This window comes from Pan paniscus, chromosome 12 (genome assembly GCF_029289425.2).
Source record: "Pan paniscus chromosome 12, NHGRI_mPanPan1-v2.0_pri, whole genome shotgun sequence".
In the NCBI taxonomy this organism is placed as follows: Eukaryota; Metazoa; Chordata; class Mammalia; order Primates; family Hominidae; genus Pan; species Pan paniscus.
Genome location: NC_073261.2, coordinates 115517088 through 116093803, shown reverse-complemented (window position 1 = coordinate 116093803; position 576716 = coordinate 115517088). Strand labels below are relative to the sequence as shown.

The following is a 576716-nucleotide window of genomic DNA, read 5'->3' as shown; positions in this document are numbered from 1 at the left end:
ACTGCACTGCAGCCTGGGTGACAAGAGCAAAACTCCATCTCAAAATAAACAAACAAATAAACAAATAAAGAAGGTGGGTGGGGGTGACTCCCTGAAAGTTTCTAGACGCCTCTTCTAAAGATAAAAACATAATGTGATGCCTGAAAGAGGGAAGAACTGCCCCAAAGAGTCTGGGATGTGGCTGAGGTGGCCACTTTGCCTGGAGCTGATGAGGGGAATGAAAGTAAGAACTGATTTTAATCTTTGCCTCTTGTACAAACCCTGGTGGGCACCGGATGATGCCCTGTTACACTGATTTTAAGTTGCATTCTCCCCCCCGCATTTTCCACATTCTCCAAGTGAGAACATGTCCCGCAGTGTGAGGGTGAGCTGTCGTGATTTAATTAGAGTCTCTTGGCCTTCTTGGTGGTCCATAAGATAGTGGCATGCCTTCCGATGGGGGACCCGGGAGTTGCTGAGTCGCAGTGCTTGCACAGCGATGGGCTTATTTGGTCTCTCCGGCACATGGCTCAGCCCTGCTCCGTGGCCGTGGGTGGCGTCCCCGGCTGACCCCCTGTCTTGCAGGTGTAGTCGCCGCCGCCAGCCGCCATGGGCAAACAGAACAGCAAGCTGCGGCCCGAGGTGCTGCAGGACCTGCGGGAGAACACGGAGTTCACCGACCACGAGCTGCAGGAGTGGTACAAGGGCTTCCTCAAGGACTGCCCCACCGGCCACCTGACCGTGGACGAGTTCAAGAAGATCTACGCCAACTTCTTCCCCTACGGCGACGCTTCCAAGTTCGCCGAGCACGTCTTCCGCACCTTCGACACCAACGGCGACGGCACCATCGACTTCCGGGAGTTCATCATCGCGCTGAGCGTGACCTCGCGGGGCAAGCTGGAGCAGAAGCTCAAGTGGGCCTTCAGCATGTACGACCTGGACGGCAACGGCTACATCAGCCGCAGCGAGATGCTGGAGATCGTGCAGGTACCGGTGCCCGAGGCCCCGGGTCTCACCGCGGGCCCAGGTCCCCTCCCAGCTCCCAGCCCAGGGCTTTTTTTTTTTTTTTTTTTTTAAGACAGGAATCTTGTTCTAGTGACTGGAGTGCAGTGGCACTATCTCAGCTCACTGCAACCTCTGCCTCCTGGGCTCAGGTGATTTTTCCACTTCAGCCTCTTGAGCACCTCCATGCCCTGTCAATTTTTTTGGTATTTTTGATGGTAGAGAGAGGGTTTTGCCACATTATCCAGGCTGGTCTCGAACTCCTAGGCTCAAGCGATCTGCCCGCCTCAGCCTCCCAGAGTGCTAGAATGACAGGTGTGAGCCACCGTGCCTGGCCTCCCTGTGTTCTTTATGTTCACTCGACATTGGGTCTTTCTTGGCCAGGTTGCTACCTGGTGCACTTTTGAAAGTGAGCAGTTGTCACCTGATTGGGCAGACCCTTGCAAAGGGCAATGGTAAAAGCCAATGTTTATTGATCACTTGCTGTACATCAGGGCCGGGTGGAGCACTTTGATCCTTTTTCATCTTCATAACCCAACAACGTGGGTCATTCTCTGCATTTTACAAAGTCTGAGACTCAAATAGATGAATTTCTAAAAATTTTATTTTATATATATTTGGAGACGGAGTCTCACTTTGTCGCCCAGGCTGGAGTGCAGTGGCATGATCTCGGCTCACTGCAACCTCCACCTCCTGGGTTCAAGAGATTCTCCTGTCTCAGCCTCCCATGTAGCTAGGATTACAGGTATGTGCCACCGCAGCCAGCTAATTTTTGTATTTTTAGTAGAGACGAGGTTTCACCATGTTGGCCGGGCTAGTCTTAAACTCCTCACCTCAGTTGATCTGCCTTCAGCCTCCCAAAGTGCTAGGATTACAGGCATGGGCCACCGTGCCTGGCCAAGAATTATATGATTGCTGGGCTCCTTGGCACTTGCAAGAGGTACCTGCCAAGACCTGGGGAAAGCCCTGGATTTGAGAACTCAACAGATAGCTTGTGATGTCCCCAGGAATGCGCAGTCATCAAGTAAAACTGAAGCATTAACGATCACGAGAATCAGCTCAGCACAGGAAAGACGTAATTTTAGGAGGCATCTCTTCGCCTTCATGCCTATCAACAGCTCTAGCAGAAAGGCCATGTTTCAGAAGGAAACCAAGTTTTGTTCACTTGGCCAGGTGCCTAGGTATGTGAGAGAGAGTAGAGAGCAGAGCTGCCCCTCCCTGGCATTCCCCTGAGTGCCTCCCTGAGCCCAGGAGCATCCAGTTCTAGAACTCATGGCCAGGCCTGTAATCCCAACACTTTGGGTGGCCGAGGCTGGAGGATCGCGTGAGCCCAGGAGTTTGAGACCAGCCTGGGCAATATAGTGAGACTCCATCTCTATAAAAAATTAAAAGAGTAGCAGGGCATAGTGGCATGCACCTGTAGTCCAGCTACTTGGGAGGCTGAGATGGGAGGATTGCTTGAGCCCAGGAGTTCAAGGTGACAGTGAGCTGTGATTGCACTGCTGCATTCCAGCCTGGGTGACAGAGTGAGACCTTACCTCCAAAAAGACCAAAAACAAAACAAGAAAAAAATGGAACTCTTCAGAAGGGGTGGTCCCATGGTAGGGAACTTCAGGGATGGGCCTCCAGTAGCGGGTATCAAATCCGTGAACTTCTGCAGCAGCAGTGGCCCGCCTCAGGAGTGAGCGACCCATTTCCCACGTAGATGGTTTTCACACCGTCAGAGTAAATTAACATGGGCTCGGGGAACTCTGGTACTGTCGTCACTTTCTGGCTCTTAGCTTCATGCAGTGGCGGAAGTAAGAATTCTACTCCCCAGGAATCACCCATCCTGTCCTGTGTGTTAACCCTTACCCTTTGCAAATAGGTGTGCCTGTCACTGGCCGCGCAGAGGCTTGGTCAGAACATCGAGGCACTGGTAGAACTGTTCCGAGCAGTGAGGGGCAGCCACTTCTGTCCAAATGGGACAGCCCCCAAGTCCCCAAACCCTGAAAGCCTTCCCCCCACGCCATCGATGGCTCCCTGGCCGGCTGGGTGGTGTTTCTCATGGGACACTTGGTTGCTACCTCTTTCTCAAAATGAGAAAATGGTCTGTTGTCAGGAATGAGAATATCAAGCCACCTTCACGTGGAGTGCTCAGAAAATCCCACAGCAGTGCCACCACTCCCCACGCATGTCACTCTGCTCAGTGGCCACTCACCAGTCCTATCACCATCTCCTCTGTACACCCACCAGCAGCACAGAGTCACATGCCCCAGGCTGGGCCACTCAGGCAGAGACACGCAGAGAGACCAGTGGCTAGACTGAGCCCTCGGCTGACAGTGCCCTAAACAGGCCATGGAGACCCCAGTGCTGCTGCTTCCTGTACTGTCGGGGCTGGTGATGGGGCTTTCCCTGTGAGTTTCAGGGGCTCAGTCTCTTTTAAACTGAGGGGTAACAGCCATGCAGTAAAATGCACACAGCTCAGTAGGCAGTGTGGTGAATTTCACACATCTGTGACCACCACTCTCCCTCAGCATTCCCAGCCCCCGACAGGGACACTTAGGCACCTTCCTGGCACTACCCACCCCCAGGCAGAGATACCAGCACCCTCACCACCCTCCCAGTAGAACCCTTCTGCCAGCTGTGCTCTTGAACTTCACATAGACACCCGTGAGGTTCACTAGGGAACATTCTCCCCACTGGGGAAGGGTCCCGAAGGCCACCGGGAGCCCCTGACCTCTCCGAGCCTTGTTGTGGGCTGGGTGGAAGCCCACCCTTGCTGCACCCGCCCAAGCCCCCGGGCCTCTGAGCACACTGTCATTGCCCCCATCCACAGGCCATCTACAAGATGGTGTCGTCTGTGATGAAGATGCCGGAGGACGAGTCCACCCCGGAGAAGCGCACAGACAAGATCTTCAGGCAGATGGACACCAACAATGACGGTAGTGCGGGGTAGGGGCGGGGCTGCATGTGTACGCCACGGTAGGGGCAAAACCATGTGGTTTGGGGCACCCCCTCCCCTCTGCAGCTTCTTGGTCTCCTGAGGGCCACCCCTACCCGCCACCTGCCTGGCGCCTGCCATGCCCAGGGAAAAGCGGGATGCAGTCAGGGACACGCGTGCTGTATCCTGGCTCCTCTGTGCAGCTTTGTGATGCTGGGCATGTTGTGGCCTCTCTGAGCCACTGTCTCCCCACTTATAGAATCGGGCATACCCATATTCCCGTGGGTACAATGTTTAGGGGCAGGGAGGCAAGCATGCTGGTGGCCCTGAACCTGGAGGGGTTGAGATCAAAGGATCCCAGATGTTGGGGTCCTGGGGTGCTGGCCATGCCTCTCTTGCTGCCATCCTGAGAGAAGAAGCTGCCCAGATGGCCCCAGTGTCCAAGGGGAACTGTCAGGATGTACGCTGCCACCTTGTCCACCTACAGCAGCTCTGTGGAGACTCAGCCCCACTGCAGAAGTGCAAGTCTCACGATGGTGGGTGGCAGCAGTGGTGACGGGGCTGTGCCTCGAGTGCCCTCCTATGCATTGGCTGTGAGGTGAGGGGGGCTGTGGGGCCCTCCCATTCTGCTCTTCTTGCCGGCTTTGTCAAGAGCAGCCACAGCACCAGGTTTGCTTTGCTTTTGAGCAATAAAGAAACGCGACCTTAAGAAGAGAAAATACAGGCTGGGCGCGGGGGCTCACGCCTGTAATCCCAGCACTTTGGGAGGCGGAGGCGGGTAGATCACGAGGTCAGGAGATCGAGACCATCCTGGCTAACACGGTGAAACCCCGTCTCTACTAAAAATACAAAAAAATTAGCCAGGCGTGGTGGCGGGTGCCTGTAGTCCCAGCTGCTCGGGAGGCTGAGGCAGGAGAATGGCGTGAACCCGGGAGGCAGAGCTTGCAGTGAGCCGAGATCGCACCACTGCACTCCAGCCTGGGCAATAGAGTGAGACTCCATTTCAAAAAAATAAAGAGGAAATACTCCCTGGGTTGTGCTGGGGATTAAAAGATAAGCTAATGCCCAAGAAGCTGCTCTGCAAAGTCTGGAGTGCAGCCCTCGGGTCAGTTAAGCATGGCCCCAGCGGGAGACGGGATGTGGGGGAGCTGTAAGCAGCAAAGAGCATTCCAGGCAGCCAGGTCACAGTTTCAAAACACACACGCACAGAAAACAAGCCTGCCTGGTGCCTGGCATTGCCTTTGGGCTGATGGGAAATGTGTGTTCCACCCTCCAGCCTAGCAGGGCACCTGCTGCTGCTCTCCTGAGGCTGTCCGCTCCTCGTGGGGATGGTGAATCCGGTCCCATGGGGTTGTGAGGTTTCAGCGAGATGATGCCTTAAAGCTTTTAGCAGGGCTTGCACTCCACAAATAATGGCTGTTGTTCCCAACTTCACAGTGTCCCTGGGGAAGCCACCCATGGTCACTCGATGCCCGAATCTGCCTCCTGGCTTGGCCCTGCCCACCTCTTCAGAGGGCATCTTCTAGGTTGGTTGGGAATTTGGATGGCATGGTCGTTGCTAATGTGCCTGCTGGGATGGAGCACTTCCTCCTGTGAGCCCAGGGGACCCGCCTGTCCCTGGAGCTTGGGGCAAGGAGGGAAGAGTGATACCAGGAAGGTGGGGCTGCAGCCAGGGGCCAGAGTCAGTTCAGGGAGTGGTCCTCGGCCCTCAAAGCTCCTCCGGGGACTGCTCAGGAGTGATGGTGCCCTGGAGTTTGCCCCAACTTCCCTGGCCACCCTGGAAGGTGCCTGGCTGCTCCAGGCCTCTAGGCTGGGCTGATGGGTTTCTCCAGGACACAAGTATCATTAAAGCCACCCTCTCCTCAGCTTGTCAGGCCGCACATGTGGGACAGGCTGTGCTCAGCAACCCCCTCGCCTGCCCTGCCCTCCATCAGGAGGAGCCAGTGGAACCTTCGGAAGCTCCCAGCATCTCAGCAGCGCTCAGAGTCGTCCTGGGGCAGCTCTGGTTCTCCTGACTGGAGGTCCATCTGGGCTGGCCCGCTCTCTCTCGGCCTGAGACAGGAGGGCCTGGGGTCAGGAACTGGAAGTGGGGAGGCTGGGGCCGTGGACTCTGAGGCCCCACACCTAGCCAAGGAGATGACCACACAGCTGGCTGCCCTGAGTGGTCAGAGGTGGAGGGTGGGGAGCCACTCTCTCCATTGGCAGAGGGTCCTGGGGACTGTCTGCTGAGGGCCTGGCTGTCCCTCCCTCTCCCTACCCACCCCTTAGCCCGGGCATCGTTTGGGCTCTCTTGGGGCCAGCAGGCTGCCCAGGCCCCAGAGGCATCAAGTTCGTGCCCTGGAAGAAGCCAGCCTGCCCAAGCCTGGGCCAGAGTCCCATGAGGACAGGTGCCCCTGCCTGCCAGTGGGCTGGAGGGGCTGAATTCCCAGGAGGGCCCTACTGTGCAGGGGCGTCCTCCGTCCTGGTGCTGGTCTGAGTCCTCAAATGCATCCTCTCAGGCGCCTTTGAGATGGGTGTTCCCATTATCCCACCTTCGAGACGAAGATCCTGAGACCTGGAAACGTTGGTGGCTTGCCATGTGCCAGAGCCGAGAGCCCCTCCTGCATGCCTTCCCCTGTGCTGGGCCTGGCTGCATGCGTCTGTGTTGCCTGCACAGACATTTTGCAGGGTGCCCTAGTGATTCCAGCTGACAGCACAGAGCCTCAAACAGACACATGGAGGGGCTGCCCCAGGACCCAGGCCGCCAGGACGCAGCCAACCTCAAACCTCATCCTTCCCCACCAGCTGGAGCCAGAGGGACCGCCTCCTGCCCTTGAGGCCACGTCTGAACGGGCAGAATCCTTACAGCCTATCCTGCTTGTGGACTAGCAGAGCCAGGGCTATAGTGACCACAGTGTGAGCTCATTGACAGCGGTTATGGGATGGGGAGCGGAGGGTCAGAAAACCTCACCCCACCCAGCTCAGCCGATCAGCCTTACGGAGCCCCGCCCTAGGCCACGAGCCTCCAGAGGCCACTCAGCCCAGTGTGGAGTCACCCAGTCTGTGTCCTGGGAGAGGGAATATGTTGTCACCAGCATTGGATGCGGAGGATGAGGGGGCAGCTGATTCCTTAGCACGACCAATCTTTTTCTAGGTTTTCCTCTCACCGCATGGGGCCAAAACAGTACAGAGCATGAGTTCGGTACCCCAAGCCTGAGCAGCGGGTCTACGCTGATGCCAGGGAGGATCCGGACCGTGCTTCCGGGGGCCCCCAACCAGCATGGCCTTCTCAGCCTGGATTCTGTATGGGTTAGAGGCAAATGCTTCATTTTTCTGCACAGTGTACACGTTCCTTAATAAGCAAAGTGTGGGGTGATTTCTAAAAGGATTTAAATGGCCTTCATCAGCCACGTCCTGCTGAGCTTGCTGGGTAAGCCCTTTGAGGTACCTGATGTATTGCAGGGAGCAGGGAAAGGAAAAAGGATTTTTTTCAGAAATGCCTGTAAAGTGAATGGAGACTAGACACCGTCCAGCTTCAAGAAGGCTCAGGACTTTCAACAAAGGGAGCATCCCTGACCTGAGAGCTGTCCCCATCCTCTCTGGAAGCATAAAGAACAGTGAGCACTGGCTAATCCCATTGTCTCTGGTCCCCTGCAGGCAAACTGTCCTTGGAAGAATTCATCAAAGGTGCCAAGAGCGACCCCTCCATCGTCCGCCTGCTGCAGTGCGACCCCAGCAGTGCCAGTCAGTTCTGAGCGAGCGGCCCCTGGACAGTTGCAGAGAAACACAGGCTTGTCGTGCCGTTTAAGCTTTGCTTGCAAGAGTGGATGCCCCGCAATTGTTCCTGCTCTCCCGGGCCCCGGGCCTGGGGTATGCGTCGCACCTGCCCGGCCCGGTGGCTGCGCCTCCCTCCTCCACCTGACCAACGCGACATTCCTCCCCTCACGCCTGGCCCGGTCCCTTCCAGGGCAACTCCCAGGGATGTGGTGACATGCAGGGTTCAAGTGTTCTTGGTTCCAGGCACCTCCCGGCTCACGGGGAGCTCAGAGGTCCACGCCGAGGAGACCAGGCAGGACCTCCCGAGGCTGCGCCCCGGCCGGCCCATGCGTTTTGTGATCCCAAGTGACTCTGTGGGAAGGGTGGGGACGAGGCGTCGGGAGGGTAGACAGGGAGCCTCTCCCGTGCATGGCTGCCCCCCCTGTTCATTTTCTCCACCACAGCCGCTTGCACGTATAGATACTGTGGTCCCCTTTCTTTTAATATATAAATTATGTATGGTGAAGTGGAGTGTATTGTGTAGGTCCCGTATTTAATGCCTCTGACTGCCTTTGAAGCGCAGCCCCCTGTGGCCCGCAGCCCCCTGAGCCTGGCTGTTGTGTGGTATTTATGCTCTCTTTGTCTGCCTGTTTCTAAGGAAATGCATGTGTGCCCTGAGCCGTGATGATCCTCCCATCCGTGTTGTGAGCACAGGCATTTGTGTCTGGTCTGTCCTCCCTGTTGATTGGTCTGGCATTTCCGGTATTAAAATGATAAAATAAATGGCATTTTCTGAGTTTTGCGTCTGCTCGCGGGAGCCCCCATTCCTCAGGCCGTGGCCCCTGCACTCTCCAGGCAAGGTGGGTCTGCTGCGTGCCACCACTGTTGGTAAACCCGGCCCCTCTTACGTCCCTCCAGCTGTCCCCGCGTTTATAAATCTTGCGCAGCCTGTTCTTCAATATCTGCCTAATGCCAAGAAATACTCGTGGAAATAAACGATGACTGTTCTTGGCAGATCTGACGGTCAGGCTTCTGCCTCCCCCCAGCCCTTCCCTCTCCTTCTCCTTCCACGGCTTCAGGTCGTAGGAAAGCCACATTCCAAGAGAGGACGGGCATAGCCAAGGGTGCAGTCAGGCTGGCCCCAGAGGTGGCAGGCCTGGTTCTCCATCCAGCCTTCGCCGCTGCCGTCAGTGCTTCTGGTCCCAGCAGCAGAAGGCCCAGCTGAAGAAGTGGGGGTTGGTCTCGCCTGCCAAGGGATCCAAAGGCAGCATCGCTGGGGATCCCCAGGCATCAGCTTGTCTTTTTTTTTTTTTTTTTCTTTTTTTAAGAGAGAGTGACTCTCTATGTTGCCCAGGCTGGCCTCAGCCTCCTGGGCTCCAGCAATCCTTTCGCATCAGCCTTCTGAGTAGCTGGGACCTCGGGTGAACAGCACTGCGCCTCCTAATCACAGTCAGCTTTTCACCTCAGGCTTGTCTTCCTGGGGTGCCCACAACTGCTGTTGTGGTTCTGGGCAGTACAGCTGACATGGGAGCATCAAGAGGCAGGGAGAGAAGCCTCTGTCCTCCCACTGAGGGACAGGAAAACCCTCCAGAATCCGCCCACCACCCCGTCCCCACCAGCCCCACATCTCATGGCTGAAACCATGGCCTGTGTTCACAAGATGACCATGTCATGGCCACGGCTGGCTTACGCTGGTCAAGATGGCCCTTGGCCAAGGAGGCATCCGCCTCCCCCAGAGGGCATAGGGTTGGGAAGGGGTGAGTGGAATGGAGGTTCTATTACCAGGACGGGCACTACGGCGTCTGCCCACCTGCCTGCTGCTGTCGGCTCCTCTGTGCCTCAGTGTCTTCACTGTAGGGGATGGGGGGAGCTGGGTGGCTCAAGGTCACATATGCAAAGCGCATGGCTTGTAACCTGCCTCCCAGCAGGCCTTCAGCAACAGCAGCTAATTTGTTGATTTTAGTCATTTTAATATTTTTTAAGACTCCATGTCTCTTTTAATAGAAATGGTGAGTCTGTTTGCCAAGTGCCTTCTGAGTCAATGGCACTGCTAGAGCTATTTCATAGTAAAACTCCGCATGCACCCAGAGCCACCAAGCCTTGATGGGGGAACCAGGTGGGGTGCAGAGATGGAGGCCAGGTGCCCTGGGCAGATCTAGCTTGCTACGAAGAGGCAAGACGGTGCCTTTGGCAACACTGCCTCACCTGGAAGAATAGCCAGTGAATGGCTTGAATTTTATAAACATTTAACTGGGACTGGCAAAGGTTAAATCAAGAGTGCTTGTTGTGGGGAGGGCTCACTTATGATGGGGACAGAGTCCAACAGAAACAGATGGGAGTGACCACTACATTAGTCAGGGTTCTCCAGGAACAGAACTGATAGGAGACATGCATGGATGGGAGGGGTGGGTGGATGGATGGGTGGGTGGGTGGATGGATGGATGGATGGATGGATGGATGAGTGGGTGAGGGGATGGGTGGGTGAATGGATGGGTGGGTGGATGCATAGACAGGTGGATGCATGGATGGGTGGATGGATGGCTGGGTGGATGGGTTGGTGAATGGGTGGGTGGGTGGGTGGATGGACAGGTGGATGGGTGGGTGGATAGATGGCTGGGTGGATGGGTGGGTGAATGGATGGGTGGGTGGGTAGATGGATGGATGGGAGGATGGGTGGATGGGTGGGTGGGTGGATGGGTGGGTGGATGGATGGGTGGGTGGATGGATGGATGGGTGGGTGGGTGAATGGTTGGGTGGGCGGGTGGATGGATGGATGGGTGGATGGGTGGGTGAGTGGTTGGGTGGGTGGGTGGATGCATGGATGGGTTGGGGGGTGGGTGGGTGGATGGATGGATGGATGGGTGAATGGTTGGGTGGGTGGATGGATGCATGGATGGGTTGAGGGGTGGGTGGGTGGATGGATGGATGGATGGATGGGTGAATGGTTGGGTGGGTGGGTGGATGCATGGATGGGTTGGGGGGTGGGTGGCTGGATGGATGGGTGGATGGGTGGGCGGGTGGGTGGATGTATGGATGGATGGATGGGTGGGTGATTGGTTGGATGGGTGGGTGGATGCATGGATGGGTGGGTGGGTGGGTGGATGGATGGATGGATGGATGGATGGATGAATGGGTAGGCGAATGGATGGTTAGATAGATGTATTTATCATAAGGAATTGGCTTATACGTGATTATGGAGGCTGAGAGGTCCCAAGGAGACAAGCAGCCCTGTCCCCTGTAGACAGAGGTCAGCAAGCTGGGGACCCAGGAGAGCTAATGGTGTAGTTCCAGTCTGAATCTTAAGGGAGGAGGAGGCCAATGTCCCAGCTCAAGACTGTGAGGCAAAGAACAAATTCTCAGGCTTTTGTCCTATTCAGGCCTTCAGCTGAGTGGATGAGGATCCCCACACTGGGGAGGGCAATCTGCTTTACCCCACCTGGTTCCCCCATTGGTCACCAGTTCCAATGTCAAATTCATCCAAAAGCACCCTCACGGGCACACCCAAAATAATCAGTTTGCCCAAATGTCTGGGTACCCCATGGCCCAGTCATGTTGACACATAAAATTAACCATTATAACCACTTCTGCTCAGATGTGGAGGAGGTAGATATGGGGATCCTAGTGGACCCTGCCCTACAAGGAGCTCACAGAAGCCAGTATGATTTGTCCAGGAGTCCAGTGCTCTCTGGGAAGGCAGGGAATTGAACCCCAAAGATGGTGTCCCTGTGCCAAGAAGCCCAGCCTATCAGAGGGGGAAAGAACCCAGAAGTGAACCCAAAACTGTCGTCCATGCCACCCACCCAGCAGGAGGCCTCCTCAGTCTCTTCCTTTGTCCGGGATCAGGATCTTTCAGGGCGGGTTGTTAGAAAGTGTCTCGGCTGGGTGCGGTGGCTCACGCCTGTAATCACAGCACTTTGGGAGGCCAAAGCGGGTGGATCATGAGGTCAGGAAATCGAGACCATTCTGGCTAACACGGTGAAACCCCGTCTCTACTAAAAATATAAAAAATTAGCCGGGCGTGGTGGTGGGCGCCGGTAGTCCCAGCTACTCAGGAGGCTCAGGCAGGAGAATGGCGTAAACCCAGAAGTCGGAGGTTGCAGTGAGCCGAGATGGTGCCACTGCACTGTAGCCTGGGTGACAGAGACTCTGTCTCAAAAAAAAAAAAAAAAAAAAAAAGAAAGAAAGTGTCTCCATCTGTCCTTCCCTGGTAATTTGCAGTACTGGCCCTGGGCCTGCTTCCTCTTCCTCCAACCCCCTCCTTCTGCAAGCTTCTCTCTTGTCCTGCCTTCTCCTTGCCCCAGGGGATCCCAGACCCTTTGCCATCCTGCACGGGCACTCCAAGTTGTTAAAGTTCCTTGGGAGTTGCATACAAGTGTCCCTTATCCTATAGACAGATAGAAGATCTAATCATGTACCTGCCTAAGCAAGGCTTATGTGGGTGGACTCAACAGAAACTCTGGAAAATGGCTCCGGTGGCTCCATGGTCCCATCCACCAGCTGTCCTGACACTCACTGCATGGTGTCCCATGCTCACTGAGTAAACACAGGGTAATGGGAACAACTCCTGAGACAGGAAAATGTTTAGACTCGAAGGAAGGAAGCCCTGGAGTGTGGAGGGGAGGGTGGCAGTATGGGGTGTTAGTCCCAAGACAGTTCATCTAGTCAGGCCACGATTATCCCCTAGTAGGGCAAGACTGTCACCTTCCTTACTCTGAACCTTAGGCCTTAATTAATACAGCCCCAGGCATTTTCTGCTTGGGTAGACTGGCCTCCCGCGTGGGAACCAGCATTGAGCTAGCAAAACATTAGCTCCCATTTATCAAGGGTTTCCACGTACAGACACTGTTTAAAACTTTAAATGTCTAATTTAACCCTCCCATCAACCCTGCAATGTGGTATCACTACCACATTATACAGATTGATAATGCTGGTTTAAGAGAAGTTAAGTAACTAGCCCGAAATCCTTAGCAAGAGGTGGCAGAATCAGGAATTGAAAGAAGGATCAGCTCCCAAGTCCGAGGTGCATCTTCTCCCGATTCCAGAAAGGTCTTCCAGTAGCTGGGCTGGAGCCGGGTCCATGTTTCCTTGCCAGCGGCCTCCTTCAGGGCCCCTGGTGTCTAGAGAAATGAAGGGGTTTCTCCCTGGGTCCCTGAACAAGACTTAAACTCACTGTATTTGTGGCACCCAGGCCTGACTCCCTCCCCACCCCGTGCCAGGTCACGCCCTAGTGGAGAAGGGGGCGCACCTCCCCACCACTGCCTGAGGGGCGCCCTCCTGAGCGCCTGTTTCTCAGGGCGGGGCACTGGACTCCCAATGGAACCCTCCCCTCCTTGCCAGGCTTAGGCAGGTACGTCATTAGATCTTCTATCTGCCTCTTGAGATCAGGGGTGCGCATGAGCAGGGACCCAAAACGGGGGTCCAGTTAGGATCACAGCCCCCCAAGAGGAGACAGAACCCACAGGACCTTCAGGCTTCTGAGAGGGACCTCGTGGGCCCAGGAAAAGGTATTTAGAAAAACAGGAGTTCGGCCTGGGATTCATCCGTGACGTGACCTTCCCCCAGCCGCCTTGCCCTGGGCTGGGCGCCGTTGTGAATCAAGCCCACACGCCTGGGGAGCTGCCAGCCAGCGGGAGCCTCGGCCGTCGGGGAACAGACTCCGGCTTGGGCAAGCAGCCTGGCAGCCCTGAAAGGAACAAGAGGAAAATGGAGCTGTGGGGCAGGGGCGGGGCTCAGCTCGAGAGGCAAGTGGTCCCGTGCTAGTCCCACCTGTCACCAGCCACCCAGTCCTGCCGCTCTGACCCCGCCACTGCGGCGCAGGGGCCTGGTGCCCGCTGGTCCTGGGCTCCGGCTCCGGGTCGGCAGCGATGTATCCCGGCCCAGAGTGGGGCGGGGTAGGGCAGGGCAGGGCAGGGCCAAGGTCAGTTTCCTTTAAGCTGGGCACGACCTCTCCTTGGCTTGGGGCTCCCTTACTGTGGCCTGGGAAGAGGTCTCAGAGGAGACGGGGTGATGCTGGAGACATGGTGGCGAAGGAGCACTGCGGGCCTGGGCCCCGGGGGGCAGCTGTTTATCCAGCAAACACCTCCCCAGGGCCAGCGTGGGGCATGGCACAGCAGGGCACTGCCGGGGCGCAGGAGCTGCGGGGGCGGGTACAGCCTGCCTGGGGCAGGAGGCTGGGGAGGGTGGGAGGGAGCTCGGGAGGAGGGGTGGCTGAGGCCAGCGGGGGCGGGCGGGGCGGCAGCCCCTGGAGGGCCCCTGGAAGGCCTCAGCTCCTCCGGCTCTTCCCAGCGGGCTGTGGGACTGTACCATGGGGCCCCGACCTGAAGGGGCCACCTGCCTCCTGCAGTTCACGGGAAGGCAGACCCTGGCCCGCCCTGGAGCCACCTGCCCACGGCCTCTTCCAGCTGCAGCCAGGCCCTCCGGGCTCGAGCGGGCTCATCCACTAGGTGTGTGTGTGTGCGTCTGTGTGTTGTGTTGGGTGTGTGTGTGGCTGGGGCATGTGGTCTTAGTGTGTGCTGTGGATGTGTGTGGTGTGTTTGGGTGTGTGGGAATGGTGTGGGGATGGTGTGACTTTGTGTGTGATGTCGAGGTGTGTGGTGTGTTTGCATGTGTGGTGGTGTGTGGGCATGGTGTGACTGTGTGTGTGTGCTGTGGATGTGTGTGGTATGTTTGCGTGTGTGGTGGTGTGTGGGGCATGGTGTGACTGTGTGTGTGTGCTGTGGATGTGGTGTGTTTGTGTGTGTGTGTGGTGGTGTGTGGGGTATGGTGTGACTTTGTGTGATGTGGATGTGTGTGGTGTATTTGTGTGTGTGGTGGTGTGTAAGGGATGGTGTGACTGTGTGTGTGCTGTGGATGTGTGTGGTATGTTTGCGTGTGTGGTGGTGTGTGGGGCATGGTGTAACTATGTGTACATGTGTGTGATGTGGATGCATGTGTGTCTGTGTGTGTCATGGTGTGTGGGGCATGGTGTAACTGTGTGCTGTGGATGTGTGTGGTGGTGTGTACTGTGCTGTGTGTGTGTGATGTGGATGTGTGTGGTGTGTTTGTGTGTCATGGTGTGTGGGGCATGGTGTAACTGTGTGCTGTGGATGTGTGTGGTGGTGTGTGCTCTGTGTGTGTGGCATTGCGTGTGCTGTGGATGTGTGTGGTGGTGTGTACTGTGCTGTGTTTGTGTGTGTGTGTGTGTGTGTGTGGAATTGCGTGTGCTGTGGTGGACCCGCCGGGTCCACAGGTGGGTGGCTTCTGGAGTGCCACATGAGGCTGTTGAGTGGCAGCCCTGGCAGCTCATTCCAGGAGGGCCAGGTGGGGTGCCTGGCTCCGTGGCCTGAGAGGCTGGGCCTGGGCTCTGGGCACCCTGCTCCCCTTCCTGGCCCACCTGGGCCCACAGTGGCCTCCCTCCACGCTGAGCTTCCCTGCACCAGGCCTGTCCTAGGCCTCCATGTCCCCTCCTCCAGAGGTCGCCTTCGGTGACCTCATCAAATTACTCTGGTTGTCTCCACCCTGAAGCCCTGCGAGGCTGCTCAGGAATGAGTGGGGATGAATGAATGAAGGGAGGGTCAGCAGGTGGCTCTGCTCTGTCTTCACGCACCTGGAACCGCACAAGCTTATGCCCTGGACACACACTGAGACCCAGGCCAAGTCCCAGCTCCACCTCGAATGAGCCGCCTGGCACTGGACAAGCGCTGTGTCTTCACCTGTAAACCATGTGGTCAGGGAACCAGGGGCAGAGGGAGGGGCTGCAGGGCCTTGAGGGGAATGGCAAGGGTCCTCAGGGGCAGGACCTGACCTCCAGGTTCCTGGGGACCTCGGAAGGTGGGGGCCCCAGGGTTAGGGTCAGGCACCCTGGCGGGGATGGCAGAGCATGGGAGCCATGTGTGCGGGTGTCTTGTGGGGTGTGTGTGAGGCTGGGGCATGTGGTCTTAGTGTGCGCTGTGGATGTGTGTGGTGTGTTTGCATGTGTGGTGGTGTGTGGGGGATGGGGAGGGCGTCACAGGCAGCCTCAGGTGGGCTCTGCCTCTGGCTCAGGGACAGGTGCCAGGCACCAGCCCCACAGGAGGGGTGGCGGGGGGAGATCTGCCCTCCGCCCACTCAGTCTATCATGGGGGGTGGTCAGGGGAGGCCGGGTGGGGTCACCAGTCGCTGGTGGGCACAGGGGAGGATTGGGAACACCTCAGAGGGGATTGGGGCCACTTCGGGGACGGGCAGGGGGACAGGCAGGACCAAGGCTGCAGGGCCCCATCAGCTGTACACAGGTCTGGTTCTACAACATGGGGCAGGGGTGCAGGGGCTGGGCTGGGGGCTTCACCTGGGGGGCCTCAGGAAGTGTTTTGGGGGTCAGGGGAGTGGTCTGGTCGGGGACTGGGCTGCCTGGTGCCCCTTCCTCAAAGCCCCCGGGACCCTGGAGTGGCTGAGTCGGGAGCTCTGGATCGAGGCCACGCTCCAGTCTCACAGCCCTGAGGCTGTCAAGGGCCCCCTGTGATAGTCGAGCTGTCAGTGTTTGCCCAGTGGTCGAGTGATCTGACCACCTTTTCCTGGCCCTGACCGCGCTGCCAATGCGGGGTGCTGCTGCCCCCTGGTGTCCATAGCTAGGAGGGCCATCCAGGGCTTGGGTGTGCTGGTTCCAGGTGGGCCTGCTTTCGAGAAAAGCTTTCTGTCCTGGGCGGCATTTGATGACAGAGGAGGATGCTGAGGCCCAGAGGAGCCCCTGACTTATGGTGGGCCAAACGGCACACAAAAGCTGAGGCCAGGCTCCTGGTACCCAGGACCAGAGGCCTTATTGCCAGATAGGAATGCCAGATACAATACAGGGCACCCAGTTACACTTGAATTTCAGATCAACAAGAAGCAATTTTGCAGCTGACATATGTCCCGTGCAGTATCTTATCTTTGTGCTAAATCTGGCAATCCTCCTTGAGAAGCCAGGGAGTGGGGCCTGCACAGCCCTGGGGCGGGTGAGAAGCTGGAAGGGCCAGGCCTTCTGACAGGCACCCCCAGGGCCAGGTGCATGACCCTCCTGGCGGAACCACCCAGGCCCAGACTGACCCTTGCCCAGCAGGGCACCAGGTCTCCTCCCCTGCGGAGCCACCCCCGAGCTGGCCCAGCCTGGAGACCCCCGATCCCCAGCTCACAAGCTCACGGGCCTGAGCTCCACAAGTCACCTGACTGAGCTCCACCTAGGTAACCCCTGGCCAGTGGCAGAGCACGCCTGGTCACAGCCCTCTCCAGCCTGGAGTCAACGCTGCACGTGGATAAAATTCTCCTAACTCCCAACAGCAGCAAGAATTCCGGAGGCGCTTCCACTCTGTGCCCTGCATTCGGGCCTTCACCTATCCTCCCTTGTAGCTGCCCTGCCGTGGGTGGGGGGCACCAGCTCAACCCCCACTCAGAAGGAGGCGGCCGTGGGGACCCCTGTGCCTAGTGAGGCATGGGGCCTGGGTCTGGCTAGTGCCTAGTGAGGTGTGGGGCCTGGGTCCAGCTTCGTCTGTCCAGCTCCAGCCGAAGCTGAAGCCACAGCAGGAATGCAGGGCCAGGTGCCACCCTCTGTGGTATTCCGGAGCCATGGGTGCTCGGGGCTGCCTCTGCCACCCTGGCAGGGAATAGGATTGGCAGAGAGCAGGGGCCGGGAACACGTTGCCCTTGGTGAGAGAAGGATGCCGCATTCTAGTCATGGTCATTGTTCAGCAAGAGCCCAGGAGCAGAAGCTGGCTGGTGAGGCAGGGCCCTGAGGACACCCAGGCCCTCCTTCTAACTCACGGACTCGCCTTGGACGAGTCACTTGACCTCTCTGGGCTTCATCCCATCTGTAAAACACAAGAACTGGGAGAACTCAGCAAAGCCTTTGCTTCACATGACATCCTACCTTGAAACCCGATGGGTGAGATTGGGTGAGGCGGAGAAGGCAGAGCCCCCCACTTGCCCCCCTCACCCCCAGGCACTGAGGCTTCTCGGGAATCCCTGGTGGGGACACAGCCCGATTTGAAACGGGTCGACTCTTGCCTTCAGGGGCAGTTTTCCAGCCGGGCCCAGAGATGGTGCAAAGCAAACCCCCAGATCCATCATGGGGGAGGGCCCATGTCAAAGAGGGTACAGGGTGACAGCCAGAAAACCCCCTAAAGCGGAGGGGGCTAGCCAGCCACTTCGAGTCACTTAGGAAAATCTAGTAAGGAGGGAACCTGCGAAGAGATGTGTGGTCCCAGTAGAAGAGGTCACTGCTGGGGGTGTGACGAGCACATGACTTCACAAGACAAGCCGAGTGAGGCCCGGGAAGGGGCAGGCCCTACCCACGAGAAAGTGCAAAGTGGGCGTCAGCCAGGGCTCAAGAGGGCCGCAGGGGGCACACGTGGCTTGCTCTGCCCACCGGCTTCTGGCCTGCCCTTGGTTGCTGCAGGCTATCTGTGAGGGGCAGTGCCTGGCCCTGACACTGTCGGGGAGGGAGGGGTTGACCACCTGCTGATGTGCCAGGAATGTTCCCATCTTTGGCTTCTGATGGGTCTGCTGCCTTCGTCGGCCTCATGAGCTGGGTTGGCATGAGCCAGCCCTCCTGGACCCTGCAAAGGTGAGGACCAGGTCGTGAGCAACTCTACCGTGTCCCCCTGAGCCAGTCCACTGCCCAAGCCACCCTCCAGCTGCTTAACAGCATGTTCCCAGGGTAGGGAAACACCGAATGAATGCTGGGGTCCTCTGACCTGGCTTGAATGCTGCCTCACTATCTGCGTGACTTGAGTTCATCTCTGAGTTTATGTCTTCACGTGGGAAACCTATTTTACAATCCTCGTAAAGTCAGTAATACATTCCAATGTCAAAAGCGCAGTGTGGAGCCAGTCCCCACTCTCGGCCCAGGCCTCTGGTTCTTCTGCCTAGAGGCAACCTCTGTTACCTGTTTCTTACAAGCTCTTCCAGAAATATGCCATGCATATGCAAGTATGTATGTACACACACAGTTTGTTGGGGTTTGATTTTGCTTTTTACACATATAGTAGCATACTACACGTGCCCCTTGCTTTGCTATCCTCATTGAATCTAGCTTGGAGCTTGTTCCTTATCAGTACTGATGAATCTGCTTCATTCCTTAACCACTGTATATCCCGTTCCATTGACAATTTCATCAGTACCTGCTTGTATACAAGAGATTGTTTACAAATGATGCCACAATGAATAATTTTCGAAGAGTATCATCAGAGAAATTCTTAGAACTGCTGGGTCAAAGATAATGTGGATTATTGATATTGTCAAGTTCCCTCCAAAGAGACTGTTGCTCTAATTTACTTTTCCGCCCAGTGCTTGAACACACCTGCTCACCCCGCGAGCTGGGGAACTCTTGTCTTTGCCAATCTGATAGGTGAGAAATAGATTCTCATAGTTTTACTGTGTGTTTCCTTTGGTTGACAAATGTCTTCATGTTCAAAACGTTTACTGTTGGCTGGGTGTAGTGGCTCATGCTTATAATCCCTGCACTTTGGGAGGCAGAGATGGGTGGATCACTTGAGACCAGGAGTTCAAAGCCAGCCTGGACAACATGGTGAAACCGTCTCTACTACAAATACAAAAATTAGCCCGGTGTGGTGGCATGCACCTGTAGTCCTAGCTACTCAGGGGTCTGAGGCAGAAGAATCGTTTGAACCCGGGAGACAGAGGTTACAGTGAGCTGAGATGGTGCCACTGCATTCCAGCCTGGGTGAGAGTGAGACTCTGCCTACCAAAAAAAAAAAAAAGTTTACTGTGAGCCAAGTTTATGCCTTGCCCACTTTCTATTGCATTGTTACTTTATTGATTTGTTGGAGTTTTTAATATGAAGAAAATTAGTCCTTTTCACGGGCATCGTAGCCCTGTTTGTCCCTTGCCTTTTGACTTTGTTTCCAGTAGGTTTATGGTCTAATCTGTTATATTTAAAACTTTCATCTATCTGGAATGTATTTTGGAGCAGGAGTTGGGGATACTTTTATGTCTTCCAGATGATTCTCCAGTTGCTCCAACACTACCCCATCCCCAGAGTCTGGGGAAAGTGGTCAGGGAGCAATAATGAGTATTTTTAAAAAGCACCCTGAGTGATTCTAATGCACTCTGGCTGCCTTTACCTTTGCCCAATAGCTCAATTCCCCTGAATCCCCTCTCCCGGGGGCCAGCACGCCAGGAAGAAATTCACAAGTGGTCATGGTGGAGCTGTATTCACTTCAAGTCACGAGTCTAGAAAGGCCCAGTATCTGTGCATGACCAGACAGCACCATCTTTAAAAATGACGTGGAGATACCCAAATGCAAAGCAGGACTTAAGCCTCCTGGAGGACGGTGCCTGGTGTCGACACAGCCCCGGCTACCGTCTGGTTGTCCTCGTTCTCTGGTCTATTCTGCCAAATTCGCCTGCCTGCTCCCATGTACAAGGGCCAAGGAAGATCACTTGATCAAGCCTGGCCACATCATTTCACAGACCCAAGTCTGGCTTTGTTGGGGCCTGTAAGTGGCTGCGCCAAGCTGTGGTCAGAAGCGAGGTTTCAGGGGCCGCTCACGTGTAGCACGGGATTACCTGCGGCTGTTTCTGTCCCCACTGGCACTACTGACCGTTGTTGGATTACATTTTCCCTAACTGGCTGAAAGAGCATTGTTTCCAAAGCCTTAGTTGATTTTGAGTGGAATACTCCCCTTTTCAGTCCAAGCTCAGCACTGCCACTAAGCGATCTCGGGAATTTCTTCCTTTTTAAGATGGAAGACCTAATTTACCAAGATTCTAGGCTTGGTGTCTAGCTCAAATTTCTTGGCACACAGTACATACTCAGTGCCAACTCTCTTAACATAGTGGGTCCCGGATCCCAGGGAACTGCCCTTGTTGGGGAGCTCAGAGTTACCCAAACACACCAGCATCCTACTTCTCAGGCTCCCGGAAGGCAGGGCTGTGGACTACAGCACTCCTTCCCGCCCTCCCCCTCCAGTCAGAACCAACCTCTATGACTCCTGAAAAAATCTTTCATGTTTTGGCAACCCTGGCCCAGGGAGACCAGAGTTGGTGATAAGCCAAGCCCTGAGCTAACTCGGCAGCCACATGAGGGCCCCTGGCTTCTCTGGACTCAAGGCTCAGGGGAAGGTGATGCTTTTGAGAAAGGCAGGAAGTCACTCTCTTCAGCTTTGGTAAATGGGTGACAGCATCGGCTTGACCTTCCCACCCCGGGAGGAGCCACAGCCTTCCTCCCTACACATTTGCTCTCTTCCTGTCCCCCTCATGAGGCTGGTGGGGACTCCAAGATGCTCCCACTGCCTGGTGGCTCTGACGTGTCCTTCCCTCCTCCTGCAGCTTCAGCGCTACCCGTAAGACATTGCCACAGTGGGGGTTAAGGAGCATGAGAGCCTGCCACACTTTGGGGGAGAGCGGGGGTACACGTTGAGTAAAAGAACACACAAGGCCAGTGGTCATGGTCAGACAAGATGGTGAAGATACACAACATGGTAGGGACTTGCTGTTGCTGAATTTATTAAAATAAGCTGACTGCCAAATGTGGTACCGTATACATTCCTAACTTCTCACGGGCATGAAAGTGGGAGGGGACACGGATGGTCTCTGCAGGCCAGGCTCAAAGGGCCTCCCACACCTTCCCTGGGCACTGGCCTGGACAGGACAGGTCCGTCAGACTTAAGTAGGTCCCACTACCAGGGGCTCTGGACACAGAGTTCGCAGCCAACTCTGGACATGTGGGGTGGGCTGAGCAGATGTGCACCGTCCACATGGGAGGATGGGGCTTCCGTCTCACCTGTCCTCCTACCTGTGTGTGGGTGGACCCACTCATTGTTCTCTGAGAATCAGAGCGAGCTATACGGGATTCGTGAACTGTCTGGAATGAACACACCATAAAAACGTCCCAATGCCTAATTATTTCAAGATACTTTATTTTAAAAACAGGTCACAACACTAAGCTTTTGGCCCATTCTGCCATTGTACAAGCTACAAATGCTTGTTCAGCAGCTGAGGGGCACTCTTGAGTAGCGTGTCTGAAGAGTGAATAAAAATCCATATAAAACAAATATTCAAATAGTTTCCATAGGAACACAGATAAGTGTGACCCATATCCTAGTCTTCCATATGGCTGCATCATGGCGACCCTACTCTTACAAAGACATTTCAAAACTAGCAGTAATTAAGTTACATGGTCCCCCCAAATCCCTTAATTCAAGCTAAACTTGCAGTTAACAGCTACCAGAGTGCTATCTACACATTAATACTAGCCGAAGCACAGGCTGCTCTGTGGCGTTTCATCCCACTCTCCCAGGCACAAGACACAGGCAGGGTGCTGGCATCCTGTTCCTCTACTTCGGGTGGGAAGTCGGGGTTCTGGAATTGCTGCATGAGTTGCCTGAGAAAGAAAAAGTGGCATATTAAAAACCCTGACTCACTCCTAACTGGGCATGAGAGTATTTACTTCCCATCAGGAAACAATTCAATGTATTTTTTTTTTTTCTGAGACAGGGTCTTTCTCTGTTACTCAGGCTGGAATACAATGGTGCTATCATAGCTCACCGCAGCCTCAACCTCCCAGGCTCAAGCAAACCTCTCACCTTAGCCAAGCAGCTGGGACTACAGGCGCCCACTACCATGGCCAACTAATTTTTTAATTTTTTGTAGAGACAGGGTCTCACTATGTTGCCCAGGCTCGAACTCCTGGGCTCAAGTGATCCTTCTGCCTTGGCCTCCCAAAGTGTTGTGATTTCAGGTGTGAGCCAGCACACCTGGCCAATTCAATGTATTTCTAAAGCAAGCGTTTCTTCAGTCACCGTTTTGGTAATAAGGAAACCACAAGACACATGGCATGAACTTAAATATATTCCAATTACATAGAAATACACTCATCAGTCTTTTCTAAAACTTTTCTTAGGAAAAATATCCATATATATTTAATCTTAGGCAAGACAATTTCTTATTCGTCTAGACAAGAAGCACACATCCAAGAAGGTGCCTATTCTTGGCAGCACCATCAACATGCATGGCTTACTTACCACGCAGGCCCTGACATCACATAGTAGATCGTCGGCCTCTGGAAGCCATTGAACGTAGAGGCAGCAGCAACAGTGTAAGCGCCCATGTTTTCAAAGAGCATCCAATCACCCACATGCATTTCGGGCAGGTCACAGCGCTCAACAATCCGATCGAGGCCATCACATGTTGGTCCCCATATGCTGGATGAATAATACTTCTCATCTGGTTTAGGTCTCTATATAAAGAGACGGAGAGAGGAAGTACTGCTTAATTACACGTGTTGTGACCAGTCCTCTTAATTGTTTCATACAGTATGCTCAGAAATTACCTTTTGCAGAAGGGGCTTTACATGTGCGTGGTCATAGAGTATGCAATTAAATGATCCATAGACGCCATCATTCACATAATACATAAAGGTCTGCTCACTCGACTCATCTTCGTCTAGAAAGGCAGATCAACAATCTTAATGACTTTTTGCATCAGCTTTCAGTTATACATGAAGTGATTCGTCCTTTATACATACCATCAGAGCCCGTCTGTTCCTTTAATACAATTTTCTTGGCAATGATATTAACTGCAAGCGTGAAAGCTGATGCAACATAGTATCTGCCGGGCTCAGCTATGATTCTCACTCCAGAGTCTGACGGAAAGTATTTGTCCAACGCTGGGTTGATTATGCCGGTGATCTAAGAGAGTGAAACAGAAAAGAAAGAGCAGCCTTCACTGTGGGAAATTCACATGGGGGAGTAACATCACAGGGCCTTGTGACATGACATCATGAGACCAGGCATCAACAGACAGGTTTATCATTAACTAACAAAAGCAAAAAAACATCAACATCTCCCTGAAAACCAGGCTACATATCCCAGGTGGCTCGTTTTCATTCCCCTCCAGGCACCCTATCTCCTTTAGGATGTTATGGGTATGATTTTTATCAAAGAACAGTACGCAACTAACTACTACCTAGGAAGGCATCAAGATGTCAAAACATTTTAACAAATACATGCCAACAGGATAAAAATCCTATTCTGCCTACGTCATGATTTTAACAAACCATGTGGATGTATTTTATAAATTCAAGCACCAATATAATGGCTTAACTTCCTAAGTGACTAAACATTTCAAGTATTTTAAGGAGAGGAAGCATAGGTCTAGCAAAGCACATTTGGGGTGATGATGTGCTACAGTCAGCATATTCTCTAGGACGCCCACAGCAACATGCTTTTTCTTTTTTTTTTTTGAGACAGGGTCTCACTCTGTAGCCCAGGCTGAGTGCAGTGGCATGATCGTGGCTCACTGCAGCCTCAACCTCCTGGGCTCAAGTGATCCTCCCACCTCAGCCTTCCAAGTAGCTGGGATTACAGGTGCCCGCCACCACACCAGGCTAATTTTAAAATTTTTTTGTAGAGATGGGGTCTCACTGTGTTGCCCAGGCTGGTCTCGAACTCCTGGGCTCAAGTGATCCTACCACCTCGGCCTCCCAAAGTGCTGGATTACAGGTGTGAGCCATGATTTCCAATGTAACCAATTATCCAAGACTTCTGGGAAAGCTGATTCACACTTTAGAAAACCAAATGGTATCAAGTGTAATGTCAGACAGCACAAAGAAATCACTCAAAATATCACACCAAGACACTTCAGCCCATCGTGGTATTAGTTAAGACACTTAAATTTTGAAATATTCCAAAAAGGTATTAGAACGGCTACTGAGTATTACAGTTTTGTTCTAAATTACCTCTTCAAATTTAAGTTTCACATCCTCAGATCCAGGAAAGCCACCGCCAATATCAAGCAGATACATGCTGAAACCAACCTCAGCCTAGAATCAAGAAAATAAGTCAGCCAGATCCACAGCTAATAACAAAAATGTATGCAGCAGATAGGTTGAAACCCATGTAATACAGAACCAACTGCCATAAAAAGTTAACTCTAGAATTAAGACTAGTTATTGTCAGTTGTGTCCCGCCCTTCCCTAACAGGGTCACGTATACTCACCCCCATGTCAAAAACACAGCGGGCATCAGAGATTGCCTGCACGAAGGTCTCAGGATCGGTACAGCCGCTTCCTACATGGAAGCTGGGGTAAAATAAAGAGACGAGACACTGTGTCTTAGTATTTCTTAAAATAATAGCAAACACTAGGAGAAAATCTGTAAAACTCAAACTGTTCAATGTCTTGACCTCTAGCTATCCCACCAAAAGCTCACCTGACACCAACAACATCGATATTTAGCTCTTTCGCCCGTTCCAAAAGGAGCCTGCTGGTTCTGAGCGTGGCACCGAATTTCACACTGAGACGACAGACTGCTTTGGAATCATCAGTGGCAATCCGCAAAACCAACCTACAAGCAAGGAAAGTGCAGCAAATGTCTCATCATAGATGTTCACTTATAGCCACGATTAAAATAAAAACAATCCTGTTCTAAACACTGTCGCTGATATATTCTGTAGTTTGAGTCCCAGGCTTCATGACTCAACAGGGGGTTTCAACTACTTTCTACTAAAGTATAGAAATATAATAATCAGAAATTTAAGTTTGTTTGATAAGAATCCACATATCTTATGCTCCCGATCTTGCCCTCAGATGGGGGAATAACTCACTTTGCTTTGGGATGTGCTCTGGCAACTTTCATCAACTCAACTTCACTATCAAAAGTCATCATCTGGACTCCATTATTAGCAGCATACTTAATTTGAGATACTTGTTTACAAGGATTTGCATAGATAATCCTCTCTGGAGGCACCCCCAGACTCTGCACCAACTGTATTTCAGTCTGAAAAAGAAGAGTGGTGTCATGCTATCCATACGTGGCTTAACACGTGGAATAAACAGAAAAGCATGGGAAGTTGTCATGTACCCCGCCGCCCCATTTGCCTTTAGTGAGCATTTATTGCCCAAAAAACACAACTTGTATCTGCCTCGTGGGGAATACCAGGCCCATTTTATACAACACTTTTGAGGCCTGCTGCTATCGCTTACCTTGCTAGCACAGTCAAATCCTGTCCCGATAGCAGCAAGGGTCTTCACGATGGCTTTGCTATCATTACATTTGACTGCATAAAAGGGGGTGACACGAGGGAGAGCTTTTAACCACCTCAGATGTTTCTTTAGAATGTCTCCCAGGTCTGCCACATAGAAGGCATCCTTATCATCCTGAAACAAGAGTGGTCACAGGTGACTCACTAGCAGCCTCACCACACACCACACCAGCAGCCAGCGACCTTCATTCCCATCAGTCACAATGAATCCTGCTCTTTTGAGTCTAGCCACTGATATGAGTATCACCATTATCACTATTAATTTACCACCAGTGAATTAACTTCTACATTCCGTAACAAGACACGTAAGCCTCACTGCTCTTCCTTAGACCCTGCCAAAGTTTTCCACTTGCCTGGCACTCCCAGCTGCACTGCCAGCATGGGCCTCATATACTTACAGAAGAAGAAACTTCATGAATTTTCTGGTCCAGAATGTCCTTGGCAGTAAAACCTTCATCGAGGAAGTGGCAGTCAAACTCTTCATTACCAAAGTTGTTCATGATTTCTTGATGTTCCTCTGAAATGCAACAAAATGCAAATAGAGTGGAGAAATTCACTTAGAAGCCTTAGCAATACAATTCTTAAGATTAACCTGCAACATAAATGTAAACTGAATACTTACATGGAAAACTAAGAGATGGAATTGAAAGAAATATTTCCAGCTTCTCACAAAGGCAACTCTCCAGGAATTCCAAATCCCTCTGCGTGTGCCCTTGGAACAGCAGTGACAATCTGAGAAATAAAATAGGGAATTTGCTGTCTACCTTAGGAACACATCGAGTTGAAGATGGGGCACTGGCCGAGCACACGCAGAGCTAATCATGCCCCGGATATGAACCACTCACTGGCCTGGTCATCCTAATTATTACTAGGCATAAGGTACACGATTCCATAAACCTTGGCAGTATAAGGACACCACAAAAAATACCAGGTTTTTCCAAGGCAGCACACTAAGCATTTCAAATATTTGTACCAAAAAAATCTAGCATGCAAGTTTCAGAAGCTTATCTGCACTTAGCTCACTGATATGGAAAAAAGTCTTATAATGGTCTGATTTATTTCAGAGCAGTTTCAGTTCCTTAGAAACTTAAAATAGCATTATAGACTTTTTTATTTTTTTTGAGACAGAGTCTCACGCTGTCACCCAGGCTGGAGTGCAGCGGTGCAATCTTGGCTCACGGCAACCTCTGCCTCCCGGGTTCAAGCGATTCTCCTGCCTCAGCCTCCCCAGCAGCCGGGATTACAGGCGCCTGTCACCATGCCCGGCTAATTTTTGTGTTTTTAGTAGAGACAGGATTTCACCACGTTGTCCAGGCGGGTCTCAAACTCCTGACCCCAGGTGATCCACCCCCCTCGGTCTTCCAAAGTGCTGGGATTACATTATAGCCTTTATACACAGCCATACAAACATTTCCTACTTCCACTAAGTCTTAGAATGATTTTTACTGACCAACAGGCATCATGGAAATGTCTGGAGCATTTGAGATTTTACGAGTTAATTTTCATGTATTAGCTGGGTATATACTTCTTAAAAACTGTAATATTCAAGTCAACTTATCACATTGTATTACAGTTGCTGTTACCTGATCAGAATTCAGTATTTTTTTTTTTTTGAGACAGAGTTTTACTCTTGTTGCCCAGGCTGGAGTGCAATGGCATGATCTCGGCTCACCTCAACCTCCGCCTCCTGGGTTCAAGCGATTCTCCTGCCTCAGTCTCCCGAGTAGCTGGGATTACCGGCATGTGCCACCACACCCGGGGCCTGGCTAATTTTATATTTTTACTGGAGATGGAATTTCTCCATGTTAGTCAGGCTGGTCTCCAACTCCCGACCTCAGGTGATCCGCCTGCCTCAGCCTCCCAAAGTGTTGGGATTACAGGCGTGAGCCACCACGCCCGGCTAGAACTCAGTATTCTTAAACCAGCGTTGCCTACCAAGTTTAGCAATTCCGGGAATGCCAACTGTCCTTACAGTCACTCTCGTATTTGCTTAGCTATGAGAATAATTTGGGGCTAACTTCACCAGTAAGAAAAACAAGCAAGAACATCACTCTAGTAACAATAAAAGCCACTGTATTTTGCTTTCATCAAATGTGGCACCTTGTGAACCAGCTTTCTTAAAATTATTTATTTTAACCTTTAAAAATTTCTGCCAGGTAGAGCTTTCTTCTTTTCCACTGTGCAACCCACTTCAGTGCCAGCAGCCTACGGGCACAGAGGCCAGGCAATGGTTCGGGGACACAGTTTGCTCTGGCATGGGGTACTATGACAGGCCCAGGGTGACGGGCCTGTCATAAATCCAAACCCATGCATAGAATTTGCTTTAAAGCTCTATCTATTGTGACTGCTTGGCATTGTCAACCTCCGAAGTTGCCTAAATCACCCCTCGGAGAAGGGAAGAGAGTAACAACGCTAGCAAAACCATTTTTGTTACAGACATGGTTATATATTTTTGTTTATATGAAGAATATTTACAATTTAATAATAAATAGGCTCATGCAGTCACGAACTGGGTCATTTAAGGCCTTATTAAATATTTTTAAGGCAGTGTTCAGGCCTAAACTTGGAAAGTTTTGATTTCTTTTTAATACGCCAACACTTTTTTGCTTTTCTGTATCTTTTAAGGCGTTACTTAAGTAACTTACTTAAATATACTTTACTGAAGAACACCTTTCGGTCTTTCTGTAACAGCTAAGTTACTTAAAATGGTCAATCAATTAGCACAAGAGGATAATGTTAGAAGAGATAGGGGCTAATTCAAACAAACTTTGAAAAAAATTTCACAAATCAATTAAAGTCTGCCCAATTTTATGTTTAAACAAAGTCAGCCAACACATTCTTTGTCCTCCCCAGACATTCCTGAGAGGTTCTGCCTTCTACACTTTCACCAATTATTTCGACTTCGCAAACAGCACAATCAGCCTTTTCTGCAAACCTTAGGGCTGTCTCCCCTGTGTATGTCCGTTCATCTAAGCCAAGCTTTTCCGAAATCACCGAGTCATTCACAGTCCTTAAATAAACACCTCTAAGTCATGGCCGAGCATCTAATATCACAGCTACTACAGCAAGACTATCTTAGCTCTACCCACTCTCGCGGGTTTCCAAATTGGTGTCATCTGCTCTGTAGACACAGCGAAAATAAAAACTGGAAGGAAACTGAAGGCGCCAAGGCCGGGGCCCGCTCGTCTGTACCAAGGCGAGCCCGGGCTCTGCGTCCCTGCACCTGCTGCGCGGCCGCCAGGGCCTCCCCAACGGCTCCCCGGCCAGCGCGCGGCCGCCGACGGGTTGGGAAAGAGGCCGGCGCGGGGCCGCAGGGTCTCCGGGTGGGTCTCCCCTAGGCCCCTCCAGCCCCGAGCTGTGAAGACGGGGGCAGAACGAGGCGCCCGAATCACCCTTATCCAGCCGCGGGAGAACCCCGGGCCGGGAGGAAGCGGCGCCTCAAGGTCGTGGCCCGCTCGGCGACCACGTGTCTCCGCAGGCCGGCGAGGCGCGCCGCACACGTGCCCGGTGCCCGGGACCCGGGGCCCGCAGCCCGCCCCGGCTCCCGCCCTCGCTCCCTCCCTTCCTCCGCGGCCGGGGAGTCCCTCACCTCAGAGCGCCCAGGCGCCGCAGGCCAGCCCCATGGGGAAGCGCAGACGCCGGAGCCTGAGTCGCAGCCGCAGGAGCGCTCGGCCGCCCCCGCCGCGCCCGTCAGCGCCTGGCTCCCGCCCGCCGGAGACGCCGGCCCGAGGTGGCGCCGGAGCTGCTGGCAGAGGGGCGGCGGGCGGCGGCGGCGGCGGCTACAGGAGGGACTGACAAAGCCCCACGGCGCGCCGCTTCCTACTTATAGCACCGGCGGGTCGCCATGGAGACGCACCAGCTCAAACCAGCCACGATCGGTTCCGGCCGGGACACCGCCGGGGGAGGGGCGGGGGCCCGGCGGTGGCCAACCCGGGCCCGCGCGGAGCTGGTGGGGCGCCGGCGGGCCGACGTCAGCCGAGCCGAGCACCGCCTCCCCCACGCGTGGCCCCCGCCCCCGGCTTCGCGCCCCGCCCTCCCCGCCCTGCGGCCGCCTCGCCCCGCCCCGCCCTGCGGCGGTCGCGCCCGCCTGGAACTGGTCCGCGCACGCGCACGACGCCGCAGGCCCCGGCCCCCGCCCGCGGCAGCTGAACGGCAGAGCCTGTAGCTGCACAGCTGTGCTTACACCTGGCGTTCAGTACCTCGTGCCCGAGAGTGGAAAAGGGAAATCGCGAGCGGAGGACCGATGTGCTGGCCACGTGGGCCCCGCCGGGCCTACTCCGGACCCTGCTGCCGCCCATTGCTCCGGTGCAAGGGACCTGGAAGTGATCCCGGTGCCGCTCTGCTCCCACCAGCTAGGGAGCAGAGGCGCGGGAGGGAAGGGGCATCCCGGGGGTCGCCAGCACGCTGCGGGCAGGGCTAGCAGCCGCCTCCACGCCCCCGCGCTGGAAGCCTCGTCTTTGTAACATCGAGGTATCCTGTAACTAGATGGGTCCTGGCCTGCGGAGGTAGTTTCCCCTGTGAAGCCAGGGACTCAGCCAGGAGCGTGAGGGGAGCCGGATCCTGAGTCTCCAAGCCGCCCACTACCCTCTGCTTTACCGGATGGAACTCATCAGTAACTAGGTATCTTTAAGGGCGGCTCCCTGGCGCGCTCTGAGAGTTACGGAAGTCCCAAAATGCTTTGACCGAAAACGTCTAAACAGTGAATACATAAAGCAAAAAGCCGCGTGGGAAATTCGAGTCCCTAGGAGCGCCCAGGGGACGCCTCTGGGGGTGGACTGCCACTCACTCCAGGCCACGCTGGAATGCCCGCACCAGGGAGGCACTGGACTTGAATTGGGGACACTTTTTTTTTTTTTTTCATTTTTACCTTTCATTCCCTTTTGGACAATCCAGACAGGATATGTCTCTCCCTAGGGTGGGGATTTCGACTCCCTAGGGTGGGAGTACAGCCGATGAAGAGTTAAGGAGAGGAGAGGGTAGATCTAGATCTAGCCCTGGGTGGGTGGGGGCGGGGTTGGAGGAGCTCAGAGCACTGGCCCAGCGCTGCCCCCAACTTGCTGTGTGCTCTTGGATAAGTTATCTCCCTTCTCTGGGCTTCAGATAACGAACCCAAGGATCCTTACGTATCTTTATAGCTACAAAGCCCTGTGAGGTTTTGAAAAACTTCCTTGGTACCCAAAACCAGGTCTGAGGCACAGTCAGTGAATACCTGTTTAATGAATGCATGCATGAATGAATGAATGGATGATCCAGCTCTTCCTGGAGCAGGCACGACTTCCACAGAAACGGAGCAAACGCGAGCCGTAAGCAGAAGTGAGTCTTCTTCCTATGTGAAGGGATGTGGGGGTGGTACGCCCCTATCAACTTTATCTTTACATAGTCCTTGAGCGCCCACCGGGCACCGTGTTCCCCCGACTAGAGGGAGGGAGAGGGGGATTAGCTCCACCCTTAACAAGCTTAATTTTTGATGAGATTAACCATCAAAACCCATCAGAGAACGGTTATAGCTCCAGCGCTGAATGAGACATCTTTGATTCTGTGGTGATGTGGACTTTGTGCCTCTCTGTGAGGAAACACTTTGTTCCAATGACGCAATTTTCCTCACACTCCGGAAGTGTCCTGCACTGCCAGAATCGCCCAGCTTCCCGGCACACCTATCAGCCAGTCGTTCCCAGCACTGCCCAGTATGCAGCCTCCAGGCAGAGGGCCTGGATGTCTTGGCAGGTAGGGTTCCCCTAGCAGCCTGGGGGTGGCCAGATAGAAACATTAACTGGAACGTAGAGGCCAGTTCTTGGCTCAGGGAGCCAGGAGGGCTCTGACTGTTGCACATACAAGCCACTCACACTGCTATCGCCCACATACCTTCCTCTCCCGCCAGCCCACCCCAAAGCCCAAACTCCTGCCCGCATGCTGGGAAGGTGAGCCCTTGCCTGGAGAGCCCAGCAGGGGAAATAGAAGGAGGGAAGGAGGCCTGCTGCTTCCCCCGAGCTCTGCTCTGCGGCTGCAGGAAGACCCGCAGAGGCCCTGGGCAGCAGAACTGTGGACAGCAAGGCTGGAGTTGTGAAACCCAACCACTCAGCTGGATTCCAGAAGCTCAGGTGGTGGTGACTAAACCTGGCCTTACTCAAAATGCATGACTTTATTGTCTTTCAATGTATTTTCATCCTCTCCATTACTATTTTCTTTTCTTCGGAAAAAAGCAACAGATCTTTGTAAAAAAAAATACGTGATGCCACGCACTTAGGAATCACCCTCATGTGGAGATGAGATTTCTTTTTTATTTTTATTTTTTCTGAGAGTCTCACTCTGTTGCCCAGGCTGGAGTGCAGTGACGTGATCTCGTCTCACTGCAACCTCTGCCTCCTGGGCTCAAGCGATTCTCATGCCTCGGCCTCCTGAGTAGCTGGGATTACGGGCATGTACCACCATGCCCAGCTAATTTTTGCATTTTTAGTAGAGATGGGGTTTCGCCATGTTGGCTAGGCTGATCTCAAACTCCTGACCTCAAGTGATCCACCCACCTCGGCCTCCCAAAGTGCTGGGATGACAGGCGTGAGCCACCGTGCCTGGCCAGAGATGAGACTTCTGTGTGTGGTGCTAAAAGAGTGAATAAAAACATCAGATACTACACTGGACATGCTTCTAAGAGCTTAGTCATCTCACCTAAGTTCTGGGACCAACTCCCATTTTCTTAGGATTCCTTGGGCCCCCTCACCACCCCCCCGCCGCCCTGCCCCGCTCATTATGAAAGTTTGGACATCACTCTGCCTCTCTGGGTTCCAGACTACCTTTCTGAAAATGGGGTGGTTGGACTGGCTGAAAGCTCAGGTTCTTCTTGCCTTCTAATGTTCTAAGAATCTACTTATTTCACAGAGTTCTGTATAAATCCACTGACCAAGTTTTCTAAACCCAAAACAAAAACATGTCTGATGAAGGAGGTATCTTTTTTCTTCTTTGCTAACTTACATGAAAAGGCTTATAAAGGTATATAGTGATTGCAGACTTAAGCAGTCACCCTTATCATTATTATTATTATTATTTGAGACAAGAGGCTTGCTCTGTTGCCCAGGCTGGAGTGCAGTGGCGCAATACTGGCTCACTGCAACCTCTGCCTCCCAGGTTCAAGCAATTCTCCGAATCCAGGTGCCCACCACCACATCCAGCTGATTTCTCTATTTTTAGTAGAGATGGGGTTTCACCATGTTGGCCAGGCTGGTCTCAAACTCCTGACCTCAAGTGATCTGCCTGCCTTGGCCTCCCAAAGTGCTGGGATGATAGGCGTGAGCCACCATGCCTGGCCTCACCCTTATCGAAAAGAAGTAGGTCACATAGAAGACAATAACCAGCAAGCATTTGTGTATCCATTTACTCAGTATTGGAAAGTTTGACATTGAGAGCTTTCTGGAAAATGGGTTTGGGCTCTGCTTATGTGTCCGTGGTTGTACTCTACTTCACCAAACTTCTTCCAGAAGCATAGAAGAGTGGACTGTGGAGTGAGACTCATGACCTCCAGCCCCATGAGGACTTTGGGAGGTTAGCTTCTGCCCTGGCAAGGGTGCCCTAACTCAGGACACCTGGGTAATGGAGACTAGTCACAGATGCTCTAGTCCCATCTGGACGTTTGGCCAAAAATAGTTTTCCTTAGCTCAGTCACTCACCAGTCCTTTAACCTTGCCCTTTGAATGGTTTTAGGTGTTTCCGAAAAATCCAATCCACCCTCCAAGGTGGAAAGTGTGCCATCTCTGCCCATAATCCAAATGGCGTGCCTGAGGCATAGAAAGCAGCTTTCAGGGAGGCCTTCCTTCCTCTGAGCAATGGTGGCATCATCAGAAAAGTGGAGCTCCTCCAAAAGGATCTGCTGGAAGCAGAGGACGCCCATGTGTAAGTGGAAGTCCCAGGATGTTTGTTTTATAAAGTGTTACATCACGGCCCTACCTTGCCCCAGCCCTGGTGTGGCTCACTGGGAAGCTGCTGGGAAAGGAGCCAAATAGGAACTAGGCCAGGGCCTCCTGGAGCCCAGAAGGGCCCTGGGGGCAGGTCAGTGGGCACACACAGTTGCAGAGAAGAGGGGGCCCTTGTCTGGAGGCTGAGAGTTTGGAAGAGTACTTTTTTTTTTTTTTTTTTTTTTTTGAGACACAGTCTTACTCTGTCACCCAGGCTGGAGTGGTGCAGTGGCACAATCTTGGCTCACTGCAGCCTCTGCCTCCTGGGTTCAAGTTATTCTTATGCCTCAGCCTCCTGAGTAGCTGGGACTACAGGCGTGCACCACCACTCCTGGCTAATTTTTTGTATTTTTAGTAGAGACAGGTTTTCGCCATGTTGGCCAGGCTGGTCTCAAATTCCCGACCTCAAATGATCCGCCCGCCTCAGCCTCCCAAAGTGTTGGGATTACAGGTGTGAGCCGCCGCACCCGGCCTGGAGGAGTTCATTTTCATGGGGAAAGTGATGTTTATCATTATTTTGCTTCCCACGGCCTTGTCTTTTTCAGTGGGCAGAAGTCAGAGTCCCATTAAGCCTGTACCGAGTCAGTATTCAGACATGCCATCCGACACGTGGACAGAAGCTTTGCCATCTGCCTACTTGGCTTGTCTGTTTCAAGCCCTTCACTGGTGGCCCTTGGTCCACAGAGTAAAGTCCAAACACCTTAGCCTGGCACTCAGGACCCTCTGAGGCCTGCCCTGCCCACCCTCCCAGCCTCTTCTGCCACTCCAGCTCCCTGAGCCACTGATGTTCCACAGACCCTGCCCCTGCCATCGTAACGTGGGTCACGTGGTGTGGGCACCTTTGTTTCCTGCCTCCATCCTGCCTTCCCCTCCCCGCAACTCTCCCTTTGAAATCAGTACCGTGATTTTCTTCTCTCCATATGTTCAGTTTCTAGCCCGGTTCCTGGCTCACAAAGCCATTCAATATTGTCAAGTTGAAACTGGGTTTAGTAGCACCTGTGGGCTATTGGGAAAAAAAGAAAGAAAGCGAGGCTGTGCTGAAAAATGGTCATTTGTGGTTGCTATACGAGTGATTAGCTCAGGAGAATTTCTCCCCACGTGCTATCTAAGATTAGGGGAACAAAAGACCCTGGGTGTTCTTCCTTTAGTCAGTTGTTTGTTGATTCATTCCATACGTGTCTGCTGAGTGCCACCTGTGTGCAAGTGGCAGGCAGGACAAGGGAGGACCCTCTGTGGCTGGGCCGGGTTCCTGGGGACCAGCAGGGAATTGATAAGAGCCAAGAGAAGCCTCGCTTTTACCCAGTGCCTAAGGAAACTGCCTCTTTTGTTTTATTTTCTCCTAAGCTCCTGGTGACTCCCTCTGACCCAACAAGTTGCAGCACCTCTGCTGGGCTTTGCCACTGCCCCATTTTTGCCAGAGCCTCACCCTGGTGGGGCCCCACCTCTGGGAAGCCCCAGCGCCTGCAAGATTTTTTCCTCTCGTGACAGGGAGCAGCATGCGGAGGGCCCTTGCACAACCTGGGTCTTCAGGAAGGTGAGTGCTCTGCCCAGGGGCAGTGTGAGCTCTGCGTCCCTGCCAAGTCAGAGGCGGGACCATCCGAAGGGCCTGTGGCTGGGGTCTGCTACACCGAGCCTTGCGGGCCCTCCAAGGGGTAGGGTACCCTGAGGGCAGTGCTCCCTGTCTCTGTTCTAACAGCTGTGAGCACTTGCTCTGTGCCAGCGCCCCTGCCAGGTGCCAGGGAGAAGGAGGGGAGGCCAAGGAGGTCCCTGTGCTCCAGGAGCTCATGGTCCAGAGGGGAGGCTGCCCCCAGGCTTGTGCTCTCTAGGTTCTGGTCCCTGGGACAGTGGTCACACAGACAAAGGAGGTGGACGCAGCTGAGGGAGCAGGGGCCTGGGTTTGGAAAGGCTCATCCAGGGCCAGGGAGAGTTAGGGAGGGGCCTGCAGCACCCAGGGCAAGAATAAGACCTGTGGGCACCAAGGGAGGCTCCCGCCCACAAGCCCAGCTTTCCTCTGGGAGAGGACTGAGGGCTGTGAAGGGGAGAGCAGAGGAGGAGTCACTCTGGGGAGCAGCCTCTCACCCCCAGGGGCTGCTACTTCACCCAGCTCCAGCCTCCATCAGTCCATCCAAATCCTGGCTGACAGCAGGGCCCCGCCATCGTAGAAGGCAGGTCGGCCTCCACATGCGGGCACAGAATGTTTCACTTTGGCATTCCATGCCCTGTATGGCTCAGGGCCCAGGCAGGCAGTTCAGCAGAGGGAATTTAGCAAGAGAACTAGTTACAGAGATGACATATCTTACAGCTGCAGGAAGCCACTATCACCCAGAGGACTGGGGATGAAAGGGGACGAGGGTCCTCAGCAGCATGGCAGCCACCTGTGGGCTGTCCAGCGGAACTGGGACCACAGAGAAACCCACTGACCACCAAGGGGAAGCAGCTAGTGCTGGGGAGGCTGCGAAGCCAAGAGAGGGAGAGGGAGATGGAGACAGAGAGGAGGGACAGGAGCCAGCTCTCCCCTCCGCCCATCCTCCAGGCTCCCACCAGCACTTCCCAGTCAGAAGCCTGTTGACAAGAGATCCTGGGCAGTGTAATTTTCCGAGGCCAGCCCTGTCCACTCCACCAGAGAAACAGCAGAGCCACAGTGGGAGTGGGGAATGGGTCTGAGAGCGGGCGGGCAAGGGCAGGCTCGGCCCCTTGCGGTAGGCCCGTCAGAGTCTTCCTTCTGCCTTCTTGTAGGACAGTTTCTAACCAGAGTTCTGGTAAGCACCGGTGACATTTCACATTGGCTTAAGCGATAAGGAAAAGCAGTCATCTCACCTAGCAATGCGGCTTGGGGAAGGGAGTCTCCAGTTTCATGTATTCGGAGCCTCAAGAACAACGTTGAAGACCTGGATTCTTTTCCTGTTTTTGCAGTTCCTTGCCCAGGTGTTGGCCCAGCTCTCCTCATGGTTCCAAGAAGGCTGCCCCAGGAAGGCTTGTGGACAGAGGGAGAAGCGTCTCTTCCTCTATGTCTCTTTTTATCTAAGAAACCAGTTTGACCAGCATCCTTCCCCTCGGCTCCCCAGGAGGAATGCACGGATCCCTTCGCCTTCCCCCATCCCTCCATGGTTGACTAAACCCACTAGGATCTACTGTTTTGTGTGGAAATGGGTTCAGGCCTCCCACGAAGAGCATGAAGATGCCCTCTGTTATGGGTTACTTTATGTCCCCTGCCCCCGAGACCATATGTTGAGTCCTAACCCTAGTATTGCAGAATGTGAATTTATTAGGAGATAGGGTCTTTATGGAGGTCATTAAGTTAAATGAGGGTGTTAGGGTGGGCTGGTGTCCTGATATAAAGGGGAAATTTGGGGCTGGGTGTAGTGGCTCACACATATAATCCCAGTGCCTCGAGAGGCCAAGGCAGGAGGATTGCTTGAGGGCAGGAGTTCAAGACCAGCTTGGGTAACATAGGGAGACCGGTATCTATAAAAAAAATTAAAAACAAAAAAATTAGCCGAGTGTGGTGGTGCATGCCTGTAGTCCCAGCTACTCAGGAGGCTGAGGTGGGAGGATTGCTTGAGTCCAGGAATTTGAGGCTGCAGTGAGCCATAAAAAGATGGGGGACAATGGAGACGCACAGGGAAAACACCTTGTGAATGCGGCAGAGATAAGGGTGATGCCTCTACACATCGAGGAACTTCAAAGACAACCAGTAAGTCACTGGGAGCTCGGGGAAGGCACAGCGCAGATGCTCGCTGCCCTCAGAGGGAAGCCAGCCCGCCAACCCCTTGATCTCAGACCTCTGGCCCCTGGAACTGTGAGATGATAGATTTCTGTTGTTTAAGCCCCAGTTTGTGGTGCTGTGTTACAGCAGCCCTAGGGAACCATCCACTATCAGAACAAAAGCAGGGCTGGACTGCTAGAAGAAAGGAGAGGAGAACGGCAGAGGATACCCACCTTGGGGCTGAACCTGAGATCACTCCAGGGCTCCCCAGGTTGTTTTGAAGAATGGAGATGGATTTGTGCAGGGCTCACTGTAGAAGCTCAGTGCAACATGCGACGCTTATAAGGCTGCAATCCACAGAGCTCGGTCCCTGAAGAGCGCTGCATTCACAGACATCAACCAGCAGACAAACCAGTACCTATTGTCCCTGACCCCCAGAATCCAGCAGACATATAAAAGATGGTTGTTAACCCCACTAAGTTTTGGGGTAATTTGTTATGCAGCCATGCAACTGAAAGAAGCAGCTACAATATTCTTATAATGAAATTCTTAGCCAGGACCCTTATAGCCCAGCAAGAAGTTCTGTCTGGAAGAGCCCAGCTTTGGGGTTGGGTATGTCTGGGTTTTAATATATCAAGAGGGCAGGCCCTGGAGACGGAGCACATGGATTTGAATCCCAGCCTCTCATAGGCAGGTTAATTAATTTCCTTGAATTTCAGTTTCTTCATCTCTCTATGGAGAAAATAATAGAAGCCACCTCAAAGGGAATTAAATGAGATTATTTACGTACAGCACCAAGGCTGTGGCTACTGTATTTGACCCCTGAAACAGTTAATTTTTCTCGACATCCCTTCCTTGGTATATGTATTAGTCAGGGTTCTCTAGAGGGACAGAACTAATAGGATATCTCTCTCTCTATAGATTTATATAAAGGGGAGTTTATTAAGTATTAACTTACACAATCACAAGGTCCTGCAATAGGTCGTCTGCAGGCTGAGGAGCAAGGAGAGCCAGTTCAAGTCCCAAAACTGAAGAACCTGGAGTCTGATGTTCGAGTCCAGGAAGCATCCAGCACAGGAGAAAGATGGAAGCTGGGAGGCCAGGCCTGACTCTCCTTTTCATGTTTTTCTGCCTGCTTTATATCCGCTGGCAGCTGATTAGGTGGTGCCCACCAGATTAAGGGTGGATCTGCCTTCCCCAGCCCACTGACTCAAATGTTAATCTCTTTTGGCAACACCCTCACAGACACACCCAGGATCAATACTGTCAGTTCAATCAAGTTGACACTCAGTATGAACCATCGCAATACAATAGGATTACTTTCTGTGATAACCTATGTAAAAATAGGCAGTCATGATTTTCCTGTTGTGTTCTTTAGGTGTAAAACAAAAAATTTTAAAAGAAGAAACTTCAATTTTAAAGATATTATTCAAACTGAGTTAAACATTTCATGTATAAATTAAAACAATAAATTTTGTTTGCATGTATCAAACAAAAATATTCCATCTTGCAGTTAACATTTTCACTGTTTAAATTTTCAACACCAAAACTCCATGTGTAATGATGGAATTTAACTGGTTAAATGCTGCCTCTTTGCCTTCACAATCACAGTGATACTGTTTCTTGCAAATGTCATGAGAGTTGGAGATATGTCTTGCTCCTGTTCTGGGCGCAAAGGTGAGGTGGTCAGTTGTTGGTCTGGGACTTTCAGTGCTAAAATCAGAAAAGTCCTGGGTGAACCGGAACAAGTTGGCCCGCCAGCTGAAGGACTGAAAAAACTTTGGACACTTTCCCAATGAACACGTAGCCAAGTCTGTGTGAATCAGAGGCCAGCTGTGGAACCAGGAGTTCTCTGAATTAATTTAGGTGCGGAATATGTTTATGAAAGGACAACTAATAAAAACCTGAAGTTCACATATGTATTATTAAAACACCATCATAACCTCAGCAATTGTTTAGAACAAAGGGATCTTTTTCAGGGAGGAGTATTTTATCAGTGACACTGTTTAGAATTGATGGGCATGATGATAATAACAAGCAGAGCAACTTTTAGTCAGTTTTATTATTGTTTTAACATGATCTGCAGACAATGCGTGTCCTTATTGCCTGCACCTGGGGCAGAGAGCGCCCCTGGACCCACCCTTCCTAAACCACCACACCTGGCCTGGAACGCACACCTGGTAAGGGTACATGTTAGCTCTCATTGCAGCTACCCAGGGAGTCTTGGCTAAGTCTTTCCACGTCTCTGAGGCTGGATCTAACGGTTATTTTGTAGGGTTGTTGGATATAGGATTTTGCAGGGTCATGGTTGTAAGACTATCAGTTAAACTATAAAGAACCTAGCGCAAGCCTTGATGTTGGTAGGGGCTCAGTAACTGCACTGCCCCTCCCCTTCCCCGCTTCCCGGCTTCTGCATCAACAGGGTGCTGCTTCCCTCACCTAGACGTCATGCTTAGATCTTTGATGATTGAAATTTGTCTTATCTCGGCCGGGCGTGGTGGCTCACGCCTGTAATCCCAGCACTTTGGGAGGCTGAGGCGGGCAGATCACGAGGTCAGGAGATCAAGACCATCCTGGCTAACACGGTGAAACCCCCTCTCTACTAAAAAGAAACAAAAAATTAGCTGGGCGTGGTGGCACGCACCTGTAGTCCCAGCTACTCAGGAGGCTGAGGCAGGAGAATCACTTGAACCCGGGAGGTGGAGGTTGCGGTGAGCCGAGATCGCACCACTGCATTCCAGCCTGGGTGGCAGAGCGAGACTCCATCTCAAAAAAAAAAATAAGAAATCTGTCTCATCTCAAATCATGAAGCTCCAGTAACCGCACTGCTTCTGGCCTTCCTGGGAGCTCGTTACCTTGGCCATATCTCGTCTTGTCTGGTCTCTGCTCCTTTGACAAGGTGGACTGTTAGTGTTTAGGTGTGCGTGCTGTCTTGTCACCGCATGAGATTGCATGGTTCATGGACGACGATGTTTTCTCACCGCGCCCACATAGAAACCAAGCTCACGGAAATACAGAGACCACACACACACAGTCTCCAGTAAGGTCCTGATTTCAGATATTTGGCATCCCATTCTATGCAGACTCTCGGTGCTGACTTAAAGTAGGCATGGGATCCTACATGACACTTCAGTGGGGAGAAGATCCTGGTTTGCCTGGTATAGTCAGTCCTGATATAATGATCAGTTATGCTATTCTGTACTTAACTTTTAATCAACAAGCAAATTATTTTGTTAACTTAAAACATATTTAAAGTGCTATTGGATGGGAGAAACATCTTTCTCTTCAAAATAACATTAAGCACCTCTTAAAATACTTTGGAGTGATTGTTGATGTTGTATTTGCTATAGTGAAATTTATCAAGAGAGTGAGGAAATATACGTTCAGATTTTCTTCATCTTTAGGGGTATTTGCACATACTTTAATGTGGTTACTACTTTTGTCTTCCCCACTAGACTGCACTCAGGACTTGGAGTTTTGGGAGGCGGGTTCTGTGTCTATGCCTTTATTGCTGTGTGAGCTGCAGGGTGGGTCTTCAATAAATGTCCATCAAAAGAAAGATGTCGGAAACTTAATGTCCATTTGAGGTGCAGAAGGAAGGAGTTTTTTTCCTTCTTACAGTCAAATATATGATATAAAATTCCTCTACCCTTTGTCTTTTTTTTTTTTTTTTTTTTGACAGAGCCTCACTCTCCTGCCCAGGATGGAGTGCAGTGAGTCCATCTCGGCTCACTGCAAACTCCACCTCCTGGGTTCAAGCAATTCTCCTGCTTCAACCTCCCAAGTAGCTGGGACTATAGGCATGCACTACCATGTCCAGCTAATTTTTGTATTTTTAGTAGAGACAGAGTTTCACCATGTTGTCCAGGCTGGTCTCGAACTCCTGACCTCAAGTGATCTGCCCGCCTTGGCCTCCCAAAGTGCTGGGATTACAGGTTTGAGCCACTGTGCCCAGACCCCTTTGTGTCTTTTGAAATTCAGTGGGTCCATTCATTCATGTATTCGTTGGACAAATATTCATTAAGCTGTTTATGTGGCAGACTCTTTCTTGATACTTGGACACTGTAAATTTAGGTTCACATCTTGAATTTCCGGCTGAGTTTGATCACTGTGAATGATCATAGAGTTTCCAGTTGTTTTCTCTTTTCTAACCACACCACGAAGGTGGCTCTGACTTACGCCAAACTATACCCGAGAGGCCGCCATTTCCTCCTCCTCCTCCTCCCCTTTTGAGAGCACCTGTGCCTTCCAGTCTTAGAATATATCTACCCTCGGGCTCAAGTGATTGGATGTGTAGATAAAACCAGACAGGTCAGATTCCCTCAGACTGGATTGTGGTCTGAGGGCGCCCCAGGCACTGGAGCTAACGTGGGAGGCTGGGGATGGAAACCAGTCGTTGGAGTCAGCCACGATGAACGGCGTGCGGGCTGATGCGGGAGCCACACAAGCCCGTATGCACAGAAAAGAATGACATCCACAGCCGAGACAGCAGCAATGAGGGCACATGGGAAGGATAGGGCGCCACCTGGCCATTCAGAGTCCACTTCCAGCCCAGTCAGGGCAGAACTGCCTCCCTCAGCTTTCACACAATTTCCCCAACTTCTGAGAATTATCTCCCTTTACTTAATTGAGGTCAATTTGGTTCCTGGAAACCAAACATTCCTCAGTAATAACCAGAAACATTTTCCTGGAAAAATAGGATTTGATTTATAATAATCTGCTCATAATTGGCTTTCCAGGACCAAAGATACGTGCCAATTGCAAAGTAAGAGCCTGCTTGTAATCCCCGCGTGAATCCTCCGTGTGTCCCACCAAGCAAGTTTATTCTAGAACTCATGCCAGGCAGAACAGCTTTAATTCCATGGTGCAGTCACTGGTTCTGCCCCCGCTGGTCTTAGGATGAGATGGCGCACACTGTCCTGAGGTCCAGATTTTCGGACGAGGTCTAGAGAAAGCATCTGTTTCAGTGGCTTCTCTCTGTTCTTCAGGCCTGCGTGGCCCCTGGAGAAGAGACAAAGATCCTCAATCCATTCAGTCTAGCTGTCAGGCTCTCAGTGCCGTGCTCATGGTGGTCTGGCCTTGCCAATTGGTTCCCCAGGCTGTATCTGATACTCTCTCTCCCCATCAACAGCACTTGCTCTCTGGACCCACGTGTGGATTCTGCAATCATGGAAGTGTTCTGGATCTTCACTGTCCAATACAGCGGCCATGAGCCACGTGTAGTTCTTGAGCACTTGAAATGTGGCCAGGGTGACTAAGAAACTGAATTAATTGTATTTCTATTTTTTTTTTTAGATGGAGTTTTGCTCTTGTTGCCCAGGCTGGAGTGCAATGGCATGATCTCGGCTCACCGCAGCCTCCACCTCCCGAGCTCAAGCAATTCTCTGCTTCAGCCTCCTGAGTAGCTGGGATTATAGGCGTGTGCCAGCATGCCCAGCTAATTTTTGTATTTTTAGTAGAGATGGGCTTTCATCATGTTGGCCAGGCTGGTCTTGAACTCCTGACCTCAGGTGATCCGCCCACCTCGGCCTCCCAAAGTGCTGGGATTACAGGCGTGAGCTACTGTGCCCAGCCTATTAATTATATTTCATTTTACTTTGTGCAAACCTAAATAGCCATGCCTAGCTGGTGGCTCTCATATTGGACATTGTAGCTCTGGGTCAAAGCCTTAAACATTGACATTAGGTATACAAATGGCAACCAACGTACCCAATGGCACGTGCATTTTTAACACAACCTGAACTCATTAGGACTGTGGTCCCCTTTCAACCTGGGCCTTTAATAACTGTGTTCTCAGGGCGGGAATCTGGTCCAGGACAGGATATTTCTTGAAAGTCTGCTCACACAGTGCCTCAGAAGCAAGTGGGAGTGTCCCCCTAAGCCATGAACGGTGCATCCTCAGCTTTAACCTCCTTTTGGAAGAAATCACCCCTGTAACCGTCTGGTGAGGTGTCATTCATCGCCAGAGTCTGAGGGCCACCCAATGACATAATTTTAACTTTAAAACAACTTTTTCATGCTGCTGGACAAAGCCTATTCTTCCTATTCATAAAAGCAAGCCCCTGATTGTACTAAATCGGCTCTCATCTATCCTTAGTTTTTGCAAAGCACACACTGACCTGTATGAAGAATCCAGAAAGATGCTGACCTGTGCATTTGAAGCAAAGGGAGGTATGTGTGACACTGTCACACCTCTGTGAAGTCACCTGTGGACAACTCCCAGTGATGTCACTGAGCATGGCTCACAGAGAGTGGACTTGTGGCCCACTGGCTTGAAGGTGGAGACGGCCCCTCACGGCTTAATTGCACACAGCACATGGGCACTTGTACGTAGGCAATGAAAATGCACATGCTCTGATCTGCACTCCAGCCAAGGGCAGCGGCACATGTGTGCGCTGTGGCTCCACGGGGGCAGGCAGAGCAGCGTGCTGGGTGGCAGAGGACCTGGTGCCCAGCCCCAGCTCTGCACACAGGGGTTGCGTGACTTTAGCCGAGTTGTCTCCCTATCTGAACCCTACTTTTCCCATCTATAAAATGGGAAGTCAGGACAACCGATCAGATGAGGTGTAAGGGTCCTTACGACACTGACTTTCTCCAGATGTAAAGGTGAGGCACTGGGAAGAGAAGGGATCCGCCCAGGGAGGGGCTTGGCCATGCTGTGCGGGAGCTCTCACCTCCAGATTGCAAGTGCAGCTGTACTTTTGGCACTTTGCAAACGCCAGCTTCATGACCATCTTCATGAAGGAGTAAACTGGTAACAGACGAGCTAGGTGCCAGCAATCTTGGCCAGGGAGAGTCTTTCTCTTCTGAAAAGAGCTTAGGTTTTGAGGCAGATAAACTTGGGTTCAAATCCCAGCTTCTCCATTGGACCGTTGCGTGACCTTGGACAAAGCAAACTTCTCTGTGCTTCAGTTTCTTCATGTGTAAAATGAGGATAATTGTACCTGTTCTATTGGGTTGCTACTTCTTTGCTTTTTTCATTTCTCCTTTTAACTAATATAAAATAATAACAACAATAATAATAGGCTGGGGCTGGGCGCAGTGGCTCACGCCTGTAATCCCAGCACTTTGGGAGGCCGAGGTGGGTGGATTGCTTGAGCCCAGGAATTCAAAACCAGCCTTGGCAACATGATGAAAACCTGTCTCTACCAAAAATACAAAAATTAGCCAGTCTCATGACCTGGTCTCAAAATAAATAAAGAAATAAATATTAAAAAAAAAATAGGCTGGGTGTGGTGGCTCACGCCTATAATCCCAGCACTTCGGGTGGCCAAGGCAGGAGGATTGCTTGAGCCCAGGAGTTGGAGACCAGACTGGACAACATAGTGAGTCCCCATCTCTACAAAACTTTTTTTTAAAAAATAGCTAGGCATGGTGGCACGCACCTGTAGTCCTGCCTGCTCGGAAGACTGAGGTGGGAGCAGCTTGAAGTTTGAAGCTGCAATGAGCAATGATTGTGCCACTGCACTCCAGCCTGGGTGACAGAACAAGACCTTGTCTCTTAAAAAAAATTATTCATCAGAGTTGATATCCAGGTGTTAGGGCCATGCCAGTTGTTTAAATATCAAAATAATTCTGCAGCCCACCGCATCCCTTGAGACCCTCTCTGCTTCCCTCCCTCCCTCCCTCCCTCCCTCCCTCCCTCCCTCCCTCCCTCCCTATAATTCAGTAACTAAAGGGCTGCTGCCTGCTTCTCAGGGAGCCTGTGGGACTCAGCATTGGCCAGTGTCTGTGTGGTACCAGTTATTAATTTTTCTTTAATTAATAGACTTTTTATTTTTGGAGCATTTTTAAGTTTCAGAAAAATTGAGCAGAACATTCAGAGTATATACTCTCCTACCCCAATTTCCTCACTGTTTACACCTTGATTAGTGTGGTACATTTGTTACAATTGATGAGCCAATATTGAAATACCAATACATTATTATTAACTAAAGTCCACAGTTGACATTAGAGTTCACTTTCTGCGTCACACAATTGTTAACTATTTTTTGTTTTACTTTATTTTGGGGGTGGGTGGTGGAGACAGGGTCTTACTCTGTTGCTCAGACTGGAGTGCATTGGTGCCATCTCAGCTCACTGCAGCCTCGACCTCCCGGACTCAAGTGATCCTCCTACCTCAGCCTCCTGAGTAGCTGGGACCAAAGGTTCACACCACCAGGCCCAGCTACTTTATTTATTTTTTGAGTTTTAGTAGAGACCGAGTTTTGCCATGTTGCCCAGGCTGGTCTTGAACTTCTGGGCTCAAGCTATCCTCCCATCTTAACTGTCTTTAATATTGCCCTGTTGTTGATGATGGCTCACACTGCCTGAGTGGCTGTGTGCCGACATCCACTGCGGTAGGTGCTTTCCCACTTTCTCCTTGCATCCCCATGTTTTATTTTATTTTATTTTGACATGATCATTAAACAGCATCATATGTTTTATTTTAATAGTAAGAGAATATGAACATTTTGCTCGGTTGACAAATCTGCTGCCCTGGAATGGACAGTCTTAGATTAACGTAAGAATCACCTAGGGAGCTTTTTAAAATGTGCCAATGCTCAGGCTCACCCAGATGAAGAAAACAGAAATGCTTCGGGGGCTGGAGCCCAGACGCTACTCCTATAGCCCTCGAGGTGACCCGAACCTGTTGCCTGGGATGAAGGCTGCGAGACCCAGGCCTGGGCCCCAGCAGCATCCTGGGGTCTTGGTAGAAACACAGAATCTCAGGCCATACGCCAGAACTTCTGAGCTAGAACCTGAGTTTTGTTTTTCGTTTGTTTGTTTTTTGAGACTGGGTCTTGCTCTCTTGCCCAGGCTGGAGTGCAGTGGCGTGATCTCAGCTCACCGCAACCTCCACCTCTCAGGCTCAAGCGATTCTCCTGCCTTAGCCTCCTGAGTAGCTGGGACTACAGGCATGAGCCACCACACCTGGCTAATTTTTCTATTTTTGTAGTGATTTTGCTATGGTGCCCAGGCTGGTCTTGAACTCCTGACCTCAAGTGATCTGCCTGCGTTGGCCTCCCAAAGTGCTGGGCTTACAGGCATGAGCCACTGCACCCAGCAGAACCTGATTTTTTTTTTTTTTTTTTTTTTTGAGACAGAGTCTCACTCTGTCACCCAGGCTGGGGTGCAGTGGCGTGATCTCAGCTCACTGCAAGCTCCGCCTCCCGGGGTCGCGCCATTCTCCTGCCTCAGCCTCCCAAGTAGCTGGGACTACAGGCACCTGCCACCACGCCCGGCTAATTTTTTATAATTTTAGTAGAGACGGGGTTTCACCGTGTTAGTCAGGATGGTCTTGATCTCCTGACCTCATGATCCGCCCGCCTCGACCTCCCAAAGTGCTGGGATTACAGGCATGAGCCACCGCGCCCGACCCAGAACCTGATTTTTGATAAAGGCCCCCATGATCTGTGTGCACAAGGGTGCTGGGGAAGCACCGACCTGAAGCAGCATCCTCGGCTTGGAGGTTATAGGCTCCCATGGGAACGTGATATGTGACACCCTGTGAACTCTTCCCAGGATTTCCAGGCCTTCCCATGCCTTGGAGCCCATCTGCATGACAGGCAAAGGGCCCTCACTCTAGACCTGTATGTTTTGACCAGGATTGGTAATTGACCAGGATTTACGTGAAAAAAATATGCATGTGCTATAATATCATCCTCGTATCCCACTATATGTATAGGTACACAGAAGATTTTACTTTGATTTTATTTGACTCCTTGTGAGTTCACCACCATGCTTGGATGGGGAAGGGTACTATTCTGAGGTGGTAGTGGGTTTAAGCATTTGCATACTCTATCATTAATTTTATCATAAATAAAACAGTAATAAAGCCCTGGAAGAACCTGTACCCCAAAGCCATCTGCCTACGCATTCTGTGTTTACTTAGTTATTTGGCATTTACCTAGTGTGTTCCAATTTACAGAATGCTGGCATGTGTTTATCTTCTTTAACCCTTGTAACAACTTTGTGAAGCAGGAGCTGTTTCAGGCCGGACGCTGTGGTACACGCCTGCAGTCCCAGCACTTTGGGAGACTGAGGCAAGAGGATTGCTTGAGTCCAGGAGTTTAAGACCAACCTGGCCACATAATGAGACTCAGTCTCTACAAAAAGTAAAAAATTAGCCAGGCATGGTGGCGTCTGCCTGTAGTCTCAGCTATTCAAGAGGCTGAGATGAGAAGATTGCTTGAGCCCAGGAGGTTGAGGCTGCAATGAGCTATGATCATACCGCTGCACTCCAGCCTGGGCAACAGCAAGACCCTGTCAAACAAACAAACAAAAAAGAACTGTTTCAAAGACAAAGACAAGGAGACGAAAGCTCAAGGAGGCTTTATATGTCTATTGAAATAGCAAGGCAGGAATCCAGGCCTTCTAGTGCTAGGCAATGGCAAATATACTTCTTTAGATCCAAAACTAGAGAAACAGGCGGGCGATGCTCAGTGAATGGCTACAGATTGAGCAAACTGAGGGGAGTGAAAAATCACTCTCTGGTTCCTCGCCTCCTAAGTTCTGGAAAGTTCTTTCAATGGCATTAGCAGAAATGACCAGCCACCAAGACATTTTCTGCCTCCAAAGACACCCAACAGTGACTCCTTTCAAGTATGTTGGCCAACTTGCAGACTGGACTCCAGTGTGCTGGGCATTGTGAAGGGGTTCACTGCACCCCTCCCTACCCCATTCCTCCAGGCCAAGGGCCAGAGGGGGCCCCACAGGCTGACGGTCACCAGATTCAAGGTTCTGGTGCCACAGGAGGCTGCTCAAGGGCCCCAAGGCATCTTTTGTCCTCAGCACCAACGCTGGCCCCCAAGATGGCCTCGGCACATGCTGCAGTCGTAGGAGAGAGAACCGACAGCATGGGTCTCCTAGAGACATCTGGGCAGGCGTAGCTCTCAGGGCCAGAAGGACCCGTGTGAGAGGTGGGGTGAGAGCAGGTAAGGTCTTTGGTGCCCTCGCTCATCTAGACGCATCTGTACCCACAGGCTGCCGAGGTCACATGAAGCAAGGATCCTGTTTGTATTCTAGGACAATCATTTTCAATTATTTTTCATGACAAGTGTGTACTGTTTCAAACACATGAGCTGACTTGGTTTCATGGGCTATTTGGGGCCAGCATTTGCCTTTCATCACAGTGTTGCTGGGGTAAAATACATCTCACATTTCAAATGACTGACTTGCAAGCAACATCTTAGAATACAGCCCACCTTTCTTAGTTCTAGAAGTGGGGTGCTGCGGGGTGCCCCGGGGGAGGGGAGGGAAAAGCAGCAGAGGGGCTGCCACCATTGCGGTAACTCTGCCTGTCTCCTGGAAGCAGCGGGACGGGCACCACTTCCATCCAGCAGATGTCAGTGCCATAGCCTATAGCTGGTGGAGGAGTCCGCCCCGTTCATTTCTGTTGCTGGCCGAGTCCCACTTCACTGAGAGCGTCTGGGCCGTTAACCAGAAGGAACACCGGGCGGGAGGGGCAGGTCTTGTCCAGTGCTGTGTCCTCACCTTGCCTGGTGCAGGGCACGCCTCACATGCCGGGATGGACAATGTGTGTGAGTGAGGTCAAATGCACATAACATTTACTATTTTATATTTTATTTTATTTATTTACTTATTTATTTATTTATTTTGAAACAACAGAGTCTCACTGTGTTACCCAGGCTGGAGTGCAGTGGCGCGATCTCAGCTCTCCGCTGCCTCCACCTCCCAGGTTCAAGCGATTCTCCTTCCTCAGCCTCCTGAGTAGCTGGGGCTACAGGTGCATGCCACCATGCCCGTCTAATTTTTTTATTTTTAGTAGAGATGGGGTTTCACCATGTTGGCCAGGCTGGTCTCAAACTCCTGACCTCAGGTGATGTGCCCACCTTGGCCTCCCAAAGTGCTGGGATTACAGGTGTAAGCCACTGTGCCTGGCCAAAATTTACCATTTTAAAGTGTACCATTCAGCCGGGCATGATGGCTCATGCCTATAATCCCAGCACTTTGGGAGGCTGAGAGGGGCGGATCACCTGAGGTCAGGAGTTTGAGACCAGCCTGACCAACATGGAGAAACCCCGTCTCTACTAAAAATACAAAATTAGCCAGCCGTGGTGGCAGGCGCCTGTAATCCCAGCTACTCAGGAGGCTGAGGCAGGAGAATCGCTTGAACCCGGGAGGCGGAGGTTGCAGTGAGCGGAGATCGAGCCATTGCACTCCAGCCTGGGCAACAAGAGCAAAACTCCATCTGAACATAAATAAATAAATAAATAAAGTGTACCATTTAGTGGCATTCAGTACATTCACAGTGTCCTGCAACCAGCACCACTGTTGACTTCCAGAATGTTTTCATCACCCTGAAAGGAAACCTCATAACCATTAAGCATCCTGGTGGTTGTAATAAGGAGCACTCACTTTTTAAAAGTACTATTAATTTTTTGTTTAAGACAGGGTCTTGCCCTGTCACCCAGGCGGGACTACAGTGGTGCGATCATAGCTTACAGCAGCCTCTAACTCCTGGGCTCAAGCAATCCTCCCACTTCAGCCTCCTGGAGTAGCTGGGACTACAGGCGTGCAACACCACACCCAACTAATTTTTTAAAGTGTTTTGTAAAGACAGAGTCTCACTATGTTGCTCAGGCTGGTCTTGAACTCCTGGGCTCAAGCTGTCCTCCCACCTCAACCTCCCAAAGTGCTGGAATTTCGGGTGTGAGCCACAGTGTCAGGCCATAAATGTTATTTTCTAAAATGAGAAGAAACAGCTTTGCCTTAAAGAATGAGCCCACCCCTCTGTTCACCCCCATCACTGGAGAGGGGAGGCCCGGCCCTGTCGGATGTGCTTTGCTGTATTTGGGGCCATTTTTGTAATGTGGCTTGTATTCAGTCCTTCACATTGGATTCTACGGGCCTCGTACACACAGGTGTGTGCACACACACACAAACACACCATCCTCATTCTTTTACAGTTGCCCTCTGTGATGGTCTTAAAACTTCTAGGAGGACCCCTGGCAGTGAAGAAGTCTAATTCCCATTAGTGGAGGGATTCCATACTCCATTGTGGGACATCCTCAAGGTTGTCTAGACACATGGACTTGGCAAATATTTATGCAATTCCGCTGCTGTTGAAATAAGAAAGGCCTGTCTAGGAAGGCAGACAGCCCAAGAAAGGGGAGGACAGGCCCTCGGGGCCAGACTTGGGTGGGATTGGCCAAGGCCAGGCTCAGAAATTCCACCTAGTCAGGGTCCGAGGGACTGGCTCAGACCAACCCAGATCAGGAGGCTGAGAGGACAGCAGACTGATGGGGTGAGGGGGCCCAAGACCAGGGGAGGCCTTGTGCACTCTGGAGCACCAGGTTGGTGGCCAGCCCCTGGCTCCTGGTGGCAGGGCCATCTGCCTGGTAGAAGTACCCAGAAGTCTGCAGCGGTAGCGGCACGTACCTTTTCCCCCTATGGGGCAAGGTCACCTGGAGAGGGGGCTGGACAGGCCACCTCTGGGCAAAGTTAGTACATGGGACATGCTTTCCCTGTCGTGCCCACAGTCCAGTGAGGGGAAGGAAAGGGCTGAGGGCTTGTCCTGCAGGCAGTGTCCCAGACAACCAGTCTAAGAGGCCTGGTGGCCGGGCTGGCTCCAACACCCCCAGCTAATGTCATTTCAGGGCTGAGCTGCAGGCAGTATGTGGGGGTCTGTGCTCCAGGCCCCAGTGCTAGGGGTGCATTCTTAGGGCCTGAAAGGAAGAGCGGCTGGAGGAGCATGAAAGAACACAGGAGCCTGCAGGTGAGCTGGCGTCGCAGAACCTGTTCGAACTGAAATGTGCTTGTGCCGCCATTCCCATTTTTAAAGAGAGAATCCAACAGAAAAATGTGTTGATTTCTTTCAGATTTGCCATGCCTGAGAAACACTGTTCATTCAGGCCATGGGACTGCACCCAAGTTCTTGCCCCTCTCTCAGCGGCACTGGGAAGGGACACTTCATTCCCCAAGGCTGCGCTTGCAATGCTAACGCTGTCAGGGGCAGAAGAGAATCCTGGGAGGTCCAGGCTTGCAGGCTTGGAGGCAGGAAGCACCTTAAGTTCAACTCTCCACTTTAGCAGGATCTGAAAGAGACAAGCATGACATATCCACAGTGGGGTAACCCCAGCTAATCCTCTGTCTCTCTGAGCTGTCACATAGCAGGAGCAGCTGTAGTGACTGCTCTTGGGTGTTGTCATGACCTGGGTGAAGGAGAGCTGCAGTCCCAGCCAGGATTTTGGCAAAAGCAACAGAGGAAAGAATTGGATAGCACTGGTGCTCCTCAGTCGGCTCTGCTAGGACAGAATGCAGGCAGCTGGCGGGACAGGAATGGCAGAGCAGATGCGGACCCTGATGGAGCCCTTGCCACGTGTGAGGCTCTGTGCTGTGGGATTTCGTGTTCGTTAACTCATTTGATCCTTGCCACAGCTCCTTTTACTAATGAGGAAACTGAGGCAGGGAGAGGTTGGAACTTGCCCAAGATTAACCACAATGGGTACAGAACCAGAGTTCAAATCCAGGCTTGTCTGACTTCAACAGTCATGTTGGAGGAAAGAGCAAAGCATCCAGAGCTGCTTCAGTGTCTCCAGGTCAAAGCAAGGAGCTTTGCTGCTGGTGGTGAGGCTGTTGAGTAAGACAAGGAGAGCCATCAGCAAGGGGTCTCTCAGGGGCAACTGTGCCCCGTTCTGGAACCGCGCACACTCTCCTAGGAGAGTTGCCTATTAATCCATGCACCCAACAACAGAAACTATTAGCTCAGCCTGGCTCACGGTTAAAATGGAAGCCCTTCACTCACTTACCAACGTCCTCTGGAAATGCCATTGTAGGATTAATAAGCCTTCCTGCAACACAACCGGGTACCAGGTGTCAGCTGGCTGAGTGACAAGAGCATCAACTTCAAGCCAGAACATGGTTGGAATCCTAGTTCTCCTGTGTGACCCCGAATATGCCACTTCACTTTCGGAGCCTCCATTTTCCTCATATGTAAAATGGGGATAACAACAGTCACTCATAGGGTTGTCTTAAGAATGTATTTCGAGGAGACAGCACAGGCAAAAAAAAAGCCACGAGCCCCGTGCTCGGCACACAGCAGATGCTTGGTTGAGCCCAAGTATGAGGGAAGTGAGAGTTTTCCGAGCGAGAGGGTTGAGGAGCAGAAGCATTCTGACCTGAGAAATGGATGTGCAGGCTTTGCTCAGCTCACATGAAGATAAGCCAGTACCAGGGTGAAACTTCTGAGTCAGCCCCGATAACTCCCCATAACGCCTGTAAGCCGTACAACATGTATTTAACACAGACGCTGCAATTGATTGAGGTCTCCCTGTCAATCACGTCCTGGGGCGGGGCGGGGAAACCAGCAGGGCGGCCCCCGTGGGGCCAAGCCGGGCCTGAGACAGTCGACTTGCGGTCTTGTTCAGACTTAGCTACTAACTGCTTTGGGGCCTTCGGCAAATTACTTAACTTCTCAATGTCTCACTCCCCTTATCTGTAAAATGGGGATAATAATATTTACCTACCTCACGGGGCTTGTTGCAAGAATTAATTAAAGTTTATGAAGTGCTTTGAGATTCCCAGATAAAAGGCCCTGCAAAAGTACAAAGGATTATTATCACAAGCCAGTAAGCTATAAAACATAATTTCACAGGAAAAGGCAAAATTTTAATTTCTATACAAGCAGAAACAGAGGCAGATATAGTCATAGAAAGTTTTTTTTAAGTCTAGAAGATAATTTACATAATTTTTAAAAATTATAACATATTTTCTCCTTGCCAATAATCAATGCAGCTTGATAATTACAGATTTCAGTGGTAGGCCAGCAAAGGATCATAACGTGTCTCTTTGTGCCAGGCCTGCGTTAGGGACTCTCCTTGAGTTAGCCCTTGGAGTCCCACAGCAGCCCTGGGAGGCAAGTATCAGCACCCCAGCATCATGCGAGGGGAGAGAAAGGCCAGCCCTGGAACCTTGGAGGAGCTCTAGAGCTTTCCAGCTCTGAGGAATGCTTGGTGACCTTCTAATTCCCCTTGGCAGGGCATCTTTAAGCAGATTTGAGTTGTAACCACAAGGGGTAACCTAGAGAAAGGCTGGATCAGGCTGTTTGAAAGGAAAAATGAGCTGCTGCTATCTGCATTCTAGTTCATGTTTGAACACCTGTCTCCCCAAGAAAGCCCCCCTTCCTCCATCTGTAGGCTTCTTTCTTCACAAGAAAAAAGGAAAGATCGTCTCCATCTGCCTGTGAACTATGTAGGGAGACTCAATTACCTTCTTTAAAAAATATTAATAGATGATAAATAGATATCTATCTATCTATTTAGATAGATAGAGCTTTAAAGATGAGAAGCCCTTTGTATGGGAAGTTTTGTATGGCTGGTCCCTTTCATCTCCCCTGGAAGCCTTTCCACAGGTTTAATTAGGTGCCAGGGATGGGTAGAGCAAGCCCATACCTTTAGGATGGTTCTAAGGGGGACAGAGAGGCAGCGTGAATGACCACGGGCTTGGGGTGAAGGCCTGGGTTGATTCACTCTGGGATTTGGGGTGGACACTAGAACTGAGCTCCTAGGCAATGCATGCAAAGCACCTGATACTGGGGGAGAAATGATTTTTATTTTTATATATTTTTTGAGAATGAGTCTTTCTTTGTCTCCCAGGCTGGAGTGCGGTAGCGCCATTGCAGCTCACTGCAACCTCCCCCTTCCAGGCTCAAGCCATCCTCCTACCTCAGCCTCTCGAGTAGCTGGGACCCCAGGTGCACGCCACCATGCCCAGCTAATTTTTTTGTATTTTTAGTAGAAACAGGGTTTCACATGTTGGCCAGGCTAGTCTCAAACTCCTGAGCTCAAGCGATCCTCCTGCCTTGGTCTCCCAAAGTGCTGGGATTACAGGCATGAGCCACCATTTCTGGCCCCAAAAATGATTTGTATTATTCTTTTGTATATTAGATGGACAGAGAAATGGAAGAATACAGGGTGGGCAGAATAGTCTATAATTTCCCAGCTTGTCTGAAAAATTTCAAAAGTACATTTAGATTAGAAAATTATAACATGAAATGAATGGGCACCAATGGGTAAGAAAAAGGCATCTTTGTCTGGCTCATTCCGGGATCCATGTATCTGGGGAGAGGCTCCTGCTCTACTGGGGACGTGCAGAGGCAAACCTGAAAGTGGGGTCCTCAGAGAGCAGATGCCTGAAGCAAGCGCGGGGGTCCCAGCCCACCTGAGTTGCTTCCTCTGAGCTACAGAAGCTAAAGAGCCAGTAGCCCCAGTCACTTTTCTCCACGTGGAAGACATTGGTTCAGATCTCAGTTTTGCCACTCGCTGTCTGTGACTGCAGGATTTTTAAAATTTATCTTCTTATCTGGAAAACAAGAACCTCCCCCCAGGGTGTCCTGAGGACTCATGGGTCAGTGCTTAGCCAGCCTCCCAGGTGTGGAAATCCCCAGCCCCGGGAGGACCTGCCTCACCTCTGCTTGGGGCCAGCAACTTGCCGTGTGCTTTTTCTGTCTTATTTCATGAATTCTTCACTGTGAGATAGGAGATAAAATGTCAAGATCTTAATTTGACCTTCAACTTTGAAGAAATACTTTTCTACTAAATTCCCTTTTTATGAAAAAAGAGAGAAAGATAAAATCTGTAACAGGATGGAATGCAATCTGTCCCTCCATATTCCAAGTACTCCAAGCAATCTCTGCTAGGATCTGTGCAAGAAACACGAGCTTTGCAAACACCTGGCAACAAGAGGCTTTTTTTTTTTTTTTTTTTTTTTTTTGAGACGGAGTCTCGCTCTGTCGTCCAGGCTGGAGTGCAGTGGTGCGATCTCGGCTTACTGCAAGCTCTACCTCCTGGATTCACACCATTCTCCTGCCTCAGCCTCCCGAGTAACTGGGACTACAGGTGCCCGCTACCATGCCCGGCTAATTTTTTGTATTTTTAGTAGAGATGGGGTTTCACCGTGTTAGCCAGGATGGTCTCGATCTCCTAACCTCGTGATCCGACCGCCTCGGCCTCCCAAAGTGCTGGGATTACAGGCGTGAGCCACCGCGCCCGGCTGCAACAAAGAGCCTTGAGCGGCTCCGATGTCTCCCACCAGTGCCGGCATTCCTGGGCAGGTGACGAAGAGCCAGGGAGGGACAAACAGCCTGGAGACCAGGCCATCGGGGTTGTGAACTCCCCCCCCAATACGGGCACCCAGAGTTGGTGCTGCGCTCCACACCCACAACCTCTGCAGGGACAGGCCACCCGGAGCTGCTGACACAGATGTGCCAGAGAGAGGGAACCCGTGTTCCTCGACTCCAGGAATATGAGGATCAAAATAACCACATTTTAGCATCGGAAAGGGCTTTAAACATTTTTAATTTTTTATTTTTGGAGAGATGGAGTCTCACCATGTTGCCTAGGCTGGTCTTGAACTCCTGAGCTCAGGTGATCTCCCTCCTGGGCTTCCCAAAGTGCTGGGATTACAGACGTGAGCCACCACACCCGGCCTGGAAGGGCTTTTGAGATGGTATCATTTTACAGAAGAGAAAAACGGTCTCGGAGAGGCCTAAGTGCTTTCTTAAGAGGGTACCGAAGCCGAGGACTGGCTTGCTCCCTGGGCCTGGCTGCTCAAGGTCCTTTCCCACTGGCTCTGCTTTTAATGGCCTCCCTGACCCTCCGTTTTTCCGTCTGCAAAACCAGTGTTGACCAGAAGCCAAAGTGATCATCAGCATAGAAATCCTGGCTGAGGAGCCTCTCAGGAGGCCACAGAGGAGGATCCCTCAACTGAGGGAGAGGGACAGGCAGCCGCCTGGTGGGGCCGGAGGGCAGGGCCTCCCCTCTTTGGGGTCTGTGTTGGGAGGAAGGGGTTCCCCAGGAGAGTGCATGATCTTTCTTCCACCTCCCTTGCTGGAAGCTCTCAGTCCCTGTTACCTGGGCTGAATTAGCTCGGGCCCAGCTCTGAGCCAAGGGAGGTCCTATTCAGGACAAGGAAGCATGTCGGGAGGCCGCACCCGCTTGCTTCCCATGCACTGGCCTTCGGCTGACTGGTCTTCTACCTTTATGCAGCTGCGTCCTAAATATGCCACATCAGAAGGAACAGGGGCTGCCGTTTGGATCTCCGTTGTGTGCAGGAAGTGCGCTTGTCCCACTGTCACGCAACCTCTCCCAGTCCTGCAATGACATCTGTAGAACGGAGTCCCTCTTCCACAGAGGGGGACCCAGAGGCTCACGGCGGTCGGGCGGCTCACCCAAGGCCACACAGTAAGGCCTCGGCGGTCTCCTGGCTCCACACTCACGGTCTCCCCACACCCACTCTCGGCAGCCCCTCTGGGGAGTGCCTAGAGGTTCCGTCACCTCTGCGTGGGGGCTGGGGGTCCAGCGGGAACTGTGTGCCAGCCACTGGACACTTGTCTGTGAAGGGGGCTGATGGACCTAAGGGCTGCTCAGGGCATTTCTAGCTCTCATTCTCAGGGCTGGCCACGGGGGAGGGGGCTGTGTGAGGTCCCCAGGGAACCCTACCCCCGGCCCAGGGTGGGGAGGGCTGCACACATGTGGCTCAGCCAGCAGCCTTGGAAAGACCTGTCCTCCCCGTGGACCTGGAGACCAGGGTTCATCCGAGCACAGTGGCAGGAGGCCTGGGCCGGGCCTGAGGCCTCGTAGACTCCAGGCGTGCTGTGCGCAGTGGACAGGATGAGTCTCGATGGGCCTCGGGGTTCTCACTGCCGCAAGGAGAGGGCTGTGGGTGCTTGATTTCAGAAAAGACAAAAATCTCCGCATTTGGGCATGAAAGAGACCGCCGAGATCTCCAGTGCTGCCGCTGGTTTCGCTTGGAAGAACATCTTCTTGCTTAAAAAGCAACCCCGTGTCTGAACACGCCCGTCCCTTCATGCTGATATACTCGGTTCTGGAAGCCGAGGGTCGCAGATCTGGTACGCAGTTAACAGACTTACACCCAGCTCGTGCCGGTCTAACAAGCCACACCAGAGGGGAAGCTGCCCGGGGCCTCCCAGGGCCCCTCCCTGAAGGAATTGTACTCACGTTCCCATCCCAGCCTTCTGGGCTTTGGCCTCGCCACACCGACTGAGCCACAGTTAATAATTCCACAGCATCTGTGAACCTAAGGACTCGCTTAATCCTCCCGCGACCTTGTGAGGGGAGGGTTGTTAATCCTGTTTCCTCAGGCGAGCGGGATGCTGAATGACCAGCCCTGGACATGCTGGGCAATGGTAGGGCTGGAGGTTGGGTCTGGCTTGACTGGCCCCAAGGGTCACACTCTTGCCCTGAGACGGGGCACCCGCGAGACAGCATGGCGGCCTCTGGCTCTTTCTAAGTGGGCAAGACAGGCTTTGAATGAACTGAATTATGCCAACCGTTGAAGGACTTGGTAGCAGGTTAGACTCTCATACCCTGGGAAGCCCCTCCTCCTGAAGGGAGAAGCGCAGACACAGTACCGTAGCTGCCACGTGCAAGCCCTACTGTGTGGGGGCACCACCCACGTGATTTCATGGACTACCCGCTGTACAAATGGGATTGGCACTCTTCATACTTTGTGGTGGGGACGCCGAGGCTCTGAGAGATGAAATGGCCTTTGTGAGTGACAGAGCCTGGATTCAAAGCCCGGGAGACACAACCTCAAAATGGGCTGTGATACTGCAAATTAGTCACTAAGAACTGGAATTTAAGGCTGGGTTTGGTGGCTCATGCTTGCAATCCCAGCACTTTGGGAGATCGAGGCGGGTGGATCATCTGAGGTCAGGAGTTCGAGACCAGCCTGGCAACCCTGTCTCTACTAAAAATACTAAATAGGCGGAGGCTACAGTGAGCCGCTTTCATGCCACTGCACTCCAGCCTGGGCGGCAGAGTGAAACTCCCGCTCAAAAAAAAAAAAAAAAAGAATTGCAGTTTTTAAATCTCCCTCTTATCACTACAGGGTGGGAAAGAGACAGGTGCTGGCTGGAGAAGGGAAACCTTTTCTGAATTGAAGCCATTGGTACCATGTTTTGTTCAGACCCAAAAGAAGACAAGTTGTTGGTCTAGCCTAGTAGTTCTCAAGTGGGGTGATCTGGCAATGTCTGAGGATCTTTTTGGTTGTCATGGTGGGGAGAAGGTGTGTGCTCCTGCGTCTGGTGGGTGGAGACCAGGGCTGCTGCCGCACGTCTCATAAGGTGAGGACAGTCCCCACAGCAAGGAACAATCCAGCCCACGGTGTCAACAGTGCTAAACAGTGCACCTCTGTCTCCCTCAGATGTCTTTGCTGTTATTTCCTGTTCCCCTGGTGCCGCCTACACAAATTTCATTCATTCATTCACTCATTCATTCCTTCATTCATTCATCTCTTCAATACTTATCAATAACTATGGTGTGGTACACAATGGGCCCAGGTCGCACCTTAAGGAGCTCACATTTGGAGAGTGGGGAGGAGAGAAAGAAAAGCAAGCAAAGCATGGGTGCCTGAGCCTGGCAGCACAGGGGCAGACAGGACGCGTGGTTCAGCCTGGGGACAGGGAAGCCTTCCTGGGTGAGTTGACACTGCCCCTGGGACTAGAAGGATGAGTAGATCCCACAGAAAAGAAGTCGTGTGGTGTGCAAACATTCAGAAGAGGGAGAGGGCCTCCCCTCTGAGCCTGCTCTCTTCCTGCCAGGCTGTGGCCTGGAACAGGCTCCCTCCCACACTCAGTTTTCAAGGGAAGGGCAGAGGCCACCTGTTCTTAAAGCTTTGCAGAGGTCTCCATTGGCAGTGGAGCCAGAACGAGTATAGGGGAGGTGTCTCTTTCATCTCCCCAGGAGGGTCGGCCGTGTTGGGAACACCCCGTGATGCTAATTATTCAAATGGGCTTGTCCTCTGAGAAGCCGCTCTCCTCTGAACTTCAAACATTTTGACCAGTACTAATTGAGCAGCAAAGCATCCAGGAGATTAGATCTGCCCCAAACCAATTAGTTTAACTCTGGAGAAGTTTACCAAACATTTTTCTGTGATCAAAGACTCTTTTTTTTGCAGAGGGTGTGATGCTCCACCCATCTGTCTTCCTATGCCACGGGTGGACAGACGGCAGAGGAGAAGCGTGTCTCTCCTCTGCAGGTGGCCCTGGTGTCATGGGGTTAAAAGTCTGCATTTTCAACATTCTCACAATGGCTGTGCAGGACCCCCTGTTGCTTCTGTGACTTGGTGCAGAGATAAGAAAGGTCTTGGGGCTTTGAGGGAGGTGGTGCCTGAGACCCCCCTCAGGCACTGAGAGACAGAATCCCAAGGCCCGGGTGGGTTCCACGGAAGGAAGGATGGCAAGGCCCTTCGCATGACCATGTTGCCTAGGCTGGGTCAGCTGCGTGATGGCCGTCGTTTGAGTCACTCACCATTCGCTAAGTGGCCTCACCAGTGCCAGGTGCTGGGGATGTCACAGATGAGGGAGAGGCCACCTAGGTCCTCCAGGAGCTGGTGTCCAGTGGGTGGGAGGCACAGCGGCACACGCAGTCATGGTGCAGTGTGGCCACGGCCCTGTGTGCTGCTGAGGGGCCCTGAGCCTGTGCCCTGTCCCTCCTCTGAACGTTTGTACATCGTACGACTTTTTTGTGGGATCTATTCGTCCTTTGAGTCCCAATGGCGGTGTCAACCCACCCTGGAAGCCCTCCCTGTCTCCAGGCTGAATCGGGTGTTCTTTCTGCCTGATGCTGGGGCACCTGTCCTTCGTTTGCTTTTCTTTCTCCCCTCTCCCCTCCCCAAAGGTGAACTTCCTAAGGTGGGACCTGGGCCTGTTGTCTGTGTATCCCCCCACAGAAGAGGTCCGATAAATATCAAATAGATGGAGGAATAAAGGAATGGAATTGTGCGGGCAGCATCGGGGGAACAGGAAGTAATGGCTCAGCTGCCTGAGGGAGATGAAGGTGCGTCCCTCAGCTGACGCTTTGTGGTGACTGTGTCTGCTGGCACCACTCTAGAATATTCTCTCCCTAGAACAATGCTGACAGGCATACAATCAAATAGATGGATATTCCCTCCCCACCATGAAAGACTCATTTCATGGGAACAAGTCCGCACAGCAGCGTGTGGGTGTGCATCCTACACACCAACCCCACCAAAACCCACAGTGTGCATGCCCATGTCTCCCCACCGACCAGTGACGGGGCGTGCTCGGCCCCCCTTCCTCATGAGAGCTGGTGACCCCGCTGCCCTTCCGGCTTTGTAATGGCAGAAACACAAGGACCAGAGAGGGAAGAGGAGAAGGCAAATATTTATTGACATGAGTACAGGCACTCCTACCGCAAGAGAGGAAACACTAGCGCTGCGATTTAAAGGTCATAAACCTTGCACCTGTGGAATATTCTCCTGGAAGTTTCAATTCAGAAAATAACTAAAAATTTTTTATGAACAGAAAAATGGAGGTTGCCTTCCCCTTGAGGTAGTAGAAATGCATTTCTCTGGTTACGGACGAGATGAATTTAGAGCCAACAGCAATAGTCACACAAATGGCTTCAGGCAGGGTCTCGGCCACCTCTTGGTTAAAGTTGCTACTTGAAGTTTTCTGTAAGAACGGTCACGATTTAGTAATTCTGGAGCCCCCGACCCCACTCAGTTCGGCCTCAGCAGATATGCTCATTTGAAAACATGCATCAGCTGCCATTTTGCTTCAAGATGACCAAATGCCCCACAAATTAGCCCTGTCATGTATCATGATCCCCTTTAGTAGCATAAAGGGATCCTACATCCATCAACTCCTGTGCAGGTTATCGGGGAACAGAGAGAACGAGATAAACATGCATGTGAAGCAGTGCTGTTGAAACCCACGCGTCACCTTGCGTGGTCAATGAATGAGCGTTGACGCACTTTTCAATAATCATAATGTTTACAAGTACTTGCTAAGTACCAGACACTGTGCTAAGTACCTGAGATACCTCACTCAGCATAGACTTAGGAGGTGTGTGTTATGGTCACCAGCTAACAAATGAGAAAATGAAATGAAGTGTTCATTGGCCGGGGCTGTGACAGAGCTTGTAAGCCCAGAGCTGAGATGGGGCCCCAGTGGTCCACATATCTAAGTGGTGCGATGCGTGGCACAGAGCAGACTATAGAGGCATCTGCATTATTATTATATTTGTATTATTATTTTGAGACAGGGTCTCATTCTGTCACTCAAGCTGAAGTGCAGTGGTGTGATCATAGCTCACTGACACCTTGAACTCCTGGGCTCAAACAATACTCCCACCTCAGCCTCCTGAGTAGCTGAGACTATAGGTGCATGCTAGCATGCCTGGCTAGTTTTCTTTTCTTTTCTTTTCTCTTCTCTTCTCTTCTTTTTCCCTCCCTCCCTCCCTTCCTTCCTTCCTCTTTCTCTCTCTTTCCTTCCTTCCTTTCTTCCTTTCTCTCTCTTTCTCTCTCCTTCCATCCTTTCTTTCTTTATCTCTTTTTCTTTCTTTCTCTCTTTATCTCTCTTACTCTTTCTTTTTTTCTCTTTCTCCTTCTTTCCTTCTCTTTCTTTTTCTACCTTTATTTCTTTCTCTCTTCCTCTCTCTTTCTTTCTTTTTCTCCTTCTCTCTTTCTTTTCTCTCTCTCTCTCTCTTTCTTTTTCTCTCTCTCCTTCCTTCCTTCTCTCTCTCTTTCCCTCCCTCCACCCTCCCTCCCTCTCTTTCTCCCTTTCTTTCTTTCTCTCTCTCTCTTTCTTTTGTAGAGACAGGGTCTCACTGTGTTGCCCATGCTAGTCTCCTAGCCTCTAGTAATCCTCCATGCCTGGCTAATTTATTTTCTTTCTGTCCCTTCCTTCCTTTCTTCCTTTCTCTCTCTTTCTTTCTCTTTCCTTCCTTCCTTCCTTCCTTTCTTTCTCTCTTTATCTCTCTCTTTCTTTCTTTTTCTCTGTCTCTTTCTCTTTCTTTCTTTTCTCTCTTTCTCTCTCCTTCCTTCTCTTTTTCTTCCTTTATTTCTTTCTCTCTTCCTCTCTTTCTTTCTTTTTCTCTTTCTCTCTTTTTCTCTTTCTCTCTCCTTCCTTCCTTCCTTCTGTCTCTCTCTCCCTCCCTCCCACCCTCCCTCCCCCTCTCTCTCTCTTTCTTTCTTTCTTTCTCTCTCTCTCTCTTTCTTTCTTTTGTAGAGACAGGGTCTCACTGTGTTGCCCATGCTAGTCTCCTGGCCTCTAGTAATCCTCCATGCCTGGCTAATTTATTTTCTTTCTGTCCCTTCCTTCTTTTCTTTCCTTCTTTCTTTGGTTTGTTCATTCTTGAGTCAGGGTCTCACTATGTTGCCCAGGCTGGTCTCCTGGCCTCTAGTGATCCTCCCACCTTGGCCTCTTGAAGTGCTGGGATCTTCAGTGGGAACCCCCACACCAGGCCTGCATCTTCATTGGTACTGCTGTTATTCAGCACCAGAAAAGATCTGTGCCTCTTTGAGGAGGGACACATCAGAGGCACATGGCCCTTCACTCTCCAGGGGTCACAGGGGAATCTTGACCACCCCGGGCACGGAAGTCAGGTTGTCAATCATTAGCCCAAATAGGAAGAGGGACAAGGGCTCCTGGGCACAACACACTCATCCCATGCAGTCTTCCCCAGCTCACTGAAGACCTGTGACCTGTGGCCTGAGTTGTTGACTTGCCTGGCCCTTATTGATCTGATGCTTTTGTGCACAGGTGAGCTCCTCCCTTTCCTTCCAGTCCCCCTGTTGGAGGATGAGAGACCACATAGATGCAGACCCCAGACAGGTGAGTGACGCCAAGCCTAGAGCAGCCAAGTTCAGCTCAGCCCAGAAGGAAGATGCCACTGAGCCCAGCTCACATCACTAACACACAGAATCATGAGTGAACATGACAACTGTCGGAAGCCAATGAGTTTTGGGAGTATTTGTAACCTACCAATAGATAACTGGGGCACAGGGCAAGCTCATAGGAACAAAGCCCAGTCATGGAACTGAAGCTGGGGGCTGGGGAGCTGGCGGGGGTACGGAGCCATTCTCTTTGTCTCTCTCCGGGGATGCATGGTGGCTGTCAACAGCACCACTGCCCCTTCTCTTAGGCCACTCTCAGCAATCTTGCTGCCTCAGCCCTAACTCCACGTGGCCATTCAGCGCAAGAGCTCACCGTTACCAAATGACTGGCCCTTGGGTCTCCTTGACTCACACGCACCCTGAACCCAGTTGGCCCAGCTCAGCTGCCGTGATGAGCTACCTGACGCCGGTGGGCACTTTGGGCAGGAGGCATTATGGGGAGGGAAGCTCTCCAGGAAAGGGCTTGTGCCAGGGCAGGCAGTGGAACACGGTATTCCATCACTCATATGAGGGAGCATGTAAGGATAGGAAACCCGAAGTGCCTTTCTTACACACTCAACACCACTCTTCTGACACCAGATGTGTGAGTTTTTTTTTCCCACACACCAAGCAATTCTTCAGCAGACCCCAACTGGGTTTCTATAATGCCACTCAGTTCTGACACTGTCGCCTGGAGGTGGCGTCAGATCCCACAGGCGAAGGGCTCCGTCCCACAAAGCTGTCCCCTCTTCAGATGCCAATCACGAGCCCTGGTGTATGACTCGTGTTCCTGACTGACTGACTGTACACTGGGGGTTCCACAGTCCCCCTCCTCAGGTTTGACTAATTTGCTAGGATGGCTCACAGATCTCAGGGAAATGCTTACATTTACTGATTTATTATAAAGGGTGTCACAGGTGATACAGGTGAGCAGCCAGAGGGAAGGGATGCGTGACGCACGCCTGTGGGAAGAGGTGTGGAGCTTCCATGCCCTCTGTGGGCACACCCCCCACCGTCTAACACCCCCCATGTGTTCAGCAATCCAGAGACTCTCCGAGCCCCAGAGTTCTGGGGTTTTCATGGCAGTTTCAACATAAGCATGATTGATTATTAACCTGGCTTCCAGCTCCTCTCTTTCTCTGGTGAATGCGGGATGGAGCTGAAAGCTCCAAGCCTCTCATCAGGGCTTGGGATTTCCAGTGACCATCCTCCTGGCCAGGAGTCCACCAAGAGTCACTTCATTAGAAAAAAAAAAAAAAAGTTCTTATCATCCAGGAAATTCCAAGGGATTTAGGAGCTCTGTGTCAGGCACCAGGATCAAAGACCGAATATTAGAACCAAAGATTCTCCGAGCACCCCTATCTACAAAGGTTTCAGGAGCTCTGTCTCAAAAACCGGGGCAGAGACCAAATGTTAGAACAAAAAATTCTCCTAGCACACTTCTTGCTCAAGAAATTACAAGGTTTTTAGGAGTTCTGTGCCAGGGACTGGGGGCAGAGATCAACATATATGTTTTTTATTATGTCAGAGAGGACATGGCGAGATTTTCACGTGATAAGATTTTCCTATCTCTGAAGACGTAAAACAGGAATAATTTTGCTTACTAGCTCTGAGTCATATTAAGCACGAGTGATAAACGTGTGTCTTATCACACGCTTTGGATAAAAGCAGATAAAATTTTGGATAAAATTGGATAATTTTATCCAATTCTCTGCCTCTTAAAAAATACTCGGCGAGGTATGGGAGGAATGCCTCCGTGCTATATCTTTATTGACACACATGGCAGATTTCACAGGATTCCCCCGGGTCTGGGCCAAACACACACAGACCCACTCTTCCCTTTGGTTCATTTTCCTTTTGGGAGTGGTATTTTTTTTTCTTTTCCTGTTTCCCACTTTCCTGTTCCCACTTCCACATACAGCAGCTTCCCCAAGACATCCATACTAACAACCCCATGTATATGTCTCTTTGCTCATATAATAATATACAAAAATATATATGGTTTTCATCACATTGTTTGCAAAAGTCAGATCATACCTTATACAGTTCTTCTTTGCATCTTAGTTTTCTCAATGAAGTCAACAATTGTGACTCAAATTCATTCTTTTAAATGGCTACATAATTAAGTCTAAGGTGAGAATTACTGTACTTTATTCAACCCTCTCTTTGATAGGTATTCACTTTGTTCCCACAGTTTTCCAGGGCTACAATCCTTGAATATCAAGCCTTATGTACGGATGCTTTTGTGTCTATGTGTTCGTTTCCCAGGAAAAGGATTTTTGTGGATCTGAAGGGTTATTATCCTAACAGATATTGCCAGATTGACTCTCAATACTCTCAAGTAAGCTGTAACCAGTAAATGAGTACTCATTTCCCCATACCCCAAGAGCAAAAGATGTTATTGCTGTTTTTAAATTTTGGTAGTTTTACACTTGTAAAGAATCATCTGGGCCAGGCGTGGTGGCTCACGCCTCCAATCCCAGCACTCTGGGAGGCCGAGGCAGGTGGATCACTTGAGGTCAGGAGTTTGAGACCAGCCTGGTCAACATGGTGAAACCCAGTCTCTACTAAAAGTACAAAACTTAGCTGGGTGTGGCAGCCTGCACCTGTAGTCCCAGCTACTCGGGAGGCTGAGGCACGAGAATCGCTTGAATCCAGATGGTGGAGGTTGCAGTGAGCCAAGATTGGGCCACTGCACTCCAGCCTGGGAGACAGAGCGAGATTCAGTCTCAAAAAAAAAAAAAAGAAAGAAAAAGAAAAAAAAGAAAAATCTGACCGCTATTTTAAATTGCAGAGAATCTTTAGAAATTTTTGATAGTCATTTGGGTTTGCCCTTTGGTGAATTGCTTCTCTAGATCCTTGGCCCGTTTTTTAACTGGGTGATTGTCTCTTACTAATTTGTAAGAGCTCTTTCTTTGCATACAAGACATGAAGCCACTGGCCTCTGAGTTGCAAGTGTTTGTAACTAGCACCTTGTTTATTGTATCTTTTGCTATAAACAATTTTAAATGGCTTAATGTCAACAAATATGTCTGTCTTCAAAAAAAAAAACTTCTGAGTTAAAAGAGTTTTCCCTACCATTAAATTATTAAGTAATCTTTAAAAACAGAAAAAAGGAAAGAAATCTTTACTGTCTTGCTATTGATGTCTTTGTCAAAATCCATCATTTTATAAATTGTAAGATTGAGAACCAAGTAATCTATCTTTTCCCATTAGTAAAAAAGAACATCTTTTTCATGTGTTAGAATCTTAAATGTACTGGGATCTATTTCTGCTTTCTCTGTTTGGTTCTAGAACTAGCTTTCTATTCCGATGCCAACAGTCTGTTTCTTTGAATAGAGTGGCTTTCGGGCATGTCTTGATCTGAAAATGCAAATTCCCCCAATGATTCTATTTCAAAAGGTTTTATTTCTTAGGAAATAATTTTCCCCAACAAGCTTTATGATAATTTTATCCAATTCTCTGCCTCTTAAAAAATACTTGGCCAGGTATTATGGTTTACACTTGTAATCCCAGCACTTTGGGAGGCTGAGGTAAGAGGATTGCTTGAGGCCAGGAGTTTGAGACCAACCCGAGCAACAAAGTGAGAGCCCCATCTCTATAAAATATGTGCATAAAAGAAAAAATATATAATATAATATATATATTAAGTATATAATATATAAATAAAAGAAAAAAGTACTCCATCAGAATTCTATTTGAAGTTGCATTAACTTTATACATTAATTCTAGGAGGGGTACTTTAAGTTAAACATATGCATTCCCATCCAAGCTTTCTCTTCATTCAGTCTGCTTTATGCCATCCAATTAGAGTTTACATAGGACATTATTCTTTCTTGTTACATTTTATTTCTGAACACTTCATAGCTTTGGTTGCGATTGTAAATACACTTTTTTCCATTTTGGTTGCTTATGACTAGAATAGACAGAAGCTGTCAGTATTTGTATAATTTGTATAATTATCTAGTATCTAGCAATGTCACCAATACTCATTGATAATTTCTAGTTACTTTTACTAATCTCTTGAGTTTTCTAAGTGCATAGTCATATCATCCACAAAAATAGACAAATTTATTTCTTGTTTTCCAAGGTCCCAAAATGGTTTTATAGGCTTTTGATGTTACTGCATTCGCTGGAACCACGACAATATTCAATAATAATAATGGTCATATTATCATCCTTGTACAGTTCCTGACTTAAATGAACTTGGTTCTAGAGTTTCACTCTTTAGAAAACTATCCTCTGTTGGTTCTTGGTGAATGCCTTATATTTCCAAATCGTTTCCATAATCTATCATAGAGGTTTTTAAAGAAAAGATGCTACATTTTGTCAAATGGCTGTTAGGCTCAATTGGAGTGTGTGTGTGTGTGTGTGTGTGTGCGCGCGCGCGCCCACGTGCATGTGTGATTTTTCAAAAATTGTTTTCCCTTTGTTTTTGAAGAAGATACTTTTATGCTTGTAAATGTGCACCTGCATATAGTCTGTCACTCATTCTTTCTGATTTTAATTCATGTCTGTGGTTTTTCAAAGACAAAAACTAAGCAAAAGGCTTTTTGCGTATGATGGAATAGTGTATTATTGAAAATATTATATATTCAATGACTAGCATCATGGTAAGAGAATCATGAAGTAAGTTAAAGTGAAAAAAACCCCTCAGTATACAAAACCATGTATAGCATGAACCTAATCTTTTAAACAAGAAATACTCATCTATACATGACAAACCACAAAAAGGAAATACTGTATATAATGTTAATAGAGGTTTGGGTGATTTTTATATTACTACTCATAGTTTTCTGTATTTTCAAAATTTTTCCGATGAACTTGCCGTGCTGTCATAATCAGGAGAAAAAGCACATTTACATTTTGGAATGCCAGTAACAAGAATCTTGAGTCTCCTTTTACAGGCACAAAGTGTCCAGGGTTCTCCCAGCATAGCCTGCTTGGAGTTCAGTGGAGGGTTGAGCCTCACAGGCTTTGCACGGCTTGAGGACAGGACCCAGGATTCACCAACATCCCATGGGGCCCGTTATGGGGACCAGCATTACAATATTTTATTTAATCTGAAGTTCCTGTGCTTTCCAGCACCTGCTGCTCCTCCCACCCAGGACAATGCCGCCCAACAATGCTGCTGGAGCCTAGCTAGCACTGGCAGAGCAGTCTGAAATGGAGGCTAGGAAACCAACCCAGCCCTGCCTGTGTTCTGTTCATGCTGTGTGACCCTGGGCAAGTCACTTGGCCTCTCTGAGCCTCAAACCCCTTGGTCACAAAATGGGGGGAATCATGCCTGGCCTTCTTCACACATTTGGTTTTGTGGATCAAAATCTAAAATCAGCCATATAGGTGGGGCTGCTTGAGAAACCACCGAATGTAGTGCAAACCCAGGGGAATTTTCTCACCATGCAGAGGGAGCTCTCTGCTGTCCTCCGAACAATTCGATTGCAAAACAATTCTTATTTAATTGGATTTGTCTGCGTAGGTCAAATAATAATAATTACTGAGAGTGGTAATCATATCAAGGACAGCTCACCATGCTTCTATTACATAACTCAAGCTTCTCCCTAACGCCCCAATTCAAAAGCCTCTCCCATTTGCCTGCTCGTGACTCAGGATCACCATCAATCCTGTGTTTGCAGAAAGGCCCTCAGCTCCTTCTCCCATGAGGCGAACAAACAGCCGCGATGTTATCCTTGACCTGGTGTTTTCACACCCAACCACAGAGTAAATATGAACAAATTGCTCAACCTTGAGATGCATCGTCAGTGATCCACATACAGGTATGCCATCAGATTAGGGGCTTTGAAAGGTCAAGGGGAGAATGATGCTGTGGGATTACCTGTTCTTTTAGCTGAAATGCATTGAAAGCACCTACCTCCACCTGAGGCAGCCCTAGCGGTCTCTGTCTGCCACGACCCCCAATGCCTGGCTTCCCTCTCTGCGCCTGTTCCTGGAGCCAGTTCTTTCCTCCAGCTCCCCAGGGAGAGTTAGCAGGGGGCTCAGGCCCCTCATCTGATTCCAGTTTCCTGGCTGGCCTCACTCCCAGGGCCCTTTGCCCACTTTGGTAAGCAGATCACTGATTAGGCACGGAGCTGTGGGGGCACACACAGTCCATACCCTGGCTGTGCAGCTGCACCAGACACAGGGCATCCTCAGGAGCTGCCTCCAATTCCATCTGCCGAGGCTTTTCACCTCCAATTCCACCTGCTGAGACTTCTCACCTCCAATTCCACCCACAGAGGCTTCTCACCTCCAGTTCCACCTGCCTAGGCTTCTCACCTCTAAATCTATCCACCAAGGCTTCTCACCTCCAATTCCACCCACAGAGGCTTCTCACCTCCACTTCCACCCACCGAGGCTTCTCACCTCCAATTCCACCCACCGAGGCTTCTCACCTCCAGTTCCACCCACCGAGGCTTCTCACCTCCAGTTCCACCTGCTGAGGCCTCTCACCCCCACTTCCATTCATGGAGGCTTCTCACCTCCAGTTCCACCTGCCAAGACTTCTCACCTCCAATTCTATCCACCAATGCTTCTCACCTCCAGTTCCACCCACCGAGGCTTCTCACCTCCAATTCTACCCACCGAGGCTTCTCACCTCCAGTTCCACCCACCGAGGCTTCTCACCTCCACTTCCACCCACCGAGGCTTCTCACCTCCAGTTCCACCCACCGAGGCTTCTCACCTCCAGTTCCACCCACCGAGGCTTCTCACCTCCAGTTCCACCCACCGAGGCTTCTCACCTCCAGTTCCACCTGCTGAGGCCTCTCACCCCCACTTCCATTCATGGAGGCTTCTCACCTCCAGTTCCACCTGCCAAGACTTCTCACCTCCAATTCTATCCACCAATGCTTCTCACCTCCAGTTCCACCCACCGAGGCTTCTCACCTCCAATTCCACCCACCGAGGCTTCTCACCTCCAGTTCCACCCACTGAGGCTTCTCACCTCCAGTTCCACCTGCTGAGGCCTCTCACCCCCACTTCCATTCATGGAGGCTTCTCATCTCCATTTCCACCTGCCAAGATTTCTCACCTGCTAGAACCAACAATGACTCTCCGAGGCCTCTAGAGCTGCCTTCACATTTCAGGAGAAAAATGACTGCTTACAACTTTTAAGAGAAATAGAAATTAATCAAGCCACCGACTCAGGAGAAAGGCTTGGTCACTCATCTATTTTGGTCTGCTGAGCTGGAACTCAGGGCCCTTTCCATTGTGGACATTCATGCCCTGTAGTTTGAGAAAATGTTCGTGAATGATTTCGTTGTTGTTCCTGTCTTGTTTTCTCCTCTTTCTGGAATGCCCTTTTTAAAAAAAAGTTGGGCCTCCTGGTGGGACCTTCCATTTCTTGTCTTTTTCCATCTATGCCTTCACTTTACCTTTTTGCTCTACTTCCTAGAATTCTTCAACTCAGTGTTCTAGTCCTTCTGCTGACTGTTTCATTTCTGCTCTCAAGTTTTTAATTCTCAAGAACTGTTTTCTATTTTCTGAATTTCCTTTTCTATACCATCTGTTTCTTGTTTCATGGGTGGAATTAGCATTCCTTTCAGAACCCAGTAAGAATGATTCCCCGTGTCCCCCACCCCCACATAGACTATTTCCTCAGCTTACCTGTTTGTTTGAGTCTCTGTAGTTCAGGATCTGAGATTCTCACTTGTCTGCACCTATTAAAGTGTGAGTGCGAAAATGGCAACAGGAATTCCGGAACACGTAGCATAGGCAGGGCTGCCAGGGGATCTTCCTGGGCCATTTATATTGAATATGCCCGACCTTTTTTTGTTGTTGTTGTTGAGACGGAGTCTAGCTCTGTCGCCCAGGCTAGAGTGCAATGGTGCGATCTCGGCTCACTGCAAGCTCCGCCTCCCGGGTTCACACCATTCTCCTGCCCCAACCTCCCGGATAGCTGGGACTACAGGCGCCTGCCACCGCACCCAGCTAATTTTTTTTGTATTTTTAGTAGAGACGGGGTTTCACCGTGTTAGCCAGGATGGTCTCGATCTCCTGACCTCGTGATCCACCTGCCTCGGCCTCCCAAAGTGCTGGGATTACAGGCGTGAGCCACCGCGCCCGGCTTGCCCAACCTTATCTGTACCTTTAGGCCTTTATTTTGGAGCTGGTGGGATTGCAAAAAGCATCCTGGTGTGAAGATGCTTTTTTTTTTTAATCCTATTTTAAAACCTGGTCACAGGTTCTCAAATGCCTTCAATAAACATTTGAGAGCAGTTTCACACAGAACAGAATCAGTTTTTGAAAATCAGATTTCTATGGTGCCTGCTCTAAGAAAGTAAGATGCACCCAGAATGCAGGACCAGCACCAGGCTGTGCAGCTGCACCTGCTTTGGAATGTCTGGAAGGTGAGGGCAATCACTCTGGCAACATGCAGGCAGAGAACCAGCCTCACTTTGCATCAATCAGCAGTGAATGTGACATACCCACTGTGGCATCTAGGTAAGCCATAGGGAGCTGGCTGTCTCAGCCAACGAAGATTCCCTGGATGGCCTCTGTGACAGCCTCTAGCAGGACGGCGTGGGCAGAATTTCAGAGGGTTCACAGCTCTCTTCCAGGGAGCGTGCATGCATTCAGGGTCTGGATCTATTTCACAACATGTCTGATTTCTTCTATTCTGACTGCTCTTGTTTCTATCCACTGGGAAACTTCTGATTACTTCTGTCTCGTGCGATCCAGTGTCTCAGAAACAGCACCCTGATGTTCCCTCGAGTCTCTCGGGTGACTGAGTCATGCTTCTCACTGTTTGCAACTCCTACCAGAAAGTTCTACACATTGCCTGCAGGCTTTGGAAGGCACCACCCAAACAAAACGTTTAATTTAAAACTCAGTCCCCAGGAGACGAGAGTAGTGTTGTTATTACTTATCGCTTCTGAAGCGTTCTGGCTCTGAGCCTCTGGGGATTCATAAGGCCAGCAAAGCCCCCATTCAAACATTTAGGGTGGGCGCTGCATCCTGGGTCAGCACAGTTCGAGGCTGACCGTGGAGTAAAGAGAAGAGTGGGTGAAATCTCCAATAATGCACAGAATGCTGGGTTTCCAAAGAGAGAGGGATATTTATTTATTTATTTATTTATTTATTTATTATTCTTAGTTTTGTTTTTTGAGATGGAGTCTCACTCTGTCGCCCAGACTGGAGTACAGTGGCGCAATGTTGGCTCACTGCAACCTTCACCTCCTGGGTTCAAGCAATTCTCCTGCCTCAGCATCCCGAGTAGCTGGGATTACAGGCATGCACCACCATGCCTGGCTAACTTTTTGTATTTTTAGTAGAGATGGGGTTTGACCATGTTGGCCAGGCTGGTCTTGAATTCCTGACTTCAGGTGATCCACCTACCTTGGCCTCCTGAAGTGCTGGGATTACAGGCATGAGCCACTGAGCCTGGCTGAGAGAGGGATTTTTATTCCCGGGATCTGTCATAAGATCTGCCGTGTCATGGAGCAGTCAGCCTCAAGTGTACTCACAGGCAAAGTTCAGTGTTATCTAGATCCAGAACAAGGAAGTTGCCTTGTTCCACAAACATTAATAGAAGCCCTGGAATTACACTCCAGAGGTGCAGAGCTGGCTGAGCCTGGGTCACTGCCTCAAATGAGTTCACAGTGTCCTAAGGGAAACAGACAGGGAAATGCCACATCGGCATGCTGGGGCCAGGAGCAGTGGGTTACCTGAGGTCTGCATGGTGTCCGAAGGGATGGGGGAGCCCCAGGGGGCAGTCGTCTTCCCCCAACATCAAGGCCAGACTCGGAGCTCAGTGCTCAGGGATTCTTGGCCCCACCCTGTAAGAGAGACATGGACAACAAGGAGCAAGTTCAGAGGAGCAGCTGGAGGCTAAGGGGCTTGTCCCCATGTCCTGCGTGTTCCCTCAGGGAACTACAGTTGTTTTGCTGGAAGGAAAAGGCTGGGAGTGGCAAGAGTGAAAGGGAGCACATTGCTGAAAGAAATTAAAGAAGACTTAAATAAAGAGGAAGACACCCCATGCTTACGGATTGGAAGGCTTAATTGTTAAGATGGCAATACTTCCTAAATTGACCTACAAATTCATTGTACTCTCTATCAAAATCAGGATAGCCCTTTTACAGAAATTGACCAAACTGATTCTGAAATTCATATGGAAATTCAAAGGCCTCAAAATAACCAACACAATATTGGTAAAGAAGAGCAAAGTTGGAGGACTCACAGTTCCCAATTTTAAAACCTACTACAAAGTGATTATAATCAAGACAATCTGGTACTGGATTAAATATAGGCATATAGATCAATGGAATAGAATTGAGAATCCAGAAATAAACTCATATGTGTATGAATAATTGATTTTCAACAAGACTGCCAAGACAACTTAATGGGGAAAAGAACAGTCTTCAAGAAATGGTGCTGAGGCAACTGAATAGCCACACACAAAAGAATGAAGTTGGACCCCTACCTCACACCATATTTTAAAAATTCAAAAAAAGATAAAAAATTTTTAAATGTTAGAGCTAAAACTATAAAACTCTTAGAAGAAAACTCAGGTATAAATCTATGTGATCTTAGATTAAGTGATAGCTTACATTTAAGATGCAATACTGTCCAGGCATGATGGCTCACACCTGTAATCCCAGCACTTTGGGAAGCCAAGGTGGGTGGATTGCCTGAGGTTAGGTGTTTGAGACCAGCCTGGCCAACATGGTGAAACCTCTCTCTACTAAAAATACAAAAATTAGCTGGGCGTGGTGGTGAACCCTTGTAATCCCAGCTACTGAGGAGGGTGAGGCAGGAGACAGGTGTGAGCCACTGCACTTGGCCAAAAATGCCATTCTTAAAAACACAGGTTCACACAAAAATGTGTACACAAACATCCACAGCAGCATTATTCATAATAGCCAAGATGTGAAAGCAACTCAAATGTCCATCAACTGATTAATGCATTAAAAAATGTGGTTGATCAATCCAATGGAATATTATTTGGCAATAAAAAGGAATGAAGTACTGACACTTGCTACAACATGGATGAACCTTGAAAATATTATGCTGAGCAAAAGAAGCCAGACACAAAAGGCCACATATTTTGTGATTCCATTTGTATGAAATGTCCAGAATAGGCAAATCTATAGACCAGGAGGTAGGTCACTGGTTGCCAGGAGCCGGGGTGGAGGTAGGGGTGAGGAGTTTCTTTTGGGGGTGATGAAAATATCTGGAATCAGATCATGGTGATGGTTGCAGCACCTTGTGAATATATTCTAAAGCCATGGACCAGTACCCATTAAAAGCCCTTTTATGGTATGTAAATTATATCTCAATTGACAAGGACAGTGAGAGGGAGAAGCAGCAGCACTGGCTTTGTGTTGAAACACCTGGAGGACTGGCAGGTAGATGAGGAAACTGCGGCTCTGTAGGCTCCATCAGAACTCTTGGGTATGGAAAATCCTTCCTTAGAATAAGAAGCTGCTGGCTCGGCGCAGTGGCTCACACCAGTAATCCCAGCACTTTGGGAGGCCAAGGTGGGTAGATCGCCTGAGGTCAGGAGTTTGATACCAGCCTGGCCAATATAGTGAAACCCCGTCTGTACTAAAAATACAAAAAATTAGCTGGGCATGATGGCAGGCACCTATAATCCCAGCTACCTGGGAGGCTGAGGCAGGAGAATCGCTTGAACCCAGGAGGTGGAGGTTGCAGTGAGCTGAGATCGCACCATTGCACTCCAGCCTGGGCAACAAGAGGGAAGCTCTGTCTCAAAAAAAAAAAAAAAAAAAAAAAGAAGCTGCTATGAGACAGCACTAGCTACTTCCAGTGGCAGTGAGTTCCACATCGCTGGGAGTATTTAACAAAGCAGAGATTGTGCCACTGCCCAGGAGAGTTACTGGAGAGATTGTTCACACACAGGCTTTGGAAGGCAGGATTGACTAGATGACTATGAGTCCTTTCTGACCCTAAAACCCTGTAATTTTACGATGGATTCAGAGACACACTCATGAGCGTATAGTAGGTGCTCAGTCAAGGATTTGCTGACCCAGCTGATCATGAATGATCCTCCTAGGCCTAAGTCTTGTGCCGCCTCCCAGGTGCCAAGCCCTTTAACCACAAGGAAGCAGGTGTCTCATCCCTGGCAACAACTCTGTCCATTAGGAGGCAAGCCTGCCTTTCCCTGGGCTGACATTTCCATACCCAAACATCAACAACCAAATATGAGAACTGGCCCTTGGAGAGCCTGGCCCTGCGTGGGAACCACAAGTCACGGTTCCAGGAGCCTCAGTGCTTCTCGCCCCCGGCCCTGTGCCACCTCTCCCCGGAAGCCTCTGCCTCAGCAGCCCCTACCCTTTGCATGCCTCACTGGCTGGCTATTTACACAACTTGGGCGATGACGCTGGGCCAGGCTCATGCCGGGGCAGCAGCTTTCTGCACGCCACATCCTGGAGCGAGGGGAACCCCCCGAGAGGATGGTTACTCAACAGCATCTGTAAACCGTCCCACTGATTCACCCATAAGCCATCCAGGGAGGCAGCGAGGCTGAGCCAGCTTTGCTTTTGCAGAATGAGGGACTGTGCTGTGGACTCCAGCTGTCCCTAGAACACACACACATCACAAATGAGGCCCTTGGAGCTGGCTACAATCCAAAGTAGATGAGTCCAGCTTCTAACAGCGTGCAGGCTGCCACGGTGAGAGTCACGGAGACCGACCCTTGGCACAATAAGACTGCCTGTGGACTGAGGCTGGTGCTGTCTAAGAGTCACCCTCCCTTCCGTACATGTGTACCTTACCACCACGCAATGGCCTTCCGTGAGTGGCCGTGCCCCCGCTCAGCAATGACCTAGCAAGGAAACTGAGGCTCACAGAGGTGACGTGTCTGTTCTAAGTTCGTGAATACCAACTTAGAATTGGTGGAGCTGGGAAGAGAACCCAGGTCTTCGGACCTGATGTTGGCCACATGGGTGGACCCCACAGTCAGGACAAGAGGGGTGGGGGCTCTGCAGAAGGATGGGGCTGTGGGTGGACAGCCAGGGCCTTTTCCAGACGTGGGCCATGGAAGTCCAGCAGCTGGATCAAAACCCCATGAGCTGAGCCTGCCCCTGTGGATCACAGGTCACAGACATGTCTTCGGAAGCCAGTCGGGGAGGCCAGGGCTGGGGCGGGCCAGGACCAATCCACACCAGAGGCACAACAGCAGTTCCCAAGGAAGAGCAGTCAAGGGCAAGGGCCAGCCAGGCTGGGGTAAAACCCCACCAGGGTCGCACCCACTTAGCTGCTGGGGAAGGGGCCCAACTGGCCACGGAGCCTTGCAGGTGGGCCAGGGGAGGGGCAGGCCGCAGGAGGGAGCTGCCTCCCTGCCTGGGAGCCCAGCACTGGCGTTCCCTGCTTGTCCCACACCTGTGTCATCAGTCACCGTGGTTAACATGGCTCCCCGTGCCTGCCACATGCCGGTCACGGAAGGGCAAGAGGGATGGGATTTGCCCACTGTCCTCCAGAGGGGTTTCCTCTGGGTGCAGAGTTAGACAAAGTCGGCCTCCCCGCTATGGGTGGGGATATTCCCTCCCTGCTCCCTTCCTTCTTTCCCTCCCTCCCTCTCCCTCCCTCCCTCTCTCTTTCCCTCCTTCCCTCCCTCCTTCCTTCCCTTCCTCCCTCCCTCCCTCCTTCCTTCCTTCCTTCTTTCCTTCCTTCCTTCTCTCCCTCCATCACTCCTTCCCTCACTTCCGCCCTCCTTCCTCCCTTCCTTCTTTTCTTCCTTCTGTCCTTTAGAGTATTATCCTTCTGCGTGTCTTGACCACAATTTCTTACCCATCTGTCTGTTGATGGGCATTTAGGTTGTTTCTAGTTGGGGCTACTGCGAATAAAACTTTTGGGAACATCCGTGTACCAGTCTTCGCATGGACATAAGCTTTCATGTCTTGGTAAACACTCGGGAGTGGAATGTGGCTGGGTTATAGGCCAGGTGTAGATTGGACCTGACTGTTCTCCAGAGCGGTTATACCTCTCCACACCCGCCAGCAGCGGCTGAGGGCTCCAGTTGCTCTCCATCCTCACCTACACTTGATACGCTCGGCCCTTTGAAGCTGAGTGTGCTTCTGTTTCAGTCACTCCCTGCACACTCTGAGGAAGCCGTCTTACCCTGTGCTGCACGTGAAGATGCGGAGTCTTCGTTTGCTCATCCTGCACAAGCCACCGGGGATCCCTGCACTCCCAGACCCTCCAGCTCCTGCTCACAGCCCACTCCTCAGTGCTTTGCCCTTTCCTATATCTTATCTTCTCATCGGCTTTACCCCTCTGCCCGTAAACTCAGCCCATCCTAAGTAAGCCCTCCCTGGGCCGCACCTCCGGCGATGGCTCTGCGCCAGATCTGCTGAGCAAACGCCCTGTGCCCCGGCCCCATCCTGCAGGCACGCCCGCCTCCTGACCCTCTCTTCCATGCTGCTTCCACGGTGTGGCTCTCCCCTTCCCATCCCACCCCCCTTTATGATGGGGTGCCGTTGACTGCCCTCTGTTCCTCTGTCAAGGTTCCTCTTGAATGACCCACTTGCTCCCCGGCTATCACCTCCACGTTCACAACCCGAACCCCCATTTCCAGACACGGCTGAACCTTGCACATCAGCCTCCTGGAAAGTCCTGACAGCAGGTCCCCGGGAGCTTTGCTTTCAGCCCTTCAGCCTTGGGGGTGCATCCTACATTTTCCCTCCCTACATTCAGATTCTGCAAATCGAACTGGGGGTTGGTCCAGAGTCCTGCTCCCACCTCCATCTGATCCCACCCTAGTCCTGCCAATTTCACTTTCTGAATCTTACCCGACCTCCCGGCCCACCCAACCCTGGTCCCCACGCTGTGAAATGAACTTTCTTTTCTTTCTTTTTTTTTTTTTTTTTGAGACGAAGTCTTGCTCTCTCCGGCCCAGGCCGGAGTGTAATGGCATGATCTCGGCTCACTGCAACCTCCGCCTCCCAGGTTCAAGCGATTCTCCTGCCTCAGCCTCCTGAGCAGCTGGGATTACAGGCACCTGCCACCATGCCCAGCTAATTTTTGTATTTTTTTTTAGTAGAGACAGGGTTTCACCATGTTGGCCAGGCTGGTCAAACGCCTGACCTCAGGCAATCCACCTGCCTCGGCCTCCCAAAGTGCTGGGATTATAGGCGTGAGCCACCGCGCCTGACAAAATGAACTTACTAAAGCACGAGTCTGACCGCAAGCCATTCTGTCACCTGTTTGAGCCTCCTGGGGCTCTTTCTCAGCCCCCAAGTGAATGCCTAGCTACACAGGCTGGCATTACTACCACCTGCTACCTGCCACCTGCCACCCACCCAGCTTTGTCATCTGCCACCTCTGGCGTCACACGGCACCCTGAGTCCAGAACTTCTCAGGCCATGTGCAAGTGCCAGGGGGCTCCACTCTGAAATGCCCCTCCTGCCTCTATGCTTGCCTGCCCTGACCTTGGCTTCAGACCATGCAGACACCCTCCCTCTTGGAAGACCCCTCTTTTGAGCTTATCTCCAAAAGAGATGTTATGCATCCCCCTCACATTGAACCGGAAGCATTGTGCAGGGCTGGGCCCCCCTTGCCCTCAGTTTTGATTTCCCAGCCTGGCAGAGAATAAGTCCTCATTAAGATTGCTGTGAAACCTGCCCCACTTTGGCCAGTGAGTGAGGGCATGTCCAGAGTCAATCGGTCTGCCTTGCAGACACCATGATTTTATTTAACTGTTTTGTTATGGAAATGTCAAACGTACACAACGTAAACAGTAAACACAAACAAAGAGCAAATAGTATAATGAACCCGCATGCTTCCCACCCAGCTTTAATAACCTTCACGCTTTGCCACTTTTGTTTCATCTTTCCCACCAGTAATCCCCCAACCGGTGATCCTCAACTCATTTAGTATGTTTATACTTCAAAGATTATGCTGTTTCTTTCTCTTCTCCATGCTGCCATGTATCATTGCAAAGAGCATTGGCAGTGGCTTTGACCACTAGTAAATGAAAAGAACAGGCCTGGGTGTGGTAGCTCACACCTGTAATCCCAGCACTTTGGGAGGCTGAGGCAGGAGGATCACTTGAACCCGAGAGTTCGAGATCAGCTAGGACAATGTAGTGAGACCCTGTCTCTACTAAATAAGAAATAAATAAATAAAAACATAGAACAGTCCAACATTACGAAAGCAATTGCACTATTTTATTATTAATTTCTTATTCTGCATCAAGCATGTGGCACTGAGGGCTTCATAAGCATTATCTTAAGACACTGCAAGAAGTAGGTGTCATTATTATTCCCATTTTACAGCAGCTAAAACTGAGGCTCAGATGCTAGGAAATGTGTCCAGAGTCTCTGCTAGTAGGTAGCAGAGCTGTTTAACTGCACAGCCCGCAGGTGTAATTTAACCAGTGACAGTCTGAGGCTGACCTTGGGCACCTGGCGCTGGTCGTAGGAGCCCGTGGATGCCGAGCACCCTGGGCCACCTCACTTTGGGAGACGGTGAGGCTGCGCACACCACATTCCCTGCAATGATCCTGCTAAGAACAGGAGCCCAAGGTGCCAGCCGGCCGCGGCAAGACAGGGCCCGCCAGCTGTTTGGAAGAGGCAGCAACAATGAGTCACCGCGCACACGGGCCGTGCCGGGGCCGGGCCGGGGCGTTGTCTGGGTGGGTGACAGGCAGCCGGGTGTGTGGGCTGTGATGTAACAGGCCTGCTGCAGCTGCTGGGTGGCAGGCAACTCACTCTCCTCCTCTGTCATGGCTTTGAATCGCCTCTGCTGCGGGAGGGGCATGGAGACAGCACAGCTCCTCCCCCAGCCCACGGCCAAGACAGCCGGCCAGGTCCAGAGGCCCGCCAGCCACTCCTCGACCTCCACGCGCAGCCACCTGCCCTTCATCTTCACCTTGGACCTGGGGGGACAGGTGGGGGGCGCGTGTACTGCAGTGGATGCTCCTGGCATAGAGCTTGGTGTAGAGAGAGAAGGAAATTCAAGACAGACCCAGGGCCCCAGTGCCTGAGGAAGGGCAAATGCAGCAGGAGTTGCTTCTTTTGACCTAAGAAGGAGAAGGAGGTAAAATGAGAAAGTGATCCTTTGTTGAGTACCTATGGGGTCGCAGGTGCAGTGTTAAGTCTCATGACAGCCCAGTAAGATGGGCATCATTCATTCATTCATCCATTCATTCAAATATTTCTAAGCACTTCTGGCCAGGCGTGGTGGCTCATGAGTGTAATCCCAGCACTTTGGGAGGCTGAGGCGGGAGAATCACTTGAGGTCAGGAGTTCGGGACCAGCCTGGCCAACATGGTGAAACCTCATCTCTACCAAACATACAAAACTTAACCGGGCGTGGTGGCACATGCTTGTAATCCCAGCTATTCAGGAGGCTGAGGCAGGAGAATCACTTGAATTCCGGAAGCAGAGGTTGCAGTGAGCCGAGATCTTGCCACTGTACTCCAGCCTGGGCAACCAACAGAGACTCCATCTCAAAAAAAGAAAAACAAACAAAAAAACCCCAAATATTTCTGAGCACTTCCTTGGTCCCTCCACTGTTATTATCCTTGTTTTACAGGTAAGGAAACTGAGGCTCAAACAGACCATTTGACTCCCCCAAGCAAGGCTGGATCTAGCTCTTACAGTTGCTTTGTGTGAATTTGAAGGCACGCCTCTGGGAAGATGCAGCCCCCAACCAGGGCACACAGCTTAGCAAGTGGGGAGTCCATGGCCAGACACCCCTAGCTATGTTCCTGACCAATGGCTGGTAGACGGTACCACCTGGCCCTTGGCATCCTAACCACGCACTCTCTCTCCCAGGCCATACATACTCCCTCTACCAGCAAAGGTCTCACAGGGTGAGGTCACCTTCATGGGGTCTTTGATAAACTCTATGAACTAAAATAGATGTTTCTCGTCTTAAAAGGAGGCTGGAAGAGCTCTTAGGAAATGGTGAGTGAGCCAAGAGCCCAGGAGAACTGTGAGCTGGAGCCAATGGCCTGATCAAACTCAGTGGATGGAACGGGTAGGAGGCTGGTCCTGCACTGTGCGGGGGGAGGGCTGGGTGGGCAGCACTCAAGGTGGAAGCCACTGCTCCAGTCGGCCACGTGAGTCCTGATTTCTAGTACTTGAAATGTTCTGCGGAAAAGGATAACGATTGTTCTAGGTACTGGCGTACACTGCTAATGGCAGATTTTAAATTTTCCAGCAAGAGCAGTTGAGAAGTGAAAGAGTCTGCCTTACATGTAGTGAAGTTGCCGTCATGGGACGTATTCAAGCAAGGGCTGGCTAGCCACCTGTTCAGGCCAAGTTAGTCTGGATTGCATAATGGCTAGGGGACTTTCCAGGGATAAAACTCAGGATTCTGATTTGTTTAACAAACCCATTAGGTTACTGCATTAAGCCACTCTATTAACATCCTGTAACATGCAAAGGAAATCACCGTATTCAGTTCTTAAGTGTGTCCAGGAGCCCAGAGGGCCAGCCAGGCCCTGAAGAAGGAAGTGAAGGATGGAGTGAGGCAGGTCTGCAGCTCAGGAAAGAAGCCAGTGCTCCCAGGAGTTGTCACCCCACTCCAGCTGGTTTGCATGGGAGCCGCAGGCAGTTCCTTGGCCCTGGCCCAGCTTCCAGCCACTCTGGCCACCCCATGGCTCCAGGCAGTGAGCACAGAGTCTGCGGCAGAAGTGGAAGGGCAGCCAGCCGGTCTGTGACTGGAGAGTACCAGCTCGTCTGCACTGGTCGTTACAATAGGGTCATGCTTCCGCACCAGCGGGCAGAGCTGCCGCTGCCCAGCCTCCAAGATTCTGCAACTAGAGGAGGCCTGGGACCAGGGGTCTCTCTGATACTGGCCCGACAATCAGCAGGCTCATCAGTGTAAGCAAAAACCCCTTGAGGGGGCTGAACACCTGTACAGATGTACACCGGTGTGTGCGGATGGACGGCCTTCTTTCTGGCCACCCAGTCTCCCCTGGCCTGGGCTGATGTGGAGGACACAGGTGAAGTTTAGGGAGAATGTGGCAGGGCCCAGTGTGCATCCAGGCCTAGGTGGGGACTCTGGCCGCTCTGTTTAGGAGCCACTATGGGGACCTTGGGTGCATCGTGCCCCCATCAGCACACGTGAACAGTAGCATCACAAGTGCAGGACTGGCATGAGGGTGCTCAGCTGGTGGGTTCCAATCCTGGTGGTGCAGCCTCGGCCATATCACTTAACTTCAGCGTGCCTCAGTTTCCCCAGCTGTAATGTGGAGTGGCACTTCTCTCATAGGGTTGCCGTGAACCTTAAATGAGATAGTTTCTGTGATGAGCTCAGGAGCGCCAAGCACAGCGCTCAATAAAAGTTAATTATTATTATTTGGCACGGGACCTGTTCGCTATTAGGTGCTCAATTAACTTTCCTCTCCTACCCAGCCCCGGGGACTCACGAGCCCGGGAGGGAGCCAGGCCTGTATGGTGAGCACCTCATTAGTCACAGCCCTGAGTGGAGACTCCAAACCTCTGAGTGGAGACTCTTCCCTCCCTCCAGGGCAGCAACGTTTCTGTCTCCGAGTCCCCACAGACCTGGCAGAGCCCCAGCCCCAACAAGTCAGCGCCTCCTTCCTTCCTCCCAGCTCTTCTGTTGTGTCTGTGACAAACACACAGAGACGCCAGGGAGCACCTCCCCACCTTGGCTCCCTTCTCCTGCAGGTGCCTCCCGGTCCCTCCTCCCCTGCCCGAGGTCTGAAGGTGGGAATCTCTAAGGCCCCTCTTTTACCAGGTGGAAGATGCTGCAGGGCGAGGGCTGAGTTGCACAGGACAGGCCTGGCCCCCATCCATTTTCCTGCTCACCCTCCCACTTCTGTGCGGTCCCCTGGTCTTCCAGGACCGGAGGCTGTAGGTTGGGCATGGCCAGCAAGGGCTGCATCCGGGCCAGTGGGGAGGTGGGACTTGAGGCCCTCGGGACTTCAGGCTGTCTCCGACTCTCTCGCTGGAGTCTGGGTGGGGAATTGGAAGTTAGGACAGGCACAGGCTATATTTTTGCCCCACTTGAAGGGTGGCCTGGGAGGGTTGGCGGTGGGGCTTGCCCCCCAACAAAACAGCTGAGACCCTGCTCTCGAAGGAACAGCTGCTGGTGGCTGGTACCTACCAGGCAGGGAGCCCCAGCTGTAACATTAGGGGCTTTGACACCCCCAGGAGGCGGTGGGAAGAAGACTGGGACCCTCCATGGGCACAGCTGGCCTACAAGCTGTAGACAAGAGCCTCCACAAGACCCCAGGCCTGCCCTCCACCCTGATGGCCCCGGGGCTCCTCCTGGCTCTGCAGGAAGAGGACTGGGCAGACCTAGGACAGGGGCAGGGCCTCTGATTCTGGCTTCTGTGTCTTCTTGCCACAGGGAAGGATTTGGCTCCTCCAGTCACAGGTGAGTTCCCTCGGCTCCCCCCAGTGCACCTGCCCTGATCCGCCTCCTCCCACCCCCACCACGTGGTGGAAGTGGACACCTGTGCTGGACTCCTCAGGCACCTGCCCCGGCAGCCAGCCTCCTTCCCTCCACTGGGCCTGTGGACACGATCATGCAGAAGCTTCTCCCCAGCTCTGACCCCTCCTCCACCAGCCTTTCCTCCCCTTCCTGCTACCCAGCCTTCTCCCTCAGTGGCAGTGGCACCAAGCCATCTGGCGGACCTTGCTCAGATCTCGCCCCACTCTGCCTAACTCACTCAGCAGCCCATGTCAGCCCCTTGCCTCCACTGCCCCCTTAATTATTGATGTCCCCAGAGATAAACCCAGGCACTCTCAGGGTATCAAATGCCACCTGGACACAGTGACACTAAGTATGGCTCTTTCCGGACCTCTCCATACCCTGCCCAAGCTCTTGACCCATGAATCCATGTATGGTCATTCAGTGAATGCCCCACATCTCACCTGCAGCTACACTGGGAGGGGTCCGCAGGCACCGCCTTTTCAAGCCCCCTTTAGGGACTTGTGCTTGCACTCCAGGACCCTCAGGCCACCCCGCCGCCATGCCCCCCTCCACCCCCAACACCTGACGGGCCTCTGAGTCCTGTCATCCCACCAATCTCTCCCGGATTCGGCCTCCTTTCTCTCTGCCCTAGTTCAGGCTTCTCCATTTCATGCCTGTCCTCGGTTCAGCCCCTCGCAGCCTACAGAAGAATCTTGAATGTGCAGAACCACCTTTCAAGCCTGGCTTCTGTGTCTTCTTGCCACAGGGAAGGATTTTGCTCCTCCAGCCACAGTCCGTGGCGTAAGGTCCAGTTCCTCGGCAGGCCTCAGCCCCAGCAGCCTGGCCCGGCCTCCATGGCATCTCTCCCCCTCCTCCTTTAAGCCCTGAATGTCTGCCTCTCAACACCACCTCTGGGCACAGGCTGCACTCTCTGCCTGGGATGCCGTTTCTGCCTGGCCGGCCTGCCTGGAGAGCTCCTCTTTGCTCCTCAAATCCCCTCCTCCTACAGCTCTGCAAGACCAGTGGGTCACTGTCTCCTATGCTCCCGCTGTCCCCAAGCTTCTCTCCACTGAGACACATGTCTTAGCACTAGAGTCTCTTCCCTCACTGTTCCAGGGCCCTTTGAGGTTGCAGCATGTCTGCCCCTGCTCCATGTCCCCCAGCCCTGAGCATGACCCAGCACACAGGTCAACTGTGATTGACAGCCTAGAGTCTCAACTGCAGAGAGAATTGGGGGGTCCAGAGAGGGAACCAGGGGTCAGGCAGCAGGAAGAATTCCACCCCTCACAATTAGGAGCCTGAGAACTTGGGCAAACCTGCCCAAGACAGCTGTTAGCATTCAGATTAATTAGTGAACTCTGTCAAGCACTTTGAACATGAAACGTGCTACATAAACGCTAAGTATTATTATTAAAAAGTAAGAAGTTCTCTAATATACCAGACTGGAGAGCCCCAGACTAGTCTAAATAAAATGAAAGAATACAGAAAATGAAGCAATTAAAAGGTGTTATTTCAGGAGTTGCAAAAAGATGAAAGTACCAAATGGCTGCATTTTGTGCTGGCTTTTGTGAGCATCTCCCCTGCCTGTCCTCTGCCTCAGCTGCCTCTGTCTGAGGTCTGGTTCCCATGGCGGCGGGGGGACTATGAGGTGGCCTGTTAGGGCCAGGGCTCTGGGGGTCTGGGAAGAGCCAGGGAACCAAGGGACAGAGAACGTGCGATTGGAAGTGGCTGGTCTAGAGAAACTGCTGGGCTTGGAGGCTGACGGGCTGGTTGGGGTCTCTATACCAGTTGTGTAGCCGCCCCTCAGAGCCTCATTTTCCCCGCATGTAAAACTGAAGGGCAGGTGCAGGTCTACACTTTGCACAACTTGCCAGAGAATTCCAAACAGAGGTAGCGGAAGGCAGTGGAAAGAGGTGGCGTCAGGCCTCCGTCCTTATGAGCTAGGTGACCCCACCTAGGACAGGTACTCCCTCCAAGCCTCAGTTTCTTCATCCGCGAAATGGGGCTACTATCGTGCCCCTCACATAATTGCTGTGGCTAAGAGATGACAATGAGCTCCTGAAGCACAGGGAGACTGTTCACTGCAGCCCACACATGATGGCTGGAGATACGCTTCAACCGTGAATGCTGACACCATTTCGGATTTCTCTTTTCCCTTTCTAGAGCTCTCTCCTGGAGACAAAGACCAGGGTTCAAACCCCAGGCCTCCCTTACAGGCTTTCCCAACTGCTTTTAAAAATGAGATAAAAACTCCCACCACAGGGCTGGGCACGGTGGCACACGCCTGTAATCCCAGCACTTTGGGAGACCAAGGCAGGTAGATGAGGCCAGGACTTTGCGATCAGCCTGGGCAACATGGTGAAACCCTGTCTTTACCAAAAATACAAAAATTAGCTGGGCATAGTGGTGCATGCCTGTGATCCCAGCTACTCGGGAGGCTGAGGCAGGAGAATCGCTTGAACCCAGGGGGCAGAGGCTGCAGAGAGCCGAGATCGTGCCACTGCACTCCAGCATGGATGACAGAGTGAGACTCTGTCTCAAAAAAAAAAAAAAAAGAAGCAAAAACAAAAAACAAAAGCAACTTCCACCTCAGAGCTCTGCTGCCCAAGGGGTAGCGAGAAGCTTCAAGGTGAATGATGTGGTGAAATAAATGTTTGCTTTTCCTCCCTCAGCTGAAAGAGGTCAGGGGCGCCCCGTGCGTGTTTTGTCGAGGCTGAGCTGAGGGTCTGAGACTCCACCTCTTCATGGCCTCTTGCCCCAGAGCCTCCTTGGAGAGAGGAGCTCCCCCAGGCACGTCTTGAGGAACACACCCGGTAGGACCCAGGCATGGGCCAGTCTAAGAGGGGACGGAAGGGAATGAGAAGCCAGCACGAGGCAAAATTCCTCCGCCTCAGACAACAGCACCGAAGAAATGATTTCCCTGAGTCCGGGGAACCTGAGTCTGGGGCTCCACGCTGAGCAGATTTGCCTCAGGACTCTGAGCCTTGGTTTGCTTGTCTGTAAAATGGACACTTTGGACTAGACGCTGTTTGGGTTCACCCAGACACTAACCTCATCTGTAGTTTGCCTCAATCTCTAGCTCAGATGGCCAGAGTCCTGGGGTGGCTGGGCCCATGTTTACCTCCCTTTCTGGCCAGTATAGGTTCTCGGGAGTGTTTCCAGAACACGGGGTCCCAGCTTGGTCACTAGAGCCTCTGTTGCTGCAGAAGGTGGCTTTCTCCCAGGAGTGCTCACGGGGCACCCCTGGAGTCTCCAACAGTCAGCTGAGATGGGACTGGGGGTCACACAGGGAAGGGCCGCCAGGACGGGAGCGCTGAGCTCCTCCAGCAGCTGCTCCCTGACAGGCTCCTGGAAACCTGTGCCTCAGCCTGGACTCCGCCTTGGGCCTTTTCACGAGGGCCCCGTGGGGCTGCGGCCTCCTGCCTGGACCCCGCCTGAGAGGTGCCCGGGTTTCTCTTGCCTGTCCTCCCTGGAGGTGGACAATGGGTTGGGCCTGGCCTTTCGCTCCTCCTTACAGAGGGGGCTCAGGTTGGAGTACACGGGTCGTCACTGTCCCTCCCATTAGCACTTGCTGGGAGGCAGGCCAGCAGGAGTCCTCTTACAGAACAAATGGGGAAACCGAGGTTCAGTGAGGCGGCTGATTGGACCTCTGAAGTGGACCCTTCCCCTTGGAGAGCACCTGCCCCCAGCCCACTCCAGGTCTGAGGCTCCTGGCCACCCACCCCTGCAGGGTGCCTGTGGCTGTGGGCCTCCTGGGAGGCCAGAGGGGGCCACTTGTGAGCAAAACTTCCAGGCCGGGCCCCTGGGCTCACTAGGACACTGCAGAACAGCTGCCACACACAGCCACGAAGCTATGCAGGAGAGGGCTGTGCACGGTCCCACTGGCCTGGCCTCTCCATCTCAAGCTTTGCCTGTACCTGGGCAAGCCTGTCAAGGGACACACAGGTCACCTTCACGGCCCCCCAGTGGGTCCCCTTTTTAAAAGGAAGAAAAATGGGCAGAATTTCTAAGTAGCAGATTTCACTGGGGGATTTTAAGGGATACTCCGTGAATGAGACTCTTTCACAGAACTTCTGGTTTGAATTATCACATTTAGATCCAAGAGCTCAAGGAAACTGAGGCTGTGTGGCTGTTAGGGATCACCTGCTCTAGTAATTCCGAAACCAGGAATGGGGTAGTCATGAAAATACAGATTCTGAGCCCTGCCACGGGCCCCTGACAGAATCTCTGGGGTTCTCTGGGGTTAGGACAAGGAACTTGGCCTTGTAACAGAAGTCCCAGAAGGGCCAGGTGCAGTGGCTCACACTTGTCATCCCAGCACTGTGGGAGATTGAGGTGGGTGGATCACCTGAGGTTAAGAGTTCGAGACCAGCCTGGCCAACATGGTGAAACCCCATCTCTACTGAAAAAAAAAAACAACAATCAGCCAGGTGTGGTGGCGCGCACCTGTAATCCCAGCGCACTGTAATCCCAGTGAATCTCCTGAGGCAGGAGAATTACTTGAACCTGGGAGGCGGAGGTTGCAGGGAGCTGAGATCAAGCCACTGCACTCTGGCCTGGGCGACAGAGACTCCGTCTCAAAAAAAAAAAAGTTCCAGAAGGGGGACTGTCAGGTCACTGGTTCCTGAGGACTGCTCATCTAGTCCGAGGCCTGCGCCTTATAGAGCAGCCCATAGCCCGTGGGGAGCGCAGAGCTGATGTCCCGTAGCCTGTGCAGAGCACAGAGCTGATGTCCAGTGTGGCTTCTGTCACCGGCATGCTATGATTTCTGCACCTGCACCCCTTCTGCCACACTCCCCTGCACTCAGGGGATCCATGGCATTGCTGGGGCTGGCCCACAGGCCCGGCCTGACTCCAGAGGTGCCCAACACCATGAAATTGCATAGTCCTTAGACATTTACTGGTGACCTACTGTATGTTTTGGGTCCTGCCCATGGCCAGGGAGTCAGAGGAGGATTCTCTTACAGAAGTAGCCCAGAAGGGTCTTGCTGAGCAGACAGAACTTTATGGCCGCTGAGTTCTGGTTGTTCTGGGAATAGTGAGGTAGAGCTATGGACAGGGAGAAATGCTTCTAAATGTCCTCTATGGTGAGAGTCTGGTTTGGTTACTGCATGTAGCAATTACTAATATTTGTTGAATACAAGAAAGAATGAACAAAGCTGGAAGGGTAAGTTGGAGGCAGGTCATGGAAGGTTGTGGAACACCAAGCCGAAGAGCTTGAACTTCGTTCCATGCAGACAATGAAGAGCTCTGGGGTATGGGGTGAACCAACCTCATCTGTGCTTTGGGAAGATCACACTGGTGGTTGCAGTGTGGTGCATGACAGTGTGTGCTGAATGGAATGAGTGACACAGGTCCCCCGACCCTGTGGGAACCCTGTGGCTCCCAGGGGCCCAGGAACCAAACTCAAGGTTTTTACCAGCAGGGGCTGAGGCCGGCACCATTGGCTTCAACTTGGTAGAGCACAGGGCTGACACACAGCGGTCTCCAGGACCCAGAGACCGCCTGGGAAAGGGCATCTTTCACCTTCGCTGCACCTGTTCCCAGCTGAAAGCAGCTTGAGGGGCTTGTCCCCAGACTCAGCCTTGCTGGAGCCTCCAGGGTCCCCACTGTCACTGGGCCCCAGAAAACCTGGGCCAAGACTTCCATTTCAAACACCCATCGAGCAAGTGCAGTCAAATAAACGCCCTCACACCAGCCAGTGGGAGCACAGAGTGGTAAAGTCCTTCTAGAAAGCAATTAGTGTTTACATGCACTTACCAGGAAATCTGGTTTTCAAGACATCAATCTAATGAAATAATTAGATATAGATTTAGGGATAAAGATGTTCATGTAGGCATTGTTTATGATAATGAGGAACTAGGAAACTATCCAGATGTTTAACAATAGGGCAACGGCTAAGTAAGTTGTATTCTTCAATATGATGCAATGTTAAACACTTACAAAACTGGGTTTTAAGGAGTATTTAATGTTGTGGGAAAAGCTTTAGGATAATTTTTTTTTTCTTTTTGAGACAGGGTCTTGTTCTGTCCCCCAGGCTGGAGTGCAGTGGCATGATCTCTGCTCACTGCAACCTCCACCTCCCAGGCTCAAGCGATCCTCCCACCTCAGCCTCCCGAATAGCTGGGACTACACGCATGTGCCACCACACCCGGCTAATTTTTGTGTCTTATTTGTAGAGACAGGGTTTTGCCATGTTGCCCAGGCTGGTCTCAAACTCCTGAAAGAAAGAGATGGGCTAAATAGACTTGTAACATGTTTAAAAAAAAAAACTGTATTAGTAATTTTATAACTTCCCACAAAGAAAAGTCTAGGCCCAGATAGCTTCATTGGTATATTCTGGCAAACATTAATGAAGAAACAAAACCCATACTTCACAAACTCTTTCAGAAAATAGTAGAGAAAGAATCACTTACCAACTCATTCTATGAAGTCAGTATTACCCTGATACCAAAACCAGGTAAGGCAACTACAAGAAAATAAAACTACAGAATATCTCTTATGACTATAGATGCAAAAATCCTCCACAAAATGCTAGCAAACTCAATCCAACAACATGTAAAAGAATTATACATCATGACCAATTGGGATTTATCCCAAGAATGCAAGAAAATCAATTAATGTAATACACCATATAGAGTAAAGAACAAAAACCACATGGTCATCCCAACAGACACAGGAAAATGCATTTGACAAAATTGAATGCCCATTCATTACAAAAACTCCCAACAACTTAGTAATAGAAGGAAACTTCCTCAACTTAAAAAAAAAGGTTTACTGAAAACCTCTAACTAACACCATTTTTCACAGCAAAAGACTGAGTGCTTTCTCCCTAAGATTGGTAACAAGGCAAGGATATTCACTCTCTCCATCTCTATTCAGCATTCTACCGGAAGTTCTGGCCTGTACAAACAGGCAAGTAAAAGCAAATGAATAGGATTGGAAAGAAAGAAGCCAAACTGCCTTAATTAGCAGATGACATGATTTTGTATGTAGAAAATCCTAGAGAATACCCACACATGTACACACGCACACATGTGCACAAACTACTAGAAGTAGCAAACAGGTTTAGCAAGGTCATGGGTTATAGATCAATATACAAAAATCAGGTTGGGCACGGTGGCTCACGCCTGTAATCCCAGCACTTTGGAGGCAGAGGCGAGTGAATTGTTTGAGCTCAGAAGTTTGAGACCAGGCTGGGCAACATAGTGAAACCCTGTCTCTACAAAAAATACAAAAATTAGCCAGGTGTGGTGGCGGGTACCTGTGGTACCAGCTAGTCAGGAGGCTGAGGTGGGAGGATTGCTTGAGCCTGGGAAAGTGGAGGTTACAGTGAGCCAAGATCATGCCACTGCACTCCATTCTGGGGAATAGAATGAGGCCCTATCTCAAACAAACAAACAAAACCAAAACCCAAAATTAATTAACAAGCCAAAAATAAAATAATAAAGCAATTTAACTCACAATGGCATCAAAAGAATAAAACACTTAGGAATAAATTAAACATAGAAGCATCATACTTGTCCACCAAACACTATAAAACATCCCTGAGAGAAACTAAAGGTTTAAATAAGTGAGGATATATTCCATGTTCATGGATTGGAAGACTCAATATGGTTATGATGGCAGTTCTCCTCAAAGTGATCTGTAGATACATTGCGATCATTATCAAAATCTCAGCAGGCATTTTTGCAGAAATTGACAAGCTAATTCTATAATGTATATGAAAATGCAAAAAACCCAGAATAGCCAAAACAATTTTGAAAAAGAAGAAAAGAGTAGGAGAATTCACACTTCCTAATTTCAAAATTTATTGTAAATCTATTGTAATAAAGACAGTGTAGTACCAGCATAAAGATATGTATGTGTGTGTGTATATGTATACACATGCATAAATATATATATAATATTGTATATATATATGGAACTGGATTAAGAGTTCAGAAATAAAACCTTACATTTATGGTTAATTGCTTTTGAACAGAAGTACTGAGGCTATTCCATGGAGAAAAAGAATAGCTTTTTAACAAATGATGCTGGAATAATTGTATACCCACATGCCAAAAGAAGCATTCAGATCCTTACCTCACACCTTATAAAGAAATTAACTTATAATAGATCCTAGACCTAAGTGCAAGACCTTAAACTATAAAACTTTTAGGAAAAAACATAGAATACAATCTTTATGACCTTAAGTTAGGCAAAGAGTTCTCAGGTACCAAAAGTGCAAGTGGTAAAAGGAAAAAATTGATAAATTGGACTTCATCAAGATGAAAACCTTTTGTGCTTCAAAATACAACATTAGGAGAATGGAAAGACAAGCCATAGACTAGTAGAAAATTTTTATAAAACATATACCTGATGAAGGACTTCTACCCAGAATATATGAAGAACTCTTACAACTCAATAAGACGACATACAACCCAATTTTAAAAATAGGCAAAATATTTGAATAGGCATTTTACCAAAAATACAAATAAATGGCTAATACACATATGATCAAAACCACTAGTCATCAGGGAAATGCATCTTAAAACCGCAGTGAGATACCACCTCACGCTAACTAGAATGTCCATAATCAAAATCGTACAGCAACCTCTAAAAAAATGGTTTGTCGGTTTCTTAAAAACTCAAGTGTAATTTTCCCATACAACCCAGGAATTCCCCCCTGCCCACCCCCCTGGGAAACTACCCAATGGAAATGAAAAGGTCTGGTAATACAAAAAGTTGTAAACAGATTGTTATAGCAGTATTGTTCATAACAGCCAAAACATCCAAATGTTCATCAACTGATGAGTATATAAACAAAATGTGATATATGTAGATGTACCCTAGAATTGTATTCAAGAAGAAAAAGGAACAAACGGATACATGTGACAACATGGATGAACCTCGACAAACACTATAGTGAGTGAAATATGCCAGACACAGAAGACTTCGTATGATATGAAATGTCTGGAAAGGCCAAAGCTCTAGAGACAGTAAGCAGGTCAGTGGCTGCCTGGGGCTTACGGGAACAGAGATGGACTGCAGGTGGGAAGGAGGGATCTTTTTGGGGTGATGAAAATGTTCTAAAACTGGATTGTGGTGATGGTTACATAACTGTAAATTTGCCAAAAATCATTAAATTATGCACTTAAAACAAGTGAATTTTTCACTAGATGTAAATTATACTTCATTAACCGTATTAAAACTGTATTCATCCTGCTCTAGAATTGATGGTCTCAGATGATGAATAAGGGTGGATAAATAGGGACACTTAAACTGGGAGCCTTTCTTACAACGTTGATGGTTGTTTGTGTGTTTGTTTGTTTTTTTCCCCAAGTTTCAATCTTCACTGAAATGCCACACCAATGCTTGGATTTATAAGGTGGCCTAGGCCAATGTGTGGGTTTTTTCTTTTCTGTTTTAAAACTTCCCTTGAGAAAATAAATGGTAATGGAGAGAACTATTTAACAAGGTCCTGGTTTCTCTTGCAACACAGTAGCTAAACTTGTGTGCCTTTATGTGCATTTGTGTAGGAATCAGCTTGGTAGACGGTATCTTTCCCCATCATGGGCAATATTAGCACCTGCAGAGAAATGACACCTTGATCTCAGTTTCAAGCCCATCTCCCACCAGTCCTAGGCCCTGTTCAGCCAAGCAGGGCTGTTGGTTTATGTGTGCTGCAGCAGCGGGCAGAATGAATAATTTACCCAGTGGACAAAAGGTGTATACCAAGTAAATTTAAATAATTGGTGTGGATTGGCTAGCAGCTAAGAAGTGAGCTGTTAAAGAGAGATATGGAAGACTGAAAGTTTTGTTTTATTTTAAGCCTATTGATTGTAGATAATGAAAAGCTTCGTGTCTGCTCTCCTTTCAAATATTTGCATCTAAAACTGTTTTTTCCACTCTCCTACCTTGCCCCTGTTAAAGTAGAAATGGGGATTGATCTACATCCCACTCCTGAATACACGTAAAATTTGTACAAAAATATCTTCTATAAAAATGATTTGTAATCTGTAGACTTAATACCTGGGAGATGTCTTGAGATGTAAAATCCCATCTTTTGGGTTGTGGGTTTTTTGTTTTCTCCAGATAAATCTGATCTTTAAAGTTCAAAACAAAACACCCCCTATTTATCAAATATGTGTGTTTAAAAAGACTGGAAGAAAACGAGAGAAAATAATAGCTTCTATTGTCTTTGGGTAATAAGATCATGTGTGGTTTCCCCTTTATTTTTATTTATTTTCTCTATTTTTCCCCCTACATTTTCTGAGTGTTCTACAACAGCCCTGCAGTTCTTGGATAATCAGAAAAACAGCAAGAGAGAGAGAGAGAGAGTATGTGTGTGTGTGTGTGTGTGTGTGTAGCAGCATGCAGATGAGGCGAAACTTGCTTGCTTGCTTTGGTGGGAGAAGTTGTCATTTTAAAGATGCCAGGTGCTTCTCTAACAGGAAGAGCAAAGCACATTCCCTTTATCCGGGCAGAACCCCAGAGCTGGCCTCCACAGCTATGCACCTGGGAACAGGCATCTTGTGTTGATGAAGGCTGTCCCTGGAAACATCCCTTGGAATGCAGAATTCACGATTCACAGCAAGAGTGTGGGTGAGCACACAGTGGGAGAAGCCTCTTGGAGGAAAAGGGATGGAGACCTTGACTCCTTCCCTTCCACATTTTTAAGAAAAAATTTGATTGACAATAATATGCATCAGAAAAGTGCACAAATCATAAATGAACTCAGTTAAACTAGCACCAAGATCAAGGCACAGAACATTCCAGAAGCTACCTTGTGCCCCCGCCCAGTCACTGACTCTCCCAAGAGTAACTTCTCTTCTTTTTATGCCCACCGTTGATCCCTTTTTACTGTTTTTAAATTTCATAGATATATGAAGTATGTTCATATATATATATGAAGTGTGTTCATATATATATATGAAGTGTGTTCATATATATATATGAAGTGTGTTCATATATATATATGAAGTGTGTTCATATATATATATGAAGTGTGTTCATATATATATATGAAGTGTGTTCATATATATATATGAAGTGTGTTCATATATATATATGAAGTGTGTTCATATATATGACGTATGTTCATATATATGACGTATGTTCATATATATGACGTATGTTCATATATATATATGAACAAGTGTGTTAATCAAAAGCCTGCAGTATGTTCTTTGCATCCATTTCTTTTGCTCAATATTATGTTTGTGGGATGTACACATGCTGTCACAAGAAACAGTGGCTTGTCCACTCTCATTACTGTATATGATCTTTTGGTGATTAAACTTCAATTTCTTCCTTTATTCACTGCTGGTAGATCTTTGTATTCACAGGAGTTTTGACTCCTGTGAATATTCCCCCACATTTGTGTGCACACACATCCACCCTTGTTGGGCATGCACCTAGGGACGAAATTGCTGGGCTCGGGGTACAGCATGGATTTAGCTTCAGTACATATTGCCGAATGGTTGCCCAAAATGATTGTACCACTCTCACCCCCCAGCTTCAGGCTATGACAGTTTTGCCTCTCCACACCTGGATGCAGAGGCACTGGCTCTTTTGGACTGAGGCCCCAAGGCTTGTGGTCAATTGCACTTATGCATACTCAATGGCTCATTTGAATATGTTAATATTAAAAAGGAGATGTGGCTGGGGAAGAGGGTCATACCAGTAATGTATATACATAAGTGAATTACTTTTCAGACCATCAGAAAGAATAATGTGTTTTCAGCCAGGTGCAGTGGCTCACGCTTGTAATCCCAGCACTTTGGGAGGCCGAGGTGGGCAATCACTTGAGGTCAGGAGTTCGAGACCAGCCTGGCCAACATGGTGAAACCTGTCTCTATTACTAACAAAAAATTAGCCAGGCATGGTGGTAGGTGCCTATAATCCCAGCTACTCGGGAGGGTAAGGCAGGAGAATCACTGGAACCTGGGAGTCAGATGTTGCAGTGAGCCGAGATCATGCCACTGCACTCCAGCCTGGGCAACAGAGCAAGACTCTGTCTCAAAAAAAAAAAAAAAAAAAAGAATAGTGTGTTTTCATGCTGCTCAGTTGGAACTTCCTGAGGAAGAGATAACCCTTCCTACCCACCCACCAAGTGAATAAGCTGCTTTGAAAAATATTATTCTGGGTGAGTTTCCACTCCACAGTATAGGCCAGAGTAGCAGATTGCTGAGACACCACCCACAAAGTGCTCCACATCAGTGTTGAATAAAAGGTTGTTTCTGGAACTTCCCACTTGGTCTCAGATGGTCAATTTAAAGCATAGTCTGCCAAAGGAGTAACAGGTAGATGTAAGCCTTGCTCTCCACTGAACAAATAGGTCTTCTCTCACTTCAATGCTTCTACTTTACTGCTAGGGGAAACCGATATCCAGTGCTCAGCCACTTCACGCACTGTGGAAGTGCCACTCTATAGATGTGAGGGCCCACCTCTACTTGCTCTTTCCTCTTCCATGTGACAGCCACCACCTGGTGCCCCACCTTTCTCTTGCGCCACCAAGGCAGTCAAAAGGCTGGAGGATGCCTTCTTGCCTGGTGGAAAGAGGGTAGGCCTTCACATGGTTTTGCCTGGGATGAGTCCTGCCTCTGTCACTTCCTACTAACTGTAAGACTCTGGGCAAGTTCTGAATCCCCCTAGCCTTTGTTCTGGCCTCAGGGAAATTAGGATAGTGCCTATCTCCTAGAGTTTACAAGGATGAACCTGTGTAATGAATCTCCAGTCCATGTGTCTTTTGGGAACACAGTAGGCACTCAATAATACTTGCTATTTGTACATTTCAAGTCATCTTCTCTTTTAGGTGCAGGTGCAGAACCCACCTATTCAAACAGTCTAGAGACAGAGTGTGGGGCTGCGGCCCAGCCCTTGTTGAAAATTTACGTCACTTGCAAAGCTCCATTGTGAAATACCGAAACATCGATGTGGAAGAAAGGAAGACAAAGCCCAGACTCTGAATCAACTGGTAGGTGTCTGCGTTTCAGCGGCTCCACAGGAGGGTGGGCCCAGTGACTCACCATAGCGATCCTTTTACTTTTACTAGTGACCAATCTGAGTTTTTTCATTACACGGCAATGATTCACCATTTGCTGTCGCGGTTATGTAATTGAGGCTGTTTTTATCTGTTGGGGTGTCTGCATCTGTATTTCTATGTCACCGCTGGGAAGCTTTGGAGAATTTTCTTTTTTAAACAACCTGATACATGCCATAACAAACCATTGTTGAAATACCATCCCTTGAGAATGAAATCACCTGCCTCCTCATTCTCTAGGAAGTGAGTGGCTGAATGGGGACTAATCCCTAGAATTGGAGCCAGGAGATCACAACCTAGGCCTGGCCTTGTCACACAGACTCTCCCAGTGTCTCTTACTTTCTCTGGCCTCAGTTATTCCATCTTAACATGAGGTGAACTGTATCAAACCTAAGTTTTGATATTCAAAAAATGTATAATTTTGAATTTTTCTCAATGAGCCTTTCTGCCAAACAAGATTTTTAGAGTATTTCCTATGAAATCCCAAGCATGTGGCAATTCTAAGGTAGATATGGAGACTAAGTTACAAGGTAGGGTGGGAAAAAACAATGGATTTATGCCAGACTTCTTGAAAAAAATCTCACCTTGGAGGAATGGGTTTTCCATCATTTGTCCATCCCTCCTATGTTATATATAATAAACAGAAGGAGGTTCAAAATGCACTGGTACCTCCACCATCATTCTGTTTATGGTACCAACAGACCTAGATCAGGCCAGAAGGAGTGGGCCTCACAGAGCCCATTATTGCACTTATACTTGCTTTGCTCATCCCCTGCAAGAGCTCAGAGCTCCATTTTCCAGGATTGGATGAGTAATATCAGCCCCTTGGACACACCATTGGGTCACCCTGCCAGTAAGAGACAGATTTGTGATAGCCACTCAGTTTGAACATTTTTTTCACTTTTATTTTTATTTTTTGTCCTTGGCAGTTGTTGAGCTTCTTTAATGTATGGATTGACATCTTTTGATCCATTCCAAAAAATTATCAGACATTATCTCTTTAAATAATAATTTTGCCCCCATCTCCCTTGCTTCTCCTTCTGGAATACCACCTAAATGTATTTAGACCTTCTCACTCTATCCTCCTCTTTTTCACGATTTTCATCTTTCTGTTGTTCTGTGCTATCATTTGGATAATTTTTTCTGACCCATCTTCCAGTTCACTAATTCTCTCTTTGCCTATATCTAATTTCCTATTAAATCCACCTATTAAATTTAAAGTTTCAGTTATTGTATTTTTCATTTTATAAGAAAGATCTATTTGATTTTTGAAAAACCTGCCAAATCAGTTTTTTCATAGTTCTCTGTTTCCTGCAAATATCTTTAAGCTTGTATTGTTTTTTCAACATAACAATTATATAATTTCTTTCCTATTATGTCATTATATGAAATATTTGGGAGTAGTTTAGCTGTTTGTTTTTTCTGCTTATTCATGCTCATGTTGCCTTATTTCCTTGTGTGCTTCCTTATTTTTCACTAAGTGCTGCTTTCTTTCTTTTCTTTTTTCTTTTTTTTGAGATGGAGTCTCACTCTATCACCAGGCTGAAGTGCAGTGGTGCAATCTTGACTCACTGAAACCTCCGCCTCCTGGGTCCAAGAGATTCTCCTGCCTCAGCCTCCCGAGTAGCTGAAACTACAGGCATGCTCCACTACACCCAGCTAATTTTTGTATTTTTAGTAGAGACAGGGGCTTCACCATGTTGGCCAGGATGGTCTCAATCTCTTGACCTCGTGATCCACCCCCGTCGGCCTCCCAAAATGCTAGGATTACAGGCATAAGCCACCATGCCCAGCCTGCTTACTTTCTTGAGATATTACTTGATGATAATTCTTTGAGATCTGGATGAATGTGACATCTGCCTGAAAGAATTTGCACTTGCATCTGCCATGCACCTAGGGACACTTCCACTCCAAGATCACCTTCATCTGAATTTGTTCCTGGAAATTTTCTGGGCCATTCAGGGGGTGTGAATTTGGGTACCAGTCTGCACAAGGGTCAGTGTGTGGATACAGCTTCACAGAGATGAGCTTTTCTCCCGCTCTCCTCAGTGCTAAGAAACATTTCCTTGTTATTTCTAAAGGGGGGTTTGAGGGAGAGAATGCAAAAATTTACTTCGGGTTCACGCTAATCCTGGGTGTGTAACCCTTTAGAGTTCTAGCATAATGGGCTAAAGATCTTCTGGTTGGTTCTCAGCCTTACATGGATTCTGGGATTGGGATTCTGATTCTCGGCTTGAAATTCTGACAGGTGAATTTTCTTCTAAGCACAGTGATGAATCTATTGGCAGTGCACTAAATCTTGGAAAATTATGGAAGGAGACAAGTCTCCTTGAAATGAAACATGACATTCTTCTTGCTACATCAGATATGGTTGGTTCTTGCTCAGGTTAAACAACCTGAAGCCATAAAAACTACAAAACCAACTTTCGAGAATTTTAGCGGTTTTAAATGTACAGGATGAATCAGTTAGGAATGCTTTCCACTACAAGTAGTAGCAATGTGACAAATAGAAGCTTATTTTTCTTACATAACAAGAAGTCTAAAGACAGACAGTTGGTGGTATTGGTTCACCTGCTCAGGAATGCCCTAGCGGGCAGGGGAGGGTCAAAGCTCTTTGTATGTTTCTTATCTGGGATTCTAACACTTCCTCATGCTTAACGCCTCATAGTTACATAATGGCCACCATAATGTTAGGCATTATGTCCATGTTTAAGACAGGAAAAAGAGGAAAGAGCACCAGTCACATCTGTCCCTTTTATAGGGAGGCCAATGGTTCCCCAAAGGCCTCCCAGCAGACCCCTCACAATGTATCTCATTGTCCAAGACTCAGTCACATGCCTGTTGCCGGCTGTGGGAAGGCTTGAGGAACAGGTGGCAAAATGGAATCAGACTGTCACGGTCAGTTCAGACCATTCGCGGTGCTCCCCTTGGACACTGGACACAGTCAGGAGCATGCTGGAAAGGCAGAGGGGAGACTGGCTGTGGAAAGCAACCCAGAGCCATGAGCTTGGAGCTTGCTGTGCCCACTGCCCACTTTCCAGCAAAGCAGCACAAAGTCAACATACAGAAAAAGCCTGCCTTGTTGGGAGCCTCCAGAAAGTGGGCTTCAAAGTGGAAGGACAGGTTTCCTGACAGAACACACACCACACGTGCACACACACACCACACACATATACACCACACACCACACACAGGACACACACATACACCACACACATACTACACACACACCACACACACATACACCACACACATGACATACACATACACAACACACACCACAGATACACTACACACACACCACACACATATACTACACACACACCACACACACATACACCACACACACGACACACACATACACCACACACACCACAGACACACTACACACACACCACACACATATACTACACACACACCACACACACATACACCACACACACGACACACACATACACCACACACACCACAGACACACTACACACACACCACACACATATACTACACACACACCACACACACACCACATCACACACACATACACCACACAGACCCACATACATACCACACACATACACACCACACACACCATACACACACAGGCACCACATACACACCACACCACACACACGCCACACACTACACACACAGTACACACACATATACCATACAGATACCAAATACACATACCACATACCACACAGCACACATACCACATACCACACACACATACACAATACATATCACACACACACAGACACCACACACACATATACCACATACATACCACACAGACACCACATACACATACTTCACACACAGAATGACACACACACACACAGAATGCCTGGGAGAGAAGGCACCCTTCACAGAAGGTCCCTCTCGGATGTGGATCAGGCCAGGGGAGTCCAGCCAAGGTCAGGGCAGAGAGGGCACGCAGGCCCAGGCCAGGCCTCTGGGTGAGGACGCCCATCAGCTTTTCCTCTTTCAGTGCCAGAACGAGGTGTGGGGAGTGGCGCTGGGATCAGGGGATGTCCTCCCTAATTATGATCCCTTCAGAAAGTCATGCTCACAGTACTTCACTCTCAGCGTGAGCATCAGAGGGCCAGGGTCCAGGAGGGTGCACTTGCCCCACTCTGAAGGTGAGGCTTCGGAGGCCTTGGTGGCTGTCCCACCCTCTGGGTCGGTACCATAACTCGGCCTGTCTTTGGCTGGATCTCTAGCTGGGCCTGCCTCTTAGACCTGAATGTGGAAGCCTGGCCACACGCACCAGTGCCCCGCTGCCTCCATGTTCCCACCACGGGCAAAACACTGCTGTTCTTCAGTTCCAGGGGTTGGCGAGTGACAGACTGGGCTTCCCGAGGCGGGTGCCTGAGGGGGCGTGGACAGCAGAAATCCATCCCTGCATGGCCTTCTGGGGAGGAAGGAGCAGGCTTTTTCCACGCTGCCCGGAAGGGTTTTCTTTTCTTTTCTCTTATGTGCACTCCCCAGACCTAAGGCCCTCGCACCTGCTATTATTCCCCTGCCTAAGATGTTACCCCCAGAGACAACCTGGTGTTGATCTGTCTACAGAGCCTTCAGATCTCAGGTCCTTACGGTCTCCCGGCCGGGCTCTCGTGTTATCTGCTCCCAGAGCAAGCCGCACTTCTCCTCCCCAGCACTGTGAATTCCCTTCCAAATGCTTCTTCACTACCCCGCTTTCCCATCAGATTGGAACCTGCATAAGGCCTGGAACTCCAACTGTTTCATTGACTGCTATATTATCAGCATCTGGCACATACATAGCAGGCTCTGAACACACATTTGTTGAATGAATAAAGGAATGGAAAACCTAAATCCACAAATGGAAGACTGCGTCAGGACACGTGAAACTGCTCATGATACAATGTTAAGATACAGATAGATAGAAAAATAAATATATATTCTAAAGAAGTAAAGGAGAAGGCATACAATTATATATATGATATGATAGAATTTCAGGAAACACGCCCACAGGAAAATACTGGGAGTAAGATGGAAAGAAATAAAATATTAACCAAAATCAATTTTAATATTTTTGTAACTTTCTGTAATTGCTAAATGCTATGTAATCTTTTTTTTTTTTTTTTTTTTTTTTGCCTTCAACATGAAAAAGATGTGTGAATCCTTCAATGGACGGAGGCCAGAAGGCAAGAAGACTCTGGATAAGCATGGGGAACACTGGCTCCTGGTCAGAGCCGCCCTGGGCAGAGGGCACATCCAGTCGATGAGGATACCGCAGGGGGGCTGGGAGCCCACGGGGCAGCAGCCGTGAGGGGCACAGATGCCTAGAAAGGTCAATGGCTGCAGTGACCTACCTGGTCCCCAGGGCACCGAGATTCTTCTGAACAGCAGGCCCCAGTCAGTTGCTGACCAGGGGCCCGAATCCTGGGCATCGGCTCTGGGCACACCTCCTTGGCATATGTGGGGCATCTTATTTACCCAAAGCAGGTGTGTTCATTTAGGGCCACCTGCGTGTTCACAGGAGCACTCCCTGCAGGCGGCCTTTGGTATTTCACCTGGATATCCGTCTGCTGGAGCTGCTGTAACCAAATACCACAGGCTGGGTGGCTTCAGCAACCGAGATCTATTTCTCACCCTTCTGGAGGCTGGAAGTCTGAGGTTGAGATGCCGGTGGCTTCTGTTTCCGATGAGGGCCCATTTCCCGGCCTGCAGACGGCCACCTTCTCACTGTGTCCTCACATGGCAGAGAGGGACAGCCTGAGTCTCTCTTCCTCTTCTTAGAAGGACACTAGTCCCCTCGTGGGGGCCCCACCCTCATGACTGCCCCTAAACCTAATCACCCCCCAAAGGCCCCATCTCCAAACACCATCACACTGGGGATCAGGGCTTCCACATGAACTCTGGGAGGCGGAGGCGGGCTCTGTGTTTTAGCCGGGCCCTGCGGGGCAGAAGAGGAGACCCTGACATTGTGGACTCCCTGGAGTGGGAAAGAGTGGGCTGAGGATGGCGAATGTAGACGGTCTTCTGGGAAGTCTCTAAGAGAAAAGAAAGTGAGAGATTGATGAGGGTGGGCGCCGTGGGATCAGGGGAAGGGTTTTGGGGTTTTGGTCTCATATTTGTTTTGAGGCAGGGATGTGCGAGCTAGGCCTGGGGCGACAGTGAGCAGGAGAGATGGAGCCCAGTCCAGGCTGGGGCAAGGGGAGGGTGGGGCTGAGGCCAGGAGGGGAGGCTGGAGGGAGGGAGGGAGGGAGATCTGACCGGGAGCCCCCATATCCTCCGAGAAGTGGAGGGTGTTGTGGACCGACCGCGGCTCCTGAAATGCCTGGGTTCAGCCCTAACCCCAGTGTGACTGTATAGGTAATTAAGGGTAAGTAAGGTCGTAAGCGTAAGGCCCTGATCTGATGGGGACCTCAGCCTTATCAGAGGGGCAAGGGGACTGTCCCTCCACCTCTGCCAGCCAAGAAGAGAGGCCTTGCAGAATGGACCCTAGGGGCCTCCTGACCTCAGACTTCCAGCTGAACCATGAGAACAAGCAGGAGTGCCTGCTGCTGAAGCCGTCCAGCCTGTGACGTTTCGTCACCATGAAAGCCAGGTGGGAAGAGGAGCTGCGGAGGGGCCGGGTGCTCCCTGAGGGGCGGGGTCAGGCTCCCTGAGGGGCGGGGTCAGGCTCCCAAGCTTCTCCGAGGACCCAGGCCCAGGCTCCGGACAGCACCTCCCAGAAGCGAGCTCAGGCCCCTGCTGCCGTGATGGGAAAGACATAGGGTGGGCCTGATGGAGGGTGGGTTTTGTGGACCCAGGGGGCAGAAAACGGGGTGCAGGGGGACAGGGGAGGCCGGAGGAACCCTGGGGTCAGGCTGGAGAGATAAAGAGGGCCCCACCGTTGGGGGCTGGGCCCCTTTGAGAGGGGATGTCAGGAGTTGTGGGGCTTGCGGGTAGGTCAGAGAAACCTGAGGGGCAGCTGTCTGGGCATGACTGAGGGTTGTGGTCTGTCCCCTGGGGATGAGGGGGTCACCAGTGGGCATCGAAGATTCCCAAGGCTGTGACTGGGTGTAGGGGAGGGGCGGCTCTGAGCAAGCGGCCATGGGAGTGGAGTGGGGGGTGGGGAGCAGTCAGGGGGCGGCCAGCGGAGCTGGTAGAGGGGGTTTTAGTCAAAGGGGGACCCCCTTGCAGACACATCCGGCCTCCCACGAAGCCTGGGGCCCCTCCCCATTCCAGCAGTTGCCTTCTAAGTCTCAGCCTCATGATCCCACACAGGCCTGCAGCCCCAGCCCTACACCCTGCCGAGTGTCCTTTCCCTCAAGGCCCTATCTGGGGTGCCAGTTACCTCCGCTTACCTCTCCCGCTCTCCTCCAACTGACAGGTCCAGCCTCAGGGCGTCCTTCTGTCCACCTGGAGCCCTCATCCCCAGACACCACATGGAGACTCTCTACTGCCACCAGCTTCTCCTGGCTGGTCCCTTCCAGGCAGTGGGGCCCCGACCCTGCTCAACTCCCCCATCCTGCTCAGCTCCCCCACCCTGCTCAGCTCCCCCACCCTGCTCAGCTCCCCCAGCCTGCTCAGCTCCCCAACCCTGCTCAGCTCCCCCAGCCTGCTCAGCCTCCTCAGCCCTCCAGCCTCCTCAGTCCCCGCCAGCCTCCTCAGCACCCCCAGTCTCCTCAGCTCCCACAGCCTCCTCAGCACCCCCAGCCCACTCAGCACCCCCAGTCTCCTCAGCTCCCACAGCCTCCTCAGCCCTCCAGCCTCCTCAGCACCCCAAGCCTCCTCAGCCCCCCAGCCTCCTCAGTCCCCCAGCCTCTTCAGCACCCCCAGTCTGCTCAGCCCCATCTCACTCCTGGCACCATCTGCTCACTTGATGTTTTCACTGTGGGGTTGCCCCCGTTGGAGTGAACTCGCCACCACTCACCACCAGGGCCTTTCTCTGTCTGCATCCCGGATGTCTCATGGGCGCCTATGGGGCTCGCCATCACCTGCTGAGTGAAGGCGGTGTGGATGGAAGATGAGCAAGCCAGCATGGACAGCCGGCGGTCTGTGGGGACTGAGGAATAAGAAGGTGACAGTGGGCAGGCTCTGTCAGGGAGGAAGGACCAGAGAGCCACAGAGGCTGGCAGGGGCAGCAGAGGGCAGTGGGCTGGGGTGGGGGATCCATGTGCAGGGACCGATGGGAGGGCTGGGGCAGGCGCACCCAGGAGACTCTGACTTGCCCTCCGAGTGGAGGGCAGCAGCTACAAGGGGAGCAGAAGGAGGGCCCCAGGCCCTGGGCAGCCTGGGCAGAGGAGCAGAGGCAGCCGCAGGTGCTGGCCTCGGGGCGAGGGCAGAGGCACAGTGGAAGGGTCGGATCCTGCAAGGATGTCTGTGAGGGCCACCTGGCAGGCCCTTGTTCTTCCCATGCCGGTGAGTCCTCGTGCCAAGTGCAGACAATGCCCCAGAGGTGGCAGCTCATCATGGGCCTTGTGGCAGCCCCGTGGCCATCCGGCCCAGGGGGCAGGAGGCAAAATCCTGCCACCAGGAGTTGGACTGGCATGGGCTGGAGCCCGGCTGGCTGTGTGATCCTCAACTGCACGCCTGGGTGACCTCACTTGTTTCTGCTGTGAGGACTAAGCTCAAATGCAATGACTTTGAATAAGTGAAGGTGCTCCCTGACGGTTCTGGGTGAGCTGGTGGTGGGAGTTCCCTCTGGAGGCACAGGTGGGACCGGCTCCGTGCCTGTGCTGGGCACACAGTGGGCAGGGCGCACCTCCCCGCTGAGGCCACATCGCTTCTTCCGCCCTTCCTTTGTGACGTCACCCACTCCTCTCTTCCATCACAGCTCCCTCTGCCCTCCTTTATAAGGACAGCTGTGATTCCACTCAGGGTCCATCCATATAATCCCAGGTTATCTTCCAATCTCAGGACCCTCAACTGTGTCACTTCTGCAGATCCCTCAGCTGCCGGCCTCTCGGCTGCTGAGACTGTGGCCCAACATGGCACATGGGGACTCAGGGAAAGGGCCTTTCAGGAGCTCTCTAGGGTGGTGTGGGGGGCCAGACGGAGGTGGGGGGACTGAGGGGCTGCTCCCCAGGAAGTCGTCCCCAACTGAGCCCTGTTGGGGAGCCTGTGGCCGAGGTAAATTTGTCCTGAGCCCCAGGCAGCCTGGTCTCCAGCCACGTGGTCAAGCCAGGGCCTGGGGTTCTGGAAACTCCAATGGGACCCTTTGGGCTGTGGCAGGAGGGTTGTCTCGGGGAAACAGGGCGATGGGGCTGGAGGCAAAATCCATTTTTGTAGGGCTTTAAGTGGCAAATTGAGGAGTTGAAACTGAGGGGTTTGGAAACCAATGGGGATTTTTAAATGAAGACATTTTAGGAGGGCACATCAGGCAGGGGGCCTCAGAAGGGACTGGAAAGGGAATGCCAGAGGCAGGGAGACCTTAAGGGCTGCTGCGATGTAGGCGAGAGTTGCCAAGGGCTGAGGGCAGCCATGGTGGAGGAGCAGCAGCTGGAGGGTGTGGCGGCCTGGCAGGAGACACAGTGATGGGGGGCCTGGGTGGGGGGGCATGTGCAAGGTATGAGTGCAGGCCCAGCAGAGGCCTGGCGGGAGACACAGACGGGGTGGCTCCGGGTGGGGTGCAAGGTGTGAGTGCAGGTGCAGCACTCACTTTGCCTCTGGACCTCAGATGCCGGGACCTTGGTCTGTTCAATAATGGGGCAGGACCGGGTGATCACCAAGGTCCCTGAAAGTTCGGAGTTGTTGCTTTTGCCCCTGTATTAGCCCATTCTTGCATTGCTACAAAGTAATACCTGAGACTGGGTAATTTATAAAGAAAACAGGTTTATTTGGATCCCAGTTCTGCAGGCTGAACAGAAAGTGTGGCGCCGGCGTCTGCTTCTGGTGAGGCTTCAGGAAGTTTCCAATCATGGTGGAAGGGGAGCCAGAGAAAGAGAGGGCAGAAGCACCACACTCTTAACCATATTTCCCGTGGACTCCCAGAGTGAGAACACACTCACGTGGGAAGGGAAGCCATTCATGAGGCATCCACCTGCATGATCCAGCACCTCCCACCAGGCCCCGCTTCCAACATTGGGATCACATTTCAATATGAGATCTGGAGGGGACACACATCCAAACCACATCAGCCCCATTTGCTGAGAACCGACCATGTGCCAGGCCCAGTGCAGCCTCCTCGTGTGCACGCCTCGTTTAGATGGGACCACAGCCCTGCCAGGTGAACAGTGTTACCCGATTTACAGATGAGCAGACCGAGGACCAGAGAAGCCCCGGCAGCTGCTCCAGCTGGTGATGGAGTGTTTGGGGCCGAGATTCACACTCCGTGCAGGACACCACGGTCTACTTGTGCTTGTGTCTCTGGATGTGAGAGAGGGAGAGACATCCCAGGGCAGCGGGACCAGGGCAAGAGGGAGCAGAGGGAGTTCCAGCTTCCCTGGCACCAGCGTTTCCCAGCCGCCCTGCGTCTTGGCTTCACGGAAGGAGCCCTTCTGCGAGGCCCACCTCTTCTCCCTCCCTGCAAATGCTGTGGGTCAAGGCCAGCTCGGTCTGGTTTCAAGAAGTAAAGCAATAATGCTCCTCTGAAGCTGACTGAGGGGAGCAGCAGCAGTGCAGCAGGTGGAGCTGCGAAAGGGGAGCTCTCGGGGTCCTAGACAAGCACCCCGAGTCTGGGGTCTCCAGGTAAGCCCCTGCAAGGCCAGCCTTGGACTAGTGGCACGTGGGGGGAGTTTTATTCTTCCTTCACAAGCGGTCACCAGGGCTGGCAAAATGTTGCAGCACAAGGCTGCTGGCCAGCTAGGTGTCCTCCACTCACCAGACTCTCGGAATTTGCGAGGTCCTCCGTTGCTAATAACAATAGGCCTGATTTGTTGAGAGCCCACCTGTGCCAGCCTGCGCCTCACACAATTATTATCTGCGTTTTGCGCCAGTGAAAGCTGTGGCTCTGAGAAGTCAGAGTCGCATGGAGAATACGTGGAGCTGTGGGATTTGAACCTTGGACAGTGCCAGGGCAGTGCCCTGGCCCTCTGCCCTGCAGGAGCCCCTCGGCTGCCAGTAGCCTGAGATGCCTGCTGCCGGGCACCATGGCCTGCCACTGACAGTTCCGGATGGAGAACTGACTTGAGTTGGTGTCTCTACAGGTCCAGAGACGCGACCAGTCCAAGCTTTCCACTGGAGAGAGGAACGCTGAGGCTGGGTCCGTGCTGAGGCTCACAGTCAAACGGTACCACCTGCATCGGTGCTTTCCACACCTGATCTCTCTTGAGCCTCATGACAACTATTATCCACTTGAAGAGGGGGAAACTGAGGCTTAGAAAGCTCAAGCACCCTGCCAAAAGCCATGGGGGGAGCGAGAACTCCCATACAGGCCTTCCAGCTCCTCGTCCCGCCTCCTCCCACCATGCCCCAGAACTAGCACCCCCTGAGCACTTGCTCGAGCCACGGTGAGATCCAGAACCCGGCTGGAGCCAGGCTTCGGCCAGGCCGTGGCCACGCTGCCATCTGACAAGCCCGGGGCCTGTCCCAACAAGACTGAGGCCCGTGTGGAGACAACTGCACAGTCGTGACCGGTTGTCCTGACAGACCTGCTAGCACCTCCCGAGGCTGGGAGGGCGCTAAGGGGAGCTGGCCTGCCTGCCCGCCTGCTGCGGTGGCACCTCCGGCGCCTGAGCTCCCAATTTGGCCGCTAAAGCTAAATTTTAGCTCCAAGTAAAAATGTGTCTGAGTATAAAGCTTTGAAGATACGGTTTCTTAATGAAAACGCTGAGTGAAGCCAATTAGACTGGCATGGGCAGTAATCACTATAATAAGGGTAATTGAGTTGGATTTATTATAGCTGACGATGGCTCTTTTCCCCTTAAGTAGAGAAAGAAAATAATTTACTGATATTAAAACATGATTGAAGTTTTCCTTCAAACCCTTGGGAAATGGCTGGGTTTCTGGGACTTCATCTCAAACGTGAGGCTGGTGGATAACAAGACAATGGCCACCTTTTTTTTTTTTTTTGAGACGGAGTCTTGCTCTATCGCCCAGGCTGGAGTGCAGTGGCACAATCTCAGCTCACTGCAACCTCCGCTTCCCAGGTTCAACCAATTCTCCTGCCTCAGCCTCCCGAGTAGCTGGGATTACAGGCATGCGCCACCATGCCCAGCTAATTTTGTACTTTTAGTAGAGATGGGGTTTCACCATATTGGTTAGGCTGGTCTCAAACTCCTGACTTCAGGTGATCTGCCTGCCTCAGCCTCCCAAAGTGCTGGGATTACAGGCGTGAGCCACTACACCTGGCCTATGGCCACCTTTGGTGACTTGATTTTCTCAGGTGGGAGCTCTTCCTTCAGAAGCAAAATTGAACCCGGGAGAACTGGGGAGGAGGCAGCAAGGTCCATGGGGCCAGCGGGACCTGGGGAGTCAGGCACTGTCATTTACTTGTGGGACTTGGATATGGTCCTCAGCCTCTCTGAGCCTAGGTTTCCTCATGTGTAGAATGGGGATCATAATACTGACACTGTAGGGTTGTTGGGGAAATAAAATGAGGCTAAAATACATGAAATTTGATTAAAGAAAGTATATGACATCCTGGCAAGAGGTAGACACGCAATAAATGTGAATAACCTTTCCTAATAGCAGGAAGCTATCTATGGAGAGAGCCCAGGGCTCTGAGAGGCCTGCTGTAGCATATTTTTAAGCAAGATAAAAATGTATTTCTCATTTCAGTAAAAGTCTACCGGTAAACAGTCCGGGGCTGGTGGTGTGGTAAATCTGCGGGGACCCAGGCCCCTTCTCTCCTGCTGCTTCACCATCCTCAGCAGGAAGCTTTCACCTCATGGCCCAATGTGGCTGCCATGCTTCAGCCACTGTGTCCTATTTCCAGCTAGCAGAAGGGAGGAAGGGTTCTCTTTAAAGCACACTTCCTGGGAGTTACATGTAACACACTGGGTTACAGACCTTTGGATAGAATTTGTCGCATGGTCCCACCCAGCAACAAGGAATTCTGAGGAATGTGGTCTTTATTCCAGCAGCCGTGTGTCCAGATAAAATTGATGTCCTATCGCTAAGGACGAAGGGAAGGACTATTGGGGGAAATCAGGCCACCTCTGCCCCACTGTCCCATTTAACAGGTTGCCAGCAGGCTAAAGGGATAATGCACATAAATCTCTTTTTCTTCTTTTTTGAGACAGAGTCTTGCTCTGTCGCCCAGGCTGGAGTGCAGTGACACAATCTCAGCTCACTGCAACCTCCGCCTCCAGGTTCAAGCAATTCTCCTGCTTCACCCTCCTGAGTAGCTGGGACAACAGGTGCATGCCACCAAGCCCGGCTAATTTTTTGTATTTTTAGTAGAAACGGGGTTTAACCATGTTAGTTGGGATGGTCTCAATCTCTTGACCTCGTGATCTACCCGCCTCAGCCTCCCAAAGCGCTGGGTTACAGACGTGAGCCACTGTGCCCGGCCACAAAAAACTCTTTTTTTTTTTTTTTGAGATGGAGTCTTGCTCTGTCGCCCAGGCTGGAGTGCAGAGTGCAGCAGCACAATCTTGACTCACTGCAAGCTGCAAGCTCCGTCTCCTGGGTTCAAACCATTCTCCTGCCTCAGCCTCCTGAGTAGCTGGGACTACAGGCAGCACCACCACGCCCGGATAATTTTTGTATTTTTAGTAGAGACCGGGTTTCACCGTGTTAGCCAGGATGGTCATGATCTCCTGACCTCGTGATCTGCCCGCCTCGGCCTCCCAAAGTGCTGGGATTACAGGCATGAGCCACCGCGCCCGGCTGCCACAAAAAACTCTTAACAGAGAGGCTGCACTAAGGGCTTGGCCAGCTGACCCCTTCACTGTTCTGGTAAACAGTCCTGTGTCCTGGAAGAGTCTCTTCCCCATGAGGCACAGGTGCTTCCAAATATCTTGTGTCTGACCTGCTTGGCCAGCTCAGTGGTGAAAGGTGCGGGATGCAGGGATGAAGTGGGGTTTTGATTTTGATATGTATTTGGGAGTGGGGATTTACCTTGTGCTCCACACCATGGATAACTTAACCTCCTGAAAAATTTAGGCTTAAAAAAAAGTGGACCAGGCCTGGTGGCTCACACCTGTAATCTCAGCACTTTGGGAGGCTAAGCTGGGAGGATCACTTGAGCCCAGCAGTTCAAGACCAGCCTGGGCAATGTAGTGAGAGACCCCATCTCTACAAAAATTATTTTTATAAAAATTTTAGAAATTAGCTGGGTGTGGTGGTGCATGCTACCTGGTCCCAGCTACTTGGGAGGCTGAGGAGGGAAGATCACTTGAGCCAGGAAGGTTGAGGCTGCAGAGTGAGCCATGATTGCACCACTGCACTCCAGCCTGGGAGACAGAGCTGGACCCTGTCTCAAAGAAAACAAAAATGAATCAATAATTTTGTTTTTGGATAGTGTTTGTTTATTAATGTGGGAAAATTCAGAGAACATTATGCTGTTTAAAAAAAAAAACAAACTCAGGATACAAAACAGTAGGTGGTGTGGCCCCAGTTATGACTATCTTTAAAACTTACTTTTATATGCTGCAAAGAATCCAGAAGATAATCACAAAACATCTACCCAGATGTGTGATTATGATTGATCTTTGTCTTCTTTATTTAACTTTTTTTGATTTTCCTAGTTTCTCATGAGCATGGATTACTTTCATAATCATAGAAAGCGGGGCAAAGGATATAGATCTGAGTGTTCAGGGAAATAGTATCAAGATGGCCAGGTGAGGCAGGAGAGGGGCCTGCACTTCTTCCTGAGTGGCTTCCAGGATTGGCACAGACCCCCAGGAACTCAACTGCACCTCGAGCCCGCTGGAAAATGAGCACAGTGGCTTCAGGTCATGGGAGGCCCCAGCAGGGGGAATGTGTGAGCTGCCAGGTTCACGGGGAGCCCTGCACTTGGGGCTGAGCTGCCTGTAAGCCAACTGGCAATTTTTTTTTTTTTTTTTGAGACAGAGTCTGCTTCTGTTCCCAGGCTGGAGTGCAATAGTGTGATCTCGGCTCACTGCAAACTCCACCTCTTGGGTTCAAGCGATTCTCCTGCCTCAGCCTTCCAAAGTAGCTGGAATTAAGGTGCCCGCCATCATGCCCGGCTAGTTTTTGTATTTTTTAAGTAAAGACGGGGTTTCACCATGTTGGCCTGGCTGGTCTCGAACTCCTGACCTCAGGTGATCTGCCTGCCTTGGCCTCCCAAAGTGCTGGGATTACAGGCGTGAGCCACTGCGCCCTGGCATTTTATGTATTTGTTTGAGACAGAGTCTCGCTCTGTCACCCAGGCTGGGGTGCAGTGGTGTGATCTTGGCTCACTGCAATCTCTGCTTCCTGGGCTCAAGTGATTCTCCTGCCTCTTGGGTAGCTGGGATTACAGGTGCATGCCACCGTGCCCAGCTTTTTTTGCATTTTAAGTAGAGACGGGGTTTCACCATGTTGACCAGGCTGGTTTCGAACTCCTGACCTCAAGTGACCCGCCTGCCTCAGCCTCCCAAAGTGCTGGGATTACAGGCGTGAGCCACCATGCCCAGCCTCAACTGGCATTTTAAATGGGCTGTTTGGCCCACTGGACGTTGCTGTGAGCAATGTCTCTATTTCTGGAGACCGCCACCGCTGCAGCCCTCCTCCTTGAGGCCTTTGCTCTGCCCTCTCCCTTGGGAGGGGGTTTCTCATTTATTCTTCCCCCAGGGCCTCTTGGGCAGGGCCTGTAGAGAAGGACGCAGATGGCTTTGCTGGGTGACCTGGAAACTGGGGGAGTGGATGATGCTCAGAGATGCCAGTCAGGCCAAGAACAAGGAACCAAGGAGGGCCAGGCTCTGGTCCCAGCTCCAGGCCTCAGTCTCCTGACCTGTACAATGGAAGGGTTGGGCTGTGCTTCCAGAGCTCTTCACTGGGACTGCAGGGACTTGGGGTGCCCTGCTACTGACAGGCACTGAGAGGCTGAATGGAGGCTGTAGACACAGAACAGGCTCACCAGCCCGGCTCGCTCAGGGCTGCTCACTCAGCTCCCTTTAATCAGATCTGCTCGCTTGCCCGTTCCCAATCTACTTCTTATCTAAGCGTCTCCAAGCCGCAAGAGCATGCTCCTTCCCGAAGCTGATTTGTGGCCTGAGTCACCTCATGTTCCCTCCCAGATGTGTGACTAGGCCTGGCTCCCCCCTTGGTGGCCTCAGTGGTGTGTCCCTCAGGGAGGCAGAACATGGGGTCTCACTGGGGCGTTCTAGGTCTTTGGCTGGAGTTGGGCTGAAGAGGAAGCACGTTGGTGGGGACAGATCCCAGAGGACCTGGAGTGCAGAGCCACCATGGCTCTGAGAATTATTACTAGAAGAGGCACCTCCCCGGCCAGGTATGGTGGGGCGCACCCATAGTCCCAGCTCTGCTGGAGGCTAAGGTCGGGGCAGGAGGTGGGGGATACTATTTGAGCCCAGGAGCTCAAGAACAGCCTGGGCAACACAGCAAGACCAAATAGAGGGTTTAGATGAAAAGGGTGGGGCCGGCACTCCCAGCAGCCCACAGAACACCATCCCCTCACTCCCTCTTTTTCACCCTCCACTCCCCGCTTGCATCACCCTGGGAAGATTCTTGCTTGCATGTTTACTATTTTTTCTAATTACAAAAAGAAGGCGGCCTGGTGCGGTGGCTCACGCCTGTAATCCCAGCACTTTGGGAGGCTGAGGCAGGTAGATCACCTGCAGTCAGGAGTTCGAGACCAGCCTGGCCAACATGGCGAAACCCCGTCTCTACTAAAAATACAAAAATTAGCTGGGCGTGGTGGCGCTCACCTGTAATCCTAGCTACTCAGGAGGCTGAGGCAGGAGAATTGCTTGAACCCGGATGAGGAGGTTGCAGTGAGCTGAGATGTCACCATTGCACTCCAGCCTGTGTGACAAGAGTGAAACTCCATCTCAGAAGAAAAAAAAAAAAAAACACAAAAAAAGAATGCTTCAATCACAGGGTTTTTGTTGAGCTAATATGATCCCTTCTTGCCAGTTTAAGAGGAGAGATATTTATCACAGGGTACTGGCTGACACATCCGGCTTCTGGTTTGCATGCGATCTAGCCTCCTTGTCCCTTCCCCATCATCCTTCAGGACTGAGCCCAGGGGGTTCTGCAGCGCAGCTGGGAGCCCATCAGGCAGGTGCTGGCATCAGCTGGTCATACACAGCCGTCCTGAAACCCAGCTCAGATTTCTCCTCCCTGGTCTCCTGGTGTTTGGGGCTGAATTATATCCCCCTGAAAAAGACCATTTGAAGTCCTAACCCCTAGTACCTCTGAATGCAATTCTCATTTGGATTAAGCTCATTACAGAAGTAATTTGTTGGGATGAGTTCATACTGGAGTACGTTGGGCCCCTAATTCCATGTGACTGGTGTCCTTAGAAGAAGAGGAGATACAGACACGCAGGGAGACAGAAGCAGGGACTGCAGTGACGCGCCTGTGGCCCAAGGAATGCTGAGGACTGCTGGCCACCACCGGGCACTAAAAGGCAGTGAGGGACTCTCCCCCCACAACTTCAGAGGGGGCGTGGCCCTGCTGGCACCTTGATTTTGGACTTCGAGCCTCCAGAACTGAGACAATATACATTGCTGTTGTTTAAGACTCCTAGTTTGTGTCACTTTCTGATGACAGCCCTAGGGAATGAAGATACTTGGCCATAGGGACCCTCTGGTAGGACATGAGGGTCAGCTTTGCTGGGCAGCCTGGGAACCTGGGGGTGGGTGGATGGTGCTCAGAGATGCCAGTTAGGCCAAGACCGAGGGGCCGGGGAGGGCGGTGCAGCGAGGGGAGGCGAGTGAGAGCCAGCTTACCTGTGCCTTCAGGACCTTCTCAAGCCCAGCCGTGTACATGCCCCCTCCCTGATGACTAACTGCGGCCGAGCACACCCAGCCTGTGACTCCCTGGCTCACACAAGGCTCAGTTCGAGATGCATAGCTTGTGATCGTGGTCACTTGGTGTCCCTGTGGTTGACGTTTAGCCTTGGAGATGTTTGTGAAGTGCATAGTTTCTCGCTGATGAGAGTGTGGCTTTGCTCTGTCGCCTGGCACCTGTGCTGTGATGCCTTCACAGGGACTGGTCTCGGACCCCCCACTGCAGAGCTCCTGGCTCTGCGGGACCATCAGCTCCCAGCTGGTTCTGCTCACCCCTGGGTCCTGCTGCCCGTCTCAGTCACACGCCCACCCTTCCCTTTGAAATCAGAGGGCCCATTTCAATGGCCGTAGATCCTACAGCTGTCCTGGCTTAGGACAGTTACACGCACACTGACTCCAGAATGTTGAAAAACTGTACCATAAAACGGCACTGACTTTGCTATAGTTGCACCATAGTAATAAAATCTGTCCATTCTAAAATTATTCCTTTCTTCCTAAGCCTAATAGCCTCAAATCCATTCTCACATATATTCCCCAAGTTTTTTATTTATTTGTTTATTTTATTTTTAGATGGACTCTCATTCTGTTGCCCAGGCTGGAGTGCAGTGGCGCAATCTCGGCTCACTGCAACCTCTGCCTCCCAGGTTCAAGCGATTCTCCTGCCTCAGCCTCGCAAGTAGCTGGGACCACAGGTGTGCACTGCCACACCCTGCTAACTTTTGTATTTCTGGTAGAGACAGGGTTTCACCATGTTGGCCGGGCTGGTCTTGAACTCCTGGCCTCAAGTGATCCACCTCCCTTGGCTTCCCAAAGTGCTGGGGTTACAGGTGTGCGCCACCGTGCCTGACATATTCCCCAAGTTTTTGACAAAATACATTGGCAAATATTGCTTTTTGGGAGGCATACTCCTCCTATCTCCAGAAGTGGGTACTTACCGGCTCCTGCGTCCTGCTGGGTGACAGGTCTAAAGGCAATGGGTGCGCTGTGCACAAGGTCTCCAGCTCACCAGACAGGAGGAAGGGGCTGCTTTCGTTTGCAAAGGCAGCTCTGTGGGCTTTGGGGGTTGGGAATCAGTGAGGTGAACATTCCCGAAGTCCTGGATACAATCCGAAGGCTCCGGCTGGTTGCCAACAATGCCATAGCATTTCAATCAGAGACCTGGAGGGGCTGTGAGTTTGCCTTGTGTTGAAACCAGACTCGGCTCTGGTTGTAAGTTGCATCAGTCCAGAGACTCTGACTACAAGCTCTCTGGCTGGTTCTGTTTCTATGCCTTGAGCCTGTGGTTTTCCTTCTGTAAACCCCCACTGTCACTGGGAGCTGCTGCCCCACAACCCGCACATGCTTCACCCCATGGCAAGCAGCCAGCCACACCCAGGGCTTCATGGGGCTTCACTCCTGGTGAGCACTGGCCACAGCCCCGTGACTTTCTCCACCACATGCCAAGGAAAGCTCCCATCTTCTAATGCCAACTGGGCACTGGGCCCTCGCTGCCTGTGAACCCAATAGTAAGGATGGCCTGTCTCAGGTCCTGTCCTCTTGAGGGTTCGATGCCAGCAGCCATTTCTGCTGCAAAAAGCCTGTCTTGCTCAGAGTGACCCTGCTGTAAAGAGCCAGGAGCCAAACTCGATGCCACTAACCAAGAGAAACACCCTTGGGAGACACCGAGGGGATTCTAAAGGAAATCCCTCCTCACCCCACTTAGAATGCAGGGTTGAGACCCCAGTACAGACCTCACAGCTGCCCCCTATGACCCAGCATCTGGGTCCCAGGATCCAGGCCCCCAGCACGTGGCTGCCACCTCATGCTCCTCTCTTGCGCCTTCTAGGTCCCAGTGAGGGCGGAAGCTCACCCCGACATAGGCCGGGGTGGCCTTGGGGTGTAGAGAGCAGGAGGCCTGCCCGACCGGGGATGGGAGTTTGCTTTGTGGAGGAAGGAGAATGGGAGCCAGCCGTTGGGAGCAGGCTGATGTTAGACAGGAGGGAGAGCGAGGACTTCTTGGCAGGGCCTTTCCCACCGCAGGGGGCACCTAGAGGCCCCCACCTGCCACAGGGCGCAGGCCCTCCTCACCCCTCTGTCTGCTGCTTCGGGCTCCACAGCTCCACAGTGCCTCCCGTGTGACTGGGCCAGGGCCTGATTTTCACCTCCTCTGTCATAGACGGTCTGCAGGACAATGACAATTCATGATTCAACACATGCGTCAGAGCCTGGGACACACGACGCTCAAAGAACGTGACTTCCTTTTTAGGCCCCAGGCCCTCGACCTCCACGACCCACTGCTCTGGGGCTCTGATCCTGCATCTCCCTTTTTCCACGTGGTCCCTGTACTCTGCTCTGGGGGTCTCCAGCCAGGCCCTGCCCTCCTCCCAGCTGCCTGGGAGGTTCTTCACTCCCGTTTCTCAGACAGCCCCAAAAGCACCCATTCTGAGTTCAAGCAGGACACCATACAGAAAGAGCTGTCTTTGGAGTTAGGCAGACGTGGGTTCAGGTTCTGGCTCTGTTTCCACTTGCTGGCGTTGCCCCTTGGGCAATTAGATCCCTAACCTCTCTGACCTTCCATGGTGTCACCTGTAAAAGAGAGGAGAATGATTGTTGTGAAAAAGAAACGCAACTGCGCCTGTAAGGTACCAGTCATAATCCTAACAAAAGCCAAGCACCTTGTATGGATTATCTCATTTAATCCTCAAAGCAACTCTGCCCATTGTACAGGTGAAGAAATGAGACTTCAGCAGCTTCTCCTGGTAGAGGCTGGATTCTCACCTGGGCGGTTCGGCCCCAGGACCTCCATTCACAATGACCGCACTGTCATTCCCACATCTAGGTAACACTTCCAATGAGAGAAGTGCTTCCTTTTTCTGTCCTATTGGGCTTTATGTCACTGACGTCGCAGATCCTTCCCGGGTCCCAGCCATGCCCCACCAGGTCCAGGCAGTGTTCGGCGGCAGAAGCCTGGGCAGAGTGCAGAGGGCAGATGGGACCGGCTCCCGCCACACTTCCAGCGTCTTCCGGCCTCTGTGGCCTGGCTCCAGGCTCTGCCTTGAAGGAGCAGGGCACTCTTGGTTGCTGGCCTGCACTGGCCCCATCCTGGAATTCACTTGATGTTCTCAATACTCCTGAGAGACACGGAAGGCGGGGACACTATCCCAGCACACATGGGCGAACCCAAGGCTCAGAGAGCTGCAGGGCCCTGCCAAGGTCACACAGCTGGGAAGAACTGAGAGCCCTGCCCTCCCAGGCATGGTCACTCGGCATCTGCTGGCGTGGGAACCTGAAACGGGTTTCCGCCCAGGCCTTCACACTGGGATCACCCGGGAAGCAGGTTCTCTGACACTAAATCAGGATCTCGGCGGGTCCTGTGTATTGGGGTGTTTTTTAGTCTCCCCAGGTGAGTTGAATATGCAGCCAGGATAGGAATGCTGACACCACAGGGAGGAGAAAGGGGGCTAAGTAAGGTTTTCCCCAGAATCCCCATGAACAAGATGATTTCAGAACAAACAGTGCTGGTGGAGGATGCAGGGATGCGTCTGCTGAAACCCGGCCTTGCCTGGGACATTGTCAGCTTGGAAACCGCTGAGTGAAACGAAGCTTACATGTGTGTGGTCAAGGCTGTTGACAAAGACAAAAGAACAAAATATTTACACAGGAAACAACAACCAAAAAAAAAAGAAGAAGAAAGCAAACGTCGTGTCATGGAACTGCTGAGTGCGTTTTTGCTCGAACATCCCCTGGGGAGATTTACTGATTTCTGGAACGCCTCTCCTTTGGGCATCCTGTGGCCGCCTTTCAGGAGGAATCTGGATGTACATTTCCTCTGGTCTGTGTGTGTCCTTCACACACACTCAATGAATGTCAAGCCCAGTGGCGGGGAGGGGTCACGGTGTCCCTGTTGTCTGCCCAGACCAGCCTGGCCAATATGGTGAAACCCCGTCTCTACTAAAAATACAAAATTAGCCAAGTGTGGTGGTGCGTGCCTGTAATCCCAGCTACTTGGGAGGCTGAGGCAGGAGAATCGCTTGAACCCAGGAGGCAGAGGTTGTAGTGAGCCAAGATGGCGCCACTGCACTCCAGCCTGGGGGAGAGAGTGAGACTCTGTCTCAAAAAAAAAAAAAAAGAAGGATCTGGCTTCTAGAATGAAACCCCAGAGTATAAAACCAACACCAGTGGCTTAGGGCTACTGAGATTAAGACTGGTGTGGACATCAGAGCAGCTCAGAGATGGAAGGGCTTTGCTCCCCACCATGGTGCACTAGAGGCCGGTGGCGCCTGGCAGACAGATGCAGGGGGATGTCGCACATAAAACCTGGGTTATGGTACTCGGTACCAGGAACACTCTCCCTGGACCTTAAACCTCAGCGGAAGGATGTGGGCTTTCTGGTCAGTGCTTTGAGAAACCACCATCTGAGCACACAGAGGACGCTATGATATTCCAAGTTTCCAGAGCCACACAGAGCCACCTACCCGGTGCTGCGTTTCACAGACAGACGCCTGATTGCCCTTTCTGTTTCCCATGACTGTCGTCTCCTGCACGCATCCTTCCCGTGTGGGACCTGGCCTGCTCCCAGAGCAGGTGTTTGCCCCACTGAGCGATGCTGCAGAGCCAGGCCTCGAGCCTGCCCGCCAGCCCCGTCGTCGGCTATTGGGGTGGCATTTTATATTTGGCATCGATATCCCCTGGGACTTGGATAGAGAGTCGCCTCCTGTCTGACTATTCTTTGGCTATTAAAAACAGAGCTGGGGACCAGCCGCAGTGGCTCACGCCTGTAATCCCAACACTTTGAGAGGCCAAGGCGGGTGGATTGCCTGAGGTCAGGAGTTCGAGATCAGCCTGGCCAACATGGGGAAAACCTGTCTCTGCTAAAAATACAAAAAAATTAGCCAGGCATGGTGGCGGGCGCCTGTAATCCCAGCTACTAGGGAGGCTGAGGCAGGAGAATCACTTGAACCTGAGAGGCGGAGGTTGCAGTGAGCCGAGATCACAACATTGCACTCCAGCCTGGGCAACAAGAGCGAAACTCCGTCTCAAAACAAAAACAAACAAACAATCAAAAAAGAGCTGAGCCAGGCTGAGTGGCTCATGCCTGTAAGCAGCATGTTCGGAGCATGCAGGAGAGCTGGAGCGTGGGGGAATGTGGTTTTTCAGAATGGAGGGTGGCATCATTTCTTCATTCCTCAGGATGGAGTTGGGGCTGCTGTCCCGGTGTGCCCAGGATTATCCTGGTTTTGGCAAGGGCCTAGCATTCAATCTGGTGGCTTCAGCACCCACCACACCTCCTAGAACCCAGTAAGCTCTTGACGCATGTCTGTGGGATGCATGGAAGAATGAGTCACCCTACCTCAAGAAATGTTGATGACTCTGTTTCCTAAGAGAGTAAGATTGACAAATATTTATCACTCAGATTGGTACTAGTCCCTGCTTGGCAGGTAAGTCAGAAGGTTACTTCTGCACACAAAATACAGGGGAGACTGGGTGCATTGCCTCACACTTGTAGTCCCAACATTTTGGGAGGCCAAGGTGGGAGGATTGCTTGAGCCCAGGAGTTTCAGACCAGCCTGAGCAACATGGCAAGACTCCCATTTCTCCAAAAAAAAAAAAAAAAAAAAAATTAATTACCCAGGTGTGGTAGCATGTGCTATAGTCCCAGCTACTTGGGAGGCTGAGGCAGGAGGATCACTGAGCCCAGGAGGCGGAGGCTACAGTGAGCCATGATCTTACCACTACACTCTAGCCTAGGTGACAGAGTGAGACCCTGTTAAAAAAAAAAAAATACAGAGGCGCTCTTGCCCATATTTGTCTCTTCTTAGGATCATGAAACATTTGCCCAGTTAGGTGGATTCATTATGGATATATAGATTATATTATCAGATTTTAATCAAAGTAACTGTTCTAAAATGGAGAAGTGCTTCAAAAAAAAACACAGCAAAAAAGATAAAAAGTCCTAAAATTGAAAATAATCCTAACATACAAGCCCCAGTGAACAACAGGTGTGGTTTACAAAAATTCTGACCTTTGTCTCCGGCTCCTGACACAAAACTCCTCAAACATTTGGACTCTCTTGAGTGACTGAACTGTCTTCTTTACGCTAATGAATGATGGGTCTTGGGGAAATGGGGCACTGAGACAGTTTCCGGGTGGGGCTGGACACCAGCAAGACCAAGCCTCGGTTGGAACTTTCAGCACCCCACCCCCTACCTCCAGGAAGGAGAGAGGGGCTGGAGAGTGAGTTGTCACTAATGGCCAGTGACTTCCTCTGTCTTGCCTGCATAGTGAAGCCTCCGCTGAAAACCCCTAAGTGATGGGGTTCGAGGAGATTCCAAGTTAGTGAACGCATCCGCACGCCAACAGGGCAGCACGTCCCAGCTCCACCGGGACGCAGGCTGCCATGACTTGGCCCCTTCCAGCACTCTCCATGTGCCTCTTCGTTGGATGGCTTGTTTGTATCCTGTATAAACTGGAATGGCAAGGGGAACACTTCCCTTAGTTCAGAGAGGCGTTCTGGCGAATTAGCGAACCTGAGGGTTGGGGGTGGGGACTCCTGAATTCGAAGTCAGCTGGGCAGAAGTGTAGGTCGGCTGAGGACCCCATTTGTGGCTGGGATCTGAATGAGGCTGTCTTGTGGAACTGAGCCCTTCAACTGTGGAGTCTGATGCTAACTCCAGGTAGATAGTGTCAGAATCGAATTAACTTGTTGAACACCAAGTTGGTGTTAGAGAATTGGAGAACCACACAACAGGTAACCGAGCTGACAAATATCAAGTACAAGCAATAGAGACCTAATCCAATGTGATGAGAAGTCAGCACCCCTCCCTTTTCTAAACTACCAAGGCTATTGGAAATGTGGATTTATGTATCTATCGTCATTGCTAACAAGAAGCCTCCCTCTAAGTCTACGCTATGCATTGGTATTGGATCATAGCTCAAGATTCCATAAAACTATCTCAATTAGCAAAACATTTACAAAACTCAGCCTTCAGAACCCAAGACAAACCTCAACACTGTTTGTGATGTTTACAGTTCTACTCTTTATGGACTCTTGAGATTTAATGAAAAATGTTTAGAAGCTTCTTTTGAGGTGTTTTTGTTTTGTTTTTGTTTTCGTTTTTTGATGGAGTCTCACTCTGTCGCGCAGGCTGGAGTGCAGTGGTGCAATCTCCGCTCACTGCAAGCTCTGCCTCCAGGGCTCACGCCATTCTCCAGCCTCAGCCTCCCGAGTAGCTAGGACTACAGGTGCCCGCCACCACGCCCAGCTAATTTTTTGTATTTTTTTTTTAGTAGAGATGGGGTTTTGCCGTGTTAGCTAGGATGGTCTTGATCTCCTGACCTTGTGATCTGCCCGCCTCAGCCTCCCAAAGTGCTGTGATTACAGGTGTGAGCCACCGCGCCCAGCCTTTAGGTGTTTTTTAAAAAATGTTTATTTATTTTTTTAAGATAGGGTCTTGCTCTGTCACCCAGGCTGGAGTGCAGTGGCACGATCACAGCTCATTGCAGCCTCGACCTCCAGGGCTCAAGCAATCCTCCCGCCTCAGCCTCCCGAGTAGCTGGGACTACAGGTCCTCCCCCTAGCATGCCCAGTTAGCTAATTTTTAATTTTTTGTAGAACGAAGTCTTGCTATGTTGCCCAGGCTGGTCTTGAACTCCTGGGCTCAAGCAATGATCCTACCTTGGCCTCCCAGCGTGCTGGGATTACAGGTATGAGCCACCGTGGCCAGCCCTCTGAGGTGTTTTTTTTTTGTTTTTGTTTCTGTTTTAATAGAAAAAGTCCAAGAGGCAATACCAGTGGGCAAATGCTTAAATGGATTACAGACTGGAAAGCAAGATGGCAGCAAACCAAGATACATTTTTTTGGTCAACAAATAGTGTTGGAAAATGTGAAGACAACCATTAGAACAAATTATTCAGTGGGAAGTTTGCCACTCAATTGGATGAAACTACAGATATTGTTACTGTATCTGGGAAAGGTTATGTTTCACAGATGAAGTGCACAAAGAACTCCTTTTTCATGAGCCACCAAAGGAAGGACCTGCCAGAGAAGGCATTTTCTCAACTGTAAATGACTTCTGTAATGAAAACAATGTGTTATCAAAAAACTCTGGGGCCGGGCGCGGTGGCTCACACCTGTAATCCCAGCACTTTGGGAGGCCGAGGCGGGTGGATCACAAGGTCAGGAGATCGAGACCATCCTGGCTAACACAGTGAAACCCCGTCTCTACTAAAAATACAAAAATGTTAGCCAGGCGTGGTGGCGGGCACCTGTAGTCCCAGCTACTCGGGAGGCTGAGGCAGGAGAATGGCGTGAACCCGGGAGGCGGAGTTTGCAGTGAGCCAAGATTGTGCCGCTGCACTCTGCACTCCAGCCTGGGCGACAGAGCAAGACTCCATCTCAAAACAACAACAACAACAACAACAACAACAAAAAACTAAGTTAGCTCCAAGACTTTTCACTGACAATAACAATAATCTCTATCTTTTCTGCTCCTTTGCAAAGCAACCTTGCCACGATTTCCTTAGGAAATAGTGCCAGCTTTCCCCAGGAAATAGTGCCAGCTTTCCCCCTCCCCTTTGAAGCTGGGCTTGTTTTGAGCAATGAAATGCGGTGAGACTAATGCTATGTCGGCTCCAAATTTTGGCCTTAAGATAGAAACAGTTTCTACCTTGGTCACTTGGGAAGCCCATTCTTGTGGTCCAACCACCAAGTTAGGAATATAGGGAGAAAAGGAGAGAAGTCTTACTGTCCCAGCCATTCCTGCAAACACCAGACACAGAGGTGGCACCGTCTTGGTTGTTCCAGCCCCAGCCATCCTGTGATAGCAGCTTCACAAGAGACCCACACCAATACCACGTGGAACCGAAGACCTGCCCAGTGGAGCCCTGCTCAAGTTCCTGACCCGCAGAATGTGAGCAAATACAGTGGTGGCTGTTTTAAACCTCTGAGCTTTGAGGTAGTTGGTTATGTAGCAAGAGGAAACTGAAGCAGACCACTAGCCTACGAGGTGAAGTCCAGACTCCTCGGCGTGCAGCACACAAGCCACAAAAGACGTCTGTACCTTCCAAACTACAAAAACTTTGACCTATTTTTAAAAATTGTGGTAAAATATACATAACATGGCTGGATGTGGTGGCTCACGCCTGTAATCCCAGCACTTTGGGAGCCCAAGGTGGGTGAATCACCAGAGGTCAGGAGTTCGAAACTAGCCTGGCCATCATGGCAAAAGCCTGTCTCTACTAAAAACACAAAAATTAGCCGGGCGTGGGTGGTGTGTGCCTGTAATCCCAGCTACTCGGGAGGCTGAGGCAGGAGAATCGCTTGAACCTGGGAGGCAGAGGTTGCAGTGAGCCGAGATCATGTCACTGCACTCCAGCATGGACGACAGAGCAAGACTCTGTCTCAAAAAAAAAAAAAAAAAATGTATACGCACACCCACACACACCACACACACACACACACACACACATAACAGTTGTCATAAGCATTTTGAAGTGTTGAAGTGTACAGGTCAATGACATTGAGTATGCTGACATTGTTATGCGACCATCACCACCGTCCATCTCCAGAACTATTTCATTTTGCAAACCTGCAACTCCATGGCCGAGCACGGTGGGTCACACCTGTAATCCCAGCACTTTGGGAGGCCAAGGCAGGCAAATTACCTGAGGTCAGGAGTTTGAGACCAGCCTGGCCAACATGGTGAAACCCTGTCTCTACTAAAAATACAAAAAATTAGCCAGGGCCGGGCGTGGTGGCTCACGCCTGTAATCCCAGTACTTTGGGAGGCTGAGGTGGGAGGATCACGAGGTCAGGAGATCGAGACCATCCTGGCTAACATGGTGAAATCCCGTCTCTACTAAAAATACAAAAAAAATTAGCCAGGCGTGCTGGCACACACCTGTAATCCCAGCTACTCTGGAGGCTGAGGCAGGAGAATCTCTTGAACCTGGGAGGCAGAGATTGCAGTGAGCCAAGGTCCTGCCATTGCACTCCAGCCTGGGCAACGAGAATGAAACTCCATCTCAAAAAAAAATGAAGAAGAAGAAAAAGAAAGAAGAAGAAGAAGAGGAAGAGGAAGAGGAAGAAGAAGAAGAAGAAGAAGAAGAAGAAGAAGAAGAAGAAGAAGAAGAAGAAGAAGAAGAAGAAAGCTGCAACTCCATACCCATTAAACAACAACTCCCAATTCCGCCTACCTTCCAGTCCTGCACCCACCTTCTACTTTCTGTCTGTAGCTATGGCTGCTCTAGAAGCTCACAGGAGTGGAATCACAGAGTTTTTGTCCTTTTGTGACTGGCATATTTCACTCGTATCATGTCCTCAAGGTTCAAGGTTCATTCATGGCGTAGAATGTGTCAGAGTTTTTCTTTTTTTTCTTTCCTGAGACGGAGTCTTGCCCTGTCGCCCAGGCTTGAGTTCAGTGGTGCAGTCTTGGCACACTGCAACCTCCCTCTCCCGGGTTCAAGCGATTCTTCTGCCTCAGCCTCCTGAGTAGCAAGGATTACAGGCACCTGTCATGCCTGGCTAATTTTCTTTTTTCCTTTCTTTCTTTCTTTTTTTTGTGTGTGTGCGTGTGTGTGTTTAGTACAGGCGGGGTTTCACCATGTTGGCTAGGCTGGTCTTGAACTCCTGACCTCAGGTGATCCACCCCCTTTGGCCTCCCAAAGTGCTGGGATTATAGGCATAAGCCACCATGCCTGGCCCAGAATTTTTCTTTTTAAAGGTTGAATAGACCAGGCGTGGTGACTCATGCCTATAATCCCAGCACTTTGGGAGGCCAAGGTGGGTGGATCACTTTATGTCAGGAGTTCGAGACCACCTTGGCCAACATGGTGAAACCCCGTCTCTACTAAAACTACAAAAATTAACCGGGCATGGTGGTGGGAGCCTGTAATCCCAGCTACTTGGGAGGCTAAGGCACGAGAATTGCTTGAACCCGGGAGGCAGAGGTTGCAGTGAGCCGAGATCCTGCCGTTGCACTTCGGCCTGGGCGACAGAGTAAGACTGTCTCTAAATAAATAAATAAATGTTGAATAATTATCTATTGGTATCCTCCAAACTTACTAGACGCCACCACAGCCTTCGCTGTTGCAGCCGGTTTGATCTATTGCCCCCCGAATATGCCTTACACGTACCTATCTCTGGTGCTTCGCTTATTCCATTTTCCCCTTTTGGAATGCTCTTCCTTTGTTCTTGGAACAAAGTTCCAAACAAAGTCCTTGTAACAAATTCCCGAGTTCTTGGCATGAACTCGAGCCCTGTTCATGCCATATTGTGCAGCTCAACCCCAACTTCTTTCAGGAAATATTCTTGAATGATGCCTTTACCCCATACCGCAGGCCCAGGCTTTCTCTCTCCTGGGGCCCACAGATCTTACCGTCTGCACTGAGCGAAGCCTCCCTGCTACTGCTTCCCAGCCATGCGGCGAGCTCTTTGAAGGAAGCCGTGGCGGTATATTTCTCTTGTACCTCTGCTGAGCTCAGTATCAGAATGTGCACACAGCAGGTCCCTGATAAGTAAGTGCAAAAATGCATGAATAATATAATGTGTCCTAAGTCCCCTCCCTTCCAGTACATTCGGTTTAACTCAGTAGACACATCCTGCGCCTGCCAGCTCATTCAGTCGCTCAGGGCTGCGTCAGCCTGGAGTAGGCACGACTCAGATTTGAAGACTGATAGTCACGAACTCAAATTCCAGCTGGGCCACTCAGGGGCTGGGAGACCTTGGTCAGCCTTAATCTATTCACTCATGAGGAGGAAGATCCTAGGGGCTTTCTAGGGTTGGATGAGAAGCTGTTAGATCCCAGCAGTAAAGTATCTCATCCAGTATTTAGCACTTCAAGGTATGTAGCACACCTGGGGTTAGCGTGGTGGTTAATTTTATGAGTCAACTTGACTAGGTTAAGGGATGCTCAGATAAGCAGCAAAACATTATTCCTGGGTGTGTCAGTGCGGGGGGCGGGGTGGGGGGCATAGTTTTTGAAAGCGATTGGCATTTCCATCAGGGGACCCAGTAAAGAAGATCCGCTCTCTTCCCTGTGGGTGGGCCTCATCCAACCCATGGAGGAAGGCTTCATAGAACAAAGCGGCAGAGGAAAGGCCCATTGTCTCTCTTTTCTCCTGAGCTGGAACATGCGTTTCTCCTGCCCTCCAACGTCAGAGCTCCCGGTTCTAGGGCCTTTGGACTCAGCCTGGGACCTCCATCATCAGCTCTCCTGAATCCCCAGTGCAGTGCAGACAGCAGATCTTACGACATCGTGGCCTGTGTAATCACACACCAGTCCCTCATAATAAATCTCTTTCTACTGCTCTCTATACATCCTGTTGGTTCTGTTTCTCTGGAGAACCCTAATACAGTCAGGCACCGAGACACTGTCCCACGGCGGAAGGCACGCTTCCCCTACCCACCCTACCCTGGAGTTCTCACCAGGAACTAACCCAAAGCTCTGTGGTCAGTAACCTTTTCATATGGAGCTCAGCACAGCAGCTACAGGAGTAAGCTGCATGTGGAAAGAAAGAAATACAATCTCATATATCCTTTCATCATTAGACGGCCCCGTGGCCTTGTCCCTGCCCTATAATTGACCTTCGTGACTACCTGGCTTCACCCCCAACTGCGAAAGCACACCTCCGCCCTGCCACTGCCACCCGGGGACTTATTTCACAGGAAACAAAACCGAAGGCAGGGTTTGGCTCCTGGTCACGTGACAACAAAGGGCTCATGCTGGGACCTGGGACCACCTCAGGCTCAGAGGAAAGGCATGTCCCAGACCCGTTCCATTCAAAATCTGCGGCTGCCTGTTTTGATTCTGACATTTCCCCCCAAAGCCAAGTCCTTGGAGCAAGTGGAATTTCCAAGTTTTTTTATCGGTGGCCCCTGGTCTGATGACCCGCTCAGGAATCTATTTAAAATGTTTTTCTTTTAAATGACAGGAGTAGGTAAACAGGCTTTGAAAAAATATAAGCAATACAGATGGGTACTACCAAGAAAAAATAGTGCCTGCCCCTCCCCGCAGCAATGCCTGGAGAGCAGACCCAGGCTAAGGAGAAGTGGCTGCCACTCGTTGAAAAAGAGCCGTCACTTTTTCACTTCTAGATTCTATCCAAGGAAAGCCCACCTTGTGGCTCCCGAAGCCACTGTTCTATTTCATTCCTATCGCTGTGAACTTCCCTGACGAGGGGTGATTCCTTGCTGCTGTGGCTTTCCTTGCTCCAGGCACCCTCAGTGCTTGCAGCCTGGCCGCGTGTGCGCCTCTGCTGGGATGACCCCGTCCTGTTGCCCCGGGGCCCCATCGGAAGGCCGGCTTTCCCCACCTTGAGCGGCTCGGCATCTGCCGGCTGACCCCAGCCCTTCCTTCCTGGAAGCCCTTCCTTTCTCGGACTCTGACTTGCCACATGGCTTTGCTCAGATGCTCAGTAGGCGGGCAGCAGATGCCTTAAGCAGCCACTGCCGGGTGGATGTCCCATCTGGAAAGATCAGATCTAAGAGGTGATGTCATCCAGACCCAAGATCAGCAGAAACTGGGGCAAAAGCAAGCTCCGCAGCCCTCCAAAGAGGCCCGTCTGGAACCTAAGAGGGAGTTTGCCGATGAGAAAACAGGGCATGTTGGAGACGGCAGGGAGGCATGGTGTAGATTTTGTCACTCCCTGGGTAACAGAATTTGAAAAGATTGGATCAAATCAGATCAAAATGCTTACTCTGTGCTAGATGACAAAAAGAATACAAATAAATGTAAAATATGGACTCCCCCTCCAAGGAAACATAACAGTCTCCCTTCCCGGACACTGCTGTGATTTGACTACATCAGGTAGGAGATTTAGCAGAAAAATCCAAAGCCCTGTCCTCTCATGTCACAGAGGTTCCTTGTCACCTCCAGCAGTGGCACCAACATCGTAAGGATCAGGCTCCTCCCGGTTTCAGCGTGTCCTCCCTGGGGTGCAGGACCTGTCCTTGCAGCTGCTGGAACTTGGGTCATTACGTTGAAATTCCAGCCGTGGGGACTGGAAGGGATGCTCCGCCCTTGAGGACATGAACTCCTAGAAGTGGCACACACTGCTTCTGCTCACATCTCCTTGTCCAGCACTGAGTGAGTTCAGGGAGGCTGTGAAGGCGGCGCTTTCTCCAGGGGCACATGCTCACTTTTGGGGTACCAGCTGGAAGAAGGGGAGAAGAGGCACGCAGGCATCACAAGCATTTTCAAGCAGCAAATAGTGCACTGTGGTGGGGATAAAGGAGACACGGACGTCTGGAGGCAGCTGGCATCTGTGAGACACTGGACCATGCCTGGGTTCTGAGACGTCACATCTGATGAGGGCCACCCAGCCTGTGTGCCCCACTCACAAAGGCGCTCAGGACCTCAGTGCTGGAGGCCCTCCAGGGCCGTGTGTCCCCGCACCTTTTGATTGAATGCACCCCTCCAGAGGTGCTGTCATCCTCCCGGGCAATTTGGCACTCCTCTAATGTACATGGTTCTTTTTCGGCTTGAACTTCAACCTGCTCGAGACTTCTACCCAGGAATAATTAAATGCAGCAACCCAGCCCTGAACTGAGTGCCTGCTCTGTGCCAGGTGGGGAGAATGTGGGGGTCGGCTGAGAAGGGGATCCCATCCTAGGATCCTAGGACCCTTCTAAATCAAGTCACAGAGCGATGCTGACAAACGGAAAATAAGTAGGTCTTTATAGCCCACAAAGTGTGCAGAGAGTGGTGCTGGGCCTCGAGTGACAGTGTGTACAGTGGTGACGGGCAGGCACCCTGAGAGATGGGGACAGTGAGGCTGCAAGGCAGGACTAGTGGGGCAGCTAAGGGACTGGGGCTTGATCTCCAGGGGCACTGGGCCAGAAACCTGCAGCAACTGAACCCCTTTCCCAGCCCCCAGAGGGCGGCCGGATGGTGGGGCCCCATCCCTGCCTGGCCTCCCCGGGCACCACTGTCCACTGTCTGCCTCCATCCCCAAGGCTCTCTGGGCCCTGGGGCAGACCTTGGAACAGGTTACTGTGGACCGTGGGGACCCCCAGCACCCCCTGAAAATGCTGTCTTTTGTTCCATCAGACCCAGTAGCTCTCCAGGCTCTCCTGACCCCAGTGTCCCTGTGGAGAGGAGGCCCCAAGCACTGGGGAGCTGGGGCTTGCGTCCAGGCCAGTGGCAGGGGGGGCCACGGTCCCAGGGCCCAGCCACACCCCCTGGGGCAGGTGGCCTGCCACACGCTGATGGCTTTTTCCATATTTACTCCTGAACTTTCCTTCAAACAATCAAGAGGATGTACCCTCAGCCCAGCTGCCAGGATACACGTGTCCTCAGCCTTTTCCAGGGAGGGAGCTGCTGCCCTGGGGGTGGGGGGTGGGGGCAGTGCTGGGATGGGAAGGAAACCCAGCCCGCTCCATCAAGGAAGCAATAAGCCGCCATTACTGGTTCCACAGCCGCTTGTTCCTCAGATCGGGAAAGAGGGACATCCAGCACCAGGTGGCAGTGGGTGCTGGGGGCTGCCCCTGCTCCATCCACCAGCACTCAGGCTCCCCATGTTACAGAAGGTGGCTGGTCAGACATGAGCAGGGCAGGAGAGGCACCCCCACCCCACCAGTAGTGTCCACGACCATCAAGGGATGGTCAGGTGGTTGGTGACTGTCTCTCTAAAATAATAATGGGGTCGGGCGTGGTGGCTCACGCCTCTAATCCCAGCAGTTTGGGAGGCTGAGGCAGGTGATCACTTGAGGCCAGGAGTTCGAGACCAGCCTGGCCAACATGGTGAAACCCCATCTCTACTAAAAATACAAAAATTAGCTGGATGTGGTGGTGCATGCCTGTAATCCCAGCTACTCAGGAGGCTGAGGCAGGAGAATTGCTTTAACCTGGGAGGCACAGGTGGCAGTGAGCTGAAATCGCGCCACTGCACTCCAGCCTGGGCAACAGAGACTCCATCTCAAAAAAATAAAATTAAATTAAAAATAACAATAATAATAATAATTGGTTGCAGCCAGCTCCAGGGAAAGGCAGTCTCCTAATAGAAAACACCTGAAGCTGGCCATCAGCAGCTTCCCCATGAGACCTCAGGAGCTGGGCAGGTGGGCTCACACGTGTGCACCGAGAGGTGAAACGGCAGAGTATAAGCGGTATATGACACTCTAGGGACATTCGACTGGCATGGGAAGAACGCCTCAAGGGAGCATGTGTACAGCTCCAGTGCGCACACTGCGCGTGCTCCCCTCCCAAGCGCTGGCCGCCACTGTGCATGCGACAGCCCATCCCGAGGGAGGAATCGGGGAGAATGGATGCAAGCCCCCGGCAGGCCACCATACAAAACCCCAAGTCAAAGGTCAAGCCTCGCACTTGTCTTTCGAGTCGCCTGCTGGGCCCGCCTCCAAGTGTACTTTCCTTTCTTTTCATTCCTGCTCTAAAGCTTTTTAATAAACTTTCACTCCTGCCCTAAAACTTGCCCCAGTCTCTCCTGCCTCATGCCCCTCAAATTCGTTCTTCTGAGGAGGTTGCTGCAGCCCCGTATGGATTCGCTAACATCTTCCGCTGCCGTGTGACTCAGATAACTTCCATCGCTAACGTGGAGAGGTCTGTGCCTAAGCGGGGCCAAGTCTGTGATGGGGGCTTCCCATGGGTGGGCTTCGGGCTCTCTCTCTGTTGCTCTCTCTCTCTCTCTCTCTCTCGCCAGGACCTTGTTTTCCAGTCTCAATCAGCCATGCGAGGTGCTCCCTTCCACTACCTCTGAGGACACACAATTGTTGCCAGAACCTAGAGGGCATCACTGTTGAAACCCCCCTGGGCTTGGGGGCTGTAGGCAGAGCAAAAGCCCCTCCTTTAGGCCCCCAAGCTCCACTTCAACAAACCACGTGGCTGTAACCAGGGCTTCCAGGTATGTGAGTTTGCCAGGGCTGCTGTCACATAGCACCACACACCGGGGGCTTAAACAGCAGGCACGTCCTGTCTCACAGTTCTGGAGGCCAGAGACCGAGGTGTGGGCAGGGCTGGTTCCTTCTGAGGCTGTGAGGCCTCTGCCTTGGCCTTCTAGTAACTTGGGCTGAGCAGGGGGACAGAGCCGGCCTTGGCTCTTAAAGCCACAGGGCCCTTAAGGTGCCCCACAGGCTGGGGCAGGCACCACATCCAGTCCTGGAGCTGGGGGCCTTCAAATTCAACTTGCATCTGCCACCAGCATGCAGCTCGTCACCTCCCCTTCCCAGCCAAGCAGTGACAACGAAGGCCAAAATCCCTGGGGGCTGATGCCAGGTGGAAAACGCCCTCTAGATGAGGAATTGGGATGTGTGTACAATTCGAGGAATCTGATGAATAATTTGGGAGTCACTGAAGTGGGTAAGTCCACTGTATCCTTCAGCCACGTCATGCGCTGTGGAAGAACGCCGGGTGGGTTTCTTTCTCCTTTTTGATACCCACACTCACTGCCTCCCTCAATAATAAAACTGCATCCATTACAGGCTGAATTCCTGCTCCTGGAGAAGACGGGCACGGATGGGTGCAAGGGGCATTCAGGAAGGGGCTGACCCAGGCGGGCCGGAGACAGACAGCAGGGGCACTCAAGGCGATGCCGACAGGGTTCCCAGGGGCACTGAGGATGGGAGCCTGGCGGGTGAGCACCCAAGCCCAGCAAGGTCTACCCTTCCTGCCCTGGCCTGGAGGCTGTGGACCACCACCACACAGGCCCATGGACTCAGGGCTCTCGGGCTTGCAACAGGACATGGAGAAAAGACTGAGAAGCCCAGCCCACAATGGGGGTTTCTGGAATGTTCCCTTGGGAATGGAAGGAACAGGGACCTCTGCAAAGGCTGATTTGATTTTGTTGCCAAGCCTTTTATATAAGCCTTTCTCAGTCCCCCCACAGCCCCCCTACACTTGAATTTCTGCTTCTGGATATGTGTGCACAGATGGATAAAAATCAAACATAGAATGTGATGTCCCTCTCCAGAACATGTAAAGAACTACAATTCAACAATGACAGCAACAGGAAAAAGCCCAGGCTGGGTGCCATGGCTCATGCCTGTAATCCCAGCACTTTGGGAGGCTGAGGTGGGTGGGTCACCTGAGGTCAGGAGTTCGAGACCAGCCTGGCCAACATGGCAAAATACCATCTCTACTAAACATACAAAAAATTAGCCAGGTGTGGCGAATGCCTGTAATCCCAGCTACTCGGGAGGCAGAGGCAGGAGAATCGCTTGAACCAGGGAGGCGGAGGTCGCAGTGAGCCGAGATCACGCCACTGCACTCCAGCTTGGGCAACAAGAGAGAAACTCTGTCTTGAAAGAAAGAAAAAAATGTTAAACACAGAATTACCCTATGACTCAGCAGTTTCACGCCCGGGTGTATATCCAAAAGAACTGAAAGCAGAGACTCCAACAGAGAGTGCACACCCATGTTCACAGCAGTGTTATTCACAGTCGCCAGAAGGTGGAAGCGACCCACTTGTCCCTCCGCAGAGGGACGCATCAGTGCAGTGAGGCCCAGTCACACAGTAGATGCTAGTCAGCCATGGGCAGGCATGAAACTCGAATACCTGTTACCACACCGGTGAACCTCGAGAACACCACGTTAAGTGAAAAAACCAGACACAAAGGGACAGACTCCTCAAGAACACCACGTTAAGTGAAAAAACCAGACACAAAGGGACATGAGTCCACTGATATGAGGCACCCGGAAGAGGCAAATTCATAGAGAAAGTCCAGTGGCGGTTACCAGGGGCTGGGAGGAGGAGGAAATAGAGAGTGTTTTGTGGGTGCAAAGTTTCAGCAGGGGATAATGAACAAGTTCTGGGGGTGGATGTTGGTGATGGCTGCACAACAATGAATGGATTCCTGCCACTGAGCTGCATGTTTGAAAATGGTTAAAATAAGGCCGGGTGCGGTGGCTCACGCCTGTAATCCCAGCACTTTGGGAGGCCGAGGCGGGTGAATCACCTGAGGTCGGGAGTTCAAGACCAGCCTGACCAACATGAAGAAACCCCATCTCTATTAAAAATACAAAATTAGCCTGGCGTGGCGGTGCATGCCTGTAATCGCAGCTACTCAGGAGGCTGAGGCAGGAGAATTGCTTGAACTTGGGAGGCGGAGGTTATGGTGAGCTGAGATCGCGCCATTGCACTCCAGCCTGGGCAACAAAAGCGAAACTCCGTCTCAAAAAAAAAAAAAAAAAGAAAAAGAAAATGGTTAAAATAGCAGAGGAATTCTCCCCATGCAAGGGACAGGCCATTTCTCCTTGTCTGATGAAAAGTTCTGCAGATGCCCCAGGTGACAGTGTGATGCTTTTTGAGCAGTGGGCCAGGCCCAGCCTGGGACAGGGTCCCAGTGTTGTGATGGAGGGGAGGCTGGTGTCCAGGCCGCCAGGGGCACCCAGTGCTCCTTTGGGTGCTGGCTTCACGCGTGGAAGTCGCGCAAGAGTCACGGAGGTAAATTCAAGTTGAGTCATTTGCAGGATGTGCAGAGCAGGGTGGGCCCTCCAAACTTGGCAACCTTGGAGGAAATGATTTTATATTTTTTGACTCTCATGTAACCTAGACACTCAGCTGGGACTCTATTTCCTATTTCAAGACTTTTCCAAACAGTTGTGTTTCCAAAGACCTTCCTAAACACACAGCCAGGGGAAGGAACAGGGCCTGCTGCTCCAATTCCCTCGGCTCCCAACGCCCCTCAAGTGTTTGCACAGGAAAATGGTAGCGTAGGACACCAGGCGGGCAGGAAGCCGCAGGAATCTCAGAAGCTGCTTTCTGGATTTGACCTCAGGCAATTAAAAAATAGCAAAATAGATGGTGAGTGAAGAGGGTTTATGAGCTGCAGACCCGCAAGGAGCTCGCAGGCACCAAAAGACACAACGGAGAGTCTGCCTGTGCACACGCAGGCCTAGCAACCAGCATTTGCTCATTGTGCATTCCCGCACTCTCGGGGAACTTAGGGAGCCTCCTGTGGGGCAGGCAGAGGCTGGGAACTAGAGCAGGAAGGCCCGCGGGTCCATCCCATGGTCTCACTCCCTTTCCTCTTGTCCCCTTCCCCTTGGGGCATTCCCAAGGCTGCAGATACCGCTTACCAAGCAGGGCCCTGGCGGGGAGGGATGCGGGCCACAGCCAGATGGGACATCTGGTTGCTCTCTCCTGAAACACCCAGCTCATTTCCTTCACTCTGTGTGGCTGCAAGGGCCAGCTGGCCTCCCTCAGTGTAAGCCGGTGGGGAGCTCTGAGGCTTGGCCTCCTCTGTCTCAGCAGACCATTCGCCTTGGTGCCTTATCTTGTGTCTTTTTTTTTTTAATGGATTTTAATTTTTCCAACAGTTTTGGATTTACAGAAAAATTGAGAAGATAGTACAGGGAGTCCCCATAAACCCCACATCCAGGTTCCTCCATTATTAACATGGGGCATGAGTCCGGCCCATTTGTTCCGATAAATGGACTGACAGTCATTCATCAGGTCCACTGTTGGCTCAGATCTCCTCAGTTTTCACCTTAAGTCCTTTTCTGTTCCAGGATCCCCTGCAGAAAGCCACAGGCCATTTAGTCATGGCCTCCTTAGGCCCCTCTGGCTAGGACAGTTCCTTGGGCTTTTTTTTTGGTCTCCCTCTTTAGACTGGGAGCTCCTTAAGAGCGAAGGTAAAGCTCGCCCCCGCGAGTCCCCCCACGGTGCCTGACATCATGCTCTGCCCATCCCAGGCCTCCGTGGGTGATGAGAGGCCTGAGTTGAGGCACCAGCCCCAAATGTGTGCGATCACGCCATTGAGCAGGGAGAGATGGGGCTGGGGGGAATTTCACTTGCTTTTGTTACATTTCTGTAACATTTATGTCTTTAAAAATAATCAGCATACGTTTCTCTTCCAATTAGGAAAACCGCAGCAAATCAAGCTGGGAGCTGGGGCCTGGGCAGTTCAAGATCCGGCTGGGTTCCCCACTCAGGCAGTTCACGCGTGCAGACCGCCCTCTGGAAGAACTGCGGCTGGAATGAGCAAGTCTCCTGAGAAAGGGAAGACACAGACTCACAAGGGAGTTCTGGGCGGAAACGGAGACGGAGATTGGAGTGAAGCGTCCACCAGCCAAGGAGTGCCAAAATTGCCAAAGATTGCCAGCAACCCCCAGACGCTGGAGGAGGCCGGGAAGGAGCCTCCCCAGGAGCCTTTGGAGGGAGCAGGGCCCTGCTGACACCTCGATGTCAGACACCTGGCCTCCAGGACGGTGAGAGAGCAGGTTCTGTTGTTGTGAGCCACCCAGCTCTTGGCACTTGGTTATGCGGGTCACAGGACACCAGTAGAGCCATATCTACTCATTCATTTCAGAAACGTTGTGCCAGTACGTACCAGGCACTTTCAAAGACACCGGGGATACGGAAATAAAGAATAAATGGGATCCTTGCTCTCAGTGGAGTTTCCATTCTAGTAGAGGAAGATGAGCAAAAATAAATAAATGATAACTTCTGTCTGGGCGCGATGGCTCACATCTGTAATCTCAGCACTTTGGGAGGCTGAGGCGGGCAGATCACCTGAGGTCAGGAGTGTGGGACCAGCCTGGCCAACATGGTGAAACCCTGCCTCTACAAAAAATACAAAAATTAGCCAGGTGTACTGGCACATGCCTGTAGTCCCGGCTACTCAGTAGGCTGAGGCAGGAGGATCGCTTGAACCCGGGAGGCGGAGGCTGCAGTGAGCCGAGATTATGCCACCACACTCCAGCGTGGGCGACAGAGTGAGACTCAGTCGCAAAAAAATAATAAAAATAAATAAATGATAAGCTATGACAGCAGGAAGAGCTGTGAGATTCACACAACAGAGGTGTCAGAGAGGGTGTGGGTTCCCTTAGGCTGCCCTTGCCAGGCACTACAAGGTGGGTGGCTGAAAAGGAAGCACCACCAGGCGGTGACTGGGTTCGGCCCATGGGCCATTGTTTGCCGCCCTGCTCTGTATAACAGGTGCCTCTCCTGGGGGCACAGAATGGGCCATGCTGATCTCCCTGTTTTGTAGGGGGAATCTGAGGCAGGAGGTTGCCTGACTGGTCCCTGAGCAACCATGGGCGTGGACACAGGCACGTCTCTCCAGAGTTCTTTCTGGTTGGAGGTGGCTTGTCTTGGTCCACGGACCTGCAGGGCCTGACTTCTGATGGGAAGGAAATTCGTAGCCACTCTGCTGGGGGACAGGGGCTCTGGGCAGAGCGCCAGTGTCTTCTCACCTGTCCCAGAGCCCTGGCCCACAGCCTCCTCCCAGCCTACCTGGCTCTGTCCTCCGCTGCACCCAGGCTGCATTTCCAGGAAATGCCTCTCGTTTCCCCACACAGGGAAGGAAGCAGGAGGCCCTGAGCCGGGATAAGCCTCCAGCTCAGCTCCCACGAAAATGGGTGCACCTCGCCTCACCCCCACCCTTGGGCTCACCCTGGCTGAGGCTCAGACCACCACATGTGCAGCTCTCCTTGGTCCCATGCCGACTGGAGGCCAGAATTCAGGCTGTTTTGAGCTAATACAGATGAGTTTCTTCCCCTCTCTCATGCCCTTCTCCATTCATTCACTTATTCATTAAGCCTGTATTTAGTAAGCACCTGCTGTGCACAGTGCTGTGCTGAGCGGCAGGTGCCTTGGTGACGAGGTCTTGCCATGGAGTGTCTACCTCGTGGCCGCCAGGCCCTCCAGGGCACAAGTGTCTTCACAAGACTTAGGCTTTGAAGGAAAATGAGTCCAGTTTGGCGGGACTGTGGGAAAGAGGGGTGCTCCACTCCATGTCCAAGCTGGACAGGAAGACCCCACCCTCCCCAGGAAAACCAGGCAACGGGAGGCTCACCTGACTCCACCTTCACAGTGTGAGGAAACTGAGGCAGGGGCTGAGCGGCAGCTTCCGAGACCCTCCAGCCCCTGGCCCTGCCTTGGCTGCGACTGGGCCTGTGGCACAGCAGGGACACCACAGCCCAATCGTGAGCAGGAACATGGGGATATGTGACCCCCTCAAAGCCCCTCTTAGCAGAGGTGGGGCTCTCAGACCTGAGCAAGATTCTGCTCATGTGGCCCCACACAGACAAGGGGTCCTGCTTCCTGCACTCCAGGAGGTGTGTGAGGTGCCTGTGGTGGGTCCAGCCCTGAGAAGAAGCAACGGCGGAGTGACAGGGTCTTTCCTGTCCAATCAGGACCACGGAGCTAGAGCAGCACCTGAGGAGCTTTGAGTCCCCATCCAGGGCCACAGTCCCCATTGCCCCATTCATTCAGTTGCTGCTGCCTGCCAGACACTCACATGGAGCCTCTGAACGTGGCGTGCCCCACGTCCCACTGACAGCGCTGTGTGTGCTCCTGTATGTGGAAACCAGGGCAAGGAGGGTGAGTGACTTGTCCACTGTCATGCAGCTGCTGCGCGGTGGGGCTGGGATTGCACCCAGGGGCTGACCCAAGCCCCCGCCCAGCCCCAGGACCCCAGATTCTGGGCTGGCCCCTGTGCCTGAGTTTTAGGACCCCCACGACCGCCCCAGCATTGCCACGCTGGCTGCGTTTCTAGGCTGAATTTTGTTCTCATGGAGGGAGGGACCGTCCTACCTCTTATGCACCCACACCCCCATCCTGCTGCCCGGGACAGTGCCAGGCTGCCGGGGGCATTTGATGAGATGTGACGTGTAAAGAATCTGATGGTGCCTGGTACAGAGTCGTTCCTGCAGGATGCTCAGCCTCACCCCTCCCCGCCCATCCCACCAACATCTCTGGCCCAGTGCAGACCCAGCATAACCATAGATGTGGGTATGGCAGGAGCATTATTCTGGTGGGTCCTGCCCACAGGACAGTCCTCTATCCGCATGACAAGATGCCACCACAGTGGCCTCTACAACGTACAGTAAGCACTCACTGTATGTACAGCAGGAGTAACCGTGCTCTTTGCCATGGCAGAAGGTGGCAGTCGCAGCAGTGTTGACTGTCATGGCTGCTGGTGAGGCGCTGCGCCTCTCAGTTACAATGGGAACCAGCAAAATGAAATTTACTTATTGTTGCAAGATAATAGCCAAGCCTTTTAAACATATGCTTTTCAAACAAACTCATCGCCATGGTAACCCTCTTAAAACAAGATGCAACCTGGCTTAAAGACCCTGAGAGCTAATTTTAGTAGTGCTTTGAATTTAGTTACGCCTTTCTTCTGAATTTAATGGACTTCACTCACTAGGCTCCACTAACATCCTCTGAAGTCTTAGGGGACAGATACTATTAAACCCATTTTACAGATGTAGACACCAAGGCACGGACGGGTTAAGTGACTTGGCCATTAACTGAAATCTTCGCCATGAGCAAGTCCGGACCAGACCCAGGTCTTGTTTCCTTCTGTTGTCTTCACTCATCAGACCGTCCTGGACTTTGAAAGCCCATCATCATGAAAGGCTCAGAGTTTCCCACAGCTTGGCCTGGGGAGCCCAGATGCTGCTGCCATTCGCGTGCAGAGAAGGCTGCTGGGCCAGGAGGCTGCAGAGGCGAGCAAAGGGCAAGGAGGAAGTTGTGGCTGAGGTTCCCGGGATGAAAAGATCCCCACGGAGAGCTCCATGGGCTGGGACAGCAATGCAAGGACCCAAGTGCCCCACAACTCACTCTGGTACAGCTGACACCAAGCCACACCCGCCGGATTACAGGGGAATCTTTTACTCCCTGCCAGCCCCAGGGGCCAATGGCGTCTTCCTTGAGCATCCGGGCAAAGCCCTGCCTCGGGCCTTTGCACCAGCCACTGGTTCTCAGGTGGGGCCCCAGGCCAGCTGCAGCAGCAGCATCTGTGATGTTGGAAATGCAGGTTTTCTGCCCCCACCTCAGACCCACTGAATTAGAAACTCCGCCTTACATGCCCTCCAGGGGCTTCTGATGCACCCTCGAGATCTCTGCCTAGAACGTTCCTCCCGGATACCCTGGCCAACTGCCTCCCCTCCTTCCAGGCTTTGCTCACTTCTCACCTTCTCGGAGAGGCCTCTTCTGAGCCAGCCGATTTCCTGCATTCTCAGCCCTGCCCTCCCAGCTCTCCTTCCTGCCCAATGGCTCGTGTGGCCTGCATTGTCTACTGGATCTCGTCTGTCTCCCCCGTGAAACATAAACTCAAGTAAACGGCTCTTTGCTGAGTCACCTGCACAGAGTGCTCGATAAGTAGTGCTTGCGGGAACTGTGACTTCTGGCTCAGGTTGATAGACGGGCGAATGAGGAGTAGCAGCAAGTGTTCGGGTGGGTGGGATGGGGTGGATGAGTTTTGCTTTGAGCACGTGGAACTCAAGGTGCCAGCGGCCACCCAGATGAAAGGCCCAGAGGCTATCTGGGAGGCAGCTCTGGGACACTGAAGAGAGGTGACACTGTGGAAGGAAGAGTGACAGGCTTAAAGAAGACATCCTGGAGCATGTTAACACCTGTCTGGGTGAGGATGAGGAGTCGGCAGAGACCAAGGAGGCCGAGGACAAGAGGGAAATGGAGGCCGTGTCAAAGCTCCCAGGGAGGCTAGCAAGGCTGGAGATCAGGAGATGAGCTTCCTCTCCCACGAGCTTGAGTGGTGAGTGGAGGGGACTGGAGGTGGGTCCCAGCAAGGAAAGGGGTGATGTGCAGAGGGAAATGGGGACAGAGAGGGGAGCGCGAGGAGAAATCAGAGCAGTTCTGCAGAACCCTGGAAGGCAGGAGGAAGCTAGGGAAAGGGCGGGGAGGGAGGTTTTGATTCTCCAAATCTCAACTCACAATGAGATCATCTGAAATGGGAGAGAAGGCAACTCGGAAAATCCAATCAGGTAGGCGTCTCAGCCAGCTCAACTAGAAGATCCCTCAAATCCTGAGAGGCTGAGATTCGTGATTTTGTCCTACATTGGAAAGAAACCTAAGGCTACCAGAAAAATATAGTTGGCCTCCCTCCACCCTACCGCTTTGAAGTTCCATCTGGGTTTACAGAATAGTCACAAACAGGGTCTGCAACTGACAACAGTGAGAGAATAATAACTTCCTTGTGCATTAAGATGTGCATCTGGGACTCTCATTGGGCAGGATGCCCGGGGAGTGGGGAGGGTTCCACCCCCTGCAGGGAGCTGCACACCCGGAGCCCGCACCAGCATGGTGACCTGTGTCCCTCCTGACACTCCTGCCTCAGGCCGTCCTATCTCCAAGGGTAAGGACTGACATTTTCTTATAAGTTTCCATTCACCCAGTATGTGCTCATGGGGAACATCAGATGTTTTGAGTAGGAGGCAGCATGCTGGCCAAAATAGTTCTTTCAAATATTAACTGTCAGATTTGTTATTGCATTAATTTTGGAAAATGTACACGTTAATAAAAAAAATTGTAAGATAAAAATTTTCAGGACTGAAAATTTCCCCACGTTCAAAGAGATGTGTAATGTCCTAAATCAAGCGACTATAATTATAAATGGTTAACATAAGGAAACTCCAAATAAAGGCAATTACACTATTTCCCAAGGGGAAGAAAAAAAATTATGCCAACTTGTATATATAAACTTTTTAGGGATGTCAAAGAAATAAGCAAATATTTACTCACGGTATTTATTTATACATACACTTTAAAAATCACGTATTCTAACACTTTGCTGTTTCCTTCCAAAGTTTTGAATAGAATTCAGTTGCTCCAAGACACACATTCATTTACACGTGGGTTTTTTTTCTTTACTATAATACATTTACTTTTAGTATTCTCAAGTGCAAAAGCGAGTTGAATCTTCTATTGCATATGAAATGGAGACTAGTCTTCCACAAACAGTAAAATGAAGTTTTGTAATGGCCATCATCTGTAATTGCTTACAATGACAGCATAAACTCTAGGATTTTGTTTTAACTTCATGGCTACATGGGTAAAGTTAGGTTTGAAAATCATTTCAAAAACAAAATTTATCAAACAAAAAACCTGGACAGGTTTTTATTTTTTATTTTTTTGAGTCGGAGTTTTGCTCTGTTGCCCAGGCTGGAGTGCAGTGGCGCGATCTTGGCTCACTGCAACCTCTGCCTCCCAGGTTCAGGTGATTCTCCTGCCTCAGCCTCCTGAGTAGCTGGAACTATAGGCACCTGCCACCACATCTGGCTAATTTTTTTGTATTTTTAGTAGAGATGGGGTTTCACCATGTTGACCAGGCTAGTCTTGAACTCCTGGCCTCAAGCGATCTGCCCGTCTCAGCCTCCCAAAGTGCTGGGATTACAGGCGTGAGCCACTGCACCAGGCCCTGGATAGGTTTTTAACACATTGAAAGTTTTCCTTAGAAAGAACCACAAAATCTTTTAAATTTTCCTAAAAAACCCTATAACTATTCCATAAAATATATTTTGAACTTAATTTATGCTGAAAATAGAGCTTTGAAAAAAATAATTAAAAACTCATCTCGTGTCTTCAGTCAAAAAAAATTCTCATAAAACTCCAGCAAAATGTTTCATTACACAATTTATCACATTACAATAGGAAGAATTACACATTTGGGGGACACATTTCAGCATGGGCTTTGTCAACATACTCCTGCAAGAATGCCATCAGTGGATTAGGGTAGTAGGCAGAGATTCTCAACTCGGGGTTGGAGCCCTCATTAGCGGGTGGTGGAACCATAGTAATGGGTGTGAACTTTTTTGGGGGGAGGTGTAAAGGAACTAGAGCAGGACTGGATAGAAAAATAACAGCGTCCTTTGTATGATGCAAGATAACAATTTTCTAATACCTTTGATGTACATGTATTCTGCACCACGATGTCAAGTGGATTTCTTACTGTGGGACAAAGTAAAAAAAACATTGAGGGAGGCTGAGGCACGAGAATCACTTGAACCCGGGAGGCGGAGGTTGCAGTGAGCCAAGATCGCGTCACTGCACCCCAGCCTGGGCGACAGAGTGAGACACTGTCTCAAAAAAAAAAAAAAAATTTGCCAGGCAAGGTGGCCCACGCCTGTAATCCCAGCACTTTGGGAGGCTGAGGCGGGTGGATCACGAGGTCAGGAGATTGAAACCATCCTGGCCAACATGGTGAAACCCTGTCTCTACTAAATATAAGAAAACATTAGCTGGGCGTGGTGGTGCATGCCTGTAGGCCCAACTACTCGGGAGGCTGAGGCAGGAGAATTACTTGAACCTGGGAGGCAGAGGTTGCAGTGAGCCAAGATTGTGCCACTGCACTCCAGCCTGGTGACAGAGTGAGACTCCATCAAAAAAAAAAAAAAAAAAAAAAAAAAGGAGAAAAAAGAAAAACCCTGAGGTAGAATTTTGGAAACCCAGAGAGGCCATAACAGGGAAAAGAAAAAGCAGGCCAGGTGCAGTGGCTCACACCTGTAATCCTAGCACTTTGGGAGGCCAAGGTGGGTGGACTGCCTGAGCTCAGGAGTTCGAGACCAGCCTGGGCAACAACAGTGAAACCCCATCTCTACTAAAATACAAAAAATTAGCTGGTCATGGCAGCGTGTGCCTGTAATCCCAGCTACTCAGGAGGCTGAGACAGGAGAATCACTTGAACCCGGGAGGTGGAGGTTGCAGTGAGCTGAGATTGTGCCACTGTACTCCAGCCTGGGCGACAGAGCGAGACTCCATCTCAAAAAAAAGAAAAAGAAAAAAGAAAAAGCAGAATCCGGGTTTCTCAACTCCATGTCCTGTGCTTTTCTGACTCTGCAAGAGCCAAGAGGTGTCTTCCTAGGATGGTCACAGGGAGGTAATTCCCCCAGCATGGAGGGTCTGAGTCAAGGGTAAGCTCTGTGCAAGGTGTATGGTGGGGCGGGAGAAGGTTACCTTGCCCATAACCTTGCTGCTTACTCCAGTGAGAAAAGAGAAGCAATCAGAAGAGCATGTCCACCTGCTCCCCTCACTGCATCTGCCTACCCACCCGCCTACCTATCTACATTTGCCAGGTACTCCGCCAGCCCTCTCCCTATGATCTGCCGTGTTTCTGTAGGCCTGAGCTCTACATACGCACTACATCCCATTCCCTTTGGCTAGTGCCGTAGTTTAAAAGTATGTCCACAAATTCCTTCTGAAGTTGCCAAATCTAACAAATAAAAATACAGGTCATACATTAACTTTGAGTTTCAGATAAAGTCATTATTTAGTGTAAGAATTCCCTATGCAATATTTGGAATACACCTATACTAATAAGCCTTTGTTTATCTTTATTTGGATGTCTGGCCACCCTACTTTGTACTTAGTGACTCCCTTCTAACAAATCAGAGTAAGGGATGACATGCAACTTCTAATACTAGGTCACAAAAGACACTGTGGTTCCCATCTTAGTCTCTTGCTCTCTTGGATGACTTTCTCTGGGGGAAGTCAGCCATGCTGTGAGGACATTCAAGCAGCCCTGTGGAGAGGCCATGTGGCAAGGAACAATGGCCGCCTGCCAAAAGCCATGTGTGGAAGCTTGGAAGAGGGCTCTTCTAGCCCCAGACAAGCTTTTAGATGACTGTACCCTCAGGAGGAACTTGGACAGAATCACCCTGCTAAGCTGGATTCCTGATTGACTGAAACTGTGAGCTAACTTTCTTTTAAACCTCTAAGTAGTGGGTAGTTTGTTATGCAGCGACAGAGGACCACCACACGGACTTCCTGACATCACTCCAGGAGCTGCCCTCTGTCTGGCATCATCGCTTTCAGTCTTTCCTGATCATTCCCAGGGGCACATAGACAGGCTATAATATCTACCCTCTTAAAGAAAGCTCTCTCTTGACCTCAAATGTCCTATTTTCTGTTCCCCTGTATCAACTGTTGTGCATAATCACTATTTCTGATTCCTCTTCCCCATTCTCTCCTCAACTACTCCAATTAGGCTTTTCAGCATTCCCAGCTCCTCTCAAACAGCTGCAGTCAAAAATTTAATAACCCTCTTGTATTAAAGCCAAAGTTCAATCTTCAGACTTCATCAAACTTGACCTAATTATTCATCTAATAAATATTGATAAGTAACTACGAGGTGCCAGACATTGTTCTAGATGCTGGATATACAGCAATGAGCAAAACGCATCCAAACCCACATCCCTACCCTTACTAGGCTGCTATGGAAGGGAGCGTGGCTGGGGAACCAACCATAAACAAGTAAGCCACTATGAAGATTTATGAATGAAACAACAGGACGTCTGGGGATCAAATATTTCAAAATAATGGGACAATGGGTAGAAGTGAGGATGAAACAGGGTCAGCTACTGTTGACTACTGAAGCAGGTGCTGGGAATATGGAAGCACATTAAATTTGTCTCTACTTTGGTATATGTTTGACATTGTCCATAGTAGAGTCTTTTTAAAAAGCACATTGCGGCCGGGCGCGGTGGCTCACGCCTGTAATCCCAGCACTTTGGGAGGCCGAGGCGGGCGGATCACGAGGAGATCGAGACCATCCTGGCTAACACGGTGAAACCCCGTCTCTACTAAAAATACAAAAAATTAGCCGGGCGTGGTGGCGGGCGCCTGTAGTCCCAGCTACTCGGGAGGCTGAGGCAGGAGAATGGCGTGAACCCGGGAGGCGGAGCTTGCAGTGAGCCGAGATGGCGCCACTGCACTCCAGCCTGGGCGACAGAACGAGACTCCGTCTCAAAAAAAAAAAAAAAAAAAAAAAAGCACATTGCATATCATCTCATCTGCAATCCAGGAGATGGGGTGTGACAATCTAAATAGCGTGGTCATGACCTGATGGGGTGGGTGAGAGAGTGACAGGAGATGGCTGGGGAAGAGCATTCCATGCAGAGGGTATCACAACTGCAAAGGCCTTGGCTTAAGAGAATGCCCGAGTGTTCTAGAAATGACAGGGAGGCCAGCATGCAGAGGACGAGCGGACGGAGGGGAGAGCACTGGACAGGCCAGCCGGGGCCATGTGGTGCCTTGTGGGCTGTTATGGGGACATGGACTGTTACTCTGAGTAAGAACATGAACCACAGGGCGTTTCAAAAAGAGAAAAATGATAAGCATTCAATCTAAAATAAGTCTGCAATTCCAGCTACTTGAGAGGCTGACGTGGGAGGAGCACTGGAGGCCAGGAGTTCAAGACCAGCCTGAGCGACATAGCAAGCCCGTCTCTAAAAACAATAAATAAATAAATAAAAATAAAATGGCTCATGCCTGTAATCCCAGCACTTTGGGAGGCTGAGGGGGGAGGATCACTTGAGCCCTGGAGGTTGAGGCTGCAACGAGCTGTGATCATGCCACTGCACAGTAGCCCGGGCAACAGAGTGAGAACCTATCCCCATATAAATAATACGTACATAATAAAATAAGCTGATTCTGGTCAAAACAGAATCCCTCATTACCTCCTCACCCCCAAACTTATTTCTGCTGTGGTTTTTGTGGTACCAGGCAAGGACAGTTCCATCTTTGGCATTGCTAAGGCCAAATATGTCAGAGCTATGCCTGGCTCCTCTCCTCCACATCCTGTCAATCCTACCTGCAAAACCTATTGGGGCTCTACCCTTGTTACCCCTGGGCCAGCCCCATCACCCACCCACGATGCTATGGCGCTTCCCAAGTGGTCTCCTGCTTCTGCCCCAGCCCCACGCATCCCACCCTCTCCTGTAGCTGAAGAATAACACGGGGTTATTCATAAGAGATGGGAAATCCATAGAAATGTCCCAGGAACTTTAATAATTTCAATTGTTGTACCATAAATGGTACTTAAGAGAATGTTATGAAGATTGTCTTTGTTACAACAAAAATGTTATAAAGTATTTGTTTCTGCTCTTCTGACAAATGAATAAAAAAGATGCTAAAACTCTATTCTAACTGGTGGAGTTAAAACTATCAAGCTCCATATAGTGAAGAAAAAGAAAGAAAATGATAACCGAAATGACATTTCCATTGTTTTACTACATACAAATGCTTTGCAAAGTTACTACATTCATTTAAAAAATAACTTGGGTTATACTTACTATAGAAATGATTTTTATGGGTACACATGGTCATAAAGATGGAAATAACTGGCCGGGCATGGTGGCTCACGCCTGTAATCCCAGCACTTTGGGAGGCCGAGGCAGGTGGATCGCCTGAGGTCAAGAGTTCGAGACCAGTCTGGCCAACATGGTGAAACCTTGTTTCTACTAAAAATACAAAAATTAGCTGGGTATGGTGGTGGGTGCCTGTAGTCCCAGCTACTCAGGAGGCTGAGGCAGGAGAATCACTTGAACCCGGGAGGCGGAGGTTGCAGTGAGCTGAGATTGCACCATTGGACTCCAGCCTGGGCGACAGAACGAGACTCTGTCTCAAAAAAAAAAAAAGAAAGAAAAAGAAAAAAAAAGATGGAAATAACAGACACAGGGAACCCCAAAGGCTGGGAGGGTGGTAAGGGCTGAGGAAGTGCCTGTTGGATGCGGTGTCCACGATTTGGGTAACGGGTGCACTGGAAGCCCACTCCTCACCAGTGTGCAATATGCCCATCTCAAACAAGCACGTGTCTCCTTGAATGTAAACTTTTTTTGAAAAAAGATTTTAAAAGGTTATTTCTTTAGATTTTTAGGTTGAACTGTATGTAGACAGAGAGTTAAATAAATTATGGGTCAGCCATGTAATGAAATACTCTATACAAAAGAATGAGGTAGATCACCCTACATATTAATATGTATAGACCTGGGAAAATATCTCTAATATATTGTTAGTTACAAAAAATCAAGTTCAGGAACAGCATATATAGTGTGATCCCATTTGTATTATTAAAACAGATGTGTCTATCATTGTCTATAGAACAGAAAAATATCTAAAAAACATAACCTTACAGTGTTATGAGTTATCTATAGAAATGGTTTTGTGAGGAGCCATGAAACATGTCCCTTCGATAAAGCAAATCTTTTTCTTTTTTTTTTCCTTTCTTTTTATTTTTTTTGAGACGGAGTCTCACTCTGTCGCCCAGGCTGGAGTGCGGTGGCGCAATCTCGGCTCACTGCAAGCTCTGCCTCCCAGGTTCACGCCATTCTTCTGCCTCAGTCTCCAGAGTAGCTGGGACTACAGGTGCCTGTCACCACGCTCAGCTAATTTTTTGTATTTTTAGTAGAGACAGGGTTTCATTGTGTAATCCCAGCACTCTGGGAGGCCGAGGGGGGCAGACCACGAGGTCAGGAGATCGAGACCATCCTGGCTAACACGAGTAATTCTTTCTCAATGAAACTTTGTGTTCAAGGATAACAAGCACAGAGAAAGAGACATGAGTCGTGAGCAGCCCAGGAATGATCAAAGTGCGCCCGTGGGAAAAGCCACCACCAGGTGAGGGAACAGGACCAAACAGGATCCCCCATCACATCCCTCCCAGCCATGTTCCCCCCTCTCTCCAAAGCCACCATTATCCTAACTGCTGAGCACAAACTTGGAAACAAATAAACAAACTTGGGCCTTAGGTCTGGGGTGTCGGAAGCTGAGGGGATCTGGAGCAGGGGAAGGGGAGAAATGGCAGCCCAGGAACCCCCAGCTCAGTCCCGATGTAAAAGCCATGCCCTCAGGGCCCCATCTGCGAGGAAATGCTTCTTGCACTGGCTCATGAACACCCCCAGCTGCGCATGCCTGGGACAGAGACCCACGGGAAATGGCCATTTCCTAGGGCTAGTGAGTAGTATATCACACACACGGAAAAATTATGGAGTAGAGTATGAAAGCTGAATAAAACTTGAAAACAGGAAACTTCGAAGACATGAAGGATTAGAGCAGGCACGCTGGGAATCAGCCCTGAAGAGGCAGGCCTGCGTTAAGGGCTGAATCGGTAGGAAAACTGGGGCAATGAGGGACGGGTCAGGCCTAGGAGGAGTACCCATGCAGCTGTCGTCAGCGGACACTCCTTCTGTGTCCCTCAGACTCAAGGCAGTCCCTCCGCCTGCCCTTCAGCAACTCTCCAGAACAAAAGCTGAGGTCACCTCCCCTGCTCTTGAAAACCCTCAATGGTCAAGAAGCTTTGTCAAGTCCTCATGAGCCTTGCACAGTGCCAGGTGCTGTACCTAATGTAAGTGCCTCATTTTACTCTAATAAAAACTAAGTATTAGGCTGATCTACAGGAGGAAATGAGATTCACAGAGATTAAGGGAACAGTCGAAAGACACAGAACTAGTAGGCAACAGACCTGGAATTCGACCCTGTGTCAGGGTGGTTCCAAGTGCAAGCTCTTTCTACTAAACTGCCAGCCTCCCAGGTGCCCAGAAGTGATCCTGGCCCTCCTCCTCTACCCTGATGTCCTGACCTCCTGGTGTGCTGAGAGTGCTGGGTGAACAGAGAGCACCGCTGCCTGTGGAATCTGGCCCTGCGGAATACTGGCTCCCCACAGAACCAGGAGGCCCTTCAAGAAGGAAGGAAAAGAGGGGCCTGGGGGAGCCAGGAGTAGATGTGACAGACCCTGAGCTCAGGAAACAGGCCAAGGGCATAAACACCCAACCCCTGGGCACATTCCAGCCAGCAAAATGTCCCTCTCTAAATTTTTAAAACCCCTCATCCCTGAGGGAGGCAGCGTGGAAACAGAGAAGAGAAGGCAACAGGAAGCTGCAGCCACTTCCTTTGAGAAGAGGTGGACATTGAGCAAGAGTTTAGGGGGAAAGAAGCTGAAAAAGGACAGTACCGGTCCAGGGCTTGGAACAGCTGGAGGACTCCCCGGTACCACAGCACAAATGGGGCTGGGTGCCCCAGGAACAAGAACATATGCACATACCCCACCTTCCACACACCTTTTTTCTGTAAACAGATCTCATTTCTCGGACCACAGAAGTGGACACATGGCCGAGCTGTTCCCTGCCTTGGGAACAAGCCAATCTGCAGAGAAGCAGAAGCAGCTCAGAGAGCAGAGGCAGGGGGACGGGAAACACAAAGGGAAAAGAGAGCAGGGGAGGCCTGAAGAGAGAAGGAACAATGGTAAGACAGGAGGAGGAAGGGAGGGAGTAGGGGAAGGAGAGAGAGAGAAAGAGGGAAACAGAGATAGAGTGCACATGTGCTAGCTGACTGACTGTGGAGCCATGGATCTAGGTGTTCCTGAGGCCAGTTCCATGTCCCAAGCGTGGTGATGTAAATTAATGCATTCTGCCTCTCGGCTTATGCCATTCGAAGTTAGGCTGTATCATTCACAGTCCAAAGAGTTACTATTTCAGTTGTATATAAAGAACCTTAAAAACCTATAAAGGCACCTCCAAAATCACATCAAAGCTGGAAAAACCAAGGAAACCAAAGTTGGTTCTCTTTTTTCTTTTTTTGAGACGCAGGTCTTGCTCTGTCGTCCAGGCTGGCCTCGACTTCTCAGGCTCAAGCAACCCACCTCAGCCTCCTCAGTAGCTGGGACTATAAGTGCACACCACCGTTTGTCTAATTAAAAAAAAATTTTCTTGGAGTCTTTCTCAAAGAAGCTATTCAAATGAAAGTATATTTATTTTTATAAATGTTTCCTCCAGTAAGTTTATGTTTGACTGTACTTAAGAAACAGGAAAAAAAAAAAAACGTGTAATTAAACTTGTGCCAAGATTAACCAACAGCCTCTACTGCTTGTTTCCCATTATTACAGGTTGGGTATCCCTTATCTGAAATGCTTGGGACCAGAAGTCTTTTAGACTTTGGTTTTTTTGTGTGTTTTGGAATATCTGTATTATATTTACTAGTCAAGTATCCCAAATCTGAAAATCCAAAACCTGAAAAGCTCTAATGAGCATTTTTCTCCAATGTCATGTCAGTGCTTGATATGGTTTTGCTCTGTGTCCCCACACAAATCTCATGTCAAATTGTAATCTTTGGTGTTGGAGGAGGGGCCTGGAGGGAGGTGACTGAAACATGGGGGCAGACTTCCCCCTTGCTATTCTATGTTAGTGAGTTCTTGGAGATCTGGTGTTTGAAAGTGTGTAGCATCTGCCCCTTTGCCCTCTTCCTCCGGCTCTAGCCATGTAGGACATGCCTACTTCCGCTTCACGTTCCGCCACGATTGTAAGCTTCCCAGGGCCTCCACAGCCATGCTTCCTGTACCACCTGTAGAACTGTGAGTCAATTAAACCTCTTTTCTTTACTTATAAATTACCCAGTTTCAGGTAGTTCTTTATAGCAGTGCAAGAACAGATAAATACAGTGCTCAAACAGTTTTAGATTTTCGGATTTGGGATGCTCTCAACCTGCACCATTAGATTATACTCTCTTGGTATAAATTATTTAAAAACAAATCCCAAACTAATACATAAACAAGCCAAACAAACCTATCAGCATAAACTTATAAACACAAACACAAGCAATACACAGACAACAGGTAAAACAGGGATGGTATTTCTGGATGGTTTAATCATGAATGGCAGTAGACAGTGCAAGAAAAAAGTTCCTAGAGCATGATAAACCTTGGTTTCTAGCACAGCATAAACCTTTCATTTCATGGTGTACATTTCACAATATTAAAAAAAAACCCCAACCCGGTTTTCATGATTAAAGCCATGGGGAAAGGACAATGTTTCCAGGGAGCAACGACTTGAAGCACACCCTTGGGGCTATGCGGTGGCCGTCGGCGGGGCCAGCTTCAAAGTCCAATCCACAAGGCACAGGTTTTCAAACCTTTACCTCTGTGTACAAGAAAGTACATGAACTTTAAAAACGTGTGTTTCCTCGTCTGTGTTTAACACCCTAACGATGATCAGTTTGGGGGAGACGTACCCCTCCCTAATCACAGGTAGGACCACTTCCCAAATCAATGAAACGACCGTCCTCTTTTGTGTCTTGACTTCAGGTGTCCGGCCGAACGACGGAGTCTTTTCCTTTCTTGTCGATGCAGTTTCTCAGCCTCCTGTTGCTTCTTCTGCTGTTCAGACTAAAAGAGAAAATGAAATGAGTAGAGGGAAAGAGAGAAAATTCTATACCTCTTTTCTGGTAACCGTCAGGCTGCCAACAGTACCACCACCAATCTCAGAACTGCTGCCAGGAGAAATGCTGCCCACAGGCTCCAGGGGACATGGTGGGGCTGCCTGGACTCTGCTCTGACAAATGCTACCCTGGCAGAAACAGCAGGACCAAGGCCAACTTTTACCATCAATGCAAAAGCAGAAATTCTGAACCCCAGGCAAGAGAAGGGCCCTGACAGACCAGTCTCCTACAAAGTAGGAGACTGGTTTTTCAACCAACACACTCACACAACCACTGGGATGTTTTAAAAGAGTCTACACAAGAGCCACCTTAAGAAGATGATATCACTTGAGTGTCCACTTCCTTTTAGAGATCTTTGTTTACAAACTAGAGCCATTAGTTTATTCCCACTGTTTTTAAAAACAAAAAATACTTAAATGTACTAAAAGTACGTTATTAAAGCATTCATTCACTAGAACTTGCTCCAAAGAATTTTTAGCTGTTTCCCAAAACTCCACTTCTCCTTAAAAGCAGCAAACTGCTCTCATTAATCACTGATAAAAGCCAGGCAGACAATGCACACGTTCACAGCTGCGATAACCATGTGGACTCTCGGGCTGACTGCTGGAAAGGTGCTCACATTTGTTCTCAATGCTCATTGGCTCACATGGGAGCTGGAACTCCTCCCTACCCCATCCCTGGCGCCAAATGGTTTAACTACTTTCAGCAGAAATTCTTAGAAGAGCATCACTGCAGAATCCACAACAAAGGTAAGAGTTATACGGTTTTAAAAACACATTTGATGGTTTTGAAAATACAAACTCCTGAATGTAAAGCTCAAAAAAAAAAAAAAAATTCTTAGTGGTGGAACTGCACAGATGGTAAACTAAGAAAGCACTGTCAGGGGCCTCAGTTGATAAAGTGGAAAAGCACCGTCTTATGGACACCCAGGGAACCTGCTTCTCTGGGATCTGTATTTTCTTTTTTTTTTTGAGATGGAGTCTTGCTCTGTTGCCAGGCTGGAGTGCAATGATACAATCTCGACTCACTGCAACCTCTGCCTCCCGGATTCAAGCGATTCCCCTGCCTCAGCCTCCAGAGTAGCTGGGACTACAGGCACCCGCCACCACACCCGGCTAATTTTTGTATTTTTAGTAGAGACGGGGTTTCACCATGTTGTCCAGGATGGTCTGGATCTCTTGACTTTGTGATCCACCCACCTTGGCCTCCTAAAGTGCTGGGATTACAGGCGTGTGCCACCGCGCCCAGCCAGGATCTGTATTTTCCACACACCTAACAAAACACATGCATCTGTATGTTACCCTTGAGGAGAAAGTGTCCAGTGGATTCACCTCTTGTGGATATTACCCACTCTTCTAAAATTGAAGAGCTGCAAGTGAGAGAATAGCGGGGAAGGAAAGCAATTTGTAATGTCAAAAAAAAAAAAGGATGCATTTCTCCTATTCTACTAAGTTCTTAAACTGGGTTTCTGAATAATTCTTAAGTCCCTTCTCTGACTATTACTATTCTTCAACTGTCTTTTCAAAGTAAATCCTGTCCTGTGTATTCTTCTGAAGTGCGTCCCAAACTCCTCCACTGTGCTCCGTCTCAAAGGGTCCCACCCAAGCCCAGGCTGCTTCCGCTCCTAAGCATGGCCACCACGGAGCTGCCTTCCTCGTGCTCTGCTTCCTTTCAAATATCCCTTGAGGCAACTCTCCATGCAGCAACCGGAAGGATTTAAAAAAAATAGAAATAACATGTCAGTTCAGTCCTGTGCTTACTGAAACTGTGCAAAGTTTGGTCCCTTACCAAACACTCTCACAGCCCTCTGCTCTCCTTTGAAGCACTTGCCGCAGTTCTAATGATATAATTAGAGGTGTATAACTTTTACCCGCTGTCTCTCTCTCCCAGTACACTGAGAACTGTGGTGGCAAGAGCCATGTCCGTCCCTAGCATGCAGCACAGGGCAGGCATCAATACACATGCGTTAATGGAAAACTCAGAACTCCTTCTAACGCTCCCTAGCTGAGCAAGTGATGACACCACCAGGAGCCCTGTAAAGTGAACCAACACCAGTTACTCAATATTTCGATTCTTCATGTTAATCAGGGTTTATTTAAAAAGGGTTTCTTCAGGCCAGATATGGTGGCTTACACCTGTAATCCCAGCACTTTGGGAGGCTGAGACGGGCGGATCATGAGGTCAGGAGATCGAGATCATCCTGGCTAACATGGTGAAACCGTGTCTCTACTAAAAATACAAAAAATTAGCCGGGCATGGTGGCAGCTGCCTGTAGTCCCAGCTACTCGGGAGGCTGAGGCAGGAGAATGGCGTGAACCCGGAAGATGGAGCGTGCAGTGAGCAGAGATGGTGCCACTGCACTCCAGCCTGGGCAATAGAGCGAGACTCCGTCTCAAAAAAAAAAAAAAAAAAAGGGTTTCTTCATATAATTTTGGAAAATTATGTGCTAAATACAGATAAACAAGGTGTGTGTGTTGGAGCTTCTAAGTTAAGGTACCTTCATAAGTCTTCAACATGGACATCAGTCCAAGGTTTTTCCCTTATCTGTCTGATGGCAAAAGTAATCTTCCAGAGTCACCATTTACATCTCCTGGAACACATTTTGGGAAGCTCTGCCAGACTTTCTCCACCAAGGTAGGAGCTTCGAGAGGAGCTTGTAAGCAGTGACTATTGTTCTGCAGACAAATTTCCACGCAGAAAAAGGACTATGACTAGCCTCTCTCCCAAGGCTGCATCTGGAAGGCCTTGCCGCCACGTGGCGCATTCAGGAGGATGGGATCTATGGGCCCTTAGCGCTTCTCCTGGGTGTTTCTGCCTCCTCTTCCCGACTACTTCACCACAGCCTCCAGCACTCCTGTCACAGAGGGAGGAGGAGGACAGGTGCAAACAGGCACATTTGTATCAGCAACAGTCTCAGGCTTGATGAGGAACTGTACTAAATGGCATTTTAAAATTAGATTTGTGACTGAATCCCAGTTTTGCCACTATACAATTTTAAATGACATTAAAGCATGGATTTTCTCTCTTCAATTTTATTGAAATTTTAGGAGGTACATATGCAAACATAGGAAAAACTCAAGATTCTACCTGAGCATATCGAACATGCAGTATAAAAAGAGACTTCTATGAACAACTGCCTGAATAAGTAAAATTTACTGTAAACTAGAACTCAAGTAAAACTGAGATTTAATAATTAAAATGTCTGTCAAGTAAGGAAACACACACATCAAACATTAATTGACACAGTCCTCAAAACAGTTTCAAAGCCTCTGCTTGATTCAGTTATAAGGCCATTTAAAGCAATTCTTAATACTTTTTTTATAAACAAAAATATAATTTCGGAGCCATCTTATTTTCATTTTACTACAAATTTTAAACTGATCTTCAACTCAGTACCTCCCAATTTAGAAACAGTGGGAAAAGGCTTGTATTTTCATGTTACTGCAAGGTAGGTGCTCACTCAACCCAGCAGAGGGGCCTCTGCAGGAGCTGAGGTGGCTGTGCTGCAGACCTGGGATCCTTCCAGGCTATGCTGCTCCTGCCCCATTTGACATCACTTGAGTTTCAGAGGGAATCAACGAATGCTTCCAGGTATAAAGAAAATTGATAAGAAATTAGGAACAGGCACAATGAGGTCCCTCTGAATGTGTATTTGGCTTACGTAAGTGATAAATGTAAGAGGGCAAATTTGCTCTCAGCAGACAGAATTAACTGAAAAGCTTTTTGCACTTAGAATAATGAAGTTTTTTATTACTTGGCAAGCCTCCTGGATGCACGTTGGGAAAATTTTAGAGAAATCAGAGATGAATGGGTACAGGATGTGATGAGGTAGTTCTCCAGAGATGACACACAAATGACCAATAAGCACATGATAAAATGCTCAACTCATTAGTCATTAGGGACCTGCAAATCAAACAACACACCACTCACACCCACTAGCATGGCTATAATAAAGATGACCGACGAGACAGGTTTGGTGTGGATGTGGAAAACCTGCAACCCTCATACGCTGCTTGGTGGGAATGTAAAATGGTGCAGCCACTGTCAGAAAACAGTCTGACAGGTTTCTCAAAAAGTTAAATAGCTACACTGTATGACCCAGCAATTCCGCTCCTAGGTATAGACCCAAGATAAATAAAAACACATGTTCATGCAAAAATTTACACATTGATTTTCACAGCCAATTATTAATCGCTTCCCCCAAAAGAACACAACCCAAGTGTCCCTTAAAAAACGAATGAATAGCAAAATGTGTTATATACGTACAATGGTATATTACTCAGCCATAAAAAGAAATGCAATTCCAATGCAAGCTACACCACTGAATGAATAAACCTTGAAAACATTATGCTCAGTGAAAGAAGCCAGTTATGAAAGACTTCACATTGAATGATTCCATTTGTATGAAATGTCCGGAACAGGCAAAGCTATGGAGACAGGAAGTAGATTAGTGGTTGCCAGGGGCTGGGGGATGAAAAGATGGGGGTAAATGCTAAAGGGTATAGGGCTTCTTTCTGGGGTGATGAAAATGTTCTGGAATTACACAGTGTGATGGTTGCCCAACTCAGTGAATACACTAAGAATCACTGAATTGTACACTTTAAAAGGATGCATATAGTCTGTGAATTATATCTCAATTTTAAAAAAGAATAATCTCCCTACTACTGCTTATGGAAAAAAAAAGGGATGAAATCTTTGTCATTCTTTTCTATTTGGTGACTATATTGAAGAGGACTGACTTTGAATGAGAAAAAATTTTTTTGAGAAATAAAACTGTATCCAGTTAACAGTAAATATTTAAGCAGCTTACTCCTCCCACAATGTGTGACAGGTACTATTACCACTGGCTTAAAAAAATGCATCTTATAAATCAACTTAGAATAGGATGACCACTGGCAGAGTAGTCTGTCTTCTAAAATGATAGTATCTGGGCAAGCTGGGTGTGACTGTCACAAGTTATCAGAACTCGCCAATTCCCGGTCTTCTTCAAAGTCCATATACATGCGAGGTAGCCCTACATCCTCAGAGGGTCAGGATGTAGTAGCCCTACATCTTTAGAGGGTCAGGATGGGACTTCTGCTTTATAAGCCGCACCTGAGGCCACAGAGCAATCCAGAAACCAAGACGGCTGGTTCATCTCCAACAGAGCTAACTCCAGGGCCACTAACTCCCTGTCTCCCTTGGGACACCAGTGACATTCCTGGCTCTGCTGCAGTCACACACTGTGCTCTTGGCCCACCAGGGACTCTGGTTGCAAGGAAAATGCTAGAACAGGGAACACAGCTTCCTCAATAGGGGAAAAGCATTGAGAAGGCTGCTCTGAGGACACACACACAAACACTATTGAAAGCCTATTTTTCTTTTGTGAATTAAAAAATAACAATAAAAGACAACTCACCCTCTTTAACGTGAATGTCAATTGTTTGCTGCCAACGGTGGTGTCAGATACACTCAATGTCCCATTTTTTGCTTCAATTTTCAAACGATCTTCAAGGGTTTTGCTATGGGAAATTCAAAAGAATGCCACATTAATCAAAATTATGTTTTAATTTACCATTTGAAACAAGTTTTGATTAGAATTGATAGTGAAGAAAAATGTTTACACATGTAAACAGAAAATATCATTCATTTAACACAATAAATTGAAAGAATTAGGTGCATTCAAATAGTCATTATTCATATTCCAGAGATAGACTGTAAAACAATGGCTGGCAAAAACACCCACTAATTTAATATCTTAAGTGGCAGGACCAAACACTTCAATGCCTGCTACTTTTCTTACTAAAATCAATCATATTTCTGAAGACCAAATGCAAAGAGCAATCTACTCCTGAAGCCTGTAATTGATCATAATGGTCAATGGCATTTATGATATAATGATATATTTAAACAATACACAAATTAGGTATGTGAGTATTTTGGCCACTCGTCCACCTTTTACAAAGGAATGAGCACAAATTAAGTCCTCCAGGTCAAGCCACAGAGAAGAGCTATGATAATTCTCGTTTTTCCTTCACTCAGTCTTAACTCTGTAGACTGCAAGCCATCATTCCACAGCATGAACAGCTTGAAACATGAATCTGTCTGATGACGCTGAGAGAAAACAAAAGCAATTACACTTTGGGTAATTCTACCTGATTCAGCTCTAGCCACTGCTATCTCTCCAGGTATCTTTCCTTTTAGTTTCTTACTTGACTTACTCTTTCTGACATACTTTATTCCAAATTTAAATCTCATTTCTTGATCACATTTTCCAAATTTTTCTAGGCTCTCTTTATATAATCTGTCTCTGTTACAGTCTGCAGTGCCCTGCATTTCACTGTCATCTGTGTAATTAACATAATCCCCCTCTGCTTTCCAATAAAGACGTTAAGTATGAATTTTGTACCCATTATATGAAACTTCACTGCAAGTTATAATAATGTTTTATTGTAAACTAGAACACTGGCCCTTTTTGTTAACTTGGTTTAGAGGGAAATAAACTGAATTAAGCCGAATGATATATATTTGCAGTAAGTTTAAACAGTTACTCTAACTTTTCTAGAAATGGCTAAAGCAATAGATTCCTATCCCCCTGATAAGATTGAGAGAGATGCGAGGGAAGACAAAGAATATGGTTCTCTTCTATTCTGTTCCCTCCTCAAAAATAGTATACTGTCTCCTGTCCTCCCTGCCCCAGATCAAATTCAATGCAGCCCTTTAAAGTGATGGCTAAGAAACCTGACTGAAGAAAGAAAAAGGCTGAACTGTGTGAAAGAGTCTTTTTTTCCCTGAAATATGATCTTTGTAACTAATTACTGAGGAGAGCACAGCTCCTAAACGATCCTTAAGACAAAGGGATGCTCCTTTGAAATTCTGAAGCTAATGTTTGATGCTCACACCATGTGAAATTTATCTCTAGTTTACAACTCGTAGTAATGTACTAAACATACCTTCTTTATATAATTTGAGACATAAAGTGGTTAGCATAAAAGTGGCACTCTTTTCTAAGCAATAATGTTATTAAGAAGCACTTTTAAAGTACTTTTCATCTTCAAAGTTCTTTATAGACTAACTAATTAATCCTTTCAACATCCCTGAGACAGAAGTATTTATCCTTTATAGATGGCAAAAAAGGGAGGTAAGATGTGAAATGACTTGCTGTAGGCCACGTAAGGATTCAGTTCTAAGCAGGATTCCAATTTCAGAATTGCTGGTTTCCAGGCAAGTGTCAGGCCACACTTGATTTACACAGTTTTGTTCAGGAAACTTGTCCATTAAGTATTCTCAATGACAAGCTTCCACATGAGAAACGGAATGAAATGAAGATTTAGGTTAGCTTTTTTTTTTTTTTCCCGAACAATTCAAAAGTGAAGTGTAAACGGACTCTGGCATGCATGTGAATTATGTGAGCCTCAGCAAATCCCTCAACCTGTTCATGTCATTCTTCTTCTTTCTTTTCATAGCTATAAACTCTGAGGTTTCAAAGTTAACAGGGCTGCTGTGCCTATGGAGTTGCCATTCTTTTATTCCTTTACTTTCTTAATAAACTTGCTTTCACTTAAAAAAAAAAGTTAACAGGAATTCTGAATAACTATAGAACCACTGAGAGAAGATGGTATACAGAAAACACTAATTTAGGAAGAAAAAGACTTTGCTAGTAAATTGTGAGCAATTATTACTCTGTTAAGAATGACCTTACTTCCTCCATGATAGGGCATACACATTCTGGGGTTTCTCTCAATGTACTTTCAATGTGCACTTGTAAAAACTTGTTCTGTCTAGGCTATTTGGAAAGACAAGCTGAGTTTTGGAACAAACCATGGCAGAAGATCAGACACAGACAGAGACCGTGTGTGGAGATTTCTACATTAAAGAAGTTCCACTTCCCTCCCTTTGAAAGTCAGTTTACTGAAAGCGTTTGCTAACCAGCAGTTCCACAGCCTGCTTCTTGAGTGTGACTTTGGTCAGAGATGACCTAAGTAGACACTGCTGTAGGAACACCTGAAAATTCCTTATTGAACAGAAAAACAAAAGGCAGAACACCACGCTGCATGCGCTTCTCAGCATGTTTCTTCCAGGACACTGGCAGGTGGCAGAGGAGGATGGCAGAATTGGCCTTTCCCTCCCCCTCCTCTCCCCTCCCCCGCTCCCTGGCCCGCCCCTGCTTCTTTTCCCTGCCTAGGCTTTACTTTAGGTCTGACAGCCATGGGGGACTTTTTCATTGGTGTATAGTAAAGGATTCTAGGGGAAAATCAATTGGAACAAGTAGATAAAAACAATCCCCAAACTTGTGATTGCTAAGAAAATAGATAGAGGCTTTACAATGTTGAAAGTGGGTAGAATTACTCAGTGTAGAATGCAGAAGGCTCCCAGGGGAAGAACCTAAATTATTAGTAAATTTATCTTAAAATAAAAAGGAAAGTGGGCAGAAACTACAAGGAAGAAAATCAAATTAAATATTTAGATGCCCCAGGGAGGCTAATTTACTTTGGGGTTTTAAAATACGAGCACACGCGCACACACACATATTTAATTAAAACTCAATGCTCCTCAGATGAGAGGTTTTGAATCCCACTGCATGGAAGGGGCAGTGTGGGGGTGGGGGTCATATTCATAAAGGTATGTGCTTCAGGACAAAATTGAGAAGAGTTAATTAACTCTAATTAAAGGAGCCCCCGCTCCATAGTCTACACCGGAGGGAATAAACTAGAAAATGGAGAAAGAGAATCCACAGATAAAGGATTAAGCATTTTTTAAATTTAAAGTATTTGCTTTAAATAACTACCTTTGACAAATATTTACATATGCCATAAGGTTTAGTAAAAACTTTATTTGAATGCTTTCCGTTTCCATGTGTTGCTTGAAAGGCCCTATTTCAAGAGACTTAAACTCAGGCAACCATGAAATCTGATGCTTCATCTATAGGCATAACGAAGATGTAAAAGATTCTTAATATCCGGCATTGCTGGAGTGTGGGGAAACAGGCGCTCTGGCCAGAGTGCAAAGTGCTCAAGCCTTTTTGGAGGGTGATCTGGCAGTCTCTATCGCATACCCCCGCTGATCCAGCAAACTCCTACTAGGAATACACTTTAAAGAAATACTTGTCCGTGTGCATACACATATCTGTGACTGTGAAAAGGGAAAGAGAAAAAGCAGCAACCTCAACACCCATCGTCAGAGGAACAACATACATCACAGCACACCCACCTTATGAAGTATTTATGCAGCCAGAAGGTAAGCCTACTGTACTTATAAAGAAACATTTCCAACACTTGCTGCTAAATGAAAAGAGCAAGTTAAAACAGTATAATTAGGCTGGGCACAGTGGCTCATGCCTGCAATTCCAGCATTTTGGGAGGCTGAGGCAGGAGGATGTTGTGAGGCCAGAAGTTCAAGACCAGTCTGGGCAACAAAATGAGACCCCATCTGGACAAAAAATTTTAACAATTAGCCGCATGTGGTGGCCTGTAGTCGCAGCTACTCAGGAGGGTGAGGTGGGAGGATCATTTGAGGCCAGCAGGTCGAGGCTGCAGTGAACCATGATTGCGCCTCTGCACTCCAGCCTGGGCGACAGCGTGAGACCCATCTCAAAAAATAACATGAAGAGTATGAACCATTCATGTTAAAGAAAAAAAGCTACAGGTATAGATGTGTGAGTGTGAACACATACAGGAATGAATGCATTTTTTAAAGGAGAGAAGTATGGTGCACACGCAGCCATGACCTCAGGGAGGGAGGTGGGGGACAGGAGAGGCTTTAACCTTCAGTCCACACTCTTAAGTGTTACAATGATAACATGCCTACATAGTACTGAGGACGTATTCCTTGAGTAATACAAGATTCTCTTTTTAAAAATGTAAGCCTGGAATTTAATTACTTTCCAGATTAGATTTTTAAATGCTTATATTAAAACAAAGCTGCATTACCTCAGCTCTTATCCACTATCAGAGGAATGTGAGCTGAAGAGTAAAAACACGCCATATTAATTCACAAAGTGGATAATGTTGCAGACACGATAAAAAGCTCACCCAAAGCTACCAAGCTACCTGGTGAAGAAGATGAGTTCCCCAAAGGCAGGGATTGTCTTAAACATCTTTGAATTTCTAGGACCTACCACAGGGCAGGTACTTCAAAGAATGCTTTCATAAATGGAACTGAAAGGCTGCCTGGCAGCTAATATTGACTACCCAAGGAGAGAAGTTATCCCCATCAACTGAAACGTGGAGAGTTTTCATTCTAAGGACTCTCTTCCTCCACTGTTCACCAACGCACACAGCTCCACTCCTATACCTTGCAGGTCACGGCTGCTCCAGATACCAGAAAAGGCTGATGTGCCCAGATTCCTGAGGCCAACAAGCATGGCCTTCCCAATCTTTCTACCTCTAACCAGAATGATTTCCCCTATGTCCACGCATCTGGACTTCTTTCCTCCATGTCTCTGAGGATGCATACCTTGTCTTTTCTGAGGCTCTCCTTACCTGGTACTCGGGCCCACTGCCACCCGGTTCCTTACCAGATGCTACTTTATCAACTGACTCAATTCTCTCAATTCCTTACTACCCACTTTCTGTGGCTGAGTCTTCTCTGCCTACTAACAAATCACGTCTCTCAAGTCTATAAACCGCTTTCCATCAAGTTATTGGCTTTCATCCCTTTCTTTCACTACCAAACTTCTTGAAAGACTCACCTACACTAACTGTTTACTGTGTTTTCTATCTCCCAGTCACTCGTGTCTCTATTGCAGTTGGCCATTTGGCAGGACTGAGAAACGAGTGCCAGTGAGGCCATCCACATACTGGCCTTTTCCCAGCCTTCATGCCTGGGCCTCTCTACTCCGATGGGTGTCAGGACCACTCCCTTCCCTGAGACACGCTCCAGGTTTGGCCCTTTCCAGTTTTCCTCTCAGCTTGTTGACAACTCCAGTATTTTTACTGTCCATCTTCTCCTCTGTCTGCTTTCTAACAGAGTTTTTAGTCCTAGGCAATCAGTACATCTGTGAGGTCTCTAAAATTCTATGCAAATACATCACAGGCATTTGTATTTTTCTCTAGAGAGGTGTATGGTATGGATTTTATCACAGATTCAAGTAAAATATTTGTTTTTCCCCAAGCTTCCATTCTTAGCCCTAATCTTACTTTATACAATGACGCTAAATCTCTTTTCATTCGTGATCTTGACCACACAATAAAGGCTGGTATCTCTCAAACTGACATCTCCAGCCTCCTCTTCCTGGGCCCGATGGACACTGGCTTACTGAATGTGACACAGAAGACGCATGGGCTCCTTTATTTAATGTGCACAAAACCCAGCTCATTACTTTTAGCCTTAAACCTATTTTGCATTCTGTATTTTTTACCTCAATGGCAACACTGCTAGACATCTCTACGTCATCCCTGACTATTCCCTTCTCCTTTGATATTATTAGGAACTGATGGTGGAGTTTGTGCCCGTTTTTCTTTCTCACTCTTAGTCTTCTGGTCTGTCTGCTCCTCTCCACCCCATCGTTCAGGCCTGTGGCCCTTCTAACTGGGATGATTCTAATGGTTTGAGAGCTGGTCTCTGGGTGTCCAGGTTCTCCGCACATTGTCTTTCTAAAATGGAGATATTCTGCTAATGGGTTTCTGGGAATAGGGACTTTTTATGCCTATGTTTTTATTTGCTACAACAAACATGCACTGCTTTTATTACAAAAGTATTTACAACACTAGGGGAGGGGTTGGAATAGATTGGATCCCATTCATCTAAGCTGTAAGATCGTGGCTTTCCAGTGCTTGCTCGGCTACCCCTTCAGGCACCCCATGCTCTGGTTGTAGGAAGGCACCCCCAACCCTTCGCATGGCCTGCCTGTGGCTGCGCCGTGCCTCTGCCAGGAATGCGATCTTTCCCACCAGCCCTGAATGCTCCACTCTGCATCCTTCCACAACCAGTTTCCATATGATTTCAAGGCTCCCCAAATTCAGCTCCTTCCTTCTTATGCTCCTTTCCCATGAACGCTTCAGGTACACAGGCCATGTCGTTCTTCCCATCCCCTGGGTCTAGAATGCTGGTATGCTCGCACTGAGCAGTTGATAAATGCTTGATGAATGAATGGGTGGTGGAGAGGCTGATAAGCGGATGAACAGACTCACAAACAAAGTTAGCCCACTGTAAGGCATAAAAATATGTGTCAACAGACACACGTGTTTATCTAAAGCCATATGACCACACCAAGCAACGCAGACAGCTCACTCAAGTCTCCAGCTACCACTCACGATCCACCTTTCCCTTTATAGAAACAGTTTTAAAGCTAGGCAAGTCCAAGTGAACATTTAAATATAACACATTCAATCTGATGTTGTCTCTTGTTGACTGGCTTGCGGTAACTTGCAGAATAAACATACAGAGTCACTTTAGTTCTCTGAAGGATCATGGTTTAATGCTTCACCAAATACTCATGTAAATATTATCACTTATATAGTTCTCAAAAAGGATGTTTAACTTAGTGATATTTAACTTAGTAGGAATGTTTAACTTGGTGATATTTAACTTAGTAAGAATGTTTAACTTGGTTATATTTAACTTAGTAAGAATGTTTAACTTGGTGATATTTAACTTAGAATGTTTAACTGCAGTTTATTCACCTTGCTATGGGTTATTCTTAGATACAAATTTTTATCCTCTTTGTTTTATACCTCCATATCCTACTACAGCCCCCAGGCAAAAGGAAGAATGTTAGAGAGATTAGTCAGACCGCCTACCCCCAAATCACAGCCTCCTGTTGCTGTGGTTACACTCAAAACAACTGCTCCCAGATTTTTCTGGTCAATGGCTATGGGGAAAAGGAGTCCTTTCTCAGCAGATCTTGAAGGAGTAACTTTTGAGTTGCCTGATATGTTGTCATGGCAAAAAAGATTCACAGTTTCAGCAAGTATTTCTCAAGTGCCCACTCTATTCTAAGTACTTATTCAAGAGCCAGAGATAAAGCAGTAAATAGAGCAAGACAAAAACAGCATATACTCAACAAATAAACTTACTCCACAGAACCAGAACAGCACAAACCAAGCAGGACTCCCAGTAAAACACCTACGCATAACAGCTGTATAAAAAGTGAGGCTGCACACGCTGCTGGAGAATGTAAAATGGCACGGCCTGTGGACAAGTTTGCCGGTTTCTGAAAAGGCTAAACATAGAGTTACTATATGACCAGCAATTTCTTCTAATTCTTGCACATAGATGAAAACATATGCAAAACACATGTAAAACTGTATAAACCAATGTTCATAGCAGCATTATTCATAAAAGCCAAAAAGTGGAAACTACCCAGATGTCCATCAACTGACGAAGGGATATATAAACTGGTCTATACATACACTGGAATATTACTTGGTAATAAAAACAAATGGAGTGGAGTTGTCCCTTGGTATCCGCTGGGGAATTGGTTCCAAGACCTCCCTTGGATACTAAAATCCATGGATGCTCAAGTTGTATAAAATGGTGTGGTTATTTCCATATAACCTGTGCACACCCTCTCCTATATGTTAAATTATCTCTAGATTACTTATAATACCTAATACAATGTAAATGCTACATGCATAGTTGTTATACTATTGTTTAGGGAATAAAGTCAAGAAAAAAGTCTGTACACGTTCAGTACAGTTACAATTTTTTTCTGAATATTTTCAACCCATATTGGTTGAATTTATGGATGAGGAACCCTTGGATACAGAGGGCTGACTACACCAATAGATGCTACAACACGGATGAACATTAAAGACACTGTGCTAAGGGAAAGAGGCCAGCCACAAAAGGCCACACAATACACAGCTCCTTTTACATGAGATGTCAGAATAGGCAAATCGATAGAGACAGAAAAGTAAACTAGTGGCTGCCTCAGGATGGGAGATGGGGTAGGGTAAATGTGGGGTGACTGCCCATAAGGCGTGGGGTTTCTTTTTGGGGTGATGACAATGTTCTAAAATTAAGGTGATAGTTCCAGAACTCTGTGAATATACTAAAAACCAGTGAACTGCATGCTTTAAGCAGATGAATTGTATGTTACATAAATTATATCTCAAGAAAGTGGTTATTTTAAAAAGTGAGGTTGGTCAGTAAAGAAAACACCTTCAAAAGATACCAAGAACATTATAGTTGGCCCTTGAATGACATGGGTTTGAACTGCACTGCTCCACTTATACACGCAGTTTTTCCAAGAAAAGTTAACACCATTACTCGCCTCCCCCTGCCTCCCTTCCACTTCCTCCTCTTCTGACTCTGCCATCCGAGACAGGAAGACCAATCCCTCCTCTTCTTCCTCTTCAGACCACTCAACATGAAGACAACAAGGATGAAGACCTTTACAATGATCCTCTCCCACCTAATGAATAAATATATTTTCCTTTCCTTATGATTTTCTTAATAACATTTGCTTTTCTCCAGCTTATCTTATTGTATGAGTACAGTATACAATACATAGAACATACAAAATATGTGGTAATTGACTCCTGACTATTAAAAATTCTGGTTACCAGTATGCTATTAGTAAAGTTTTCGGGGATATTCTAGGCTCTCAGTCACCAGGAAGGTTTAAAAAAAAAAAATGAAGTTTTCGGGAAATCAAAAGTTGTGTTAGGTCTAGACTTTCTAGTGAAAATAAATAACACAAAAAGTGAAATGCATATATATATTTTATTTTTTATTTTTATTTTTTTTTGAGATGGAGTCTAGTTCTGTTGCCAGACTGGAGTGCAGTGGCGTGATCTCGGCTCACTGCAACCTCTGCCTCCCGGGTCCAAGCAATTCTCCTGCCTCAGCCTCCTGAGTAGCTGGGACTACAGGCACGTGCCGCCACACCCAGCTAAGTTTTATATTTTTAGTAGAGACGGGGTTTCACCATGTTGGCCAGGATGGTCTCCATCTCCTGACCTCATGATCCGCCCCCCTCGGCCTCCCAAAGTGCTAGGATTACAGGCGTGAGCCACCGTGCCTGGCCTAAATGCATATTTTTTACTTTGCAGGGGGTTGGCACTCCTAGCCCTCGAGTTGTTCAAGGGTCAACTCCACTGGCTTCTTTATTCATGGACATATCTTTAGTTCATCAGAACCAGAATTTTGAGGTGCTTCTGAATTCTAAATTCAAGGATTCACTACATCTGGTGTTGCAGATATTTGCTAGAAGCTGGTGAAATCAAGATGAATAAAACATATCTCAACCCCAGAAACAATTCCACCTGTTCACTGATGTCCTCCCCACCCTTTTCCTCCTCCCACTTCGGAGAAAACACCTTCTCCTGCACGGAGAGCTGGGAGCTGGAGAAGTACAAGGTACAGAAATGTACTGACCCCAGCCTAACACCTCGTCTATTCTGCCCACTCCTCTTGCTCCACCTCAAGACTGCTCCCTTGGCTCCCCAGACATTCCACTATTCTTTTAAGACATCTCCTGTGACCGTCTATCATATTCCAATCTTGTGCATCAATACTTTGCCTAGGAATTCTCAAAGCAGAGACTTGCATAATTTAGAGTTTATATACAACTTGGGCTTGACACCTAGCTTGTTCCTGACTCAGACTCCTGACAACTGAAAATTATTCAAATAAAACTACCTTTTTGGGGAAGGTTAATTTTTTTGGAAGGGTGGTAAATATTTATAACATAAAACTTACCATTTTAACCATTTTTAAGCAGACAGTTCAGCAGCATTAAGTACATTCACACTGTTGTACAACCACCACTACCAACTATTTCCAGAACATTTTCATAATCCAACCTGAAACTCTGTACCCATGAAACACTCGGCAACCACCATTCTACTTTCTGCCTCTTTCTACATATTTGCCTATTCTAGAATACCACTCTTTTCGATCTCTCAATTTTCCTGAAAAAGACTTAAAATTTCTGGCAAATTTTCCAAGTAACCTTTTCAATAACCAGGTAAAGTGAGATGGGGTAAACATAACCGAGGTTCTAATTTTTTAAAATAACTTTGTGAAGAAGCAGAAAAGTTGTCATCTCCTAGCAACCACTGTCCAAAAGGCTTCAAACCACTGATCTGTAGGGCACAGAGTAAGTATTTGTAGGTGAGGGAACCCCATGGGGAAAAAACAAGGACAAGGAAAGTGTGTGGCTTCTGCAGCTTAAAAGTGTTCCACTGATACTCATAAGGCTCCCTCTACCCTGTATTTTACTCAAAAAGTTGTGACAAATAAGTAAATCCCCTAGAGACCACTGTACTTCAATAGCAATGCTCCCCTCAGGCCTCCTGGGTGCTTCCCTCACATCACCTCCTGCACGGCCTTACCTCCCCCGCTTCCCTCGTCCCCTCCACCCTCTGCACCTCCATCATCCAAAGACAGAAATGTCATCTTTAGGGCAATGTGCCAGAGAGGAAAAGCAAGGGCTTGGTTACATGTCAACTGTGCACTCAGGCAGTGCTACTCACTTCATCAGTTTCTGCTTTGTGGCAGAATCTTTGAAGCTTCTAAATTCTTCTCCTGCTTTGATCTCATAAAACTGGGGCTTTAGGACTGTCTGCTGGTCCTCCTTGAGTCGTTCCTGCCGCTTCACTTTTTCCTCCTGCTGGAGGAGTCTGCGTTGCTTCCTGACCTCTTCAACCCAGGCTTTTTCATCATCTGAACTCTCCGAACTTTCTGCATCACTTGGTTTTCCTTCCGGCTCTTCCTCCTCTTCCTGAGAATAAAAATAGTAAGCAGCAACTCCTTTCCCCCAGTCAAACACAGACCCCTTGGTTTCTCTGAAGCAGCACTGGCCCATTAATGAGTGCCTAACAGCTGCTCTACTGCATGCATCAGGAGAAATGCCTTTAATTAAATAAGATAATACTCCTAAGCCGAATGTCAAACACTTAATATGGAATTAATTACATCTCAAGTATAATCAAAGACTCTTCTAACTTACAAAGAAAACATTACATTAAAGAAACAGTAGCTAATTCTAACTGATAAGGAGTACATTACTTTTTCACGAAGTTCTTGTTGCTCTAAGAGTCTTAGTTTCTTCTTCCTTTTTTCACTAATTTTTGAAACAAGTGGATTCAGAAGCCTAAATTCTTCACTCTCTTCATCTACTTGGAAGTCAGGGTTCTCAAACATAACTTTAAATCGATCATCGGTGAGAATATTAGGAAGACTCTACAAGGAGGAAAAAGTACGTAAAAATTTAAGTTAATATCTGATTAAAATTTGACCAGAAACATGGTTTTAAAACACTGATTCTATTATAAGTTAATAAGCAGCATGAGGCATACATTATTAACTCATTATGAAATTTCTTCCAGGACTTTCAACGTGCCCCTAGGTTTTAGCTGCCACCACCAAAACAACCTCTATTAATCTACTTTGCAGATGCTCTACACCACTTGGCCATTACACACAATGAGCCAAGAATGAGCCTTTTGGCTAACTTTATGCTTAACAGATTAGAAAGAATTTCTTCAATTAACATTTTAATGCAAAAAAACACCTTTCAAGAAGATACTAGGTTTTTAGAAAGTGGCTTTTATTATTTTTTAGAGATACGGTCTCACTCTGTCACCCAGGCTGGAGTGCAGTGGCACAATCACAGCTCACTGCAGCCCCAACCTCCTGGGCTCAAGTGATCCTCCCACCTCAGTCAGGCTCCCAAGTAGCTGGGACCACAGGTGCACCACCGCACCCGGCTAATTTTTTTTTTTTTGTAGAGATGGGTCTCACTATGTTGCCCAGGATGGTCTTGAATTCTTGGGCTCAAGCAATTTCTCGTGCCTTGGCCTCCCATAGTACTGGGATTACAGGCATGAGCCACTGAAAACAGGGCTTTTAAATAAAGCTTAGTTACTACACTGACTTAAAATAAGCAATTCTTTCAACTTCAGATTCCAAAACTGGGAGAGGAGGTATACAAAGCCAGTAACTCACATGGTGGGATGCAGGAAGCTGGTGATGTCAGTTTACCGATTCCAGCTGAGTTACTGGGAAACAGAACCTTTCCATCCCCTACAGGGTTGTTTCATCAATATTCCCCCTCAGGTCAACTAATTGTTGTCAAAGGATATTGTGTATCCTTTAGATACAAAAACTTTGGCTACTGAGACCCATTTAGATAGCTCAGGACTGACACTAAATTCCTTTTTATTTGTACCATTTTCAATGGAAAGTTTTCTAAACTGTACTGTAAACTTACCTGTTCACTTAAGTAGATGACAGAGAATCTTACACATTTAGGACTGTCTTATTGTTCCTTCTCTGCTACAGGCTTGGAAGCCAGATGAAACAGCTTACTCAGAATTGTTTGTCAATCAGAGTAAACAGCCCTGAACACTGCTGGAAAAAGCTGACCTGTTTGTGATGGACTCTGACTCTGCTGAACAGACTACTTTACTATTTCTCCACTGTTGAGAGTAAACAAGATTGCAGGCAGTTGAGTTCTGAATATTATTTGTGTGACAGACCTATACAAAAGTTTAGTAAATCATAAGATATTAAGGAACTTGGCCTGTTTATTATTTGTATGTACCTAAAAACAGATAAACCCTTACCTAAAATTCTAAGATATTAAATGCAGCAAGTTTTCCCTGATTAAACATCATTTCCAAGAAAGACTTAGGACGGAGGGAAAAAGAAAGGTAAGATCGGGTTCCTGATCCTAAACTAGTAAGGAAGAAAAAACACTGCAAACACGTGCTACTAGGCCTCTTCTGAGGGCTGCTCGGTAGTGCTGAAAGTGCCACAGGAGAGGACAGAAAAAGGAATCCCAACAAGACACCCCAGGAGGGGCCTTGGGGGGTGCAGCATCAGGGAGGGGGCTTGAAACATGAGTAGGTTTCAACAAGTAGAAATCTGAAGAAACAGCATTTCCAGCCGATGGGAGTGGTGAATAGTCTGGCGACATAAGAATGATGCAATTTCAAAACAATTTTTTGATTGGGTCATACTGTAAAGGATTTTAAATACCATGACTGTTATTTTGAAGATATAAGGGGAAACCACTAGCGAAGAGAAGGAGGGGGAGGGAGAAGAGGAAGAGGAAAAGGAAGAGAAACGAAGGAGGGAGACAGGGAAGGAGGGAGGAAGGAGAAGATGGATGATCAACAGAAGTGTGCTTCAAGACTCCCAGATGACAGAACTGGCCAGGTGGTGGTTCATGCCTGCAATCTCAGCACTTTGGGAGGCTGAGGTGGGAGGACTGCTTGAGGCCAGAAGTTCAAGACCAGCCTGGGCAACATGGTGAGACGCTGTCTATACAAAATATAAAAAATTAGTCAGGCGTGGTGGTGCACGCCTGTAGTCCCAGCTACTTGGAAGGCTGAGGTAGGAGGATCGCTTGAGCCTGGGAAGTCAGGGCTGCAGTGAGTTGAGATCACACCATGCACTCCAGCCTGGGTAACAGAGAGACCTTGTCACAAACAAACAAACAAACAAAACAACCCAAAATTGTGCTTCAAAAGTCTGCAGCAGCATGATGTCTGACGGACTGCTGAGTAAGAAGTTAGCAACATGAGAAGACTAAGAAGCCATTTTAAGAAACTGGCAAGAGAGACAGGGCCTGAATTAGGGCAATGGGAACAGACAGTTTTTAAGAAAGAATAATTGTGAGATACAGTTCTAAATTAGAATTGACAGATCCAGCTATGGAGATGGGAGGGTTAAGAATTAAAAACAGGGTTAGAAACTTCTCTCAAACATGTAGCTTAAGCAACCAGAAAGCTGGCGACACTGAGTTAGAATCCATCACTGGAGAGCATTAGGAAAAAACGCAGGGGTGGAGTAAAGGGGAAGAAATCACGCTCCATTTAGGGCTGCCTATGCCTGTGGCACAGGGAGAAGAGCACCAGGATTCAGACGGACACCACTAGGTGTCTGGGAACGATGCGCCATGTCTCAGGGGAAAGGAGGGGGCTATGATGTAAATTTTGGAGTTATCTGTAGATATCGGATAGGTGATATTGTCAAAGATAATTTCAAATGAATAACTATGTGCCTATTACACATTTTCAGGTTAAAAAAAACCCAAGGGCAAATATTTACTTTTCATCTTACTATATTTATTAAAGTAATAATCATATTTAATAAATAGAGAAAATGTTACAAAGACTACATATGTTGCTGGTATTAAGTTTTTTTCTTAATTTAAAACAAATCAATTGCATTGCCTAAAGACAAGTATGCTTTGGATGAACAACTATAAAATAAAACCTCTTCTGACCCAGCTTGTAAAAATATTTCCCTCAGGGTTTTTTCCTAGTCTGTTTGTTTTCACAGCTGTCTTAAGGAAAAAAGTAGGATAAGGTATAGCTATTAATGTTCTATAGGAGCTTACAAGTGTCTGGCTAGTGATCCGTCCTATAAATACCCGTCTACACATGCTCAACTTTACCATTAAAATACAGAAAACATTAAAGTACTATTCATACCACAGTCCTACCTGGAAGAATGGTATCTGTCTACCTGAGTGGGATGCCTATTATTATTTTGTTCCAACATAGTAACGTATATGAAGAATGATTGCCATTTGAAACAAATTAGTTTTTTTTTCTTCTTTTTTTTCTTTTGAGATGGGGTCTTGCTCTGTCACGCAGGCTGGAGTGCAGTGGTGTGATCTCGGCTCACTGCAACCTCTGCCTCCCGGGTTCAAGCGATTCTCCTGCCTCAGCCTCCTGGAGTAGCTGGGATTACAGGCACGCGCCACCACGGCCGGCTAATTTTTGTATTTTTAGTAGAGACGGGGTTTCACCAGTTGGTCAGGCTGGTCTCAAACTTCTGACCTGGTGATTCGCCTGCCTCGGCCTCCCAAAGTGCTGGGATTACAGGTGTGAGCCACTGCACCCCGGCCAATCAAATTAGTTCTTTCAATGCTATGATACCTATGAAGTTAGGCTGGTACAGACTTCTGAGTAAAGATGGTGGCTTGAACACCAGTATCTTCTAATCTCTCCTAAAACTTCACTGGAACAACAGAAAAGGAGCTTTTTAAAAAGGGCATAAACCCTTAAGAAAAAAAGGAAAGGAAATAGGGGTAATAAAAATTTGGAAGCCAGAAAGAAAGCCTATTTAAAAATCACACCCCAGCTCTGGAAAGGCTGGCCCCAGCCCTCTCCCACTGAGAAGTTGCTTGGCTGAGGCTGGCACTGCAAGAGCAAGAGAGGTGTGCTGGCCACAAGGAGGGGAGGGCAAGGCTGGCACAGGGGGGTGAGGTGCCCTCTGGACCCCTCCAACCTCCTGTGACCTACAGTGGTCAGTTCTAGGAATGCTGGTAGCCAGGCCTTTACCCCCCCAAGCAGGAGGACCTGACCAGCCAAGAGAAAGACCTAACAGACAATGACATGTGCAGCGTCCCTCCCCAAACAGTGTGGCCAAGTCACCGCACAGTGACTGAGGGACCCTGTCCCCACCTAGAGTTTTCATTCAGTTTTTTAACTCTCTTATTCCTCACTGCCAAAAAATAACTATGGATCATGGCAGGAAAAACTAATTGAAATTTTCTTTCAAGAAAATTCCCCAGCACTGAAGACCGAACTTCTAGACTGAGATGGGCTTGCAGCACAGTACAGTCGCTTCGTGTCAGGTTTCCCAGGACGCTTCCTCTTCCTGGGCTTACACTGTTATTTTAGAGAAACAACTCCCCTAGCAACTTCCCGAGGAAAAGCAGCATTTAAGGGGAATTGGTTGTTGTTGAGAACTTGCATGTCTGAAAATATCTACCATACCCTCACATGGACTGACTGCTTGCCTAGGTTGGAAACTATATTCCTTCAGGAAACTGAAGGTTCTTGTAATTCTCTGTCCAACATGGGCTGAGGTGAAGTGAATGCCCAGGATAATGGTAAAGGGAGGTCCCAGGATTAGAAGGTGACCAGGCCAGAATGGAATGGGGCAGAAAATTCTAGAAGCAACTTCTTCAGGAAGGTAAATAAGCATAAGTCTAACCTATCTAAACACCTCAAAATAAGACTTAGAGAACTGACATAGAATTGGGTGTTGATTAGTGATAACTACATAGAAAACGAGCAAGAGAGACAATTATTAACTTCAAAGGACACAAAGATTGAACAAGAAATGCAGTCACAGATTACTACTGACTCGGCTGGAAATAGCACTTACGTAGGCCAGGCATGGTGGCTCGTGCCTGTAATCCCAGCACTTTGGGAGGATCTCTTGAGCTCAGGAGTTGGAGACCAGCCCAGACAACACAGTGAGACCTCAGCTCTACTAAAATATATACATACCTATATATTAGCTGGGTGTGGTGTGCACCTGTAATCCCAGCTACTTGAGAGGCTGAGGTGGGAGGATCACTTAAGCCCGAGAGACTGAGGCTGCAGTAAGCTATGATTCTGCCACTGTACTCCAGCCTGGGTAACAGGCTCTATCTCAAAAAACAAAAGTACGACAATGTAATGCTGAATACCAACTTAATCAAAATCACAATATAGCTTCCTTGGAAAGGAAAGTTATCAAAAGATAATGCCTAACACTAAAAAGTTAAGAGGTAGGACTACAGGCAAGAGGGAGGGAAGGGGAGGGGGCAGAGAGAGAGAGAGAGAGATTTATACCAAAATAATCAGCTAAAAAGGCAAAAGTGGTTGTCTGAGAAGAGGTGAAAATGGAGGAAGGCAGAGGGAGGAAAAGGGGCAGACAGTGGGATGGCCTACATTCCTAACAAACCTTGGAGAAATGTTTAGGTTTTTTTTGTTTTTGTTTTTGACAGAGTCTCACTCTGTTACTGGGCTGGAGTGCAGTGGCACAACCATGGCTAACTGTGGCCTTGCAGGGAGATCCTCCCACCTCAGCCTCCTGAGTAGCTGGGACCACAGGCATGCACCACTACACCCAGCTAATGTTTTGTAGAGATGCGGTTTCACCATGTTGCCCAGGCTGGTCTTGAACTCCTGGGCTCAAGTGATCCTCCCTGCCTTGGCCTCCCAAAATGATGGGATTACAGAAATGTTTTTTTGTTTTGTTTTTTTGTTTGTTTTTTGAGATGGAGTCTTGCTCTGTTGCCCAGGCTAGAATGCAATGGCATGATCTTGGCTCACTGCAACCTCTGCCTCCCAGGTTCAAGCAATTCTCCTGCCTCAGCCTCCCAAGTAGCTGGGATTACAGGTGCGCACCACCACACCCAACTAGTTTTTCTATTTTTAGTAGAAATGGGGTTTCACTGTGTTGGCCAGAGTGGTCTCAAACTCCTGGCCTCAAGTGATCTGCCTGCCTTGGCCTCCCGAAGTGCTGGGATTACAGGTGTGAGCCCGTAAAGTTTGTGTTAGGCACTGTGCCCAGACTGAAATGTTTAGTTTTTAAAACTATGTATGTATAACTGTAATTTAAAAAAAAAATTTAATTGATACTAAAAAAGCTTTAAAAATAATATTTTGGATGTTAAAACTGACCTGATCCAACCCAAAGTATCTGTACCTAATTGTATTCCCTAGAGAGATGAAGTATTACTTTAATATAAGTTCTCAGTGGTATTTAGTAATTCCTGAAACTGCTAAAATATCTCTTCCATGGGTTCCTAGCCACAGAATACACATAGCCTAGAACAGTGATCCTCAACCTTTTTGGCACCAGGGACTAGTTTCGGAAAAGACAAGTTTTCCACAGATGGTGGCGAGGGGGGGGGGGGGCAAGGGAGTTTTGGGATGATTCAAGCGCATTACATTTATTGTGCACTTTATTTCTATTATTATGACACTGTAAAAATAATGAAATAATTGTACAACTCGCCATAATATAAAATCAGCGGGAGCCCTGAGCTTGTTTTCCTGCAACTAGAAAGTCCCATCGGGGGCTAATGAGAGACAGTGACAGATCATCAGGCATTAGATTCTCATAAGGAGCAGGCAACCTAGATCCCTCACATGCGCAGTTCACAATAGGGTTCATGCTCCTATGAGAATCTAATGTGGCCACTGACCTGACAGGAGGTGGGGCTCAGGCAGTAATGTGAGCGATGGGGAGTGGCTGTAAATACAGATGAAGCTTGAGGTTCATCTCCTGGTATGCGGCCTGATTCCTAACAGGCCCCAGACCAGTACCATGGCCTGGGGGTTGGAGACCCCTGGCCTAGAGATCTCATGCACAGTCCTGCCTGAGCTGCTGCAGAATGAAAGAAAAGTACATTCATCAGAGACTTTAAGGCCACAGCAAGAAACTGACAAAAAAGACTAACATACAAAAAATGATACCTATAGGAAAAATAGCTCTAACCAAAATTCAAACCCTCACAAATCAAACAGATCACAGATGCCCATGCCTCTCAAAGCTGTTTGTGCATACTGGAAATTCAATACATATTTGTTGAAAGAATAAATACATTCATTCATTTTTTTTTTAAAGAGATGCTGTCTTGCCCTGTAGCCCAGGCTGCAGTACAGTGGTGTGATCATGGCTCACTGCAGACTCCAACTCCTGGGCTCAAGTAATCTTCCTGCCTCAGCCACCCAAAGTATTGGGAATACAGGCGTGAGCCACTGCACTCGGCCTTAATTGTTAACTAGAATTAATGCAACCAAAATTTCTGAGTTTGGATAATGTCCATATAATACTGATTGACATTATGTGGTGGGCCACTTCCCATTTTAGGTTCAATATCAACCATACAGTAAACATCTTATTCGATTTTTGTGTTCTCAGTGGCAGCAATATTTGGGAACACATTTCACTGTCTCCAATAAATTTCAGCTGCAGACAAGGCAAAACATACCTTTCAAATTGGTATTGCAAGATGCCGACTTTCAAATCAGGAGGTATCACAGCTAGTAAAGTTCTCAAGCTTTTGAGGAGCTGAGTTCAAAGGCAAGACTAATGATCTGCTGATGAGACTTAGCAATTCTTTCAAGTAGTCTTTTAAATTATAATGAAGGATTCTTTCCTTAATTCATGAGTGATTTCTACGATCTTCACTTTACATAAGATGAAACTGTTCAACAACAAATTATACTAACTTTTTCCAAGCACAGCCTCAGATTTTCAAAAGACCATATATAAATATTTCTGGAATGAAACTGAGCTCTGATAATAGGTCTGATTTGGGCTAGGAAGTCACCAACAGGAAGATTAGGGGCACATTTTACAAATACTACTCTTTGGAAGAATTCTGTTATCACGTGATATGGCTACAAAGATCACATTTCCAGCTATGAAGAGCTGAAGAGAAACTGCTGTTTGATGGAAGAAGATAGGAATTTCTAAGGTTCTTCCTCCTTTTCACTGGAAGTAAAATGGTACACAGCTTGGTAATTCTTTACAGGGTGACCCACAAATAGGTTTTAAAATAATCAAATGCCATCCTGATAGTTAATTAGAGAATATGTAGCAACAAAATGAGTGAACATCAACGGAACGTAGATGTGACTGGAGATAACAGAAAGGCAAGTTCTTGATTCGCACGGTGCCAACAGGAAGGAGTAGCTAAGGAATGCAGTTGAAGAATACCAGGTGCCCCAACAAGACGGTTCAAATTTCAGTTATCTCTGTTCATCAACTGAGTACGTTCATAAAGTATAACTCCACAGCGAGCTCTTTAGTCCACAAATCCCTACGTAAATAATGGGTTGCTTTTCTCAAAGCCTGTCAGTGACCGGACACTGCATCAGGCGGTGTGATGCACAGTGAATTTCCTGCTCAGTTCCTGCAGACAGGACGCGTGTATAACTGTTGCATTGCTTCTTTAGATACTGAAGACAAACTCGTGTGACATTTACAAAAAAGAACAATTTACAGAGAACTAATCAACAAGATAAAACTGCAACAACAAAAATGTGAATCAAATTTAAAGGGAGTTATAGAAGAAAGAGCTGGCTGTGGGAATACAGGGAATGTGGCTACTGTCACTGGCTGGCACTCTAAGTCTGTAGTGAGGGGACCACGTAATGGTGAACCTCTGAAAACAAATGAGGAAAACAGTTGTGACAAGAAGAAGAAAAGTGTCCCAGTGGAAGTGACACTGGCAAAAAACTTTACATGAAAGGAACTCTCAGAGACAATTCATAACGTCAAAAGAGCAAAGGATGAAACATCGGAAGCTTATCCAAACTTAGAAAGTGAGTATGACAATTTGCTGAGGCAAAGAAAAATGCTGGCTCCGTATCAAAAGTTTAGGAGGAGAAAACAGTAAGCACTGTTCCAAGTACTATTGACAAAAGAAATAAAAGAAAACAAAGAAAATAAAATACTCAATTAGGCTTTATTCCTAATGTTTTAAATTGCAATATAATGAAAAGATCCTAGTTTTCCAATTTATAATGGACAGTAAGAGAGTTTTTAATGTTTTGTCAAAAATGTTTAAAGGCATGGAACAATGCTAATTTTCCCTACTGACCATGAGCATTGCTCTGCATGTGTTCAACTTGTGAGGTCATTTCCACCATCCTACACTATGGGGTATTCTAAATCTTCTCTGGCTGCCCTCAACCTCAGCAAAGGTCTACAAAGAAATGGGGGGAAGAGAAGGGCACTTCTGCATCTAGATAATCACAGGGCCTTATAAACAGGCTCTGGTATAGCATGCTGCACAAAGTAGCAAAATTAAATTGTAACTTAAGTATTCTTGCCTCTATCAGATGATAAAGACTCTGGCATAAAACACAGATAGGAATGCAAACATCTACAGTCTAAGTTAGCTCTACTCTCTATCTACTGAAGCCTTAGGGTATGTACATCCAAAGATCACTTCCATTTAGCTTTTACTGTAAAATGACATTACGAAGCAGAAAAGTTACCTCCCTAATCATGCTTAGGCTTAGCTAACAAGAAGATCAGTGTGAATACTCTGAGGAGAGAGTCAACACAGCAGGAAAGACTTGTATTTTAAACACTTAAAGATATATATATTCATTTATACACATTGGTGTAACTTAGGAAGGTGCAGAGCCATTACACGCAGACATAAATTCAAATATTAATAAGTTTGAGGAATTATTTCAACATTGGCATACTATTCATGTCATGAAAATGGAAACCTAAAAGTCCTCTATTTACTTGAGAGGCTTCCAGAAATTAAAATTTAAATAATATACTAAAAGAATGTAATAAACGAGGATGAGGGGATGCAGGGAAAGGCTAAGGAAGCAGAAGACAGCAAGGGGGAGTCTTGAGTCTGAATCCATTTGGAAATCACAGCTGTAAGAATGCCCATATCCGGTCCTTGCATGTTACAGATGAAAAAACTGTGACCCAGTGAAGATGAGCAATCACCGAAGATTACACAACCAGTGTGCCAAGAGCTAGGAACAAGATCCTTTAGTTGCAGTCCCTGGGTACTGAAGAGCATGAACAGAAATGAAGACAAAAGGAGCTCACTCATCTTAGATGCACATACCTGGTTAAAAACCAGAGGACAGAGAAAGAATAAGCTAAAAAAAAAAGAACCTCCTGAGGGCACCACACAGCTGGCCCAAAACTACAAGGTCAGCTCCTTACTCATTAGGTTCTGCAGGCTGTCGCAGAGATCAGTTCTTTCAAACTCATTCCAGCACATAACCAAGCTTGGCTATCTGCCTGCCTCATCTAAGCAGAGAAAACAAGATTGGCAAGGACCCAGGTACCTTCATACATCTGAAAACACTAGAAAAATCTCACCTCTGGACAATACCAACTAAACAAAGTGCTAACTTTTATTTATTTTATGACTAATCTTTGTCTATTTTCACATTAATAAAGGAAAGCAGGTGGAAGTTACACTTCAGCCTGCATACTCGTAAGAACACCAAGTCTAAATAAAAATCAGTTACTTCTGGAGTTATGAACAAAGAAAAACAATAATCTAAACGTTTAACAATAGAAGGATTGAGTAAATTATAATCATTTCATAAAACAGAATATGTAGCCATTAAAAATATTTACAAAGAATTTTTAACAAAATGGGAAACCACCTGTGTTATTTTAAAGAATCAGGATAAACATTTTACACATACAAGACTCTTGCTATTGTAGTTTCTAATTTTGAAACAAATAAGACAGGAAGAAAATTCACTGAAATATTAATGATGCCTTTCTCTGGTATAAGAATCGTAAGGATAGCTTTCTTCTTGATATTCTTTTCTATTTTCCAGACTTCCCATCTTAAGCATATACTAATCTTATACACAGGAAAGAAAAAGTCCTACATGTATTTTTAAAGTAAAAAGAAACAATAAAAAAGATGTAAGTTACTATCAACAAAATGCAGAAACAATTTGCCGATACTTTTTCACCTTACCTTAACTTTCTTTTTCCATGTAGATTTCTGCTTCTCCTCTTCTTCCTCAATTAATTTAAGTGCCAGCTCTTTGTTAACTTTTGGCAATTTCTAGAGAGAAAATAAAAGCTGGTATTTTATTTTATTTTAAAAGCTAACATATTTACATATTAGCTTAAAGGTAAACAGTTGTGTAAGTATAATTTCATAAACAGGAGATAACTAATTCTTATTTTATTATTTTTTTTTTGAGATGGAGTCTCGCTCTGTCACCCAGGATGGAGTGCAGGGGCGCAATCTCAGCTCACTGCAACCTCCGCCTCCCGGGTTCATGCCATTCTCCTATCTCAGCCTCCTGAATAGCTGGGACCACAGGCACCCGCCACAACGTCAGGCTAATTTTTTGTATTTTTAGTAGAGACGGGGTTTCACTGTGTCAGCCAGGACAGTCTCGATCTCCTGACCTCGTGATCCGCCTGCCTTGGCCTTCCCAAAGTGCTGGGATTATTACAGGCAGGAGCCACCACGCCCAGCCAACTAATTCTTATTTTTAAAATTTCATTATCCTCATAGTAGGAAATGTAGACAGGTGATGATACCAGGTGGGCCACATGGCAAAAAAACGGCAACCCCAGCTTACTGCTAGGGAACTCGCCCTCATTTCTCTTCCCAGGGCACTGAGAACCTCTTTCCAGTGCACTGAGAGGCAGTGCAATGGCTCATGACTGTAATCCCAGCACTTTGGGAAGCCGATGGGAGGCTCACTTTAGCCCTGAAGTTAAAGACCAGCCTGGGCAACACGGCAAAATTCTGTCTCTACTAAAACTACAAAAAATTAGTTGAGTGTGGTAGTGTGCGCCTATAGTCCCTAGCTACTTGGGAGGCTGAGGTGGGAAGATCACTTGAGCTCAGGTCGAGGCTGCAGTGAGCTCTGATCATGCCACTGTACTCCACCATGGGCAACAAAGCAAGATCCTGTCTCAAAAATACACCAGAAATCTTTTAACAGTCTGGAAAAACAAAAAAAGTACTGAGGGTAAATGCAGAAAACAGTCACTAGTCTTTTATAGTGACAGAGTATGTACGTATACCAACGTTCAGTTATACACACTGGTATCATTTGGTGGTTGAAATGAACCAACAGGGGCGGCTGCAGACAGACTGTAAGGCAGGTGCGGGAGCAGGGCCTGCCCTTCCCTGTCTGCACTGGCATCACACAACAGCAACTCTTTGTCCTGGAAACAACAGATGGTTCCACAGCAGTGGTGGATTCCAGTTTGCAGTTTCCAACGCTCCCAGGAACATCCTCGCTATTATGCCTCAAGGGCCCTGGAACCGGCCTGCGGCCCCTCCTCAGAGGCCTGGGTCCAGCTCCACGGGGCCTCCTCTTCCTATTCCCCAGGCTGTTCCGCAGCTCTGAGTTGGTGGCTGCTTCCTGCAGTTTACCTCTCTCCTCCATCCTTTAGCAGTTCTGTCTTTTCAGTTCTCGAATACCAAGTTAATCATTCTTTACATTAAATTCTATGTACTCAGACAGCGAGTGCAGTTTATGACTGTCGACCATTTCCCATGATCCAAACAGAGCCTAAGATACGGCCAAAGGTCAGTAAGGAATAGGGATTAGCAAAGCCCGGATACTCCAAAAATGGAAAACCCATTTAAAAATGCTATCAGGTTTCTAGTGGAGGTAACAATATCAATCATTCTAGCATTATGTCCCACAGTACAATTACCGCAGAGGTCATAATGCTAAAATTGTAAAGACTTTTGCACCCTCATGACAAACATGACACACTGATGACAAACAAACTATACCAAAAATATCAGTAAAAGATGCAAATTAAAGATGGAAAATCAAGAAAAGAATGGCAGATTTCTTTGGAATAATACACAAAATGAAAATTAAGTACTCTTCTCTGATAAATTCAATGGTAAGTATAATATTTACCTTTAACTGGACTCTCTGTGCACGTGTTTCTTCTATTTTCTGTCGTATTTTATCTTTCCTATATTCTTCATAAGCAAATGGATTTACCATCAGTTTCACCTTTTCAAAATGAAAAAAGTTTTTAAAATAAAAGAATGGTATTTGGTAATATCATTTTCATATACACCACAACAGTTATGCCAAAGAACAGGCAGATCCCCTACAAATCCTATGTATGTTTTATGAAAGTGCGAGTAGTGAGGAAATGCCCATAGACTACGCATTAGTTACCTGAAACATAATAACTGTAGTTTTCTGTTTACCTTGTGATAGAGTCTTATATCCATGAAAAACCCATGCATATACGCCCGGAGGAAAGGAGATCCAATGAGGTGGGTGAGCCCTGGGAAAGGTCAAACAGAAGACAGCAGGTCCTTATGCAATCTTCATTAACATTCAACAGTTTTTCTTGGGCAACAATTTGATTATAATAAGATTTCACTTCAGACTAAAAATTTAAGGATTAGAATTACTAATCTTCTTTGATATCTATAGAGAACATTTAATCTACTTCAGCAATATCATCCTTATTTTAAATGTAATAATACTACACACAAAAATGATGAGAAAGTCCTTATGAACTAAGACAAAGAGGGTTCCCTTATACCCTCTGAGTGGTCCTCAGATTTTTTATTTCCACAAACAAGTTCAATTTAGAAAATAATACTGGGGATCAACAGTAAGTTGCCAAATTGAAATGAGGAGAAGGGAGAGAGGAGAAACATTGTCATCGGACCATTTGCAAAGACAAAGGACACTCACAAAAACAATGTAGAAAGAACCATCTTCCAAGAAAGAACAGCTGACAAATTCCTACCACCATATATAAACATACATAGATGCATATTAATACTCATATCACATATGCACTCCTCATCAGGGACTAATGAAAAGTCCACTGCCAGTCAGCATTTCAGAACCCTGCCTCAAACAATACCTTTCACAGAGTTTCCCAGTTTTAATAGGTTACACTTAGAATTTATGGTGCTGGTGGTCACATAAGAATGCTCTGACTATGTCACAGGAATTATTTATTAATTCCAAATATTGACACAGAAAAAGATTGAGATCTTCAAAATAAGTCCACATGTGATGTACTCACATGCAGAACATTTATGATATATGTCAGTGGTCCCCAACCTTTTTGGCACCAGGGACTGGTTTTGTGGAAGACAATTTTTCCACGGATGCAGGGAGGGACGGTTTCAGGACGAAACTATTCCACCCCAGATCATCAGGCATTAGATTCTCACAAGGAGCCCACAACCTAGATCCCTCGCATGTGCAGTTCACACTAGGTTCACGCTCCTGTGAGAATCAAATGCCACGGCTGGCAGGAGGTGGAGCTCAGGCAGTCATGCTCACTTACCACTCCCCTCCTGCTGTGTGGCCCGGTTCCTCATAGGCCACCGACTGGTATGGGTCCATGGCCCAGGGGTTGGGGACCCCTGGTATAAGTGGCTGTCTTTCTAAGGAAAGCATTACTCTAATTTCCAAATTTTAGAAATATACATCCATCTAGACCTGAAAATCAAGTACTGAGCAAAATCATACAGTAGTATAAAATAGTATATGTTATAGAACAATATTTAAAAAATTAAATTTAGGATATTCTCATAATGGAATTCTAAAACTTGATTAGGAAAATACTGTCATAGAATTCATTAGGTTAATAAAACCATGGGGTTTGCACTTTCACAATGGAGTCCTAACAAAAGAGGGCTGAGCCTTAATGAAATGTGAATGTATACAACTGCACGTGTATATTCTCTACATCTTCCTCAGGATAAGGGTCTGATTAACCACTACATTATAAAATACATATACCAGTGGTTGCAAAAGTAATTTTTTGTTTCCTTTATTAATGTCACAGAATTAATCCAAGTCAGGTCATAAATAAAAACCGAGTGAAGCGCTTTTCATAACGAAATAATCCTAACCCGAGAATCGGATGCAGCAGCATTTCCTACAGTTAACTCCATGGATCACTAGTCCCAAGAGATCTTCTGAGAAAAAAGGGCTCCATGGTCAAGTAAGTTTGGGAAATGTTTCATACTTTCCTTCCATTTGGAGATTTACAATGTATGATGGTATTAAAGGCTCTAAGAAGTATCGAGGTAAAGAAATTGATTTAACTGTGCTTAACCTAGCATTTCCCAAACTTATTTGCCACAAATCTCCTAAAATAACAGGGTGCTGAATATTTTCCAAGCATTTTCTGATTCATTCTCCAGGCAACCCTATGGGTTGGGACCAATATTATTCCCATTTTACATATGAGGAAACCAAGGCTTAAAGAGGCTAAGTGAATTGGCCAAGTTGTGCAGATATTAAGTGAGAGAGGTGGGATGTAAACCCATGTCAGTCTACCTGTAGTGCCCACAATATCAGCCACTATGCTATCCACCCAGTCCTTTTTACAGACGTAATTTTCCAAAGAACGCACTGTGGGAAATACCAAGCTATAAGATCTGCTATTGGCCATATCCGGAAGAGTCAGAACTTGCAAATCTTCAATATACTAATGCTGCACTAAAAATAATCTTAGGAAGTAAGGGAAGTTCATTACTTACTTCTACTCTTAAGATATTCTATTTAGAAGGTTTTATATATTATGGGGAAATGATAAAAGCTCATTTGACAACAAAAGATATTAGTAATATACATAAAATGCTTTCTAGTATGACTGTCATTTTGTTGAATATCTATTTCTATAGTTTTAAAAATGAGCAGTACAATTACTTTTTAACAAAATATACCTAAACTTATATAACTGCTTTCTTCACCCAAAATAAACCCAGTAAAGAAACTGAAAAAGAACCCAAAATGTACTAAACATAGTAGTTTTTAAAAAATCCATAGAAGAACAATGACCTTTTTTCATTCGATTTAGGAATGTAGGTGAGTGTGACACAGCATATTATGAAAATTACGTTGGAGACACTTAAGAAGGCACTGCAGTAAGAAGGTCCTATTTCACTCAAGTCATTTTTTAAAAGGCTAAATTCAGCTCTTTTTTGGTAGTAACTGACAGAAAGTAATTCCACCTGGATTAACTGTGCTATGAGATATGGGTTAAAAAGGAAGTTTAATTAATCTAATGGTAACATGATTCTGTTTTAATACTCAACTGTTGTTGCACATCTATTTGTTCCAAAGACAACTAAGTTGCCTTGCCTTGTACAGAATGGATCCTCTAAGTTTTCCCACTCTCAGTAACTTCTGCTGTAGCCCTCTGGCAGCAGCAGAACAAGATGAGCACCATCTACTCTAACCTAGAGGAGGGCTAGGCAAGCAGGCCCAACATGTCCTGCAGGGGCTGGGATGGCTGGGGAAAGGGCACGGACTCTTGGATTTAAAGCTCAACTCTCAAGTTTACTACCACTGAAACTTCTGGCAACATACATTTATCTTTTTTTTTTTTTGTCTCAGTTTCCTTATCTAATGGAATCATAATAGTACCCAATCCATAGGGATGTGAAGATTAAATGAGTTACATGTAGAACGCTTAGAATACTGCCTGCACAGACTGGGCACGGTGGCTTACACCTGTAATCCCAGTACTTTGAGAGGCTGAGGTGGGTGGATCACCTGAGGCCAGGAGTTCAAGACCAGCCCGGCCAACATGGTGAAACCCCCTCTTACCATGCTGCATGGCGGCGAACATCTGTAATCCCAGCTACTCGGGAGGTTGAGGTAGGAGAATGACTTCAGCCTAGGAGGCGGAGGTTGCAATCAGACAAGATTGGGCCACTGCACTGCAGCCTGGGTGACACAGCAAGACTCTGTCTCAAAAAAAAAAAAAAAAAAAATACTGTCTGCACATAGAGGCCCTATCTCATAAGTATTTGCTGTTCTTTTAAGACACTTCTTGGCTTGTGACCTTTAAACATAAAGTAACTATTAAGGTTCTTCTACATCTGAAGTTTCAATGTATCACTTCTAAGTTTTGGATTGGGTCTTTTATAATCAAACCTAAAAGGGAGGCAGGAATCATTTACTTGCCGTCTCTGAGACATTTTCAAAACCTTATTATACTTCAGATAATACTGGTGAAAAAAAAATCACTGCTTTCGTGACAATTTTTTTCCTCTATATAGCTAGTATGCTAAAAGAAATTATTTGCTAAAATAAATTCTCATTTAAAATACAAAAAAGCTTCAGCATGTTAAATTTACTTGAACTTTTCTCTAAGGAGAAAGGTTACAAATCTGACAATTTATAGTATGTTTAATATCTGATTTGGCAGAAAGGGAAGACTTGGGAGATGAGGTAAACATGGCTCAGCCAATTCTCATGTTCAAAACTCAAAAAAAAAGTAGAAATAAAGTAATTACATAATATTTCATCACAATTTTTTTTTTTACCTAAATTTTCAAGGTCTTTCTTGGTGACAAATTTATAATCATCATAGACTGTGCTTTCTGGATTCTCTTCTAATTCTTCGGTCAAGTTGTCTAAGAAGGAACACCACCGAGGAGCAGGACCCAAAACCTGTTGGTGTTTATGAGAAGGTCAGCAAAGGCACAGTTTACCATGCCATCCAAGTCTCAGTTATTTATAACCAGATTTTGTTAAACATGATTTCTAAATCCTTTTTTCTATCAGAAGTATTGACAAATGGATGCAATATGTATAATGAACAAGTATATAACAGAAGAGAATAAGCAAAGTGGTAAATGTTTAGGCTTGTAAGAGAAAACAACCTCACTTAGTCTAAGGTACAAAAGTATGAATGAATGTTCTTATATTAGCACTATCAAAGTACAGATAAATAATTCAGATACTTATAATAACATCCATCCATTCATGTATCACCTCCTTCCTTCAAAATACTACTAGAATTCTACAAAAGCATTATTTGGTACACTAGATTTTTTAAGTTTGCCAAGCAAAAGTCTAAAAGAAAAATTACCTTTTTAAAAAACAATATTTATTATTATTATTATTATTATTATTTTGTAGAGATAGGGTTTTGCCATGTTGCCCAGGTTGGTCTTGAACTCCTGAGTTCAAGCAATCTGCCAGGCTCAGCCACCACACTCGGCCCAAAATTACTTTAAGATTTTTCAACTAATTACTTGACAATTACATTCCATTCTGCATAGTCCACTTCATTTAATTCATTTAACTCATTAAAAACTAAAATTCTAGACTATAGTTAATGGCAATATATTGTATTCTTGAAAATCGCTAAGAGAGTAGATTTTAAATGATCTCATTACAAAAAATGGTAAGTACTACGTGAGGTGATGCAAATGTTAATTAGCTCAATTTAGCCATTCCACAACATATACATGTTTCAAAACATCATGCGGTACACAAGAAATACATATAATTTTTACTTGCCATTTAAAAATAATTAGTTGATTTTTAAAATTTCTGTATAAAGAATTCTTCAAAACTAAATGGGTGACCAGGCTCCACGAGTTATCCCAACAAAAGGCTGAGGAACAAAAGGCTGAACAGAATTATAACCAACTAATAAAATATGAATCATTAAGTTTGTAATCCAACTATGAAAAAATATAATCCACCTACTTTCATAAAATACTATGATCACTTTGTACATTTTTGCTATTGATACAAATCTTTCCCAACAAAATGCCACACCCGCTGAGGTCAATGTATGCCAAAGGAAACCTTGGCTCAGTCAACAGAGAAGATATGCTAGTGAAATCCTCCCTTAAGCTAGAGGTATTCCAATGAGAGAACACTGGACTCGGGCAAAATGGAACTTCCAGTGACGACTTAACCTGTTTATTTCAGTAGCAATCAAGCATACTGGAAAAAAACCCAGAAATCATAATGGAAATTATTAAATCTAGCTTAAACTTTCTGAAGAAGGAAAGGCAGAAGGAAGAGAGTTATAACAAAGAAAAACAGCCCCTGTTAACACCCTCTTCAAATAAAAAGAAATGTTAGATATGGCCATAATAATTTAGTTACATTATTTTGCCTGATTAGAAAGAGTGATTCTCTTCACCTCAACACAGCTATGGTACTCATAAACACGAAAAAAACTCGAGCATATAGAGTCTTCCGAAGAAATTTCATATTAGTGCAATCTACAATTTTTAAAAATAGAAGTAAAGGTTTTTATATACTAAGTGGTTTGACTCCAACCATAAAAGACAAACCTTCAAGAAATGCAAGGCATTTTTTTAAAATTCCATATAGAACACTTTTTAAAAGAACTGCTATGGTTTTAAGCAATTTTAGGACAGTAGCTTGAAGTCAACAACTAAATGCTACCACATACAAAGCACTGTGCTAAATTAAAGACACTGACCACAATCTCCCTGAAGAAGTTTAAAATCCAGCTGAAGCACATGTGTGCACTTGCGTGTCCACACACACGCACATACACACACAATGTGTGTGCAATGAACTCAGACTGCACTGAGTCCAAGGGGAAGATGGCTTAAAAAAAACTAGGGAAGGCTGGGACACCGAATAAGTCTATTTGAAAGGACTTCATGGCCGGGCGTGGTGGCTCACGCCTGTAATCCCAGCACTTTGGGAGGCCGAGGTGGGAGGATCACGAGGTCAGGAGATTGAGACCATCCTGGCTAACAAGGTGAAACCCTGTCTGTACTAAAAATACAAAAAAAAAAAAAAAAAAAATCAGGCGCGGTGGCGGATGCCTGTAGTCCCAGTTACTCGGGAGGCTGAGGCAGGAGAATGGCATGAATCCTGGAGGCAGAGCTTGCAGTGAGCCAAGATCACGCCACTGCACTCCAGCCTGGGCTACAGAGCGAGACTCTGTCTCAAAAAAAAAGAAAGGACTTCATGTCGGAAGGAGCACATGAGCAAGCTAGGAAAATCACAGGCATCTTCTGAAGCCGAGAGAGTTGAGGCCCTTGTAACTACAGGGGTATCTGCTTCCAGTGAGTCATAAACCTGCAAATGCAAAGCTCTATCAGATAATGGTGTACTCCCTAAAGCAGCAATCTTTTCTTTTCTAGACGAGATCAAAGTATGCTATTATTGCTTTTTTAGATATAATATCCAAGATATTGTCCTCTGAGGAGAGACATCTGTTTTGCTAACTGCTGAATTTTTAGTACCTAGAACAGTGCCTGCCAAATAGTAGGTGCTCAATAACTATGTGATAAATAAATCTATTCATGTATAAAACACATATGAATTTCATATGCATAAAGTACTAAAACTGAAAGGGTCCTCTCCGGCAAAAGTTTATTTCTAAATTGGTCTAATATTCCTTATTCAGATAAAAACACTCAAATATCTCACCATAAAGCTACTGGCTATATGAATACTTCTGGTGAAAGTTACATCTATCTTGATTCCTATACAAGGGTACACTGTTACCCAAAGAACCTCAAAATAAATTGTTCCACCTTTTTAAATCAATCATAAACATGGGCTTCAAAGACAATAAAAAGATTATACTGTGTGCACTGACTTTCAAAGGTGAAGGCAGGAATACTAAAACAGTCTAGATGTGAATTTACTTTCACATAGCCCTCTTTTATAATGTTCCACAACATTCTTTCTGATTATCTAGATTTTAATGGAAATGGTTTAAATTGCCTGTCAGGGGACAGGTCTAGTTATGGTAAATAATCTCTGCAATCAGATTCATGGCCATTAAATTTTCTAGGAAAAAATATTTCCATCAAAAACAAAATTAAATCTACTAGTTGACCTTATTAATCACATTTCCTGAGTTCCTCTTCAGAGAAAAAACATCAAAACCACCATAACAAAGTTGAAATTATTGATTTACACTGGTATAAAATGCAGGTTTTATCCACATTAGACCTTTCATCAGAGGCCTACCATTAAGTTTCAAAAACAGTGGCCAGCTTAGCCAATAAGGAGGGCTCAATCACAGGCACGTCACACTCTCTGATGTAGCTACATCACAGCGTCAATGTGTAAAATGTCTTTATTGCCTTCATAGCCATAAAATATGTTAAACCTCGACTAATCCTTTGAAATATATTAATTTACTTTCTAAATTCCACATTTTACAACTTGAGGAAAACATCCTTTTTAGCCGTATATAGACTATCACTACTACCTCAAACTTTCCAGGTTTTCGGTCCTGCTGTTACATTGCTGTATTCTATGCTCCAGTCACACCATGTTGCCCATGCTGTGGTCAATTTATAAGACTTTCTTTTTTTCTTTTTATTTTTTTAGAGACAGGTTCTTGCTGTGTTGCCTAGGCTGGTCTTGAAACTCTTGAGAGCCTCCAGAATAGACGGAATTACAGGCAGTGGTACTGTGCCCAGCAATATTTCTTCAACTCACAGGTCAGTATTAATAAAAGTAGAAAATTGAAAACTGATTCATCAGATTGCTAGAAAGGGATAATGTGGCTCCCTTAGCAACTTTAATGATAATCATATCAACCAATCTAAATGGAAATACTTGATTCTCTAAAATATGAATCTTTATGTACCAACATGCTACAAGAAGGCCACAACTCAAATGCAGCAAAGTATCTGCTTGTGCTAATCTACTTGAGCGGAAGAACCAATTTTAAAGGACATGAAAATACATGCCATGTGCCCAAGATGATCACCGCTTCTATGATTACAATTTGTCTTTAAGATGTTAATTATAAAACTCAAAATTATCATGTATTCCTGTAAAGCACTACAAGTGGGGAGGAAAAAGGGTGAATACTAAAAATCTTAGGGGCCAGGTGCAATGGCTCACGCCTAATCTCAGCACTTTGGAAGGCCAAGGCAAGAGGACTTCCTGAGCCCAGGAGTTCAAGGCAGGCTGGGCAACACAGTGAGATCCCATCTCTACAAAAATACATATTGTTGGCCAGGCACAGTGGCTCACACCTGTAATCCCAGCACTTTGGGAGGCTGAGGTGGGCAGATCGCCTGAGGTCACGAGTTCGAGACCAGCCTGGCCAACACAGTGGAACCCCATCTCTACTATAAATACAAAAATTAGCCAGGCGTGGTGGCGCATGCCTGTATCCCAGCTACTCAGGAGGCTGAGGCATGAGAATCGCTTAAACCCGGGAGGTGGAGGTTGCAGGGAGCCAAGACTGTGTCACTGTACTCCAGCCTGGGTGACAGAATTAGACCCTGCTTCCCTGCTTAAAACAACAACAACAACAACAAAAAAAAAAACAGATTGTTAAAATTAGCTGGGCATGATGGCATGTACCAGTAGTCCCAACTATTATATCCCAGGAGGATGAGATAGAAGGATCCCTTAAGCCCAGGATTTGGAGGCTGCAGTGAGCTATGATGGTGCCACTGCCCTCCAGCCTGGGCAACAGAGTGAGACCCTGTCTCTAAGAACAATAAAAATAAAAATAAAATTAATACTCTTAGGGAGCTGAAAGAAGATACTCCCTCCCTCACTCTACTTTAGAAAAATCACTGTGCTACATCCCAAAGCTGTGCTGAGACAGAAAAAAAGATTGAGGATTACCAGATAAATGGTTTTAACAGATCAAGGGTGATTAAAACAACAACAAAGTACTATTAATATTATAGACAAAGAACCAAAGTCTACTAAACCAATACAAATGCCATCATTTTTTTCTGCTTACTTATAATGCTACTGAGTATGACAAAGCCTTTCATTATCTAACGTACTATTAATGGAACAAATAAGAAAATAATTGATAACATAGAACAGCCATTAAATTTGAAATTATCTTTTTTTAGAAATATTATTTTTTTTCTTTGAGACACAGTCTCCATCTGTATCCCAGGCTGGAGTACAGTGGCGTAATTTAGGCTCACTGCAACCTCTGCCTCCCAGGTTCAAGCGATTCTCATACCTCAGCCTCCTGAGTAGCTGGGATTACCGGCACTCACCACCACAACCAGCTAAATTTTTGTATTTTTAGTAGAGACGGGGTTTCGCCATGTTGGCCAACTCCTGACCTCAGGTGATCTGCCCATCTTGGCCTCCCAAAGTGCTGGGATTTCAAGAGCGCCCAGCCTAGAAATATTCTTTTACAAGCCTGGGCAATGTAGTGAGGCCTTGTCTCTACACATTTTTTATATTTTTTATAAAAAATATTAAAAAATTAACCAGGTATGGTGGCATGTGCCTGTGGTCCCAGCTATTCCTGAGGCTGAGACGGGAGGATCACTTGAGGTTGAGCTGCAGTGAGCCATGATCACGCCATTGCATTCCAGCCTGGGCAACAGAATAAGACCCTGTTAAATAAAAGAAAAAGAGAAAGAAGACCAGAGAAGACAAGAGAAGAGAAAGAAAAAGAATCACATGGAAAAAGGACCTAAGTAAATTATTTTAATTTCAGGAATAAAACTGAAACCATGAAATGTAATGAAATAGATTTTAATTCAATTTTTATTCATCACATATTTATTAAATTCCATATTTATTATGTTCCAAGTACAGTATACCCTATAAAAATAGTAGAATGAAACCCAAAAGGAACAGAGTTGTTTCAAATACAGCAATACTTATGTGGAAGGACTAAATTATTCTTAATTTCTTCAACTTCATTCATTCATTCAAAAAGTTAACTGAGCATTTGGTAAAAGAAGTGCTAAAGTCAAACATAAGTAAGTGGAAAACAATCAAGTACAATACAATGGGATTAGTGCCAAAACAGAAATTTTTAAAAGGTTCTAGGAAGCCCTTTATCCGCTGAGGCCGATCAAGATAGCTTTGCAAGGGGCACTTGAGCAAGGCCCTGAACAACTGAGAGGCTATGGTTTCATAACCAGTAAAGCTTAACTGCCACACTAAATAGTTAGAACGTAGTGCTACATAAAATTAATATATTTCACTGATTAATTACACAGAAGATGTTTAGTTAGGAGAATTGTCATTTTTACCTTTTAGTGATCTTAAACTATTACAATCCTAGAAATTCAATTTAAACTTTTATGTTATAATGACACTATTAAATCAAACAGGTAAGAACTACATTTACTAACAGCAACAGGGAGTTTGAATATAAAAGTTTTTTTTACCACCTAGCAACCATATCAAGTATCTAGTTATTTTATTATAGAACTGTTTTCAGGACACTCTAAAAATAGATATAAATATCAGTTCTGGAACTGGAACAATAATAAAAACAACAACAACAATAAAAATAATAATAGCACTAGCAACCCACACTCCAAGAGGTAGAGGGTTTTTATCCCCCATTAGAATTTTTTTTTTTTTTTTTTTAGAAGGAGTCTCACTCTGTCACCCAGGCTGCAGTGCAGTGCCACGATCTCAGCTCACTGCAACCTCCGCCTCCTGGGTTCAAGTGATTCTCCTGCCTCAGACTCCCTAGTAGCTGGGACTACAGGTGTGCACTACCACGCCCAGCTAATTTTTGTATTTTTAGTAGAGACAGTGTTTCACCACGTTGGCCAGGCTGGTATTGAACTCCTGACCTCGGGTGATCCGCTCACCTCGGCCTCCTAAAGTGCTGGGATTATAGACATGAGCCAGCGTGCCCAGCCCCCTATTAGAATTTAAATCCAGGTCTAACCAGAAATCTGTTACCCTTACTGTGAGGCCATGATTCTTTTTGGGAAACAGGATCTTGCTGTTGCCCAGGCTGGAGTGCAGTGGTATGACCATAGCTCACTGCAGTGAGGCCCTGGTCCTTCAACAGAAACAACTGGAACCAGAGTTTGAAACAAATAACTTTTTGCATTTTAAAAAAGTAACACAGTATGTATGCTGTATATAACAAAAAAACTTCAGTAAGGTCTGGGTCAGTGGCCCATGATCAAACCATATTAACATCTCTGCAGCAAAACCTACACAAATTCACACCAGTGATTTGGGATAAACACAGACCTACAAAGAAATTCATTATTTCACATAGGTTGAAGTCCTAATAAATCAGGTCCAGTCAGGGTTCACCACAGGGTTATAAACACACTTTCAAGGCTTTTTAAATTTCAGAATTGCAGATAAGAGATGATGGAGTTGTACTATAATGTATATACACACTATACATAGCTACATATGGTAAATATATACTAAATATAGATATACTATAAATATCACTGACCACTATTATGATTAATGATAATTTTTCTAATTACCTAGCCTGCATCTCCTGTGGGAAAATGGGATTTTGCCAATTAAGAAAACCAACTCTGCATATAAACTCAAAAGAAAATTTTCTTTTCCAGCTTTTCTTCCATTATTGTTGGAAAGGCCTCACTAGCAGCAGCATGTATTTTCAAATTCTGACAGCTGAGGCTTAATAAATGATCATAAACCCAAGAGAACACTGGATGAGCCAGAGGGAGTGGCCATGACCTTAAGCATGTAATTGCATTTGCAGCATAATGAGCTGCCTAATTGCATATCCAAGTTTACATGCATTTGTGTGAGTAATTATGAGTCATTTAAATGTACTCTACTTGTAGTGTTTTGTTCTTAAAAATCAGATTAGCAAAGAAGCAATTTAATTTCAACATTTTAAAAGATTTATTTTTAAAAAAGAAAAACTATTACCTGCCATGACTTAATATTTGAAAAGATAATTTAGGGACTGAAATGAAATAACAAGAAAAATAAGGCCAAGTTAAAAAAAAAAAGTTAAGATTCCTTAAGCCACTATCTCACTAATAGCCCATCAAGCAATAGTCAATCTATGTGACACTATGAGTAGAAATATGCATGACAGAGTGCCTTCAATCAAGGGCTAGCGGAGACAGGACGTCCCAAGCAAACATTTAAACACCAAATTAAAACTGATGTTAAGAAACACAGAGAGCTTTCGGTTAACAGTGGTACCCCCATCGCTGTCAAGCTTTTTTAAAATGACAGTAAATAAATTTTAAAAGGTATTAACCTTTAAGGACAAAAAGAACTGAAGAAGAAGATGCAGTAGTTTAAGAAACTTAACCGGGTAAACATGAGAGCTTACAGAGGTGAATAGCAAAGAGAAAAGATTCCTCTCTCAGAATCCTTGGGACAAGAACTTCAAGGCTCTAAGCATGGGGGACGACAGGATGAGGCACAGGCCCGAATAAAGGGGAACAATGGAGCTGATGAACACCCAAATCCCCACCATGCCTACAGAGACCAGAAGATAATTCTCTGGAGGAGGGGAACCAAAGCTGCCCTATGTGCGGGGTGGGTGGGGAGTATGCCACCAGGCACAGGTGACTTGAGCTGTGGGGCTAAAGTCAGGACAATTAATGGCAGTCTAGACATCAAACTGTGGGACCCTCGCCTCCTTTTCCCAGCCCCTGGAATGCCAAAGTCAAGCCTATGCTGCTGTGCGTCCACTCTACCAGCCCAAACCCCTAACACCTCAGAACAAAACTGGGGGATTCTTCTCTGGAGTAAACGAAAGGTCCCAGAAGACAGACTTTAAGATATTGATATCTGGGTAGAGTCCACATGAAAACTACCAGTGGACAACACCACCCTGCATTTTTTTTTTTTTTTTTTTTTGAGGCAGTCTTGCTCTGTCACCCAGGTTGGAGTGCAGTGGTGCAATCTCGGCTCACTGCAACCTCTGCCTCCTGGATTCTTGTGCCTCAGCCTGCCAAGTAGCTGGGATTACAGGCATGTGCCACTATGCCTGGCTAATTTTTGTATTTTTAGTAGAGACGGGGTTTCACCATGTTGGCCAGGCTATTCTCAAATTCCTGGCCTCAGGTGATCCGCCCGCCTTGGCCTCCCAAAGTGCTGGGAGTACAGGCATGAGCCACTGTGTCTGGCCCCAGTTGGCATTTTAGCACGTCATTCTTCATTTTTTTGTTTGTTTTTTTGAAACAGGGTCTCACTTTATCACCCAGACTAGAGTGCACCAGACTAGACTGGTCTTGAACTCCTGAGCTATAGTGATCCACTGGCCTCGGCCTCCCAAAGTGCTGGGATTACAGGAGTGAGACCCCACGTCTGGCCCTCATTCTTAAACAAGAACAGGTTGCCTAAGCTCCCTCCCCATTCACTTATTCAACAAAGAGGCGGGCACTTTCCCTTCTCTCTAGATACTCAGTAACAAAACACAGAACAATCCCCACCCTCAAGGAGCTTACCTTCCAGAAAGGGGAAACTACAAACAAGGGAGAGGCAGTGGAGAGTATGACAGACAGAGACTGGTGCTGTGGAAACTGAAGGAGAGAAGGCAATGAAGAATAGAGGGGAAGGGGAGATGATGGACAGGGACCCAAGGGGCAGGAGGGAGTGACCCTCAAGACTACCTGACAACTACAAAGGCCTAGAGGTTGGAACTGCTTGGCATGTTTGTGGATCAGTAAAAAGACCAGCCCAGTGTGGCTTGAATAGAGAGAGCAATGGTGAGCAGGGGCATTCATGAGGATCACTCTGGAAGAGGCTGGGCGACTGACTGGTTCCGGGCATTGAAGGAAATCTCTGTTTATTCATTACCTGACAGTTCGGCAACGAGCAGAGACTTCAGTGGTCACACGTTAGAAAGAAATCAGATTTTATAGAATTAGTCCAGGACAGTCACTAAACAAACAACCACAAACCCTGGGGACCTGGGGGAGGGACTGAGTTCCATAATTCCTAAATTACGTTATTTAAAGCATCCAGCTTGCAACAAAAAAATTACAAGACACACAAAGAAACAAGAAAAGCAGGGTCCATATGAAGGGAGGGGGAAAGTTGCCAGAGAACTCATCTTTAAGAGACTAGCTACTTCACTAAGTCCAAACACTGGACTTAGTAAAAACTGGATAACTACATTCATCCACTGATGAATGGGTGAACAAACGTGATAATATCCACACAATGGAATGTCACTCAGCAATCAAAAGGAATAAAGTACTGAGACATGGTACAACATGGACGGGCAGGGAAACATGCTAAAGAAAAAACAGACCACATACTGTACAGGAAATGTCCAGAAAAGGCAAATGTATAGACTGAAAGTAGGTGAGTGGTTGCAGGGGCTGGGAGAGTGAGGAGAAGGAAGAAAAACTGGCATGGGGTTTCTGGTTAGTGTGACAGAACGTCATGGAATTAGTGGCAACCACTGCACAACTCTGGACTGTACACTTCATGTTTTTTTTTTTCTTTTTTATTTGAGATGGGGTCTCACTATGTTACCCAGGCTGGTCACAAACTCCTGGGCTCAAGCGATCCTCTCACCTCAGCCTCCCGAATAGCTGGGATTATGGGTGGGTACCACAGAGCCTGGCTTAGGACTATACACTTTAAAAGGATAAACTTCATGGTATGTGTATTATGTCTTTAAAAAGCTGTTTAAAAAAAAAAAATGAATTAAGGAGGTTATTATGTCTCCTTAGCTTCCTTTAATGTAGGAGCCCCCACCTTCACTGACTTTCCGGATGTGGACATCTGCTCAAGGCTCAGGCCAGAGCTCTTAGAAAGAGCCCTGATTTGCAGGGGTTCCCCACAGTCCTCTGCTGATCACTGCTCATAATCAGATCCAGTTAAACCTTTCTGGCGAGAATCGCACAGGCAATGCTGTGCCAAAAGAATACTTCAGACTATTTCTATACCATAAGCGATTGGCTCTGTATGATTAGTATTTGCAAAGTCATGTGTTTGCAGCACTTTATCTTCATGTGTTTTCCTATTTTTGTATTTTTTTTTTTTTTTTTGTATTTTGGGTATAAAATGAGGTTCCAGGAAGGCGGCCCAGTTAAGGTTTGTCTGGGGACTATTTGCCAGGAGCTACCCTGGCTTAGGAAGGGAGGCCAAAAAAATCTAAGAAACATTTATTCCCACCTACTACCCCAATAAACAAATAAACTGGAAAGATGGTAGGTTTGAGGACGGGGCACACCTCAGTTCTTTTCAAAGGGAGGTGACAGGAAACTACTTTTTAGCAAACTTATCTGAAAAGACTATGCCTACACTCTGCTATTTCACCAAACAAAAATATATACAAAATCAATTCACTCCTTTTCCTTGTTAAACTTTTAACATTTACTTGAGGAGCTGGAATGTGAAGGAAGCTTCTGGGAAACCAAAGGAATAATTTGCTGAAAACTAAATTCACATACCTAATGGAGGTTTATAAACTTTGAACTTAAGCAGGATTCAGAACATGCAAGCTTGGTGAAAACCAGATTTTCCTAAAACATTTAGGAACAGGACATACAGAATTACTTTCAAATGAACCACTGTAGTATGTATGTAGGTATGTATGTATATATGTATTTATGAGACAGAGTCTTGTTCTGTCACCCCGGCTGGAGTACAGTGGCATGATCATAGCTCACTGCAGCCTTGATCACCTGGGCTTAAGTTATCCTCCTGCCTCAGCCTCCTGAGTAGCTGGGACTACAGACATGTACCCATGCCTAGCTAATTTATTTTATTTTGTAGAGACGGGGTCTCACTATGTTGCCCAGGCTGGTCTTGAACTCCTGGGCTCAAATGATGCTCCCACCTTGGCCTACCAAAGCAATGGGAGTACAGTTGTGGCCACCGTACCTGGCCAAACCACTGTAGTTTAAGTGTGTGAAAATTTTATTCAAAATCATGAAACTCACTCATAAAACATATCTGTTAAAGTTCTCTTTTAAATTCAAAACTGGATCTAACTTATTATTCTAATTTGAAGTGGAATAAAAAGCTTTACATATCTGTCTGCTTTTCATGAAACACTACAAATGACATGTTAAATAGCATGAAAAAATCCTCAGCTGACATTTTTCTTCAATTCTCAAGGATGAAAAAGAAAATCTGAACATGGCCCCAATCTTCTTCAAAGTCCACTGTTAGCTGAATAAAAAAACAGATGTTTATTTTAAGGTCTCCTATTCATTCTTTCCTGAAGAGCCTGGCCTTGCACCTCGGCTACAAACAGTCATTTGATGTTTATCATCATATTACACTTGAATTCCAGTGCAGTTTCCTAGAGTTCACTTCCAGACTTTGCAATAACAATGACTCTAAGCAATGTTAAAGTCCTCTACTTCTACCCTTTTCCTCTCCCAATTTCCTAACTACACCAAATGCTAAACTTGCCCACATGCACACGCACACATGCCCCAAGGATGCTAAAGGCACTATGCCAATTTTTTTACATGAGAATGTATTTATCTTTTTGATCACGCACCTGGTAATGAGCATCTCCCAAGATCTTGTTTTGTCATTTTATTCCTGCCAAGAGTTAGTAACACAGATGGTTTGGTGTGTTATCCTTAGCACATCAGTAGTTTCCTGGTTCTACTCAACTTCCTTGCAGGCAAAAGTGTTTATTAATAACTTTTCTGCATATTCTTATTGCTTTCTAATTCTTAATTTTGAAATCTATGTAAAAACTAAGGGTACCAATATATTTAAAAATACCCAGGGGGGGAAACTCGGCAGAAAAAAAGGAAGAGCAAAACTTTAAAAAAATTATATGTACACTTTTATTCAAGGTTCTATACCTTAACGGTGCTATTCTAGGAAGGTGAAAAAATATTTTAACACCATTTAGCAGTTACTGATTATCTTGGGGAGGCAGTCATGCATGGAACTAGGAAATCCTGAAGAACATATTTTAAATTCATACAAAATAAGATTTCCCATATGTTCCCCCAAATAAAGCTGAAGGAAAGAAAGCATGATACTGGCACAGCAAAGGACGTAAAGGAACTCAATCTGAACTCAGTGGAATAAAATGTGGTCAACCACAAAAGTACTTAAGTAGAGTCTTAAATATGCATAGTTTCCTCTGAGGTAATAAACAGGATTCCCACAAACATGTGATAATATTTAGAATCTCACTACGATGTATATGTGGGTGTGCATGACTGTGGGAGGGAAGCAGTGTGTATATACTGTTGATTTTTGTTGTTGTTTTTGAGACAGAGTTTTGCTCTATTACCCAGGCCGGAGTGCAGTGGCATGATCTCACTTCACTGCCACTTCCACCTCCTGGGCTCAAGCGATGCTCCTGCCTCAGCCTCCTGAGTAGCTGGGACCAAAGGTGTGCACAATAACGCCAGGCGAATTTTCTGTATTTTAATAGAGACGGTTTTGCCATGTTGGCCAGGCTGGTCTCGAACTCCTGAGCTCAAAAGATCCACCTGCCTCGGCCTCCCAAAGTGCTGGGATTACACGCATGCGCCACTGTGCCTGGCCGCTGCTAATCATTTTTTAGTGAAGATTTAGGATAGATCCAAAAGACTTCATGTAAAATCTAAGCACCTGCAAAAAGAATATGAACAGCTTTATTTAAAAAAAAACCATACACATAACGAAATCTTTAAACTCATAAGGAAAAGAAAGTGATGAAGTTTGATAGGGGTGGTGGTGAGAGGCAAAAAAAAAAACAACTGCTATAACTCAATCAAAAATTTAACTTTGGGATGTGGTGGCTCAGGCCTGTAATCCCAGCACTTTGGGATGACAAAGCAGGAGGATCGTTTGAGCCCAGGAATTCAAGACCAGCCTGGACAACATGGTGAGACTCCATCTCTATAAAACATACGAAAATTATCTGGGTGTGGTGGCACATTCCTGTAGTCCTGGGTACTTGGGAGACTGAGGTTGAGGAATCACTTGAGCCCCGGAATTCAAGGCTGCAGTGAGCTGTGATCAGGACACTGCACTCCAGCCTGGGCAACAGAATAAGACCCTGTCTCAAAAATAATAAAAATAAAAATTAACTTTGGGCTTCTAGGCAACCAAGACAAAAGGAGATGCACAGTAAGGTTGACAGATACCCTTTACTTGCTAAAGGGAAGTATACTGATAGATCTGGAAGAAGAAATTCTCTGTTGGAACAAAACTCAAGCAGCATAATACAGACCTTTAAAGGAGTCTGGCAACAAAATATATTTCTTTGAGAGGCTTACAGAAGTTCAACATCAAAGAAAATCATTAAACTATAATTGATGAAGACCAAAGTATGTGGTCTAAGGAAGTAGCCTAATGATCTCACTTGACTCTGGAATAGTTTAGAGCTATGCTGCCCAATAAGGCAGCCACTAAGCCACTTGTGGCGATTTAAGTTAAAATTAATTAAATGAAATTAAAAATTCAGTCCCTTAGATGCAGTACTCACATTTCAAGTGCTCAACAGCTACATGTGAATAATGGCTACCACACAGGACACAGCAGATATAGAACGTGTCCGTCATCACAGAAACGCTGCTGGCAGACTTTGGTTTAGAGAACTGGACAGCACTGGTTTAGAGAACTGGAAAATGTAGATGGTAAACAGTTACACGGGAAACTATGTAAATAAAGTATGATATATCTACACAACAAAACACTATGCAACTATTAAAAAGAGAGCTTGATTTACGTGCTGACCAAAATGATATTGTGATCAAAAAAACCTTTGAGAATAGTATAAGGAGACCCTGATTCTGCTCAAGCCCCATGCCAGTGCTGTGTGTGTCATACGTGACTTGACTGCACAGCATGTGCACCAACTTGTTAATAACTTGTTAATAATGGTAATGAAGGACTTTTATCTTCTTGGTTATGTATTGTTACAAGGTTAAATTTTTTTTTTAGTTAGAGCGTTTTTCAAAAAAAAAAAAAAGAAGAAAAAATAAACACCCCCAAAAGAATACAGGCACAGATGCAGATACCAAGTGGTGAACAAGTCCCTTACACTATCAAACTGAAACCTCAATTATTTCAAATACTCTGTAAAGGAGCAGAGACTCAGCCCCTAATTCAACATTGAGGCTATTAGTGAGCACTCAAGTCAGTACTAGTGCTGCTGGCTGAGAACAGATATTCAAAGTGTAGATAATAAAGATGATTTTTTTTCCTCCAGAAAATTCAAGAACCTAACTCATAACCTTTGACCTTTTCCATGGAGATGAACCAGAAAAACAAAAGCTCAAAACTCCCTTCCAGGAAGCAGTTTAACTCATATATATGAAGAGTCAGAATTAAGACAATTCAAGATGGCCAAAACTGAATTTAGTATCTATTCCACCTTACCTCTGTGAATGGTACCACTGCTCATTCAGTTCCCCTCTCTCCCCATCATCCATCACTCCCCAAGAACCACTGCACTCTATGAGCATACTCCTTACTGTCTCTCACACCCAACTCTTCCCTCACCATGCCTACTGCCTTAAATGGGGCCCTCATTATTTTTTCTAATCAATTACAGTGTGTCCTATCCCTGGCTTCCAAAGCCAACCCCCATTATACAGGCAGAATAATCTGACACACCTATCTGATTTCAGTCCCTTGAATAAAACCCTTCAAAGGCATGCCACTCTAGTTAAAGCAAAAGCAAAAATTTTAACATGGTACAAAAGGTTTGGCTTTAAGTCCTGATACTTCTCCAGTCTTACTGGAGAAGTATCGGTATCTCCCATTCCTTAAGAGCCACTGAAAAACCCAAGCTCCTCCCAAACAGACTGAACGGACTGGGGCTCGTGGGTCTTACTTCAGCTCCCTCTGTACAGGATGATCTCCCTGATTCTGCCACCCTTCTATCCACCATCACTGCCTAATTCCTGAACGTCCTTCGAAATTTGAATGAAACATTACTTATGGGAAAGTGACTTTCTTACCTCTTGTAAGATCCTGTATACCAAAGTTCCTTATCACCTGTACTATCTGTTCCTTTACTAGACTACCAGCTCCTAGGCAGCAAGGCCCATCTCTTCAAACACCTTTGATATCCTAGTGCAGTTTTTGATATCCCACCCTTGGTCCTGGCACAGGAAAGATGCTCACTAAGTGTTTGTGTAACAAATGTTTGTATAATAAATGACCCAGCCCCCTCAAATACTCAAAACTAACAACTAATTAACACAACTATCTAGTTAAGCCCAAAAAGACAAAAATCATGGTGTGTCATTTTCATGACTGATCAACATAAATAAATGATATTTGCAAATTAAAACAACAATAAGATACTATACGCTATAAATTGATTAGAATGGCTAAAACGCAAAAACATTGACAACACCAAATGCTGACGAGCATGTGGAGCAACAGGAACTCTCATTCACTGATGTCAGAAATACAAAAAGGTATGGGCACTATGGAGGACCATCTGGCAATTTCTCAAAACTAAACGTATTGTGACCATATGACATAGCAATTGGGTTCCTTGACATTTATACAAACAAGGTGAAAACTTATGTGCACATAAGAACCTACACGAGAATGTTTAGAGCGGCTTTATTCCTAACTGCCAAAACTGGAAACAACCAAGAGGCCTTTCAATAGGTGAATGGACAGACAAGCTGCAGTACATCCAGACAAGAGAATGTTACTCAGCGATAAAGGAAAATGAGCTATCATGCCACAAACAGACATGGAGGAATCTCAAAAGCATAGGATTAAGTGAAAGAAGCCAATCTGAAAAGCCTACATACTGTATGATTTCAGCTATATGACATTTTGGAAAAAAGCAAAACTAGAGACAGTAAAAATACCAGTGATTGCTCGGGGTTTGTGGGGTGGAGGAAGGGATGAACAGGTGGAACAGAGGACTTTTAGGGTAGGGAGACTATTCTATGTGATATTATGACGGTGTATACATGTCATTATACATTTGTCAAAACCCACAGAAGGTACACCACCAAGAGTGGACTCTAATGTAAACTATGAACTTCAGGTGGTAATGTGTCAATGCCTGTTCACTGGCTGCAGCAAATGGACCACTCTGTTGTAAAGTGCTGATGGTGAGGGAGCGTGTGGGGGAGGGACATAAGAACTCTGTACTTTCCACTCAATTTTGCCGTGAGCCAAAAACTGCTCTAAAAAATAAAGACCACTGAATGAGTGAATGACTTAACCATGTACAGACATGCAAGAAACATGGACAGGCAGATCTAACCTTTCTTTCAATGTCCCACTACTATCATTTACATATTACTTGTTTTCCAACCAAGAATAATGTTCTGTTCCTCAAGAAGGTAAACATATAATCCAAATGAGGATTTGTGCCCATGTCAAGATCTAATATTTGTTCCCATTTAACAATCTGTAACAACTACTTTCTAGAGCAATTTACAGTGCTAGTAATACAGTATAAGCCAACTTTACCTCCACCCCACCCCCACAAAAAAAAAGCCTGGGGGAAAAGCTGATGACACGGGAGCAAAAGGATGGGTAGAAGACGGGTTTGTTACATTTCTCTCTACTTTTATGTCTATTTGAAATTTTTTCTCCTCTAACCAATGAGAGACAAAATACATTTTTTTCATAATACATTAAAAAAATGTGTCAGGTCAGGTGTGGTGGCTCATGCCTATGATCACATTTACTCTGGGAGGCCAAGATGGGAGGATCCCTTTAGCTCAGGAGTTCAAGATCAGCCTGGGCAACATAGTGAAACCCTGTCTCTACGAAAAAAAAAAATTTTTTTTTCAATTAGCCAGGCATGGTGGTATGTGCCTGTAGTCCCAGCTACATGGGGCTGAGGTAGGAGGATTACTTGAGCCCAGGAGTTTGGAGGCTGCAGTGAGCCATGATCACACCACTGCACTCCAGCCTGGGAGACAGAGTGAGACCCTGTCTCAAAAAATAATAATAAATAAAACAAATTTTAAAAGGGTCAATATTCATTACTTTAAACCAGCATGCATGGAGTCAATGAAAGCCTATGAAGTATAAGACACTGTTCTAAGAACCAAGGACACAGCAAAAAGCACAACATATAAAGTTCCCGCCTTGTGGAGCTTACATCCTAAGTGGGCATCAGAGGAGAAACTTACGTGGGATTTGAGAACACTGAATCAAAGTAGAGACGGTGTAAGTCCTAGAACTTTCTTATTATTTTCTGTATAAGGTGGGCCTTTTAAAAGAATGTAGTCTAAATTTCTGGCTTACTTGTATAAGCTACCTTCTTTTTTAAGGAAAAAACAAAACAAAACAAAAAAAAAGAAGAGATAATGGCCATGTTAACTAAAGACATCGCCACCTAAGTGACTACACAACCAGGACACTGAAATACTAGGTTTAAGTCCGACTATATCTCATCCAAAATAAGAATGGTAACGAGATCTACTTGGTAAGCACCAAGATGGAGGAAATGCCGGAACCAGGAGACAAGGCCTTTGGTCAACATTGAAGTCAAACTAGCATCTGAATAGGAAGTTGTCATTTATTTTCAAGAAAATGGACATGCCAGATTTAAGACTATTTAAGCAAAAACAAACATCATCTGATACACTAACACAATATATGTCATATGTGTATCAAATATCTCCATGAAAATTACATACATTTTTACCCAATCAGAACTGAAATTAACTTTGAAAATGCGACAGGACGCTCAGAAAATTACTTCCTGATTGTCACACATTAATGCTTCTGTATGTCCGCTATTCTTGTGATCCAATAAATTGTGATGGGAAACGGGGAGGATATCCTTTGTTGAGAAAAAGGCCACAGATACTGTTACTACCTGAAAGTGTTTAGATTAAAATAGGAAGTCCACATTTCCCCTTTGTAAAGTCACAAACAACTTGTTTGTCTTACAAAAGAATATGTATTAACCACCTGACATTTGTGCCTTGCTTCCCAGTTCATAGTTATGAATATATAACTGAAAAATTACAAAACAGAACTCCACACTTTTTCCCCATAAAATTAGGTCTTTTTTCTTCCATAAGATGTCTTATCTTTCCGGATCTTTCTTATAGGCTTGGCTTTATCATTGTAATACCTTTCTTGGAGAATAAAATTAGGCATTTGTTTCTTTTATCCTATTATGAATCAAGACATCTTAAAAATACACATCTTCTCACACCTGTAATCCCAGCACTTTAGGAGGTTGAGGCGAGCAGATCACGAGGTCAGGAGATTGAGACTATCTTGGCTAACACAGTGAAACCCCGTCTCTACCAAAAATACAAAAAATTAGTCGGGCATGGTGGCGGGTGCCTGTAGTCCCAGCTACTTGGGAGGCTGAGGCAGGAGAATGGCGTGAACCCGGGAGGCGGAGGTTGCAGTGAGCTGAGACTGCGCCACTGCACTCCAGCCTGGGTGACAGCGTAAGACTCCGTCTCAAAAAAAAAAAAAACAACAACAACAAAAAACACATCTTTTGGAGAGAGAGGGAGGGAGGGAGAGAGGGAGGGAGGAACAACTGTTGGATACTATGCTCACTTCCAGGGTGACTGGTTGAATCGCACCCTAAACCTCAACATCACACAAAATACCCATGTAACAAACCTATACATGTACCCCCTGAATCTAAAAAAAAAGGTTAAAATTTTAAAAAATAAAAATAATAAAAAATTAAAAATATACATCTGAATTCAAATTTGAACTCAATTTAAAGTAAATCATATTTTTCATTCAAATTTGTCTTTTTCCTCCTTTTAGAAGCTGTGAAAGGCGAGTGCTTCACTGCCTCCCACTGTCTGACAGCTCTTCCCACACCCTCAAACAATGAAAACTTTCGTCTTCAGGCCAATGTCCTATCATTTTCTGTACCTCATACAAGGTAGCTTTCTTGCATGATCTTACTCTTTTCCTAGATCCTAAAATCATGCCTTCTCTATCTAGATGATGCCTGGAAACACAATTCTTGAATTCTTTTCCGAGCTTTCTCCAACTTACCACCACTAGAAGAAATAACAAACACAGGTACACTCGGCACATGAAGAGCCCCAAGACAGCCCCTTCACTGTGCTATCCTGACATTCTCGACCCCCATTCACAAGTGGAGTCACTGCCAACATTCTACTTAACCTTTACTCCTTTGACTTACAGTTGACTGAAACCAACAGAGCTCTTTTTGTTATAGATGCTGCTGCTGCTAGGCACCATCTCACCCATTCTGCTAATTATATTTTTAAAATTGTTCCCCTTCTCCTACTCTATCCATTGCATTAAATATTTCTGAAGTTTAATTTCATTGGTTTAATCTCTTATATAAAGATCAGGTTCTAAAGTCAAGCAGATAAGACTAAATGGAATATAAGCAAACCTAAACTTGAAAGGCCCATCAGAATTTCCATCTGGTGTTAGAATAGGACCAGATACAGCAGGAGACTTGCACCTGGTGACTACGTCATACCAAAAAATCCCATGTCTTAAATGACCAGAATCACACTCAGTGTGATGCTGTCATGAGCGGTATTAGGAAACAACAGATTTAAGCAAACTTTTTCAATCAGTCTTCCTCATCTCAACCAAGAACACAAAAATAACCGAGTAACTCTTTTCTCAATTCTCCCAACAACGATCCATCACTGGAGCCATCCTAAATGCATGGGGGAGAAGGTAATTGATCACATAAACTGGATGCCTTAGGGAATTAGGAACACGTTTTCTCGGTTGAGAAAGGCCCTCCCATCTCAAGTTTAGTCCAGGACATATGCCCCCCAGAGCAAATGGACAGCCACATAAGTGAAACTGCCTAAGAGTGCAAACATGCTCGCTTGCTCCCTCCACCTCTCCCCTACATACACCTCCCTCCCTCCCCCCACCACCCCTCCACCTCCAGCCTCCAACATCTTGAAGGGCTTTTACTGAAACTGATGTAAGCTAAATGAGCTTCTGACAGGATTTCACTTTAAATCCAATCAGTAGCCACTAAAATATCCCAAATGCAAAGAAAATGTAACAGAAATGTTGGCAAGAATGTCTCTGACTAGTGAGATTTATAGTTTTTTCATCTTTTTCTGATATTTATGTATTTTCAAAAATAACTATTACTTTAAACTCATACAGAAAATATATTTTTTAATAATTTCCAAGAGTTTATAATAATAAAGAGATATGTTTAGTGGGAAAAAAAACAAGGTAAGAAACCATATTAACAAAGTTTCAGATTAAATATTGAAAAAATACAGCAAAATGTTAATGTTTGTCTTTAGGCAGTGAAAGGATATTTGAGTTTTCTTCTACTCATCTGTATTTGCCATATTTTGTGCAAAGAGTGCGCCTTGATGATATAACTGGGGAAAATGAACTTCACTTTAAAAAATCAGACTTCTTATTTAAACAACCAGATGTTATCACTGCTTTCTGTTTCAATAGTCAATGGCAAAACTAATGGCACAACAGACCTCTCTCAATCTATATCTTATGTGATTATCAGACTAAACAATCCCAAATCATGTCTTAACTCATTTTCCTTGCTCACATTCACAAGTTTGTCACAATCTTTTCCATGTATAGCCTTATTTTGCTCAACATGATATTCCCTTCTAAAAGCTAAATAAAAGTCCATGCTCACATAATGCCATAATTTTTTTTTCCCCCCTCAGTCCCGAGTAGCTAAGACTACAAATGCATACCACCATGCCCCGCTAATTTTTTAAAACATTTTGCAGAAAGAGGGTCTCACTATGTTGCCCAGGCTGCCTAGAAATCCTGGCCTCAAGTGATCCTCCCACCTCATCCTCCCAAAGTACTGGGATTACAGGCATGAACCACCACGCCCAGCTTAATGACTTAATTTTATCCAAATACTCTTTGCCACGGACCCCGTGAATTCTGTTCATTACAAGAAATCAGCTGAACATGAGAAATGACTGAATGAGTATATCCATTCTACATAAATGCCTTACAATATCATTCCTAGGACTTTTGTTGCTCAAGAAACTAGTGTTCGGAGAGAATAAGTAACTCATTCAAGGTCACAACATTTATAAATGGCAATGCTGGTATTCAAACTTGGGTCCAACCAATTCCAAAGTCTAAGTTATTTCTACTATGCAATGTGGAAGGAAGAAATGCTTTTTAGATCCAGCTGTCACCAACTTGCAATTTGACCTTAAACAATAACTTGCAGCTGGACGCGGTGGCTCACGCCTATGATCCCAGCACTTTGGGAGGCTGAGGTGGGCAGATCATGAGGTCAGGAGATTGAGACTATCTTGGCTAACACAGTGAAACCCCGTCTCTACCAAAAATACAAAAAATTAGTCAGGCGTGGTGGCGGGTGCCTGTAGTCCCAGCTACTTGGGAGGCTGAGGCAGGAGAATGGCGTGAACCCGGGAGGCGAAGCTTGCCGTGAGCCGAGATCGTGCCGCTGCACTCCAGCCTGGGCGAAAGAGCAAGACACTGTCTCAGGAAAAACAAAACAAAAAAAAACAAAAACTTGCTTCCTCAGCTACAAATTAAGGGCTGGACTAGATGACCTTGGAGATCCCTTCTAGCTCTGATGGTCTATGCTCCAAAGCTTCCCCTTTCCTTTAAAGCACACTGATAAATCCTTTAGTGTGGACAAGATTTGAGCAACGACTTTCCCGTTTACATTCTGTCTGGAACATCGTTTGTATGCTGATAAATTCCCTAGGGAAGAGTTTTCTTTTCATCTGACACTACCTTCCCAAACAAAGAGAATGTGTTGCTACTGGTCCTATAAAAGAGCAATTTCTGGCAAAATTACATCTGTCACTATGTCTAATAGAGCTCTGCTTAAATGTGCACTTTAGATGAAAGTGTGATCTATCATTTTTAGGATTCTACACGGACACTAACAGATTCAGGGCCATTTCAACATATACTAATGGGGCAAAGAGATCTCTTACTGGGGACTTCTCCAGAATATCAATTTAGTAAACATAAATGATCCTACATTGTTGGCTATGAACTGAAATACATCAGCTGGACCAGTCGTGGTCCTGATTCAAACCCAAATCTTAGGGAATGACATGTACAGCACTCCCAGCAACTCCAGTTAAAAGCACGGGGAGAAAAACTAAAGGCATTCTTTTCAATCTTTAAAACATACAATAAGGCTGTCGTACTCTAGATGCAAAGCCAACTTCTGCACAAATTCCAAAAAAATTAAGACAAAAGCTAAATGCCCTTGCTTTCATATTCTCCTTTTGGATTTTTATAGGAAAAAAAAGTTTAATTAACCTATCTTCTTAACAGAATCACTATTAAATCTTTTGGACAAGGTATTACTTTTAAAAATTTGTTGGCACTCCCAAACACAACAATTCCATCATACCACCATTCTCAGATGTGGCTGACGAGAAGGCACTGTCAGAGCCAAAGAACTGATGCTAATCCTACTGTATGAAAATTATACTCTGGCACACATGAACCATGTTCTCCCTGTTTTTTTTTTTTTAGATGGAGTTTCGCTCTTGTTTGTCCAGGCTGGAGTGCAATGGCGCGACCTCAGCTCACTGCAACCTCTGCCTCCCAGGTTCAAGCGATTCTCTTGCCTCAGCCTCCCCAGTAGCTGGGATTACAGGCATGTGCCACCACACCCGGCTAATTTTGTATTTTTAGTAGAGACGGGGTTTCTCCATGTTGGTCAGGCTGGTCTCAAACTCCCGACCTCAGGTGATTTGCCCGCCTCGGCCTCCCAGAGTGCCTTTCTATATTTTAATAGTAGTAGCAGAAAAGGGCAAATGCAAAATTTCAATCTGGAATTAAGTACAGTCAAGAAGCACTGCAAACCAGCCATGGTCAAAGTACACAACCATTATCGAAGACGCTCCAAATTGCAGTAATCGGGTCACTCTCACTTGTGTGCTCATTGATTTTTCCACACCCATTAAGTGAGGGCCTACAGTATGATAGGAACTGCTTTAGGTGCTGAGGATATAACAGGGAAAAAGACAAAATAATGCCCTCGCATTCATGTCTTACATTACAATGGGGAAATATAGACATAAAGAAGTAAATAAACGAAGAGAAAATATTTTAGGGCTCACGAGCCATATGGTCTCTGTCGCAGCTACTCAACTTTGCCATTATAGTCAGAAAGTTGCATAGATAATACATAAATGAATGGGCTGTGTTTCAATAAAACTTTATTTACAAAAACAGACAGCTGGTGTGTAGTTTCCCAAACCCCAGTCTAGAGTACACCCTGCAAGATCATCTGATTCTCATTCTACAGGACCTATTTTACAACTTTGCAAATTGTAGGTAACTGGAAGCAATGCAAAATAATTGTCTATAGACATGCAAATGAATTATGTCTGGTGGACAGTTTATACCCTTGGAAAAGGCCCCAAATAGTCCAAAATAGACCATTTTGTGTCTACTTGCACATTCCCAATTCAATATCATGTAAATTTGTCCTTTTTACACTTTTCCTTTTAAAAGTTAAATTAAAATTTTACCTTTTGATTTAACCATGGGCCTGGTTCCCTCATTTAATTTACAGGTTAAATTAAAATGTGAAATTTTTAAATTTTTAAATATTATTTAAAAAAATAATAGAAACAGTGTCTTGGTTATGTTGCCCAGGCTAGTCTGAAACTCCTGGGCTCAAGTGATCCTTCGGCCTTAGCCTCCTAAAGTGCTGGGATTACAGGTGTGAGGCACTGCACTAGGCCTAAATTAAAATTTTAACATGTATTTATTTCATATCTATATGAGAATCATGATTTCATGTTTTGGGGAAGTTATCTTTTAGCAGTTTTGGAGGTCTCACTAAGATACCTGATGGACTCACCTGACAGAACCAGGAAAACTTCCTCATCAGAGTGTAACATACTTGGGCTCCTGAAATCCAAGTACAGTTGTCCTTGGCTCGCGGGGTGAATCCAAATGAACAGCAGAACTTGGCTGTCTTTCTTTTTTATTTTACTTATTTATTCCGTTATTTTTTTGAGACAAGGTCTCACCATGTTGCCCAAGCTGGATTTGAACTGGGCTCAAGTGATTCTCCACTCCTGAGTAGTTGGGATTACAGGTGGGTACCACTGCAAAAGGCTCTAATTTTAAATTTCTTATCTAATAATGCTTATGTAATATATAATTGATATATTAATTATATATTAAGGTATCATAACATTGGCATTAATTATATATTGATATATTATTAATATACAGCCCATAAGTTATTCCCCACTTATGGTGACAGTGGCTGGGGATTTGGTTTAACAGCCCATAAGTTATTCCCCATTTATGGTGGCAGTGGCTGAGGATTTGGTTTAACAGTGTGACCATTTGGTGATCTTTGTAAATAGATTAATGCTTAATAGAGATCTGTTCTCTGTTGAGTGAGAAGAAAACAGAATCTGATTCTTTAGTCTCTTTCTGCTTTTCTATTATGTAAGACTTTTCAAGTTGTAAGCAAAATAATGAGCCACTGGAAGGTTTTAAGCAGAAGAGTAACACAATCTGATTTATATTTGTTTTGTTTATATGTATGTGTATGTTTGTGTGTGTGTGTATATATATATTATTATTATTTTAAGCAACAGGGTCTTGCTCTGTCACCCAGGCTGGAGTGCAGTAGCATGGTCATAGCTTATTGTAGCCTCAAACTCCTGGGCTCAAGGGATCCTCCTGCCTCAGCATCCCAAGTAGCTGGAACTATAGACACATGTCACCACACCTGGTTAATTTTTAAAACTTTCTGTGGAAATGGGGTCTCACTATGTTGCCCAGGCTGGTTTCAAACTCCTAGGCTCAAGCAATCCTCTTGCCTCAGCCACCCAAAGCACTGGTATTACAGGTGTGACCAACCGCACTGGGCCTGTTTTGTTTATATTTTTAATATTTTAAATCAGTCTGGCTGTTACATGGAAAATAGGTTACAAGAGAGACAAAAGCAGAAGCAGAAAGATCAGTTACCCAGTATTACAGTAATCCAGAGGCCTGATGGAAGGGAAGCACTGAGAAATGGCTGGATGTGGAACAAAATCTGCAAACAGCTGATGGACTGGATGAAGAGGCATGAAGTGGAGAGGAGAGGAAACAAGGATGGCTCCTGTGCTCTAAGCCTAGACAGCCGAGTGAGCAACAACAAGGCTTCAGCTGAAATGGAGACCCTGGCAGGTGGGGTGCAGGTGGGGAGCTGGATCAGAAGTTCTGATGTAGACACATTAAACAGGATGTGCTATTAGACATCCAACTGGAGAAGCCGAGTAGACTGGTGGATATGTACCTCTGTAGCTCAGAGGGAAGGCTGGAGAGGGAAAATTGGACATCATTAACACAGCTGTTATATAAAGCCTAGTTATATAAAGCCTAGGCATAAACAAGCTCCCTGGGAGAGAATATAAATAAAGAAGAGACAAGGACTAAGTCCTAGCGCTCACTAACATTCAGAGGTCAGGGGAGAGAGGCAAGATCCGAAGTCTAGGACGTTATCAGCAGGAGGAGGAGCCAGTGAAGACTGAAAAGAGATAACTAGATGAAAGAAGGAATCCCAGGAGAATGTGGCCTTCTAGAAGCTGGACACAGAGTTTTAAGGAGGCCTGGTCAACTGTGTTTCTAAATACCATTTGGAGATAAAGTAAAATGATCTGCATATGAGATGTATGTTCAAGGAGAAAGGGAGGATGACTGTACACATGTCTGTCTGGGAAAAGCAATACAGGCTGAGTAGCCTGTTTCTAAAATGCTTGAGATCAGAAGGATTTTAAATTTTTGATTTTTTTTTTTGGCTTTTGGAACATTTGTATAAAAATAATGAGATATCTTGGGATGAGACCCAAGTCTAAACATGAAATTCATTTATGCTTCATATACACTTTATACACACAGACTGAAGGTAATTTTATACCTTTAAACATTTTATATTTTTAATAATTTTTGGCAGGAAACAGACTTTAGGTTAAGTCTCATGTTTGGATTTTCCACTTGTGGAGTCATGTTGGCACTCAAAAGAGTTTTAAATTTTGGAGCGTCTGCATTTCAGATTTTTGGATTATAGAGGCTCAACCTCTATGTTCTCTATCGGCCAACATTCTCTCTGCTGTTCTCTTTTGTTTCCAGAGATTGTGGGACAAATATGGTCATTCACTGTTTTGCCCCAGATATGTGCTATGATCATAAGGCAAAGAAAACACCAAGTCTCCAACCCTGAAATTCAAATTTAAGATGAAGGTGGGGGAGATTTTTACAAATCTATATATAATATCTACACAGAAGAAGGGGGCTGATAAAATATCTACATAAAAAAGAGACTGATACAAAGTGCCTGACCCTTGACTTAGGGAAAATGCTTAGGAAGCCACTGAACCCTGCTGCCTTCCTTCACAGCGCTTAGTCACAGATCTGTTTATCATCACCCCCTCACCTAGATTGTAAGCTCACAAGGGCGGTGAGTGTACAATAGAGAACATGTTGGTTTTCTTCACCAGCATATTCCTGCAGCCTAGTACCATACTCAATATATCCTTACTGAACAAATACAAGCACTTGTTGGTCTCCTACATTTACTTTTATAATATAGGAAGACAAAATAAAAATATTAATAGACAAAATAGCAAAACACTCATCCATCTAGGAATTTCATGTATTTTTTATTTTTTTTAAGAGAGTCTGTGTCACCCAGGCTGGAGTGCGGAGGCACGACCTCGGCTCACCGTAACCTCTGTCTGCCAGACTCAAGTTATTCTCATGCCTCAGCCTCCCAAGTAGCTGGGATTACAGGTGCGTGCCAAAGCATGCTCAGCTATTTTTTTGTATTTTAGTAGAGACGGGGTTTCGCCTTGTTGGCCAGGCTAGTCTCAAGCTCCTGGCCTCAAGTGATCTACCCGCCTCGGCCTCCCAAAGTGCTGGGATTACAGGCATGAGCCACCATGCCTGGCCCATCCAGGAATTTTTGACACTTATTTTCAAGATACTGTCAAATCTACTGTTAAGCTAAAACAACATATACTCTGGATAGCTGATAAAATATGGCATCTTTGGCCGGGCACAGTGGCTTACACCTGTAATCCCAATCCCAACACTCTAAGAGGTCGAGACAGGAAGACTGCTTGAGCCCAGGAGTTGGAGACCAGCCTGGGCAACATAGTGAAACCCTGTCTCTACAAAAAACCAAAAAACAAACAAACAAACAAAAACCAAACAAAATTAGCTGGGCATGGTGGCATATACCTGTAGTCCCAGATACTCAGGAGGCTGAGGTAGGAAAATCACCTGAGCCCAGAAAGTTGTGACGCTGCAGTGAGCCATGATCACATCAATGCACTCCACCCTGGGAGACAGAGTGTGACCTTCAATCAAAGAAAAAAAAAAGTATCTTCTTAATGAAGCTGAGGAGTAAGGCTGTGTTCTTAAGACTTTGGAAAATTACGCCAAAACACACCAGAACAGTAATGTTTCAAATACTGAACTTGAAAAAAGATGCCATCTATATAGGAAGAAGATCACATAGCGATGATTAAAAAGTATCCATAAGTACCTCTCTAACAGACAACAGTCATTGACATAGTCATGGAGTTTAGAACTAGACTAACAAATTCAATTCACCACAGACAGAAGTTAAAATTGTTTGCACCTAAATTTGTTTTTGTCACAAAACCCTTAGAGGTTGGGTGTGGTAGCTCACGCTTGTAATCCTAGCACCTTGGGAGGCCCAGATGGGTGGATCACTTGAGGCCAGGAATTCAAGACCAGCCTGGCCAACACAGCAAAACCCCATCTCTACTAAAAATACAAAAATTAGTCAGGTGTGGTGGTGCGTACCTGTAATCCCAGCTACTTGAGAGGCTGACGTAAGAGAATCGCTTGACCCAGGAGATGGAGGTTGATTGTGCTACTGCACTCTAATCTGGGCCACGGAGCAAGACACTGTCTCAAAAAAAAAAAAAACACACTAAAACCAAAAACCCTTACAGAAAAAAACCTAAGAAAAAGACTATAATATCTATTTGTATTTCTTCATTGAGCAAGAAAAAAATCTGCCAGACTGCAAATATTCATATATTTACTAGAAAAATGTCCATGCCATTTCCCTAAAACTGACTTCCCAATGCTATAATGATTTCAAAAGCATCTCCCTGACAACCCCTAAAATTCTGCAGCACCTACTGCCTTGCCATCTTTACAGGTGCAGGAGCACAGATGTCTGCCCTAGCCCAGTGACTGAAGCCCTGAGGAGATACCAGCGTTGAACCCCGTGATGGTGTCAGAAGGCCTCACCTCTGCGGGGAGTGTGCTACCTACTCAGCTGAGAGACTTAGAAACATTCACTAAACAACCTTTTATTACATTCCAAAAAATGTGGCTTCTAATTGTGCATTTCCTTTGGTTTGCATGCCTCTGTGAAGTTGTGTTGTATGTATTTTTGAGGTCTTATGCTTCTTAACACATAGTCTCCTCTATTTGCAAAGACAGTTTTGTGGGTTTATGAACTGCTGGATAAGTTCCAGTGCTATTCTGAACAGACACAGAAGCACTAGTGCAAGTTAGAAGGGTTCTTCATGTTTTTAACACTGCCTCATTTGCAGGCTCCAAGAGTACTTTCCAAATTTTAAATTAAATGGTAAATGTTAAAATATTTAATCAGTGTTTTATTTTAAATAGTCAAAATATTTTAATAGAAATAATATAGGAGTTTCTTAAGAAAATGTTTGAAAATAAAATAACTGGCCAGGTGCAGTGACTCACACCTGTAATCCCAACACTTTGGGAGGCCAATGTGGGAGGATCGCTTGAGGCCAGGAGTTTGAGACCAGCCTTGGCAACACAGCGAGATCCTCTCTCTACAAAAAAACAGCATAAAAATTAGCTGGGCTTGGTGGCACATGCCTGTAGTCCTACCTATTCACAAAGCTGAGGCGGGAGGATGCTAGAGCCCCAAAGGATGAAGTTGCAGTGAGTTATGATCACGTCACTGCACTCCAGACAGGGTGACAGAGCGAGACCCTGTCTCATTCAAAAATATAACATAACATAACATAACATAACATAACATAACATAACATAACATAACATAACATAACAGTACCTAACTGCCATTCTTGAAAGCTGGGTGCAGTAATGTATTTATTCTTTATAACATCTTAAATAGTGACATTAAAAAAAGAAAAAAACAAAAACAAAGCACATACCCTTATAGCTGAATTCCCTTTTTTTTTTTTTTCGAGATAGAGTCTCACCCTGTCACCCAGGCTGGAGTGCAATGGCATGATTTTGGCTCACTGCAAACTCCGCTTCCCAGGTTCAAGCAATTCTCCTGCCTCAGCCTCCCAAGTAGCTGGGATTACAGGTGCCCACAATGACCCCCGGCTAATTTTTTGTCCTTTAGTAGAGACGGGATTTCACCATGTTGGCTAGGTTGGTCTCGAACTCCTGAACTCGTGATCCGCCCGCCTTGGCCTCCCAAAGTGCTGGGATTACAGGCGTTTGAGCCACCGCGCCTGGCCTTTTTTTTTTTTTTTTGGGACAGAGTCTTGCTCCGTTGCCCAGGCTGGAGTGCACTGGTGTGGTCTCGGCTCACTGCACCCTCTGCCTTCCAGGTTCAAGCGATTCTCCTGCCTCAGCCTCCTGAGTAGTTGGGACTATAGGCATGCACCACCATGCCTGGTTAATTTTTGTACTTTCAGTAGAGATGGGGTTTCACTATGTTTGCTAGGCTGGTCTCAAACTCCTGCCCTTAAGTGATCTGCCCATCTCAGCCTCCCAAAGTGCTAGGATTACAGGCGTGAGCCACCATGCCTGGCCAACTGAATTACTTTTATTCTTCTAAATCAAACAGCTTGGGCCGGGTGCGGTGGCTCACGCCTGTAATCCCAGCACTTTGGGAGGCCAAGGCAGGCGGATCACAAGGTCAGGAGATCAAGACTATCCTGGCTAACACAGTGAAATCCCGTCTCTACTAAAAATACAAAAAATTAGCTGGGCGTGGCAGTGTGTGCCTGTAGTCCCAGCTCCTGGGGAGGCTGAGACAGGAGAATGGCGTGAAGCCGGGAGGTGGAGCTTGCAGTGAGCCGAGATCCTGCCATTGCACTCCAGCCTGGGTGACAGAGCGAGACTCCATCTAAATCAAACAGCTTCCCAAACAAATAGTTTTCCTCCTACATTTTTCCTCAAGTTTACACATCCACATTACCAAGCAGCAAGCAATCACTTGCACCCCAACCACCACCACCAAGCAATGAGTGGCTGCAGGAGTGCCCTGATATGCTAGGGGCTCGGAACTCAGGAGCATTTCCAACAGAAACACCATTAAGCAGAAAGGCTGGGTTTTGGGTTGGGTGCCATAGGGGACTTGGATTCCCTCTGAAGTCTACATAGTTGCCAAAGATGTTAATTATAAAGAACTAACCTAAGATTAAATTATGTTTCAGAGGAAAAACCAAGCTTGAAAAATTATTCTTGGCATTAATCTCTGAAGCTGCAGATGAATTAGACCCTGGAGAAAACAAACAAACAAAACAATAGAACCTGGTCTCTGAGAGAATTTAAAAAAAATAAAATAAAAAAATGAGGAAAGAACTGAGAAAATGGGACAGGGGCTGGAGACAACCCATTTGGTCTCAAAGGACAAGCTGGCTACAGAGATATCTAAGTGCCAGAAGGTGGTGTATCAGAAACTGCATTAGTTTATAAAAATTTCAATTACTCAAGAAAGATGATATCAGATAGAAAGGCAAAAATTAACAAGCTAAAAGAACACTAAGTTGCCTTCATCTTCAATATGCCCCAAAGAGGGATGGAAAAAGTTTTCAAACCTGATTTATAAGATGTTAATACAAATCACAGTCCAGGCCTCCTAAACTTGGCATGGATCATACATTAAACACACATTTCTTTGGTTCTATAGGCCTCAAATGAACCTTCTTGCCAAACGTCAGCTTGGTAAGTTTGATAAAATCTTATGAAAAATGGCAGGCTTTCAGACCCCTGGGCTCTCCCTTTGCTTTGAAGGAGTACTACAAAGAGCAGTTTCCAAGTAAAGACAAGTGGTGCTATAAAATATCACTCAGTACTGTGGGAGGGAGCAGGGCAGAAAGGTAGGTCAGAAAGGAACACTGAAGTCCAAGTTTCAGCATAATGCTTCGCTTAGCAAAAGCAACTTCTGCTCACACTGTCCCCATATGCAGCTCACCTAGTAGAGGGCTCTCTGGATGTTTTTTTCACAGCTTTCTGTTAAATCTCAGGTAGAAAGCTGAAACTAAAAAGGTCTTATAAGATAAGCTAACATTTGTCAAGAAGGCAATTTCTCATCACCTGGCTATCATCCAGCCCCTCACACTTCACACTTCATACTTCTTCTCATCACCAGCCCCTCATACTCATGCTAATTAAAGTCACCATTACTTGGAACAAAAACGCCCACCCTAAGAAACTGATCCAGAGAATCAGAAGTAAACAATGGGTCTCTTACAGTTCTAAGATAATAGACATGTCATAAACCAGCCAATGACATATAATAGAGGCAACTAAAAATGTTTTAGGTAATTGCAGTACCTTAGAATTAATATGTCCAAGGTTAACTGAAGAAACCAGGAACCAATTTGTATATAAAATACAACTTTGGGGCTCATGCCTGTAATCCCAGCACTTTGGGAGGCTGAGGCGGTGGATCACTTGAGGCTAGGAGTTCAAGACCAGTCTGGCCAATATGGTGAAACCCCATCTCTACTAAAAACACAAAAATTAGGGCCAGGTGCGGTGGCTCATGCCTGTAATCCCAGCACTTCAGGAGGCCGAGGCAGGTGGATCACATGAGGTCAGGAGTTTGAGATCAGCCTGACCAACATGGTGAAACGCCATCTCTACTAAAAATACAAAAATACAAAAAAAAAAAAAAAAAATTAGCTGGGTGTGGTGGCACATGCCTGTAATTCCAGCTCCTCAGGAGGCTGAGGCAGAAGAATTGCTTGAATCTGGGAGGTGGAGGCTGCAGTGAGCCGAGATTGTGCCACTGCACTCCAGCCTAGGCAACAAAAACTCCGTCTCAAAAAAAAAAATTAAAGCTTAAAAAAAAAATACAACTTCACACACATAACATTACAAATATAACTAAAAAACAATACATCCAAATATTAATGGTAGTTATAGTATTATCAAGAGGGAATAGCTGGTTTTTATTTTCATATACTTTGTAACCCACTTAGAATAAATAGGAATACGCATACATTGTTTGCATGAACAAAAAAGCTGTTTTGCTTTCTTTAAAAGATCATTTTATAAAATGCAGAAAATACCAAAGGGAAAATAATGTTTAATATTCTCCTGCCTCTTCCTGGACTCAGAATGACATAGTTATCTGCACATTTGCCCAAGCAAAAACCGGGGTGTCATCCTTGGTCCTTTCCTATTCCTTACTTCCCACACTCATCAATTTCAAGTCTCAACCATAACAACCCTTTCAATTCTATCCCCATGGCCACCATCCTCACACAGGCTTGTAAGGTGGCCTCACTGCAACCATCTTCAGGACTGCCCCTCCCCACCTCTCCACAACGCGGCTCTCCAGCCCACATCTCCTCCTCTACTAGGCAGACCTCCTGAAGCAGCACTCCACACTGAGAGTGCTTTTCACCTGCCCACTAGTTGATTCTATCTACTTTTGACATGCGGAAGGGATCTAAGATCCAAGGCATGGACAGGCACTTGCTGTCCATGTTGCTGTAGTGATCAAAATACAATAAGCACTTCTAAGAGGAAGATGAAAGAGACCTTTCTCATGATGAAAAGGTTAGGGGCAAGCTGATTTATTCTGCCTCTCCTGACAATGTTCCCCAAAGGGGCACAAACTGGGAGAAAACTACGTAACGCTGGTCTGAGGGCAGCATTCTTGTGATCTATACAGCTCTCTATCAATGAACACCTCTGAGACATGCCACCGGGCAATTCAAGGATGAATCGTCTGCAAGTACTGCCTACCAGATTAGACTTCTCTCACATTATCCCAGAACCCCAAAGAGCCACAACTACTAGAAAGGGAGCCTGGCACAGGTAATGCAGGTGCCATCATCTCTGCTGTGGGCTGCCACAGCCTGTGCTTTTTGCGTCCAGATTAGAGCCTGTTTAATGCATTCCCCTGTGGCAGCAAAAGTAATCTTTTCAGAACACAGGTCTGATCCTATCCCCCCGCTTACAACTCTTGTCAGGACTCCCTGCCCTACATCCCCACAGCCAGCTCACAAGACCCCTCCTAACCTGGCTTTCTGCCTGCCCCCACAAGCTCGAATGCTCAGCCATGGGAGGTACTTGCTCCCGCAGCTCTGCACCGACTCTACTGTCAAGATCCGATCTACTGTCCAACCTGGGAAAGTCGACTGAAAAGGAAAAAAAAACCCTTCTCCCACTGGGCACCTCACTCCACCCCACCCCTTCACCCAGTCTACGCAGCTATCCTTCGGTCCCTCCTTCAAAGTCTCTCCCTCTGGGAAGTATTCCCTGAGTGCCAACCACACTTCTCATCAGCTCCTGGGCCCTCAGTGGGTACAGGGTCTCTCCTACGTGCTCCCACCACAGTACCCTGGTAGCACTCCTCACACTGAATGGCAACTGCCTACTTTCTTGTTGGATTCCCAACAGTAACTCCTCAAAGTGAAGGGCAGTACCCTGGATGCTGTAATACTGCCAGCATACAGCATCGTTCCCAACACACAGTTGATGTAGTCCATAATATTTATTAACAAGTGAATACAAGGAAAGATGGATAAGTTGACAGGAATATGAATGCAGTATCTGCAAGAGTCCAGGGGAAAAGGAACAAATGGTAACTTAGGAAAACCAAAATGCTTCCTGTTTGAACGGCCTTCATTTCACTACCAACCAAACGAAATATCTCTAAGTGCTTTCAACAACACGTCAGTATCCCGAAACCACAGAGTCAACAGCAAGCAGCATGCTTTTTTTGTGTGTGAAAATACATAACTGAGCAATTTTAAAAGGACTATCATAGACAGGAACAATTTTCATACCTGGAAGATGATAGTGGTTACAGAGAGTTCACCTCCCTCAGATTCTGATCTTCAGTACCCCTCACTCTACTCTCTTCTCAAATCTCAGGTAAGGGAGATGTCTGCTGAGTATAAAGTAATCTAATGCCAACTTTATACTATGTGTTTTTCTGCTTATGAAATCGTATTTCCTTGTTTTGTTTTTTACTATAAACTTAAAGGGAAGGGTGGGGAGCTTCTGGCTATTTAAGAGAAGAATTATTTAAGGAGGGAAAAAAAAGGTTTTTTTGGCAAACTACATGTCATCCCTGATCAGGATGATCTATGATAATTTATATATGTAACTTATTTTTAAAAGAAACAAACTATAGTGAGATGACTTGAAGAGTAATAGACTTTTCAGAATTAGACCTCTGGATCACTAACAGCTGAAAGTTTAAGATTCTGAAATACTTGGAAACAAAAAATAAATGTAAATCAGAAGAATAAATACTAATTTATAATGTCTATTTTAACATGATATTAAACAGTTCCCATAAAAGAATGTTTGAGCATGAATTGACTGGCTCCAGAAAGCAAATTCAACCCAAAAGTGAGTCCACTGTGTCTAATGTACACAGCCACATGTAGACCCAGGTTCCTCAATACATCCAATTTAAAAAGTATCTTTGGCCGGGAGTGGTGGCTACACCTGTAATCCCAGCACTTTGGGAGGCCCAGGCAGGAGGATCACTTGAGGTCATGAGTTCAAGACCATCCCAGCCAACATGGCAAAACCCCGTCTCTACCAAAAATACAAAAATTAGCCAGGTGTGGTAGCGCACACCTGTAATCCCAGCTACAGGAGGCTGAGGTAGGAGAATCACTTGAACCCAGGAGGCAGAGGTTGCAGTGGGCTGAGGCTGCACCACTGCACCCCAGCATCAGTGATCGCCAGACTCCGTCTCAAAAAATTAAATAAATAATAAAAAGTATCTTTGCTTGTCCTGTTTTTACTGAAACTCCTCTTTGTATTACTTACTGGAATGTAATAGATGCCCATCTTGGGGGTTTCATTGGCCGTCAGAAGCATGCCTAAAAATAAATACAATGAAAAAGGTCAACGCATAGGAAAAAGAAAGTACCCTTTTCTATTTGCTTTCCATTCTGAAATGCCTGAGGAACTTCTGTTAGTCAGTGAACCAAAGTATAGTATTTCCCACAAAATGTCACAGCAAATTCCTAACTTTTACAAAACAAATTCGAATTTTCCAGAACAAATTTGCTTTGCTTTTGCAAAGCAAATTCCTAACTTTTACAAAACTGACTGCAAAACACAATGTCTACATTTTGTTATCATCTACACCAGAAAGTCCTAGAGGGACTCTAACAGCCCTGACTACAGCACAGTCACTCCCTCACAGGGAATTATAACAGACTGAACCAACAGGGTGGTTAATAACTGAGTCTCCTTGGGATCAGCATATAAGAAAGCAAAACTGAAGAAAGAGATAACTTTCCGGCATTCAATAAAGGATTCTCTATAACCCCAGGAGCAACCTATAAATACATTATTATTTGGTACTAAACTACTTAGTATCAAAGTATTCAAATATCTCGGTTTTGTTCCCTTTTCTCTGCCATTTTTGCAACATACTCCTTCCCCAAGTGTTCTGAAGCAGCTCCAACATGGCAATATGCAAACATCAAAACTCCTCAGATCCCCTGCTCCAGACCACTGCACTTTAAATAAAACTGAAACCAGCAAGCCTTTGACCAGTCCTTCATAACCATCTAGGCACTTTCACATATACTATCTTAGTGAACATACAACAACCCTCTAAAAGAAGATGTATCATCAGCCCTATTTTATTGATCAGAAAATAAAGCTCAGAGGGACTGATGCCCCAGTCGTGAGAGAATGTTAAAGTTAAAGTCAAACTCAAGAGCGTCTGTTTTTAAATAAAGACTTCTACAGATCAGCTAAATAAGAATTCATTTTAAAAATCTATTTGTAAGATACAAGAGGAATCCACAGAGGGAAGACATTTAGATTATCAGATCACATAATGATAAATGAATATACCAAATGTTAAGGGCAATGATTAGATTCTGTTTTTAAAAATATTTTTTGCTGCCTTTCCTTTTATTAACACAAAAGTTTGTAAAAGTGATGATATATGACTCTATTACAGAAATGAGATGCTGAGTGAATAGAGTCAATTACCACTCAAGCAGGAACTCAATACTATCTTTTTTTTTTTTTTTTTTTGAGACAGAGTCTTGCTCTGTTGCCCAGGCTGGAGTGCAGTGGCGCAGTCTTGGCTCACTGCAAGCTCCACCTCCTGAGTTCACGTCATTCTCCTGCCTCAGCCTCCCGAGTAGCTGGGACTACAGGCGGCCACCACTACGCCTGGCTAATTTTTTGTATTTTTAGTAGAGGGGGGTTTCACCGTGTTAGCCAGGACGGTCTCAATCTCCTGACCTCATGATCCGCCCGCCTTGGCCTCCCAACATGCTGGGATTACAGGCATGAGCCACCGCATCCGGCCTCGATACTATCTTACCAAAACCACGTCTTGCCAATAACTCAGAAGTGTGAGCTAGCCCTGAACTGGGACCAACAGGTCACCAAAAATATATGCACACAAAACACACAGACACACATACACATACACACACACACACACACACACACACACACACACCCCGTAAAAACATCTAAAAGCACCTAATGAAGTCTAAAAAAGCAAGAATAATGTCTAAATTAAACCAAAACAAAGTCGGAGCTGTTTTTCATAGCTTGTAACTCTTGTAGAATCTTTCATCTTAGCCTTCCAAACAATGTTCACCGAGGTCATGATGGACAGAAACAGCCTCTACTGATTGTGCTTCCTAGGTCTCCACTAACAACACTGCTGAAAGATCTCCAGGAGCCTTTGGACATAATTAAAGCAGTTCTGGAGACAGAAGCCACATCTTCACAACCAAAAGGAAGGTTCCTAATAAAGACCTCTCCTAAGCCTTCTCCACTGGCTCAACCCTGAACACTCAACAATGAACATTCCACAATGAAATACAACACCACCTACCAAACAAACCACGGAAAGGGCTCTAATGTAATTACACAAAAAAATTCAGACTGGACACAGCTAGACTGTTTTCTAAAAATGGAGGAGGATCTCACATAACCACATACGGCTAATGATACAAGCAGGTCTACTACCAAACTCAAGTGAGGAGGGTCAGGGCTGAAAGCAATTATGAATGAGAAAAAGAACATCATAGAGCCCAAAGAGTATGAGCAGCTTCTAACAGGCAGAAACAGAAAAATAAACCTGTGAAAGAAAGCCTTAGTTCAGCAGAAATTAAGATGATCAAGGCAGGAGAAGAGAAGAGCATGAGCATCGCGCCAGGCAAGTCACATTCTCAGCAAGTTACCTCCCTTGCTCAGGGCCACCACATAGCTAGTAAGTAGAGCCACTGACAGTCTACCAATTCCAAGGCTCATAACATGGGACTCCGACACTTCATCAACTAAGGTAAAATTAAAAGACCTCCTGCATGATCAAGTAAGAAACCATTTTTAAAAAGTCAGTATGAATACCACATGGCAACGTGAAAGATGTGTTTAATATAACATCAAACTGAAAAGCAAAAGATAACCGTAAGTACAGTGTGAGGACAACTTAAAACATATGAACACAGAATTAATATGGTTTCACCCATGAAGACAGTAATAGTACGTGATAGTACGTGTAAAGAGATTATGGCATTGAGGACTTTTTTCCTTTAAATTTATTTTAATGTAGTTTATCCACAATAAAACTATACATTTTTAAAGGAAGGAAAAGATATCACACCTGGAGTCAAAAGAACACATTTCCAATATGACCCAGTACACTATAGTGTGTAGTATGCAGTGCACTGTACGCTGTAATAATACAATAAAAGAGAAATTGACAAAATAGTGCCCTCCCCAGAAACATGCACAAATCAGTACTCATCTGCATGTGCTCTGGGGACTACAGGACTCACTGAAGTTCACAACACAAACACAGTGCTCTACAGCTGCTCAAAGTGTGTCCCCAGTGACAGACTGCAAACTGTTACCAGGCCAGGAAATAAGTGCAGAAATTGAAAAGAAGCATTTAGAAACCTGCAATTCAACACTGCAGTGACAACCAAATGTGTGATCATTTTCCTAGTAATTCATTTGTATTGTCTTTTACAGATGTATCAACGTGCAGTGGATTAGAAAATTCAAAACAAAACAAAAAACCAAAATCCTGGTCCTTCACCACACATGTTGGGAAGTGCTGCGCAAAAACATATGGCATCAGTCACCACCTTGAACAGCTCAGAGGAGACAGGCTGTGCACACAGAACTGTGCCAAAGAGGACTGGCAGGGGCGCTCCTGCCCTATTTAGAACCTCAGATGAAAGTATGGGGCATTTAAGTTTACTATACAAGGCACCAAAGATATTTATAGATGGCTCCAACAGTTTTCCATGTATTTAGAAGGCACTGACGGAATAAAAGGCTATTTCACACTTATCAGCACAGGTAGTCTTCAACAGTCCTGTAAGGCAGGTGAGAATTCCGAGGTTGGGTAATTTCTACCACTATTAAGCCTGAATTGGGTCTTTCTTGAGCCCAGTGCCCCTGTTCTTTTCTCTCTACCATGGTTCTGAAACCACCGATGCTGATTCCACAGGTCTGGAGTGGGACTCAAGACACACGTAAGCTTTACAAGCTCCCCGTGTCATGAATCTGATGCACACCCAAGTCATAGAGCCGTGCTGTCTCTTCAAGTGCCCTGACCGGCATGGAGCAGCTGCTCACTGTGCAGGTGGCCGATGAGCCATAGGAGCAGGGCCCTGAACAAGGCAGGAAGGCAGAACCATTTCCCAATATACTGAGCAGGCTTGGTATAAGAAAAATATTACAAAACCATAATCATGATTATGCTTCAATTACTCCAAAATGAGTAAGTGAAAAGAAAAAAGAAAGACAGTTTCAGCTTTTCTAAACTATGATTAAGCCCACAATGATTAAGCACCAGACACAAAGAGTTGAACGGGAGGAAAAGGTGTGGGAAAGCAAGGAAAAGCGGAGCGCAATCATCCGCCACACTCAGATCCAAGCCACAAAGAAGGGGCGCCTACGGGTCTTGTTCTGCCTGCTCTCTTATGAAATAAATTATTTGGCTAGCTTTTCTATTCTTGATTAACCTCTTACGAGTTATTAGATAGTAACAGTCATTCCTTTGTCCAAAACATCATGCTTAAAGTTGCTGGTTTGCAAGAAACTGTACTTTGTGATGACGACATCACTTAACAATGGGATCAACCTTACCCCTCTCCAATACTGCAATGACCTGGAGACCCCAGCAGCCTGCACATTACTCTTGCCCCAAATTTAATCTAAACTTAATTAAGTCTTTAGACTTAACTTATGTTTTAGAAAAAATACACGGTAGAGGATCAAGTTAAACAACATCATGAGAAAAAAAAAATGACATAAATCGAGGATGAAGGATATTCTGAGACCACTGGCCTGATCTTTGAAAAGTCAACGTCATGGAGAAGAAAAGAAAAAGATGTGGGGGACTATACTGGATTGAAAGAAACTAAAGATATACAACAGCGAAATGTAACACACAACCTCAATTATATCCTGGTTCAAAGAACCACAAAAAAACAAACAAAAAAACCACACCTAACTAAAAAAGGGCATATGGGGAGCAATTAGGAAAACCTGAAAATGGACAGGATGTAAGATAATATTAGAAAAGGGCTGCCATTTTTATTAGGCACAATAAGGGACCTAATAATTTCAATGATTTTCAGGAGATCAATGCCACCCTCGGTGCAGGTGAGTGCCACCATGTCTGCAGCTGGCTTTCGAGTGATTCCACAAAGAAACCACAACAACCACAGAAGCACAGAGATAAATAAATCAATTATGGTGAAGACAACAATAACAAACATTGAGGAGAGAATACAAAGATGTTCATTCTACCAGTTTTTCAACTTTTCTGTATGTTTGAATTTTTTTTTTTTTTTTTTTTTTTTAGACAGAGTCTTGCTCTGTCGCCCAGGCTGGAGAGCAGTGGCATGATCTCGGCTCATTGCAACCTCCGCCTCCTGGTTTCAAGCAATTCTCCCGCCTCAGCCTCCTGAGTAGCTGGGATTACAGGCACCTGCCACCACGCTCAGCTAAGTTTGTATTTTTGGTAGAGACAGGGTTTCACCATGTTGGCCAGGCTAGTCTCGAACTCCTGACCTCAAGTGATCTGCATGCCTCGGCCTCCCAAAGTACTAGGACTACAGGCATGAGACACTGCGCCTGGCCTGAAATTCTTCATAATTAAATAGTGTGGATAAAGTGACCATTTTTGTTTATATTAGTAATATGGACCAGGGGTCAGCAAACTGTCCCTGTAAAGGGCCAGGCAGTACACACTTCAGGCTTTGCAGCCCACCTGGTCACTGTTAAACTACTCACCTCTGCCACAGTGCTGCAAAAGCCACATGGACAATGTATAAACGAACAAGGGTGGCTGTGCACATAAAACTTTATGCTGAAAGACACTGAAATCTGAATTTCAGTCACAAAAATTTGAATTTCCATGTCATAAAATATTACTCTTCTTAGATTTTTTTTCCCAACCATTTAAAAATGTAAAACCCATTTTAACTCAAAGGCTGCAAATTACCAAGTGGTGGACTGGATTTGGCCTATAGGTCAGTTTGCCAAATAGACTTTTTAAAATGCTACTCATTAAGAATGTTTTCTGACCAAATTGTCAAACATTTCTTCATAAATATTACTTTAATAAGTAACTATTAAAATCACTGTGCTATAAATGCTTCTACAATTAAAATGTTAGCAAGATAATTTTTTTTTTTAGGTCTTGCTTTGTCACCCAGGCAAGAGTACAGTTAGTTTCAAGATCACAGCTCACTATAAACTCAAACTCCTGGGCTCAAGCGATCCTCCTGCTTCAGCCCTCAAGAGTATCTGGGACTACAGGCGTGTGCCACTGCTTCCTGCTAATTTTTTTTATTTTTAGTAGAGACAGGGTCTTGCTGTGTTGACAAGGCTGGTCTTGAACTCCTGGCCTCAAGTGATCCTCCTGCCTCAGGATTATAGGCATGATGGGATTACAGGCGTGAGCCACCGAGCTAGGCCACAACAATCTTCATTAAATAAGTGTTCTGGGCGTTTTTCCCAGAGAGAAACACTTTTAAATTTCATTTAAAAGCATGCTTATTTTTACAATTTTTATGCCATTTTAAATGACAAATCATTTAAATTTTTATCATGAGGCCAGGGGAGAGCCGGCTTGATGGTGCGTATCTGTAGCCTCAGCTACTCAGGAGGCCTAGGCAGGATCGCTCGAGCCCAGGGGTTCAAGGCTGCAGTGAGCTATAATTGTGCCACTACACTCTAACTTAGGCGACAAAGTGAACCCGTCTCTGAAAAAATAAATAAATAAAGACCAGGCGAAAAAACAAAATCAGCATTCCAGAGATGCTTAGTTGAATTATCAGCACCCTCTCAATCCATTTTAAGTCTCTTCCTCAGCAGTTACCTGGGTAACAACATGCACTGCTAACATCAGCCTCCCTCTTCTCCTTGTCCTTGTGATTCCAACCACTGTCATCAGTGGTGGCATTTCAAGAATGGGTTCCTCAACAGTCTGAGCCTGAGTATTTCTCAGAAAGAGGCTTCTTTGCCAAGTAGTCACACCCTTTGTGGGTTAATAGATCTTTACAGCCATTAAAGGTGGGGGAAGAGATGCACAAAAACTGACCTGAGAAATCAAGTTGCCCACAAGAGTCCACCCTCCAGCCCTGCCTCCTGGAGAAGCTGTTTAGGCACACAGCCTGCGGGGGCCAACAGATTGGCACTCATTTCAGCAGGTATCTCTTTGGGCTTCTATATTCTTGGTTACAATGGAAAAACTGAGGCAGCCTACCAGGCTCAACAATCCCCGCTACACTGGGCCAGGCACAAGCACTACTAAACCTTACCAGCATCCTCAAGGGTCGAAGCTCTCCCAGTTTAGACCAGCACTGTCCAATGGAAAGAGCATGTGAACCACATATGTGATTTTAAAATTTTTAGTAGCCACATTTTTAAAAATGGTAAAATTAATTTTAATATATTTTACTAATCCAACATGTCTAAAATATTTTCATTTCAACATGTAATTAATAGAAAATTATTAATGATCTATTTTACATCCTTTTTTCGTAGAATGTCTTTTAAATCCAATGTATATTTTATACTCACAGTACATGTCAATGCCCACGAGTGGCTAGTGGCTACCAAACTGTACAGCCCAAGGTGAGACTCTTTCTCTCCCCACTCTCTGTGCCCTTCAAACTGTCACTCCCCCAGTCGCACTATCCCTGCTCATCACCCTTGCCCCAACCTCAGCTCCACCTGATTTACTCACTTACCTACTTAGCCCAGACCCTGATGTAGGTCATTTCAATACCCTAACTAGGACCCAGCATCCTCAGCTGCAATCTATTCCTGAACTCACCAGAATTTCACTTTACTCCCATGATTATAATAAAATTCTCTCAACTATCACAGATGAAATGCAAATTATAAAGTCCAGGGTTTCTCATCTTTCTTGGGAGAGCAGTGTGCAATTAGAAACAGCATGGGCAGCTGGGCGCGGTGGCTCACGCCTGTAATCCCAGCACTTAGGGAGGCTGAGGCGGGCAGATCACGAGGTCAGGAGTTCAAGACCAGCCTGACCAACATGGTGAAACCCTGTCTCTACTAAAAATACAAATATTAGCCGGGCGTGGTGGCAGGCACCTGTAATCCCAGCTACTCAGGAGGCTGAGGCAGGAGAATCGCTTGAATCCGGGAGGGGGAGGTTGAAGTGAGCTGAGATTGCGCCACTGCACTCCAGCCTGGGGGACAGAGGGAGACTCTGTCTCAAAAAAAAAAAGAAAAAAGAAAAAACAGCATGGGCACCAGAAACAGGAAGGCTGGGTTCTAACTGAGGCTCTGCCACACACCAGCTGGGTGACCAACCCTGAATGAATTACCCAATTTTTCTGACCCCTTAAGAGGTAAGAAAAAAACAGAAAGAAAGAAAAAAGAAAAAAAAAAGCCATGGACCACTGACTACACAGTTATAAAAGATTAAATAAGTTTATATTACAGCATCCATCATCCAGATTGATAACAGCAGCATGCAATCAATCTTAGTTCTTTCCTTCCTGCCCCAACTTCTGTAATCCTTAGTAGTTGCTAAGCAGTGCCCACTGAATCTCTTCCATACTTCAAAAACCGTGGGGCCTGGCACTGTCGTTCTGTCCATTCCCATCCAGTTTCTCAGCTGGCTCCTCCCCCTCATTCTCCCAAATGAACCAGCTCCTGCTCACTTCTTATCTCACTCCCAGCTTTCCCTATCAGTAATCTCATTCATTCCCACCACTTCTGGGATAATCGCAAAACTTTCTATCTACAGACCTGCTTACCCCAAGACCACATTTTCTACTGGACGCCAGACATGCCTCCCAAGCACAAGTCTGCGGATCAGTTCAGGGCTTGCTGCCTAAGAATCCATTGGGAAGTATGTTAAAAATACACGTTTCTGGCCAGGCGCGGTGGCTCACATCTGTAATCTCAGCATTTTGGGAAGTGGAGGCAGGCGGATCACTTGAGGTCAGGAGTTTAAGACCAGCCTGGCCAACATGGTGAAACCCCGTTTCTACTAAAAATACAAAAATCAGCCAGGCGTGGTGGTGCGTGCCTGTAGTCCCATCTACTCAGGAGGCTGAGGCATGAGAATCGCTTGAACCCAGGAGAAGAGGTTGCAATGAGCAGAGATTGTGCCACTGCACTCCAGCCTGGGTGACAGAGCGAGACTCCAACTCAAAAAAAAAGAAAACCACACATTTCTAAGCCCTTTCCATAGACACTATGAGTGAGTACACCTCGTATAAGGTCAAGGGAGCTGCACCTTTAAAGCTGTGCAGATGATTTTGATGGGAAGCCAGACAGTGCCAGATACTGCCACTGTCCTGTCACCTCCTAATCCTCACACGTTAGAAAAAGAAGCCATAATCTTTCCAAACTTGCTCTCTCACCTGTGCTCCCCAACTCAGCTCAGAATATCAGTTACTTCCGAGGCACTTTTGTTCAAAACCAATCTACCCTTTGCACAGTGGGTAGACCTGCCTCTGAAAGCACAGTCGGAACAAGTCCTCTCTGACAGCACACGGAGCCCAAGACATTCAGCACATCATGCCCAACCCTCTACCACCCGCCACTCTCTGCCTCCTACTTCAGCCTTCCCAGAGCCACCACAGCTCAGGCACAGGACACTCCTCCCCACCCCAACCGAGCCCTCTGTGCCCATCCTTTTTGGTCATCTTGGACTGCTCTCCCATGAGAATTACCTCAGCCCCCCAACTCCACCTAACCAAATCTCACTCGGCACTCCAGCTCAACGCAAAGCAAAATCTTCTCACTGCTCTGCTCTCGGTGGTCACAGGGTAAAAGCTCTCTCTCTCCAGCAAGCTGTCAAAGTACTCTTTGCACAAACGTGATAGGAGTTCTCACGCTCTGCCTTACTTCTCTCTATCAGGATGATCTGGGTACCTCTGCCCTCAGAGTAGAAACTATTCTCATTTTTCTCCCATACTCTGAAATTCTTCACAGATTTGCCTTGAATGCACTGTTAAATTTTGAAACCTAACATGTAAATTGCTGAATAGCATACAACTTAGAATTTACAAAACCTATGGCTTCATGAGCCATCTGTGTATTATCAGGCAATCTAGCTTTCTCCAAATCTCTACCCTCAATTTCCACACACTATTACTAATCACATAAAAGAGCTAAAGAGCACACTAAAATAGCACTTCACCTGCCTCCTACCTGTATGCTGTTACCACGTTCCACTAATAGCTGGGCGGGCTGAGCACTGAGTCATTAAGAGTGCCATTTTCTGAATCATCCACACCACTTCCTGCTCTTAATTCTTCTAAGTAAGTTAAATATCCAAGAATTGTGCTGACAAAGCCAAATTCTATCTTATGAAATAAAATGGGTTTAAAACCTAAAAAAGTATAGCCTTTTTATTTGTCTCACTGAACGTTCACTACAGAATGCATCTTTTTATTTGTCTCACTGAACGTTCACTACAGAATGCATACCTGAGTTGGGGTAGAGACAAACATCATTAAGGTCGTGCTCTGGCTCCAAGGAAGTAAATATTTTTCCCTAAAAATAGCAAGCAAAAACGAAGTATTAAAAGTTAAAGAACAACAACTTTGGCAATGTCAAACTGAAGCTGTAACTCAACCATCTACTCCTATGTAAAGAAATAAAATAGCCTACTTCAAATACAAAATTTAAATTCTTAAAAATCTTAGAGAATTTATCTTATCAATTTATCAAAAAATCCCATTTTATAGATGAAGAAACAGGCCTAAGGAGGAGAAGTGACCTGTCCAAAAAAAAGAAAAATTACAACATTTTAAAGATAATGTCAACATGGCAAGAAAAGATGAAGTTTGAATTATGCATCACTTTAAAAAAAAGTCTCTCATAATCTGTGAAGTGTACCCAGCTTAACTTGTATTGAAAGAAATCGGAAGACAGCTGGGAGCAGTGGCTCACACCTGTAATACCAGCACTTTGGGAGGCTGAGGCGTGGAGATCACTTGAGGTCAGGAGTTTAAGACCAGCCTGACCAACATGGTGAAACTCCGACTCTACTAAAAACACAAAAATTAGCCGGGCGTCGTGGCCTGCAACCGTAATCCCAGCTACTAGGGAGGCTGAGGCAAAACTGCTTGAACCCAGGAGGCGGAGGTTGTAGTCAGCCAAGATAGCACCACTGCAATCCAGCCTGGGGCGACAGAGTGAGATTCTGTCCAAAAAAAAAAGAAAGAAAGGAAGAAAAGAAAGGAAGGAAGGAAGAAAGAAAGGAAAGAAAAGAAGGGAAAGAAGGGAAGAAAAGAAAAAGGAAAGGAAAGGAAAAGAAAAAAGAAAACAAACCAATCAGAGGAGAGAGATGGCCAGCATGGAAAATGAGGACAACACTGCCATGCCTGCACCGCAAGGTTTCGAGGAGGATCAAGTGAGACAATGGATATGAAATACAAAATGAAATCCTACAAATACTTAAGTGTTAGTTACTATGTAGTTAGGGCTAAACCATTTCTATTTTAACTGTTGGGGAAAAGTGTTTTATCTTTTAAAAATTAAGAGAAGGAAAGTAAAAGAAAAAGATGTTAAGAAGGTGGGTGTGGAAAAAGGTGATGAGAAAGATAAACAAGGTAAGCAAGTCAGGCAAAACCATGTAACGTGGGTGTTAGTCAAGAGGAAGTCTTTAGTCATAAGAAACAAAAAAAATGCCAAAATAAAATTTACTGTAGCAATTACAGTGTGATGATTTCAAGAAGTGATGTTGAAAATTTCTGCCAGCTCTTGCATTTGTAACTCATTATGCAAAGTCTGACACTAGGATGGACTGAGTGCCCACGGCGAAAAAGAGCAGTGTTAGAGCACAGACAAGATGGTTTGTGTCCGATGAAGAACACGGCCAAGTCCTAACCCAAGACTAACAGTGAAATTCACACAGCTACCTCCTGTTCTTCTCAAGTTCCCACTGAAAGAGGAAGGAAAAGAGGGGAAACCAGGAAGCAAAGGGAAAGGAATTATAATGGCACGGAACAACAATGACAAAAAGGTCTCGAAGGTGATAATAATCCACACGATGGAAACTATGCAGAAGTTAAAGGGTCTGGAAAGATACATCCAGATTGCTAACAGTCTTTCCCTTTGGTTGGATGAAAGCCAGGTCAAGGATAAATAACTTCTACTTTACCAGTGTTTTATGAACTTTTAAGAATAAAAACATATGCATTTGTAGTATTAAAAATAAATATTGTTTTAACATCAATTAGTTTGAATTGCCAGAAAAAGAGCAGAGAAAGTTCTGGTCTAAGATCATGAATCTTCCTTAAAAAAGCCCTCAAAATCCTTCAAACTCAAAGGCAACAAAGCAGACAGCATAGACACTTCCTGGGCAATCATCAGGGCAATTCTTCCAAGAATTTAGAAAGACTGAAAGCCTGTCTTTTCTTTATGTTCTTCTCTGTAACATAAACAAAGTCACCAGAACCTATGAATTAGGTGAGGGCCTGAGGGATGTAGAACACACCTCTGGTCTCCAGGACAGATCCAGAGAAAAAAGGAAAAGAAGCCAAGTAAGACCCATACTTCAGGAATTAACAAAATGAAATTTAAAAAACCAAAGTAACAGCCCAGAAAGCCAGAGACTCAACAGGCAGCTGAACTGTGAGGGGCTGTCTGTAGCATGTGTGCCTGAGCACAGGCAGCCCCCACGGAATAGACGGGCACTTGCGCTTAGGCACGAACTGCTCAGGCTGGTGGACCGTCCACCCAACTTCATCACAAATAGGAATTTTTTTTAAAGTGATCTGTTTTTAAACTAAAAATGCTAAGTTTCTAATGAATTAAATGTGAAGAACTCTTAAAAACATAGCTATACTGAATGCATTTTTCCCATTTATTTGATCAACTTTTTACTATTCTCTCAAAATACTTAGGTTTTAAAATGAAAAATGAAAAGCAGAAGACAGATTAAAACCAGCAATATAGGATTTTGTTACATTTCAAATGACATTTAGAGCTGAGGAGAAGGACCATCAAAATATTCTTAAGAAATATAGCTTTTAAGGCCAGGTGAGGTGGCTCACGCCTGTAATCCCAGCACTTCAGGAGGTCGAGGCAGGCGGATCATTTGAGGCCAGGAGTTCAAGACCAGACTGGCCAACATGATGAAACCCCGTTGCTACTAAAAATACAAAAATTAGCTGGGCATGGTGACATGCACCTGTAATCACAGCTACTCTGAGGCTAAGGCACGAGAATTGCTTGAAACTGGGAGGCGGAGGTTATAGTGAGCTGAGATCATGGCACTGCACTCCAGCCTGGGCGACAGAGCAAAACTCTCTCTCAAAAAAAAAAAAATCAAATAGGAAATGTATGAATTTGAGATATGTAATAATACCAACATGCATGGAAGGATAATTAGTAGCTCTTAAGACTTTTCCTACACCTGTGAGGGAATCTCAATATCTAGGGGGTTTCTCGGGTCATAGATCAACTTTTGTAAACCACTATTTTCTCTCTACCTAACTTAACATCTAAAATGCATGCCAATTCTAGATAATCGGGAAAACTTCTTAACAGAAGGAAAGCAATCATGAGTATCTTATCTAAATATGGATATTATCTATCCAAAAGTAACTGACCTCCCGCTAAGTTCCCAAATGTATATTCAGTATCTCTTTCCCAATAACCCACATAAAAAAGGAAACGGAGAGGAAAGGATCATTCGGAACACCTGCAAATAAAGAAGCAAGTAATTTCAACCAAAAATACATACGGAGTTCTTATTCCACATCTTGACAATTCGAGAGTCAGCAGACAAAATCAGATCTAATGAATCCTGGAAATGAACGGACTTAATGGGCAGCCCATACTGGTGATCTTTAACTAGCAATGGCTTATCAGATCGAAGGTCATATAATAAAACCTGAAAAAAAATTATTTCTGTTTAAACAAACTAGACATTTTATCTTCAAAGGAAATATTTGTAAGTGAGAATAATGGCAGCCATTTGCTTCATCACTTTGTTATGAACACAATGAACACCCTTACTCAAGGTGCTGAGATTTGAGATTCTTTCCAGAAAGATCTCTTAAATAATCCTTAGAGTATACATTTTATGAATTCAACCCCAAGATTAATTTGTAAGAGCTACTGAACATACTAAGAAAGAACAAAAAATGAAAGCCCATAAGAATTTAATTTGTTCAACAAATATATACTGAGGGCCTATGTACCAGGCAGTGTCATAGCAACAGATATAAACAAAAATGAAAGACATAATCAGGAACAGTCCTAGTAGATCAAGACAGATGGTGGTGGCAAGGCTATGACTTCTTGGGAGAAGGGAGAATCTCTTCGGACCCGTCACTAGAGGCAAGGAAGCCTGGGAAAGCTCCCCTAGGATTAAGTCCCAGGTGACAGATGCCCTCTAGCCCATGATGACAAAGAAAGTAAATCCTCCAAGGCAGGGTTTCAGACCTCTTGTAGGAGGCAAGTGTACAGGCTCTGCCTTGAAGGAAAGAAAGAAGTACTCCTCAGACTAGCACTGCTAATGCATGTTCTGCTGACCACTCATGGCATGTGCTATAGTTAATGATGCTATATTAAAAAAAAAAAAAGTTCCTTGAACACACAAATTTTGGAAATATTTATTAAACATATTTCTTGTCTGCAAGAATTCCTGAGAGCCTTCATTGAAAAAGTATTGAAACCCACTGTTAATCTTCAAGAGTAAAAGTCTGGCAGACTCCCAAGACTGTCTGACCACAGAATTCTGTTGCATAGACTCTGAAAAATGCTGTTCCAAACCACTAACAAGAGAATACCTATGGCCAAGCCCGGTGGCTCACACCTGTAATCCCCACACTTTGTGAGGCCAAGGGTGGGGGGATCGCCGGAGCCCAGGAGTTCAAGACCAGCTTGGGCAACACAGTGAGACCCTGTCTCTACAAAAAGTCAAAAAATTAGCCAGGTGTGGTGGTGCAGGCCTATCCCACTGCAGCTCTAAGTCCACAGCACCGCAGACTGACCAAGGCAAGAGTCAAGATTTCTCAAGGTGTGGAAGAATCCAGCATTCTGGAATACCCTCTGGTCTGGCTAAAATAGTATGATCTCATTTTCTGTTCCTGCAGTGTATTTCTCATGACACATACACACACCACTGAAATACCAACTTACATGTGGTTTCCAAATTAAACATATTTACCTGCCCTGTGGTTGTTCCAACTGCCATGGTCAAGGCACCATTAAATTTCAAAGCAGAGATTGTTGGTAAACTGTTTATCCTGAAAAGCAAAATATTCATGCTTCATGAATATACGGCCAAACCTCCTTCCAAGTAACAAGTTCATTATTAGTCTTCACTTCAAATCTAATGGGGGGGGGAATCACATTTCTAGCCTTCTGTTTAAAAGGTAACTGCAGCCTGGTAAGATGACTTGTACCCGTAATACCAGCACTTTGGGAGGCTGAGGTGGGAGGATTTCTTGAGGCCAAGAATTCAAGACCAGCTTGGGTAACACAGTGAGACACCATCTCTACAAAAAATTAAAAAAAAAAAAAAATAGCCAGTTGTGGTGGCACACACCTGTTGTCCCAGCTACTCGGGCGGCTGAGGCAAGAGACGCCTGGGAGGTCAAGGCTGCAGTGAGCTGTGATCCTTCCACTGCGCTGCAGTGGAGCTCTGCTGGGACAACGGAGCAAGACCCTGTCTCAAAAATAGTAAGTAAATGGTAATTGTATTCAAACTTTCATAATCAAAGTTACACTTTATATACAAAACGTAATCTACTTCTTTCTTCCATTTTAATTAAGCCAGAATAAGGTATTTATAGAAACATCCCCTTTCATACTTAAGAAGACATAGTTTTGTTTGGACATGGGTACACCATTTCCACTTTAAAATTAGCCAAGTTCAGCTAAAATAAAAGACTAATCCTCAAATGGGGACCCTAGAGCCTCTGAAAGTACCAAAGACAGAGTGAATGCTATGGCCACGACTCTAGAATATGCTTCTCACATACCAACCAAGCCAATCAGCACCAAAAGCAATGATCTCCAGTGGAAAGAGTGCTAGGCGATGAGTCAGAAGTGGACAATATCGCTATCAATCCTGTCGTCCACATGCCCTTGGCCCAGGACCTAGAGTCCTGGCTGTTGGCTGTCGGCATCATCAGGTCTCTTCTGCCACCTAGAGCTTGAGCCTGTAACTGCGCTGGGGCACCTGTGGGAACCTCGAAGCCTCATATGCACAGCAACTTTAGTCACTTACTCTTCAAAGTATACTTAATCATTTCTTTCAGTATAGTGATATATTTCTCTACTTATTCCTTTGTCATTTTCTTCACATATTTTTTTTGGAGACAGGGTTTCACTCCCGTCGCCCAGGCTGGAGTGCAGTGGCATGATCTCAGCTCACTGCAACCTCCACCTTCCGGTTCAAGCAATTCTCCTGCTTCAGCCTCCCGAGTAGCTGGGACTACAGATGTGCGCCACCACTCCCAGCTAATTTTTGTATTTTTTTGTAGAGATGGGTTTTCACCATGTTGCCCAGGCTGGTATTGAACTCCTGATCTCAAGTGATCTGCCTGCCTTGGCCTCCCAAAGTGCTGGGATTACAGGTGTGAGCCACCACACCTGGCCCATATATGTTCTTATCGAGTTTTACAATTTTTGTCGTTATTAGAATGTTTTTCCATTTATAACCTTTTTAACTGGATAGTGCTGACAAGGTCACTGATTTTTGAACATTTTATAACCAATTTATTTAACTGTTATATTAGTTCTTATAGATTTTCAGTTATTCTCCTGAGTTTCTCAGGCACAGAAACTTATGTCATCTGGAAATGACAGCCTGCTTCCCCTATTCAACACTTACACTTATTGCCTTCTCGTATTGGTTCCACCTAGAAGTGACAGCTTATAAGGTTTGTAGGGAAAACAAACAAAAAAAAAGCAAAGCATTAAAAAAAAAAAAAGTAAAATTACCTAAAACCAAATCAGAAAAAAAACCCTAGTTTTAACACTCGGGTATACATCCAGTCTTCTTCCTATGACTGTTTGTGTTCACTGCTTTTCTGATAACGATGTGGTAACACTTTATTTATTTATTTGTTTGTTTGTGATGGAGTTTTGCTCTTGTTGCCCAGGTTGGAGTGCAATGGCATGATCTTGGCTCACTGCAACCTCCGCCTCCTGGGTTCAAGTGATTCTCCTGCCTCAGCCTCCCAAGTACTTGGGATTACAGGCATGCGCCACCACGCCCAGCTAATTTTGTATTTTTAGTAGAGACAGGGTTTCTCTGTGTTGGTCAGGCTGGTCTCAAACTCCCGACCTCAGGTAATCCACCTGCCTCAGCCTCCCAAAGTGCTGGGATTACGGGCATGAGCCACCATGCCCAGCCTATTTATTTATGTTTGAGATGGAGTCTCGCTCTGTTACCCAGGCTGGAGTACAGTGGGGCGATCTCGGCTCACTGCAACCTCCGCCTCCCGGGTTCAGGCGATTCTCCTGCCTCAGCCTCCTGGGTACTTGGGATTACAGGCATGCACCACCATGCCCAGCTAATTTTGTATTTTTAGTAGAGACAGGGTGTCACCATGTTGGCTAGGCTGGTCTTGAACTCCTAACCTCAAGTGATCCTCCAGCTTCGGCCTTTCAAAGTGCTGGGATTACAGGTGTGAGCCACCGTGCCTGGTCTATATTAGTTCTTATAGATTTTCAGTTACTCTCCTGAGTTTCTCAGGCAGAGAAACTTACATCATCTGCAAATAATGACAGCCTGCTTCCCTTATCCAACACTTACACTTACTGCTTTCTCATATTGTATGGGCTCCACCTAGAAGTGACAGCTTCTAAGGTTTGTAGGGAAAACAAAAACAAAAAAGCTAAGCATTAAAAAAAAATTAAAAAATAAAATTACCTAAAACCAAATCAGAAAAAAAAAAAAACCTCTAGTTTTTACATTCTGGTATACACCCAGCCTTCTTCCTATGACTATACTTGTGTTCACTGTTTTTCTGATAACAATGTGGTAACACTCTATAGGCAACAGTATGGCTTGCTTTTCCACTGACAGGCGCATTTGGACCACCTTTCCCTAGTAATAAATATGCTTCTGCAACATAATTCCTAAAGGCTGAGTAACATGTATGCCATTGACGAATATTTTTTCATCTATAAAATAAATACAATAACAGTGCCTACAGCAAAGGGCTGTCATATTAAATAAGTTAATATATGTAAAGAACTTAGACCCAGTACCTGGCAAATAGAAAGCACTATCTGTCAGCTATTATTTCTGCTAAGCTTTATTTAATCAATATCCTCAGGCTCTTTCTAAGACTTATTATTAGCAGTGCTGTGATGGACGTCCCAGGCTGAGGAGAGTGAGCAATGTATGCTCTGGGCATGCAGGGAGACATTTAACCTAAGGTCATGTTTTCTGTAGGGCAATTTAGCAATGTACCAAAAACCTTCAAAACATGTATGCTATTTAATCCAGAAATTCAGGTTCTAGGTATCATTTCTCAGGAAATAATCATAAAACTGTAAATGGATGTATAATAGTGAAAACTCTTCTGATTGGTTTAAATGTAGAAATTAGGCAAACAGGAACAAGAAAATATTAAAAAAACACTTGCTTCCTTCCACCTTAGAATTCAAAGCACACCTCTGTGGACTTTGTGGTGGACTCCTGGTTCTATCACTAGATTCTACAAAATTGGAATATAAATTCCTGTAGTGTAATTGTTTTAATAAAATCGTACAGCAACTAAAGAAATAAGGCCTTCGGTATAGTATTTTGGAAAGAAATTCTATCTGGCTTACTCACTAGTGAGCTTTTACAGGAGAGGATCTTTATGAAAAACAATCATGGAAAGTACAATTTCAGATATCCTGTAGCAATTTATTTGAATTTAATATAGACACATTACTTAAATTAAAAGTTGATGAACATTTACATTGCAAATCAATTTCTACTTACTCTGAATCTGCTGTGACACTGTTTAAGGCGCAGTCTAACAGGCCAACTCTGTTTCGAGTTCTTGGGTCCCAGCACTCCACTCTACCCTATGCAAATGAAAAACAATTTTAAATAAAAGCTGTAGAAGGCAGGGCATGGTGGCTCATGCCTGTAATCCCAGCACTTTGGGAGGCCGAGGAGGGCTGATCACCTGAAGCCAGGAGTTTGAGACCAGTCTGACTAACATGGCGAAACTCTGTTTCTACTAAAAATACAAAAAAATTAGCCGGGTATGTGGTGCACGCCTGTAATCCCAGCTACTTGGGAGGCTAAGGCAGAAGAACTGCTTGAACCCGGGAGGTGGAGGTTGCAGTGAGCCGAGATTGTGCCACTGCACACCAGTCTGAGCGACAGAGCAAGACTTCGTCTCAAAAAAAAAAAAAAGCTGCTAAGAAATCCTTAAAACACATACAAAAATAAACCACATTAACATTGTTTATTTCATAGAAAAAGTCCTTATTTTTAAGAAATCCATTTTAAAGTATTTAGGGAAGAAATATCATAATGTCTGCAACTTATTTTCAAAAGGTTCAAAAAACATTTTTAATACATGTACATTTTTATAGGAAAAGAAAATGCAAAATATATGTATCACTAAACTTTTATAAAGATGTGAACTTTTTAAAAATAAAAAGCTGGGGAAAATTTTTTTTAATGAAAAGAAGAATCCCGGCCAGGCGCGGTGGCCATGCCTGTAATCCCAGCACTTTGGGAGGCCAATATGGGCAGATCACGAGGTCAGGAGATCGAGACCATCCTGGCTAACACAGTGAAACCCAGTCTCTACTAAAAAATACAAAAAATTAGCCGGGCATGGTGGCGGGCGCTTGTAGTTCCAGCTACTTGGGAGGCTGAGGCAGGAGAATGGCATGAACCCGGGAGGCTGGAGCTTGCAGTGAGCCGAGATCGCACCACTGCACTCCAGCCTGGGCAACAGATCGAGACTCCGTCTCCAAAAAAAAAAAAATACAAAATTAGCCAGGCATAGTGGCGCATGCCCGTAATCCCAACTACTAGGAGGCTGAGGCAGGAGAATTGCTTGAACCCAGGAGGCAGAGGCTGCAGCGAGCCGAGCGTGCCACTGCACTCCCGCCTAGGCGACAGAGAGAGACTCCGTCTAAAAAAAAAAAAAAAAAAAATCCCAAAAGAACAGAACAGGCCGGGCATGGTGGCTTATGCCTGTAATCCCAGCACTTTTGAAGGCCGAGGTAGGTGGATCACCTGAGGTCAGGAGTTCGAGACCAGCCTGGCCAATGGTGAAACCCCGTCTCTACTGAAAATACAAAAATTAGCTGGGCGTGGTGGCAGGTGCTTGTAATCCCAGCTATTCGGGAGCCTGAGGCAAGAGAATCGCTTGAACCTGGGAGGCAGACATTGCGGTGAGCCGAGTCCAGCCTGGGAAACAAAGCAAGACTGTCTCAAAAAAAACAGAATGGAGAAACTGTAGTACGTCCATTTAAACTGAGTATTAGCCATTACAAAGAATGATGTGAATATACATGTACTAGAATTGTGTCCACAAAAAAGCAATTTACTTTTTTAAATGAGGGGTCGTTGTTTGTGTGTTTGAGACAAGGTCTTGTTCAGTCGCCCAGCTGGAGTGCAGGGCACAATCACAGCGTATTGCAGCCTCCACCTTGTGGGCTCAATCCATCCTCTCACCTCAGCTTCCCCCGTAGCTGCATCTATGGTATGCACCACGCCTGTCTAATTTTTGGATTTTTGGTAGAGAAGAGGTGTCGCCATGTTGCCCAGGCTGGTCTCGAACTCCTGTACTCAAGCGTTCCACCCACTCGCACTTCCAAAGAGCTGGGATGATGGACGTGAGCCACCACACCCAGCCAACATTTGTGTTTTTAAAAAAATGCTTATGCAAACAGAAAAACCTGAGAGGATACAGAGCAAATTATTAACAGTGTTTACCTAAGGAAACAGGAATAGGACAGGGCAGAAGGGAATTACACTTTTCACTTTGTATTCTTGTCTATCATTTGATTTTGTAATGATAAAACAAAAACATAAAGATGTTTTAAGATTGTTTAATACATTAACTACCTTAAAAGCAAACCCTTCAATATACTTAGGAGATTCTGACCTCATTAATCTTTTAATATTATTACAAGTAGGTATGTTGCAAAGATGAATAAAGGAAGGGAAACCTTTTTAAACTACAGCAGGTAATTCCAAATGGTCTAGTCTTCTATGTCTTCTCAAAATGAGTTAATAAACTTTATGGACATAAAAAAGAAAAGCTGCATTCCAAAAACACAAAATGGGTATGCAGATAACTTCCAGTGTAAATACAAAATGTATTTTTAAGCACACTGATTTTCTATTACCTAAATTTGAATATTTCCATTGCCAAACCTCCCCTCTTAGGCACTTCAAAAAGCACAAAATGCAAACATTTAGTTTGACAATATTATGATAACTAAGAACTAAAGAAGAAACTAAAATCTGAGATATAATATGAAAATCAATGTAAAATGAATTTGTTAAGCCTGATCTGACTATGCTTATGAAACTGCAAGCTGCTAATAATCAAGGAATTTCCGGAAGCCCAGTCTTTGAGCATCCCTACCTCCTATCCCTTCAACATGTCCTAGGCTGGTCTTAAACCAGCTGCTGGAAGAGCAGCACGTTCTAATACATAACTTCTCTTAGCACATTGCCTGGTGTCTAGCCTAGACTGCCCTGTAAGGACCCTAAAAACTATTTTCTCAGGGAAACTCTTGTAAAACTTCCCCTTGGTAATCTCAAGTAACCTGACTACCAAGAGAAAGCTTGATTTAGACATAACAGTATTCAAACACATTCAACATAGTTTTACATAATATCTGTCAGATCAAACTCAGTGTCCCATTTCAAATATTAATCTTTTTTTAAAATACAACTTCAACTTCTTTGTTAGACTCTGGGGGTACGTGCAGGTTTGTTACACTGGTATATTGCATAATGCTGAGGTTTGCAGTGTGACTGATCCCGTCACCCAGGCAGTGAGCACGGTAGCCAACAGTTAGTTTTCAACCCTTGCCTCCCTCCCTCCCTTCCCCATCCAGTAATCCCCAGTGTCTAGTGTTGTCATCTTTATGGTCATGAGTACCCAATGGTTAGCTCCCACTCGTAAGTGAGAACATGCAGTATTTGGTTTTCTGTTCCTGTCTTAATTCACTTAGGGTAACAGCCTCCAGCTGCATCCATGTTGCTGCAAAGAACATTCTTTCATTCTTTTTTGTGGCTGCATTAATCTCTCAACATAAAAATAATTTGAGTAAAAAAAACAAACCATTAATTCCATCCATATGAAACTGGTTTAATAAATTATAGTACAAACAACAGAATGCTATCTGTAAACTATCATTTTTTTTTTGAGACGGAGTCTCGCTCTGTCACCCAGGCGGGAGTGCAGTGGCCCAATCTTCATTCACTGCAACCTCCGCCCCTCCTGCCTCAGCCTCCCGAATAGCTGGGATTACAGGTGTGTGCCACCACACCCGGCCAATTTTTGTATTTTTAGTAGAGACGGTGTTTCGTCATATTGGCCAGGCTGGTCTCAAACTCCTGATCTCAAGTAATCTGCCTGCCTTGGCCTCCCAAAGTGCTAGGATTAGTGAGCCACTGTGCCTGGCCTGTAAATTTTTTTAAAATTAGTTTAGCATTGTAAGTAATTATAAGTACCAATAAGATGTATATTATATACTGTTATGTCTAAAAAAAAAGCAAATGGAGAACTACAGTAGAATACAATTTCAGTTTGGTAAACCATTTTAAAAAATATGTACGTACACATATGCATATTGGCATATAGCACTTAGGAAAAAAAATCTGAAAGGATACTACTCCAAACCATTCAAGTGTTACCTCTGGGGTGTAGGATTTGGTGACTGGAAGGTATAAAAGGGCACTTTTTAAAATTACATGCTTCTGACATATTTGCATTTTTTAAAACTATGAGTATTTATCATTATTTTAAGTGAAAAATGCAAATCTACAAAAAACTATTGGTAAGTGTGAAGGACATTGATTCAAAGATATTATTTAAAAGAAAAATGTTGTGTACATTCATCTCAATATTTACTGAATGTTACTCTACAGGATGTTCAAGCTATCACCTCATTATCATCCTGCTCTAAGGAATCAAGCAACTCAGTCTTTAAATAAAAATTCCAATCAAATATAAAACAAATATTCTAAAAAATAAAGTCAACATATGCTTACCTCTATGGTTCCTGTGGCAAACAAGCCATGCACTGAATTTATGTCACAAACATTATTCTCCCTAACACAGGAAAGCAGTAAGAAAGAAAGTATTAGTTAGCACTTACTTTAGTGGGGAAGGAATATTAAATAAATAAACAGTCAACCCAAATTTTGAGTAGAAAGAAGACACACAGATTCTCTCTTACTAATCTGCAAATGGAAAACACCAAGGTATGAAAGGGTTAAGTGCTTGGCTCAGTCACTGAAGTTTCTGATCCCCAGGGTGACACTCTACCTGCTAGGTGACAAACAAGGAGGGACTTCCTTCTGAAATACTATTCCACTACCATGAGAAGAAAGGGTCACTCTATTTTTCAAGGTATTTTCTTCCAAGGCAGGTAACATTCTTAAAAGAACACATGCTATCACCATGACAATCCTGAGCCTTGACAGGCTTGTCCTGGGTACATCATTCTAAGTCTCATTTTCTTTCTCTGTAAAATGGATATTTCACCTACCTCAGGGGGTTGTTATGGGGATTAAATGAAAAAGACTGCAAAGTGTTCAGCAGTATCTGGGGTACAGAGGACACTCAATATAAGGCATTTGTGAAGTTACTACTACAAGTTTTTTTTTTTTAAATAAAAATAAAAGCATTTCTAGCCAATGTGAAATAAAAAAAAAAAATCGGAGTTTATTTGGTTCTTATCACAACATGTTCACCTAACCTTTAAAAATCCTCTCAAAGCAATACGAGAAATTCAGCAAGCTCTTCATATACACAATGAGAAGTAATCCAGCTTCCACCCTTGACTAGTTGTGTGGCCTTGGGCAAACTACTTACCTCTCTGAGCCTCAGCTGCCCTATCTGTAAAATGGTACTTACCACAAAAATCTGTTCTAAGTTTAAAATGAGTTAATAAAGGTAAAATGACTGAATAACACCTGGCACAAAGTGCTTTCCTACTGTGTTTATCGCTATTATTTGTTGTGATGATGATGATGATGGATTCATTCCTAAAAATTTTTGCTGCATAATACATATGTGTAGACTATAATGTATGATAAAAGGAAACCTTTAAAAACCTTAAATGTCCGCTAGCAGAACATAAAAATTTAAAAATGGCACTCCAAATTAATTCAAAAGTTCTCCACAGGAGAAAATATCACAAAACAAAACCATGAATGTAAATTTAAAGAACACTACAAGTAATAATAATAAACTGAGTATTTTTAACTGACTTAAAGTTGAGTAGATGAAAAAAAGCTTTTATTTAATTTTTAAAGTAATCACCAGATCTTTCAGTGAATTTTTTGTCTGAGAATAAATTCAACAGTACTTTTTAACTAAGTTGCTAGGAGTTTTCCTTAATTGCAATAGTTTATGTCACTTGTTAACAAACTGAGCATCTGGCTCCACCTCCTGGTCAAAATGTATATAGCAGAATTACTAAAACAATACTCACGCAGCATCAGTTTGTAGAGGATTCAGGTATCGTCCTTGTTCTAAGTTTAACCTATAAACTTCAGAACTGTAAAGTAATAAAGAAAGTTAAAAACCTGCTAAACTACAATGAAACTTTAAGTAAATATAAATTTTATAAATATATATATTACTCATAAGCCACCACTTCCTTTTGTAACACTGATACAAAAATGCATTCTAAATCTGAAAAATATCCACTTTATGAATTTGTTCACGTATAAAAGTGATTTAAACCACTCATGTGCCAAAGAAATATGAAGTCATTACGTAGAATACTATTTACAAATAAGATGGAGAATACAAGATCCAAAAGTAAATGTAATGTATCTACATATGTATATAAGAAAGGACTAGAAGGAAATATAATAAGGATCCTCTCTGGGTGGTGTAATTATGGCTGAATTTTTTCTTTTTTTTTGTTTTTTTGTTTTTGATATGGGGTTTTGCTCTTATTGCCCAGGCTGGAGTGCAATAGCGCAATCTCAGCTCACGGGTGCTGGTCACTACACCCGGCTAATTTTTTGTATTTTTAGTAGAGACAGGGTTTCACCATGTTGGCCAGGCTGGTCTCAAACTATTTTTTTGTATTTTTAGTAGAGGCGAGGTTTCACCATGTTGGCCAGGCTGGTCTTGAACTCCTGACCTCAGGTGATCTGCCCACCTTAGCCTCCCAAAGTGCTGGATTACAAGCATGAGTCACCATGCCCAGCCTGAATTTTTTCTTCTCTATATTTTCCCAATTTTCTAAAATGGGTATGTATTTATATATATATATTTTTTATTTTATATATATATATATACACACACACACATACATACACACACACATATACACACACACACACACACATACATAATAGCCACCAGCCAAATACCTGGTCAAATGCTACCTTTTTGATGACCATAAAAATAACACAGGGCTGGGCAGCGGTGGCTCACGCCTGTAATCCCAACACTTTGGGAGGCTGAGGTGGGCGGATCACGAGGTCAAGAGACCGAGACCATCCTTGCCAATATGGTGAAACCCTGTCTCTACTAAAAATACAAAAATTACCTGGGCCTGGCGGCGCATGCCTGTAATCTCAGCTACTTGGGAGGCTGGGGCAGGAGAATCGCTTGAACCTGGGAGGTGGAGGTTACAGTGAGTGGAGATTGCACCACTGCACTCCAGCCTGGCGACAGAGCGACACTCCATCTCAAATAATAATAATAATAATATAGGCCAGGTACAGTAGCTCACACCTGTAATCCCAACATTTTGTGAGGCCAAAGCAAGAGGATCATTTGAGCCCAGGAATTCAAGACCAGCCTGGGAAACATAGTGAGACCCCATCTTTATAAAAACCTAATAATAAAACCAAAAAGGTACTTAGAATAAAAAGTTTTGAAATACCGTGCAATAGGGCTAAGAAACTGACTTTATCAACTAGATTATACATGTCTATCTCCAAATTTAGCACCATACTAACAGAAGCCAAAGATATCACTCCTAAATGAGTCACATGTAGGAATTATACCTTCACTTTCAGCAACTTAAAAGCAAAGATCATGTCTTATTCTTCTTTAAAGAAATTAGTCCTTCAAATACTGCTGTATTTTCAGGGGGAAAAAAAGGGATATTTCTATTGAAATTGTACTAAATTTTTGCCTACAATTTATCTCGTTAAATATTGTAAATAAATTGCTAATACTAATAGCCAAAAAGATACACTAATTGCTTTGTTAAAAACAAAACAAAACAAAACAAAACAGGGCTGGGCACCGTGGCTCATGTCTGTACTCCCAGCACTTTGGGAGGCCGAGGTGGGTGGATCACTTGAGGTCAGGAGTTCGAGACCAGCCTGGCCAATAAGGTGAAACATCGCCTCTACTAAAAATACAAAAATTAGCTGGGCATGGTGGCAGGCGCCCATAGTCTCAGCTACTCGGGAGGCTGGGGCTGGAGAATCACTTGAACCTGGGAGGCAGAGGTTGCAGTGAGCCGAGATTGTACCACTGCACTCCAGCCTGGGTGACAGAGTGAGACTCCCTCTCAAAAAAAGAAAATGAAACAAACAAACAAACAAAAAAACAGAAAAAACAAAACAAAAAGACATGGGTAGGTAGTGGTGTTCTAAAGTTATGACATCTGTCCTAATTAGTTTCTTAAATACATTTACTACTTAATGGTTTTGAAACAACTGTTTTTTAAATTTTTGAAAACTTGCTAATAAACTTTTGTTCAGAATTTAGTAGACTGTTTAATGTAGGACATCAACTACATAATGAAAGATGCTTTAAATGCTTTTGTCATTTCATGCAAATCAAATTAAATCAAACTATCAAATTACCAAAAATAATAACAATAAAACCCTCTCCCAATTTTTTTAAACTAGAGTCCATAACCACATATGACCTATTAATCACAACGTGATCAGATAGATACTGATTACTGACATGAAGCAAACTTAAGGTAGAGACAAAAGTCTAGAAGATAAACAGATAAATAAAACAATACTATGTCTCATAAATTGTGGCAACCAGGCTAAACTGAAAAGGCTCACACACTTCCCATCAGTATTTCCCAATGAGGCAGATAACTATCACAGATATTTTTAACATTAGAAAATATTGTATTAAGCAAAACAACAGTTGTTAAAACAGTATATGGTACTTATAAGTAAACCAATACGTAGAAAATAGAATTTTTTGCCTATCCTGTGTTTTCTACTTTTTTTTTTTTTTTTACAAGAGCCACGTATCACTTTTTTATTAAAGCAAGTTATCTAAACAGAGAAAATGTACACGAAATTTAGGAACAGAAGTTGGTTGTTTTAGGAGGTGAAAAGGAGAAAAAGGGACTGGATCCAATACCTTGCACCAACAAAGTACAAGTCACAGGATGGATAGTGGTAAGAGAAATCTCTCCCAAACTTTGGTATTCTGGTTTTGTAGTAAAAACCTGATTGCGAATGAAATTCAATGTATCTATCATTATGTAAGAAGACAATCTGAAAATAAAACAAAAAAATGAGTTTGCTTAGGTTTCTAGTTAGGTGTTTACTTCATTATCGCTAAAAAACTGGCAAACCAAGGAAAACCCTTACCTCTCTCTCACTTTCTGTATCTAAACACACATGTCCATGCACACACACTCCACTGGGATTAAGAATGAAAACGCTCCATCGGCTCCTTAATGCCTTCCTGTATCCTGATAGCTTTTCTGCAAACCTTACATACTAATTAAAGAAACAAACGCCCTTCATTTACATGGCACCAGCATGTCATAACATAGAGCACTCTCATGGTACCCTCAATGATCAGTTCCCTCTTTCACTTGGGAACACATTTAAATAATCCTGGCCAGGCATGGTGGCTCACACCTGTAATCCCAGCACTTTGGGAGGACGAGGCAGGTGGGTCACCTGAGGCAGGGAGTTTGAGACCAGCCTGACCAACATGGAGAAACCTCGTCTCTACTAAAAACACAAAATTAGCTGGGCATGGTGGCGCATGACTGTAATCCCAGCTACTCAGGAGGCTGAGGCAGGAAAATCGCTTGAACTCGGGGGCCGGAGGATGCAGTGAGCTGAGATTGTGCCGTTGAACTCCAGCCTGGGCAACAAGAGTGAAACTCTTGTCTCAAAAAATAAAAAACAAAAAATAATAATAATCCCACCATTATCACACAAGTTATGATAAACTCCTTGTATACATTTGACTTTAGTGTACTAAAGGGGTATGTTAAACATCAACAGATGGTATTTAAAGGCAAATTTGTCAGTATTTAGAGAAAATACATTCTAAAATGACATGTTCCAAAACGTATGATAAATGATACCATAGACAAAAGGATAAGCTGTACCCCATAGTTTCCAAAACTGAAAATATAAAGCCATGTCAGCTAAGAAAATTCAATTTTCTTTCAAGATGCCATTTGACATCACTAAAAATGTTTCATTTTAAATTCAAGAGTTTACTGACAATTTTATAACTGTTGAAAGTGACTATAGGAGTTGAAAGATGGGTCAGGGGCAGTTGCTCACGCCTGTAATCCCAACACTTTGGGAGGCCAAGTCAGGTGGATCACTTGAGGTCAAGAGTTTGAGACCAGCCTGGCCAACCTGGTAAAACCATATCTCTACTAAAAACACAAAAATTAGCCAGGCGTGGAAGCACATGCCTGTAGTTCCAGCTACTCAGGAGGCAGAGGCAGGAGAATCACTTGAACTCGGGAGGCTGATGCTGCAATGAGCTGAAATTACGCCACTGCCCCTCCGGCCTGGGTGACAGAGCAAGGCCCTGTCTCCAAAAAAAAGAGTTGAAAGATGGACTAATGGCACCAAAAAAGAGAAATAAATCTACTTAGCTATATTTTGAACTGTTTCAGAATATATCACAACCATTTGCAAAGTTAAAAAAAATTAAACATACAACCCTGCTAGTTTACATTTCACATATAAATAAGAAAATGAAAGCAACCTGGCAAATAAATCTAGGTTAAACGTAATAATCAGAATCACAAATCTAGAATATAGAATGATATAAAAGATGACTGCTGCCAATTCTTAAAAATACAAATAAGGTTTCATATACGATATGAAAAATTACCTTTGATATTAGATTGGCCAAAGGCTATCTGTATCACTGTATTAATATTAATAAAAAATGATGGGTTACATTTTACTACACAGCCATTTTTGTTTAACAATAGAACTACACAGCCATTTTAGTTTAACAATAAAAATATCATAAAACTGCTTATCATTAAAATAAATTCCACTCACTCATTTCTTGGGTCTAGTCAGTACAAACCAACACTATAAAACATACCTTTGAGTAGTCATCAGACAAAATTTCAAAGGTGACAACTGAAAAACAAGAAATAGGAAAAATACAATTATCAATCAATATTCTTAGTAACAACGCAAACCTGATGCAAAGATTCTAATTCAACACAGAAATTATACACATACCAGTTTTTTTCTGCCTCTACGTGAAACAAGAAGAAAATTGTCATAGTATATTGTCCCAAAACACCAACAAAAACTTAAAAGCCTCATAATTTCTCAATACACATCAACTAGATTTCTTGTAGAACTGAATGCAAATTCACAAAATATAATGACTTCTAAATTCTGACACTCTGAGATGTTGAAAACAAAATAATTTTAAAGACTTTCAAATATACATTAAAGAACAAAAAAATTGTTGCTTAACAAAAAAGATAAGTCATTTTTTACCCATTCATAGTCTACCTGATAAACAAAAAGAGCGAAAAATAGCCATTATTAGTGGCACACAGAGTTTCTATTGTTTTCAATAAACAAAGATATAGTAAGACCCTATCACTATGGGAAAGAAAAAAAAAAAAAAAAAAAAAATTAGCCAGACATGGTGGTGCATGCCTGTGATCCCAGCTATTTGGGAGGCGGAGGTAGGAGGATCTCTTGAGCCTGAGTAGTTGAGGCTGCAATGAGCTGTGATCATAACACTGCACTCCAGCCTGGGTGACAGAAAAAGATCCTGTTTCTAAAAAGTAAAAATAAAAAAAAAAAAAAAAACAAAGGGTGAAACAAGTTGGGAGACTATGCATATAATTCCACAGAACACATATCCCATTAACTCCTTTCCCCTCAATCTCAAATTCTAGGCCAACTGATAAAAGCACTTGAACTTTCCCATTTTAACTTGACTTCAGTGCCATTCAAAATTCTAAGAATGACCCCCCGTGACCTTTACCCTCGTATAACCCCCTTCCCTTGAGAGTGTGGGTAGAAACTGTGAATTGATAAGACACTGCTCCCATGATTACATTACATTCTATGGCAAAGGGGGGATTTATAATCATATGAGCCCTTTAAAAGCAGAGTTTCAGCTGGGCGCAGTGGCTCATGCCTGTAATCCCAGCACTTTGGGAGGCCGAGGCGGGTGGATCACGACGTCAGGAGTTCGAGACCAGCCTGACCAACACAGTGAAACCCATCTCTACTAAAAATACCAAAATTAGCCGGGCGTGGTAAAGTGCGCCTGTAATCCCAGCCACTTAGGAGGCTGAAGCAGGAGAATCACTTCAATCTGGGAGGTGGAGTTTACAGTGAGCCAAGATTGTGCCTCTGCACTTCAGCCTGGGCGACAGAGCAAGACTCCGTCTCAAAAAAATAAATAAGTAAATAAATAAAAGCAGAGTTTCTCTGGCTGGCAGCAGAAGAAAAAGTCAGAGAGATCCAAAACACAAGGGGCTGGGTGCAGTGGCTCATGCCTGGAATCCCAGTACTGTGGGAGACCAAAGCAAAAGGACGGCTGAGGCCAGGAGCTTGAGACCAGCCTGGGCAACATGGCTAGACTCCATCTCTACAAAAAATTATAAAATTAGTGGGGCATGGTGGTTCACATCTGTAGTTCTAGCTACTTGGGAGGCTAAGGTAGGAGGATCACTTGAGCCCAGGAGTTCAAGGCTACAGTAAACTATGATCATGCCACAGCACTCCAGCCTGGGCAACAAGATCCCATCTCTTTAAAAAAGTAATAAATAAATAAAAGAAAGAAAAGAAATACAGGGAGGATCTGATGAGCTGTTGCTGGCTTGAAGGTGGAGGTGAGCGTGTGATGAGAAATGCATGCAGCCTCCAGAAGCCTAGAGTGGCCCCCAGCTGACAGCCAGAAGGAAATGGGAACCCCAATCCTATAACCACAACAAACTGAATTCTGACAACAACCTGAGTGTATTTGGAAGCAAATTCTTTTTTATTTTTTATTATTTTGGGGGTTTGGGGGGGTGCATTCTCTGAAAACAAGAAAAGCTGCCAGTCAATTCTAAAAGAACTACAAACTAACACGTGGAAGCATATTCTTGCCCAGCACCTCCAAGTCAGAGCTCCAACTGGTCAACACCCTGACCTCCTCTCTGAGCACAGAACCTGCACAGACTTAAGATCTACACAACTGTGAGCTACTAAATGGATGTTTTAAGGCATCGGGATTGTAGTACAGGAATTTGTTATACAGCAATAAAAAACTAATTACAAACCGTTCTCATTTTAAAACCAGAAAAGCAGACAACATAAAAAGCCATTTTCATGAATTCAAATTTAGCTTTTTACTCACCTTCTGAATCTAAACACCTTTCAAACTTCAAGGATAATTGATAGGTGTCATAACATCGAACCCGAGGTTTATATGTTCCTACAAAAAATTAATGTGATGTAAAACCTAAAGACATACTTTCATAGTCAAAACATCCAGATACATTGAGTGTACTTCTTGTTCAGAGACAGGCAGGATTAATTGTAACCAAATCAAAAGAAAGGAATGTAAAAGCAGCCCCTCTCAAACACCCCAAGGAAAAACTGAGCAAAAGCTAAACAAGCAAGTCATAGAAAACCAAACAAAATAACTAAGAAACCTTACAAGTAATCTAACAAAATACATGCAAACAATGAAACAGTTTTGTCCACCAGAATGGCAAAGATTAAAAAACGGTTAATATCTGTGTTGGCGAAAGTATAAAATATTCCCCTATACTGTTGTTGATTAGTATACAATTGATACAACTTCTTTGAAGGACAATCCCTAAAACACACGATGTTTCCATACTTTCAATCTATATTTCAACTTACACAAATTGAACTCACAGAAATATATCCACAAGCCTGCCAAAGATATTAAGAATGTTCACTGCAGCATTATTTATAAATGGTCAGCAACTGAAAGCAATAAAATGTCCACTGACAGGAAAATAGTTGAATAAATGACAATAAATCCACGCAGGGGAATATTACATAGCCCATAAAGTGGATGAGGCAGACCTCAGTAGTAACCACTGACATGGAAAGCTGCCAAAACGTACTATAAAGTAAAAGTACAGGGAGAGCACAGGTGAGTGCTGGAGAATGATCCATATAATACGATCCCAATTTTGTACAATGAAATGGTACCTTTGGCACTTTGTCTTTTTTTTTTTTGAGACAGAGTCTCATTCTGTCGTTTAGACTGGGGTGCAATGGCGTGATCTCGGCTCACTGCAACCTCCGCCTCCCAGGTTCAAGCTATTCTCCTGCCTCAGCCCCCTGAGTAGCTGGGATTACAGGTGCAGGCCATGATGCCCAGCTAATTTTTGTATTTTTAGTAGAGACGGGGTTTCACCATGTTGGTCAGGCTGGTCTCGAACTTCTGACCTCAGGTGATCCACCCACCTTGGCCTCCCAAAGTGCTGGGATTACAGACATGAGCCATCGAGGCCGGCCTCTTTTTTTTTTTTTTTCTTTGAAATGGGGTCTTGCTCTGTCACCCAGGCTGGAGTGCAGAGGAGTAATCTCGGCTCACTGCAACCTCTGCTGCCTGGATTCAAGTGATTCTCCTGCCTCAGCCTCCCAAGTAGCTGGCATTACAGGTGCCTGCCACCACATCTGGCTAATTTTTGTATTTTTAGTAGAGATGGGGTTTCACCATGTTGGTCAGGCTGGTCTTGAACTCCTGAGTTCAGGTGATCTGCCTGTCTCCGCCTCCCTAGGTGCCGGGATTACAGGAGTGAGCCACCGTGCCTGGCCTAACTTTGGCACTTTGTAAGGCAAAAGTTGGAGGAACTAACTTCACAATGATAGTCTATCTCCGTGAAGTGCAATTTCGGAGACTTTCATATTTTATGTTATGTATTTCCAACAAAGACATCTTAAAAATAAAAGAATGAGGTAGTCCTTTGTTTTCTGGCATAGATCAAAACCCAAGATTTCGTTTAAAAAAAAAAAGGTTATTTTGTGGGGTTTTCTTTGGTGTTTTTTTTTTTTTTTCCTTTTTTGAAATGGGGTCTCACTCTGTCAACCAGGCTGGAGCACAGAGGTGCAATCACAGCTCACTGCAACCTCAACCGCCCTGGGCTCCAGTGATCCTCCCACCTCAGCTTCCCAAGTAGTGGGGACCAAGAGGCTCCTGCCATCACGACTGTGTAATTTTTGTATTTTTTGTAAAGATGGGGTTTCACCACGTTGCCCAGGCTGGTCTCAAACTCCTGGGCTCAAGTGATCCACCCACCTCAGCCTCCCAAAGTGCTGGAATTACAGGCGTGAGCCACCGCACCCAGCTTAAAAGAGAGAAGTTTAAAACCAGTAAATATGAGCCCACTGTCGTATGGCAATAATTTTAATACATTTGTATGTGTGTGTGTGTGTATATATATACACATATATATGCATGTGTATATATGTGTGTGTGTATATATATCCATATAGACAGATACATATATATACACACACAATTTTTTGTGCGCACACACACATAATTTGAAAGGCTATACATAAAACTTTTAATATAGCCAGGACCTTTATTCCACTGTCGTTTGTTTTTGGGGCTTTAATTTTTTTTAGAGACAGGGTCTCGCTGTTGCCCAGGTTGGAGCACAGTGGTGCAATCATAGCTCACTGTAACCTCAAACTGCTAGGCTCAGGCAATCCTCCTGCCTCTGCCTCGTGAGTAGCTGACACTACAGGTGCACACCACCACTTTCAGCTAATTTTTTTTTATTTTTTGTAGGGACAGGATCTTGCTGTGTTGCTCAAGCTGGTCTTGAACTCCTGGCCTCAATTAATCCTCCTGCCTCAGCCTCCCAAAGTGCAGGGATTATAGGCATGAGCTACTGTGTACCCTGCTGTTTTTTATTGCTATGTTGTTTAAAAGGCTTACAAGTATTACTTTGGCCACTAGGGGAAAAAAGTGGTAAAAAAAAATATAAACATTAATAAAAGTAGATCCTCTATTTCTTATCTTTCATCCCCAAGTAACAGAAAAAATTAACACAACCACTAAGGATAGGTTTGAATCTGGCATGATCATAAACCCAATGCTTCCAAAAGGAATCAAGAGGCCGGTCACTTCCGTAACAAATCAATACTTTGCACATCCCCTGGGTTCATTCCCTTAGATAATCTATTTCCCCAACCAGAATGAAAGGTCTTTAGGGCCAATCTTATTCAACTTGTTTTTAGCCACAAGGCCTAGAACACCAAAGGGAATCTGAGAAAGAAGTAGGGATAGATACCGAGATTGAAAGAAAAACCTCTACCAAATTAAATGGAGAAGCAAGTGACACTCCAACTCCATTTCCCCTACCAATACCAGAAAAAGGCCTCTAGGAAAGTCAAACCAGGACTCTGGACTCTACAATTGTGCTGTCCAATATGGCAGCCACTAGCAATGTGAGGCTAAGTTAAAATTAATTAAAATCAAATTAAATTTAAGATTCCAGCTGGGTGCCGTGGCTCATGCTTATAATCCCAGCACTTTGAGAGACAGGCGGACGACTGCTTGAGTCCAGGAGTTTGAGACCAATGTGGGCAAAATACTGAGACCCCATCTCCATTTAAAAAATATTTTTTTTGGCCGGGTGCGGTGGCTTACATCTGTAATCCCAGCACTTTGGGAAGCTGAGGTGGGCGGATCACCTGAGGTTGGGAGTTCAAGACCAGCCTGACCAACATGAAGAAACCCCATCTCTACTAAAAATACAAAATTAGCCGGGCGTGGTGGTGCATGCCTGTAATCCCAGCTACTCAGGAGGCTGTGGCAGGAGAATCACTTGAACCCAGGAGGCAGAGGTGGCGGTAAGCCAAGATGGCACCACTGCATTCCAACCTGGACAACAAGAGTGAAACTCTGCCTCAAAAAAAAAAAAAAAAAAAAAAAAAAAAAAATTTAATTAGCAAGGCACAGTGGCGAGCACCTGTATTTCTAGCCACTAAGGAAGCTGAGGAAGGAGGATGGCTTGAGCCCATAAGTTCAAGGTTACAATGAGTGAAACCCTGTCTCAAAAAAAAAATAAAAATAAAAAAATTCAGTTCCTCAGTCTCACTACCATGTTTCACATTCTTTCTTCCTTTCTTTCCTTTTTCTTTCCTCTCTCTTTCCTCTCTTTCTCTCTCTCTTTCTCTCTTTCTTTGAGACAGAGTCTCGCTCTGTTGCCCAGGGTGGAGCGCAGTGGCGCGATCCTGGCTTACTGCAACCTCCGCCACCTGGGTTCAAGCGATTCTCATGCCTCAGCCTCCAAGTAGCTGGAATTACAGGTCCACGCCACCATGCCCAGCTAATTTATTTTTTATAGGGACAGGATTTCACCATGTTGGGCAGGCTGGTCTCGAACTCCTGGCCTCATGCGATCTGCCTGCCTCAGCCTCCCAAAGTGCTGGGACTACAGGTGTGAGCCACCCCGCCCAGCCCACATATTATTTATTAAATATTTTTAAGATAAAATAAAACCGAGGCATTCTGAGTAAGAAGGAAAGCCATTAGGCCAGGCGCAGTGGCTCACACCTATAATCCCAGCACTTTGGAAGGGCGAGTTGGGCGGATCACTTGAGGCAAGGAGTTCGAGACCAGCCCGGCCAACGTGGTGAAACCCTGTCTCTACTAAAAAAATACCGACATTAGTCGGGTGTGGTGGCGAGCACCTGTAGTCCCAGCTACTCAGGAGACTGACACAGGAGAATCGCTTGAACCCGGGAGGCGGAGGTTGCAGTGAGCCAAAATCATGCCACTGCACTCCAGACTGGGTGACAGAGTGAGACTCTGTTAAAAAAGGAGAAGAGGGAGAAGAGGGAGAAGAGGGAGAAGAGGGAGAAGAGGGAGAAGAGGGAGAGGGAGAACAGGGAGAGGGAGAGAAGGAGAAGAAGAACCATTAATTTTGCATGGGAATAGAGGACGAGTTCATAAAAGAAAGTGTCATTTAACAAATCTATATCCTAGCTTTCTAAAGTACTAGATCTGTGAGCCTAGACAAGTCACTTAATATCTCTGGATCTACAAAATGAAGAAAATTTGAGTTTCTTCTAGTCTTCAGTAAGGGTGTCCATGTATCTTAGATTTCCTCAATTCTTTTTACCAGTTTCTGAACATAAAACTGAAGGCTAAGAGATGTAGATAGTGTTAGTTAGTACTGAGATAATCATTAACACAAAGCAAAAGAGACTGGCCTGTGTATGTATAAAAGGTATTACCAAAAAGAAAGTGGTTGGAAAAGGAATACTCCTATCAGCAAAAAATGTTTGGACAATATACAGGACGTACGCGCCAAAATCACAACCACTAAAGGTTGGGTGATACTGTTCAACACTCCAACACACTAAAAGTTCTCTACATTTCATGATTTTTTGATAACGATAAATACTGTTAATGTAAAATCTTAGAGATATTTTTAAAAATTAGTACATTATACAGAAAATCATGTTATAAGTGACCTTTCCTAAAACTCTCATTCATTGTTAGTAGGAGTGCACATGATAGGATCACTTTGGGGAACGACTTAGAAGTTTCCCAGAACACTAAACATACACCTACCTAGGACTCAAAAATTCCACTCCTAGGTATTCACCAAAGACATGAAAGCTTATACCCACAAAACAGACTTCTATACGATTGTTCATAGTGCTTTATTAGTAACAGCCAAAAAACTGAATGAAAACAGCCTAGCTGTTCACCACATGGAAAATGGGTAAATAAACTGTGGCTTAGTCATAGAATGAAATATCTTTCGGTAATAAAAAAAAGAAGCTATTGACACATATAACAACATGTATGAACCTCAAATACAAAATCCTACATGAAATAAGTCTCACAGACAAAGAATATACAGTGTATGACTACATTTATATTAAGTTCTGAAACAGGCTAAACTTGTCTATACTGAAAAAAAATCAGCAATGGTTGTCTCTGCATGGGTGGGAGAAATTTTCTGCAGGAAAAAAATGTTCTGTATCTTGATAGAGCTTTGAGTTACACAAGCGTGTGCATTTGTCAAAACTAACCAAATGGTAAACTTAGGATCTGTGCATTTCACCAATATAAATTTTTTTACCTTGAAAAAAGCCATAAGTAAATACTGATAAATATTGAACTCCAGCTAATGATATACTTGCTGAAGTGTTTCGGGGTGAAGTATACTGGTATCTTCAACTTACACTGAAATGCATCAAAGAAACATGGACTGATACATGAACAAAGAGACAGATGCATGGGATAAATCAAATACTGCAGAGTAAACTATTTATTGCAGAATTTAGGTAGTAGTTAAATGGGTGTTTACTATACAATTTTTTCAATATTTCTGTGTGTTTGAAATTTTTTATAATAAAATATTAGGGTTAAAAAAAATAAAAGACCTTTCCCATTGCAGCATTTCCTGGTACAAAATGCATGAAAATCATAACCAAAAAGATGCTTACCAGTTGCTAAAATGTACTGTCCATCTTTTGACACCTTAATAGTGGTACACACAGTAGGCATTTCAAAGTCCTGAATAAGTTCAATTCTCCTACGGACATCTAAAAAGAGAGAAAAAAACTAGTTTAACTAACATGTGCTTATTCTCTATCATAAGAAGACAAATGGGTACCAAGCAGTCACCACAACTATAAACAGGTGAAATTCATCCCAAATGCTTCCTGGCCTTGGGAAAGGTCACCAGCGCAGCCCAACCATTAAACAGCAGAGGTTTTTTCCTTAGCTCATACATTGTTTTTCTAAGCTAAGTATTTCATTTTTACTTTTCAAGAATAAAAAAAGTAGCATCATTAATTGAAAAAAAATTTTCCACAACAGTGTATCAAACATCCAGTGTTATAGGAGGAAGAGCATAAACATTAAACCACTTTTTTTTTTTTTTTTTTTTTGAGACAGGGTCTCACTCTGTCACCCAGACTGGAGTGCAGTGGCACGATCATGGCTCACTGCAGCCTCAACCTCCCGGGCTGAAGCAATCCTCACACCTCAGCCCCCCAAATAGCTAGGACTACAGGAGCATGCCACTGCACCCAGGTATTTTTGTATTTTTTGTAGAGATGGGGTTTCGCCACATTGCCCAGGCTGGTCTCAAACTTCTAGGGCCAAGCAATCCTCACACTTCAGCCTCCCAAACTTCTGGGATTGCAGGAGTGAGCCACCGCACCGGGCCACTAAACCACTATTACTACTCAATCATGGCAAAGACAAAAATCTAACTTTTTTTTCTCCTAAGTAACAGGTTTAAGCCCCCAAACTTTCCAAACTCTTTTTTTTTGAGACAAGTCTCACCTGTTGTCCAAGCTGGAGTGCAGTGGCACGATCTTGGCTCACTGCAACCTCCACCTCCCAGGTTCAAGCAATTCTCCTGCCTCAGCTTCCCAAGTAGCTGGGGCTACAGGCACGTGCCACCATGCCTGGCTAATTTTTGTATTTTTAGTAGAGACGGGGTTTCACTACGTTGGCCAGGCTGGTCTTGAACTCCTGACCTCATGATCTGCCCGCCTGGGCCTCCCAAAGTGCTGGGATTACAGGCATAAGCCACTGTGCCTGACCCAACCTCTTAAGTTTATATAAGAAACTTCTACGAAGCTGACTTATACCTCTGTTGGCACCAATTATCTGCAGACAAGAGGAAACCCCTTTGATACCTTAGGTTTTTAAAGACTAAGTTAAACAAAATATATGGGAAAATAAATTTTCTTTCATATGTGACAAGCTATAATGAAGAAAATATAATGAAAACTTGTGCACCAAAATTATTTGTTAGAAATTTTTCTTACAATTTCTTGCTGCCGTAAATTTAAAAGAACCAACATCTTCTGCAATCACCTTTAATTGTTCATTCATAAACCCTACATGTAAAATTCCTTTCTTCAAAAAATGCTCATTGTCTCTGTATCTCAAACACTGATAAATGGATTTAATTTACACGATAAGATTTTGATACACAAGAGAGCAAAGCAATTAGGGACCTGTTAGGAGAGACAGTCCTCCTTGGACCTGCATGCTTACTGGGTATGGCGAGATTGCAAGACCCCAGCCACTCTTACCTGAGCCATTTCTCCGGGTTGTTTACAGTGCTGAGAACCTTGATAGACAGGTAACCTGTCCCTTCTGGACAAAACACAGGTTTCCTTACTGCTTGCCAGAAAAGCAGTGGACTTCCCAAGCTGTGTTGCTCGGCCACAACACAAATCCACTGTGTGCCAAGCATCCACCTGGACTGTGCTAAGTGTCCCCAGGAGACCCAAGAGGGGAACTGGCACAAATATGCTGATGTTCATGCTATCTACTGTGCTGTGAGTAATAACATCTGCATTTCTAGCCCAGGAGTCTTGCGTCTACTATTGTTATCCATGAAACGGTAACAGGCTAACTTATTAGTTAATAAGGTAAAATCAAATCCCATACCCACCAGGAACATACCAACCACAACAAAAAGTTTCTTAAGAAGGAGAAAGGCGGCCGGACGCGGTGGCTCACACCTGTAATCCCAGCACTTTGGGAGGCCAAGGCAGGTGGATCACCTGAGGACGCAAGTTCGAGACCAGCCTGACCAACATGGAGAAACCCCATCTCTACTAAAAATACAAAAAAAATTAGCCGGGCGTGGTGGCTTGTAATCCCAGCTACTCAGGAGGCTGAGGCAGGAGAACTGCTTGAATCCAGGAGGTAGAGGTTGCAGTGAGCCGAGGTCACACCATTGCACTCCAGCCTGGGCAATAAGAGTGAAACTCCGTCTCAAAAAAAAAAAAAAGGAGAAGAGCTGGGTGCAGTGGCTCATGCCTGTAATCCCAAAACTTTGGGAGGCCAAGGTGGGAGGTCTAATCAAGCCCAGGAGTTAGAGACCAGTCTGGGCAACACAGTGAGACCCCATGTCAAAGGAAAAAAAAGGAAAGGGACAAGAGCATTCATTTTCCACTACATGTTACTGCATTCTTATAAATCCTCACTTATATATAACAGCAAATGAGTAAAAGCATTAGAACATGGATCACTAACGCAGCTGAAGTGGGAAAAAACAATACTCACCTACATCTTTCTTCTGTAGCGCTCTCTTCTTCCTATCAGAAAGCCACTTAAAGTAAATGAAGAGAGTTTATTTTAAAACAAATTTAGCTAAATTGTTTTTCGGCTTGCAAAATCAATACATGCTTATATTTAAAAATTCAAACTTCATAGGAATATATAACATAGGAAGCAAAAAATATTCTCTAATCCTAACTCTACTCGTAACGTATTAAATATCTCCTGGATTTTTTTTCTTGTGTATACTTACATACATTAGATAATTTCTTTTATTTTTACTTTTTTAGAGACAGGGTCTCATGCTTGCCCAGTCTATAGTACAATGATGCAATGTGACTGTAGCTCACCGAAGGCTCAAACTCCTGGGCTCAAACAATACTCTCACCTTTGCCTTCCAAAATGCTAGGTCTACTGACATGGGCCACCAGGCCCGGCCAGATAAGAAATTTTTTGAACTACAATCTTTTACACAGAGAAAAACTAACCCATCTAAGCAATCTAAAGGAAAGCAGAAAGCCTCAAATATTATGGGTTATAACTAAATATATGGAACAAGTTAATCTATTTAAGTGAGAATTTAAAAAGTAAAACATTTATAGGAGAATGTTTCTTATAGAAATATATTTTTTACAAGGAATAAAACCAGATAAATAACTGACCAAATAGCTGATACTTGGCCAGGCATGGTGGCTCATGCCTACAATCCCAGCATTTTGGGAGGCCGATTGAGACCAGCCTGGCCAACATGGTGAAACCCCGTCTCTACCAAAATACAAAAAATTAGCCAGGTGTGGTGGTGGGCACCTGTAATCCCAGCTACTTGGGAGGCTGAGGAAGGGGAATCACTTGAACCCGGGAGGCGGAGGTTGCAGGGAGCTGAGATCTTGCCACTACACTCCGGCCTGGTGACTGAGAGACTCCGTGCCCCCCCCCCCCAAAAAAAAGAAAAAAACAGGCTTAACCACTGGAAAACTAATGAAAATAAATTTAACGGCATTAAAAATACAACAAAAGCTGATTAACTCCAGAATGGGAGACTGTAGGTCAAATTGTGTGAATAAAAATCATAGCCCCAAGTCAAAAGTGTGATGGGGCTGAAAATGAAAATTAACTTTATTCATCAATACATTAAACAAATATTTATTTAGTACAACTAAATGCCAGTAATTAGGTATAGCAGTAGTAAATAAAACAGGAGGAAAAAAAAAGCCCTCTTGGCCAAGTGCAGTGGTTCATATCTATAATCCCAGCACTGAGGCAAGGGGATCACTTGAGCCCAGGAGTTCGAGACCAGCCTGGCAATAAAGTGGGATCACTGTCTCTACAAAAAAAAAAAAAGAAGCTGGGCATGTTGGTACACACCTGTAGTCCCAGCTACTCAGTAGGCTGAGGTGCAAGAATCGTTGAGCCCAGGGAAGTCAAGGCTGAGGTGAGCCATGATTGTGCCACTGCACTCCAGCCTGGGCAACAGAGTAAACCCGTTTCAAAAAAAAATTAAAAATCTAAAAACCCCTCCTTTCATGAAGCTTTCTTTCAAGTGAGGGAACACCAACAAATAAGGAAGTAAAACAATTAGAATGTCAGATGGTTATGTATGCCATGGAAAAAATAAAGCAAGAAAAGGAGACGAAGTGTTGGTGGAGAATTATAATTTTAAATAAGGTTAAGGTCCTCTTGAGCAACGACCTGAAAGGCATGAGGAGGCAAAGCCTGGAGAACATCTGGGAAAAAAGCAGGCAGGCAGGACCTGTGCCAAGGTCCTACGGCAGGAGTGTGCCTGGTCTCGAGCAGTGAGGAGACTTGTGAGGCCAGTGTAAGGTGGAGAACAGTGACCGCTGAGCTCAGAGAGGAGGGCAGGAAGGCACAACATCAAGTAGGACCTTAAAAGTCACTCAAAGGACTCTGCTTTTCACCCCCAAGAGAGCAGGAGCCACTGGACAGTTCTGAGTAGAGGATCACCCTGGCAGCTTACTGGTAACAGACTGTGGAATAAAGGGGTAGAGGGTGGAAACTGAGAAACTGCTTAGAAGTCAACTGCAATAACTGCAATTGCATAGTCAGGGGTGACAGTGTCTTGAATCAGTGACAGTAATGGAGGTGACTGGATTCTGGATCTATACTGAAGACAGAACCAACAGCATTTTCTAGTGGATTGTATGAGAGCAAAGAAACAACAAAAAGCCTCCAGTGTTTTTGGCATCAACAGCTTGCGGGATGGAGTTGCCACTGACTGAGGGAGGGAAGACCACTAGGTTGGAGGAGGGGGAAATGTGGGGGGAAAGCTGGTGTTCTACTTTGGACAAGTTAAGTCTGAGATGCCTATCAGACATCCAAGCGGGGATGTCAAGAAACAGCTGGATACACAAGTCCAGTTCAGAGCAGAGGTAAGGGCTAGAAACATCAATGTGATAGTTATCGATATGCAGATGTGCTTAAAGCCAGGAGACTGCATCGGATCACCAGGGGAGTAAACGTAGAGGCTTCTCTACATTAATAAAAAGGTAAAGCCCAGAAGGAGAGAAGCAATATTTGCAGATCAGACAACAACTGGGGTTCCACGTGTAGTTTAGGCACCACACCTCAAAGAAATAACCAGAAAATATTAACCAGGACAAGCAGGGGTTTCCAAATCCACTCAGCTCAAGCTACCCTCCCCACCACTCCACTGGAGCTCCTTGCTAAGGTCAGGGGCGCTCTGCATCATGCCAAAGTCGATGGTCGCTTTTCTGCCTTCATCTTACTGAAGCTCTCAGTAGCAGCTGACACAGGTGACCACCACCTCCTCCTTGAAACACTTACTTCTACAAAACTACACATTTCCCAGTCTCCCCTTCCATCAGTGCCTACTACTCTTTCTTCTTTGCTGGGTTCCCCTCCTCTTCTTGGATGACAAATGCTAAGACTGCCTCAGGGCCTCAGCCTAGTTATCTTCTCTGTTCTTTCTCTCACAATTTGATCTCACCTAGTCCCAAACAACGACAGTAACTTCACCTGCAATCTCCATCCTAGTATCCATGCAACTGCTAACTACTCAACGTCTCCATTTGGTATGTATTAGAACTTCAAATGTTCACTATTGAAAATAAAAACCTTGGGCCGGGTGCAGTGGCTCATGCCTGTAATCCCAGCACTTTGGGAGGCCGAGGTGGGTGGATCACAAGGTCAGATCGAGACCATACCGGTCAACATAGTGAAACTCCGTCTCTACTAAAAATACAAAAATTAGCTGGCATGGTGGCGTGTGCCTGTAGTCCCAGCTACTGGGGAGGCTGAGGCAGGAGAATCGCTTGAACCCCGAGAGGCTGCAGTGAGCCAACATCAGGCCATTGCACGCGATCTCAGAAAAAAAAATCTTGATTCTTTTTGCTCACTACGTTCCTCCTCTCCACCTTTCAATGTGTTCCTTCTTGATTCTTCTCCATGTCAGTTAGCAGCACCACCGTGCACCCACTTGTTCAGACTCAAAACTGAAGAGTTCTCTGATTCCTTCCTTTTTGTCACCTCAACTTCCCTCTACCAACAGTCCAATCCATTAGCAAGTTCCATTAGCCCTATCTACAAAATATGTCCTGAATCTCACTGTGTCTTAGCATCTTCTTTGTTACCAGGCAAGCCCAAGCCACCAAAGTCGCTCACCTGGACTACCTAATTCATCCCGACTTGAACCCTCCCCAGCTAGGCATTTGTCGCACAGCAGCCCACACAACAGTGACTTCCAGCAGCACTAAGAATAAAACTTGAACTTCCTACCTTTCCTACCAGGCCTACCTCTCCAGCCTCATCCACCCTGCTCTCGCCCCCTCACTCAGCATACTGCAATCACACCTGTGCCTCTTCCGTCCTCCTACATGTCCAGTGCATTCCCATGTGGGGACTTTTGCACTTTCTGTTCTCAGCACTGAAAACTCTTCCCCACATCTTCACACGACTGGCTCCTCTTCATCATTCAAGTTTCTGCTCATATGTCACCTCTTCTAGAGAGGCCTTCCCCGAAGGTTTTATCCAAAACACTTTCTCTCAATACTTTATCCAAAACAGCTCTCTTCTAATCATTCATCACGAAAAGTACTTTTTGACTACCTTAAATTGCCTTATTTGCTCACTTGTTTATTTCCCTTTTCCCCAACAGGGAACCTTATCTGAAATGTCCACCATATATCCCAATACTTAAAACAGAGTTGCTTGCACACAGTAACTTCTCAATACATGTGGAGAATGAATCAACAAAATGAGAAAGCTCACGGGGTGTGAAGAACAACTGGAAGACAGGGAATTATTTAAACCAGAATTTTAGGAAGAAAGGAAAAACCTAAGCACTGGCTCCAAATTTTTGTAGAAGCAGACGCATGGAAGGAGAGCTATATTTATTCTGTTTTCCAAGGGCAGGACTCAGGCCAACAGTGGCATGCTATAAGGTGACATATTTGAAAACCACTTTCTAACAAGAGCAGAGTCTCAAAATGGAAATGAGCTTCCACAAAAGGTAGTGCGCAGTGGTAGTGCTTGGACAGAGGCTGGATCATCACGTATAAGAAACAAAAGACAAGTTTCAGAGCCTAAGTGTGTCATGCTGGACAAGTCACCCTTCCCCTTGCTGGATCTCAGCTGCATATTAAACGCATTATTAAATCTCAGCTGCATTATTAAACACGAGAAGATTGGAAAAGAATTACCGACTTGTCCAAGCCCTCTCCAACTTTAAGACTAGGAATCAGGTTAAGTTCAACAAGTCTCGAAAATACTGTCCTCTACACCATAAATTCTGCAGATGCGAAGTCTGTATCTCCCTTGTTCACTGTTGTATCCCTAAGACCTGGCAAATGATAGGGACTCCACAAACAGCTGATGGCCATATGGGGGAGAGATGTGTCAACCAATCTGCCACGTTTTCCTCCTCAGTGTACGGCAGGGACTGTGAACACCCAAAGAAGCCCAAATGGATGCGTTCTCTGGAACAGAGAACTTTACAAATTTCCAGCAAAGCTCACTGACCCTGATTATCCCTTGGTCCAGTTTCTGGCGCGATGACGTCAGTGTCCTTGTCTCCCAATGCCGACACCTCCCCCGGAAATTGTCAGCCGCCTCTGGGCCTCCCCGAGTCGGGGGGTGACCAGCGTCCAGCTAAAACAGAGGCTAGGGCCGAGGAGAGGGGCGGCTGCCCCACGAGGAGGACGACCCCCAAGAGCTCGAGAGTGAGGGGGCCGGGAAATGACTCACCTCAGGAAGGGACTTGCCGCAGCTGAGGCTGTAAATCTTCACCTCATTGAGGCTGGAGACCTGCATGGCGCCGCACAACACTGTTCAAGTCCCGGGTCCTTTCCCACCAGCGTGCTCGAGCACCGTAATCCCGGGACCTCCGAGCACCTGCTCCGCGGCGTGCGGCCGCTGGCGCCGACTGATGACGCACTTCCTGGAGCCGGAACACGCGGGCAAGTTCCCGGAAGAGGGAAGGTGGCTGAATCCGGGAAGAGCGGCGGCCGGGAGAAAAACTAGTGAGGCTCTGACAACCCGGCGCGGCTGTCGGCGACGCGGCTACGGGCAAGACTAGACACAAGCCGGGCGCGGTGGCTCACGCCTGTAATCCCAGCACTTTGGGAGGCTGAGGCGGGCGGATCACCTGAGGTCGGGAGTTCGAGACCAGCCTGACCAATATAGTGAAACCCCGTCTCTACTAAAAGTACCAAAAAATTAGCCTTGCGTGGTGGCCGGCACCTGTAGTCCCAGCTACACGGGAGGCTGAGGCAGGAGAATTGCTTGAACCTGGGAGGCGGAGGTTGCAGTGAGCTGAGATCGCGCCGCTGCACTCCAGCCTGGGAGACAGAGCGAGACTCACTCTCAAAAAAAAAAAAAAAAAAAAAAAAGACTAGACACAGCTCTCCTTGCTGTTAGCATCCCGAGCGGCAGGAGGAGGCTTTCGAGTCTTTGCCCAGGCCGAGATGTCGTCCTCCCGGGCGGGGGCGAGGCAGTTCAGCGAGTGAACCCAGCGAATGAAGGCGACCAGGGTGCGAATTCCGAGTGGAAGTGTATTCTCTTCTCTCCTCCAATGTTTCTGCGATGTTACGTTAGAAGTACTGTAGGCCGGGTGAGGTGGCTCAAGCCTGTAATCCTAACACTTTGGGAGGCCGAGGCGGGCGGATCACCTGAGGTCAGGAGTTCAAGACCAGCCTAGCCAAGATGGTGAAACCCCGTCTCTACTAAAAATGCAAAAATCAGTCGGGCCTGGTGGCGCGCGCCTGTAATCTCAGCTACTCTGAAGGCTGAGGTGGGGGAATCGCTTGAACCCGGGAGGCAGAGGTTGCCGTCAGCTGAGATCGTGCCACTGCACTCCAGCCTGGGCAACAGAGTGAGACTCCGTCTCAAAAAAAAAAAAAAAAAAAGACTGTGGCGTCATCTTCAACCCATTCCTATCTCTGGCCCTCACTTTCAGTATCTAAACCTGGATATTTCTAATTATGAAATATTTCCTTAAAGTAATCTGTTTTCATTCCTCCTGCTGAAACTCAAATACTTAACTATTTTTGGATTATAACTTTCCCAAGTGATCTTCTTACTTCCTTTGATTTAATGAACAAATTATTTTATGCCTTACTTTCTAAAACCCAAATATTATTGGTTTGCTCTCCTACCCAGAACATTTTGGAAACTCTCAAATACCAACACCACATTGCATCAGAATTAGGTTGAGAGTTCTTCGTGGACCCTATATCATTTGTCCTTATATTCCGTATCCACCCCATCCACCCCTACCCAGAGTACCAGAACAGTGCCTGGCCTCTGTTAGGCATTGCTACATATTTACATTTAGCCACGTACGTAGGGATATATTCCTAAACTCTGTCCTCAAATTTAAGATCCTCCACAAATTTTTAATTTTCTGCACTGGTTACAGTTAAGAAAAACTGTAAACATCCTTGGGAAAGGTGGCATAATAGAATGGTTAGATCACAGACTCTGGCTTGGCTTGGTGGTGCAGGCCTATTGTCCTAGCTACTAGTGAAGCTGAAGCAGGAGAATCACTTGAGCCCAGGAGTTCTTGGCTGTAGCACGCAACGAGCATTGGGTGTCCTCAGTTTGGCATCAATATGGTGACCCCACAAGAGCCAGGGACCACCATGTTACCTAAGGAGGTGTGAAGCGGCTCAGGTCAGAAATGGAGCAAGTCAAAACTCCCATGCTCACCAGTAATGGGATCATGCCTGTGACTAACACTGTACTCCAGCTTGGGCAACACAGCAAGACCCTATCTCTTGAAAAATAAATAAAGATCACAGACTCTGAAGCCAGACTGGCAAGATTCAAATCCTGACTGCCATTTTTAACTGAAAGACCTTAGGTAAGTTACCTAACCTCTCTGTACCTGTGTAAAATGGACATAACAGTAGTATCCACTTCACAGAGTTAATGAGGATGAAATACATTCATATTTATAAAGCGTTTGGAACCCAGTACTTGGCACATAGTAAGACCATGTAAGTGTTTGTAAAATAAAACTGAAAATAAAGCCATATACCAAATAAGTGGAAATGTATCCAAATTCCATTAACATTTCCTTTTTAACAGTTTTATTGAGATATAATTAACATACTATAAAATGTCCCCATTGAATGTACAATGTAATGACTTCTAGTGTATTCAGAGTTCTGCAACCATCACCACAATCATTTTTAGAACAAAAAGAAACCCCAGCCTCAATTAGCATTCACTCCATGCCCCATCCCCCACCCAAGCCCTAGACAACCACTAATCTACTTTCTGTTGGGGTTGTGGGTTTTTTCCATGGGGGCATCTCACTTTGTTGTCCAGGTTGGAATACAGTGGCATGATCATGACCCACTGCAGCCTCAAACTCGAGCTCAAGCTGTCCTTCCACCTTATCCTCCTGAGTAGCTGGGAGTACAGGCACACCACCAGAGCTGGCTGTTTTGTTTTTATAGAGATGGGTCTACCAGTTAAGCATCCCTAATCCAAACATTTCAAGTCCGAAATGCTCCAGTGAGCATTTCCTTTTGAGCATCACATTGACACTCAGAAAGTTTCAGATTTTGGAGCATTTTAGATTTTGGATTTTCAGATTAGGGATACTCAACATGTATTTTATAAGGGCACCAATCCCATTCATGAGAGCTCTGCCCTTAAGACCTAATCATGGGCCGAGCACGGTGGCTCACGCCTGTAATCCCAGCACTTTGGGAGGCCAAGGCAGGCAGATCATGAGGTCGGGAGTTCGAGACCAGCCTGGTGAAAATAGTGAAACCCCTGTCTCTACTAAAAATGCAAAAATTAGCTGGGCATGGTGGCACGCACCTGTAGTCCCAGCTACTCAGGAGGCTGAGGCAGGAGAATTGCTTGAACCCGGGAGGCAGAGGTTGTGGTGAGCAGAGATGGTGCCACTGCACTCCAGCCTGGGCAATAGACCAAGACTCCGTCTCAAAAAAAAAAAAAACTAATCATGACCAGGCGCAGTAGCTCATACCTGTAATCCCAGCACTTTGGGAGGCTGAGGTGGGCAGATCACTTGAGGCCAGGAGTTCTAGACCAGCCTGGCCAACATAGCAAAACCCTGTCTGTACTAAAAATACAAAAATTAGCCAGGTGTGGTGGTTGGCACCTGTAGTTCCAGCTAATCTGGAGGCTGAGGCACAGGAATCGCTTAAACCCGGGAGGCGGAGGTTGCAGTGAGCCAAGATTGTGCCATTGCACTCCAGCCTGGGCAAGAAGAGTGAAACTCCGTCTCAAAAAAAAAAAAAAAAAAAGGCTTGGCATGGTGGCTCATGCCTATAATTCCAGCACATTGGGAAGCCGAGGAGGGCAGATCATGAGGTCACGAGATCGAGACCATCCTGGCCAACATGGTGAAACCCCATCTCTACTAAAAATACAAAAATTAGCTGGGCATGGTGGCACACACCTGTAGTCCCAGTTACTCAGGTGGCTGAGGCAGGAGAATCGCTTGAACCCAGGAGGTGGAGGTTGCAGTGAGCCAAGTTTGCGCCACTGTACTCCAGCCTGGCAAAAGAGCGAGACTCTGTCTCAAAAAACAAACAAACAAAAAAGTGAGTTTATGCCATAAATCACTGATTTCAGGACATTCATTTTTTTTTAGCATCTCTGAAAGGATGAGTCTAGTGTATCGTGCATATCTTGAGGGAATGGTGCATCTTATAGGTAATGGTCTTTTAGAGTCAATAAAATAAAGTGCATATAAAGCACTTAGAACAGTGCCTTACACAGAACACTACATAAGTGCTAGTTATTAGAAAACCAAAACATTAAAAACTGTTCCAGAAAAACTAGTTGTTACAGATTCCAACTAACCTTAAATGTTCTGGTGTTAGTTGCCATTCCAGAAACCTTCAAATAACATTCAAGCTTGCTCTCCTAAATTTTTTTTTTTTTTTTTTCTGAGACAGTGTCTCACTCTGTTGCCCAGGCCGGAGTGCAGTGGCGGGATCTCAGCTCACTGCAACCTCTGCCTCCCGGGTTCAAGCGGTTCTCCTGCTCAGCCTCCCGAGTAGCTGGGATCACAGGCGCATGCCACCTGTGATGCCTGGCTAATTTTTTAGGCTAATTATTGTATTTTTAGTAGAGACAGGGTTTCACCATGTTGGCCAGGTGGGTCTCGAACCCCTGACCTCAGGTGATCCTCCCACCTCAGCCTTCCGAAGTGCTGGGATTACAGGTGTGAGCCACCATGCCCGGCTCCTCTCATAATTCTTTACCTCCATGGCCAGTGGGTCTCCGAAGCATTTGGTTCCTTCTTTCCAATATCAGATTCCTTCTCTGTTCCTGCTGCCGCAGGAGTTCAGACCTCATTGTCTCCTACCTGGCCCACTGCAGTCCCTTTTCCTGTTCTCCCGGCCTCAAGTCTGCCTCCCATAAGAGACAAACTCATTCTCTCTAACAGGCAAATCTGATTATGGTGCACTCCTACAAAAACTCTTCAATCCTCCTAAAGCCAAAAAGAACATACCTGAAGGTCGAGTACAGTGGCTCATGCCTGTAATCCCAGCACTTTGGGAGGCTGAGGTGGGTGATCACTTGACCTTAGGAGTTTGTGACCCGCCTGGGCAACATGGTGAAACCTTGTCTCTACAAAAAATACAAAAAATTAGCCAGGTGTGGTGGCACACGCCTGTAGTCCCAGCTACTTGGGAGGCTGAGGTAGAAGGATCACCTGAGCCTAGGGAGGTCAAGGCTGCAGTGAGCCATAATTGTACCACTGTACTCCGGCCTGGGTGACAGAGTGAGACCCTCTCTAGGAAAAAGAAAATACTACATTCGAACACCTTTGCAGGTTCTGGCCTTATAGGCACCTGGCCCCTCCTTCCTTTTCCAGCCAGTGCCGAAGCTGCTGCCTCTCTCCTGCATTCACTACCCTCTCCAAAAATCCTGGATTACTGACAGCCTGAAAAATACAAGGCCTCTCTCACCCTCTTCTTGCCTTTGCTCCTGCTCTTCTGGCTACTTTTAACACCCTCCTCTGCACAGTGCTGTGGTTTGAATGTCCCTCCAAATCTCACAGTGAAACTTAATCTCCAACAAGGCTGTATTGAGAGCTGGGGCCTAGAAGAGGTGATTGGATCATGAGGACTCTGCATTCATGGATAAATGGGTTAATGGATTCATGGGTTATCATGGGAGGGGAACTGGTGGCTTTATAAGAAAAGGAAGAGAGACCTGAGCCGGGACACTCAGCTCCTTCACCATGTGATGCCCTGCACCGCATCGGGACTGCAGAGTCCCCACCAGCAAGAAGGCCCTCTTCAGATACGGCGCCTCGACCCTGGGCTTCACAGCCTCTACAGCTGTAACAAATCAACTCTTTTCCTTTATAAATTACCCAGTTTCAGGTATTCTGTAGTAAACAACAGAGAATGGACTGAGACACCTGGGTAACTCTCTTGAATCTTTCTTCCCCTGCAAGAGGCCCTAGAGATCAAAGTTCTCATTGTGTATCATCTCACTGTTTTGTTTCTTAAACTAGGGCTTACAATTTTTTTTTTTTTTTTTTTTTTTGAGATGGAGTCTCCCTCTGTCGCCCAGGCTGGAGTGCAGTGGTGAGATCTCGGCTCACTGCAACCTCCACCTCCCTGGTTCAAGCAATTCTCTGTCTCAGCCTCCTCAGTAGCTGGGATTACAGGCAGCCACTACCATGCCCAGCTTATTTTTGTAGTTTTAGTAGAGATGGGGGTTTCACCATCTTGGCCAGGCTGGTCTTGAACTCCTGACCTTGTGATCCACCCACTGTGGACTCCCAAAGTGCTGGGATTATAGGCATGAGCCACCACACCTGGCTTTTTTTTTTTTTTTTTTTTGAAATGAAGTCTCGCTTTGTTGCCCAGAGCTGGAGTGCAATGGTGCCATCTCGGCTCGCTGCAACCTCTGCCTCCCAGGTTCAAGCGATTCTCCTGCTCAGCCTCCTGAGTAGCTGGGATTATAGGCGTGCACCACTACCTGGCTAATTTTTGTGTTTTTAGTAGAGACGGGGTTTCACCATGTTGGTCAGGCTGGTCTCAAACTCCCGATCTCAGGTGATCTGCCTGCTTCAGCCTCCCAAAGTGCTGGGATCACAGGCATGAGCCACCGCACCCGGCCTACACTTGTATTCTATTTTTTTTTTTTTTTTGAGATGGAGTTTCACCCTTGTTGCCCAGACTGGAGTGCAGTGGCTCAATCTGGGCTCACCGTAACCTCCACCTCCCAGGTTCAAGCGATTCTCCTGCCTCAGCCTCCCAAGTAACTGGGATTACAGGCATGCGCCACCATGCCCGGCTAATTTTGTATTTTTCGTAGAGATGGGGGGGGGGGGGTTTCTCCATGTTGGTCAGGCTGGTCTCGAACTCCCAACCTCAGGTGATCTGCCCGCCTCAGCCTCCCAAAGTGCTGGGATTACAGGCGTGAGCCACCATGCCCAGACTACACTTGTATTCTTAAAATAACTGGCGCCAGGCGTGGTGGCTCACACTAGTAATCCTAGCACTTTGGGAGGCCGAGGCGGGTGGATTGCCTGAGCTCGGAGTTCGAGACCAACCTGGGCAACACAGTGAAACCCCGTCTCTACTAAAATACAAAAAATTAGTTGGGTGTGGCGGCGTGGGCCTGTAATCCCAGCTACTCAGGAGGCTGAGACAGGAGAATCACTTGAACTTGAGAGGCAGAGGTTTCAGTGAGCTGAGACCCCACCACTGCACCCTAGCTTGGGCAACAGAACGAGACTCCATCTCAAAAAATAAAAAAAATAAATAAATACAATAACTGGCTGGGTGTGGTGGCTCATGCCTGTAATCCCAACACTTTGAAAGGCCGAGGTGGGAGGATCACTTGAGGTCAGGAGTTGGAAACCAGCCTGGCAACATGGCGAAAACCCATTTCTACTAAAAATACAAAAATTAGCTGGATGTGGTGGCACGTGCCTGTAATCCCAGCTACTCGGGAGGCTGAGGCGGGAGATCGCTTGAGCCTGGGAGGTGGAGGTTGCAATCACCCAAGATCTCGAGTTCGTGCCACTGCACTCCAGCCTGGGTGACACAGTGAGACTGTCTCAAAAAAGAAAATAATGAAAGAGAGATAATCTTTAGGTGTTTTTCTTCTATTAATACTTCAGTGATAATAAGCACACCCAATTCTCTGGTTGGCCATCTTCTAAGAAGCACTGCTGGTTGATTTCAGTGCCAAGTTTGCATTTAAGTTTACAGTTCACTGGTTCCATGTGCCACTACTATTTTTTCTTTCTTTCTTTCTTTTTTTTTTTTTAAGACGGAGTCTTGCTCTTGTCGCCCAGGCTGGAGTGCAGTGGTGCAATCTCGGCTCACTGCAACCTCCATCTCCCGGGTTCAAGTGATTCTTCTGCCTCAGCCTCCTGAGTAGCTGGGACTATAGGCATGCACCACCACGTCCGGCTAATTTTTGTATTTTTAGTAGAGACGGGGGTTTCACCATATTGGCCAGGCTGGTCTAGAACTCCTGACCTTGTGATCTGCCCTCCTTGGCCTCCCAAAGTGCTGGAATTACAGGCGTGAGCCACCAAGCCTGGCCTCCAGCTAATTTTTTGTACTTTTAGTAGAGACGGGATTTCACCGTGTTAGCCAGGATGGTCTCGATCTCCTGACCTCGTGATCTGCCCGCCTCAGCCTCCCCAAGTGCTGGGATTACAGGCGTGAGCCACCGCGCCTGTCCCACTAGTTGTATTGTCTTGACCCAGTGATTAGGAGAGGCTCTGGGCTGGGCACGGTGGCGCACGCCTGTAATCCCAGCACTTTGGGAGGCCGAGGCAAGCAGATCACTTGAGGCAAGGAGTTCGAGACCAGCCTGGCTAACATGGTGAAACCCGTCTCTACTAAAAATAGAAAAATTAGCTGGGCATGGTGGTACGTGCCTGTAGTCCCAGCTACTCGGGAGGCTGAGATGGGAGAATCACTTGAACCCAGGAGGCAGAGGTTGCAGTGAGTTGAGATTGCACCACTGCACTCCAGCCTGGGTGACAGAGTGAGACTACCTCTCAAAAAAAAAGATGAGATGGGTCTGGTAGGAGGTAATAAGATACAGGCAAGTTTGAGCCCAGTGAAAGTCAATGATGTCATGGCTCACTGTGGGAAAAAGGGTTTTGCAATTGACCAAATTGAAGTCAGGGGTGGGAAGAATTAAATCATCCCAGGGAACGTGATAGCACAGGGATAGAAGCAAGAGAACTCTTGCCATAGCAGAGCTCTCCATTCATTTAGCAAAGAGCAGGTTTCCATCAAAACAATATCAATCATCGTACTAAATTAATTTGAATTATACTAGGTTGAAGTTTTAAAGTTTTGCTTGAAAATAACTTATAAAGGGCTGGGTGCGGTGGCTCATGCCTGTAATCCCAGCACTTTGGGAAGCTGAGGTGGGCGGATCACGAGGTCAGGAGATCAAGACCATCCTGGCTAATATGGTGAAACCCTGTCTCTACAAAAAAAATAATAATAATACAAAAAATTAGCCGGGCATGGTGTCACATGCCTGTAATCCCAGCTACTCCGGAGGCTGAGGCAGGAGAATCGCTTGAACCTGGGAGATGGAGGTTGCAGTGAGCCAAGATCACACCACTGCACTCCAGCGTGGGTGACACAGCGAGACTCTGTCTCAAAAAAAAAAGAAAATATAAATTTGTTTTGGTTTGGTTTATAATAATACAAGAGTTAAAAGCATAATACATTTTGTAACTAGGTTTCTATTTGTACATCTTTAAGTAACATTTAAAAGAATTATGTCTTTAGTCAATGTGGTGTCCTGGACTCAATGCTGGAATAGAAAGAGGACATTAGTGGAAAAGCTGGTTATATCTGAATAAAATCTGCAGTTTAGTTGACAGCATTGTATCAGTGTTCATTTCATATTTTGATATATATACCAGGGTTATGTATGATGTTAACAACCAGAGTGCTGGGTGCGAGGCGGGGGGTGGTAAATGGGAACTCTAGGATATTTGCGGATTTACAAATTACTTTCTCTTTTTTGCAATTAAAAAGTCTTAAGAATTTTTTTTTTTTTTTTTTTTTTTTGTGAGACAGAGTCTCACTCTGTCAACCAGGTTGGAGTGCAATGGTGTGATCTCGGCTCACTGCAGCCTTGACCTCCCGGGCTCAAGAGATCCTCGCACTGAAGCCTCCCAAGTAGCTGGGACTACAGGCACACACCACCCCGCCTGGCTAATTTTGTTCATTTTTTGTATTTTTAAAAAACTTTTATTTTTTATTTTTTTGAGAAGGAGTCTTGCTGTGTTGCACAGGCTGGAGTGGTGTAACCACTTGAGGTCAGGAGTTTGAGACCAACCTGACCAGCGTGGTCAAACCCTGTCTCTACTAAAAATACAAAAAATTAGCCGGGCGTAGTGGCACGTGCCTGTAGTCCCAGCTACTCGGGAGGCTGAGGCACGAGAATCGCTTGAACCTGGGAGGCGGAGGATGCAATGAGCCGAGATTGTGCCACTGCACTCCAGCCTGGGCGATAGAGCAAGACTCCTTCTCAAAAAAATAACAAGTAGAAATAGAAATAAAAGGCTGGCTGAGATGTTTGTCTGCATTGATGAAGCATTCTAGGGACTGATGAATGAAGTCAGGTGGCTTGGCAGTAGGACAGACCAAAAGACCCTTAGACTTGCCCATGAAGACCTTTGCTAGAGCCTGGGTCCCAAACCATGCCACAGTCAACACCCATACCCTGCCAAAACCAGGGGATGCTAGCTCACTGTACATTTCCTCCTTTAATCACACACCTAAGTATTGTATGAGTAATACCAAGTACAAATAAATATGCATTTCCAATCTATTCTGGGGAGGGACATTTAATTTATAGAATCCTTTGAATAAGAACATTGTCAGATATTTACTGAGAATAAGCACAGGCTAATTATACTACACAGAATACAAATTGACCCCAAGGTAACTTCTGTGTCTGAATGCTTATCACAACCTCTATCTTTGTGATGAAACTGCTGACTGACATTGTGACCACAGCAATCCGTTTAATCACGACTCACGATGCCTGATCTTAGGGGTTCTCACACATTGTCATTAGTTAACTGCAGTTTTCAGAACTGAGTAACTGGACTGTAAAACTATGAATGTTTGACCTTGTAAGAGCATTTACGTTAATCAGATTATAACAAAAGCCAAAGCCATTGATTTTGGAAGAAAGCAACTTACTTCATGGATGATTTGCCTGGGATCTCCAGAGCTCTAGGGCTGCCTGTTTGTATCACAGAAACAGAGACAATAACAAGCATGAGATGTGCCCAGGCCCGGCATGGTCATATAGGGTCCCCCTGCTCAGATGGGCCCCACACTTGGTTTAACATTCTACTGTCACCTCTTGAAATTCTTAACCATTTTTGAACAAGGGGCCCCATGTTTTAATTTGGCACTAGGTTCTTGAAATTGTGTAGCTGGTCCTGTGTACAGAGCATTATGGGCACACTAAGAAGGGACCCTTATTCATCTGTGGGGTCCCTTCTTAGTCACAAGACTTTCAGAAAGAACAGAGTACAGGGAATATCAGGAAATGCAACTGAAGGGTGGGAAAGGGCCAGATCATGAGCACGCTGCATCTCAGGTCAAAGCCATCAGGACTTCAACTTAGAACCCATGGGCTTTGAGCCAGAGTGGCATGGTCAGATTTGCAAGAGCCATCTTTCTGAGGCTGAGTGCCAAGTAGATTTGCAGGGTCCAGCCTAGAGCAGAAAAACTAGTTATGCCGTGATTGCAGTTACCCCGGTGAGAAACGAGGAAGGCCTACATTAGCATAGCAGTCATGGGGACAAAGAGTCACGAATGAATCCAGTAAGATTTAGGGGGCAAATTCAGCCAGCCTTAAAGATTGTTGTTAGGGCTGAGGAAGAGGGCGAAGTTAAAAGTGCCTCCCAGTTATAAAGTCAGCCAGGATAGTAGATAATGGTACTCTACCTAAGACACAATATACATCAGTAAGAGCAAGTTTTGGTGGACAGTTGAAGAATAGGGGAAATAAGTAAACAATTCAGGATAAGACTTATTTAAGATTCCAGTTTTCACCACATTAATCTATACATTCAACACAATCCCACAACCAAAATCTCAGTAATCTTTTTTTTTGATAGAAGTTGACAAGCTGATTCTAAAATGTATATAGGAATGCAAAGTGTTTTTTCTCAAAACACTTTAAAAAAGAACAAAGTCAGGCCAGGCATGGTGGCTCACGCTTGTAATCCCAGCACTTTGGGAGGCTGACGGGGGTGGATCACCTAAGGTCAGGGGTCCGAGACCAGCCTGGCCAACATGGGGAAACCCCGGTCTCTACTAAACATACAAAAATTAGCCGGATGTGGTGGCACATGCCTGTAATCCCAGCTACTCGGGAGGCTGAGGCAGGAGAATTGCTTGAACCCGGGAGGCAGAGGTTTCAGTGAGCCCAGATTGCGCCACTGCACTCCAGCCTGGTCAACAGAGTGAGAATCCATCTCAAAACAAACAAACAAAAAACAAAAAAAAGAACAAAATCAGAGGACTTACCTTGCCTCATTTCAAGACATACTACAAAGCAACAGTAATGAATTATGCACTTTTAGTTTGAGAATCTACAAACAGATCATAAAAATAATAAAGAGCTCAGAAATCTATTCCAATTTATGTAGTTATCCGATTTTCAACAAAAGCACCAAAGCAATCCAATGGGGAAGGAAAATGCTTTTCAACAAATGGTACTGGGATTTACTGTGTATCTGTATGGCTGAAAGTGAACCGTGAGTCCTACTTCATATCATACAAAAAATATTAATTCAAAATGGACCATAGGCCAGGCATGGTGACCCACACCTGTAATCCCAGCACTTTGGGAGGCTGAGATGAGCAGATCTCTTGAGGCCAGGAGTTCGAGAACAGCCTGGCCAATGTGGCAAGACCTATCTCTACTAAAAATACAAAAATGAGCCAGGCATGGTGGCATATGCCTGTAATCCCAGCTACTTAGGAGGCTAAGGCACTGATATTGCCTGAACCTGGGAGGAGAAGGTTGCAGTGAGCTGAGATTGTGCCACTGCACTCCAGCCTGGGTGATAGAGCAAGACTCTGTCTAAAAAAAAAAAAACAAACAGACCTAAATATCAAAGTTAAAACCGTAAAGTTTTTGTTTTGTTTTGTTTTGTTTTTTTGAGATGGAGTCTCACTCTATCACCCAGGCTGAAGTGCAGTGGCGTGATCTCAGCTCACTGCAATCTCTGTCACCCAAGTTCAAGCAATTCTCCTGCCTCAGCCTCCCAAGTAGCTGGGATTACAGGTGCCTGCCACCATGCCCGGCTAATTTTTGTAGTTTTAGTAGAGACAGGGTTTCACCATCTTGGCCAGGCTAGTCTTGAACTCCTGACCTTGTGATCCCCCCGCCTTGGCCTCCCAAAGTGCTGGGATTACAGGCGTAAGCCACCGTGCCTGGCCCGAAAAGGTTTTTAGAGGAAAACCTAGGAGGATATCTGTGTGACTTGGGGAATAGGCAGAGATGTCATAGGTCACAGAAAGCAACAATTGTAAGAGTTGTTAAATTGGACTTCATCAAAATGAAAAACTTTTGATCATCAAAAGACATAATTAAGAAAATAGGAGCCGAGGCCGGGAGCAGTGGCTCACGCCTGTGATCCCAGCACTTTGGCAGGCAGAGGTGGGCGGATCACGAGGTCAGGAGTTTGAGACCAGTTGGACCAATATGGTGAAACCCTGTCTCTACTAAAAATACAAAAATTAGCCAGGAACCAGTAGTTTAGACTACTGGTGCGTGCCAGTAGTCCCAGCTACTCGGGAGGCTGAGGCAGAAGAATTTCTTGAACCTGGGAGACAGAGGTTGCAGTAAGCGGAGATCTTGCCATTGCACTCCAGCCTGGACGACAGTGCGAGACTCCGTCTCAAAAAAGAAGAAAAGAAAATAGGGCCCGGCGCAGTGGCTCATGCCCGTAATCTCAATACTTTGGGAGGCCAAGGTGGGCAGATCACCTGAGGTTGGGAGTTCCAGACTAGCCTAACATGGAAAAACCCTGCCTCTACTAAAATTACAAAATTAGCCAGGCATGGTGGCACATGCCTGTAATCCCAGCTACTCGGGAGGCTGAGGCAGGAGAATTGCTTGAACCCGGGAGGCAGAGGTTGCAGTTAGCCGAGATTGTGCCATTGCACTCCAGCCTGGGCAACAAGAGTGAAACTTTGACTCAAAAAAAAAAAAAAAAAAAAGAATAGGAGCCGGGCATGGTGACTAGTGCCTGTAGTCCAAGCTACTCAGAAGGCTGAGGCAGGAGGATTGCTAGAGCCCAGGAGTTTGAGGCTGCAGTGAGCTATGATGGTGCCACTGCACTGCAGCCTGGTTGACAGAGTGAGACTGTCTCTAACAAAAAGAAAGAAAAGAAAATAGGCAAGCTATACACCAGGAGAAAATATGCACAAAGTATGTGTCTGACAAAGGACTAGTATCCAAGATATATATAAAGAATTCCTACAACTCAATAATATAAAAGCAATCCAATAAAAAGTATATTAGAGTATTAATAACAATTAGCACATAAAAATGTCCTCTACATGATTAGTCATTGGGGAAATAAAAATTAAAACCACAACCAGCTGTCATTACACACATACCTGAATGGTGAAAGTTAAAAATTCTGGCAATACCAAGTGTTGGTAAGGATGGAGATGTACTCACACATTGCTGGTGGGTGTGTGAATGAGTACGATCACTTTGGAAAGCTATTTGGAATTATCTACCTATGTTGAACATATGTATCTCCTATGACCCAGCAATTCCGCTCCTAAATACACACTCAACAGAAAAATGTACAGCTGGCCCAGTGTGGTGGCTAACACCTGTAATCCCAGCACTTTGGGAGCCTGAGGCGGGTGGATCACGAGGTCAGGAGTTCAAGACCAGCCTGGCCAACATGGTGAAATCCTGTCTCTACTAAAAATACAAAAATTAGCTAGACGCAATGGCAGTCACCTATAATCCCAGCTACTCGGGAGGCTGAAGCAGGAGAATCACTTGAACCCAGGTGGCAGAGGTTGCAGTAAGCTGAGATTGTGCCACTGCACTCCAGCCTGGGTGACAGAGTGAGACTCTGTCTCACAAAAAAAAAAAAAAAGGAAAGAAAGAAAGAAAAAGAAAAAAGAAAAAGAAATATGTACAGTCCAGCACAGTAGCATGTGCCTGTAGTCTCAGCTTACATAGGAAGCTGAGGCAGGAAGATCACTTGAGGTCAGGAGTTTGAGGCTGTAGTGTGCTATGATGGCACCTGTGAATAGCCACTGTACTCCACCTGTCTCTAAAAAATATTTAAAAATTAAAAGTAAAGAAATGTGTGTCTGGGCACGGTGGCTTATGCCTGTAATCCCAGCACTTTGGGAGGCTGAGGCAGGCAGATCACGAGGTCAGGAGATCGAGACCAGCCTGACCAACATGAAGAAACCCTGTCTCTACTAAAAATATAAAAAATCAGCCGGGCATGGTGGCACATGCCTGTAATCCCAGCTACTCCGGAGGCTGAGGCAGGAGAATCGCTTGAACCCAGGAGGTAGATGTTGCAGTGAGCTAAGATCACGCCATTGCTCTCCAGCCTGGACAACAAGAGCAAAACTACGCCTCAAACAAAAAAAAAGAAAGAAAAAAAGAAAAGAAATGTGTACATATGTTCACCAAAAGACACGTACAAGAATGCTCAAAAGACACGTACGAGAATGCTCACAATAGCATTATTCAATATAGCCTAGAACTTGAAACAGAAGTCCATCAAAACACACTATGGGACATCAGACAATGAATACTGGACAGCAGTGGATGAGAAAGAACAATTGCTACGGCCAAGAAAGTAGAATCTCACAAGCATAACAGACGAAGCCAGGTGTATGGAAGAGCCAATGGCAGATGATTCTACTTATGACAGGCAGAACTGGTCACTGGTGTGCAGGTCAGCATGGTAGATTCCTTGGGGGGTGGGCAAGGATAGTGACTGGCAGGGGGCAAGAGGGGGCTTCTGGTCACACTCAGGGCTCATTTTTGACCTGGGTGGTGGCTTCATGGGAATCCCCACTTATGATCTGTCAAGCTTCATACATGTAATTTGTTCTCTTTCCTACATATGATTCATTTTTAAAATAACAGGCTTTTAAAAAATTTTTTTATTTTTAGATGAAGTCTCGCTCTTGTTGCCCAGGCTGGAGTGCGATGGTGCAATCTCGGCTCACTACAGCCTCCGCCGCCCAGGTTCCAGTGATTCTCCTGCCTCAGCCTCCCAAGTAACTGGGATTACAGGTGCCTGTCACCGCACCCGGCTAATTTTTGTAATTTTAGTAGAGATAGGGTTTCACCATGTTGGCCAGGCTGGTCTCAAACTCCTGATCTCAGGTGATCCGCCTGTCTTGGCCTCCCAAAGTGCTGGGAATACAGGCGTGAGCCACCGTGCCTGGTCAGACTTTATTTTTTAGAGCAGTTTTAGAGCTTTCTTCTTCAGAGCAAATTGAGCAGAAGGTTCTCAAGAGATGTCCCATATACCCACTACCCCTACACACTCACAGCCTCCCCCATGATCAACACCATCCACCAGAGTGGCACATTTGCTATAGTGAAGGGACCTGCACTGACAAGTCATTATCACCCGAAGGCCACAGTTTACATCAGGTTTCACTCTTGGTGCTATATATTCTGTGGCTGTGACAAATATATGATGACATGTATCCACCATGACAGTATCATATAGATCTTCTGTGTCTGCCCATTCATCCCTACCCACCTGAATTTTCAGGGTCTTTTTGTTTTGTTTTGTTTTGAGGTGGAGTCGTACACTGTCACCCAGGCTGGAGTGCAGTGGCGTGATCTCAGCTCACTACAACTTCTGCCTTCCTGGTTCACGTGATTCTCCTGCCTCAGCCTCCCGAGTAGCTGAGATTACAGGTGCCTGCCACCACGCCCGGCTAATTTTTGTATTTTTAGTAGAGACAGGGTTTCACCCTGTTGCCCAGGCTGGTCTCAAACTCATGACCTCAAGTGATCTGCCCGCCTTGGCCTCCCAAAGTGCTGGGATTACAGTGCAGTTTTCAACTTTAAAAAGCTATAAACAGATAGTACTGTGAAAATAGATGGAATCTTTCTGGGACAATGTAGAAATGAAGCTTCTTAATTTGGAGTTCACAACACTTAGGGGGACCCTCAAACCCCTTCATGATGTTGTATGGAAAAAATCATATGTATGTATTATGTGCACTTACTTTTTTCTGGGAAGAGTGACCAGCAGAGAATCAAAGGAGTCTATGACCCCAGAAAACGTTGTGACCCTCTGGTGTGGAGTGAGGGAGCAGTGGGCGAGAATGGAGACTCAGGTCAAGCATACCTGAAGGGCAGTCAGGGAACCAGCACGGGAAAGGAGCCAGGCAGGGAGTGGGCAGGGATGCAGGGAGGGTGGGGGTGCTCCGAGTCATGGAAGTCACCAGAGGGGGTGGCTCTGGAAGAGAAGATCAAGGAAGGAGAAATAGAGCAGGGAGGACTAATCAATATGGCAGAACCCTCTCACTGGGCTCACAAAGGAGAAGAGTGTGGCTTCCAAGGCAGTGGCAGGGGAAGAAACCAGGCTGTGGAGGGCTGAGGAGGGCGTGGCACCCACCCGCACTTGCTTTCCCTAAGCCATGAGGTTTCTTAGCCCTGGGCACTGCATTTTCTGTTCCCAGGGCCCCTCATGCTCTTCCCTCCACTCCTTACATATCTGGATCATTCCAAACTTTCAGGCACTAGACCGGGGGCAGTGGCTCACGCCTGTTATCCTAGCACTTTGGGAGGCCGAGGTGGGTGGATCACCTGAGGTCAGGAGTTTGAGACCAGCCTGACCAACATGGTGAAACCCCATCTCTACTGAAAATACAAAAATTAGCTGGGTGTGGTGACGAGCACCTGTAATCTCAGTTCCTGAGGAGGCTGAGGCAGGAAAATCGCTTGAACCTGGGAAGCGGAAGTTGCAGTGAGCCGAAATCGTGCCACTGCATTCCAGCCTGGGCAACAAGAGTAAAACTCTGTCTCAAAAATAAATAAAGAAATAAACTTTCAGGCACTGTTGTTGCTTCAGAAAGAACACTTACTGAAGTGCATTTTCTCAGTTTCTGTCAGTCTCTTTCTCTCTCTCTTTTTTTTTTTTTTTTTTTTTTGAGATGGGGACTCACTATGTTGCCCATGCTGGTCTCAAATGATGTCCCACCCTTCCCCACTTTGGCCTCCCAAAGTGCTGGGATTACAGGTGTGAGACCCCGTGTCCAGTCTGCTCAGTCTCGTTGCCTCTTTTTATCTTCTTCATAGGACTTTAAAAGAATGTGTGCGCTTCTCATTTTTAGTTACCTAGCTGCTTGCCGATTTCCTCCCTTCTGCACTGGAATGTAGGCTTCAGGAGGTCGGCGGCCTTGTCTGTCATGTTTTCCTGGCTCTCCCCAGCCATGAGCCTGATGCACGTGCAGGTGGGTCCTCCCCTGTCAGGGGAGTGCATGTATGTGCAGGCAGGTGCTGACGACTGTGATGAGGCCTCCCTTCTGAGGAGGTGAGATGCACAGGGAAGGAGAGAGATTAGATGACGGGTGATGGGCATCAGGGACCAAGGAGGATGGTGTTAGGACAGAAGGCAGTGGTGCATGTTTGCCAGCTGAGGGGAGGGGTCAATCTAATGAGTCTGAAGATAAAAGAAAATGAGGAGATAGCTGATGGGGAGCTGGGGAGGATTCTGTGTCCAAACAGGAGGTGGTAATGACCTTGAACCCCAGGTGCTGCATCCCCTGAGCTAAGAAGAAAGAGGCAACCCTGGGAGAGGGTGATATTGTGATATAACAAAAAATGTAGCCAGGCACAGTGGCTAACGCCGGTAATCCCAGCACTTTAGGAGGCTGAGGTGAAAGCATCATTTGAGGCCAGGAGTTCGAGACCAGCTTAGGCAACATAGTGAGACCCCCCCCATCTCTACAAAAAATAAAAAAATTAGGCAGGCATGGTGCCTGTAACCCCAGGTACTCAGAAGGCTGAGGTGGGAGAATCCCTTGAGTCCTGTGCTCCAGCCTGGGTGACAGAGGAAGACCCTGTCTCAAAAAAAAAAAAAAAAAAGTGCTGAGCTAGGCTGGGGTTCTGCTGAAACAAGGTGAGGCACAGAGAAGGAAAGGTGCTGATGAGAGGGAGGTTCAGGCAGCCTGGGGTTCAGGCTTGGCTGGAAGAGAAACAGGACCAGGAGGAGGTGATGGGGTGGGAGGGAGCAGAGGCGGTGTGTGAGTTAAGGGGAAGGTGTGGTGGGAGGCAGGCGTGGGGGATGGAGGTGGGGTCAGAGAGTGGGGTACTGGTATTCAAGATTTCACGGGCGGAGCAGTTTCAGGTGATGACAAGGTACAGGGTGTGGCACAGGAGTGGGCACCTGAAGGGAGAGAAAAGGGAAGGCCTTGGAGTGGAGGAAGTGAAGGTGCACAGAGGCGGCCATCTGGTGTCCTCCACGGGGCACTCAAGCCACCCTTCTTGGGCTGGAGCGAAATACTGCTCTAAAGCTAGATGCCTGAGTATTCACCACGCGACGGGGAGTGGGCAGGTGTTAACATTCATTCATTCATCGTTCATTTGTTCATTCAGGGAAATAGTTACTGTTTATTAGCTTTACCATGTGGTGAGCCAGGCAGATGCAGATGCTTCCCTAGTGGATCTGACCATCTCCCGCGAACCCATCATTGCCGACACACATGACTTTCTCTGCTCCCTTCCTAGGAGGGGCAGAGGGTGTTCAGCAGGATGGCAGGAGCCCTGGGGAGCAGGGGCTTCTACACAAGTGTGGAGGTATCGGGGTCTGGCAGCAGCAGCCTGGAGGGCGGAGACCTGCAGTTCCCCACAGCATCCTCAGGTGAGGGCTATGGCAGGGGGTGGAGGCAAGTGGATGATGTTGCAGGGTCTGTTTACTCCAGAAGATGGCTCCAGGGAGCTGCAGGGCTTTAGGATCTAGGGAGGACAAAGGCAGATTGGGAAGAAGCAGAGGTTCCCGGGAAGCAGACGGGAGGTATGGTCTACAACATGAGGGCCCCCCCCATCAAACTCCACACTCTTGGGCAACTTCCACAATGCTCACGAGGCTCAGGCTCGCACCCAACCCAGACCCACAGATGCCTTTGACACCCTCTGCCCCTCCTAGGAAGGGACCAGTGCACCCCTGTTTCTACTGACATCTCAAAAGTCCTACCTTGTATGCTGTCATAAGTTGCAATGGCTTCCCTCTGCCAATAGACTCAGCAGGCTTCCACCAAACAGGATACCTGGAGAAAACCAGTGCTGTTATTCCATGGTTTTTGTGTGGTTGAGAACCATTATTCCTTCACAATATTCAAATCCAAAATTCCCTATTCTCATAGCACCTATTTCCCAAGTGGATACACCTTAAAAATGATGTGTGCTGAAAAGAAAAGATGCTGTTATTTCCTGATGTTGTATTCCATCCATCTATCAGTGTGCTACTCCCGCCAAATAAATCCCAGGGGAGAGCAAAGGAGGTCACTCACATTAGCATAAATGTTCATAGGTGAAACCATGAACATAAGTGGGATCTTGAAAACCTCTTTAAGAAAATGATGGGGGCCGGGCATGGTGGCTCACGCCTGTAATCCCAGCACTTTGGGAGGCTGAGATGGGTGGATCACTTGAGCTCAGGAGGTCAAGACCAGCCTGGCCAACATGGTGAAACCCTGTCTTTACTAAAAATACAAAAATTAGCTGGGCACAGTGGCAGGCGCCTGTAATCCAAGCTACTAGGGAGGCTGAGGCAGGATAATCGCTTGAACCAGGGAGGCGGAGGTTGCAGTGAGCTGAGATCGCGCCACTGCACTCCAGCCTGGCGACAGAGCAACACTCTGTCTCAAAAACAAAAAAACAAAAAAAAAAACAAAAAAGGACAAGTATTCTTCTGAGAATTGGACATTACTGACCTCTAAAGTTATTAATCACAGTGTGTGTTCTCTGAATTTTAAGTTTCTGCAATGTTTATCAACTATTGGCAAATTAAGCGCATATTATTTATGGCAATGAGCAATATATATTTTCCAAATAGTTAAACATTTGATATACTTACTAAAGAATTAAAAATCACAATGTTTATCAAAATAATTATAAGAATTCACATATTAACCAAACATTTGCCGACAACCTACTTTATGCCAGGCGTGGTGCTGGGCATTAATATAGAGCTGAGGAAGGGAGTGCCCTCTAGTAGCTCGCAGTGTGAGATCACACAGATGAGGAATCCAGGACTTTGGGATCAGGCACTAAAGCTGTGATAGAGGGATGGGAGATGCCAGGGGCGGAAGCCCAAATGAGGATCAAGAATGGTTTCAAGGGCAGGTCATGCTTGAGCTGACTTGATTTTTTTTTTAATTAAAACATTTTAAAAAATTATTTTATTTTTTCAGACGTGGTCTCACTATGTTGTCCAGAGGCTGGTCTCAAACTCATGAACTCAAGCGATCTGTCTGCCTTGGCCTCCCAAAGTGTTGGGATTATAGGTGTGAGCCACCGTGCCTGGCCATGTACCCCTGAACTTAAAATAAAAGTTATAAATAGGCTAGGTGCCCTGGCTCATGCCTGCAATTCCAGCACTTTGGGAGGCCAAGGCAGAAGGATTGCTTGACCCCAGAAATTCAAAACCAGTCTAGGCAACATAGTGAGACCCTGCTCCATTAAAAAAAAGAAGACATAAGTAGGTTAGCCAGGTGTAGGGGTATGCACCTATATGTGGTCCCAGCCACTCAGGAAGCTGAGGTGGGAGGAGGATCACTTGAGCCTAGAAGGTCGAGGCTGCAGCAGTGAGCCATGATCCTGCCACTGCACTCCCTCCTGGGTGACAGAGCAAGACCCTGTCTCAAACAAACAAACAAACAAACAAAAACAAAAAAAAAACCACCCATAAGTAAGAATGGGAACAGTGATGGGGAGAAGGGGACTAGAATGAGAGGGAGGAACTTGGGGGTCTGCAGGTCACCATAAAAAGAAGGGTAAAGGGCGGTTTGTCCACACGTCGCTGCCCAACACAGTAGCACCAGCCGTGTAGTCAATTTAAATTAATGCAAATATTAAGGCTGAGCCTGGTAGCATGCCCCTGTGGTACCAGCTACTCAGGAGAGGCCTCAGATGGGAGGACCACTTGAGCCCAGGAGGACAAGGCTGCAGTGGGCCGTGATTGCACCACTGCACACCAGCCTGGGCAACAGAATGAGAACTTGTCTCAAAAACTAAATTAATTGGCCAGGCACAGTGGCTCAAGCCTGTCATCTCAACACTTTGGGAGGCCAAAGCGGGAGGATTGCTTGAGCTCAGAAGTTTGAGACCAGCCTAGGCAATGTGGCAAGACCCTGTCTCTACCAAAATATACAAAAATAAGCCAGGTGTGGTGGCATGTGCCTATAGTCCCAGCTGCTCGGGAGGCTGAGGTAGGAGGATGGCTTGTGCCTGCGATGCCGAGGTTGCAGTGAGATCACACCACTGCGCTCCAGCCTAGGCCACATAGCGAAACTCCGTCTCCAAAATAATTAAATAAATAAACTTATCTAATTAATGAATTTAAAAACATCAAGTAATGAAAATTAAATGAAATGTAAAACCGTTCCTTAGTTTCTCCAGCCTCCTTCAGGTGCACATGTGGCCAATGGCTTCCGTATTGGGCAGTGCCGTTATAAAACATTCCAGTCATCACAGAGAGTTCTATTGGCCAGGGCTGGTCTATGCCGAGATTGGAAGCTAGGGGTGGGGACAAGGGGAGTTAGGGCAGAGTGCGGGAGAAGGGCCTGATGTGGCAAGATGGAGCAAGGAGAATTGCCCCAGGGCTGGTAGGTGTGGGGACAGGAAACAACCAACCCCTGAGGGGTTCTGAGTAAAACAGTGTCCTCAGGGGAGTACACAAGGTGGGGAAATTGAAAGAAGTTGGGAGCCAGAGGTTTTGCGGATGAGGGACATGAATGCCAGAGAGCACAGATGAAGGGCGGAGGGTGGAGGAGGGACAGGAAGAGGGACGGAAGAGGGGGTGTGCTGAGCCGCATGGAGATCAGAGTGAGCAGGGGAGGGTGACCTCGGAGCCTGTGGCTTCCTGAACTGTCCTCTAGGCAGAGTGGGGCCAGGCTGAGAGCTGGGGGTGGGAACAGGACCATCCTTCTCACTTCTACTAATGGAAGCCTGCCAAAGGGATTTTCCTGTTGTTGGTTGATAACTTTTTATTTTAACATAATTTATTTTCTTTTTCTTTTTTTTTCTTTTGAGACAGGGTCTGGCTCTGTCACCCAGGCTGGAGTGCAGTGATGTGATCTTGGCTCACTGCAACTTCGACCTCCCAGGCTCAAGCGATTCTCCCACCTCAGCCTCCTGAGTAACTGAGACTACAGGCATGCACCACCACACCCAGCTAATTTTTTGTATTTTTTGTAGAGATGAGGTCTTGCCATATTGCCCAGGCCGGTCTCAAACTCCTGGCCTCAAGTGATCTGCCCACTTTGTCCTCCGGAAGTGCTGAAATTACAGGTGTGAGCCACCGTACCCAGCCTCGTAAATTTCAGCCTTACAGAAAAGTTGTAAGACTAGCACAAGGAGCTTCCATAGACAGATATGGGTATATGATAGGACTATTATATTGGCATGTAATATATATGACATAGTTCTCTATATCACCTAATATATACTTACAATATGTACTATATATTATATAATGACTTAATTATATGTATAAAATATTTGAGAGTAAACTGACGTATCTGTTAACTATCGTCTAATCCAGCCTGGAAGCCACCCATTTCTCCAAGGTTCCCTGGTTCCTTTTAGTGGATGGTGGTATTAGAAACTAAGATCTGGACTACTGGTATATTCAGTGCTACTGGTAAATCATTGCTTCTGAGGTCTCCCAGCAAACAGAGCTAGTAAATGGTTTATTTCTCTCTCTCTCTCTCTCTCCCTTCATCCACCCATTTTAAAATCTGGGAGTTTAGACTGGCACCTCCAGTTTCAGTTCAGCAGCACAGGATTTATTCTAGTTTTCTCCTTTTCCATATTTGGTTTGGGGTTTTATTTTTATTTTTCAGAGAGGAGGTCTTGCTCTGTCACCCACCCTGGAGTACAGTGATGCAATCATAGCTCACTGCAGCCTCAAACTCCTGGGCTTAAGTGATACTCTTGTATTCAGCTTTCTGAGTAGCTAGGAATACAGGTGCAAGCCACTGCACCTGGCTAATTTTTATTTTTTGTAGAGTTGGGGGTCTCACTATGTTACTCAGGCTGGTCTTAAACTCATGGCCTCAAGTGAACCTCCCACCTTGGCCTCCCAAAGCACTGGGATTACAGAGAACGGGACTTTCTCTTTTTCTTTTTCTTTTTGAGACGGAGTTTCGCTCTTGTTGCCCAGGCTGGAGTGCCATGGCGCATTCTCAGCTCACTGCAACTTCTGCCTCCCAGGTTCAAGCGATTCTCCTGCCTCAGCCTTGCTAGTAGCTGGGATTACAGGCACCCACCATGCCTGGCTAATTTTTTTATTTTTAGTAGAGACTATGTTGGCCATAGTCACCATGTTGGCCAGGCTGGTCTTGAACTCCTGGCCTCAAGTGATCCTCCTGCCTTGGCCTCCCCAAGTGCTGGAATTACAAGCCTGAGCCACTGCACCCGGCCTGAGAATTGGAATCTGATTTTGAATTTTCTGCTTAAAATTTAATGATCAGACCGGGCATGGTGGCTCATGCCTGTAATCCCAGCACTTTGGGAAGATGAGGCGGGCGGATCACCTGAGGTCAGGAGTGTGAGACCAGCCTGGCCAACATGGCAAAACCCTGTCACTACTAAAAATACAAAAATTATCCAGACATGGTGGTGGGCGCCTGTAATCCCAGCTACTCAGGAGTCTGAGGCAGGAAAATCGCTTGAACACAGGAGGCGGAGGTTGCAGTGAGCCGAGATGGTGCCACTGCACTCCAGCCTGAGCGATGGAGCAAGACTGCATCTCAAAAAAAAAAAAAAAAAAAGTTAATGATCATTTATTTTTTAATTAATTAGTTAATTTTTAAATAGGGGTGGGGTTTTGCTACATTGCTCAGGCTGGTGTCAAAGTCTTTCCACTTCGGTCTCCCAAAATGCTGAGATTATATGATCACTTATGTCATTTAATATTCCTCTAAAATGTTTTTAATGACAGCATGATTATAAAATTACTAATTTGTTCAATCCTCTTTTGTTGGACATATATGTTGTTTGCAATTTTGTCTTATAAACATAATTGAATGGTTACAGATGTCGCTCATCCGTAACATAGATACCCACTACTTAAATATACAGTGTTATATTTTCATGTCTCTTTCAAATCATTTCATATTTCTTAAAGAGACCGATCTAAGAGCAAAAACATTTACACTCAGCTTCCTCTGATTCTCCAGACATCCTCCAGCATTTAAGCCCCTTGCTTGAAGTGCAGTGATCCAAAATATATTGTCTATTCAGCACTGTGAACTTGGCAGTGAACAGAGTGCCTTCCTGAACTCTATAATCTAAATAAAATGATGGGAGCACTTACTGTGAGCACACCAGGCTCAGTCATGCTTAGACATTTTGCATGCGTTATCTCATTCCATTTTCATCACAATTCTCTAACTTGAACTTGAAGTCCCCATTTTCAAAACTGGGGTATTGAGAGATTGGGTAACTTGGAAAGGGCCCAGCTAGTAAGTGGCAGAACTGAGACTTGAGGTCCGATCGTTTTGACTCCAAAGCCAGAGCTCAAAACTCCTGCAGAGGGCTCTTGGCTGTAGCCCAAAGACTCTTCCCTAAGCACCAGCCACACTCCTTCTCTTCTTTGTCTTCTTTCTCCAGCCCAGGACTCTTGAGGTCAGGGACCTGTCCTATTTCCTGTGGTACCTCCAAGATGTAGTTAACCTACCATGTAGGCTAACTCCATCAAAGATAGGTTGAAAGTGACTGAATGCAGGAGTGGCAATGTCCCATATATTTATAATAGGGCAAAATTCGCATCTTCCCAAAGAACCCTGTGAGGAGAAAAAGGAACTTGGAAGTGAGAAATAAAAGGAGGAAAAGAAGCAGAGATGAATGGAGCTTTTTAAAGTAGTAAATGCTAATAGCACGCCGTTGCCAATTGCTTAATATGCACTGTTCACTCTGCCATATCATTTAATTCCCGGGAAAACCTTATGAGGCAGGTACTTTTCTTTTTTCTTCTCTTTTCTTTTTCTTTTTTTTTTTTTTTTTGAGACAGTTTCGCTCTTGTTGCCCAGGCTGGAGTGCAAGGGCGCTATTTCAGTTCACTGCAGCCTCCGCCTCCCAGGTTCAAGTGATTCTCCCGCCTCAGCCTCCGAAGTAGCTGGGATTAGAGGCACGTGCCACCATGCCCAGCTAATTTTGTATTTTTAGTAGAGATGAGGTTTCTTCATATTGGTCAGCTGGTCTCAAACTCCTGACTTCAGGCGATCTGCCTGCCTTGGCCTCCCAAAGTGCTGGGATTACAGGCGTGAGTCACCACGCTTGGCCGACAGGTACTATTATTAACCACAGTTTACAGCTCACCAAAAAGTCCACTGACGTTATGTAGAAACTTATGTAGGCCAGTTACAGTGGCTCCAACTTGTAATTCCAGCACTTTGGGAGGCTGAGGTGGGTGGATCACCTGAGTTCAGGAGTTCAATACTAGCCTGGCCAGCATGGTGAAACCCTGTCTCTACCAAAAATACAAAAATTAGCTGGGCATGGTGGCGGGTGCCTGTAATCCCAGCTACTCAGGAGGCTGAAGCAGGAGAATCACTTGAACCCTGGAGGCAGAGATTGCAGTGAGCCAAGATCGTGCCACTGCACTCCAGCCTGGGCAACAGAGCCAGACTCTGTCAAAAACAAACCAACCAACCCACAAACCTGTTGTCCCAGCTACTCAGGAGGCTGAGGCATGAGAATTGCTTGAACCCAGGAGGTGGAAGTTTCAGTGAGCTGAGATCGCGCCACTGCACTCCAGCCTGGGCAACAGAGCCAGACTCAGTCTCAAAAACAAACAAACAAACAAACAAACAAACAAACAAACGAATGCAATTACAGGCTGAGTGCTAGTAACTAGGTCTTTGCATGGGGCCTAGAGGGGTGGTTTAGAGCTTGTAATGCCAGAGACACTTGGAGGTAGAAGAATGAAGTTCAAGACCTGGTTCTACCACTAAGTGTGCTTTGATCAGCTCAGTTAATCTCCTTGAGCCTGCTTCCTCATCTATGAAATGAGGATCATGGTCTTCCTGGTATGTCTACACCTCGTGTGTATGCACATATCACATCCTGCTTAGTGTTTTGTGTTCAGACCTTAGTGAGTTGGAACTGCTCAGTATTCTGTTTATCAGACTTGCTTTGCTCTAGTACTAGTATGAAAATGCTGATTTATTTTTGCATGCCCCACAGTGCCTGGCAAATATTGTGGGGGGGAAAAAATAACTTGTTAGATGAGGAAGTGAGCAGAGGTGACTTCTCCTTGTCTGTGTACACTAGGACAAATCCTGAGAATTCCCTGGCCTTAATTTCTCTGACCAAAACAGTGACAATGATAACAATGGCTGTCCTAAAATCACAAAGGCTTTTTGGGTGAAAAAGAAAATACAGATGAGAGGACTTTGGGCCCTGAAGAAGGATGGTAGATGATTTCGAGAGATTATTACAATGTGCTGCACTTAATATGTAAAACCGTAAGGAAACCTAAGAAAGCAGGAGAGGGAGAAGTGAGGGGAGCTCTTATTCGGTTGCTCTCACCAGAAATGCTGTTCTATCTTATCCTCATAACAAGCCTAAAAAGCAGGCATAATCTTGCTCCTTTGTTTTCAGCTGGGAAACCTGAAACATAGCAAGTGTAAGCGGCTTTTCTGACTGTCTGATTTCAAAGCCTAATCTGTTTCTACAGCACCGTATTGACTTGCAAGGGACAATTCTACTTGCATTTTTCTGTACTATAGATCTGTCTCCATAGAAAAACTCCCCGGGGCTCTTCTCAGTAAAAGCCAGAACAACCCACGTGAGCTGATTGAGATTCAAGGATATCTGGGCTGATTTGGAAAGAGCATCATCTTCGGATGGCTATGAAGTAATAAAGAATTTCAAAATATGTCAGCTGGGAGTGGCCAGAGGACAACAGACCAACGAGGCCAGCCTCACCCTTCTGGTTCCCAAACCTGACGGGACTGTTCAATGTTGCACAGACTTCAGCTGGCTCAGTGCACGATCAGTGCCAACTGCAGAAACATTTCAGAAGTAACTAACTAAAGCCAAATTCATAATAAGCTACAGATGACTCAAGACTCCTGGCATTTCCTCCCCAGCCTTTATTCCTGGGAAGAGATGGTGTTTATTATGACCTGGGTACTATATTTTTCATAACCTGGGGAGTATTTTAAAAGCAGTGATTAAGGCACACAAACTTTTAAGTCTTTTAGCAGCAGATTTCAGAAACTTTAAAGTTGTATAGGGAGGGGACAGAAAATGGGTTGCTAAATGTGCTTCAGGTTGAAATATGGAAGAAAAATACTTTCCTTATACAGTGTAAATGCTAAATCATACTCTTTTAATATACCAAGGGAGCAGGCTCCAGAACTTTTTGTTGTTTTCTCCCTATTTATCTGTTAAAGGCTGATCTTTGTGAGAGAAAAACACAAGTCAGCTCAAAACTGGTAACACATGTGGTTGCCTTTGAGAAATGCAAATCAAACAACCTCTTGGACAAGATTCCCGCCCGCCTTGCCACCTTTTCAAGATGTAAGTTGTTTAACAAGGCATCTTTATTTGGCTTCAGAATCTTACTCAAGTTCTGAGGTGTGGTAAACTCTGATGACATTGGATTATCCTTTACTGATAAGATACATTTGATAACTTTTTTGATCTTTAGAAAGCAAACAGCAGAATGCCAAGATTTATGAATAATATATAATCTCAATCATGCAAAGAAATCTGCATCTATACATGAATATGCATTAAATGGTAATAAAGAATTTAAATGTTAACAGCAGCTAATTATAGAATTACAAGTAATTTTTATTTTCTTCCTTATACTTCTCTGTTTGCCAAATTCTTTTTAAAAAACAGAGAAATTTCAAGCTCATTCTTGTTGGAGAAAAGGAGAGAATTACCTATATAAGCAGATAAAAAGTTATTTGAAAAATGTCAAGCTACCCCTGCAGCAGTAGACATCATCCATTATAAATTCAGCTATGAAACAAGAAACTTAAGATGTGAAAGACCAGAAAGATTTTAGATTTTGAGTAGGAAGATTTTGAGGAAGACAAGGAACACTGTAGGTCCTTATTATTTTCTTAATCAGATGATGTCCAGAAGTTATTTGTGTGTTTTTGTTTTTGTTTTGTTTTTTGTTTTTGGAGATGGAGTCTTGTTCTGTCACCCAAGCTGGAGTACAGTGGCATGGTCTCGACTCACTGTAACCTCTGCCTCTCGGGTTCAAGTGACTCCCGCGCCTCAGCCTCCCTAGCAGCTGAGACCGCAGGTGCGTACCACCATGTCCAGCTAGTTCTTTTTTTTTTTTTTTGAGACGGAGTCTCGCTCTATCGCCCAGGCTGGAGTGCAGTGGTGCAATCTTGGCTCACTGCAACCTCCGCCTCCCGGGTTCACGCCATTCTCCTGCCTCAGCCTCCCAAGTAGCTGGGACTATAGGCGCCCGCCACCAAGCCCAGCTATTTTTTTTGTATTTTTAGTAGAGATGGGGTTTCACCGTGTTAGCCAGGATGGTCTTGATCTCCTGACCTCATGATCCGCCTGCCTCGGCCTCCCAAAGTGCTGGGATTACAGGCGTGAGCCACCGTGCCCAGCCAGTTTTTGTATTTTTAGTAAAGATGGGGTTTCACCATGTTGGCCAGGCTGGTCTCAAAGTCCTGATCTCAAGTGAGCCACCCACCTGGGCCTCCCAAAGTACTGGGATTACAGGCATGAGCCACCGTGCCTGGCCTATCTAGGAGTTATTTGTGTCTGACTCTCTTAATTCACAGAACAAAGTTTTGTTTTGTTTTGTTTGTTGTTGTTGTTGTTGTTTTGGTTTGGTTTTGTTTGGGTTGGGTTTTTTGTTTTCTTTTTTGAGATGGAGTTTCACTCTTGTTGCCCAGGCTGGAGTGCGATGGTGTGATATCGGCTCACCGCAACCTCTGCCTCTGGGTTCAAGCGATTCTCCTGCCACAGCCACCTGAGTAGCTGGGATTAAGGCATGCGCCACCACGCCCAGATAATTTTTTATTTTTAATAGAGACGGGGTTTCTCCATGTTGGTCAGGCTGGTCTCGAACTCCTGACCTCAGGTGACCTGCCCACCTGGCCTCTCAAAGTGCTGGGATTACAGGTGTAAGCCACCACGCCTGGCACAAAACAAAGTATTTACCGGTAACCAGGTGTATAGAAAGAGTGGTGCCACGAGCAAAGTCACAGATACTTCTAAATGTGTTGCTCAGTCTCTGAGAAGCCAGGTCCATGGCTTTGAACCTTGCAGATGGGAAAATGTGGACTGAAATAGAAAGCATGTGTTCTTCCTCACCCTGATTATCTAGTCCTGCAGGCTTGTTGGGAGCAGTAGAAAGGACATAAGACTCAGTCACAGGCCCGAGTTCCAACTGTAGCTCTGACATAACCAGCTGTGTGACACTGGGCAATTCACGTAACTTCTGTGGGCATCTCCACCCTTGTTTGCAGATGAGATCTGCCCCCAGCTCTAAGATGTTTTCCCTGGCTGGATAAAATGTCGTGCCTGGATAACGTCCAAGATTGGAGACCACCCCGCTTTAATGTCTAACTGGGCCACTCCTTCCCTGGAATAGCCACTTAATGTCCTCAAACATACCGGGGTTTCCCCATCCCTTGGTTTCAGGTATCCTCCCTCAGGAAGATGTTGCAAGGACTGACTAATGCACATTAGTGTCCCAATAACGATGGCTGCTGCAGGTGCTGGGACTTCCAAGTCTAACCTAGGCTGGCAGTACGACCCCACTGTGATCTTAAAGCCACCTTTCTGGCCTGTCTCTGGGGCTTCCCATCCCACCCTATGTGATTACAGCTTAAGTCTCAGATGATGTCAAATCCTTCTCCCAAAGACCCTGATGCATTCACAAGAATGGGTTGATAGATAAGGCTAGTTTACACAGGAGGGGGAGTCCACGTTTAAGGAAGCAAGAACACCGTCTCCAATGCCCCCTCGAAGGACACTCTTGAGATCTTCATCTTTCCCAGAAACCACTGAAAACATCGCCCACATGGAAGGATGCTTTAAAGCTTTCTCCTTCGGTCCAGAGAAAATGAATTCTCCGAGTTTTCCTTTGGTTTTGTCTTGTTTTTAACCTTCACACGTTAATTTCCAGGGTTTCCCCCTCCTGGTTCCAGACAGCACCGATCATGAACTCATCTCTGATCGTCGTACGGTGAGTTGTAACCGCCCCCCCACCCCCCATCCACAGGGCAATTCGGAAGGTGGAGAGGGTGAGGTGGGAGTTTCCTGGGCAACCGGGCGCACACCCGCGCCCACACGGACAGGAAAAGCTTCGCTGTCTACGCAGGTGCGTCCCGAGCACCTGCGCACCTGTTGCGCGGCTCCCCACAGGTGGGCCCTGTCTCTTGCACTGGCCTGGAGACACCTGGGAGTAGGTGATTCCCCTGAGATCCGCGCATGTCTCTGTGAGGCGAGAGTGGGTGACCAAGCGGGGCTGCGGCGGCCGCAGCGGGAGGGCGGGGTGGTCCCGAGCTCAGAGCCTTTTCCCGACTCCCACCCGGCTCAGCCGTCCACGCGTCCCGGACGCGGCAGCGCAGTCGTGCGGCAGGAGACCCCGTGGGACGCGCCGCAGAAGCCCCCAGGGCCCCGGCCCTCGCGCGTAGGGGACTGGAGACCCTGCGCGTCTCCTCCGCGCCTTCCTGCCCGGCGCCTGCACCTGCTCCCCGGCTCTCGGGCCCCCGGCTGGAGCGAGGCGGGAGGCGGACGGCCCGTATGCAAATATCCGGCGGGGCCGGGGCCGCCTCCAGAGCCCGGGATAAAAGGCGGGGCGGGGCGCGGGGCAGCGAAGCCGCTGCCTCCCGGGAGCCGGCAGTGCGCTCCGGCCCCGCACCCGCCGCCCGCAGCCCCCTACCGCGCGGCCCGCGCCCCGCCGGCTCCCGGTAAGGACGCACCACGGAGCGGGGACCCGAGGCAGGGGCGGGGTGGGGACACAGGCACGGGGTCCGGCTGCGCACCAGCCTGCGCTTTCCCACTGGAAACGTGGGCAGCGTGCACCTCCGCGCGCTTCCCCGCGGCCAGGCTGGTAGCATCTCCGCAGGTGCTGCGGGGGGCCAGTTCGTCCCCAGGCCATGGGCAGTCAAGGCGGAAAGGAGCTGCGTTGGGTCTGCGCGGGGTTAGGAGAGAACAAAATGCCCTCGGATTGGAGCGGGACCGGGAGTCCGAAAGGAAGAGCTTCCACCAGGGGTCTCTGGCTCCTCAGAGCTTATCCTGCTTTCCCCCAGCCGTCCGGAGACGCCGCGGGGAGGCAAGCGGAAAGGGGGAACCTGGCCGAGGGGGAAAGGTGCGGGTGTGGACACCTGTGAAGGAGCAGCACGAATCGAATCGGCCGTAGAGGCCGCAGACGCGGCCGCGAAACCACCGGCCACGCCGGGCAAGGGACCCAGCTCTGCTGAGCGGGCACCTCGCCTAGTGGAAAAAAGACTTTAGTAGTTCCCCTCACACCCTACAACTTTTTTTTTTCTTATTTAAAAAAATCCTCTGAAGTCTATTTTTAAAGCTAATACCAATCACAAGGTTGGCCAGTTTGACCTGCGGTTTGACCTGGTAGCCTGTTGTGAAAATCCCTTCCTCATCCCACGCCTTCCTCCACCCCATCCTGCATCCCAGAAGATGCAGTGTGGAAGGAAGACAAATATTCCCCCAGAAGGTGTCCGCCTCCAGCTTACTGTCCTCCCGTTTTATGATGCCTGATAGGGGTTGTTCACTGAGGTGGAGAGAAAGAAAGGAACCTCTCCCTCCTCCTCTGCTCCTGAAAACCAGCCAGAACCACTGCAGGGACCAAGGAGCTTTGGAGTTTCGGGAACACCTGAGGGCTGCCCAGGTGGAGATAAGAGCTTTGCTTTTGCAAATGGATGTCCTTGGAGCTCATCCTAGAAAGGATGAATTGGAGGGTAGGGAGTGGTGAGGCGGGGATATCTGACACATCTCTCCTTCTGTTTCTGTTTGTGTATGTTTGTCCTGGTTCTGGGCAGTCACTGGGTAAGAGAAGACTGGAAGCATGTCGGAGTTTTGGTTAATTTCTGCCCCTGGCGATAAGGAAAATTTGCAAGCTCTGGAGAGGATGAATACTGTAACCTCCAAGTCCAACCTGTCTTATAATACCAAATTCGCTATTCCTGACTTCAAGGTAAAATTCTTGGGGAGGAGTGAAAAAGGGATGGATTGGTCAGGGGGAGACGGGAGAGGGAGACAGGTTGCTACCTCAGGAAGCCAAGGAGAAAGTATCAAGGCAAAGGCAGGGGCTCTGAGGACAAGCTGAGGTTTGAGGATGGACAGGGAGGTGATGGGCTAGGTGGGATATCATGCCATAGTCCAAAATAAATTGTGATACCTATGTAGGTGCAGCCACAGGAAGGAATGAACAGGGGGACAAGGTTGTGGGTAGCAGTGTCTAATGCTTCAAAAAGTGGGAAGCACGTTAAATGCACACTCAGGTTCTCTCGGGTGTTCCTCTGGCTCCTCCTGGTTTGTCTGCAGCATCTCAGAAGACCCACCATATAGTTTAGATGTGCAGGCGGCTTGGGGGGCTTCAGCCTTGATTGTACTCTTGACCTGGGGGCAGGGGAGGAAATCTAGGATCCCTTTGGTCCTGAGGGAGGGGAAGGGAGGGAATTTGGTGGCAGAAGGGAGTTTGGGTCATGCCCAGGCATCTAAGGGTTCTTGGAGTGGAGGGCAAAGTTCAAACGAAACCAACATTAAGGAAGAACGAGGCCAGGCGCAGTGGCTCACGCCTGTAATCCTAGCACTTTGGGAGGCCGAGGTGGGTGGATCATGAGGTCAGGAGATCGAGACCATCCTGGCTAACACGGTGAAACCCCGTCTCTACTAAAAAATACAAAAAAATAGCCAGGCGTGGTGGTGAGCGCCTGTAGTCCTAGCTACTCAGGAGGCTGAGGCAGGAGAATGGTGTGAATCCGGGAGGCGGAGCTTGCAGTGAGCCGAGATTGCGCCACTGCACTCCAGCCTGGGTGACATGGCGAGACTCTGTCTCAAAAAAATAAAAAAGAATGAGACATGTGCAATTTTTTTCCCCCCGAGTAGCTGGGATTACAGGCGCATGCCACCATGCCCGGCTAATTTTTGTATTATTAGTAGAGATGGGGTTTCGCCATGTTGGGCAGGCTGGTCTCAAACTCCTGCCCTCAGGTGATCCACATGCCTTGGCCTCCCAAAGTGCTGGGATTACAGGAGTGAGCCACCACGCCTGGCCACACAATTATTTTACTTCAAAAAGAGTGGACTTACCGTGGTGCTTTCTGAGGCTGTAGGTTTCCACGGGGAAGACACTACAGCTTTCTCCCAGACCACATGGCACAGGTGCTGGTGAGATGGCACTGACTGCCCAGCATCTGCTCTTGTAGAAAACTGCCATATACTCCCTTTTCAAACCTCACTTTGCCCCTCCACCCAAACAGCTGCCCCATCAGCTACCAGGGTTGTAATGCTACCCCATTTGCTAACATTTGTTGAGCAAAGAGCTGACGGCTAGGTACTTCAAATGCATCACCGGGAAGCTGGCTCTGGGGACAGGCTGGGAGAGGCTAAGTGTTGTCAGGCTGGTAAGTGGCAGCAGTGGGTTCTGAAACCACATCTTGCTGCCTTTTTAAGCCTGCCTCTGCTTGTCCAGCAATGGACACTGTACGGGTGAGTAAATTCTGCATCCACTCATTGATACTGTGTGTGAGGCACTGTGCTGGACTCTGGAAGGTAAAAAGGTAAAAAAAGAAGACACAGCCTCTGCAGAAGTTGCTTAAAATTAAGTTACTTGAAAAGAAGCGACTTGTCTTGGTAGAGATATTCAGGCTTCATCATTTCCTAATTACTTTTTTTTTTTTTTTGGTTGGAGTCTCGCTCTGTCACCCAGGCTGGAATGCCGTGGTGCAATCTAGGCTCACTGCAACCTCCGCCTCCTGGGTTCAAGTGATTCTCCTGCCTCAGCCTCCCCAGTAGCGGGATTACGGGCACATGCCACCATGCCTGGCTAGTTTTTGTATTTTTAGTAGAGACGGGGTGTCACCAGGTTGACCAGTTTGGTCTCAAACCTTCGGCCTCCCAAAGTGTTGAGATTACAGGTGTGAGTCACTGTGCCCAGCCTCCTAATTATTTTTCTTAATTTTTTTTTCTTGAAATTCTGCCAAATCTCAGAACCTAATTATTTTTTAACATCTAGTTGGTGGTACCACATGATAGCAACCCTTTTCTTTCTGATTCTGTGAAAAGACCTTTAAATACAATTTTGGACATTGTAGTAATTTCTACACTAAGAAATAGATCATGGCCAGGCACGGTGGCTCACTCCTGTAATCCCAGCCCTTTGGGAGGTCGAAGTGGGAAGATCACTTGAGGTCAGGAGTTCGAGACCAGCATGGACAACATGACCAAACCCCATCTCTACTAAAAATATAAAAAAAATAAGCCAGGTGTGGGGCACATGCCTGTAATACCAGCTATTTGGGAGGCTGAGGCAGAAGAATCACTTGAACCTGGGAGGTGGAGGTTGCAGTGAGCCGAGATCTCAAAAAATAAAAAACAACAACAACAAAAAACAGATCATAAGTTCTCTGAAAAGAAAAGGACCGAGGTGAATGATGAAGTGGGAGGAAAGGAAAAGCTGCCTCCTTCCCCAGCAAGAATTTTTTTTTTTTTTTTTTTGAGATGCAGTCTCGCTCTGCTGACCAGGCTGGAGTGCAGTGGTGCGATCTTGGCTCACTGCAACCTCCACCTCCAAGGTTCAAATGATTTTCCTGCCTCAGACTCCCAGGTAGCTTGGATTACGAGCGCATGCCACCATGCCCGGCTAATTTTTGTATTTTTAGTAGAGACAGGGTTTTGCCATATTGGGCAGGCTGGTCTCAAACTCCTGAACTCAGGTGATCTGCCCACCTTGGCCTCAAGATCATGGTTAATAACAGAAAAGAACAGAGAAAAAGACGGTGGGGCCGGGTGCAGTGGCTTGAGCCTGTAATTCCAGCACTTTGGGAGGCCAAGGCAGGCAGATCACCTGAAGTCGGGAGTTCGAGACCAGCCTGAGCAACATGGAGAAACCCTGTCTCTACTAAAAATAAAAAATTAGCCGTGCATGATGGTGCATACCTGTAATCCCAGCTACCTAGGAAGGCTGAGGCAGGAGAATCACTTGAATCCAGGAGGCGGAGGTTGAGGTGAGCCGAGATCGTGCCATTTCACTCCAGCCTGGGCAACAAGAGCGAAACTCCATCTCAAAAACAACAACAAAAAACACAACTGATGGGACTGTCTTGGAGCAGAAAAGCTTTTAGGAATGAGAACTTCTTTAACTTGCTTTCTGGTGTATCTCTTCCTCAGCTATGGGGATTAACAACATGACTGACTAGCAGGCTGCCATTCTAAGAGGAAAATGAGCTGAGGTCAGATGGTAACATCATAGTCACTTCTTCCTATGGCAGGCATATGACAGTTTATCCTGTTGGTCAAAAATAAGTAAATAAAGACACCCCCAAATCCACTGGTTTCCATTAAGAGTTTTTTCTACTTTCCACTTTGGCCATTGACCAAGGGTGACAAATTCAAGATGAAGTGACAGAGTCCCTGCCGTGTTGTTGAGATGGCATCATGCTTGGCCAGAAACCTGTGAGCCTCTGACGTTTTTATGATCTGTCTAGGTGGGGACCTTGGATTCCCTGGTTGGCCTCTCTGATGAGTTGGGGAAACTCGACACCTTTGCTGAAAGGTAAAATATTCCTTATTTACTACATACAAGTGAGAATTTGACATTGTTGTCAGAGGACACAGTGTTCTTGCTTTGGCTGAACCGGAGTATGGACTTGTCTAGACCTGGTTCCAAAAGTGAGCAGAGAAAACCGATCAGTCCCCCTGCGGGTGCTGGGTCTGCAGGAGCCCGCCTGATTCCTCCTGGTGTTTTGTCTGCTGGAGGCAGCACTTGTTAAGGGGTTGCCTTCAACCTAAAGATCATGCATAGGTGCCGAGACACTTGGAAAAGTCATTGGTGTCGTTTCCCACCAAGCCTTTTTAGGTTTGTTTATTTTTTAGTAATAAATGCTCATAGTACAAAATTTCAAGTACAAAAAGAGGCCTGGTGCAGTGGCTCACACCTGTAACCCTAGCTACTCCACAGGTTAAGTCAGGAGACTGGCTTGAGCCCAGGAGTTCAACACCAGCCTGGACAATATAGAGAGCCTTCCTTCTTCCCTCCCTCCCTCCCTCCCTCCCTCCCTCCCTCCCTCCCTCCCTCCCTCCCTCCCTCCCTTTTTTGAGACAGAGTCTCACTCTGTTGCCCAGGCTGGAGTACAATGGTCTGATCGTGGCTCATTGCAGCCTCCGCCTCCCAGGTTCAAGTGATTCTCCTGCCTCAGCATCCTGAGTAGCTGGGACTACAGACACCCTCCACCATGCCCAGCTAACTTTTGTATTTTTAGCAGAGACAGGGTTTCACCATGTGTTCCAGGCTAGTTCCGAACTCCTGACCTCAGGTGATCCACCTGCCTCGACCTCCCAAAGTGTTGGGATTACAGGCCATGAGCCACCATGCCCAGCCAAAAGACCTTGTTTCTAAGAAAAAAAAAAAAAAAAAAGCTAGATGTGGTGATGTGTGCCTGTAGTCCTAGCTACTGGGGAGGCTGAGGTGAGAAAAATGCTTGAACCCAGGAGCTTGAGGCTGCAGTGAGCTATGGTTGTGCCACTGCACTCCAGCCTAGACAACAGAGTGAGACCCCATCTCAAACAAACAAATAAACAAAAACCCAAAGTACAAAAAGGATATATATAGTGAAAGTGAAGGTTTCCGGCCAGGAGTGGTAGCTCACGCCTGTAATCCCAGCATTTTGGGAGGCCGAGGCAGGTGGATCACTTGAGGTCAGGAGTTTGAGACCAGCCTGGCCAACACGGTGAAACTCCGTCTCTACTAAAAATACAAAAATTAGCTGGGTGTGGTGGCGGGTGCCTATAATCCTAGCTACTCGGGAGGCTGAGGCAGGAGAATCGCTTGAGCGGGGGAGGGGGGATGGGGGTTGCAGTGAGCCGAGATTGTGCCACTTCACTCCAGCCTGGGTGACAGAGCGAGACTCTGTCTCAAAAAGAAAATTAAGTTTTCTTCTCACCTGTTTTTCTCTTTCCTGTCCCCTAGTCCTCCATTGCCCCTCTTTTAAGGCAATTTTCCTATAACTTTCTAGGTAAGCCTTCCAGAGATAGCCAATACATGCACAAATAAATATGTCTTAAAATTAATATTATTCATTCATGTATTTGTTTCCTTATTTGTGTTTTTTGCAGACAGGGTCTGGCTCTGTTGCCTAGGCTGGAGTGCAGTGGCGCAATCATAGCTCAGTGCAGCCTTGAACTCCTGGGCTCAAGCGATCCTCCTACCTCAGCCTCCCAATTATCTGAGACTATAGTCACATGCCATCATGCCCAGCTAATTTTTGTATTTTTTTTGGTAAAGACAGGGTCTCACTATGTTGCCCAGGCTGGCCTTGAACTCCTGGCCTCAAGTGATCCTCTTGCCTCGGCCTGCCAAAGTGTTGGGATTACAGATGTGACTCACCACATTCAGCCTTAAAATTAATTTTGTACAAATGATAGCATATATTCTGCATCTTGCATTTTAGTTAAATAACGTATCTTAGAGATAGTTTCATATCAGTCCATAACTGCATGTTCTTTCTTTTAATGGCTGTGTTACTGTGAATAGATGTACCCTCATTTATTTGAATAGATTGGTGGATTGCTTGACTCCAGGAGTTCAAGACCAGCCTAGACAACATAGCAAAACGTCATCTCTATTAAAAATACAAAACATTAGCCGGGTATGGTGGTATGTGCCTGTAGTGCCACCTATGCAGGAGGCTGAGGTGGAAGAATCACCTGAGCCTGGAAGTTTCAGGCTGCAGTGACCAAGATCATGCCACGGCACTCCGGCCGGGCGAAAGAGTGACACCCTATCTCAAAAAAAAAAAAAGTGTATGAGGATGTTGTGGAGTCTTAAAATTATATGTCTTTGTTTAAATTATTATAAATCTGGGCCAGGCATGGTGGCTCACACCTGTAATCTCAGGACTTCGGGAGGCCGAGGCAGGTGGATCACGAGGTGAAGAGCTCGAGACCATCCTGGCCAACATGAAAATACAAAAAAAAAAAAAAAAAATAGTTGGGTGCGGTGGCCGGCGCCTGTAATCCCAGCTACTCGGGAGGCTGAGGCACAAGAATTGCTTGAACCCGGCAGGCGGAGGTTGTAGTGAGCCGAGATCGTGCCACTGCACTCCTGCCTGGGACAGAGCAAGACTTTGTCTCAAAAAAAAAAAATATTACAAATCTGGTATATAATCATTGGAAAACTTTTTTTTTTTTTTTTTTTTTTTTGAGATAGAGTCTCACTCTGTCACCCAGGCTGGAGTGCAGTAGCACGATCTGGGCTCACTACAGCCTCTGCCTCCCAAGTTGAAGCAATCTCCTGCCTCAACCTCCCGAGTAGCTGGGATTACAGGTACATGCCAACATGCCTAGCTAATTTTTGTATTTTTAGTAGAGATGGTGTTTCACCATGTCGGCCAGGCTGGTCTCGAACTCCTGACCTCAAGTGATTCATTGGAAAGCATTTATAGATCATAGAATAGCATGAAAAAAATATAAATCACCCATAATTAAGCCATCCAAATATAACTATTATTATATTGTGTTTACAGTGCGTACATCTAATTTTCTCAACATATAAATATAATTTCTGGATAACGTAGTAATAGTAAGATCAGGCTGGGTGCAGTGGTTCACTTGTAATCCCAGCACTTTGGGAGGCCAAGGCAGGAGGGACAGTTGAGCCCAAGAGTTTGAAAAGAGTCTGGGCAACATAGTGAGACCCTCTCTCTACAAAAAGTAAAAAATACTAGCTGGCTGTGGTGGTGCACCTGTAGTCCCAGCTACTTGGGAGGCTGAGGTGGGAGGATTGCTTGAGCCCAGGAGGTCGAGGCTGAGCTGAGCTGTGATTGTGCCACTGCCCTCCAGCCTGGATGACAGATCGAGACCCTGGCTGTGGGGTAGATGAGGGCAGCATTCCCCAAGGGCTGGGTGGTGGCCTGCTGGGCTGTAGTGCTGGGACTCAGTGCTCTGACTGCTTCCTTAAAGGGTTTCAGGGATTCCTTTTCTTTTTCTTCTCCTAACCCTTAACATTTGTGAAACTTTCAGGTTTTTAGGGCCCGTGGACTTGCTCTTTTCTTCTTAGTGGAATGGTGGTATGGCTGCTACTGCCTTGTTTGATGAACTGTATGGAATTAGGAGTTCTAGTGAACATACTTTGAGTATTTCTTTTTTTAAGACAGAATCTTGCTCTGTTGCCCCAGCTGGAGTACAGTGGCACAATCTTAGCTCACTGCAACCTCTGATTCCTGGGCTCAAGTGATTCTCCTGCCTCAGTCTTCCAAGTAGCTGAGATTACAGGCATGTGCCACCAGGCCAGGCTAATTTTTGTATTTTTAGTAGAGATGGGGTTTCACCATGTTGGGCAGGCTGGTCTCGAACTCCTAACCTCAAGTGATCTTCCAGCTTCAGCCTCCCAAAGTGTTGGGATTACAGGCGTGAGCCACTGTGCCTGGCCACTTTGAGGATTTCTAATCTGCAGATAAGTGCTATGGGCTAAAAATTGGGTTCTCTGTGTTCTGTTGCTATTTACCTTTTGATTGCCTAAGAATAGTAGGATGCTTTTGTTAGTGACATTTTGCTTTGTATGGGATGTTGGACTAACACACAGGCACTCCTAGTCACCAAGTAGTTTGCTGTTCACAGTGGTTTTTTTTTTTTTTTTTTGAAATGAGATAATACACAGGTGTAAACCTTTTTTTTTTTTTGAGACGGAGTTTCACTCATGTTGCCCAGGCTGGAGTGCAATGGCACAATCTCAGCTCACTGCAACCTCCGCCTCCTGGGTTAAAGCGATTCTCCTGCCTCAGCCTCCCGAGTAGCTGGGATTACAGGCATGCGCCACCATGCCTGGCTAATTCTGTGTTTTTTAGTAGAGACGGGATTTCTCCACATTGGTCAGGCTGGTCTCAAACTCCCGACCTCAGGTGATCCACCCACCTTGGCCTCCCAAAGTGCTGGGATTACAGGCATGAGCCACTGTGCCCTGCCAACAATTTTTTTTTTCATGAGACAGGGTCTTGCTCTGTCGCCAGCCTGGAGTGCAGTAGCACCATCAGGGCTCACTGCAACCTCCACCTCTCTGGCTCAAGTGATCCTCCCGCCTCAGCCTCTCAAGTAGCTGGGACCACAGGTGCACACCATGCCCAGCTAATTTTAAAATTTTTTGTAGAGACAAGGTCTTACTATATCTCCCAGGCTGGTCTCGAACTCCTGGGCTCTAGCAATCCTCCCACCTTGGCCTCCCAAAGTGCTGGAATTACAAGCATGAGTCACCACACCTAGCCACCATTCCTAGTCTTTGAGAAAGAAAACTCAAAGAATTTTATGAATGGCTCTCTCATTCATAAAATCTGTCTGCTCTCAGACGAATGAAGGGAAGTAAAATCATGCTAAATCAAGTATTATCAAATCTCAGGGCCTGTCCTGTAAAAGTTAATATCCAAGAAAAAGTGACTTGATCCGGAAATGTTGACTCCCTTCTTAGGCTTCTGTGCACCACAGGGAGGTATGACTGGCCTTGTACAACTTATGGCCTAGCTGAGAAGACACATATTAATAAAATAATCACATCACATAATCAAATAATGCTAAACGTAAGAAAGGCCTGTAACAGATGCCATTGAGAACAGCCCACTGCCCTAGGCTAGTGAATGCCTTAGGTTTTCCTGGGCAGCAGTGACAAACCGCAGAAGGAGACTGGTCTCGTGCAGGAAGGTTGGCTTAAGAAATGTGAACTGGGCCAAGCGCAGTAGCTCATGCCTGTAATCCCAGCACTTTGGGAGGCTGAGATGGGTGGATTGCTTGAGCCCAGGAGTTCAAGACCATCCTGGGTGACATGGTGAAACCCTATCTCTACAAAAAATACAAAATTTAGCCAGGTGTGGTGGTGCATGCCTGTAGTCCCAGCACTTGGGAAGTTGAGGAGGGAGAATTGCTTGAGCCCAGGAGGTCGAGGCTGCAGTGAGCAGAGATCACACCACTGCACTCCAGCCTGGGCAACAGAGTGAGACCCTGTCTCAGGAAGAAAAGAATAAAAGAAAAAAAAAGTGTGAATAGTTCCCTACCTGCTGCAGAAATGGTAGCAATTCTAGAGCTGTCTTTGCTACCAATTTTCTGCCCTAGTGCAAGTCTTTTAACCTCTTATTCACTAAAACCCCTTTAGCTCTGAAATTCTGTGAGCTCTGAAATTCTGTGATTCTGGATTGTTATTGTTTCCATTTTAGTTTCTTTCTTGCTTTCTTGCTCTTCTTGCTTTCTTTCGCTTTCCCTTCTTCCCTCCCTCCCTCCCTCTCCCTCTCTCTCTCTCTCTCCCTCCCTCTCTCTCTTTCTCTCACTCTTTCTCTTTCTTTCTTTTTGACAGAGTCTTGCTCTACTGCCCAGGCTGGAGCGCAGTGGCGTGATCTTGGCTCACTGCAACCTCCGCCTCCCGGGTTCAAGTGATTCTCCTGCCTCAGCCTTCCAAATAGCTGGATTACAGGCACCCACCACCAAGCCCAGCTAATTTTTGTATTTTTTTAGTAGAGACGGGGTTTCCCCATGTTGCCCAGGCTGGTCTCGAACTCCTGACCTCAGGTGATCCGCCAGCCTTGGCCTCCCAAAGTGTTGGGATTACGGGCGTGAGCCACCATGCCCAGCCCCACTTTAGTTTCTTTTTTGTCTGTTTGCTCTGTTTCCCCAGTAAGTATATTAGTGTTTTGTTCTGTACATACTTGTTGCACAAGTTGCTTTTAGTGGTAGTGTAGCATATGTTTAAGAAAAAGAAATGAAGGCCAGGCGCGGTGGCTCACGCCTGTAATCCCAGCACTTTGGGAGGCCGAGGCGGGTGGATCATGAGGTCAAGAGATCGAGACCATCCTGGTCAACATGGTGAAACCCCATCTCTACTAAAAATACAAAAATTAGCCGGGCCTGGTGGCAGGCGCCTGTAGTCCCAGCTACTTGGGAGGCTGAGGCAGGAGAATTGCTTGAAACCAGGAGGTGGAGGTTGCAGTGAGCTGAGATTGTGCCACTGCATTCCAGCCTGACGACAGAGCAAGACTGTCTCAAAAAAAAAAAAAAAAAAAGAAAAAGAAATGAAAATGCGTGAACAGGCAAGACTGTGGCTATAATTGTGAAACAGATAGAACCTGTGCAAATTTAAGTGTTTTCTAAACAATAAGGACTAGGTGTGGCAAGAATGAAAAATCACTGTGGATTGTTTTCGTTTTCCTTGTGGGTATATATTCTTAAGAGCCTTCCTATCAGGGGGAAGGAAAATGGTGTGGTCTGAGCACGTCAAAATTCTAATCTTAGCTTTTTTCTAGTCCAGGGGTCAGGGTGTCCTGTGTTGGGAGTTGGTAGAGGTTGGGGTAAAAGAGTGGGTTATATGTACTAATAAATCTGGAGAATGGCATCAGTTCTTTGAAAAGTCCTCGAGTGTTATTAGGTAAATAAATGCTAGCTGGGTCTGTAACCTCAGTAGCATAAACCTGTCAGCACTGCTTCTGCCCAGGAGAACAGAGAAGGCACAAGCGTTTTCAGGGTGTATTGTTTCAATATCCTTTTATTATTTATTTACTTAGGGCACTAGAGTGTTTTTCCATGTAGTTGGAAGGCAGCTTTTGCTTACGAGAGCTTTCTCTCTCTTTTTTAAATTTATTCCTTCATACTGCCTTTGTTAATTTATTCTGTATTTGCCCTATCATTCATGAACATTTGAAAAACCAAATGCTATTATCTTTTAAAAAAAAACCTCTCTCCCTGTTTTAAAAAAAAGTTTGAGTCCTTCACAGTATCTTAGCCTGTTTTGCGGTGTTGATTGACAGAGTGCATTTCCCAGGCGCTGGGGCGGTCAGCGGGACCTCAGCAGGACCTCCTGGGTGCTGTGGTGCTTGGTGACCGTTGCTTGCCCCTAAGTGCTTCCCCTGTCGTTGCTTGCCCCTGAGTGCTTCCCCTGTCTATGGAATAGCTGCTGGCTTTTTCTTTACCCACATGGTTCCATGGAGCTGACTGAGGGTTGGCTGATCAAAGATTTCATAGCTGAGTGTGGATGTCTGCTTAGTGATACGTGTGAGTCAGTTCTTGTAAGGGCATTCTAAAGAGAAGTAAACTGGAATTGTAAGAAGCATATGGGCTTTTCTTCTCTGTTGGTGGAAGAATGTCAGATTGAGATGACCTATGTGGCATTTCATGGGATTCAGTGAATAGACCGCGGTGCATGACTCTGTAGGCCGCATGCATGGTGGGTTGCTCTAAGCTGCTGGCAGCCCTACTGTGTGTGTCTGCTGGGCTCCCACTTTCCACGGCGGCTGTTCCAAGCCTCTTCACCCCTCCTCCTCCCATCTGCCCCTGCTGAGCCCTCTTCCTCCTTCCCAGCTCCCGGAGACTCTCTTCCCCACCTCTTCCCACACCCTCTACCATCACACCCACAGATTTACCCTCTCTAACACACCCGGTGCTCCCCTCTTTCATGGCACTTGCCACAGTGGATTTTGACGTCTTCTTGTGGGATTATTTGGTCATATTTTTCTTCCCTGTCTTTTGCTTATGATTAGATCCCTAGCACCTGTAACATGGCAGCCCTTGGTGACTGATTGAATGGATGAATAGAGGGAAGCATCCTGGGTTATAAGAGCTGGGCAGCCCGTTAGAGATCTTATCTAACCTGCAAGAGTTCCAAATGAGGAAACAGGCCCAGAGAGAAGATCCTAGAAAGACAAAGGCGGACAGGGGTGGCAGAGGAGGGAATACACTCCAGATCCATCAACTTGCCATTAATGGTCTGCCTGTCTGGGTCCATCTGCCCTGGGGGACTCTGTGCCCTGGGCTTTCCACGATGCTTCCAGCTCGGAGTCATCGGTAGAACTGACCAGAAAATGGCCTTTTTCTCTTCCATTCCACCCTCCTCCCCGATTGTACTATCAATCATTGTTACTTATGAAAACACTTAATAGTATTTATAAATCTAGACATTTAAAATGGCTTACTGAGCCTGGGTAAAATAGCAAGACCTCCTCTCTACGAATAATACAAAAAATTAGCCAGGCATGGTGGGGTGTGACTGTATGCCCCACTACTCAGGAGGCTGTGGTGGGAGGATACCCTGAGCCCGAGTGGTTGAGGCTGCAGTGAGCCGTGATCGAGCCATTGCACTCCAGCCTTGGCAACAGAGTGAGACCCTGTTTGAAAAAAAGAAAAAAATATATATTTTGACTTAAATAAAATATCTTGTTAAAGTTAATTTAACCTGTTTTTACTTTTTTAAATGTGGTGACTAGACCTTTTTTTTGAGATGGAGTCTTGGTCTGTCACCCAGGCTGGAGTGCAGTAGCATGATCTTGGCTGACTGCTACCTCCCCCTCCTGGGTTCAAACAAATCTCCTGCCTCAGCCTCCCAAGTAGGTGGGATTACAGGCGTGTGCCACCAGGCCCAGCTAATTTTTGTGTTTTTAGTGGAGATGAGGTTTCACCATGTTGGCCAGGCTGGTCTTGAACTCCTGACCTCATGTGATCTGCCCACCTCGGCCTCCCCAAGTGCTGGGATTACAGGTGTGAACTGCCACGCCCAGCCTTAGACATTTTTTAATTACCCAGGTGGCTTGAATTATATTTCTATGCACAGCTTTGGGCTGGAGCTCTAGAGAATTATTATCAAATTTGGACATGTGAACAAATCTCCTGGTCTTTTTTTTTTCTCTCTCTCTTTTTGAGAAAGGATCTTGCTCTGTCACCCATGCTAGTGTTAGTCATGATCACAGCTCACTGCAGCCTTGAACTCCTGGGCTCAAGCCATCCTCCTGCCTCAGCCTCCTACAGGAGTGTGCCACTATACCTGGCTAACTTTTTTTTTTTTTCATTTTTCTTTTGTAGAGATGGGGGTCTCTCTATGTTGCCCAGGCTGGTCTCAAACTCCTGGGCTCAAATGATACCCCTGACCATGGCCTCCCAAAGTACTAGGATTATAGGCATGAGCCACTCTGTGCCAGGCCCTCCTGGAGACCTTGACAAAATGCAGATTCTGACTCAGTGGATCTGGGCTGGAGCCAGGATTCTGCATTTCTTGCAAGCTCTCCAGTGATGCTCGTGTTGCTGGCCTGAAGACCACATTTGGCATACTAAGGCTGAACACGTTAACTCACGGCTCTCAAACTTGAGTGTGCATCAGAATCATCCTGAAGGTTTGTTAAAAATACATCACTGGTCTCCACCCCGAGAATCTGTGATTCAGGAGGTCTGAGTTGGGGCCTGAGAACCTGCATTTCTACGAGTTCCCAGGTGATACTGATGCTGCGGGCCCTGCCACTGTGCTTTGAGGATAGCTGCTTTGAATGGTAATGAGGTGATCTGTTTCTAGAAGGTTTAAAATATGTCATTATGACATGTTTGGACCTGGTACGTTTTTAGTAGTTCTTTAATAATATTCACAAAATTTTTCAGTACTGTTGCTCTGTTAGTTTTCTCTTTGGAGGAGGAGTAAATTCGCAAATTGCATTTTGCTAGAAAATCATTAGTTTCATGAACTCTTTCAAGTTATTTGAATAGAGTCTACCTATATATTGTATCTATGCATCCCCCATTTTTTAGTGTTTGCATTTTCTTTGATTAGGCTACCCAGTGGTTTACCTAGTTTGCTTTTAAGAGAAACAACTTTTTAATACATTGATCAATTTTATAATTTTTCTGATTTCTAATAGTTTAACTTCTGCATTTATCTTATTTTCCTTCCTCTTCATTTGGGTTTATTTTCTTGCTCTTTTCTGTAAAACATGCTTAGTTACATGCTTAGTTCATTTTTTTTTGTTTAGTTCTGTAATGCTAACAGCAATGAAGTTTTCTCTGAGTGTTATATAATTTAAATTTTGATATGTGGTATTTTCATTATTTTTTTCCTGATATTGTGCTTTTTTTTTTTTTTTTTTTTTTCTGACAAGCTCGAACTCCTGGGCTCAAGCCATCCTCCTGCCTCAGCCTCTTGAGTAGCTGGGATTACAGGTGAACACCACTATGCACAACTAATAGTTTATATTTTTTATAGAGACGAGGGTTTCACTATGTTGCCTAGACTAGTCTTGAACTACTAGGCTCAAGGAGTCCTCCCACCTTGGCCTCCCAAAGTGCTGGGTTTATAGGCATGAACCGCTGTCCTCAGTCAATTCTGCAATTTTTAAATTCTTTTATTTTTGTTTTTGTTTTTCATTTCTAATTCTGTTGCTTTGTTAGAAAGTGAATTAAGTTGGCCAGGTGTGGTGGCTCATGCCTGTAATTCCAGCACTTTGGGAGGCTGAGGTGGGAGGATCACTTGAGGCCAGGAGTTCGAGACCAGCCTGGCCAACATGGCAAAACCCCATCTCTACTAAAAATACCAAAAAAAAAAAAAAATAGCCAGGTGTGGTGGTGGGTGCTTATAATCCCAGCTACTAGGGAGGCTGAGGCTGGAGCATGGCTTGAACCCGGGAGGTGCAGTGAGCGGAGATCATGCCACTGTACTCCAGCCTGGGCGAGTGAGACTCTGTCTCAAAAAAAAAAAAAAAAAAGGAAAAAGAAAGAAAATGAATTAGGTGCTATTCTGACCTTTGGGAATTTGAAATTTTCTTTGTGACCTAATCTATTGCCTATTTTTCTAAGTGTTTCATGGGTATCTGAAATGGGTGTGTTCTCTTGTTTTCATTGCGTAGCATTGATAAACGTCTATTGGAGCAACACTATCAATGAGTGTCGTATTTGCTATTTCATGTTTTTATACTTCAGGCACTTTGCTGCCCTTACGGGATACAGAAAGGTCTGTGACAGTTTGTTTGTTTGTTTTTGGAGACACAGTCTCACTCTGTCACCCAGGCTGGAGTGAAGTGGCGCAATCTCTCTCGGCTCACTGCAACCTTTGCCTTCCGGGTTCAAGCGATTCTCCTGCCTCAGCCTCCGAGTAGCTGGGACTACAGGCACCCACCACCAGGCCCAGCTATTTTTTATATTTTTAGTACAGATGGGGTTTTGCCACATTGGCCAGGTTGGTCTCGAACTCCTGACCTCAAGTGATCCTGCCTTGGCCTCCCAAAATGCTGAGATTACAGGTGTGAGCCCCGGCGCCTGGCCATCTATGACAGTTACAACTCCTCGAAGGCTGCCCCTTTGTTCCTCTCTAGCGCTTCTGTGTGCAGTATATTGTCTTGAATTCCGTGCTGCCTGATGGTTTGTCACATCTCTATTTTGGTAACTGCCATGGATGGATAAATGAGAATATTGTTGTTTGAAGAGTTAAGACATTTGTGTTAGATCATGTAGCTGCCTAGTGTCAGGCCTTCACCTGGTCATCCTGACTGCCTGGTCTGTCCTTGCTCTGTGGTAGGCCCCTCACAGGTGGCAGTAGCTCTCCTTTGCCTCCCCTGCCTTGATTTTCAGTTTAGGCCCAGCTGGGATGGTCTTCAGTATCTGCCAGGCTTCCCCCAGCTCCCAGCAGCTCTTAGCAAACCAGAAGTCCAGCCAGCAGGAGAGGAAGGAATGTTGGCTGGCCACTTTAGGTACAACATGCGGGAGTAAGGGTCAGCTCGAGGCAATGTTGTGAAATCCCGAAATCATTCTTGGGAGGTTAAATTTAATGTAAGGCATTTCCATCTTGGACCCTGCCCCAGTCCTTCAGACCCACAGCTCCATTGTTCCCCAGGTCTCAGCAAGGCCTTTTTCACTTAACACCGTGTTGGTGCTCATCACAGCCCCAGTAAATGGCAGCCATTTGGACGTTCCTTATTTTCACGAGCTTCAGGGGCAACCTCCCATTGTCCTTTTTGGATGTTCTTTTTGCATTAGCTTCATGTCCAAAGTTGGTATCATTCTCAACAGCTTCCATTTGTGCAGCCTTCTGCCTAGGGTTCGTTCCCATCTCAGTCAAAGGCTCCAGCGACTTAAGCGCCTGGTGCTCAAGCAGACAGTCTGGGCACCAACTCCCTGTCCAGCCCTCCACAGGAGACGCCAGTAAGGACGGAGTCCTGTGGGCTCCACCTCCAAAATCTGTCCCATATCCACCCACTTCTCAGCATGTCCATCGAAGCCACCTTCATTGCGTTCCTGTGTTTTTGCAACAGACTCAGTTGTCTCCCATTCCCTTTCATTCATTCGCCCCACAGCAGCCAGAGTGATCTTTTTAAAAGCACCCTATCACAGATCACCTGGGGTCGGAAGTTGGAGACCGGCCTGACCAACATGGAGAAACCCCATCTCTACTAAAAATAGAAAAAATTAGCTGGGCATCGTGGCGCATGCCTGTAATCCCAGCTACTCGGGAGGCTGAGGCAGGAGAATCGCTTGAACCCGGGAGATGGAGGTTGCGGTGAGCCGAGATCTCGCCATGGCACTCCAGCCTGGGCAATAAGAGCAAAACTCCGTCTCAAAAATAAATAAATAAATAAATAAATAAATAAATAAATAAAAGCACCGTATCACATGGCTCTCCTGCATGAAACCCTCCATGGCTTTTCTGTGCCCTCAATGCAAAATTCTTACTTGCGACCCTCGCTTCCAGACCCCTGGCTTCCTGACTAGCTAGACTTCCTGACCCCTAGCTAGACTTCCTGACTAGCTGGTCAGGCCCCAGGGTACTCCTCTCCAGCCACCCTGGCTCCATCCTGCCTTGGTCCTATGCCTGGACGATCCCCCACCCACCACCCCAGCCTAGCAGGGCAGGCTTCTTCTTATCGACCCGATCCCAGAGGACTGCTCACCCAGAAGACTTCTCCAGACTACCAGCCAGCCTGGTCCCTCTAGGTGACCCTGTTTTAATTATCTGCATTCCACAGCCCACTATTAAAGCCCACTGTATAAGTTATCTTTGCCTTTTTGGGGGTATTAATTTTGTAATTAATATCCTTGCATAACTCATTGTGTAAATTTTTGATTATTTTAAAGTTGCATGGAGATGTTTAAATAAAACTTTACCAATGGTCGGGCACAGTGGCTCATGCCTGTAATCCCAGCAGTTTAGGAGGCCGAGGCAGGCGGATCACTTGAAGTTAGGAGTTCAAGACCAGCCTGGCCAACATGGTGAAACCTCGTCTCTACTAAAAATACAAAAAAATTTGCTGGGCTTGGTGGTGGGCACCTGTAATTCAAGCTACTTGGGAGGCTGAGGCAGGAGAATCACTTAAACCCAGGAGGCAGAGGTTGCAGTGAGCTGAGATCACGCCTCTGCACTCCAGCCTGAGTGACAGAGTGAGACTCCATCTCAAAAAAAAAAAAGAAAGTTGCATGCCCAGAAGTGGAATTACTGGTATAATGGATATAGACATATTGAAAGCTGTTTGTACATACTACTAACTTGTTTTCCAATGAAGTTAGAAGAAGTGCCCTTTTATCACACCCCATCTATTAATAAGTGCTTTTAAGAAGCTTGGTTCGTGTACCTGGCAGGATGATGTGTGATTGTTTTAATGTGCATTTCTTGGATTTCCAGTGAGAGTAAACATATTTTCAAGAGCTTATCAGCCATTGTACTCCTATTTGTGTGACTGGGCTGTTCCTGGCCTTGCTCCTGCATCCCCTGGGCTGGGCTGCAGGTTGCACAACTCCAGGGGAAGCCCTTCACTTTGTATGTGCTGGAACTCTGCTCCGAGAGCATGAAGGACCTGCAATTGTTCTCAGTGGCTAAGCTGCTTGGTGGATTGACTTTGGCATAGTCTCCAGAACTTCAATGTGTGATGTTTCTTTCTATCCCAAATGCTTGGGGATTGCCCAGTGATTCCTAAAAGACTGTAGGCCCCAGGGGATTTCAGCAACACTTCTCTGGGAGCTGAGTTCAGGTCCTCCTTACCTGTTCCTTCCAAGGGGAAAACTTTCTTTTTCATTTTTTGAGACCAAATCTCACTCTTGTCGCCCAGGCTGGAGTGCAGTGGCGCTGTGTCAGCTCACTGCAACCTCTGCCTCCCGGGTTCAAGTGATTCTGCTGCCTCAGCCTCCCAAGTAGCTGGGATTATAGATGTGTGCCACCAGGCCCGGCTAATTTTTGCATTTTTAGTAGAGACGGGGTTTCACCATGTTGGCCGGGCTGGTCTCAAACTCCCGACCTCAAGTGATCCGCCCGCCTTGGCCTCCCAAAGTGCTGGGATTACAGGCGTGAGCCACCACACCCAGCTGAAATTGGCTTTTTGAAGAGGGTAGAGCATTACTGTCTGGACCGCATGTGGGTGACTCTATAATGCCAGCTTGGCCAATGAGAATTCCGTTCTTAGTGACAAGAGTAACTTTGCTGGGTGGCTCTACACAACTGTATGCGGAGGGGAGTCCCTCTAAAGAGCTAAAGATCAGCTCCTTATTTAAACTTCCAGTTTCTGTGAAGCCAAGTTGGAATTTAAAGCATGGTGTGTCTGTGGCCAGAGTCCCCAGGGGGAGCCTCCTAGTGAGCCTCACTGGACCTTTGTTTTTGTGAAAAGAAAATCACTTAATTGCTGTGGAGTCACATTTTCCTGGTGACTTTGCTGCAGGGCATGACGATTTCATTGTCCCTTGGTGGAGGAGGAAGTAGAGAGACAAAGGATGGGGTGAGGTGCCCAGGGGCTCCTGAGTCACCAGGGGAGGCAGGGAACAGGGTCCCCCTGGAAGCTTCTGGGCCTCCCCTCTCAGGTGTGGGGGCCCCTCCTGTGTGGCTGCAGGAGTGAGGCTAGGGCAGGTGGCCCCTCTCATCAAGGTACTCTGACAGTGGCCGGGCACTGGCAGGCCTGGGGTTTTGGGTTATCCAGAGCGGGCATGCTAGCACCTGCTTTCACGGATGGAGACTGGCTTTAGGGGACGGCTGGGGGTCAGGACCAGCTGACATGTGGCCACCAGTGAAGTGACCTGGGGCAAGCTTCTGGGCCTCTGTGCACTCCATTTCCTCAGCTCTAAGGGCCTTGGCTTTGTGTGTGGAGCATTCAGATATAAATCCTTAGTGGTTTTCTGGGGGCAAAGAGAAACTCCCAGATGCCCTCCCTCCGATCCTGCCGTGTAACCTGGTTGCGCTCTTCCCAGGCATCTGGGTTCTTCCCTCCTTCCCTCCTTCCCTCCTTCCCTCCTTCCCTCCTTCCCTCCTTCCCTCCTTCCCTCCTTCCCTCCTTCCCTCCTTCCCTCCTTCCCTCCTTCCCTCCTTCCCTCCTTCCCTCCTTCCTTCCTTCCTTCCTTCCTTCCTTCCTTCCTTCTCTCCTTCCTTCCATGGAGTCTCGCCCTGTGGCTTAGGCTGGAGTGCAATGGCATGATCTTGGCTCGCTGCAATCTCGCTTCCCGGGCTCAAGTGGTTCTCCTGCCTCAGCCTCCCGAGTAGCTGGGATTACAGGCACACACCACCACACCCAGCTAATTTTTATATTTTTAGTAGAGACAGGGTTTGGCCATGTTGTCCAGTCTGGTCTCCAACTCCTGACCTCAGGCGATCTGCCAACCTCGGCCTCCCAAAGTGCTGGGATTATAGGCGTGAGTCACCACGCCGGCCTTTCTGGGTAATTTCTGACAACCAAACAACTCTATCCTGCGTTTGCTAGAATTTTCCAGAAAATCCAGGGAGGGAGAAAGCCTTCTCTTTGGTGTTGCATAGACTTGCCCTCAGGATCCTCAGAACCTGTATCCACTACTCCTCAGCGGGAGAGCTGGAGGTGGGAGACCCAACCCTTCCTTCTACAAAGAAGGGAGCGGCCTGTGCAGTTTGCAGGGCAGAAACCCTGGAGACACTGTGTCTTAAGGCTACATAAGAATCTCCTCTGCTCGGGCCCTGCGATCTGCAGCCTCAAGTATTCACCTCCAATTCCAGCCCTCCTGCTGGAGTGCAAGGCTTCTAGGCACCCGCCGGCTGTTCCTCTCCCCATACCGCTGGACTGGAAGAGTCCTGGGGGCACTGCATGGCAGGAATGTCCTGGCTGTGGGTGCAGAAGAAGAGGAGACAGATCTCAGGAGCCCCCCTCACCGTTGGGATAGAAGCCCTTCAGCCATCCTCTACCCCAGGGACATTCTACCACCCCTGAACGCCTTGGGGTCCAGGGTTTAGAAATCAGCAGGGCTAAGAGGTGCCCCCATAGTGTTTGTGGAAAGGAAGGAAAGGGCACGTTCAGTACAGACCTGCCACAGGCAGATTTGTGAAGCTCCTGGGCGGCCCCTTCTCGCCTGATCCCCCACCGCAGCTTGCCTGTGTCTGGAGGCTGCCTGCCCAGCACCCAAAGGCCTCCAGTCCCTACCTGCCCTGCCTCACACCTGGGCAATGCCCCCCACTCCTCCCACTCCATCTTACCCAATTTCTTCCCTTGGGGATTCCCCAGATGACTGTCGAGGTAAGGGGCTGGGCCTGAGTAGCACGCCCTTGTCTTACTCCTTTATTTACTCACTGCTTTGTCTATTTGAATTACCATGATTGACTTTTTGTTTTTTGAAACAGGGTCTCACTCTGTTGCCCAGGCTGGACTGCAGTAATTCAATCACTCCTCACTGCAACCTGCCTCACCCTCCTGAGTTGCTGGGACTACAGGCACACCCCACTACCCATGGCTAATATTTATTTATATATATATTTATTTATTTGGTAGATACAGGGTCTCGCTATGTTGCTCAAGCTGATCTCGAACTCCTGGGCTCAAGTGATCCTCCTGTCTTGGCCTCCCAAAGTGCTGGGATTACAGGTGTGAGCCACCACACCTGATCTCATTCTTTTTTAGAGACTTCTTGGTGGTCCATTATATCAGATGGGTCCCTTGTTGATAAACATTGAAATGGCTTCCTGTCTTTTGTAATTACAAACCATTCTGCCACAAAATATGGTGTTTGTAGCACATGAGCCAGTATAGCAGAAGAATAAATTTCTGGAAGTTCAATGGCTCACACCTGTAATCCCAGCACTAGGGAGGCCAAGGCAGAAGGATGGCTTGAGCTCAGGAGTTGGAAACTAGCTTAGGCACCATAGGGACGCCCTGTCTGTACAAATAATAATAATAATAAATTAGACCGGCCGAGGTGGCTCACGCCTGTAATCCCAGCACTTTGGGAGGCCGAGGCGGGTGGATCACTTGAGGTCAGGAGCTCAAGACCAGCCTGGCTAACATGGTGAAACCCCATCTTTACTAAAAATACAAAAATTAGCCAGGCATGATGGCGGGCACCTATAATCCCAGCTACTCGAGAGGCTGAGGCAGGAGAATAGCTGGAACCCGGAGGCGGAGGTTGCAGTGAGCCAAGGTTGTACCACTGCACCCTAGCCTGGGCAACAGCGAGATTCTGTCTCAAAAAAAAAAAATAATAATAATAAATAAATAAATAAATAAAATTTAACCAGGCATGGTGGTGTGTGCCTGCAGTCCCAGCTACTTGGGAGGCTAAGGTAGGAAGGTCCCTTGAGCACAGGAGTTTGAGGCTGCAGCGGGCCGTGTAACGCCATTGCACTGCAGCCTGGGTGACAGAGTGTGACCCTGTCTCGAAGGAAAGAATACAGCTTTTTTAGAATTTGTCTAGGAGGTTTTCTGGTTTTCACCAGAACCAACCCTTGCCTCCAAATGTTTGATAGATACTCTAAAATTACTCTCTAGTGAGGCTGTACCAATCAACACCTCATCTCAGCAGTGCGTTGATGCTCCTGTTTCCCCAAGGACTGCCAATGCTGTATTAGGAGTTTTCTTTATACACTGAACTAATTGGTGTAAAAGATATTCCTGTGCAAGTGAGGTTGAGCTTTCTTCCTCACGCTTATGAGCTATTTGTTGATGCTCTTCTGTGAACCTATAGACGAGCATTTGACCAGGCCTCCTCACCTTTAATGCTGCAGATGTTTAACTTGGGGAAATTCTAGTATCTGACACTTGAACTACGTAAGGGGAAATTCTAGTATCTGACACTTGAACTACATAAACAGGTCTCACTGTTACAATAATTGTCCCCATGCTTGATGGGTTTTTTTTTCTCTTTTTCTTTTTTTTTTTTTTTGAGACAGAGTCTCACTCTGTTCCCAGGCTGGAGTGCAGTGGCGTGATCTCGGCTCACTGCAACCTCTGCCTCCTGGGTTCAAGCAATTCTCCTGCCTCTGCCTCCCAAGTAGCTGGGACTACAGGCGTGCGCCACCACGCCCAGCTAATTTTTTTGTATTTTTTGTAGAGATAGGGTTTCACCATGTTGGCCAGGATGGCCTCAATCTCTTGACCTCATGATCTGCCCACCTCAGCCTCCCAAAGTGCTGGGATTACAAGCATGAGCCATTGCACCCGGCCTATTTTTAAGAATATGGGTTTATTACTTTAAAATGTATTTTTATCATTTATTACCATTTGTTTATTTATTTCCTTTTTTTTTTTTTTTCTGAGACGGAATTTCATTCTTGTTGCCCAGGCTGGAGTGCAATGGCACAATCTCGGTTCATTGCAACCTTGCCTCCCGGGTTCAAGCAATTCTCCTGCCTCAGCCTCTCGAGTATCTGGGTGCCTGCCACCACACCCAGCTAATTTTTTTGTATTTTTAGGAGAGATGGGGTTTCACCATGTTGACCAGGCTCGTCTCGAACTCTTGACCTCAGGTGATCCACCCACCTCAACCTCCCAAAGTGCAGGGATTATAGGCATGAGCCACTGTGCCCAGCCTATTTGTTACCTTTTTAACCTTTTTTTTTTTTTTTCTTTAGACAGAGTCTCACTCTGTCGCCCAGGCTGGAGTGCAGTGGCACCATCTCAACTCACTGCAACCTCCACCTCCCTGATTCAAGTGATTCTCCTGCCTCAGCCTCCCAAGTAGCTGGGACTACACGCCCTGGTAATTTTTGTATTTTAAGTAGAGACGGGTTTTCACCATGTTGGCCAGGCTGGTCTCAAATTCCTGATCTCAAGTGATCCACCTACCTCTGCCTCCCAAAGTGCTGGGTTTACAGGCATGAGCCACCACGCCCGGCCAACCATTTTTAAGTGTACAGTTCAGTGGCGTTAAGTACGTTCACACTGCTGTTACAACCGTCACCACCCTCCACCCACAGGACTTTTTCCATTTTGAAGTCATTAAACAGTGACTCCTCCTTTCCTCCTCCCCCAGGCCCTGGCAACTACCTTTCTACTTTCTCTCTGTATGAATTAGGCTATTTTAGGTACCTCCTATGAATGAAATCATATAGTGTTTGACCTTTTCTGCCTGGCTTATTTTACTCAGCATGATGTCTTCAATGCCTTATAGCATGTCAGAATTCCCTTCCTTTTAAGGCTGACTAGTGCCTCATTGTATGGACACACCACATTCTATGTATCCACTCAGCCATTGATGGATGCTTGGGTCGCTCCCACCTTTTGGCTATTTTTGTTTGTTTGTTTTTGAGATGGAGTTTGTGACCTCCACCTCCTGGGTTTAAGCAATTCTCCTGCCTCAGCCTCCCGAGTAGCTGGAACTACAGGTGTGTGCCACCACACCCGGCTAATTTTTGTATTTTTAGTAGAGATGAGGTTTCACCATGTTGGCCAGGCTGTTCTCAAACTCCTGACCTCAAGTGATCTGCCCACCTTGGCCTCCCAACGTGCTGGGATTACAGGTGTGAGCCACTGAGCCCAGCCTTGGCTATTGTTAATAATGCTGCTATGTTTATTTTTATTAGTTATTTATTATTTATTTTGTTATGATTTACTATTTTATTTTCAGTTTCTCTTATTTCCTTTTTTTTTTCTTCTTTTTTCTTTTTTTTGAGACAGAGTCTCCCTCTGTCACCCATGCTGGAATGCAGTGGCGCAATCTCAGTCCACTGCAACCTCCGCCTCCCAGGTTCAAGCAATTCTCGTGCCTCAGCCTCCGAAGTAGCTGGGATTACAGGCGCCCACCAGCACGCCAGGCTAGTTTTTGTATTTTTAGTGAGATGTGGTTTCACCATGTCGACCAGGATGATCTTGATCTCTTGACCTCATGATCCACCCGCCTCGGCCTTCCAAAGTGCTGGGGTTACAGACATGAGCCACCCTGCCCAACCGTAGTTTCTTTTATTTTCTATTTGCAAAAGTAATATGTTTTTAACAAATTAAAACATAGCATTACATAAATTCATGGAAATTGCAGGTCTCCATTCTTGTATCCATGAAGATAATAGCCAGTGTCAACAGTTTGGTTTCTTTTCTTTTAGGATTGTTATTTAGGTATATACTGACATAATTTTTTTAAGTGGGGTTATATGCTTTACATGCCTAAATGCTTTATTTTGAACCAATTTCAAATTTCCAGAAAATATGAAAGACAATGAAAAGAATTCTCAGTCAGGTGCGGTGGCTTGCGCCTGCAATCCCAGCGCTTTGGGAGGCCAGGGCGGGTGGATCACTTGAGGTTGTGAGTTCCAGACCAGCCTGACCAACATGAAGAAACCCCGCCTCTACTAAAAATACAAAATTAGCCAGTCGTGGTGGTGCATGCCTGTAATCCCAGCTACTCGGGAGGCTGAGGCAGGAGAATTGCTTGAACCCGGGAGGTGGAGGTTGCAGTGAGCCGAGATCACGCCACTGCACTCAAGCTTGGGCAACAAGAGTGAAACTCAGTCTCAAAAAAAGAAAGAAAAAAAAGAAAAGAATTCTCATACTTTTCATATACTTTTACCTCATCTGCTTTCTCTCTGTTTTTGTCTCTGCTTCTGTCTTTTCTGTCTCTCTTTCTGAACTCTGAACTTCTTCAACAGTAAGTTACAGACATGATATTCCTTTACCTCTAAAAACTTTAGGGTGTATTTCTTAAAAATAAGGACATCCTCTTATATAACTTTAGTATGATGATCAAAATCAGGAATGCAATACTGGTACTCGGTCTACAGATTTCACTTGGATATCACCGCTTGTCTCAATAGTGTGCTTTCTAAGCTGGGGACAGTGGCACATTTCTGTAGTCTCAGCTACTCAGAAGGCTGAGGTGGGAGGATCACTTAAGGCCAGAAGTTTGAGACCAGTCTGGACCACACAGCAAGACACCATCTCTTTGAAACAAAAAAAAGCACACTTTCTACCGAAATAAAATGTCATATTTTCTCAGATAATAATAAAAACTGAGATGGCTTCCTGTCTTCTGTCATAAATTGTCATGTCTCTTTAGCCTTATTTAAACTGGAACACTTATGCAGACTTTTTGACTTTTTTTTTCTTTTTCTTTTTCATTTTTTGAAATGGTGTCTCGCTTTGTTACCCAGGCTGGAGTGCAGTGGCACAATCTTGGCTCACTGCAACCTCTGCCTCCCAGGCTCAAGCAATTTTCCTGCCTCAGCCTCAAAGCTTTCCAGCCTAAACCTGGAAGAGTTTAGGGTTTAGAGTAGCTGGTATTACAGGCATGCACCACTACGCCCGGCTAATTTTTGTATTTTTAGTAGAGATGGGGTTTAGCCATGTTGGCCTGGGTGGTCTCGAACTCCTGACCTCGTGGTCCACTTGCCTTGGCCTCCCAAAGTGCTGGGATTACAGGTGTGAGCCACTGCACCCAGTCTTTTTTACCTTGATGGCTCTGAGTTTTTTAAGTGTTTAGGTCAGTTATTTTGTAAAATGCTCCTTAATTTGAACTCGTGCTGCTTCCTCATGGCTAGACTGAGGTTATGCAGTTTTGGCAAAACACTGCAGAAGTGATGTTGTTTTCCTCAGTGCGTTGCAGGAGGCACACAGCATTGGTCTTTTCCATGTGTATGATGTTAACTTTGGTCACTTGACTAAGGCAGTATCTGCTTAAATTTTTTTTTTTAACAAGGTAAAAGATACAGTGAAATGTACGCATCTTAAGTGAACAGGCTGGAGAGTTTAGACAAATAAGTATCATCCATCAGTGTAACCAACATCCCAATCAAGGTCTTTATATATTGTTTACAGTGCTTTTTTAATTAAAAATATGGTTTGTCCATCTTTTATGGGTTAATATAAATTTTTTTCCTGGCATTTTACATAAAGCTGCCAGAGTTTACTTTAGACAAACATGGAAGAGCTAATTTCCATGGGCCTTGGAGAAGTGTAGATTTATGATCAATTTCTGCTTCTACCCTAGCTTACTGTGTAGGGTGACCTTTAGCTCTCTGAGTCTTAATTTTTTTCATCTCTAAAATGGGAATGTCACTTAGCTCAAAACTTTTTCTCAAGAATGGAGTCTTCTGGCTGGACACGGTGGCACACGCCTGTAATCCCAGCACTTTGGGAGGCCGAGTGGGTGGATTGCCTGAGGTCAGGAGTTCAAGACCAGCCTGGCCAACATGGTGACACCCTGTCTCTACTAAAAATACAAAAAATTAGCTGAGCATGGTGGCAGACACCTGTAATCCCAGCTACCAGGGAAGCTGAGGCAGGAGAATCACTTGAACCTGGGAGATGGAGGTTGCAGTGAGCCGAGATCCCACCATTGTACTCCCGCCTGGACAACAAGAGTGAAACTCCGTCTCAAAAAAAAAAAGAATGGAGTCTTCAAAACACCTAAAAAATTATATATATCAACAAATAAAATTTTTTAAAAGAGGCTGGGTATGGTGGCTCATGCCTGTAATCTTAGCACTTTGGGAAGCCGAGGCGGGAGAATCACTTGAGGCCAGGAGTTCAAGACCAGTCTGGGCAACATAGCAAGACCCTGGCCCTACCAAAAAAAAGTTTTTTTTAAATGAACAAGCCAGTAAAAAGCCGGCAAAATATATGAGCATGCTATCCACAGAAGAAGAAAATAGGCTTTTATAGAGTCAAACATGAGAAAAGATGTCCAGCCTCACTGATGATCAAAGAAATGCAAATCAAAGCAACAATGAGATATAATTTTTCAGATATCAGATTGGCAGAGATTAAAAAGATTCATAATACCTGTGTTGGCAAGGGTTTAGGGAAGCAGGCAGTCTCATGCACTGAGGTGTGAGTGTATACTGACTTTGTACATGTGTAGGGTAGTTTAGTCTTGCTTGTTAAAACTGTAAATGTTCATATTCTTAATTCCAGAAGTTGCTTTCTTAGCAACTTATTTTTTCTTTTTAAATGCACTTTTCTTTTTAAAAATGTATTTATTTGTTTTTTAACAAAGTTCAGTTTTCTGATCCAGGCAACTTATTTTTTATATATACCTGCACAAGTGAGCAAAATGTGTGTATTATTGTGACACCATATCAAAGTGCCAATAACTCAAATGTCCAATAGTAGAGAATTGGTTATGATACAGCTATGAAATGAAATACAGTACAGTAAATGAAAGGAATGAGGAGCCAGTCTTCTCCCGTGAAAAGGTGTTCACAACAAACTGTGGAGTGAAAAAAGTACATTTAACACAGTATCTAGACTCTTAGTTCCCTTTCAATGAGAAAAATTTTCTGATTAAGTAATACTGCAATTCACTGATGACCGTCGTTAATGATCACAGCTAAGTCCGGGCTGTTTGCATTACGTGGAACCAGGGCTTTTTCTAGCAGTAGAACTTCATAGACCATGTTATTCTGAGACGTTTCTGGTGTCATGTATATGCCTAAGGGCCACAATTCTATGTAGTTAAAGACTTCACAGAAGGGCACGTGTGATGGCACATGCCTATAATCTCAGCACTTTGGGAGGCCGAGGCAGGTGGATTGCTTGAGCTCAGGGGTTTGAGACCAGGCTGGGCAGCATGGTGAAATCCTGTCTCTACCAAAAATACAAAAATTAGCAGGGCATGGTGACGGGTGCCTATAGTCCAGCTACTCAGGAGGCTGAGGCAGAAGGATCACTTGAACCTGGAAGGTGGAGGTTGCAGTGAGCCGAGATAGCACCATTGCACTCCAGCCTGGGCGACAGGGTGAGACCCTGTCTCAAAAACGAAAAGCAAAAACAAAACAAAACAAAAACTTCATAGAGGCTAGGACAAGGAGCACTAAACAGTCATTAGCAAAATGATGAGTGAGTTCTCTTTTTAGGTCTGTTAGGACAGAAACAAGTAGGGGTGCCAGAATTCATTGATTCATTCAGCAGACGTTGCTGAGCAGCTGCTGTGAGTCAGGCACTGTGGTAGGTGCTGGATTTATGTAAACAAATAACTACTCAAAATATTACAGGGGATGTGGTGATAGGAGACAGCAACTCCCACAGGTTGCTGTAAGGATAAAAGAGGAACCGTTGGTAGCTTTAAAATAGGAGCTCCGAAAGAGCAGGGACTTTGTTTTGTCCATGACATTTTAGAACAGTGCTTGGCGCATAGTAGTTGTTAGTGCTTGGTACATAGTAGTTGTTAGTGCTTGGTGCATAGTAGTTGTTTGATATATGAAATTTGCTAAACAAATGAACCAATGAATTTATGGAGTCAGGGTCCCAACAGATAACAGAAGATGCACTTGCAAATTATGCCAGAGATCATTTGAGGAGGGGCTCATTATAGGGAGACAGAGTTATGTGTGGGCTATAGGAGAATCGCAGGAACCCAGGCTGGTGGAGAGACATTGTCACAACCCCTAGGCTGGCAGGGACAAGAGGATTGAGGTCACTGGAACTGGGAGGGAACCAGACTCTCCCTCCTTCTGATCTCCTGCCAAATCTACCCAGGAGTCATGGGGCAGAGAACCCAAAACAGTCCACCCAGGTTGCCTAGAGCATATCTCAAGGTGTCTCTTGCAGACTCTGATACCTCACAATGGTATCAGGCACCAAACTCCATGAAGAATCCTGTGAGATAAGGAGTATCATCCCCATTTTACAGCTGAAAACTGTAAAAATGTAAAAACATTTTACAGACGAAACTGAGATTAGTTAGGTAACTTACCTGAGGTTATAATCAGTAAGACGCTATTAACTACTGTTCTAAGAAATGCCATCACACGGATGGAGATTTAATCCCAGGATGGGCTACAGTGACGGTAAAGATAGCAGTGTGGCCTGGTGGCCGAGAGCCTCACTTTTGGGGTCCACATAACGACTGGATAGTTGGAAGGGATGGGGCACATTACTTCTCTGGGCCTCAGTTTCTCCATCTGTAAAATGAGATGATACCCAACTTTTGGGAATTTTTACGAGGATTAAATGAGGCAATGATTATAGAATGTTTGATACTTGCTCGACTCCACTAAATAATAGGTGATATCAAAAGAAGACCTTAACTCTGTCTGGCTGGGCGCAGTGACTCATGCCTGTAATCTCAGCACTTTGGGAGGCTGAGGCCTGAGGATCGCTTTAGCCCTGGAGTTCGAGACCAGCTTAGGCAATATGGTAAGACCTTGTCTCTACAAAAAAATTTAGAAATGAGGTGGAGGATCACTTGAGTCTGGGAGGTCAAGGCTGCAATGAGCCGTGATCATACCACTGTATTCCCATCCTACCTGGGTGACAGAGTGACATCCTGCCTCAAAAAAAAAAAAAAAAAAAAAAAAAAAAAAAAAAAAAAAAAACCTTGACTCACATAAACCATGCAAGTGTTAAGCCTTTGGAAATATGCCAGAATATGAAATGTGTTCCCTCTTGGGTGGGGGAGTATGGTTGTTCAATTTTTGTTAACTACTTTATACTTGTATTTTTCCATTTTTGACCATAAACACATGACTCTGGGAGTCAGGAAAGCAAGTTGCTACCTCTCCCTCCTTCCTTTGCTTTTATCAGGGTGTCCCGTGTCCCTGCCTCTGTTTTCTGTGTTGGGCCCTAGGTCTCTGGGCTCCGGTCCGAGTGGCTGGGGTGGCCAGCGTCTGCAGCAGTGGAAGACCTTGTACTCCATGTAGGATTCAGTGACTTGAGTCCGCTCCTCCTGCAAACACCACCTCCCTCCTGAGGGCGGGGAGAATGTGGAGAGAGAGCCTGAGGCAATGATTTGGATCATCATAACTTTCAGACTTTGATCCTAGTTTGACTTGTTTTCCAACTGGAGTTCTAATGGCTTAGCCTTCTGGAGCAGACTCTCCTTGCTACCAGATGATTGGTTATGTCAATATTCATCATAATCCTGTAAAATGAGTATCATCCACATTTTATAGGTAATAGAACCGAGGCTCAAAGTAATTACATCAATTTAGCTAAAATCGGCAGGGTGTGATGACTCACACCTGTAATCCCAGCACTTTGGGAGGCCAAGGCAGGTGGATCACTTGAGGTCAGGAGTTCGAGATTAGCCTGGCCAACATGGCAAAACCCCGTCTCTACTAAAAATACAAAAATTAGCTGGGTGTGGTGGTGGGCCTCTGTAATCCCCGCTACTTGGGAGGCTGAGGAGGGAGAATCACTTGAACCCGGGAGGCGGAGGTTGCAGTGAGTCGAGATTGCACTGCTACACTCCAGCCTGGGTGACAGAGCAAGACTCTGTCTCCAAAAAAAGGAAAAAAGAAAAATTGGCTAAAATCCTACATTTGGTAATTGGCAGAGTTGTGGCCAATTTGAGCCCTTTTGCCTTCAAATGCTGTACTTTCTGAAGCCTTCAGTGTGTTTTTCAGAGACAAAAAGTTTTAATGTTCTAATTGTAAAAGCAATATCTGATTATAATTGGAAAATATGTAAAGTAGGAAAAACACTTTCACGTCGTCGTAGCCAGTGCCCATACTGCCTGTAGGAGTTTGTATCTTGGTATTTTTCCAACGTTATAATACACGCCTTGTTCCACAGTATTAGGAATTCTTTGAAGCTTTATATTCAATGGCTCTCTAATAATCCCTCAGCTGGATATACCATCATTTACTTAAATAATTTCTTATTGTCGGACCTTCCAGCTGTCTCCAATTCTTTACTGTCAGCAGCGTGCTGCGAAGAACATCGTTTTATTCAGAAAGCTTTTTCTGTTTGTCCCATTTCCTTAAGATAGCTTCCCAGAAGTGGAATTACTGGTTCAAAGGCTATTAGCATTTTTTTTTTTTTTTTTGAGACGGGGTCTTACACTGTCACCCACGCTGGAGTGCAGTGGTGCAATCTCAGCTCACGGCAACCTCCACCTCCTGGGCTCAAGTGATTCTCCTGCCTCGGCCTCCCAAGTAGCTGGGACTACGGCGCCCACCACCATGCCTGGCTAATTTTTGTATTTTTAGTAGAGACGGGGTTTCACCATGTTGGCCAGGATGGTCTCGATCTCTTGACCTAGTGATCCGCCTGCCTTGGCCTCCCAAAGTGCTGGGATGGGATTACAGGTGTGACCCACTGTGCCCGGCCGCTATTGGCATTTTAACCCGCTTCATACATCTTGCCAAATTATTCCCCCAAAGGGTGTCACCAGCTACTTTTCCTGCCAGCAGCATGTGACAGTATTTTGAGGACAGCTTCCTACTGTAACCAGCTCTTTTTCTTCTCTCTCCAAAGCCTCATAAGGAGAATGGCTCAGAGCGTGGTGGAAGTCATGGAGGACTCAAAGGGGAAGGTCCAGGAGCACCTCCTGGCAAACGGAGGTAGGTAGGGCGGCCCTCTGATGTGGAGCACAGTCTCCCCGCTCCCTCTAGACCAGAGTCGCCCTTGCTGTGGCCACACAGCAATCACCGAGATGGCCCAGGTCTCAGTGGACGCTCTGGATTGACACATTGGGCAGAGGCTCTGCACTCACTTTTATTTATTTATATTATTATTATTTTGAGACAGAGTCTCCCTCTGTTGCCCAGGCTGGAGTGTGGTGCAATCTTGGCTCACTGCAACCTCCGCCGCCCGGGTTCAAGCGATTCTCCTGTCTCAGCCTCCTGAGTAGCTGGGACTACAGGCACCCACCGCCACGCCTGGCTAATTTTTGTATTTTTAGTAGAGATGGAGTTTCACCATGTTGGCCAGGCTGGCCTCAAGCTCCCAACCTCAAGTGATCTGCCCACCTCAGCCTCCCAAAGTACTGTGATTACAGGCGTGAGCTACCACGCCCGGCCAATTTTTATTATGATAATTTTCTTTTCTTTTCTTTTCTTTTTTTTGAGATGGAGTCTCGCTTGTCACCCAGGATGGAGTGCAGTGGCGCAATCTCGGCTCGCTGCAAGCTCCGCCTTCCGGGTTCACGCCATTCTCCAGCCTCAGCCTCCCAAGTAGCTGGGACTACAGGCACCCGCCACCACACCCAGCTAATATTTTGTGTGTGTGTTTTTAGTAGAGATGGGGTTTCACCATATTAGCCAGGATGGTCTCGATCTCCTGACCTTGTGTCTGCCCACCTCGGCCTCCCAAAGTGCTGGGATTACAGGCGTGAGCCACCGCGCCCGGCCTATTATGATTATTTTCTGAGACGTGGTCTTGCCCAGGCTGGAGTGCAGTGGTGTGATCATAGCTCACTGCATAACCTCTCAGGCTCAAGGGGTCCTCCCACCTCAGCCTCTCGCTCACCAACACACCTGGCTAATATATATAGATATATTTTTTGAGACGGAGTTTTTCTCTTATTGCCCAGGCTGGAGTGCAATGGCACAATCTCGGCTCACCGCAACCTCCCCCTCCCAGATTCAAGCGATTCTCCCGCGCTCAAGTGATTCTCCCACTTCAGCCTCCCGAGTAGCTGGGATTACAGGCATATGCCGCCATGTCCAGCTAGTTTTGTATTTTTAGTAGAGACGGGGTTTCTCCATGTTGGTCAGGCTGGTCTCAAACTCCTGACCTCAGGTGATCCGCCCGCCCTGGTCTCCCAAAGTGCTGGGATGACAGGCGTGAGCCACCGTGCCTGGCCACACCTGGCTAATATTTTTTATTTTTTGTAGAGATGGGGTCTCGCAATGTCGCCCAGGCTGGTCTTAAACTCCTGGGCTCAAGCGATCCTCCTGCCTTGGCCTCCCAAAGTGCTGGGATTCCAGGTGTGAGCCACTGTTCCTGGCTGGTGCACTGCTTTTAGCTCATCAGCACTGCTAGGTTTGGAAGTTGTTCCCCTTCATAAATTCACGGCTCTGCAGTTCCGCCTCTACTCTAACCAGCTGGTGAACTCCTGAGAGTGCTGCAGATAAACACAGGGTCCAGGGAGCTCAGCCCGGCTCCTACTGTTTGCCCCTCCACCCTCTCCAGAGCCACCACTCTCCCCACCTGGGCAATTCTGCCTCCTTACCTCACCCTCACCGATTTATCCCCTTGCCCAAATCAGGTATGAGAAATGCCTTCCTGTGCTGAGGAAGGCCTCCAGCCAGGCTTCAATTGCCGTCCAGTAAAAAGAACAGAGGCTGCACCCGGAAGGCTTCCTGCAGTGCAGTCACGTTGGGAATGTCTGCCTCGTTCGTGCTGACGGGACGAACCTTTAGATTCCAGTGATGTTTTGGCCCATTAACTGTGTACATACTATTTCAGTGCCTTTAAAGTGTGCAAGGCAAAACCTTTGAGACTTTGGAAACTTTAGAATTAAATGTTTAAATATCTGTAGAGATAATTAAACTTACATGATTCTATGCATATATATTGAAAATGAGAGTAGAGATTATACTGGGCCAGTGTGGTGGCTCACGCCTGTAATCCCATCACTTTAGGAGGCCGAGGCAGGCAGATCACCTGAGGTCAGGAGTTCAAAACCAGCCCAGCCAACATGGTGAAACCCCATCTCTACTAAAAATACAGAAAAAATTAGCTGGGCGTAGTGGTGCACACCTGTAATCCCAGCTACTTGGGAGGCTGGGGGAGGAGAATTGCTTGAACCCGGGAGGCAGAGGTTGCTGTGAGCCGAGATCGCACCATTGCATTCCAGCCTGGGTGACAGAGTGAGACTCTGTCTCAAAACAAACAAAAAACAACAATAGATAATACTGTATTTTTACGGTACCTTTTCCATGTTTAGAAATATTTAGATATATTGCTGGGCGCAGTGGCTCACACCTGTAATCCCAGCACTTTGGGAGGCTGAGGCAGATGGATCACGAAGTCAGGAGTTCGAGACCAGCCTGGCCAACATGGTGAAATCCCGTGTCTACTAAAAATACAAAAATTAGCTGGGTGTGGTGGCTGGCGCTTGTTAATCCCAGCTTCTCGGGAGGCTGAGGCAGAAGAATTGCTTGAACCTGGGAGGCGGAGGTTGCAGTGAGCCGAGATCGCACATTGTACTCCAGCCTAGGAGACAAGAGTGAAACTCTGTCTCAAAAAAAAAAAGAAAGAAAGAAATATTTAGATATACAAATACTTACCATGTGCTACAGTTGCGATAGCCTAGGTGTGTAGTAGGCGATACCACCTAGGTTTTTGTAAGTGCCCTCTGTGATGTTCACACAATGACACAAATCTCCTGACACATTTCTCAGAATGTATCCCTGTCATGAAACAACACATGACTGTTTATATGTTTATAATAAGATTTATATCATTTGTTATAAATATAAGATATATTTATAGTTTTCCCTCTTGAAAACATGAGACTTTTTTTTTTTTTTTTTTTTTTTTTGAGACAGTCTCACTCTGTTACCCAGGCTAGAGTGCAGTGGCGCGATCTCAGCTCACCGCAACCTCTGCCTATCAGGTTCAAGCAAGTCTCCTGCCTCGCCCTCCAGAGTAGCTGGGATTACAGGCACCCGCCACCACACATGGCTAATTTTTGTATTTTTAGTACAGACTGGGTTTCTCCACGCTGGCCGGGCTGGTCTTGAACTCCTGACCTCAGGTGATCCACCAGCCTCGGCCTCCCAAAGTGCTAGGATTACAGGCGTGAGCCACCGCGCCCGGCCAGAGGAGACTTTATTTGGCTGTTTAAATTGACATATGGAAATGTTCCTACCCCACCTGTGATCTTGGCTTTGTGTGTCTATATGGCTTAATAACTCCACCTTATTATATTGCAGGCTTGAAAGGAAAAATGAAATGTTTAAAGAGTAGGTTATGCATTGTTTGCTGTGTCTGTGCTCGGCGTGATGCCTGCATGTCCCGGGAAGGTGGAATCTCGGTCTGGTTGTATTGGTACAGTGATCAAGTTACCACGATTTCTCAAGTAACAACCTTGTAACTTGGTCACAATATCCATATGACACAGATAACCACCATCTCATCCCCTCCCCTCTTTGTCCTGTCATCCCTGCCTCTCCTGGGCAGCACTGCATGCCGCCTGGAAGCTGGGAACGCTTTGACCTTGTGGAGTTCAAGGTGAACTCCTGTCTCTTTCTGCATGTGGTCTGCTTCTTGTTTTGATCCTGACGCGATGTCCCGACTGCCTGCTCTTTGAGCCTGTCTGTTTTATGGACACTGGAACCTTAAACTCCAGGCTTCACTTTGTGTGGCCTTGATGGGGTTCGGGGTTCAGACATACAAGGAGCCTCCAGGGCAGTCCCGGTGCCCAAACAGGTCTTTCCTTGTGTGAATGTTAGAGGGAGCCATTTGCTTTGGATTTTCTCCAACCCGCTCAAACTGGTAGAATTAAAAATAGCAAATCATTTTAGGTTGCATAAGAATCTTTAGAGATTGGCAGTTATCAAATGCCTTCCCAAATGCAGTCTGTTTGTCACACTGAGATTTTTTGCTGATGCTAAGAAAAAATTACCTTGTCAAGTTGACCAAGCGGGTCTGATTTCTCAGAAGGTCACTCCTCGGGCCCAGGACTGCAAGGCTGACTTCAGGTAGAGAACTACTTTTCTCCATAAACAACAGAGGAACTTTAGCTTATATTAAAATAGTGATCAAAGTGCTTATGTTTTACGCAAAATTAATGTAACCTTAAGTTAGATGTTATTATGCAGTATCCATCCCCAATCCCGATGGTAGCAGCAGTGGCCTCTCTTCTCAGGAGAAGAACATTCAGCTTCATTTGTTGAACAGGCTTTATGACCTCTGTGCCTCCCGTGAGTCGGGTCTCAACTTCCCAAGACTAGAGCTGGTAAAGCACATTCTGAAGCCTGGAGGCTATAGGGAGGCTGAGGTGGGAGGATTGCCTGGGGCCGGGAGTTCGAGGCTATAGTACCCTGTGGCTGTGCCCGTCCATAGCCACCACATGCCAGCCTGGACAACATAGCAAGACCTTGTCTCTTAAACAAAACAAAACAAAACAAAACACAGCATGTGCTATAAACCAGGCCAGAGAGACCTTTTTTTTTTTCTTTTTCTTTTTGAGACGGAGTCTTGCTCTGTCGCCAGGCTGGAATGCAGCGGTGGGATCTCGGCTCACTGCAACCTCTGCCTCCTGGGTTCAAGCAATTCTCCTGCCTCAGCCTCCCAAATAGCTGGGACTGTAGTCCCAGGCGTGTGCCACCATACCTGGCTAATTTTTGTATTTTCAGTAGAGATGGGGTTTCACCTTGTTGGCCAGGATGGTCTTGATCTCTTGACCTTGTGATCCGCCCGTCTCAGTCTCCCAAAGTGCTGGGATTACAAGTGTGAGCCACCGCGCCGGCCGAGAGGCCTTTAAACTTAGTTTGACTTGGGCTTTCCTAATATTACCTGAATGAGGAAATCTTTCTCTTCTGCAGGGCACCCATGAACTAGTGATTGACAGGATGAACCAGAGGCGCACATTGTTGCATTTTAATCCTATCTCCTCTGGGGGCATTTAGGGCACCACTGCCTGCAGCCGGTCAGACCTGGTCCAAAAGTCACTTCTGGAGTTTCCTTTTCTCACCTGTAGATGGACTGAATGGCTTCACAGGCTCTTGGCTTCGTCAGGACTGGTTGTTTCTGCTTGTTCCTTGCCTCCAGCAGAGCTGGGAGCAGGAAGGACACAGACAGCTTTGATTGCAGCCACAGCTGGCAAACACACCTTGCCCGGCCTGGGCCCTGGAATGCCCACAGAAGACAGAAACCCTCGAGGCTTGTCTGGCTTGCTGGGCGATGGGCCGCAGTCTGGTTGGTCACAGTCCCTCATGCTGCTGCCTGCCGGGCAGGCCTCCTTTTTGTTCTCGGACAAGACCATCATTGCTCAAGAGTTGCCAGCCTGTGCACAGCATATTTTGATGAGGGGTGAGCCTGCCTGGGTCATGGCCTGACCTCATGAGCCCTCAGCCCAGGTCTGCGTTGCCCCCTCTGAGGCCCAGGCTTTAGTGACTGCACCCCAGGCAGGGGAGGCAAGGCCTGTGAGTTCCAAGCAGCAGAGGGCAAGCTGTGGTGCTGTAAGTACAGAAGGCCGGAGGGGCTGGGCACGGTGGCTCACGCCTGTAATCCCAGCGCTTTGGGTGTCTCAGCCTCATTCTGACAACAAGAGGTCTCAATCTGTCAACTAGAGACATTTAGTCAAAGGAGACTCTTCTATTATCTCACAATATCACTTTGCTCAGAGAGGTCAAGGAGCTTATATCAGGTCACACAGCCAGTAAAAGTTGGAACTGGCATTTAAATGTGAGCCTTACTGGTTCAAAAGCCCTAGTTCCTACCACTGCTTTACTGGCTCCCAAATACCTCTCAGCAATTTTTCATTGGCTTGTGGTGAAATCAGAAAAATAAAGACAAGCAGTTTTTTTTTTGTTTTTTTTTGCTTTTTGAAAAAAAATATATAAATCTTATTTTAGAAAGCAAGATCTGGCTGGTCACGGTGGCTCATGCCTGTAATCCAGCACTTTGGGAGGCCGAGGCGGGCGGATCACCTGAGGTCAGGAGTTGGAGACCAGCCTGGCCAACATGGTGAAACCTCGCCTCTACTAAAAATACAAAAAATAGCTGGGTGTGATGGCGTGTGCCTGTAATCCCAGCTACTTGGGAGGCCAAGGCAGGGGAATTGCTTGAACCCTGGAGGCCAGAGGTTGCAGTGAGCCAAGATGGTGCCACTGCACTCCAGCCTGGGCGACAGAACGAGATCCATTTCAAAAAAAAAAAATAGAAGGCCAGAGGGGTGGCAGAGGGCCGTCCTCAGACAACATTCTTTCCAAAGGCAAGGTGCGTGGACAGGGAAGGGCTTGGATGCCTGACCCGGGGCAAGACTCAGTGTACACAGTTGGAGCTGGTGTTCAGGACATGTGAGAGATGAGGAAGAAGGCACAGTCACACACCCAGAGGCTTCTGGAGGCCCCTGCAGGGAGACGTAATCTCAGACTTCCCTGAGCATCTGTCAGTAACCAAGCACATGCTGGACATGCGGAGGTGATACACAGTCTTTGCCTTCTGGAAGCCACAGCCTTGCTGGGGCTCATAGTGCCACATGCGCCCCATGGTCTTTGGAAACAAAGACCAAGCTGCAGGAAGTGGGTTCAGTCTTGGAGGAGTTACAGGGCAGGGGTGCTTCAGATGGAAAGGGAGACCTCAGCCCTTTGGTCTGAACGCCATGAAGACCTTGGACTTGGTGCAAATGACCAGAGACAAGAGCTTGATCTGAAATGTATCTCTTCCAAGCCACGTAGACAGTGTGAGCTGATATCACAGTCATGGTTGCTGGGGGGCGGGGGTCTGTCAATGTTTGAGCATGTTTATGGAGCACTTGCTCTGTGCAGGGCACTGCGACAGGCTCTGGGAACACAGACCAGTGAGTCACAGTCTCTGTCCTCGAGGAGCCTGAGACAGCACAAGGAGTGGAGTTCAGGCCAGCAGGGGCAGGGACAGTTGGGCCACCCCTGGAAGGAGTTGGTCTTTGCCTGTCCTACGTGTTGAAGGACAGAGATACTGTGAGAGAAGAGTAGGGAGTTGTGGGGACTTGCCTGGGGTGTCAGAGGGGACGGGGTAGGAGGTGGAGGGAAGAGATGGATGGGACAGCACATACCGCCCTGTCATTTCCCATCCTGGGCTGCCGCTTGGTGCCTTGAGACTGGTTCCCGGCTTGTGGGATGGCTCTGGGCCCATGGTGGGAGGTGAGCTTGCCTGTGCCTGTGCAGTGGGGTCCTGGAGGTGAGTTTCACTGTCGTTCCTGCCACAGGAGGAGTCCCTGCCATCCTCCTGGTTACCCTCTGACCACTCCCTGCTCCTACTTCCTCCCCGGGCCTGTACCCTTGCTACAAGGTCATTCCCATTGTGTGTGACAATACCAAAGCCTGTATTAATACCCAAACTAATACCAATGTCTGAGTCAGCCTGGACTGCTGTTACAAAATACCACTGACTGGGCAGCTTAAACCACAGACTAAGATCAGACAACCTGGTTTCTCCTGAGGGCTCTCTGCCTGGCTTGTAGATGGCCACCTTCTTGCTGCATCGTCCCATGGCCTTTCCTTGGTGCCTGTATGAGGACAGGGAGAGCATGGATCCAACTCTCTGCTGTCCCTTCTTATATGGCCTCGAATCCTATTGGATCAGGGCCCCACCCTTAGTGCCTCAGAGGTACTCTCATCAACAGGCCAGGACTCGCCATGTTAATTCCAACACCAGCATCCTAAGTCTGTAAAATAAATTCTCCCAAGGACTTCATCCAAGTCCCGGTGGCCTAGAAGGTGTCTGAGTTTGGTTCCCGGGCAGGTTCCACCTGCAGCAAGGCTGTGTCCACTTAGTGCATGTGGCAGGGAGGGGAGCCGTGGCTCTGCCGTGGGCCCTGCAGGGCATTAGGTGCTTCACGCCTTGTCTCACTTTATCCTGGAATTTCCACAGCTTGCTCTGTGCCAGCGTTTCGTCATCTGTAAAATGGAGATCATCATAGGGTTTTAATGGGGTTGAAGTATAAATTTTTTTTTTTTTTTTTTGAGATGGAGTCTCCCTTCGTTGCCCAGGCTGGAGTGCAGTGGCTCATTCTTGGCTCACTGCAACCTCTGCCCCCTGGGTTCAAGCGATTCTTCTGCCTCAGCCTCCCCAGTAGCTGGGACTACGGGCGTGTGCCACCATGCCCAGCTAATTCTTATATTTTTAGCAGGGACGGGGTTTCACCATGTTGGCCAGGCTGGTCTCAAACTCCTGACCTCGTGATCCACCTGCTTCAGCCTCCCAAAGTGCTGGGATTACAGGTGTGAGCCACCACGCCCGGCAAAGCATAAATTAAATGGAATAATTCATGTGTCTTGGCCCAAGGTCAGCAGCAGTAAGTGCCAGCCGCTTTAATGGTCATTGTCACCGTCGTCGTCCTGTTATCTTCAGGCCTTTCCTACGTCTCACGTGCTGGCATTTCTTCCCCAGCCCGATTTCCTCCTCTGAGTCCCATTTCATTCCCATCTGCTTCTTGGGGACCTGTCCACCCACATGTCAAACTCAAGCTTGTCCCAGGCAGAACTTGCCTCCTCTCCTCCATCCCCATCCCTCCCACCTCCATGGCTGCCCGGCTTAGAGCACTTCCCTCCCTCCACCCAGCCACCCAGCGAGAAAGCTGGCGTGGGCAGGCCTGCGTCATTGCCTTGCACCCTGTCTAGTTGGTCCTCCCCTGTCCTCCTCTCCCCTCCCAGGGCTCCTCCCACTCCTCTTGGCACCACCCTCTCCCCCCCACGTTCCTGCTGGCTTCTCCCCTGGAGCCTCCTCCACACCAGCCTCAGAGGACTCCCCCAGAGTGTGTGAGTGTCCTCAGCCTGCTGCCCTTGGTCAGCTGGAGTCTTGTTTGGTGACCCCACTGGGCGCTGCTGTTGGGGTTGGAGGAATCTCAGTCCAATTCCCGTGCTAGGGGCTGAGTGGGCGGGATCTAGTGTTGTTTTGGCACGTGGTGAAGTGCAGACATGACCCTTGGTGACCGATCCTACCCCTTTCTGTTCAGCATCCTTCCATACTCCCTCTTCCCTGACTCACAGTGCCCTGAGTATGTAGCGCTGCCAGCCCTCCTCGCCTGACACCCGGTGCCCTCCATCACCGGCCACACGGCCACCTCCTCTTCTTAGCCTCCACGTGAATACCATGTCTGTGTCCCAGTGAAGGGACACGATCCTCCCTAGGAGGAGCCGGCGCCAGCTCTTTGTCCTCCCTTAGCCCTCTAGGCGGTTATCACTGGGCCCCCAGCTCTCTGCGGTGTGTCTGCCTAGGGGTCTCCCTGTGGACCTTGGGCAGGCGGTGGTGTCTAGTGTGTGTCCCCAGCAGGGTGATGGGTGTGGAGTGAGCGTGACAGTCCCCTTTCATGCACCAGGATAGACCAGGAAGTGTAGGTGCACAGGGAGCCTAGGCTGGGACATCCGCCATGGGAAGGGGCCCTCTGCCAGGGGCACAGGAATTCCAGGGGCCACCGTGGCGCTGCAGCTTCCAGGGAATTTCCCACTCTTCCATAGACCCGGCGTATTAAAAGAGGTCAGGTCCTGGGGTGGCTGGCCCAGGTATCTCTCTTCAAGAGTGTGGAGAACTAACCTGAAGAGAGCAGGCAAGGTGCCACTCCGCTGTGTCTCAGGTAGGGAAATTGATTCCCTCCTAGCCTAGAGCCCTGGGGGTTGAGTCAGCTGAGGTTTATTCAGTGTTGCTTCTTTCTGACTTCAATTCTGGGGCTCTCTCCACCCCACACCTGGTTAGAATGAGCCAGAGGCATCCTGAAGGCAGTGGGTTTTGGGGAAAGAAAAGAAAAAAAGGAAATGCTTGAAAACACTGGTGTGGTCTGTTCCCCAGAGACTTTTCTCTAAATAGCATATACTGAAAAACGCACCTCCCTGCCGTTTAATATAAACCACAGCCACACAGTCCAGTATTTTGCTAATGTGTAAAATGCCTTCTTTGTAATGGACAGTGAAGGCTGAAACTGTCTAGTGCTTGGGCTGACAGCTCCCACTGGCTCACAGCTCCCCGCTCCCGCAGGGAACGTTTGCTTTCCCAGAGCCATGTGCCTGCCCACCGGCGTTGCCCATGATGGCTGCCTTCGTGTCCATGCTGATGCTTGGCTTGGGATTCCGAAGTCTCAATCGTGGATGCAGAGCGCAGGCTCATGTGTTGAAATGTGTTTGTATTCTTCCAGTTGACTTAACATCCTTTGTGACCCACTTTGAATGGGACATGGCCAAATATCCTGTCAAGCAGCCGCTCGTGAGTGTGGTGGACACAATAGCCAAGGTGAGAAAAGGGACTGCTCTGGGGAACAGCTGACTGGTGGGTCAGGCGGGCAAGAGCCTGGGGTCTGAGCCTGGGTAGGGCCCCCCTGCCAACAGCCTCAGCCTGTCCTGACTGGGCCTCTGGGTTTCTGAGGTGTGGCCTCCTTCCATGCACTGGGCAGGTTTGGGGTTTCAGGGCAGCCCTGGACAGGGAAAGAGCCAGTCCCCTGGCCTCCCCTCGAGGGCCCAGCACCCATTCACTTGCTGCTCCACTTCTTTTTTCAAAAGTTACTGATGGTGGCCGGGCACGGTGGCTTATGCCTGTAATCCCAGCACTTTGGGAGGCCAAGGTGGGTGGATCACGAGGTCAGGAGTTCGAGACCAGTCTGTCCAATATGGTGAAACCCTGTCTCTACTAAAAAATACAAAAATTAGCCAGGCGTGGTGGCGCGCACCTGTAGTCCTTGCTGCTCGGGAGGTTGAGGCAGGAGAATCACTTGAACCCGGGAGGTGGAGGTTGCAGTGAGCCGAGATCATGCCACTGCTCTCCAGCTTGGGCAACAGAATGAGGTTCCGTCCCCCCACCAAAAAAAAAAAAAGTTACTGATGGTGAAGGCAGCTCCCTCATCATCTACTCCTAGGAACCTGACACCTCTAGCCCCCAGGGGATTGTTCACCTGCAAAGCTATTTGGTTTAAGTGGAGAGTTTGGCCTGGGAGCCCTAACCTCTTCAGACACTGCACCAGCTCGTCGCTCTCCACTTGTGACAATGGAGAGGCAGTGAGTGTCCCGACAGTCCTCTGTCCTGTTCAGCAATGGCCTCCACTCCACTTGATAAAATGAACACCCTGTGACTCGAGTCCCAGGGGATGCTATGGGCACCTGGAGCTGGGTGACTTCTCTGTATCATCACTGAAGGTGAGGGTGACAAGGACTGTGAGACTGAGGCTGATGGTTTCTGATGGCCTGGCCCTCCCTTCTGCCACAAAACACTGAGCCCCTAATGTGTCCCCTCTCCTGCTGGCCACCATGGCTGTGGGAGAGTCTCGGCCTGGGCCAGGAACAAAGGCACCCGGTTCTCTACTGTGACTGTGGCCACGGGTCAGAGTGGAGCTGGGCCTCTCACCTGTCCTCTGGCAGCTCCTGCAGGTCTCCTGGAAAGTAGGGTGGGGCCAGAAAGCTCGGGAATCTGGGTGGGGCACCTCGGGTGCTGCTTACATCAGAGAGGCCCAGGCCCCTGCTGGGACGATCAGGCAGTGATTCTGGAAGGCCCTTCAAGGAGGGTGTGCCCAGAGCACCTGTGCCAGGTGTGCCTTTCAGAGGGTGCTGTGCATTTCCACCAAGGAACTGGAAGCACATGATGGCTGGTGGGGCTGGCCCTTCCCTGCCTCACCATGTGCCAGTTTGGGATTCTCTCAGTCCCAGGGATGCCAGACTCAGTGGGAAGGGCCCCCTGGGGCACATGGAGGGAGCAGAGGGGCTGTCAGGAGACCTGGCTTCTCCAGTCCAGAGCACCCCTAGAGTGCCTTTGGCAGGAAGGAAGGAGGGCACTGGTTTGGTGGCATTCCAGATGTGCCCGAGACTGTGCTGGGCTCTCTTACTGTCCGCCTCATGCCATGGGGTGGACATCGCTTTCCTCTGAGTGCAGAAGAGGAAGCTGAGGGGTTGAGCGAGCGATCCAGGGCCCGCAGCAGTTGGAGTATTATGCCGGGATGGGGATGCAGGTCTTGGGGACCAGAGCCTGTGGATTGTGCTGTGTGCATGACACCACTTCCCAAGGAAGCCCTGGACTGGCCCAACCACAGGGAAGCAGCTCCTGGCAGCAGCAGGGGCAGAGGCTCCGGGGTGTTGTCTCCCTCAGTCCTTCCTACACCGGCAACACAGTGTGACACCCCCCGCCTCAGCCTTGTTCTGCCAACGAGAGGTCTCAATCTATCAACTAGAGACATTTAGTCAAAGGAGACTCCTCTATCATCTCACAATAATTCTGGGCCACTGCGCTCAGAGAGGTCAAGGAGCTTATGTCAGGTCACACAGCCAGTAAAAGTCAGAACTGGCATTTAAATGTGGGCCTTACTGGTCTGAAAGCCCTAGTTCCTACCACTGCTTTACTGGCTCCCAAATACCTCTCAGCAATTTTTCATTGGCTTGTGGTGAAATCAGAAAAATAAAGACAAGCAGTATTTTTTTTCGTTTTTTTGTTTTTCAAAAAATATATAAATCTTATTTTAAAAAGCAAGATCTGTGGATTACACCCATGTCAGTTTCCTGGTTATGATACTGCACTATGATGGTATAGTGCAGAATAGTATCGTGTAGCTGTATAGGACAGTACAGTGTAGTCACAGAGCTGTATAGTGGAAAACAGTAATCATATAGTTGTATAGTTGCATAATGCAGTATACTATACAGTTGTACAGTATACTTCTATCGTGCAGAAGATTTTAATATAGTTGTATAGTTGTACAATATAGTTGCATAGTACAGTATGGTATGTAGTTGTATAGTGCAGAATAGTATAGTTGCATAGTGAGCTGTGGGAAATCACTGTGGGAAACTGCATGGAGGGGACTTAGGATCTCTGTGTACTATTTTTGCAACGTCCTGTGAATCTATAATCATTTCAAAATTAAAAGTTTTTAAAAAATTATTATAAAAAGATGCATTTTTAAAAAAAAACATGGCAAAATGTAAAGAGAAAAACATTTAGTTTTTATCTTTAAAATCATCACTTTATCTTTAAATCTTTTTTTAATTATCATTTTTTATCTTTTTTTTTTTTTTTTTTTTTGAGGCAGAGTCTCACTGTGTTGCCCAGACTGGAGTGCAGTGGTGTGATCTTGGTTCACTGCAGCCTCCACCTCCCTGGTTCAAGCAATTATCCTGCCTCAGCCTCCCGAGTAGCTGGGATTATAGGCACACACTGCCATGCCCGGCTAACTTTTCTGTATTTTGAGTAGAGACAGGGTTTCACCCTGTTGCCCAGGCTGGTCCCAAACTCCTGAGCTCAGGCAATCTGCCCATCTCTGCCTCTCAAAGTGCTAGGATTTCAGACATGTGCCTGGCCCATTTTATTATATATTTTTTTGAGACAGAGTCTCACTCTGTCACCCAAGCTGGAGTACAGTGGTGTGATCTCAGCTCACTGCAACTTCCACCTCCCGGGTTCAAGCAATTCTCCTGCCTCAGCCTCCTGAGTAGCTGGGATTACAGGCATCCACCACCAAGCCCAGCCACTTTTTGTATTTTTAGTAGAGACAGGGTTTTACCATGTTGGCCAGGCTGGTCTCAAACTCCTGACCTCAGGTGATCTGCCCGCCTCGGCCTCCCAAAGTGCTGGGATTACAGGCGTGAGCTACCTCGCCCAGTCTACCATTTTAATATAATCATTTCATTTAATCATTTTATCATTTTAATTATATTTATTTTATCTTTAAAATTATTTTATGATTTTATCTTTAAAATAATAATATCATCCGAGCTGTGATCATCGCCCCCATTCCCTTTATTCTCCCAAAAGGTAACCAATGTTTAAAAGTTGACAATGGATTCTTCCATGTATAAAAATGTGTATATTTAGACTAAAGCTGTTGGCATTCTATGGAGCACCCATTTTCTTCATCTGTTGACTCTTGAGATTCTCCCGTCAGCAGCCGTGTGCTGGCCTGTAGCATTTGTGGATGGCCGTGGTGTAAATGCTCCTGCCGTGGCTGGTTGTCCAAGCTGGTGGGGTGTCACCACGTGGGGCTGCGAGGAGGGAATGTGAAGGAGCCTGGCACAGTCGGCTCTCAGCACTGGCATTATCCCCGCTGTGGAACAAATGGGGAAACCTGAGCCAGTCGGCCAGAAAGCAGGAGGGCGTGGCTTGAGCCCAGGCCTGTCTTGTTTCTGTCCACTGCACCTCCCTGCCCCTGCCAACCCATGCGAGGGAGATCGGCACAGCCGAGCCAGGAGTCATGGGCATTTGAGAGGGCCAGGCCATGTCAGGTACCCCTGGAAGCAACGATTGGGGGTCAGCCTGAGCTGCCCTCCAGCAGAGCCTGAGAGGGTAGGTGTGGGCGTGGGATGTCCCGACCGTTCAGGATGGGCTTGAAATCAGGAAAGGTTGGGCTCACTGAGTCATCCTAGAAAATCCATCATGGCTTGGCGCCTGGGTGCCACACAGGGGCTCCCTGGAAGGGCCAAATGCTGGTAAACAGAAGCCATCCCGGCAAATGGGCAGGGCAGTTATTTTTCTTGAAAGCACCATGAGCTGTTGTGGCCATTTCAAAAAGTTCAGCCAACTCCTTCAATGCTCAAGGTCACCTGGAGCTTTTGCTTTCCCAAAACAGCAACTGGCGCAGATCGAGATGGACCTGAAGTCCCGAACGGCCGCCTACAACACTCTGAAGACAAACCTGGAGAACCTGGAAAAGAAATCCATGTGTGTATTTGCCAGCCTCCACATCTGGCGGGGGCAGGTCCTGGCGGGGGCTTAGCGCTTGCCTGTCCTCTCACTGGGCCACCTGGGAGTCTATGCCCGTGCATGAGAGTGAGACAGACAGACAGGTGGAGGCACTCTCACCTCTCCAAGAGCCGCGTGCTGGGAGAGGAGGAAAGGGCCAGGTGAGGGTGATCACACCCCGTGCATGTGCCCAGGGAAGAGGATGCGGCCATGATGCTCCTCACCGCACGCTTCCATCTCCCAGCTTCTCCAGGGCGCCTGGGTGCCGCCCCCAGTCCTCCCCTGTGGAGGCTGCACGGAGGGCCCCCAGGGGTGACGGGAGGCCAGGATGTCAGCGCACGGCCCGTTGCAAAGTGCAGCAGGGTGGTGGGCTCTGTGGCCCAGAGCAGAGCAGCCTCAGGGACTCAGGTGCCTTCTCCACCCACCTGAAGAACCACTGTGTGGGAGAGAGAGCAGGCTCCACAGACAGAACAGTCACCAGGATGGTGGAGATGCCAGAGAAAAGTGTAAGCTCAGCAACACCGTGGCAGGGACTGTCTTGTGAGGTAGTGAGTGTCCTGTTGTTGGAGGTGTGTAAGAGAAGCCAGGTGGCCAGGCTGGTGGCTCATGCCTGTAATCCCAGCACTTTGGGAGGCTGAGGCGGGCGGATCACGTGAGGCCAAGAGTTTGAGACCAGTCTGGCCAACATGGTGAAACCCCATCCCTACTAAAAATACAAAAATTAGCTGGGCATGGTGGCATGCATCTGTACTTCTAGCTACTTGGGAGGCTGAGGCACGAGGATCACTTGAACCTGGCAGACAGAGGTTGCAGTGAGCTGAGATCGCCACTGCACTCCAGCCTGGGCATACAGTAAGACTCTGCCTCAAAAACAAACAAACAAAAAAAACAGGGAGAGAGAGAAGCCAGGTGAGCTCCTGCTGGAGAGGCTGCTCCTGAACAGGGTGGGGTGGGGTTGGCATGGAGGAGCAGCCCAGTCCCCCCAGACTCTGGATCTGATGCTGTTGGCGGTTCTTCGAGAACCCTGGTCAATTGTAGAGTTCTCAATATAATACCTACACTTGGCCCCTAACTCCAGAGAAGGGAAGTGGCGCAGGGAGCCCCGAACCAGCTGCCCTCCCCCTGATTGGCCCACTACTGTAAGCAAAGAGAATGTTACTTGGGAGCTACCCCCACTTCTGCAATCCACTTCTGAGGGTCACTGGGCCAGCTGCCTTCCTGTGAAAAAAGCAAATGGTACATTCGTGGAAGGAAAATTAAAAACCATAGATGGTTTTTAGGCCAGCCATGGTGGCTCATGCCTTGTAGTCCCAGCACTTTGGGAGGCTGAGGCAGGTGGATCACCTGAGGCCAGGAGTTTGAGAACAGCCTGACCAACATGGAGGAACCTTGTCTCTACTAAAAATACAAAATTAGCCGGGCGTCGTGGTGCGTGCCTATAATCCCAGCTACTCGGGAGGCTGAGGCAGGAGAATCGCTTGAACCCGGGAGGAGGAGGTTGCAGTGAGCCGAGATCACGCCACTGCACTCCAGCCTGGGCAACAAGAGTGAAACTCCATCTCAAACAAAAAAGCCCACTTCAACTGGAAACCCTTGCTGTTGGATGCCTGGCTTTATGTCAGAAGTAAGTGGGCATGAGCTATGGAGGATGGGACAGGGGCTGGGCGCCGGGGCAGAGAGCCCTAAGGGGATGGGTCATCTGTCCGTCCTGGCTTAGAGCCCACAGGCCATGGGGCCATCCACTCGCACGGCATCAGCCTGAGATGGATTTCTTCAGGATTGGTTGGGACTTGTGCAAACATCTGGTCCAGCCTCTTCGCTCAACTGGTGAGGTTCATTCATCCATTGATCATCGATTCACAGTGACTTTAATTGATTTACTGAGCACATACACCAAGTATAGGAGGGCGGCGTACAAAGAGGGATGAACGTTTCTAACTCCCTCCTCTGCGCTCTCTTTTCTTCTTTGTACACAAACCAAGTATGCACTGTGCCCTCAGGCCTGATGCTAGACCCTAAAGATATAAAGCAGAATACAATACAATGTTTGCACTTGCAGAGCTCACAGTTATTCATTCAACAAACGTGTGGAAAGTTGGCTTTGTGTTGGGGATTCAGAGGTGAGCCAGGGAGAGAGGTGGGATAGTGTAAGGGTAACGTGTTCAGTGCTAGGACAGGGAGGCTCATGCATGCGGTGCCCAGGGAGAAGGAACCTAAGGGCTTTATCCATGGCCACGCAGCTGGTCAGTGATGTTCAGGCAGGGGACAGCAAAGAAGCCACGCAGGCTCCCTGAGGAGGGTGTTTCCCATTGCCTTTAAAGCTTTGGCCATGGCTCAACGCTGGAGAGCGATTTCCCGGGGAAGCACTGTGTGCCGACGTCACGGCCCCTGTGCTGATGCCACATACAGCCTGGGTAGTGAGATCTTGGCCCATTTGCTGATCCGACAGCCTTGATCCATGTGCCAATAATACCATACCCTACACTCAGACCAGGTCCACTGGGCATGTAGAAAGCATTTCAGGTGAGTGTCCCCTGGCTGCTGGGCTGGGAGGCCTGTAAAGTGACACGGAGCTCTATCGAGGATGGCTCAACGCAGCTCTAAGAGCTGGCCGTTGTGTTGACACTTGAGTAACTTTAGCTGCCTGCCACCCGAGGCCCCCCTCCCGTAGCAGCCGTAGCTGGCACCAGGGCAGCGCAGGTCACTGAGGTGTTGGATTCGGCAGCCCCTTGGGTGACGGGTGATAGCACCTGAGGCCCTGCCAGCCTCCCTGTCCCTGGAGGGGAGGAGGCAGCAGCTGTGGCCCCAGCACAGAGCCTGGCCCTGGGGTTGTGGGGAGCAATCATTGCTGAGAATTGCTGTGTTCTCCTAGGCTCCAGCATCCCTGGCACCCACCCTTCCTTGAGAACTGCCCCCAGCGCCTGGGCATGGGTGTGTGTGGGGTCACTGTGTCCCTTTCTGCTCACATCTTTCACACCCTTTGTTCCACCTGCCTTTTAGGGGGAACCTCTTCACCCGGACACTGAGTGATATTGTGAGCAAAGAGGACTTCGTGCTGGATTCTGAATATCTCGTCACACTTCTGGTCATCGTCCCCAAGTGAGTGCTGGGCGATCACGAAGGAAACTGGCCCTGCCCAGTGGAGAGGAAGGTGGACCCGTTGGTGACTTGGGCAGTGTGGACGAGGATGCTCCCTGCCCAGCCCCAGTTCTTGGGAAGCAGTCATTCCTTCATGGGGCCCTGCCTGCGGCTGTCAGTAGGGACAGTGGTTGGGTGATGGTGGTTGTGGCCACGATAGAAGCAGCCATTTATTGAGCACTTGCTATATACCCAACGTGTGGTCGACATTATTTTATTTCATCCTTACCAAAGGCCTGGGAAGTCTGGTGATTCCCATTGTCCCGAGGCTGGAGAGGTCGGTTAGCTTGTCCAGGGTCACACGGGGCCCGGATCAGATGGTTATTAGCGAGCCCCAAGTGTATCCATAGCTCTTCACAAAGGGACTTCTGTGGGTACCCTGTGGAGGCTGGGCAGGGGATCCCCATGGGCACAGCAGACCTCAGGGGAGGTGAGGGCTCCCTCTGACCCCGTCCCTGCTCACCTTCAGGCCTTCAGGAAAAGGGGTGTGCAGCTTCCTAGGCACTCAGGACACCCATGAGCCTTTTCTGCAAAAAATCACGTAACGATTCTATGTTCTTGCAGACCAAACTACTCACAATGGCAAAAAACCTACGAATCTCTCTCAGACATGGTGGTCCCTCGATCAACCAAGTAAGTGAGACCCCAGCTTGGTCCCAGGGCCCCTGGGGTACATGTGTGGGTGCTTCAGGGCACCCAACCACCAAACATGCCCCGAGGGTGTGAGGCTCCCCAGCTTTCCACACCTGGGCCCTCTCCTGTCCCTTGGCCTGGAATTCTGTCAGGGTCACCCACCTTGTCACATGCCAGAGTGCCTTCCTCTTTCAAAACTTCACTTCCCTGCCCCTGCCCTGGGAAGGCTGCCCTGGCCCCACCTGGCCAAGCAGCCTCTCCACGCCGTTGCCTCTGCTGCATTCTGGCTCTGTGTTCTCGGCTCAGTGTCAATTCTTCCCTGCCAGAGGGGGAAGCCAGCCCTGGCCTAAGCGGCTGCCCAGTGAACGGCCACAGCAGGAGCCGGGAGGGAAAGCGGCCTCAGCGTGTGGCCTGCAGGGGCCAGAGCAGCAGTGGCCAGTGGGCCCTGTCAGAGTGACAGGAGGAGAGCGGGTTACAGACTGTGTCCATCACGGGACACTGCATGGCGGGGGAACCAGGGATATCGGGCCCTGTGTGTCAGGAGGGATGAAGGGGAAAGGCAGCTGCAGAGGAGCAGAAGGTCTGAAATGGATGTGAAATGGGCGTGACTCGGGCACACACAGGCGCACAAGGAATTGTGGGGATGGGTCACGGGCAGGAAGGCCACACTCAGGATGGTAGTGGCTCAGGATGGAGTGAGTGGCACATAGTGGGGTAGGGGCATGTGGGCTTTCACCTGCTGGAACTTTGGTTTTGGGTGGCTGATCCAAAGCTGCGCGTTTTCCTTTTTTTGAGATGGAGTCTCACTCTGTTGCCCAGGCTGGAGTGCAGTGGCACGAGCTCAGCTCACTGCAACCTCCGCCTTCCGGGTTTAAGCAACTCTTCTACCTCAGCCTCTCAAGTAGCTGGGATTATAGGCGTGCACCAACACGGCCAGCTAATTTTTGTATTTTTGGTAGAGATGGGGTTTCACTATGTTGGCCAGGCTGGTCTCGAACTCCTGACCTCAGGTGATCCACCTGCCTCAGCCTCCCAAAGTGCTGGGATTACACGTGTGAGCCACCACACCCAGCTTGGTACTCATTTTCCTCTGTACCTTTTTGTATGGCCGAGAAGGTTTGTAATTTGAAGAGGTTTTAGAATGCGCGTCAGGCAGCCAGCCTGTTCATCTGACTCCCCACACACAGAACTCCCGGTGCAAGGCCTCTGCCCTGGGGCCCCTGCTGGGGGACGGGGATCTCCCAGGGCTACGAGATGGCAATCGGGATCTAAATTGAAGGGTGCAAGGAACAGGACAATCACAGCCCGAGGTTACAGGGGAGGCAGGGAAGAGGAGCAAGGCTCTGGAGCAGAGGAGCTGGCCCTTGAAGCCGGTGTGCTGGCAGGAGCATTCACTGCTCTTAAAGGCCAAGAGCCGGGGATCCTTGCCAGGACCGGCTGCCTTGGTAGGTGGCCTGGCTTCCCAGACCAGAGCCTCAGGCCCTTCATTGTCACAGGCCACCTGAAAGCCTGCACAGATGACTCTGGAAATACCTGGAGTCTGGTGGCAGCCCCTATGGGCATGGGCTCTGAGAAACAGGAAGGGTGACCCTGCCAGCATGCCAGCATGCTGTGAGATCGTGTCTGGGCCTGAGGGCTCCCACTTCCAGTCTTCTGGCCAATAGGACTCAGAGATGCTTAGACTCCTGGCCCCAAGAATTCCTGAGTTGCTAGAGACAGTGGCCCCAGTGGTCCTGTGTTGAGACTTGCTTGGGAGGCTGTGTCCCATTAGGACTTTGTGATATTGGAAGTGAAATGGACCTTGTAGGATAGTTTCCACCACTCTGCTTTACTATCAGGCAGCACGTCAGAGCCAGGGACACCCTGTGCCAGCTGCGGTGACGGAGGCCCAGGAGGGCTTGGTCTCTCAGGAATTTGATAAGCGGGAGCTAAAGCCCAGGCCCCTACACTCCCTGCACCCCGAGGCCCCCTGAGGCCTTAGCCTGGAGGGGTGTGGAAGGGGCAGGAGGGAAGGGCAGGCAGCCAGGAGTTAGGAAATCTCAGGGAGTGTCCTTGGTTCCCCAGCCCTCAGCTGCTGCCATGGACCCCAGGTGCAGGCCACCAGGCCCGGGGCCTCTGAGCCCCACTCCCGCACAAGGCCTAGCAGTGAGTCCAGCCAACAGATGCTTCTCTCCAACAGACTCATTACTGAGGACAAGGAAGGGGGCCTTTTCACTGTGACTCTGTTTCGAAAAGTGATTGAAGATTTCAAAACCAAGGCCAAAGAAAACAAGTAAGGGTCCTCCGGGTTTGGTTCATCTCCCGCTGCGGGGGGTCTCTGCCCCTCTGGAAAGCTTCTGAGTGAAAACCCATGATTTGCTTGTTTTAAGGTTCACTGTTCGTGAATTTTACTATGATGAGAAGGAAATTGAAAGGGAAAGGGAGGAGATGGCCAGATTGCTGTCTGATAAGAAGCAACAGTATGTAAGTATGTGATTGAGCAGCCCCTCCCGCCCCTACCCGGAGGCCTGGGGATAGGAGAGTCCTCCCAGGTCTCCAGCTCTCCCTCCTCCCTCTCATTGTCCCCAGGCTCCTGGGCTCACACCATGGGGACCATCTGTTCTCATGGGACGCCTGAGCAGGGTCTGGGGGGAGGGGCGGTGAGCACAAAGGAGCCCAGGCGGTGGAGCTGGGGGCGGGAGCCGGGGGCCCACCCAAGCTGGCGCTTTCCACATATGTTCTCATTGGTCCCGAGCACCGCCCTGCCAGGAAGGGGTTGCTAACTCCACAGTATGGAGAAACTGAGGCTCTGAGAGGCAAGCTGGCCAGAGGACCCTGCCAGGCCTTCCTTGGACTGAGCAAGGCATGTGGGCTCCAGGCAGGAGCATCTGTGTGCAGGGTGGGCAGTGCTGGGCCTTGGAGATTGCAGCCGTGAGGTTTCCAGGGCGCCACTAGCCCCTGTATTTACCTCCCGTGTCCTTAGTGCAGAGAGGGTGCTTATCTGGAGACTTCCGACCACAGCCACTCAGAAACCCTTCATGGAGGAGGACAGCATAGCTCACCAGGGAGCAAAACTAGATGCTCACATTTGAATTGTGAGCAGGAGAGCTTTGGGAAGGTCCCTCCACTGCTCCGGGAAGTGGGCACCTTCCATACTCAGGTTCTCCTGCTGCGGTGCTGGGCTAGGCTGGGCAACTTGGAAGGAGCCTGTCTGGGTGGAATGTTTTTGGGCCCCTTCTTCCTCATGCCCACGAGGGAGGGTTCCGTGAGCACCTTCCAGTCCAGCCTCTAGTGACGGGGCGGGAGGAATGAGTAGAAAGTTCTTGAGGCCTTGGGGGGAAAGTCACTGTGTGAACACAGCACTGTGAGGACCCCCATGGGGAGGAGCGCTGTGGCTGCGGGCAGGCTGGGAGTGCTCCCAGTGTCCGTGCTGCCAAGTGTGTGCTCCGGGCTCCTGGGGACCTGGCCTGTCTGTCAGCGACCTTTTTGCAGGGACTGGGGATGAGCAGCCACCCCGTCACAAGCGAGCCCAGCCACGGAGCCCCAGTAGTGGGGTTCTCGGAGCCCCTCTGGTCTGGTCTGTTTCCCTTTAGGGAGGAAACAACAGCTGATAATATACAAGTTTATATAGGGGTTTTTCACCCTCCTCCTCCGAAATAGCACAGGGCGCTCACACGCGTGTGTGTGTGTGCGCGCGCGTGCATATATGAGAGTGTGTGTGGACCTGTGTGTGCACAGCAAGTGAGACACACCTCAGAGCCAGACGCTGCTGGGCTCCGGCTGAGCCTGCGGGGAGGGTGTCGCCTCCTGAGGACGAGGAGCTGAGCTGGAGCTGGGGACCCCCGGCCCTTTGGATGCTCCAGTCCTCGGAGCAGGGCCCACAGACCCAGACACCAGGCAGGAAAGATTTTCCCCAGTGAAAGCTGAGCTCCAAAGTGTTTTCTTCCTTAGACTCAGCTCACCTGAAACCCTCGTTACCTGGGCACGCCCTGGCTGTTCTCTTCAGCCAGGCTTTTTCCCAGCTCGATTCAGTCCTGGTCCCAACCCCCTGCGCAGTATCTCTGGACGGGGCTAGACCATGGCAGCCTCCACACCAGGGAGGCCCTGCTGGGGGACAGGTGGCGAAGCAGGGCCTTTGGCACCCACCTGGGCACTGGCCCAGGCCTGCCAGACCCCCGGGGAACAGGGTGACACACAGGAGCCTGCCGCCTGCCACGTGGGGCTCAGGTTGCCAGCTGGCGTATTTTACATGGCGTAGCCTTCGCCCACACCACCCTGGGGGCCCTGCCAGGGTCTCTCTGTGGGCAGGAGGTGGAGGCACTCTCAGCTTGGGTAGTCCCACTGGCCTCCTGAGAATCTGGCCCCCTCTGGCCTATCTAGAAGTGCATGACCAAACGTCTTGCATCCTTTTTGTCACTCATCAACCAGAGGGACAGACCAGGCCCTGGGGTTTGAGTGTACTTTGAGAGCAGAGTGGGATGTCCCTGTGTTTCCCACCTGTTTGCAGAGACAGAATGGGAAAGGGTGAGTGTCCTAACTGCATGCCCAGCTCATCTCCTGCACTCTGCATGCCGAGGTGCCCCCCGAATGCCAGGAAGGCATCTGTGGCTGGGCATGGTGGAGCCACCTTGACAGAGCGCAGAGAGCCGTTTCCACTAATGCCTCCCGGTGCTGTCCTGGTCGGCCTGCGATGGGGGTCCTGGCTGAGCCCAAGCAAGGGGAGGGAGCTCAGGGCTGACCCCTCTGCCAGAGATCGGCTCTGTGCTTGGAATATGGAACCCAAAGACCTTAACACTGCCCTTCTCTCTGCCTTCACCACTCCAGGAGCCCGGTGGGCACCTACCACATCTCTAGTCTAGCCAGCACGCGAGTCCCGAGGGTGGGCCTGAATTCCTGAGCTTGCTCTCGCGTGCCTTTCAGGCGATGAGAATGATTTATTTGTTTGTGATGCATGTTTGCTGAAAGATTAATAAATCATTTCTGTGCCTTTAGCAAACTTCCTGTGTTGCTCTTAAAAAGGGATCATCCACCTTCCCGGACCACAAGGTTAAGGTAACCCCGCTAGGTAACCCTGATAGGCCTGCTGCGGGGCAGACCGACAGAGAGAGAGAGAGTGAGGGCGAGGGTGAGGTAAGCAACGCCCCGGGAACCCCGGGGTCCCTGGCTCACATCTCCTCGCCAGCTCAGGCGCCTTCTGGGAAAATGAATCCTTGCATTTTTCTGTTCTCTAATATGGCTTTTGAGTTCTTAAATTTGAGGAGCCAGAATCATGCCTTCCTCCTAATCTGCAGGGCCTCTTTGGAGCTGCCCCCGCCAGCAGTGAAGGGTGCTTGTCGGCCAGGGCACCTCTCCCCGGGCGCCTGGCTGGAGGTGGCTGGAGCTGGGACGGGCAGGGCCCTGGCTGGGGTGGTGGTTGGCAGCTCAGCTCTCCTCCCTTGGCTGCCCTTGCTGAACCCATCCCTGACCTTTGTGGGCAGTTGCAGTGTCAGGTGGGAGCTCGGGGCTCTTGCTCCAAGACTCTTGAGCTCCCAGGAAGACCTGCCACACCGGCATCAGTGGCTGCTGCTGTGGCCACGTGAGGTGGGGCTGTGAGGGGAGGTGGCTGCTGTGGATGATGCCAGGACCCTGGGGGCAGAGCCTCTGGGAAGGTGGGCTCCCTGGCTGCGCAGTGTCAGGCAGAAGCCCCTGGCTGCCTGCTGAAAGCCCCAAGGTCAGGGGCTGCCCAGCTCCCCGCGCTGCGGTCTGTGGTGGCCCCGTGCATGCACTGGGTGGCTGGCCCGCTGAGCTTCCCCGGCACCAGGTGCCCTGGACCTCGAGGTCCTGAGCCTGACCCAGGGCTGGTCTGACTGACTCTCTGCTTCTGGCTCCTGGGCACTTCTTCTCAGCTCAGGGCGTGCTCTGTCAAAACCCAAGTCCTTTCTTGGCTCTGTGTCAGGCGGGGTGGTCAGCAGGGGTCACCTGGCTCTTCTGTCTTTGCAGGGCCCCCTGCTGCGCTGGCTCAAGGTGAACTTCAGCGAAGCCTTCATTGCCTGGATCCACATCAAGGCCCTGAGAGTGTTTGTGGAGTCCGTGCTCAGGTGCGTGGCAGCGATGCCCCGGCTGGGACTGTCCTGAGGATGGGCAGGGTCTGGGGGAGCTATCGGGGCATCCAAGCTCCTGCCTTCTCTCCATCCTCCACCCGTCTCCTTTCTGTGACTGTGGCTGTTGGCAACACGCTCAATTCCGAGTCAAGTACACCCTCCCCTCAGCCCTGTGTCCCCTGCTGTCTGCTCCCTCCGTTCCTGCTACACTTGGGGCAAGTGTCACCTGGGTTCTCCCCAGCTGCCCTACCTGCATGCCCTTGTGGACCCTCTGGCTGGCTCCTGTCCCCACCCTCATGAAGCCTGCAGGGCCCGAGTGGCTCCTGGAAGGCGTTCTCGGGCTGCCTCCGTCCTCAGCCCAGAAGCCCCACCCCTCAAGGCAGTCCAAAGAGAAAACCAAAACCACACCAACAACAACAAAGCTTATTTCGCCTTTTTTTTTTTTTTTTAATTTGAGATGGAGTTTCACTCTTGTCGCCCAGGCTAGAGTGCAATGGCATGTTCCTGGCTCACTGAAACCTCCACCTCTCGGGTTTAAGAGATTCTCCTGTCTCAGCCTCCCTAGTAGCTGGGATGACAGGTGCCCGCCACCACGCCCGGCTAATTTTTTAATATTTTTAGTAGAGGCGGGGTTTCACCATGTTGGTCAGGATGGTCTTGAGCTCCTCCTAACCTCAGATGATCCGCCCACCTTGGCCTCCCAAATGTTGGGATTACAGGCGTGAGCCACCATGCCCGGCCTTTGCCTAATTAAAAAAAAAAAAAAAAAAATTATATATATATATATATATACATACATACACATAGGCCCTTGTCATGGACTGTCGAGACCAGCCTGGCCAACATGGTGAAACCCCACCTCTACTAAAAATACAAAAATTAGCCGGGTGTGGTGGTGTGGGCCTGTAGTACTGGCTACTTGGGAGGCTGAGGTGGGAGGATCACTTGAGCCTGGGAGCCGGAGGTTGCAGTGAGCCGAGATTGCGTCACTGCACTCGAGCCTGGGCAACAAGAGAAACTCCGGCTATAAAAAAAAAAAAAAAAAAAAAAAAAAAAAAGCTTCACTGTGGGAAACCTGGCAACTCTAGGTAAGCAGAGTGAGTAAAAATCTCCTGTAATTTTAATTTTAACACCAGGAGAGAACACTGCCAGCGTCCCAGTGGGTGCCCTTTTAGGTGTAGGGTTTGTTGTTTTTTAATGAATAGATACGTAATTCTTACAGATTTTTATGAAAGTGGAATCAGAGGAAACGCCTTTGAAGGCCGCTTTTCTGCCCTGTGTGGCTGCGTCCCGCGTCACGGAGCACTGCGCACCGCCTGCCGCCCTGACTCGCGGCCTCCTGGGCTCCTCCAGCCCCTGAGACCCTCTGTGTGACCTTCTGGACCCCTTCCCCGCCTGCACTGAGGAGCTCCTCATCCCTCCCTGCCGTCCCCCTGGCTGATGTCCCCTACTTTCCCTCGTTTTCCTGCCCATGTTCCCTGGTCTCCAGGTCCTGCCATCTGCCTGCCATAGGCTTTACCTGGGTATCTGTCTCATCTCCCCTCCCACACCCCTTCCTCTGCTTCCCTGTTTCTGCCAGTGGCCTCCTCATCCTTCCCCTCATCAGACCCCAAACTTCAGGGTCAATTTAGACACCCCTGACAGGCCCGGTCCACTCCGCCTTTGCACTCTCTTTCACGGGTCTGGCCCCACCGGCCTGGCTGTTGCCATAAGCCTCCTCTCTGTTCTTGGCCTCCAATTCCCCTTCCATGTGGCTGTCAGTGTGTGGTCTGCCCAGATACAGATCTGACCTTGGTTCCTGGTTCTTCTGCCCCGCACCCACACCTGTACCCATGCACACCTGTGCACGCCCATCTCAAAAGCCTGTACCGACACGGATGGCAGCATTGGGTTGGAGGGTGTACCCAGCTCCTGGGAGTGTTCTAGCCATCTCTAGTATACATGGCCCCAGATCAACCCTGCCCGGCTCAGAAGTCGGTTGCTCTCAGGCCTAACACAGTGAAGCCTGTCCATGCCTTCCAGGATGCGCATCTGCCCAAGAAAGAGGTTGAGACCGATGGGCCAGCTGCTCCTGGGGTCCTTTTTTTTTTTTGAGATGGACTCTTGCTGTCGCCTAGGCTGGAGTGCAGTGGCACAATCTCGGCTCACTGCGACCTCCACCTCCCAGGTTCAAGCAATTCTCCTGCCTCAGCCTCCCCTAGTAGCTGGGATTACAGGCATGCACCACCACGCCCAGCTAATTTTTGTAATTTTAGTAGCGACGGGGTTTCACCACGTTGGCCAGGCTGGTCTTGAACTCCTGACCTCAGGTGATCCAGCCTGCCTTGGCCCCCCAAAGTGCTGGGATTACAGGTGTGAGCCACCGCACCTGGCATGATGTCTTGTTCTGGGCAGAATGGAGAAGGAATTATTAGCAGGACGGGTGCCACAGAGACAGGACAGGGCCGGAAGAACTCAGAGGCTGAGGAAAGGTTAAGGGCTGGAGCGTATGTCCCTTAAGGACCTAGGGTGCCTACCACCCACCACAGAGAGCACAACAGAGGCAGGCCTCTCCCTCAAGCCAGGCTGCTGGGGGAGGAGCGCCTTAAGCTTTAAGGACGTGTCCTAGATGAATAAACCTCCAGTGCAAGTTGGTAATGACTGTGGTGGAATTAGCCTGGCGTGGTGGTGGCGGGCGCCTGTAATCCCAGCTGCTCGGGAGGCTGAGGCAGGAGAATCGGTTGAACCCAGGAAGTGGAGGCTGCAGTGAGCCGAGATCGCACCATTGCACTCCAGCCTGGGTGACAGAGCGAGATTCTGTCTAAACAATAAATAAATAAATAAAACCTTAGTAATATTAATAGGTCCTGCTCCCAGGACTTATTTTTATGGCAGACCCCAGTCTGAACAGAGTACTAGGTGAGTGGAAGGGCGTGTAAAAATAGACTTCACATCAAGGCCTGGGGATCCCGAGGGAGCATAGGTGCTAACTACTGAACATCCGACCCTTTGCTCCCTCAGAGTATAAAAATACATCAACAATCACAAAATGTTTACCATTTACAGCACTTGCTATATTTTGTGTGGGCTAACACCCCGGGAATAGCTCATCCCAACAACTGGTTTAAACATGCTCAGGCATACAACTAGGTATGTTAAAAATGTTTTCTATCTACCCAAAAACTCAGCGAAAATACTAACAATCTTGATAAACCAGATTTTTGCCTCTCCTTTAGTGGAGAAAAACGGCCGAGCTGGGTTTTAGACAAACGCCTTGGAGTCCGAATGTTCGGTCCAACTACCTGCATTCAACTTGAGCACGCACCGTGGAATGGCCATTCATGGCCAGAGGGATGACCTCTTTTGCTCTATAGTTGAAAACTAGCTATCAGAAGGGGGTTAGCAAATTCTAGAGCTTTTCCTATCCAGAGATCACCGCTGACCCTAGGCATTTTGCTCGAGTTTGACTTTATGAAGCTGTGTTGGTTGAAGCTTTTCACCCTCGGAATGTACTGTTTCTCGTCAGGTTCCTTCTATCCGTGTTTGCATTTGGAGTAGTGAACTGACACATTTTGTCTATCTGAAAAGGTATGGACTACCAGTGAACTTCCAGGCAGTGCTCCTGCAGCCGCATAAGAAGTCATCCACCAAGCGTTTAAGAGAGGTTCTAAACTCTGTCTTCCGACATCTGGATGAAGTAGCCGCTACAAGTATACTGGATGTAGGTATCCAGAAACGGCAGTATTTCTACAGTAAGCTCAGCATCTTACATTCAAAAAACTGGTATCTGCCTGTAATCCCAACACTTTGGGAGGTAGGTGGATCACTTGAGGTCAAGGGTTTGAGACCAGCCTAGCCAACATGGTAAGACCCTGTCTCTACTAAAAAAAAAATTGGGCTGGGCATAGTGGCTCACGCCTGTAATCCCAGCACTTCGGGAGGCCAAGGCGGGTGGATCACGAAGTCAAGAGATGGAGACCAACCTGGCCAACATGGTGAAACCCTGTCTCTACTAAAAATACAAAAATTAGCTGGGTATGGTGGTGTGTGCCTGTAGTCTCAGCTACTTGGGAGGTTGAGGCAGGAGAATCGCTTGAACCTGGGAGGCGGAGGTTGCAGTGAGCTGAGATCACGCCACTGCACTCCAGCCTGGCGACAGAACAAGACTCTGTCTCAAAAAAAAAAAAAAAAAAAAAAATTTGCCAGGAGTGGTGGTGCATGCCTGTAATCCCAGCTACTTGGGAGTCTGAGGCAGGCAGTGAGCTGAGTCCAGCCTGGGTGACAGAAACTGTCTCAAAAACAAAACAAAGCAAAACTATTTGTCAGCCTGTTATGAAAATCTACATGTCATACACATTAAAGCACAGCAAGGAGAGGGTTGGAGGGGGTGGGCCACAGCTATGCAGAGCAGAATGTACGCTCAGTGCCTGGCGAGCTTCCTCAAAAATAAAAGGATAAGACAGGAAACTAGTTTATGCACTTAGAGCATTACCATGTCTTCTTTTGTAGGCATCTGTGGAGATCCCGGGACTGCAACTCAATAACCAAGACTATTTTCCTTATGTCTACTTCCATATTGACCTTAGTCTTCTTGACTAGAAAGGCCAGCTGGCACCTCTGTCTCATGTTCGTGCAGATTATTACAGACACCTCTTTCCTTTAGCCAGAGAATGGTTCAAATGTCTTACAGAACTAAGAGAAATTGCTCACAAAAGTTAGTGACAGTTGTATTTATTTTTTTAAGTTACAATAAAATGCTCTCAAGTCCTTTGTGCTAACAAATTCAAAACTTCATTTTCTGAATGTTTTACATAAATGCGAACTACCTGTTCGCATTGGTAACCTGCTGCTGTATTTCATGTCTTAACGGCTATTTTGAGGTTCATTAACAACATAGAAAGCCTTGAACTGTATAACCAGCTAGATTCCTTAATAATTAGTCACTAGAGACAGCCCAAAGACAAATATTGGGCAGGAAATCAGTTCTCACTGAGCCCGGTTTCCATGTAAAATCTCTGTTGTGGTGGGCATAGGTGGCACCATCTGAAGAAAAGAGGTCTTGTTTTTTGTTTAAAAAAGTTTGTGGGGAGGAAAGACATCTATGTATCACTTCAAAATATTGATTTACTGCTAAACATCACTCTGAATTTATGATGTGGATACTAACTTCATACATTTATCGGCATTGTCCAAAATATTTTATTCTTTAATGGAAAAAGCCATTAATATTCAAATGAAGGGATCACATTAAAAAAAACCCATACATAAGAAACAGCCTCCAAGAACATTCAAGCAGCAGTCAGAGAGAAAAATGTTTCGACAGCCAAGTTTTCTTCAAAATATTATGTGACAGAATACGACTCAATTCACCGGCTACAACAATTCATAGAATTTTTCAATGTTTTCTTGAGATGCAAAAGTTCACTGTTGCAGTGTTTTCAAATGACCAATCAAGTACTACTTCTTGGTTAAAAGGCCACTGGTAGAGTCATCTGAGTGTAGAGAATGTCCCTTCACTGCTGGAAAAATCCGCTGGCTCCCAAGAAAAGAAAATGGTCTGAAGCCTCTGTTGTGGCTCTCACAACTCATCTTTCCCTAAGTCATCAAGCTCCACATCACTGAGGTCAATGTCATCCTCCACGGGAAGCTGGGAGACGACAGAAAGCCACTGTTAGATCTGCAGAAGGGGACACCCTGGAAGGTCAACATCTCATTTTACAGAAGAGCGACTCTCTGGAGCTACTCCTGCTACAATCCAGGTTCTCCTCAGTCTGACTCCTACCCTGACCTTCGTACCTATGATTATACGGATGGAAAAGCTCAGAACTCAGGTGAAACATTTCAACATCACATCACTCACCATTTTAACACTGGAAGCCACTGAACATGTCCTTTTGAGGAGGGTGGGACACAACAGTACAGAAATAAGTGCTAATTTCAAAGCTATCATTTTCTATTTTTCTAAGATAACGTAAATGAATTCCAGGTTAAATGTTCACTTTAAGGTCATAATCAGGAAAGCAACCTTACTACTGAAATGCATCTTGGCTGTCAAGAGTATCAAATGCCATGCAGCACTTAAACTTGTGCTAAGGAAGATGAAGGGTCTTCAGAGAAGAACCTCTTAAAAGGCCCACGGGTGCACCAGGGCTGAGGTCTGATGGGAAGGACTTGACTCCAGGTGCACAGGCTCAAGAGAGTAAACCAGGACTGCTGCCCGCACAGCTTCCCTCCCGGGCACTCACCTCGCCATCCCTGCCGTCCCAAGGCTCTCTCTCAACGATGGTAGGGAAAGCCCCGCCTCCTACAGGTGCCGTGGAGCCACGCCCAAAAGAGAGCTCCCTTAGGGAAAAATGACCAAAACACACACACACATTTACAATGGACTGCTGGTGCAGAAGAATAAACAACTTTAAAGATAACAGTCTGCCTACTTTGTTTATGCAGAGGCATTTCTTCTCTCTTGCTGCACTACATTCCTCAGAAACACCTTGAGAACATTATCTTTTTAATCACGGACAACATTACAACCAGATTCAGCATTCCCAACTAAGCCCCCTGCATCAGATAAAGTCAGTTGCTATCAGTAAGTTTTTAAAAATAGCAGAGCATTTGCTGAAATACAAATTAAATACATAAATAATTATCAAAGTTGATCTAGAACATGGGCTGCCTGCGAGCTTTCTAAGACTGCTGTGAACCTGTACAGAGGGAGCATATCAGAAGTGAGGCGACTGGTTCCAGTGGGCTGGCAGAGAGCAGGGTGCATATGTGCATAAACATCAGTACTTGAAACATACCAGACCTGGTGTAATCTGGCTGTTGGGAAACCAGAGCCAGAAATACTGTGGGCACAAATATTTAGAGTTCACCAAACAACTCATAGAATAATAGAGCTAGACTAACAATCTATGGCACCAATGGGCTAGAATAAGCAAACCTATTATTAGAAAAAAAAATTACATGAGATATATTCACATTCTGACTTCATGATTTAATAAATACTACTCTATGACAATCACAAACTTAAGCAGTCCACAAACTTCTTTTTCTTTGAGACCAAGTCACGCTCTTTTGCCCAGGCTGGAGTGCAGTGGTGTGATCTCAGCTCACTGCAACCTCCACCTCCTGGTTGTGCCTCAGCCTCCCGAGTAGCTAGGACTGCAGGCCTACGACACCACACCTGGCCTATTTTTTGTATTTTTAGTAGACATAAGGTCTCACCGTGGTGGCCAGCCTGGTCTCGAACTCCTTGCCTCAAGTGATCCGCCTGCCTCAGACTCCCAAAGTGTTGGAATTACAGGCGTGAGCCACCGCACCCAGCCTCACAAACTTAATGAAAACACCCCCTTGGCCAGGCGTGGTGGCTCACACCTGTAATCCCAGCATTTTGGGAGGCTGAGGTGGGTTGATCATTTGAGGTCAGGAGTTCGAGACCCGCCTGGCCAACCTGGTGAAAACCCATCTCTACTAAAAATACAAAAATTAGCTGGGCGTGGTGGCAGGCGCCTGTAATCCCAGCTACTCAGGAGGCTGAGGCAGGAGAATCACTTGAACCTGGGAGGTGGAGGCTGCAGTGAGCCGAGATCGTGCCAGCCCGGATGACACAGCAAGACTCTGTCTCGGGGGCGGGGGGGAAAAGAAAACACCCATTAACCATATTAACCAACTACAATGAGAGAGAGCTGGGCGGGAAGGAGCCACAGTCTGCCCCCCCCGGCAGAGGCTGAAGCAGCTGATCTCACAGGGCTTCCTCCATGCCTCCCACTTCACTACTCAAGGCAGAGCTGTGACTGAGGCGCCTGACTTTGGAGCCCCTACTCTCCACACAGCACACACACACGTCTCCACACAGCACACAAACTTCTGCGTCAAGTAGGAAGACTGGCAGCAAGAGCACTGCAGGCTTTCATGTACTGTTCTTCCTATTCATTATTCAACACAAGCCTCTCAACTACCTTTTGTGTGCTGAACATCTCTTATACAGCAGCTAAGAAATGAACGCGGAAGAAAGCAAGAATGGGAAATAAAACCTCTTTAGGTCAATGCCCTGTATTGCCTAAAAGATGATTAGGTGAGCTGAATAGCAGAGCAGGGTAGACAGCTCTGTATATTGGTTTTAGAACCTATCATGTTGTTTGCACACTGCTGGAGTAACTTAAGTACACCCATTTTCAAATAAATAACTACATTCCAAAGCCAAGTGCCCAGAAATGGAAACCACATTTACCCAAGGTCAAGATTACAATGCATATGAGGGTGAGGATGGACAGACAGGGCTGCCTCTAGCCCATATGAGACCTTTATGAGAATTAGAAAGAGCTCAGGGCCAGATGCACAGAATGGCACACAGGGCGGCCCGAGGGCAGCAATGCTTTCTCCTCATCCAGCAGAGTATTCCATGGAAAAAAGAACGAACAGGGAGACAATTTAAAAACTCTAATTTATAAACATTCAATTCTCTGGAATTAGTTTGCATTTTAAATTCCATTTATTACCTGGCTTATATATACCTAGTTCCAAATACAAACCTACAACAGAACCAAACAAACAGACAAAACAACAAACAACCTAAGAAAACAAATTACCTGAGAAACTCGTTGATGCCTTGCTCACTGAAGGAGCCCTTTAGCAGAGCAAATTTCATCTTGCGTGCATTGATGGCTGCCATGGCGGGGTACCCAAACCCTCCAATCCCCAACGCGGTCTCAAGTTCAGACTGGGCTCCAGCTTCTGTCCACAGCCACCTAGAAAACCAGACTGGTTTTTAGGGCAAATATGTCCTTTAAATTGCTCACGATCTAACTAGAAGATCTTAGAGAACAAAAGATCACGCTTCAGATATTTCGTAGAATGACAAATAAAAAACAAAAGATGAGTTTCTATATGGATTTTCCCTTTTTACCTGAAATCCCACCAATATCATTTGGGTTATTAAGCATGTTCTCGCGTTCTGTAGGCATCTAATAAACATTTGCTGGACTAATGGAGGAGGAGCAAGGTCATCGAGAGAGGGACAACAGGGGGCGCTAGGTACCTGGGGAAAGCAATGGATACTGAGGACAAGAAGCAAAAAGATAAATAGGAAGGAGGCTGGGCACGGTGGCTCACGCCTGTGATCCCAGCACTTTGGGAGGCCAAGATAGGTGGATCACCTGAGGTCAGGAGTTCGAGACCAGCCTGACCAATATGGTGCAAACCCCATCTCTACTAAAATCACAAAAATTAGCCGGGCATGGTGGCGTGTGCCTGTAGTCCCAGCTACGTGGGAGGCTGAGGCAGGAGGATCTTTTGAACCCGGGAGGTGGAGGTTGCAGTAAGCCAAGATTGTGCCACTGCACTCCACCCTGGGCAAGAGAGTGAGACTCTGTCTCAAAAAAAAAAAAAAAAAGGATAAAATAGGAAAGAGATACACTGTTTCGAAAATGTGCCTAGATCCAGTCCTTAACTCAGAAGAGAAGGAAACAATTCTATTTCCCCTTTCTCACCCAGCCTTCAAGTTCATAGTAGAATTCAGGTGCACTACTCCTTATGTGTCTGCCTGCTAACCTGGCACTCCAATCACCATTTAAAACATGATTCCTATGAGAAAAATGCATGTTGTGCTGACAGCCCTTCATTCCTTCTTTTCCTCCCATGATAAAGTTTTCACATCCTGAATAAAAACATATAGCAGAGCAGGCCGGGTGCGGTGGCTTACACCTGTAATCCCAGGACTTTGGGAGGTGGAGGCGGGTGGATCACTTGAGGTCAGGAGTTTTGAGACCAGCCTAGACAACATGGTGAAACCCTGACCCTACTAAAAATACAAAAATTAGCTGGGTGTGGTGGCGGGCGCCTATAATCCCAGCTACTTGGGAGGCTGAGGCAGGAGGAAAAAAAAATATATATATATATAGCAGAGCAAACATAGAACACAGCTTACAAAAACACGGGGGAACCACTCTCAAGAAAGCCTATAATCAGCTGTTCAGATGACACTCAAACAGTAAGCTCAGTAACTTACCCCCACATTTTCTTTTTGTATTTGTCTGCCAACTTCAGAAGAACTTCCAGATAAGAATTTCTGCCTGCAGCTCCTGATTTAAACAGACAAAGTTTTTTAAAGGTAAAGATAAAGGAGTCCATAAAATTAATCCATTTAGGAAGTATTCTCAGAGCATCTAGCATAGAACAGCTAAGGGAAATCATTTCCGTCTGTCTTACCAGTATCAAGGATATGGGGCAGCACAGCCACAACACAGAGCTGGTGCTCCTCACACGTCCTCTTGGCAATGTCCTCGTTGATAATCTGTGGGACCCAGAAGACAAGGGACGATCAGGAGGCTGCATGATACAACACCTAAAGGTAAGCTGGCAAACAAGACCTTCGCACCGTCACTTTCATTGAAAACATTTCTCCCACGACTACTTCCTCGTATGGAAACACCCGGAGCCATGTTCTCTAAGAGGAGATTTTTCTGCTACTGATTCTTAAGCCTGTGGAAGCTGTGGGGGTGGGGTGATTAGCACACATACAAATGTCTTTGAAATCGCAATGCCTGGACACAGCCTGGCTCTGCCACTTACTTGTTTAAATAGATTATACTTACATGTATCATATGTCTTATATGTTTAACACACTTGAGGCTCTGTGCCTCAATTTCCCCATATATAAAATGGAGATAAAAACAGTATCTACCTCTCAGTGTTCATGTGAGAATTAAATGAAAAAAACAAAACAAAACAAAACAAAACTATATAAAGACACCAGAACAGTGCCTGTTACATGATTAGTACTCGATAAATGTTATATTACTTTGAGAATGATAAGCAAGAGTGATTGAATACACTCTATCTTTAAGAAGCTCGTATTTCTGTTCAGTGTAATTATTCTAATGCTAAAAGTTATGAAAAGCAATTTATCAGACTTTTTTTCCATTTCAAAGTATAGAAACCACTTTAAAGAGAGTATCTTTAAGGGCATAAAATGAACAGTGTGTCACACTGCTTTAACATTCCTCACCATCAGCTAAAAAAGTTTTCTGGACTACAAGCAGTTGAAGCGGTTTACCTCAAGCAGCTCAGGAGGTGGGGCGTTATCAGAAAACAAATCAAGGGCCCGGGACACGATGTCGGATCTTGTCCGCCCACCGTCATAATCCACAGGAGACTCGCCTTTCTGAAATATCTTGATTGTAGGAAATCCTCTAATCTATTAAAAAAAGGTCAGAGGATAAAATCCAATTAACACTTAATGCAAAATAACACAATCTTTACAGTTTCCAAAACCACCTTATAGGTAATTTTTTTTTTTTTTTTTTGAAGCAGTCTCACTCTGTTGCCCAGGCTGGAGAGCACAGGTGCAATCTCAGCTCACTGCAACCTCTGCCTCCTGGGTTCAAGTGATTCTCCTACTTCAGCCTCCTGAGTAGCTGGGACTACAGGCACGCACCACCACACCCGGCTAATATTTGTATTTTTAATAGAGACGGGGTTTCACCATATTGGCCAGGCTGGTTTTGAAATCCTGGCCTCAAGTGATCCTTGGCCTCCCAAAGTGTTGGGATTACAGGTGTGAGCCACCACTCTGGCCTTATAGGTAATTTAATGTAACAAAACTGTTCTCCAGACTGCACAGATTTCAAAGGAATGACTCACAGAGGTCAATTATCAATCAGGGAGTTTTAACAGTCTGTGAAGTTTAGCCCAATCATATTCAAGCCCTGGTATATAATTAACACAAAGTACCTGCTCTAGAACAAATGGACCAACTCACAACAGCCATATGAGCAACTTGAATAAGTCTGGGCAAGCTGAAACCTCACATTAAGTATATACCAGAAGCAGTGTGACCTTAGGGGGAAAAGTTGACAGTCCTGAGTTTCAGACTTGTTATAACAATAAACTGACTTTATCTCTTCACTTACAAAATGGTTTAAACATCTCCTTTACTACCTCATAGGGAGGGCTGGAGTATTGGAAGAAGTAACGAAACACCATGTATTTCACAATGAAATGAGCCTTATAAGTATACTCACCCCGTATCGGGAGGCCAGAACCTGATTGACTGTAGCATCCACAGCTGCCAGTTTCACTTTTCCTTTCGTCTGCTCTTTTACTTCTGAAGCTGCGGCAGCCCACTCTGGCTCTAGGCTATAGAAAAATATTCGTTTTGTTTTGTTTCTTTGAGACACGGTCTCTCTCTGTTGTCCAGGCTGGAGTGCAGTGGTGCAATCATGGCTCCCTGCAGCCTCAACCTCCTGGGCTCAGGTGATCTCATTTCAGCCTCCAACATAGCTGGGACTACAGGTGTGTGCCACCACCCACTGTTAATTTCTACATTTTTAGTAGAGATAGGGTTTCCCCATATTGCCCAGGCTGGTCTCAAACTCCTGGCCTCAAGTGATCCACCTCACCAGGCCAAATACTTGCATTTTAACTTGCAGCCCAAACACCTTTCTTTTCTTTTTTTTTTTTTTTTAAGATAGAGTCTCCTTCTATTATCCAGGATGGAGCGCAGTGGTGTGAGCTTGGCTCACTGTAGCCTCTGCCTCCCACAATCAAGAGATTCTTGCACCTCAACCTCCCAAGTAGCTGGGACTACAGGCGCATGCCACCACACCCAGCCAATTTTTTTGTATTTTTAGTAGACATGGGGTTTTGCTATGTTGCCCAGGCTGGTCTCAAAGTCCTGACCTCAAGTGATCCGCCTGCCTCGGCCTCCCAAAGAGCTAGGATTACAGCTGTGAGCCACCATGCCAAGCCTATACTTTTTAACTGATCTGTGCATTTCTGCCCAATCCCCAATTATGTCACACCTAGAAAACATTTTTTGTGTGGCTTTACTAAAGATACAATGCTACCCTTCACATGAGCTTCCCATTCCACCACTGCCCCTAAATCCAGACATGAGCCAGTCCCTTGTTAATCTTTGGCAATAGGAGAGTGGAAGCTCTTGGCGCTAATGTCAATGTTAATATTCACTTAGAGTCAGAGTTTTGCTGGAAGAGATCTTAGTGGTGATCTATTATCTAGTTCAGCTCTTTCAAAATAAGCTAATGAATGTACTGAAAACACTGTGAATGAACAGACTACTTGGTAGAAGGCACTTACTTTTTGCAGTGTCCACACCAAGGAGCATAGAACTCAACCATCCAAACATCTTCACTGTCCAGAACATTCTTATCAAAGCTGTCGTCTGTCAGCTCAATCACATCCTTCTTACTTGAACTATCACTTCTGCCCTGTCATTTATGACATTAAACATCAAACAATTTGGCCAAGAACACTTTTCCTGTTTTAAATAATAACATTGCTTCTACATCTTAACAAAGTTTTAGGGTTTTTCTTTAGTGAATAAAATAGTGAAAACGGTTGTATTCAAATTGGGTACATTCCTCAGCATTATAATTTTTGCTTGGCAAATAGTCTTTTACTTTCAAGTAATTATCAATACATTCAGTACAACACATAACCTGTACCTGAATGCCGTCACCAGCTATTTTTAGAGAGAAACCTCAACATGGCTCAAAAAACCACCTGAACAGCACTGTTCTAATTCAGACTCAAGTACAGCTGCTGCTTCATCCTAGGATGCTATGTTACATCTTTCATAGACAAAGTCCCTACCAGTCAACAGAGCTAAAAATAACACTTAATCCTTTTCTTTTTTCGAAGAATGTTCTTCAGTACTAAATCTAAGAAGCAGTCAGCATTGCTTTCTGTTGCCAGGCAGGGTGCAGGGGGCCAGGCAACTATGCTCATTAAATGTCTAAGTTTAAAATAAAAGGCAAGAGCATGAAATCTCTGGGTAAGCTCTGAGCCTGTATAAAGAAGCTAGTGTAACTGGTCTCCTAAAAGTAAAAGCCCATTTAATATTATATATCTTCAAGTTTGTCTTTTCACAAGAACATCAGTGTAAGCTTCACATTTCATACAAGGGCATGTGAAACACCAATCTGCTCCTCTCTCTCTCTTCTTCCCTATCCATTTGTGTAGGATTTTCCATGGATTTGGGGCTGACTGCCACAGATACAGGCCAAGAGGTAATCCAATCTCATCATGGTTTGCCAAAGCCTACCTAGAGGAAAACCCGTCCATCCCATCCCCACTCTGGACCTACAAGTGCCATGGGATACCAGCACGTGGCTCCTGGGCCTGGTACTTGGACTGCAGGTGTGGCAAGAGGCCCTGGGACTGACTGGCTTTGGCAACAGCAATTCTGAGGCCAAATGAGCAGGCTGGAGGGCTGGTTCCCTCTGGGATCGGTGGATCCAATCCTCTATTATTCTTTAATTGAGAGTTCACCACTTTAACATACTTTTAAAAACCAACTATCTTATACAAGGAATCCACTCTGGCTTCAAAATTATGACACATTAAAAACTGACATTTTATGGTCTTACTTGTTTTCCAGAACTGTATCCTCCGCTCCGTCCCCCGAGGCGATCCTTCACCAGCTGGCGCAGAGCACTCAGCGCAGCATCTACAATGGCTTCACCAGTTCTGCCACCTACAGGAGACGGAAGGTAGGCGGTCCTCAGCCCGGCCTTCAGCAAGTGCCTCATCTGGCCCGGCCCAAGACTGTGTCTTTACCTCACTGTCAGCTTCACCAGGTGTGACACAGTTCTAACACATGTATCTCTGACAGAACACACTTTCTCCCCACAATGCATTTTGCACTAGACTTAACACTTGGAAAACCAATTCCTTTTCCTTTTTTATTTATTATTATTATTTTTTGAGATGGAGTCTCACCCTGTTGCCCAGGCTGGAGTACAGTGGCACAATCTCAGGTCACTGCAACCTCCGCCTCCCGGGTTCAAGTGATTTCTGGCTAATTTTTATATTTTTAGTAGAGACAGGGTTTCACCATGTCAGCCAGGCTGGTCACAAACTCCTGACCTCAAGTGATCCGCCCACCTCAGCCTCTCAAAGTGCTGGGATCACAAGTGTGAGCCACCGTGTCCAGCCCAATTTCTCTTCTTAAGTTTTACGTAGTGTGAACGAAAACTCCCTGCTCAAATACCATCTCCTAATGAGAATAACTCACAAATGTTTACCGAACATGAACATGGATGAGTAAGAAGCTTAATATCTAGCTGGGAAAGCAGGGGAATTTCCCAAATAAAAAAGGAACAATTTCTGTGAGATACCAGATAGAAAAGATGGAAAAAGTAGGTATGAGGTGTCTTTGAAGCCAAGTAACTGGAAACCATTCCAGGCTTCTTTTTTTCTATCTTGCTTGAAACAGTTAAGCTGAACTTAATCCTAATATAAGTAACAAATCTGCATTAAAACTCAAAGAGGCAAGATGATAATAGTCTTTGGAAGTTCACCAAAAACTTATTTGCTCAAGACAGTCAGGGGCTATTAACTAACACAGAAGTACTGGAATAACATATGCCATCTGCTTTCTTCAGTTTAAAGGCAAAACTAGATCTAATAGAATCTCTTTAGAAAGTTCATTTTCTGGCCAGCTGTGGTGGCTCACGCCTGGGATCTCAGCACTTTGGGAGGCGGAGGCACGTGGAACACCTGAGGTCAGGAGTTCGAGACCATCCTGCCCAACATGGTGAAACCCTGTCTCTACTAAAAACACAAAAATTAGCTGGGCGTGGTGGTGGACATCTATAATCCCAGCTACTCAGGAGGCTGAGGCAGGAGAATCACCTGAACCCAGGAGACGGAGGCTGCAGTGAGCCAACATCGCGCCACTGCATTCCAGCCTGGGTGACAGAACAAGACTCTGTGTCAAGAAAAAAAAAATCTTTTTTTTTTTTTTTTTTAGAGTTTTCTCAAACTCCTGTACTCAAGTGATCCTCCCACCTCAGCCTCCCAAAGTGCTGGGATTAGAGATCTAAGGTGTGGCAGCTGGCCTTTTTTTCTGCCCAGGAAGAGAAACTTTTGAGAACACACCAGACCTGACACAAGAAACAAAATATAGGCCGGGTGCGGTGGCTCACGCCTGTAATCCCAGCACTTTGGGAGGCCGAGGCAGGCGGATCATGAGGTCAAGAGTTCGAGAGCAGCCTGACCAACACGGTGAAACCCCATCTCTACTAAAAATACAACAATTAGCCGGGTGTAGTGGTGCATGTCTGTAATCCCAGCTACTCAGGAGGCCGAGGCAGGAGAATTGCTTGAACCCAGGAGGCGGAGGTTGCAGTGAGCCGAGATAGCACCACTGCACTCCAGCCTGGGCAACAGAGTGAGACTCCATCTCGAACAAAACAAAACAAAACAAAACAAAACAAAACAAAAATATCCACAAAATATATTACAGCAACTCTCAGCATCTATTCAGATAATCTTGCACTGTATCGCTGGCTGAGCCTACCAAGTATGTCACTTGATAACACAGAAGGGCAAGGCCTCAACATGAAACAGCCTCTGCTCCTTATCTATGTCAGGTATCTCCGTCATCTGAACCACTGCCCCTTCCCCGAGTCTTTATCTGGACATATGCCAAATCATGAAGTATACTAGGAAAAAAACTTTTCAGCGTTTTGGGCCATACTGTCTATTGCAACTACTCAATTCTGTTGTTCCAGTGCAAAAGGAGCCAGAGACAATATGTTGACAAACAGACAGGGCTGTGTTCCAATAAACTAAATTTATAAAAACAGCAGCAGACTGACTGCACTAAAAACATGTACATTTTCATAAGTGAGGAAAACTAAAACAAATTATTATTCAAAGGCAGAAAAGCAGGTGTTTACTCAGGGGAAAAGAAAGTCTCTCCCTAGAACTTTGGAGCTGGGGAGCCTAGCAGAGACAACGTGTCCAAGGCCACATCTTCATCTTCAGACGAAGATGAAGACGAAGATGAGACCTCCAGCCTCGAGATTTGCCAACGACACATATTTACCAAGTATTTGTCTCATATGCTTTATGTGTACTATTTCAATTAAGTTTCTGGTACCTTAAAATAGGTTTGCACATCCCCATTATACAGAGAAGCAAGACACTAAGTACTGTTTAGTTACGACGCTGGAGTATGGAGAGGCTAGCAGCCAGGCAGCCAGGATGGGCTGCCTTCCCAGCTCACACACGACAGATTCTGTACCCCTCACCCCTACCTTCCCTGCCTTCTATTAGCTGGACTCAGGCAAGTCACCGATGACAGACAACTCTTTTACTATGATGTTGATGCTGCCACCCAACCCATGAGCTGGTACTGCTCACATAAAGCAAAACCTAAGCTGACAAAGTTCAGTCACTCATATGTTCCATATAAATCTTCAACAAAAACCTTTACCAAATTAGTCATAATTTCAGCTTCAAACAAATTATGCCCAATACTTTTACTAGCACTATGGATCTGGCCCAACTCAGCAACTCTGACTATCTTAAATAGAATAATCTGTTTGTGATATCTTTTTTTTGAGACGGAGTCTCGCTCTGTCGCCTAGGCTGGAGTACAATCTCGGCTCACTGCAAGCTCCGCCTTCTGGGTTCACGCCACTCTCCTGCCTCAGCCTCTGGAGTAGCTGGGACTACAGGCACCCACCACCGTGCCCGGCTAATTTTTTGTATTTTTAGTAGAGACAGGGTTTCACCATCTCGATCTCCTGACCTCGTGATCCGCCCATCTCGGCCTCCCAAAGTGCTGGGATTACAGGCATGAGCCACCGTGCCCAGCCCGTTTGTGATATCTTAATTAAATAACAAGACAATTCTCTAAGAGTGTGGTGCCTGTAATCCCAGCTACTTGGGAGGCTGAAGTAGGAGGATTGCCTGAGCCTAGGAATTTGAGTCCAGGCTGGGCAACATAGCAAGACTCTGTCTCTTAAAAAAAAAAAAAAAAAAAAAAAAAAAGAACAGTGTGGCTGAAATAACATTTAGTCTTGGGAGGGTGAAACCTGAATTCTATCTTTAGTTGCCTCAGTGGCTCACAGCAGACACTAACAATTTACTTATCTACAAAACAGAATTTGTGGTATCCATTTATTATTGACAGTTTAGGAGACTAAGACTCTCAAATTACAGAGTCTCCTTTTCCATAGTGGTATGTTAGACCCTTCTCCTACAGTAAAGGGAAGAGAGATTAGAGCAAGAAAATACATGTAGATCTTTATTAAATACAAGTGACTGTAATGAGAAAGACAACAGGGTAGCACAGAACACTATTTTCTATCATTGCTAATGTAGCATAGACCTAAGCAAGCGTTAAGTGATGAGACAAACCTGTGTGACACACATTTCATCTTCAGAATGACTCAGAGGGTATAGGAATCACTGTGTACCATTTATAGATAATTCAGGTACAATGAGGTTGAGAACCTTGCAGGTAGAGCAGGTTCTCAAGCTTGTTAAAGAACAGTAGGTTCTTGTCTACCAGGGGAATGAAGTAGCTAGGAAAAGTCCTTACCTTGGTAATCTTCTGGTCTGTTTTTGTTGGATCCAAAAATCTTAATGGTAGGAAATCCCTGAACACCATACTGACCTCCTAGGGAATGATGCTTATCTGCATCAACTGCACCAACTTTGACAACATCCTGTGGAAATGTAAAAGAAATAACAATTTTTCCTTCCGTTAAAGCAGACTGCACAAGAACTCATTATCTGCTTCATACAGACTCAGAAAAAGGTAATAAAGCACAGGGTGCAGTTTGCAATCAGTCAATAAGGGCTTTAGCCTTGAACACCAGAAGAGAATCTAAATGGAATGATGGGGGAAATCAAAGCCCATGGAGGGAACTCTGCAGCTCAAAGAATTGGCAGGGCTGAGAGTAACTGTCATTTATCTGGGAAACACAATAAACAAAAACAGGCAATGTAAACATTTAAATGTGTATTATCCCCTTGTTCTCAGTATGATTTTGACAACAGAACCAGTATTTTCAACTCTGATATGCAAACTAGCTTCCCACTGAACATTAAACCATCTGCATACTTATTACTTAAACATACACAGGTGAATATGGACATCTTGGAAACTTACTGTAAAAAAAAGTTTTGTAAGCCTTTTGCATTCCTAAGAAACTTACTTTTAATGCAGTTGCTGCTTTCTTCCATTCTGGTGTTAATCTTTGACAGTGACCACACCTTTTGGGGGAAGACAATACAAAGCAACCATTAAAGCCTTTGATTCCCAATTCAAAAAATTCAAAAATTCAATTAAAAAACCCCATCAATGGTCTATTGAATGAGATGCCTGCAAAGAGGACAAGCACAAATAAAACAGGATCAAGGCCGGGCACGGTGGCTCACACCTGTAATCTCCAGTACTTTGGGAGGCCGAGGAGGATCACTTGAGGTCAGGAGTTTGAGACCAGCCTGGCTAACATGGTGAAACCCCGTCTCCAATAAAAATACAAAAATTAGCCAGGCGTGGTGGCGCAAGCTTGTAATCCTAGCTACTGGGGAGGCTGAGGCACAAGAATCACGTGAACCCAGGAGGCAGAGGTTGCATGAGCTGAGATCATGCCGCTACACTCCAGCCTGGGCAACAGAGTGAGATTCTGTCTCAAAAAATAAAAATAAAAATAAATAAGTAAAATAGGATCAGCAACCTGGATGAACTCACCATTTTATTACTTACAACAATCACTTTTCATATCATCCTAATAAAAAAGCTTCCAGCCGGGTGCAGTGGCTCACGCCTGACTTTGGGAGGCCAAGGCAGGCAGATCACTTGAACTGAGGAGTTAAGACCAGCCTGGCTAACATGGTGACACCCTGTCTCTACTAAAAATACAAAAATTAGCTGGGCATGGTGGCACACACCTGTAATCTTAACTATTGGGGAGGCTGAGGGAGGGGAATCGCTTGAACTTGGGAAACAGAGGTTGCAGTGAGCTGAGATTGTGCCACTGCACTCCAGCCCGGGCAACACAGCAAGACTCTGTCCAAAAAAAAAAAAAAAAAAAAGCTTCCGAATTACTGCTCATCACATTTAAACTCTATAATTTACAACTCTACACCTCAACAAGCCCTTTAGAATCTAGCTGGTCCAATGCGCTTCACTGTGTGGAGCTGAAAGCCTAGGCAAGATGCAGATTCTTGGGGTCCACAAACCCAAACTTCCTAGTGGAAGAAGTGCATTTTATTAAATTCTGTTAGTGATTCTTAAACCTACTGGGGTTTGATAGTCTCTAGTCCAACTTTTTAATTTTATATATGAGGTATCTGGCCCAGATCAACTATGCCTATATCTCAATACTCTCTGAGTCCGGCAAATTGCTTCTGGACTTAGAAACACATGCATAAACCCACGTTAGTGAGCCTAACAAGCCGAAAAGCATGACGTGACACCACAAGATGGTGATGTGAGTGAATGACTGAGGTGGGGGGAGGCAGGGAAAGCGGAAGAGAGTGGGGAGAGGAGGAGAGAAGAGAACACAAGGAAAAACAACCTTAACCTTGCGGGTACTATTATTGGGAAATACAACACAGAAAAGCGCTTTTAAGAAATTACATGTGCGTAAACCTATTAGCCCTTACCACTCATTGAGGTTGTAGGTAGCTATACTGTTTATTTTTATTGCTGTGTAACATTCACTGTATGCAGACACCATAGTTTATCCATTGGTGATTTGATGCATTTTTAAAAACAAAGTAAATTCTCTTCTAATTAGGTCTCTAAGGACCAAATGCACAAATGCTAGGTGCCAGCACCATGATGAAAACACTTATAGATGATTTCATTTAATCAGCATGAAGCTGAGGGCAGGTCCTCTTGTTATTTCATTTTACAGATGATGGAATTGATGTTGAGAAGAAATTTACCCAATATCACAGCCATCCAGTGTCAGAGCTGCCTGACAAGTTTTTGATTCCAAATACTACAATCATACAGGTAGAAGTTGTAATTATTATGTAACAGTATTGGGGCCTAAACTCAATCCCAATATCTGAAGTTAGGGTCTATCGGGGGAATGTCCTGAAATGCTACTTCTACATATTTACATACAGTATGTTTTGTTGTTTAGGTGAGATACTAAAAAATTCAGAAGTCAGATTTTTACAGGGTTTTGTGCCTCTTTAATTTAGTTTAAGAAAGGAGGACTAAATTCAGAGACTGTCAGAGTTCATCCTCTCTTCTATTTGATCTGCGCATACATCATAATGCCACATACATATAAATATGGCATACAGTCTACCCAGGGGTTCTGCAACTGGGGTCCAGACTCCCAAAGGGCTGGTGGATAAAAATTTAGGGAATCCCTTTTAGGAAAAAAAAAAGAATAAATCTGAAGCCAAAGTGGCCTTTTAGGAAAAATTTAGGGGAGGGAGTCTATGAATTTGGATGAAAAAAAAGTCTTTATTTTCACTAATCTGTAATCGAAATTTAGAATTTCCTTACGAATGTAAACAACACTCCACAGTCAATTATTGTGACTTTATCATGAATGAAAATCACAGCTGTTTTCATGATCGCCACTACAGTTGTTGCAGGTATCTTCAAACATCATTTATGCCCATCACTATTCAGAATTATTGCAGCTGTCAAGCCTGCTGCTGGATCTTGGTACCGGTTTAGCATCTCTATTCTAAAAACCCACAACCTGAAATGTTCCAAAATCCAAAACTTTCTGAGCGACAACATGACACTCACAGGAAACAGTCACTGGAGCATTTCAGATTTTGTATTCTCAGATTAGGGATGCTCTACAGCTAAGTATTATGCAAATCTTCCAAAATCTGACACTTCTGGTCCCAAAATCAGAAACACTTCTGGTCCCAAGCATTTCAGATAAGAGATGTTCAACCTGTACTTACTGTTCTTGTAAAGTACTACATTAACATCCAAATTTTAATATTTCAATAATCATATTTCCATACTTTAGGTTTTTTTTGCGATTCTATAAGCTTTATTTAAACATGTAAAGGTTTGATTTTTTTTTTAAAGGAGATCTTTTTTTTTTTCTTTTTTTGAGACAGGCTCTCACTGTTGCCCAGGCTGGAGTGCAGTGGCACAATCACAGCTCACTGCAGCTTGTACCTCACAGGCTCAGGTGATCTTCCCACCTCAGCCTCCTGAGTAGCTGGGACCACAAGTGCACGGCACCACGTCTGGGTAATTTGTTTCTTTTCTTTTTATTTTCGTAGCGATAGGGTCTTGCCACATTGCCCAAGCTGGCCTCGAACTCTGGTGCTCAAGCAATCCACCCACCGGGGTCTCCCAAATTGCTGAAATTATAATCGTGAGCCATCATGCCTGACCGTAAAAGTTTTATTATAAGAATCCAAGGCCTTCACCAAGATGCTAAAGGAATCCAAGCACAAAAGGAAGTTAAAAAGCACCTGCCTGACCCAGTGCAGTGGCTCACAGCTGTAATCCCAGCACTTTGCGAGGCCGAGACAGGCGAATTGCTTGAGCCCTGGAGTTAGAGACCAGCTTGGACAACATGGTGAAATTCCATCTCTATAAAAAATACAAAAATTAGCAGGGCGTGGTGGTACATGCCTGTAGTACCAGCGCTGGGGAGGCTGAGGTGGGAGGATTACCTGAGCCTGAGAAATCATGGCTGTAGTGAGCCGTGATCATGCTGCTGCACTCTAGCCTGGGAGAAAGTGAGACCCTGTCTCTCAAAAAAAGCGCTTGCTCTAATCAGACATTCAGTCACCCAAACACCACAGAGTAAAACTCTGCCAGTGTAATAATGATTAACTAGTGGATCTAGATCCTGCCTTCTCAATTATGCTGTCTTGCAGAGTTTTCTCTTGTATGGTCGCTCTCAGAAACAAGGTAAATTACCTATGCCATATATGATAAGCTTGTAAAAACCACATACAGAGACGTTTAACAATACAACAGTTTGTACAATTACTATTTATGTATTTGCTAGTATAACTGAGCTAATCCACACAGAATTAGCATTTGGACCGAACACATAAATACCAGAGCCTTCAAAACAGTAAAGGCATTAGGTGGACAGGACGCACAATGTGGCAACATCCACTTTGAAAATAGAGCGTTTTTACCTCCATTTGCTACACTGAGCATGAAGTAAAATGGTCCATGAGGACTGGTGGTTAGTTTCTAAAACTTAGTTTCAAAGAAAAAAGTTAAAGTGAGAAAGGAAAAAGTTTCATCAGGCATACCCTAAAATGTACCCATCAGGTTCTAATATCCCTCACTTAAGCTTACAAAGCCTTGTTCACATGTCAAAGGACTCCTTGGGGTTTCAGATAACCACACAGTTCTTCACAGACACACAGCTGGCTAGGGTTTGGTTCTCCTCTCAGGATACTTGTGGCCTGCTGGTTGACAGCAGAGACAGCCTCATATACATCTTGCAGTTTCCACTCTTCTATTTGGTGTTTTTTTGCATTAAATGCTTTAATCACACAAATAACTAGTGCAATGTTGTACTTTTGACTGTATATAATTTTGTGCTGTTAGTTTCAATGGTGATTACATTTTTACCCCACAAGGGTTCTTCCAGTATTGAATGTAAGGTAAGAAAAGAATTTTTAAATTAAACCAGATTTTCTAACTACATTTTTTCAGGAAATAATTCTCTTCAAGAAACAGAATGAAGTTAATCACTGGCCCCTCCATTTTCTTTGCTCAAGATTCCTTCCTCATAAAATCAGTTTTCCTTCCACACGCATCACCTCATCAAAAGACAGGTCTTCCTTAACAACAGACTAGATACTTTGCATTTCCCATTTCCCTCTTCTCTACTTCTTTTAAACAAACACTAAGCTAAACTAGATGTCTTAATAAAATCAGATTTTTATACAGCATTTTCTCCAATTTCAGAAAGTACTATAAATAATCTACAACTATTTTATAATACTTACCATGGAGCATAGAATTCTACAAGCCACAAACTATCACTCTGAATAACTTCTCGGTTGAAATTTGATGGAGTTAATTCGATCACATCATCACTAGAGGAATACAGACCATTCACTGCCAGAAAGAAGGCACAGCTCACCAGACCTGAAGATAACAACAAAAGTGCACCATTAACAGCACTGTTCATGCTTTGACTGGAAACCCTGGGGAACCAGAGTCCTCTTCAACTGACCAGGGCCCTTCACACAGGAGGACGGCCTAGCTCTGGCCCATCTGCCCTTCCTGCTGCAGTCGGAGCCCCTGGAATTTCACTCCCATTGCTGCAACGCTGAGCAAGACAGGAACGGACGGTCCCCACTCCCACTCCTTGGGCTGCACTGGAAAAAGGCGAAGCATTATTCTTAGTGGCTTTCATGTATCAATGTCTTTGTTCTTTACAACCGCTCCATGAGGCAGTACTACTGTCATTTTATGGCATGGACGCTGAAAAATTGGGAGGTCACTTCTGCCTGTGTAACCTTGGGCAATCATGTAGTAATCATTCCTCATGTTATTCAGGTGCAATTATTAGCACATTCTCTTTATTAAAATATATTTTTGAAGGGGAAAATAATTAGTGTCTCTTCCACTAGATTGTGACTCTTTCAAGGGCAACGGTAATTTATTTATTTATATTTTGAGATGGAGTTTCGCTCTTGTTGCCCAGGCTGGAGCGCAATGGCACGATCTCAGCTCACCGCAACCTCCGCCTCCCAGGTTCAAGCAATTCTCCTGCTTCAGCCTCCCAAGTAGCTGGGATTACAGGCATGTGCCATCACGCCCGGCTAATTTTGTATTTTTAATAGAGACAGGGTTTCTCCATGTTGGTCAGGCTGGTCTCGAACTCCTGACCTCAGGTGATCCGCCTGCCTCAGCCTCCCAAAGTGCTGGGATTACAGGCGTGAGCCACGGCGCCCAGCCAATGTTTATTTTTATAAATAGTTTTATTTCTCTTAATACTATCCATAACACATTATCAGAAACACTGTTCATGTGAACAACCTTATAAAGACAGGATACAGTGTCGACTGTATTGCTGACCACACAGTTCTGACACATTGTGGATCAAGAGCATTTTCATTAGCAACTCTGGAAACTTACATGCAATTTACAACAATAATTTAGGAAAACAAATTCTGAACTGACTTACTAGTATCTTAAGAACCCAAAAGTTCTCTGAAATGGCATTACTATCAAAATTTCACCTTTTAAATTTACATATACAGTCACATCCACAGGGTCAAGGAGAGAACACATATATGAGGGTGGTCCTGTGGATTATAATGGAGCTGAAAAAATCCTATCACCTTGTGATGCCTTGATAACTCTGACCCTGAGTAGACCTAGGCTAATGTGCGTGTTTGTGTCCTAGTTTTTGTGTGTTTTTTTTTTTTTTTTTGAGACGGAGTCTTGCTCTGTCACCCAGGCTGGAGTGCATTGGCGCTATCTCGGCTCACTGCAAGCTCCGCCACCCAGGTTCATGCCATTCTCCTGCCTCAACCTCCCAAGTAACTGGGACTACAGGCGCCTGCCACCACGCCTGGCTAATTTTTTGTATTTTTAGTAGAGATGGGGTTTCACTGTGTTAGCCAGGATGGTCTCGATCTCCTGACCTTGTGATCTGCCCGCCTCGGCCTCCCAAAGTGCTGGGATTACAGGCGTGAGCCACCGTGCCCGGCCCTGTCCCCTAGTTTTTGACAAAAAAGTTTAAAAAACTAAAACAAACTTTAAAAACGAAAAAAACCTTACAGAATACGGATATAAAAGAAAATACTGGCCAGGCGCTATGGGTCATGCTTGTAATCCCAGCACTTTGGGAGGCCAAAGCAGGCAGATCGCTTGAGCTCAGGAATTCAAGACCAGCCTGGGCAACATAGTGAAACCCCCTCTCTAAAAAAAGTACAAAAATTAGCCAGGCATGGTGGTGCATGCCTATAGTCCTAGCTACTCGAGAGGCTGAGGTGGGAGGATCACTGAGCCCAGGGAGATCGAGGCTACGGGTGCAGTGGGCTGTGATGCGCCACTCACTCCAGCCTGACAGAGGGAGACCTTGTCTCAAAAAAAAAAAAGAGAGAAAATATTTTTGTACTGCTGTTTTGTATAATGTGTTTTAAGGTAAGTGTTTTTACAAGAGCCAAAAAGTTAAAAAAAAAAAATTTAAGTTTAGAAAGTAAAATGTTGACCAGACGCCATGGCTCACACCTATAATCCCAACACTTTGGAGGCCAAAGTGGGAGGACTGCTTGAGGCCAGCAGTTCAAAACCAGGCTGGCCAACACAGAACAGCAAAACCACATCTCCTAAAAAATAAAGAAAGAAAGAAAAATGTTACAGTAAATTAAGGTTAATCTATTATCCAAGAAATAAAAATTTTAGAGCAACCCCCAGTCATGCAAGCTGCATTCATGGTAAATGTCCTATACAGGTGTACTATTTTTAATCTTTTATATCATATTTTTACTGCACCTTTTCTATGTTTAGATACACAAATGCTTACCATTGGGTTACAACTGCATACAATATTCAGTACAGTAACATGTCGAAGAGATTTGTAACCTAAGAGAAATAAGCTATACCATGTAGCCTAGGTTTTTAGTAAGTTATGCCATCTAGGTTTGTATTAAGTACACGCTGATGTTATTCACAATGAAGAAATCGTCTGATACAATAGAAATTAAAGAAATTTCTATTCCTGTCTTTTCAGCATCTCTGAAGTTGATCATAATTCAGATCACATCTCTTATGTTAAGCAACACATGACAATATACAAAAATTTGCTAATTACCTCTAGAACAAGGTAAATAATGGAATATCCTCAGACTGTTCTTGACTTCAACAAGGTTTTCCTATTTGCATCATGCTGGCTTTTGGATTGAAATAAATACACTTTTTTATTTTTTTTGAGAGAGGGTCTTGCTCTGTCACCCAGACTGGAGTGCAATGGTGCAAACACAGCTCCCTGCAGCAGCCCTGACCTCCTGGGCTCAAGTGATCCTCCCACCTCAGCACCCCCAGTAGCTGGGACTACAGGTGCATCCCTGGCTAACTTTTAAATTTTTTGTAGAGACAGGGTCTCCCTGTGTTGCCCAGGCTGGTCTCAAGTGATCCTCCTGCCTCTGCCTCCCAAAGTGCTGGGATTACAGGTATGAGTGACCACGCCAGGCCAAAATATACTTAAAATGTTAACAAAATTTCTATCTATTCCTGTCTTTTCAGCATCTCTGAAGTTGATCATATCATTTCTTCCTTTTAATTTGTTGATATAGCAAATTATAAGTGAGACTGGCCTGTGTTCTCAAGTAGTGTGTGTACATGCCATCTTAGTTACATTTTCACATGCTTGCTTCATAATTAGAATTTGGAAGATTTCAAATGGACCTTTTTGGAATAACTAAATGGTACACTTCTTCTGGAAGGAGTGTACACCATTGTTCATTGTTTTACTGCTAAATCCTCCATCATACAACACGTTCAATTTTTCAAATCACTTTCAAATATGTTAGATCACTTAATTTTTGACAGCATTACTAACTAGAAAGTAGGAATTATCCCCATTTTGTAAATAAAGGTCTAGACCAAATGGCCCATCTATGGTCATACATATAAGTGGCAGGGCAGCTCTCCATTTCCAAGCTTTTCCTATTACACCATGCTGTCTTTTTAGTGCTCAAGATAAAGTGGTTCTGTATGCTATAGGTATGAATGAACAATTATGGTATTCAAGATTTACACTGCATTTGAATCACAGATATAGCCAATACTGTAAGAACTTATAAAACTGTTAATTTTACTAATAGTGAAGCCACTAAAGGCTTATCATTCAGAGGAAAGAACAGATTTATGCTTTCTAGAAGGAGTATTCCAGTTGCCATGTGGAAGGTGGATTGGGAGAATTATCCAGAGTGGTGTCACATAAACCAAGATACATGTGGAAGGGGCCACACTAACAAATGCTACTGGGAGATAAAGTAGCAAAGACTTAAAACCATCTACTGATTGGATTTAGTGACAAAGAAGTCACTGGGAGCCCTGGCAGTTGTGGTGGAGTGAAAATAACAGGCATGCGGTCTGCAGAAAGTTGGAGAGAATATAGGTAACTCTTTAAGCAGGTTTCATTATAGAGACCAGAGGCAGGCAAATGCAGAAAACAAGGAAGGTTTTCTTTAAAGATGGGAGTGATCTAGGAGAGGAAGACATATGCAGTGGGAGAGGCCAAAGATAAAATACAGGGAGTATCTGAATAAAATGCCCAGAGTCAGAGGAGGAGCGGGAAGCCAGTCAGTGATGGAGCAGCCTTTGATAGGATGATCTCCTTTTCCATTTCAAGAGGTGGGAAAGGATGCCTGTGAATGGACGCCAGGCTAACCAAAGCGGGCCTGCTCCCTCAGTAACAGCTTATCCAGCATGATAGCCACTAGCTACATGTGGCTACCCCAAACTAAGATATGCTGGTAAAAACACACTGAATTCTGAAGACTTAATGGAGGGAAAAATGTAATCTCATTATTTTTCTTTTTTTTTGAGACGGCGTCTCACTCAGCTGCCCAGGCTGGAGTGCAGTGGTGCAATCTTGGCTCACTGCAACCACTGTCTCCTGGGTTCAAGCGATTCTCCCGTCTCAGGATTACAGGCATCAGCCATCATGCCCGGCTAATTTTTGTATTTTAGTAGAGATGGGGTTTCACCATGTTGGCCAAGCTGGTCTTGAACTCCTGACCTCAGGTGATCCGCCCACCTTGGCCTCCCAAAGTGTGAGGATTACAGGCGTGAGCCACCGTGCCCGGCCTCAATATTATTTTTCATTTTGAAAACACATGTTGAAATGATCTTAGATATACTCAGTAAATATATTAATTTCACCTGTTTCTTTTGGCCATTTTAAATGTAGCTACTAGAAAATTTAAAATTACATATATGTTTGCATTATATTTCTATTGGATGGCACTGCTCATTAATCTTTTCACTGCTGCAGAAAAGGTGAAGTAGAGTTTGACGTGTTTAACAAAGCCAAGTAAATCAAGAACATAAGCACTGACAGTCCTAACTCTGAATAAGCTTGAAAGTAAGACTAAGGCTGGGTGTGGTGGCTTAGGCCTGTAATCCCAGAACTTTGGGAGGATGAGGCGGGTGGATAACCTGAGCCAGGAGTTTGAGACCAGCCTGGGCAACATGGCAAAACTCCATCTCTTGTAGAGAAAAAATATAAAATACAAAAATGCAAAAATTAGCTGGGTATGGTAGGGTGCATCTGTAGCCGCAGCTACTCCAGAGGCTGATGTGGGAGGATTGCTTGAGCCTGGGAGGCAGAGCGAGACCCGGTCTCAAAAAACAAACAAACAAAAAAACAACAAAAAATAGGATAATCTTCTACAGAGATGTACTACTTTTAAAGAATTTTATCTTTTTTGTAAAATCGATATGAATTTGGTACTTGCTCAGTACACTGAGCCTATTGTGAAACTTTCAAAAATGGAAAAGCAAAAGAGTAAGTTACAGATATTTTCTACTTAAGAATTTTAAAATTACTCCAATGTAACCATTTTTAATGGCTGAACCATTTAGTCAATCCACTACTGACTGAATTTTGATTGTTTCCAGTTTTTCACTAACAGCCCAGCACGGAAAATTCTTATATTTTCCTCCTCCCCTCAAACTAGTATGACTGTTTCAAGAGAAATTCTTACAAGAGAGATCTGGGAGTATGGCTAACATTCTGAGATACCTGTCACACTATGCTCCAGAAACTGGGGTCTTTATTTCTGGCGAGACAAAACAGTAACACTTGCGTGACTCTGTATCAGGCATTTTTCTAAACATTTTGCATATATTAAGTCATTTAAGAACCCTATGTGGTATGTGTCATGGTGCCCATTATTTCACAGACCAGGAAACTTTAACACAGAAAGGATAACTTACCTAAGATCATATAATTAGATAGACCCAAATTTCTAACCGAAGGGCTGGAGAATGCAGGGGTATAATCCACAGAGCATCATTAGGTAGACTGTGGCAGAATTAGGTACTTTCACTTCTCTTTGCCAATCAAGGACAGCAATAACGTCAGTCCTCTCCTCTTCATGCTATTACAAGCAGGCTGCAGTCACCAGAACAGACCAGGGTTTTTCACCTTAGGAATGTGCTTCCCTTTCCGTACAAAGACGCTCTTTACTGACCGTATTAAGATAGACTTGGGTTATTCTTTTTTCTAGTAATGGTGAGGGACCTTTGTTTGTCTTTAAATTTTGCCTAGTTCTCACAAGAGCCTCCTCTGCTTGTACACGGCTACCCAATGAAAATGCTGTGTTGATTAAGGTTTGAGACTAAAATTCCTAAAAAGGCAATGTGACCTAGCAGGGTTACAAGGAAACCTAACATACTACTGAGAAAGAACAGACAAAAGATGTGGACATTCTGAATGCATAAAAGTAGCCAACAACTACCTCCAACCCCCAAGAACACAAAAAACCCTGGGCTCACTTAAGATGACAAAGTAGGTCAATGCTGACCAATGACGTTCTGTTTCTAAAATTCACATCACCATTCCACTCAGTGATAATGAACACCAATGGGAAATTGGACCATCCGAGTGAGTGTCTAGAATCTCTGTGAGCAGATGGCTCTGCCATCTGTGGTTTTCCATTCCTCCATGGCAGTTAAGGATGTTATAAATTCACATCAGTAACATCTCTGTCCCACATCTGCTAGGAGGAGTCTACGGTCCCAGAGCAGTCATCTAGAAACCAAGAGGTTTCCCAAAAAGGCTGCCATTTATTAAAATGAGTTAATTAATAGACTCACGGACTCTTTCAGGGTCTAGTCTGAATTCACTCACAGGAAACTAAACAGACTAAACTCTTTTCCCCTCATCTACTCTCTCCACAGTAATATGGCAAATATTTACATCTCTTTAAACATGTACTAGCTGGGCCAGGTGACTGACACTTGTAATCCCAGGATTTTGGGAGGTTGAGGAAGGAGGATCACTCGAGGCCAGGAGTTTGAGACCAACCTGGGCAATACAATGAGACCCTGACTCTACAAAAAATTTAAAAATTAGCCAGGTGTGGTGGCATGTGCCTGGATCCCTTGAGACCAGGAGTTCCAGGCTGCAGTGAACTATGATGGAAACCCTGCACTCCAGCCTAGGAGACAGAGCAAGACCGTGTCTCAAAAAACAGAAAGACATGTACTAACTCATTAATCCTCAGGACAACCCTAAGCGAGTACTATTATCAGTCCCTAAAATGGTGAACACCGTTGAAAAGGCACTGGCACAGAGTGGTTAAGTAACTTGTTCTAAGTCACAGAGCCAGTAAATAGGGGGAAGGTGGTCTGAGGCCAGAGCCGAGGTTAAGGACTCTCAGAGCCAAGGCTGTGACCAAGGCGAGCCCGGCAAGGACAGGACCCTCGGCCTCGCCCACTAAGAAGCAGACTTTTACAGAATTCCTAAGACGCCGGGTTCCATTTCGTTTTTAAGGAGTCCGATCACATGCGAAGCGCCCCTGCGTCTTAAGCCCAGCTTTTGGAAGGCACTGTCCCTTTCTAAGGGAACTATGGGTCCTTATTTCAGGACTGAGATTTAACATTTCAGTTTTTTGTTTCTGAGACAGAGTTTCACTCTTGTTGCCCAGGCTGGAGTGGCGCGATCTCGGCTCACTGCAACCTCCGCCTCCTGGGGGTTCAGGAGATTCTCCGGCCTCAGCCTTCTGAGTAGCTGGGATCACTGGCGCGCGACACCACGCCCGACTAATTTTGTATTTTTAGTAGAGACGGGGTTTCGCCATGTTGGTCAGGCTGGTCTCGAACTCCTGACCTCAGATGATCCACCCGCTTCGGCCTTCCAAAGTGCTGGGATTACAGGTGTGAGCCACCGCGCCCGGCTTAACATTTCAGTTTTTAAAAGTAGGAGCTGCATAAAACAGGTGGCAGAAACAAGCTGCAGTGCAGGAAGCCCGCCAACCTCCGTCCCCACGCACGAGTTCGAGAGAAGCCCAGAACAAGCTCCCCTGCGACTCGCCGGGAATACTGACCCCCTCCCCGGGATCCGGCCGGGGCTGGGCTCCGCGGCTCTCCCGCCCGGCCCTGGACCCCGCGCCCGGCTCCAGCGCACAAGGCTCCCGCCCCCCGCGGCTGCGGAAGCCCCTCGCCACGGGCGCCCGAGTCTCCCGCGCACCCGCACCTCCGCCGGGGCAACCTAGCAGCTCCTCCGGACGCCGAGGCCCGCGCCTCCCGCCCGCCAGGCCCACTTCCGGCCGCCTGCGGCCGCGGCCCGCCGGGGAACGGCCTAGAGATTCGAAACCTTTCAGGTCGACCCCAGCTCGCCCGCCTCCCTCCGCCGGCCCGCACCTACCGAGCACCAGGAGAGCCATGCCGAGCGCCGGGCTACGTGCAGTCCCCACCGCAGCCGCCGCTTCAGCCCTGCAGCGTGCCGCACGCCGCGCCCACGCGCCCACGCGCCCACGTCCCGCCCCAGGCCAGTCCGGTGGTCCGAGGGGCGGCCGCGCGGGGGCGGGCCGGAAGGCGCTCGCCAAGCCGTGGCTGCGGCTCATTGGTCCTGGCGGACATCGCTCACTCACATATCCAATGGGAAGCGGCCGGGTAGAGGTTACCGGTTTGGTTTTTTTTCACGGGGGCGGTGGCGAGCAGCGGAAGGCGGGGCCTGCTGGGGGCGGGGCTGGCAGTCTCGGCTCGCACCGCCTCAGCTCCTCCGGGCCCTCTCGGGGTGCTGCTCGGAGGGGAGTCCAGTACTGGGCGTTTTTACCTTAGTTCCTTATTCTGCACCCCCCCCACCCCGCCTCCTCCTTGCCTGTGTGCGCCCCCACCCTCTTTATCCCGGGGGAGCGTGACTCGGCCTCAGGGCACCCACGGTCCTGGTAGCTGACAGGGAATTCCTCTTGTGCCCGACGAATATTCCGTGGACACACATTTGCTCCGCACGCGCTGTCTGCAATGTAATTCGACAAGTTTCTATTTTGTTGAATTACTTTTGAAAGTTCTTCCGTCCAGGGCGCATGGCTCTGCAGAGCCTTCTCCTCCTTCTCTGGAGAACCCCAGGGACTTAAGCGGTAGCCTCCTCGCTGACAGGGTCTCCACTTTGTCCTGGGGGGCGAGGGGGCTGGCAATGCGCTCACGTGGGTGTGAGCTTTGTAAAAGATGCAAAAGTGAAAATAAAATATGTTTGTGGGGCAGGCTGGCGAGCAGTGGCATGATACAGTTCACTGCAGCCTTGAACTCCTGGGCTGCAGTGAGCCTCCTGCCTCGGCCTCCCAAAGTGCTGGGATCACAGGCATGGGCCACCACGCCCGGCAAAAGTAAAAATTTTTTTGTTTTTTTTTGAGATGGAGTTTTGCCCTTGTTGCCCAGGCTGGAGTGCAAAGGCCGGGTCTTGGCTCACTGCAACCTCTGCCTCCCGGGTTCAAGCGATTCTCTTGCCTCAGCTTCCCGAGAAGCTGGGATGACAGGTGCATGTCACCACGCCCGGCTAATTTTTGTATTTTTAGCAGAGACAGGGTTTCTCCATATTGGCCAGGCTGGTCTCGAACTCCCGACCTCAGGTGATCCGCCTGCTTCGGCCTCCCAAAATGCTAGGATTACAGTCGTGAGCCACCACGGCCGACCTAAAAGTAAAATCTTTCAAGCACAAGTTAAGACCACTGTATCTTTCCGCCTTGATTCTCCCTCCTATGTTTGGAGTGGACTCGGACATTTTGTTTTTGTATTAGTAATTTCTCCATATTGTAGTGTGTAAGGCATAAGTATTCTTAGGCAGGGGTCCAGGAGTGGTGGGGGCCGGCTGGTGGGCTTCCTGGAGGAAGTGGCACTAGAGCTGCGTTTGGAAGATTTTTCAGGCAAACTGAACTCAGAGGCACAGCAGCCCTCTGAAGTCACGGGGGCCTCTCCTGGAAACCACATGCCAGCATTGATTTTCCCCAGGGAGGCTGCTTGTCCCGGGACAGAAATCCTCAGCTTGGTACCCCGGGCAGCTCCTCCTGAATGTGAAGGTGCGTGGGAAGCCCAACCGGTGGTCGCAGGGCTGTTTGGGATTCACAGCAAAGGGCAGTGGACTGCGAGCCTGTGCCTCCCGGCCTGTCTGCTTTCCCTGAAGGGTGCCTGAGGGGCAATGAATGCTGTTTGTTTTTCTGACCCCTTTCCTGCATTTGCCACATTTCCCCCCTTAAATTTGCTGCTGTTGCTGACTGGATTACAGCGAAGTCCTTCCTTTTCCTCTCAGCCTGGAAAGTCATGCTTTTCCTCCCTGGATGGAGGAATTTAATTCTCTTACCAGAAGAGGGCCCCTTCATTTGTCTTTACGTTAAGACAGTTAACTTTGTCCCCATGGGCCACAGACATCACAGCTTCCACAACGCACTCACGATCGAGTTTGTTTTCTCAGGGTTGTGAGTTGATCGCAGCCTCTCCAGGCCTGCTGTGTTTGGGCAGCAATCCTGCTTGGAACAGAACCCTCGAACTGCGGTGGCCCACACTGCCAGTGCCCTTTGTGTGCTGTGTGGTCTCTGTCCCAGTTGGCCTCAGGGCTGATCCTCGTGGAGAAAACAGAGGCCAGATCATAACTCCCTGCTAAATATCCCAGGTCACTGGCTGCTCTGGACCGTGGGCTGAATGCGCAGCTGCACGAGGCACACACCCCTGTGAAGCCCACTGTACAGGCACAGGCTTCCGGAAATGCACAGGCTTCTGGAAATGCACAGGCCTCCGGAAATGCACAGGCTTCTGGAAATGCACAGCCTTCTGGAAATGCACAGGCTTCCGGAAATGCACCAGGGCGTGTTGCTCATTTCTTTTTTCATTAAAACCAAATGCACATTAACAACCTAATTATACGAGCAACTGTCTCAGGCACAGTCACTGGTCCCAGGGAGCACACAGCCAACAGAGAGGCACGTTACACTGCGGTATTCCTCATGCTCTGACAAAGAGAAGCCCCTGGTACAGTGGAGCCCAGAGGAATAACTTCTTTTTTTTGTTTCTTCACTGTGGTAAAATATACATGCAGTTTTCCATTTCACACATTTTTGGGGGTGAGGGGGCTTCCAGTAAAAGCTGGAAAATCTGCTAGACAAATTCTAAATAAGCTGTAACACCCCCTTTTACTTTTTTTTTTTGAGACAGTCTTGCTCTGTTGCCCAGGCTGGAGTGCAGTGGCGCAATCTCGGCTCACTGCAACCTCCACCTCTTGGGCTCAAGCGATTCTCCTGCTTCAGCCTCCCGAGTAGCTGGGACTACAGGTGCACATCACCATTGCCCAGCTAATTTTGTATTTTTAGTAGAGACGGGGTTTCACCACATTGGCCAGGCTGGTCTCGAACTCCTGACCTCATGTGATCCGCCTGCCTCGGCCTCCCAAGGTGCCGAGATTACAGGCATGAGCTACTGCGCCTGGACAGCATCCATTTTTAAGTGTACAATTGAGTGGCATTAAATACATTCACAGTGTTGTAGAACCATCCCCACTAATCATCTCTAGACCTTTTTTGTCACCTTAAACAGAACCTCTGTACCCATTAAGCAGTAACTCCCCCTTCCCTGCTGTCCCCAGCCCTTGGTCACCTCTATTCAACTTTCTTTCTTTATGAATTTGGCTAATATAGGTACTTCATATAAGAGAAATCATATTTGTCTTTTTTTTTTGAGATGGAGTTTCACTCTTGTTGCCCAGGCTGGAGTGCAGTGGTGCAATCTGGGCTCACTGCAACCTTTGCCTCCCGGGTTCAGGCTATTCTCCTGCCTCAGCCTCCCAAGTAGCTGGGATTACAGGCACCCACCACCATGTCCGGCTAATTTTTAAAATTTTTTTAGTAGAGAGGGTTTTCATCATGTTGGACAGGCTGGTCTCGAACTCCCAGCCTCAGGGTGATCCACCCGTCTCGACCTCCCAAAGTGCTGGGATTATAGGCGTGGGCCACCATGCCCGGCCTGTATCATTTTTTTTTTCAAAACACCATTTTCCTCTCTTTTTTACAGGCTCCAGCCTAGAGTCAGGTGTTGGGTTAAATTATCTTGTCTCTTCAGCCTCTATTCATTTGGAACATTTTCATGCCCTTTTTGTGCTTTTTTTTTTTTTTTTTTTGGCATGGACACTTTGGAAGCACACAATTCCACCTCCCCACTTTTAAAAATACAGCATTTTTCATTTAGGTTTATCTGAAATTTTCTTGCGATTGGACTCAAGTCATGCCCTCTTGCCAGGAAGACCACATATGTGACTGGGATTTTTTTCTTTGTACAGCCTTCCTTTTTTCCACAGTTATTTTGCTTCCCAAGATCAGAGGGTGAGCTTCTACTTCCTAGAATCAGGTTGTAGCAGAGCTGAAGAAAGTCTCAGAGGACATCAATTCAACATTCTGTTTTGTTGGGGGCAGAGGGTGGAGGCGATGGGCAAGGGAGAGATGTCATGTGGCCTGCCCAAGACCCACACTGGGCATGTGCTTGGCACAGTATAGGCTTTCAAGGAATGTCCTCATTCAACTTAGTTAATGACATATCAAAAGCCAGAACCCAAGTTCCTTGATGCCCACATTCAAGCTCTTTCCCCTAAAACCTACTGCCTCCTGTGAGATTTCTTTGACTACTGCAATCCTTCACCTTTGTCATTCTTTGCCGACGCACACACAAACACCCGTGGCTGCTCCAGCCCACTAGGATCACTCTCCCTTTTTATTCCACTCAGGAAGCTTGTATGGTTTTTCATGAGTGAAAGTGATGTTATTAAAAGGCTAACCTTGATTACTCTCTAATTTAGTTAAAAGAGTAAGTGGTTTGCAGACATGAGTACTTTATGTTATTAGCAGCAAGTCACTTGCCCTGCCTCAGCAGCTGATGGTGACACTGTTACAACACGGCAGGTAGAACTATGGCTGCAAACCCCCTGTGTCTAATTAAGGGACTCCCAGGTGCCTATTCTGAGTTCTAGTCACTCAGGTCATCTTTCTGGGTTAGAACAAAGAACTGTCCCCAAGCACCAGAGTTGAGAGTGACTCTTGTTTTAGGGCTTGTGGAAGAGACTGCAAGCAATCAAAATCAAAGTTGCAGATTCTGGAAATTCCTCCACAGTCGCAGAACTGCAGCCAGGTATATACTGCCTGCCACACTTCACCACACAGCTCCCCCGGTGGGCGCCCAAGGCCTTGCCAATGGAATGGGAGAGGAGGTGATAATCCCAACTGCGTAGCCAGGTCCTGTTCCTCTTCCACCAGGCGGAATTGTTGGACTTGGGGCACCCCAGCTCCTACCATGCAGACCCCCACAGGGCCCTTGGGGACACTGGAGCAGTGACAGGGAAGGAACCCAAGTCTAGAATGACCGGGAAGATCAGTGCCACCCTCCAACCTGGATGGCTCACCATGTAGCTGTTACTTTAGAGAGAAGATTCTATAGTTTTAGCCATTGTATTTTGGAAAAACTTGCCACAGGAGTTTAGCTTGACTTTGACTAATACAGGGCTTAATGTTCTCAGGGTGAAGAATCTGGGCTAACGTACCCACAGAATGAACAGGGTGGATCCGACAGGGGACATGTGCCTCTTCCTAGGGGTGCTCAGGAGGCACACAGTGCTCCTCTCTGGACTTTCTCATTCATTCTGAGGTTCGGATCACAGGTAGAGTAGAGTCTTATTTTCAGTGGGGATAGGCAGATGAAGCCTTTTAAAAATACTGATAAAATGCACATAACATAAAATAAAATTTACCACTTTAACTTTTTTTTTTTTTTGAGACAGGGTCTCACTCTGTCACCCAGGCTGGAGTACAGTGGTGTGATCATAGCTCACTGCAGCCTCAACCTCCTAGTGTCAAGCAATCTTACCACCTCAGCCTCCCAAACAGCTGGACTACAGATGAAAGCCACAACACACCTGACTAATTTCTGTATTTTTTTTTTGTAGAGATGGGGTTTTACTATTTTGCCCAGGCTGGTCTCAACTCCCGGCCTCAAGTGATCTGCCCACCTCAGCCTCCCAAAGTGTTGGGATTACAGGCAGGAGCCACTGTGCCCAGCTCACTTTAACCATTTATTTATTTATTTATTTATTTATTTATTTATTTATTTATTTTTGAGATGGAGTTTTGCTCTTGTTGCCCAGGCTGGAGTGCAATTGCACTATCTCGACTCACTACAACCTCTGCCTCCTGGGTTCAAGCGATTCTTCTTCCTCAGCCTCTTGAGTAGCTGGGATTACAGTCTTATGCCACCGTGCCTAGCTAATTTTGTATTTTTTTTAGTGGAGACGGGGGTTTGCCATGTTGGTCAGGCTGGTCTCAAACTCCTGACCTCAGGTGATCCACCCACCTCAGCCTCCCAAAGTGCTGGGATTATAGGCGTGAGCCACCATGCCTGGCCTTTAACTGTTTTTAAGTGTACAGTTCCGTGGCATTAAATGCGCTCACATCGTTGTACAACCTTCATCTCCAGAGCTTTTTATCACCCCAAACTGAAACTCTATCCCCATTAAATGCCAACTCCTCATTCCCCCTCCCCCTGACCCCTGGCAACTGTCATCCTACTTTCTGTCTTTATAAATTTAACTACTCTAGACATCTCATGTAAGTAGAATCCTACAGTACTGTCCTTTTGTGAGTGATTGATTTTACTTAGCCTAACATCTTCAAGGTCCATTCATGCTGTGGCATGTGTCAATTTCCTTCCTTCTTAAAGCAGAGTCACATTCCATCATATGACTAGACCTCATTTTGTTTATCCATCTGTCTGTTAGTGGACGCTTGGGTTGTTTTCACCTTTTGGCTGTTGTGAACAGATGGAGGCTCCTACTCTGGGGGTTTCCTCTACTTACCGGGTGCATTAGCCATGGTGGATACATTATGGGACTTTTCCTTGATAGGGAGTGAGCAGGAGAAGTTGCTGAGCCTGAAAGTGAGAGAGAAGAGATGAGTGAGGTGGGGATGGGGAAACTATTACCGAATGTTCACCATATGCCAGGCTCCACATATTTACATCTGTGAACCTGCTAAAACTGCTTTTGTTAATCAACAAAAAGTTATAGTGCTGAAAAATCTTCTTCCTGAAAAAGCACAGACTGTTATAAACTGTGCTATTTGAGATAGAGTAAGAATGGAACATCCTTCTTTTGTCTGAAGGACCTGAGTCATCTTAACACTGAGAAGCTGCCTTGATTTCCAACCCAGGGCTTTCTGGACACAATATTGCACATTTGTCTTAACTTCATCATTTCCAAGGAAAGAGGAACCTCCATCCACTTCGTAGCCCAGGTCTGACCGTAATTCCTTTATACACAGTTGTGTTTTGCTTTGAGCCTATTAAAACACTGCTTTATTTAAATCTTACCTACATCCTTCCCTTCTCCAACACCCTATGGTAATCCTGTTGGCTGGCTTGGTTAGAGTTGCCCCATGGGTCCTCTGAGGTGCCCTCTCTTGTTGCAGTGATCCAAGAAGCCCGCCTCTGCTGGTCTGCAGGTTTGTCCTGCTGGTCTCTATTAGATGGGGCCACCATGTGTTGTGTTTCGTTTAATCCTCACAGCAGCCCTGCAGTTAGATATGACTAGTCTCACTTTACCGAGGGAGACACTGAAGTCCAGAGGTGTTCTTGGCATAGTGAAGTGGCCTCGTTGTCTGGGGTAATACCCGTGGTTCGTTGTCTCATGGTCATGGAGATTAAAGACGTGGACCCACAAAGAGTTAGGTTAAGAGCGGAAGTTTAATAGATCAAAGAGAGAGAATAGCTCTCTGTTATAGAAGGGGGTCCCGGAAAAATGGATTGTTGATCTGTGGTTAAATGTGGGGTGTTTTATAGTTGAGTCACTGGGGAGGCGGTGTCTGATCTACAGAGGGCGTGAGAAATTGATTAGGACCAGTGTGTCATTTGTATAAGGTGTACATTTCTGGCAACCCCCACCCCAGCATTTTATCATAGGTGTGTTTTCAGTCTGAATTGTCACGTTGCCCATTTCTTTTTTACTGTACACGTGTTAACAAAGAAGGGGAAGATGGAGCTTCCATGGTGGACATGTCCAGCCCCCAGGTAGCCTCGTTTCTATAGATGTCATCGTTGGCATTCCCCCGTGTAAGTTTCTAGTTTTTCTAGTTGTCTTTGTTTATCTGTGTCTGTAGTTGGATTTTTCAGGCTATTCTTCGTTAGGAAAAAAATAATTTCTTGAGCTGTTTTTTGTTAGAAGGGAAGTTCTGTCAAGGACTCTTTTGTCCTCACTATCTGTCTAAATAATTTCTTTCTACCTCCTGTATCAGTGCCACCAGCTGGGGTGGCCCGAAGCCAGGGAGCTGGGCCAGTTCACTCACATGGCTGGAAGTCGGAGCTGATGTTGGCTGGGACCTCAACTGGGGCCAGTGGTCGGCACACCCACACAAGCTTCTCCCGGAGGTCTCTTCTCATGGATGCTGGGGGTATCTTCACTCTCTGGAAGCTGTGCTCTGAGAGTGAGCATCCTAAGAGTCAGGAAGAGGAAGCTGCCACTTCAGGACCTGGGTTTGGAAACTGACCCTGGTTAAGCAGGTCGTTGGGCCCAGGACGAAGGGGAGGGGGGTGGATTCTACCTCCCAGTGAGGAGATGGCCACAGAATTTTCAGGTCGTGTTTTAAAACAGCCTTCGGAGATTTGGAATGCCTTCTTCTCACTTTTCTGTTGTTGAAATATTGCCCATCCTTTATGGCCCAGCTGAAATCCACCTCCTTCCTTCCTCCTCTCTTACCTCTCAGTTGAAATTAATCATGGCCTCATCAGCTCTTCCAAAGCTCACCCTCGTCTGTTGCTTCCAGTCTCTACCGTTGCACGGTAAGCCAGTGGAGGGCAAGATTTGGTTAATCAATTTTACCTGTGTGTAGGGAGTAACAGCGTGCCCCTGACATAGGCAACAGGCACCCAGCATTTGAGTGTTAAAAAATGAGTAATTGCGGTGAAGCCAAGGGGTAGAGGCAGGAGAAAGAGGGGTCAGAGGAGAGCAGTCCGCGATTTACCCAGGAGGCCTCTGGCTGTGTGGTTGGGTGTTGCCTTCTATTCAGCGGTATCTGAATTGATGCTGAGCAAACATCTAGAAAGAGGAAGCATTGTTGGAGAATTCGACAATTCAGCACTTCTCCTTCTATAGGGTTGTAAGTGTTTCTGTGAATTTAAAGATTCTATCCAAGGGCAATAATAAATGATTTTTTTTTGAGATAGGGTCTCATTCTGTCACCCAGACTGGAGTGCAGTGACGCAGTTATGGCTTGCTGCAGCCTTGACCTCCTAGGCTCAAGTGATCCCCCTGCCTCAGGCTCCCAAGTAATTGTGACCACAGGCGCATGCCGCTATGCCCGGCTAATGTTTTATTTTTTGTAGAGACAGGACCTCACTATGTTACCCAGGCTGGTCTTGAACTCCTGGGCTCAAGTGATCCTCCCGCCTCAGCCTCTCAAAGTTCTGGAATTACAGGCTTGAGCCACCACACCCAGCCTTATATAAACGATTTTTAAAATTAAAAAAAAAATTTTTTTTGAGACAGAGTCTGTTGCCCAGGCTGGAGTGCAGTGGTATGATCACGGCTTACTACAGCCTCAACCTCCTGGGCTCAAGTGATCCTCACACCTCAGCCTCCCGAGTAGCTGGGACTACAAGCATGCACCACCATGCCCGGCTAATTTTTGTATTTTTGTAGAGATGGGGTTTCACCATGTTGTCCAGGCTTGTCTTGAACTCTTGGGCTCAAGTGATCAGCCTATCTCGGCCTGCTAGAGTGTTGAGATTACAGGCATGAGCTACTGCACCCAGCCATAAATGATTTTTATTTATTTATTTATTTTGTTTTTTTGAGACAGAGTCTCGCTGTGTTGCCCAGGCTGGAGTGCAGTGGCGCGATCTAGGCTCACTGCAAGCTCCGCCTCCCGGGTTCATGCCATTCTCCTGCCTCAGCCTCCCGAGTAGCTGAGACTACAGGCGCCCGCCACGATGCCTGGCTAATTTTTTGTATTTTTAGTAGAGATGGGGTTTCACCTTGTTAGCCAGGATTGTCTCGATCTCCTGACCTCGTGATCCACCCGCCTCAGCCTCCCAAAGTGCTGGGATTACAGGCGTGAGCCACCGTGCCTGGCCTCATAAATGATTTTTAATGTAGCACTGCAAACAGGGATAAGTGGGCTCGTGCTCCTTAGTGGGACTCATTGATAAGGAGGCACTTAGTAGAGTGATAATATCTTCACCCTCTATACCATCTAATAAGTCAAACAGGTAGCTTGGGATCGGTGCAGTAGCATTTGGGTATATGTTCTGGCCTGTCTTTACTAAACAATTTGCAAGGCTTCTAGGCAAAGCTAAAACCAAAACATATGGTGGCCACTCCAAAAGTGAGGTCTGAGCCTTTGTTATGGCTGTTGCCTCTCTAGCAAGTCTGAGGAGACAAGCTGTGAGCACAGCTTCCTGCAGACAAGACAAGGCCTCCCCTTTGTGAACCTCCCATGATGCCTGGTCTCCAGCTGCATCTTTGATATTGGCCATGGACAGTTTTTCTGTGCTGTATCCCCATGGCTTATCTGGGGCCAATCTTAGAGTACCCCAGTGTCTTCAGGGTGGTTTGTATTAATCCACTCAGGGACTAGATAGTGGTGGATCATTTGCTATGACTCCTTTCTCCAGAAGTAGAGGTGGCCTGGACAAATCACCTTGCTCATTTTTTCTTGTGTTTCAGAGGTTAGAGCTCAGATGCTAAAGAATCCAAGGGACAAATCCCAAGGGTGCAGTCTCATTGTCAGCAGCCAAGCTCTCCTGCCACAGAATGAAGCTCTCTCTTCTCCATCCACACTGGCATTTGCTGCTTGGGATATAGCAGCTGCTTCCCAATTCTTTGTCAGGCCTCTAGCCTCTCACTGCTGCTAATTCATGGACTCCCAGGAAGTTGCTTCGAAAACTTCTTCCAATCCTTGTTATGGCTCATATGAACTTCAGAATAAAGTGGGAGAGGGTTAGGAAGAAGGAAATAAATCTCTATTCAGTGCCTAGGTGCTCAGCGAACACTCTGTCATCTGTATCAATGACACCACCAATCCAATTGCTCAAGCCCCAAATCTCATTGGGTTCTCTTTCCATCACCAGCTCCCAACATTCTTTGGCAATTTCTGATAATTTGAGCACCAAAATATATTCAAAATCTGCTGACATTTTTCCCACTTTCTCACAATTGCCACCACCTTGGTTCCAAATGACTATGTGGACTTTTGCAGTAGCCCCTTAGAGTCAACAATGTTGGTGCCGTACTGTAGTGGATGTTGTGGTGTGTAGCCCAGACCCCACTTCAGGAGGGGACACTCACACCTCCAGTCATAGGGAGTGTTGACTGCTATTGCTTCATGGCTGTGTCCTTCCATTGGCTAAAAAGAGCTGCTGTGCCCAAGGTTATACTCCCTCCCTGGGGGCAGCTTACATTCCATGATTGATAGATTTGGGGATACAAAGGACTGCCCTCCTTTTCTCAATTTGGGACAACCCTGAAGGCCCTTCCCAGCTTTAAGCTTCCTATGGGGGTCCACTGAGGCCCTTGTAAGCACCCACATCATGATTCAGCTTTATGATTTAGCTTCTCTTACCCAACCTTATTTTTGCCACCTCCTTGTTGACGTCATTGCCAAGAGCACACTCCAGTAAACCTCCTGTAGGCAGATAGCCATCTCAGAGTCAAAAATGTTGGTTCCATACTGTAGTGGATGCTGTGGTATGTAGCCCAGACTCTGCTTCAGGAGGAGACACTCACACCTCCAGTCATGGGGAGTGTTGACTGCTGTTGCTTCATGGCTGTGTCCTTCCATTGGCTAAAAAGAGCTGCTGTGCCCAAGGTTATGCCCCTTCCCTGGGGGCAGCTTACATTCCGTGATTACATGTCTGTGGCCGATGACACCTGTCAAGTGTTCTGCTGCCCCTCCCCATTGTGTAGCAACCCTGGGTTGATTCTAGCAGCGTTGTCCAGCTGGCAGAACTCTATCCCCCTTGCCACAGTTATTGGCTCAGGAAGGGGTTTGTCACCACAATAGCCACTAAGCCAAGTGGCCAATGGCATTCACATGGCCACAGTGATTGTTCCAGGGTGAGCATGTGACATAAACCAATCAGAGTGAAGCTCTGGACTTTGGTCAATGGCTAGAAGAGTGGCATTTGCTTGGGCAGAAGCATGGATCCCTGTTGTCCCTGGAAACTACCCCACAAGATGAGGAAAACCCACGTGGGGATGAAGCTGAAGCGGGGCAGAGCTGAAACAGTCACGGAGAAATGGAGCCAATTCCTGATCAGTGTCTGAAGACTGTCCTTCAGCTGAACATTCCAGTTATTGAAATATGAAATCATCTTTATTGTTTAAGCAAGTTTGATTTGGGTTTCTAATTGGTCTTTGTATTTTCACTCTTGGTATCTGTGATGGTTAATATAGAGTGTCAACTTGATTGGATTGGAGGATGCAAAGTATTGATCCTGGGTGTGTCTGTGAGGGTGTTGCCAAAGGAGATTAACATTTGAGTCAGTGGGTGGGGAAAGGCAGACCCACCCTTAATCTGGGTGGGCACCAGCTAATCAGCTGCCAGCACGGCTAGAATATGAAGCAGGTAGAAAAAAACGTGAAAAGGCCAGGCTGGCCTAGTCTCCCAGCCTACATCTGTCTCCCATGCTGGATGCTTCCTGCCCTCAAACATCAGACTCCAAGTTCTTCAGTTTTGGGACTCGGACTGGCTCTTCTTACTCCTCAGCCTGCAGATGGCCTATTTTTGGACCTTGTGATCATGTGAGTTAATATTTTAAAAACTCCTCTCTCTCTCTCTCTCTCTGTCTCTCTCTCTGTCTCTGTCTCTCTCTCTCTCTCTCTCTATATATATATCCTATTAGTTCTGTCCCTCTAGAGAATCCTGACTAATACGGTATCTTAAAATTCTTTTTCCACAAAGCAGACTCTTATGGATTCTTGAAAAAGTTTAAATTAGTTCACACTCCTCTCCCCTACTTAAAACTTTCCAATGGACAACAGAAGAGAAATAGACAATTTGGAATTCATCAAATTAAAACCTTTTGTGCTTCGAAGGGCACCATCAAGGAAGTGACAACACACAGTGTGGGATAAAATATTTGCAATGATATGTCTGGTAATGAACTAGTATCTAGAATGTATAAGGAATGATTACAACTCAATAATAAAAAGACAAAAGAACCAATTTAAAAATGCACAAAGGATCTGAGTAGACATTTCTCCAAGGAAGACATAGAAATGGCCAATAAAGCACATGAAAAGATGCTCAGCGTCATTAGTTATCAGAGAAATGTCCATCAAAACCACAATGAGAAATAACTTCATACCCACTGGCTTGGCTAGAATCAAAGTCAGAGAATAACAAGTGTTGGTGAAGAGGTGGAGAAATCGGAACCCTCCAACACTGGCTTTTGGGAATGTAAAATGGTACAACCACTTTAGAGAACAGTCCAACAGCTCCTCAAATAATTCAACAGTTACCATGTGATCCAGAAATTCCAGTCCTAGGCATCTACCCAAGAAAATGAAACACATGTCCACACAAAACACATACAGGTATGTTTTAGCAACATTATTCGTCATAATCAAAAGGCTGAAATAACTCAAATGTTCATCACTTGACGAATGGATGAACGAAAAGTGCCATGCTATACAACGGAAATATTATTCAGCCATTAAAAGGAAGGAAGCGCACTGGCATGCCACGATATGGATTGACCTTGATGACATTATGCTAAGTGGAAGAAGCCAGACTCAAAATAACCACATGATTACTTTCATATTCAAGTTCAGAACTAGGAAGTCTATAGAGACAGAAAGTAGGTTTGTGGCTGTCTAGGGCTGGGAGTTGGGAGAGGACGGTTGCACATATCTATGAATTTACTAAAAGCCATTGAATAATGGATTTTTTTTTTTGATGGAGTCTCGCTCTTGTTGCCTAGGCTGGAGTGCAATGGCGCAGTCTTGGCTCACTGCAACTTCTGCCTCCTGGGTTCAAGCCATTCTCCTGCCTCAGCCTCCCGAGTAGCTGGAATTACAGGCGCCTGCCACCACACCCGGCTAATTTTTGTATTTTTAGTAGAGAGGAGGTTTTGCCATGTTGGCCAGGCTGGTCTCAAACCCCTGACCTCGGGTGATCCGCTTGCCTCAGCCTCCCAAAGTGCTGGGATTACAGGCGTGAGCCGCTGTGCCAGGTCGAATTATACGCTTTAATTGGGTGAATCATATGGTGTGTGGATTATATCTCAATAAAACTGTTAAACAGACAGAACCTTTCCCAGTGGCTTCTTATAAGACATAGAAGAAAAATCTGCCCTCCGGAGCAGACCTTTAAGAGCCTGCCTCTGACGTCACCTCAAACCCCTCCCTCTTTCCCTCTGTTCATGGCAGTATTCTTTCAGTTCCTCAGACACAACAGGCTGGTTCCCGCCTTCAGGCCTTGGCACGACCTGCTGCCTCCATCACTGCAGCCTCAGCTTATGTACCACCTCTTCAGGCTCTTCTCACACCAGGTGATCTGAAGTGACAGTGCCCCCCAGTGAGCAGTTCGTCAAACTCGGTGTTTAATTTCTCCTCAGAACTGATCAGAATTCATATGTGTCTGATTGATTGATTGATTGAGATGAAGTCTCGGTCTGTTGCCCAGGCTGGAGTGCAATGGCACAGTCTCGGCTCACTGCAACCTCCGCCTCCCGGGTTTAAGCAATTTCCTGCCTCAACCTCCTGAGTAGCTGGGACTACAGTTATGCACCACCACGCCTGGCTAATTTTTGTATTTTCAGTAGAGACGGGGTTTCACTATGTTGGCCAGGCTGGTCTCAAACTTCTGACCTCAGATGATCCGCCCTCCTCAGCCTCCCAAAGTGCTGGGATTACAGGTGTGAGCCACCGCACCCGGCCTTATTTACATATTTATTTATTTATCATCTGTCTTCACTAGGATGAAGCCTCCATGAGGGAACAGAGGAGAACCTTCCTATGTGCTGGCGACATCTGTCTACACCAGTGTCTGCCACATACTAATAAAGTTTAGTGATTGAAAATTTAATGAAAGTGTAGGTTTTCAGAAGAAATATAAGGACTGGATGTGGTGGCTCACACCTGTAATCCCAGCACTTTGGGAGGCTGAGGTGAGCAGATCACTTGAGGCCAGGAGTTCAAGACCAGCCTGGCCAACATGGTGAAACCTCGTCTGTACTAAAAATACAAAAACTAGTGGGATATGGAGGCACACACCTGTAATCCCAGCTACTCAGGTGGCTGAGGCAGGAGAATTACTTGAATCTGGGAGGCACAGGTTGCAGTGAGCCGAGATCACGCCACTGCACTCCAGCCTGGGTGACAGAGTAAGACTCTGTCTCAAAAAAAAAAAAAATTTTTTTTTCTTGCAATTCTTTAGAACTAGAGTAAAAAAAAAGTTTGTGAAAGTTTAATCTTTTTATTTTTATTTTTTAAATGCAATGTAATAAAATTAATAGACTTCATTTAGTCTATTAGAGCAGTTTTAGGTTTACAGCAAAGTTGAGGGGGACAGTGAATTCCCCATAAAACCCCTCCCCCTGCCACACACACAGCCTTCTCCACTATCAACATCCCACACCGCAGCAGCCCGCATGTTTGTTACAATGAACCTACATTGACACCTCATTATCCCCCAGAGCCCACAGTTTACATTAGGGTTCACACTTGGTGTTGTGCATTCTATGGGTCTGGACAGATGGAGATGACACACATCTACTCTTATAGTATCAGACACAGTAGTTTCACTGTCCTAAAAATCCTCTGTGCTCCAACTATTCATTCCAACCTACCCCCAATTTGCTTTATCTGTATATCAATTTTTCAATTAAAATGTATCAGAAATTCACTGGGCAGGAAGTAGTTTCAGAGGGTGAGGAAGAGAAAGAACAAGCTGCCGTTTGTCATTTCCCCTTTAAGAAGTGCAGAGTGTCGAGGCCATGGGCACAGCCTGGAGCACCCTGTTCCAGTAGGGTGTGTGCCCCCTCCACCCAGGCCCACGACCCTGAGACCAGAGGAATGCAAGGGTCTGTCTCCCGCCCTCCTTGCACCACCAGGGCCCAGGGCACTCTTCCGCCCATGCAGATGGCAGCTGGGACGAAGGGGCAGCACAGTGCCAGTCCTCCTGCTAGCCTGTGCGGGGCAGGCGACACTGGGCATGGTGCAGCCTTGCTGTCTCAGTTCCCCTACCAGCCCCCTTTGGATCATGTCTGATTCTTCTGAGGACAGGCGCTGCGAATAAAACACCTCTGAGAATTTGGGGCACAAATGTGCTACACTGGAAACCCCTGCTTTGGAGGGGGCACAAAGCCAAATGACCCCTGGCTCTGGCCCCCGGGTCACAAGTGCATGGATGTGTCCAGAAATTCCCAGGGGCACTCCGGGAGCCTGGGATGCATGACCAGCAAAGCAGGGCTTCCTCCTTGCCTGCTAGGGTGCCCGCTTCATTCACTCCGGACACTGGTGTGGTCTGGGGACAGCTGATGTATCATCACGTTAACAGTGTTATCCCCCACCCCGTCTTCAGTGACCCAGGTCACCCTCTCTTCTGGGGTGCTGTCCAGGCACTTTCCAGGATTGCACTGGCTTCAGCAGGTCTTCGTGCCCTTCTCATTCCCCAAGAAAGAATCTGCTTACCCGGTGTTGTGAAAAGGGGGATATCTGGCCTGAGCTTTTGGAGAGGCTCTGGGCTGGGAGAAGGGTTTGTGTCATGCCCACCTCCTCAGCTGTTTGTTCCCCTGATGTCCTCTCTCCCAGGGTCTCTTTTGGGCCACTCATACCCAGAATCCTGGCTCATGGAGACCTCCCGCCCCCAGGCAGCTCCCAGCGCTGTTGGCTTCTTCAGCTTCAGGAGCACCCGTGCCTCACAGCCCTGTCCCCTCTCTTAGTTGAGCAGGTGGGCTCTGCCCTGCTTCTCCAGACTCTCATTTTCCTCCTTCCATTGCCTGCTATTGCCTATAATTTGGCCAAAAGCCATAATAACCAAGGGTGTTGACTTTTTGCTCTCCAATCAAAAGATCCTGTCCTTACCATGAACTGCCCTTGTTAGAAGGCACGGTGTTGGGGGGTGGAGATTAGAAACAATTTTTCTGCCTTTCACTGAGTCAATCACCAAATCCTGCCAAATTTGAAACCTAAGTGGCATTTTCTCCTCTCCACACAAATCCTAGTTCAGGTCTCAGAATTTCTGGCCTGGGCTATTGCAACAGCCTCTTTTTTTAATTATTATTTTTAATTTTTTGTGGGTACATAGTAGGTGTACATATTGACACTGTACGTGATTAAATTTCCAATCTCTTTTGGAGGTGAGCTCTGAAGTCCATCCCTGGATTCCTCTAAGGATGAGAAGTCGGGTCAAACAGTCCCTCTGACCACATAAAATGGCATAAATCAAACCTCAGCGGCTCCGTCGTGGCACTGTGAAGTCCACATGCCTTCACAAGGTGGCAGGGCTTGTCCTCTGTGCTCCCGCCATGCCCAAGTTCTTCAAGCGTCTTGTATGGAAGACTTTGCTCTCTGGCTGTCTCTGCCTAGGATGCTTCTCTGCCCTCCGCTACCTTGGCTGACACTCATCCCTTAAGCCATGGCAGCCCTTCTAGGAAGCTTCCTCACCCCAGGCCCTGGGAGGTGGAGGGGCCGCTCCTGCTCCACACTGCCTCCTTGCACCCGCATGTAGAAGCAGTGCCTGTGTCTGCCCCTCCAGTGTGGGTGTGCAGCTTCAAGACAGGGGCCAGGACTGGGCTGTGTCCCAGCTCCTAGCACGGCCTGGGAAAATGAATGAATGAATGAATGTTGGAATGAATGAACGCATCCGTGAATAAAATGCTGTGGACCTCCATGCCTATCAGTTCTCCATTTGTTTTGGCTGAATGCTTGTGTTTGAACTGGTGGAACTCAGTGAGTTTGCAAGCCTGCCTGGTTCTGGCCAGAGGGTCAAGGTTCTCTCGGGCACCTTTTCCTGCGGGCACAGCTATGGGGCAGGAGTGCATCTGCAGGGACATGGGGTGGCACCCAGAGCCTTTGCAGGAAGCGGCAGGGCCTTTCCTCCCTGGCGGCCTGGGGAATGCTGCCAAGGGACAAAAGAGGATTCTAAGTTGTTTTCTGGAGCTCACTCTGTCAAAAATAAAATCCAAAACCCAGCCCATGAGGGCAAAGCAATTTCGTAGGAGATACTTAAGTCTTCAGTTAAAGTGAGAAATTAGTTCAAGGAAATAGGCAGAATGTGGCCTCAGACTTAGAGCTGAACTGAACTGCCCCTCCAGGCCCTCGGGTCACCCCCTGCGCGGGCGTGGCTGTGCCCCTGGACACACGGGGACTCCACCTGCGCAGAGTGGGCTGGAGCTGAGGTCTGCCTGGTGCCACCCCCGCCGGCTGGTGGCTCAGGAGGCACACGGGGCACTTCTGTGGTCTCCTCGGGCGCTTGGCCACGTCAGCTTTTCAGAACATTCAGTTCCTCCCCACTTAGCTTCTCTGTCTCCCTCCTAGGGAGAAATGAGCTCCCTCCTGCACCGGCCCAGCCCCTCACTGTCCCTGAGCCACAGGGGCTGGCGGGGAGGGTCCCTGTGGGAGTGCAGCGAACTTCGCTCTGCTTCCAGCCGCTGGTGAGACCCCCCTTTCTCTCTTTCCGGGATTCCTTGACTGCAGTGGGTTGGGGTTGGCCTCACCCTTGGCACTTGGAGCCGCAGATGAGTCTACTGTGATAGGGCGGGCGTTGATGAGCGCTGTGACCACTTGCCCCCACCTACTTAGCCTTCCCCTTGACCCCGTGGCCAGGGCTGTGGCGCTGCCCTCCTCCCGGGCCCGTGCACATTGTAGTCTACGGCACTCTTTTGACTCGGGGAAACGCAGGCTGGCTTGTTTCTGAGGGTGGCCCCCACCTGGCAAAACTGCTCAGCTCACTGAGAATCAGCGGCACTGGTCACATTACTTCTCTGGCTCCTTCTCCCTGTAAGCCTCTTCCGGCATGGTGGCTGGAGCCCTCCCTTGCAGTTGCTAAGACTGCGTTTCACCCGGCAGCCCCACATCCTGGGGCAGGGGCAGGTCATCGGTCAGACCTCTGGGTAGCCTGAATGGGAGGTGTCGTCAGCAGCTGATTTGGGTGCAATAAGCAGCTTTCAGATCCAGCTACGATGTCCCCCTCGCCTCCACACCCTGCCTGGCAGACACAAGTAATCTGCTCACTGGACAGGATTGGCCTTCACTGAACACGAGTTAATTGATACCAACGTCTCCTTCATTGCGTGATTGTGTGTCTGACAGATTCTAGGGCCTGACAGGATGCAGTTTCCAAGCGAGACCCAGCTCCCGGCCATAGTCATCCTCCTCCTCCCAGCCACCTTCCCGGGCCCCTACTGTCCTGCCTTGGGCAGCCAGTCATGGGGTGTGAATGTCCTCTCCTTCCTCTCCCCTCAAACCTCTCTCTCCTCATGTGCCAGGCTCTCTGCTGGGCGCTGAGGGCAGAGGGGGGGCAAGCCAGGGTCCCCTGGAGCTATGATGGTGCCACTGCACTCCAGCCTGGGTGACAGCAAGACCCTGTCTCAAAAAAAAAAAAAAGAGGAGAGAATTCATTTCAACAGATATTTACTGAGCACCTATGATATTCCAGGCACAATTCGAGGTGGTGGAATATGGCGGGGAGTGAAATAGACAACAATCCTGCCAGCAGTGTTGAACTGGAACACACCCACCCAGCATCCCAACCCCAGGCACATACTCACCCCACGGGCGTGTGAATTCACCAAAAGGCAGGCTTAAGAATGCTCACAACAGCAGGACTGGCCAGACCCCAAACTGCAAACTGCCCAAATGCCCATCAGCAGTGGAAGGATAAATTGTGTTCTGCTCACACAGTGCAATGCAGTGCAGCCGTGAGAATGAGCAAACTGCAGCTGCAGATATCCTCGCCATCTACGCCTCACAAACACCACCTGGTGGGATTCTATTAATTCCTGTTTGAAGCACGAGGCCAGGAGACCTAACCTTGCAGCGGGCACCTTCGGTTGAGTAGTGACAGGATGTGACCGCAAGGGGGCGCTCTGCCCTTGCTCTGCGCAGGCTGCTGCGGGGATGCGTGTGGGATTTGAGCTGTGCGCTCAGGACTCGTGCGCTTTTCTCTGTATGTGCTGTACTTAGATACAATATTTACACTAAAAAATCGGGGCTGTGGTGGACCGAAGGGCCCAGGCTCAGGCCCTGGGCTGGCTGAATCCTGCAGTCAGCATCTCCCGCCTCGGTCTTCCTTCCAGGAGGTCGGGTCCAGGGCAGAAGAGGGCGACCCCAGAAGAGGCATCTCCTGAGGGGAGGGGCAGCTGGCTTGGAGGCCAGGCTGTGGCTTGCCACAGGAACAGGGAAAGGAGGCGGTGAGGATCACCTGGGCCCCCAGGGACATTTGGCGGACGCAGAAAAGGCAAGGTCGAGGCCAGCGCTTGTCTCACCCCCCGCCCCCCCAGCCACTGAGACCCGCAGAAGCCGGGACTCTGGAGGCTCCCAGAACTCCAGCCCTCTGGGGTCACTCTCCTTAAAAGGCCAAGTGAGGGGTGGGAGGGAGCTCACAGATGATATTGGGGCATGGAGAAAGGCCAGGAGTCCCCATTTCCCAGAGGCAGAGCAGTCAGAAAGCATCCCCTCCCCTGCCTGGACAGGTGTCCATGTAGAGCCCAGGCTCTGTGTCAGGGACAGCCCCGCCCCCTCGACAGGCCAGCTCCGCAGAAGGGGCCCACGTCTGTGTGGCCTCTAGGCTCACTTTGGCCAGGCTGGCTCCTGCCCTCGTGCAGGCCCAGGATCTGGGGTCTTTTTCCCTGTCCGGTCCCTCTCCTCTCCCCTCCTCCGGCTCCCGCAGTTGTTAATCACCCTTTCCCGTTTGGAATTTCCCGATCAGCAGGCCTGGGAGGCAGCTTTCTCAGGCCCCCATTTTGCTGCTGTGTCTCTGTGCTTGATGTGTCCCCACCCCCACTGGGGGTTTTCAGTCCATCACCACAGTGGGGTAATAAGCCTCACAGCCAAGGGGAGTGGCCCCCAGAACCTCAAAAACCCACAGCGGGCTCATTCCCTGACTTCTGCCAGGTAGAGGCGGCTGGGCCCTCTTCTCAGAACATGTTTGAGCCCCTTCTCAGAAGTTTCCAGAATGCCAGTATGGTTGGCACCAGCCTTGTAAGCCCCTATGAATAGAGACACATCCCTCTTATATCCAGGCACTCCCGGAGGCAGGGCCTGGATTCCAGGGCATGTGCTTGCTGTATAGTGGGCTCTGCAGGGAGATGTATGAAGTTAAGTGGATGTGGACATCCAGGCTGGAAAGGTTAAATGACATCCCCAGGGCTGGAAGCCATCAAGTGTCTGGAAGTGGAGCTTGGAGCTTGAGGTGCCAAGACCCTGAAGTGGCAGCCAGTGTCTGGTTATTGGAAGCCCCAGACGTTGGTTTAGAGAAATCTTTGCCTCCTCCCAGGTCCCACCAGTGCTCTCTGTGTTTCTCTTATCTTTGGATGTTGCCACATGGAAGCAGAATTCTAAAATAATTTCCTCTCCCTTCCCCCATCCCCAGACTTCTGAAGAAGATTTAGACTGGGCATTAGGTGTTTTCTAAATAATGTTGCAAAGTCCCAACAGCTTCTACAGTGAGAGCAACGCAGATCTGGGGAAAGATCCCAGTGCATTTGTATCTTTCTTTGGGGCCTCAGCAGCAGCTGCATGATTTCAAAAGGAGGCAGTGCCTCACTCTCCTTTCAGGCTGCGCTTCTGAGCAGAGACAAAAAAGGGAACCTCTCAGGCTGGGTCAAAGGCGAGCCTCTTTCTATGTGGGCCACGGATGCTGCCTGCAGCAGTGTGCTTTGGAGAGAAAGACCCTCTCTGTGGAGAGGGAACATTCTGGACACGTGTGCCCTTCTCCTGTGAGGCTTCCCTCCCTCCCTGGGGCTGGCCACCCTCCCTCCCTCCTTCCACGGAGGCCTGGCCTCTCTGTGGCACTGCCCCTCACCCCTCTGGGCTGCAGTGACTCCCAGAGGTGGGATCTCATTGGTCCCTGAGCGCCTGGCAGGACTGACAGGGTGCTTAGTAAACCCTTGTGGCCTGGATACAGGCCGAGGCTCCTGTGGCCTGGGAGGGTCCAGGTCCTTCTTTGTTATGAACACTAAGAGGCAGGTCTCCTCCCTTCCCTGCCTCAGACACACAGGGGACACTTGATGTGTTTGTGGAGTGAACTAATTTCTCCCCCCCCACCCCCCTTCCTTCCTTCCTTCCTTCCATTCTTTCTTTTGACAGAGTCTGCTCTGTTGCCCAGGATGGAGTGCAGTGGTGTGATCTTAGCTCACCGCAACCTCCACCTCCCAAGTTCAAGAGATTCTCTTGCCTCAGCCTCCTTAGTAGCTGGGATTACAGGCACGCACCACCATGTCTGGCTAATTTTTTGTATTTTTAGTAGAGACAGGGTTTCACCATGTTGGCCAGGCTGGTCTCGAACTCCTGATCTCAAGCGATCCACCTGCCTCGGCCTCCCAAAGTGCTGGGATTACAGGCATGAGCCACTGTGTCTGGCCTAGAGTGAACTAATTTCATAGCGTGGGTTGATGAGCATGAACACGTGGGGAGGGCCTACAGCAAGGAGCAGCACCAGCGCCTGTGTGTGTACTGTGGCCGCTGCTCGGCCCCGGGCGTTGCACTTTACCTGAACCGTCCTTTCAGGCCTCCCAAGCCATCTGCAGGAAGTGCTGTTTCCATCCCAGGCCTGAGATGGTGGAAAGGCTGGGGACTCCAGGGACACAGGGCTGGCAGGCGGGTGAGGTGGGCGGGTACCCCCGGCAGTCGGGCTCCGGAGCCCGCCTTCTGGACCAGGCCGCTGGCAGTGAGCCAGCCGGGTTCCGTTTCCATCGCGGGCCTTATCCGGGGCGTATTCCTTCCAGGTGCGGCCTCCGGGGAAGCCCAGTTCCCAGCCTGGAGGTGACGAGGCCGGCGCACCCACCAGGGGTCGCTGCAGGCAAGAGCTGGAGGCCTGAAGGCAGGTGGGGCTCAGGGAGCCGGCCCGGCACACGCGGATACACAGCTTCAGGTGTGCCAGACCGGGACGATGTTTTAATAAAAGTAAAGCAGACATCTCCGACCCACGAGGAAACCCAGCCTGGGTTTGGATCCACCTCTGAGCTCCACCTTCACTCAGCTGCCAAATGGAGACAGTGACTGTGGCCCTGTCTCCCTCATGGGACCGCCAGGGGATCCTATGAAATCACAATGCTTAGAGAGGGGGCCGGGCGCGGTGGCTCACGTCTGTAACCCAGCACTTTAGGAGACCGAGGCGGGCAGATCATTTGAGGTCAGGAGTTCGAGACCTGCCTGGGCAACATAGTGAAATCCCGTCTCTACTAAAAATACAATAATAAGCTGGGCGTGGTGGCGGGCGCCTGTAATCCCAGCTACTCGGGAGGCTGAGTCAAGAGAATCGCTTGAACCCGGGAAGCAGAGTTTGTAGTGAGCCAAGATCGAGCCACACTGCACTCCATCCTGGACAACAGGGCAAGACTCTGTCTCAAAAAAAAAAAAAAAATGCTTTCAGACCATGGAGTACCTTGGTACCTGAGATGATCCTATTGGCCCCACTAGGTGCCCGTGGGGGTGCCACCACCAGTGATGAAGGGGAAGGGGGATCAACCCCTACTTTTCCGAGGGTCTTTCCCATGTAAGAAATACAAGCTGAATCTTCCTGAAATTCAGCCACAGATCCCACACTCCCTTAAGGCACACTAAGGTCCTACGATGGCCTGCTGCAGACACTGGCAACGTCAGGCCTGGAGCATCCTTGTCTAGGATGGGTCTGGGGCTTTGGGCTCTGTGGTGTTATTTTATTATTTATTTATTTATGTATCTATTTTTAGAGACGGAGTCTCACAAAGTTGCCCAGGCTGATCTCGAATTCCTGAACTGAAGCAGTCAGCCCGCTGTGGCCTCTCAAAGTGCTGAGATTAAAGGCATGAGCCACTATGCCCGGCCTTCTGTGGTTTTAAATGAAACTTTTGCAGGCTTTTTTTTTTTTAATTAAGAGATCATTCGCATGCCATAGAATTCACTCTTTTAAATTGTCCAATTTGGTTGTTGTTAGTGTATTCACAAGTTGGTGTAACCCCCTCCAGCAATTCCAGAACACTTCATCAGTCACCTCAAAAAGAAACCTGTGCCAATCTTCCCCTTCCCTTAGCCCCTGGAAACCACTGATCTACTTAACCTTTTCTTTATATTGTGTCTTTTCATTGCCACTTGTGTTCTATGGGGATTAAAAAAAAATAGATGGCTTACTTCATGTGAGCAGGAAGGGACCTGTGTCTCAGGGTAGCAGACAGGGTTATGGGAACTCCTTGGGGTTAGAACGTGGGGTCCCATGCCTCAACCCTCTCTGATGAGCTGTGTGAGCACAGAGGAATGAGAACATCTTTCTGGCTTTTTGTCTTCTCATTCTGTTTCATTCTCATTCATGATGGTTAATAGTGATGATACTTGTCCCACTTACAGCAAGGAAATCCCACCTCTCCTAAACAACAGAACCCCAAATCTGCCTGGGCTTGATGCTGGGAGGAGAAGCTTCCATGGGCAGCAGGATCAAGGAGCTGGCTCTGTCCCTGCCTCTGTTCTCACTGTCACCCCTCTCTGTTTCCCATGAGTGCGGCCCCCAGCAAGCTGGGCCTGTGTGCTGCTCCCGTGGTGGCCACGGCCCCCTTACCCAGGACACCACCAGCCCAGCAGGGAGGGGCTGACATCCTCACAAAGACTTACTAAATATTCAAGGAGGCGACGGGGAAAAGAGAGCACGAAACACAGCATTTAGTTCCCTGAAGTATTAGAAGCAGTTTGCAAAGATGCACTCAATATGACAAGATTAAAAAACATACGTGAGGAAATCAGAGAGGAATAAAAATGAGGGGGAGAAAAAAATAAGATGAAGCCAGGGAGACGTTGGTATGGAAACTCCAGATGGTGATTTAAGGAGCACTTATGCAGCACACTTACCACGATCCGAGCGCCATGCAAGTATCATCAACTCATTTGATCCTCGGGACACTTTGGAGGCAGGGGCTGTGATTATCCTCATTTTGCAGTCAGAAAAACCCAGGCACAGAATTGCGGCTTGTTCAGGGGCTCCAAGCTTCTAGGTGGCAGAGCTGGGTCTCAAGCCTGGGCAGCCTGGTGTGCAAGTTCATGCCACCCCTGCTGCTTTTTCATGATATCACATGAACGCACTGGGGGTGGGCAGGGGAGCCCGGGCATGAGCAGAATAAGCAGGGAATATCTTTGTCATCTTGGATCTTGTTCCAGAAATCATAGGTATTTTGCATTTTTCCCCATGATGTTTCTATATTTGTGCAAGTGTGTTGAAAATTAGATGTGTGTGTGTGTGCGCGCGCACTCTGTCTGAGCTTCAGCTGAGGCCCTAAGGGGTTCTGAAGAAAGCACAAGGTGTCAGGTAGCTCATCTCTGCCTGGGCGGTTGAGAGCTGTTCTGCCAGCGTGGGCCCTCACCCAGTCCAGGGAGAATAAGGCAGGGTGAGAGTTTGGGGAGCTTGAGGAGGCTGGTGCAGGGACTGCTCCGGAGAGGCTGCCTGTGCACTAGTCTCTCCCAAGTCTGGGGGAGGCATTTGAGGGAACTGTCTGGATAGTTGTGTGTGTCTTTGGAATTGGAGGGACCCAGGGATTGGTGTCTGAGCCCCTAGAAAATTCTCATGATGAGAGAATGTTGGCTAAAAGGCCGGCATTGGGCGCATCCTTCATTCATTCATATGACCCTCAACAAACATTTACTGAATGTTTGAATGTGTGTTCTAGGTGCCAGGGATGCACCTGTGGACCACACAGATTGCCCCGTGACCTTACATTCTAGTAATGAGGGTAACAGCTTCAGAGGGACCCTGCCCACGAGTTGGGGGCAAGGGGCCTGCAGGTGAGGAGTGGGCTGCAGCGGGCTCTGATTGGGCAGCTGGAAGAGGCCCCGGGTCTGTGGCCGGATCCCTGCACTCAGCATGCCCCAAGATGGTGGACGTTTGACACCATTCACTGGTTACCTACTGTGTACATATAGTATCTGTAATCTGCGTTCTCCCTGAAGGTAGAGATTATAGCCCCACTTTGCAGAGGAAAGCAGTGGCTCAGAAAGTGCCGGGGGTGGGTGTTGAGGTCCACCCAGGGGTTCTTTTCCTCAGAGCTGGCCACTCTCTTGCCACTCTGATGAGTTTCTCTTGGTTTTCAAAAATGGAGCAGGCAGGAATGGAACCTCTCTGAGCTCCATCTTTGCTGCAATCTGACACACGTCGTGAATTATGTCAATTTTCCAGAGGCTCCAGGCAAGAACAGCTCCTCGTGGAGACTTCTCGGGCTTATTAAGGAGTCAGATCTGGGTGGCAGCAGCAAGGAAGCAGCTCTAAGCATGTTCTGGAATCATTCATAGGCTTTTATTTTCTGAGCTGTTCCCAAGAGTGTAACCGAATGATAATACCATTGACATTGTTTTCTTAATGATTACTTTGGCTTGTATTAGGAAACAGATTAATTAGCATTAATTAGAGTGTTCTCTCTACAGGACACATCTCCCTCAAAGCAAGGTCTCCTTAGTTTACTCATTTGCAGGGGGAGAACTGTCACTGACTGAGGTTAAGGGTGTGGCCCAAGGACACAGGAGGTGACAAACTGGGAACAAAGCTGTCAGTCTGCTGTAAAAAAATCACCACAGATTGGGTGGCTTAAAAACAGCAAAAATTTATTTCTCATAGTCTGGAGGCTGGGAAATCCAAAGATGAGAGCGCCTGCGGATCTGGTGTCTGGTGAGGACCCATTTCTTGGGTCTTCTCAATGCATGCTCACACAGTGGAAGTGGCAAGGCAGCTCTCCATGGCCTCTTGTGTAAGGGCATGGATCCCGTCAACCACTTCTCAAAGACCCCACCTCCCAATACCATCACACTGGGCATTAGGATCTAATGCATGGATTTTGGGGAGACACAAACACTCAGTCTATGGCAAAAGCTCTAACCACAGCCCCTAGTCCTGTCTTCTCTACATTTGACCGTGCTGCTTCTCAGAGAGCAGGACTTATCATCAGAGAACCTTCCAGTTTCTTGCTCTTCTGCTGGAGAGGCCTGTGTGGACGTTCCCCGTGCCAGGGTCAGCCTTGTCCATCGGAGGAGTCGCACAGGGCCACCCCAGGGTTCAGTAGGAAGTGACTTCATTCAGCGGCAGGCCTGACCGTACAGCATTTTCCACAGCGTTGATGAGAAAGGACAAAGGTGCTGAAGTTTATGAAGAAAACCCACAAAATCCAGGGTTTCTTTCAGGTGGTTGTTATTTCTGAAAATCTGAATTTTTAAAATGCTGGGTATGTAATTACCGTATTCTGTAGATTTGTACTCGAATAAAGGCTGCAACATCAACAGTCAGTCAACAAATACTTGCTGAGCCCCTCCTGTGTGCCGGGCACTGTCCTTGGTGCTGGAGATGCTAGGCAGTGCCTGGTCCTGGTCTCAGGGTTTAACGCTGCCGAGGGTGGAGTGGGGAGCAGACACAGAACAGACAGCCATGACAATTCTAGGTACAGGTGCATGCGGGGAGGATAACAACAGGAGGCCATGTGACAGCAAGTGACCAGGAGGGGTCCTTAGCCAGTAGTTGGTCAGGGAACGCCTTCCTGAGGTGAGAGGCAGAGCAGAGGCTCACATGTTGAGGTGGTGGCAGCAGATGCCCTGGGGGATTCAGGCCAGGTCCAAAGAGTGTCCCAAAAAAGGCCCTGGGGCAGGGATGCTGTTGGGCTCAGAGCCTAGCGAGCAAGGGGAGATGCAGGTCCAGGGTGAGTGTGGGAAGGGGCAGGGCAGAGCACCACGGGGCAGAGCGTGGATTTCACCCTGGCTGAGAAGTCTCTGGAGGGTTTTAAGCAGGGTGCTGTGGAAGGAGACTGTAGGTGGATGGGCGTGGAGGCAGTGAGATGGCTTAGGGGTTGCTGTGTTGCAAAAAAATCAGGAGGACAAGAGAGACCTCGGGGTAAAGCAGGAGAATCACAGGCAGCTTGTTTTTTTTTTCCCCCTTTTAATTTATATTTCTCTTTTTTTTCTTTAATATCCCACCTCAGCTGGACTGGGACAGATGAGAGTTATGGTGAGTTAAATTAGGGCCATGTGTTAGTCAGGGACTAGGCAGGAGACAGAAACTACACCGGTACTTTGAACAGGGAAAATGTAACAGGGAAAATGACTCATCAACAAGCACAAAGGGTCTGGCATTATGGGTTGAATTGTGTCCCCGAGAAAGACATGTTGAAGTCCTAACCCTGATACCTGTGAATGTGACCTTATTTGAAAATAGGATCTTTGCAGATGTAATCAAAGGCAGGCTTTGTCCAATATGACCAGTGTCCTTGTAGGAAGAGGGACATTTGGATGCAGACACACAGGGAGAAGATGGCCATGGAATGCAGAGGGAGAGAGTGGAGTGAAGCCACTGCAAGCCATCAGTGGAAGAGGCCAGGAGGATCCCCGGGGTCTTAGAGGGAGCAGGGCACTGCTGACACCTTGATTTCAAACTTCCATCCTCCAGAACTGTGAAGAACATGTTCCTGCTGTTTTTAAGCCACTGGTTTTTAGCACTTTTGTTACAGCAGCCTCAGGACACTACTAACAGGTGAAATCTGGTGGCTGAGTGCTACAAAGGGTAGAAGAAGACTCCAAGGATCTCTCAGGAACAGCAGCTGCAGGAAGCGGCTGCTACCTTTAGGGCTGAGAGGGAGTCAACAATGAAGGAACTAAGACTTCCGCCCCCTCGAGTGGAGCCCCAGACCTTCAGGAGGGGATGCAGCTGCTGCAGGAACACCAAAAACTGCTGCTGGTGGGGAGATTTGCCAGCATGGGAGCCAGGGCAGTCTAGAGGACCAGCCCAGATGGGGGCCTGAAAACTCAGAGAGGGAGAGAGTGAGAGCAGGCCAGAGCTACTCCACAAAAGTGGCTCGTAGGGTGTAGGGTGTGAAGTTTGCTGGAGAATGAGTGCCATCACTGCTCCTGCACACCAGCCCCACTGGCAGCTGTGCCACAGGAGGAAACGCCATGTTCTGGCAGCAGGAAGAGAAGCCCCTTCTTCTGCTGTCTTTGTGGCATCCCTCCAGAGCCCCCTGTGACAAAGCCTAACATTGCACCAGCTGACAAAGGGGAAATGTTTACAGGGCCCAGCTCCAGTATTTCAAAGCAGGGCAAAGAAGGGTGACTTCAGAGCTGGGACATAATAACCTGATGACTGGCATAGCTGGTAGCAAGAAAGGGGTGGGGGAACTTGTGTGAGCAAACAAGGCTTGGGCCTCCTCTGCAGTTGTTCATAGTTCTGTGACATTACAAAACTGCATTTAAAAAATTGTGATAGGGAGGACACCCTGCCCTGATTAATCACATAACCTGGGTTTCCCTGTCGTCATCTGTCTTGTCAATCCACATAGTGATCATCATCTCGGCTGCACAGGTGAGTCAATAGAGGCGTGGAGATGTTGAATAATGAGCTTAAAGTCATGCCATTAATCAGTGGTGTCCATCTGCCTCCCAGGCCTGTGTATTTTCTATTCATCCTGCTGTCTCTCTTGTGGGGAACCAGAATGCCTGGAGGATTCTGCTCCTGAGAGCTCAGTGCTGGCTCTCACTTTGTCCTTCTTTGATAACTTGGCCCCTCTGCTGTCTCTGTGGGTCCTGGCCACAGGAGACACTGACCTCTACACTCCCAGGCCCAGGGTATACACTGGCTTAAGCACAGGTCCCTGGACCATGAATGCCCTGCCCAGCTCCAGTTTAGGAACAGCATACTGGAGCCCAAGCACACAAGGCATGCAAAAGCTCAAAAGTAGATCTCACCTCTAGGAGGGTACAGTCAGGTTTTCAATGGATTCTCTTGATTACCACTTACAAGGATTTCTACCCCTTAAACATGGAAGGATTTCTCCTTTGACGGGAAGTGAGCTGGAGGCATTCCTGAGCACCCATTCCTGCAGAATGCCTCCTCCTTTGGCTTCTTGATAGCAGGCTAAGAAAGTATCTGGCAGGTGCAGAGACAAGCTTGCCCAATGTGGACAGGATCCAGCCAAGTGCCAGCTTGGATCAAGTGTCCCATGCCCTGGGCAGGAAGAAAGATGATCTTCCTAGAGGAACCAGAACTCTCTGGCAAAAGCTCGTGAGTGTTGTAGGCCAGCTCCAGTATTCGAGGTTACAATCAGGCATCCTCTGGGGAACTTACTTCTCTTGTCAACACTAGGGCGAGAGGTGGCTGGATTTCTTTGGAGGAGCTTTGAGGATGCTTTCAGATTCTGTATTCATCAGTTCCTGTGTTTATCAATATCTACTGAACCTACTGAATGCTGGGTATTGTAGTAAGGTCTTTCATGAGTTATTTTATTTATTTATTTTTCAAGACAGAGTCTCACTTACTCTGTTGCCCAGGCTGGAGTGCAGTGGTGTGATCTTGGCTCACCACAACCTCCACCTTCTGGGTTCAAGTGATTCTCCTGCCTCAACCTCCTGAGTAGCTGGGTTTACAGTTGCCCGCCACCACGTCTGGCTAATTGTATTTTTAATAGAGATGGGGTTTCATTATGTTGGCCAGGCTGGTCTCATACTCCTGACCTCAGGTGATCTGCCCGCCTCAGCCTCCCAAAGTGCTGCAATTACAGGTGTGAGCCACCATGCCCAGCTTTTCATGAGTTATTTAATCTTCACAACAACTCTGTGAAGTCACCACTCTTGTCCCCATTTTACAAATAAAGAAACTGAGGCTCTGGGAGGTTAAATAAGCACACGGCACTAGCATGGGGAGACTTGGTTCTAGCAATTTCTGGCAGTTGGCCTTTGATGGCCATTTCCTATAGGACAGGCCCTTCTCTTACCATCCCCGTGCCCTTAGAGGTTTGGCCTGTTTGTTAGGGTGTCTGTGTGCATAGGTATCCTCCTGGCCTCATTCCCAAAAGGGCTTGAGATAGTGTGTCCAAACACAAATGGGAGGAAGACTGCGTACATGGACAGATCAGGGCTAAGAAAAATACAGGTAAAGTGAAAGACAAGGTCTGCAGGAACGTTCGTATGTGCATATTCAGTACAGTCAGGGCAGAGATTCCTCATCAGTTACAGTCAGGGCAGAGATTCCTCAGAGCGAAAATAGAGAAACTGATTAGTTAATGTGTTTTCTACTTTACTAGTACACGTCAGGTAAAATAAACCAACTAGTCCTGTATGTACACGCGTTCGTAGATCTCAAACAAAACAAAAACAAAACAAAACAGGAGGTTGAGTGGAAAGGCAGCTGAAAGGAAAGCTCAGAGAGGTGAAGTAACAGCTGGAGGTTGCAGCCATCCCTGCATTCCTTCAGGCTGCAGAGCTCCAGTAGCAGACCCAGGATTCAAATCCAAGTGTTTCTGGCTCTGGAGCTGGGCTCAAATTTAGGGCATTACTTTTTTCTTCCATTTCAAACAGGACACATATCTGACCCTCAAGAATAGGAGATAAAGCAGGCGCATAAATAGCTCATTGTGTTCTGTCTTTCTAAGGACACAGGAGGTTGAGGCAGGCTGTGGGCAGGGCTTCAGAGCCGCGCAGGCAGGGGCATGGGTGGGCGTGGCTGTGTCTTATAGGCTGAGCCACTGGCTGTGCCCCTGAGCTGAGCTGGGTGAGTACTCTAGGCATTCCTGGCAGAGGATACAGCAGGAGCAAAGGCCTGGACGCTAAAAATAGCTTGCGGGCAGGGGAGCTACCAGCAGTTCAGTGCTTCTGGAGTTTAAAGAGCCTGGCAAGGGTCATGTCAGATGACGCCGGTCCACGATAAGGAGGGTGGATTATATCTTTAGAGACGCCATGGAGTGAGGATATAATTGCTCTGTAACAAGCATAAACTGTGATGGTCTGGGATGCCCTTGTCATAGGCAGCCCCTGGAGAGTCCCTCGTCATAGACAGCCCCTGGAGAGTCGTAAATAGAGTGTGACATAACCAGATTTGTGCTTTAGAAAGGTTGCTGGTTGCAGAGCTGGTGGGATGCGTTTTTATTTGAAAAGGTGAAACATACTCAACATAAATAATTTGGACAGTAGGAGGAGAATGGGAAGAGTATACAGTGGCAAGCAAGGTCCTTCCTCATCCTTATCCCCAAATACCTGTTCTCAGAAGCAGCAATCACTGTCACAATTTTCAGTGGTTTTCTTTTTTTGTTTTTAGATAGAGTCTCACTCTGTCGCCCAGGCTGGAGTGCATTGGCATGATCTCAGCTCACTGCAACGTCCGCCTCCCGGGTTCAAGTGAGTCTCCTGCCTCAGCCTCCCGGGTAGCTGGGATTACAGGCATGTGCCCGCATGCCGGGCTAATTTTTGTATTTTTAGTAGAGACAGAGTTTTGGCACGTTGGCCAGGCTGGTCTTGAACTCCTGACCTCAGGCGATCCACCTGCCTCAGCCTCCCAAAATGCTGGGCTTACAGGCGTGAGCCATCGCACCTGACCAACCCGCTGTTTTATTCTAGAGATAGTCTGAATGTGCGTGTGTGTATGTATATATACATCTTCCCTTTTATGCAGGTGCCATGCATTAGATACACTATTCTATACCTAGCTTTTTATTTATAGGCCTTGTAAGTCATTCTGTATTGATACATAGAGCTGCCACAATGTTTTCATTGCCTGTCAAATGTTCCATGAATCTAGCAGACCGTATCAACTTCTTCCCCACAGATGGACATTGAGGTTGTTTATAATTTCTTGCATTACATTCAATGCTGCAATTCATATCCTCATGGCTAGGGATGAGTATGTGGAGTGAGTTCCCTCAAGTGGAGTTGCTGGGTCAAAGTGTATATACATTTGTAATTTTGATAAATATTGTCAAATCGTCCTCCTTAGGAGGGGAGTTCATTCTATGCACCCATTCCTGTGCATGAGGATATTTGCAGCAGAAATGCTTTGAGTCCTGGATGATGGGGCCAGGTGGATTATTGGATTGGAGGTAGGGAGAGTGAACAGTGATTACTACAAGAGTCTGGGAGAGAGATGGTGAGGGTCTTGCCTAAGGCATTCCTGGTGGTGAGTAGCCAGGAGGCGAGGATTTGGAGAACTGTATCAGGAAGGAAGGTTGCTTTGAGGTATGGGATGGGGCTGGTGGGGGGCTAGGGAGAATAGTGTGAGTGGGGAGTGGCAGGGGCAGTTGGAGGAGAGCTGGGTGGAGACACCAGCAGTTGGAGGCATGGCCTGAAGCTAGGGAGAAGCTCTAGGCTGGGGAAGCTTGGGAGGAGGTAGGAGGTGTGGCCTTGAGCTCCAAGGGGCCACCTGGTAGAGCAGCGCCGAGGGAGAGGGCTGACTGGGACTGAGCCAGGGCAAGCCAGGTGCCCAGGATGCAAACTGTGAGCAGGCCCTGCCCTGCACACCCTGGGAGCCAGGGCCTCCTGACATTTTGTTGCCTGGTTGCCTCTCTTGCCTCACCCTTGTCCCAGCCCTGGGGGAGGCAGCCTTGGGACCAGCCATGGATTAAAGGGGCTGGCTGAGGGCAGAGGCTCGAAGGGAAGGAACAAAGAGGTAAAAGAATGTGTTGAGGGGAAAGTGTCCTGGAGGGCCAGGGCATGCACTCCCAAGTTCATGGGAGAGAGGCAGGGAAGGACTAGAAAGTGTCCTCCATTAGATGTACTGATTAGGCATCACTGACACCCTTAGTGAAGCCGTTCTAATAATGCAACAGAGGCTTGGATAGTCTCTGACTCTATGAAACAATAATAGAAAGTCAGGGTGTTTACTCATTGGTCGTATCCTAGCAACAGCGTGTTCTCAGCAAGGGTAAGTGTTCTAGAACGCGAGACCAAATTATACGAGAACATAATGTTCTAGAATGTCTGCATGCATTTGCCAGCCGATTTCTTCCCAGAGGTGCTCAGGAGATGGTTGAAAATTACCCCCCTTTCCTCTGAATTTGAAGGTAGTTGATGACAAGCATTTATTATGTTAACAGAACTTAAATGCTTGGCCAGGGTCACCTCCCAGAATTCAAAGTTAGCGTGAGGGGGAAGAGGATTAAGAGCAGCGTCCCCGCAGGGAAAATGAGCTGCGAGTTGCACCTTGCCACTCTTAAATCAAACATCGCTGACTGTTCTTCAGAATCACTGTGGGATTATTTGTTCTCCAGAGAATATGTGAACAATGCATTCCTTTCCCCGCTCTTTGGATCCTGCCCGTCAGTGGGGGCTGACTGGAGCAGCTTTTACGGATGCACAGAAAATTGGAGGAGGGCTTGTTAGGCTTCTTCCTCCAGTGCTGCCATTCCCATTCAGGACCCTTCTGGGAACCCTGCACACTCATGGGGAGCCCTTGGCACTCCGTGCTTGGCATTTGTTCTGTTCCACCATCCCCCCAGTAGCTGGGCGTGATCTGGTCTCTGAGTGAGGTTGGGCGGTTCCCTCAGTGGTGCTCTCTTGAACCCCAGAGCCCTTTGGACCCATCCTTCTGTCCAAGTCCTCCTAGCCAGCCCCCTTGGCCCAGCCAAAAGGCTCCCAAAAGCAGCCCCCAAGCATGAGCTGGTCCGGACTGCCCTGAGGTCCTCCTGCCACCAGCTTCCTCGTAGGACACCCTGCTCTGTCTCTAGTCCCACTTCTGCCCAGCCCGAGGCCTGATACCCAGTGACTTCCTGAGGACATGTGAGTGTCTGATCCTGGGCTGCTGGCCTGGGCCCCACGTGTCCACACCACTGGCTGCCACCCTAACTGCTCAGAGCTCCCTTACTGGGCGGCACTCTTCCCAGCGCACTCAGGGAGGGGTTGAGCTCGCTTATCAGAGCCCAGCTCGTTGAGCAGGCATACAGTAGGCGCTTAAAAAAAAGTCAATGAATTAAAATAATGGCAGAATAGAAATGTTCTGCCTGTTTTAATGTGAAACTTTTTTTTTTTAAATCATTTTCTTTGCTCTGCTGGAAGGATGGCATGTAATTAACCCCTGCCTCATAACATAGGAAGTTAAGCTCTCCTTGTCCTGGAGGGAAGAGGAACCAATACAGAATTTCAGTGGCTCTGGACTCAAGGGCCACTAAGGTCAACTGTGAAAGGGTAAGATTTGTTTTGGGGAGCGAGTAAACTGGCATGGAGGAATAAAGAAGGGCAAGAGAGAGGGGGGACTAGAGGAGCTCGCCTGCAACCAGGGGGCTCTCAGAGGAGCCCTGGAAGCCTGGGTGTGGGCTTAGGAAGTCACTCAAGGATGGAGAGGCAGTGGCGGAGCCCGTGGAGCCCTCCCACGAGGGCCTTGTTCAGGTACGGAAGACAGCCTGTGGATGCCTCCAGTTCTGCAAGAGCCTTCCCTGGCTGGCACCTGGGCTGATGCAGCAGATCCTCCTGTGGGTGCCGGAGGGTCTTCAGCCCTGATGTTGAAGCGTCACAGAAGCTGCACTCCGGGACCTGAGACCAGGCCGGCTCTGTCTGATGACTCAGTCAACATTCAGGGCCTACAACCACTGACCTCCCACCAAGACACACACAAGGAACTCGCGCTCTGACCCAGGGGTACAGCTCACCCTTCCACGTGTGCAGGCCTGGGCTTCCAGAGGCTTCCCAGTGTGCCTGCCCAAGGTCACATCTCCAGCAGGGGCAGCCCTGGGTTGGGAACACGGGCCTCTGATTCCAAGCGAGCTCCTCCATTCCTGGCGGCTTCAGGAGAGCTCCTGGGGGTGCTCCGAGGCTTGTTCTCCTCTTCTGTCTGGATGAATAAGATTCTGGAGAATCAAAGACAAGAGTTCTGCAATTAAATTCTATTTTAAACAAGAAATGAAGACACTGCTTAAAATAAGTTCTGTGGAGATATGTGAAGTGTAATGTTAATGAAGGTATTGGGTATTTACTGAGAGCCAAATACTGTTGTAAGCTTGTTACAAGCTCCTGTATCCTCAATCCTTAAAACAACTCCATTACCTTGGCTCTGGAGAGGAAGCCAGATGGCTGCTGGCTTTTTCCTTACAAAGAAACACCTCCAGACACCTGGTTTGTGGCTCGGGATGCCAGAAAATGGTGCTCCTTTTGCACATTGGTAACTATTTCCATGTAGAATACTTCTGGAAACTGGAGATCAGCAACAGGTTCTGCAAACAAAGCCCAGAGAACAATTCTGACCCTGCTCAGGGTGTTTTCTTCCCACTGCATTAGCCTGAGAACAGTCTTCCGTGTTCCTGTTGGAGGCTCAAGGGAGAACTAAGTTAGACATAACCATGGTAACTAACATGCAATTAACTCCAATCACTGCTAATCGCTGGGTTAGAATTTCCTCCTTAGAGTCTTAGTACTGTGAGACACATACGTCCTACCATGCAGGGGCTGTTCCTGTGGCTTTGAGACTGTGGCAACAGTGGCAGGTACTGTGGGGTGACCCCAGTCTCCATTCAAGATCCCTGGGCTCAGGGCCCAGCCTCCTACCCGGCCTGTGTGATCTCAGGCAAGTCACTTCCCTCCTGATCCCTCGGAGTTCCCCTATGAAAGGGGAATGATACTTCACGGCTGCCTTGACTTCTTATAAGAATACAAAGAGTTAAAGCTTAGGAAACATATATTGTAAGCAATATGTCAACGTCAGGGTTCCCTGCCTTACTCTTCGGCCCCAGGAAGTGACTTGTGGGTGGTAGAAGTTGGATGATACATCTTTTGAATTTTTTTTCAAGCTTTTTTATGATGGTGTATTAGTCTGTTCCCACATTGCTATACAGAACTACCTGAGACTGGGTAATTTATAAAAAAAAGAGGTTTAATTGGCTCATGGTTCCATGGACTGTACAGGGAGCATTGCTGGGGAGGCCTCAGGAAACTTTCAATCATGGCGGGAGGCAAAGGGGAAGCAGGCACATCCTACAAGGCTGGAGCAGGAGGAAGAGGGTGGGGGGTGGGGTGCTACGCACTTTTAGACAGCCAGATCTCATGAGAACTCACTCACTATCACGAGAACAGCAAGGGGAAAGTCCACCTGCATGAGCCAATCACCTCCCACCAGGCCCCTTCTCCAACACTGGGGATTACAATTCGACATGAGATTTGGGTCGACACACAGACCCAAACAATATCATTCTGTTCCTGGCCACTCCCAAATCTCATGTCCTTCTCAGATTTCAAATACAATCATGTCTTCCCAACAGTTCCCCAAAGTTTTTTTTGTTTTTTGAGACAGAGTCTTGCTCTCTCACCCAGGCTGGAGTGCAGTGGCCTGATCTTGGCTCACTGCAACCTCTGCCTCCTGGGTTCAAGTGATTCTCCTGCCTCAGCCTCCCGAGTAGCTGGGTCTACAGGCACGTGCCTCCATGCCAGGCTAATTTTTGTATTTTTAGTGGAGACAGGTTTTCACTATGTTGGCCAGGCTGGTCTCAAACTCCTGACCTCAGGTGATCTGCCTGCCTCAGCCTCCCAAAGTGCTGAGATGACAGCTGTGAGCCACCTCCCCCGGCCGCTCAATAACCTTTATCTCCCACAAGATTCCCCCCACATATTTACCTTATCACAATTTTCTGCCTCTAGGAACCGAAATGCCTTGTCCTTTGTCTTGCCGTTTCTCTACAAATTATTACCTTTTGTTATTGTGAAAGGAAAAACATCTTGGGATCCCCAAATCACTAAGCCAAAAGACAAGTCAAGCTGGGAAATATGTCAGGCAAACCTGCCTCCCATTTTATTCCTAAATAAGATAGCTACAAAGATCAAAAACCTACATGCCTCCCTCACAATTTACCCACAAGGGAATTCCTTGTGGGGCTCAAGATCTTTACCCTAAAACAGTTCTGTTGAATTTCACCCTGGCAATGTAAACTGTTGGCTCGTCTTCACAGGTGTGGGACAGAAAGTTATCCCTCTGCTTACCTGAGACAAATGCCTATCTGTTGCTTCCTCTGCCCTGTTGTTTATGTGAAATTGCAGATTCCCTGAGCCAGAGTAAACTGTGTATTCAGTGAAAGGCTAATCAAGGACTCAAAATAATGTAACTGGCCGAGCGCAGTGGCTCACGCCTGTAATCCCAGCACTTTGGGAGGCTGAGGTAGGTGGATCACTTGAGTCCAGAAGTTTGAGGCCAGCTTGAGCGACATGGCAAAACCCTGTCTCTACTAAAAATACAAAAAATTAGCCTGGCATGGTGGCAGGTGCCTGTAATCCCAGCTACTCAGGAGGCTGAAGAGGTAGGATCGCTTTAGCCTGGGAGGTCAAGGCTGCAGTGAGCCACGATCACACCACTGCACTCCAGCCTGGGTGACACAGCCAGACCCTGTCTCAAAAGCAAAACAAAGTGACAACAAAAAACAATGCGACCTTTGTCTGTTGTCTGCTTATGACCTGGAAGCCCCTTGCTTCTAGTTGTCCTGCCTTTCCGGGCCAAACCAATGTATATCTTACACGTATTGATTGATGTGTCATGTCTCCCTAAAATGCGTTAAAGCAAGCTGGGCTGGGCATGGTGGCTCATGCCTGTAACCCCAGCACTTTGGGAGGCTGAGGCAGGTGGATCACTTGAGGTCAGGAGTTCAAGACCAGCCTGGCCAACATGGCGAAACCCCATCTCTACTAAAAATACAAATAAATTAGCTGGGTGTGGTGGTGCACACCTGTAGTCCCAGCTACTCAAGAGGCTGAGGCATGAATATTGCTTGAACCTGGGAGGCGGAGGTTGCAGTAAGCCAAGATCGTGCCACTGCATTCCAGCCTGGGCGATAGAGTGAGGCTCAGTCTCCAAAAAAAAAAAAAAAGCTAGCTGTGCCCCTACCATCACCATCTTGGGCACATGTCTTGAGGACCTCCTGAGACTGTGTCAGGGCACAGCCTTTACCTTGGCAAAATAAACTTTCTAAATTGATTGAGATCTGTCTCGGATACTTTTGGGTGCACAGTTACAGAGGCATATAAGCCCTCAGGTCTACCTGTCTCTTTGGATCCTCATTTCTTTTCTATGAACGCCTCCATGTGCACATGAAAATGAAAATTACATCAAGTAAAATCTATATGTCTTTCCCCCTGTTAATCTGTCTTTTTTCAGCTTAATTCACAGACCCTCACTATAGAATGTAAGACAGTAGAGGAAAGCATTTTTCCCTCCCTTATAGCAGTAAGGATATTCACATCGTGCAACTATCACCACCCTTCCTCTCCAGAACTCTTTCATTATCCCAAACTGAAACTCTATGTCCATTAAACAATAACTCACCACTCCTCCTTCCCTCCAGCCCCTGGCAATCACCGTTGTATCATCTGTCCTTATGAATCTGACTGCCTTAGGTACCTCATACAAGTGGAATCATTCAGTACTTATTGTTTCGTGACTGGCTCTCTTCACTTAGCATGTTTTCAAGGTTCACTCATATTGGCGCATGCATCAGGATTTCTTTCTTTTTAAGACTGTGTGATATTGTGATATTATATACATACATACTTGGTTTATGTCCACAGTTCCTGGCACCGAGCTCCTAAAACCCTTGCAATTTCCTGACTGATGGGGTGATAGAAAGATCTTTTGTTAGGATATTTGGTCTTAGTCTTTGGTTCCTGACGTAACAGCATCTAAGGCCCTTGTATGAGCAGATGAGTGTCTTTCTGTAGGCTAATGAGATGATTGGTGGATGGGCGCCCCTAGATACCTTTAGGAGGAGGGCTGGCCTCCAGAAAGACCAAGGTATTACTAGAGGGTTGGAACTTTCAGCTTCAATCCCCAATCTCCAGAGAGGAGAGAGGGACTGGAAATTAATCAGTCACCTAGAACCAACGATTTAATCAGTCATACCTTCATAACGGAACTTCCATGAACATCCTAAACAATGGGGTTCAGCGAGATTCTGAGTTGGTGAACACGTTGAGGTACTGGGAGGGGAATCCACTCAGAGAAGGCATGGAAGCTTCTCCCCCTTCCCGGATACCATGCTCTGTGCATCTCTTCCATTTAGCTGCTTTTGAGTCATATCCTTTATGAGAAGGTGGTAATAGTAGGTATGTGCCTTCCTGAGTTCTGTGACCTCTTCTAGCAGATTATTGAACCAGAGGAGGGCATTGTGAGGACCACTGATTTACAGCTTGTTGGTCATAAGTACAGGAGGCCCACCCTTGGGATTGGTGTCTGAAGTGGGAGCAGTCTTGTGGGACTGAGCCCATAGCCTGTCTGATGCTAACTCCAGAAAATAGTGTCAGAATTGAATTGAGTCATTGTATATCCAGTTGGTTTCTGGAGAGTTAGAGAATTGGTGGTTGATGTGGAAAAATCCCATTCATTTGGTGTCATAAGTGCCGGGAATAGAAACAGATCATGGCAATAGGCTGAGTGATTTTTCATTGTGTGTATATATCACAACTTGCTTATCCATTCATTCACTGATGGACACATAGGTTGTTTCCACCTTTTGGTGAAAACAATATTCCTTATTGTGAATAATGCTGCTATCACATGGGTGTACAAATATCTGTTCAAGTCCCTTCAGTTCTTTTGAGAATATATACCCAGAAGTGGAATTGCTGGGTGAAATGGTAATTTTATGTTCAAGTTTTTGAGGAACTGTCATACTATTTTTCACATGGCTATACCATTTTATATTTCCACCAGTTATGCACAAGGGTTCTAATGTCTCAACATCCTCACCAACACTTGCTATGTTCTGTTGTTGTTGTTGTTGTTTTCTACAATAGCCATTCTAGTGAGTGTGAAATTGTATTTCATTGTGGGTTTGATGTGTGTATCCCTAATGACTAAGGATCTTGAGCATTTTTTCATGTGCTTATTGGCTACCTGTGTATTTTCCTTGGAGAAATGTCTATTCAAATCCTTTGCCCTTTCTCTTTTTTAAGAAAATATTTTCTCATTCTTGCAAATAATTTTTGCCATTTCTTTCTTTATCTTATGTATATATACTACTATGCTCTTTAAAATTTTTGTCCTCCTCTTCCAATATTTCTGCTTCAGACACGAAATGATGCTTACCTTGCTGGCTTTGTTTCATGGTAGTTGTCCTCAGGAATCTGGTTACATTGGCCTATGAGCTCAGAACCCCGTAAGAATGGGGTTTTGGTTACTCCCTCTGGAAATGTGTTCTTGGGAAGGGTCAAAGGCCACGCCCATGTCCATCCCTGCGTTTAATGGAAGGAGAGAAATGGACCCTGGGTTGAAGACCCCCAGATCTCAGACTCACTGGATTTTTGTCTCTTCACCTGGCAACTGCATTCTTCAGAGTTGTACCACCAACCCCCCAGGGAAAAGCAGTCTTGGGCAGAGCCGGTCTCCTCAGATCCCAGTGCTGTGGGTGTCTGTGGGTGAGTGACTGGGGTTGAGTGCTCTGTCCTCACCTGTTTTTATCAAATCCTCACCCCGGCAGGAATCATGGATTGCCGTGACATTATTTCAGACACCAGGAGCAGCCGCCTGTCCTGAAGGGCCAGGCAATGGCTGCACCAAGCCTTGCAGAACAGGGACCAGAGTGGAACTTAGAAATGCCTTCTTGCCTACTTTTTTTTTTTTTTTTGAGATGGACTTTCACTCTTGTTGCCCAGGCTGGAGTGCAATGGTGTGATCTCGGCTCACCACAACCTCTGCCTCCCGGGTTCAAGTGATTCTCTGGACTCAGTATCCCGAGTAGCTGGGATTACAGGCATGCGCCATCATGCTGGCTAATTTTGTATTTTTAGTAGAGACGGGTTTTTTCCATGTTGGTCAGGCTGGTCTTGAACTCCTGACCTCAGGTGATCTGCCTGCCTCGGCCTCCCAAAGTGCTGGGATTACAGGCGTGAGCCACTGCGCCCGACCTCGCCTACCCTCTTATTGCCCCCTCTGGCTGTCTTCCAGGCTGTAGCTCCCTATGCCACCACCTCGATGCCAGTCCCACTCCAACCAGTAAGAACCAGAGCATCTACCCCACACTGGGCATGGACACTGAAAGCCAAAACACCCTACTGTGTGTATGAACCTCACTTGATGTTATTCCTGTCTTCATCAGCACGACTTTATTTTCCCAGGAGTCACCATCAAGCCCAGGCAGATGGCTTGATAGTTCTTACAGGAACTTCTGGAAAGACTCATGTACTCTCTGATGGAAAACATCATCAGGTAGTCTTTGAATTCTTTGCCTCAAAATCCTCACCTTCCTCTGTCTACCATGTCCAGACTGACTGTTGCATCATGGCTGTTACCCAGTACTGATCAGATTTCCTCATTTGAAAGGCCCCCCCTTAAATCAAACTTCCAATTCTCAATAAATTGTGGCCGTGCCTTCTCCTTCCCGTCTGAAACACACCAAACTTCGGGAGGTGGCCTCCCTTTCCGTAAGGGGACACACCCAGACACACACCTGCTCTGTTTTCTCAACAGGTGCTGGTGATGCTGGTGGCAGCTGTTGACACCAGGCACCACTTCCGATAGCTGTCGGCTGTCCAGATTTCAAAAATCTCATTGTTCTTGTCATTTGTTCCTCTGGTCTGTTTCTCTTGCTCTGTAATTTCTCCAGGTGGATTCTAGGGAAGGAGGCACTAGGGCAGCAACCGTTTCCATCTCAGCTCATCCTGCCTTCCAGTGGAACTCACATTGTTACCTCGTAGATGGTCCAGGATAGCGTGCCAATTTCTGAGTTTATTTAATCAACCCCCTACCTTCATTTTGTATTTTCCTGTGATTGACCCTGAAATCCAACTAATCTTGATGGGCATTTCAGTTTCAATCAGGAAGGAAATTTGTTAACCATGTGACTAAAACACAGTCGTGATCTAATAATGGAGTAATAATATCAGCTTAATTATCCCTGCTCCTTGTGACTATTTTTAAAATATAAAGTCTCAAGGCAGTGAATAATTACATACCAGTAGATGTTTCAGTGGTTTAAAAATTTCTTATTTTCGAATTCTAGGTATCTTGTTAGTGTAATGGGCATTTTAATTCATATGCAATAAAAAGCCATGTATTTACAAAAATTAAATACGGTATCGAAGTCCTGGCTGTTTCAGCTGTAATTACTGACTATGATAGTACTGGCAATATCCCTCCCGCCGAGCTCCTGTGGTCACTTAGTTGCCTCTGACATTGTTGAAAAGACAATGAGGGGAAAGGAGCACACTCAGGATTTGAAGCCAGACAGACCCAGGTTCAAGTCCTGGCTGTGCCACTTACTAGGTGGGATGTACATCAGAGTTGGTGACCTTTCTGATCCTTGGTTTCCTTAGATATAAATAAAAATATTTTTATCTCATAGGATTCTCAGAATGATGTTTTCTGTTATTGTTTGTTTGATTGAAGCAGATACCATCTTAGGTTTTCAAAGTTATCATATCACACCCGACACCACCAAGGACTTGGATATCTTTCCTCACCCAGCATATCCCATAATCTACAAAGCTGAACAGATCCTTCAAAATAGGAAGAAGGGCATGTATTCATTAAAAAATGACCGTGATGGGGAAAGGTTGGTGGAATCTGAATATGGATAAAACCTCAGCTTCTGCAGAAATCCCTAAAAAGAGACGAGGGGTCCCTTGCCTGGCTGACTAAGGATACAGGCTAACTGTGACCTGAATGTTAACATGAGAGAGAGCCGAGTGTGTCAGGCCACCGGAGGAGCTTGGCAGAAAAGTTTAGAACTGCAGGTGTGTGTGTTGGGGGGGGGTGGCGGGGGGGCATTGCCCAAGGGTGGAACCCTGACTTAGGGGCTCCACCAGCAGGCCTGCCCCATGGTGGAGGTGGGGTGGGGGCCGGGCTGCCATTTCTCCAACACCACTTCTTCTCATTCCGAGGGGCTCTGAGCTCTCTCTCCCTACCCCCATTATCATTAGACTTTTTGTGTCATGCTCTCCGGGCTTGCAGGGGTCCAGATGCAGTCTCCAGAGTGGGTGTGCACTGGGGACAAATATTATAACTTCCGTTTGTCTCTATCTCTCTTCTTGTCCTAGCAGCCTATTTTTGGCTTATTTGTTAAGAGTATAATAATGGGTCGTATAAGCATGTTCAATACTTTGAACGTTTATAAAAAATGAATGTGCACTTATTGAGGGTGCATGCTTTATTTTACCAATGGGCTGCACGTAAAAACAATTGGGAGATCACTACTCTAGACTGTCTGATCCGTGTGGTCATTCTATTTTGAGTTGCAAATTAATTCTCTGAAATCCTTTCTTATGCTCCCAATCAGCTTCTTGGGAGCTTGAGTGTTAGCAGTTGGACTCCCCGATCAGAGAAGTGGATCAGAAAGGTGATCAGAAAGGTGGAGCTTCTGGGTTTGGGAAAGCTGAGTACCAGCCTCTTAACTTTCACACCTTCCCTCCAACAGATGCATAGCTCTGCAGGCCAACCTGACTCCCTGAGTGATGTTTCTGACATCGGGCTCCTTTATTTCAGTCCTCTGCTGCTAGATCTGACAGAACTTAGACCTAACTTAGCCATTTCTCCATTGATGCTTTATTATAAAGAGAAAGAAATTTCATTCTTGAAAATGCATTCTCACCTCTCACTCCCTTGTAAGTCTTAACCTCTCTGAGTCTTGGTTTCTGAATCTTTCAAGTGATACAATAGCTGTCTAGTTTGCCTCACAGGGTTGTTGTAAAGAATAGGCCAGGTGTGGTGGCTCATGCCTGTGATCCCAGCACTTTGGGAGGCCAAGGCGGGTGATCACCTGAGGTCAGGAGTTCGAGACCAGCCTGGCCAACATGGTGAAACCTTGGCTCTACTAAAAATACAAAAAATTAGCTGGGTATGGTGGTGCACACCTGTAATCCCAGCTACTCAGGAGGCTGAGGCAAGAGAATCGCTTGAACCCAGGAGGCAGAGGTTGTAGTGATCCGAGGTAGAGCCATTTTACTCCAGCCTAGGGTGATAAGAGTGAAACTTCGTTTCATTAAAAAAAAAAAAAAAAGTGTGAGAGATCATATCGTACTGAAACTATAGAACACCAAAGATAAGAAGACATTAAAAGTGGTGAGAGAAGACAGATTACTTTCAAAGGAATGACAATTTATATGAACAGATTTGTCCCTCTCCTCCTCTTCCTTCATCTTTTCCCCCTTCTTATCCTCCTCCCCAACACCTCCTCCCTCTCTTTCTTCTTCCTTTTGTAGATGGTGGAAGAGCCTATTCTATTTAGAATTCACTAGTTCTCCTCTGTTTAAGTAGTCCCCAGTTTTGTTTTGTTTTGTTTTTGAGACGGAGTTTCACTCTGTCACCCAGGCTGGAGTGCAATGGTGCGAGCTCAGTTCACTGCAACCTCTGCCTCGCGGGTTCAAGTGATTCTTGTGCCTCAGCCTCCAGAGTAGCTGGGATTACAGGCATGTGCCACCATGCCTGGCTAATTTTTATATTTTTAGTAGAGACAGGGTTTCACCATGTTGGTCAGGCTGGCCTCGAACTCTTGACCTCAGGTGACCTGCCCGCCTCACCCTCCCAAAGTGCTGGGATTACAGCTGGGATTACAGGCTGTGAGCCACTGCGCCCAGCCCCCTGGCTAGTTTATATATATGTATTTTTTCAGTAGAGACAGAGTTTCACCATATTGGTCAGGCTGCTCTCGAACTCCTGGGCTCAAGCGATCTTCCTGCCTTGGCCTCCCAAAGTGCTGGGACTACAGATGTGAGCCACTGAGCCCAGCCACTCATGTTTCTTTAATGAACAAAAATTCTTAATTTTAATGTTATCAAATTTATCCATCTTTCCCTTTATGATTTGTACTTCTTTGTGTCTTCAGAGTTTCTTAACCCGAAGTCATAAAGATAAAAACTACATTATCTTCTTAAAGTTTTACAATTTTGCTTTTCATAAACAGGTCTTTAACCTGCCTAGAATTGATTTTGGTAAATGGCATGAGGAAGAATCCCATTTTGTTTTTTTTTCTGTATGATTATTTTTATTTCAATATCATTCATAAAAAGTACTTTCCCCCACTAGTCCACACAGACTGTTTTGTCATAAATCAAGTTTCTGTGTATGCCTCATCTGTTTCTGGGCCTATATTTTGTTCCACTGGTTTATTTTTATATCCCTTCCCAATACCAAAGTATCTTAATTACTGTAACTTGTTACTAAGTACTGCTCCCCTGCAGGGCTAGTTCCCCGACCTGGTTCTTCTTCTGCAGTATTTTGGCTATACGTGGCCAATTGCTCTTCCAGATCCATTTGCTTATCAGCTTGTCAGATTCCACACACACACACACAACATTGTTGGGGCTTTGAATAGTGTTGAATTGTGTGTGTAGGTTGGTTTGGAAAGAATTAACATCTACATGACTTAGAATATTTTGAATTAGGGAACTTGATGTACCTTGCCACTTACTTAGGTCTTCTTTCATGTTTTTCAGTAAAAATTGAGTCATTTTATCTACCTTGGGGTTGCATACTTTTAAATATATATCTATCACTACGCATATATTTATGATACTATAAATGACATTTTGAATATTTTTAAATTGACTGCTGCTGGAGTATTACCGCACATTTTACTTTAAAAACAAAAGACAGAGATGGGGTCTCACTCTGTTGCCCATGCTGGTCTCAAACTCCTAGGCTCAAGTAATCCTCCTGCCTCAGCCTCCCAAAGTACTGGGATTATAGGTGTGAGTGACCACACCCGGCCCAGCACATTTTACTTTTGTCCTGTTTTTCCTCCAAACTGTATTCTCAGGGAGAATCACCTAAGCCCAGGAAGCTGAGACTGTGGTGAGATGTGATCGTGCCACTGCACTCCAGCCTGGGTGAAGGCGTGAAACCCTGTTTCAAAAAAAAAGAGACATGAAGAGACTCTGTGAATCTGTCCATTGCTGGTGGGAATGTAAATGGGCACAAATACTCTGGCATTACCTAGTAAAGCTTAAGATGCCCGTATCTTAGTACCTAGCAGTTCCACTCCTCGGTATGGAGCCTAGAGAGAAAGTCTTACAAAGAATGCTCATAGCAGCATTGTTCATGGTGGCCTAAGATTGGAAACCACCCAAATGTTCATTGGCAGCGAAGGGATAAATAAGTTCCTGTATAGTTACATATTTACATAGTAAGTACTGATATTTACATAATGGAATGCTACAGAGCAGTGAAATCAAAGCCACTCCAAATACGTGCACGAAGAAGAATAAACCCAGAATATACAGTTGAGCAAAAAAAAAAAAAAAAAAAAGGCAGTAGGAGAAGAATGAGTCTATATCATTTGTGTAAAGTTCAAAACTCTGCAAAACTAAATACATCTTCAGTGGTACAAACATGATAAAACTATGAAGTACAGCAAGGAAATGTAATCACACGATTTATGAAATTCATGATCAAGGCATAGAGGTGGCTGCAGAGGTGCCTGCTGTGTCCTGGTTCTTAAGCAGGGCCGTGGAGCTGTGGGTATTTGTAGCACTAGTGGTCCTGACACCCTACGCACTGCTTATAAATATCCTGTATCTATCTATATCTACTAATTTCTTCTATATCTGCTCAATAGAAACAATCGTTTAAACACTTTGAGTTTATAAGGGAATATCATTATTGCGTCTTCCGGGGCAGACCTGCCTTGCTTGTAACTGCTTTTGTGCTTGTACAGAGGTCCCCGCTTATCTGAGCTTTTGCTTTCTGCAGGTTCAGTTACTCCTGGTCAACCGAGGCTTGAAATATTCAATGCGTAATTCCGGAAATGAATAGTTCATAAGTTTTGAATTGCACACGGTCTGAGGAGTGTGGTGAAGTCTTGTGCCTTCCCGCTATGGCTCCCTAGGGTGGGATTCCTCCCCGTGTCCAGCGTCTCCACACCATAGACACTCCCTGCCCCTGAGTCGCTTAGTAGCTCTCTGGGTGATGGATGTGCTGTCGTGGGATTGCAGAGCTTGTGTTCAAATAACCCCGATTTTACTTACTAGTGTCAAGTGCAAGAGTAGTGATGCCGCATGTGGTGATCCTTGTTCTATTTTATTATTAGTTATTGTTGTTAGTTCTCTTGCTGTGCCTAATTTATGAATTAAATCTTATCATAGCTATGTATGTATATATGTATAAGAAAAAACATATAGAGGATTCAGTGCAGTCTGAAGTTTCAGGCATCCTGGGGGTCTTGGAAGGTAGCCCCCAGGGATAAGAGGGGCCCACTGTAATTGCTAACTAGACTCTACTGAATACAAGCCTGATTTCTGTATGCGGTGTTTGTACCCTGGACAGCAGGAGTGAGGAGGCTGCCATGTTGCCAAGGGCCAAGACAGGAGGAAGGCAGAAAGCGGGTTCCTGAGGAGGCCACCCTGCTCTTCCCCATGGCGACATCAGAGGCAAGGAGCTGCCTGTCCCTCGGAGCCTGTGCAGACCTTTTCGTCCAAGAGTTTAGCCGGGCCAACACCAGGCGTTCCTGGGCCCTAGGAGACGCCATGCCTGACAAATCACCAGAGAGTGAGCCTTTAGATTTGGAGATCAGAGTGGAATACAGAAAGCCGGGGCACCGGGATCCTGCCTTACCTATGGTTGCCAAGGTTACCAGTGCCTCCTGTTTCTTAGTTACCACTCCTCCCAAAATAGCCTCCATTGGTGCCAGCCAGCAAACTGCATCCCATATCACAATCATTTTTTTTACCCTGTTTTGAGGGGAAGAAAAGGAAGTCACTTTACACCCAATAAGGTTATACAAAGCACACACAACTTCTTTCCTCATCTGATCTTTACCGTAGGTGGGTGAAAGATTACAATCTCCATTTTACAGGTGAGAAAACAGACTCGGGCAAGTGACCGGCCAACGTCAGATGACTGGCAGGTATCAGAACTAGAAGGAGCACCCAGACTTTCTGCGGCATCGGTCAGAACCCCTCCTACACTGGGACACTGCCTCTCACTGCTGGCATTTTGTTCCAGCCTGGGAGAGGCTGTGCTGGCCCCACAGTCCTCTATGGCAAGTGGAGGGTTTGGGGCAAAGGGTGTCCCTTGGTAGCTGCCACGGCCACTGCCCTCCACCCTATTCCTTCCCAACAGAACCCCAATTCTCTTCAGCTGTGGGGGGTCTAGATGATGCTTGAGACCTTCTCCTGCCCTAGGGTGTGCAGGTTGATTAGTCATAATGATAATTCTATGCCTTTTGCTAGTGGTTGTCAAAATGTCGATATGGGACCTAATTCCAGCCAATGGAGGTTGGAGTAAATCTGCAGAGGCCATTACTTCTGGGAAAGATGTTTCTCTGTAAGAAAAGTAATTATCAGGAGGAAATGCTCCCCCCAACTGGTGTCTTTTTGTGTGATATCAACTATTCGATGGTATGTGGCTGATGATGGTTAAGTGCAAGGATGCAAAGCTCTGGGGCTCAGCTCTGAAAGGTCACCTCCCCATCAAAGCCAGGCCGCCTCCATCCAGCACATCTGCATGGGGCCCCTTGGATTTTGCCTGTGGGCTTGTGCTTGTGGCAGGCCTCTGCTTGCCTGTCTCTCTCCGTACTGTTGGGCTGTGAGCTCTGTTTTCCTGTGTCCCCCCATCCTGTTGGGCTGTGAGCTCTACCTCCCTGTGTCCCCCTGTCCTGTTGGGCTGTGAGCTCTGCCTCCCTGTGTCCCCCTGTCCTGTTGGGCTGTGAGCTCTACCTCCCTGAGTCCCCCTGTCCTGTTGGGCTGTGAGCTCTGTTTTCCTGTGTCCCCCCGTCCTGTTGGGCTGTGAGCTCTGCCTCCCTGTGTCCCCCTGTCCTGTTGGGCTGTGAGCTCTACCTCCCTGTGTCCCCCTGTCCTGTTGGGCTGTGAGCTCTACCTCCCTGTGTCCCCCTGTCCTGTTGGGCTGTGAGCTCTACCTCCCTGTGTCCCCCTGTCCTGTTGGGCTGTGAGCTCTGCCTCCCTGTGTCCCCCTGTCCTGTTGGGCTGTGAGCTCTGCCTCCCTGTGTCCCCCTGTCCTGTTGGGCTGTGAGCTCTACCTCCCTGTGTCCCCCTGTCCTGTTGGGCTGTGAGCTCTGCCTCCCTGTGTCCCCCTGTCCTGTTGGGCTGTGAGCTCTGCCTCCCTGTGTCCCCCTGTCCTGTTGGGCTGTGAGCTCTGTTTCCCTGTGTCCCCCCATCCTGTTGGGCTGTGAGCTCTGTTGCCCATGTCCCCCCATCCTGTTGGGCTGTGAGCTCTGCCTCCCTGTGTCCCTCTGTCCTGTTGGGCTGTGAACTCCCTGGTGCTGCACACTTGTCCCTTACTGCCCCTCCCCAGTGCAGTCTTTACATGGTCGGGGGCATGGCGGGGAAGTCCCTGAAAGCAGGGCTGTTTCATGAATTCTTCATAGTCCTATGGGAGGTATTCGTACCCTTATTTGTGAGGGACCCTGATGACTCTCTTTAGAAGGTCCTTAGCTTCGCTTCTTACAGTCAAAGAGCAAGTACCGCTCCTCTCAGCATCTTCAGAGACCAGGCTTGTTTTGGAACTCTGTCAACGGAAAGCCTCCATGGTATAGACAACGATCATTGCCACCATTTGGGGGGTTTTGTTAATGTGCTCTAAAAAGGAGGGCTGCCTCATTCTCTCCCTCCACCTTTCCTAAGGGCCTGGTGCGTGCTAAGCACTGGGCTCAGAGGGAAAGCTCACTCGATGGGTCTCCCACCCGCAGAGCCCCAAGCCCAGCAGAGCCCACACAGCCAGAGAGAGCCCTGGAGGCCTAAGGCCCGGTGCTGTGGACAGGAGCCCACACTGTGCCATGGGAGAGGAGCGGCCCCTGTGTGTGGGAGGGGACAGAGGGCAGGCAGACGCTGACTGGCTAGTGGAATAGAAAGGACCTCAGACCAGAGGAGGCAAGAAGCAGGTGGGCCCCAGGGTCCCTGTGCGGCCCGTTTGGAAGTTTATGTGGGAAGTTGTGGGAGGATAGAGTGACTGTGGCTCCTGAGGGTCCGGGCCGGGAGAAGATGGGGGTCTCTGTGTGACCTGCAGTGACTGGGAAGACACTGATGGCTTCAGATTGGGGAGTGAGCTGTGCTGCTGGCCGTGGGAGGCAGGTGGCTAAAGGAGAGTGGAGCAGGGAGGCCGGCTGGGAGGTGGCTGCGGTGTCCATGAGGGTCCTGAGGGATGCAGGAGGTGCTGCCTGGTGGGGAAGAGGAAGGCAGCTTGAACACACGGGGCCAGTCCTGGCTTGGCCTCCCCCAGTGGATGGACCCAGGTCGTGTTATCACTCCTCTCTGGGTTTTTAGTTTCTCAGTGCAAGCAAAATGAAGAGCCACCGTGATCTCCTGCCCTGGGCCTCTGCATTCCCGGCTTCTCTTGGCATGAGCTGTGCCTGTAGAAATCGATGCGGGTCATGGTGCTGACTGGATGTGCAGGCCAGAGGGAGGGAGACTCCGGGGTGGCACCCCTGCTTCTGGTCCTTCAGGGTCTGGGAGGGCAGGCTGTGAGCAGGGACGAGGGGGTCAGGTGCAGTCAGCTCTGTGCGGGGAGGTGACAGGCTTGGTGTGACTGCTGACGCTGACATGCTGGCAGGACACCGGGGTTAGGGAGCAGGTGTCCAGCAGGTGGCTGGAAGAGGTCAGGGCTGGGGCCCTGGTGTGGAAGTTCTTCACATGGAAGGGAGAAGATAAGATAGGCAGGGATGAAGTAACTGAGGGAGACGATGTACAGAGAAAACCAAGAGCAGAAACCTGCAGGTGCTCTCCTTTGGGGATCAGAGAAGCATCGAGAAGAGGATTACGTGCAGGAAAGTGGCAGAGGCGTAGTTCAGGAAAGCCTACCAGGAGAGGAGGCGTTTAGAGGGATGATAATGTGGTTCATTATAGACATGAAAATAATCTCACTATAGTCATAATAGGTGTGAGACTCCATTACAAAAAGCATGTATGAAATCCCTTCTGGATTGGGCACCATGGCTTATGTCTGTAATTCCAGCACTTTGGGAGGCCGAGGTGGGAGGATCACTTGAGTCCAGGAATTTGAGACCAACCTGGGCATCATGACACTACCCCGTCTCTACAAACAACCAAAACATTGGCTGGGTGGGTGTGGTGGTGCGTGTCTATAGTTCCAGCTACTTGGGAGGCTGAGGTGGGAGGATCGCTTGAGCCTGAGAGGTGGTGGTTGCAGTGAGTCAGCTGTGTTAACGACACTGCACTTCAGCCTGGACACAGAGCGAGACCCTGTGTCAAAAAAAAAAAAAAAAAAAAGAAGAAGAAAAGAAAACACATACACACACCCACACAAACACACACACACACACGCACACACACACGAAACTCCTTCTGTAAACAAATGAGGATGTGGTCAGTGCCCTTCAGCTCAAGCCACAGACCAGCATCTGAACAACCCTGGGCTCATTGCAACCAGGAAGGGAGCACACTGCGCCAGGCCCTGGGGTGTCTCAGGAGAGGGGTTCAGGAAGGACCTGCTCACTTGGGCTGCATTAGGGGATTTGGAAGAGGTTTTAAGGATGCGGAGCTTTCCTCCTTGGATTGGATTCTATCGGAAAGCAGGGCTAATTCTGTGAATTGTGGTCTTAAATCTTTTCCAGAAGGAGAGAGGAATGAAGTGAAGCTAGAGCTATTCTTGGTGAATAAACTGCAGTCCCTCATAGTAGCCAGGCCAGGGAGTGTTTGAAACAGCAGGAGGGACGCCTGAACTCTTAGGGGAAGAAAGCAGGAGATAGTGGGTGCGGTGACAGGAGGGAGTGGAGGATGGCCTTTCTGTAAGGAAGGAGGGGGCTGGCTTGGGAGGAGCAGAGAAGTTAGGACGATCCTTCTGTGACCCACACAGACAAAGAGCTCCCGGTCATGGCTTTTTGATATAAAATCTCAGCCGCTGAGCTCGCTAGCATTTAGGACTCAGGAACGCACACGGCTGCGGTTGCTTGTTTTTCTAGCCATCTCTTCATTTCTTTGCTTGATTCCCAAGCATGTGTCAGAGTTAATGGAGCGGTTCTATTATTAAACCACTTAGAAATTTAAAAGGCATTGTACTCAGGTTTGAATGGGACCATTAGTTATTGGGAAAACAACATTTGTAAGAGAATTCCTTATAAAGCTCAATGTTACCCCTTGGAACCACATCCCTGAAAAAAACAGGATCACCTCCAGAGCTTAGAAACCGGCTACTCTGTGCATTTGGTAAAAAGCAAAGGCATTTCTATTTCCAGTGGAGTGCTTCACGAAACACTTCAAAATATAGATCTGAAACTCGCTTTCTGGTTTAATGTCTACCGAGAAGGTGAGATTCAGTTTTCACTTTTGAAGAAGTGTGAAATGCTGCTGAAAGCCACAAGGGCTTCCTTTGGCAGAACCGACACCTGCTAAGATGCCAGGGCGCCATGCGCCATTCTATTCTTTACTGAGAGTCATCAAATGTATTTTAAACTATATTTTTGTTGATGGAGGCATGGTGGCTTTAGGATATGGTGAAGATGTGGAAGGGGCAGGGGTGGGGGACTGTCAGCTGGGCAGTCTGGAGAGAGTCCTAGGAGGTCTTGTGGCATTATCTGTGCCCTGGTTCTATTTCCTGCTGGCTAGCAGACACAGATCAGCCTCGACCTTGGCATTAACCCATGTTTGCATGGCTCAGCAATTTACAAGTCTCATCCATAGGCATTACTTCACCCATTTCAGATCTCTCTCGGAAACAGGTGCAAATAGTTTCCTTCAAAGGGCACACATTGCTCACACAGTCAGAGTCAAGGCGAATTTGAATTGTACCCACAAATTTGAATTGTACCCAGTTCCAAATTTGTCTGGCCTCTATGTGCCAAGTTAGACATATGTATGTGTGCATAAATGAGGTGTCTGGCACGGGACCTAGAGGCAACTGGGAAGGGTGAAAAGCTAGATTTGGAGCTATGAAGACCTGAGTTCAGGTCTTGGCTTGGTCTCTTATTAGTTACTTGACGTTGGGTAAGTTATTTGCCCCTCTGAGGGTAAATTTACCTCTTCTACAAGATGGAGCTGGTTACAGTACCTTCTTCTCAGAGGGATTTCGAGGCACATATGAGACATGGAATGTGGAAGCATCTTATAAATGACGAAGCACCCTGCATTGGAGATCACCGGCAAACTCAGCGTGTCTCACGGAGGGTGTGATCAGAACGCTGGAAGACCTTAGAGTCCTATCGTGTGTTGATGGTGAAAAAACCGGCATGGCTTAGCCCCAGAGACAAGTTCATCCCTCACTGCCAGTTTCTGGCAGGTCGACACGGTGTAGAGGAGCTATGACAAAGCGAGTGGGTCTCTGGGGGACTTCTGCTGAGTCACCTCTGAGCCTCAGTGCCCAGCCCGGTGCCCAGCACATGATGGGGAAGTAGAATCTAATCGAACAGTGACCACTAGGGAACCACAGGTGCACTTCTTCTCTCCTTTGTTCCTCCCTCTTCCCTCTCCTCTTCCTGTTTATTTTTGTGTTAGTTCTCTCTGGCTGATGTTCAAATAGCTCTAATTATTGAGTTGTCATTTTGCATTTAATTGTTTGCCCATGAGTTGATTCACTTATTTAACACAATTTATTACAGTGCACACACTTATTGTGCAGAATGAGAGCATTTAGCTGTGACATTGACAGGGGATCAGAGACCAGGAACAGAGTTCAAGAACGCTGTTCCTGAGCAAGTCAGCTGAACACTACCCCCGCCCCAAAGCCTCCTTAGTCAGGTAACACTGCCCCCACCCCAAAGCCTCCTTAGTCAGGTAACACTGCCCCCACCCCAAAGCTTCCCTATCCGTGAAACTGGGATGATGACAAACTCTGTCCTCAGTATTGTGGAGCAGATCACATATGTGTGAACACTCTGTATTAACTGAGAAGATATGAGGGCTTTTTCGCAGAACAGATGCTTCCCGGAGAAAACCAGACAGTTGCCATCCAGAAAGAGGGGTGATGACGGTCAGCGAATTTATAAGGTAGAGTCTTCAGACCAGGGAAAAATCACTTTCAGGGATTCTGGAAGCTCCTGGGGAGCACTCATGGGGTCATCAATTCTTGCTGAGGAAGTTAAATCAATCAGCAATAGTTCCCAGTTCTCTGCAAAGGCTATAATGTCCTTGGGGGATATTAAAGCTACTTTTTCTCTAAAAGAATGAGGAATGGGGAAAGGAGTTCATAAAAGCTTGTTCCATTCAATGCTGAGCTATTTGGTGTTCGAAAAAAATCTTTGTTTGCTGCCCTAACCAGATGAGTGGCTTAAATAATATAAATGTATTTTCTTACAGTTCTGGAGGCTGGAAGTCTGAGATTGGGCTGCCAGCACAGCTGGGTTCTGAAAAGGGTCCTCTTCCTGACTCCTGGATAGCTGTCTTCTTGCTGTGTGCTCACACAGCCACATCAGAGAGCTCTGACTTCGCTTCTTTTTTTTTTTTTTTTTTGAGACAGAGTTTTGTTCTGTTGCCCAGGCTGTAGTGCAGTGGCGCGATCTTGGCTCACTGAGTTCAAGTGATTCTCCTGCCTCAGCCTCCCGAGTAGCTGGGATTATAGGTGTGTGCCACCATGCCTGGCAAATTTTTTTTTTTTTTAAATATTTTTAGTAGAGACAGGGTTTCACCATGTTGGCCAGGCTGGTCTTGAACTCCTGACCTCAAGTGATCTGCCTGCCTTGGCCTCCCAAAGTGCTGAGATTACAGGCATGAGCCACCGTGCCCAGCCTGACTTTGCTTCTTATAAGGACAACAGTTCTACCGCATGAGGGTTCCACCCCTTATGACCTTACTTGACCTTCATCTCTTCTTAAAGGCCATATTTCCAATACAGCCACATGGTGGGGGAGGGGGGCTAGGACTTCAGCGTATGATTTTTGGGGGCACACGATTTAGTCCACAACAAATTTCAAGTGTGGAGTCTGCAGAGGTGGAAGGGACTAGGGTTTAGGAGTCAGACCGACCCAGGTTCTAACCCTTCCCTGCTGCCCATAGCTGAGAGACTTGGAGCAAGTTATTAACCTCTCTGAGCCTGTTTCCTCTTCTGTAATGGTGATAACAAGATCATGCCTCCCAGGCTCTGTGTAAGAATTACACCAGGTAACGATTATGAAGCACCAGGAACTCCACCTAACATGTTGCAGCACTCAAGATGAGTTAGTGCCTTCCTTTCCCGGCCTCTCCTGAGATGCCGCCTCTTGGCATTTTGCCTTTTACAGGCTGGGGAGGTGGAGCTGCCTTTAGGATCTGTTTCTGCTCCTTCATTCTGGAACTCTGTCATATGGAGACTATAGGATAGTTCCTAGTAGGGCACCTGGGCTCCATCCTTGGCCCCAGTGAGGATAATAATCCCTAACTTTCACAGTTATGAAGATTAACGAAGATACCACTTGGGGAAATCCTCAGTTCACTTGTTGGCATGCAGTAGATAATCAACATTCTTGCCCTGTGGCCCCGATGAGCCCTGAGTTGGGAGGATGTCAGTAGGCAAAGATTTATAGAGCATCTGCCACGTGCTGGATGCCAGGGGTATAAGAGAGGAAGAGATAAGCACAGTCTCTGCTCCTGTGGAACCGAGAGTGCTCGGGAAGAAGGGAGACATTAAACAGATTGTTATGAAGAATGATAAGAGCAGGGCTGTGTTTTGGAAAACCTGTGTGCAGAATCAGAAAATGTTGTCTACAGGGGCTGTCAGCCACCATTGTGTTCACCAGAGCGGGGAGGGGTTTTTCCCAGGCTCACACAGCGAGGCAGTGGCAGAGGGGTTGACCATACCCTTCAATATGCCCTTGATCCAGCAAAAGGGTCGCTTGAGGAAATAGAAAACTGACAAAATAGGGCAACTGGGTGTGTGGCTGGGCAGAGGGGTACTTATTGTGGGGGCTCAGGAATACTAGCTCTGGCCTACTGTTCCCTCAGCCATCCCTGCAAGGCTGTGGCACAGGCCAGGCCCAGCTAAGGGCCTGCCTCTGGCACTGGGCCTGCTGTGTGCCTGGAAAGCTCTGAAAGGAGCGAGCTGGGGACTCAGCATTCCCATCTACCACCTCCAATCAGCCGCAGAGAGACGATGCTGCTCCCCCTGGCCCTGGCTCAGGGCTTTAATGCTCGATCTCATTTAGTTTATCCCCCAAACCAAAGCCCGTGAGGGATCCTTGATCCCTGTCTCTGGGCTGGAATGTGCCCAGCAGCACAAAGCTGGCAGATGCCTGAGCCAAGGTCCAAACCACTCCTGTGGGTTTCCAGGCCCTGGTTCAGCCCACCCCATCCCACGGCCTAGGGGCCTGCGGGACACAGGAAGCTCGGGGCTCAGGCCCACCTGACTGGGGCCTCTGAAGCTCTTGTTGCTGCATAGAAGCCATCCCCCAGAGGGGCCATCCTCGGGCTCGCCAGCTCATTCCTTCTGGGAGAGGTGCCCTGAGAGAGGGGTGCTGAATTCCTGCCCTAAGTGCCTGGCGCCTCATCACATGCCAGCTCAGCTTCCAGCTATGCATCTCCTCTAGACCATCTCCTGTTTTGGTGTCCTCCGGGCAGCCACTCAGGTCTCCGTGAGTCACAGAGCCACTTTTTAACCCCTGGTCCTGCTCGCAGTGGGAAACAGGATTCCACTTGTCACAAACACGCTCACAGGAATTGAGCAGCCTCTTCTGTGGATACTATCTAGGCACAGTGATTGAACGTGCTTTGGACCGGGGCTTGGAAGATGCAACTTCTGGCCTTAGATTTGCCAGGGACTTGCTGGGAGACAAGGGCATGCATTTGCCCTTCTCAGGAGTGTTAAGAGCTCTGTAGTCTGCAGAATGCATGGGTGGGCTGGGTGATAGGAGACAGCCAGATTGGGTGTAAGTGTCATCCAGATTTGGAAGAAGGCAGGTTTGGGATGGAATCTTATTTATGCCACTTACAAGTTGTGTGACTTGAGATGATCACTCGACCTCTTTAAGGCTCGATTTCCTCATCTATCAACCAAAGATGAGAATCCCTATGCCATGGAGGATTTCATACGAAAATGCATGTAACAGTGAATGTTCAGTTAAAGATCACCCCTCTTTCACTCTCCTGCTGCTGGTGAGTTAAATGGTGTTCCTCCAAAAGATATGTTGAAATCCTAACCCCCTGTACCTGTGAATGTGGCCTTATTTGGAAATAGAATCTTTGCAGGTAGAACAAAATTGAGATGGGGTCATACTGAATTCGGTGGGCCCTAATTCAATGATCGGTGTCCTCTTAAGGACAGAGAGATTTTGAGACACACAGGCAGATACCCATGTGAAGACAGAGGTGGAGATTGGAGTGAGGAGTGGCTGCAGCTACAAGCTAAGAAACACTAAGCATTGATGGCCAGCAGTGGAAACTAGGAAAAGGCAAGAAGGGCTCTATTCTGAGTGTTGGGGCACATGGACCTGCGAACAGCTTCATTTCAGACGTCTGGGCCCCAGAACTGTGAGAGAATACATTGCTGTTGTTTCAAACCACTCAGTTTGTGGTGATTTGTTGTGGCAGCCTTAGGCAACTAATACACTGTCCTTAGTCTCATTCCAAATAGGAAATTTTAGAATTTTATCCATTTAATTGCTCAGTTGTAAAAGAAATATGGAGTTGTGGGGGAGATACTCAATGAATATGTGTTGGCTCATAAATGAGGTAAGGTGGGGGTAGCACAAGAGAAATGTGATAGAAAAAATGTGGAAGTCCTGTTTCTGCATTCCTCAAGAGAGAATTTTAGAGGTCAGAACTGAAAGGTCTCTACCCCTGCCTTCCTCTCTCTGGCCCATTTTAATGACAAGGAATATATTGGCTTAGGCAATGGATGGACAGTGACTGATGCTATCAACATCTGTGCTAATCCAACATATAACACCCTAGAAGACATCCACTTTAAATCCTTGAAACCTGTCAATGTCACCTTATCTGGCAAAAGATGTGGTGAAGGATATTGAGAGGAACCAAGGTAGAGGCAGCCTGTTTCTCTGGGTCTCTCTGCTTACCGGGCAGCAAATGCTTTCAACCGTCTCTATCTTTGTGTCTAGAGTGTGTCTCCTGCAGGCAGCATGTAGTTGGATCCTGTTTTTAAAATCCAGTTTGACAATTTCTACATTTTGATTGGATTGTTTAATCCATTAACACATAATATCACTATTGATATAGTTAGTTTTACATCTATTATTTTACTTAAAACATTTTTTTTACAAATTTTCCTAGGAGCTGGAATTACTTTTTGTTGTCTATATGTCTTATGTCTTTTTCTATCTTCTATCCCTCCTTTACTTCTTTCTTTTACATTAAGCGAATATTTTCCAATGCAACATTTTAATTACTTTAATAATATTCCCTCTAATTTTTGGAGGGTTTTTCTCCGTGGCTATTCTAGGGCTCACCATATACATCTTCATGTATCAGTATCTGCTTTAGACTTACACTGACTTAATTCCAGTGAGATTTAATTAAGTTCCAGTAAACTTAGTCCTGCATAGTTCTATTCTCTTTCCCACCTTTTTGTGGTATTATTGTCAGACATATTACATTTATATGTTATAAACCCAGGAATACATTGTTATATTATTACTTTATGTAATTTTATGTCTTTTAAAGAAGCCAAGGAAAGAAAGGAGGGCAAGTATATATTTATAGCTTATGTTATACTAACCTCCATATTTCCTATTTCTGGTTCTCTCCATTTGTTCCTGTAAATTGAGTTACCATAGGGAGTTATTGCCTTAGCTCAATACAGCTGTTTTCCCACCCACTTCCTTTGTGCTGTTATTTATGAATATGTTCCATTTCTACATGGTTAGGCTCAACAGTACAAGTAAGTACATATTGTTTTATATAATTGCTTTTTAAATCAGTTAAGAAAGGAAAAGAAATATGTATTTATAATGTCTTTTATAATTATATAATTATCTATACTCATGGTCTTTGTTTATCATGTGGATTTGAACTATGGTATTGACTTACCTACTTTCAGTCATAAGAATTTTTTTTTTCGAGACAAAAAAAAAAAAAACAAAAACAGAATAGCCCTGTCACCCAGGCTGGAGTGCAGTGGCATGATCTTGGCTCACTGCAACCTCCACCTCCCAGATTCAAGCGATTTGCCTGCCTCAACCTACTGAGTAGCTGGGATTACAGGCTCATGCTACCAAACCCAGCTAATTTTTGTATTTTTAGTGGAGACCAGGTTTCATCATGTTAGCCAGGCTGGTCTCAAACTCCTGACCTTGTGATCCACCCACCTCAACCTCCCAAAGTGCTGGGATTACAGGTGTGAGCCACTGTGTCTGGCCCAGTCGTAAGAATTTATATTGGCATTTCTTCTAAGACATGTCTGCTAGCAATGGATTCTCTGTTCTTGTTGATCTGAGAATGTCTTTATTTTTGAAAGACAGCTTTAATGAACACAGGATTCTTTGCTGACAGCTGTTTTCTTTCAGTACTTTGAATGTTGTCCACTGTGTTCTGGCCTCCATTGTTTCTGATGAGAAGTCAGCTGTTGATCATGTTGTGACTTCCTTTGATGCGTCTGTTTGTGGATGTCTTTGTGTTCATCCTATGTGGAATTTGTTGAGCTTCTTGGATGTGTAGATTAATGTTTTTCATAAAATTTAGGAAGTTTTCAGCTATTATGTCTTTGAATAATTTTTCTGCTTTTTTCTTTTTCTTTTCTCCTTCTGGGACTCTCATTATGCATATGTTGATGCATTTAATGGTGTTCCACATTTTCCTGAGATTCTGTTCATTTTTCTTCATTCTTTCTTTTTCTCTTTTCTTCAAATTGCATAACCTCTATTGATCCATCTTCAAGTTTGGTAATTCTTTCTTTTGCCAGTTCAAATAAATCTTTTGAGCCCATCTAGTGAAAATGTCATTCCAGTTATTACTTTTCAACTCCAGGATTTCCATTTGGTTCTTTTTAAGAATTTCCATCTCTTTAGTCTATATCAATAGTCTCTATTTCATTCAACATTGTCATCACACCTTCCTTTACCCTACTTTAATCATGGTTTACTTTACTATAATCATGATTTCCTTTAGTTATTTGAATATATTTATAAGGGCTACTTTGAAGTCTTTGTCAAATCTGATAGCTGGTTGCTGTCAGTTTGTGTTGCCTGCTTTTCCACTCATATATGGGTCAGATTTTCCTGTTTCTTTACATGTCATAATTTTTTGTTGGAAATGGGACATTGTAAATAATACAGCAACTGTAGAGATGGGTTCTCTTCTCCTCTGGGGCTTGTTAGTAATACTTGATTGTTTATTTGTTTAGTGACTGGCTGTGAAGTCCACCCTCCAGTCCCCACAAGTTAAAGCCTCTGATGTTGCTCCTCAGAGGCACAGCCTTGGGCATATGCACAGTTACCCTGGGTTAGCAGCAGATTTGACAGGGCTCTCTTTGATTGTCTTTTTCCCTGACCACAGCCACATGTTGTTAAACTCCACAAATTGCTGGCTGACTTCCCTGTTGTTTTCAACAATGCCCTAGGTTGCTCTATTGACTGATTCAATTAAATTTGGGCTTCTCTAAGGAATAGCTTTTTGTTGTTGTTGTTTCATTCATTAAATCATTTAGAAAATCTTTATTGACTACCAGCTCTGTGCCAGCCCCGTGGGAGGCACCAGGGATATGAGTGTTAACATGACAGCCCCAGTGCCTGCTGTTGGGCTGAACTGCCTCTGACCAGCACTGCAGACTCAGACGTATCACTGATGTGGAGACATGCTTGTGTGACATTTAAAACCTGCTGGGTAGCATTTTGGCAGAAAATGCCATTGGTACTTTCCAGATACAGACTGTGAGAGCCATTTCAGGGACCAGTTTTTTTTTCTCCCTTCTTTCCCCCAACCAACAACCTCAACTTCTCTGGTGTGAGGGGCGGGTGCATAAAATTAGCCAGGCCAGCAGGAAAAGTGGTCATCCTGAGGCTGGCAGAAGCAGCTGATGCTGCCCCTTCTGTGGCTTGACCCCCACCCTCCAGCTCACCGGCTCCCTGTGCCCTGTAGAGAAATCCATCCTTGAGAGGATTAGGGGCTGTGCCAAGATCTTCACCCCACCCACCCACCCACCCACCCATCATAGTCCATTTTAGAGTGACAGCAAGGCCTTCACTGGGTAAGAGCCGTCTGACTCGTCTGCCTTCTGAGTGCCTCCATTTGGTGAGATGATAAAGTCACTGATGAGAAAAGGTAGGGCCAGGAACAGAGGCAACTGTGGCTTCCCAAGGGAAGTTTCTCAGGGGATTTCTCAAGCAGAGTAAATTAGAGCATCTTAGAATGACTCGATCCTGGCTGTGCATCAGGCAAACGTTCACTCCATGGCTCATTTCCCGTTCTCCTGGCCTGACGGGTGTTTCCAGATTATAGGTGAAAAGCAGTCACTTGGTCCCATACCGCATGAGGCCCATAGTTATCTTTGACAGCTGATAAGAAGTGATGATGATAAAGTCAATTCTGTTTCCTTAGATGTTTCCTCTCACAAACAAACAAGCAACCTTCACACTCCTTCCTGTGCCCTCCTGGCACCAGCACAAGCTACGTTCCAGCACAGAGCTCACTCCAAGGATAGGCAGTGCCAGCTCTTGATCGTGGTGTGGCCTCTGCTGTCCTTAACTCCGTTGCACTTCAGCAGCACTTCCATCTCCTTGACATAGTAGACCAGGAACTTCTGTAAGCCACTAGGCCCCATGTGCTTTGTGTTTTTGTTGCTCCCATAACCAATGTTGGGCATCAAGATCTGGCCCTTGCACCTTCTACAAACCCTGTCGTCAATACCTCTGGGTTTCCACCAGTTATGCTTCATTTTGACATACGTCTGACTGGTGCTGGATGAACTTCTTGGTCCTCTTTTTTATGATCTTGAGTTTCACAAGGGGTCTGAGGGTGGCCATGATGCCAAGTAAGAGATGGCTGCCACCACTGTAGGTAGCACCGAGAAAGAGGGGGATGGTGGCACACAAGGACTGATAGGGTGTAACCTCTCTGAGGGATAGCTTTTTGTTGTTGTTTGTGTTTTCTTTGAGATGGAGTCTTGCTCTGTCATCCAGGCTGGAGTGCAGTGGCGCGATCTCGGCTTCTGCCTCTTGGGTTCCAGTGAATTCTCCTGCTTCAGCCTCCCGAGTAGCTGGGATTACAGGCATAAGCCACCACGCCTGGCTAATTTTTGTATTTTTGGTAGAGACGGGATTTTACTATGTTGGCCCAGCTAGTCTCAAACTCCTGACCTCAGATGATCTGCCCACCTCGTCCTCCCAAAGTGCTAGGATTACAGGCATGAGCCACCACGCCCAGCCTCTGAGGGATAGTTTTTAAGGTCAGTGTTTCAGATTTGTTCTTACTCTAGGAGAGATCTTTTTATCTGCTTCTTTTCCTGGTTCTTGCTGGAAAACTAGCCAACCTATGGCTTAGCTTATATCTTTAATGAATCTACTAGTCTTCTCCTAATTGCTTTTCACCACAGCCTCCATTGTGTTTGGCATTGCCTCAGCTTGGAGGAAGCCTCCTCCTTTCAGCTGTACTGGCCCAGAGCTTTGCCTCTGCCACAAGGGATTGGGGGCAGAATGAGAAATGCTGACATCTTGTTCCTTCCAGGCAAGCAGGAAGACACCATAGCTCTCCAACTAAGAGCTGTGTGTTGCGGTGGGTGAGCCAGACAGAGCTCTGTGTTCTTGGCTGCACCTGTCTGGAGTGGAATTTCAGTCACTCTGAGGTGGAACTAGGGGAGGAGCGAGTAAGTCGTGGTTCAAATACCACAAATTTTCACTCTTCTTACTGAGTTCTTGCAGATTTTCTTGAGTAAATGTTTCATTTGCTCTATGCCCTCGGGACTATTACCAGAGAATTTAAATGGTTGGTTTTTAAAAAAAAATAATGTTCACCAGTTTCACTGGGGAGCAGGTCCAGGAGCTACTCATGTCACCATACTGGAAGTCGAAACTTAACAGAAATTTTTATACAAACTTCAATTGTTTCTGAATTGCTCTGCTACAGAACTTAAGGCTATTATGTCTATGCTAATGGCTTAAGTATTCTTAGATATAGGTGTCTCAACTGAAACTTTCTGTTAATTAATTAATTAATTAATTATTTTTCGAGATGGAGTTTTGCAATTGTTGCCCAGGCACAATCTCAGGTGACCACAACCTCTGCCTCCTGGGTTCAAGCAATTCTCCTGTCTCAGCCTCCTGAGTAGCTGGGATTACAGGCATGTGTCACCATGCCTGGCTAATTTTTGTTTTTTTAGTAGAGACGGGGTTTCTCTATGTTGGTCAGGCTGGCCTTGAACTCCCGACCTCAGGTGATCCACCCACCTCAGCCTCCCAAAGTGCTGGGATTACAGGCGTGAGCCACCATGCCCAGCCTTTATTTATTTATTTTGAGATGGAGTTTGGCTCTATTGCACTCCAGGCTGGAGTGCAGTGTCACAATCTTGGCTCACTGCAACCTCAGCCTGCCGGGCTCAAGTGATTCTCCTGCCTCACCCTCCCGAGTAGCTGGGATTACAGGCACATGCCATCATGCCCAGCTAATTTTGTATTTTTAGTGGAGACAGGGTTTCACCATGTTAGCCAGGCTGGTTTTGAACTCCTGACTTCAGGTGATCTGCCTGTCTCGGCCTCCCAAAGTGCTGGGATTACAGGCGTGAGCCACCACGCCTGGCCTTTCTGTTAATTTAAAGACAAGTGTTAGGAAATTAACTTTGGGATCAGACAAACTTTGGTTTATAATTCAGTTCAGCTAAAGCAAACCACTTCATCTCTCCGATCTTCAGATTCTTCATCTATAAAAGGGAAATAACACCTACTTCCTCTTAGTAATAAAAAATCAGGAATTTATTTGGCATATGTGGTTGCCCAACTAGAGGCAATTTTCCCCAGCTACCCTTATAGCTCATATAGTCATATGACTAAGAATTAGCTAATAGAGTGTGACAGAAGCAATCTCTGCAACTTCCAGATCACCATTTGTTTTTTAAATTAGGAGATTACATGCCTTCCTCCTTTTTCTCTCTCTTTCCTGTGGGTTGAAATGTAGAGGTGATAAAACGAGTGAGTTTTTGTTGTGGAATGAAGATAACACCATAGGGTATTACAAAGCAATAAGACAGGAGGAACTTGAGTGTTGGAAGCATTCTTTTTCTTTTTCTTTTTCTTTTCTTTTCTTTCTTTCTTTCTTTTTTTTTTTTTAGACAAGGTCTTACTCTGTAGCCTAGGCTGGAGTGCAGTAGCACAATCATAGCTCACTGCAGCCTCAACATCGTGGGCTCAAGTGATCCTCCTGCCTCAGCTTCCACAGTAGCTGGGACTATAGGTGCATGCCACCATGCCCAGGTAATTTTTTCTATGTTTTGTAGGGACAGGGTCTCACTAGATTTCCCAGGCCGTTCTTGAATTCCTGACCTCAAGTGATTCTCTTACCTGGTTCTCCCAAGGTGCTGGGATTATAGACGTGACTCACTGTGCCTAGCCTGAGTGCTGAAAAGTTCTGTACCTTGACTTGGATGGTGGTTACACAGGTGTATACACACATAAAAATTGATTGAGCCGTTCTTTTAAGATTTATGTGCCTATTGCATGTAAGTTATACCTCAGCAAGAAAAAAAAGATAGAAGGAAGCTGATTCCTGGAATGCCCTTGTGGAGTGGAAGTCACCTTGGGACTGTTACAAAAGAGAAAAACAAACTCCTATAGGATTTGGGTCATTGTCTGTAGGGGCGTTTTTGTTCTAGCCATTTAATATGTACCTTAATCAATATATTTATTAAGGGTAGGAATTTTTAATTTTAATTTTGCCTCCATTACCCCATTACAGAGCTTGGTGAATAGAAGATACCCAATATCTGTTTAATGAATGCATGTTTTTGTAGATGGCTTTTATCAGCATGTTAGAACATCCAGTATAAATAAATTTAGAAAACAGAAAAAATTACAACATGTAAAGGGAGGGACCTTCTTCCCCGACTTCCCAACCCACCTGACTTCTGAGTACTTCCTTTCAGTGGGATCTGGTGCAACAGTTTTCAACTTGCTTAAACAAATGACAAGAACGTTTTGAGATAGGAAATGCTATCTGCTTGGCTGATGGTGCCAGCGTGGTGGTGAACGTTAAATGGAGTGCTTGGGGGAGACCCCTGATGCTCATGTCCCCACGACTCAGAATCAGACGCAGAATCACAGTGCTCTAGGTGCTGTTAGGCTCTAGGCGCTGGGGGGAACGATCCCATCGCCAACCCTGGAGCAAGGCAGTGTGTTGTAAGAGGGGATGCTGCCAGGAGTGCTCCTGAGTCATTAAGGGAAGGCTGTGAACAGGAGGAGGAAGGGCTGACAACACAGCCCACACCCTGCTGAGCCTCCAAGGGGATGGCTCCCTCGTGCAGTCAGCAAACATTCAGTCTGGGAGGACTGCGGGCTCGGCTGCAGAGAGGAGCGACACACCCACCGCCTCTGTCCTCAAGGAACTCCCGGTCCAGCTGCCCCTGGACAAATCCTATGTTACCAACAGTATAACAACGCGATTTTATTTACACCGACTAGATGTCCAGCACCTATCAGTAATACGCTATTTTATTTTCACAAACATCTGGCTCATAGATAATGTTTATCGATGAGAAAACAGAAATTTGAAGAGGCAAAGCAAGTTGCCCAAGGCCAAGGGAGAAGGTCAGCGTGAACTGCTACCGCCATGTTGAAGTTCATCTTCTCTTCACTGCGAGAAGCTGCCTGGACACCAGGGTGGAGGAGCTGTCAGGGCCCTCACTGTGGAAGGTGCTGGCAGAGGGTGGGGAGGTGTGGCCTGAGAGGGGCGTCCATAGTCCCTGAACTTGGCCTTAATGAATGAGTGGCAATCCAGTCAGCAGACAAAAGGTGGAACTGGGGTGAGAGTAGGGGGTCATTCTAGACAGCAGGAACAATGTGTGAGAAGGCCCAGAGCAGAGAAGCCAAGGCATGTGACAGCTTGGTGTCACGGAAGCCTGGGGTGGGCAAGGGGCTGGGGAGGCCTGGGAGACGAGGCCAGGGAGGCGAGCAAATATCTGGTGGGGCCTCCCTTTGGGGCGAACCCCTACACTGGTCCAGAGGCAGAGGGTCGGTTGTCTGTCAATAGGATGAAATTCCTGCTAGTCGGAGTGCCCACTCATTCACTGAGCACCAGCAGGGGTCTCTGCGGGGCCTGGTGTTGGCCTGTGGCTTGGTGGGACACCCTCTCTGGAGGGGCACCCAGACTCTGTGGTCCCTGCCTGGCCCCTCCTTCTATGTCACCTTCCTGGGGTACCACAGATGCATGCCAAAGACCCCCACTTCTCATAGTACGTTTCATGGCACACTGAGTTTTTTTGAGTAAAAAGGTTTGTGGTAAAATAAATGGAGACAACGGGGTGATTGCCTCCTCCTTCTTGGAACTTCTTGCAGGTTAGCTTGTTCAAGTCTCTGAAAAGTAAAATGGTTATGGACGTTGTGTGTGTGAGTGTCCCAGTGTCCCAGTGTCCTGGGGCTGCTGTAAGAAAGCACCACGCTGGGGCTTGAGCAACAGACATCAATTCTCTCACAGTTCTGGAGGCCGGAAGTCTGAGATCCAGGAGTCGGCAGGGCCGTGCCCCATCTGGAGGCCTAGGGAGGGTCCTTTCTGCTCCTCCAGCTGCTGGTGGCTGACAGTCCATGGTGTCTGTGACGTCTGTGGCATCCGTGGCACCTCAGGCTTGCTTCTGTCCTCATGTGTCTGTGTGTGTCTCTCTCCTAAGGACACAGTCGCACTGGATTAAGGGCACACCCTAGTGCAGCAGGACATCTTATTTTAACTAATTACATCTTCAGCAAACCTGTTTCCAGTGAAGGTCACCTTCTGAGGTGCTGGTGAGGCAGGAGAATAGGGTTTGGAGGCAGGGAACCTAAGGCCGTTTCAAGCCGACTTCCTAGAACTAAATTGAAAGGAAAAACCTAACTTTCCAGGACTAAGTAACAAAAGGACCAGAGGCTACTCCCTTTGCAAAACCCCCACCTTTTCTGCACCACAGATGGGAAATTGGTTTTCCGCAACCAGTCAGACTGATTGCCGGGCTGCTGAGTCTTCATCTGCATAGAAATGCAACTTTGCAACTTCATCTTAGCCTCTGATTGGTTGCTTTTTGCAGCCAATCAGATGTTTGCACAGGAGCGGATCTTGGTAACTTCATTTCAGCTTCTGATTGGTTGCAGAAAGCAACCAACTGTGGGCCAGCACTTCATTTACATAATATGATCACCAAGTGGCCAATGGGAAACGTGTAGAGAGTATTTGGACCCTAGAAGATTCCAGATCTGGGCTCTTGAGCCGCTGCTCAGTCCACTCTCACACTGTGGAGTGTACTTTCATTTTCAATAAATCCCTCCTTTCGTTCTCTTGTTTCATTCTTTCTTTGCTTTGCTGGGCGTTTTGTCCAATCTTCGTTCAAAACGCCAAGAACCTGGACAACTTGCAGTCACGACCCTCTAGGGGTAAGTAACACTGGGGGTTAGAATCTCAACAAAGCTTTCGGAGGGGGCACGATTCAACCCATGACGCTTCAACCTGGAATTTCCCACAGAAGTCATTTTTTTCCTCAGAACTCTTTCTGAAAATGCCCCCTCCCCACCCGCCCCACCCACCATCCCTCAGACCTGGTGGCTGGAGCAGCTCCCTTTGGGAAATGCTTCCTGTGGTGAACAGGATGGAGCTCCCCATGGGGACAGGGCCGTAGAGGAGGCCTCTAGGGCAGGAAGGGGAGTCTGGCGCCATCTGAGGCCCTGGCAAAGGAGGCGGCGGCAGAACGGGGACACAGGAGGGACGAGGGTGGGGGCCTGTTCATCGAGCCCTCCCTTCCCAGGCTGTCCTGGGCCCAGGGGCTGCCTGGTGGCTTCAAAATGCAGCCAGTGTGGGTTGGGCCGGGTTGGGTCCAGGACGTCAAACTCCCAGGAATTCTGTCTGCCTCATGACCTGGTGTGGAGGCCACAGCTGAGCAACGTCCAGTGTGTCCTGGTCACATCTGGGCCCGCACCACCTCACAGGCTCCCGGTGCGGAGTGGGCGGCCTTTTCAGATTCACCAGAGCTGGTTTGCGGAAGCTCCCAGAACAGACCACGGTCTGTAACAAGCTTACTTCCTGCCCATGAATTTTTCCCTCGACAGGGCTTACAATTAAGTCCATACCCCCGCCTCCCGCCTGGCTTTCACTTTCTTGCTTTTGGAGAGAAGATGAATGGAAATGTATGACTTTGTCTGTGGTATAAAGACATGGATTCAAGTTCAGGGTTTGCCATGGACCTGCTGTGTGACCTTTGGTAAGATCTTTCACTTCATTTTCACATTTATAAAACAGAAGCAATGATAATACTGGCCCTGCCGGCCTTCCGCATGTGTCTGTGGCTGTGGCGAGTGACACGAGCATGAGAAACAGCATCATGAGCGTGATAACAGCCACTTTCCTCATCTCCATTCTGTGCCAGTGACTGTCATAGAGGCAGGGGCTCTAAAAGTTCCTCATCAGGTACAGTGCACGCATGCACCGTGTGTGTGATAGAAATCTTTATCTATAGCCCTCCATACAAAAATATGGCATTTAGTCATGGATTAATCAGCAGAAATGGGTATATATAGTGCTCTTTTTCTCTCATTTTAGTGATAAGCTTTTGCTAAAAAAAAAAAAAAAAAAAAAAAGGAAACCATCGCTGAATATGGTAATGATAATACTTAAAAAAATTTAAAGTCAGGTTTGTTGAGGTGTAATTTGCATACTGTGAAGTTTAGGTGGACAGTTTTGTAAGATTTGCAAAATGTATAGAGTTGTGTCAACACCACCACAATCCACAATCCAGACAGAATATTTTCATCACCCCCAGGCAATCACTCTCATCCCGTTTGAACTCAATCACTCTTCCCATCCCCAGCTCCTGGCAACAGTGGCTTAGATTTCTGTCCATAGTGGTTTTGCCTTTTTCTGAGTGGCACATAAAGGCAATCATACAACAGCCTTTTGTATCTGACCTCTTTCTCTTAGATTATACCTCTGAGTGTGATCCATGTTGTTGACTGTGTCCGCCATTCCCTCTTTTTCCTTGCTGAGTGGTATTCCCTGGTGTGGATATGCCAGTGTGTTCATTCTTTCACCTGCTGAAGGACATCTGGGCTGTTTCCAATTTGGGACTATTACAAATACAGCTCTTCTGAACATCCATGCACAAGTCTTTACATGGACATCTATCTATACATTGTTAAAATTTAATTTAATTTAAGTTCCAGGATACATGTGCAGGATGTGCAGGTTTGTTACATAGGTAAACATGTGCCATGGTGGTTTGCTGCACCTATCCATGCGTCATCTAGGTTTTAAGACCCGCATGCATTAGCTATTTGTCCTAAGGCTCTCCCTCCTCCTGCCCCCACAACAGACCCAGTGTGTGTTGTTCCCCTCCCTGACATGGACATCTATATTTTTTCCTCTAGGAGTAGAATGGCTGGATCTTATGGATCTTAACTTTTTTTTTTTTTTTTTTTTTTTGAGACCGAGTTTTGCTCTTGTTGCCCAGGCTGGAGTGCAGTGGTGTGATCTCCGCTCACCGCAACCTCCACCTCCTGGGTTCAAGCGATTCTCCTGCCTCAGCCACCCGAGTAGCTGGAATTAGAGAACCGCTCCCCTCCCCAGGACTTTCACCCCACAACTCACAGCCATCAGAAAAGGCAGCTGTGGAACAGCTGTGGAACAGGAGCACTGGCCTGGGAGTCTGTCATCATGTCACCTTTCTGAACTTATTTTTCTTCTCTGTAAAACTGGGATAGTTGTCATCTCTTCCATCATCATTAGGAAAACTAAGCTGGAAACTGCATATAACTGTGAACACAAGGCCTAGCAGAAACTGAGTTCCCTCATAACAGATCACTCCCTCCCTGGGTTGTCTGCGTGATAGAAGTTTATTTCTCTCTTGTTTTTGGATCTTTCCAAAACAAAATAATGCACAGGATTGCTGAGATGGGAACACAGCAGTGCAGGGTGCAGAGCTGCTTTTGACTTGGGAAACACCGGGAGAACCTCATTTAATGAAATACCCACTAATGTCCACCATGTGTCTAGGTGCTAGGAACACATGGTTATGACATCGGGAGAAGAGGGAGGCTACACTACAATGCTTTGGGCAGGAGTGGGCCAGCAGCTTCCTTTCCATAATAGAATAAAATTCTTAGGTGAGGCAGAAAATGTCTTTCCCAATTCTGTCATGCTTTGCTCTGTCTTAATCTCCATTTTCAGTCCTGTAGGCCAGTCTTAGGTAATCGTTTAATCCTCTCCTGGGAAGGAGAATGGGGATTAACATTTATTGAGTATCTACTGTGTGCTCAAGCAGGGTCATTTCAGTTTCACTTACTTGACTGGGACGTTGGCCAATGAGGAATCTGAGGCCCCAGGAAACAAAGCTATTGTATGGTAGAGTTAAGATTTGAACCTGGATCTGTCTGACTGCACAGTGCTTCAGACCAGTGAGCAGGCCTTATGTTTTCCACAGGCCACTCTGTGGCCTTGACAGCAGGGACCTTATCAGATTCACGTCTGTCTTCTCAGCAGCATCCAGCATAGCACAGCACGCGTGGGTTGGGGCAGGGGACTTATCTGATGTCTGGTGGGGCGACAAGGGAGTGGGCAGGTAGGTGGATGATCAGATAGAGCGATCAGCATCCTGCACATGAGAGTCCTGCCAACAGCCCCCCAAGAGTCCCCAGGCCACAGACTGGAACCCGCTGCTCTAAGAACTCAATCCTTTTCCCTTTATGTGTGCAAGAGTAAGTGGGAAGGAGAGGAGATGACAGCAGCAGGTGGGGAAATGGTTCTCTCAACATTCCCCTTCTCTAAATCAGAAGCTCCTGTCCCACCTCCTCAGCCCCTGAGCCTGCTGACCCCAGGCTTTGGCTCTACGGGCTCTGTTCTGCTGGCTGGGGCCGGAAAGGGCTATGTACTATGGTCCGAGAGAAAGTGCTTTCTGAAATTGATGTGGCTTGTGTAGGAAGGAGGCGCACTTTTTAGCCTTTGTCCTGGTTACAGAGACTTGGGTATTTAACTGTGTTCATTTAAAAGTCAATTTACCCCAGGAGATAGGGGAACAGAGTGCTCGAAAGCTCAAATGGCATGATTTTTGCAAAAGCCAGACACTGGGTAAATCAACCCTGCTCCCATTTTCAAACCATCAAAATCAAGGTCTCTTTGTTAAGTTGTTTATTTGGTACAGACAAGCTGCCAAGACTGCAAATGAGACGGCGCTTGGTTGTTGTTCATTCCTGCTGATGGCTTGGCGAGGCCAATCTTCCTTCTGTGTTGCGAATCCACATGGCTTAACCCCTCCGGTCCTTCCCTCATCACTCTGCAGCCTTTGCCATGAGCATTTCTCAGAGCTGTTGTGAGAACCCAGTGGGTCAGAGGTGACAGCTTTATTAAAGATTAAGCTGTGCTCTCTTCCCTTGGGGCTGGTAATATTTAACTCTTGCTTTGCAAATTGTTTTTTCATAGATTTACACACTCTCCAACAGGATCATCATTGCTTGAGGGCAGGTATCACGTTGTACACTTTCCACAAGGCCTTCACTGTCTTACACAAGCATTCAATAAATATTTGTGGGTTTAGGGTGCATGCGTGTGTATGCACGCATGTGTACACATGTGCAATGTTACTGGAGATGGAAGAGTTACACAGAAAACCCCAGGGAATCAGTCAGCAAGCAATTTTAAGCCCAGCTGCTTGGAGGGTGGTGGGGGTGGTTGATAACAGGACAAAGTCTGCAATTATCATTTAGGGGACTTTTTGTAATGGAATCCTTTAGAGAATCAGCTCAGATGACATATTATTCTAACCCCAAACTCAAGATTTTCTCTCTGGCTGCCTGTAGAGAAAGAGGTGTGCATTTGCATGGGAGGATAGCTGTTCCTGCAAACATTTATTCAAGGGCAGGAAAAGGTAGGGCTCCTGAGAACAAGAAAAAATCAGTGGATGGTTGAACCACACAACGGGAGGAGTGGGGTTTCTGAAGCCGTCAGGGCAGCATACAAAACCAGGCTCTGCTGCTTGCAGTGAATCTCTCCTCCATTGTAACTGAGATATGTATATCCTCTTTTTTCTTTCTGCTGTTTCTGTGTTAACTGCAATTCCACTTCTTAATTTCAGGAAGATCCACAGAAAACATCCTGGGGTCCTGAGCTGAAGTGTGGTGGGAGGAGTCCTCTGTATCTCAGTCTGAGCCTGGTCTCCCTCTCGGCCATGGTCTCACACTAGTGCTGCTGGGAAACCATCCCTCACATCCAGTCCTGGCATCGGGCAGTGACTCTGGTCCAACTGTTGTCCAACTCAAGGGTTTAGCTGCTTAGATTTTCCTAAAACTTGATTCATTTTCCTCTAGCCATGGAATACAGATTAATCCTTTACAATTAAAATCCAAGTTCAGATTTTATTTGTTGTGGTTTTTAATTAAAATCTCACCAGCACTTTATGGATTTTTTTTTTCTTAGAAAGGCAAACACACTGTGCGTATCAGTCAGCCTGGACTGCCATCACAAAATACCATAGACTGTGTGTCCTAAAACAACAGAAATGTATTTTCTCACAGTTCTGGAGGCTGGAAGTTCAAGGTCAATGTTCTGGATGATTTGGTTTCTGGTGAGGCCTCTCTTTCTTGCTTGCAGATGGCTGCCATTCTTCTGTGTCCTGTAGGGAAGTTCAAACTTTTCCTCTGAAGGTTTGAACAAACTGACAATATGCAGACTAATAGGAGGAAGAAAGGCATTCAAAGTTGCTAATGTGCATAAGCACAGGGCCACAGAAAATATGAGATTCAAAGGAGCACCCGGTGGCTGAGGCTTAAATACCCTCTTCATAAGGGAGAGGGAAATGGGGTTGTAGGCAATTGCGAGGGGCAGTAAATGACTTTCAGTAAACGAATGAGCCCAAAGAACAATGTCCTGGGACGAAGTTCCTCTCTGCTCTGGAGGACGTGGTGGGAAGGTGAGGGGTGGAACTTCACTGTGAACAAAGGTTGTCTAATTATGCAGATAGAGTCTCCCAGGTGATCTCTCCAGCTGCCCTCAGAAGAGTAGATGAAATTCTCTCGGGGAGTGGTGATGACTCCTGGTCTCTCCTCTTCTCCCTGTGATTAATCTTCTCCCTGTGGTTAATCTTCTCCCTGTGCTTAATCTGATTTCCAAAATCAAATAAGGAAATTCCAGAGTGCCCCTTCTATGCTGGGGCAGGGGTGGGGAGAGGTGGGCAAGAAGCAAGAGAAGATTAGAAAGTCCTTGGCTGTGAGGCACCTTCTGAGGCTTCCAATTTCCTCACATTCAGAAGTGCCCAGCATGCCAGGCACCATATCCTCGGGTCTCGTTCTCTGTGCCCCACATGCTCACAGCTTTTCCTCCGTGCATGTGCACAGAAAGAGGTTGAGCTCTCTGGTGTCTTTTTTTTTTTTTTGAGACGGAGTCTCACTCTGTTACCTATGCTGGAGTGCAGTAGTGCAACCTCCACCTCCCAGGTTAAAGTGATTCTCCTGCCTCAGCCTCCTGAGTAGCTGGGATGACAGATACACACTACCACACCCAGCTAATTTTTGTATTTTTATTAGAGATGGGGTTTCACTATGTTGGCCAGACTGGTCTCAAACTCCAGCCTCAAGTGATCCACCCACCTTGGCCTCCCAAAGTGTTGGGATTACAGGCGTGAGCCACTGTGCCTGCCTTGGTGTCTCTTATAAGGGCACACGTGTATGACCTCATTTAACCTTAATTACTTCCTAGAGGCCCCGTCACCAACTACAGCTGTATTAGGTGTTAGAGCTTCAGTATATGAGTTCTGGGGGGACAGAAACTTCAGTCCATGACACTGAGTTTCACAGTTGGTGCTTTGGGACTCAACGGCACACAAGGACTAGATGTTAGAAAGTAGAACTTCTCATTTGAAGATGGGGAAACTGAGTCCTCAATGGGGAAATGATGCAGCAAATGAGAGGTACAGCCAGATGTGTTCACTTTATCCTTCTCCTTGAGCAACTTTATGGGAGGAACAGCTAATGTGGAGGGCATCAGGCAAATGCCCAGGCTGTGCTCTTGTTTGCCTGGGAAGTGTTCCTCTGAGTCTAGGTGAGATGGTCAAGGCAGGTCTCAAATACCACCAAGTACAAGTTGACAATTCCTCAGGGCCAGATGTATTTTGGAATCAGTGTTTTTCCCAAAAATATTTTAAAAAATAATATCATCTATATTCTGTACATTGCACGACACCTCCAGCAACTCTAGAGATCCAGGCAACACCCTGGAATCAAACACATAAATACTTCTGCAGAGAAATCTCAGCGTCTGCACACTACGTGGGATAGGTCAAGGCAGCCCAACCTGTCAGGCCCAGCAGTACCACCACAAATCTATGAAATGACCTTCTGTTTTCAGAATGGCCAACTGGGGATCATGCACTCTGACCATTCAACAGATGTCACTCTTCTGGTGGACGGAGAAGAAAGAAGTAGCTTATTGAGAGTTGGAAAGCTGGCAAGTCTGGGGGCTTCCTCCAATGGCCTGGATGGTCCTAGGGGCTCTGGAGACACGAGGAGAGCCCGTCTATTTGCTGACAGTGGGGAGCTACAGCAATGGCTCCCTTCCTTCCAAGGGAAACAGCCCATGACCCACACCTCCCCAGCCCCCATGTTTGGCCAGAAAGGCTTTTTAGCAATTTCTCATCCACTCATTGCCTGCTGAGCTGCAATTGCCACCTCCCCCAATGCTGAAGTGTGCAGAAGTTTCTCTCTGATCCAGGATGTAATTAGCACCTGCCAAAGTACTGGGCTGAAATGAGAGTGGGATTCCACTCTTCTCCCAAAAACTGTTCCTCAAGAAGCAGTTGGTGTCTAGGAAGAAAATTTCTGACTTGGAGGGATTAAAAAGTGATCTTCTAAAATGCAGAGGCAGGTGGTGTTTATCTGGGCGAATGCCTCTGAGTTTACATGTTTGATTTCAGCAAGCACACTGACAGATGCCTGGTGAGCTGCAAACACTTACTTTGTTCAATAATGGGCCCATAACCCCACACACGAATGCCTCATCTGAGAATATTTTACTGTGCTCCCCTTGACACGAGAGAATCTTCTGTAGGTAGGAAGAGGTTGTCTGTTAACAGTTGCTTTTATCTTCATAGTTATTTCATATAAAGCAAAACAAGGGACAGAGAACTTTAGAGGCTCTGTTTATGATAAATTATTTTAGGGAGCTTTGCAACCAATTGGATATTCAGTGATAAGTGAATTCCTGAGAAGGTTGTGGTCTTAAGGGACATAGTTGCACATGGCATCAGAGTTTTTCTTCCAATTTTTTTTTTTTTTTAATGAGACCAAGTTTCTCTCTTGTCGCCCAGGCTGGAGTCCAGTGGCGTAATCTTGGCTCCCTGCAACCTCCCCCTCCTGAGTTCAAACGATTCTCCTGCCTTAGCCTCCCGAGTAGCTGGGATTACAGGCACATGCCACCATGCCCAGATAATTTTTGTATTTTTAGTAGAGACAGGGTTTCGCCATGTTGGCCAGGCTGGTCTTGAACTCCTGACCTCAGGTGATCCGCCCACCTCAGGCTCCCAAGGTGTTGGGATTACAGGCATGAGCCACCATGCCTGGCCTTTCTTTCAATTTTGAAGGAAGCCAAAGTTGTTCATACACAGATGGGTTGGCTGGCCACAGTGATAGCAATAATGATGAACACTGCACCATGCCTTTTGGTTTCTGAAGAATTTTCACATTCATGCTTTCTTTTGCACTCACAACATCTTTATATCCAGTTTGTAGATTTATATACAGACTCAGAGTGGTTAAATAACTTGGGAAAAATAAGGGGAGGAACTGACATGAGATGCCATACATTTTCCCAGAGAAGAATCCTCCATTCTCCTGCCTTGAGAGGTTTGGGTGGGAATAGAGACACGAGCCTTACAAGTACATCTGTTGTATTGAATTAGGGTCCAACACAATTCATAATTTATCTGAACTTGATTACACCTGCAAAGACCCTATTTCCAAGTAGGGTACCAGGAGTTAAGACTTCAACATATATTTGAGGAGAAGCACAATTGAACCCATAACACACTGTTCATAATGAGATTTGTGATGCCACCAATGGACCTGTAACCTGTCATGCCACTGAGCATAAGTCAACTGTGTAATCACTGTATTAGTCCATTTTCACACTGCTGATAAAGACATACCTGAGACTGGGAAGAAAAAGAGGTTTAATGGGACTTACAGTTCCACATGGCTGGAGAGGCCTCAGAATCATGGCGGAAAGCAAAAGGCACTTCTTACATGGTGATGGCAAGAGAAAATGAGGAAGATGCAAAAATGGAAACCCCTGATAAAATCATCAGATCTCGTGAGACTTGTTTACTACCATGAGAATAGAATGGGGGAAACCGCCCCCATGATTCAAATTATCTCCCACCAGCTCCCTCCCACAACACATGGGAATTACGGGAGTACAATTCAAGGTGAGATTTGGGCGGGGAAACAGAGCCAAATCATATCAGTCACTAATTGCAACACAGCCTGAGGACATAAGAAAAACCTGTGCTGTCTCAAATTATATCATTAAAGACAGGAAGACTCTACAGATGCTGTCATAGATTATGCACCATGTTTTCCTTGGCTATGTACATTTATGAGATGAAGGCTTTAGCTTTCTCTAGGAATAGCACAAGAGGCAAGGCATTTTTTGGAAGAGGATCAGGGTGGGTTTGCAATTCCAGAGAAGTAAGGGTGAGGTGAAAGGGAAGTGAGTCCAGAAAAGGGGGGAAGCAAACACAAAGCAATGCATGGCTGGGCCGGCCACAGCTCCCTAAGAAAGATGGAGCTGACTTCACAGTCACATGGATGTCACTGGGGAAGCCATCTGAACCACTGCATTACAGAACAACCCATTAGGGTGGTGGTGGGAGATGTGCTGGAAGGGCAGGAAATTCATCAGCCAGCCCCTTCTGCTCTCCTGGCTCTCACTGGTTAAAGCTCACCCTCATGGTTGGTAACTTCTCCATGAGGCTATGTTGAATCACTGAGTGCCTCTGGGGAAACCAGAACCATGCACTGTGTTCCATTTGAGACCAGAAGCTGTAGGAGGAGCCAGGTCATGTTCTGCTGCAGGAGCTGCCAGCCGCTCCCAGGCAGGTGGGCTCAGCTCAGGCAGCCTCTGTGCTAGAGGCAAGTCTGTACGGTACAGTCTGGGGCTGGCTGCACATGTGGACTGTGCTGCTGCAGCCTAGGCAGCCTGTGAGTCAGTGGTGCCCATCCGCGTTGCCCAGCTGGGGAAGGCATGCTGGAGGCTGGAGCAGGTGGGCGCTCTGGCTGCCATCCAACAAATGGCCCCACGCCGGAGGCTGGGCAAATCCGGAGGGGCAAATCAGGACAGATTCCATCTCCATATGTTGTGGCTCTATTTTGGAAACGCTGATCAGCTTGTTACACCTGTAACCATGGATCCCTGCCATTCACCAGTGGATATTTTGAATGCATGAAGTTGATCTCACGAGTTTTCTAAACTATTGAGCCGACAGGTGTGGGCTGTGACCTGCCACACTCTCCTGCTTGGCACCTGGTGAGAGCCAGTGCTCAGATGGAAACCACCCTTCTTGCAGCCCCTCCTGAGGAATCCTCCCCATTTCACATGGGACAGTCTTTGCCAAGTCAGTACTTACCATTCCTAACTCTGAGGTGCAGACCTGCAATTTGAAAGCCCTACGAGGAAATCAGTGTTGTTGCAATTGCCTTTACTTGGCTCAAAAGCCAGGTGAGATAAATCTTTAAAAAGAGGAGGGATGCAGGCAATTCCTCAGCTCTTGTGGGGGAATTTTTTTTTTTTTAATTTTTAGTAGACTATCTACTCGACATCAAGTAGAGATGCCCCACCCAGGTCCCCTTTTAGTAAGAGCTTGTTGCTGCCAATGTCCACTCCTTCAGGGCTTGCTGGGGCTTCAGAGGGTGACTTCAGCCCAGGCTGGGCAGGGAAGGGCCCTTCCCAGGATTGTCCACTTTCAATGAGTGATCAAGGCAAGGGCTTCAACTCAGCCATCGTGGCCCAGTTCTGCTAGACAAATCCACTCCAGAGCTCCCCAGGGGGCTGACGAGGCTTTGCTGGGCCTGCAGTGCAGCTTGGGTTCCTTGTCTGCTCAGTCCTGCCTGCTGGTCCTCCTGTTCACCGGTGTCTACCCCTAATAACCCTCTGGCACAGTGAGTGCCTCCTCACATCTGCTTCCAGAGGACCTAACAGGCAACACCTCTGTGACAAGGTCCTCTTGCCTGCCCTGTGACATGCTGGATGAAGAAGAGGTGATGCCCTACATCAGTCCTTTTTGAAAGAGTGAGTTAGTGACCTAAGCAGGGCAGACGAGACAGGTCGGCGACTCTGGGGAAAGGAGGTGCTGTCTGCCAGACTGAATAGTGTCCAGAGGGAATGCTGGTCCATACGTTCTCGGCAGGGAGGTCCAGCCAGAGAGGAAAGAGCATCATAATGGGTCGTGCTCTAAGAGGCTGGGGAGGTGAGCTGACCCAGGCACACGCTCAGGTGGGCAGGCACCAGGAAGGCTATCCAGGTAAGGACCTGATTCCCAGACCCGGGATTAAAGTGGCCAGCTGAGGCCATGAATGTGAACTTCAGGAGTTGTTTCAGTGTTCAGGAGCTCGGCTGCCACTAGCCCATAGAGAAGCTTTATACAAATTAGGAGAAGGCACCTCCTGTCTGCCCAGTTCCCACCTGGATGTCATCCCACAGACACTTGGTGTGGTGTGCAGATGGCCCTTTTGGGTAAGCAAAATGGTGCCCCCTCCCGTAGACAGATGCAGCTCTGCTCCAGGGAGCATGGCTTGGCAAGGGGCACGTGGGCTGGGTTTCAGCTCCCACTCAGCTCCTCTGCCAGGAGCCTTTGTTCTGGGCACAGAGTATAAAATTGTGCACACAGCCTTGCTCCCAGATTTCCCTTGGAATCAGTACGATCCTCGGCCTTGGAGAGTCAGTGCAGATGGAAACAGGGCATCTCAGATGGCCCCAAACATGCACCACACAGTGCTAATGGGCACTTCCTGCAAACTGTGTGACAATACATGTACGTGGTCCTTCCAGAGTTGTCTCTGATCCTTGAAAGAGTGCTGTGAAGTAAGTACTGTTAACATTCACATTTTAAAGATTAGAGAAAAGAAGCTCAGAGAGGACGGGCGATTTACCTAAAGTCACACAGCAAATGAGAGGAAAACTGGGGCTAAAACTGCTCCACCTGACTCAGCAACCCAAAAGGAAACCATTCCATTGTGGAGCATTTAACAGACAGTCAGCATTTTAGAGCAAAGAAGGCCGTGCTAGTTCATCTAGTCTAAGAGTACAGATTAAAAATCTGAGGTCTGGAGAGGTTTCATGACTTGCTTAAGATTACGCAGCAGCTTAATCAAACAGCCATATCCAGAACCTAGTCTGCCTGCTCAGGGCACTGTCATGTTCATCTCCCATGATACCCCTCTGCTGATTCTTGAGCAAGAAAGAATGTGAGAGAAGCCAGTGTTTGCCAACCCATGGAGCATGTCCTGCACACCATGTAGAAAAACCTCTTCCCTCTATGTGCTTCCCATTATTCCATCAGTAAGAGCTCTCAAAATCAGAGGCTTTACCCTCCACTCATCCATCCTTCCTTCCTTCCTTCCACTCATCTATCTATCCAGCCACCATCCATCCATCCATCAATTTATCCATCCATCCATCCATCCATCCATCCATCCATCCATTCTTCCATCCAGTCATCCTTCCTTCCATTCATCTTCCCATCCATCCACCTAACCATCCATTTATCCATTCATCCTTCCTTCCTTCCTTCCTTCCTTCCTTCCTTCCACCCATTCATCCCTTCTTCCATCCATCCATCCATATCTTTTTACCTCAAACATTCATTAGGTCCTACATTGGGTGCTGAGGACATAGACAAAATAGAGAGTCTATGCTTTCAAAGAGCTCACTGTCTAGAGGGGGAGGCAGATTTGCCTGTAAATCAATAATTGCCACCCAGTGTGTGAGGAGCCATGGCAGAAGTGAGCAAAGGGGTGGGGAACTGAGAAGTGCACTGTATATCCCTGGATCAGGCGAAGGCCTCTGGAGATGGTGTGCGGAGTTGTGGGTTGAGAGGATTCAGACAGGCATTTATGAAGGGGTCAGAAAGGATGTGCAGGTAGACCAGGGTAGCCAGGAACTGCATCTAGCTTTGACTTGATGCTCTGCCCTCCAGGTCCACTGGGGTGAGGGTCTCACCTCCACACCTTCGCCTGCCCCCAAGGATTTGCCAGGTGCAGCCCATGCTGCAGGTGGCAAGAGTTGGAGTCACATGCTAGTGACTCTTACAAAATTGCATGCCAGTGGCTCTACCAGTCTGGGGTCATGGCGTGGCTCCACTTCCATGGTTCTCGAGGCATTGCCCTAGTAGGGGCTCTCTGTAGGGGCCAAACCACAAGGTAGTTCTCTGCCTAGGACCCCCAGCTCTGTGGGGTATCCTTTGAAATCTAGGTGGAGGCAGATATGGCCCCAGAGCTTCTCAGGGCACAGTGCATGCTGCACTGCAGACTCTCTTTTGAAATTGTTCTGCCCTAGTGACCCTTACATTCTGTGGTAGAGTTATTGCCTTGGACAATAGGTCCTGGCTTCTGTGTAGGTGGCTGACTAATCTCCCCATTGTGTTGACGAATACCTCATAGCTTTTGTTGAGATGGTCCATTCACACTAATCTCCTTATCAAATTTGGCCACACCCTTCTGTCTCTGAAAAGACTTTCTTATTTTTTCCAATATGGATAGGCTGAGAATTTTCCAAATTTTAAGTTCTCATTCTCTTTTTATTGACATTGTTGTCTTTAAATAATTTATCTTTTCCAGAATTTTACTGTAAATAGTCAAGAAGAATCAGGCCACATCTTCAACACTTTGCTTAGAAATAGCGTCAGCTAAATATCCAATCTTGTTCCTCACAAGTTCCACCTTCTACAAAACACTAGGACACAAACACAACTTAGCCAACTTCTTTGCCACTTTATAAGATGGACTGCCTTTCCTACAATTTCTGATAACATGTCCCTTGTTTCTGTCTGAGACCTCATCAGAATGGCCTTCTCCATCCATATTTCTACTAACATTCTATTCACAACCACTTAGACATTCTCCAGAAGACTGAAACTTTCTCTACACCTCTCACATAAATATTTAGACCATAGCAGGAGTTGAGATCTGTATACTTTCTGCTTTAAAGTGTTTTTTTTTGGTTAAGGTCCTGATGGGCTGTGGGCCAGGGAGGTTGACAGGGCAGCAATAAAGATGCTGCAGTTAATGGGGCATTGCTCTTACTCTCTGGTGGGCTCAGCTCCATTTGCCCTCAGAGGGAAAGGTGAGATAGAATAGGAGTGGGACATGGCTTCTCCTTCACACTCTTTTTTTTTCTGCTTTTTTTCTTCTCTTCACAAAACCCACACCACCACCTCTCTGACACTATACTTGCTAACCCCAAGGCTTTAGTCACACACAAAAAATAGCCATTTTTCTGTGCTCTCATAATGCTTCACCATGCCTTCTACTTAAAGAATTCCAGAAACTGGCCTTAGGAAATCTAAACATTGAATCAAGATTGCAGAGTATCCCCCCTTGGGAATGAATGCTGAACAAGTGATTTGCAGCCCTGTTACCACTGGCCAGACCACCAGGTGGCCCAACCACAAGGTGCCCCATTACTCAAGATAACCATGGCAACCAAATAATGCTGACCCACATACCTTACCCCTCAAGTGTTTTGCCCAACCCAGCCTGTATATCTTACCTCTGATGCCAATTCCCGCACTTTTCCTAATAGAAAAAATCCCTACCAGCTTTTTGGGGAGCCAGCTGGAGGATCCTTGCACCTCACCTCTGCTGTCTCCCTTATGATACAGCACAAGCCCTGAAATAAAAGGCTTGTCTGGGACATCTGGTTGGCCCTGTGTTAATTTCCATTAAATGGGGCGCCAAAGAGCCTGTGGTCTGTAACAAAGGGACTCTGCACTCACCATTCTTTCCTGACTGCATCCCCATTTGTGGTCCACATCCTGTGCTCTGGGCACTGTCGTTCCCCAGGGAAGTGTTGCTGGGGACAAGAGCCCTCCCAGGGGTGTTAGTTTCTTTAGCCACCTTCCCTGGGTAGGTAGCCACCTACCTCAGAAGGGACACCTGCATCCTCTTGTTTGGTGTGCACAGACTTTGTCCTGATCCTTTGCCTGCCTTGATTTCTGCCCCCGTGCTATCCTTCCTGTGACCTTCCAGCTTCCAGCAGCATGGTTGCTGTTTCTGCTCCGTCTTCCTCAGTCAGTGCTCAACTGGTCCCTGGCTCTGTATACCATATTTGTGTTCTCCTTCCTGCTACATGGCCTTGGGAGCCTTCAGAGGATACCCTGAGCCCCAGGATGTCTTACCTCTTGAAGGTACCAGACTGGGGGCTCGGTCTCCCATGACTAGTGCTTCCACCCAGACTGTCCTCCAGTGGGAATGGGCGATAGGAAACAATTAGTCAGGGATGAATTATTTCCTGGTCACTGGAACTTTTCTCATCCTTCCTAGATCCTTCTAGTGGACTTTCTCTTCCTATTTTTGCCCTCCCAGGCCTCAGGTTCACCCTGTCCTGTTCTCCCTGCCTTCCCTCCCACTCCACCCTAAAAAGCCTGTTCCAAGATTAGCTATGAGAAGAGGCAACAGCACCAGCAGTAGACAGATCCGCCTGCTTCCAAAATGCCCAGTGGCCATGTCCATAGCATTTGCTGTGTCTCTAGCTATGCCCAATGGGTCCAAGGAAAAGGAACAGAGGTTCCAACTGGATTTTCTCCTCTGCTGTACTTCCTGCCCTCAATAACATCTTGGGAAAATAATTCGGCTTCTCTAACTCCAAAAACTCCAAATTCTCGGGCCTTAGGGATTTTAGGATGGCAGTCTAATTTTGCTAAGAGAGCAGAGTTACAAAGTTTTAATCATAAGCTAAATATTATTAAATAAATAAATATTATTGGATATTTAGCTTATTTTTTTAATCAAAGTTATATTTTCTGCTTTTGGATGGGATCCTTTGAATCCTGTCTTTGTCTCCTTGTAGGACCTCACGGAAGACTGCAAGAAGCAGCCAAGTCACCCTGATAGTCTGTTTGTTTTCTGTTTTTTTGAGACAGAGTCTCGTTCTGTCGCCCAGGCTGGAGTGCAGTGGCACGATCTCGGCTCACTGCAACCTCCACCTCCCGGGTTCAAGCAATTATCTGCCTCAGCCCCCCGAGTAGCTGGGATTACAGGCGCCCGCCACCTCACCCGGCTAATTTTTATATTTTTAGCAGAAACGGGGTTTCACCATGTTGGCCAGGCTGGTCTTGAACTCCTGACCTCGTGATCCGCCCGCCTCAGCCTCCCAAATGCTGGGATTACAGGCGTGAGCCACCGCGCCTGGCATCACCCTGATATTCTAATCCTTCTCTTCTGTGTTCACGGATGCTATAGCCTTGGCCAAGCATGCTTGTATCTCCCCAAACCACAAATAACTTTTAAACGCCTATAAAACAAGAACACCAACATTCCAACCTGGGACACTGCTACTTGCCAGCTTCTATTCAACCAATTACAGATTTTAAGTTTTGTTGTAATGATCACATTTCCTTGTACAAAATTTGGTAATGGGGATGCGGACAGTTCCAACGCAAAGTGGTTTAAGCAATAAAGGAATGTATGGGCTCACGTGACTAGAAAATCCAGACATAGTTCAGGCTTCAGGATCAGTTTGATCTAGTATTTCAAGAGGACAACATCCAAGTGTGTCTCTCCATCCTGCCTTTGACCACATACATTTCATCTGAAGCCTGGCTCTCCTTATGGTTGCGAGATGAGTGCCACAGCCTCCAGAGAATCATGCTTTCTTGTCCTTATCCAGAAGAAGAGGGAGTTTTTCTTGCCTCAACAATCAAACAAAAATCTTTTGTTACATTTCAACTGGAACAACTTGGCTTCTGTCCACTCCTCATCACCATGGCCAGGGAAATACCCTGAGTGGTTTGAGACTGGGCCACTTGTCTTTCCCCAAAACAATAATGAAGACAAGGGAGATTGACATGGTTTGGCTGTGTCCCCACCCAAATCTCATCTTGAATTCCCACGTGTTTTGGGAGGAACCCAGTGGGGGGTAATTAAATCATGGGGCACCTCTTTCCTGTGCTGTTCTCATGATAGTGAATAAGTCTCACAAGATCTGATGGTTTTAAAAAGAGGAGTTCCCCTGCACAAGCTCTCTCCCTTTGTCTGCTTCCATCCACGTAACATGTGACTTGCCTTCTTGCCTTCCACCATGATTGTGAGGCCTCCCCAGCCATGTGGAACTGTAAGTCCAATAAACCACTTTATTTTGTAAATTGCCCAGTCTTGGGTATGTCTTTATTAGCAGTGTGAAAATGGACTAATACAGAGATGTATATGTCAAGAGAATGATGAGAGTGGCTTAGACTGATAGGACTCCCTCTGAAGATGGAGATGGGGCCAATCCTATCCAGACCCCATAGCTACTACATGCTGGGTGGGGCAGGTGGAATGAACGTAGGAGAGGCAGACACAGTGAGCAAAGCTACGTTAGTGCATATGCAAAGCCAAAAGAAAACAATAGGGACAGAAGCATCTTCCCAACACCTAACTTCTTTCTACTTCCTTTTCCATCTGACTGTTAGCACATTTTTACAGACTGGGACATTAAAGCTTATAAATCTATTGGTGCTGGGAAGTGAAGAAATGTGTATCTGATTTCCTAGGTCCCTTTGAAACCAATATTATGAAAAATATGTGCAGTGATAGCAATTCTTCACATCATACTTCCCAATGTGATTCTTTATTACTAAAAGTAACCATCTGATATAGGTCTACTGAGTATCATCTCCATTTTACAGAGAGGCAACTGAGACTGAGGGACAAAATGACTTGTTCAAGGTTATACAGCTCGTATACTGTAGAGGTGGGACTCAAAGCTGAGTTTCCCAACTAGAGATCCAGCCTACCTAGATAGACATTGCCTGCACCATTTTAAGGTGTAAAATTACTTCACCATCAGGAAGTAGAAAGGGATTCTTTTTCCTCCCAAGAGTTTGCATGTTGTACCCTGTTCCCTGGATGTTAGGAGCTCCCCATCACTGGAGGAATCCGGGCTGAGGCTGAGGCCTGCTTAGAGGGATACAGTGGCAGAGATTTCTACTTTGGGTGGAAGGTTGACCTCAACGATTCAGACTCCCTGGAAACTGAGGATCTCCAAGGATCCATCTGTGCACTTGTGAAATCCTATTTGATTGTCATAACCACAGGAGGAAGAAACTTCTATTCCCCCAAAGAGCTCTGTCTCACAGCCGGTGCTATGACTAAGGCATAGGAGGCTGTCGAGGACGCCTAAGCCAAGTGCATCTGATGACTGGATGCTGATTTGGAGGAAGGCTCTGAGGCCGATGACATCATAATTATTTGGTTCTCTTGTACTGAAATATCCCACAAATGACAGTAATTATTAAGTTCTGCCTGGCATGACATTTTCTCCCAAACATTGGAGGATGTTCCAGAATTTTCTCTCTCTACTCCCATTCCACCTTCCTGCTCTCTCTCCATCCATCTCCTGCTGTGCTCCCAGTTTACTTTCAGCCCACGCCACTTCTCATACCATTTCCTTTCTCTCCTCATTTGACCCCATAAGGTCCTCCTCTTCCAGCACCTCCCTTTCTAATCTCTGGTCAGGAACAGATATGGAGCTGGGAGCACCAAGAGACAGCATTTGTTATGTGCTTGTTGGCTATTTGCATAGTCTCTTTGGAGAAATTTTTATTCACATCCTTTGAGCATTTTTAAATTGGGCTATTTGTCTTCTAATTGGTGAGTTCTAAGGGGCTAACATATATTTTGGATACTAGCCACTTATCAAATACATGGTTTGCATATATGTACTCCCATTCTGTGGGTCTTTTTGTCACTTTTTTGATAGTGTCCTTTGACACACAAATGTTCTAAATGTATCTATTTTTTCTTTGGTCATTTGTGCTTTTAGCGTCATCTCAGAAGCATCTCACTGCTTAATCTAAGGCCACTAAGATATTGCCTATGTTTCCTTTTAAGAGTTATAGTTTTACCTCTTACATTCAGGTCTTTGATCTGTTTTGAGTTAATTTTGTATATGGTGTGAGGTAAAGGTCCAACTTTATTCTTTTGCATGAATGATTTCCCAGCCCCTTTGGTTAAAAAGACTATTCTTTCTCCATTGAATTGTTTTGTCACCCTCTTTGAAAATCAATTTGACAATAAAGGTGAGGGTTTTATTCTATTGATCTATATGTCTGTCTTTATGACATATATATTTGATTATAGTCCTTATTACTGCAATATTGTAGTAAGTTTTGATGATTTGCCAAAATTCTGTTTAGGTGTTTGAATCTATGTGTAAGAGAGATATCTGTCTTAGTCTTTATAAGAAATATAGTTATCTTGCAGTGTCTTCATCTGGCTTTGGAATCAGGGTATTGCTGCCCCATAAATTGATGTGGAGAATGTTTTTGCCTCTTTTATTTTTTGGAAAAGTTTGTGTAGACTTTGTATTATTTATTTCTTAAATGTTTGGTGCAATTCCTCAGTGAATCCATCTGTACCTGGAGTTTTTTTTTGTGGGAAGTTTTCTAACTATAATTTCAATTTTTTAATAGATATAGGGCTTTTCATGTGACCTATATTTTTCTTGAATGAGCTTTGGTAGTTTGCGTCTTTCAAGGAACCTGAGAATTGCCAGTCTTTGCACATAAATATAATATCTTGAACTAGATGTTGCTGTAATGCTCATTGGAGTGAATAATTTTTGTAGGCAAGAACAACAGCATTTTCATTTCTGTATTTCCCACATCTGGCCCAGAGTCCAGCATAAAACAGGCACTCAGTTAATGTCTGTGGAATGAGAAGGAGTATTTAAGAGTCTGCTTTAATGAGCAAAATCTCTACCAAAGCAACTAAAGTTAATGACTGAATATATTGTCTAGTAGAGTTCCAAAGGGTCATGCTTTAATGAGACATAAAGGTGATAACAAAAAAATAGAATAAAAATAGAGCTTCTAAAATCATTGAAATGCACTTCATTGATAATCAAATAAATGCAATTAAGACAAGGTACCATTTCCACTCTTCTGGCTGTCAAAACTTTTAAAAGATTGATTACATTCAGAAATGGTAAGAGTTTGGGGAAATAGGTACTTGAGGGTGCCTCCTTGAAAGCTATTTTTGTAGTATTTATCAAAACTTAAAAGGTCTGCACCCTTTAGCTTAGCCATTCCACCAGTAGAAATCAATCCTATAGAGGTATAAGTGTTCAAGGATACAGGCTGTATATGATATTTATTATGGGATTATTTTAATAGTAGAAAATTATAAACAAACAATATCCAACCATAGGAGAGTAGATACATAAGTTCTATGATTACTAAAATGGTGTAATGTCTGTGAGGTGTTACTCAACAGGAAGAAAGCAAAATGCGAACAGAAGAATCTTTCTTTCTTCCTTTTTATCTATCCGTCTATCTGTGAAAGAGGCCTGGAAATATGCACATCAGAAGTGTGTAGTAGACACAGTTCTCCGATGGCTTCATGATTCCCGCCCCCTGGTGTCCACCTTCTGTACAATTTCCGCCTCTTGATTTTGGGCAGGACTGTGATTATGACAGAGCTCAGTCCTGTGGTTAGGTTATGTGGCACACGTAAAGGGATTTTGATGATGTAATTAAGATCCCTAATCAGTCTGACTTTGAGTTAATTAAATGGGAGAATCTCCTTGGGTTGGGGAGGGGGGGCCTGGCCTAATCAGGTAAGCCTCTGAACAGATAACTTAGACTGTCTCTGATGAGAGTCTACTGCTGGCCTTAATGAAGAAGGAAGCCTGGGCAAGTTCCACAGCTGCAATGACATGGATTCTGCTGCATGAGCACGGAAGAGGACCCTGAGCCTCAGATGAGGCTGCTGCTCTGGGCAGCACCTTGACTGTGCCTTGCGAGGCCCTGAGCAGAGGATCCAGTGAAGCTGTGCCCGGACTCCCGCCCCACGGCACCTGTGCGCTAGCAAAAGTGTGTCACTTTAAGCTTCTATGTTTGATGTAATTTGTACCCAGTAACAGAAAACTGATAGACTGTGTATCATTCTGACCTTTGGGCAAGAGGGAAGTCAGGGATGCAAATAAAAGCCTTCCTTTCACATTACATTTTTTTTTTACAATAAATAGATAACAATGTTGCAATTAAAGTAAAGGAAAATGGGAAAGGATTTGTTTCTGAAGAGTTTTCTTCAGTCATTTTGTTTACTTTCCCAGTGTGCTTTAAAAGCAAGCACAAAAGCCAACAGCAGCCCCACGCCCCACTACTCCAACCTGGCAGGCCAGAGGCAGGAACATTCATCCTTCTTGGTCTTGTTTTCTAACTGCTTTTCTCTCTTCCCAGATCTCAGGCCCAGAGGGGTCCTACCCGCAGCCTCTGGGGCAGCTGAATGCGCCCAAAGCCTCTGACATCTTTCTACACATCTGGGGTGTGTGGCAACCCTGTCCCGGTCCTCCCACCTGCCTGCAGGCAGGATGAGTCATGGCTGAACAGAAGCCATGGGAAGCAGAGGCAGAGGCGAGCAGACTTCAGGAAACGTGCCCACCTCGGGAATGGGAACCAGGAAGTCACCCCTCCCGCTGTCCTCCCCCTGCTCTTCTTGGCCTTGGCAGGTTCAGCAGCTTGTCGATTACAAAGCTGTTCACGCCCAATAATGTATTTGTTCCTATAAGGTCTTATAGCCAGGAAGGAAAGAGTCATTAGTTCCATTTTGCTGATGAAAAAATTGAGGCATAGAAAAGAAAAAAAATGCTTAGAAGCTGGGGTGAAAAAAATGAAGTTTCCTGATGATTCGGTTTGACATCCTTCTCTACCCACCTCCATCCAGCACCGCCTCCCACCCAGCTGCCTCCTGCACTTGACTTCCAGGGGCCAGGGTATTCAGACAGGAGTAGACCAGCTGGGTCTTTCTGTCAATCAGCTCTTCTTGGTGGAGGTGGGGAAGGGGGATGATGAGGGGAGGGGGATGATGAGGAGAAGGACAGGGGGTGGGGACGGGGCAGCTCCCTGATGCCGATGGGTACACAGCAAAAAATGAAATGTAAATTTTCAATGGAGTACAGAACTGAATCTTAATGAAAGGTATTATTCAATTCAGCAAAACACAAGGAAATTTTAACTGAGCAGAACTGATTAGCCCATAAAAAGGAATAGATTACAGCTTGCATCATTTGCCGTCTAGACAAATCACTTAGATACACAGGCGCTGGTTTTAATTACTGCCATAGAAATCTAGCATTCTGTAGCCCAAAATGGTATTGTTCAACAAATAAAAAAAATTTTTAATGAAAAAGTGCAGCTCAAACAACTACTTCCCATTATGCCTAAATAAACTGTTTTCCCCCACCTTTATTTAAATAAGAAACCCGCAAGGTAAAATTGCTGCTTCTTCTATGTCTAATAGATTTTGTGCTCTACGTCCCTTCCCCCATGGCATCATGAAATGTACAATTCTCATAGAAGGTCTATGCTGGACTGAATACATCACAGCAAGAAGCTTTCCATTTTTAGCCAAAAAGTTCAGACTTTTTTTTTTTTTTTTTTTCTGGTTTAACCCTTCAGGAAATTCTAAATGGATCCAGGCCGCTGGCTCAAGTTTCTATGCAACAATGACCTTCAGTGAGAAGGCAGCATGTTGATTTTTCTCTTTTTTTCCTAATCCATGGGATCCCAGCCTCACCTTTCCAAACAGGATCTATATGGTCAGAGGACAAAGGGCCTGTTTCCAGAGCTTTGAGAAGAGGAAGGCAGAGGCGGCACTTAGCAAGTGTGAGGGAAGGAGAACGTACTAGTCAGCTTGGGCCATGTAACAAAGCACCACAGACCTCAGGCTTCAACAACAGGCATTTATCGTCCAAGATCAAGGTGCTGGCAGGTTTCATTTCTTTGAGGCTTCTCTCTTTGGCTTGCAGATGGCCATCTTCTCAATGTACCCTCATGTGGTGAAGACAGAGAGCAAGGTCTCTCTACCTTCTTCTTCTAAGGCCACTAATCTTGTTGGACTGGGGCCCCAACTTTATGGCTTCATTTAACCTTCATTATCTCATTAAAGGCCCCACCTCCAAATAGCATCACATTGGGGGTTAGGGCGTCCACATATGAATTTGGAGGGGGTGGTAAAAAACATTCAGTCCATAACAGAGGCAGTAGTACAGGCTTGGGGAGAGCACTGGGCAAGGAGTCAGCCAACCTGATCTGCAGGCTCCGTTTGCTCTGGCCTGGGAGGACAAGTGGAGTTTGTGGGATTCCAGGTGTGGGGCACTCTGGGCCTGGGCATGTCAGTAGACCAGAATGTGGACTTGCCAGGGTTTGATGAGGAGGTGGGGTGTGCAGCATGCAGGGGTAAAGGGAAAATGCCTGTGTCCTGACCGTGGAAGGAAGACCATCCTCTGACCCCCAACAATCTCTCCAGCCACGGTCCAGCCCTGCTCAGTTCCCAGGTGCTTTTCACCTCCCATCAGTCTGCCCACAAGTCTGGGGCATGCCCAGGGGACCATGTCTTTCTCACCGCCACGCCCCAGACACTGCTGAAGCCTGGCTCTGTGGGACAGCTGAGCAAATTAAGGCTCATCAGAGACCATGAAGGTCCTGTGGTTTCGAAGTTATGTGGGTTCTGTTTGGACATAATGAAGCGTTTTCTCATTCCTTCCCTCCACATGCCTGCCTAGCACCTGCATGTCCAGGCTCGATGCTGGGCACCGTCACAGAGAAGAATAATCCAGATTGTACTGGGGCTGGAGTTGGGGGCAGACAAACCAGTGGTGCATGAACTGACCCTATGCCGTAGGACAGCTGAGGGCTCTGTGAGCACATAGGGAATGGGCCCTGATCCCTTGGGGAAAGGAGGGCTGGAGAGGGGTGCAGTCCCTGGAGACCTCCTGGAAGTGGTGACACTGAGGACTGAGCTTTGAAAGGGTGGAAAGAATGACCCCAGGGACGGGTGGGGGCAGCACTGCAGTAGAGGGCACAGTTAGCGTGGAGCATGCAGAGACCAGGGCAGTGCGGGGCCTGGAACCCTGGTGTGGACTTTCCTGCCTCTGTCTATGCTACTGCCTTGTCTGCCTGGGAGGCCTGGCCCTGCTCCTTACTGCCCACGCCCACCTGACCTGGCTCAGCTTCCCCAGACTCCATCTGCCCAACATGGCAGCCACTGACCACAGGGGATTATCACCACAATTTGGCTTACCCATGCAATGGATATGATCAGCCATAAAAAGGGATGAAGGTGACACATGCCACGCACCAATGAACGTTAAAAACGGTAAGTGGCCAGGCGTGGTGGCTCACGCCTGTAAGCCCAGCGCTTTGGGAGGCTGAGATGGGTGGATCACCTGAGGTCAGGAGTTTGAGACCAACCTGGCCAACATCGTGAAACCGCATCTCTACTAAAAATACAAAAATTAGCTGGATGTGGTGGCATGTACCTGTAATCCCAGCTGCTAGGGAGGCTGAGGCAGGAGAATCGCTTGAACCAGGAGGCGGAGGTTGCAGTGAGCCAAGATTGTGCCACTGCACTCCAGCCTGGGCAACAGAGTGAGACTCTGTCTCAAAAACAACAACAACAAACAAACAAACAAAAAAACCATGATAAGTTGTAAGTGAAAGATACCAGTCACAAAAAGTCATATATTATAGACTTTCATTTACATGATATTCCTAGAATAGGCACATTCATAGACAAAAAGTATTCTAGTGGGTGTCTAGGGCAGGGGGAGGTTGGGGGGTCATGGCTAAAAGGTGTGGCATTCATTTTGGGGGTAATGAAATGTTCTAAGATGAACCAGTGCTGATAGCTGCACGGCTCTGAATATACTAAAAGCCACTGGAGTATCAATCGTATGGAATGTGAAGTGCATCTCAACAAAGCTGTTAAAAATCAAATATAATTGAAATAAAAATTCAGCTACTCGGGTGCACTAGGCCCATGCCAAACACTCAGCAGCCATGTGCAGCTGCGGCTACTGTACTGGATAGTGTGGGTAAGGAGCCCTTCAGTCATTCTGAGAGCTCCACTGGACAGGCTGGATCTCCCTGGACAGCCAGGCCTCCCAGATGTCCCCTTAGAGGCTCCCAGATGTCCCTTCAGTCACTGGCCTAGCAGTCATCTTTCACAATTGGCACTGCTTCGAGGTCTCCACACAAATCCTCTAGCTCTGCAGATGTAGGACCTTCATCCATCTCATCTCTGCTCTGTTCTCAGCGCCCAGAACAGAGCCTGGAATGCAGTAAGAACCACCCCTGCCCGTTCAAAAGACAGGTGCATGCACCTTCTCTGTGAGCTTTCCCCTAGGCCCCACGCTGATTCAGAGCCTCCCTTTTCCAGGGTAGCCCTTGCACTTGGCTCATACATCTCCTAGCAGCTGGTCCCCACCTGCTCCCCACCTATCCCAGCACCTGGTCGCCACCTGTCCCAGCACCTGATCCCCGCTTGTCTCAGCACTTGGCCCCCACCTCTCCTAGCACTTGGCCCCCACCTGTCCCAGCATCTGGTTCCTATCTGTCCCAGCACTTGCTCCCCACCTGTTCCAGCACCAAGTCCCCACCTGTTCTAGCACTGAGTCCCCACTGTATTCTGTAGCCCCATCACCGTGTACTGTGGCAGTCTCCTTATTCCACAGATGAAATATTGGAGGCTTAAAGAAGTTACAACTTGCCGGCCCGGCATGGTGGTTCACACCTGTAATCCCAGCATTTCTGGAGGTCGAGGTGGTGGCTCACGCCTGTAATCCCAGCACTTTTGGAGGCCGAGGTGGGTGGATCACGAGGTCAGGAGATGAGACTATCCTGGCCAGTATGGTGCAACCTCATCTCTACTAAAAATACAAAAATTAGCCAGGCATGGTGGCACATGCCTGTAATCCCAGCTACTCAGGAGGTGGAGGCAGGTGAATTGCTTGAACCCAGGAGGCGGGGATTGCAGTGAGCTGAGGTCACACCACTGCGCTCCAGCCTGGACGACAGAATGAGACTCCAACTCAAAAAAAAAAAAAAAAATTACAGCTTGCCTAAGGCCACATGTGTTAGTATCTTAAGACTGTCATAACAGAATACCACAAACTGGGGTGGTTTAAAACAACAGAAATTTATGCTCTCACAGTTCTGGGGACCAGAGTCCAAAATCCAGGTGTCATCAGGGTTGGTTCCCTCTTGGGGACTCAGAGGGCTCCATGCGTCTCTCCCATCTTCTGGTGGCTGCCGGCAGTCCCTGCTGTACCATGGCTTGTGGCAGCATCACTCCAACCTCTGCCTGTGTTGCCACGTGGTGTTCCCCCTGTGTATCTGTGTCTCTTCCTACAAGGACACCAGTGATTGGATTTAGGGCCCACCCTACTCCAGGGTGATCTCATCTTCACTTACATCTGCAAAGACCCAACTTCCAAATCAGGTCACATTCACAGGGGCTGGGTTTAAGGCTTGAGCATGTCTTTTGAGAGGACACAGTTGAACCCACAGCCTCATACCACCAGTAAGTGTCAGAGCTTGGCAAGGCCTCCACCTGTAGCCTCTCTGTTCACTGTGCTATTCAACAAATGACAACGTGTGAATATGTAAGTCCATGTCACCCATTTAACAGCCCGGGAAACTGAGGGGCACATGAATGCCAGCCTTCTGCTCCCCCATCTAAGGATACAGGGCTGATCCTCACAGAGCAGGATTTGTGTCTCTGCCTCTTCTCTTCCCTCCCCTGGCTTCTGGCTGCAGGCTGGTCTCGCACCTCCAGCCTTGACCTGCTATTTACAGCTGTTTCTTTCTCTTACCCCTGTTGTCAGTGGGCACTTGCTCTCCTGTGGGCTGTGTGCGGACATTCTCTCTGCTGGGCTTTGCATCTGCTGCCCCTCCCCTCCCACTTCTTCACCAGACCAGCTTTCTCCCCACTGGGCCTGGGATTTGCTGAATGGACTTGGAGTCAGAGTCAGCCTCTGGCTGCTATGACCTGATTCAAGCCGTGTTTATTTTTCCATGTCTGATATTCTCTGTTATTTTCTAATACTCAATACATTAATTTCACAGCCAGCTACTGAGCCACGACCTAAAGTATGAAGTGCTGACTTGTGGTCCAGATGCTTCCAGGGCCGCTGAGACCCTCCGGGGTCTGTTTCCAGCTGACTCCACCAGCCTCAGGCCTGCCAGCCTCACCTCCAAACCGTGTGGCCCTTTCAGCTGAGCAGGCAAGTGGCACTCAGACCTCCAGGCTCAGCTCACGCACTGGCTCTTCCGGGGGCCTGAGTCTCCAGCTTGTCATCACATCTTTCTAGATTCTAGATTTGTCCGCCTGCCATCCTCTCAGCCTGGGGTCAATAGTGTATTAACTATGATTTCTTATTTTCTGCATTCCTGATGACGGGCAATGTGGCCTCACAGACTGGAGAGACTGCCCCTCCCAGTGGGTGACATCCTTAGAGATTGCGAAAGGCTGGAGTGTATCTTTCACAGGCAAACCCACCAATTCCAGGCCCAGACCCCCAACTTCCCCTCATCAAACTCTCACACACCAAGACAATATTTCCCTGCCCTAAATCATCCCAGGCCAGGGACCAGGCAACTAGAGACCACCTCTGTAGTTCAAAGCCCACCAGAATTATCCCAAGGAGCCAATCCTGGACTCTTTCCTCTGTTCTGCCCTAACTTTTCCCCCAGGAAACCCCAATAGAGGTCCTGGCCTCGTTTTCCCCTCGCTCCTGCTTCTGCCTGGCCACACCTGGAATTTCCTCTGGCGTGTCCCCTTCTCTCAGGACATGTTAGTAATGCGTTCTTTCAATGGCATTGATCTCTCTAAATCCCAGCGGTATAATTTTAATGCACCAGCCTCTCCTGGGCCTGCCCAGGTATCTGCAAACTCCCGGGTTCCACAGCACCTTGTATTTCATGACAATACAAAGGAGTAGCTGTTGGGGCTCTATGTGCTGAGGGAGATTCATCAGACACCCCGATGCAAACCTGAGTGAGTGAAGGCTGAGCTTCTAGGCAAATGCAGCCCCTCCCTCTTCCAACCAGATGGCCGCCCCTCAGCGCCCCCTGTGGAGAAATTCAGGAAGCACCACTCTTGTATAATACATATACCCCTCTTGTTAAGGTCATTACCCCAAACTGTTAATTATTATTTACAAAAAACATATTATCTACTAGAATATGAACCCTGTCCCCACACCTAGGGTGGTGTGTGTATGTGTGTGTGTGTGTGTGTGCATTTGCATGCATGTGCCATAAGAGCTCGATAAATATTTGAATAACTGAGTGAATGAATGGGTATTTAGAAGCCCATTAAGCTCAGACTAGGATGCAATTTGAACTTAACCCTGCAGGTACTCGGACAGCTGATAAGGGGAGTAGCATGCATAAGGATTGGAAGAGGAAGCTGGGGTGTGTGTAGGAGGCGGTGTGTAGCACTGTACTGGGGAGAAGAATAGGCCTCAGAACCCAGCAGGACGATGGTTAAATCCCAGCTCCACAGAGTGATCTCGGCAGGTTACCTGACATCTTGTTTCCTTAGGGGTTGCTGGGAGATTAAATGACAAAAATGCAAAGCACTCAGAGACTGCACTCCGATGCCCATGGAGAATAAATGGCAACTCTTATTATTACTCAGCCTTTCTGAGCCTCGATTTCCTACTCTGTAGTAGCATGTCATTGTCTGATGCTAAATGGAAACGAAGTAAAATTTGTAAAACGAAGTTTCACTAAATAATACTTCATGTGATGTATTCTAATATATTCTGTTTTATGCTAACTCATTAAAGAAAAAAGAATACTGTCAGTGACCCAGTAAATTGATTTCATAATCCATTAACGGACATGTCCTTAAGTTTTAAAAAACCCAGCCTACAGAATACATTTTTAAATAGACTTTATATTTTAGAGCACAATTCAACAGAAAGTACAGAGAATTCCCACATGCCCTCTGTCTCCACAGCTCTCCCCTGCGCATCAACATCTCACACAGGGTGGGACACTTGTCATGGTGGACCACCCCACAATGACACGTCATCATCGCCCAGCACCAAGTTTGCATTAACATTCGCTCTTGGTGGTGAACATTCTATGGATTTTGACCATTGTATAATGACACATATCCGCCATTATGGTACGTTTCACTGCCCTAAAAATCCTCTGCTCTGCCTATTCATTCTTCCCTCCAGAATATTTTTAACACGATCTCGAGGCCATAGATGATATCAGTAATTTGCAGTATTGATGATAGTGGTGAACCGGAGGAGAGAGACACTGTTAGGAAGCTGCTGTAGTGGTTCAGGTGAGTGAGGACAGAAGGACAGCTGTGGCTGCAAAGGCTGGAAGAGAGGAGGGTGTGGGACACTGTGCAGGAAGAGACAGGCCTTGGTCAAGGAGTGAGGAACGGGGAAGCAGGAGCCACTGGACCCTAGGGGTCTGGAAGCTAGTGGCCTTGGTGTGGGACTGCAGAGAGATAGGAGGTGCCAGACGGCAGGGACTTCAAGGCAGAATTGAAATCTGCTGAACAGCAGGCGTCGGTCAGCTGGGACAGCCAGAAAGCTCGGGATCAGGAGGCGGTCAAGCTGAGCTCTGCTCTCATTCCGCCGCGTGACCTTGGGCAAGTCCCTTCCCTTCTACAGGAGGCTGGACTAGATGTCCTCCTTGTACAGCGTTGCGGGGAAGGTGAGACAGTGCCACCAACACAGCAGGGCATTGCTGGGTCGGGGGGATGGGGCAGGAAACGCTTCAAGGATCAGGCAGGATTTTCCTCCCACCAGGAAAAGCCGGCGCGGGTCTAAGGCCGGAGGAGGGACCCAGACATCGGAGTCGCCTTCTAAGGGGCTTCCTGGAGCACATTTTCCTGCCCAGCAACAGGCGGCAGCATTCTCTCCCCACTCATCCTCTCCAAACAGCAGTGAGAGAGAACGCCTGCCGCTTCAAGCCAGGTCGCAGCCCCTCGGTGACCCGCTGCGCCCGAGGAGGGGCCGGCGGTGCGCGGTGGTGGCGGCGGGCGCGGCAGCTGTGCCCGTCTGCCCAAGGGTTAATCCGTCCCCTGCAGCTGCCGCGCGTGCCTTGCAGAATTTCACCAGAAGAGGGTACAGTTTGAAAAGCTCCTGACGTCAGGCTGGAATTCCTATTGTGTTTAGAAAAGGCTCGGGCAAAGCCAGCCCAAGTTCGCTCTCTGCACACCTCGAGCACCTCGCGGACGGCGTGGGTCCGCCAGCTCCGGGACCTGCCGCCGCTGCCTGCGCGCCCCGGGGCGGAGGACGGTGCCAGCCGCCCACGAGGAGACCCCGCTCCTGCAGGAGGCCGAGCTGAAGCGGCGGAGCGCGCCGCCAGCCAGCCGGGGTGAGTGCCCCGGGCGAGGCCGGCGGCCGCCAAAGCCCCCGCGGGCGCGCCCCGGCGCCCGGATGCCAGCCCCGAGCCCCGCCGCCGGGTGCATGCCTCCCCCGCGGCGCGCCCCCGCAGGCTGCTGCCCGCTGTGACCGCCCTTCCCCGCAGGCGGGCGCCGGCCAGGCTCTCCCGGAGATCAGCGCACGGGTGGCACCCGCCGGACCCCCAGCGGCAGCGGCGGCGGCGGCTGCAGGGGGCGCGGGGCGGAGGCTGCGAGAGCGCGCGCGGGGAGGATGGACGGGTCCGGGGAGCGCAGCCTCCCGGAGCCGGGCAGCCAGAGCTCCGCTGCCAGCGACGACATAGAGATAGTCGTCAACGTGGGGGGCGTGCGGCAGGTGCTGTACGGGGACCTCCTCAGTCAGTACCCTGAGACCCGGCTGGCGGAGCTCATCAACTGCTTGGCTGGGGGCTACGACACCATCTTCTCCCTGTGCGACGACTACGACCCCGGCAAGCGCGAGTTCTACTTTGACAGGGACCCGGACGCCTTCAAGTGTGTCATCGAGGTGTACTATTTCGGGGAGGTCCACATGAAGAAGGGCATCTGCCCCATCTGCTTCAAGAACGAGATGGACTTCTGGAAGGTGGACCTCAAGTTCCTGGACGACTGTTGCAAGAGCCACCTGAGCGAGAAGCGCGAGGAGCTGGAGGAGATCGCGCGCCGCGTGCAGCTTATCCTGGACGACCTGGGCGTGGACGCGGCCGAGGGCCGCTGGCGCCGCTGCCAGAAGTGTGTCTGGAAGTTCCTGGAGAAGCCCGAGTCGTCGTGCCCGGCGCGGGTGGTGGCCGTGCTCTCCTTCCTGCTCATCCTCGTCTCGTCCGTGGTCATGTGCATGGGCACCATCCCCGAGCTGCAGGTGCTGGACGCCGAGGGCAACCGCGTGGAGCACCCGACGCTGGAGAACGTGGAGACGGCGTGCATTGGCTGGTTCACCCTGGAGTACCTGCTGCGCCTCTTCTCGTCACCCAACAAGCTGCACTTCGCGCTGTCCTTCATGAACATTGTGGACGTGCTGGCCATCCTCCCCTTCTACGTGAGCCTCACGCTCACGCACCTGGGTGCCCGCATGATGGAGCTGACCAACGTGCAGCAGGCCGTGCAGGCGCTGCGGATCATGCGCATCGCGCGCATCTTCAAGCTGGCCCGCCACTCCTCGGGCCTGCAGACCCTCACCTATGCCCTCAAGCGCAGCTTCAAGGAACTGGGGCTGCTGCTCATGTACCTGGCAGTGGGTATCTTCGTCTTCTCTGCCCTGGGCTACACCATGGAGCAGAGCCATCCAGAGACCCTGTTTAAGAGCATCCCCCAGTCCTTCTGGTGGGCCATCATCACCATGACCACCGTCGGCTACGGCGACATCTACCCCAAGACCACGCTGGGCAAGCTCAACGCGGCCATCAGCTTCTTGTGTGGTGTCATCGCCATCGCCCTGCCCATCCACCCCATCATCAACAACTTTGTCAGGTACTACAACAAGCAGCGCGTCCTGGAGACCGCGGCCAAGCACGAGCTGGAGCTGATGGAACTCAACTCCAGCAGTGGAGGCGAGGGCAAGACCGGGGGCTCCCGCAGTGACCTGGACAACCTCCCTCCAGAGCCTGCGGGGAAGGAGGCGCCCAGCTGCAGCAGCCGGCTGAAGCTCTCCCACAGCGACACCTTCATCCCCCTCCTGACCGAGGAGAAGCACCACAGGACCCGGCTCCAGAGTTGCAAGTGACAGGAGGGCCCCTCAGGCAGAGATGGACCAGGCGGTGGACAGATGGGTAGATGTGGCAGGCATGTCATCGACAGCACAGAAGGGCTGTCCTGTGTCCCCCCAACCCTCCCCTGGACAGACTCTGAAGGCCCTCCCGGCACCTCTGCCAAGGCTGGGTAAGACTCTTCTGTGTTGCCTGCTGTCCAGGAGCCCGGGAGGGAGGGGTGTGCAGGAGCCGCAGGGCCGTGTGGGACGAGTGGAGGCTGTGGCCTGGCTGGCACGAGAGCCCACGCCCGCTTCTGTATCTCCCTCAATAAAGCCTCCTGCTCTGTGCACCCTCCGTGTTGTAGGTTCTGTCACAGGCTGGCTGTCACCCGCAAGAGTAGCTCAGGCACACTTCAGTGCCAGGCCAGGAGGTAGGTGTGCAGCCGGGTGGTGGGGGAGTTATTTTTAGTGAGAACTAATTAAAGAAGGGCTCATAGTCAGGTTTGGCGCCAAGGAGCCTTACCACATTCCAGGAGGCTCTGCAGGCCGTGCTTCCCTGCTGCTTCCTTCTGGGGTAAAGCTTGCTCCCCCTGCAGGCCCAGGATTGGGGAGAGTTCACAGTGCACGCCCAGCAGCCTGCAGCATTTAGTTATCACTTGCACCGGGCCCTTTTCACAACCTCTTTCTATTCCTTCCATTGACCCTACTAGCTAGGTATCTCCATTTTACAGATGAGGAAACTGAGGCCCAAGGTCACACAGAGAAGGGAACAATCCCAGGTCTGATGATCCCAAAGCCCATGTGTTCTCTCTGACACCAGGTGGTCTTGGGACAGAGGCATCTGCTTGGGCTCATGATGAGACAGTCTTTGGACCAGGAGAGGGGCTGATCTTCCTTGGTGTGGGGGTGCCTGTCCTCCAGCCCATCTTTCTAGCCCTGATACCTTTGAGATAGCTCCTGAATGGATACACCTGAGTGTGGACGCCCCTACCCGTGTCCTGGTGTCTCACTGAATCTCCTCTGAGAGCCCCGAGGGAACGGATCAGACAGATCTGGGTTTGAAGCCCAGGCAGTGAAGAGGAACTCTGAGATGCCTTTGAACTTAAACATTTTTCTCTAAGGCCTCTCCTCCACCACTCCCTTACCAACTTTGTGACCGTAGGCCTGCTGATTCATCTCTCTGACCCTCATTCTGATCATCTGCTAGATGGGGATATAATATTTAATAAGTACTGCAGAGAATCGTGGCTTTTAGCATGGCACCTGGCACTTAGTAAGTGCTCAATAAATAGTAGCTGTTTCTATTACTCTGTGCTGGGAGGGAGGTGGGTTGCACAGTTGCCCACTCTGACCTCCACTGATCTGGGCTGGGCTTGTAGGTGGGGGAAGGTTGGGGGCAGGGCATTGTCACACTGTCCTTAGTCAAAGGCTAAGAGTTGGCCCCAGCAGGCCCCTTCTTCTGGGTTTCCATCTTTCCTGAAACCCAGAGCTCTGTCCTTGCTTCTCTTGCTAAGGCAGCTGGTGCAGTGGGAGGAGCAAGCGCGTGGGGCAAGCGCGTGGGACTAGATGGGGGAGAGGGAGGTGGTGGTCCCCGGTCTGCCACCATCTCGGGCCAATTTTTCCCCTCCTCTGGGTGTAGGTTTCCCTATACGTATAATAAGACTTCTCGAGGCCCCGTCTAGATGCAACCTTCCAGGATTCGGAAGCCTTAGGCTGTGGATGCTCTGTGGTGGGGACTCTGGAGGGTGGGAGGCTGCCATGTTGTAGGGGGCTTGGAGTGGGAGGTCTTGGGAGAGAGTTAGTGTCTGTGGAGTGCAGGGCTCAGCTGCAGAGCTGCGAGTGATGAGAGGGCCCCAGGTAGAGAGGGGCCTGGCCAGGGGGTGCAAGGCCAAGTGGCGCAGGAGTGTCAGCCCTGGCCTAAAAGGGGCTGTCCTGTGTCCCCCAGCCCTCTCCCAAACAGAGGCCCTCCCAGGCAAGGCTCTTGTGTGGCTTTCAGTCAGTGCCATGCACCCCTCCCTCACACGTTTCTCCAGGAAAATGCTGGGTCAGGGCCAAAAGGCAGAGGAGTCAGGAGGCAGGGGCTGGGGCAGCGGGGACCCACTGCAAGGGGGAGAGGGGCTGCACATCCTCCAGCTGGGAAAGAGGGGAGGAGGGTTGTGGAAGGTGTAGTCTGTGCACCCCCTGGGCTCAGTGGGTTTGCTGGATGTGTGGGTTGCCTCTTTTTGTTCCCCTTTTCCCCAGAGCCTGTGCTGGCCCAAGGGCTTCACAGAAGCGGGGGAAGCTCAGGGAGGGCGGGAGAGGCCAGGGTGACCCTGGCTCTGGAGGCCGCCTTCTCTGCACTCACCTGGGGCACCAGGGGAGGGAGGCGGTCAGTGAAGAGCAGATTTACGGCTACAAAGCCATGCATTGGAAAAGGAGGAGATCCAGTCCCAGAGGCGGTAGGTGTTTTGTCTGAGACCTTCATAAATTAGGATTGGACAGGATTCTGATCTCAGAGGAGCTCAGAGTGTAACAAATAGTTTCTCTACAGTGACATGTTGTGTTATGCAGGAGTGACCTGGGGACTCTGGGATCTAGGAGGAGGAGCAGTCTTCTTTCCCTGGGTAATCTCTCTGGGGCACGAGTTCTGGAACTCTGCTGTGCATTAGAACCACATGGGGAGCTTTAAAAAGTCCCACTGTTTAGCTGTTTCGGCTGCACCCCATACCTATTAAATTAGAATCTCTGGGGGTGACACCCAGGCAGGATTTTTTTTTTTTTTTTTGAGACAGGGTCTTACTCTGTCACCCAGGCTAGAGTGCAGTGGTGTGAGCGTAGATTTTAAAGTTTAAAATGCACTTGAGCCATCCAGAGACCTTGTTAAAATGTAGTCTTTGAGTCTGTAGGTCTGGGTGGGTCCCTGGAATCTGCATTTCCAACAAGCTCTCAGATGAGGCTGAGGCTACTGGGCATGGACCCCACTTTGAACAGCAAGAGGGCAGAGAGGGTGCTGGCAAACTCTGGCTGTGGCCAATCTGATCTGCTACCTGTTTTGGTACAGTCCATGAATTAAGAATTGTTTCTATGTATTTACATGGCTGAAAAAATTCAAAGGAAGAATAACATTTTGTGACACTTGAAAAGTATATAAAATTGAAATTTCAGTGTCCACAAAACAAGTGTGGACTATTTATTTTCCATCCCCTATAGAAAATGATGTCTAAGTTAGGCCTTGAAGAATGAGTAGGAGCTCTCCCGGAAGAGGGAGTAGAAAGAACGTCCCACTCACCATGAACAGTGTGGGTGCCAAGACACAGGAGTGTGGAACCCGCTTCAGAGGGAGTGAGGCCCACTCTTAAACCACAGGGCAGGTGCAGGAATCATAGTAAAAATATCTTCCTTTCTCATTGCATCCCAGGGCTCACAGCTCCCTGCTTTGTTTCCCACGGAGACCCCCGATTCCAGGTCCCCTGCAGCCAGCTCTCTGCTGTCCTGGCTTGTGCTTAAAGGCCACTGGCTTCTCTTCCTCCTTTCTTGACCTCCCATCCACAGTCTTGTAAAATCTCCCTGTCCTGGGGCAGTTGCCTCACATACTCTTCCCTGGTTTGGGTGACTCTCACAAGCTTCTTGTAACCTGCTAATAATGACTATTGAGTGAGAGGCAAATGTGTTTCTTGGAGTTGCAGAATGCGCAAGTTAAGAGAAAAGCAGGGCATCATCGGGTGCAAGCCCCTGTTGTACAGATGGGGACATGGTGGCTCTGAGTGTGTACGGCTGAGCGAGGCCTGCATGCCACAGCCTGGTGAGGGGCCCACCCCATTCTGATTCTCATAAAATTGGGAGCACTCTGTGCATGCCATTTCAAAAATAGAGACGTGTGAGTACAAGACTGTGTGTGTGTGTGTGTGTGTGTGTGTGTGTAAAAACAAATCAATTTCTGACTTTTAATGAAACGGCATGTGGTAGACACTTTCATAAACAATCCCCTTTTAGCCCCAAAATAACTCTGTGCAGTGAGCTAGTAATCTGCAGTTTTACAGATGGGGAGACTGAGGCCCAGAGGGCAGAAGCAACAGGCTGATGGCCTTGCTGCTCGTTGGTGGCAGAGCTAGTAGCCGAGCCCAGAGCCTCCAGCTGACATTTATCTGGAGGCGGACTGTGCACCTCTCCCTGCTGCCATCAGAACTTGGCGCCCGACAGACCCCAATTAAGGTCTGACCTGAGCTTCCTAATAAGGCCGCCATGTGATCTCTCTAGGGTGCCATCATCTGATCTCTCTAGGGTGACGTCATCTGATCTCTCTAGGGTGCCATCATCTGCTCTCTCTAGGGTGCCATCATCTGATCTCTCTAGGATGCCATCATCTGATCTCTCTAGGGTTCCATCATCTGATCTCTCTAGGGTTCCATCATCTGATCTCTCTAGGGTGCCATCATCTGATCTCTCTAGGGTTCCATCATCTGATCTCTCTAGGGTTCCATCATCTGATCTCTCTAGGGCTCCATCATCTGCTCTCTCTAGGGTGCCATCATCTGCTCTCTCTAGGGTGCCATCATCTGATCTCTCTAGGGTGCCATCATCTGATCTCTCTAGGGTTCCATCATCTGATCTCTCTAGGGTTCCATCATCTGATCTCTCTAGGATGCCATCATCTGCTCTCTCTAGGGTGCCATCATCTGATCTCTCTAGGGTGCCATCATCTGATCTCTCTAGGATGCCATCATCTGATCTCTCTGGAAGGCTTCACTTCATGAACTACGCTTTGGTTTTGGCACAGTATTTTTTTAAGGAAAGAAAAAGAAGGCAAACTCATTTCCTTGGAAGAGATGCTTGGGCCATGCGGAGTTCAGGATCCATCTTGGCAATTGTAGGAGGGTCTGGAGCCTAGAGCCCCCCATCTGGGGTCTGGAGGGACCCCATAAAACGAGGGAAACTGGAAAAAATATCTGTGGAAATGGCAAGACCTAGAACTACTTCTCACACATTCCCTGATGAAACCTGGTGGGCAGCACGTAAGACACTAGCAATTGCCCCAGGGTTACAGGAAGGTGGTTCATTGACCTCATGGGGAGATACCAGCAGGAGGATGAGCCAGTGTGAGGAACACTTGAGAGGCAGTGCCCGGTCTCCCCTGGTCCTGTGAAGGGCTGCCTGCTCCTCCCACAGCCCCCAGGCCCAGCCCTCTTCCCCCCAAGGGAGGATAATTAAATGTCTCCAAGCCTCCTGTCATCTCCCAGGAAGAAGAGGGCTGGGGGCATTTCCAGGGGCCTCCCACCCGTCTGCCTGTGCGGAGACAGCTCTGTGCTCCTCCAGAGAGCACATTCCCAGTTGACTTGAAAGGGGATTTCACCCATCCCTCAATCAGAGGTGGAAGTTCCCCCTAAATGCTTTTCTCACTTGGAGCAGCCCAAAATGTAGCTATAGAGAGGATGTCAGTTTCCAAAAGGAAAAAAACAAAACAAGGATTGGGAGGCTGTATGCTTAGTCATTTTCGTTTCTGAGGCTATCGCTATCAGCCAGCCGGGCTCGGCGCCAGGGCCGCCGTAATCATGATTTTATTCTACACTCCCAACAACTGGCCAGAAACGTTGATTGCTCCGACTTCAGGTGACACCTGTGATGTCCCGTGAGTCCAAATTGCCTGTGGTCATGCTGCTAAAGAGACGTCAGTGCAGGTCAGAGAGGGACTCCAGCTTGGGCCCAAGGGACTGCACAGCCCTCCGCCTCCCTCTCCACTTGCCAAGAGGGCCCTGTGCCTGCGGCCCTGAGGGCCAGTGTCCGTCCCCAAGGAGCGAGGATGGAGCCCACCACTGCCAACCCTTCACTCCAGCTTAGCCTCTAGGTCACTTCCCTGGCACAAAGGTAGATTGCAGGTGAAGGAAAGACCAGCCCTGCTGGGGCGCCTGCTGGCAGCCACACATCTTCTCCCCAAACACAAAGTATTATGCCTGTTGTCAAGGGCTTGGTTGGGAAGATGGGGACTGTGCTTGCAATAGCGGCAGCCCAGACCCGGGAGAGGTGCAAATATTAATATATCTAGGCCGGGCTTCTGCTGGTGCGTCTGTTAGCGAAGTTGTCACTAGAAGCCAAGGGCTTTGTCTGTTGTAGTCCCATTGCTGGATTCAGCAGAATGGGTCTGACCTTGGAGCACCGGCCCCAGGAGAGGCCCCACGGAGGCTGTCGGGCAGCCAGGTTGCAGGTAGACTGGAGCCGTAGGGAAGCATCCGCGGCTTGCACCCACACCTTGCTCCTGAGTGGGTGGCAAGTGCGAGCCAGATTCCTCCCCTTCCTTCGCTTCAGTCTCCCTGGCCACACGGCCAAGTGCAGGCTGCTGAGCCTGCCGGAAAGGCCCTCCACGGCTCCAAAGACCTCTCCAGCGTCATCTCCCATGCTGCTACCCTCAGCCCTCCCTAGCACCGAACGCTCCCTGCTGTGCACAGGTGTTTCCTGTTGTCCCTGTCGCCCTTCCCCCAGTCCTCCACCTGTCAGAACGCTGCCCCCACACTCTCCTCCTCGGAGGTGACACTGCCCCCATACAGCCTAGGGAGGGGCCTGGCTCTGTGGGGCAGAATCTGGGCTGTGGAGATCCTACGGTCAACCCACCTCACTCCACACAAGGAAAGCATCTCAGGAGGTCATGTGACCATCGGGAGTCACATGTGGGAAAGAGGCTCCTGATCCTGTCTCTACACTCACTTTCCAGCTCTGTTCCAACTCCATCAACCCTCACCCACGACTGCCCACAGGTGTAGGCCCAACCAAGTCAGAGGTGAGGATTGAGAGATGAGACTGAAAGCAGCCCCAGGAACAGCTTCCCGTCACCCATGCGTGGGGTGGCAGGCATCAGAACAGGGCCAGGGCTCGCCAGCCCCAAGTGCTTTGCCCATAGTCTCCTGTTCATGTCAAACCTTTGTGGAAGCCTCTTGGCCTTTTAAAGACCTGAAGTTCACAGCCAGACTGAGGGATCCTCTGCTTCTCATGAAGCTGGGAGCACACCATACACGCACAAGACCTTAGTGCATGCGTGTGTGCGTGTGCCTGTGTGTGTGTGTGCGTGTGTGTGTGTGCACGTGTGTGTGTGTGAACAGATTCTTTCTTGCCCTCTGAGTGAAAGGACGAGGACTACTGCATGCTGCCTCCCTTTGTAGCTGATCACCTTCCGCAAAAATCTGCTTCACAGCCAGCAAGGCAGGGGCCATAGACAGCTCCACTTCCCGTCCCTGGAAACACCAGCCACGTTCTGGTCCTGGGACCAGATGGGCATAGAACATGGGGGAGAGGAGGCCCCAAACATCCTCAAGAGCTGGCTGCTCAGAGCACAGGCAGAGACGGCAGAGGGACGGACCGAGAGTTGGCCTCTCTCAGTGACCGACTCTGTGTCCAGCTTGTGCACATTTCCCAGAAACCTGAAGCTCGAGCGCCTAAGCGGCTTGTCCAGGCTCTCCACTGACCCGCGGCACAGTGGCTGGGCCAGGGCATGAACCCCAACCTGGGGGACATGTGCCTCCCTGTTGTGCCTCATGACACCTTTGGGCTGCCCCTTGTGGGACAGTGACCTGAGCTGTGGTGTGAGTCCCAGGGTGACAGGTTTGTGTTTGGGTCACAGGTGTACCTTCTGGCAGCCGGGGCAGTGCCTGGCACATAGTTGGTACATAACAAATGTTTATGGGATGGACCCACTATGTGCACGGTGCTGTGCCCTGGGGTGGCCACACCCAGAACTTCTCGTCCTCAAATTCTGCATGTGGCTGTCTTGTCTGTTGATGATGGGGTCCGTGTCTCACCTCCATGCCCTGTATCTAGCTGCCAGTGGCTGCCAGCACAGAGAAGTGCCCTCTCTAAATGCTCACAATACTTGAGCCCCTAATGGCATCCTTCGTGAGGAAGCTCAGACTCCTTGGTCAGAAAGTTCCAGTAATGAGCATCTGCCCAGCTGGGATGCACCTCTGCAGAGCTCTGCCTTTGATCCTGGGCCCCTGCCCGGCCCAGTGAGGGAAGACCCTCAGGCCAGCCACAGACCTGGGGTTGTGTCTGGGGGCCTGTGTCCACGGAGCTACACCCATGTGGCTCACCCTCTTTGCCTTCCCTCCTGGGGCAGCCCCACTGTGGCCCAGAAGCTGGAGCCCCAGGATCTAGCCTGCGATGCGTGCCCTCTGCAGGCTGCTCCTCTCGTTCTCTGGCCTGTTCGCCTCCCTAGAAAGGGAGAGGGGTGCTCTTTCCTTTGGTCACAGAACGTCCCTCCACATCTCCCAGAACCAGTGTGTTGAAGGATACCCTTTGAGAACTGTTGGCCCTGGTATTTTCTTCCTTTTTTTAAAAATGTTCTTTTTAAAAGTGTCATTACTATAAATTTTTTCTAACACACAGAAAAATAAATTCTATCATCAAAATAACCACTACATACACGTTCTTAGTATTTCGCATTTTGTTAAACCTTTTAAACGTGTCAGACACGCAGACGCGTTTCCCCTGAAGACTTCATCATGCAGCTCCAAAAATAAAATAACCACAATGTGATTTCCACACCTGACAAAATCACCAAGCATTTTCTAAGCTCCCCCCTAAAGCTTTCCACCACCCTGTTTTGTGGAGGGAGGAAGAGAAGGCCTGGCCAGCTCCCAAACACCTCAGGGCACCAGAGTAGAGCTGGAGCAGGTGTCCCTGCTGCCACCTTAACTGAGTCCCTCCCTGTTAGCCCCCAGTCTCTCCTCGGCATGATGGATCACAAGGCTTTGCCTGCTGTCCACCCTCCCAGTGCGGGCAGGAAGCACTGAGAGGTTTCCAGAGATTTTCCCTGAGCAGAGCCAGGGCAAGGCCGGCAGGCGAGGGCTCCGCAGCCCAGCTGCAGGCGGCACGGTGGGGGCTCACTTCAGAGTAGGGGACGCACTGAGAGCAGGCAGCATGTGCTGTGCAATGGTGCTGGGAGATGGGAGGGGATGCTTCCGTTTCCTTTAACTTTCGCAGCCCCTTCTCCGTAGCCCTTCTTCCGTAGCCCTTCACCTGCTCTCTGCTTCCAGTGGGTCCTGGCCATGTCCCGCCTTCCTCCTGGGGGATGGTCTGAGGTGACACCAACCCTGGGATACACAGTCCCCTCCCCTCCCACCCCCGCTGCACTTTCTGAGGAAAGAGGGCACCTCAGAGGCCAAGAATGTGTGAACCCACAGGGCCAGAGGGTCCCAGCCTCACCCGCTGTAGCCTGGTTTGCCGCAAAAGCCCACTCACGTATCGCTTGCCTCCAGTCTCGGCCATTTTCTACATAACAAAGGGATTTGTCAAAAGAACCCCCAGCTTGAGCAAGGCATCGCCTTGCTTAAACCCCCAGTGCCCTCGGGGTGAGGCCCAAACTCCTTGGCATCCCTTGGGAGCTTCTCTCCCTGTGCTCACACGGGGTGCTTTGGTGGCAAGTGACCAGGAAATCTGAGCCACATTGACTTAAAGCTAAGAGAAAGTGGACTTCAGGCTTGGCTCCATCCAGGGGCTCGGCTCCATCCAGGGGCTCGGCTCCCTTCTCTGCAGTTGTCCCAGCTCTGCCTCCTCCACATGTGGGCTGGTAGAAAGACAGCTGCAGCGGGCATGTGCCTCACCTCTCCAGCGGCACCCAGAGCCGGGAGAGGCACTGCCTCCTGCAGCCTGCTCCAGAGCGAAGAAAGCATTCCCCGAAGCTCCCTGCAGATAGCCCTTACTTTTCACTGGCAGACATTGGATGATATGCTCGTTTTTTAGTCCATTCTTGTGTGCAGGGGACAGCCATTTGCTGAGGCCTGGGTTTCTGCAGCGCTCACACAGGGGCAAGATTACTGTGACTGGCTTGGACTATTCAGATCCTGTGCCAGGTGTCAATCCCCAGACTGCATGGAGTGAGGGTGGGCTGAATGGTGGGATGGTGGGGAGACTCCACAGCCCTCTCCTTTGTCTACGCAATACTCACACACACATGCAGTTCATTTTTATTAAGCATCTACTATCTGCTGGGTGTCATTCTAGCCCCTGGGGGTAGCACAGTGAATGACAAAGCACAAAGCCATGCCTGATGGAGTGTGTACAATATGTAGTCTTCAATGTCCACGTGGGCTGACACACCTTTCATATATACATGAAATTCAAACATCTTCCCCAAGGCAGGCACGGCCTTCCCCAAGGCAGACTCGGAGGCACAGGCAGTCATTGTCTCCAGGCAGCCCACCAGGCCTTTGCAAAATGCCTCTGTCCCCTTCAGGTCTGGATGTCGAGCCTCAGGGTTTGACGATTTCTGGTCACAGAAAATCATCTCTACCCACACACTCGAAGTACCCAGTGTTGGAGAAAGGGCAGGAAAATGATGTTCAAAGTTTACATTTGGAAAACAGGCAGCCTAGTTGGCCCTGGCCCATAGCACTTATCATACACTGGGGAAAAAAGCACTGCTTCCAAAACAGCCGGGCAGTCTTTGCTTCTGCACTTTGGGAAAATATCCCTGGTCCACTCTCCTACCCTGTCCTTGGTCTGTCCCCTGGGAGACTTCCTTCATGACTGTCCTCCAACATGGCGACGAGGGTCCCTGCCAGGCCCGCATGGGTCTAGCAGCCAGGAGCAGGTCTGGGGCCCACCTTCTGTGTTGCGTAGACCAGGCTTTGGTCAGCTGTGTTGAGGATTTCTTTGACACCTCTCCCTTCAATGCTTAGTAGGCTTCCCGCTGATTCTGTGATTTCCAGGAGATACAAGATCTTGTCCAGCCTTTTTCCCGTGGAAACACCTCTGTCCCAGCAGCAAGACTCTGCACCTGCCCATCCCCGCTGGACCTCAGCTTAATGGCCTCTCTCTTCATCTTATTAGGCTAGGAGTGTGCCCCCTTATCTCCCATTGGCAACTCTTGGCTCCCTTCTGCTAGCATGAATTTTTGTGTAGAATTTGACCCTAGCAAACACCCCATGGCTGCTCACTGGCCAGAACTGGGTCATTCCTGTGGCTGGGGCCAGCCATGCCCTGACTGGAGTAGGGCTGGGTTCTGGTCACGGTGTGGGAATTACAGCAAGGAGGAGAGGATGCTGAGGAGAGATGGCTGTGGTGCTGCCGAGGACTGCGGGGCAGGCAGCAGCATCGCCGCACCCAGACTTTCCTTACACCTCTTGGCGATTACTGTGCTGCTCCTGCCAGGGAGGACAAGGCGCAACAGCCCCATGGTTCATGGTTATGCTTTGAAGCACATCTTCTTGGTCACCTCCCCCAGAAAGCCTTCTCTGACCACACAGTCTGGGCGTGCTGTCCTTCTCTGAGTTCCCTGGCCTCTTCTGATCAGAGCGCCTAGCTCCTTGTCTTGTCACTGCTGCCTGTCTTCCCTCCCCTGACCCCCCTACCCATGTTAGTGCCTCAGGCCAGGGGCTGTGTCAGGTCTCCCTGCCTCACAGAATTGACTAGAAGCACACTGCACATTTCGGGGAGATGTGTTTCCAAGAAGCCCTAAGCCCAGCCTGGCCCAGGGCCTCAGTGTGTGTGCAGTGAGCGAAGAGGTTGGTAAGGGGCTGAGCAGGGCTTCATGGGAGGGCCTGGCTGCTATTGGAGCAGGGAGGGCCAGAAGCTCCTGCCCAGCAAGGAGGGGTCCCCTGAAGGCGCTCACCTGTGAGTTGGCACCTGCTACCATCTCTGAGGCAGAGGAGAGGGGACATGAGCTTTGCAGTAGCTCTGTGTGTGCCCATGCACAGGGCTTCTCTCCATGCCTCACTGGGGTGAGTCCTGGGTGTGACTGGAGCCAGGGTGGGATTTGGGGAGCTGCCAGGGTGGGATTTGGGGAGCTCCCAGGGAGGGATTTGGGGAGCTCCCAGGTGGGATTTGGGGAGCTCCCAGGTGGGATTTGGGGAGCTGCCAGGGTGGGATTTGGGGAGCTCCCAGGGAGGGATTTGGGGAGCTCCCAGGGAGGGATTTGGGGAGCTCCCAGGTGGGATTTGGGGAGCTCCCAGGTGGGATTTGGGGAGCTCCCAGGGAGGGATTTGGGGAGCTCCCAGGGAGGGATTTGGGGAGCTCCCAGGTGGGATTTGGGGAGCTCCCAGGTGGGATTTGGGGAGCTCCCAGGGTGTGTCCCCAGCCCTGCCTCTGTCCCAGGAACACTCTGTCAGAGGGGGTCCACCGACAGCTTGATGGGAGTCCACTAGCGAAGAACAAGCACCCTTTCTGGTTTGGAGATCTCTGGTATCCCAGTGCCTGGAGTCAACAAAGGAGATCCCATTTCTTGCTTATTTGGAACCATTAGAAGTCTTTCCAGACATTCTTCAAAAAGCTCCCCCTGAAACACACATCCGAGGGATCACCCCTCTGCCTAAAGCCTTCCATGGCTCCCCATTACCCTGGGGGAACATTTGAGCTGTTCAGAGTGTCTCCCACACTTCACTGTCTGCACCACCCTCCTCTCCAGCACTCCACACGATCACAACCATGTGAAGCTGGAAGTCAGGGTTTCTCAAACTCGGCACTAGTGACACTTTGGATATGATAGTTTTTTGTTTGGGGGCTTGGTTGGGGGCTGCGTTGTGAGTTGTAGAATGTTTAGCAGTCCCCCTGGCCTCTACCCATTAGATGTCAATGGTATTCTCCCCACTGTCCTATGGCGACAACCAAAAAGTCTCCAGACATCGTGAATGTCCCCCAGGGGCAAAATCACCCAAGCTGAGAAACACTTCTTTAAAAGCCAGCGGGGCTCGCTCTCTTTTTTCTAAACTCCAGGGGGCTCTGCCTGGAGCCTGTTGCTCTCTTTGCCCTCTGCCTCCTTAGAGCCTCCCCCAGGTTCGTCAGTGATCAGTTTCGATGTTACCTTCCTTCGGACACCTCTGGGCTGTCCCCTGCGCCCTGGCCGCCCGGATGGCTCTCCCAGGCTCCCTGGGTAGGGCTGGTCATCCCCTTCTAGAGATGGGGTCACTGAGACTTGAAGAGATGCGTGACTTGTCCCAGGCAATACAGAGAAGGCTGCCCTAGAGCCCAGGCTCAAACTCCCTTCCAGTCACAAAATGCGGTCTAGACATGGGATGGGACATTATCATAGAAAGGAATGCGGTGCTGACATACGGATGAATGAAGCTTGAAAACATCACGCTGAGTGAAAGAAACCAGTCACCACCGTGATTCCATTTATATGAAATGTCCAGAAACGACAAGTCTGTAGAGACAGAAAGTGGCTGAGATGGGAAGAAAAGCAAAGGGAGAAAGGAGAGATAGGGAGGTGATAGCTATGGGGTACAGGGTTTCTTCCTGGGGTGATGAGAATGTTCTAAAATTGACTGTGGTGATAGTAGCAAGTATCTGTGAATATACTAAAAACCACTGATTTGTAAACTTTAAATGGATGAATTGCATAGTATGTAAATTATATCTCAAAGCCATTACAACACACACTCACACACACATACACATACACACAAACCTTGACTGGAGATTGCAAATTTATCATGCTATCCATTTTATTGTAAAAAGAATTTTTTTTTCCAAAACCCTTCCGCCTATTTATTTGTATATGGTTTTGAAGTGAGATGATTACATTTCTGGTAGTCTAGTGCCTTCAACTAATGGTTCCCAAACTTTCAGTGCGTGTTAGCATCGCACGCATGGCTTGATTTGCTGAAAGACACAAAGCTAAGCCTGTCCCAGGGCTTCTGATTCAGTGGGCCTGGGGTCAGCCCGGGGGTCTGCCTTTTTAACACACACACAGACAGGTAGCCTGATGCTGCTGGTCCCTGGATAGCACTTTGAGAACCAGTGCCTTGCTGAGTTCTCATATTAGTTCTAATGACTGTTCAGCTGCTTTCCTTTGATTTATAGGTTTCAAAAATCATATTATTGTCAGGCACGGTGGCTCACACCTGTCGTCCCCGCTTGGGAGGCTGAGGTGAAAGGCTTGCTTGAGCTCAGGAGTTCGAGGCTGCAGTGAGCCATGATCATACCACTGCACTCCAGACTGGGCAACAGAGCAAGACCTTATCTAAAAACAAAAAAAATCATATTATCTGCAAAGGACAGTTTTGTGTCTTCACTCCTACAATTAAGTGCCATTGTGTCTTGCTTTTCTGCATAGGCTGGGATCTCTGTAGCGTGTGGTTTTCAGCATCTTTTCTCTGGTGATGTCTGCTTCTGGTAGATCTCAAGTTAAGAAAGCTTCGTTCATTTCTAGGTTTCAAAAAGTTGTTTAAAATTCAGCGTTGAGCATTTACATCTTGTTAAGTGTTTCTTCATTATCTTTTTTTTTTTTTTTTTTTTGAGACAGAGTCTCACTCTGTCACCCAGGTTGGAATACAGTGGCCCAAGCTCTGCTCACTACAACCTCCGCCTCCCAGGTTCAAGCAATTCTCCTGCCTCAGCCTCCTGAGTAGCTGGCATTACAAGTGCACACCACCACACCCAGCTAATTTTTGTATTTTTAGTAGAGACAGGGTTTCACCATGTTGGCCAGGATGGTCTCAAACTCCTGACCTCAAGTGATCTGTCCACCTTGGCCTCCCAAAGTTCTGGGATTACAAGCATGAGCCACCCAGCTCTCCGTTATCTATTGGAATGATATATTTTCATGTATTTTATATGTCTTTAATGTATTTCTGTGAAGATTAATGATGAAATGATTTCCTAATGTTTACATACCCTTCCATTCTTGGAGTAAAACCTATATGGTCATAGTGCATTTTTATTTTAATTCGTGGCCAGATTCTGCTTGCTAATGTTTTATTTAAGATCGTTGCCTAAATATTGTTGAGTGAGATTGGCTTATAGTTTTCTAGTTTTGGGCTATCTTCTTCAGGCGTTGGTATCCGGGTTACACTAGCCTCATGAAATGAGCCAGACAACTTTATCTCTTAGTCCATACTTTGGAACAGAACATGGTAATTACTCCCAATCCTTTGAGGCTCAAATTCTTAACCCAGCCCACAGGGCCCACAAGGCATGTGTCCACCACCTCCCAGCCTCCCTGTCTATTGCTCTCTCTTCTTCTTACTTTACCCTCTCATATCTTGGTTTTCTTTCATTCTCTGGCTCCCCCTGCCACAGGGCTTTTGCACATGCTGCTCCCTTGATGGAAACATTCTCTCCGCTGTTTAACTTGTTTATGTCCTTCAGATTTGGGTGGAATCCCTGCCTCTTTCCCTGATCTCAAATGTGTCTAAGCTACACTCTAACTGCACCCTGTGCCTCTCTTCTGATGCTCATCACACTTGCAATTTTACCTTTTTTTTTAATTTATAGAATTCATATCTGTCTCTTACACTAGACTGGCAGCTCTTTGAGGACAGGGATTGAGATTCTGCATGCTATTGAACCTCCACCTCCCACCCAAGCATGCTACACACTGTCTGGCACATAGTAGGTGCTCAATAAATACGTGATGAATGAATGAAGGCATTTGCCCCTCGCTATGAAGGACCCATTTTAGCTTGCTTATGTCAATAACACTTCCCAGCAGCCCTAATCTCTACCAGGCACATTTTATTAATAAAATGTTTACTTCTTCTCTAGTTACCATTACTGCTTTACGTCACATGCTTAAACTTCAGTTTCTCAGCATATCAGCTCTAGTCGGTATCTCCTGGATTCCCCTATGTGAAAATCCCCTAGGCCCCACTAGATCCCCCTGCCTTTTCTCCCAGCTCACTGCCCACTTCCTGACCCCCACCTCTCATTGCTACATTGACAAGCTTTAAAACACGAACACTCTGTTCTGCGACTATAGTTATTTCTGTGCTTTGACAACCAGCTGATTCTAAACAAATTTAAACCAATAATCAGTGTTTTTAATATAATGATTATGCAACTATTCTTCACTGCAGATGCAGAGGATAGAACGGATGGAATCCCATTCTCTACATCCGCAGATGTAAATGTCAATTCCATCCATTTCATTCTCTACATCTGATGCCACAGGATGAAGAGGACAGCGTGTAATTTTTACAAATTTTGTATTTTGATATGCCTTCTTATTATCACTAGGATTATCCAGCTTTTTCATTCTAGTGTTTGTTAAAGACAAATGTCCTTTTCCTCTTGGAGACATTCTTTTCAGGACCTTCTAATTTCTCGATTGGATTTGTACCATTTGCTCTTGGGGTTGGTGGCACAGTTGCCATCCATGATTTCTTTTCCACGTAGCTTCCTGGGTTTGGTGGATAGTTTCTTAGTTTCTTAGCTACCGCATCACTTTCCTTCTTGGATTCCTTTTTGGATTAGCTGGAAATATACCCTTGGGTGCATCTTTCAGGATAGATCTATGGATGATAGACTTTCTGAGTCTGTATGTTTGAATATGCCTTTATTTTGCTTTCACACAGGACTGACAGTTTGGCTGCATGATGCTTTCTGGCTAATTTATCTGAAGTCAATCTGCTTTCTGTTCCTTTTCAGGTCATTCGGTTTTCCACCCTGGAGGCTTTTAGAATTCTCTGTATCTTTGGAATTCTGAAACTGTTTCACAACCTGAAATTTCACCTAGAAAGTAAACTTTTTCCATTGAACACTTGGCAGTGACTTTTACTTTGAAAACTCAAATCTTTCTTTAGCCCAGAGAAATTTACTTCTACTGTTGCTTTCTTTCTCTCCTGCCTCTCTTCTGTTTTCTCACCCAAGCACTCTTATTGACTTAGTGTGCGTGTGTATGTTTTATTTTGTGTTTTTGTTTTGTTTTGTTTTGTTGCCTTTTTGCTCTATGTTTGAAGATTTTATTGGGTTTATCTATCTTTATCTATAGATATAGATTATCTATAACTATACTGTTGGTTTGGTGTTCAACTGTGTTCATCTTATCATTCATCTAATTGCCCCTTTTTGGAACTGTGGTTCTTAATTTCCAAGACATCTTTGTTTTCCTATCGTTGCTGTTTGGTATCAGCTTATTGTTCCTTCAAACTTGGTTCTCTTATGCAGAACTCCAGGAAGCAGGAGACAATAGTGGTTTTGTGAAGCCTGAACCTGGAAGACTAAAGTGGGTAGGGGTGGGATCTTTGTAGTGTCTGAGACAGAGTCTCGCGCAGAAAGGCAGAGCTTTGGGCACAGAAAGCCCACAGTTCAAATTCTTCCTTGGGACTGACCAACACGCAGTATGATCTTAACTCAGCTCTAGGCTCAGCTTCCCCATCTGTAAAATGGGAAAAATAATTCCTGGTGTGTAGGCTTGTGGTGAGGATGAACGGGGATGGTGTGGGCAAAGCTCCCATGGGCCCTGGATGTGTACACTGATTGTGAATGAGTCTTCATCAGTTAACCTAGCACACGGCCCCTTTCATCAGAGTGGCAAATTGCCTTTTGTTATTCTTCACCCCGTGAGCTGTCTTGTTTTTTGACTATATATATGTGTATGTATGTATTTTAGGCATTTCTGGGCAGCTTCTCATGCATATTCAAATTTAAGCAGTTAGGGTTCTGGGAATGATTCATATGTTTGTTGCACAATGTAATCGATCTTAATATAGCCGTGTCACCAAAGAATGTAATTCCACGCGGGTCTCACCTCCCCCACCATCTGTTTGGGCCAAGGGAGATCAATAATCCCCATGAACTTCTGCCCCCCAGGCCTAATAGAGACTTGGTTGGCAGGGTTGACGGATCCCTTTTTATCCCCTGGCTTTTGGTTTTTCATCATCCTTTCTACAGATGACCTGCAGTCAAGACGGGAAAGTTGGGGATGCTGTGCATGTCCCTAAGCTCTGGTGATAATTCCTTCTACAGGGCCCATGATTTAGACCAGGTGTGATTGGCCCAGCAAGGCCCATTCCCACTGCACCAGACAGAGCTGAGCAGCTGCCTCCTGGGGGTGGCGTGGCCCCAGAATGGGGACACAGGATTCTGTAGGGAAGTAGAGCCAGCTTCAAGCTGTCGCCTGGTTTAAGTCCTTCCTGCACCGCTTCCCAACTGTGAGGCACATAGTAGGTGCTCAATAAATACGTGATGAATGAATGAAGGCATTTGCCCCTCGCTATGAAGAACCCATTTTAGCTTGCTTATGTCAATAACACTTCCCAGCAGCCCTGATCTCTACCAGGCACATTTTATTAACAAAACGTTTACTTCTGATTTCTCTAATTCATCTAATTTCTCCTGGGGTCCTGCTGGGGCCAGCGCTCCCTCCCATCATGACTTGGGAGGCCAAGTGCATGTTGTGTGTAGCTCTGAGCGGAGAGCTGGTGGGGTAGAGCCTCACACAGGGTCCTCCTGGGAATGACATCTGGGGCTGGGTGGTCGCTCAGCAGCGGCTATGGGGCCGGACCAAGGCCAGGTCCACCTTTGACGCAGTGCAGTTGCGGAGGGATGCTTCCCTTGATCAGCCCTCCTTGGGGCAGGCATGTTACGGGTTCCCAGGGAGGAACAAGTGGGCCAGGAACCCTATGGGGGCTGCTAGATGCCACCTGCTGCTCCTGGCAGATGAAGTGTGGAGCTCACCCAGCAGTCTGACTCGCAGTCTGAGACCTGTGGTTTCCCTGGCAGGCCCTGGGGTCCCAGGACACGCATGGACAGGCTGCAGGCATGAACAGAGGCCCAGATCACAGCAGGCATCTCCAGGTCTGTGCCTTCTGTGCATGTGGCTCTTGGTCAACCCTGGCACCTGCTCAAGGCTGGCCAGGTCATCCCTTACAGAGGGTGACTCAAGAGTCCCTGAAAGCCTTCCCTCAAAGTAGCCCTGGCCAAGATTCCACCATTCACGGGGTCAACCGCGATCATCCCTTTCTCATCTTCGAAACGTGAACTACTCATATTTCTTGAGCATTTTATAACAGACGAAGCCTTGAACGCACACCCCTTCACAGCGTTGCTGCTCTGTAGGGCTCTACAGACCGGTGGCTGGGACCTGCAGAGACCTGGCCCTCGCTCCCCTCCTTCCAGGCTCTCAGCTTGGCAAGCACTCTGCAAAGGATGGGCCGGCCTCTGGTCTCCACAGGTGAGGAGAGTAGGGCCTCGAGGTGAAGTGGGATCCCCAAACAGGCAAGAAGGCCAGGAAGAGGAGACAGGCTGGGAAAGCTACACACCTGCCCAGGGCCCACCACCAGAAAACCCCAAAGTGGAGGACAGAGCCCCCTCTGAGAATACGGCCAGAGCCTTCTCTGGGCACCAGCTGCTGCCTGAGCTGGCTCTGTGGAGCGAGGCCTCCAGTCCCAGAGACAAATGTCTGCTGTATTACTGTTCTGCTTGAGGCCGGGCTCATACCCTGTTCCAGGAGGACGCACACACTTCCGCTCCCCCTGCAGGGTCCCCCTGTCCTGACCTGCCATTGTTTTGTGTGTGTTTCCTTTCCACGTGGAGTCTGAAGGGAAGGATGTACCTGCCTGGGTGCGCATGCTGGGATCTGGGACCCACTTGCTCTCGGAGGCTCCTCCAGATGTCCTTTCTCAATGACACTGTCACAGCAGGGGCAGAGCCCTCTGGGAAAGCCACCTGGGAGGCTTCTTGGCAGCATGCAGTTCTTGTCACAGGGCTGCCTGGGTCCCCAGGCTGGACACTGTCCGTGGGCCAGCAGGCCTTGGCAGTCAGCAGCCTGCATGGCCAAACAGCACCCCAGGCAGCCAGGGGGTCAGGGCGCTGAGGGGTGAGCTCTGGAGCAATGTGTGCCTGTGTGTGTGCCTGTGTGTGTTTGTGCCCTTGTGTGTGTGCGTGTACATGTATATGTGTGTGTGTGTGCATGGAGGGAGAGGAGAGCAACTCCTCCTTTCTCCCAGGAGACATTTCCCAGCCTGGACTGGAGGGGTCGGGACTCACGAGTCTTCCCAGGCTTTCCTCAGGGCTGCCCTCCTGTCCCACCACCCCATGAATGAAAGGGGTCCTTTCATTCCTTCAGCACCCCTTTCTGCCCCATGAGACCCATAAATAGCTCTTCCATACCCACGCCTTCTTCTGTAAATGATACAAATCCCACTCCACAAACTCAGTAGACCACACTTTTCGGTCTCGTTGTGCCAAATAAACGTCCCTCGGATTCTGAGCTACCAGGACGTCACTGGGGGTGGTCGTTGCTAGGGCTCTAGGGCTCCTTCTCCCTCCCCAGGGATGGGCAAAGGTCCTGACAGGGCCTTTTTATAAAAGTGAGGTAAAATTCACATGACAAAATGAACCGCTAGTCATTTTGAAAGTACGATCCGGTGGCATTCAGCACATTCATAGTGTTTTGCCGCCATCACCTGCATCTGGTTCCAGGACACTTTCATCATCCCCAAAGGACACCCTCTACCTGGAACACAGCCACTCCCCAGTCACCTGTGAGGCCCTGGCAACACCAGCCTGCTCTCTGTCCATTGGGATTTACCTACCCTGGGTGTTTCGCATGAACAGAATCCTGCACTATGTGGCCTTTTGTGACTGGCTTCTTTCACTTAGCATCATGCTCTGGGCTCGTCCACATTGCCGCGTGTGCCAGCTCATTCCATTTTAGGGCTAAGTAATACTCCCTGCTATGGCGATGCCACGTTTGCTCATCCATTCACCCACTGATGGACACTGGGTGGTTTCCAGGTCCTGGGGTCTTTTCTAGCACCGCATAGTCAAGGGGGCGCCTGCATTCTCAGGTCTGCATTAGCTCCCCACGAGCCACCCACCCACTGTACCATCACTTGGGTTCCAGCTCCTGCCTCTGGACAACCTGCAGCCCTGGGATCCCTCATGACCTGTGTCCAGGCTGGTGCCAGGCAACAGAGTGCAGGTCCCCAGTGTTTGCAGGAGCCATGTTATCTTGTGGGGAAAATCTCTCTTTTCTGTCCTGCTGTTCCCATCTCTTCTCAAAGACAGTCAGTCTCCTCTTTAGGGATAAAGTAGCCCACCATGCTCTGCTTGGAGAGGGCAGGAAGGGGACCAGTTCCAGTCACTTCTGCTTTCAGCCCTAGAACCCACATGGCCCCGCACAGAGACAGGATCCCCAGGCAAGCTTCCTGCCTCCCGCAAGGGAAGGGAGAGAGAAGAGCAAAGCACACATGGATTCTCGATACGTGATCCTGCCTCACCTGCCCTGTGCTGGCATCCGCGTGCCCATCTCCACTGGATCCCTGTTCCTCCTCCAAGTGTTGGAGGGGGCAAGACTGGGGTTTGCAGCCTCATCTACAGGGGAGGAGAGCATGAGGCCCTTTCCAGCTGGCCGACTGTGTCCCCCTCCCTCCACCCCACCCTGCTTGTGCCCCTTGATTTTGGCTGCTGTACTTTCTCTTAGGTTTGGCAGACCCCTCAGGAAAGCCCCCACCTGCCCCTCCCTCTGCCTCCCTGTCATTGTGTTCCTCCTTTGGCAGCCTCCCCGTCCTGTGGGAGGCTGAAGGTCAGCCTCCCACTGTTGCTCAAGGGCATAGACACCTGGGAACAATAACAAATAGTGTCTCTGGCCCTGGCTCCTGTTGCCTGTCAAAGATGGGTGCATCCCAGAGGGGCAGGCTCTGTCTTTCCCTCCAGGCCATGAGCCCCTGAGGGCAGGGCTGGCTGGGAGGCTGCTCTGTGGAAGGTGATGCCGGAGTAGGAGGCCACATCTGCCGCCTTCAAATCCCGGCTGCACAAATGACCAGCTGTGTGCAGCCCGCTCTGTGGGGCCATGCTGAAGATCCACTGAGCTGCACCTGCAGGAGTGCTGTTAGTGTTCAGCACACCCTGACCCCGAGAAGGTGCTTGGTAATGTTTGTGGAGTAAATGAAGCTGAATTGGAGGCCAAGTGCTTCGAGGCTGTGGGGGAGGCAGGATCCGGAGGTGAGGGCATCCCTGCCATCTCGGGGGCAGGCCAGCCGGCCCTTGGTGGAGTTCCTCCCTCCCTCCCCCGACATCTGCTGCTGGGTGATGATGGCTTCGTGTGCAGATGCAAAATGTCACCGTAATTAAAGCGACAAATCCAGGGCCAAGACTCTAAGGGGTGGCCTGAGTACACGGGGCTCCTGCAGGAGTAGGGGAGCATGATTGGAAGCTCTGCCTCACCCCTTCTGTCACATTCTCCCCCAAGTCTGTCTTCCGGAACTGAGCCCAGAGACTTTAAAGAACAGCCCACTTGGCCTAGTGGCTTTCTGCTTGGGGGCACGCGCCTCCAAGGAGGACGAGAGCTGAGCTCCCCAACCTCCGGGCCACTGGGGCTCCTCACAGGATGTATGTGGTCCCCAGAAACACAGGCATCCTTGTCTGTGTGACCCATGTGGCCCTCTTCAGGCGGCGGCCCCTGGTCTATATCACTTTCTCATTCTCCTCAGCACGCCCGGCCTCCTGCTGTTCATTCACTCTGTTCTCTCGCTTTCCTAACCTTGCTGGACTCGTCCTCACTGCCCACCGCTGAAGACTCTTCTCCCACCCCGCAGGCAGGAGGCCTCCAGTGGCTGTCTCTATATCCTTGGGCCCCACACAGTCTCTCCAGGCCCCAGGCTCCCCCCACCAATTTTACAGTGTGGTTCACTGTAATAGTTTGCTGGTCCTGTATATTTTAAATCATCTCTGGATAACTGATAATATCTATACAATGTGTTATACAAATCATTGTTATACTACCTTTTTATTTGTATTTTTTATTGTTGCATGTTATCATTTATTTATTTTTTTCAAATCCTTTCCACCTTCCTGTGGCTGGATCCGCACATGCAGAACACATTGTTAGAGAAGGCCAACTGCACGTAACAGGTCCTCAAAGAAGAATGAATAAGTGAGTGAATGAGTGAATGCACAAAGAAACAAGGGAACACTTTGGTGACTATGGGAAGGACCGCATGAGTGGGAGCGGGTGAATGACGGAGGGAGCAGACATGGGAATGAATGAGTGGGTGACTGAGCGAATGAATGAGTCAGTAGATGAGTAAGTAAAGGCCAGGCATATTTGTTGGAGACAGTGGCAGAATGAACGAAAGAAGCCCAGCATCTCAAAGGGCAGGATATGGCCCCATCCTCTGCTGCAGTTTCAGGAGTAAAGTAAACAATGACAAAGCTTGGGTCAAGTGTGACTCACGGGATGCAACTAAAACAAGCAAATATCACTGTGAGCTGCAGGGTGCATTCCCAGCTCCGGCCATCAGAAAACCATGGCAACTGAGCCCTTCTCTCCTCTTAAGGCTCCAAAGCAGAAGGCTTACCCCAAGAAATGGGGAGAATTCCACGTTCCATGTATACGGGACATTTGGGATTTTCTTTCTGAAAATGTGGGTCCCGAGATGTGGCCCCTTCCTCTCACTTTTGCCCTTTTCCGTCAGTTTCTTTCTCCTCAAACTCTCCTAAGGCCTCTGAAGCATTAGTTTACATTTGAAAAATATATGTTGGGCTGTGTGACCTTGGAGAAATCACTCCACCTCTCTGAGCCTCGGTTTTCATGTGATCAAATAGAGATGATCCATTCGCGGCATAGCATTGATGAGATAATAAGCACATTTCTTTTTGCCAGAATTTAGATTTTATTTTGTGTTGTTTGGGTACAGTTTGGTGGGGTGGGGGGACAGGGGTAAGCAGGTGGCTGGATGCTGTAAGAATTTATCAGTGCCTGTCTCAGGCTGCTCCACCAGCCTGGGAGTTCCTGATAGGTAGATTCTCTTATTCATCTTTGCTTCTTCCTTTATTTTCTCCATTTAAAACCATTTTCTGGGTGCTTGCTGAGGGGGCCATGTGCTATGCAGTGGGGCTGCTAAGGTTAATGAGACTCAGTACCTGCCCCCCTCTGCCCAGTAAGTGGGAGAGGGAGCCACCCAGGTGAGCAGGGAACATAAAGAGCTCTGGCTGAAATGGTGGAAGTCTATTCTAGGCACCAACAGGCCAAGATGGGGCAGAGTGGTGAATTACATCTGTTGGGTGGGAGAAGCCATGGAGAATTGAGTAGGGCATCCCCAAGGCCAAGTGTGTTAGTCTGTTCTCACGTCACTATAAAGAACTACCTGAGATGGGGTAATTTATAAAGAAAAGAGATTTAATTGGCTCACAGTTCTGCAGTCTGTACAGGAAGCATGATTGGGGAGGCCTTAGGAAACTTACAATCATGGCAGAAGGTGAAGGAGAAGGAGGCATGTCTTACATGGCCAGAACAGGAGGAAGAGAGTGAAGGGCAGGGGAGTGCTACACACTTTGAACCAATCAGATCTTATGAAAACTCATTCACTATCACAAGAACAGCAAGGGGGAAATCTGCCCCCATGATCCAATCACCTCACACCAGGCCCCTCCTCCAAAACTGGAGATTACAATTCTACATGAAATTTGGGTGGGGACACAGACCCAAACCGTGTCATTCTGCTCCTGGTCCCTCCCAAATCTCATGTACTTCTCACATTTCAAAATGCAGTCATGCCTTCCCAACAGCCCCCCCGAAAGTACTAACTCATTTCAGCATTAACTAAAAAATCTAAAGTCCGAAGTCTCATCTGAGACAAGGCAAGTCCCTTCTGCCTGTGAGCCTGTAAAATAAAAAACAAGTTAGTTATTTCCAAGATACAATGAGGGTATAGGCATTGGGCAAATATTCCCTTTCCAAAAGGGAAAAACTGACCAAAACAAAGGGGCTATAGGCCCCATGAAAGTCTGAAACCCAACATGGCAGTCATTACATCTTGCAGCTCTAAATAATCTCCTTTGACTCCATGTCTTACATCTAGGCCACACTAATGCAAGCCGGACTGATTTCATGGGCTGGCATTGAGTGCCTGAGGCTTTTCTAGGTGCATGGTATAGCTTTTGGTGGGCCTACCATTCTGGGGTCTGGAGGATGGTGGCCCTCTTCTCACAGCTCCATTGCCATTGCTTCAGTGGGTACTGTGTGCAGGGGCTCCAACCCCACATTTCCTTTCCACGTTGCCCTAGTAGAGGTTTTCCATGAGGGCTCTGCCCCTGCAGCAAGTTTCTGCCTAGAAATCCAGTCATTTCCATACATCCTCTGAAATCTAGGCAGAGGCTCCCAAGCCTCAACTCTTGTCCTCTGCACACATGCAGTCTTAACACCATGTGGAAGCCACCAAGGCTTATGGCTTGCACCCTCTGGAGCAGTGGCCTGAGACATATCTGGAGACCTTTTAGCCATGGTTAGAGCTGGAGCAGCTGGGATGCAGGAAACAATATCCCAATGTTGCACAGGCAGCAAGGTCCTGGGCCCAGTCCATAAAACCATTCTTCCCTCCCAGGCCTCTGGGTCTGTGATGGGAGGGCTGCCACAGAGTTCTTGGAAATGCTTTCAAGGCCTTTTTCCTGTTGTCTGGGCTATTAACACTCAACACCTCTTCACTTATGCAAATTTCTGCAGCTGGCTTGAATTTCTCCCCTGAAAGTGGGTTTTTCTTTTCTACCACAAGGCCAGGCTACAAATTTTCAAACTTTTACATTCTGCTTCCCTTTTAAATATAAATTTCAGTTTCAGGTAATTTCTTTGCTTATGCATATGAGTTTAGGTTTACGAAGCAGCCAGGTAATTTTTGAGTGCTTTGCTGCTTAGAAATTTAATCTACCTGATGCCCTAAATCATCTCTCTTGAGTTTAAAGTTCCACAGATCCCCAGAGCAGGGGCACAATGCCACCAGTCTCTTTGCTAAAGTGTAGCAAGAGTGACCTTTAGGCCTGTTCACAATAAGTTCCTTATCCCCATCTGAGACCTGCTCAGCCTGAACTTCGCTGTCAGTATTACTATCAGCATTTTGGTCACAACCATTCAACAAGTCTCTAGGAAGTTTCAAACTTTCCCTCATCTTCCTGTCTTCTCCTGAGCCCTCCAAACTGTTCCAACCTCTGCCCATTCTCCAGTTTCAAAGTCATTTCCACATTTTCAGGTATATTTATAGCAATACCCCACTCCTGGTACCAATTTTCTGTATTAGTCGGTTCTCGCATTGCTATAAAGAACTATCTGAGACTGGGGATTTTATAGAGAAAATAGGTTTCATTGGTTCACAGTTCTGCAGGCGTATAGGAAGCATGGCCAAGGAGGCCTCAGGAAACTTACAATCACAGTAGAAGGTGAAGAGGAAGGAGACACATCTTACATGGCCAGAGCAGGAGGAAGACAATGAAGGAGGAGGTTCTATACACTTTTAAGCAACCAGAACTTGTGAAAACTCACTCACTATTATGAGAACAGCAAGAAAGAAGTCCACCCCCATCTACCACCAGACCCCTCCTCCAACTTTGGGGATTACAATTTGACATGAGATTTGGGCAGGGACACAGACTCAAACCATATCTCCAAGTAAGAAGTGCTAAAGTCCGCTAGAGGATGATGAAGAACATAGTGAATGAATGCAAAGGAATATGGAGACAGAACGAGATGGATTAAATGAGAAAATGGATTTGAAAGAATCTTACAAATTGATCATACCTTTGCAAATGTTGGAAAGTCATTGTTTCCGTGATTATTAGAGTGACAACTTCAGCAGAGATGGTACTGCTTACCCTTCACTGGGTGCCTGCAATGATCCAAGCAACACGTTGTTATCTGAGAGCTCAAAATAAATGCCCCTGTATCAACTGAGATGGACCCTGGGGTTAAGAAAACAAAAGTTACCTGTGAGCCAAGGGTTCAGAGACTGACTGGCATGGCAACTTTCCTTAATTCCTATGGCTACCCAAAAACCCCACTCTTGCTAAACTCCTAACAATAGGAGCCATCAGGCAAATGATCAGACTCGTCCTAACTCTGCTTTACAACCCAGATCACTACAACTCCAACTGGACAGAGGACCAGGCTTACACACATTCTTTCCTGATAAGTGACTGCAGACCTGAAGCCGATGTCAGCAGCTTATAGAAGCTGTGCATAAACTCTCTTTGTGTCCTGTAGTTACCTCTTAATGAAAAGAGCCAAATTCTACCATTTTAATGCTAAAACCTGGTCCCAAAGTGAAGATGGGATATATATCACATATATGCTTACCTGTTGTGCCTGCGCCCTAACCCCCTTATAAATATGTGTGACTTTCCCCCAAACCTATTGAATCTCCATGACTTTATTGTGTAATCCAGGGCCTGTGAAGCATAAAACCTAACCTGCCCATCCTTTCTTTGAAGACAGAGCACCTTTGGTCCATGCTGGAGACTGTCTCTTCCTGGTTTGCTAACTGATATTGCCAATCCAACTTTCCTATTGTGTAGCCATCCTGGTGTTCTTTTGGACAATAACATTAATCATTGTATACGTCATTTCATTCTCCTCACAACAATCCTGTGAGCTCAGTGTTATTCTTGTTTTACACACAAAGAAAAGTTGGCTCAGAAAAATCAAGCAACTTGCACAGGTCAAGTCAGATTTCAATTCCAGGTCTAGCTGACTCCAAAGCTGTGCTTGGCACTGTTCTATTTTATGGGAGAAGTGCCAGGGGTCCAAGATGAGCTCTGCAAGAGAAGACTGCATCTGTTTGCTGTCCATCATCTGTAACTTGTAGCTGGAATGGTCATATGCTCCAGTTTGCCTCTGACAATCCCAATTTATGGCTACTGTTCTGGTATTATTGTTAAGAACATCTGGGCTTGGATAATACGTCATATTGTCACTCTGTGTACAGCCCAAAGAAAGGGTGCCACATTTGCCTGTGGGCACCTCAGCCTGGGATCTTCAGCCCCTGCTGCCTCTAGGACCACCCAGGCAGGTGAGGGAGCAGGGAGAGGGAAGCATGGACTCAAGTCAGACAGGTTTAGTTTCCTTTCTTGAAAATACTAAACGGATGCATCTTTTATTCTCCTTCAATTGTCCCCACCTGTCGAACCAATGGGTTTCCATGCCTTTCAGAGTCATCTTTACCTTTAAGTTAACTTTCTAGGAGTCTAGAGTTTTCATCAGGAGAAAGAAGGGATTTCTAAATTCTAACAGTCTCCACTACATGTAAGACAGTGCTGGTGGATTTGGACCCCACAGATGTGAAACTCAGGATATATCACGGAGGTGCTCAGCAGCAGGAGAGACGGGCAGGCTCCTCTAGCCCCACGTGGGAAGGGGCGGCACAGCAGTGATGAAGGAGCAGTCAAGACACCAGAGCCCCCAGGGAACTCTGTTCCCCGTAGATTTTGCCAAAGATGTGAGTGGGTCTAGAATTTCTTGCCTGTTCTTCAGGGCATCATAGGACCAGGCAGAGGGACCACTCGGTTACTTCAGCTGTGTGTGGGGCAAGACATGGGCTCTGTACTCAGATGCCACCTTGGGATCTACCCAAAAGTGACTGGGCTGACTGCCAAGAGATGGCTTTAAACCAGAAGAAATGGAGATGTCTGTAATTGGCAAGTTTATCTTCCACTCCCTAGTTGGAGGGAGACCCAGGAGAAGGATGGAGGCAGTTATGAGAAATAAAACACACTACATTCTCATCCTTAAATCCGCATTGTCCTCTGTGCATATTTTTTTTTTAGTTGAATTTTTGCTCTTGTCCCCCAGGCTGGAGTGCAATGGTACAGTCTCAGCTCACTGCAACCTCTGCCTCCCCGGTTCATGCAATTCTCCTGCCTCAGCCTCCCAAGTAGCTGGGATTACAGGCACGCACCACCATGCCTGGCTAATTTTTTTGTATTTTTAATAGAGACGGGGTTTCGCCATATGGGTGAGGCTGGTCTTGAACTGCTGACCTCAGGTGATACACCTGCCTCTGCCTCCCAAAGTGCAGGGATTACAGGCGTGAGCCACCGCACCCAACCTGTGTGCATTTTTGACTCTAGCTCCAGGATCTGTGCTAGTATTCTAGTGTCACTGAGAGCTGGGGGACCCCAGGTGTTCCTTGAGCCTGGTCTCCACACCTCTGACCTGGAGATCATGCCATCCCTAGTAGGACAGAGCTGGGCGCCTGCTCATTGTCCCTGCCATGGGAGACTGCTGGTGCCAGCTGTTTCCACCTTTATAACTGGCCCTCCCCCACATTAGCACCTTGGCAGCCCCCCAGCTTGGAAGAGGCCTTGTCTGCGCCCCACTTCCCTGCCACCCTCATATCCCTCACCCAGGGGGCCATGTGTTCAGGGGGCAGGGAGCTGAAGAATTGCCAGCCTCGCTCGCCCCGGCCTGTAGCCCCAGCTGGCCCGCCTGGTGGCCATCGCAATGGCAGACGCAGTTACTAACAATAGCTGAGTTGGCGGGACCCGTCCACCACAAAACCTCCCTCTGTGGCCTAGATTTTTATAGGAGACAGCAGACCTGAGGTTTCTGGCTCTGCGTAGGTCTTAATCAAATGCCATCAGGCCCAAGGCAAATTTGAAACATAAATCTTTCAAAGCAATTTATCTGTGGGTTGAAAATAATCACAGAGCATATTGGCCCCTGGGCAGAGGTGGCTGCTGGGCCGGTGGCTGGAAGAGGAGATGGTGTGATGAAGCCTCCGTTGAGTCTTGCTGACGGCCTCCAACCCACTCTCAGCTGCCTGATCTGAGAGAAGGCATGGAGATGTTTCAAACTCGAAACTGTCTTCCCTGCCTTGCCAGCACACACACACACACACACACACACACACACACGAAGGTGACAAAATTTATTCCTGTATCCAGCAAACTCTGAGTGTTTACTCTGTGGCTGGCTCGTTATGAAGCGATGGTGATGGAGAAGAATAAGGCAGCCGCCCTCTCTCAGGGGTTACAGGCTCAGAGGAACAAGGGATCCACCTGGGAGAGGGCGCAAGGGCCTGAGGGGGCTGACAGTGCTGGAGGGGGCAGGACGCGGCCAGGGAAGGCTTCGCAGAGGGATGGTGCTTGTCTGAGCTGGGAGAGGCACCCACGTTGTCTCCGAGCGTGGACCTTGTGTCCTGCCTGCCTTGGCAGGAGGAAGGCTCATTGTAGGAGGAAGTTCTAAGGAGATGTTCATTTCCCAGCACTGGGCCCAAGGCTTGGAGCGCATGAAGGGCTCAGGAAGTGTTGTTGAATGAATGCACATTAGGCAGCACCATCTCTCCTAGGACCAGGAAAGGCGACCCACAGGGGCCCTGACTCTGGCTAAGGGAAGGATCGGGGGCCATGAGTGGACAAGCCAGGAGGCTCAAGCCCACAGTGGGTGAGACTTGGCAGTTAGGGCTCAGATCGGGAAGGGGCTGGAATTTCAGAGGTCATTGGAAAGGGCTGAGAAGGACAATTCCTGGGCACCTACACCAGGACTGCTTGCCAAGTCTCTCTTTTGGGCTAGAAAATTTAGGGTTATACCTCGTTTGGGGAGTCTAGTCCCGTGGGTGACTCCAACCAACTAAGTTGTCTTACCTGACAAGTGTGGGGGGTCATCAGGTGGGGCTACCATAGGATCTGCCAGCAACATGTTGACCTTATAGTGTAGAGCAGTGAGCCAGGAAGGGGTGCAAGGTGAGCTCACATTCCTCACTGCCGTCTTCCCGTGTTCCCAACACTGGCAACCTTAAGTTGCACAGGGACACATGCCTATAAAATAAGTCTGGCTCCAGCCCCCTGTCCTTTCGTGGGATAGAAATGTGTTACATTTCTTGGATTTGCAGCCTCCTTGGACATTCATTTTTTGGAATTGCTTCCTGGGATCCAGCCTTTCTCACCCACTCTGCAGTTGGGCAAGTCCAAGGCTCATTGCATGGTCATCCATAAGGTTCGAGCGCACCCTAGTTAATCTGCCTTGGGTGCAGAGATTTCAAGATAAATAAGGCACAAGACCTGCCCCATGCCCTTAGAAAGGTGGGAGAGAATCACTGGATGTGTGGGATGCCTGCTCCATTCAAGGGAGGGTGTTGAGATGAAAAACAGATCCTTTACTCTCGGGATGCTCAGCACTAAGCCAAAATCTGGAGTTCTTGGGTTGGTGATACACTTCTGTGACTTATGGGTGCAGGAGGGACTCTGGAAGTCTGGGTGCTCAAAGATTGAGCTTTCCAAGACACCTCCATGAATTATGAGGACAACAAGACAGATCATTTGAAATAAAGACTGTCCTACAAATTGCCAGTTGTGTGACCGGTGACCCCACAAAGCTTCCTGCTACTAAACAAAGCCCCAGCGTGGAGCTGAGTACTTGGTCCTTTGAACTAACCTTCTCTGAGCTATTGGAAAAAACAGTCTGGTGCAAAGAACAAGGGCTTCGGGACCAGGCTGACCTTGATTCCCACTCTCACCATTCATTCTGTTACACTGGATGGATTGCTTACCTCCCTGAGCTGGGAAGTAATGCCTCCCTCCAGGACCGGTGTGGACTAGAGGTAACACAGTCTTCCTGTCCCGGCCAGAAGAGGTGCGTGGTCCCTGTGCCCCTTCCTCCTGGCCCCTTCCCTGCCCTCTCCCCTGCTGTCCTCCAGGACTCCACTGCCTGCTCTCCAGAAACACCTGTGGGCTCTGCTCATCTGACTGACAAGTTATGGGGAACAAAAGACTCTATCTAGCTGGAGGTGGCCCAAAGGACATTGGATTCCCTTCGGACTGCCAACACCAGCCTCAGGTACCCCAAGCCCAAGGAGAACTGACAGGGACAAGCTGAAGAGGGCCCCACATGGATCTGGGGACCCAGCATCCCAGCTATGAGAGAGATCAGGCTTCCAGGCTAGGCTGGTGTGAGGGTGCAGAGGCAGGTCAGGCGCCCGGGCAGGGGCTCCTGGTTCAGACCTTGCACTTCCGTCTGAAAGAAAGCCAGCCCCCCAGGGTGCAGGGAGTGAGGTTGCTCAGTCCTGAGTGTAGCCGACGGGCAGCAGTGAGGGAGGGCTCCTCTCTCTGGGTACATCCTCTGAAAGTGCTGCCTTGTCAACATTTCTAAAGGTAATGTATTGACATGGATTTTTTTTATACTTTCATATATATGTTCTGGGATCCATGTGCAGAACATGCAGGTTTGTTACATAGGTATACACATGCCTTGGTGGTTTGCTGCACCCATCAACCCCCTTCATCTACATTAGGTATTTCTCCTAATGCTATCCCTCCCCTAGCTCCCCACTCCCGACAGGCCCTCGTGTGTGATGTTCCCCTCCCTGTGTCCATGTGTTCTCATTGTTCAACTTCCACTTATGAGTGAGAACATGTGGTGTTTGGTTTTCTGTTCCTGTGTTAGTTTGCTGAGAATGATGGTTTCCAGCTTCATCCATGTCCCTGCAAAGGACATGAGCTCATCCTTTTTATGGCTGCATAGTATTCCATGGTGTATATGTGCCACATTTTCTTTATCCAGTCTATCATTGATGGGCATTTGGGTTGGTTCCAAGCCTTTGCTATTGTGAACAGTGCCTCAATAAAAGATTTGATTCAAAAACATTTTAGGAAATAACACAGTGTGAAGCGGGAGGTTGAGAAGGGTGGAGAAGACAGCTGAAGGAATGGGCTTTCTTGCAGCTGGTGCACTGGGTCCCCCGCCACAGTCAGTCTCCTGATGAAAACAGCTCACACTCAGGGACACCAGGCACCTCTGTAAGTGACTGGCCTAAACCCCATGGTCCTGACAGCAACCTCCTGAGGCAGGATTGCTACAGGGCAGGGAACCCTAAAGTGGAGCTTAGCCTGCTGGGTTCTTGGCTTTGCCCAGGAAAGAATTCAAGGGCAAGCCAGGGGTAGAAGGAAACAGCTTTATTGAAGAGGCGGTGTTACAGCCCCGTGACTGCTCCTGCAGAGCAGGGCTACCCCGCAGGCAGAGAGTAGCAGCTCGGGGAGTTTTGCAGTTATATTTGTACTCACTTTTACTTGCATGTATATTAAGGGGTTATGCAGAAATTGTTAGGGAAGGGGTAGTAATAATTGGATCATATTGCTATGGAAAGGGGCGGTAAAGCCCAGGTGTCGCCATGGCAACAGTGAATTGACATGGCACACTCGTGGGCATGTCTGATTGAAAGCTGCCTCTGCCCTGGTACCTGTTTTAGCTAGTCCTCAATCTGGTCCCATGTCCTAGCCCTGCCTCTAGAGTTGAGTCCTGCCTCTTACCTCAGTATTATTTCCATAACCCTTGCTTTGCAGATGAGGAAACTGAGGCACAGAGAGTTTCCTACAGCCTACTGGAAGCACAGAAAGACTCACTTAAACCTTATAGCACTGACCCTGAAGCCCCCTGGGGTGCCCACCATGCCCTCTACCCTTCGGGGTTAGGATCTGTGGGTATGTGCCCTGCAGGTCTCTTGGCTGGGCAGGGCCAACTGGGCAGCCTTCCTCACAGCCACAGCCACAGCCATGAGGCTTGGGCCAGGTGCTGGGCCTGAAAGCTCATTGAGCCTCACTGCTTTTCTTGCAAATGGGGGTGCCACGGAGGCCCAGAGAGCAAGGGGGTCGTCCCAGGTAAGATGACAATCAGAGCAGAGTGTGTGCAGCCCCAGAACCTGGCCCATCTGCATCTCTTTCCTCTGAGCCCTGACCAGAGGCAACGTCCCATGAGGAGACAACTGGCCTTTCTTACCTCAGGAACTTTGGAGACAGAGAAATATTTCTAAGCCTTTAAAAGAAAACTCTTAAATCCATATTTATGATTTGCAGTAGCAACTAAAAAAGAATAACACCAACTGTTAGATCAATGGAACTGATTTGGAGGAGGAAATATGTATATATTACAAAAAGCCAGTCATCTCCATTTGCTTCTGAGATTTTGACAAGGAAAGTATTTAATGACTGCACCGAACTCCTGTGACCGATCACATGGAGGCACGGCCCAGCAGCCTGAGTTCAGCTCTCAGCACTCAAATGAGCCAAGAAGAGCAGAACATGCTTCAGTACAAATGACAGAAGCCGGCCGTAGGCAGGCAGCTGGGAACCCCCACCTCCGACACATGTGTGTGTCATTTCTCTCTGCCATGAGTGCAAAGGAGGAGCCCAGCCTGCCCCGGTGTCCTTCCTGCAGGTCCCTTGGTATGAGGAAGCAGGGGTACTGGGCACCTCGCTCAGAAAAAACTTCCTGAGCTTGTTCTTTCTGATCATAAGCATGACACATGCTTATTATACAAAATGAAAATAATTCATAAAGGTACAAATAAAAATGTAAATCTAACCACACAGAGACAATGAATCATCGCTCTCGCGTTGGGGAACATCATTCCAGATTTTCCTGGGCACATATGGTTTTATGGGGAGCAGACAATACTCCTGGTCTGCAAGCCAAGAAGGTAAGGGACCCAGCTGAGCTGTGGTCTCCCATGGGAAGCGGGTGGCAGGGGGACCCCTGGCTGGGGGCTACTGGGTGCCCAGCCCCACACTACCTCCTCTGCAGCCACTGCCTCACTTGTTCTCACAACACCCTCTAGGGCATGGATTACTGTCCTCACCTTCATGACAAGAAATTAACCCCAGATTCTTGGCAGAGTTGGGATTTAAGCCTGGATGGCAGACAGGGAAGCTGCCATTAGAGGTTGGGAAGGTCCCTGGGGAGGAGTGGGCAGTGGGGGGCTGCTTTGCAGGCACCGAGAGGCCTAGCCAGCCCAGGAGGTCCTCTGCACTGACCCCCCTGTCACAGAACCGAGCCTCTCGGAACACTGCGGCTGCAAGATCAAACCTCAAATTGGACAGAATAAGTCCTTAAAGATAGTTTTCTCTGGTGATTACACTGGCTGGTGAGCAAACCTTATTAGTAATTAGCTTGTCAAAGATAGCAGCCCCTCAGAGAGCAGAAGACACGGTAATTACTGCAGCCAGCCTTTCTAACTATTTCCAGCAGAAATCAACACCAAGCCCCTGGGACTGCTGGGGACAGTTTTAAATTCTGGAGCGGAGGCCCAGGACTCTGCTGCACATTCTCTGTGTGACCAAGCATGCCTCCCTCTTTGCCATGACCAAGCACATCCCTCTCTTTGAGACTCTTTTCTCTCATCCGTTCAACAGTGATAACAACTCGCCTTCATTACTGCACTTCATTCATAGCTCTGTGGCTTCATGCTCATGTGAATTACTAGGTGGTGGTGGTGGGGTTGGGCATAGAGGGGCAGCTTTGCTGACATGGAGACGTTAGAGGTGAACCACAGGGGACCCGTCAAGCAGAGGACGAAGGGAGTGCATCTGAGGACGGGGCCTAGTGTGGAGCCACATCAGCAGGGGCCATGCCCTGAAGGCCTGGGGCCTCACTCCTGGAGTATGAGCCTTGTCCTGACAGCTGCCAGGAGTTACTGGATTGTCTAAAGCAGGAATGGACAAGTCAGATAATTGCCTAAAAGGAAAACTCTGAAGATAGGGCACTAATGGCCTGGGAGAGGAGAAATGGACAACAGGAGACCAGTTAGGGGCCATGGCAGGGATTCAGGGGGGCTGTCAAGGGTGTGCAGCCCCCCACAGACCTGCCAGTAGTGACAAGAACAAGGGTGAGGCTGACTGTATCAAGGGCAGAAGGGGACACCATTCGCATGCGGCCTTTGAGGATGTGTTGGGGTGCCTGGCGTGGAGTTGGTGGGGAGGACACCGGGAGAGGAAACGAGGTGGGAACAGGGGAGGGCAAGGGATTGGGCTGCTCTGCTGAGAGGAGTGAGGTCTCTGGTCAACGGGCAATGCCAGCCCCCAAGAGGCTTCTTTGGGTTATTGTGAGAAGGAAGGGGCTTGGGCATGGCATGGCTACAGGGAAGGGGCCATCCGGCACACTCAGAGCACACTGGGGCTGGGGTAGATGGTGGCACCTGTCTTGGCTGGAGGAGTTGGGAGGGCTGGGGAAGGGACGTGTGATCTCCTCTCCGATAAACCTGGACGAGATGCCAAGTATAACACAGAGGCTGGTGGCGGGGGCTCCTCCTGTTCCCGGTGGATCAACTCATTGTGGGACTTTGGGCAACTTTCATTGCTGTTTGGGTTCCGGTTTCCAGAGCTGGCTCTCAATGACCTCGAGGTCCATGACTCTTGCTCAGTGGAATGGCCCAGGCTTAGTGATAACTTCTGAGCCTGGAGGACCTGGGGCAGATGGATGGGCTGGGCAGGCTCTCTCTTAGTGCTTGCCTGAGTTCCTCCAGGAAGGTAGAAGTGCCCACACTCTGTGAGGAAACCAGGGTCCAGGCAGACATGCCCAAGGCTGCCCCATGGTGAGTGGCAGAGCTGGGCTTCCGCTCAGGCCTGCCTGGCCCCACTGCCCACACCCTCCCTACACAGGAGCATCATGAGAACCAGTGCACCCACCAGGAAAGGAAGACTTTGCATTTGATTTGTTTAAAATGTAAAACTATATCATGTGATTTTCCAGGTGAAATGGATCTTTCAAGGACTCCTCCGCTACTTCTGCCTTGCCTAAGCTTATGTCCCTTCTATAAGAAGCAGAGATCAGCTTGTCAAGACCAGGGAAAGTGATTTTAAAATTCCCGGATTGGCTCCTGCCTCAAATACACACAGCTTTTATTATGACCTAGCCAAAAAGAAAAAATGTAGTAAAAGTGCTAATAGATTACAACATGAAGTGACCAAGTCTATTCAAATGACCACTTTAGCCACTGGGCTCAGAGATGGTGTCTGAAAATGGAATTGCAATGTAGAACCTTAAATATCTCATGAATCCCCCTAGTTTGTGCTTGGCTCATAAACACTGCACAAATAACATTGGCTGGATGGCTGGGTGGATGGGTGGATGGATGGATGGATGGATGGATGGATGGATAAGTGAATGGATGAATGGATGGATAGGTATACATTTGGGTGGCTGGGTGGCTAGGTGGATGGATGGATGGATGGGTAAAGGGATGGGTGGATGGATGGATAAGTGGAGAAATGGATGTGTGGGTGAGTGGGTGAATGTATGTATGGATGGATAGATGAGTGTGGGTGGGTGGATGTATATATGGATGGATGGATGTTTGGGTAGATGGGTGAGTGGTTGGATGGATGGATGGATGGATGGTTGGATGGATGGATGAACACATAAAATGCCCTCCCTCTCTTCTTTCAACTATCTAAATTCACGATCTAATATGGTTTTGTTCTGTGTCCCCACCCAAATCTCATCTCGAATTGTAATCCCCATGTGTCAGGAGAGGAACCTGGTGGGAGGTGATTGGATCATGGGGGTGGTTTCCCCCATGCTGTTCTCATGATAGTGAGTGAGTTCTCATGAGATCTGGTGGTTTAAATGTGTGTTCCTACTCACTCCCTCTTTCTCCTGCCATGTAGGATGTGCTTTGCTTCCTCTTCATTTTCTGCCATAATTTTAAGTTTCTTGAGGCCTCTCCAGCCATGCAGATCTGTAAGTCAATTAAATCTCTTTTCTTTACAAATTACTCAGTCTCTGGTAGTTTTTTGTTTTTGTTTTTGTTTTTGTTTTTTTTGCGACAGAGTCTTGCTGTGTCACCCAGGCTGGAGTACAGTGGCGCGATCTCGGCTCACTGCAAGCTCTGCCTCCCAAGTTCACGCCATTCTCCTGCCTCAGCCTCACGAGTAGCTGGGACTACAGGTGCCCGCCACCACGCCTGGCTAATTTTGTGTGTGTGTGTGTGTGTGTGTTTTTAGCAGAGACTGGGTTTCACCATGTTAGCCAGGATGGTCTTGATCTCCTGACTTTGTGATCCGCCCGCCTCGGCCTCCCAAAGTGCTAGGATTACAGGCTTAGGTAGTTCTTTATAGCAGTGTGAGAATGGACTAACACAACATCTAACCTCAGAGATCCATCCTCTTCCAGGAAACCCTTCCCAACTATTCTGTCCCACAAAACTGTCTCCCACATGAACAATCCTCTCTTCTATACCACCTCTCTCAGAGAAGCAGATTACCTATGGTTGCTCTTTGGAAAAGACCCCAACAAAGTTGGAGTCTTGTTTTCTGTACTAGACCATGAGCTCCCGGAGGTTGAGGCCCTATCTGTGTCTCTGCCTCCCTACCGCACTTGGCCAGGGTCTCACATGGTGTCTGCTGGGTAAGTGAGGAGTGAGGGGTGGGCACTGCTGCCACCTGGACTGGGTTGGTGAAATGCCACCGCAGCAGGGGAGATGGGAACAAGGCAATGTGTCCCAGTCATACTGCACTCAGCCAGTCAGCTGCCATGGAATCTCCCTCCTCAGGAGCCTCCCTGTACTGGATACCAGGATAAAGAAACTTTATTTGCCAAGAAGCGGCATCTCAGTCTCTTCTAGCCTGGTTTCCTCAGGGCAATTCATTGTCTTTTGGGTAAGTGCTCAGACTTCCAGGCATCCCCCATCTCTGACTGCTCCTCCTCTGAGATGTGGGTTGTGGGTGTGATTGTGTGTGTGTCTGGGAGTGTGGAGGCTTGTGTGGTCCCCTGGACATGTGGATGGGTCCTTTGCTCTTCTTTGGTGTGGGTGCCCAGATTGCCCTTGCTCAGGCCCTGGCTTTGTGAGTGCCCACTTGACCCTTCAGGGTACCCAATGCTGGATGAGATGTGGCCATGCATCCATTCTGCCCCCAGGCCTTGGGAATTTTGGGGTCCTCTGCAGTACTCACAGGTGTCAACATATCATCTGCCAGCCTGGACACCTCTCTCCTGAGAGCCACACTCCAGCAGCTGCACACCAAGAGGTGGGTGCATTCACTCCCAGGCCAGAGGCCACAGCCACCCAGGGATGTGGGTGCGAAGACTGTGATGTGTACAGGTTTCCTAGGCTCAGACATGGGAGGTGGCTTAGCCAAGACTACACAACCAGAGAGAAAGACCCAGAACCGACTCCAGCACCTGGGTTGTTTCTAGCTGCCGGAGTAATGCTTTTGCTGAGTCTGTGAAGCCACCCGGGCTTAGGGCTTACCACATTGAACATCTGTTTGCAGCATCAGGCATGGAAACCATGCTGGGTCAATGCCAACTTTCGTGCTGTTTAGCTGGGCAGTAAGGACAGAATCCCCAGTTCCCACCCTCCAAGGTGCAGAATCTGGCCCAGAGGAACAAGCCGCCCACACAAAAGAATGAAAACAGACACGGCAGTAGCTGAGCTCAGGGTGGGGAGGGGAGGGGGATGGGAGGACACGCTCAGTGTGGGATTGCATCTCCAGAAAGTGGGGTGCACAAGGCAGGTTTACACCTCCAGGAGCTGCAGCCAGCTTTTCTGCTGGAAAAAACTCCCCTCCCCCCGCAGCAGCCATCCCGAGGAATCCACAGTTTCTGGAAGGGCTGAGCGCCCTTTCAGCTCCACATCTCTGAGGCCCAGGTACCTGTGCTGAAGCTCTGACCTGGAAGACGAAGCTGAGAAAGTGGCTGGAGCAGGCAGGCATAAGCCTGGTGGCAGGGAATTGTCCCTGCAGAATCCCGTCTTCCCAGGGAGCCTCAGCCTTCCCTCCTGGCTCAAGGAGGGGCTGATTTAACTACAGATTGCTTGCTTAAGAACCACCAGTTGCCTCTTGCTGGGCCCAGAGACCTGAGACCTATGGTGGAACACATCCCCAAACCTCAGCATATGTGGAGGCCCAGAGAGGAGAAGTCACATTTCCAAGGTCACACAGCAGGATACTAGCCCAGATCTTTGCTTTTTCTCTAGCTTTTCTACAGCTTAGTGTGTTTGCTCAGATGCTCCAATGCTCCTTATTGGATTTTATTCCCAAAGGAATCTTATGAGGTAAACAGAGTGGAGAGAATGGGTGTGAAGTTATACTGCTGTGATCATTGATTATAATAAATGATAATGTCAGTAGTCAGAGCTAACTGGTGCCAAGGGTGGACCCTGCACCCTCACAATGTGGCTGTGGATGTGGATGTGGTTGTGGTTGTGGGTGTGGTTGCGGTTGTGGTTGTGGTTGTGGATTGTGGATGTGCTTTACATGCATTCTCTCATTTAGTTCCTATTAGCACCAACCTAATATAACAGCCCTGAAGATGTAGGTTCCAATTTGCCAGTGAGGAAGGAGGCACAGAAGTCACTACTACACTCTCTGCCATCATCTACATGATAATTCAGAGAGCCCAGGAAATCTGAAGCTCTCCTTCAATGATGTCTAGGGTCTGCCCCATGAGGAAGATTCTAGAAACTAAGGCAGCAGGGCTTCCAGTGGCCACTTTGAATGGCTGTTAAACACTGGTCAGTATTCCCAGCCCTCTGTAGCAGCCTGACTTCCAGGAGTGGGTAAAGAGGGGATAGGGACAGGGCAGATGTGACAGGGGCCAGCAGCAGGGAAGGTGTGGTTAAGAGGAGAAGCCTCAGGGCAGGAGAGAGTGAGCCCTATTCTCAGCATCTTAGATTTGATTGGTGGCACATCCAGGCTGAAGGGTCCAGCCAAACTCTGAAGCCAGGGGTTGGAGGACAGAAGAGTGAGAAGATGTGTGCAAGCATGGGACAAATAGTCACCAAGACCCGCCAGGTGCCCAGCACTATGCCAGTGAAGGGAGGAGAAAGAAGTTCAAGGAACCAGAACATATGATGCTTGCCCACTGGCATTTTCTATCAAAGAGAAAACGTGTGTAGATGTGGATGTGGAGGTGGATGTGGATGTGGATGTGGTTGTGGATGTGGATGTGGATGTGGTTGTGGATGTGGTTGTGGATGTGGATGTGGTTGTGAATATGGATGTGGATGTGGATGTGGATGTGGATGTGGATGTGGATGTGGTTGTGGATGTGGATGTGGATGTGGATGTGGTTGTGGATGTGGATGTGGATGTGGATGTGGATGTGGTTGTGGATGTGGATGTGGATGTGGTTGTGGATGTGGATGTGGATGTGGATGTGGTTGTGGATGTGGATGTGGATGTGGATGTGGTTGTGGATGTGGTTGTGGATGTGGATGTGGATGTGGATGTGGTTGTGGATGTGGATGTGGTTGTGGATGTGGATGCGGATGCGGATGCGGTTGTGGATGTGGATGTGGATGTGGATGTGGTTGTGGATGTGGATGTGGACGTGGATGTGGTTGTGGATGTGGATGTGGATGTGGATGTGGATGTGGTTGTGGATGTGGTTGTGGTTGTGGATGTGGATGTGGATGTGGTTGTGGATGTGGATGTGGTTGTGGATGTGGATGTGGTTGTGGATGTGGTTGTGGATGTGGTTGTGGATGTGGATGTGGATGTGGTTGTGGATGTGGATGTGGATGTGGATGTGGATGTGGATGTGGATGTGGTTGTGGATGTGGATGTACCATGTTCCAAATGGTGCTTGTTATTTTCTGTACTTACCACCTGTAGCCCTCACAAGAATCTTGAAAGGCAGGAAACGTAAGATTGTTCCCATTTCACAGGCTCCAGGTGGATAAGTAACTTGCCTAAGCCTACACAGCTGAAAGGGAGTGGGGCCAGGGTTCATAATCAAATCTGTTTCATCCAGAAGCCCCTACTTTCTCCCTTGCTCTTTGTTGTCTGTGTCTTTATTAAATATCAAGACAAATAATGTTATGAAAAGCAGCATACAAGTTCAAAGAAGGGAGGGATGGTAGGGTAGGGTCTCCTCTGGTGTGGGTATTAGATTTGGTCAAGAGGTGGGGGCAAAGCTCTCAGATGGGGAACCAATAGTGGCAGGACTTTGAAGTGTGGCTGCCCAAGGTGGGTTGACAGGAAGAAGATCATCCCTGAAGCCTGCAGAGTGCAGAAACCTGCTGGGGCCCCACCCACATATCTCCTGCAGGCTTTAGGGCCCAAGGGCCAAAGCCATCTGCCACCACCTGTACCTCTTTGTCCAGGGCTTTCTGTGCCCTCTGGGATGCATTTACCACTTGGAGGGGAGGTGAGAATTTCATGGGAGTTAACCCCATCTGGGAGCAGTTCTCAATGAATGGCAAATGGCAGTTGGTGTGTGTACACCCCAGCTCCTCATGCTTGGATATCTCCAAAATTTACAGGGCTTCCCCAGTGGGGTTAGGGTCCTGCCACCCAGTGTGGGGACTGTCTTGATGACACTCCCTTTCCCGGCACCTCCCCTGTCTCAACTCCTGCCTTCTGTTCTAGTGTCCCTTCACTTCCTGGTATAGTTGAGATCAAGCTAGTCCAACCCGTGGCCTGTGGGCTTCACGTGGTCCAGGACAGCTTTGAAGGTGGCCCAACAAAAATCCATAAACTTTCTTAAACATGACGAGTTTCTTTTGTGATTTATTTATTTTTAGCTCATCAGCTCTCATTACACTTAGTGTATCTTATGTGTGGTCCAAGACAATTCTTCTTCATCCAGTATGGCCCCAGGAATCCTAAAGATTGGACACCCCTGGTTTAGATGTTTGTCACATCCAAATCTCATGTTGAAAGGTGACCTCCAATGTTGGAGGTGGGGCCTAGTGGGAGGTATTTGGGTCATGGGGCAGATCCCTCATGAATGGCTGGGTGCTGTCCCTGCAGTAATGAGGAAGTTCTCACTCTGAGATCTGGTGGCTTAAATGAGCCTGGCATCTCCCCTGCCTTCTTCTGCTCCTTCTTTTGCCATGTGACACACTGGTTCCCCTTCACCTTCTGTCACCATGATCATAGGCTTCTGGAGACCTTACCAGGAGCAGACGCTGGCCCTCTGTTTCCTGTCCAGCCTGCAGAACGTGGACCAATTAAACCTCTTTTCTTTATAAATTACCCAGTCTCAGGTGTTCTTTATAACAACACAAACAGACTAACACACCTCCCAAATAGGTTACTTGCATTTTGGTTCATGCTTTCAAGTCTTCCTCTTGGGGAACCTGGAGTAAGACAGGGCCATGAATGCCAGGCTAATGACTCTTATTTAAGGGGGAATAGGGAGTCACTGAAGGTTGTGAACAGCAGGAGTGACCTGACCGAAAGCGCATTGCCTGAGCAGCAACAGCCCAGCGTTTAACCAAAGAACCCAAATCCAGGCTTTCTCTGAGGTCACCGGAGTCAGGGCTGGCCACAGAAACCCTGGGCCAATGGGAACTGAGGGTGCAGTCCGGTGCAGGAAGGCTGGGTGATGCCCACCTCTCTCTGCCACACTGTCTCCTGCCTCCGGTGCCAACCAGGAGCTCTGCTTCCTGGCAAGTGAAGCCTTGCCTGGGCCCAGCCTTGGTGGAGCCTCACGTGGGCATCCCTCAAAGCCTCCAGGGCAGAGACAGCTGTGGCTTTCCTCCCTCTCTCTTGCCACCTGGAATTTCCAAAAGGATTCCTGCTACATGATGCATTCTCTCTCCCACCAAAAGGAGAGATGTTTCGAGCTCCCAGCTCCAGCTGCAGGACTGCTTCACCTTCTCTCTGGGCTGAAGTCTTGCTGGAGAACCTGTTTGCAAGAGTCATCTGGCTCTGCCACAGCCTCCCTGCTGTGCCCCCTCCATTGCCCAGCAAGAGCCTTGGTTCAGCTCTCACAGCCCCACCCAGCCCCAGCCAGCTAGTAACCATGAACGCATTACTTCCTGGGCCTCAGTTTCCCCAGAACTAATCCCTGACCTCTCAGCTGTACAGCCGTGGCCAGCAGGACAGCAAACAGGGCTCTGGGGGACCTGGCCCTGCTTCCTCCTGCCCTGCACCTGGGCTCCGGGGACACTCTGTGCTCCCCAGCTCACCATGCTGTCATCCACGTGCTGTCTCTGCTTGGATCGCGTCCACTCCTGCTTCTCACCAGGGAAATCTCAACTCATTGTTTGGAACCTGGGCTCTGTGTCTTCTGTGTGATCAGTTCTTGGCGAATGACCTCTCAGCCACTCCCTCCATGTATTCCTCCATGGTAGCGCTTACCTGTTGGCCTCTGTCTCCTCATTTGGGCAAGGATTTCCCAAGGGCACAGTCCATGTCTGTCATTATCCCAGTGCTCCTAGGTGCAACCTCATACAGGTATCTAATCAACAGTGGTTGAACCAATGACTGGGTGTATGCCTGGGGGGGAAGGAGAGGTGATTATACCCCCTACCCCTATGCATAGTATTTCTAAATGCATTTTAAAAATGCATTTAGAAAAATGCCTGCTCAACACCCTTATATTAACTGAGCTTTGGGGACTGGGGAAGAGGAGCTGCCCCCACCAGCGAGAAGCAGGGTGGGAAGTGACAGGAGGTTCAGGAGAAGGGCTGATGAGCGCGGTGGTTGGAATTCAAGCCAGCGAGTAACCACGAGACCCTCCTTGCAGGACAACCTCCCCCCCTGGGATGGAGCTTGGGCCATTTCAGTGGGGCACCGAGGAAAAGCAGGAGGTGTTGGTTCAACCAGGCCACCACATCACGCAAAAGCCAGGCCTTCTCAATACACCCTCCTTTTCCTCAGTGACACGCCCTCCTTTTCCTCAGTGACACGCCCTCCTTTTCCTCAGTGACACGCCCCCAATCCTTCTCTTTCTAGCTGGCTCTCTCACACCAGCCCCTCCTCTCCCCAGACCCCTCTCTCCACTGGGGAAGTTTCCTTCTCTCCACTTGCTCCAGTCCGCAGGTCTCAGTGATGTCTGAGCCACCCCTGGGGACCAGACAGGCCTGGCCTCTCCCTCTCTCACTGACCCTCTCCCAGACCCCGACTCCAGCCACACAGCTCCAGCTCAGCTCTCGGGGCTCACCACCGCCTGCCTCTCTCCTTGCACATGGGCACTCTCTGCCTGCCACGTCCCCTTCCTCCTCTTTCTGGGCATCTCCTCAGCAGCCGGGCCCCAGACACATTCAGGCTGGTTCAGGTGCCTCTGCCATTCTTCCGTACCCATCAGCCCCTCTACTTACCTGCACCACAGCATTTGGACCCAGATCTGGGCACAAGAGTGACCTGCCTGTGAGTTCTTGAAGGTGGGAGCCATGTACTATTTATCTCTGGCCATGGCTTGGTACATGGTAGAAATTTAATAGGTGTTTGTCGATTAATCTAACAACTGAAAGAAAATATACTGGCTTCTACCAAGTTGAAATCCACAAGCCCCCCTTTTAAAAAATTATTTTTAATTTTTGTGGGTATATAGTAGGTGTTTGTATTTATGGAGTACATGAGATGTTTTGATATAGGCCTCCAATGCGTGATAATCGTGTCATGGGAAATGGGGTATCCATCCCATCAAGCACTTATCCTTTGCGTTACAATCACTAGCCTCCCTCTTTCAAGAAGATCAGTTCTTTATTTGTAAGCTTTTTCTGTGGCCATCAATCACAGTGGGTTTAGAACATGAAAATGTGCAGCAGTGTGGCTGGAGGGGGTCTTAGGGGATTCACGATTGCTTAGGGCTCGTCTGCATCTCCCTTGCTGAGAGCCCCCCCATGCTCCCTACCCCAAGCACAGTGACCCCAGTGCATGTGGTCTTGCTCCACCTCAGAGATGTGCCAAGACCACACTGCCCTTCAGCCTCCATCGCTGCGAAGTCACAGGTAATAGCAGCAGCTAATTGTCAGGCCCATGGGGACACCGTGGACATTTCATAGAAGGAATGTGTCCTTGGCATGAGTCGCCAAGAAGATTGCAAAGTGGATGCAGAAACTTCCTGACTTCAGGGGAATGAACAGAGAAAAAATCATCAAGCAGATGGTCTCCTCAGTCCTCTCTCACTTCCCTGCCGGAATTCCACTTCCCTCTGTCATCAGGCAATGATACAGATTTTACAGATGACTTCCTTTCCTGCAAAGGAAAGTCAGTCCTGAGAAACAAACTACATGCTTAATAAGCCATTTCCCTCCTAAGAGGGCTCTGGTTCTGTCTTGGGACAAGAGGGGCCCATGTCCGTTTGTGGGGCCAGTGGGACTCCTGGCAGGAGGGGCCTCTGCTGTGGGTTGAATGTTTATACCCCCCTCAAATTCTCATGTTGATGCCTTAACCCCAATGGGATGGTATTTGGAGATGGGGCCTTTGGGAGGCAATTAGGTTTAGATAAAGTCATGAGCATGGACCCCTATGATGAGATTAGCCCCCTTATCAGAAGGGGAAGAGACTCTCCACCACGTGAGGACACTGGAAGGTGCTACCTAAAAGCCAGGACCTTCATCAGACAACAGCTCTCCTGGCACCTTGATCTTGGACTTCCAGCCTCCAGAACTGAGAAATAAATGTTGTTTAAGCCACACCATCCATGATCTTTTGTTACAGCGATTTGAACTAAGAGATACCTTCCAAGACTCTACACAGAAGGCAGAGAATGGACTCACTCTCCACCCCTGCTGAGAGCCCTGGGTGGGCTGTGGATTTCAGAGTGAGCAGAATTAGGTTTGAATTTCAGCTCTGCTATTTACTTGAAGTGACATTTTGCTCAGCCTAATGTTTCCTCTTCATAAAAAGGGAATATTAACACTCATTTCTCAGGGTTGTTATGGAGACTGAACCCAAAAAGTTACCCAAAGCACAGGAGCTAAGCCCCATGGTCGGTGTGCAGCAAACCACAGCTGTCTCGTCCTTCCACGCCCATCTGGGTATATGGAGATGTGATTTTTTTCTCCACAGCTCTAAGGTGTGCTGTGGCTCACATCAGGGTGGGAAGGCAAGGAACAAGGGGATGATTGTTGAGGAGAGAGAATCAGCTAAATAAACCAAAGCTAATTTCTTTTGTTTTTTGAGACAAAGTCTCCCTCTGTCACCCAGGCTGGAGTGCAGTGGTGCAATCTCAGCTCACTGCAACTTCTGCCTCCCTGGTTCAAGCAACTCTTGTGCGTCAGCCAAGTAGCTGGGATTACAGCCATGTGCTGCCATACCCAGCTAATTTTTTTATTTTTAGTAGAGACGGGGTTTTGTCATGTTAGCCAGGCTTGTCATGAACTCCTGGCTTCAAGTGATCTGGCCTCAAGTGATCTGCCTGCCTCATCCTCCCAAAGTGCTGGGATTACAGGTGTGAGCCACTGCGCCTGGCCCCAAAGCTGATTTTTAAACAATAATGGAAAACCTGATGGGCCATCAGAGCAGCAGATACCTGGCAGTCGGGGAGGAAAGGACATCTCACCCCTAATATGCCATTTTCATTTCAAATGAGCAGTGGAGCAAAACAAACAAAATAAACTCAAACTATAGCACTAAATATAGTCCAAAGCATTAAGATTAAAATTAAATTTAAATCAAATTTTAAAAAAACTAAATTAAGATTAAAATTAAAATTAAGATGAAACATTAAGTGCAAAAGAAATATATAAAAGTACTAGAAGAAAATGTTGTTTAATATTTATACCCTTGAGATGAAAAGAGACTGTTTAAGCATAATGCCAAAGTACAAACCATCAAAGACGCAATTGACAGATTTGATCATAAAAAGAGAACAGTTCTACTTTCCAAACAAGCCATAAACAGAACTAAAGGCAACTGACAACCTTACAAAATATATTTATAACATATATAGCTAGTAAGATGTTCAACAGCTACAATATATAAATAGCCATTAAAAATCAATAGAAAAGAAAGAAATGTTACAGTAAAAGGGAATGGAATGATGTGTTTAACCACCTATTCAATCAATTAAGTGCTAAATGAAGTATCGTTTTGCTCTGCTCTTCAGTTGGCAATGATTAAAAAGACAATAGTTGGGCTGGGCACAGTGGCTCACATCTGTAATCCCAGCACTTTAGGAGTCCAAGGCGGGAGGATCATGAGGTCAGGAGATCGAGACCATCCTGGCCAACATGGTGAAACCCTGTCTCTATAAAAAAATACAAAAATTAGCTGGGTGTGGTGGTGTGCGCCTGTAGTCCCAGCTACTCGGGAGAGGCAGGAGAATCGCTTGAACCCAGGAGGCGGAGGTCGCAGTGAGCCGAGTTCGTGCCACTGCATTCCAGCCTGGCAACAGAGCGAGACTCCGTCTCAAAAAAAAAAAAGACAATAGTTGGTTGGCAAAGGACACAGATAAGTTGCCATTCTCGTACAGTACTCTTGGGTGTAAAAATTGATATAACTTTTCTGGAGGCGTTTTGGTAACACTTTCAAAAACTTTAATTTTTGCATCCCTTTGACCCAGTAACTCCACCTTCAGGAATTTATGCCAAGGAAATATTCATGAATACATGCAGAGATTTAGCTATAAAATCATTTATAGCAGCATTGTTCACAAAAGGAAAAAAGTATAAAGACATACTTTGAGGATTGATTCAATACAATTTTGAATATTACATAATCACTAAAATAACACAGAAGGAGAATTTTTAGTGACCAGAAATAAGTTTATTGTGTATTGTTAGCTGAGGGAAAAGACTATGAATTAGCGATGCATTCATTATAAGCCCTGATTTTTAAAAAAATATATATATACATAGAAAGAAACACTGTATATATGTTGACAACAGTCATCTCAAGGGAATAACTTTTATTTGCTACTGTTTTGTTCTCAGCCTTTTCTATTTTTCTTTGCAATGAATATTTATTACTTTGCAACAAGACAAAATTTTAATTATTTTAAGAAATTTTTACTTCAAGAAAAGAAAGCTCCACGTTGGCCACTGCTGACTATATTGTCCTAAGGTTGCCTCTTAAATGTAGGTTTGAAAAGGGGATGGATGCAGAGCAAGTGTGAGTTTATGGTGGAAGATACCTCCTACAGAAGGTTCTAGAGCCAGAGCCTCCAGTATCCGCACCTCCACTCTGGAAACACTGAGGGAAACAGGGGAACGTACCTGAAAGGCCAAGTCCAGATGGTCCTCAGGGTCCCATCCCCTTGAGCGTCTCGGGCTCTCTGCCTTCCCTCACCAGCGTGGCTTCGGTGGCCATGGTCCGATGGGCCGTCATGGAAGTGTCTGGTGGCTGCAGGCAGGGCTGGGTGAGGGGAGGTGGGGGAGCTGGCGGGAGGGTTCCTGCGTGGAGCAGAGGGGAGGGCCGGTCCTAGGAGGGAAGCCTGGGGTGGAGTGAAGATCTGGGCTCTGGGCTCCACACCCTGCTGCCGCCCGGGGAGGGGCCGGCGTGGCTTCCTTCCCTTCCTTCCCCCACGCAGGGCCCACTCAGATCTCACGGTTCCTGAGCGATGGCCGCAGCCCACGGCAGCGCGGAGACAGCCGAAGGTGAGAAGAGACTTGCTTGCATCCGGATGGAAGATGGGCCGGGGAGCTGCTGACTGAGCCCCGGGTCCAGGGTGGGAGTTACGGGGGCAAGGCCCCACCGTGCACCGGCGACACCAGCGCATTCTCGCTGGTCGCATTCGACCAGTCGAGTCGCGTTCTCGACTCCGAAGCCCTGTGCAGCGTCTCCTGGAACCTAAGACAGAGGCGGCGCCTTTTCCTCCGGGGCTGAGGTTCCCCGCGGCAGTGAGGCCTTGGCCAACCGGGCTCGTTCTGCTCCTCCAGGGCTGCGACTCCCCTCGTCTCGGGCTCTCCTGGTGGAATCAGGGAGACCGGGCAGGGACAGGGGGCACAGGGAGCCGTGATGGCGCCGCCGGTGGGAAGGAAGGAAGACCAGAAGGCGGCTGGGGCCATCGGAGACTGCTCCCTCTGGCCTCGGCTGGCCCTTCTCACCTCACTTCTCCCTCCCCTGGCTGGGCCGAGGACGCCTCCCACTTACACGACCTTGTTCTGCTGGTCTCCAGCTGCTGCCTCTGTCTGGAAGGCTCTTCACCACCTGTGGACACGCGCTTACTGCTGAAAGCCCAGTTCAGACGCCTCTCTTCCACTAAGGCCCTGGAGGCCCAGGGAGGACCCTCCGCCTTCCTCCGGGCCCCTTCCCACCTGCCTTGCTGGCGTGTGAGTGCTCCCCCCTCTACTCTGCATCACAGCTAGCTGTAAGCACACCTGTGTCCCCACCCAGCCGCCTCCCTTCCGCCTCCCAGGGCCCAGCACCTACTTCGAATACAGCAGGAGCTCACCTAGAGCTTATTTGGTTTCATCAACTGATTCAGCCCCGGTGCGTGAACAGCTAAGGTTTTATTCCCGTTTACTAAAGAGGTCATGGAGGGTCAGAGAAGTTAAATGACTTGTCCAATATCAAGAAGCTGTCACCTGAAGAGGTTGGATGGGCAATGGGGAAGGGACGCTCAAGGCCATCTTTCCCAGGACCTTCCCTGTGGTCTTCCTGTGAACCCCGGCCACGCAAAGGGATCCCGCCCAGCCTTTCCAAAAGAGCCCCAGGCTTCGGACTACACGATTCCCCTCACAGCCACAGCTGACGAAGAGCTCCCGAGGTCCCAGCAATCTATGACACAGCTGCTGGGAAACTGCCCCCCACACCTCTTCCAACCACGAAGCAGGCTGCATGCAGGTTCCCTCCCTCCAGAATGTGACCGTGGAACCCCCATCCAGAGAGGGAATCACAGCCTCGGTGGGAAGTGGAGAGAAACCAAGCAGAGTCAAGGCACGGGGCGGAGTTGGGACAAGCAAAAGCGGAAATTGTGATGGCAGCAGCCTGGGGACCACAGAAGGGCAGACCTGCACTGCAGCATCACTGAGGAGCAGGGGATCCCGGCCCCTGCTGCAGACGCTGGGAGCGAGGTCCCAGCACCACTGCTGGTCCTGCCTCTGGGGTGCGACCTGTGTAGCCCCATAGGCCACCTCGCTTGGCTTAAGACTCTGCCATTGCCATCCTGAAACTCTTTACAGTTTTTGAACAAAGGACTCCACATTTTCATTAGCTGTGCTTCACAATTTATGATTTATGGCTATACCCCTATTAAAAATATGTTTTCAAAAATTATTATTGAGGCAAAATTCACATAACAAAATGTACCATTTGAACCATTTTAAAGTGTACACTTCAGTGCGTTTTAGTGCAGTCATAGATGTTGTGCCACCATGATCAATATCTGATTCTGGAATATTTTCATCAACCCATAAAGAAACTACCGTCCGTGAAGCAGTCACTCCCCATCCTCCCCTACCCCCACAGCCCAACAACCATGAATCTCCTTCCTGTTCTATGGATCGTCCTATTCTGGACATTTTATATAAGTGGAATTACACAACATGCGAGCTTTTGTGCCTGGCTTCTTTCACTTAGCATGGTGTGTTCGGGGTCCATGCGAGTTGCAGCATGTATCAATATCCATTCCTTTTCATAGCTGAATAAGATTCCATGGCATGGATAAACCACATTTTGTTTAACCTTCCATCAGTCCATGAACATTTGCCTTGTTTCTATTTTTTTGGCTATTGTGAATAATGCTGCTGTGAACGCACAGATACAAGTGTGTGCTTGGACATATCTTTTCATCTCTCTTGGAAATTCACCGAGGAGTGGAATTGCTGGGTCATATGGTAGCTCTGTGTTCAACTTTTTCTTTCCAGAACAGGAATGGAAGTTTATTTATAAAGCTTTAGAACAGGAAAGAGGAAGATGCGCTTGGCAGAGATCCAAGTGGGCACCAAGGTCCTAGAGAGAAAAGAAGAGAGAGGAAAAAAAAGCTGTGTTCAACTTTGTGAGGAGCTGCCAGGCTGTTTTCCCCAGCAGCCGCACGTTTTACATTCCCACCAGCACTGTATGAGAGTTCCAATTCCCCACATCCTTGCCAACACCCATCTTCTGTCGTTTTGATTTTAGCTCTCCTAGTGGGTGTGCAGTGGTATCTTGTCGTGGTTTTGGTTTACATTTCCTAATGACTAATGATGTTGAGCATCTATTCATGTGCTTATTGGCCATTTGTGTCTTCTTTGGGAAAACATGCATTAAAGTTCTTTGCCTGTTTTTGAATTGGGCTATTTGTCTTTTTGTTGCTGACTTGCATCTCTGGGTTTTGGATCTCCCATGAGGTTCCATCTCCCTTATTCCCCCATCCAGACCCTCACAATGGTCCACTCTCTCACCCTAAAAAGAACACAGTACAGACGTTTTACCATTTCCGCCTTCCTTCTTCTAACCCCCTAAATAGGTGCTAGTTCCTCTTTTGGGTTTTTAATTTAGGCAATCATTATTTCCCACCCAGATATTCCCTTGGGGCAATGCTGCCCTGGCACACTGGATATTTGGGACTATTTTAAATGTATCCATTAAACCTTAGCCAGTTAGCATAATTCTGAGACTTCTTCCTCATTGGAATGAAAGGGAGACATTTGCCCCACGCAGCCAGGGACTCATTGAGAAACTCACCAGCAAGGGCCCATTCACGGGGCACTTCCCAGAGGAGGGAAAGTCATGGAAATGAACAGGACACCAGACACTAAGAGGTGATTCCCTTTCTTCTTAAACCTAACACAGTGCATTTTGTACTTTGAAGATTTCCAGCACTTCCAACAAGGAATAAAACAGACGGATTATAGTCCAGTCTACACTAAGTTCCTGGCAAACACGAAGAACATGTGATTTATTCTGACCAAGTGCAACAGGGAGTTTTTTTAGCAGGACTCCCTGAGACCTCGCAGAGGCTGAGAGACCATCCACTCCCCGCTCTGCTGGGTTGTAGCAACTCGGTCCATTCAGATGAAACACACACAATTCTTCATTAACTCATTCTTTCTGCATTTTTGCTCATATAAAAAAAGTCTCTTCCAGCTGTGGCAGATGCTGGAAAAGAAGAAATATAATCAACAAACTTCTGTTGCAGTTCAGGTCAGGACTAAACACCAAAGTGCCAGGGGAAATGGGTTTTGCGACCCAGCTCCCTACCCGCTGGGTGGGGACCTCTGCTGTGCGTTCTGGACGAGTTCCCAGAGTCCTAGAGGGATGAAGCTTCAGTTGCTCACAGTGGTGACTTGCTCAGTGACACCCCATGACCGGCTGTCCTCCCCTCCCTTCTCACTTCCTCTCACCCCTTCTGTTTCCTGGGATCACTTCCCAAATGATTTACCTGCCCCCATCCTTGTCTCAGGGTTTGCTTCTGGGGGGATGTCAAATTTAGACAGAGCCGAACCCGCCTCCCTAGGTTCCTCCCCACTGAGTCTGAAGGCCCCTCTGCATGTCAGAGGAAAGGGAACCTTTGAAGTATCAGGGACGGGCCTCTTGTTCTGGCTCTCCTGCAGTCTGGGCCCCAAAGGCTCCTTCAGCTGCCCCTTTCTTTTGGTGAATGGTTCCTGCCACTGTCCTCCAATAAACTCCAGGCCCTCCTCACTGTTTCTGTAATGTCACACTTGGGCCAGAACACAAGTTGGCACCCCCAGGGAGCCCAGCACAGAGTCTCCAGATACCTTGATCTTGACACTGAATTTAGATGACCTTAGAAAAGGGGAGGGGGGTAGGTAAAAGAAAAAAGCTACAAGTCTTATTGCTGGCTTATGTGGAGAGAGGAAGAGAAGAAAGGAATACCAATTCTGCCTTACTAGGGGCCAGGAGCTGTGCTAGGTGGACCCATATACGGGTTCCATGTAGCCCTGTGGACTCCCGACACTGTCTTCATACAGAGACAAGCCGTCTTCTGCGCACGCCACGGCGCTGTGGGCCCCGGTGTCTGCAGGACACACGCCTGTCCCTGTTCACTTCAGCCTTGCCTGTTTCCCACTCTGGCCGACCTGCTGCCCTCCCTGCACCAGGCATTGGGGTGAATGAGTTTTTGTTCCCCCTAGAAGTTCTATCTGGGGGAGTCAGACTGCTACAAAAATCACGCGGCCAGCCAGATGGTGACGAGGCTGAAATAGAAGCTCATAGACTGTGGGATCTACAAGCGGGAGAGGCTGACCGTGCCCAGGAGCTGGGTAAGGGCATCTGCCAAGGTGTTTTGGAGGAGGTGAAGAAGGCGAGTAACAATAATAACTCATGTTTATACCAAGGCTGTTCTAAGCACGTGACACTTTTAAGATCATTTGAGCCTCGCCACAACCTCATGAGGTAGGTACTAATATTCGCTGTGTTTACAGACAAGGAAACAAGCACAGCGATGGGACACCATTTGACCAAGTTCCCATGACTTGGAAGTGGCGGACCAAGGTGTCCACTCTGGCTGTCTGGTCCAGAACGGGGCTGAGCAGAAGGGCATTCTGGACTCTATGGATGATCTGAGCAAAGGCCAGGGGGCTGCAGAACACGCAGGAGAACCCAGGATGCAATGAGGGAGGTGAGCTGGGAGCTAAGACCAGAAACGTGCACCAGGCCCCAGTCAAATGGAGAAGGTCCCAGAGCGCTGAAGTGAGAGGTAAGGAAATCATCACCCATCACAGGGACAAGGCACCCCAGTTGAGAAGGTGTCTTGTCTGAGTTGTTGTGTGGCTGGACATGGAAATCAAAAGATGCTGAAAAATGACACAGCATCCATAACTAGGCTGCCCAGAGCTACCACGGTGACCACAGTCCATGCTCCCAAGTGCCCCCAGCTAGCAGGGGCTATGCCCCACCTCTTCCTTGCCTTGAATGACCACTCTTACGATTGTCTCGGCTTCATTCTGATCCTCTCGTGCAGCCAGGAGGAAAGTCCTGTGGCCGCAGAAGGACGGCCCTGCCCCCATGTGTCTCTGCTCAGCCTGGGGCTGGTCAGCTGGGAGGAGGCCTGAGCAACCCCTGGTGGCCCTGCAGGTGGAGGCGGCAGCTGGGGACAGGGAGTGGTTAATTTAGTTTGGGTGAGACATGGCAGAAAGCCAGATTCTGGCTGCAGGTCTGGTCTCCTGCCTTCCAACAACCCTCTTTCCTCCTGGAAAGGCTTCTCATTTCCAGACAGGCTCCAGCCTCCACTCTTGGGCTGCAATCTCCTTGTGTCCTTTGATGATCAACAATTTCCCATGGCAGTGTAGAAAGGAAGAGAGGTGAGGAGGTGGCATCCTCTCAGGACATCTGCGTCCTGGAGACAGGAGGAGAGCTTTGAAGAGGCAAGCTCACCTTCATTCTCATTCTCTCATCAGCCCTGGGGTGGGGCGGGAGCTGTCCTCCAGGGCTCAGCCAGGACCTCTTCAAATTCCTGCTCAGTCCCAATGACATTGATTATCATGTGGGGTTCCATTTGATCTGATTGTTCTCAGTTTATGGATGAGAGACCCTCCTCAGTAGAGCTGTATTGGGCACAGTCAGTGAGGTCTCTCCGTGTGGAAGCCTGTGGGGAGGTGACTTGCCCAAGTCTGCCCATCGCTGATGCTGACAGGAACAGGAGCGGCAGCTGCTCCTGCGTGGGCTGTCTTGGACACGGGCCTGGACCCCGCATGCATGCACATCACGTACTCACAAGCAGGACAGTGACTTCCACCTGTTAAACTCACTCTGCAGTGTCTCGCTGAGTCCGCACGAGAACGCAAGGTAGATGGTGTTATAGTCAATTCTATAAAGAAACAATTTCTGAGGGATGGAACACTTGCTTCACGATGGAGGAGACAGGATACAGACCTCAAGGAGTGGGAAGCCCCGACCCTCCCCACCTCTACATGGGCATGTGAACGGTTCCCACAATGACCATTCAGTATTTTCACTGGCTCATTTTAGCAATTCCACATTTATTCATTCAGCAACTGTCTGTGTGACTATCTGTTGCTTTGGTGCACAGAGCTGGATGGGGTGAGCCGGTGTTCACACTGCGGGGCCAGGCCCCAAAGCACCTGCCTTTCTGAAATGAATTCTGGGTCTGCTGTAGCCTCGGGGGTACCTCTTCCAGAGTGGGGAGTGGACAAGGAGGAGTCTTACATCAAAGGGATGAAGGTGGCATTTCTGGGAGCAGGAGGTTTTTGGAGCTGGGGGCAGGATCTGAGATCACCCCACATGGGCTGTTTCCTATGTCACAGCTGCGTGGGACCAGCCCTTTGAATAGATTCCCAGCTGGTCCTGTTCTAGATGACAGTCAATTTAAGTGGAGTTAAAATATTAAAAAGGATGTGGCTGAAGCCTTGCCTGGCCCCTCCTCCTTCTTGCTCAGGACTGGAAGTTGGAATTTGAGGGGACGATTGTGGGGGCTGAACGTGGGGATGGCAAGTTCCCTTGCAGAGGCTCCATTTTCCTTCATCTGCTGTGTGACGGGCACCTGGCCTGCATTGTCACGTGTCATCCTCATAACTGGGTGGCATCCCATTTTGTGGAGGAAGTCACTGAAGCTCAGGGAAAGTAAAGAACTCAGCCAAGGTCACTCAGCTAAAGGAATGGCAGAGCCACGTTTCACACCCAAGCTTCTTGGACTCCAAGAAGGGAGCGTTGGGTAGCAGCACATCCGAGCATCATATAAACTTTTTAGAAAAGTAACTTGGGCAAGATTGGCCACTACTTGCTCACCCCCTCAACCATTTGGTATTTTTGCAAGGAAATAAAACGCACCCTCCTAAGGATTCACAACTGCTCTAAGAATAACTAGGGTTTGCCGAGGCCCTGGCAATGTTCCTTTTGGTTTTCTCATTGTGGCTTTCATCCATCTTTAATTTCATATTTAAACTTTTGGATACAGATGATGAGTTGTCAGTGAGGCCCCCGTGGACACTTGCTCCTTGTCCACGCCTGGAAGAGGGGAGGAGAGGTGTGGCCGGCAATGCCAGACAGAGGCAGGGGAGTCATGCTGGCTGTGGCCTGTCTCTGAAGGATGAATCTGTCCTGCCAGGGCGTCTGGAGGACGCAGCTGAAGATGGCCCTCAGCACACTTCTGCACCGGGATGCTGCCCGTGCACTTCCAACACCTGCCCTTGGCTCTGAGCTTCCTCCTCAAACCTCGCCGGTGGTCAGGCCATGAATTCTCCGATTCTGAGTGATCTCTGCTGCTTCCGAGTCAGTGGGAGCCTCCCTTCTCCTCCCTCTCTCTTTGCATCTGCAGGACCTGGGTTTGCGTCCACCCATAGGTGCGGCCCATGACCTTCAAACAGACCCAGATGGACTGATTAAACCTCATCTGCTTCTGAAATCAATCTTTCTGCAACGTGAGCCTGTGTGGCTAGCCTGCTCTGGGCCACAGTTGATGGAAACCCGACTTTGAGTAGCTTACAGGAAAGCAAGCTTGTCTCACTCAGGCAGGCACCACAGGGCCTCTGCACCCAGACTGCAGACACCAGGAGCGGGGCTCACCCCCAGGCTCTTCTCTCCCTCATCTTTGGCTCCCCGACTCACCTCTGTCTGCAGAGCACCATGGCCACTGACGTCCCAAGATTCCAGTTGGTTCTGCTTGGTCTGTTAAAGGGTTAATCTTTTTTTTTTTTTGAGAGTAAAACATGACTCTCACAGAAATAGAAAACTAACCAGGTCTAAGATTTTATTTAACTAATTAAGTAATGAGAGAACAAGTAAGATCGAAAAACCAAGTTCAAAGGAGAATCAAAGGACGTGTGTGTGTGTGTGTGTGTCTTTGTGTGTGTGTGTGTGTGTGTGTGCAATCAGGAATGCTGAAATGAATTCGCTAATAGAGGCAGACTTCTTTCACAGGGAGTGGTAAACACTTGCAATTTGAATGGACACCAGTGTTCAAATTTCTATGAATTGAAATAAGATGCATCAACATCAGCTCTCCACAGCCAACTTGTATCTTTAAAAAGTTGAATAATAATCAAAGACAATAAAAGACACAGACTCCTACAGAATCAGATGATCCCAGGAGAGTCCTCTAGACATCTAGCAGGCCACTTTAAATATGTATCTATGTATGTATGTGTGTATGTATTTTTTGCCCACTTCAAAGTTCCGCAACTTGTCTTGGCAGGTGTTACTAGTCCATTCTCACACTGCTATGAAGAAATGCCCGAGACCAGGTAATTTATAAAGAAAAGAGGTTTAATTGACCCAGTTCTGCATGGCTGGGGAGGCCTCAGGAAACTTACAATCATTGTGGAAGGCACCTCTTCACAGGGTGGCAGGAGAGAGAATGAGTGCCGAGTAAAGGGGGAAGCCCCTTCTAAAACCATCAGGTCTTGTGAGAACTCACTCAATATCACAAGAACAGCACGGGGGAGCCGCCCCCATGATTCAATTATCTTCACCTGGTCCTGCCCTTGACACGTGGTGATCATTACAATCCAAGGGCAGATGTGGGTGGGGACACAGAGCCAAACCATATCAGCAGGTCACATAGCCTGGGACCAATTAACTATGGCCAGAGGGGCTGAGCTCTGTGAGCCACCCAACTTGGAAGAGGTGTATATCCCTAGACCCAGCAGTCTTTCCAGAAGACAGGAGCCCAGCTACAGGGAGCCCATCTGAGAATCCTGGGGTCTTTCCCAGAGAAGGTGAAATTGCTGTCATCAGGATGCCACCCCCATCTTGTCCCCATGTTGTCTGCTTGTGAGAGTTTACCCTGAAGTCTGCATTTCAATGTCCCGCTGCATTTTTCTTTCTATTTCCCACATTTCTTATTTTGAATGCAAAAACAAAACCTGCTTTTAAGCAGTTTACATTCACCCCTGAGTGTCTAATGTTTCTTCTGGATTTGTTTTCTGTTTACCTAGCAGTTTCTAAGATCTTCATACCCACTGATTGTATATCATTCATTTGCTCAACAGATGTTGGCAAGTACAAGCCAGGCTCTGTATCTGTTGCTGGGTGTTTAGCTACAAACATCACGGACAAAATCCCTGCCTCATTGATTCTTCATTTGAGAAGACAGACAGCAAACAAACACATAAATAATATTATTTCCAATAGTGGCAAGTTCTAAGAAGAAAATAAGTGAGATAATTGGACCAAAGGTGATGGATGGGTTAGGGTGGGGTGGTCAGGGCAGGCCCTCCTGGGTGAGGGCACCAGCCCTGCAGAGCCCCAGGATCCGAGCTCCTGGGCAGAGGGCCACGCAGTATCAGCCAGACACACCCAAATACAGCCATCTCATCAACAGCCAAGCATACACAACATTAAATTCTGACATCTTTCACATTTTACCAAACATATAAGCATAAAAGCAATAGTGTCACACATATTTTTGTCGTTTTGCAGTTATAAAGGTACCTTGGTCAAGGTGGTAGAATGGCGTGGATTGGATCTAATTGGTTGGCTTGGCACATAACCTTTAGGTGTGTAGACATACAGTGTGTGGATCTCCTTGTGTGCCCCTGCAGGACCCCTAGTCCAGGGAGAGCCACAGAGGGCCTCCGAGGCTGGCCCCACCCTCATTCCTCCCAGATGCTGGGTACTGAATGAGACCCTGCAGGAGGGGAGGGAAGCTCTGCCTGTTACTTTCCTATACCACACACAAGTCCAGCCCATGAGCCCTCACCCAGTTCTACAGGTCTTCAGGTGCCTTTAGAGCTATTGTAATCATCAGTCCCAGACAAGCCAGCCCTGACCCCCAAACAAATCCCCATTGTTGCTAAAGGCTATGACCATGTTTTCTGCAGGGGGGACAGAAAAGGAGGTCTAGCTCTGATATGTTAGCTCCAAAGGGCAAGGTAAGATTGAAAAAGCTTCCAGTTCTCTGACAGGCAGGAGGAACAGGACCTCCCTTGGCACCCTCCCCTTCAAGCCCTGGGGTAAACTTTCTGGGATGCAGGGTGGGGTTGGGTGCTGGGGGCTGCAGGGACAACCTTCCGTGCCAAGGAGAGCAGTGTCGCTGGAGACTCAGACAGGCATCTGAAAGGCCCAGCGAGAGCCCCTCACCGCTGCAGGGAGACCTCAGTCATGAGCCACTGTCAGTCCCTTCAAGCTCATAATTTGATACAACTGTTACTCCCTGGACAATTAGGCACCCAGTTGTTCCTTCATAACACTTGGATGATGGAACCTGATTCCTCCAGGGCTGCGCATCCTTTCCCTGCAAACCAAGTATCTAATTAGCACCTTCTCCTGGGAAGCAGACAAGTCATTAGCTGCCACACACCTTGGCACAAGCCACACATTCCCATCACGTGTGACAATGCTCTTCAGACATGAGCTGACTGCCCAGCGAGCCCGGCTGAGGGGACAGCACAGGTCCAGGGGACATAGGTGGCCCCCAGTGAGGAGAAACAAGGGCACGGAGGTGTCCAATAGGCCACGCAACAATGATGTTCTGGATGATGGGTCGATGGGCCACATGTCGCTCAGGGATGGCAGGGGTTGCCTCTGGCTGGGGCATGGGGGAGTTCAGGGAAGAGGGGACAGGGCGCTTGGGTGAAAGCAGCAGTGTTCTTCCTCGCTCATCCTCGCCTCTGTGCAAAATCACGTCTGTGCTTGGAGGCTGCTGACTGCAGCCTGTGTGTGAGCTGGGCCCTGCCTGGGGCCAGGCTCTGGCTTCCTGGCTCACAATGCGTTTAGTGGTCCATGAAGAACAGGCTGGACAATTGCTGTGCTGGTCTCTTCACGCTCCCAGGGAGTGCAATGATGGCACGAGGCTACCAGGAAACCCGGGAGGAGCTTGTCTGATTGCTCCCTGCTCTGGCTTCTGCTCCCAGGAGGGGGCTGACGGCACATTTGGCTATAGGGTTAAAGGCACAGACTTCAGACTTTCTTCAGTCACTGAGTTCCCCTTTCTACCATAAAACCGTTGCATATCTTTTTTAAAAAACCTAGTTATAGTTTGTTTAAAGCATTTTGAAATATTCTGTTGTGCTAAATCATGCATTCTCAACATGAGTGATCGTGCTCCCCAGAAGGCAAAAATTGCTTCTTAGATTGAAAATACTTGACACTTTTTATGTATAAAGCCCAGATACACATACAGTACATCGGCAGACACACAGTCTATCTGTGGGGTTCAAGTTTCATGGGGGGCACAGGCAGGAAATGAAAGTCTAGAAAGGCTGTCCAGGGGGACACTGATGAACGAAAGACTGAGAAACACCGCGCTCGACAGAAGGGAGCTTGAAAAGCCCTTCTTAAAAAGTCCATTTGGAAGGGAGCGCTACAGAGATTAGGAACAGCACATCTTGTATTCATGTTTCAATAACTCATCATACCCAAATGAGCACCTATTGTATACTGGGCCCTGCTCTAGGCGCTGGGATTAGGAACAGTGAATAAAATAGACAAAAGTCCCGAGCTCAAGGAGTTTCACTCCAGCGGGAGGCAACACGAGACAAGGTGAGTTCAGTCGCAGCGTGTTGCCTAGGCCGTTGGACTGCCATCGGGCAAGTCATGTACCCGGAGGAGGGAGGATGTGACACAGTTGGTAGGGGCAGTTAGAGTTGGGCAGCTGCGGAAGGCCTCACTGCAGAGGTGACACTGCAGTGTAAAGAGCTAATGGAGTGAGGGAGCCGGACTGGGGAGGTCTATGCTGGTGCCGGGGAAGCGGGCTGGACGGGGAGGGATGGGAGAGAGGAGTGCAGAGGGAGAGGTGGGGGAGGGGTTGGGACATTCCAGGCAAAGGGAACAGCAAGTGTGAAGGCTCTGAGGCAGGAAGGCATGGCAATTTTGAGGAACAGTGAGGTGGCCAGTACAGGTCACACAGGGCAGGGAGGCCACAGGGAGGACTTTGGCTGTTACTTTGAGTGACATGGGAGCCACTATAAGTTTGGGGCAGGAGAAGGACACGATCTAATGTGTTCTGAAAAGGCCTCTCTAGCTGCAGTGTTGAGAATCCACCTTAGGGGGCTGGGTGGAGGCACGGGCCTGCCTGGACGGCATGCGGTGGCTCAGCCCAGGATGGTCAGAGTCTGCACAGACATTTGAAGGGACAGATGACAGGACTTGAGATGGATTGGATGTGGGGTGTCCACCCGGGGAAAAAGAGATACGGAGTGGCTGGAACCATGAATGATTGTCTAAGCCCGCTAGCTTCAGGAGCTGGGAGAGAAGTTGTTGGAAAGGAAAAAGTTCTCCTTTTTAGTCAAACATCACCACATCGGGAGGCACGCATGCATGGACTTTCTGGGGCTTCTGGGTCAAGATGTTTGACTGTGATTTTCAAAAATCCTTTGAAATGACAACAGGCTTTGCCTCCCAGAAACTCCTTAAAAGGATAGTAAAGAGGCTTAACAGGGAGTAAGTTAACACAGTGCTGAGAATTCACAGGGACACAGCAGCAGCCCCCAGTCGTGGCTCATTGCTGGAAACCAGAAGGACATGTGCCGAAACTGACAGACATATCAGAGTGGAAGGAGTCCAGCTCAGAGCTGGCATGGGAGTGGAGTCTAGGAGTGAGAGCCAGTTTTCATGGCAGAAGCACCCAGACTTGGCAAGGGCAAAGGAGAAAGCAGGGCAGAGATGGCAGAGTGAGAAGACCCCAGGCCCCTCTATCCACAGGACAAGCACGTGTGCGCACACACCACCCCCATCCCCCACGCCCCCAGGCTGGGGCCAGGCAAATGCTTTCACAAAAGAGGCTGGTGCCCCCAGCGGTGACCTCCTCCGTGGTGCATTTCTTAGGGATGGAGACAAACCCGGTGGTTGGAACAACCGTTCCATATCTACAAGAGTGATCATTTTCATCCAGGGAGAAGCTGATAATGGCAGAGGATTCTACCCCAGCCACTCTTTGTTATTAATCAGCTTAGACCTTCATCAAACTATGAATGAAAACAAAACTCACAGGTCACCTGCAGAAAACAGTACAAAGGAGAAGGAACAATATGAACACGAACAACAAAAGATCCCAGAGAAAAAAGAAATAACTTAGGGAATGAAAGAAAACATTCAAAGTAATTACAATTAGTATCCTCAAAAAAAAAAGAGAGCAAATATTTTCTCAGTAAAAGTAAGACAAACTGCTACCAAAAGGGAGAAATCAGAGAACAAGAAAGAGTTGGTTGAATTTTTTTTAAAAAGCTATTACCAAAATAAAACAACAACAAAAGAAAGGCAGTAAGAAAAACCATGAAAAATCTCCCAGAGCGAGAGCAAAGATAAGGAGATGAAAAAATATATATATCTGTGTATTCATCTGTTCTTGCATTGCTATAAAGAAATACCTGAGACTGGGTAATTTATAAAGAAAAGAGGTTTAATTGGCTCACAGTTCTGCAGGCTGAACAGGAAACATGGCAGCTTCTGCTTCTGGGGAGGCCTCAAGGAGCTTCCAATCAGGGCGGAAGGCAAAGTGGGAGCAGGCATCTTACACGACCAGAGCAGCAAGAGAGCAAGGGGGGAGGTGCCACACACTTTTGAACAACCAGATCTCACGAGAACTCACTCAACTATCATGAGAACAGCACCGAGGGGATGGTGCTAAACCATTCATGAAGGATCCACCCCCATGATCCAATCACCTCCCACTAGGCCCCACCTCCAACTCTGGGGATTACAGTTCGATATGAGATTTGGGCAGGGACACAGGTCCAAATTATGTCACTGTGAGAAGAGCTAAGCAACACAGAAGAGTTTTGGACAGACAGAACAATAGAGAAAGATTTCTTAATGCTGAAAGCATAATGAATAAAAATGAATACATGAATCAAACTGGTTATACCCTTATGATATTTAAGAGCATCAAACATATTTTCAAATTTTTATTTATTTATTTATTTTACTTTTTAAAATAGAGACAGGGTCTCACTCTGTTGCTCAGGCTGGTCTCAAGTTCCTGGGCTCAAACAATCCTCCTGCCTTGGCCTCCCAAAGTGCTGGGATTACAGCCACTGAACCCAGCTAAAATGTGAAAAATATAAAAAGAGAATCCTAACAGCTGAAGAGAGAATAATTTTTTCAATAATCTTGCTTGTTGGTATTATTATTATTTTTATTCCTAGTGTTTTGACTTCAGACATCTCAGCAACAATGAGCACTACAAGGTAATGAAACAACGCCTTAAAAGTTCAGGCAGAAAACTAGTTTAATACTGGAATTCCAAACACAGCCAATCAACCAATCAGGTGGAGGAGAAGGGTGAAAGCATTTTTAGATATACAAAGACTTATACAATTTACTTCCCACTCACTTTTCTGAAATGATTACCAAAGTATGCACTCTGAAAAGATGAAAAAGGCACCCAGCCTTTGTGTTCTACTCACATATGATTAGGACCAGGTATGGGATGTCTACTTTCAGATCCTTAGGAAACCATAGAAGAACTGTAATTGCTACTTTAAAAATTTCAGAGAGGCCAGGTGCAGTGGCTCACATCTGTAATCCAATCCCAGCACTTTGGGAGGCTGAAGAGGGCAGATCACTTGAGGACAGGAGTTCTAGACCAGCCTGGCCAACATAGCGAAACCCCTGTCTCTACTAAAAATACAAAAAATTAGCTGAGTGTGGTGGTACATGCCTGTAATCCCAGCTACAGGAAGCTGAGGCATGAGAATCCTTGAGCTTGGAAGGTGGAGGTTGCAGTGAGCAGAGATCGCACCACTGCTCTCCAGCCTGGGTGACACAGTGAGACTCTGTCTCAAGACAAAAAAAAAAATTGCAAAGAGAAGTTAGGGAAAGAGGTGGAGGTGAAAATAATCTAAATATTTTAGTCTTCATGTGTGGGCATTAATAAATATTGCTTCAAAATAATAAAGCAAAAGGAGACATCTAAACATATTAAGATAAAACAAAACAAAAACAGTCAAATGATTTTCACTTCTGAAATGCATACTATCATGTACTGCTTGAAATTTTATTTCCATGTATATTTATGCTTTTTAAAATAATAGGTCTTTTATAATCACTCTCTGGTTTTAGTCAAACCAAAATTTGCAAAATCTGAGGTAATGCTAAAAGACACAGAGAGAAAGAAATCCAATTTTTCCTTTGCATAAAGGGACTGAGAATTTAGGGTGAATGTTATAACCTGACAGGTAATATGCGTATAGTAGATACTTCATAGGATTGTTGTTGGATTTAAATAAAATATTTCATATGAAACTTTAAGCACAAAGTCTGACACACAGTTAAATACAGAATAAATGTTCATGGTTGATCTTACTGTTGTTAAAATTATAATACTGTTAATGTGAGTAATAATAATATATTGATTAAAGTGGGAAAGGGCCTTTTGATGTTAAGCCACACTGAAATGATGAATTGTATATATTCATTTATTAGTTCAAGGAACAGACTACTTCAGTATATTTGTATACCCATGCAATGGAAACTTATGAGGCCATTAAAAGTGATTTTGAAAGACGTTGTTTTACTGTCATGAGAGGATAACAAAACTGTGTTTTTGTTTTGTTAATATATTAAGTATGATAAGTGAGGGCTAATAAATATTAATTGAATGAATAGGTGACCAAATACACACACACACACACACACACACACACAAACACACACACACACACACAAAGTATCTACCAAAATATTAATATTGCTTTTCACCAGATGGAAAGATATAGAGTGGTTTCAATTTTCTTCCCTTTGTAATCTGCATTTTCTGTACAATCTGTAACTGTTTTTGTTACTTTTGTTGTACAAAGCAAACAAAAAGAGGGAAGGGACAACAGAATGTTATTTAAAGATATAGCAGAAGTTCTAAAACCTTATTCCTATTATGACTTGTCATTTTATCAGTGTATTTTGGCAGAAAATGCATAACTCTCAAAGCAAGAGCAGCTCTGGGCTAAGTGACCTTTGTTAGGAAGCCCCACTTCCTCCCGTCATCCCCGGCGACAGCTACAGGAATCGTTGACCTGATGCCTCGGAGAAAATAATCAAGCTTTGAAGGGTTGGCCTCAAAACCTCAAACTGATGATGAAACAGTCCACAGCCCAGCCTTCCCTGCCGCCTGTCACCCAGTATCCCCGGAGGCTGGCATGGGATGGGACAGAGAACCACTAAGACGACCCTGCTCCCCTGGCCAGCCGGCTGCTCTTTTGTGCACCTAATTTATCCATGGAGGCAAATCTGATCCTAACTTAAGGTGGAGAGAAATTCTTGAAAATATGAAATATGGGCCAAAGCATTTCTTTTCCTGCGATTGGCTGAAAAGCTTAGTTTAAGTAACTTTGTAATTATTTTCACAAAGCACAGCGATTCCCACACAAATCACTTGTTTGCTGAAGACAGTCTATGCTTTTGTCATGAATTATTCACACCTATCTTTTGAGAATTTGGGGTTTTAATTTTTGATCTTTTTGTGGCATTAACATGCAGGTCATTTTGAAACAGAATCTGCTATTCCAATGTTCTTACAACTGTGAACTAAAAAAGAGGTATACCATTTTTAAATTATATTTTTCTGTAAAAAGGAAGAGATTATCAATCATCTCCACAGGCAGATGAGAAGGGGAAAGCCGGGTTTCTAAGAGCTCTGCCTTCAAATCCTCCAGCCCGCCCTCCCCCAACCCGAGCGTGTTCCTGCCAGATAGGAAAGCTATTTTGAATGTGAATCAGAGCCAGTCTCATTACCCACCAATTTTCTATAATTTTCAAATAATATTTCATCTTTTTAATTCTTTTTAAATGTAATATGGCTGCCAAGACCGACCACATTGACTTGCCTGACATTTTTCAAAGGAAGAGCAAGAATAAAAAGAAAATAAATGTTCTTTTTTTTCTAATGAAATTGAATTGAAAGCAAAAATAATGGAAGTGGCTTTGTGGCTTTGCACAGGAGAAAAGCCAGGCGCTGGAAAGCCCTAGGAGACTTTTATCACAACTTATGGAAATGGAAAAGTTAAATGACAGGAAGGATGATAAGAATAATCGTGGCCCCTCCGCCAGAACTCTGCGCCCGGCTGAGTCCCCGTGCTTCTCCCATATTCTCTCACTGAGTGCTCGCAGCGTCTCTGTAACACACTCTCACCATCCTTGTTATCGGGCCCCTTTTACAAAAGAGGGATGAAGAGAACAGCTGTTTCTACCAGAAAGAAAATCCCAAATGGAAAAATAGGACATGTCTTGGCTTTGCTCGGCCCCAGTTTCAGATTTCCATCCATTCTCCAATGCAGTCCTCCTGCACGTCCGCTCAACGCAGGCCGGGGCGCACTGTATTGAAAACGATTTAGATTTTCCCATCGCTGCTGCCCGCCTCTGGCCCTGGAAATGTTCCTGTCCTGGGTGGGGTGGGGCAGCGGGGCCCAGGGAAAGCCCTGTGGGCTGAGCATATTCTAATTCCCAGGAAAAAGCTCCGACCACCCGTCAGCACGATGGGACTTGAGTAATGGGGTGTCAGAGCCAAAAGGGACCCCCAAGATGACCCGGTGGAACTCTCTGTCTCATTGAGAAAAACATGGAAGTTCAAGGAAAAAAAGTAACTTGCTAGAGTCACCAGAGAATCCAAGGCAGAGCCAAGAAGGGAGCCTTGGGGATGGGAGGTGCAGGAGGGAGGGTTGGGGCCTTATAGTCTGCATAGCCCACCTCAGCCTCTTGCCTACATAGGATTCAATACATGCTCAGTGACTGTTGTCTTCCAGGTGGTCCGTGGCCTGTCCAGGACCATTAACCCCCACCTTGGGCCACTGCCCCCTTCCCTCATGTACTCAAGAAAACTTAGAAAAAGATGGACTGGAGAGTTATTCCATATCACACAGCAAACATGCCGAGACCAAAGAACTCCTAAATTCTGCCCCGACACCCACTTCATACGGCAAGGGGAATATTCCTTTGACACACACTTACTGAGCACCTGCTCTGGGCCAGACTGAGGGAGGTCATGAGACAGACGAGACTTCTGCTCTCCTGTGGTCCTTCACCTAGTAGAGAGGAGAGAGCTGGGCAGAGCTGTGCCCAGCACTGCCACCTGCGTCACGAGGGCATTTTCCAGTAGAGGGAGGATGGTACAGCTGACCCAGGGACAAGGGGGTTGAGGGTTTAGCAAGACCTTAGTTCAGCCAACCGCCATGAGGGAAGAGAGTGCCAGTGAGGGAAGAGGGTGAAGATGGAGGTGGGGGTGACAGGTATAAAGGGAAGGGGCACATCTCTAAGAGGTCAAAGCACAGGTATGATCAGACTGAGGGCAAAGGGACCCAGAAAGTTAGAGGCCTGTGGTCAAGAAGTGGGTTTCAGGATTTTCAGGGTGGTCTGCATGCGGTCATACACTCCAGCACTGTCCAGCCCCCCGTACTAGTGACCTCTCCCTGCTGGGGTGCTGAGAACCCCAGGAGCCGCCATAGGAGAGGGAAAGCCAGCAGAGCGGTCGATGGCTCCCTGATCAACCGGAGCCTCACCTTCATCACTGTATTTTTTCTGGCTGTGCTAATTTCTTTAAACCTCCTACAGAGGTTCTTCTCTCAGTAACCTGTTTTGATTTTTCCCTTCACTCAGCCTTTGGATTACCTTAAGGATGTTCGTTCCTTTTTTGGGCAAAACAATTACTGTGCAAACAGACTCATTTTGTCTTGCCAGTTACCTTGAAGTTATCACTTCCACTTAAATAGAATCTGAGCTAAAGATAGGTGTACCGAAGTGGGTTTCCACCTGTCTCATCTTGCTTCCCGACACCTGCGGTCCTCTCCTTTTCAACACAAAATAAAGCTGTGTGCGACACATCAACACCCACCAGCAAACGCAGGTCCATTTAGGCGAATGGACATCAGCGAACAGACACTTTTATCTTGCCTGTCTCCCCTTCATTTTTCAGAAAGCTAGGGAACAGAAGTATCAGAAATGCCAAGCTACTTTTTTGGCTATAGCTCTGAAGAAAGAAGGCTCTGAAAAGTGATCGGCCTGTAACATAAAGATGTGGGCTGGATGTGCTGCCTTTTGAAATGTCAGGGTTTTTGTTGAATAGGCATTGAGTTGGATTGGAAAGGTCAAAGCTGACAGACTCAACTCATACTCAGAAAATCAGCTCACAGCTCCTTTTCTTCTCATCACCTCCCAAGTGGTAGGTTGCTAACGTCACCCTGGCTTTCGGCACAGCAATTAATGGCTTATGAGCACAAGCCAAAACATAAAAAATAAACCAGATTAAGAAACTGCTCTGTAAAATGTAATCGCTGTTTCATGTCCTCCTCAAACCTAAAATGGTTCATGGTGACTAGAAGTCATGCCTTCATTAAAGAAAGTCTTCGTTTAGGCAAATAATCAGAGAAGGTATCAGGTCCTGCCAGGCCCCAAGCTCTTTTTCTTTTCCTCACAGATGAAATCACCTGATTCTTGATACAGGCTCAGTTTCAGCTGAGGCACTGGGGTCAACCAGCTGCTGTCTGATGGATCTAGAAGCATCAGATTCGGACCAAACACGTGACTGAAGATGGGGTCTGCTCCATTCAATACACACCAGCCAGGGGCCTGCTCTGGGCCCGGCATGGTGCTTGTTATCGGGGGCGCTTAGACTAAAATAATACAGCCTCTGCTTTCCAGAATGTCTTCGTAGCCCAAGGGAAACAGGCAAATAATCAAATAACTGCAGTGCAGGGAGGTGCAGGCTTTGACAGGGTGGCACAGGGTGCTTGGGGAACAGAGAATAGGAATGAGTCTTCCTTTGACTTTGAACCAAATCTCAGGAAATGGGGCTCCTGCCAGTCCTCTCCCATGGGGGTTCTGTATTCCAGCCCAGAAGCCAGTCTTATTTTGTTCTGCACACCTGGCTGTTCTCACATCTAGGTGACTGGCAGGTGCTGCCAACCTTCCCACTTTCCCCCTATCTCCCAGTGCTCTGCTCTGGGCACCCCTGGCTCACACCCTTGGCTACACATTGGAATCACCTGGGGCTTTTAAAACTCTGCTGCCCAGGCCACACCTTAGACCAATTAAATCACAATTCCGAGGGGTGGGACTCAGGCAACTAGTTTTTAAAGCCTTTGTGGTGATGCCAACTTGCAGCCGAGACTGAGAACCACTCACGACCTGAGTGTCATCGCTCTGACCAACCCACTGCCATAAATACCCCCCAGCTCCTGATCCTGGGTCCACTGCCAGCTTCCGCCCACCTGAGAAGCCACACTCACCACCAGGTCCTAGGGCTTCCCACGCTGGCCCATCACCATGCCAGAGGCTCCCAGCACCCATTCTGACAGCTGGAGACATCAGTGAGATATTCACACTTGTCAAGAGCAGTGGAAGGAAGCTTCTATTACTGGTGCCTAATGAAAGTTTTTGGAGTCTGTCAAGCCTATTTGCTTTGAATTTCTGCACAGATTCGACACCAAGAAGAAGCCCATGAGGGTGAACAGATTTGTTACACCAACAGCACCCGCCCCATGCATTCCTAGAATTCTAGGTATCAGGGAATGCTCCAGCATCACGTCTCAGTGATGTGGAACCAGGCCGCATGAACCGAGAGTGAAGAATGCTGCTTCTTGTTCCCGAGTGCCTGTAAAGGGCTCCTGCTCTAGGGATTCCCATGCAGTATTTCAGTTTTCATTCATCTTAGCCCCATTTTACATGTGGAAAAAAAACTGAGGCCCAAAGAGAATAAATGAATGGTGAAGTTCATCCAACTGGCAAGTGAAGAGACCAAGGTTTGAATCCAGGCAGGACATCAAAACTTGAGTTCCTCCTACGACATCTACTTAAAGCCAGCAGTGTCCACTTCAGTTCAAAGAGAATAAACTCTCGTCCTCAAGTTAGAGGTAGGTCGCCGGGGCAACCCCGGTTCTCTGAGCACCTCCTGGGTGCCAGGCTCTGTCCCCAAGGTGCCTTAGACAGACCCTGGCCCTCTGGCAGTTTCCAAGCTGGAGAGAGGAGGCAGGCTTTCCCATGGACAATCACAGCGAGGCATCTGTGTGCCAGCTTCGGAAACAGCATTCCCTCATCCTGAATGTATCCAGTGGTTTAGGCTTTCCAACTGGCCTCCTGTGGTTGACCGGACTCCAGACCTGCACGTGGGCCTCAGGCCTTGGGAGACCCAGCCAAGCAGACAGCCCAGGAGAACCCACAGGACCCAGGAGGCTTCCAGCAGGAGCGTCTGGTCAACCTCCTCCTTGGCCTTTCTGAGCAGGCGGCCTCAGTCCCCGCTCTGGAAGCTTCTGCCCCTCGTCTGCTTTTTCCATCTGGTGGTAAAATTTTGTTCTTTTTGTTGTTTTTCTTTTTTTTTTTTTGAGACGGAGTTTCACTCTTGTTGCCCAGGCTGGAGTGCAATGGCATGATCTCAGCTCACTGCAACCTCTGCCTCCTGGGTTCAAGCAATTCTCCTGCCTCAGCCTCCCGAATAGCTGGAAGTACAGGCATCCGCCACCACACCTGGCTAATTTTGTATTTTTTTAAGTAGCGATGGGGGTTCACCATGTTGGCCAGACTGGTCTCAATCTCCTGACTTCATGATCCACCCGCCTCGGCCTCCCAAAGTGCTGGGATTACAGGCGTGAGCCACCGTGCCTGGCCATTTTTGTTGTTTTTCTCGTTGGAATAATGTACTTTTTTTTTTAAGCCAGTACCCAGTTATGGACAAAATAATATGAAAGACAAATGTAGAGCCTTGTTTGCATTTCCCAGTGGATGCTGGGTGAGGTGCAGTGCAGTGATGAGATGTCCGTGGTTATTTCACAGTCATTATTGGCCTTAGGATTTTTCAGCCAAATAATTATTTTGCCAATAAAGGACCAAATGCGTTGCTTTTATCTTCACACTTTAATGTCTTCTGACCAAAATGAAACCGCCCCAAACAACACTGGGGTTTTCAGAAAGGGCCACTGGAAGGGATCTATGGCTCAGGGGTACAAACATCTCAGAGACTTGGCTTGATTTCAAACCCCATGATTTCTCAACAGTGTGGGCTCCTCACACAGGAGTCCTCTTAAAAATAGGCCGATGCAGCCTGCACTGCGCTCTGACTCCTGCACCCTCTGCACTTTGCAGCGGGGGCTCAGCCAACAGCCCCCAGCCTGCAGCCCTCTCCCACCTCCCTGCCCTGTCCCCCTGCCCTTCCGCTGAGCAGGCGCTGTGTTCTCGCCTCCCCGAGCTCCTCCATCCTGCTTCCCACTACGCTCTGCACGGATGCTCCACGCCAGCTGGTGGCTTAGATGTTTTCTCGTTTCAAGACAGCGAGACAGACGGAGTGATCTCTCGAGGACCCTTCCAGCTCTGTGAGTCTAGGAATCAGGGGAAATGACAGTGGCCTCTCTTCCGGGAGACGAATCCAGCTGGAGCCATCTGGTCCTGGCTCGGCACATCCCTCCCTCCCTCCACCCCAGGCTTCGGAGGAAGACGCAGAGCTCAGGCTGGGCGACTTCCCCCAACAACTACTTTTCTGAGCTCTGCTCTTGGACCGAAAAAGTGTTGTGCTTTTTGGCTCTGCAACAGAGAAGCCCCCTTTGGAAGGCAGAGCGCGTCAGTCCTGGGAAGTTATCTGCTCAGCCTGGCGACATGAAGCGCTTCTCCAAGGCCACACTGTTCTGGTGGCTGACGGGAGGACAGACACACAGCCACACGGTCCCCAAGTCAGGGACAGCCGCCAGGCATTCTGGAGGAGGAGAGCGGTCACAGGCTCTACTCATCCTGGCTGGCCAGCCCTGGAGATAACGCCCCCAGTGGGCTGGTGGCTGTGTCTAGGTGCCGCTGCTAGAGAGCCCTGGAAATCTCAAAGACCAGACAAGGACTCGGTTCTCACTGTTCTCCTGCCCAGCTGTTTGTTACAGAGAGCTAAGACTCGGGGCGGCAGCCATAGGGCTCACTGGAAGAAAGGGCTACAAGTTTATCCAGCCACGAGACAGTGACTCCCCTGCCCGGATACATGTGGTCAAAGACTGAGCAAGCGCTTGTCACTGGCCCCAAATCCCTCCATGACTTTTGCCCAACAGCATAAAGGTGGAAGCCTCCAGCCCCATATTTGAGGCGCCCCAACATCTGGCCTTCCTGTGTTTCTTTGTTTCCTACCCATACAGTACCCTTGAAGCATTAGTCCAACTTTTTGCTTCTGAGAGGCAGGATGGCCCCAGCACTGTTCCTTTATTTTTGTCTCAGGCTCACCTTCTTCCAAACATTCCCCAGAACACTCCTCACCTGGAGTGTCCACGCCACCCCGTCCCCTCTGCGTGAGTGTTCATTTCACACGGCCTTCAAGGCCTAACCCAAAGACACCTGCCTCCGTCTCAGTGCCCGGTCCCCTTGGCTGGCAGGAACCCTGTCTCTGAACCCTGTCTCTTTACCTTTCTTTCCCTTGGAGACAAGGTGTTATAGTCATGTGTGTCTCCATCTTACGCACTGTAGACTGTTAGCTTGTGGAGGGCAGAATCAATGTCTAAATAGCCTGTGTATTTCGTGAATGACGTCAATGATGAGGATTATTTACTGGGTAAGGTGGGAAGGAGTAAAGTCAAGTTTTCTGCAGGTTCCTTTCAAGATTCCAGCCTAAATTAAACTTTCAAATTTTGAAGCACCTCCGGGTTTTACCTCTAATCATGCATTTCCCAAAGTATTTTCTAGAGAACACTATGTCAAGAACTCCTGGAGTGTCTGAGAAATCCTGCAGATAAGAAACCCATTTATTTCATGTAATCCAGCACTGCCCAAACTTGCCAGAGAACAAGGCTTATTTCAAGTAATGACCATTAACATCTGGAAGAGTTTAAAGAGAGTACACAGGGTAAAACTGCTCTAACGGAGAAGACTGGTGGAGATCCCTTCCAGAGTGTAGCAGACCTCCGTTTTTGAAAACAATCCTTTATTCATTGGAACCCCAGAGGAATAAGACCAGAGAATGGAGGCAGGAGGCTATCGGACAAAACCACTGCAGCCCTGCATCTCTAAGGTCTTCCAGAACAGTGGGCAACCACCGCTGCCCACTCCCACTTTTTCTTCCTTTGGGATTGGGAGGCCTTTTAAAGAGATAGAGACCAAGAGGCTAAGGACCCAGAGTAAGAAATAGATTTACACCGCGACTCAGTACACATGTATGAAGCCATGGAAATATCTGAATGAAAAGTTGCAGAAAGCAATACTTAGCCTTGCTACATGCAATATAGTCAACCTGATATGTTCAATCTAATTCCATTTCATTTTTTTCTTAAATCCTGGCTGTGATCCACTGAATGGAATTCATAAGCCTCTGATGGGTGTCAAAGCAGGCCTGTGTCTGAGGGACTGGAAGCAGCCAGCAGGGGACTGGATGGGGAGCTCCTTCTGAAGGGGCAGCTCCTTCTCACACTGATGGCTTCCTGTGAGGAAAGGCAGCCTGTCACCCACAGAGCCTCGGATTCTTCCAGAGAATCTGGAAAGCAGAATATGCATGTGAAAGGCCTTGGTTTTAAATGTCAGCAAATAATATTTTCATATATGTAGGCCGGGCATGGTGTCTCACGCCTGTAATCCCAGCACTTTGGGAGGCTGAGGCAGGCAGATCACGAGGTCAGGAGTTTGAGACCAGCCTGGCCAACATAGTGAAACCCCGTCTCTACTAAAAATACAAAAAAATCAGCCAGGTGTGGTGGTGGGTGCCCGCAATACTAGCTACTTGGGAGCTGAGGCAGGAGAATCTCTTGAACCTGAGAGGCAGAGGTTGCAGTGAGCCGAGATCACGCCACTGTACTGCAGCCCAGGTCACAGTGCGAGACTATTTTCTGAGACTCCATCTCAAAAAATAAAAATTGAAATTAAAAATAAAATAAAATATGTAAAGTACCATGAAGGCAACTTCATAGACAAAGGCTGCGTCCAGAACAGAAGTGATGTTTTAGAGGCTGCAGAGCCCATGATGGGTGAGGGGAGCCAGGCGGGGACAGAAGCTGGGACTGTGGTGGGATGGCACATGGGCTGGACTGAGGTCAAGGCAATGAGACTGTTGGGGACTGGACAGACCCCACAACCACCAAGGAGGCAGAATCCACACATCCTAAATACTGACGAGATGTGGGGTCCTAGGAGGAAGGGAGAAAAGCCACAGGGCAGTGGTGGGCTAGGAGCCCCAGGAGGAGAGGGCGTGGGCACTGGGGTTTGTCTCCAGCAGGGCCAGCTGGAAGGCACGCAGCAGATCACAAGGGGGCCTGGGCTGTGGGGAGATGACCCGCAACTCCCCCAGGTAGCACCGATGGTCATGGGAGAAGGATGTCTGCCCAGCCCATGCTTTTTGAGATTTCTGCCAAAAGAGGGAAGACAAGAAATTGGGAGTTGGCATCCACACTCACTGAGCCCTTGTCAGGGTCCAACATGAGGAGTTTCAAAGAATTGTCTTATCTACAGAGAACTTAATCTCATCATACACTTGTCTGCCAGGATAATGAACTTTCCCCCTAGAGTTCTAGAAAATTCCTCAGAAAATGGAGAGAGTGACTATGTCAGGCAGCAAGCAAGTGGAGAAGGGAAAGGAGCTCACACTTACTAAGAAACCGCAATGTTCCAGGACCAGTTGGAATGCAACTGGAACAAGAGGAAACGTGACCAAGAGTGGCTAACAATTAAGAGTCTCTCTTCCTTGTGTAACTTGGGGGTAGGTTATCCCAGGCCAATGGCTGCTCAACGAAGCCATGAGGGTTCCAGCCTCTGTATCTCTCTTTGTCCTCTGCCATCCTTCCACTGAGACTATTGCCCTCCTCCTCACAAGATAGCTGCTGCACTTCCAGACATCTGTTTTCCATGTAGGAAGAAGGCAGAGGGCAAAATCCCTTCTCCTTTCCAAGAGTGAAAGCCTTCCCCAGTAGATCTCCGCTTACGTCCTGTTGGCCACAACAGGGTCCTATGGCCACTCTATGGCAGGTGTCTAGAAAAATCAAGTATTTAGCTTTCCAGGCTCTATAGAAGAAGAATAAAAAAGAAAAGAAAAAAATAAATAATAAAAAAAAAGAAGAAAAGAAAAAAGACCCAGGAAGTTGGGAGGAGCTTGTGTGTGGCAGGACCACGGTGTCTGTTGCAGACCCTTGATAAAGAGACTGGGGGCTAAGCCAGGGGTTTTCACTTCATCCTATGTATTCCAGAGAGTAGGGGACGGACCTTTGCTGATTATCAGCATGATCAACAAAATGTGCTGAAGTTGAGGGACCAGGGAGAGAGGCTTCCGAGATGACTCTTAGATTCCTGATTTGGGAAACTTTATGAATGATCTTAACAGTGGCCTCACTCGGGGCTGAGGGGGACAAGCTGCAGAAGGAAACCAAGCACTCAGCTGTAGACATCTTGAGCCCGAGGGCCCCAGAAAACAGATGCAGGGACCCAGCAGGCAGGTGAATCTGGAGCCCCACAGAAAAGTCTAGGAGGAACACGCTGGAGCCAGCTAATAACTCTCTTCTGATTGGTCGACAAGTCAGGAGCAATAAATCTTTTCCAAGTTTTCCAGTTAGAAATCGGTGATGCACCTACAGGGACCAATCAGGACACAGCAGCTTCTGGGAGTGGGGCCGACCAGCCCCTGCTCACCCCAGGCAGCCCTGTCCCTGCCTTCAGTTCCCTTCTTGGCCTGCTGTGGACACCTCTGATCTATGGTCTCGAAAGTGGAGGTCATACAGAGGTTGTACAAGACACCCCATTGAGGAGCAAAATGAAAATATTAAAATCTTAGTGTATTAGTTGCCTACTGCTGTCATAATACATGCCCACAAACAAAATGGCTTAAAACAACAGAAATTTCTTGCCTCACCATTCTGGAGACTAGAAGTCCAAGATCAAGGTGTGAGCAGGCCGTGCTCTCACTGAAGACTCTAGGGGAGGGCCTTCCACGCCTCTCTCCTAGTTTCTGGGGCCACCAGCCATTCTTGGTGCCTCAACTTGTAGCTGCATCACTCTGGTCTCTGCCTCTGGTGTCACCTGGCATTCTCCCTGCGTGTCTCAGTCTCTTATTATCAGGATGCCAGTCATATTGGACTAAGGGTCCACCCTCCTCCAGGGCAACATCATCTTAAGGAATTATACCTCCAAAGATCCTGTTTCCAAATAAGGTCACATTCTGAGCTTCAAGAGAGGACATGAATTTTGGGGGCACACTTTCCAAATTAGTACATTCATATTTTATTTTTACTTAATCTATTTTTAACTTCTATTTTTGTACAGAATGTGTTACTAAAGTAGTCCTGGAATATGTATGTTTCAATACATAACTACTGCATATATTGGCAATGCATACTCAATTTTTACTGACAGCAGTAACAACTGGAGAGGGTGAAGACCATTTGTCCCTGTGACAATCTTCCACATGAAGAAACTAAGGTGGCTCTTGGGTCAGACCAAACTGGTCGGGGAATCTGGAGGCAGGGGATGAACCAGATAATTTCCAGCCCTTCTTGGTAGCTCTTTGTAAAGAGAAAAAAAAATAAAGCTCTGATTCTTCCCATGGTTCAAGGAGCCGCATCCCTCCAGACCCACTGCAGAAACAAGGAATCTTTTGGGCATCAAAAAACTGCTTGATATTTTGCTAAATGCTAGGGAGGCATCGTCTGGCCAATGCATCTGTTGATATGTTCTGTTATTTGAAAGCAAACAAGAGAACTAAAACAAAACCCAGAAAGCCATCTTGTTGATGGGCATCCTTCAGAGGCATCTCCAGGCTCACATGTTGATCAACGCACATCTGCCTCTCTGCAGCTGCAGTGCTTCAGGAGAAAGGTTAATTCTAACAAAATTGAGAGGTTGTGCTCCCGGAACCCACGCAGAGCTGGGTGGGCCCTGCTCCCCTTCTGACCTCCCCTCTGGGAAAAGTGCTCTCTCACCAAATCCCCCCCTCACTTTCATATTATCAGATGGGTTGCCTTGGGTACAGCAGACACTGTGGTGGCAGGGTGGGTGTGGGTCAAGGCACAGCTCCGGCTGCAGAGGGAATAAAGGCAGGCCTGGCCCAAACTAGGAGACAAATCTTACATATTTCGTTTCCAGAACATCTTGCCCAGAGGTGAGGTTGAACTTTTCTGTTTCAGGCCCTGTCCTCTCTCCCTTAAGAGAGACATCTTCCTCTCTCCTCACAGAGCCTTCCTTCCTGCTGAAGGCCCAGTCCTGGTAAGTGCAGCTGGCTTAAGCTCCTCGGTCCATCTGTCCAGCCCAGAAGTCTCCTGGCTCTCAGGGGAGCAAGCCTCCAGGCTCAACTAAGCTGTGTCTCCCTGCCCGTCGCTGCCCGGGGTCCTTCTCCTTTGTTTCCTGAGATCTCTTCTTGCTATACTGTACCAGTCAACTTGGCAGCACGCTGTATTTTATGAATATGAGAAAAAAATTCCAATAAAGGCTTTTAAAAAAGAAGTGATGGCCACACTTCTGTATTTGTGGGGCGGAGCAGGGTTCCTATGGGAGGCAGATCACTCCTGCTGGAGAAAACATCTGACACCTGGGTTGGAACAGGCGGGGATATGGTTTGGCTTTGTGTCCCCACCCAAATCTCATCTCAAATGTAATCCCCATGTGTTAAGGGAGGAACCTGGTGGGAAGTGACGGGATCATGGGGACGGTTTCCCCCATGCTGTTCTCGTGATAGTGAGTGAGTTCTCACAAGAGCTGATGGTTTTAAAAGTGTCTGGCAGTTCCCCCTTCGTGCTCTGTTTTTCCTGCCGCCATGTAAGACGTGCTTTGCTTCCCCTTCACCTTCAGCCATGAGTGTAAGTGTCCTGAGGCCTCCACAGCCATGTGGAACTGTGAGTCAATTAAACCTTTTTTCTTTATAAATTACCCAGTCTCAGATAGTATCTTTACAGCAGTGTGAAAACAGGCTGATAACAGGCAGCACCTGGGAGGAGCCCCATGCCTGAGGAGGAAGGTAGGGAGCAGAGCACTAAATCATTCTGCAGGATAAAGTATCAGGAATTTGGGGATCTCCACTGTTGGCTTCTTAGTGACCAGGGAAGAGGGTCAGGGTCTGAATAAGCAATTTGCAGGGAAAGAGAGGCCTAGAAACATAGATGAGAAGCCAAAGTCTAATGGGGGACCCAGACCAGTGAGAAGTTCCCCTTATGAGGGAAGACCCACCCCTTTGTAGAGACAGAGATGGTTAATATTCTACTTGAGGTTCTAAATACCACCCTTCCCCCCATCTTGAGTGACATCTCGTTTAAACAGATGGTAGCACTGACACGGTGAAGGAGAGAGGGTGCTATTCATCTCCTGGGCGGGGGGTGAAGGCAGAGAGGGCCCAGCAGCCCCAGTAGGCAGGTGGGCAAATTGAAGACTGAGAATTTAGTGGGAGCAGGAACGTGAAAGAAGAGATGACCCAGGAATCCTTGGACACTGGGAGAAGGCCCTGGGCTGGATAAGGGTTCGGGCCATTTTATTTGAATGTTTCATATAGAAAAACCCCATATGGATGGAGGCCTTGAGCAGATCTGAGTTCCTAAACATAGTCATTTCCCCAAGGCTGAAGCTGCATCCCACCGGACTCTTACTGAGTGTCATGGGTCCTGAATTAAGCTCAGCCAGCCACATGTGCAAGAGGCACCTGCAGACACTGGCAGGGTGAAGCCGGGGCTCAGCCTCTCACAGGCTGTGCAACAGGAGCATGGGCTAGACCTGCTCCTCCAACCTGCCTGTGCCTCCAGGGTCAGGACCAGCTAGGAGGGAAGAGGGCAGAGCCAGTCCAAGTTCCCTCCTACTCAGTGAGGCTCTCTCCTTCTCCGTCTGCCCAGGCATGCCCTCTGCTACCCACTGGCTTCCCCAGTGATGACACTGTCAATCCTCATCCCGCCATGGCCACTGTGTTCTTCTCCTCCCAAAAGAAGAGGAAGCACCTTGTTATAGCCTCCCTGGGGGCAGAAGGCTGGGCACCCTGGTCCTTGGCCTTTGCCAGTGTGGGAAAGGGCAGGCCAGTGGTTTTCTGTAGCGTTTGGCTGGAAAAGAGTGATTGTTTCCTGAAGTTTCTCTCTTGATGTGCTGCCCTGGTCCTTCAGCTGGAGGGAGCAGGCTTTTGTTCAGGGTTTTATCATCTGTGCCCATTGGGATTTTCAGCTCTTCTGCTCAAAATCTGGGATACACAAGGCATCAAGAAAACCCAGGGAACTCACCTTCGTGTCGTTCCTTGGGTTCTGAAATTTCTAAACAGTATGCCTTCTTTCCACCTTTCAGAGTCTCCTTATTTTTGTTTTTTATATGACGTCCAGGATTTTTAGCTCACCTAGTGACTTAGTGGGAAGAATAGGGAAAAATGTGTCTACTCCATCTTTCTGGAAGCAAGACTTCATTTGCCGTTCTTCATGGTAATACTTTTGAAGAAAGGTTTTATCTCTTAAAACTAATTTGCTCTGCAGCCAGAATATTTTTACTTCAAAGATCTGTGTAGTTAACAAGATTCACTGAGCCAGACAGTCCTGACTGCCCTACTTTTTTCTTATCATCATTTATTTTATTTAAGAAGTCCCTCTACGTTACAATCCTGAAGTCTGAACTTTATAATGAACTTTGATTTGTAAGGTATATATTTTTAAACTTCAAAAGTCAGTTAATAATGAGCAAGCTTCTGTTTTTCTGAAGAGGTGGAAGAGGAGGAGGAGGAGGAGGAGGAAGAAAACGGGGAAGAAAAAGAAGAGGAGGGGGAGGAGCCCTAGACTTCTGGGAGGGCTACTGGAACAGCTTTTGGGTTGACTTTTGCCCCCAACTTCCCTGTTCCTTTGGGAATGACCTCTGTCCAAACAGCAATGTCATTTTGTAGATGCAGCCTAGTCAGTTTCCTGGAAGGAGAGGAAAGTCCTGCATCCTTTCCCAAAGCCTGTTACTATGACATGCTGCCGGGGAGCTGTGGGAATGAGCTGACAGGGAGGAAAGTGAAATCGGGGCTCTGTAGGAAGGAAGCACTGAGGAGCTTCCTGCAGGGAGGGAATGGATGGATGCTCAGGTGTCCAGGAGTCAGTGCTGCAGACTGACCAGAGAAAGGCCCCAGAAAGCCCAGGTTAGTTCCCGAGGCTTTGCAGCCCAGGAAGACTGAGAGCAGCCTCCCACAGTGCAGCGGCGTGGCTCCACCATCTTCCAGAATGGCTGCCTGAGAAGCTCCAGAACAGACACCAAGGCTGCTATGCCCAGAAGGCAATTCCCAGCGCACACCATCTTCCAGAATGGCTGGCTGAGAAGCTCCAGAACAGACACCAAGGCTGCTATGCCCAGAATGCAATTCCCAGTGGAGGCATCATTCATCATCCCTAGGGGACTTCCATGGGGAGAAGTGCCCCCAGATGGCCTGTGTAGAGGCCACACTGTCCACCTATATTGGACCTTTGTGGCCCACTGAGAAGGTGGCCCATCCTCGGGATCAGCATCCCACTGCCTTCAGGGAAGGTTCCACCTTTTCTGCCCAGAGAGAGTGTTTCAGAGGACAACAAGGCCTCAAGCCACATCCCACCAAATCCCAAATCTGCCCACTAGGGAAGTCAGGGGACACAGTGCCCAGCATGGGGGCGTGCTGCAGGGAGAAAGGTACTACAGTCAGTCGTAGACTCAAAAACGAAATTTTAGCACAATTGAAAATTATCCTTGGTGGCGGGATTTCAGATTTCTTATATTTTGATATACCATTTGAACATTTCAGTATCCTATCCCCGCCTATGTTACAAATGGCCATGTTCTCTACCTCTCCTCCCCATCTTGGACAGGTGGCCCACCCCCTGGGGGATGCATGGTCTGGCAGCTCCAGTCCCTGCCAGCCAAGCAGGGCACAGGAGGTGGGCATCCACCTGCCAGCTGCAGTGTTCTCTTTTCAGGCAGTGGCACGGACAGGAAGAACCAGCAGGACATCAACATACACCTAGTGACCCATCCAGAGGGGCCTCAGGGTGCCACAGACCTGCAGGACCCAAATCTCACTCCAGCAGGTGCCTAAGTCCTCCAATTACTCCCTGACAACCTCCCTCCTTTGGGACAAAAATCTGTCCCCTGTTAGTTCCAGAGCTTCCTGCCAGGGGCCACCAGCGAGCCGAGAAGTGGCCCCACTCCTCATGGCTGCCTGGTGACTTGTACATTTCATGCTTTGTTTTGTTTCTTGCAGTCAAGTGGTGAGTGGAGGGAGGCGCCTCAGGAGCCCCACTGCCAGGGAGCAGGCGGGGAGGCTGGCCTCAGTCATTCTCCCTGCTTCGTCGGTCTCCAACTTTGCTCTTGGCCCATCTTGCATTGGGAGTCATAAGAGTGTAAACACTGTGCAATTTTCCTCTCTTTATTTTATTGGAATTCCTGAAGTCACAGACTTCACACATTCTCGTTGTATTTATAGCCCTGGAACATTCACGACCTCCAATACAAGAGATTTCCTCTCTGAACAATACTGCCTGCTCAGCCATTCATGTAAACAGAGAAAGACAAAAGTATCTTCATTTAAAACCACAATAAAATACCAGCAAAACAAATCACCTCTGAAAATAGCTGAGGCAGTGTCATGGTGGACAGAAACCCACACGCTTTCCCTCAATAAATGCAATTTGGTCAGCTGATTCTTCAGGTGCACACAGGTGGGTCCCCTGGAAAATGCACACTTTGGGGCACAGGAAGCTGGCTCGGTGTGGCAAGAGGCTCAGGCTCAGACAGGAGCAGAGACGCAGAGTCTCACGCGTGTTCCAGGGCTGCAAACAGTGAGTGCTGGGTGGCAGAAGGCACTGCTTGGTTGGGACCCTCAATGTCCAGTTGGATTTTTGGGGTTCCCTTGGCTTCCCTGTGTTTCTGCTAAACTCCTTTCTTTGTGGTGAGAGTCCCAAGCTTAGCCTGTCTCAGAGTCCACAGAGGAGAGAAGCCTTATGAAGGGAGTGCGTGGGGTGCAGGATTTCATGTCCTCCTGTCTCTCCTGTTTCTCAGGGTATGGACAGCCCCAGGAGGCATGCTCAGTCCCTGCCCTGCACCAGTGCTGTGACTATGTCTCATGGGTTCACAAAATGTGGGTTTTTTGGCATCACCTGAACTCGGCTGGGTGAGATTAATTTTTTTTTTTTTGAGACGGAGTCTTGCTCTGTCGCCTAGGCTGGAGTGCAGTGGCACCATCTCGGCTCACTGCAAGCTCTGCCTTCCGGGTTCACGCCATTCTCTCGCCTCAGCCTCCTGAGTAGCTGGGATTACAGGCATGCGCCACCACACAAGGCTAATTTTTTGTATTTTCAGTAGAGACGGGGTTTCACTGTGTTAGCCAGGATGGTCTCGATCTCCTGATCTCGTGATCCACCCGCCTCGGCCTCCCAAAGTGCTGGGATTACAGGCGTGAGCCACCATGCCCGGCCCGGGTGAGATTAATTTTTAAAGGGCTTTAAACTTGCAATCTGCTTACTAAACCCAGTGTGATTAGGATTCTAACCCGGTTCTCTCTTCAAGTATCTGCTCGGCGGGCTCCCTTGCTTCCTGAAGGTCTTTGTTTAAACATCACTGTCACTGTAGCACAACCTTCCTGACTTTTCTATTCAGATTTCTGTCCCCCTCGCCCATATCCCCTGCTTTCCCAACCCCCTCCCCAGCTTCATATTTCTCCATAGCACATATCAACATATGAGAAAAAAAAAACTCTCTATTCTTTATTTTTTACTTACTTATGTGTCTACTGCCTGTCTCTCCCCTCTAGAGAGAAAGCTCAATGAGAACAGAAATTATGTCTTTTTTGTTCACTCTTTTGATTGGGTCTGTCCCTAGAGTTTCCCTTAACAGGGGTCTAGCATGTTCAGCTAGGGGTGGTTGCTCACCAGCCTTGTTCCTGGCTAAACCTCAAACCTCCTCTTCTACAAAAGCCCTGGGAACATTTTCACTGGTCTCTAAATCACTTGAAGCCAAACTTTTCCTTGGCAATGAGTTTATTTTTACCTTACGGATACTGAGAGTCAAGGGACTGATCATGTTATCCTGTTTCCCCATTCCCATCGGCTGCTAGGAAGCTCAGAGCCAGGATGTTGCTGATCTCTAGCAGGTGCTTAGCATTTAGAGGCTTGTGTTTTGTATGATAATATAACTTCTGGCTTCAGCTCAGCTTCCTATACTCATTTTACCTTTTGTATATTGTTCTTATAACAACTTCATATCTGTATCTTAAAGTATTACCTGCCTCTTTGTAAATTTTCTCCTTTTCTGGAAAGAGGTAGATGATGGATGGATGGATAGAAGGAAAAATGGGTAGTTGAAAGGAAGGAAGGAAGGGAGATTGGCGAGAGAGTGAGGGAGGGGAGAGTCCTCCTATGCCATTACCTGCCGCGTTGTGCTACAGGACCTGGTGTGCTCCCCCAGAAGGTGGGGACCCACTATCCTCCTGAGAGGCCACTGCCATGAGGCTGTGCATGTGGCATGGAACTCAGAGACTACCTCCGGAGACCTCTCACAGGACAGCTCATCCTATTTCCACAGGGTCTCTCTTCTCCTGAGTCCCTGCTGAGTCCCCGGGTGCCTCGGCATGCTGCACTGCGCTCATCTTCCTCTTCATCTTGGTCTTCTCTGTTTCATTTGTAGCGAGGGGGACATTGTTTTCCTATGCAGACAGGAAGAAGAAAAGGAGGTCCAACAATGAGCTGCCATATAGGAGAGGTGAAATAGAAAGCCAGACCAAACATCTGTGATTCTAGGCATCGTCATGGGATTGCAGCAATCTCGGCCCTCTGGGATTCCATCAAGAAACCAAAATCAAGCAAAGAGGACTTGAGGGGACTGGAACAAAGCCCACGACTTCACCACGGAGAAAAGACACTCCGAATTAGCTCTTACTTCAGCACAGTTCTGACAAGCGTGGCCTCGTGGCTTTCAAGTTCACATTCACAACTTCCCGACCTTTCTTCCTTGCGCTGGTGAAGCCCATTTTCTCTGGACCCCGTCCCACTAACATTCTGCATCTCACAATCATTCAGCACCAACCCCCTACTTTTCAGAACTAGCCAGTATGGTTTCTTATGTGTTATTCATGTCCTCCCACCGGTCTGTAAACCAAATGGCAAAATAACATAATTTCCCTCCTGTTTGTAAGTTTCCCATTTCTTTTAATCTTATTGATAGCTCTTGTTCTTTCTTTTATAGTTTTATATAAAAGTTACAAAAATGCAAATATCTCTTTCATGCCATTATTTTCAAGAAAAGTTGTGAGACTTCAAAGGCTTTAGGCCAAAAGAAAGAAAAGAAGCTGAATCCATCCTTAACTTTTGGAATAATCAGTTCCCAGTTAATGTGCTCATGAATTTCCTGATTAAATGTGAACAGAGAGCACCAGCACCCACCCAGAGGACTCCTCGCATTAGACCCGCCCCATTCTCAGCATCATCCCACCCTCACAGAGCTCATCTCAGAGACCAGGGGCAGTGGCAAGATCCCGGGCAGAGGTCCTGAGCCCCAATGAGCTTGGTGTGTTCCAGCACAGAGGGAAGACTCATGTGCAGAAAGGGAGTGAGGAAGGGGAGAGTGGGAAGAGGTGAGGAGGAGAGGAGGGAAGGGGCTGGTCTCACAGGGACACAAGAGCCCAGTATGGGGTTCAGCAAAGCAGATGCATGGTTTGGAGCACAGGATAATAACCACTGTGGCAGCTGTGTGGAGAATGGGTCAGGAAGAGCGTGATGAGGCTCTTGCAGTGACCTGGGGAGAGATCAAGGCTGTCTTTAGCTGGTTATTTGGTTACTTAAGGTGGGCTCATGGCAGTACATATGAGAAATGTCATCTTCTCAAGAAGGAACTGATGGGATGCTGATGGGCTGGGCAGATGAGTAGAGGGAAAGCAAAATGAAGGGCACTGCCGAGGTCTCTGCCCGGCACTCTGCGTGGACATCGATGCCATCTGCAAAGGCAGGGGAGACTGGGAGAGACACGATGTGGGAGCTGCCAGGTAGGTTGCAGGGCACACAACATCTGAACCTCAGGAGAGTGAGGCAATCATCCCCATTGCATCAGACCATTGTGGCAGGCACCCCTAGAGCCAGCTAAATACCTAGTCTCATCATTTTACTTACTAAAAGAGCCTTGACGAGGGGCGTCCAGGTGACATGGTATTCACTGTGGGTTGAATTATGTTCTCCAAGAATGCAGGTTATACAGGGACCTGTGACTATGACCAGGTACCCAGGTACCTGTGACTCTGACCTCCTTTGGAAATAGGGTCACTACAGGTGTGATTAGGTAAGATAGGGTCCTCCTGGAATAGAGTGGGCCCTGATCCAATATGACTTGTGTCTTTCTAGAAAAGAGAAGAGACACAGAAACTGGAACAGGACGAAGGCCATGTGAAGACAAAGGCAGAGATTGGAGTGATGGATCCACTAGCCAAGGAATCCCAAGGATGGCCGCCCACCACCAGAAGCTGGAGAGGCAGGAAGGATCCTCCCCAGAGCTTCAGAGGGAGCAGGGCACTGCTGACATCTTGACTTTAGACTTCTGGCCTCCAGAACTGTGAGAGAATCCATTTCTGGTGTTTAAAGCTACCCAGTTTGTGGTGCTTTGTTTTTGGAAACCAATACAGTGTCAAACAATGAAATATAAGCTCAAATCCATGCAGGCATCCCTTCCCTTATTGAAAGGGCAGCTCTCAGACCCTTGTGCTTCCCTTTCTACCTGCCTGGGCCATGTACAAACAGCAGCAAGTGTGGGGGCCACCAAAGCCAACAGCCCAAACACAGCAGGGCAGAAACACAGGACACAGCCTCCAAAATGTTTACCCTGCATAAGAGCCAAACAGTACGATCTCCAAATTTACACAGCCTGACATTTCTGTCAGACATCAAGGTAACAAGTTAGAGTTGCTGGCATCTCTTCCCAAAGAAATGAAAGAGGACATCACTTGAAATCGATAAGAATAAACCAGGATGCTTGTTATTATTTTAAAGAAAGCCATGCCGTAAAATCACAATAGACCAATTAAAGTCACTATCAGGAAACAGAAGAATAATCAGCACAGAGAAAATAAAATCCAGATTACAGTGAAGTGGATGATTCTGGGGGAAAAAAAAGAACCAAGGCTGGGCACAGAGAAGGTTCAGAGAGTCTGTGATAAAATTTGCAATCAGAGTCTGCACCAACACAGTGTCTCATAAAACTTTTAAACCAAGTGAAAAGACTGAATGTTCAGCAATCACCAAGCAGGAAAGACAGGTTACAGTGAAAGGAATGACTCATAGCTGCTTTTGATTTCTCCAATGCTCTCACTTCCCAAAGACAAAAGAAACACATCTATAGGCCTCAGCTCTGCAGAAAGGATATGCTCTGAGAATTAGTTACTCAACAAGTTGTCATCCCCATCTGAGGCTACACAAAGGCGCTTTCAGACCCACAGAATGTCCTTGTATGGCTTGTGAATGCATATCTCAGAGCCCGTAATAGACTCTGTTGCGTACAAGAACCTAATACGCACTAAAATAAACAGCACCAAACACTAGGGGAAAAAAAGTTATTCATTAAATTAAGTTAGGTTAATTTCATAGGGATTTGGAAATTCATTTAGAGCCACATTTACATTATGCTCCAGAATAGACTCCAGATGCTTGAAGGAGTTAAATCGTTTTAAATATGTGAAATTAGAGGGGAACTTGCTAAAATTAAATCTGAGTATTTACCTCAACTTCTAAGAGAGGCAAGCTTCTTCAAAATGGAATCAACAGAAGAAATTTCAGTGAAAAAGAGCATTTGGCTATTTCACTGAAAATTAAAATCAGCAAAACCCAACAAACCTAAAATTTAAAATCATAAAAAACTATAATGTGTTAGGCACATATCAAGTGTCAGGTGTGGCACTAGGCACTTCCATGCCCTCCCATTTCATCTTTGAGGCAGCCCCAGGAGGAGGTACGGTGACCCTATTGCACTCGTGAGGGAGAGGGGGCTGTGAGCCTCCCAGAGCCAGGGTTCCCCTGGGTCAGTCAGACACCGAACCCTAGTCCATCCTGTGGGAACAGAAGAGGCAGGAACTAGGGGGAGATGCATTTAACATTTGTGAAAGCTTATTCCAGTAAATTAGAGAATCACCAAGATATTCCAATCATGAGGAGGTAAAGGGTCCCCACGTGACCGTTCCTGTAGCACAGGTGCCATAAGCAGCCGGACCGAGGGGGCTTCCTGAGAGCCCCCAACCCAACATGCCTGGGGAGGGGTCTCTGGGAGGTCTGACCACTCTCAGGGCCACAGAACTCAAAAGAGAGCTGAGAGAGGCTCAGGAGACACCCCAAAAGGCCACAGTGCCCCCTGAGATGAGGCCTGGCCCCTGGGCAGGCAAGACAGTGTCCGGCAGACACCACCTGGGTGACCTGAGTGAAGCATGTGGATCTATCTTCAAAATAAGAGCTGTTGGGAGGGTTAAACGAAGCCACGGATGACAAGTGCCCAGCACCTGGTAGGTGCTCCAGGGCTCTGTCCCGGTTCCCAGCCCTCCTGGCACCTCCTTTGTGTGGAGCTGGAGGAAACCAAGGCATGCACGCAAGGAGCTTGTGACAAAGCTGTTGAAGCAGTGATGGAGGAAAGGGGACAGGGATATGACCTAGTGATCAGGAAGCTGCATCTACTTCTAGGCTGCAGGTGTGAAGGGGGTTGTGGGGTGGGGGTGCTTTGTAGCGATAAGAAGGCCATCAGTACCCTGGCTGGAGGCAACAGCCCACGCACACACACCTGCGCCCACCTTCTAGTCTGGTGCAGGGGTCTCCCTCGGCTACTCTAGCTAGAACCTGGCCAGCAAGGGAGCAGGGGTATATGTGGCTTCCAGGCTTCTAGCCTCAGCAGTGTGTGGTAGGCAAATAATGACTCCTCTAAAAATATCTACATCCTAATCCCCAGAACCTGTGGATAGGCTGGGTCACACTGCAAGAGGGAATGAAGGCTGCAGATAGAATGAAGCTTTCTAATCACCTGACTTTAAAGTAGGGAGATTATGCTGGATTATCTGTATGAATCCTATATCCTTGAAAGTGGATGAGGAAATCAGAAGAGAGCCATCAGAGAGCAACACGAGAACTCATCCAATACCATCAGCCTTGAGACCGGAGGAAGGGAGATGAGCAAGTGCGTCCGGAAGCTGCAAACGGTGAGGCTCCCATTCTCCCCTGCAGCCTACAGGGAGGGATGCGCGTTGATCTGAGCCCAGTGAGATGCGTGCTGGATTTCTACTCTACAGAACTGTAAGCTAGTCACTTTGTGTTGTTCCAAGCCACTACGTCTGTGGTAGGGTTAGGGCTAGAGTTGGGGTTTGGGTTATCACAGCAGCCACAGAAAAGAGGGGTCACCAAAAGAGAGGCTGCCTGCGATGGGAAAGCCATGGACCCAGGACCCTGCATTACTGGAGCCAGGTCTCTCTGTTCTAGGGGCCCGGAGACTCAGAGAGGTGGTAGTATTAGCTCTGCTTTATAAATTAAGAAACTGAAGGGCAGAGAGGTCAAAAAAACCTGCCTCGAGCTACACAGCATTCTGCGGCAGTTCTGGGATTCGAGCCCGGGCAGCCTGACTGTGGGGCTGTATTCTCATCCACTCCCTAACACTGCCTGTTGCACGATATGCTGGGTGTTGTGTAACTTATATAGCAAAATACTAGAAACAATCTTATTGTCTAACACTAGGATTAAGTATTAATATATCATCATAAGGCATCAACTCATTGGGTTTTATGAAGGCTTTCAAATAAATATGAGCACCATGGGAAAATATTGACAACGTGAAATGAAAACAGCAGAATGCAGAATCATGCTTACCTTACGATTACATGATGACAATATGGCAAGGCCTGAAGCAGGATCATGAGGAAACAGAGACCTCTATGAGGGTGGTAGGAGCAAGCAGCCTGCGTGTCCTGTGATCCCCTGCAAATGAAGGTGGCACCGTAGTTAGCAGCATGGGATGCTCAGAGAACAGAGGGAATGTGTTGCCGGACAGACGGACTGGCTCCACCAGATATCACCTATGTTCTGTAACTTCTCAGAGCCACTGTGTGTCATGTACAATGGGAGTCATAACACCACCATGTTCATAGAGCTGTGGTAAGCGTCAAATGAGACCATGTTTGCAAAGATGTGGTGGTTCTATAAACCTCAGCTCCCCCTGTGTCTCCTTGGCTTTTAAGGTTTTTTGTTGTCGTTGTTAACATTATAATATTTTTAAAAACTAGTCCTCCAAGGTTTATTTTGGGGGATTTCTGAGACTAACTCGGGGGAAGCAGTGATGAAGAGGCCTCAACGGTCATGATGCCCATGGACCCGTCTTCAGTTGTGTTGAGAAGGAGAGGCTGCAGGTGTTTAAAACGCACAGTGCTGATGCATTTGACACAGTGCGCTCCTGAGGCCATCGCCATGGTCTCAATAACAAATGCCCGGGTGCGGGGAGCGGGGAGGGATAGCATTGGGAGATATACCTAATGCTAGATGACGAGTCGGTGGGTGCAGCGCACCAGCATGGCAAGTGTATACATATGTAACTAACCTGCACATTGTGCACATGTACCCTAAAACTTAAAGTATAATAATAATAAATAAATAAATAAATAAATAATGGCCATCATCCTGATAGTGTCCTGGGCCCTTGTCACCCCGCCTTTTCACCCTCTGCCCAATTCCCAGGCAACCCTCATCTGCTTTCAGTCAAACCGGTGGCTTCTAATCAGCAATGTTCATTTGTCATCAGGGATGGTCACTGTCAGAGTTTATACCCTTTTTTGTAAAGAGATAGGAATGAAATCATGTCATTAAGCACTGATGGGACAAGGCAATTTAGCTACCACTGGGTTGCATATTCATAGCTGAGCCCTAATTAAATAACTGTCAAAACAACTCCTTTTCAATATCTCCTCCGGTGTGATGTGTACGCAGATAACCAGCAGACGGGTGAGCAGCTCGCAACTCTCCCAGCTGTCCCTTGACAGGTATTAGACATCCAGGTGGAGCCTGTCTGCTTTTACTCATGACCCCAACACTGGGTAGTGCTATCCCTGCTGGCGGGTGCAGGCGCCCTGATTTCTGATTTCCACCTCTCTCCTTTCTCTTCCCTGGCCTTTCCTTCCTCCTTCTGCTGCAGCTCCCCTGCCGCGGAACATTAGAGAGCCGTCATGCATTCAGCATGTCTCACTCTATTTAAATGGGGATGGGAAAGAGCAGCTCTCTTTTTGGCCTGCTTTGTCCTAGCCTGACCCTTCTAAGATCAGAGACGGTCCAACTCCAGGGGGCTTGAGGCCGTGTCTCTGGGTATTGTTGCTGTGGCTGGAGCGATGTGCAAAGAGGCCTTTCCAGGACCCCCCACTCCCCAGTTTATCTGAAGTCAGGTGGGGTGAGAGGTGGGTGTGCATGCGGACTCTGACCCTGGTTTTGAGCCTCA

The 576716-nt window shown here is 47.6% G+C and overlaps 6 protein-coding genes, 4 long non-coding RNA genes and 3 other non-coding genes across 41 annotated transcripts in view; 7 read left to right on the top strand and 6 right to left on the bottom strand.

Moving 5' to 3' along the window:
• Positions 1-8422, top strand: part of HPCAL1 (hippocalcin like 1) — a 292220-nt gene extending 283798 nt beyond the window's left edge. For 15 of the 16 annotated variants that reach the window (XM_057301344.2, XM_057301346.2, XM_008952306.5 and 12 more), the window contains 3 exons: positions 565-966; positions 3800-3905; positions 7541-8422. In XM_057301344.2, coding sequence (XP_057157327.1) covers positions 589-966; positions 3800-3905; positions 7541-7638 — 582 coding nt within the window. In that variant the 5' untranslated portion in view covers positions 565-588 and the 3' untranslated portion in view covers positions 7639-8422. Of the gene's footprint in view, positions 1-564; positions 967-3799; positions 5431-5770 lie in introns of all 16 variants that reach the window. The other variant, XR_010109317.1, reaches the window with a different exon arrangement.
• Positions 8423-21483: 13061 nt separating this feature from the next.
• ODC1 (ornithine decarboxylase 1) lies at positions 21484-31210 on the bottom strand. 4 transcript variants are annotated; one of them, XM_055108250.2, is made up of 12 exons: positions 30840-31210; positions 26253-26362; positions 26029-26147; positions 25572-25745; positions 25193-25365; positions 24799-24933; positions 24587-24668; positions 24327-24410; positions 23115-23277; positions 22920-23032; positions 22612-22826; positions 21484-21971 (listed from the first exon to the last, which is right to left on the bottom strand). In XM_055108250.2, exons 3-12 carry the CDS (start codon positions 26128-26130, stop codon positions 21827-21829), a joined length of 1386 nt encoding a protein of 461 aa, XP_054964225.1. In that variant the 5' UTR covers positions 26131-26147; positions 26253-26362; positions 30840-31210; the 3' UTR covers positions 21484-21826. The 4 variants fall into 4 exon arrangements, with proteins under 4 accessions (XP_054964225.1, XP_034808494.1, XP_054964224.1 ...); XM_034952603.3 differs by lacking the exon at positions 30840-31210 and adding an exon at positions 29220-29611; XM_055108249.3 differs by lacking the exon at positions 30840-31210 and adding an exon at positions 28566-29105.
• On the bottom strand, positions 27806-27941 carry LOC112438983 (small nucleolar RNA SNORA42/SNORA80 family). Its single transcript, XR_003027293.1, has one exon. It is a non-coding gene; the product is annotated as a small nucleolar RNA SNORA42/SNORA80 family (small nucleolar RNA).
• LOC103783044 (uncharacterized) lies at positions 29785-36624 on the top strand. Of its 2 annotated transcripts, XR_001337802.5 has the most exons (5): positions 30800-30943; positions 31125-31354; positions 33323-33511; positions 34918-35107; positions 36487-36624. It is a non-coding gene; the product is annotated as an uncharacterized LOC103783044 (long non-coding RNA). The 2 variants fall into 2 exon arrangements; XR_010109227.1 differs by having other exon boundaries at positions 29785-31728.
• Positions 36625-140048: 103424 nt separating this feature from the next.
• Positions 140049-149574, top strand: LOC117979072 (uncharacterized). The gene is made up of 2 exons (XR_004669689.2): positions 140049-140150; positions 147105-149574. It is a non-coding gene; the product is annotated as an uncharacterized LOC117979072 (long non-coding RNA).
• Positions 149575-150188: 614 nt separating this feature from the next.
• NOL10 (nucleolar protein 10) lies at positions 150189-266879 on the bottom strand. Of its 7 annotated transcripts, none has more exons than XM_034952604.3 (22): positions 266676-266879; positions 261462-261507; positions 258872-258970; positions 252771-252848; positions 250497-250534; positions 248538-248674; positions 245665-245730; positions 244217-244277; positions 239960-240045; positions 236561-236680; positions 236180-236258; positions 234749-234898; positions 231483-231549; positions 221326-221378; positions 185265-185391; positions 181161-181240; positions 180859-180957; positions 178932-179021; positions 167714-167887; positions 167179-167426; positions 156177-156279; positions 150189-150725 (listed from the first exon to the last, which is right to left on the bottom strand). In XM_034952604.3, the coding sequence occupies exons 1-22, from the start codon at positions 266739-266741 to the stop codon at positions 150606-150608; spliced, it is 2187 nt and encodes a 728-aa protein (XP_034808495.1). In that variant the 5' UTR covers positions 266742-266879; the 3' UTR covers positions 150189-150605. The 7 variants fall into 7 exon arrangements, with proteins under 7 accessions (XP_034808495.1, XP_034808496.1, XP_054964219.1 ...); XM_034952605.2 differs by having other exon boundaries at positions 261462-261493; positions 266676-266811; XM_055108244.2 differs by lacking the exon at positions 234749-234898.
• On the top strand, positions 151402-176996 carry LOC117979070 (uncharacterized). Its single transcript, XR_004669687.3, has 4 exons — positions 151402-151527; positions 158543-158659; positions 159686-159994; positions 168989-176996. It is a non-coding gene; the product is annotated as an uncharacterized LOC117979070 (long non-coding RNA).
• Positions 266880-267809: 930 nt separating the features above from the next.
• ATP6V1C2 (ATPase H+ transporting V1 subunit C2) lies at positions 267810-359777 on the top strand. 4 transcript variants are annotated; one of them, XM_034952610.3, is made up of 15 exons: positions 267810-268791; positions 297322-297381; positions 299201-299355; positions 302870-302937; positions 330494-330579; positions 333901-333930; positions 340803-340897; positions 345207-345298; positions 348320-348418; positions 349022-349090; positions 351270-351362; positions 351460-351553; positions 355049-355146; positions 358717-358849; positions 359638-359777. In XM_034952610.3, the coding sequence occupies exons 3-15, from the start codon at positions 299227-299229 to the stop codon at positions 359725-359727; spliced, it is 1176 nt and encodes a 391-aa protein (XP_034808501.1). In that variant the 5' UTR covers positions 267810-268791; positions 297322-297381; positions 299201-299226; the 3' UTR covers positions 359728-359777. The 4 variants fall into 4 exon arrangements, with proteins under 4 accessions (XP_034808501.1, XP_057157324.1, XP_057157325.1 ...); XM_057301341.2 differs by lacking the exons at positions 267810-268791; positions 297322-297381 and adding exons at positions 297992-298108; positions 354062-354199; XM_057301342.2 differs by lacking the exons at positions 267810-268791; positions 297322-297381; positions 333901-333930 and adding exons at positions 297992-298108; positions 354062-354199.
• On the top strand, positions 320749-320813 carry LOC112438962 (U7 small nuclear RNA). Its single transcript, XR_003027274.1, has one exon. It is a non-coding gene; the product is annotated as a U7 small nuclear RNA (small nuclear RNA).
• Positions 359778-359843: 66 nt separating the features above from the next.
• PDIA6 (protein disulfide isomerase family A member 6) lies at positions 359844-387438 on the bottom strand. Its single transcript, XM_003826969.5, has 13 exons — positions 387255-387438; positions 378868-379009; positions 374103-374160; positions 373484-373610; positions 369516-369622; positions 368224-368354; positions 367149-367263; positions 366182-366322; positions 365335-365419; positions 365135-365207; positions 363717-363875; positions 361374-361470; positions 359844-360775 (listed from the first exon to the last, which is right to left on the bottom strand). Exons 1-13 carry the CDS (start codon positions 387271-387273, stop codon positions 360707-360709), a joined length of 1323 nt encoding a protein of 440 aa, XP_003827017.1. The 5' UTR covers positions 387274-387438; the 3' UTR covers positions 359844-360706.
• A 2509-nt stretch (positions 387439-389947) lies between these two features.
• On the bottom strand, positions 389948-390008 carry LOC112438966 (U7 small nuclear RNA). The gene has a single exon (XR_003027277.1). It is a non-coding gene; the product is annotated as a U7 small nuclear RNA (small nuclear RNA).
• A 31561-nt stretch (positions 390009-421569) lies between these two features.
• On the bottom strand, positions 421570-426815 carry LOC117979069 (uncharacterized). The gene is made up of 4 exons (XR_004669686.2): positions 426634-426815; positions 422805-422971; positions 422411-422608; positions 421570-422294 (listed from the first exon to the last, which is right to left on the bottom strand). It is a non-coding gene; the product is annotated as an uncharacterized LOC117979069 (long non-coding RNA).
• Positions 426816-484861: 58046 nt separating this feature from the next.
• KCNF1 (potassium voltage-gated channel modifier subfamily F member 1) lies at positions 484862-487153 on the top strand. The gene has a single exon (XM_034952614.3). It carries the CDS (start codon positions 485355-485357, stop codon positions 486837-486839), a length of 1485 nt encoding a protein of 494 aa, XP_034808505.1. The 5' UTR covers positions 484862-485354; the 3' UTR covers positions 486840-487153.
• The last annotated feature ends 89563 nt before the right edge of the window (positions 487154-576716 follow it).

Bases quoted from the DNA above. Each gene is read 5' to 3' on its own strand.
- ATP6V1C2 (XM_057301341.2), top strand. From the start codon at position 299,227: ATGTCGGAGTTTTGGTTAATTTCTGCCCCTGGCGATAAGGAAAATTTG. The intron at 299,356-302,869 runs GTAAAATTCTTG...TGATCTGTCTAG, and splicing joins TCGCTATTCCTGACTTCAAG to GTGGGGACCTTGGATTCCCT. The intron at 354,200-355,048 runs GTAAGCAACGCC...CTGTCTTTGCAG, and splicing joins AGAGTGAGGGCGAGGGTGAG to GGCCCCCTGCTGCGCTGGCT.
- ODC1 (XM_055108250.2), bottom strand. From the start codon at position 26,130: ATGAACAACTTTGGTAATGAAGAGTTTGACTGCCACTTCCTCGATGAA. The intron at 25,366-25,571 runs GTAAGCGATAGC...CTTCTTTTTCAG, and splicing joins GATTTGACTGTGCTAGCAAG to ACTGAAATACAGTTGGTGCA. The intron at 24,669-24,798 runs GTGAGCTTTTGG...ATTTTACCCCAG, and splicing joins ATCGATGTTGTTGGTGTCAG to CTTCCATGTAGGAAGCGGCT.
- KCNF1 (XM_034952614.3), top strand. From the start codon at position 485,355: ATGGACGGGTCCGGGGAGCGCAGCCTCCCGGAGCCGGGCAGCCAGAGC.
- PDIA6 (XM_003826969.5), bottom strand. The intron at 373,611-374,102 runs GTAAGTTTCTTA...ACATTTCCACAG, and splicing joins AAGCAGCAACTGCATTAAAA to GATGTTGTCAAAGTTGGTGC. The intron at 366,323-367,148 runs GTGAGTATACTT...TTTTTTTAATAG, and splicing joins TTCTGGCCTCCCGATACGGG to ATTAGAGGATTTCCTACAAT.
- NOL10 (XM_034952604.3), bottom strand. From the start codon at position 266,741: ATGCAGGTCTCCAGCCTCAATGAGGTGAAGATTTACAGCCTCAGCTGC. The intron at 248,675-250,496 runs GTATGTTTTATA...TTTTATTTTCAG, and splicing joins TGTCTGATGACTACTCAAAG to ATTGTCTTCTTACATAATGA. The intron at 150,726-156,176 runs GTGAGTTGTCTT...TTTCTCTTTTAG, and splicing joins TGACATTCACGTTAAAGAGG to TCTGAACAGCAGAAGAAGCA.